Below are 497,875 nucleotides of genomic sequence, written 5' to 3' on the forward strand. Positions count from 1 at the left end.
AATGATCACCAAATCGTTCTCTGCACCCTCTAGAACCTCGGGTACGATATTCATATTGCTGAAATATTAATTGTATGCGGCAGCCCTCTTGGATTTCAAAAATGATCACAAAATCATTCTCTGCACCCTCGAGAATCGCGGACACGATATCCACATTGCTGAAATAATAATTTTGTGCGGTGGCCATCTTAGTTTTCAAAAATTGTTTTCTGCACCCTCGAGAACCTCCGACACGATATCCATATTGCTGAAAACATAATTGTGTGTGCAGCCATCTCGGTTTTCAAAAATGATCCCAAAATCGTTCTGTGCACCCTCGAGAACCTCGGACACGATATCCATATTGCTGAAAACATAATAGTGTGCGGCAGCCCTCTTGGATTTCAAAAATGATCACAGAATTGTTCTCTGCACCCTCGAGAACCTCGGACACGAAATCCATATTGATAAAATCAAAATTTTGTAAGGCGGCCATCTTGGATTTGAAAAATGATCACCAAATCGTTCTCTGCACCCTCTAGAACCTTGGGTACGACATCCATATTGCTGAAATCATAATTGTGTGCGGCAGCCCTCTTGGATTTCAAAAATGATCACAGAATTGTTCTCTGCACACTCGAGAACCTCGGAAACCAAATCCATATTGCTGAAATGATAATTGTGTGCGGCAGCCCTCTTGGATTTCAAAACTGATCACAGAATTGTTCTCTGCACACTCGAGAATCTTGGACACGATATCCATATTGCTTACATCATAATTTTGTGCGGCGGCCATCTTGGATTTGAAAAATGATCACCAAATCGTTCTCTGCACCCTCTAGAACCTCGGGTACGATATCCAAATTGCTGAAATAATAATTGTGTGCGGCAGCCCTCTTGGATTTCAAAAATGATCACAGAATTGTTCTCTGCACCCTCGAGAACCTCAGACATCATATCCATATTGCTGAAATCATAATTTTGTGCGGCGGCCATCTTGGATTTGAAAATGGTCACAAAATCGTTCTCTGCACCCTCGAGAACCTCGGATACGATACCCATAATGTTGTAATCATAATTTTGTGCGGTGGCCATCTTAGTTTTCAAAAATTGTTTTCTGCACCCTCGAGAACCTCCGACACGATATCCATAATGTTGTAATCATAATTTTGTGCGGTGGCCATCTTAGTTTTCAAAAATCGTTCGCTGCACCCTCTAGAACCTCCGACACAATATCCATATTGCTGAAAACATAATTGTTTGCGGCAGCCCTCTTGGATTTCAAAAATGATCACAGAATTGTTCGCTGCACCCTCGAGAACTTCGGACACGATATCCATATTGCTGAAATCATAATTTTGCGCGGCGGCCATCTTGCATTTAAAAATGATCCCAAAATTGTTCTCTGCACCCTTGAAAACCTCGGATACGATACCCATAATGTTGTAATCATAATTTTGTGCGGTGGCCATCTTAGTTTTCAAAAATCGTTCGCTGCACCCTCGAGAACCTCCGACACAATATCCATATTGCTGAAATAATAATTGTGTGCGGCAGCCCTCTTGGATTTCAAAAATGATCACAGAATTGTTCTCTGCACTCTCGAGAACCTCGGAAACCATATCCATATTGCTGAAATCATAATTTTGCGCGGCGGCCATCTTGGATTTCAAAAAATGATCACAGATTTGTTCTCTGCACCCTCGAGAACCTTGGACACGATATCCATATTGCTAACCTCATAATTTTGTGCGTCGGCCATCTTGGATGTGAAAACTGATCACGAAATCGTTCTCTGCACACTCTAGAACCTCGGGTACGATATCCATATTGCTGAAATAATAATTGTGTGCGGCAGCCCTCTTGGATTTCAAAAATGATCACAGAATTGTTCTCTGCACCCTCGAGAACCTCGGAAACCATATCCATATTGCTAACATCATAATTTTGTGCGGCGGCATTCTTGGATTTGAAAAATGATCACCAAATCGTTCTCTGCACCCTCAAGAACCTCGGGTACGATATCCATATTGCTGAAATAATAATTTTGTGCGGCAGCCCTCTTGGATTTCAAAAATGATCACAGAATTATTCTCTGCACCCTCGAGAACCTCGGAATCCATATCCATATTGCTGAAATCATAATTTTGTGCGGCGGCCATCTTAGTTTTCAAAAATCGTTTACTGCACCCTCGAGAACCTGCGACACGATATCCATATTGCTGAAAACATAATTGTGTGTGCAGCCATCTCGGTTTTCAAAAATGATCCCAAAATCGTTCTGTACACCCTCGAGAACCTCGGACACGATATCCATATTGCTGAAATCATCATTTTGCGCGGCGGCCATCTTGGATTTAAAAATGATCCCAAAATTGTACTCTGCACCCTTGAAAACCTCGGGTACGATATCCATATTGCTGAAATAATAATTGTTTGCGGCAGCCCTCTTGGATTTCAAAAATGATCACAGAATTGTTCTCTGCACCCTCGAGATCCTCGGAAACCATATCCATATTGCTGACATCATAATTTTGTGCGGCGGCCATCTTGGATATCAAAAATGATCACAAAATCATTCTCTGCACCCTCGAGAATCTCGGACACGATATCCATATTGCTGAAATAATAATTTTGTGCGGCGGCCATCTTGGATTTGAAAATTATCACAAAATCTTTCTCTGCACCCTTGAGAAACTGGGACACGATATCCATATTGCTGAAAACATAATTGTGTGCGGCAGCACTCTTTGATTTCAAAACTGATCACAGAATTGTTCTCTACACCTTCGAGAAACTCGGACACTATATCCATATTGCTGAAAACATAATTGTGTGCGGCAGCCCTCTTGAATTTCAAAAATGATCACAGAATTGTTCGCTGCACCCTCGAGTACCTTGGACACTATATCCATATTGCTGAAATAAAAATTGTGTGCGGCAGCCCTCTTGGATTTCAAAAATGATCACAGAATTGTTCGCTGCACACTCGAGAACTTCGGACACGATATCCATATTGCTGAAATCATAATTTTGCGCGGCGGCCATCTTGCATTTAAAAATGATCCCAAAATTGTTCTCTGCACCCTTGAAAACCTCGGATACGATACCCATAATGTTGTAATCATAATTTTGTGCGGTGGCCATCTTAGTTTTCAAAAATCGTTCGCTGCACCCTCGAGAACCTCCGACACAATATCCATATTGCTGAAAACATAATTGTGTGCGGTAGCCTTCTTGGATTTCAAAAATGATCACAGAATTGTTCTCTGCACCCTCGAGAACCTTGGACACGATATCCATATTGCTAACCTCATAATTTTGTGCGTCGGCCATCTTGGATGTGAAAACTGATCACGAAATCGTTCTCTGCACACTCTAGAACCTCGGGTACGATATCCATATTGCTGAAATAATAATTGTGTGCGGCAGCCCTCTTGGATTTCAAAAATGATCACAGAATTGTTCTCTGCACCCTCGAGAACCTCGGAAACCATATCCATATTGCTAACATCATAATTTTGTGCGGCGGCCATCTTAGTTTTCAAAAATTGTTTTCTGCACCCTCGAGAACCTCCGACACGATATCCATATTGCTGAAAATTTAATTGTGTGTGCAGCCATCTCGGTTTTCAAAAATGATCCCAAAATCGTTCTGTGCACCCTCGAGAACCTCGGACACGATATCCATATTGCTGAAAACATAATTGTGTGCGGCAGCCCTCTTGGATTTCAAAAATGATCACAGAATTGTTCTCTGCACCCTCAAGAACCTCGGACACAAAATCCATATTGCTAAAATCAAAATTTTGTGAGGCGGCCATTTTGGATTTGAAAAATAATCACCAAATCGTTCTCTGCTCCCTCTTGAACCTTGGGTACGATATCCATATTGCTGAAATCATAATTTTGTGCGGCGGCCATCTTGGATTTGAAAAATGATCACAAAATCGTTCTGTGCACCCTCGAGAGCCTCGGATACGATACCCTTAATGTTGTAATCATAATTTTGTGCGGTGGATATCTTAGTTTTCAAAAATTATTTTCTGCACCCTCGAGAACCTCCGACACGATATCCATAATGTTGTAATCATAATTTTGTGCGGTGGCCATCTGAGTTTTCAAAAATGTTTCGCTGCACCCTCGAGAACCTCCGACACAATATCCATATTGCTGAAAACATAATTGTGTGTGCAGCCATCTCGGTTTTCAAAAATGATCCTAAAATCGTTATGTGCACCCTCGAGAATCTCGGACACGATATCCATATTGCTGAAAACATAATTGTGTGCGGCAGCCCTCTTGGATTTCAAAAATGATCACAGAATTGTTCTCTGCACCCTCGAGAACCTCGGACACAAAATCCATATTGCTAAAATCAAAATTTTGTGCGGCGGCCCTCTTGGATTTAAAAAATAATCACAGAATTGTTCTCTGCACACTCGAGAACCTTAGACACGATATCCATATTGCTAACATCATAATTTTGTGCGGCGGCCATCTTGGTTTTGAAAAATGATCACCAAATCGTTCTCTGCACCCTCTAGAACCTCGGGTACGATATCCATATTGCTGAAATAATAATTGTGTGCGGCAGCCCTCTTGGATTTCAAAAATGATCACAGAATTGTTCTCTGCACCCTCGAGAACCTCGGAAACCATATCCATATTACTAACATCATAATTTTGTGCGGCGGCCATCTTGGATTTGAAAAATGATCACCAAATCGTTATCTGCACCCTCTAGAACCTCGGGTACGATATCCATATTGCTGAAATAATAATTGTGTGCGGCAGCCCTCTTGGATTTCAAAAATGATCACAGAATTATTCTCTGCACCCTCGAGAACCTCGGAAACCATATCCATATTGCTGAAATCATAATTTTGTGCGGCGGCCATCTTGGATTTGAAAAATGATGACAAAATCGTTCTCTGCACCCTCGAGAACCTCGGATACGATACCCATAATGTTGTAATCATAATTTTGTGCGGTGGCCATCTTAGTCTTCAAAAATTGTTTTCTGCACCCTCGAGAACCTGCGACACGATATCCATATTGCTGAAAATATAATTGTGTGTGCAGCCATCTCGGTTTTCAAAAATGATCCCAAAATCGTTCTGTGCACCCTCGAGAACCTCGGACACGATATCCATATTGCTGAAAACATAATTGTGTGCGGCAGCCCTCTTGGATTTCAAAAATGATCACAGAATTGTTCTCTGCACCCTCAAGAACCTCGGACACAAAATCCATATTGCTAAAATCAAAATTTTGTGAGGCGGCCATCTTGGATTTGAAAAATGATCACCAAATCGTTCTCTGCACCCTCTAGAACCTCGGGTACGATATCCATATTGCTGAAATAATAATTGTGTGCGGCAGCCCTCTTGGATTTCAAAAATGATCACAGAATTATTCTCTGCACCCTCGAGAACCTCGGAAACCATATCCATATTGCTGAAATCATAATTTTGTGCGGCGGCCATCTTGGATTTGAAAAATGATGACAAAATCGTTCTCTGCACCCTCGAGAACCTCGGATACGATACCCATAATGTTGTAATCATAATTTTGTGCGGTGGCCATCTTAGTCTTCAAAAATTGTTTTCTGCACCCTCGAGAACCTGCGACACGATATCCATATTGCTGAAAATATAATTGTGTGTGCAGCCATCTTGGATTTCAAAAATGATCACAGAATTGTTCTCTGCACCCTCAAGAACCTCGGACACAAAATCCATATTGCTAAAATCAAAATTTTGTGAGGCGGCCATCTTGGATTTGAAAAATGATCACCAAATCGTTCTCTGCACCCTCTTGAACCTTGGGTACGATATCCATATTGCTGAAATCATAATTTTGTGCGGCGGCCATCTTGGATTTCAAAAATGATCCCAAAATCGTTCTGTGCACCCTCGAGAACCTCGGACACGATATCCATATTGCTGAAAACATAATTGTGTGCGGCAGCCCTCTTGGATTTCAAAAATGATCACAGAATTGTTCTCTGCACCCTCAAGAACCTCGGACACAAAATCCATATTGCTAAAATCAAAATTTTGTGAGGCGGCCATCTTGGATTTGAAAAATGATCACCAAATCGTTCTCTGCACCCTCTTGAACCTTGGGTACGATATCCATATTGCTGAAATCATAATTTTGTGCGGCTGCCATCTTGGATTTGAAAAATGATCACAAAATCGTTCTGTGCACCCTCGAGAGCCTCGGATACGATACCCATAATGTTGTAATCATAATTTTGTGCGGTGGATATCTTAGTTTTCAAAAATTATTTTCTGCACCCTCGAGAACCTCCGACACGATATCCATAATGTTGTAATCATAATTTTGTGCGGTGGCCATCTCAGTTTTCAAAAATGTTTCGCTGCACCCTCGAGAACCTCCGACACAATATCCATATTGCTGAAAACATAATTGTGTGTGCAGCCATCTCGGTTTTCAAAAATGATCCCAAAATCGTTCTGTGCACCCTCGAGAACCTCGGGTAATATATCCATATTGCTGAAATAATAATTGTGTGCGGCAGCCCTCTTGGATTTCAAAAATGATCACAGAATTGTTCTCTGCACCCTCGAGAACCTCGGAAACCATATCCATATTACTAACATCATAATTTTGTGCAGCGGCCATCTTGGATTTGAAAAATGATCACCAAATCGTTATCTGCACCCTCTAGAACCTCGGGTACGATATCCATATTGCTGAAATAATAATTGTGTGCGGCAGCCCTCTTGGATTTCAAAAATGATCACAGAATTATTCTCTGCACCCTCGAGAACCTCGGAAACCATATCCATATTGCTGAAATCATAATTTTGTGCGACGGCCAACTTGGATTTGAAAAATGATGACAAAATCGTTCTCTGCACCCTCGAGAACCTCGGATACGATACCCATAATGTTGTAATCATAATTTTGTGCGGTGGCCATCTTAGTCTTCAAAAATTGTTTTCTGCACCCTCGAGAACCTGCGACACGATATCCATATTGCTGAAAACATAATTGTGTGTGCAGCCATCTCGGTTTTCAAAAATGATCCCAAAATCGTTCTGTACACCCTCGAGAACCTCGGACACGATATCCATATTGCTGAAATCATCATTTTGCGCGGCGGCCATCTTGGATTTAAAAATGATCCCAAAATTGTACTCTGCACGCTTGAAAACCTCGGGTACGATATCCATATTGCTGAATTAATAATTTTTTGCGGCAGCCCTCTTGGATTTCAAAAATGATCACAGAATTGTTCTCTGCACCCTCGAGATCCTCGGAAACCATATCCATATTGCTGACATCATAATTTTGTGCGGCGGCCATCTTGGATTTCAAAAATGATCACAAAATCATTCTCTGCACCCTCGAGAATCTCGGACACGATATCCATATTGCTGAAATAATAATTTTGTGCGGCGGCCATCTTGGATTTGAAAATGATCACAAAATCTTTCTCTGCACCCTTGAGAACCTCGGACACGATATCCATATTGCTGAAAACATAATTGTGTGCGGCAGCACTCTTTGATTTCAAAACTGATCACAGAATTGTTCTCTACACCTTCGAGAAACTCGGACACTATATCCATATTGCTGAAAACATAATTGTGTGCGGCAGCCCTCTTGAATTTCAAAAATGATCACAGAATTGTTCGCTGCACCCTCTCGAGTACCTCGGACACTATATCCATATTGCTAAAATAAAAATTGTGTGCGGCAGCCCTCTTGGATTTCAAAAATGATCACAGAATTGTTCTCTGCACCCTCGAGAACTTCGGAAACCATATCCATAATGCTGACATCATAATTTTGTGCGTCGGCCATCTTTGATTTTAAAAATGATCACAAAATCATTCTCTGCACCCTCGAGAATCTCGGACACGATATTCATATTGCTGAAATAATAATTTTGTGCGGCAGCCCTCTTGGATTTCAAAAGTGATCACAGAATTGTTCTCTGCACCCTCGAGAACCTCGGACACGAAATCAATATTGCTAAAATCAAAATTTTGTAAGGCGGCCATCTTGGATTTGAAAAATGATTACCAAATCGTTCTCTGCACCCTCTAGAACCTTGGGTACGATATCCATATTGCTGAAATCATAATTGTGTGCGGCAGCCCTCTTGGATTTCAAAAATGATCACAGAATTGTTCAATGCACCCTCGAGAACCTCGGAAACCATATCCATATTGCTGAAATGATAATTGTGTGCGGCAGCCCTCTTGGATTTCAAAACTGATCACAGAATTGTTCCCTGCACACTCGAGAACCTTGGACATGATATCCATATTGCTAACATCATAATTTTGTGCGACGGCCATCTTGGATTTGAAAAATGATCACCAAATCGTTCTCTGCACCCTCTAGAACCTCGGGTACGATATCCATATTGCTGAAATAATAATTGTGTGCGGCAGCCCTCTTGGATTTCAAAAATGATCACAGAATTGTTCTCTGCACCCTCGAGAACCTCGGAAACCATATCCATATTGCTGAAATCATAATTTTGCGCGGCGGCCATCTTGGATTTCAAAAAATGATCACAGATTTGTTCTCTGCACCCTCGAGAACCTTGGACACGATATCCATATTGCTAACCTCATAATTTTGTGCGTCGGCCATCTTGGATGTGAAAACTGATCACGAAATCGTTCTCTGCACACTCTAGAACCTCGGGTACGATATCCATATTGCTGAAATCATCATTTTGCGCGGCGGCCATCTTTGATTTAAAAATGATCCCAAAATTGTACTCTGCACCCTTGAAAACCTCGGGTACGATATCCATATTGCTGAAATAATAATTGTTTGCGGCAGCCCTCTTGGATTTCAAAAATGATCACAGAATTGTTCTCCTCACCCTCGAGATCCTCGGAAACCATATCCATATTGCTGACATCATAATTTTGTGCGGCGGCCATCTTGGATTTCAAAAATGATCACAAAATCATTCTCTGCACCCTCGAAAATCTCGGACACGATATCCATATTGCTGAAATAATAATTTTGTGCGGCGGCCATCTTGGATTTGAAAATGATCACAAAATCTTTCTCTGCACCCTTGAGAAACTCGGACACGATATCCGTATTGCTGAAAACATAATTGTGTGCGGCAGCACTCTTTGATTTCAAAACTGATCACAGAATTGTTCTCTACACCTTCGAGAAACTCGGACACTATATCCATATAACTGAAAACATAATTGTGTGCGGCAGCCCTCTTGAATTTCAAAAATGATCACAGAATTGTTCGCTGCACCCTCGAGTACCTCGGACACTATATCCATATTGCTGAAATAAAAATTGTATGCGGCAGCCCTCTTGGATTTCAAAAAAGATCACAGAATTGTTCGCTGCACCCTCGAGAACTTCGGACACGATATCCATATTGCTGAAATCATAATTTTGCGCGGCGGCCATCTTGCATTAAAAAATGATCCCAAAATTGTACTCTGCACCCTTGAAAACCTCGGATACGATACCCATAATGTTGTAATCATAATTTTGTGCGGTGGCCATCTTAGTTTTCAAAAATCGTTCGCTGCACCCTCGAGAACCTCCGACACAATATCCATATTGCTGAAAACATAATTGTGTGCGGTAGCCTTCTTGGATTTCAAAAATGATCACAGAATTGTTCTCTGCACCCTCGAGAACCTCGGAAACCATATCCATATTGCTGAAATCATAATTTTGCGCGGCGGCCATCTTGGATTTCAAAAAATGATCACAGATTTGTTCTCTGCACCCTCGAGAACCTTGGACACGATATCCATATTGCTAACCTCATAATTTTGTGCGTCGGCCATCTTGGATGTGAAAACTGATCACGAAATCGTTCTCTGCACACTCTAGAACCTCGGGTACGATATCCATATTGCTGAAATAATAATTGTGTGCGGCAGCCCTCTTGGATTTCAAAAATGATCACAGAATTGTTCTCTGCACCCTCGAGAACCTCGGAAACCATATCCATATTGCTAACATCATAATTTTGTGCGGCGGCCATCTTGGATTTGAAAAATGATCACCAAATCGTTCTCTGCACCCTCTAGAACCTCGGGTACGATATCCATATTGCTGAAATAATAATTGTGTGCGGCAGCCCTCTTGGATTTCAAAAATGATCACAGAATTATTCTCTGCACCCTCGAGAACCTCGGAAACCATATCCAAATTGCTGAAATCATAATTTTGTGCGGCGGCCATCTTGGATTTGAAAAATGATGACAAAATCGTTCTCTGCACCCTCGAGAACCTCGGATACGATACCCATAATGTTGTAATCATAATTTTGTGCGGTGGCCATCTTAGTTTTCAAAAATTGTTTTCTGCACCCTCGAGAACCTGCGACACGATATCCATATTGCTGAAAACATAATTGTGTGTGCAGCCATCTCGGTTTTCAAAAATGATCCCAAAATCGTTCTGTACACCCTCGAGAACCTCAGACACGATATCCATATTGCTGAAATCATCATTTTGCGCGGCGGCCATCTTGGATTTAAAAATGATCCCAAAATTGTACTCTGCACCCTTGAAATCCTCGGGTACGATATCCATATTGCTGAAATAATAATTGTTTGCGGCAGCCCTCTTGGATTTCAAAAATGATCACAGAATTGTTCTCTGCACCCTCGAGATCCTCGGAAACCATATCCATATTGCTGACATCATAATTTTGTGCGGCGGCCATCTTGGATTTCAAAAATGATCACAAAATCATTCTCTGCACCCTCGAAAATCTCGGACACGATATCCATATTGCTGAAATAATAATTTTGTGCGGCGGCCATCTTGGATTTGAAAATGATCACAAAATCTTTCTCTGCACCCTTGAGAAACTCGGACACGATATCCGTATTGCTGAAAACATAATTGTGTGCGGCAGCACTCTTTGATTTCAAAACTGATCACAGAATTGTTCTCTACACCTTCGAGAAACTCGGACACTATATCCATATAACTGAAAACATAATTGTGTGCGGCAGCCCTCTTGAATTTCAAAAATGATCACAGAATTGTTCGCTGCACCCTCGAGTACCTCGGACACTATATCCATATTGCTGAAATAAAAATTGTATGCGGCAGCCCTCTTGGATTTCAAAAAAGATCATAGAATTGTTCGCTGCACCCTCGAGAACTTCGGACACGATATCCATATTGCTGAAATCATAATTTTGCGCGGCGGCCATCTTGCATTAAAAAATGATCCCAAAATTGTACTCTGCACCCTTGAAAACCTCGGATACGATACCCATAATGTTGTAATCATAATTTTGTGCGGTGGCCATCTAAGTTTTCAAAAATCGTTCGCTGCACCCTCGAGAACCTCCGACACAATATCCATATTGCTGAAAACATAATTGTGTGCGGTAGCCTTCTTGGATTTCAAAAATGATCACAGAATTGTTCTCTGCACCCTCGAGAACCTTGGACACGATATCCATATTGCTAACCTCATAATTTTGTGCGTCGGCCATCTTGGATGTGAAAACTGATCACGAAATCGTTCTCTACACCCTCTAGAACCTCGGGTACGATATCCATATTGCTGAAATAATAATTGTGTGCGGCAGCCCTCTTGGATTTCAAAAATGATCACAGAATTGTTCTCTGCACCCTCGAGAACCTCGGAAACCATATCCATATTGCTAACATCATAATTTTGTGCGGTGGCCATCTTAGTTTTCAAAAATTGTTTTCTGCACCCTCGAGAACCTGCGACACGATATCCATATTGCTGAAAACATAATTGTGTGTGCAGCCATCTCGGTTTTCAAAAATGATCCCAAAATCGTTCTGTACACCCTCGAGAACCTCGGACACGATATCCATATTGCTGAAATCATCATTTTGCGCGGCGGCCATCTTGGATTTAAAAATGATCCCAAAATTGTACTCTGCACCCTTGAAAACCTCGGGTACGATATCCATATTGCTGAAATAATAATTGTTTGCGGCAGCCCTCTTGGATTTCAAAAATGGTCACAGAATTGTTCTCTGCACCCTCGAGATCCTCGGAAACCATATCCATATTGCTGACATCATAATTTGGTGCGGCGGCCATCTTGGATTTCAAAAATGATCACAAAATAATTCTCTGCACCCTCGAGAATCTCGGACACGATATCCATATTGCTGAAATAATAATTTTGTGCGGCGGCCATCTTGGATTTGAAAATGATCACAAAATCTTTCTCTGCACCCTTGAGAAACTCGGACACGATATCCATATTGCTGAAAACATAATTGTGTGCGGCAGCACTCTTTGATTTCAAAACTGATCACAGAATTGTTCTCTACACCTTCGAGAAACTCGGACACGATATCCATATTGCTGAAATCATAATTTTGCGCGGCGGCCATCTTGCATTTAAAAATGATCCCAAAATTGTTCTCTGCACCCTTGAAAACCTCGAATACGATACCCATAATGTTGTATAATAATTTTGTGCGGTGGCCATCTTAGTTTTCAAATATCGTTCGCTGCACCCTCGAGAACCTCCGACACAATATCCATATTGCTGAAAACATAATTGTGTGCGGTAGCCTTCTTGGATTTCAAAAATGATCACAGAATTGTTCTCTGCACCCTCGAGAACCTTGGACACGATATCCATATTGCTAACCTCATAATTTTGTGCGTCGGCCATCTTGGATGTGAAAACTGATCACGAAATCGTTCTCTACACCCTCTAGAACCTCGGGTACGATATCCATATTGCTGAAATAATAATTGTGTGCGGCAGCCCTCTTGGATTTCAAAAATGATCACAGAATTGTTCTCTGCACCCTCGAGAACCTCGGAAACCATATCCATATTGCTAACATCATAATTTTGTGCGGCGGCCATCTTGGATGTGAAAACTGATCACGAAATCGTTCTCTACACCCTCTAGAACCTCGGGTACGATATCCATATTGCTGAAATAATAATTGTGTGCGGCAGCCCTCTTGGATTTCAAAAATGATCACAGAATTGTTCTCTGCACCCTCGAGAACCTCGGAAACCATATCCATATTGCTGAAATCATAATTTTGCGCGGCGGCCATCTTGGATTTCAAAAAATGATCACAGATTTGTTCTCTGCACCCTCGAGAACCTTGGACACGATATCCATATTGCTAACCTCATAATTTTGTGCGTCGGCCATCTTGGATGTGAAAACTGATCACGAAATCGTTCTCTGCACACTCTAGAACCTCGGGTACGATATCCATATTGCTGAAATAATAATTGTGTGCGGCAGCCCTCTTGGATTTCAAAAATGATCACAGAATTGTTCTCTGCACCCTCGAGAACCTCGGAAACCATATCCATATTGCTAACATCATAATTTTGTGCGGCGGCCTTCTTGGATTTCAAAAATGATCACAGAATTGTTCTCTGCACCCTCGAGAACCTCGGAAACCATATCCATATTGCTAACATCATAATTTTGTGCGGCGGCCATCTTGGATTTGAAAATGATCACAAAATCTTTCTCTGCACCCTTGAGAAACTCGGACACGATATCCATATTGCTGAAAACATAATTGTGTGCGGCAGCACTCTTTGATTTCAAAACTGATCACAGAATTGTTCTCTACACCTTCGAGAAACTCGGACACGATATCCATATTGCTGAAATCATAATTTTGCGCGGCGGCCATCTTGCATTTAAAAATGATCCCAAAATTGTTCTCTGCACCCTTGAAAACCTCGAATACGATACCCATAATGTTGTATAATAATTTTGTGCGGTGGCCATCTTAGTTTTCAAATATCGTTCGCTGCACCCTCGAGAACCTCCGACACAATATCCATATTGCTGAAAACATAATTGTGTGCGGTAGCCTTCTTGGATTTCAAAAATGATCACAGAATTGTTCTCTGCACCCTCGAGAACCTTGGACACGATATCCATATTGCTAACCTCATAATTTTGTGCGTCGGCCATCTTGGATGTGAAAACTGATCACGAAATCGTTCTCTACACCCTCTAGAACCTCGGGTACGATATCCATATTGCTGAAATAATAATTGTGTGCGGCAGCCCTCTTGGATTTCAAAAATGATCACAGAATTGTTCTCTGCACCCTCGAGAACCTCGGAAACCATATCCATATTGCTAACATCATAATTTTGTGCGGCGGCCATCTTGGATGTGAAAACTGATCACGAAATCGTTCTCTACACCCTCTAGAACCTCGGGTACGATATCCATATTGCTGAAATAATAATTGTGTGCGGCAGCCCTCTTGGATTTCAAAAATGATCACAGAATTGTTCTCTGCACCCTCGAGAACCTCGGAAACCATATCCATATTGCTGAAATCATAATTTTGCGCGGCGGCCATCTTGGATTTCAAAAAATGATCACAGATTTGTTCTCTGCACCCTCGAGAACCTTGGACACGATATCCATATTGCTAACCTCATAATTTTGTGCGTCGGCCATCTTGGATGTGAAAACTGATCACGAAATCGTTCTCTGCACACTCTAGAACCTCGGGTACGATATCCATATTGCTGAAATAATAATTGTGTGCGGCAGCCCTCTTGGATTTCAAAAATGATCACAGAATTGTTCTCTGCACCCTCGAGAACCTCGGAAACCATATCCATATTGCTAACATCATAATTTTGTGCGGCGGCCTTCTTGGATTTCAAAAATGATCACAGAATTGTTCTCTGCACCCTCGAGAACCTCGGAAACCATATCCATATTGCTAACATCATAATTTTGTGCGGCGGCCATCTTGGATTTGAAAAATGATCACCAAATCATTCTCTGCACCCTCTAGAACCTCGGGTACGATATCCATATTGCTGAAATAATAATTGTGTGCGGCAGCCCTCTTGGATTTCAAAAATGATCACAGAATTATTCTCTGCACCCTCGAGAACCTCGGAAACCATATCCAAATTGCTGAAATCATAATTTTGTGCGGCGGCCATCTTGGATTTGAAAAATGATGACAAAATCGTTCTCTGCACCCTCGAGAACCTCGGATACGATACCCATAATGTTGTAATCATAATTTTGTGCGGTGGCCATCTTAGTTTTCAAAAATTGTTTTCTGCACCCTCGAGAACCTGCGACACGATATCCATATTGCTGAAAACATAATTGTGTGTGCAGCCATCTCGGTTTTCAAAAATGATCCCAAAATCGTTCTGTACACCCTCGAGAACCTCAGACACGATATCCATATTGCTGAAATCATCATTTTGCGCGGCGGCCATCTTGGATTTAAAAATGATCCCAAAATTGTACTCTGCACCCTTGAAAACCTCGGGTACGATATCCATATTGCTGAAATAATAATTGTTTGCGGCAGCCCTCTTGGATTTCAAAAATGATCACAGAATTGTTCTCTGCACCCTCGAGATCCTCGGAAACCATATCCATATTGCTGACATCATAATTTTGTGCGGCGGCCATCTTGGATTTCAAAAATGATCACAAAATCATTCTCTGCACACTCGAAAATCTCGGACACGATATCCATATTGCTGAAATAATAATTTTGTGCGGTCGCCATCTTGGATTTGAAAATGATCACAAAATCTTTCTCTGCACCCTTGAGAAACTCGGACACGATATCCGTTTTGCTGAAAACATAATTGTGTGTGGCAGCACTCTTTGATTTCAAAACTGATCACAGAATTGTTCTCTACACCTTCGAGAAACTCGGACACTATATCCATATTGCTGAAAACATAATTGTGTGCGGCAGCCCTCTTGAATTTCAAAAATGATCACAGAATTATTCTCTGCACCCTCGAGAACCTCGGAAACCATATCCATATTGCTGAAATCATAATTTTGTGCGGCGGCCATCGTGGATTTGAAAAATGATGACAAAATCGTTCTCTGCACCCTCGAGAACCTCGGATACGATACCCATAATGTTGTAATCATAATTTTGTGCGGTGGCCATCTTAGTTTTCAAAAATTGTTTTCTGCACCCTCGAGAACCTGCGACACGATATCCATATTGCTGAAAACATAATTGTGTGTGCAGCCATCTCGGTTTTCAAAAATGATCCCAAAATCGTTCTGTACACCCTCGAGAACCTCGGACACGATATCCATATTGCTGAAATCATCATTTTGCGCGGCGGCCATCTTGAATTTAAAAATGATCCCAAAATTGTACTCTGCACCCTTGAAAACCTCGGGTACGATATCCATATTGCTGAAATAATAATTGTTTGCGGCAGCCCTCTTGGATTTCAAAAATGGTCACAGAATTGTTCTCTGCACCCTCGAGATCCTCGGAAACCATATCCATATTGCTGACATCATAATTTTGTGCGGCGGCCATCTTGGATTTCAAAAATGATCACAAAATAATTCTCTGCACCCTCGAGAATCTCGGACACGATATCCATATTGCTGAAATAATAATTTTGTGCGGCGGCCATCTTGGATTTGAAAATGATCACAAAATCTTTCTCTGCACCCTTGAGAAACTCGGACACGATATCCATATTGCTGAAAACATAATTGTGTGAGGCAGCACTCTTTGATTTCAAAACTGATCACAGAATTGTTCTCTACACCTTCGAGAAACTCGGACACTATATCCATATTGCTGAAAACATAATTGTGTGCGGCAGCCCTCTTGAATTTCAAAAATGATCACAGAATTGTTCGCTGCACCCTCGAGTACCTCGGACACTATATCCATATTGCTGAAATAAAAATTGTGTGCGGCAGCCCTCTTGGATTTCAAAAATGATCACAGAATTGTTCTCTGCACCCTCGAGAACTTCGGAAACCATATCCATAATGCTGACAACATAATTTTGTGCGGCGGCCATCTTTGATTTAAAAAATGATCACAAAATCATTCTCTGCACCCTCGAGAATCTCGGACACGATATCCATATTGCTGAAATAATAATTTTGTGCGGCGGCCATCTTGGATTTGAAAATGATCACCAAATCGTTATCTGTACCCTCGAGAACCTCGGGTACGAAATCCATATTGCTGAAGTCATAATTTTGTGCGGCGGCCATTTTTGATTTCAAAAATGATCACAAAATCATTCTCTGCACCCTCCAGAACCTCTGATACGATACCCATAATGTTGTAATCATAATTTTGTGCGGTGGCCATCTAAGTTTTCAAAAATTGTTTTCTGCACCCTCGAGAACCTCCGACACGATATCCATATTGCTGAAAACATAATTGTGTGTGCAGCCATCTCGGTTTTCAAAAATGATCCCAAAATCGTTCTGTGCACCCTCGAGGACCTCGGACACGATATCCATATTGCTGAAAACATAATTGTGTGCGGCAGCCCTCTTGGATTTCAAAACTGATCACAGAATTGTTCCCTGCACACTCTAGAACCTTGGACACGATATCCATATTGCTAACATCATAATTTTGTGCGACGGCCATCTTGGATTTGAAAAATGATCACCAAATCGTTCTCTGCACGCTCTAGAACCTCGGGTACAATATCCATATTGCTGAAATAATAATTGTGTGCGGCAGCCCTCTTGGATTTCAAAAATGATCACAGAATTGTTCTCTGCACCCTCGAGAAATGATCACAAAATCATTCTCTGCACCCTCGAGAATCTCGGACACGATATCCACATTGCTGAAATAATAATTTTGTGCGGTGGCCATCTTAGTTTTCAAAAATTGTTTTCTGCACCCTCGAGAACCTCCGACACGATATCCATATTGCTGAAAACATAATTGTGTGTGCAGCCATCTCGGTTTTCAAAAATGATCCCAAAATCGTTCTGTGCACCCTCGAGAACCTCGGACACGATATCCATATTGCTGAAAACATAATTGTGTGCGGTAGCCCTCTTGGATTTCAAAAATGATCACAGAATTGTTCTCTGCACCCTCGAGAACCTTGGACACGATATCCATATTGCTGAAAACATAATTGTGTGCGGAAGCCTTCTTGGATTTCAAAAATGATCCCAAAATCGTTCTGTGCACCCTCGAGAAACTCGGAAACCATATCCATATTGCTTAAATCATAATTTTTTGCGGCGGCCATCTTGGATTTGAAAAATGATCACAAAATCGTTCTGTGCACCCTCGAGAGCCTCGGATACCATACCCATAATGTTGTAATCATAATATTGTGCGAAGGCCATCTTAGTTTTCAAAAATTGTTTTCTGCACCCTCGAGAACCTCCGACACGATATCTATAATGTTGTAATCATAATTTTGTGCGGTGGCCATCTTAGTTTTCAAAAATCTGTCGCTGCACCCTCGAGAACCTCTGACACATAATCCATATTGCTGAAAACATAATTGTTTGCGGCAGCCTTCTTGGATTTCAAAAATGATCACAGAATTGTTCTCTGCACCCTCGAGAACCTTGGACACGATATCCATATTGCTAACCTCATAATTTTGTGCGTCGGCTATCTTGGATGTGAAAACTGATCACGAAATCGTTCTCTACACCCTCTAGAACCTCGGGTACGATATCCATATTGCTGAAATAATAATTGTGTGCGGCAGCCCTCTTGGATTTCAAAAATGAGCACAGAATTGTTCTCTGCACCCTCGAGAAACTCGGGAACCATATCCATATTGCTGAAATCATAATTTTGCGCGGCGGCCATCTTACATTTAAAAATGATCCCAAAATTGTTCTCTGCACCCTTGAAAACCTCGGATACGATACCCATAATGTTGTAATCATAATTTTGTGCGGTGGCCATCTTAGTTTTCAAAAATCGTTCGCTGCACCCTCGAGAACCTCCGACACAATATCCATATTGCTGAAAACATAATTGTGTGCGGTAGCCTTCTTGGATTTCAAAAATGATCACAGAATTGTTCTCTGCACCCTCGAGAACCTTGGACACGATATCCATATTGCTAACCTCATAATTTTGTGCGTCGGCTATCTTGGATGTGAAAACTGATCACGAAATCGTTCTCTACACCCTCTAGAACCTCGGGTACGATATCCATATTGCTGAAATAATAATTGTGTGCGGCAGCCCTCTTGGATTTCAAAAATGTGCACAGAATTGTTCTCTGCACCCTCGAGAAACTCGGGAACCATATCCATATTGCTGAAATCATAATTTTGCGCGGCGGCCATCTTGGATTTAAAAATGATCCCAAAATTTTTCTCTGCACCCTTGAAAACCTCGGATACGATACCCATAATGTTGTAATCATAATTTTGTGCGGGGCCCATCTTAGTTTTCAAAAATCGTTCGCTGCACCCTCGAGAACCTCCGACACGATATCCATAATGTTGTAATCATAATTTTGAGCGGTGGCCATCTTAGTTTTCAAAAATCGTTCGCTGCACCCTCGAGAACCTCCGACACAATATCCATATTGCTGAAAACATATTTGTTTGCGGCAGCCCTCTTGGATTTCAAAAATGATCACAGATTTGTTCGCTGCACCCTCGAGAACTTCGGACACGATATCCATATTGCTGAAATCATAATTTTGCGCGGCGGCCATCTTGGATTTAAAAATGATCCCAAAATTGTTCTCTGCACCCTTGAAAACCTCTGATACGATACCCATAATGTTGTTATCATAATTTTGTGCGGTGGCCATCTTCGTTTTCAAAAATAATCCCAAAATCATTCTGTGCACCCTCGAGAACCTCGGACACGATATCCATATTGCTGAAAACATAATTGTGTGTCAGGCAGCCATCTTGGATTTCAAAAAAGATCACAAAATCGTTCTCTGCACCCTTGAGAACCTCGGACACGATATCTATATTGCTGAAATCATAATTTTGTGCGGCGGCCATCTTGGATTTCGAAAATGATCACAGAATTGTTCTCTGCACCCTCGAGAAACTTGGACAAGATATCCATATTGCTAACATCATAATTTTGTATGGCGGCCATCTTGGATTTGAAAAATGATCACCAAATCGTTCTCTGCACCCTCTAGAACCTCGGGTACGATATTCATATTGCTGAAATATTAATTGTATGCGGCAGCCCTCTTGGATTTCAAAAATGATCACAGAATTGTTCTCTGCACCCTAGAGAAACTAGGAAACCATATCCATATTGCTGAAATCATAATTTTGCGCGGCGGCCATCTTAGATTTCAAATTTGATCACAAAATCGTTCTCTGCGCCCTTGATAACCTCGGGCACGATCTCCATATTGCTGAAAACATAATTGTGTGCGGCAGCCCTCTTGGATTTCAAAAATGATCACAGAATTGTTCTCTGCACCGTCGAGATCCAAGGAAACTATATCCATATTGTTGACATCATAATTTTGTGCGGCGGCCATCTTGGATTTGAAAGCTGATCATCAAATCGTTCTCTGCACCCTCTAGAACCTCGGGTACGATATCCATATTGCTGAAATCATAATTTTGTGCGGCGGCCATCTTGGATTTCAAAAATGATCACAGAATTGTTCTCTGCACCCTCGAGAAATGATCACAAAATCATTCTCTGCACCCTCGAGAATCTCGGACACGATATCCACATTGCTGAAATAATAATTTTGTGCGGTGGCCATCTTAGTTTTCAAAAATTGTTTTCTGCACCCTCGAGAACCTTTGACACGATATCCATATTGCTGAAAACATAATTGTGTGTGCAGCCATCTCGGTTTTCAAAAATGATCCCAAAATCGATCTGTGCACCCTCGAGAACCTCGGACACGATATCCATATTGCTGAAAACATAATAGTGTGCGGCAGCCCTCTTGGATTTCAAAAATGATCACAGAATTGTTCTCTGCACCCTCGAGAACCTCGGACACGAAATCCATATTGATAAAATCAAAATTTTGTAAGGTGGCCATCTTGGATTTGAAAAATGATCACCAAATCGTTCTCTGCACCCTGTAGAACCTTGGGTACGACATCCATATTGCTGAAATCATAATTGTGTGCGGCAGCCCTCTTGGATTTCAAAAATGATCACAGAATTGTTCTCTGCACCCTCGAGAACCTCGGAAACCAAATCCATATTGCTGAAATGATAATTGTGTGCGGCAGCACTCTTGGATTTCAAAACTGATCACAGAATTGTTCTCTGCACACTCGAGAATCTTGGACACGATATCCATATTGCTTACATCATAATTTTGTGCGGCGGCCATCTTGGATTTGAAAAATGATCACCAAATCGTTCTCTGCACCCTCTAGAACCTCGGGTACGATATCCATATTGCTGAAATAATAATTGTGTGCGGCAGCCCTCTTGGATTTCAAAAATGATCACAGAATTGTTCTCTGCACCCTCGAGAACCTCGGACACCATATCCATATTGCTGAAATCATAATTTTGTGCGGCGGCCATCTTGGATTTGAAAATGGTCACAAAATCGTTCTCTGCACCCTCGAGAACCTCGGATACGATACCCATAATGTTGTAATCATAATTTTGTGCGGTGGCCATCTTAGTTTTCAAAAATTGTTTTCTGCACCCTCGAGAACCTCCGACACGATATCCATAATGTTGTAATCATAATTTTGTGCGGTGGCCATCTCGGTTTTCAAAAATGATCCCAAAATCGTTCTGTGCACCCTCGAGAACCTCGGACACGATATCCATATTGCTGAAAACATAATAGTGTGCGGCAGCCCTCTTGGATTTCAAAAATGATCACAGAATTGTTCTCTGCACCCTCGAGATCCTCGGAAACCATATCCATATTGCTGACATCATAATTTTGTGCGGCGGCCATCTTGGATTTCAAAAATGATCACAAAATCATTCTCTGCACACTCGAAAATCTCGGACACGATATCCATATTGCTGAAATAATAATTTTGTGCGGCGGCCATCTTGGATTTGAAAATGATCACAAAATCTTTCTCTGCACCCTTGAGAAACTCGGACACGATATCCGTTTTGCTGAAAACATAATTGTGTGTGGCAGCACTCTTTGATTTCAAAACTGATCACAGAATTGTTCTCTACACCTTCGAGAAACTCGGACACTATATCCATATTGCTGAAAACATAATTGTGTGCGGCAGCCCTCTTGAATTTCAAAAATGATCACAGAATTATTCTCTGCACCCTCGAGAACCTCGGAAACCATATCCATATTGCTGAAATCATAATTGTGTGCGGCGGCCATCGTGGATTTGAAAAATGATGACAAAATCGTTCTCTGCACCCTCGAGAACCTCGGATACGATACCCATAATGTTGTAATCATAATTTTGTGCGGTGGCCATCTTAGTTTTCAAAAATTGTTTTCTGCACCCTCGAGAACCTGCGACACGATATCCATATTGCTGAAAACATAATTGTGTGTGCAGCCATCTCGGTTTTCAAAAATGATCCCAAAATCGTTCTGTACACCCTCGAGAACCTCGGACACGATATCCATATTGCTGAAATCATCATTTTGCGCGGCGGCCATCTTGAATTTAAAAATGATCCCAAAATTGTACTCTGCACCCTTGAAAACCTCGGGTACGATATCCATATTGCTGAAATAATAATTGTTTGCGGCAGCCCTCTTGGATTTCAAAAATGGTCACAGAATTGTTCTCTGCACCCTCGAGATCCTCGGAAACCATATCCATATTGCTGACATCATAATTTTGTGCGGCGGCCATCTTGGATTTCAAAAATGATCACAAAATAATTCTCTGCACCCTCGAGAATCTCGGACACGATATCCATATTGCTGAAATAATAATTTTGTGCGGCGGCCATCTTGGATTTGAAAATGATCACAAAATCTTTCTCTGCACCCTTGAGAAACTCGGACACGATATCCATATTGCTGAAAACATAATTGTGTGAGGCAGCACTCTTTGATTTCAAAACTGATCACAGAATTGTTCTCTACACCTTCGAGAAACTCGGACACTATATCCATATTGCTGAAAACATAATTGTGTGCGGCAGCCCTCTTGAATTTCAAAAATGATCACAGAATTGTTCGCTGCACCCTCGAGTACCTCGGACACTATATCCATATTGCTGAAATAAAAATTGTGTGCGGCAGCCCTCTTGGATTTCAAAAATGATCACAGAATTGTTCTCTGCACCCTCGAGAACTTCGGAAACCATATCCATAATGCTGACATCATAATTTTGTGCGGCGGCCATCTTTGATTTAAAAAATGATCACAAAATCATTCTCTGCACCCTCGAGAATCTCGGACACGATATCCATATTGCTGAAATAATAATTTTGTGCGGCGGCCATCTTGGATTTGAAAATGATCACCAAATCGTTATCTGTACCCTCGAGAACCTCGGGTACGAAATCCATATTGCTGAAGTCATAATTTTGTGCGGCGGCCATTTTTGATTTCAAAAATGATCACAAAATCATTCTCTGCACCCTCCAGAACCTCTGATACGATACCCATAATGTTGTAATCATAATTTTGTGCGGTGGCCATCTAAGTTTTCAAAAATTGTTTTCTGCACCCTCGAGAACCTCCGACACGATATCCATATTGCTGAAAACATAATTGTGTGTGCAGCCATCTCGGTTTTCAAAAATGATCCCAAAATCGTTCTGTGCACCCTCGAGGACCTCGGACACGATATCCATATTGCTGAAAACATAATTGTGTGCGGCAGCCCTCTTGGATTTCAAAACTGATCACAGAATTGTTCCCTGCACACTCTAGAACCTTGGACACGATATCCATATTGCTAACATCATAATTTTGTGCGACGGCCATCTTGGATTTGAAAAATGATCACCAAATCGTTCTCTGCACGCTCTAGAACCTCGGGTACAATATCCATATTGCTGAAATAATAATTGTGTGCGGCAGCCCTCTTGGATTTCAAAAATGATCACAGAATTGTTCTCTGCACCCTCGAGAAATGATCACAAAATCATTCTCTGCACCCTCGAGAATCTCGGACACGATATCCACATTGCTGAAATAATAATTTTGTGCGGCGGCCATCTTGGATTTGAAAATGATCACAAAATCTTTCTCTGCACCCTTGAGAAACTCGGACACGATATCCGTTTTGCTGAAAACATAATTGTGTGTGGCAGCACTCTTTGATTTCAAAACTGATCACAGAATTGTTCTCTACACCTTCGAGAAACTCGGACACTATATCCATATTGCTGAAAACATAATTGTGTGCGGCAGCCCTCTTGAATTTCAAAAATGATCACAGAATTATTCTCTGCACCCTCGAGAACCTCGGAAACCATATCCATATTGCTGAAATCATAATTTTGTGCGGCGGCCATCGTGGATTTGAAAAATGATGACAAAATCGTTCTCTGCACCCTCGAGAACCTCGGATACGATACCCATAATGTTGTAATCATAATTTTGTGCGGTGGCCATCTTAGTTTTCAAAAATTGTTTTCTGCACCCTCGAGAACCTGCGACACGATATCCATATTGCTGAAAACATAATTGTGTGTGCAGCCATCTCGGTTTTCAAAAATGATCCCAAAATCGTTCTGTACACCCTCGAGAACCTCGGACACGATATCCATATTGCTGAAATCATCATTTTGCGCGGCGGCCATCTTGAATTTAAAAATGATCACAAAATTGTACTCTGCACCCTTGAAAACCTCGGGTACGATATCCATATTGCTGAAATAATAATTGTTTGCGGCAGCCCTCTTGGATTTCAAAAATGGTCACAGAATTGTTCTCTGCACCCTCGAGATCCTCGGAAACCATATCCATATTGCTGACATCATAATTTTGTGCGGCGGCCATCTTGGATTTCAAAAATGATCACAAAATTATTCTCTGCACCCTCGAGAATCTCGGACACGATATCCATATTGCTGAAATAATAATTTTGTGCGGCGGCCATCTTGGATTTGAAAATGATCACAAAATCTTTCTCTGCACCCTTGAGAAACTCGGACACGATATCCATATTGCTGAAAACATAATTGTGTGAGGCAGCACTCTTTGATTTCAAAACTGATCACAGAATTGTTCTCTACACCTTCGAGAAACTCGGACACTATATCCATATTGCTGAAAACATAATTGTGTGCGGCAGCCCTCTTGAATTTCAAAAATGATCACAGAATTGTTCGCTGCACCCTCGAGTACCTCGGACACTATATCCATATTGCTGAAATAAAAATTGTGTGCGGCAGCCCTCTTGGATTTCAAAAATGATCACAGAATTGTTCTCTGCACCCTCGAGAACTTCGGAAACCATATCCATAATGCTGACATCATAATTTTGTGCGGCGGCCATCTTTGATTTAAAAAATGATCACAAAATCATTCTCTGCACCCTCGAGAATCTCGGACACGATATCCATATTGCTGAAATAATAATTTTGTGCGGCGGCCATCATGTATTTGAAAAATGATGACAAAATCGTTCTCTGCACCCTCGAGAACCTCGGATACGATACCCATAATGTTGTAATCATAATTTTGTGCGGTGGCCATCTTAGTTTTCAAAAATTGTTTTCTGCACCCTCGAGAACCTGCGACACGATATCCATATTGCTGAAAACATAATTGTGTGTGCAGCCATCTCGGTTTTCAAAAATGATCCCAAAATCGTTCTGTACACCCTCGAGAACCTCGGACACGATATCCATATTGCTGAAATCATCATTTTGCGCGGCGGCCATCTTGAATTTAAAAATGATCACAAAATTGTACTCTGCACCCTTGAAAACCTCGGGTACGATATCCATATTGCTGAAATAATAATTGTTTGCGGCAGCCCTCTTGGATTTCAAAAATGGTCACAGAATTGTTCTCTGCACCCTCGAGATCCTCGGAAACCATATCCATATTGCTGACATCATAATTTTGTGCGGCGGCCATCTTGGATTTCAAAAATGATCACAAAATAATTCTCTGCACCCTCGAGAATCTCGGACACGATATCCATATTGCTGAAATAATAATTTTGTGCGGCGGCCATCTTGGATTTGAAAATGATCACAAAATCTTTCTCTGCACCCTTGAGAAACTCGGACACGATATCCATATTGCTGAAAACATAATTGTGTGAGGCAGCACTCTTTGATTTCAAAACTGATCACAGAATTGTTCTCTACACCTTCGAGAAACTCGGACACTATATCCATATTGCTGAAAACATAATTGTGTGCGGCAGCCCTCTTGGATTTCAAAAATGATCACAGAATTGTTCTCTGCACCCTCGAGAACCTCGGAAACCAAATCCATATTGCTGAAATGATAATTGTGTGCGGCAGCACTCTTGGATTTCAAAACTGATCACAGAATTGTTCTCTGCACACTCGAGAATCTTGGACACGATATCCATATTGCTTACATCATAATTTTGTGCGGCGGCCATCTTGGATTTGAAAAATGATCACCAAATCGTTCTCTGCACCCTCTAGAACCTCGGGTACGATATCCATATTGCTGAAATAATAATTGTGTGCGGCAGCCCTCTTGGATTTCAAAAATGATCACAGAATTGTTCTCTGCACCCTCGAGAACCTCGGACACCATATCCATATTGCTGAAATCATAATTTTGTGCGGCGGCCATCTTGGATTTGAAAATGGTCACAAAATCGTTCTCTGCACCCTCGAGAACCTCGGATACGATACCCATAATGTTGTAATCATAATTTTGTGCGGTGGCCATCTTAGTTTTCAAAAATTGTTTTCTGCACCCTCGAGAACCTCCGACACGATATCCATAATGTTGTAATCATAATTTTGTGCGGTGGCCATCTCGGTTTTCAAAAATGATCCCAAAATCGTTCTGTGCACCCTCGAGAACCTCGGACACGATATCCATATTGCTGAAAACATAATAGTGTGCGGCAGCCCTCTTGGATTTCAAAAATGATCACAGAATTGTTCTCTGCACCCTCGAGATCCTCGGAAACCATATCCATATTGCTGACATCATAATTTTGTGCGGCGGCCATCTTGGATTTCAAAAATGATCACAAAATCATTCTCTGCACACTCGAAAATCTCGGACACGATATCCATATTGCTGAAATAATAATTTTGTGCGGCGGCCATCTTGGATTTGAAAATGATCACAAAATCTTTCTCTGCACCCTTGAGAAACTCGGACACGATATCCGTTTTGCTGAAAACATAATTGTGTGTGGCAGCACTCTTTGATTTCAAAACTGATCACAGAATTGTTCTCTACACCTTCGAGAAACTCGGACACTATATCCATATTGCTGAAAACATAATTGTGTGCGGCAGCCCTCTTGAATTTCAAAAATGATCACAGAATTATTCTCTGCACCCTCGAGAACCTCGGAAACCATATCCATATTGCTGAAATCATAATTTTGTGCGGCGGCCATCGTGGATTTGAAAAATGATGACAAAATCGTTCTCTGCACCCTCGAGAACCTCGGATACGATACCCATAATGTTGTAATCATAATTTTGTGCGGTGGCCATCTTAGTTTTCAAAAATTGTTTTCTGCACCCTCGAGAACCTGCGACACGATATCCATATTGCTGAAAACATAATTGTGTGTGCAGCCATCTCGGTTTTCAAAAATGATCCCAAAATCGTTCTGTACACCCTCGAGAACCTCGGACACGATATCCATATTGCTGAAATCATCATTTTGCGCGGCGGCCATCTTGAATTTAAAAATGATCCCAAAATTGTACTCTGCACCCTTGAAAACCTCGGGTACGATATCCATATTGCTGAAATAATAATTGTTTGCGGCAGCCCTCTTGGATTTCAAAAATGGTCACAGAATTGTTCTCTGCACCCTCGAGATCCTCGGAAACCATATCCATATTGCTGACATCATAATTTTGTGCGGCGGCCATCTTGGATTTCAAAAATGATCACAAAATAATTCTCTGCACCCTCGAGAATCTCGGACACGATATCCATATTGCTGAAATAATAATTTTGTGCGGCGGCCATCTTGGATTTGAAAATGATCACAAAATCTTTCTCTGCACCCTTGAGAAACTCGGACACGATATCCATATTGCTGAAAACATAATTGTGTGAGGCAGCACTCTTTGATTTCAAAACTGATCACAGAATTGTTCTCTACACCTTCGAGAAACTCGGACACTATATCCATATTGCTGAAAACATAATTGTGTGCGGCAGCCCTCTTGAATTTCAAAAATGATCACAGAATTGTTCGCTGCACCCTCGAGTACCTCGGACACTATATCCATATTGCTGAAATAAAAATTGTGTGCGGCAGCCCTCTTGGATTTCAAAAATGATCACAGAATTGTTCTCTGCACCCTCGAGAACTTCGGACACGATATCCATAATGTTGTAATCATAATTTTGAGCGGTGGCCATCTTAGTTTTCAAAAATCGTTCGCTGCACCCTCGAGAACCTCCGACACGATATCCATAATGTTGTAATCATAATTTTGAGCGGTGGCCATCTTAGTTTTCAAAAATCGTTCGCTGCACCCTCGAGAACCTCCGACACAATATCCATATTGCTGAAAACATATTTGTTTGCGGCAGCCCTCTTGGATTTCAAAAATGATCACAGATTTGTTCGCTGCACCCTCGAGAACTTCGGACACGATATCCATATTGCTGAAATCATAATTTTGCGCGGCGGCCATCTTGGATTTAAAAATGATCCCAAAATTGTTCTCTGCACCCTTGAGAACCTCGGATACGATACCCATAATGTTGTTATCATAATTTTGTGCGGTGGCCATCTTCGTTTTCAAAAATAATCCCAAAATCATTCTGTGCACCCTCGAGAACCTCGGACACGATATCCATATTGCTGAAAACATAATTGTGTGTCAGGCAGCCATCTTGGATTTCAAAAAAGATCACAAAATCGTTCTCTGCACCCTTGAGAACCTCGGACACGATATCTATATTGCTGAAATCATAATTTTGTGCGGCGGCCATCTTGGATTTCGAAAATGATCACAGAATTGTTCTCTGCACCCTCGAGAAACTTGGACAAGATATCCATATTGCTAACATCATAATTTTGTATGGCGGCCATCTTGGATTTGAAAAATGATCACCAAATCGTTCTCTGCACCCTCTAGAACCTCGGGTACGATATTCATATTGCTGAAATATTAATTGTATGCGGCAGCCCTCTTGGATTTCAAAAATGATCACAGAATTGTTCTCTGCACCCTAGAGAAACTAGGAAACCATATCCATATTGCTGAAATCATAATTTTGCGCGGCGGCCATCTTAGATTTCAAATATGATCACAAAATCGTTCTCTGCGCCCTTGATAACCTCGGGCACGATCTCCATATTGCTGAAAACATAATTGTGTGCGGCAGCCCTCTTGGATTTCAAAAATGATCACAGAATTGTTCTCTGCACCGTCGAGATCCAAGGAAACTATATCCATATTGTTGACATCATAATTTTGTGCGGCGGCCATCTTGGATTTGAAAGCTGATCATCAAATCGTTCTCTGCACCCTCTAGAACCTCGGGTACGATATCCATATTGCTGAAATCATAATTTTGTGCGGCGGCCATCTTGGATTTCAAAAATGATCACAGAATTGTTCTCTGCACCCTCGAGAAATGATCACAAAATCATTCTCTGCACCCTCGAGAATCTCGGACACGATATCCACATTGCTGAAATAATAATTTTGTGCGGTGGCCATCTTAGTTTTCAAAAATTGTTTTCTGCACCCTCGAGAACCTTTGACACGATATCCATATTGCTGAAAACATAATTGTGTGTGCAGCCATCTCGGTTTTCAAAAATGATCCCAAAATCGTTCTGTGCACCCTCGAGAACCTCGGACACGATATCCATATTGCTGAAAACATAATAGTGTGCGGCAGCCCTCTTGGATTTCAAAAATGATCACAGAATTGTTCTCTGCACCCTCGAGAACCTCGGACACGAAATCCATATTGATAAAATCAAAATTTTGTAAGGTGGCCATCTTGGATTTGAAAAATGATCACCAAATCGTTTTCTGCACCCTGTAGAACCTTGGGTACGACATCCATATTGCTGAAATCATAATTGTGTGCGGCAGCCCTCTTGGATTTCAAAAATGATCACAGAATTGTTCTCTGCACCCTCGAGAACCTCGGAAACCAAATCCATATTGCTGAAATGATAATTGTGTGCGGCAGCACTCTTGGATTTCAAAACTGATCACAGAATTGTTCTCTGCACACTCGAGAATCTTGGACACGATATCCATATTGCTTACATCATAATTTTGTGCGGCGGCCATCTTGGATTTGAAAAATGATCACCAAATCGTTCTCTGCACCCTCTAGAACCTCGGGTACGATATCCATATTGCTGAAATAATAATTGTGTGCGGCAGCCCTCTTGGATTTCAAAAATGATCACAGAATTGTTCTCTGCACCCTCGAGAACCTCGGACACCATATCCATATTGCTGAAATCATAATTTTGTGCGGCGGCCATCTTGGATTTGAAAATGGTCACAAAATCGTTCTCTGCACCCTCGAGAACCTCGGATACGATACCCATAATGTTGTAATCATAATTTTGTGCGGTGGCCATCTTAGTTTTCAAAAATTGTTTTCTGCACCCTCGAGAACCTCCGACACGATATCCATAATGTTGTAATCATAATTTTGTACGGTGGCCATCTCGGTTTTCAAAAATGATCCCAAAATCGTTCTGTGCACCCTCGAGAACCTCGGACACGATATCCATATTGCTGAAAACATAATAGTGTGCGGCAGCCCTCTTGGATTTCAAAAATGATCACAGAATTGTTCTCTGCACCCTCGAGAACCTCCGACACGATATCCATAATGTTGTAATCATAATTTTGTGCGGTGGCCATCTCGGTTTTCAAAAATGATCCCAAAATCGTTCTGGGCACCCTCGAGAACCTCGGACACGATATCCATATTGCTGAAAACATAATAGTGTGCGGCAGCCCTCTTGGATTTCAAAAATGATCACAGAATTGTTCTCTGCACCCTCGAGAACCTCGGAAACCATATCCATATTGCTAACATCATAATTTTGTGCGGCGGCCATCTTGGATTTGAAAAATGATCACCAAATCGTTCTCTGCACCCTCTAGAACCTCGGGTACGATATACATATTGCTGAAATAATAATTGTGTGCGGCAGCCCTCTTGGATTTCAAAAATGATCACAGAATTATTCTCTGCACCCTCGAGAACCTCGGAAACCATATCCATATTGCTGAAATCATAATTTTGTGCGGCGGCCATCTTGGATTTGAAAAATGATGACAAAATCGTTCTCTGCACCCTCGAGAACCTCGGATACGATACCCATAATGTTGTAATCATAATTTTGTGCGGTGGCCATCTTAGTTTTCAAAAATTGTTTTCTGCACCCTCGAGAACCTGCGACACGATATCCATATTATTGAAAACATAATTGTGTGTGCAGCCATCTCGGTTTTCAAAAATGATCCCAAAATCGTTCTGTACACCCTCGAGAACCTCGGACACGATATCCATATTGCTGAAATCATCATTTTGCGCGGCGGCCATCTTGGATTTAAAAATGATCCCAAAATTGTACTCTGCACCCTTGAAAACCTCGGGTACGATATCCATATTGCTGAAATAATAATTGTTTGCGGCAGCCCTCTTGGATTTCAAAAATGATCACAGAATTGTTCTCTGCACCCTCGAGATCCTCGGAAACCATATCCATATTGCTGACATCATAATTTTGTGCGGCGGCCATCTTGGATATGAAAAATGATCACAAAATCATTCTCTGCACCCTCGAGAATCTCGGACACGATATCCATATTGCTGAAATAATAATTTTGTGCGGCGGCCATCTTGGATTTGAAAATGATCACAAAATCTTTCTCTGCACCCTTGAGAAACTGGGACACGATATCCATATTGCTGAAAACATAATTGTGTGCGGCAGCACTCTTTGATTTCAAAACTGATCACAGAATTGTTCTCTACACCTTCGAGAAACTCGGACACTATATCCATATTGCTGAAAACATAATTGTGTGCGGCAGCCCTCTTGAATTTCAAAAATGATCACAGAATTGTTCGCTGCACCCTCGAGTACCTCGGACACTATATCCATATTGCTGAAATAAAAATTGTGTGCGGCAGCCCTCTTGGATTTCAAAAATGATCACAGAATTGTTCGCTGCACCCTCGAGAACTTCGGACACGATATCCATATTGCTGAAATCATAATTTTGCGCGGCGGCCATCTTGCATTTAAAAATGATCCCAAAATTGTTCTCTGCACCCTTGAAAACCTCGGATACGATACCCATAATGTTGTAATCATAATTTTGTGCGGTGGCCATCTTAGTTTTCAAAAATCATTCGCTGCACCCTCGAGAACCTCCGACACAATATCCATATTGCTGAAAACATAATTGTGTGCGGTAGCCTTCTTGGATTTCAAAAATGATCACAGAATTGTTCTCTGCACCCTCGAGAACCTTGGACACGATATCCATATTGCTAACCTCATAATTTTGTGCGTCGGCCATCTTGGATGTGGAAACTGATCACGAAATCGTTCTCTACACCCTCTAGAACCTCGGGTACGATATCCATATTGCTGAAATAATAATTGTGTGCGGCAGCCCTCTTGGATTTCAAAAATGATCACAGAATTGTTCTCTGCACCCTCGAGAACCTCGGAAATCATATCCATATTGCTGAAATCATAATTTTGCGCGGCGGCCATCTTGGATTTCAAAAAATGATCACAGATTTGTTCTCTGCACCCTCGAGAACCTTGGACACGATATCCATATTGCTAACCTCATAATTTTGTGCGTCGGCCATCTTGGATGTGAAAACTGATCACGAAATCGTTCTCTGCACACTCTAGAACCTCGGGTACGATATCCATATTGCTGAAATAATAATTGTGTGCGGCAGCCCTCTTGGATTTCAAAAATGATCACAGAATTATTCTCTGCACCCTCGAGAACCTCGGAAACAATATCCATATTGCTGAAATCATAATTTTGTACGGCGGCCATCTTGGATTTGAAAAATGATCACCAAATCGTTCTCTGCACCCTCTAGAACCTCGGGTACGATATCCATATTGCTGAAATAATAATTGTGTGCGGCAGCCCTCTTGGATTTCAAAACTGATCACAGACTTATTCTCTGCACCCTCGAGAACCTCGGAAACAATATCCATATTGCTGAAATCATAATTTTGTGCGGCGGCCATCTTGGATTTGAAAAATGATGACAAAATCGTTCTCTGCACCCTCGAGAACCTCGGATACGATACCCATAATGTTGTAATCATAATTTTGTGCGGTGGCCATCTTAGTTTTCAAAAATTGTTTTCTGCACCCTCGAGAACCTGCGACACGATATCCATATTGCTGAAAACATAATTGTGTGTGCAGCCATCTCGGTTTTCAAAAATGATCCCAAAATCGTTCTGTACACCCTCGAGAACCTCGGACACGATATCCATATTGCTGAAATCATCATTTTGCGCGGCGGCCATCTTGGATTTAAAAAATGATCCCAAAATTGTACTCTGCACCCTTGAAAACCTCGGGTACGATATCCATATTGCTGAAATAATAATTGTTTGCGGCAGCCCTCTTGGATTTCAAAAATGGTCACAGAATTGTTCTCTGCACCCTCGAGATCCTCGGAAACCATATCCATATTGCTGACATCATAATTTTGTGCGGCAGCCCTCTTGAATTTCAAAAATGATCACAGAATCTTTCTCTGCACCCTTGAGAAACTCGGACACGATATCCATATTGCTGAAAACATAATTGTGTGCGGCAGCACTCTTTGATTTCAAAACTGATCACAGAATTGTTCTCTACACCTTCGAGAAACTCGGACACTATATCCATATTGCTGAAAACATAATTGTGTGCGGCAGCCCTCTTGAATTTCAAAAATGATCACAGAATTGTTCGCTGCACCCTCGAGTACCTCGGACACTATATCCATATTGCTGAAATAAAAATTGTGTGCGGCAGCCCTCTTGGATTTCAAAAATGATCACAGAATTGTTCTCTGCACCCTCGAGAACTTCGGAAACCATATCCATAATGCTGACATCATAATTTTGTGCGGCGGCCATCTTTGATTTAAAAAATGATCACAAAATCATTCTCTGCACCCTCGAGAATCTCGGACACGATATCCATATTGCTGAAATAATAATTTTGTGCGGCGGCCATCTTGGATTTGAAAATGATCACCAAATCGTTATCTGTACCCTCGAGAACCTCGGGTACGAAATCCATATTGCTGAAGTCATAATTTTGTGCGGCGGCCATTTTTGATTTCAAAAATGATCACAAAATCATTATCTGCACCCTCCAGAACCTCTGATACGATACCCATAATGTTGTAATCATAATTTTGTGCGGTGGCCATCTTAGTTTTCAAAAATTGTTTTCTGCACCCTCGAGAACCTCCGACACGATATCCATATTGCTGAAAACATAATTGTGTGTGCAGCCATCTCGGTTTTCAAAAATGATCCCAAAATCGTTCTGTGCACCCTCGAGGACCTCGGACACGATATCCATATTGCTGAAAACATAATTGTGTGCGGCAGCCCTCTTGGATTTCAAAACTGATCACAGAATTGTTCCCTGCACACTCTAGAACCTTGGACACGATATCCATATTGCTAACATCATAATTTTGTGCGACGGCCATCTTGGATTTGAAAAATGATCACCAAATCGTTCTCTGCACGCTCTAGAACCTCGGGTACAATATCCATATTGCTGAAATAATAATTGTGTGCGGCAGCCCTCTTGGATTTCAAAAATGATCACAGAATCGTTCTCTGCACCCTCGAGAACCTCGGAAACCATATCCATATTGCTTAAATCATAATTTTGTGCAGCGGCCATCTTGGATTTGAAAAATGATCACAAAATCGTTCTGTGCACCCTCGAGAGCCTCGGATACCATACCCATAATGTTGTTATCATAATATTGTGCGAAGGCCATCTTAGTTTTCAAAAATTGTTTTCTGCACCCTCGAGAACCTCCGACACGATATCCATAATGTTGTAATCATAATTTTGTGCGGTGGCCATCTTAGTTTTCAAAAATTGTTTTCTGCACCCTCGAGAACCTCCGACACGATATCCATATTGCTGAAAACATAATTATGTGTGCAGCTATCTCGGTTTTCAAAAATGATCCCAAAATCGTTCTGTGCACCCTCGAGGACCTCGGACACGATATCCATATTGCTGAAAACATAATTGTGTGCGGCAGCCCTCTTGGATTTCAAAACTGATCACAGAATTGTTCCCTGCACACTCTAGAACCTTGGACACGATATCCATATTGCTAACATCATAATTTTGTGCGACGGCCATCTTGGATTTGAAAAATGATCACTAAATCGTTCTCTGCACTCTCTAGAACCTCCGACACAATATCCATATTGCTGAAAACATAATTGTTTGCGGCAGCCCTCTTGGATTTCAAAAATGATGACAAAATCGTTCTCTGCACCCTCGAGAACCTCGGATACGATACCCATAATGTTGTAATCATAATTTTGTGCGGTGGCCATCTTAGTTTTCAAAAATTGTTTTCTGCACCCTCGAGAACCTGCGACACGATATCCATATTGCTGAAAACATAATTGTGTGTGCAGCCATCTCGGTTTTCAAAAATGATCCCAAAATCGTTCTGTACACCCTCGAGAACCTCGGACACGATATCCATATTGCTGAAATCATCATTTTGCGCGGCGGCCATCTTGGATTTAAAAATGATCCCAAAATTGTACTCTGCACCCTTGAAAACCTCGGGTACGATATCAATATTGCTGAAATAATAATTGTTTGCGGCAGCCCTCTTGGATTTCAAAAATGATCACAGAATTGTTCTCTGCACCCTCGAGATCCTCGGAAACCATATCCATATTGCTGACATCATAATTTTGTGCGGCGGCCATCTTGGATATCAAAAATGATCACAAAATCATTCTCTGCACCCTCGAGAATCTCGGACACGATATCCATATTGCTGAAATAATAATTTTGTGCGGCGGCCATCTTGGATTTGAAAATGATCACAAAATCGTTCTGTGCACCCTCGAGGACCTCGGACACGATATCCATATTGCTGAAAACATAATTGTGTGCGGCAGCCCTCTTGGATTTCAAAACTGATCACAGAATTGTTCCCTGCACACTCTAGAACCTTGGACACGATATCCATATTGCTAACATCATAATTTTGTGCGACGGCCATCTTGGATTTGAAAAATGATCACCAAATCGTTCTCTGCACGCTCTAGAACCTCGGGTACAATATCCATATTGCTGAAATAATAATTGTGTGCGGCAGCCCTCTTGGATTTCAAATATGATCACAGAATTGTTCTCTGCACCCTCGAGAACCTCGGAAACCATATCCATATTGCTTAAATCATAATTTTGTGCAGCGGCCATCTTGGATTTGAAAAATGATCACAAAATCGTTCTGTGCACCCTCGAGAGTTTCGGATACCATACCCATAATGTTGTTATCATAATATTGTGCGAAGGCCATCTTAGTTTTCAAAAATTGTTTTCTGCACCCTCGAGAACCTCCGACACGATATCCATAATGTTGTAATCATAATTTTGTGCGGTGGCCATCTTAGTTTTCAAAAATTGTTTTCTGCACCCTCGAGAACCTCCGACACGATATCCATATTGCTGAAAACATAATTGTGTGTGCAGCCATCTCGGTTTTCAAAAATGATCCCAAAATCGTTCTGTGCACCCTCGAGGACCTCGGACACGATATCCATATTGCTGAAAACATAATTGTGTGCGGCAGCCCTCTTGGATTTCAAAACTGATCACAGAATTGTTCCCTGCACACTCTAGAACCTTGGACACGATATCCATATTGCTAACATCATAATTTTGTGCGACGGCCATCTTGGATTTGAAAAATGATCACCAAATCGTTCTCTGCACCCTCTAGAACCTCCGACACAATATCCATATTGCTGAAAACATAATTGTTTGCGGCAGCCCTCTTGGATTTCAAAAATGATCACAGAATTGTTCGCTGCACCCTCGAGAACCTTGGACACGATATCCATATTGCTAACCTCATAATTTTGTGCGTCGGCCATCTTGGATGTGAAAACTGATCACGAAATCGTTCTCTGCACACTCTAGAACCTCGGGTACGATATCCATATTGCTGAAATAATAATTGTGTGCGGCAGCCCTCATGGATTTCAAAAATGATCACAGAATTGTTCTCTGCACCCTCGAGAACCTCGGAAACCATATCCATATTGCTAACATCATAATTTTGTGCGGCGGCCATCTTGGATATCAAAATTGATCACAAAATCATTCTCTGCACCCTCGAGAATCTCGGACACGATATCCATATTGCTGAAATAATAATTTTGTGCGGCGGCCATCTTGGATTTGAAAATGATCACAAAATCTTTCTCTGCACCCTTGAGAAACTCGTACACGATATCCATATTGCTGAAAACATAATTGTGTGCGGCAGCACTCTTTGATTTCAAAACTGATCACAGAATTGTTCTCTACACCTTCGAGAAACTCGGACACTATATCCATATTGCTGAAAACATAATTGTGTGCGGCAGCCCTCTTGAATTTCAAAAATGATCACAGAATTGTTCACTGCACCCTCGAGTACCTCGGACACTATATCCATATTGCTGAAATAAAAATTGTGTGCGGCAGCCCTCTTGGATTTCAAAAATGATCACAGAATTGTTCGCTGCACCCTCGAGAACTTCGGACACGATATCCATATTGCTGAAATCATAATTTTGCGCGGCGGCCATCTTGGATTTCAAAAAATGATCACAGATTTGTTCTCTGCACCCTCGAGAACCTTGGACACGATATCCATATTGCTAACCTCATAATTTTGTGCGTCGGCCATCTTGGATGTGAAAACTGATCACGAAATCGTTCTCTGCACACTCTAGAACCTCGGGTACGATATCCATATTGCTGAAATAATAATTGTGTGCGGCAGCCCTCATGGATTTCAAAAATGATCACAGAATTGTTCTCTGCACCCTCGAGAACCTCGGAAACCATATCCATATTGCTAACATCATAATTTTGTGCGGCGGCCATCTTGGATATCAAAATTGATCACAAAATCATTCTCTGCACCCTCGAGAATCTCGGACACGATATCCATATTGCTGAAATAATAATTTTGTGCGGCGGCCATCTTGGATTTGAAAATGATCACAAAATCTTTCTCTGCACCCTTGAGAAACTCGTACACGATATCCATATTGCTGAAAACATAATTGTGTGCGGCAGCACTCTTTGATTTCAAAACTGATCACAGAATTGTTCTCTACACCTTCGAGAAACTCGGACACTATATCCATATTGCTGAAAACATAATTGTGTGCGGCAGCCCTCTTGAATTTCAAAAATGATCACAGAATTGTTCACTGCACCCTCGAGTACCTCGGACACTATATTCATATTGCTGAAATAAAAATTGTGTGCGGCAGCCCTCTTGGATTTCAAAAATGATCACAGAATTGTTCGCTGCACCCTCGAGAACTTCGGACACGATATCCATATTGCTGAAATCATAATTTTGCGCGGCGGCCATCTTGCATTTAAAAATGATCCCAAAATTGTTCTCTGCACCCTTGAAAACCTCGGATACGATACCCATAATGTTGTAATCATAATTTTGTGCGGTGGCCATCTTAGTTTTCAAAAATCGTTCGCTGCACCCTCGAGAACCTCCGACACAATATCCATATTGCTGAAAACATAATTGTGTGCGGTAGCCTTCTTGGATTTCAAAAATGATCACAGAATTGTTCTCTGCACCCTCGAGAACCTTGGACACGATATCCATATTGCTAACCTCATAATTTTGTGCGTCGGCCATCTTGGATGTGAAAACTGATCACGAAATCGTTCTCTACACCCTCTAGAACCTCGGGTACGATATCCATATTGCTGAAATAATAATTGTGTGCGGCAGCCCTCTTGGATTTCAAAAATGATCACAGAATTGTTCTCTGCACCCTCGAGGACCTCGGAAACCATATCGATATTGCTGAAATCATAATTTTGCGCGGCGGCCATCTTGGATTTCAAAAAATGATCACAGATTTGTTCTCTGCACCCTCGAGAACCTTGGACACGATATCCATATTGCTTACCTCATAATTTTGTGCGTCGGCCATCTTGGATGTGAAAACTGACCACGAAATCGTTCTCTGCACACTCTAGAACCTCGGGTACGATATCCATATTGCTGAAATAATAATTGTGTGCGGCAGCCCTCTTGGATTTCAAAAATGATCACAGAATTGTTCTCTGCACCCTCGAGAACCTCGGAAACCATATCCATATTGCTAACATCATAATTTTGTGCGGCGGCCATCTTGGATTTGAAAAATGATCACCAAATCGTTCTCTGCACCCTCTAGAACCTCGGGTACGATATCCATATTGCTGAAATAATAATTGTGTGCGGCAGCCCTCTTGGATTTCAAAAATGATCACAGAATTATTCTCTGCACCCTCGAGAACCTCGGAAACCATATCCATATTGCTGAAATCATAATTTTGTGCGGCGGCCATCTTGGATTTGAAAAATGATGACAAAATCGTTCTCTGCACCCTCGCGAACCTCGGATACGATACCCATAATGTTGTAATCATAATTTTGTGCGGTGGCCATCTTAGTTTTCAAAAATTGTTTTCTGCAACCTCGAGAACCTGCGACACGATATCCATATTGCTGAAAACATAATTGTGTGTGCAGCCATCTCGGTTTTCAAAAATGATCCCAAAATCGTTCTGTACACCCTCGAGAACCTCGGACACGATATCCATATTGATGAAATCATCATTTTGCGCGGCGGCCATCTTGGATTTAAAAATGATCCCAAAATTGTACTCTGCACCCTTGAAAACCTCGGGTACGATATCCATATTGCTGAAATAATAATTGTTTGCGGCAGCCCTCTTGGATTTCAAAAATGATCACAGAATTGTTCTCTGCACCCTCGAGATCCTCGGAAACCATATCCATATTGCTGACATCATAATTTTGTGCGGCGGCCATCTTGGATATCAAAAATGATCATAAAATCATTCTCTGCACCCTCGAGAATCTCGGACACGATATCCATATTGCTGAAATAATAATTTTGTGCGGCGGCCATCTTGGATTTGAAAATGATCACAAAATCTTTCTCCGCACCCTTGAGAAACTCGGACACGATATCCATATTGCTGAAAACATAATTGTGTGCGGCAGCACTCTTTGATTTCAAAACTGATCACAGAATTGTTCTCTACACCTTCGAGAAACTCGGACACTATATCCATATTGCTGAAAACATAATTGTGTGCGGCAGCCCTCTTGAATTTCAAAAATGATCACAGAATTGTTCGCTGCACCCTCAAGTACCTCGGACACTATATCCATATTGCTGAAATAAAAATTGTGTGCGGCAGCCCTCTTGGATTTCAAAAATGATCACAGAATTGTTCGCTGCACCCTCGAGAACTTCGGACACGATATCCATATTGCTGAAATCATAATTTTGCGCGGCGGCCATCTTGCATTTAAAAATGATCCCAAAATTGTTCTCTGCACCCTTGAAAACCTCGGATACGATACCCATAATGTTGTAATCATAATTTTGTGCGGTGGCCATCTTAGTTTTCAAAAATCGTTCGCTGCACCCTCGAGAACCTCCGACACAATATCCATATTGCTGAAAACATAATTGTGTGCGGTAGCCTTCTTGGATTTCAAAAATGATCACAGAATTGTTCTCTGCACCCTCGAGAACCTTGGACACGATATCCATATTGCTAACCTCATAATTTTGTGCGTCGGCCATCTTGGATGTGAAAACTGATCACGAAATCGTTCTCTACACCCTCTAGAACCTCGGGTACGATATCCATATTGCTGAAATAATAATTGTGTGCGGCAGCCCTCTTGGATTTCAAAAATGATCACAGAATTGTTCTCTGCACCCTCGAGAACCTCGGAAACCATATCCATATTGCTGAAATCATAATTTTGCGCGGCAGCCATCTTGGATTTCAAAAAATGATCACAGATTTGTTCTCTGCACCCTCGAGAACCTTGGACACGGTATCCATATTGCTAACCTCATAATTTTGTGCGTCGGCCATCTTGGATGTGAAAACTGATCACGAAATCGTTCTCTGCACACTCTAGAACCTCGGGTACGATATCCATATTGCTGAAATAATAATTGTGTGCGGCAGCCCTCTTGGATTTCAAAAATGATCACAGAATTGTTCTCTGCACCCTCGAGAACCTCGGAAACCATATCCATATTGCTAACATCATAATTTTGTGCGGCGGCCATCTTGGATTTGAAAAATGATCACCAAATCGTTCTCTGCACCCTCTAGAACCTCGGGTACGATATCCATATTGCTGAAATAATAATTGTGTGCGGCAGCCCTCTTGGATTTCAAAACTGATCACAGAATTATTCTCTGCACCCTCGAGAACCTCGGAAACCATATCCATATTGCTGAAATCATAATTTTGTGCGGCGGCCATCTTGGATTTGAAAAATGATGACAAAATCGTTCTCTGCACCCTCGAGAACCTCGGATACGATACCCATAATGTTGTAATCATAATTTTGTACGGTGGCCATCTTAGTTTTCAAAAATTGTTTTCTGCACCCTCGAGAACCTGCGACACGATATCCATATTGCTGAAAACATAATTGTGTGTGCAGCCATCTCGGTTTTCAAAAATGATCCCAAAATCGTTCTGTACACCCTCGAGAACCTCGGACACGATATCCACATTGCTGAAATCATCATTTTGCGCGGCGGCCATCTTGGATTTAAAAATGATCCCAAAATTGTACTCTGCACCCTTGAAAACCTCGGGTACGATATCCATATTGCTGAAATAATAATTGTTTGCGGCAGCCCTCTTGGATTTCAAAAATAGTCACAGAATTGTTCTCTGCACCCTCGAGATCCTCGGAAACCATATCCATATTGCTGACATCATAATTTTGTGCGGCGGCCATCTTGGATTTCAAAAATGATCACAAAATCATTCTCTGCACCCTCGAGAACCTCGGGTACGATATCCATATTGCTGAAATAATAATTGTGTGCGGCAGCCCTCTTGGATTTCAAAATGATCACAAAATCTTTCTCTGCACCCTTGAGAAACTCGGACACGATATCCATATTGCTGAAAACATAATTGTGTGCGGCAGCACTCTTTGATTTCAAAACTGATCACAGAATTGTTCTCTACACCTTCGAGAAACTCGGACACTATATCCATATTGCTGAAAACATAATTGTGTGCGGCAGCCCTCTTGAATTTCAAAAATGATCACAGAATTGTTCGCTGCACCCTCGAGTACCTCGGACACTATATCCATATTGCTGAAATAAAAATTGTGTGTGGCAGCCCTCTTGGATTTCAAAAATGATCACAGAATTGTTCTCTGCACCCTCGAGAACTTCGGAAACCATATCCATAATGCTGACATCATAATTTTGTGCGGCGGCCATCTTTGATTTAAAAAATGATCACAAAATCATTCTCTGCACCCTCGAGAATCTCGGACACGATATCTTTATTGCTGAAATAATAATTTTGTGCAGCGGCCATCTTGGATTTGAAAATGATCACCAAATCGTTATCTGTACCCTCGAGAACCTCGGGTACGAAATCCATATTGCTGAAGTCATAATTTTCTGCGGCGGCCATTTTTGATTTCAAAAATGATCACAAAATCATTCTCTGCACCCTCCAGAACCTCTGATACGATACCCATAATGTTGTAATCATAATTTTGTGCGGTGGCCATCTTAGTTTTCAAAAATTGTTTTCTGCACCCTCGAGAACCTCCGACACGATATCCATATTGCTGAAAACATAATTGTGTGTGCAGCCATCTCGGTTTTCAAAAATGATCCCAAAATCGTTCTGTGCACCCTCGATGACCTCGGACACGATATCCATATTGCTGAAAACATTATTGTTTGCGGCAGCCTTCTTGGATTTCAAAACTGATCACAGAATTGTTCCCTGCACACTCTAGAACCTTGGACACGATATCCATATTGCTAACATCATAATTTTGTGCGAGGGCCATCTTGGATTTGAAAAATGATCACCAAATCGTTCTCTGCACGCTCTAGAACCTCGGGTACAATATCCATATTGCTGAAATAATAATTGTGTGCGGCAGCCCTCTTGTATTTCAAAAATGATCACAGAATTGTTCTCTGCACCCTCGAGAACCTCGGAAACCATATCCATATTGCTTAAATCATAATTTTGTGCGGCGGCCATCTTGGATTTGAAAAATGATCACAAAATCGTTCTGTGCACCCTGGAGAGCCTCGGATACCATACCCATAATGTTGTAATCATAATATTGTGCGAAGGCCATCTTAGTTTTCAAAAATTGTTTTCTGCACCCTCGAGAACCTCCGACACGATATCCATAATGTTGTAATCATAATTTTGTGCGGTGGCCATCTTAGTTTTCAAAAATCTGTCGCTGCACCCTCGAGAACCTCCGACACATAATCCATATTGCTGAAAACATAATTGTTTGCGGCAGCCTTCTTGGATTTCAAAAATGATCACAGAATTGTTCGCTGCACCCTCGAGAACTTCGGACACGATATCCATATTGCTGAAATCATAATTTTGCGCGGCGGCCATCTTGCATTTAAAAATGATCCCAAAATTGTTCTCTGCACCCTTGAAAACCTCGGATACGATACCCATAATGTTGTAATCATAATTTTGTGCGGTGGCCATCTTAGTTTTCAAAAATCGTTCGCTGCACCCTCGAGAACCTCCGACGCAATATCCATATTGCTGAAAACATAATTGTGTGCGGTAGCCTTCTTGGATTTCAAAAATGATCACAGAATTGTTCTCTGCACCCTCGAGAACCTTGGACACGATATCCATATTGCTAACCTCATAATTTTGTGCGTCGGCCATCTTGGATGTGAAAACTGATCACGAAATCGTTCTCTACACCCTCTAGAACCTCGGGTACGATATCCATATTGCTGAAATAATAATTGTGTGCGGCAGCCCTCTTGGATTTCAAAAATGATCACAGAATTGTTCTCTGCACCCTCGAGAACCTCGGAAACCATATCCATATTGCTGAAATCATAATTTTGCGCGGCGGCCATCTTGGATTTAAAAATGATCCCAAAATTTTTCTCTGCACCCTTGAAAACCTCGGATACGATACCCATAATGTTGTAATCATAATTTTGTGCGGGGCCCATCTTAGTTTTCAAAAATCGTTCGCTGCACCCTCGAGAACCTCCGACACGATATCCATAATGTTGTAATCATAATTTTGAGCGGTGGCCATCTTAGTTTTCAAAAATCGTTCGCTGCACCCTCGAGAACCTCCGACACAATATCCATATTGCTGAAAACATATTTGTTTCCGGCAGCCCTCTTGGATTTCAAAAATGATCACAGATTTGTTCGCTGCACCCTCGAGAACTTCGGACACGATATCCATATTGCTGAAATCATAATTTTGCGCGGCGGCCATCTTGGATTTAAAAATGATCCCAAAATTGTTCTCTGCACCCTTGAAAACCTCGGATATAATACCCATAATATTGTTATCATAATTTTGTGCGGTGGCCATCTTCGTTTTCAAAAATAATCCCAAAATCATTCTGTGCACCCTCGAGAACCTCGGACACGATATCCATATTGCTGAAAACATAATTGTGTGTCAGGCAGCCATCTTGGATTTCAAAAATGATCACAAAATCGTTCTCTGCACCCTTGAGAACCTCGGACACGATATCTATATTGCTGAAATCATAATTTTGTGCGGCGGCCATCTTGGATTTCAAAAATGATCACCAAATCATTCTCTGCACCCTCTAGAACCTCGGGTACGATATTCATATTGCTGAAATATTAATTGTATGCGGCAGCCCTCTTGGATTTCAAAAATGATCACAGAATTGTTCTCTGCACCCTAGAGAAACTACGAAACCATATCCATATTGCTGAAATCATAATTTTGCGCGGCGGCCATCTTAGATTTCAAATATGATCACAAAATCGTTCTCTGCGCCCTTGATAACCTCGGGCACGATCTCCATATTGCTGAAAACATAATTGTGTGCGGCAGCCCTCTTGCATTTCAAAAATGATCACAGAATTGTTCTCTGCACCGTCGAGATCCAAGGAAACTATATCCATATTGTTGACATCATAATTTTGTGCGGCGGCCATCTTGGATTTGAAAGCTGATCATCAAATCGTTCTCTGCACCCTCTAGAACCTCGGGTACGATATCCATATTGCTGAAATCATAATTTTGTGCGGCGGCCATCTTGGATTTCAAAAATGATCACAGAATTGTTCTCTGCACCCTCGAGAAATGATCACCAAATCGTTCTCTGCACCCTCTAGATTCTCGGGTACGATATTCATATTGCTGAAATATTAATTGTATGCGGCAGCCCTCTTGGATTTCAAAAATGATCACAAAATCATTCTCTGCACCCTCGAGAATCTCGGACACGATATCCACATTGCTGAAATAATAATTTTGTGCGGTGGCCATCTTAGTTTTCAAAAATTGTTTTCTGCACCCTCGAGAACCTCCGACACGATATCCATATTGCTGAAAACATAATTGTGTGTGCAGCCATCTCGGTTTTCAAAAATGATCCCAAAATCGTTCTGTGCACCCTCGAGAACCTCGGACACGATATCCATATTGCTGAAAACATAATAGTGTGCGGCAGCCCTCTTGGATTTCAAAAATGATCACAGAATTGTTCTCTGCACCCTCGAGAACCTCGGACACGAAATCCATATTGATAAAATCATAATTTTGTGCGGCGGCCATCTTGGATTTGAAAATGGTCACAAAATCGTTCTCTGCACCCTCGAGAACCTCGGATACGATACCCATAATGTTGTAATCATAATTTTGTGCAGTGGCCATCTTAGTTTTCAAAAATTGTTTTCTGCACCCTCGAGAACCTCCGACACGATATCCATAATGTTGTAATCATAATTTTGTGCGGTGGCCATCTCGGTTTTCAAAAATGATCCCAAAATCGTTCTGTGCACCCTCGAGAACCTCGGACACGATATCCATATTGCTGAAAACATAATAGTGTGCGGCAGCCCTCTTGGATTTCAAAAATGATCACAGAATTGTTCTCTGCACCCTCGAGAACCTCGGACACGAAATCCATATTGATAAAATCAAAATTTTGTAAGGCGGCCATCTTGGATTTGGAAAATGATCACCAAATCGTTCTCTGCACCCTCTAGAACCTTGGGTACGACATCCATATTGCTGAAATCATAATTGTGTGCGGCAGCCCTCTTGGATTTCAAAAATGATCACAGAATTGTTCTCTGCACCCTCGAGAACCTCGGAAACCAAATCCATATTGCTGAAATGATAATTGTGTGCGGCAGCCCTCTTGGATTTCAAAACTGATCACAGAATTGTTCTCTGCACACTCGAGAATCTTGGACACGATATCCATATTGCTTACATCATAATTTTGTGCGGCGGCCATCTTGGATTTGAAAAATGATCACCAAATCGTTCTCTGCACCCTCTAGAACCTCGGGTACGATATCCAAATTGCTGAAATAATAATTGTGTGCGGCAGCCCTCTTGGATTTCAAAAATGATCACAGAATTGTTCTCTGCACCCTCGAGAACCTCAGACATCATATCCATATTGCTGAAATCATAATTTTGTGCGGCGGCCATCTTGGATTTGAAAATGGTCACAAAATCGTTCTCTGCACCCTCGAGAACCTCGGATACGATACCCATAATGTTGTAATCATAATTTTGTGCGGTGGCCATCTTAGTTTTCAAAAATTGTTTTCTGCACCCTCGAGAACCTCCGACACGATATCCATAATGTTGTAATCATAATTTTGTGCGGTGGCCATCTTAGTTTTCAAAAATCGTTCGCTGCACCCTCTAGAACCTGCGACATAATATCCATATTGCTGAAAACATAATTGTTTGCGGCAGCCCTCTTGGATTTCAAAAATGATCACAGAATTGTTCGCTGCACCCTCGAGAACTTCGGACACGATATCCATATTGCTGAAATCATAATTTTGCGCGGCGGCCATCTTGGATTTAAAAATGATCCCAAAATTGTTCTCTGCACCCTTGCAAACCTCGGATACGATACACATAATGTTGTAATCATAATTTTGTGCGGTGGCCATCTTAGTTTTCAAAAATCGTTCGCTGCACCCTCGAGAACCTGCGACACAATATCCATACTGCTGAAAACATAATTGTGTGCGGTAGCTAAAAAAGAAATTGGACCATCCTGAGTGAGGATAGGTCGTGTAAAATATTTTAATATATGGACATTAGTTTTTAGCATATATGTACTTATCTATATAGAAATTTATTTAGGCGGCCATCTTGGATTTATTTAACTTTGATAAAGTACATGTACATACAAAAATCCCGCGTGGCATAATATGCAAAATAATATTACGTACATTTTATTTTAGTACTTTCCGATTTCCATTTACCTATAGATTTCAACAAAATTCGCTGTCGCATCATCATCATTTTTTTACTATGATTCCCGATTTGTACTTGTTTGCTAAAATCTTACGTAATGTGAGCCCGAGAGAAACGAACACAGTACCGTCTTTGACAGTGGTCACGGGCGTACTACTGGCATCAGCGAGCATGCAACCAAGGCGGCGCGTTCGGTTATTACGAAAAAAATTAATATAAAATATTTCACAAAGCAAAGAATAAAATAAGTTTTGTGTTTATACCCATCATAGTTTAGCTAAAGCTAAAGCAGCTAAAGCAATGTTCAGAGGTTGTTGACCTAGACTAGACTATTGACAGCTTAAATAAACAGCTAAATTTCTCTCAGACTCGTAACAAGATAAGTTGCTAAACGATGTCGAGATCTCAGGTCTCCAGGAAAATAATGGGGAGAATCTGTTACACATTGTCATAACACTCGCTCAAAAGATAGGGTTTAGTCTCGAGGAACGTGATATAGTGAATGCATATAGGCTCGGTGCACGCATCAATGCTGTGGAATCCAAGGGAGCCGGCTCCGAAGCAACCCGACGGCCGCGCTCCGTTGTGGTGCGACTGTAACGCCGATACCTGCGCGATGAGTTCCTGCACGCGGCGCGCGTCCGGCGTGGAGTGGACACCACGGGAATGGGCTTAGGGGGAGAACCGCGCCATTTTTATGTAAATTAGCACCTGACTCGCGTAAATCGTAAATTGTTTTACCTAGCGAGAAAGGAACTTGCACGACAGAGAAATTGGCGCTTTGTGTGGACCCGGGGCGGAATAATATATGCTCGGCGAGATCAGAAATCCTCTGTTCATGTTATTCGTTCTGAACAAGACATCAGTAAGGTTTTTGGCAAAGAGTTAGTTTAGTACTCTATAAAAGTAATTTATTTTTATTACATAATTTTAATTATATTGTTTTGTCTATAATAAACAGTTGTCAATCACATTATATTGGAATTTCGAGAGCTACAGATAGATTAATCACAGCAAATTATTATTATTTTAATGCACTTCTCTCTTTTCTAATAACGCTGAGTCTGAATAATAACGACCATAACTATAATATTATCTGGAACTTTATGTACTATATTTTAGCTATGTTTATTTTAGCTTTAATCATCAAAACCGGTTGACGCCTACCGTCAGTTTTTATTACTGCTTGCTACTCTTGATTTCTATTGAAATGTCTAATTGCAACGCATGTAAAAAAACAGTGCGCCAATCTGAGAAAATCATCTGCTGTCATCCTAATTGTAGGAGATCTTATCACTACCAATGCGTCGGATTGAGTTTAGACAATGCTAAGAAAATACCTTCGTGTACATGCCCATTATGTGTGAGCAAACTGCCCAGAGCTGGTGACAACACAGATACCCGGGGTATCTGTGTTGTGTAAAATGTCTTGAGGATGTATCGTATATCACAACCAGGAAGGCTAATCCATCAACTGCTCAGTCCACGGAATACAGTTTGGGCAGCCCGAGTGCGCTAAAAGACGAGCTACCTTTATTAATTTCTAATGCTATAAAAAGTGAACTGTCGTTGGTTAAAAGCCAAAATTCATCTATAGAATCAACTCTCACTTACATAAGTAATCAATTTGATAAAAAATCTGAGCACCACTGCTGCCGAATTAAAACACCTGAGAGAAGAGAACGAACGGCTACGAGCAGACGTCGACACGCATACCTCGCGTATAAAACGTTTGGAAGGAGAAAATGCAAGCCAACAACAGTAGAGTCGTTTGCAGAATATTGAGGTGGTGGGTGTACCAGAATCGAAAGATGAAGATACTACTGACATAGTGCTTAAACTGGCTGAAAAGATAGGTATTAGCTTTCAGACTGATGATGTGGAATTTGCGCACCGAGTCCAGGCTCGTCGAACAAGTAGTGCCGCTAAGGGTCGCACCATCATTGCTCGTTTCCGTCATCGTCGTACTAAGGACGCGATTATAGCAGCATCCCGTAAAAACCGGAATGTTAAACCGTCCGATGTTGGAATATGTGGCTACTATTTTTCTAATTACGATTGGACTTCGCTTGGATGCTTACCGCTGCATGACGCGATCAATAAATTTTACTCCATATTGTATGAATCGATATCGCAATTTGTACCTCATAAAACTGTTTCGCACACTTACACATATCCTATGTGGTACACTAAGGCTCTCATAAATATAATAAAAGAAAAAAGCAAAATATCATCATATATGGAAAAAATACAATAATCCGAACGACTATGCTTCCTTTTCTAAATTACGTCGGCGTGTTAAAAACGTTGAAAAAAGTTGCTATTCAGAATATATTAGGAACTCTGATGATAAAATAATATCAACACCTAAATTAATCTGGACTTATGTTAAATCCAAAAGAAATAATAAATCTGCTTACCCTGGCGTGATGCTTTATAAAGATGAGACTATCTCTAATCAATATGATATTTGTAATGCTTCTAATGATTTCTTCAGCAAAAAATTTATTTCACCTGCATCGCAATATAAAGTTTTTACAGAGGAACGGTCTATTTATCATGATACAATCAGCAATATTCAACTTACGATTGATGAGGGAAAAAAATTAATAAAAACTCTAGATACATCAAAAGGCCCGGGTTGTGATAAAATTCCACCAAGCTTTGTGGTCGCTTGTTCTGCATCACTATCAGCGCCTATAACATTAATTTTTAATCGCTGCTTTCTTGAAGGATATTTCCCAAAAATATGGAAAACTGCTAATATTGTACCAATACATAAAAAAGGGTCTAAAGCATCTGTTGAAAATTATAGGCCTATATCAATACTTAATACGTTAGGTAAATTAATGGAAAGGGTAGCACACAATTACCTGTTCCCCTATAATCATCCGTCACTTACCTCTAGAGCAGCATGGTTTCATACATGGTCGCTCCAATAATACCAATCTTGCTGTTTTTACTAATTACGTTCAGCGTGGAATGGATGATGGTTATCAAATTGACGTAATTTATACTGATTTTGAGAAGGCGTTTGATCGAGTCGACCATATTATACTTTTACGCAAGTTGCAGGAACTAGGGATTCGTGGTGATCTTCTTCATTGGATGGAGTCTTACCTGTACAATCGTTCGCAAGCTGTGGTCTTGGCTGGGCGTCGTTCTGACCTTGTGGATGTTCCTTCTGGAGTTCCGCAAGGGTCAATTTTGGGACCATTACTATATTTATCTTATTTATATGATATTGGCGACTGTTTCCAGTTTGCTAAGTTTCTTATGTATGCTGACGACACTAAAATTTACGCTCGCATTAAGACTGAAATAGATTCAATAAACCTTCAGATCGATTTAATCAGACTGTGTGACTATTATCATGACAACCGTATTGGAGTCATTGTAACTAAATGTTTTCAAATCACCTTTACGCGAAAAAGAAATAAATTAGAATACCAATACACATTACTTGATGTTCCTTTAACACGAACGAATAGCATTAGGGACTTAGGAATAGTGTTTGATACAAAAATGTCAATGTCAGGTCACATTGCTGCAATAACTGAAAAAGCTTACAGGAATCTAGGTTTCGTTATACGTGTAAGTCAACCTTTTTCAGGTTTAGAGTGTATAACAGTTCTTTATTTCTCATATATTCGTAGCGTCTTAGAATACTGCTGTAATATCTGGAACCCATATTATAGGATATATATCGATGAAATAGAGAATATACAATCAAAATTTGTAAAGGTATTAGAATATCGCGTTCAGCATTATTTTTCTAGTTATGAGGAATCTTGTAGCCACCATAAATTAATGCAATTAAAAGACCGGCGAACTTTACTCGATATGTTATTTCTGTATGACGTGTGCAACAACAAAATTGACTGCCCCGAACTTACATCTTCATTCATGCAATTTAGAATCCCGAATAAGCGTACAAGGCATACCACCCTTTTTAATGTCCCAATTACTCACTCATTGATGCACAGAATTCGGTGGTCTGCCGTACCCTTAGTTTGTATAATAAACATTTCTTACCAACAGATATATTCATCCATACTAAAAGCTCTTTCAAAAAGGAAATCATTTTAAGTATACTGTAATCGAGGAGTTGAAAACGACTTAAGACTGCGTATGTCTTAAGTCGTTTTCAACATATACTCATACGCACATACACTGATATACACATACACTCATACACACCTTTATATTTATAAGTTAATTTTTTTAATTTGATTTAATCATAGTTTAATTGGAGCGTTAAATGTTATACCATAAATAGTGTGAACCTGTAATTGGCAGTCGGCCATCGCATAATATTTTTGTTATTAGTTTAATTTTTGTGTGCTGTTGGTTCAATAATAATAAAAAAAGAGATGTTTTATTATTATATAGAGATTCTGTGTGGCATAGTTTTGCAGTACTACTGTGGACAAGTTTTATTTACTTTAAATTTTAAAAGTGGTTGTGATGTTATTTTATTATATGCATGTATAAATATTTTTAAACAACTATGGTTATATAAAATTAATAATTATCTACATATTATATTAACCAATTTATATTTATTTTATTCTATTACACATATTAACGTTATTTCACTTGGGCACATATATATTATTTCAATCATAAAAAAAACCTTAAAATTGGTCTGCTAAATCCCGGCTCACTTGGAACCAGACGTGACGAATTTGTAGCAGCAATGCAATGCCATACTGTTGATTAGATGGCTATAAATGAGACGTGGCTGCGGCAGGGGACAAAGGGTCGTGCAGCCACTGTCCCTGGATACAAACTACGACATGTTCCGCGCCCAACCAGCGTGCGCTCTCGAGGCGGTGGCGTTGAATTCTACACGAGACAAGGCCTGTTCGTACGTGTACCCAATTACAATAAGCGTTGAACAGATGTGGCCTAAACCTTTTATCCGTGGCAGAGTTTTGGTCGTGGGCACCGCGTATCATCCTCCTTGGATGGATGTCAATACATTTTTTGATGCTCTTACTGTGTCTATGGGCGGGTTTGTCTGGTGTGAAAACATTGTCTTATTTGGGGATTTTAATATTAACTTTTTTGATTCGAATCATATTAATTGCAAAAAATTTGAAACATTTTTAAACACCTCTAAATTAAAACAACATGTGACAGAGGCTACGCATTTCACTTCTCAAACAGAAACACTTATAGATTTAATATGAAAAACTGTTACCGTATCATCTGTTACAGTGGATCATGTTGAAAGTCTGAGTAGCCATGCGTTTATATCATGTGTTTTAAATATAAGTAAAGACCAACCTGTTCCAAAACAGCTTGTGTGTCAACCAATATAAAAGACATTAAGGCGAGGTTTTCCCAACACTTTAGGCAAAAATCGCCGGAACTTATAACTATAAGATTCGATAGGTACGCATGGACACGGGCATGGCTGAGACATGATACGAGCGATGCGAGTTAACGACCCCCACTGCGGAAGGACCGCGTAATATTTTTTAAAACTTACAGTTGCCAAAGGAACGAAATACTGTGATATTTTTATGCATTTTTGAAGTGAAACTTTTTATCGACGTATGAGAGAAATGTTATATTACGCGCAAAATTATGATTTCAACATTATGGATATCGTATCCGACATTCTCGAGGCTGCAGAGAACGAATTTGGGATCATTTTTTAAATCCAAATGGCCGCCGCGCATAATTATGATTTCAACAATATGGTTAGGTTATTATTAACAATATGGTTAGGTTAGGGTTTTTTTTTTAAATGCACCCGCCATCACATGGTGTTATTGCTTTACCCCTAAAATAATCAGGGACGTTTGTTTCTTTATTTTAATTTTTATACTATATACAATTTAATTATTTTACAGATTTCTAAATACTACAATACTATTAGCTCTTATTTATATTTACAACAATTTGTCCAATGTGTGCCATGTATTCTAAAAATAGGTTACTTGATTCCTTACGCTAATTAGTGTACTAAGATTGTTTTTACATATTTCTATTCCTATTCTTTACTCTATATCATACCTTTCCTTACAAAATACTGGGCATTCTGTCAAGATGTGTGGAACAGTCTGAGTCTTTGTCGGAGGTCACAGATACATGATGGACTCTCCTTACACTTAAACCTGTGCAAGTATTCTGAGAATCCACCATGTCCGGTCAGAATTTGAGTAAGGGTACTGTTCAGTGTAATCTTCCTCAATGCAGAGTGCGCCATGATTGCGTCTGGGAAGAATAATTTTGTGATACTGGCTGTTTCCCCTGTCATATACTTTCCATTCCATTCTTCCAGCGATACCGCACGGATTTGTCTCCTGACGAATGAGGCCGGGCATTTATCATAGTCGAGCTGTTTTTTACTTTTAAGTGCAGCTTCTTTCGCTAAACAGTCCGCCCGCTCATTACCTTGTAGCCCTGCATGTGGCTTGATCCAGAACAAAGACACAGTTTTGTTGCGGATCACAGATGCTTTGATATTCGCTCGCGTCGCTACTGTAAGTGGATGAGTGGAGCGGTTATTTATTGCAGTTTGAGGTGACTTTAAGTCACTATAAATGCCGATGCTGTTGTGGGCGCTTTTGAGTGTCCATTTCGTTGCTTCACATATAGCCAACAGTTCAGCTTGGTAAGCCGAGCAGTATGGCGACAACGATAATTTAAGTGTTTTGATCTCAGTGTCGCCACTCCAGAATGAAAGTGCTGCTCCGACTTTTCCTTCTATTTTACTGCTATTAGTAAAGATGCGTAATGTGTAGTCACTGTTGGCATCCACTTGTGCTTGGTTATCCAGTTCTATAAACTGTAGGCTCATATGTTGCGCGGGATGATCCGTTTTAGGCGGGTCTACCATTCGTTAATTTTATGAAAAATAGGCTTTTTTATATGAATTATTTAATATTATCATAAAACTATGATGGCTATAACCACAAAACATATTTTATCCGATAGTTTATTGGTATTTATAAATATTCATCGTGGGTTTTATCAATTCGCTTTGTGATATATTTTATATTAATTTTCATAGCAAAAAAATGATGATGATGCGACAGCGTATTTTGTTGAAATATATGGGTAAATGGAAGTCGGAAAGTACTAAAATAAAATGTACGTAATATTATTTTGAATATTATGCCACGCGGGATTTTTGTATGTATGTACTTTAGGAAAGTTAGATAAATCCAAGATGGCCGCCGCACAAAATTATGATTTCATCAATATGGATATCGTATCCAAGGTTCTCGAGGGTACAGAGAACGAATTTGGGATCATTATTGAAATCCAAGATGGCCGCCACGCAAAATTATGGGTATCGTATCCGAGGTTCTCGAATGTGCAGAGAACGAATTTGGGATCATTTTTTAAATCCAAGATGGCCGCAACCCAAATTTATGATTTCAACAATATGGATATCGTATCCGTGGTACTCGAGGGTGCAGAAAACGAATTTGGGATTATTTTTGAAATCCAAGATGGCCGCCGCGCAAAATTATGATTTCAACAATATGGATATCGAATCTGTGGTTCTCAAGGGTGCAGAGAACGAATTTGGGATCATTTTAGAAATCCAATTAGAAGTCGGAGAATGCACTGTTGATAAAAACCTTTATGCTCCGATCGGCCAAAAAGCTAGCGACCCATTTGCGCAACTTCTTCATAGGATGGCAGTTTCGCTGTAAACGCTTTATGCCACATCCAATCGAAGGCCTTCGCTATGTCCAAACTCACCGCCAATGTCTCTCCAGTCGACTCAACCACTTGCACCCATTTATGGATGAGTCATGCAAGAAGATCACCAGCTGAGCGACCCTGACGGAAATCGTACTGGCAGTCGTTGATCAGCTGGTGCTCCTCTAGGCATCCCAAGAGCTGGCAGTTGATGATCGACTCCATTACATTGGAGAAAATGGAGGTAATGGCAATGGGGCGGTAGTTGGACGGATCCGAGCGTACACCTTTCTTAGGGATCGGGTGCACTAAAGCCGCCTTCCATAATTTCGGGACTACGACTGATGACTAGGAGAGCCGGGAAAGGCGGGTAAGGACCGGCGCCAGTTCCGGAGCACATGTCCGCAGCACTATCGGGATTCACACGGGGCCATCTTGGATTTTAAAAATGATCCCAGAATCGTTCTCTGCACCTTCGAGAACCTCGGATAAGATACCCATAATGTTGTACTTAATCATAATTTTGCGCGGCGGCCATCTTGGATTTCAAAAATCATCCCAGATTCGTTCGCTGCACCATCGAGAACCTCAGATACGATACTCATAATGTTGTAATCATAATTTTGCGCGGCGGCCATCTTGGATTTCAAAAATCATCCCAGAATCGATCTCTGCACCATCGAGAACCTCGGATACGATACCCATAATGTTGTAATCATAATTTTGCCCGGCGGCCATCTTGGATTTCTAAAATGATCCCAAATTCATTCTCTGCATCCTTGAAAACCTCAGATTCGATATCCAAATTGTTGACATCATAAATTTGAGCAGCGGCCATCTTGGATTTCAAAAATGATCCTAAATTCGTTCTCTGCATCCTCGAGAACCTCGGATTCGATAACCAAATTTTGAAATAATAATTGTGCGCGGCGGCCATCTTGGATTTTTTTTTTGAGAGGAGGAAATACAGTTACGTATTTACGCCCCGGAACGGGGCGTAATTTGTCGGACGCGAGTGTCCGCGTAAGCGGACACCCCATATCGACTAAAACCTCCTCTATGCTGTTAGCCATGCTTTTACAGCGACATAGGACATGGGCCGTGGAGGCCGCAAAGACTACGCAACAACAGTCGCGGGGCGTCTCCTAAGGAGACTCGAACCTCGGACCGCCTGTGTGCTTGTGGGAAAGAGAGAGAATGAAAATGAAGATTAAGGATGAAAAGATGAGAAGAACACACTCGCCGGCGAGTGTGGTAATTTTTTGTGTAATGTATGTAAGTGTGTATGTATGTGTTTATGAGTGTATGTATGTATGTTTGTATGTATGTAAGTAGTGTAAATGTTTGTGTGCATGTATGTTTGTGTTTGTGTCTGGTTGTGGAGTGTGTTTGTGATTGTGTAAGTGGTGTATGTCAGTCCGTGAGTGAGTGTGAGTGGAGTGAAACGCTTACAGGACGAGGACTGACGTCTCGTTGGGTATCAAAAAAATGTGTGGTGTATCTCAGTTGCGGGCCGCTGGCCATCGTCAGAGTGACGAGTGCCAGTGGTTTGCAGCGGTTGACCGCGCCTACGCCTGCGAAGACGGTGTGTGCGTGTCAGTGTCGGTGTTTGTGTGGGTCCGCGTTCGCGATGGCGATGTCGTCATCAGAGTCTACCGTGACGTGCCTGGGACGTCTTATTGGGTTGAGACTACGGTGACGGGGGGTGTACCCACATGCCTTCCTAACCAAGATGTTGGGATGGTTAGGCGACTTGTCAAAGAAGAGTCGCGAGATCTCTTAAAAGTGTTGAGCTATCGTCGGAAGCTCTAGATCGCGGTGAAGATCTACGTTTCCGATGAACCACGGGGCTCCGGTTACACTATAATAATATAGTAAACTTGATTTCATAAGTACGAACAAACCAAGGCTGTTCTTAAATGTAGAAGTTCTCAACAACTTTAATTACAATAGCGATCACAGGTTACTACGAGGTTACTTACATATGCTTGAACCAAAGAAATCAAGGAAATACATAAAAAATACCAAACTTCCAATTTTCCCACCCCTACCAAGTCACGTCTTAGAATCTTTAAGAACTACGTTAATATCACTAAATGAACTTAAAACGGTTCAGGGGAAATACGATATTATAGAAGACGAATCAAAAGAAATAAGTAAAAAACTAGAAAGAAACAAAACAACAAGAGATAGAGTAGGACCAAAAGCAAGAGACCTACTCAAACAAAGGGCACTTTTATTTAAAAACAAGGAAGACAATAAACAAGAGATAACTAAACTAAGTAAAGAAATAAAGGCCGAAATAAGAAAATATAAATATGAAATGAGAACAGAAACACTACGGCAACATATAGAAAAAACAGGTGGAACTAAAAACGCATGGAAAGATCTCCAAGAATACACAAATTGGATTAGTAACGTAACACACAACAAAACTAAAATACAAAAAACTAAAAGAAATGACATTCTAGAAACAGCAACTGATTTCTATCGTGAACTTTACAATGACAAACAAGTATTGTATCTGTAACCAGAAAGATATTGAAGAACCAATTCCAGACATATTGAGAGACGAAACTAGGAAAGCAATAACATCCCAAAAGAGAGGAAAATCACCAGGTGAGGATAACATTTCTAATGAAGTTTTAATCGGTTCATCTGAAACACTTACAGAATTACTCAATAAAATTTTAAGTACTGAATATATCCCCCACCAATGGACTACGTCAACAATAATTTTACTCCTTAAAAAAGGTAAAACGGATGATATTTCGAACTATAGACCTATCTCACTAATGTCCAACATATATAAAATATTCTCCAAAATAATAGTAGAACGATTAACGAAAATTTTAGACGAAAACCAACCACAAGAACAGGCAGGGTTTAGAAGCGGTTTCTCAACTAACGATCACACTCATACCATAAAACAAATAATTCAGAAATGCAAAGAATACGGAAAAAATTACTACCTAGCATATATAGATTACAGCAAAGCATTCGACTCGCTTAACACGTGAAAATATGGGAAGCACTTACCGCACAAGGGGTCCACAATAAATACATTCGTATAATAAGGAACATATATGGGAATTTGAAAGCTAAAGAATGGACAGAGAAGGTAGGAGATTACTTCCCCATTAGAAGAGGAGTCCGACAGGGTGACCCTCTATCACCCAAACTCTTCTCGGCAACCCTAGAACAAGTATTTCGGCAGCTCGATTGGTATAAACAAGGGATAAATATTAATGGGAAATTACTAAACCACCTAAGATTTGCCGACGATCTAATACTAATAAGCGAAGACCCAAAAACCCTACAAAATATGATAGAACAATTAGTACATGAAAGTGAGCAGGTTGGACTATCAATGAATACAGAGAAAACAAATGTTATGACTAATTACACTAAAGTTCCTATTAAACCTAATAACGCCAATGAATTGGAATATGTAGAGGAATATAAACACCTTGGCCAAATAATATCTCCTACAGACCTCACTACAAAAGAAATAAACAATAGAATAACTATAGGATGGAAGAGATATTGGGCCCTAAAAGATGTCATGAAAAACCCGCATATACCAATAGAAGGCAAAAAGAAAAGTTCTACCCAGTATGACTTACGGGTGCCAGACTTGGAGTTGCACAAACAAAAATATCAAAGCGTTGGAAACATGCCAACACAGAATGGAACGAAGTATACTTAACATAAAACTTAAAGATAAAATTAGGGTAGCAACAATAAGAAAACGAACCAATGTCATAGATATAAAATATCATATTCAACAACTGAAATGCAAATGTGCTGGACACATGATACGAAGTAAGACTGAGAAATGGACTAAAGAAGTGACAGAATGGTGTCCAAGATATAATACCAGAAATAAAGGAAGACAGCATCGAAGATGGGAAGATGATATTCTAAAGGTGGCAGGTTTCTCCGACTTGGAGAAAACTTGGGGAGGCCTTTGCTGAAAAGCAAAACAATCTAGAAACCGGTGTCTAATATAGTAAATTATTACATAAGTACTTTTATATAATCAAATTAAAATAGTAGATTTAAGATTAGAAATGTAACTGCACTTATTTATAGATTGTTAAAAATTATTATTATTATTATTATTATTATTATTATTATTATTATTATTATTATTATTATTATTATTATTATTATTATTATTATTATTATTATTATTATTATTATTATTATTATTATTATTATTATTATTATTATTATTATTATTATTATTATTATTATTATTATTATTATTATTATTATTATTATTATTATTATTATTATTATTATTATTATTATTATTATTATTATTATTATTATTATTATTATTATTATTATTATTATTATTATTATTATTATTATTATTATTATTATTATTATTATTATTATTATTATTATTATTATTATTATTATTATTATTATTATTATTATTATTATTATTATTATTATTATTATTATTATTATTATTATTATTATTATTATTATTATTATTATTATTATTATTATTATTATTATTATTATTATTATTATTATTATTATTATTATTATTATTATTATTATTATTATTATTATTATTATTATTATTATTATTATTATTATTATTATTATTATTATTATTATTATTATTATTATTATTATTATTATTATTATTATTATTATTATTATTATTATTATTATTATTATTATTATTATTATTATTATTATTATTATTATTATTATTATTATTATTATTATTATTATTATTATTATTATTATTATTATTATTATTATTATTATTATTATTATTATTATTATTATTATTATTATTATTATTATTATTATTATTATTATTATTATTATTATTATTATTATTATTATTATTATTATTATTATTATTATTATTATTATTATTATTATTATTATTATTATTATTATTATTATTATTATTATTATTATTATTATTATTATTATTATTATTATTATTATTATTATTATTATTATTATTATTATTATTATTATTATTATTATTATTATTATTATTATTATTATTATTATTATTATTATTATTATTATTATTATTATTATTATTATTATTATGTTATTATGCATAGCGAATGTTTTTATTAAATTTCCTCCTTATATCGGTAATCGCGCGGAATACTTTGGCGTTGTCTGCCATAAGTTGGTGGGGCGACTCCGGGTCGTCCCGGACAGTCACGAGCCTGTTGGCCAGGGCCGTAATTTCATCAATATCGGACTGCTCGGACAGCTCGAACATGAAGGCAATGGAAGGAAGGTATAATGCGACATTCAACAACAATGAAAATTTAATTTTATTTGACACAAATAAATTCATTAATTATAAACTGAAAATAACCAATGGTAACCTATACCTACCATTTAGAGTTAAGCGACAGCTGGCTACTTTAGTAGCCAGTAATAGTCTTAGTCAACAAACTACTTCCTCTGTACTATTATTTAATAAACATGCCTCTATTGGGCAAAATTGTAAAATAATCGACATACAAGCCCCTATTGGGGAATGTATTAGTACTAATGTACAAAAATATAACAATGAAGATTTTTCTTCAATTAATTTAAATTAATTTATTTGACAAGGGAGGACAACTCCTGCAATATCATACAAAATAGGCAACATTCACCAAATATAAATGTTACTGATAATCATAATATAAAGCTCATAAATATTGTTCACCAGAATATACAAGGTATCTCAAGTAAGGAATTAGAAATTGAACTGTTTTTGAGCTGCTGTAATATAGATATATTATGTATTACAGAAGATTGGCGTAAGAGTCATCAGCTCCAGTTTAGTTTTAGTGAACATAAAGTAGTCAGTTCGTTTTGTAGAAGTAGGGCAATACATGGAGGTTCCCTAATTATTATTAATAATAGATTAAAATGTAAAAATAGAAGAGATATTGTTAATCTCTCTATAGAACAACTAATTGAGATAGCTTGTATAGAACTAGATCAATTTATTATTGTAAGTGTATACCGCCCCCCCACTGCATCATATGAACAATTCCAACATAGAATGGAGGAGGTATCTATAAATAAATTTAAATGTTTTATAAAAAAATGGCTCTGTCGTAAATCCTGTTACTCCACTGCTGAATATCTAAATGATCGGACAGCCTGGGACTAGATTGTGATTATTTTATAGCGACTGTACAATATTGTATATTTTTATTGAAAAGAGCGCATAAAAAAAGAATGCTGGGAGAGTTTCTTGCGCCGCTTCTTCTCTCTCAGAGCGCCATTTGTTTCCGAAGCGGTAGTAGTATCTAGTAGTATCTAGTAGTATAAGAAATGACATCAAAAAGAATTCTAAAGGAATCAATTTTGAGAAAAGGCCTTTTATGCCTTTAATGGCGGTGCCGCCTAGGTTGGACGCGGACTCGGGCACCGGTGGCCTCGGTCGCGGGACCGACGCCGCCGGGCGAGACGCTAGCGGTGGCTGGAGGGGCGCGGGGGCCGTGGTAGGCGCTGGTGCTGTCTCCTCGATAGAAGACTTTACCCCGGCGTTCGTCTTGGGCGGTGGAGCCGGAATGAAGTAAATAAGGGTTCCAGACGACAAGACCCAAGTCTAGCAACGAACGAAGTAAACTAAAATATAGATTTTTGTAAGTGATAGGAAACCCAATTCTTAAAATGATTTTTGTATAATGTAATCAAGGTGAGCTTTAAATGTAGTTTGTCATCTAATATAATACCTAAATCACGAATTTGGCTCACTCTAGACATATTATGACTCATGAGATTGTATTCAAATTTAATTGGGTTCTTTTTCGTGTGAAACTGATTATAAAACACTTATCTATGTTTAAATATATATGGTTAAGGCAGCAATACCTAAGTAATGCTGTGATATCACGTTGAAGAGATATACAATCGAATTCGTTATTAATAATTTTGTAAAATTTTGCGTCATCTGCATAAAGGAGAACGTTGCAGTTAGTAATGTAGCTAGTAATGTCGTTAATATATATGGTAAACAATAATGGCCCTAAGTGGGATCCTTGTGGGACCCCAGAAGGTACTGACAAAAAGTCTGATATGAAACCCCTGGTGGAAACCGCTTGAGAACGATTATTTATGTAGGACTTGACCAAACGGAATAGATCGCCATGCACTCCGGCAGCCTTAAGCTTCTCCAAGAGCATATTATGGTAAATTTTGTCGAACGCCTTAAAGAATATATGACGTCTACTTGTAATTTATCATCCATTGATTCAAGTACAAAGTCGGTAAAAGTGATTAAATTTGTGTCTACAGATCTACCGCGGAAGAAACCATGTTGGTAGGGCGTTATATAATTTCAGAAAGGCTTTTCCTTTCCTAGTTGATCTGTAACAATTTTTTCCAAAAGTTTACCTACTACACATAATTTTGAAATAGGTCTATATTGAGTAATATCACCATTTATACCATTTTTGGGTATTGGTGTTATAAGCGATTTTTTTCAAAGATAAGGGAATATTCCCGCTTCAATTGACTGTTTAAAAGTAAATGTTACGGGATATGTTAGGTGTTTTGCACATTTGAATAAAAATAGAGGATAAATACCATCAACTCCAGCACCTTTTCTTGTGTTAATAGTTTTTAATTCTTTACTCACAATTTTTTCATCAATGTTAATAGTACTCACATCTAAAGGCGCATTTGAAAAGCTATAATTATTAATATGAAAATCGGGAGTACTTGAATTTATAAAAACAGAGTTGAAATAGTTATTAAAAAGATTACAAATTGTGTATCCATCATCCGATGAAATATCTTTATATCTTAGCTTTTGTGGTATCCAAGATCCAGTCTTTTTTGAGTTAACATATGTCCAAAAATACTTTGGATATATTGTTAGTCTATGGGAGTGACAAACGACAGTGTAGTGATCCTGCGCCATTTAATATTACATACATCACTTAGCAAAAATTACTAAACATGACTAAGATCGTACGAAGGGCCAGGTTAAAATGCATTTTAGAAATTGTTTTCTATTATGTATCTCGCTGCTATAGCGTACGTTGATACAGCCACAGCTGTCACATGGTTGCCACATTCACCGTCCGATATATCGTAATCATCATTCCGATATTCCGGTTTCCAAGGATAGTTCAGCTTACAAATTTTAAATATTTTTTCTTTTCGAATGCTTTGTCGGAAACATCCATAACTTGTCTGGAAACAACGTAGTTCTTCGAGCCAGGATCGACGGAGAAACGGGACGTGACCCTCCAGAGCACAAAAACTGACTGCTGAAACAAAATAAAGCTGAGTGTTTAACATTTATTACATTGTGATAAATATTGTATAATATGAGAAATATGATTAATTACTTATTATATTCTACATTTGATTTTTAATGGGACAGGTAGGTGGATAATATGGGCACATTATCCTCCTACCTATAATCTGATGTTGAATGATCGGTCGCCTACTCTTTTCTTCCTTTTATAAAATAGGAACGCCCTAAGAAAACGGCCATGTTTTTCAAAGAAGTGAAACATTTTTTTTTATTATTTATGTATGATTCCTTACATCTAACCAAATGTAAAGAGTATATTAAAAAATAATACAGAATAGGTACGCCAATTAAAAGGAATACTAATAACAGTTCAATAGTATCTACCTCCTCTGCCGACCGGCCTGCTGTAAGCAGTGTTATTATTACGCTCCCCGATATTTTTGATAAATAAATATAAAACAACAGCTATCAATAGTTTAAAAGTACTAAAACACGTGTAGATAAAGTGAAATAACACAGTGAAACCTATATTTTAAGAGAAACGTTCATTTATTTAATAGTTAACATAAAATGAAATATAAATCTGTGAATGTAGTGAATAAAACTCAACATTTCATTAAACAAGTGCATGATCGCGGCAGCCTACGTGTCAGCGAAACCGGTAAGCGACAAACGAACTCAGTGTCACAGTGGAGCTTGCATTGGCACTATACTACGTCAGTGAGTAAAATATTGCTATATTTTAATTTCTATGAGAAATCGGAAAGTGATTTTGTACGAAAGCGTCGTGACCGCCCAGTCAGCGCAGACCTCCGACTGAAAACACTTGAATTGTATTCGCGCTCAGTATTTATTAGCTTCGAATATTCTTTAACATGCCCTTTCTACGCTCGCCCTCCTCTTCCAGTTCCACAGCTCCGGCTGACGGAACGGTGACTTTACCGCATCCCGCAACAACACAGACGCGGCATCTTTCCGGGTCGGACTCCGAGTTAATAACGAAATCTAAGGATGAACTGAGACAAGGAGCATGCCATGTTACTCACCGCATAAAGAGAAAGCGTGAAGGCAACAGTGAACATCCGAGATGATGACGGAAATGAAAAATATGTTTGCTGAATTTAGAGTTCACCAAAGTTCCCAAGACACAAAACTAGAAAAGATTTCCTACGCAATGGATGAAATTAAATCACAAAATATTGCAATGTAAAGCTGAGTGGAATTTGTTGCTATTAAATTTGAATTAATTCAATCTCAAATTGATAAATTAGAATCTGACCGAAACAAAAACCACTGTCACTGAAGGTGTAGCTGTACCTACAACCAATAATATCAATTAATACAAATGTCTTATATCTAACTTGTAATGTAATACCTTCGTAGCATTATAGACCGTAGAAATATTAATCGTGCATATTAACTGTAATAAGCGTATGCCGAAAGATTCGTTCTGAAAAGAACATTTTATTTTATATACCGTAATATTAGCTCTTATAAGAACCATTTCATAATGCTGTACATCAAGTCATAGAATCATGCAGATCACCAGTAGTCATCTCATCGAAGTACAAGCATCGTCACGTTCTCTCGAAGACCGCAGCGATACTCACGTCATCAGTCATATGCTCCGTGTTACACAACCTCACAGCAAGGCCGAGCGTACTCGACTGAAGGGTCGCGGCTTCGATCACTATTCATTAAATTTTAATCAATGAGCGACAGAGTATGTGCTAAGTGCTTCACATCGGATGATCGAGGTTCGACGCGAGTTTACACAAGCGCGCGCTCGCTGGCCGGTTTACTGCGATAGCATTAGTTTTAGAGCGAGATAGAACACATAATATTATTCTCAATTCTTATAGAATGAAACGTTTAACTCTTGGTCAAAATGTAAGCTTTAGTATTGGTGTGTATTTTCTAAGCTTGTAAATATTTTTTAAGTAACAATTGTAATTGGTTAACTAGTTTTAAGGATTTTGTATATATAGCATGTAACTGAAGTAAAATATATCATCTTCCACATATTCCTCACAGTCTTCATACTACTCAAGCAGTTGTTTTATTCAATCTCCAAACGCTCAGTCTCTATAGTGGTGAACCCGAACAAGAACACCGACGGAAGGAAGCCAGGAAGCCCGAACAAGAACACCGACGGAAGGATGCCAGGAAGCCCGAACAAGAACACCGGCAGAAGGAAGCCTGAACAGAAGAACACCAAACCTTTGCCCGGCTACACATCGAAGAACAGCTTCACCAACTCTCCAAAACGACCAATTTCTGTACATCGAATCTCTGCTCGAGGAATATCTACCCAACGAAGAAATGGAAGACACAAACCAGGCTCAGCCACTCCCAGCGCCCACCGCTACAGAAATCTCCAGCATTTCACTGTCGATGCGCATACCACCATTTTGGCGGGAAAATCCGCGATTGTGGTATCACATCTTTGAAGCCGCCACCGATGACCTCAAGAGGAGTCCAGTCCAGCTGACACAGATGGTGCTCGTCCAATTAGAAAAGGCTGACATCAAACAAATCTCCGACATCCTATTTAACATACCAAGAGACAAACAATATTCAGCAATCAAGGAACGTATAATATCGGTGTATGAAGAAGCGCTTTCTGCACTATGTAAGTTTTGGCGATAAGTTATGTAATATAAATTCTAGCTACTATTCCAGACTCCGACACTATAACTTATTGACTCTGTCAGACCGTAGAAAACTATTAGATCTATGTTTTTTACATAGACTTCTCAATGAAAGCTTAGTTGCGTCTGACTTACTTTATAAAATATCTGTAAGAATTCCACGACCGTATAGTCGTGTTATAAACTATATGCCTTTCAAAGCTAGCGTCTCAAAAACAAACCTAGGGCTCTCAGCACCTATCAATAGGAAGCATGTTTAAAAAAAGATAACGGACCACTTTCATTCACAATATAGTGACAAAATGGTTTAGTATCTTTTGAGTATTTCGTATTATTTCCTTTTATTCGTATTTTGGTTTCTGAAAATTTTATTATTACGTTTTTTTGATTTTATTTTTCTCTTAGCTCTAATTTGTTTTATTTGTTCATTGTACTAGATTTAGAAAATTTTATTATTAGGGTGTTTTTGATTTTATTTTTATGTTAGCTCTAATTGTGTGTTATTTGTTCATTGTATCTCTATATAGAACAACTAATTGAGATAGCTTGTATAGAACTAGAGCAATTTATTATTGTAAGTGTATACCGCCCCCCCACTGCATCATATGAACAATTCCAACATAGAATGGAGGAAGTACTATCAAAATTTAGCAAAACTAGCAAGTCAATTAAAGTGTGTGGAGATTTTAATATAAACTTGCTTGAACCTTCGGCCAATTGTACTAGCCTTAAGAATTTATTTCAAAGTTTTAATTTGTTCAATGTATTTTGGGAACCTACTAGAATCGCTTCTACAACAGCAACCTGTTTAGATAATATTTTTACAGATGTTACTATTACTAGTAAACTCATAATTAATAATCTTCAGTCCGACCATAGAGGGCAACTTATAAAAGTAAATACAAGATTGGACAATGTCAGACCAAAAAAGGTGACGATTATACCAGTTACGGGTAGCCGTCTTGAGAGGTTTAGAAATAATTTGGTAAATACAATACCATTTTTACACTGTGGCGAAACTGCTAATTTTCACTACAACTTAGTCTTCAATTCCTTCTGTGAGGAATTTGACAGGATTTTTACTCCAGTAACGGTGACAGTAAACAACAAACATAGTTTTAATGATTGGGCAACAATGGGTATCCACAAAAACCGTAAACGCTTATATGACCTTTATTATGAGAAACATTACAATAATAGTGAAAAATTTAAAATATATGTAAAAAAATACTCCAAGCTCTTTAAAATAGTTTGTCATGAAGCGAAAACACGTTTCATTGCAGATAAAATTAAAAACAGTAATAATAAAGTAAAAGCGACTTGGAGTGTAATTAACAATGAAACTGGTAGATCGAATTGCCGTAACACCTCTATCTGTTTAAATATTAATAATCGCGTTATAAATTCGGAAATAGAAATTGCAAATGAATTTGATAAATACTTCTCCGAAATCCCGATTGTCACGACCAAATACCTTAACTCTTCGCCAAAAGCAGCATATGATATGCTTAAATTACACGTACCAGTATCTTTTACTGACTTGAAATTTTGTATGTTACAGGTAGCGATATAATAAAAATCTTCAAATTAATTAACCTAAAAAATACAAAAGACCTATGGGGCCATTCGACTAATATTGTTAAATGCATACTTGACATTATAGCACCTGAATTAGCAATAATATTTAATGAATGCATAGATGAGGGTGTGTTCCCTGACCTCATGAAATACAGCAAAGTTATACCTTTGTTTAAATCAGGCAGTTCTTTTGACCCTGCTAATTTCAGACCTATTTCAGTGCTGCCTGTTTTTAGTAAAATTTTTGAAAAACTTTTGCTTCAACAAATGCATTTTTGTAAATTAATGAACAAAAATCAGTTTGGTTTCACTAGGGGCTTATCAACAATTAATGCGGGTACTAGACCCATTGAGCACATCTTTGACGCCTGGGAAGAGTCACAGGATGCATTGGGCATTTTTTGTGATTTGTCAAAAGCATTTGACTACGTCCACCATGAAACTTTACTCCTAAAACTAAAGCATTATGGAGTGAAAAATAGAGCCCTAAATCTGTTAAAATCATATTTAAGCGAAAGAGTTCAGATAGTCGATGTGAATGGCAAACGGTCTTCGGGTAAACCTGTGGGAATAGGTGTTCCACAGGGTTCTATTCTCGGTCCTTTCTTGTTTCTTATATACGAGGGGCGGTCAAAAAGTTCGCGGAATGGCGGGGTTGGCGGGGGTGAGGTCGCTCCTCCAGGTAGCCGCTACTTGAGTAACTCATAATTACTATATATGCCAATTTCTAGCCTAATTGGGTCATTAGCTTTCGAGTTACAAACGAGTGAACAAGTAAATCGGGAACAAACTAGCCACTATGGAGAAAATTGAACATCGCGCCGTCGTAAAGTTCCTCACCAAACAAGGAAAAACGCCTCAAACTATTTTGCAAGAGATGTTAGCTGTTTACGGAGACTCTGCTCCTGGTAAAACCATGATTTACAAATGGCACGGCCTTTTCAAGCAAGGAAGGGAGTCAATTGAAGATGATCCTCGACCTGGACGGCCCATTGAGGCCACTACGCCGGAAATCATTGAAAAAGTTGAAAAACTTGTATTGGAAGACGGAAGGTTGAAGAAGAAACAACTTGCAGCATCAGTTGGAGTATCAGAAACCACAATTTTAAATATTCTTCATCAACATCTTGGCATGAGTAAAGTGTGTTCAAGGTGGGTCCCGAGAATGCTCACGCCGCTGCAAAAACGTGAGCGCGTCAACTGTTCCCGCGAGTATTTGGACCGCTGTGGAGAAGTTAGGGAAGAAATTATGGCCCGAATTGTAACCGGTGATGAAACTTGGGTTCACCACTATGAGCCTGAGTCAAAGCAGGAGTCGATGCAGTGGCACAAAAAAGGCACACCACCCCCAAAAAAATTTAAAGTGTCGCAATCGGCCGGAAAGATCATGGCGACTATTTTTTGGGATACTGAAGGTATTCTTTTGATCGATTATAAAGAACGTGGTGTTTCTATAACGGGAGAGTACTACGCTTCCCTATTGGACCGATTAAAAGAAGCTATTAAAGAAAAAAGAAGAGGAAAACTGACAAAAGGTGTACTCCTTTTGCACGACAACGCGCCCGTTCACACGAGTCATGTTGCGACGGCTGCCATTCATCGATGCGGTTTTGAACAACTACGCCATCCACCCTACAGTCCAGACCTGGCCCCTAGCGATTTTTATTTATTCCCAAAGATGAAGAAAGAGCTGCGTGGAAAAAAATTTAGAGACGATGATGAAGTCAAGTCGGCGATTTCGGCGTATTTTGACGCCCAAGACAAAACCTATTTTTTCGACGGTATTAATAAGTTATATGCCAGATCCCAAAAATGTATTCGTGTTAAGGGGGAATATATTGAAAAGGAAAAATAACATAATGTATCATTTCATCTTTTTTCCCAGTCATTCCGCGAACTTTTTGACCTCCCCTCGTATATTAACGATCTACCGTTTGTGGTAGATGATAGCCATGAGATTGTATTGTTTGCTGATGACACTTCACTTATTTTTAAAGTGAAGTGACGTGCGGATATTGATGACGAGGTAAGCAATGCACTCTCAAAGATAGTGCGTTGGTTTGAGACGAATAATCTGCACTTAAACAGTAAAAAAACAAAGTGTTTACGGTTCATTACACCAAACACAGCGGAGGTACAAACCAACGTACTTATAAATGACCAGAGATTGGAACTTGTGGACACTACGGTCTTCTTGGGTATCACGTTAGATAAAAAGCTTCAGTGGGGTCCAAATATTACCCATCTAGCAGATAGACTCAGCTCTGCGGCATATGCAGTTAGAAAGATTAGAGAGTACACGAATGTTGCGACCGCTAGATTAGTATACTTTAGTTATTTTCACAGCATCATGACGTACGGTATATTACTATGGGATCATGCTGCTGACATTGATATTGTGTTTGCACTGCAAAAGAGAGCTGTTCGTGCTATATATCAGCTTGGTTATAGACAGTCTCTCAAAGAAAAATTTAAAGAAATAAATATTATGACTGTTTATTGTCAGTACATTTATGAAAATTTAATATATGAAGGCATAAAAGGCATAAAAGGCATTTATTTTCTCAAAATTGATTCCTTTAGAATTCTTTTTGATGTCATTTCTTATACTACTAGATACTACTACCGCTTCGGAAACAAATGGCGCTCTGAGAGAGAAGAAGCGGCGCAAGAAACTCTCCCAGCATTCTTTTTTTTGCGCTCTTTTCAATAAAAATATACAATATTGTACAGTTGCTATAAAATAATCACAATCTAGTCCCAGGCTGTCCGATCATTTAGATATTCAGCAGTGGAGTAATAGGACTTACGACAGAGCCATTTTTTTATAAAACATTTAAATTTATTTATAGATAATGCCTGAACAGTGGCTGGGACTTTATTGTGGAAGTGTATACATTTACCCTTAAAGCTATTATGTATCTTATGAAGCCTACTAGAATTAGTTACAAGCAATCCCTTATTTCTAGTGTTATAATAATGAAAATCACTATTAAGAGCAAAACTATTATGTTCACAAAAATCGTCACCTTTTTGCTCTTAATAGTGATTTTCATTATAATAACACTAGAAATAAGGGATTGCTTGTAACTAATTCTAGTAGGCTTCATAAGATACACAATAGCTTTAAGGGTAAATGTATACACTTCTACAATAAAGTCCCAGCCACTTTTCAGGCATTATCTATAAATAAATTTAAATGTAATGTAATCATCTCGATCGTAATAAGGGTGCTGGACCTGATCAAATATCACCTGTGTACCTAATCAACTGTGCTGAGACACTTGCTCTACCACTACAAGTATTATTTAATAATTCATTAAAAACAGGAGTATTTCCTAAAAAGTGGAAAATTGCCAAGCTGGTACCAGTATACAAAAGTGGCGATAAAAAAAGTGTTACGAATTACAGACCAATTTCCATACATTCTTTGCTTGGTAAGGTATTTGAGGCCTTAATTTATTTACGACTTTATGGCTACTTGAAAAATACGTTTAGTGTTTACCAGCATGGCTTTATAAATGGAAGGTCGACTTGCACAAACTTGGTAAATTTTTCAGAATTATTAATAGACGCGGTTGATAAGAGGAAAAGAGTAGATGTTATCTACACTGATCTAAGTAAAGCATTCGATCTAGTGCCAATATCCATCTTACTCTTGAAGTTATCTGTATATGGCATTGCTGGATCAATTTTAAATTTGTTAAATTCATACCTTACTGACAGATGTTTTTACGTAGTGGCTAATGGATTTGAATCTGTAAAATACGAAATAACATCAGGAGTATCACAAGGGTCGCATTTAGGTCCTCTCTTATTTAACATATTTATCAACGACCTTCCAAACTGCTTTAAACACTGCACACCATTTATGTTTGCTGATGACCTAAAAATTCTTAGGATAATCAATGGTCCCGATGACGTTAGCGCATTGCAGTCAGACCTAAATAGTTTATTTAGATGGTCCGAGCTTAATGGTATGATACTGAATAAAAATAAATGCTTTCATATAACGTTTACAAAATGCAAAAATAATATTACAACTAAATACTATTTAGATAATATGCCTCTCAGTACAGTAGATACTATTAAGGATTTGGGTGTTATATTTGATAGCAAACTTACGTTTATACCGCACATAGACTCTATTGTAAGCAGAGCCTCTAAAATGCTGGGATTTGTAATTCGCAATGGCAAAGTTTTTAGGAACTGGCGCACGAAGATGATCCTATATAAAAGTCTCGTTGTAAGTATTTTGGAATACGGTAGTACCGTCTGGAGACCACACTACGCTTGCCATTGTCTCAGAATCGAAAGAATTCAGAAGCGTTTTCTTTATCACTTGGCTTTCTCAATTGGGAAATCTAGATCACTCGCAACATACTCTGAAAGATTTACATATTTTAATATACTAACTCTGAAACAACGTAGGGACATATTGGATTTACTTTTCTTTACAAAAGTATTAACAATATTTATGACAACTCCTTTCTGGTGTCTATGTTTAATTTTAGAGTACCTAGATGCCCACGTAAACCTGTGAACTTATTTGAAAAACCATCTCGCAGAACTATTTTGGGGATCAATTCACCTGTGTCGCGATTATGCAAAATTATAAACGATTATAAATGCTTGGACCCATTCAGTGATTCATTGCCAAGGTTTCGCAAAAATGTAAAAAAATGTATTGTAAATAAATAATTTATAAGTATTCTTGATTTGTTTAATACGTTTATCTTGACTTATTAAGTAGATTTTGTTAATTTCTTAATTTCATTACAATCATCAAGTTTTATAACTTATATTTATTTTATGTAACTATTTCACACAATATAATTTAGCATGCGGTATTCACCTTAAAAGGTAATGCATTTAGTAATAAGACCGTTGTAAATAAGCATAATAATAATAATTATAAATGTATTATTGTAATTACCACTGGTGAATCTAAATAAATAAATTAAAAAAAAAATGTTTTATAAAAAAATGGCTCTGTCGTAAATCCTATTACTCCACTGCAGAATATCTAAATGATCGGACAGCCTGGGACTAGATTGTGATTATTTTATAGCGACTGTACAATATTGTATATTTTAATGGAAAAGAGCGCAAAAAAAAGAATGCTGGGAGAGTTTCTTGCGACGCTTCTTCTCTCTCAGGGCGCCATTTGTTTCCGAAGCGGTAGTAGTATCTAGTAGTATAAGAAATGACATCAATAAGAATTCTAAAGGAATCAATTTTGAGAAAATAAATGCCTTTTATGCCTTTACTAGAACCAGCTAGTTGACTGTTACAGCTATATTATAATATCTTGTCGTTTCTTCTGCTTCTAACTAGTACCTCTTTTGCAAGCTGTGGCAATCTCTAAGTGGGTCTACAATTTAACAATTAATATGTAAGTACCTCATTTTGTTTAGTTTAATAATGATTAATTGTTACCCGTTGATTGTCCTTAATAAATGAATAAATATACATTTACCCTTAAAGCTATTATGTATCTTATGAAGCCGACTAGAATTAGTTACGAGCAATCCCTTATTTCTAGTGTTATATTAATGAAAATCAATATTAAGAGCAAAAAGGTGACGATTTTTGTGAACATATATTAAATTTTCATAAATGACAATGAACAGTCAAAATATTTATTTCTTTAAATTTTTTTTTGAGAGACTGTCTATAACCAAGCTGATATATAGCACGAACAGCTCTCTTTTGCAGTGCAAACACTATATCAATATCAGCAGCATGACATCATAGTAATATACCGTACGTCATGATGCTGTGAAAATAACTGAAGTACACTAATCTAGCGGTCGCAACATTCGTGTACTCTCTAATCTTTCTAACTGCATATGCCGCAGAGCTGAGTCTATCTGCTAGATGGGCAATATGTAGACCCCACTGAAGCTTTTTATCTAACATGATACCCAAGAAGACCGTAGTGTCCAGAAGTTCCAATCTCTGGTCATTAATAAGTACGTTGGTTTGCACCTCCGCTGTGTTTGGTGTAATAATAATAATAATAATCCTTTATTCAACTAATAATATGTGGTACAAAATGTTTTTTTGCCCTACCCTCTGCGATAGGATACCCTGAGTTGCAGAGGCTAGGTCCTTCCGAAAGGCTATCCATTATTAAACATAATTAGCAAACTCACTAAAAAGAGGTACGTGTGTGTGCGTGTATGTGTATGAGTGCGTGTGTGTGTAAGTGTGTGTGTGTGTGTGTGTTTGTGTGTGTTTTTTTTTAAGTATTTGTTAGTATGTCAAACTGTGCACAAGATTAAATAAATGTTAGTAATTGAATATTAAGTTTTAATTTTAAGAACATTTTCTGTATCTTCGTATTTTAATACTATTAGCCATGATTTTAAAGATTTTGTTAACGAGAATTTATTTATTTTACTTATATTTTTATTATATTTACTGAAGTAGTTGTAAGCGTATGCCGAATTAAATTTATACTGTGACTGAGCAAAGCCTGTTTTAATGATTGGGGTACGAAATGTGTTTATTCTGTTATTATCATTAAAATTTATATTACTTTTTACATGAAATCTTGAAATTATTCCATAAATATATTGCTGACGGACACTAAGAAGTTTACTCTCTTCATGTAATTGGTTGGTTGGATACCTAAACGGCTTATTGAAAATTGTTTTTAGTAGAGTTCTGTGCGCTCGTTCTAACTGAAGCATAAACGTTTTGCCAGCTCCACCCCACGCACAAATACAATAGGTCATGATTGGAACACAGAGAGATTGATACACCATCTTAGTTGTCTCGACTGGTGCCACGTCTCTTAGGTTTCTAAATAATGGAATGAGACTTTTTTTTTTGTATTATAAATGTGGGCCGTCCAAGTAAGTTGTTCGTCTAGCGTAACACCAAGGTATTTTATGGTTTCCTCTTTGGCTAGGATGTTACATTTACAATAAGATCGATTGTTTTTCCGGTTACAAGGATATGTGTGTATTGGGAGAGTAAATTGTCCGTCAGGATTATTTCTGTTGGAGATATTGAAGCACATATATTTAGTCTTAGCAGTATTGACATTTAGTAAACTATTTTCCAAGCCAAGACGTGATTTGGCTCAATCCTTCTTCAGCTAACGATTTCACGTCATCCCACTGATTTCCATGAAATAAAACCACAGTATCATCGGCAAAGCAAACGATACGTCCTGATGTGGGAGAAATCTTACAAAGAGGGTTGATGTAAGCTAGGAATAGTGTAGGGCCCAAAACACTTCCCTGGGGAACACCATAGTCAATGGTGATAAGATCACTAGTAAGATCGCCTATCTTAATACACTGCTGTCTTCCATTAAGATTGAACCAGTCCAAAGCTATTCCTCTAATTCCCAAATTGGAAAGTCTGTTGAGTAAGATAGGAATTGAGACTGTATCGAATGCTTTTTGCAGTTCTAGGAAAACGCCTATGCATTTATTGCCACTATCTAGGGTACTAGTGATATATTTCGTAACCTCAAGTACTGCATCCAGAGTAGATCGATTTGACCGAAAACCAAATTGGTTTTGCGCAAGTAGCTTGTATTTTTCAAGAAACTTGGTTAATCTGATATTAACTATTTTTTCCAAGATCTTACTAAAAACACTCAGCAATGATATGGTTCTATAGTTTGAAGCAACTTTTTTGTCACCACTCTTATGAACCGGAATTACAACTGCCTGTTTAAAAACCTCTGGGAAAATGCCACTAGAAAGACTTGAGTTGATTAAATGAACAAGCGGTTCTAAGAGTAAATTCATAAATCTTTTAACAAAATAAGAGTTAATTTTATCATAACCTGGAGCACTTGCTGATTTAAGTTTGAGGATAATACATTTCACTTGACAATATCAGTAGGGTATAGCATAAGAGATCCGAGAGGATTATTTGAGGCCATATCAGAGCAATCAATTTTGTGTTCGCCTAGTTTACTAATTATTGATGAGGCAAGGTTGTTACCAATATTAGTAAAGTATTTATTTACTTCTGCTAATGATTCTCTTAGGGTAGACTTAGTATTCAATAATTCAGTAGTGAGATCATTAGTAGTAGGTAAATTACAAATTTCTTTAATAGTATCCCAAGTACCTTTAGAGTTACCCGTGTTTTGTTCTAATTTTCCTCGTAAGTATTGCCGCTTAAGTGATTTCAACAGTGAGTTACAGATATTTCGATACCTAGTATAAGTTATCCTATTTAGATCGGATGGCGATTTTTTAGATACTTTGTACAGGCGATCTCTTTTCCTCATACACTTGAGAATACTATACGTAATCCATGGTTTGATAGGTTGAAATTTCTTAGAGACAATTATGAACCGTAAACACTTTGTTTTTTTACTGTTTACGTGCAAATTATTCGTCTCAAACCAACGCACTATCTTTGAGAGTGCATTGTTTACTTCGTCATCAATATCTGTACGTCGCTTCACTTTAAAAATAAGTGAAGTATCATCAGCAAACAATACAATCTCATGGCTATCATCTACTACAAACGGTAGATCGTTAATATATATAAGAAACAAGAAAGGACCGAGAATAGAACCCTGTGGAACACCTATTCCCACAGGTTTACCCTAAGACCGTTTGCCATTTACATTGACTATCTGAACTCTTTCGCTTAAATATGATTTTAACAGATTTAGGGCTCTATTTTTCACTCCATGATGTTTTAGTTTTAGGAGTAAAGTTTCATGGTAGACGCAGTCAAATGCTTTGGACAAATCACAAAAAATGCCGAATGCATCCTGTGACTCTTCCCAGGCGTCAAAGATGTACTCAATGAGTCTAGTACCCGCATTAATTGTTGATAAGCCCCTTGGTAACGCCAATTGTCCAAATAACACACAACCTTTTCCTTAACCCCTTACACCTTTATCCTAGCAACTTAGCCGGTACAAGTTAAGAATAAAAAAGCCGCGACATCTATGGTCGTATGGCGTAACACACATTCCGTCAAGTAACCGCACGCGAAGGTTGAGCTCCCGCAACATTTAAGTATAAATCCAGGAAATCCTCGTGTTCCTGTTGATTTGCCGCCGTGAGATCGTAGTGATTTATTAGTTAAGTGTCCTGCGTTATATATATTGTGGTTCGCCAGCACACTCAGGCGAATATAGAAGAACCCAGGATCTTGCAGAAGTGGTGAGTACCGGCTATTCCCTTTACTTCAATGATTCCTGTTCTGTTCACCTGAGTACCCCCTTTTATTAATACAGTCCACATTAAATTCCCTGGCGCAACCATATTTGTGGTTCTTTGAGCCCGATTTGAGGCTTTTAGAATTTTATAGTTTAGGTCATGTACCTACCGCATTAAATCATACCGCGTTACAGCCAGTTATCGGCAATTATTCCGCATAAAACATTATAACCGCCCTATTGAGTAGCTTATTTAGGTCTCAATTAGTGAATTAAATAAGTTTATTTGATTAAATATCTATAGATTTCTATAAAAGTTACAACTGTGTGTAAACGTGTTTGCAATAGTATATTTAACTTCCCGCCGTGTTAATTAGTAGCACGTAACCCCGCATAATATTATATAGTTTATTGGTAATCTAATTAAATAGTAATTACATAAATTGATATCAAATAATACCTTATTGCAATTTGCATACACATGGCACAAAATCATTCATTTGAAGTGTCACGCAGTATAATCCGCCCGCGTAAGGGAGTCGAGAGCAAACATAGATTAAAAGCGACATACTTAATTTCGTCGCATTCTCAATATTAGAACTACCTTCAAATTTGATTTGTTTTATTTTAGATTATAAACAATGCCACCTAAGAAAGATCCTCGTATATCTTCGGATTCCGAAGGCGAGATAGATTCAGAATTGGTCATGCTACAAGCTGAACGCGAAGTTAGCTTTCAAATAGTACAAAATATATACGATTTATCACAGAAAAGTATTAATATTGATACCGCCGCTAGGGAAAGATTCCGAGATGAATCCGCGAATATTGACGAACTTCGTAATGAGTGTAATCCGCAAAGCCTGACTATAGTAGTCAGCATTTGAATCTTTATATAGTCGCGTTAAAAGAGTACAGACTCAATACACAGTGCAACCGAGCGTCGCGTCGGGTTCTAATGATAATAAGAACGCTATACATAAGTCTAGACCTAAGTTAGCGCCTATAGAATTAGCTACCTTCTCAGGTGATATTCGCGTCTTTCCTTTGTTTTATGATAGTTTCAAGTTTACTGTGCATTACAATCCGTTGTTATCAGATACTGAAAGGCTACATTACTTGTTAGGAAAACTGTCATCAAAGGTACTTAGTGTGATCTCCAGTATTTCTCCGAGCGCTGAGAATTATAACTTAATCTTGAAAACCCTAACAGACAAGTACGACGACAAGCGGTTGCTCATCTCTGCTTATTTAAATCAAATGTTAGGATTTAAAGCAATACAATCAGGTTCCGCGGTTAACTTTAATTCATTGAATGATAATTTTGTAAGTGCAGTGCGTGCCTTACAAAACTTAAAGTTAGAAAATCTCAGTGATTTAATATTAGTACATATTGCATGTAAAAGGCTAGATTTTGAGACGGTACGTGCATTCGAGACCCAGTGTGGATCCGAGATGCCTAACTTTGATAGGTTTGTCGAATTTATACTGTCCCGCGTTAAAGTGTTGGAACGTTCGCAAGGTACTACGGCGACTGTTAGTACTTCGCGAAGTAATAATAATAACCGCCGTTCCAATAACACCGCCCCGACTTATCAAACGTATCTCAACACTGCCGCTGCTTCCCGCAAATGTTTGTGTAATAACATTACTCATCAACATTTATTCAAATGTCAGGAGTTCAATAAAATGTCATTTAAATTCATAAAAGAAAACCGGGCTTGTATAAACTGCTTAAGTCTTAGCCACCGCGTTAGTAATTGTTATTCTCGGACATCATGTCGCTCTTGTAAATCAAACCATCATACAAACCTACATTTTACTAGAGAAATATCACCATCACAGCCTCACCGCGAGATTCGGACACGAGTGGTGACGAGCATATCGCCGTGCGTAACAATGTTGCACTATGTGCGAGAAGTCATACATCCCGCGCTCAGAATACAAACACCGCTGTATTATTACCAACCGCTCAAGTTATTGTTTACGATATTAATAGTAAACTGCAAGTCATTAGGATACTTTTAGACTCCGGATCGCAATGTCAGTTCATCACGCAGGAATGTTGCAATCGCCTAGGATATCAACCGCTAAGCATCGAACGTATTGTTGTGAATGGGTTCGGTGGCGAACAAAAAATTATTAACAATTCGCTTATTAATTTAAGGTTTTATTCCCGCTTTGACAACAACATTTATTTTCACCGCTCATTGTTGATCAGATTACCGATCTCTTACCTACCGCTGCGATAGACCAGTCCGTGTTATCACGCTTATCGCAATTACCGCTGGCTGACGAGTCCTTCGGAGGACCTAATAAAATTGACGCCTTAATAGGTGCTTCTATATACCCGCATTTATTTCTCTCTGAAATAATATCCGCACCCCGTGGCTCACCGGCACCTTCCGCGTTCCGCACGTTGTTAGGGTACGTGTTAATGGGTTCCGTACCCACAATATCTATATATCATTCACAACATGTTCTGACTTGTGCTGCTCAAGAGCCTGTCGCTATTGACTCCTTAGTCAAGCGATTCTGGGAGCTTGAAGATTCTCCCTCCACGCCGCCCATTCAACACCCAGAAGATGTGAATGCGAAATATTTTATAAAGAAACCACGACCCGCGATCCCAGTAGTGGGAGATACATAGTTGCCCTTCCGTTCAAAGGGGATGTGTACACACTTGGTGACTCTTTCGATATCGCACGTAGGCGCTTTCTGTGTCTCGAAAGAAAATTAGTAGCATCACCGAAATTAAGATTGGCTTATGATGATGTTATACGAGAGTATATCGCGAGAAATTACATCGCACCCGCGCCGCGCTATGATACTCACGATCCGATTTACGTTATTCCGCATTTTGGTGTAGTGCGTGAAGACAAAATATCCACTCGTTTGCGTATTGTTATGGACGCCTCCACCCCTACTACTGCAAGTAAGTTATCGCTTAATGATATATTACATACAGGGCGGAATTTGCATGGCGAATTAAAAAAAAAAAAATTTTGAATTTTCGTTTTCATGCCGTTGCTATGACGACAGACTGCCGCCAACAGTTCTTGCAGCTAGGAATGCGCGAATCTGACCGCCGCTATCAATGTTTTTTATACCGTTTTCATCCTGACGAACCTTTGCAGTTATATTGTTTTCAAAGAGTTTGTTTCGGCTTAGCGTACCCCGTCCCCCCCGACCCCGTACCATGCGTTGCGTACAGTAAGGGAACTCATAGAAGACGACGGAGAAAAATACCCGCTTGCGAGTGCAATAGCGCTTTCATCTCAATATATGGATGATCACGCATTCTCGGTTCCCACTGAACGAGAAGCAGTCGCTACTGCACATCATCTTATTGACTTGTTCAAGGGCGCACAGTGGGATCTCGTCAAATGGAATAGTAACAGTCAAACTGTTTTAAAACATATTCCCGACTCACATAAAATTCCCTGTGATGTTGAATTTGATAAATCCATGCAACACAAAATATTAGGCTTGCATTGGCATATCTGATATGAGGATGCTTTCTATTTTAAAGTTACCACTCCCGCCGCAGATGAGAAGAGTACTAAGCGCTACCTCTTGTCGTCAGTGGCCCGCCTATGGGATATAATGGGTTTCGTTGCTCCCACCATTGTATACGCCAAGTTATTGATAAAAGAACTTTGGCAGCTCGGGCTCCAATGGGATGATGAACCGCCTTCTTATATTATAAAAAGTGGAAACAATTCTGTTTAGAGTTGCCCTCTCTTAATGACATCCGCGTACCGCGACACATTGGTGTATTTATTGGTTGTAAAGTTACACTCTTAGGATTTTCAGACGCTAGTGAACGGGCTTATGGGTCGGTGATCTACGCTCATGTTAACGCGTCATCAGGCAATACTGTTCGATTAGTACGTGCTAAATCTAAAGTCAGCCTGACAAAACCCGTCACAATTGCACGTTTAGAACTATGTGCTATGGTTTTAATGGCTAAGTTACTCCGCGCTGTCCTCGACAGTTATTCCAATTATGGTCTACCGACTCTAAGGTAGCGTTATATTGGACAAAAAGCTCACCGCATAAATGGCAAACATTTGTCGCCAACCGCATTGTTCAGATTACGGAAAACATTCCGGATGACAACTTCTATCATGTTTCAGGTATCGAGAATTCTGCTGATGTACTTTTGCCGCAGAAATTAGTCACGCATCCTCTATGGCTCTATGGACCACCATGGGCTTCGTCAAATACATCTGAATGGCCGCTTAAAGATTTAGATGGACAAATTATTAGTAACGTACCTGAACAAAAGCTTTTAACGCATATGGTGTCTTCACCAATAAAGTATTGCGTGCTATATGATTTAGCGCTTCCTATTTCATCGTGGCCTAAGTTACTTCGCATTGTTTCTTACGTTTATAGATTTATAAATGTAAAATCACGCCGCAACGCTATTACAGCGTCTGTAGACCGCCGCAGAACTGACTCAGTGTCTGCCAGTGAAATTAACTTCGCTCAAAATAAAATACTCTGCGCTCTGAAAAGCAAATATTTTGCAGTAGAATATTATAACATAAAAAATAATAAACCTTGTTCACAAGCTTTTAATCGACTGAGGCCCTTCATTGCCAACGGTTTATTTCTTGTAGGTGGTCGACTATCCAATTCCGCTTTAGATTATGCTCATAAGCATCCCGTTATATTACCGCGCAGTGATCATATAGTAAGTATGATTATTGACCACTATCACGTAAAAAATTTACACGCCGGACCAGAACTACTGATGTCCCTCTTGCGCCGAGAGTTCTGGATCTTATCGGCACGCCGCATTCTGAGACAACGCGTCCACATGTGCAATCCTTGTTTTCGTTTAAAACCGCGCCCCAATTACCCGCTGATGGAAGACTTACCCGATCGTCGTACACGCCAAGTTATTAAAGCATTCACACATACAGGCTGCGACTACGCAGGTCCTATCGCTTATACACCGATACGTCGTCGTCGTCGTCGCGGTGGCGTCCGCAGTAAAAAGGCGTATCTTTGCATTTTCACATGCACTCGTGCTGTACACGTTGAGTTAGCCACAGACCTCAGCACTCCAAGCTTACTTGCAGCGTTGAAGAGGTTTCTTTCTAGGAGGGGTCCGGTACAAATTATATATACAGACAACGCAACAAATTTTAAAGGTAGTAATTCCTATCTTCGCGAGTTATATGAATTCCTCGATGTAGAGTACCGTTCGAAATTAGAAATAGAGTACGCGGAGAGTATAATAACGTAGAAGTTTATATCTCCAAATTCTCCGCACTTCGGAGGTGCCTGGGAAAGCGTTGTAAAAGTAGTGAAAACGCATCTGTTCCGAGTAATCGGACATCAACTTTTATCATATGAAGAACTTTGTACTGTCCTCACTCAGATAGAGTGTCTGCTCAACTCGCGACCGCTGACAGTACTGAGCTCTGACCCCGCTGATCTCTCGGCTCTAACGCCAGCTCATTAAACTAAACATTTGTCGCCAACCGCATTGTTCAGATTACGGAAAACATTCCGGCTGACAACTTCTATCATGTTTCAGGTATCGAGAATCCTGCTGATGTACTTTTGCCGCAGAAATAAAGACCCGCGCCTGAAGTGGAGTCTGACCGAGTCAGCTTACTTCATAGACATTCTTTATTAGATAATTTGGTTCAGTCGTTCTGGAACCGCTGGAGAATGGAATACCTCCACAGCTTACAAGTTCGGCAGAAGTGGAATACTCCAACCGCATCCATAGAGCCAGGGACAGTAGTAATTATAATGAATGATAGTGTTCGTCCTCTATCTTGGCCCCTGGCGCTCATAGAGAAGGTTCATCCCTCGAAGGACGGCGTCACGCGCGTTTGCACTGTAAGAACCGTCAAGGGAACTTACCTACGTCCGGTCGCTCGTTTGTGTCCTCTGCCTAAACAATAAAAAATATAACCGCGCATCTATTATAATAGTTTTAGTTATATTTAGAGTAAGTCTTGTTTATAAATATTTCTTTATTTACGCGAACCGCTTTAGTTTGTAGCATGATTAATATTGTACCGTTGCGCCATGATTCTGTATCCGTATGTGTACTCATACATCGTGCGTTTCTAGAGTCATAGTTTTTTCTTATCTTATGAAGGGTTTTTAATGGTGACCCATTGGTCACATGGGGGGTGAAAATGGTAACGCCAATTGTCCAAATAACACCTTTTCCTTAACCCCTTACACCTTTATCCTAGCAACTTAGCCGGTACAAGTTAAGAATAAAAACGCGAGCCGCGACATCTATGGTCGTATGGCGTAACACACATTCCGTCAAGTAACCGCACGCGAAGGTTGAGCTCCCGCAACATTTAAGTATAAATCCAGGAAATCCTCGTGTTCCTGTTGATTTGCCGCCTTGAGATCGTAGTGATTTATTCGTTAAGTGTCCCGCGTTATATATATTGTGGTTCGCCAGCACACTCAGGCGAATATAGAAGAACCCAGGATCTTGCAGAAGAGGTGAGTACCGGCTATTCCCTTTACTTCAATGATTCCTGTTCTGTTCACAGCAGTTTAGCAGGATCAAGAGAACTGCCCGATTTAAGCAAAGATATACCTTTGCTGTATTTCATGAGGTCAAGGAATACACCCCCAATCTATGCATTCATTAAATATTATTGCTAATTCAGGTGCTATGATGTCAAGTATGTATTTTACAATATTAGTCGAATGGCCCCATAGGTCTTTTGTATTTTTTAGGTTAATTAATATTAAGATTTTTATTATATCGCTACCTGTAACATACTTAAATTTCAAATCAGTGGAAGATACTGGTACATGTAATTTAAGTATATCATATGCTGCTTTTGGCGAAGAGTTAAGGTCGTGACAATCGGTATTTCGGAGAAGTATTTATCAAATTCATTTGCAATTTCTGTTTCCGAATTTATAACGCGATTCATTAAATTTTATTTTAATCAATGAGCGACAGAGTATGTGCTAAGTGCTCATTGACATCGGATGATCGAGGTTCGACGCGAGTTTACACAAGCGCGCGCTCGCTGGCCGGTTTACTGCGATAGCATTAGTTTTAGAGCGAGATAGAACACATAATATTATTCTCAATTCTTATAGAATTAAACGTTTAACTATTGTTCAAAATGTAAGCTTTAGTATAGTAAAATATTTACAAGTTTAGAAAATACACACCAGTATTTTCTAAACTTGTAAATGTTTTTTAAGTAACAATTGTAATTAACTTTTGTAATTGTTAACTAGTTTTAAGGATTTTGTATATATAGCATGTAACTGAAGTAAAATATATCATCTTCCGCATATTCCTCACAGTCTTCATACTACTCAAGCAGTTGTTTTATTTAATCTCCAAACGCTCAGTCTTTAAAGTGGTGACCCCGAACAAGAACACCGACGGAAGGAACCCGAACAAGAACACCGAGGGAAGGAAGCCAGGAAGCCCGAACAAGAACACCGACAGAAGGTTGCCAGGAAGCCCGAACAAGAACACCGGCAGAAGGAAGCCTGAACAGAAGAACACCAAACCTCTGCCCGGCTACACATCGAAGAACAGCTTCACCAGCTCTCCGAAACGACGAATTTCTGTTCATCAAATCTCTGCTCGAGGAATATCTACCCGACGAAGAAATGGAAGACACAAACCAGGCTCAGCCACTTCCAGCGCCCACCGCGACAGAAATCACAGCATTTCACTGTCGATGCCCATACCACCATTTTGGCGGGAAAATCCGCGATTGTGGTATCACATCTTTGCAGCCGCCACCGATGACCTCAAGAGGATTCCAGCCCAGCTGACACAGATGGTGCTCGTCCAATCAGAAAAGGCTGACATCGAACAAATCTCTGACATCCTATTTAACATACCAAGAGACAAACAATATTCAGCAATCAAGGAACGTATCATATCGGTGTATGAAGAAGCGCTTTCTGCACTATGTAAGTTTTGGCGATAAGTTATGTAATATAAATTCTAGCTACTATTCCAGACTCCGACACTATAACTTATCGACTCTGTCAGACCGTAGAAAACTATTAGATCTATGTTTTTTACATAGACTTCTCAATGAAGGCTTAGTTGCGTCTGACTTACTTTATAAAATATCTGTAAGAATTCCACGACCGTATAGTCGTGTTATAAACTATATGCCTTTCAAAACTGGCGTCTCAAAAACAAACCTAGGGCTCTCAGCACCTATCAATAGGATGCATGTTAAAAAAAAAGATAACGGACCACTTTCATTCACAATATAGTGACAAAATGGTTTAGTATCTTTTGAGTATTTCGTATTATTTCATTTTATTCGTATTTGGGTTTCTGAAAATTTTATTATTAGGTTTCTTTGATTTTATTTTTAAGTTAGCTCTAATTAATAAATATTTATTTTTAATTTCATTGTTAATTACACTCCAAGTCGCTTTTACTTTATTATTACTGTTTTTAATTTTGTCTGCAATGAAACGTGTTTTCGCTTCATGACAAACTACTTTAAAGAGCTTGGAGTATTTTTTTACATATATTTTAAATTCTTCACTATTATTGTAATGTTTCTCATAATAAAGGTCATATAAGCGTTTACGACTTTTGTGGATACCCATTGTTGCCCAATCATTAAAACAATGTTTGTTGTTTACTGTCACCATTCCTCACAGAAGGAATTGAAGACTAAGTTATAGTGAAAATTAGCAGTTTCCCCACAGTGTAAAAATGGTATCGTATTTACCAAATTGTTTCTAAACCTCTCAAGTCGGCTACCCATAACTGGTATAATCGTCACCTTTTTTGGTCTGACATTGTCCAATCTTGTATTTACTTTTATAAGTTGCCCACTATGGTCGGACTAATTATGAGTTTACTAGTAATAGTAACATCTGTAAAAATATTATCTAAACAGGTTGCTGTTGTAGAAGTGATTCTAGTAGGTTCCCAAAATACATTGAACAAATTAAAACTGAAATAATTTTTTAAGGCTAGTACAATTGGCCGAAGGTTCAAGCAAGTTTCTATTAAAATCTCCACACACTATAATTGACTTGCTGGTTTTACTAAATTTTGATAGTCCCTCCTCCATTCTATGTTGGAATTGTTCATATGATGCAGTGGGGGGCGGTATACACTTACAATAATAAATTGCTCTAGTATACAAGCTATCTCAATTAGTTGTTCCAATGAGAGATTAACAATATCTCTTCTATTTTTTACATTTTAATCTATTATTAATAATAATTAGGGAACCTTTATACTATAAAAATATTTTGTATTAAATATAAATAATTAGGAAATACTAATAAATAGGAAATACTTTGTATTCTCTAAAACTAAACTGGAGCTGATGACTCTTACGCCAATGTTGTTCTGTAATACATAATAATAATATCTATATGACAGCAGCTCAAAAACAGTTCAATTTCTAATTCCTTACTTGAGCTACCTTGTATATTCTGGTGAACAATATTTATGAGCTTTATATTATGATTATCTATAGCAGTAACATTTATATTTGGTGAATGTTGCCTATTTTGTATGATATTGCATGAGTTGTCCTCCCTTGTCAAATAACTTAATTTAAATTAATTGAAGAAAAATCTTCATTGTTATATTCTTGTGCATTAGTACTAATACATTCCCCAATAGAGGCTTGTATGTCGATTATTTTACAATTTTGCCCAATAGAGGCTATTGTTTATTAAATAATAAGGAAGTAGTTTGTTAACTAAGACTATAAGCTACTAAAGTAGCCAGCTGTCGCTTAACTCTAAATGGTAGGTATAGGTTACCATTGGTTATTTTCAGTTTATAATTAATGAATTTATTTTTGTCAAATAAAATTAAATTTTCATTGTTGTGGAATGTCGCATTACACAAAGTTGCATTTAATTTAAATATTTTTCTATTTTGCTCTTGTGTCAAATCCGAGGAGTATGGTAATGTACACATCATCACAAATCTAAAAATTTTGTGTTATTGGAAATATTAAATATTTTTTCTATATTTTTAATTAGGTCCTAATTTCTAATATAATGAGAGTTATTACCAAACATTATACCTATGATCGTTTTTGATAGCAGCCGTCTCCAGCCAGCCACCAGCATCAGTTCCAGACTCATCGACGTCAAATCAGGTAGGTTGTCCGCGATGGACTCCTAAACTAATGAACGGATTTTAATTGGGATTACTGCATGGAGCGCAGTTTAGTCCAACTTGAGAGATAGGATAGTTTTTATTTAGATTTGGGCTCATAATCATTTTTATTTGCAATATTTGTTTTGTATGGACATATTTTCTATAAGAGAAGTTTTTGACGCACGGTTTGGCAGTTCTGATGTGATAAAATTTCGTTTCAACAACAGCAACCATATTTGAGGATATAATTCTTGATGTTTCTAAATATTATTGACGAATTCATAAAAACAGTTTATTGTTTATTATGTACAGAACAACGTCTGTCGGGTCAGCTAGTATTATAATAATAATGTATACGTTTCAAATCACATGTACCGTACTATTTTTTAATGTCTTGTACTTGTCTTGTACTCTGTTTACTATTTAGATCTTTGTGCATGGAACATCATTCCTTATTGTATTCGGAGAAGGCCGTCGTTAGCTGCGCTGCAGTTTATACTTTTGCAGCTATCATCGTTTTTACTTGTTTGCTTTGTTAAATTGTTCCAAATAAAAGTTTTATTATTTATTTATTATTTATAGTATGTGATAAATTTTGTAGTTTTAGAAAAAAAACTAAAACTACTAGACAAAAATTACAAAAAACTTACAAGAAAAAATTAAATAGATAGAAAAGAAGAAATCGTATCCACATTGAGTAATTGATATGGTGAGTAGTTTGTGTGAGTGAATGTGAGTGTTTGTTCGAATATAATGTTTAAATTACATTGTGACGATACCATGTGTGACGATTAATATATTATCTTGAATATACTGCAATTTAAACAGTTTAATATCAGTTTTTTGAACCTCAAACGCGATAAGGTAACGGTTAACGGTTAAAGAATTTACAAATTCACTTTTGGGGAAAATAATTTTATAACTAAAGTATAAAAGTAAATGTCGGTAAGCTAAGTTTAAATATAGTAAATAAAAAAGTTAACATATCTTAGAACACCAATGCGCTAAAGAGACTTAGAATGATATGGCTGGTGGAAAGTGACTCGCCGTGGCCGGTGCCCACTGGCAACCGCTGACTGTGTACTTACTGCTGTCGTCTGTCGCTCACCGGAATGTTTTACTTTTTGGGTCCAATCGAACCGCAAAATATGTTATTCTTTCGAAATGGTTATTATGGACTAGTTTGGTATCATGAATCACACCTTAATCCCTTATTTGAGTAGTTTTTGGAATAATTTCGTTAATAAGTATTTGAATTCTTTGTATAAAATCAATTCCCGGGACGCTATTAACTCAAGTGGACTTTATTCGCGATTTAGGCATCACATTGACAGAGAGCTCAAACGTAACATACACATCGAAACCATCGCTAACAAAGCATTAAAAACATTAGATTTTGTCATAAGGAATTGCAAAAATTTAATTCTTTTCAAACGAAAATAACAATTTATAATGTATTTGTTCGCAGTATCTTAGAGTATTGTTCTGTGGTATGGTGTCGTCACTACCAAATATACAATAGTAGATTATAAAAAATCCAAAAACGTTTTATATGGCATCTTTCATATCAATCCAATTTATGCAATCTATTAGAAAATTATTCAGAACGCTTGCGATATTTTAAGAAGCACACAGTGACTGATAGGAGGAATATATTGGATTGTCTCTTTTTATATAAAATTGTTACCAGTGGAGTTGACTACCCTGATATTCTCTCGTTAATTAATGTATCCGCTCCCATGAGACCCTCGAGAATCAGCAGACACGTTACATTTTTAACAAATACTGCAAAGTCTAACCTAGGTCACTTTCGTACTCTTAATAGAATTGTTCGCACTTGAACAAGAATAGTCTTCCGAAAGTTGATTTTAATGTAAAATTTTTAATTCTCCCGTATGATAAATAAGTTTTGTTAATTCTCACTTTACAGAAACGAATTTATAATTGTATTGTATTATATTGTATCTTTGTATTAGTTCTTATGTTGTTAAAATTCAAAAATTATGTATGTTACAATAGCATCTGGTCGTTGCCTGTAAGTGCAATAACACTTAGACTTAATGTAAATAGTTAGTGATTATTGTGTTGGCGATGCTAATAAATAAATAATCTAATTTTATGAAATACTATTATGATTTCGTGAAAATGTAATAATTTGACATTTAGTAATAATAACTGTTATTATATAATAATATGACAGTCCATTTAAGTCGTCTTGTTACATTAAGCAATCGTCTACTTGTGAACTCCTTTAATAAATCTATTTGTCGTCAGCATGCAGCAAGAATTTTGAATTAGGAAAACAATTACTTATGTCATATAAATATATATTGTATAACAAAGGACCCAGGTGCGATCCCTGAGGTACACCAGAAGTCACCTCAACAAAGTCTGATTTAAAACCACCGAGGAAGACGGAGTGACAGCGATTTCTTATATACGATTCTGTCCATCCAAAAAGGTTCCCTCTGATTCTAACTGCGTAAAGCTTTTTCAGTAGTATACTGTTTCAGTATTTTTACTCTTTGAATTGTGCTTTGAATATTATTTAAATTAATAATAATATTTACTGCTCTGTGTTTGGAGAATGTGAGAAAGACATTATCGAATCACAATCACGCAATATTCCTCAAAAGATGCCGACGGCCGTCAAAAACAAAACCGCCAATATATATACTGTACCATTTTTAATACGATTAATAAGATATTTTTGTTTTGTTGGAAATTAAATGAGTTCACATTTTTGATAAGTTACCTACAAGTTAAGGTTACCTATAAGTTAACCTAAGCATTTCAATGTAGGATTATTTGAAATTTTCTTCAGCTGACATTGAAAATAATTTCAATTTTGTATTTGTAGATTATTATATCTTTGCACATGATGTCGGCTAGATTATGGGTACCACAACGGCACCTTTTTCTGCCATGAAGCAGAAATGTTTAACCATTATTGTGTTTCGGTCTGACGGGCGCTCTAGCGGGTGTAATTACCGGGCAAATGAGACTCAACATTTAATGTCTCAAGGTGACGAGCACAATTATTGTAGTTCCGCACGAAGTTTTTGGGTTTTTCTAAACTCTTGATCGGCACTGCATTGTAATGGGCAGGAGGTAACACTTTGTCATTGTATGGCGTTGTATTCAAAACGCGGTCGAAACACAACTGAACAAAACTGTGCCTAACAGATAGTTTCGCCATCGTGAGACCCATCTTAACCAAAAGCTATCGTTATAATATTTTGTTTGTTCCGTGAGAAATCAAATCACATACTCATCTCAAACATAATATCCACCAGCGCAAACTTATTGTAGGCAATATATTGAACTTCAGCGAAACATTTAGAACACAGCTGTTTCGAAAGTCGCTCGTCCTCTTCTTTTGAAAATATTCTGCAACCGACGCCGTACCGAGCCAATATAAAGTGGAGCAATCTGTTGAGCATTGGCATCAAATTAAATCTTTCAAAATTTCAAACCTTCATATGAATGATGAATATTGAATATAAAATTTCGTAACTCTCTGGTAAGGGTAACTAATTAGAAACATATTATATGTGAAAACTGATAAATGGCTTGTAGTTCTACATATTATAGTCAACATAGTTATAAATAGCTATAAGCTTTCTTAATAAATATAAAGGCACATTAGGTAGTGCCGTTACATTACATAGTGCCGATATTAGCTCTGTCTCTCTTCTCTCTATCTCAAACATATGATAATTAAGAAGTGAAGAAATAATTATGAGAAATTATCATTATAATAGAATGCATACTTAAAGCTAACAATAATAGCTACCTGTGTGTTATTGCATATCCAAAATCAGTTCCATTTCTTAGTATGTCGATACAGCCGTCCTCTAGGTCACAGCGTCTATATTTTTCCAGCAGGTTCGAAGCCAATGAAGCAAGACAAACATCTTAAACCATAAAAATATTGTGCAATTATCTAGATAATTACTTTGATTACTGTGAAAGTTGTAAATCATTCTCCCCAACATACTGTTTTAGATTCATCGCTAAAAATGTAACTCTGCTGGCAACGCGTAGCAGAAATACCAAAAAGTACTTATTACGTTTTGAAACGTTAATGGAGCGTATTTAATAGTCTAGTTATACATATGTATTATATTATATATATACAGGTGAGACACTAGCGACCTAGCACTACACCTATATGTGTAAGGAGAATTCTTGGCGTTCGATTTTCGCTCTAATCAGTACTTAGTATAAATTAAAGTTGTCCGTGTTCGTCCGTTGTCCGCTGTCCCGATATATTCTTAGATTTTTATAAAGTTTGATGCGGTTTTTTTTCAATTGTAGCTGGTTTGTGATTCAAGAGGAAAGTTTACATGCATAATATATTAGAGAAACATTGATAATTTTAGAGGTTTCTAATGTGATGTAGTAAATGAACACATTTTTTTGTCGCTTACATTGTAAACGTTGGCTGAACCCTACGAGATAGATCAATGTAAGGTACTAGTGTATTGTACTTTAAAAAGTACGACAAAAAAGATATTACAAATGTAAAATGCAGCATATAGATGTACATAAATATATATTTTAATAATGATATATTTATTAAATGAAGTGTGGGTACATCACCGCACATTTTCACCACACGTTGCCTAACTAATTACTTAACTTTAGGTTAAGGATAATAGTCCATTAATATTTATTTGTGATCTTTTTTTTCTTTATATAAGTACTACGATCGCCGAATGTCACGTTCTCGGATATCGTTAATGTCTCATAATGATGTTTGGGTTTCTCGTGGAATGAAGCTTCTACTTTCTAATCGAATTCCAAAACGAGGAGGCTATCAATTCGATCGGTATTTTTTTTGTATGTACACCGATTACTCTGAGATTTATGATCCGATTTACGTAATTCTTTTATTTGTTTATAAAAATTTTACATAGTTTGGCCCAGTAGTTTTCATTTTATGAACATTTATATGAAAATTTTAGTCTACTTGGATGACATAATTGTTTTCTGTGTACGGCTTCTTTTTTTGGAGTTTTCATTCAGTTGATTATATATTATTATTAACTGACTCTAAATCGTAAACAATAAAAAAAACACGTTTAAAAAACCGACTTCAAAAACTGAAAAGTATCAAATACTTAACTAAAAATTTAATTTAATACACCTCTTATGCAAACCTTTGCCCTTAATATTAATAAAATACTATTATTTGTATGTGCTACATATTGATAGCTTTGAAGTTGGTGCCAAGCCAAATGTAATAAACTCGCCACGCGTGACTTTGAGCGGGATAGCTTGTCTAGAACAAAACAACACAAGCGGACAGACACGCAAGACCAGAGAACCTAAATAAATACAGTAAGTAACCTGTTTATAATGTTGCGTAGCAACGCTTCGAAATATATGACGAGAGTTGTCAAACTTCATATCGTGCAGCAACGTAAATGACGAGAGTTGTCAAACTTCAAGACATTGTTAATTTCAACGGCTCCGTCAGCAATACTCGTAGCTCAGCGGAAAAGTGTTTACTTTAGACGCTGTAGACCCGGATTCGACTGGTAGGTGCAGTGTATGGAATTTTTTGGGTTTTGTAAAGTTAAAGGAAATTTCTAGTAAGTTCAGGATCAAATCGAACAGAAAAAAAAGGATGGAAAATGTGTAAGCAGGATAAAAATAGTTTAAAGAATTTTCTAGTACAATTTAAATTTAAAGATGGAATGGGAGAATCATTTTGAAAATAGAACGGATCCGGGGGTATATAAGCCCTAATAAGCGTGGCCTACGGCAGTTCTAGCTTTGACTCGAAAGTGTAAAGAAGAAGAAGAAGAAAAGAAGGAGTAGTGTAAAGTGGAAGTGTTCCAAGAAGAAGAAGATAGAAGAGACTTAGTGTTCGGTGTGACGCGTTGAATGTACCGCCGCCCACAAGAGGAATAGCGGCAGACCGGCGAAGTGCAAGTTCAGAAAAAGTGAAAGCAAATAAAGACTCGTTCCTATAAGCGGAGTATTATTTCCAATCCCTGACCCACTCTCGTGTCAATAATATTAAGTTTTATTTTGTTTAGGGCTTGGCACTGACTTAAAACCTATCAATAGATAGCACATATAAATAATAATATTATATTAATATTAAAGGTAAAGGTTTGCATAAAAGGTGTATTAAATAAAATTTTTATTTTGTTGACACTTTTTAATTTTGGAAGTCGGTTTTTTTAAACGTAGTTTTTTTATTGAAAATGAGGATACACGAGCGTACGTCAACTCCAGTTCTACTCGCAAAATCGACAACGACACATTCGAAACCATACGATAATACTCCGAATATATCGCAACTACCCTACTCTAACAAATGTCCGAATTCCTTATCGTTAATCGTAACCATAGACTAATACTTTGATTTTTTACGATATGCAAACCTTGAAGAACTAAATATTATTTGTGCTATATCGCTGTTAAGTGTCAAAAGTCAAAACATAGTTTAGACGCAAAGGACCATGGCAGACTCTGCCCCACATGTATGTATTCATAACATAAATATGACCATTTAAAATTGAATAAATAAAACAAAACTAGCAAATAAAAAAATGTAAAAAAAATCCTGTTGGATATGTAATTAATGTTTAAATATTTGGCGTATGTTTATCTATTTAACATACACCAAAATACTCAAGAAATTGACTCCACAATCAAAATAAAAGCACAACTACAACTTGAAACGATAATAGCAACGACAGCCTGGAAGGTATCGTTGAGATTATCGTAAGAGTGACGTTTGATTTTTTTTTATGGAATAGCAGGACAAACGAGCGAACGGGTCACCTGGTGTTAAGTGATCACCGCACACATTCTCTTGCAACACCAGAGGAATCACAAGAGCGTTGCCGGCCTTTAAGGAAGGTGTACGTCCCCGACAATTCGAGCTGCTCTGCGTTGCACGCGGTCAAATGGATCGAGCTGATACTGGGGTGCGCCAGACCAGAGATGACAGCAATACTCCATGTGTGGCCGGACCTGCACTTTGTAGAGCGCTAGAATGTGGGCCGGCTTGAAGTATTGCCATGCTCTATTAATGACGCCCAGCTTCATTGAAGCCAATTTGGCTTTGCCCTCCAGATGGCCACGGAATTGGCAATCGCTCGAGATTTCGAGACCCAGTATTCCGATACTAGGCGAGTCTTTAAGGGAAGTGTTATCGAAGAGCGATGATACGACAAATGGGGTGTTTTAGTGGAAAACGCGCAAACTTGAGTCTTCTGGGGATTAAATTGGACAAGGTTCAATTTACCCCATTCCGCGACCTTCTCGAGAGAGGACTCGATAGAAGACATTAGTTTCTCCCGGCACTGGACGACGTTTTCCCGAGAGAGCATGGCCCGTGTATACGACATCACCAGTGCTGTCGGCTGCATAGCAACATACATATGTTGGAGGTGTCCAACATATCATTGATATGCAGAAGAAACAGCGTAGGAGATAGCACACAGCCTTGGGGCACTCCAGCGTTCACGGGCTTAGGATTCGAGCAAAAACCGTCGACAACAACTTGTATGCTGCGCCCAGTGAGGAAGCTGGAGGTCCACTTGATTATTTGTCAAATTCGAATATTCGCATTTTTAAATAAGAGTAGGGTTAGAGCCGATAATATCGAATAATGTTTCGTTCATCGTTTCGACATTGAATATGATGTAACTAAGGCCCGTAATAATAAATGAATCTCAGCTTCAAGCGTGAGCTCAAGATCGTGCTCAAGTCTCTGTTCTTATTAATAAATTGGCCTTGAGACACTAAACTCAAACTCAATCTCAACTGAGAGTTGTCAAAATACGTTCATATTAATAAATCAAACTCGGCGCTTAAGACGCACCTCAAGTGCGTATTTGGAGTTGCCAAAGTCAAGTGCGGTTCGACCACGACTTGAGTAGCTGTTTTAACTCAGAAAATAATTATTTTGAAGCGAAAACATGTAAATAAACGAAGTTATTGCTGAATATTATAACAATATTTTATGGCCTAGGTGGATTCGTTTGCCTAAGCCGTATATCAGAGATGACAGTAGTACATTCGAAGACCGCGATTTTAAGAAAAAGTACAGGTTTCATCATCTTCAAAAACAATAATATATATTGATGTCTTTTCATTGTTATACATACTTAATGATTTATATAATTAATGATTGCATTCATTTACTAATTTAGGTTATGGTTAGACCTCTCCATTCTCCATGTTCATGGCATTAAAAAAAATTGTGAACTTACGTGTTGCAAAGTAAGGAGGCTAGCATTAAACTCCCGGGCTATGGAATCCCACGCTTCAATTTTTTTCCTAAGCGTAGCCTCGCCCGTCTGTATGTTTTCCACCATTTTTAAAATTTCCATAAGTAACTTTTTCGCCGTAGGAGAAAAGACAAACTTTTTCCGTTTATCCATTGCATCAAACCATATCGTTTTTATACTCTTTATATTAGCTTCACTTGTATGTTTGTATTTCTGTTTGTAACTGACTCCTTTAGACGCGATTTTACCCACTTTAAACGGTCAGATTAGGCAGGTCTATAGTCGATAAGGCAGGAATTGATGTTAAAGTACTTAATACTTTTAATAATACGCTTTTATAGAAAATTTAACTAAAAAATGAATAATAAATAAGAGTTTAAAAAAAAAGAAGATAAATTTAAATTGAAAATAGTGTAAAAAAATATATTTTTATTGTACATAAAGCGTGGCGTGCTTTTTAAGATATTATTAAAATAATAATTCTTCTACACCCCTCCACGCTTTTTGTACAATAAAATATATTTTTTTACACTATTTTCAATTTAAATTTATTTTCTATTTTTTACTTGAATTTTATATAGCGTGTTTTTTAAACTATTATTTTGTATTCTCGCAGCAATAACAACGATTTGTTTCTTTTGGCATTTTGAACAAACCGATGTTGTAGGACGTCAGGTTTTTGTTCGTTGTTGTTTCATTAATGCCTGATAATTTACCAAACGACTTAAAATGAGATAAATTCTTGTATCATAAAAATAGTCATCAAAATAATCAAAAAGATGAAAATAATATTAATTATTTAAAATTGAATAAAGTATAAACATTGTCTTAAATTTATAAATATCGAAACGTTGCCAACAATTCACTCTCAACTCATTAAATTAGGCTCAATTTTGGTAATTAGGCCGAGAAAAAACAAAGAAACATGAGTTCGTCTCCAGCTGCTACTTGAGACTAATCTCAGCTGAGTTGAACTCAAGTAGCGTCTATTAATTAGCGACAGACTTGAGGCGTCGCTCACGCCTCAAGTCAGTCTCATCTGAGACGCACTCAAGTTCTAGTTTGAGATTGATCTATTAATACGGGCCTAAGAGTAGGATTTGACACGACTAATACCGCGATATATCGATTTTAGGAGTAGGCCTCCTGGTGTGAAGTGATCACCGCCGCCCATATTATCTTGCAACACCAGAGGATCACAGGAGCATTGCCAGCCTTTATGAAAGGTGTACGCGCTTTATGTAGGTACCCAGGAACGTTGTATCGAACCGGAAACACCGCACTAGGAATGTCATTTCACAGCTTGGTTGTACTTTCCTTTCGTTCCGAAAGTTCCTTGTGAACAGCACTGTGGAAGAACGTTACACTTCAAGTACTTTATTAGTAAAGTATAAAAACTACTCATAATATAAATATTATCATATACTACAGATCACGGACGAGTAAAAAAAAATCTTTTTTTTAGTCGTCCGTGCTACAGATTTGATGACGTTCAATAATCCTTGTATACCTGATTGATTGGGAGTAGGTATCCCTTGTTCGAAGTCCCATAGCAAATTGTTGTACGATTTAATATCACCGAACCGTTGTGATAGCTCTTCATAGGTATATGAAAATAAAACAGAATATTTCTGACGAAATCTCTTCATTCTCCTTAGCCACTTGTCTTCATTTGAAAAAAGAGGGTATACTGAAATATATTTTTATTATTAAATAATGCGGATCTCGATATCATCTCAAACGATTTGAATGAATTTTAACGAGTATACAGATGTTTTGGTAGAAGAAGAACCGATAGAGCTCGGAAGTCCATGGTAAATTTGATTAAAGTAAATTTTTGAATCGTCTTAACTTTAACTTATTACAATTAAATATATCAACAAGTAAGCTTAGTAGGACGTTACACTTACATATAGTAATTACTCCCTATCATTAAAACTACAACATACAGACTACTTCGTAACAGCCAGAGCAATCACAAAAGTGTGACCGATCTTATAAAGCGTCGAGTAAACGTACTTAATTTAATTAATTTGAAAATCGCAAACACATTGGTACGTGGCGGTCGAGGATCGATTCGGGATAAGATCCGGTGACCTCACTGGACACGGCATACGAATCTCCTTTGCTACACCGCTGGAGCTCCATATCACCCCGCCCTTCAAACAGTACAAACCATTGGGTCATTTTTGCGCGGAGTGTTACACCGTAAAAAGGTGCTTATTTAGTGATATGTGACCCGTGAGGGTGCCCACCATGATTCGGATATCGGGTCTGCTTGAGCGATATTTCAGTTTACGCTTCTTTCGGCTGTCTGCAGTCTATAAACGTTTGTGCATCGGATATTGTGTGGATATTATGTGACACTGGGCCAGCCACCTGGGTCATTGAGCTTCACGTTGAAAGTTCAACCGCGGCATCGTTACCCAATCCATTATCCAGTATGTGGTAATAAAGTTATAAGGCTGTTCTTGCTATTCCAACCATCCAACACTTTCAGACGAAGAACCGATATCATAGCTTCATGTTGAATGTGAATTTCCAGTGATTTTAGGAGAGTTTCTAGGACGAACGTTAGTGTAATGTGCCTGCGTCCTGTTACGGTTGTGCAAGCCAGCCGTTGGAATCGCCCTGTAGAAGATTGGTCTTGACTGCTGTGTAAAGCCATCTACCTATCTTTGGAGGGTTTTGTGCTTTCTCTACTGCCAAAAGATGATGCGCTTTTTCCAGCTTATGTTTAATGTGTTTGTTCCAAAGCAACTTACTGTCCAAAATAACCCCCAGGTATTTAAGTTAGGCTTTATTCGAAATTGAACATAGAAATTGAGAATAAAAACTTGCATTAAACATGTCTATAATTTTAATTTTTTTTATATTACCAGTTCCGAAAACCAAAACGTCATAAGTTTTCTCCTGGATGCAATTTCGCATCATGCGTTTTGCAAAAAAAGGAGACAATTCGGATCCGGAAAACTACAAGCCTATTTCTATTACCTCCCTGCTCTCCATAATCATCAAGAGCATAATTAACCGCCAGCTCTTGGTATACCTACAGGGTAACCAGTTGATCAACGACCGAAATTACGGCTTTCGCAATGGTCGGTCGGCAGGCGATCTTCTGGTATACCTAACACATAGATGGGCACGGGCTATCGAAAGCAAGGGGGAAGGCCTGGCAGTTAGTTTGGATATAGCGAAAACCACAACACTTCCAACATACATTGCTATGCAGAGGACAGCCCTGGTGATGCCGTATACACGGGCCATGCAGGTCTCTCTCGGGAAATCGTCAAAAGTCAAAGTCAAAGTTCTTTATTTGCCAGTAACATTCACAAGTAAAGTTGTTACAAATTTAAGAGCAGGCACATATTTCGTCTTTACAGACATGCAAATATTTTTGTGGTTTCATTTCACAAGATTTATAAACCTAACACAATCAATAATTACTGCTACATTTAATTTAATCAAAGTAATTCCTACAAGAAGACCCTACAATACACATTTAAATGCAAAGAGGTAATGCAGTAAAAATAATAACAACAAAATATAATATTATTGGTAAAAATAGTATTGCAACCAGTTACCACTTCGTTTGATAATATTCATTTACTGAGTAAAAACAATATTTTATAATTTAAATTTAAATATATTTAACATTGTCTCCTCTCTTATTTCTTTTGGTAATTTATTAAATATTTCTACACACATAACATGACAGTTTAGCACTCGAAGTCTCGTAGGATCACGCGATGGAAACAAAGAACAGTCGCCCAGCCGAGTGAATAGATTTGAATTTTTCTTAACAAATAAGCTAGCCTCTAGTACGTAAATTTCAGTTACAGTCAGTATGTTTAAATTTAAAAATAGAGGTCTGCAGCTATCGCATTGCCCTAAACCAGCCACAGTAATATTTAGTTTATGTTTGTGAAGTTTTTTTTTAGAATATTTATTTAAAATACAATATAGTTATAGCTTACAATATAATAACACACACTTAAACTTTAGGAAGCTTATCTGTGTGTAAAGCCGCTTAGAATTTAATTACATAATATTTAAAAGGAAAAGAACAATTACTTTCAATTAATACAGTTATTACAAGATGTTAAATTACAATTTTAAACAAAGTAGTATAGAAATCAATTAAATGCAAAACAAAAAATAATTATCAACTAAATGTTAGTAATTACAAATTAGTTGTCTACTTAGCTTACCGCAGATACAATTATATTAATGAAGGATTTTGTAAAAAGTACTTTTTTAACGATGACTTATATTTATTTTTATTTATATATAATTTTTGAATCTCTAAGGGAGTCTCGTTTAAGTATAGAGGAATGACGTAGTTGTTTGCTCTGGTGCCATATATATTTGTAGATTTAGGTAATTTAAATGACATGTTTGTTCCTGTAAATTGTCTTTGATGAGGCAGTCTTTGAATTTCTCGAAGGAATTTTGATTCATTTATTTCTGACAATATACGGAATTTCACTTTATCAAAGACATTTATAACCTTGCAATGTTTAAATAGTGCAAGATCCGTATTTAGATGCTATATAGCCATGATAGGCAATGATTGCAGCTTCTTTTGATATAGTATTTCTGGTTCGCCTAAGAGCAAAGACAAATTTATGTATCCCTTTAACTAGTGATTCTATATGAGCCTTCCAGTCTAATTTTTTTTCTATACTGATACCAAGTAATTTTAGAGTAGGTAAAATTTGTCATTATTAATTGATGGGTTAAGGTTAGGTATTAGAAGAGAATCGTCGTCTGCAAAAAGTATGCATTTTCGTGATGTAGAATTTGTCGACCAGTGCCGGGAGAAACTTGTGTCTTCTATCGAATCCTCTTTTGGGAAGGTCGCGGAATGGGCTAAATTGAACCTTGTCCAATTTAACCCCCAGAAGACTCAATTTTGCGCGTTTACCACTAAAAAAACCCCATTTGTCGTATCACCGCTCTTCGACATCACTTTCATTAAAGCATTGTCTAGTATCGGAATACTGGGCCTCGAAATCTCGAGCGATTGCCAATTCTGTGGTCATCTGGGGGGCAAAGCCAAATTGGATTCGAAGAAACTGGGCGTCATAAATAGAGAACGGCAATACTTCAAGCCGGCCCACATTCTAGCGCTCTACAAAGCGCAGATCCGGCCACACATGGAGTATTGCTGTCATCTCTGATCTGGCGCACCCGAGTAACAGCTCGATCAATTTGACAGCGTGCAACAGCTGGATCACTTGGCGTTGCGTTCACCCTCCAGGTGCACAGTTCACCCTCCTTACATTCCTGATCTAGCACCATGTGACTTCCTCTTATTCCCTAAAATAAAAAATCAATAACTAGATATTACACATTACCAAAGAATAAAATACAATAGTACAACTATACGCCGAAATGACATGGGCATCTTCAGAACGTATACGTCCACCTTAAGCCTAGTAGAAGTTCTCTTGTGATTCTTCTGGTGTTACTAAAGGTAACCTGGTGACCGACAATAGGCAATGGTCATTACAAAATACATCAGAGGCTCAATAGGTAGAACTGTTGATTCTCTCCGACACGTACCAATTTATTTTCAGTATTCATTTTCCACGAGTTAATAGTAACTACTGTAGAAAAAAATTTCTCCAAAGGTCATGCGATAGGTATAACAATAAATACCAACAAATTGATATTTTCTTTCAAAAGTACCTCATTCCCTGATTGCAGCTGCAACCCTTACCTTTATCTATAACTTTAGTGTTGTATGCGAGCCTAGTTGTACCCGATCGAGTAATTAAACTAGCAATTCAGAAGCTACACGTTTGTGAAAACTTTGCTGGCTTATTGTATTTTTATAAATTAAGGCTAAAAGTATGTAAAATATATAGCTGTTTGTTTTCCAAAAAAAAGAAAAGAAAATATCATATGACTCTATTATATGTTTATTCATCGTTATAAAGCGACGGTCTGCAACGCTCTAATGAATCTCTGGTGACTCTCATGACTACATACTACACTACTACAGACATATGTCTGTACATGGTCTGCTTACAGCGCATAGTGCGATACTTTAGCCATGTTGCACGCAGAGGGCCGATAACCTTGAACGTTTGATAGTGATGGGAAAAATAGAGAGTAAAAGACCTAGAGGCCATATTCCTAAACGATGGTCGGACCGAATCTCCGAAAATCAGAAGGAACGAAACCGATAGAGACAGCTTGTTGACCAAAAGTTGTAAAACAAAAAGAAGTCTACTTTTCAGATACTACAAAATAAAATGTAAAGAAAATAAAATATCTTAACTACTCAAGGAAGTGTATTTACCATGCTCAAAAAACTTGATCTATTTATTATGTTAAAAATATTAAAAATGCTGCCCGAGCTTCATGGACAGTAATTAAAGAAGACAATAGCAACGGACCTCCCACCCATAATATAGAGAAATTAAAAATAGATAAAAGAACAGTAACTGATCCCCTGAAAATGGCTACTGAGTTCAATAAGTTATATTCTAATTTAGAATCCGACATACCTTACCATAAGATAAATATATTGAAAGCTTGAAAACATATAAAACCTATGTTCAATTCATTTTATTTAAATTATTTTGATACAGAAGAACTCAAAAAATTATCTAATCATTAAAAACTTTAAATACTTGCGGATATGAAGAAATTCCGACTAAGATTTTTAAGGCCCGTGAAGATGAAGTAGCTTAAATTTTAACGCATCTTATTAACATTTATTTATCATTATTCATCTTATTAACTTTTGAAAAAAGCATTTATCCAAGTATTATAAAACTATCAATACTAAGACAACTATATAAAAAAGGTGAAAAAACTGAAGTGTCGAATTATAAACTCTGATTACAATACTAGCAAAAATATTTGAAAAATGTATGTATCTCGTTGGTTATAAAATAATTTCCACAGATCAATATGATTTTCAGAAGGGAATCTCTACTACACTGCTGATTCTTTTAGAATTCTTTTTGATGTCATTTCTAATATACTAGATACTACTACCACTTCGGAAACAAATGACGCTCTGAGAGAGAAGAAGTGGCGCTAGAAACTCTCCCAGCATTATTTTTTTGCGCTCTTTTTAATAATAATAATATTCAATATTGTACTGTCATTGCTATTGCTATAAAATAATCATAATCTAGTCACAGGGTGTCCGATCACTTAGATATTCAGCTGTGGAGTAATAGGATTTACGACAGATCCATTTTTTAATAAAACATTTAAATTTATTTATAGATATTGCCTGAACAGGGGCTTAGGACTTTATTATAAAAGTATATACCCTTATTACCCTTAAAGCTATTATGTATCTTATGAAGCCTACTAGAATAAGTTACAAGCAATCCCTTATTTCTAGTGTTATAATAATGTAAATCACTATTAAGAGCAAAAAGGTGACGATTTTTGTGAACGTATATTAAATTTTCGTAAATATGCTGACAATGAACAGTCATAATATTTATTTCTTTATATTTTTCTTTGAGAGACATATATATTTAATTTTATTAAATCTATTATTTATAACTTTGACTGCGGAAGACGTGGCACTGCGCTTTTTATTGACATGTCAAAAGCATTTTATTATGTTTATTTATTTATTTATTATTACAAGGAAACATAACAAACACATCACAAGAATTTAACAATATAGGAAGAGATATAAAATATAAATATAGATTCGTCCTAACACATGTTCCACAGATACAATATTAACAAAGAGAAAAATCAAAGATATACAGTTACAAACGCAAACATTCACAGAAATAATTAATTTGATTATGCGCATAAATACAAAAAAATAATAATTAAAGTTGGGCAACGACAACAAAGATTTCAATTTTAATTCTAAACCGTGTCTGAACATAGCAGGGGAGCACGAAAATATGTCGATGTCAATAAAACAATTATTCAAGATTTACACATCCTGTGTAATGGCGCGCGAAACCCAATGTTTGTTCTTGAGCTCAAAAGTAATGCATGAGCGGAGAGACCTGGCTGGGACGTGAAAGCATACGAGACTGAGGAGCTCAGAAGAAGTCAGCTCACCAGTACATATCTTCTTTAATGTTACACAGTCTATTATAGTGCGGCGCTGACATAGATAAAGAAAATTATATTCAAGCCACAAATCATTATAGTGGGCTCGGTTTCCTTTTACACGATAATTTAATGTGCGTAAGAACTTCTTTTGAACAGTCTCGACTCTATTTTCGTGGACCGAGTAAAAAGGATTCCATATTGGGCTTGCATATTCTAGTTGGGGCCGCACGAGGGACTTGTATAGGTATGTGTAAGTACTCTTGTCCTTAAATTGCTTGGATACTCTCTTTATGAAGCCTAGCATGCGAAGAGAGTTATTTAAAATTTGATCAATATGGGCGCCGAGGGTTAGTGTGCGGTCTAAATGAACACCCAGATCTCTGATGGTAGAAACTGACGTCAGCTGTTACCGATTACCGTGCTGAAAATGAGTCGTGATAATATTTTTATTCCTGGAGAACACTATATGTTTACACTTTGTATAAGCTAGGTATAATTTATTACGTATGCAGTATGCATCAAGTCTGTTAAAGTCCTCCTGAATACGGACAGCGTCAGATGGACAAGTAACTTTTTTGTACAGCTTTAAATGGTCGTCGTAAAGTAAATAACGACAATGTGTAAAGCACTGAGATATATCATTGATAAAAATGGTGAAGAGCAAGGGCCCAAGAATAAAGCCCTGCGGTATACCGGATGTCACAAGAACTGGGGAGGAACGATATCCATTGACAATTACCGTCTGAATGCGGTCCCGTAGATAGGCCGCAAACCACCTCAGGAGGTTACCTTTTATTCCGTTGAAAGATAACTTCTGTAAGAGTAATACATGGTCAATCTTGTCGAAAGCCTTCTGGAAGTCTGTGTATATAGTGTCTATTTGTGTTTTACAATCTAAACGGGTGCAAATGTAGTTAGTAAATACAAGAAGATTGGTGAGAGTTGATTTGCCGGCAACAAAACCGTGATGTTGATCAATAATAACATTTTTTAAGCTGGAGAGGACATGACGGTGCAAAAGTCTTTCCAGTACTTTGGGAATTGTAGAGAGGATAGAAATGGGACGATTGTTTTCTATGTCATTTCTTGCTCCAGATTTAAAGATGGGTGTAATGTTGGCCAATTTCCAGAGTCTAGGGAAACAGCCTGTTGACAGGCACTTGTCCAAAATAATTTCTAGTGGCACACAAATTGACTCGTGAGTGTGTTTGAGAAATATTGGGCTAATATTATCTGGTCCAGGGCCTTTATTGCGGTCGAGTATACGCAGTTCTCTGCTTATTTCCGCCTGGGAAATGCATACGTGACTAATTAGAACATGCGAGTCCTTGACGATACTTTCACCAACTGCACTGGAATCAGAGAGACCCTCGATTGCTGAAGGCTTGAAAACTGATTGAAAGTACTGAGAAAACATTTCAACAATGGCGTTTGGGTCGCTAGACAAAGTTTTTTTTTTATATATATATATTTTTATTTATATGAGAGGGGGCAAATGGGCAAGAGGCTCACGGGATAGGGAGAAGTGAGGCAACTGCCCATGGACATCCGCAACAACAGGTGTGTCAAGAAATGCGTTGCCGGCCTTTAAGGTGGGTGGGGTATGCTTTTTTCTTGAAGGTCCCTAAGTCGTATCTGTTCGGGAAGACCGCTGCCGGTAGTTGATTCCACAAAGTGGCTGTGCGAGGCAAGAAATTTTGAACAAAATGCGCGGTTGTGGAATGCCAGACGTCTACGTGATGCGGATGGTACTTTGCACGTAATGTCTACGTATATACGTATAGGAAAAAAAACTGACACGGTTCACGTCGGCTCCGCGATAAAAAACGTTTTAAAATTGCAATATAGTCAGTTCAGTTAAAGAAACTAGTTTTGTGAAGTTCTACGAAGTGTGACTCTTAATATACCATTTTCTAAGTTAAACGTAAGTGATTACAAGTATAAACGTTGTTTCGAAATTAAAAGGCTACTGTCACAGATTTGTCTGAAAAAACCAAGTTAATAAACCAGCTTCAAACTGAAAACGTAAACCTGACAACAGTAGTGAGGGCTTTAGAAACCAGATTAGTGTCTATGGAAACACAATCCCGTGCATCAAACATAGAAATTCACTGCATCCCTGAATTCAAAACTGAAAGTCTACTAACCACAATTAATCAACTTGCTACCGCAATAAATTTTAAACTATCCAAAACGGACTTAGTTGCATGTTCAAGGATTGCTAAGACTAACAAGGAATCCTCTCGACCACGAACCGTCCTCGTGAAGTTTTCTAGCCCTAGGATTCGTGACTCATTTTTTGCCGCTGCTCTAAATTTCAATAGAAAAGTGAAGTGCAACGAAGACAAATTGAACACAAGCCATCTAGGTATTAGCTTTGAAAAAAAACCATTTACATTGGTGAACACCTGCCACTTGCAGTTAAAACATTGCACGCCAAAGCCCGCATAAAAGCTAGAGAACTTAATTACAGATTTGTTTGGGTCAATAACGGTAAAATATTTATGCGTAAGTGTCCTAATTCTAATTATAAGTACATTAAAGATTCCGATTGCCTGAACAATATTACTGCTTAGCTTGAATGGTTATCCCTCAATTTTATTTAAACAAAGTCTTAGTTAATAATAGTTTATTAATTAGTTAAACCCTTAGTTGCTACTATCAAAACGTTAGAGGTCTAAACTGTACTCAAAAAACTTTCAACAGCGAGTTATTTGTAATAATTTTGATCTAATTGTCTTAACTGAAACATGACTGAACAGTAGCGTTTTTGATTCCGAAATCCTTGATGATCGATATGTGGTTTACAGAAGGGATCGCAAAACTTCTGCCTTAGCGAAACATAAAAAGTCGGATGGAGGAGTTCTCATAGCTGCATCTAAACTGCTCCCGTCTCAACGGCAGCTTGAATGGGAAAGTAATAATGAGGATTTACGGGTCTCAGTCAGTATAGGAGGAATAAAAAAACTTAATTTATGTGGCATTTATCTTCCACCACCAACAGGTGGAACTTTTGTGGTGGTTGCTAACAAGCAAGACAACAATTGAAGCATTTATTGAAAATATCAATATGGTTCTAGATTCCCTTCCCGAATTTTATGAAGACTCCACCTTAATACTAGGCGATTTAAATTTGAAATCAATCACGTGGTTTTCTGAAGACGGTAGCACAAATATTATCAACAATGGAAACTCTGCCATTAATAAGTTATTTATTGATTTTCTCCAAGCGAGTGGTTTCACTCAATGTAATGGTGTGTTTAACTTTAAGGGCAATTCTCTCGACCTCGTATTGGGCAATGAACATACAGTAACAGTAACTGAATGCGCATCTCCATTGCGGGATGTAGACCGATATCACCCTCCGCTTCATATTAATATCCGTACTAGCTTACCTAAATACAACAGTTTCATGAAATCTCGATACAGATACAATTTCTTCAAATCTAACTTTACAAATATTATAAATAACCTCAACCAAGTGAATTGGCTTGAAGAACTGAACAAGTGCAAGAATGTTAATATAATGATTGAAAATTTTTATATAATTCTAGAATCTGTAATTAATAAGCACGTGCCTAAAAGCAAACCACGCAGCTGTAAATATCCTGTTTGGTTTCCGCCTAATTTCATACGCCTGCTTAGGCTGAAAAATTAATGTCACAAAAGATTAAAAAAATACAATAACCCAATGGATAGAATTGAATTCCAATATTTAACAAAAAATTGTGACCACTTAATAACTACCTCGTACAATAATTACATTTGCCCAATCGAACAAAAAATAGCTAATAATCCCAAATACTTCTGTCTCTAACACTCAAAATATCACTGATCTTTTTGCATCTCATTTTTCTTTCGTCTACGACAATAGCCCAACTTTAAATAATAGAATAAGACTAACTAACAGTGAACCTAAGACATATGTTGGAAATATATATCTTAGTGCTGGTGACGTCTCTAAAAAACTAAAAAGACTTGATTGTTCCAAAGGTAGCGGTCTGGACAATATCCCTACACTCTTAATAATAATAATAATAATAATATATTTATTTGCAAAAAACATAGTATACAATGTTGTTTAAATTTAAATAAATAATAAGATGTTTTGCCAGCACAATTCCTAGCATGCAAATATTTAAACACAATGAATATAATCAGAATTTCATTTCCATAAATTCCTTAATACTATAAAAATTATAATCCTATAGCCAACTATATAGCTTATTCTTGAATAATCTAGAATTTAATTTTTTTATGCTGCTCGGTAACTTATTATAAATACGAACACAATTACATACACAACTTTTATTATATTTGGTAATTTTTGGAACATCATGAAGAACGAGTCTTTGTGGATCACGACGGTTCCGCGGATTTAAATCATTAGCTGATTTAAACAATTCTTTATTTTTTTTTACAAACATACATATCTCGAAGATGTAAAGCGACGGCAAAGGTAACAATCCTAGTTTTTTAAATATGGGTTGACACGATTGCTCAGGATGCATCCCGTACATTGCCCTAATACACTTTTTTTGAGCAATAAATGCTCTATTGATATCTGTGCTGTGTCCCCATAATATAAGCCCGTAGCGACAACCGAATCTGCATGTGCGTGATAAGTCATTATAGCAGTTTTTAAGCTTGTTAGTCTTTTGACTTGCTTAAGCGCATATACGAACTTATTTATTTTCTTACATATATTATCTACTTGCTCTTTCCAATTGAAGTTCTCATCTATTAGTAATAATAGATGTAAAGTAGATAGGAGTAATCCTAGAAACTTTGTATGTGCTTCTTCTTTAATTGTTGTTATTTTTAGTTGTATATTGTATTTAGGATTATAAGTAGATAGGAGTAATCCTAGAAACTTTGTATGTGCTTCTTCTTTAATTGTTGTTATTTTTAGTTGTATATTGTATTTAGGATTATAACATTTATTGAAATTGATATATACGGATTTATTAAGATTTATTTTCAAATTATTTATATCAAGCCATTGTATTAATTTATTTATAGTGTTATAATTTTAATCTCATGATTATTGATACAGTTATTATTTTTTTCAGACGCTGCAACGATTGTGATATCATCAGCAAATAACACACATTGATGTTTGGTTATGTTAATAATATCATTTATATATAATAAGAATCGGATAGGGCCCAGCACACTTCCTTGTAGAACGCCACATTTATTGTGCTTGTATTGGGACAAGAAAGGGACCATATCTCCATTGTCATCTATCTAATCAATAACGACACATTGTTGCCTGTTGCTAAGATATGATGCTATCCACTGAAGTGTAGGACCCCTGATACCGATTAATTCAAGCTTATCTAGTAGCAGATTGTGGGAGACTAAGTCGAAGGCATTCGAGATATCAAAAAATAGTCCAGTAGTTAGATTGCTATTGTTGATACTTGTAACTATAGACTTTACAAGAGTGAATACCGCTATGAAGTGGACTTATTTTTTTGAAAGCCAAACTGTTCGTTGCTAATTATATGAAATTTTTCGCAATAGTCGCTTAATCTTCTGTACATGCACTTTTCATAAATCTTAGACAATATGGGTATCAAAGTTATTGGACGATAGTTATTAATATTACATTTTTCACCTTTTTTAAATAATGGCTTAACCAATGAATATTTCAGGGCGTCAGGAAAAGTGTCTGTCTCAAACGATTTAATAAATACAAAATGTGTTAAAGACTTTATTTCTCGTCTAACCTCATTTTCTGTCATGGGTTTTAGGAACATTGAGTTTACATGGGCACTAATATTATATGATTTTTTAATACATTTTTGTGTTGTTTTATGTGTTAAATTAATGTAGTGATTGTTGAAGGCAATAGCAATATCAACGGGTTTTGTTATTGTCGTGTTGTTAACTATAATTTTCTCTATGTTTCCTTTGCAGTTTGTGTCTCGTATTTCATTTTTAATTACTGCCCATGTGGCTCTACATTTATTATCATGTTTGTTTATATATTTAATGTTTTCATTTTTTTGAATTCACAATACATTTTTTTAGAATATTAGAATATGCCTTATATCTATTTTTATTACTAGTATTTTTATTTTTATAGTATTGACATCTTAGTTTACGTTTATTTAAACAACTTTTTTTTAAGCTTTGACTTATCCAGTTTTGTTTATTTTTATTTTTGTTATTTATTTTTACTTTCACTTTTGGGAAGCAAAGATTGTAAAATAGACATAATAGTTCATGAAACTCACTGAATGCATTTGCGTCATTTTGCATATATATATGCGCTCAGGATAAATTGTTTAAGCATTCCCTGAACTTGCGAATATTGTCCAAATTATAATCTCTTTTATAAATAAAATATGTAGTACTTCTTTGCGGCTTTTCATTAAGAGAAAAGCTTAACATTTGGCCTGTGTCATGGTCAGAGAGATAAAGCGGCATGACTGTTGCGTTAGCATTTAGAATATTGCTAAGAATATGATCTATGCAAGATGACTTGCGAGTAGGTACGTCTATGTGAATTTTCATGTTAAAATTGTAGGTTATGTCTCGTAAATGATTAGTAATATTGCCTTTTTTTAACGTGTTTATATTAAGGTCCCCTGCTATAACCATACGCATTTTAAATTTATATTTATTAGTTGAGTAGTTTAAAAGGTCGTTTAATTTACATAAGAATTGGGTGGGATCTGAGTTAGGTGTTCTGTATAGGCAAATAACTAGCAGTTTATAACATTCAATCTCTATGCCACAGGCTTCAAATGTGTTTTGGGTAGCATATTTTTTTATGTATGGTAAATCTTTGAAAGGAATGTCGTTTTTTACTAAGATACAAGTACCTCCTCTTTGCTGTTCTCTGCTGAAGTTGGCAGCAATTTGATAATTATATATTTTGATAAAATGCTCATATCCTTTTTTTATAAAAGTTTCTGACAGGCATATTACATCTGGATCTTTCTGTGACGCTTTTAACTGCTGGACTGTTATTTCTAATAGTTCCCGTTTTGATAAAATACTAGCAATATTTTGGTGTATAATATGAAATGTACGGGTATTAGGATCGAAAAAGATCGTTTTTATTTTTTTGTACAGGGAAGTAGTAAGGTATCGTACCTTTGCTTACATTTTCGATAGATGCCGTGGGCTTAAGATTTTGTTTATTTTTATCACAGGTTTGTACATCGAAATAGAAAGGAATTGTGTCTTTTTTAGGCTCTTTTTACACGTAGTCGTGTTGCCACTAGTTGCATTACGCATAACAAATTCCCTAATATTCTTAGAGTACAAGTAGGTCTCATCATAGTCGTTACAGTCTATTACATAATTTATAGAGTTACAGATCTCTGAAAACTTAAAATATCGACTGTTAATAAAGTAGCTTTTTTTAAACTTTTTACATAATTTTTATATACTGTAATTCAATTTTGAAGTGTTAAAGGAGTGACTTTTATAAGCATTTAATACAATTATTCTATTGTTATAAAAGGACTGTAGTATTAATTCTAATTGTGGTAAGACTTGCTTTAAATTGTTATCATTTTCCCCTATACATATCACTAGTTTATCGTCCGGACTTAGGCTGTTCTTATGCAGTTCTTCACTATGTCATAACATTTCGCGTTAGGCTTCGTTTCCGCAAAAACTCTGTATTTTTCATACTTAGTATTGCTTCTCGACTGCAATAAGGCTGAGGCCAAGCCGACACATTGTTGGGTTCCGAATATAAGTATTCTTCGTTTAGGTTCGTGCTCGAATTTTCTTGTTGTGATCGAAAGGGTGCATGTATCGGGTGACGTTGTCAATTTGAGGTCCCCACTTGTATTGTGTAAGTATTGTGTTAGTGTCTCTATTTGTTTTATTAGAGTTGAAATTTCAATTTTAGCGCTATCCAACTGCTGCTGTAGATCTGTAATTTGTTTTTTCAGGGACAGTGTTCTATCTTCGTAAATAGGGTTGCCGTTTGAATAATTTTTGGGCGAAGAAGGGGTGGATGTTGTGCATTGTGCATTTTTAATACTGCTACTAGACATATTTTACACTGACGAAGAAGTTTGTTGTGATGATTTTAATATATTGTTTTCATCAGTCAACCTCTGTACTAGACTTCGAAGATCGATATTTTCCAATATTCTGTTATCAAGTTCATTTTGATTTGTTCATTTGATTTTTTTTTATTTCTCAGTGTTACGTTCGAAGTATGACTTTTTACTTATTTTTGTTTTTAATACAGGTCATGCATTTCCAGTTCTTTTTGGATTCAAGATCCATCATGCGATACGTTTTTTCAGGATATCCAATACAATCTGGTTCATATCTGTTGTTACAGATCGAACATAATGCAGTGCTTTTTATGTCTACATGTTTTTTACATTTATAGCATACTACAAGTGCTGCCTTCTTACGGCCACTGCTTGTTAAACTGCTTAAACCAATTTTCGATGACATTTTTGTGTTGAAAAAATATACTTCTTATTATGGCTAGAATAAAAAAATCTTTGGCGTTTGAGATTCGATTGCACGACCTCGCGGTATTTAACGATACTGTGTGTTGTATAGCGTAACCACTAATCCAACAGTACAATATCTATTAAGTTGAAATAACAGTACTGATTCGCAGAAAGCGGAAATGGATCTGAAGGTAATTGTAAATTAGATAATATAAATAATGTCACAAGATTGAACAAGTTTCTATTTCTTGACGGACAATTTTAAAGACTTATTTATACACTTGATGTATTACACTTATCACACTAATTATGTATTTTATTTCGGTATCAGATTTTTATATCAGTGTTTGTATAGTTAAATGATTCGTGAGTTCAACAATTAGTGCAAATTAAATGTTAAGTAATTATGCCTAAGACGTATGGAACTTACTGTTTACTGCTTTAACACTTTCACTTTGTTGTTTGATTGCTATACGCCCCTAGTACTTTTTCCACACTTTCTAGATTACTTTTAGAATCACTAAACACTGCACATTACAAACATTTACACAATTCAAAGAAGCTAAATTAAATTAAATATTTCGAAGCATTTGTCAACCGCTTAGCCTTTTCTAGGTCTTAACAACTTGTTAAATTCTAATCACTTACCTTTTACTTTGAAAATAGTATACTTATTATGAGTCACACACTTCGTCTAACTTATAAAACTAGTTAATTTATCTGAACCAACTTTAATACAATTTTAAAACGTTTTTAATTGCGGAGCCGACGTGAACCGTGACACAACCGTAACGTGACGTTCAATAGGTGTTCTGTAGTTCTCTTGGTTCCGCTAGCAATCATTTATAATTACTCCTTGAGCACCGGTACTTTTCCAGCCAAATGGAAAGAAGCAAAAGTTGTGCCTATATTTAAAAAAGGGTCCAATAACTCCGTGTCTAATTATCGACCAATTTCAATTTTAAGCGTAGCGTCAAAAGTTTTCGAAAGCCTAGTAGATGAGCATATCACTACAGCTATTAAAAACAACTTTACTCCTCATCAACATGGTTTTATCAAAGGTAAATCAACGAATACTAATTTATTTAGCTTCACCAATGAAGTAATTAATGCACTAGACAACAATCAGCAGGCAGATGCAATATACACAGACTTTTCAAAGGCTTTTGATAAAGTTAACCACAACTTGCTACTAACACAGTTAAAGAATTTTGGGATAACAGATACCCTGTTAAACTGGTGTGAAACTTATCTTTGTAAGCGACCCAACAATGTTGTTATTAATATATTTAGTTCAAAACCTTACCTTGCAACATCTGGAGTTCCTCAGGGATCAGTGCTCGGGCCGTTATTTTCCAATGTCTTTATTAATAGCATAAGTAATATATTTCAATTTTCAAAAGTATATTCATTTGCCGATGATCTCAAACTATTACGAGTGATTAGAAACCCTGCAGATGCTCAGCTACTACAAAGTGATATCGATCGTTTAATTCAGTGGTGCACAATCAACAACATGCAGCTCAATGCAACCAAATGCTTTCAGACACCATTCACGCGCAAGATCAATCCAATAAGTAGTCAATACAGTATTCTTAATGAAAGAATCACTAAAGTCCATAGCAAACGCGATTTGGGAGTAACACTTGATTCTAAACTTAATTTTATTGAGCATGTTGACAACATCCTTGTATCAGCCTCTAAGTCTCTAGAATTTGTAATGAGAAACGCCAAAGATTTTAGAAAAATATCCACAATAAGAGTCCTTTTTAATAGCTTTGTGAGATCTAAGTTGGAATACTGTTCCCAAGTATGGTGCCCTGACTATAATATCCACAGTGACAGGATTGAAGGGCTTCAAAAGAAAATAATCCGCTACCTCACCTACCGTACGCCTGACGTACGAGACTTGATCTCGTATAACGATCGTCTGCGTCATTTTCAAACCCTATCATTAAAATCCCGCCGTTTATACTTAGATATGATTTGTCTGTACAAAATAATAAATAGTAAAATTGAGCTCCTGCTCTTTTGAGTTTGTTTGACATCAATATTCCCCATCGACCTCCTCGTAAGGCAACTGCATTATTTAAAATCCCACTCCGCAGAACGAGGCTTGGAGCCAATTCAACTTTAGTAAGGCTTTCGCGGTCATACAATTATCTATCTTCAAGGATTGAGGGTTTAGACATTAACCATAATTCTGAAAATGAATTTAGGCGTAGGCTTTGTAATTTTTTAAATAATAATTTAATTTAAATTTGTTCTTTAAGTGTACTTTTCTTTTTATTTGTGTAGAAATAGTTGTAGAATATGTTTTATATTTATTTCAAACGTTATTAGTATCTAGCCGACAATTAACGTCAAAAAAGTATGTATTTTTTTTTATTTACTAATTTAATTTAAATTTGTTCGTATATATTTTTCTTCTTATGTGTGTAGAAGTAGTTGTTAAATATTTTTTAGATTTATATAATTCGTTATTATTTTATAGCTGACAAACAATCGTCATAAAATTATGTTTCATGCATGTCTGATTGCCTGTAAGTAGAATCGCAATTATCATTTTTTTTTAAGTATGTTGTAATTATAGTGGAATGTATGTTGTAGTTTCTGTAGGTAATCTTAAATAAATAAATCAATAAATGTCCGGTGGTGTAATTCGGGCGCTGGAATCAACCCGAACAGCTCCTCTGAGCACTCCCCGTGATAAATGCGGTAGAAGATGCAGAGAGAACCCACATCACTACGCACTGCTAGAGAATCAAAACGATCGGAGATGACTTGATCGTCGATGATTCGAGCCGCTCTTCGTTGTATGCGGTCAAATGGAAGAAGCTGGTACTGGGGAGCACCCGCCCAGAGGTGAGAGCAGTACTCCATGTGAGGCGAATTTGCGCCTTATAAAGTTGCACGCGGTGGCTTTTAGTGTAGTACTGTCTCGCCTTACTGAGTACACCAAGCTTTTTAGAGGCCAGTTTGGCCTTCTCTTCCAAGTAACCACGGAACTGAACGTCGCTCGATATATTGACGCCAAGTATGCCAATACAGGCTGTGGCAATTACAAAAGTGATCTCGAATCGAGGGGATACGACAAAGGGAGACTTTTTAGTGGTGAACGCACAAACTTGTGTCTTCTTGTGGTTGAATTGGACTAAATTTTATCGGCCCCATTCCGAGACTTTGGAAAGCATAGTCTCGATTTCAGACACAAGTTTGTTCCGGTTCTCGTCGACGCTATCCCGGGACATGATGGCACGGCTGGTGTAGGAAGCATACCCTGTGCTGTCGTCTGCATAGCAATGAATATTGCTGATTTGCAGCATATCATTGATATGCAGAAGAAACAGCGTAGGGGATAGCACACAGCCTTGCGGGATACCAGCGTTTATGGGTTTTAAGTCGGAGCATGCACCGTTGATAACAACCTTGATGCTCCGATCAGCCAAAAAGCTAGTGACCCATTTGCACAACTTCTCGGGAAGCCCATAGGATGGCAGTTTCGCTATAAGCGCTTTATGCCACACCCAATCGAAGGCCTTCGCTATGTCCAAACTCACCGCCAACGCCTCTCCCTTCGACTCAACCGCTTGCGCCCATTTATGGGTGACGTATGCAAGAAGATCACCAGCTGAGCGACCCTGACGGAAATCGTACTGGCAGTCGCTGATCAGCTGGTGCCCTTCTAGGTATCCCAAGAGCTGGCGGTTGATGATCGACTCCATTACTTTGGAGAAAATGGAGGTAATGGCAATGGGGCGGTGGTTGGACGGATTTGAGCGTACACCTTTCTTAGGGATCGGGTGCACTAAAGCCGCCTTCCATAATTTCCCGGAAAAGACGGGTAAGGACCGGCGCCAGTTCCTGAGCACATGTCCGCAGCACTATCGGGGGAATGCCATCGGGCCCGCTCGATTTGTGAATGTCCAAGGTGAGAAGCGCCTTAAGCATGGCACCATGCCGGATTTTTACCTCCGGCATATATGAATCGTACCGCGGAAAATGCGGTGGTGGTGCACCTTGGTCATCCAGAGTCGTTTCAGCTTTCTCTTTCGCGTCATGGGCCAGCGAGTCATCATCCCTGTGCAGTGGCGGTATTGCTGGCTGGCAGAAGTTTCCTTGGACAGCCTTGGCGAGCGACCAGAACGCACGAGTTCCCGAGGGAAGGCGTGCAAGTCTCTCGCCAATTCTGCCAATGTGCTTCGACTTCGCATCAGCTATAACTCTTTTGAAGGACCTGGAGGCATTATTGAAGTGTTTTTTAAGTTCGCTGGAATTCACATCCTTAGATACCACCGCATTGACCCAAGCCTGATAGCACTCCTGGTTTCGGCGAGAGGCCATTTTGCAGGAGCGGTCAAACCATGGTTGGGACCTGCCACCGATAGGCACAGAGGAGGATGGAATGAAGAGTTCCATACCTTGCAGTACCACTTCAGGAACAGCGTTAGCAGCAGCATCTGGATCTCCCAGCGAAAAACAGATCTGCCTCCACGGGTAGGATGCAAAAAAGCACCGCATCTCGTCCCACTCTGCTGACCTATAGTGCCACACGCGGCGACAGCCTAAGCCTAAGCGGGGCCGTGTTAGACGCGTGATCGGCACGGTGCTCCGGATCAGGCAGTGGTCCGACGATCCCAGAGGAGGGTCAACGGAAACTAGGTAGCCGTCCGGATGTGAGGTCAACAGAAGGTCCAACAGTGAAGGTGTATAATCTTGCACATCTGGGATTCGCGTTGGCGCAATAACCAGTTGCGTCAGACCATATGCTAAGGCGATGTCATGAACAGATCTCCCTGCATGATCGGTGGTACGTGAGCCTAGCCATTCGGCGTGGTGGGCGTTAAAATCGCCAAGAAACACGATCTCTGCACGAGATCTGCTCCAACACGGAATGTGTAGCCATTTGGATGTGTTCGAGGAGCCGGTCAGTCTCTGCGTGACCACTATGGGACCTATACAGGCATGCGTAGATTCGTGGATGGTCATCGCTGTCTACACGCAGCCAGATGATGGATAGGTCCTGTCCTTCAAGAAAACTCAGGCGTCGAGAACAGACATCCTCCCTGACGTAAACACACATGCCAGCCCTTGGTATAAGGGAGTGTTCCAAATTATACCCCGGGTAGGAAAGGTAAGATGAATCAGCCAGGGAGGATATCTATGTCTCGGTTAAAAAGTGCAGGGCCGGCTTCGCCGTCTCCAGGTGAAAGTTAGGCAGCGTATTCTAAATTTTAACTTTAATCTTCGCGTGGAGAATAATAAATTCCCGGCATAGAACTTCTGCTAATGCGGCCCGATAAGTTCTTTAAACTGTGTTATTTTAGATATAACTATTTTTTATTTATTTTTCTGTGAAGACGCAATGTTTACGTTATCACTACCCACGAGCACCTGATCTGGTTGTTGACCATGACATAATGCTAAGTAAGATGGAAAGATATGGAAGCAGGGGAACATCATTACTATGGTTCAAGTCGTATCGTCAGGGTAGAAAGCAGTGTACCCAACTAAATTTTCTTGATAATACAAATACAGTCACTACTTATCAATCAAACTGCCTCTATAATAATCGTGGAGTTCCACACGGAAGTGTACTGGGGCCAGTTTTGTTTTTACTTTTTGTAAATGACTTTCCTCAAGTAACTAATTATCGGTCTCTAATGTTTGCTGATGACATTGCATTTGTTATATCGTCTGACGTTAAACATGACAAATGTATTGAGCATAATAAAAGGACGTAAACAAATGCAATTAAATATAAAATATAATAATACAGTTATAAATTAAATTGATAGTGTACTTTTTTTGGGAATACAGATTGATAAATATCTCAAATACACTAGTAATATTGACAAAGTTTGTAAGAAAATTGATCGTTTTGTCTACGTACTTAATAGGTTAAGAAGAATAGGGTCACACAGCTATCCCTTATAACCTATCATGGATATGTTGCATCAGTTTTACGGACTACTTATTTATGGACTACTAATATGGGGGGGTAATGGTTCATATGTTCAGCGAGTTTTGTTTCCCAAAAAAAATGTCTACGTGCAATAGTAGGTGTAGGACCGTGACACTCTTGCAAAACGCTATTTAAAAAACATAATCTGCTAAATCTACCATGTTAGTACATTTTCGAGGCTTGCAAATTTGTGCGTATCCACAGATATCTTTTAATAAGACAGCCGCATAGACTGGTTTTGAAAACATTGTCCTAAAAACAACACTTTTTCTTGAAAATAGCCATAATATGTGTATAAAATTATATAACAAATTGCCTGAGGACTTATAAATACTGTCAAATAAAATGTTTATACCCAGACTCTTCAAATAGCTGGTTGAAAATATTTTTTATAATATTACTGAATATTTTAATAAACCACATGTCAAAAAACAACACACCCATTGAATACGTACAGAACTCTATATAACTTGGAATACATATCAAGAAAATCAAGAACACAATATACACACACAAACTAGCTAGAAGAATTAAAATGACCTGAAAAAATATTGGTGTTAGAAAAATCTTTACTTTCAATTATATGAATATTTAAATAATTGTTAAGTTTTTGTATGGTTTTAATTTAAGCTGGATAGAGGACACCTTTTAATATTTAAGATCTGGACATACCCTATTCCATAGCAAAATAAATAAATTCATTTCATTTCAATTGAATGTGAGTCACGATCGTTATCAGTGAGGGAATGACTAAGTAGAGTAGAAGAGGGACAAGAGTGTATGTCTGTAGCCGTATTTTTTTTACCGTATTACTAAATTTAGCAAATGACGAGATCATGTACAACTTACTTCGATAGTTCATATTCTCGTCGTCTTCAATTTTCATACTGTTTACCTTATGATGATAGAATGAGATCAGTTTATCGTTCTTCAATATGATTCTATCCAATAAAATCTGAACAGATGGATTGATTTTTTTCGCATTTAAAACGGAGTATTTGATATTAACTGAAAATGATTAAGTTGTATAAACATTAGCTGTACAACTAAATAATTACTACTAGATATAATTTCTGTAAGATTGAAAAAAATATTGCACCATTTAGTTGTACGTATATTATATTACTATCGTTTTTGTTTACCATTTGCCAAGAATAATCCAAAATATACAGGTACGTCTATTTCATGTTTGTTTTCCGTATAAAAGCTTATTACTCGATCCACTACTCTCAAATATCTTAATAAATCTCGTTCATCAAAATGTAACTCTAAAGATAATTTGGACTTCATTCCATCGGATTTTGTACACATAAAAGCAAATATTATAATAACACAATACACTTTCATTTTAATCATTGTAAGTTAATAATCAATTAACGGCGATTCTCTACAGTCAATGTTTACTTCAGTAAGTTAGAAAAGCAAATGAATTTCAGAACGTGAAGTATCCATTTTTATATCCAACGTTGAAATTAGCATGGGATTATCATTACACTTCATCTTACTGTTGCGGTCGTGGCGGAGCCATTTTAATAAACGTTTCAGCGATTTGTTTTTGTTTGGAGTTAGATTATATAAATTACTGTTCGTTTTTTCCCATTTAGACAACTTAATTTTGTTTACAACTGTTTCTGATCTTAGAATTTTAAATGAATAATTTATATGATAGTTTATAGAGATATCTTTTTTCAAACAAAAATTGAGGTGACGTCATATTGTCATAAACGTGGCAAAAATTGGCACGAACAGTAGGGGTTATCATACAACCCATCACTCCCTCGCTGACTTTGTTGTCTGTGCATCTGTCCGTCTGTCTGTCAAGACCCTTTATCTCTGCAATGCGAGGAGATATCGAGTATTGAAATTAAAACGATATTCTCAAATCTACAGTCTCTTGAAGCAGTGAAAACATCAAACTTCTAAGTTTATATAAAATACATACCGTCTATACCACAAAAATAAAGACTTCTATAGTCTTAAGGGAATCATAATTTATAGGGTATTTTCCAATAAGTATGACAACAGTTATTTCCTAGAACTATTAAATGTGGCAAGCAATATCATCTTATACTGCGAGTACGATAGGGAAAAGTCTAAAAACTATACATTTGTAAATAAATCGTAAAAAACATGGTCCTTATGCAAGGAACGGCAGTTTAATTTTGAATTAAGTTAACCGTGTCATGTGGAGGCATATTGTATGAAAGGGCTTTGGCACATGCTTAAGCAGATTATTTTTTTTTGTGTATAGTTTTCGATTTATGACGTAAAATGAAAAAAAACCCTTTCCCTTTTCATAAGTGTAGGTCGTGTGATTGTTTTTGTATTGTTTCTAGTTTTTTCACCTTACTTTAATTGAATGTATATTACAAATTATAAATTTTTAATTATGTATAATAATACCTTAATGTTCCGTATAATAATGTGTACTTAACAAATTAAGCTATTTCTCATTCAACAATTAGTTCCGAGGTAAGTGATCTAGATTAACTTGTCACCTGTAATATTTGCCAATTCAAAATATATTGTAGTAAGTTGTACATAATCGTGGAGAATGGCAACTATTGTTTGGAAAATTATTTTTACTATTATTATGTAGAGTACCCACTTAGCTAGAGGTCCTGGGTTTGAATCCCGTTAGGTGCAACCATTTATAATAATATGATGAATATTGATGTTAAAATGTATTTAGTAAGTATATAGTATTAAATATATCGTTGTCTCTACAGGCTAAGAGTGCGAGAACGATTCAATTCGTTGTGATATTAAAAACATATTTTTTTCATGTTCAACGTCTAAGTATCTAATATCCAAATAATGGAAAACATGAGACTTAACGAACATAATTGAAACACAAAGCTTTGCTTCAGGCGACAAACGAGCTTGGTTTTAAGGCTGCCATATTACCTAATATAAGTGCTCGAATAATACATTTTGTCAGCTTTTCTATATCTATTTACAAGAGCTGACTCGGTAAACGTTGTTTTGACACTTAGATAATTTATACGTCTAGATAGAACCTCTTGCTATTAGGCATTGCATGACAACAAGCTAGGTTTATTACTACTTATTTTTAGTATGTCACTTTGTTTTAGTGTGCCTGCGTTGCTGAAAATAGAGATGAAGAGTTAGCCGCTTTTTTTTCGACGTGTTTACAGCTGTCACAGTCTATGTAGACGTATAAATTATGTAATTTTTGTCGCAGACTGTAGAGACGGATATTTATGTATTAACAATTAAATTAAGTACCACGCGCTCGCTCATTGTATGAATTGTTATATGTAATGAAATGTTATTGACTGAATATTTTTATGAAATGATTTATTTGTTTGAATCGTGGTAACATAGTTGTTAACAATTGATAGGCACAATTCGCCAATATATCGGCATACAAATATTTGACTGTCAATATTGGAATTTTTATATTTATATGTCATTAATACACATTACATAGCTTTAATTCAATAATCTATATATATAAAAACTCGAGAACGGCTGGACCGATTTGTCTAATTTTGGTCAGAGAAGGTTTAAAAGGTGAATAATTATATGAAAATGCTCGGAATTAAAGAAGTAAGTAGTAAGTGAACACTAAGTCTCTTCTATCTTCTTCTTCTTGGAACACTTCCATGACTATCGGCGATAGTCCACACAAAATCTAGTTGATCCATACTTCTTCTTCACCAGAACCATTGGAGAACGCCATGGACTGGATGACGGTTCTATCACACCATTTTCTTTCATATCCCGAATCATGTCTTCCACTTCTTGTTCGCGTGCAAACGGAATACGTCTTGGTCTTTGCTGTATCGGAACACTGCCTCCTGTGTCGATCTTGTGTTTCACCAAACCAGTTCTTCCGATGTCCCCGTCGTTCTTCGAGAACATCCCGGCGTAGCGTAGCAGGAAATTTCTCGCTTTTATTAACTGTAGCTTGGTAAGATTGTCCTTATAGCCATCCAGAAGTTTCTGTATGTTCACATCCTGGCTTGCAGCTACGGTCTTCCTCCCTTCTTCACACTTTCTTAACCAAGCTATCTCCTCAGAAGCTCCGATCACTGTTCCCTTCCTAATGATTTGCTTGTCCTCATGAGGATTAAACACGGGAACCAGCGCAAATTGGGAGTTTCCCACATCAGTTCTGGCTGGGATCCATGTCGTGTCCGATGTCTCTCCATCTATTATAGTGCATTTACAAGGTCTTCCTCTGTCATCCCTTGCCAGGACTACCGAGACTAGAGTCTGCGATCTCGGATTTAATGTAGTGTCTCTTAAGCACAACACTTTCCCAAAAGTCCGCCTTTTATTGGAATTTCTTCATCTCAATGTTTCATGTAAATGGTACACTGATGATTTCGAAGAAAATCACACCCAATGATGCAGTCATCTGTGATATTCGTGATTACCAGTACAACGTATCCCCAATTTCATGGCCACGATCTTCTCTCCCTGGACTGGTATACGTTGGCCGGTAGCTGTTGTGAGTGTTACGTTTACATTTTCTCGCATATGTCGTCATCCGATGCTCTCTAGTCTTCTTTGGCTAACGACTGTACGTGAAGCTCCCATATCCAAAGTGAAACGGCAAGATTTTCTATTTATCATTCCTTCTATAACTAAAGTGTTTCCGTCACATGTCTGCTTAACGAAGATCCTTGGGGCTTTGCTTCTACCGACCAGCACCCACCCCACTGGCCTTTTCTAGTTTTCCTGCTGCTCCAGTGGTGATGTTGAGACCGCCGTCTCCTTCCTACCTTGCGTTATGCTCTCACGCCTGGGGCAAGTACCCCTAATGTGTCCTCACTCCCCACACCCATAGCATACTGGGTTACATGCTTGCCTTTGGCTGGGATCTGCTGGTACAATTTTGCGGAGTCTCAACACCCGAGAATCGTGCGAACCGCTTCCACTTCCAACGCATGTGCTACCGCTTCCTTCAAGCTAGTATGATAACTCAATCGTACGGCTGCTCTTACTTCGGCGTCCCGTATTCCATCGATGAACACTTGGTGCAGCTGGCGACGACTGATATGCTTTACGCACTAGCTTCTCAGCTTCCACGGACCACTGCTGCAGATTTTCGTTGGCCCTTTGACTGCGGTCCTTAAGTTGCGCCCGATACAAATGCTCAAGGTGTGTATCGCCATAACGTGCCTCCAACGCGTCAAGTTACCTCCTCCTTCGCAGCGCCGAGTGCTTCCAATACGGAAAGTGCTTTGTCACGGAGCGCTAGTGTGAGGGCAGAATGTGCTTCTTGGTCACTTCAACCACTTGCTCTTCTGAACGTCTCTAATTGTAGCTTGAAGGCGGCCCAGGAAGACTTGCCGTCGTAGGGGGGTACATTCAAACTTCTGGTCGATGTGATTCCGCAGGTGACTCCTGAGTTGGCTGAAGGACCCCCACACACGACCTTCTTATTTAGCTTATGAATGGTTGCTTCCATCTCCCACATCTTCCTTTCCACAGTGTAAATCCGGGCGATCTCCTTTTCTACAGCGTCAATTCGGGCGGAGTTTTTCCGCACCATGGATAAAATTTCCTTGGAGAGGCCTTCATGCAGACCTCGCAGCTGCTCCTCCTGTCGACGTGCTTGCTCTTCCTGTCGACGTGATTGCTCTTCCTGCAAGGCCCGCAGCTGCTCCTCCTGTTGGAGTGCTTGCTCCTCCTGTCGGCGCGCTTGTTCCTCTTGCAAGCCGCGCAGCTGCTCCTCCTGTCGGCGCGCGTGCTCCTCTTATCGGCGCTCTTGTTCCTCTTGCAAGCTCGGCAGCTGCTCCTCCTGTCGGTGTGCTTGTTCTTGCATCATGGCGGCCATCTGCTGCATGAGCGCGCTGATGTTTACGGCAGGAGCCTGCGGTGCTGACACGGTTGCACTGAGTCCAGAGCCTTCTTGTGACTCGTCCTCTGCCGCTGCAGCTGCTCCTGCTCGCGTGGTCACTCCCTTCTCGTTCCTGGGCACTAATGGCATATTTCCAATCCCACTTCTGACACCAATTGACACGAGAGTGGGTCAGGGATTGGAAATAATACTCCGCTTATAGTAACGAGTCTTTATTTGCGTTCACTTTTTCTGAACTTGTACTTCTCCGGTCTGCCGCTTTTCCTCTTGTGGGCGGCGGTACCTTCAACGCGTCACACTGCACCGAACACTAAGTCTCTTCTATCTTCTTCTTCTTGGAACACTTCCAATTTTCACTACTTCTTCCTTTCTTCTTCTTCTTTACACTTTCGAGTCAGAACTAGAACTGCCGTAGGCCACGCTTAGTACGGCTTATATACCCCCGGATCTGTTCTATTTTCAAAATGATTCTCCCATTCCATCTTTAAATTTAAATTGTACTAGAAAATTCTTTTAACTATTTTTATCCTGCTTACACATTTTCCATCCCTTTTTTTCTGTTCGATTTGATCCTGAACTTACTAGAAATTTCCATTAACTTTTCAAAACCCAAAAATATTCCATACACTGGTAGGTGTATCGAACCCGGGTCTACAGCGTCTAAAGTAAACACATTTACGCTAAAGCTACGAGTATTGCTCACGGAGCTGTTGAAATTATCAATGTCTTGAAGTTTGTCAACCCTCGTCATGTATGTTGCTGCACGATATGACGTTTGACAACTCTCGTCATAAACGTCGAAGCGTTGCTACGCGACAATATTATTAAAGAGAGATTTTGCAGCAATTTTTCAATTTTCCTCCTCCATGACTGTTATGCAATACATAATGACTGATTGACATAATAATAAATTATAAAATAATAATAATAAAATTCTTTATTAGTTTTAACAAATTCTCCATAATAAATAGTGGCAAGAACATCCTTTTAAGCATATAAAGAATGCTTGTGCCATGAGGCTCCGCTCTTTCTTAGCCTTAAAATAACATGTTTAGAGGACTTAATAATATTTTAAATGTGCGCGTGTGTGTGTGTGTGTGTGTGTGTGTGTGCGTGTGTGTGTGTGTGTGTGCGTGTGTGTGTGTGTGTGTATGTGTGTAGTGGTAGTATCCAGGCGATCAGTGCAATTTTACATTCATGGGCGTTTTTATTATATATACGTAACTGTTTGTTTATTTTATTATAATGAAATGCCGCACGACATTTATACTGCATGCTGTAGAATTCCGTCCTAAATGGTGTAACAAAGGCCACTTTGTCTTTCCTTCGTTTGTGTTCAATATTAGGATCGTATGTTATTGTTTTATGCAATTTGAGAACACATTGTACAATATATGACTTTCTGACAGTTAATAGGGTACAAAGCTGATACATGCGTTCTGTAGAAAAACGTTGTCGCTTAAAGTGCATAACCTTTAAAAGTGCTCTTTGGGCTCTTTCCACTTCCAGTAATCTTGATTTATTAGCACCACCCCATACTGCGATACAATATACAGTTACAGACTGAACTAGAGCTATATATATGTCATGCAGTAAGTATCTCTGAGGGCCCTTATTTTTTGGTGAATACTTGGGAGCTATGTACCTAAGAGACTTAAATATCCAGATAAATTTTCTAATCCTGGCGCTAACATATTCAATTTGAGGAAACCAGGAAAGCCGCTGGTCGACCATAATACCCAGGTATTTCGTGACATGCACTTTGCTAATCTTGGGACAGTTACAGTTAGTTCTAGCAGTGTCTTCACTATTGTGTATTTTAACTTCAAAATCATTTGTGGGTTGACTGTTGTTGTAGATGGTATGGCAAATGTAGTTTGTTTTAGCAGTATTAATTGTGAGTAAATTTTATTTCAACCAATTGGCAACTAGTGCCATCCCTTGTTCAGCAGCGCATTTTGTTTCTTGCCAGGTGTCTCCTGCAAAGACAATCGCCGTATCATCGGCATACGAGAAGATTTTGGCGTTGTTAATTTGTAAATTACAGAGGTCATTGATATAAATTAAAAATAAAGTAGGGCCTAACACGCTTCCTTGTGGAACACCACATGATACGTTGACATCCTGACTTGACTACTGGCCCAATTTAGCCTTTTGCTTCCTATTACAAAAATAATTTTTAAAAATAGCAAGTTGTGTGCCTCTTATCCCAATTGATTCCAGTTTTTGCACAACGATAGGGAGAGATACAGTATCAAATGCCTTTTTCAGGTCAATAAAGACTCATAGGCACTTTTTTCTTTTGTCAAGGTGATCTGTAATTAGCGAAGTTAAGGATATTACTGCATCTTCCGTTGATAAGTTCTTCCTTAAGCCAAATTGAGATGAGGATATTATGTTAAATTTTTCTAGGTAATTTAATAGTCTTGTGTTTAGCATTTTTTCTAAGATTTTTGATAAAACAGGTAATACCGATATGGGTCTATAATTTGTTATATTGTCTCTGTCCCCACTCTTGTACACAGGAGTAATCATAGCTTTCTTTAATAAATCAGGAAAAATACCGGTCTTAAAACACAGATTAGCTAGGTGCACTATAATTGGGGTAATAACGTGTTTCACATATTTTATATACTTGGTTGAAATATTGTCCCACCCTGCGGCACTATCTGCTTTTAAATTGGTTATGGTATTGTTCACTTCATCACTATCAGTATCAAGTAAAACAAATGATTGAAGTTGTCTGGGAATGTTATTTATAAATTGATTTAGTTCAATATTTGATGGGCCTAATATTATTTCCTTTGCAAGTTTCTGCCCTATGCTAGCGAAATAGTCATTAATATAGTTTGCTGATTCAATAGGATTAGGTTTAATATTTGTCAGTTCGGGATTTAATTGATTAGGTTTACTGGTGAAAGTAATGTTTTTATTTTATATTCTTCCAAGTAATTAAATTAAATTAAATTAATTACAAATTTTGTAATTGAGTTTTCAAGTAGTTTTCTATCATATATTCTTTTCAGTTTCTTGATTATTTTATTACAATAATTTCTATATCGGGTATATGTAATTCTTTTTATTTCGTTGTGAGGGTCGAGTTGAACTTGTTGGTTGCTTGGAAGGTTGTTCCGATTTTTTATGCACCTTAATATACCTGTAGTAATCCAAGGTTTAATGATACGTTTGCTTTTTGGAATGATTTTGGTAGTGGTATTTTCTTTTATTGACTCTATCAGTTTGGAAATCAAACAGTCGGTTACTAGGTTTGGGTAGTCACAAAAAAGAAGCTCAGATATGTTTTTATCAAGTAGGTATTTAAGTGCATTTTCAAAATTAATAGCTGTAGTCGTATTTTGCCGGGTGAAGATATTTTTTACTGTTTCAAGTTTTAAAAATGTGGTGTAATGATCAGTGTACATGCAGATACATTATTTGTATTAATTTTAATCATAAAGTGATCCAAACAACTATTTTCTCTAGTTGGTAAAGTATGACCTGGAAGTATACCGTAGACTGATATCTTATTAAGATAATTAATTCTGTTATTATACTAATTTGATGTTTCAGAAATTTTTGATCTAATATTTATATTAATATCACCTGCAATGATTATATTTTTTTCCGAACTGATACAATTTAGATATGTACAAAGTGAGTTTATAAAATTTTCTGCATAACTGTATGATGGGGAGCGATAAATACATACTAAGGTATTATTCAGTATTTCCACCTGCAAACATGACGCTTGAGAAAGTTTGATTTCCTTGACTTTTGGTTTTAGTGTTTCTTTTACATACACAACTACCCCGTCGTTTTGATTATGTTGCCTAGTTGTTTCATAGGAATTATAATTATTTAATTTTGGTGTCGGTTTTTTTGAGTTTAATCGGCATTCGGTAAGAATTATTATATCTGTTTCGAACTTAAAACCAGATAAATTTACCAGGAAATCATCATAATTACAGTATATGCTGCGTATATTTTGAGAGAAAACAGTAAGATCATGTTTTTTACATTGCAATACATTTCTAAATCGGAACTATTATATGTAATAGTCTGGGCTATTTCTACGTGGTCTATATCATTTATTGTTTGGATAATAATAAGGTGAATTATAAACAAACTTTTGTTCAAGAAGGGTCAGACTTTCAAAGTTTTGTGGAGGAGTGATGTGGAGTGTGATAGTACGCTTGTATATACTGATGCGATAGTTGCATGGTAAATTCGTTACAAATGATTGACAAAAGAGAATATTTATTAGAGTTTGTATTTGTTGTAAATTTTTGTGAATGAGGTATATTTTTGTATGAGTAATATGTGTGTACGATGATAATGCGTAAATGAAAATGTGAAAATATTTAGATATGTTAAATGGAAAATAGTTACATAAGTTATCGATTGTATGTAGTACATTGATCGAACCCTTCTTTTTAAATATAATATATAGTCAATCCTTCAGAAGCAGCTGATGTATTTGTTCTTCGTTGTTTATAATGATGATGGGCGTAGTTTCAGATTTTCTTACAAAGACCTTACCAAAGGAAGTCCAGCAGAACTTATACGATTTTGACTTCGACATGCTGCGCGCCTGGAAATAAAGACGTGATGCCTTTGCAGTCAGATGTTCAGACAAGAATATAGGAGTCTCTTCTTGTGTTTTAAAACCGAGATGTTTGGATCGTAGTTTGCTTTGGTTTCTTATATTGTAAGCTTTGGCTTTCTTTAGTAACTCTGTCTTGATAAGGGTAGAGTTTGTTTCAACTATAATTGGTGTGGTTTTTATATCAGTTGTTTTTCCTCGAATACGGTAAATGTCCTTCATATCAGGTTTCAGGATTTTACATTCTAAATTATCGGAAAGGCACATTACCATCTGAATAAGATCCTCTGTATTTTCTTTATCCTTTTTCGGCACATTTTTTATTACGAAGTTTGACTTCCGGTTTTCTATTTGCATTACATCTATTTTATTTTCCAATATTGTAATATATTTCTTGTCATCTTTCGCCTGTTTTTCTAATAATTCTATCTTTTGTGCAGTCACATAGGCGATAGAACTCCCAATGTTGAGGTTGGTTTGCTGCACTTCTTTTAAAGCAGCAGTGACTTGTTTGAGTTTTTCCGGTTGTGAGATACAGAAACTAGTCATAAGTTGCCTTATTTCTTCCTTAAATTCGTTGAACTGCACGTTAAATGGCTCATCAAGTTGACTTCTATCTCTTTTTTGGCGCAGGGTAATAGGATTCGGGGGGGGGTGTGATCCATATTACTCACCTGGTTTATTTCTGAATCAGATAAACTTTTTTCAAATGATTGATCCATTTAGTGACCTGTTAAGGGGGATAACAGAATAGAGTTCGGTTGTTAGCAGGGTTGGCAATGTATTTCAATTTTATCCCCAGATAGGAAAGTAAACCGGAACCATAGGTAGCGCAATTTCAAAATGTAAGTATACCCTTACCACAAAATAGGTTAGGTAGGACACAAAAGCGATATCCACTATCGCTCGGCGGCGTAGCGTAGTAGCGGGCGAAAGGTATGATGATCTGTGACTCACAGCATGCAGCGAGCCGCGAGCGGCCTGCGTGTCAATTCTTCACGTGTTAACTTACAATCCACGATGTTTTTAAATCACTATTTTTGCTACACGTTAATTTGTAAGTAGATTCTTACACTTTACTATTACTTATTACTGTTGGTCACTTATTGCGCTTTCTAGTGATGTATATAACACTAAGTATATTGAATTATTTTAATGAGTTATACTTGTATATTTATAGAAATTACTTGTAAGCGTCCGCTTCGAATGGCGGCTAGGCGAAAGAGGAGACATGACATAGTGCAATATAGATTGATTTAAGCAATTGGCAATCCACTGAGTTCCTGAGTGGCTTATGATATTCATGAGTTTTCTCACTCTTCCAGTTAAGGATGAGATGTGCGGTAAGAAGGTGAGTTTTTCATCCAATTGGACTCCCAGGTACCGGCATTCTGTCGTCCTCTGTATCTTTGGACAAAAGCATGGTGCTTCTGCTGCTTTATCACATCTATGTATTTGAATGAATTCGCAGTCGGTTGGAGCACTAGCTTTTGTTATGTGAAACGACAGGTGATTCGTTTTCACGGGGTTAAGAGTCTGGAGGTTATTATCTAACCAGTTAGCTACCATGGAGAGGCCTTTTTCCGACATGTGTTTTGCTTCTTCCCATGACTTACCTTTAAATAATATTACGGTGTTGTCAGCATAACAAACGATATCCGCGTTTTGAATGTTCAATTTAAGTAGGGAGTTCATGTAAATTGAAAACAGGGTTGGGCTTAAGATAGAGCCTTGTGGAACACCCACTGTGACCTCTTTCCTGCCACTTCAAAGGAAGGCCTCTGATGCCCATACATTCCAGTCGCTTCACAACTATTGGAACTGAGACAGTATCAAATGCCTTAGACAGATCCAAGAATACGCCAATACGTCGATGTCCACTGTCCATGTACCGTGAGATAAATTCTGTTACCAGTAAACATGCATCTCTGTGGATTTTCTTCGACGAAAACCAATTTGACATTCACAGAGTAGGCTCTTAGATAAGTGAGTCGGGAAATGACTACCTTTTCCAAAACTTTTGATACAACACTGAGCAATGAGATTGGTCTATAGTTTCCAGGCACTTCTTTTGGTCCAGTTTTATATATCGGAATTACCATTGCTAGCTTTCATGATTCAGGAAAGACTCCAGTGGTGATACTCAAGTTTAATATATGATTCAGCGGTAAAGTAATATGGTCCGAGTTTTGCTTAAGTACTACCGCTCCTATTAGGTCTATTCCTGAAGCACTATCTACTCGTAGATCGTTTAACCAGTGTTTTATTTCAGTCTCGTTCGCTGGATTAATGAAAAATGATGTTAATGGAGTGTTTATATGTTTTATTTCGGATGCAAAATTTTCCTCAGATTTTTTGATGTTGTCAAGAATTGTCTTAGTAAGTTGTCTACCCACAGATGCAAAATATTCGTTATGCAACTTTAAACAATGTTCTACTTCATCGGACGTTTTAATTAATTATTCAGCATTCTGCTGTGAGCGTTTATGATGAGTAATGTCTCCAATCACCTTCCATAGCTGCTTTTTATCATGTTTACTTTCTGTCAAAAGTGAGCGTTCGTAATCGTACTTTAGTCGATGTAGTAGATTATTACAGAAGTTTCTATATTTTATGTAAATTACCTTTTTAATTTCATCGTTTGGATTATTTTTGTACTTTTGATGGAGCTTGTCTCTGTTTCGAATACATTGGATTAAACCAGGCGTAATCCAGGGTTTAATATTAAATTTATTTATACTGAGCGTGACCTCTGATCTGTATCTAGATATAATTGTGTTAATTGTATGTGAGAAAATTTCTACTGACCTTCAGACGTCCATAGTATCACACACTGCCGTCCAGTCAGTATTTTGTAGATCGCGCGTGACTGCGTCATAGTCAGTTTTTGTCACAGTTCTACAGTGTTTGTGACCAACCGGGTATTTAGTTTTTAAACATGTAATTGTCATATCGTGACCAGTCAACCCCAAGTTTTGCTGTGAGTTGGTTTTAAAAATACACGCAACAAACCAAACTCGGATATCAGGCACAGGTTCGTGACGTCATGGGTCCACACTTGTGGAAGATATATCTATATTCATGTCACCAGTAATTATTAGTGAGCTTTTTGAGGATTCCTTCGTTAGGAGGCTTTGAAGGCCTTCTACAAAATTCGTTGTGTCCTTTACTGATGGGGATCTGTAAATAACTATGATTTTTGGACCTTTGTAAATATCAATTTGTAAACAAATTGCGTCATTCAGTTCAGGCTCACATACAGACACTAAAATTCCGTTTAGGAAATAAACGACAACACCACTACACTGGTTTATAGCTCGATAACTTCTAAACGAAACATATCCATCGAACTCCTTGACTATTGAATAATCATCAAAGTTGAGCTCCCCCGGAATTGTACAAATTATTAAAATCACTCAGTCTAGCCAAATCTGCTGGCCCAGATAACATCCCTGCAGTGTTTGTTGTAAATTGTGACAAGAGTCTTGTCATTCCCCTCACCTTGTTGTTTAAACGCTCTCTATCAGAGGGAGTGGTACCTACAATTTGGAATACGGCTTACATTACTCCGATACACAAGAAAGGCCCTAAAGATTTGGTTACAAATTAGGGACCTATATCTAAATTATGCTTATATGCCAAAATTTTAGAGAGAGTTGTTTATAAGCAATTAGATGATTGCGTAAAACACACTTTTAGCTCAGAGCAACATTGTTTCTTGAAAGGACGATCCACTGTTTCAAACCTTATTACTTGTAGCGACTATCTGGCTTTCCATATGTCAGAACCTAGAATGTCCGGAACCTTCACAAGTTGATGTCATATATATAGATTACAGTAAATGTTTCGATTGAATTGACCACTTACTACTATTGCGTAAGTTGCAGTCTGTAGGTTTACGTGGTAATCTGTTCAGATTGTTTACATCATTTAACCAAAATAGGTGCCAGACCGTCGTACTACAAGGCTATGCATCGTCAACAATCCTGCTCCCATCAGGAGTTCCTCAAGGATCACTTCTAAGTCCGCTTCTTTTTAATATATTTATAAACGATATTTCTTCATGCTTTCTTAATTCAAACATATTATTATATACTAGAAAATCTACTCCCATTACATTCGATTATAGATTAAAAAATTCGTTTCTAAAAAGAGAGAAATTCGCGACCTAGGAATTGTATTTGATAATAAATTAATATTTGACGATCACATTAACTCGATCATAAGTAAAGCATCGAAATCCTTAGGTTTTATCTTACGTATGTCTTCAGAATTTAATTCCATTAAAGCCATAAAAATATTATACAGTGCATATTGTCACGTAGCAACGCTTCGACGTATATGACGAGAGTTGTCAAACGCCATATCGTGCAGCAACGTACATGACGAGAGTTGTCAAACTTCAAGACATTGATTTCAACAGCTCCGTCAGCAATACTCGTAGCTTTAGCGTAAAAATGTTTACTTTAGACGCTGTAGACCCGGGTTTGATACACCTACCAGTGTATGGAATTTTTTGGATTTTGTAAAGTTAATTGAATTTTCTAGTAAGTTCAGGATCAAATCGAACAGAAAAAAAGGATGGAAAATGTGTAAGCAGGATAAAAATAGTTAAAAGAATTTTCTAGTACAATTTCAATTTAAAGATGGAATGGGAGAATCATTTTGAAAATAGAACAGATCCGGGGGTATATAAGTCGTACTAAGCGTGGCCTACGGCAGTTCTAGTTCTGACTCGAAAGTGTAAAGAAGAAAAAGAAGAAGTAGAGAAAAGTGGAAGTGTTCCAAGAAGAAGAAGATAGAAGAGACTTAGTGTTCAGTGCGGTGTGATGCGTTGAAGGTCCGCCGCCCACAAGAGGAACAGCAGCAGACCGGCGAAGTGGAAGTTAAGAAAAAGTGAATGCAAATAAAGACTCGTTCCTATAAGTGAAGTATTATTTCCAATCCCTGACCCACTCTCGTGTCAATTGCTGTCAGAATTGGGATTGGAAAGATGCCATTAGTGCCCAGGAACGAGAAGGCAGTGACCACGCGACCGGGAGCAGCTGAAGCAGCAGAGGACGAGTCACAAGAAGCATCCGGCTCTGGACTCTGTGCGACCGTGTCAGCACCGCAGGCTCCTGCTGTAGACATCAGCGCACTTATGCAGCAGATGGCCGCCATGATGCAAGAGCAAGCCCGCCGACAGGATGAGTAAGCGCGCAAACAGGAAGAGCAAGCACTCCGACAGGAGGAGCAGCTGCGAGCCTTGCAGGAAGAGCAAGCACGTCGACAGGAGGAGCAGCTTCAAGGTCTGCATGAAGGCCTCTCCAAGGCAATTTTATCCGTGGTGCAGAAAAATTCCGCCCGGATTGACGCTGTAGAAAAGGAGATCGCCCGGATTGACACTGTGGAAAGGAAGATGGGGGAGATGGAAGCACCCATTCATGAGCTCAATAGGAAGGTCGTGTGTGGGGGTCCTTCAGCCAACTCAGGAATGCGGAATCACATCGACCAGAAGTTTGAAAGTACCCCCTACGAAGGCAAGTCTTCCTGGGCTGCCTTCAAGGTACAATTAGAGATGGTCAGAAGAGCAAGTGGTTGGAGTGACCAAGAAGCACACTCTGCCCTCACACTAGCGTTCTGTGACAAAGCACTTTCCGTATTGGAAGCACTCGGCGTTGGGAAGGAGGAAGTAACCTACACGGACCTTCTTGACGCGTTGAAGGCACGTTATGGCGATAAACGCCCTTGAGCATGTGTATCGGGCGCAACTTAAGGACCGCAGTCAAAGGGCCAACGAAAATCTGCAGCAGTGGTCCGTGAAAGCTGAGAAGCTAGTGCGTAAAGCATATCAGTCGTCGCCAGCTGCAATAGAAGAAATGTTGCTCCAAGTGTTCATCGATGGAATACGGGACGCTGAAGTAAGAGCAGCCGTACGATTGAGTCATCATACTAGCTTGAAGGTAGCGGTGGCACATGCGTTGGAAGTGGAAGCGGTTCGCCACGATTCTCGGGCGTTGAGACTCCGCAAAATTGTACCAGCTGGAATCTCCAGCCGAAGGCAAGCATATAATCCAGTATGCTATGGGTGTGGGGTGCGAGGACACCTCAGGAGCACATGCCCCAGGCGTGAGTGCATAACACAAGGTATGGAGGATGTGACAATCTCAACGTCACCGCTGGAGCAACAGGAAAAGGCTAGAGCATCTAGGGTGGGCGCTGGCCGGTAAAACGAAAGCCCCAAGGATCTTCGTGAAGCAAGCATGGGACGGAAACACTTTGGTTATAGATGTAATGATAAATGGAAAATCTTGCCGTTTCACTTTGGATACGGGAGCCTCACGTACAGTCGTTAGCCAAAGAAGACTAGAGAGCATAGGAAGACGACATATGCGAGAAAATGTAAACTTAACACTGACAACAGCTACCGGCCAGCGCATACCAGTCCAGGGAGAGAAGATCGTGGCCATGAAAATCGGGGATACGTTGTACTGGTAATCACGGATATCACAGATGACTGCATCATTGGGTTGGATTTTCTTCGAAATCATCAGTGTACCATTGACATGAAACATGGAGGTAAAGAAATTCCAATAAAAGGCGGAACTTTTAGGAAAGTGTTGTGCTTAAGAGACACTACCTTTAATCCGAGATCGCAGACCCTAGTCCCGGTAGTCCTGCCAAGGGATGACAGAGGAAGACCTTGTAAATGCGCTATAATAGAAAGAGAGACAAATAAATTAGTAAATAAGCAAAAATTCATTAACAAAAATGTAAAATTTAGTAAAGAAAGAATAGATCTAATTAATCAATTAAATTTATACTCATGAACAATTCATAACAACTAATTAAAATATGAATCAGATATAAATAAATTAAATAATGAAATCCTAAATCTACAGAAATCATTGCAAACAATGAATAACAGATACAATATTACAAACAAACAAGTGAAGGATCAAGTACTGGCTTTAGATGAACTTCTTATAAACAAGGAGTCCTTGACAAGACACCACAAATGTGTTTCCTATAACATAGAGAAGAAATCTGAGCCCATTTGTGAGCCCCTCTTACTATTCAGCAATTACCTTCACACAAATATAAACAAAACACAAGCTCATCTAATACTAAGTCTAGCAGTTCCTTTAAACCAAATAATGTGAATAGCAAAATTGTAATGTTTAGTGATAACTTAGGTAAAGGTATGGGCCGGCTTATTTCAAGCGAGCTGGGACAGACAGTTACAAATTATTGTTTACCAGGACTAACCTTTTCACAAAGTTTTGTGCAAAGGCTATCTGAATTTAGCTTCACTACCTTAATGTTATTAATTGGAAACAGAGGAAATACAAACAGAACACAGCTAATCAAACAGTTTTAGTGTTTAGATTCTCTAAACATAAAGAATGTTGTTTTATTTACGAGTACTTTCCCCTACGGTCACAGATTGTCACGATCTGAAAATGATATCAGATATAAATTGAATTTATCACTTGACAGAATTCCATTTGATTGATATAAATAATTATATTAAATCTAATTTCTCTATGAGAAATATTATTTCAATATATTTAAATTATATTAAATCTAATTTCTCTATGAGAAATATTATTCCAATATATTTAAAACAACGATTACATCGCTATCATATTATTTTATACAATCAGCCAAAAACACACTGCTTCTATTGAGCAGTCTAAATTTGACATTGATAATAAAAATAAGACCTTGGAAATTATTCCAAATAATTTAAATTCATTTATAGGACAATAGGGAATACCTCTTGCAATGAACCATGGTATAGTATAGTATCAAACAAATCAAAATTTATTTGTTGTCATAATGTTGTTAATCTGGTACACCAAAATATTCAGGGTATGTTAAATAAGGAACTTGAAATTGAAATATACATGAATTGCAATAAGATACATATACTCTGTATTACTGAACACTGGCTTAAATCACATCACATCATGTTTAACTTCACTAATCACCAAGTTGGTAGTTCATTTAGCAGAGTTAACTCAATGCATGGTGGCTCATTAATATAAAATAATAAAAATATAAAATTCAAGGAACGAAAGGACACTGTAAGCCTCTCTGTGGAACTAGTGGCCGAGATAGCTTGTATACAATTAGAGCAGTTCATTATTATAAGTGTGTATAGACTTCCATCGGCACCATATGAGGATTTTGAAAATGTGATGGATGCAGTGCACTTGTCCAGGGATTTCTATATTAATCTATTAGAACATTCCTTCATGTGTACTAAGTTTAAAAGTCTGTTCATGTCATATAATCTCAGTAACTTGTTTATGGAGCCAACTAGAATAACACTGACCACAGCTACTTATTTAGATAACATTTTTACAAATATAAAGCCTAACAGCAAAAGTATAATAAATCAACTAGAACCAGATCACTGTGGACAACTAATTAGTTTTAATTGGCAGACAAAGAAAACTATAACTAAAGTCATCACTGTTGTACCAATTACACAGGGCCGTCTGAATTTGTTTAAATCTTGCCTATTTAATAAATTGCAAGTAATGCCTTTACGGCACTCAACAACTGCCCAAGGAATTTATTTGAAATAAAACAAAATCGTTCCAAGCGAATACAAAAATTACGTCGTGGTCTTCTCTCGCCGCGCCTACATGGGCGCGGTGGGGGAATGCTGATCAGGACTTTTCGTCCCCTGCAGCAAGGATCACTCGCCGCCCGTTGAAACGGGCGGGTCATTGGGGGTGAGAGTCGTTGCTCTCTGCGGTCGTCTTCTTTAATTTATGGTATATATGTTGGGGGAGCCCCCCTTTGTGGTCATCTTTTTGGAGCTGAGGGAGCGCCTGTTCCCTCAGCTGAGATCCGGTGATTGTTGCCGGTTTGCGCGGGCCTTGACGATTAGCCCCGAAGAAGAGGGAGGGCGATCAGCCGAGCCGCGCGCAAACATGTCACTCTTCATCCTCGTCCCGCACGAGATCGCGCGGGTAGCGGCGGCTGTCAGGTGGCCGCGCGTGCCAGGGGGCCAGATCTCGCAGATGATGGAGATCGGACGAGTCGGCACGCGCGAACATGTTGATGGCGAGACGACGAGTGAAGTCGTCCAAGCCCTCGACTCTTAGGTCCCTCTGGATTGTTTGGTTCCTCACGTACCATGGTGCGCCCGTGATGCGGCGGAGGATCTTGTTCTGCACGGTTTGCAACCTTTTCCGGTTAGTTAGATTCACGATCGCGTACCATGCAGGCGCAGCGTACGTCGGCTGCGTAGGTGGGTTTATACACCAAGACCTTCACCCTCAGAGGGAGGCTTGAGGAGAGCACTGGACGAAGTAAGGCCATCGCGACGTTTGTCGACGCGATGGTCTTCGTGACTTTCTCGTTCATGCTGAGCCGGCGGCCGATGGTGACCCCGAGGTACTTTACAGTCGGGGACCACGAAATGTCCTGTCCGTTTAGCTTCAACCTATGCTGGCCAGTGTGCACACTCCCAGTCGCTCGCGCCTGGGTTTTGCCAACGTTCACCGATAGCCGCCACTTCTTGAGCCTTTTTGGAAGGGTGTCCAGCTGGCGCTGCATCTTCACGGTGGCGTGCGTTAGGTTGAGTGACGATAATATACGCCGCGTCATCTGCATACAGCGCCAAAGTCGCCGACGGTTCGAGCGGGATGTCATTTGTGTATTTTGCGTACAGCAGGGGAGACAGACAGCTCCCCTGCGGTACACCAGCAGAGATAATCTTGGAAGCTGAAATGGCATCGCCTACCCTTACTCGAAACCAACGGTTTTCGAGGAAGTTGGCGACTATCCTCACCAGGCGGGGAGGTATAGAGGTTGCAGCTAACTTGTGCACGAGTCCAGTATGCCAAACACGGTCGAACGCCTTCTCCATGTCCAGGAATACTGCCACAGCTTTCTCTCTTTTGTTGAGAGAAGCGATGAGGGTGTGCAGTACCCTGGACAGCTGGAGCATGGTGCTGTGTTCAGCGCGGAATCCAAACTGTTCTTCCCTAATCTCTATGTAGGGTCTTAGGAGTGACAGTAGGAGAGATTCGAATATACCTACAAAAGTTTATTTTGTTCCAAATGATACACGATATTCGCGTAAAGTTTTAATATCGCGTTTCAATAACCTACCTAAAATTACAACGCCATCTATCGAGCATCTATGGGGAAACTCGAGATCAAACATCCCACCCACCATGGACAGAATGTCCAGAACCTAAGTTATATAAATTATATTTACAAAAAAAGTAACCATCCACCATGAACCAAACAACATAATTGGTGGGAAGTCGAAACACTAGTGGACTGTATGTTAAAGACAAAAATAAAAACAATTACATCTTGATAACATAAAAGTAAAATCTAAATTGTAAACCTTAATTGTAATTTTACCACTAATTATTTAATCCTAACATTAAAAATGCTGACCTTAACTACAAATAAACGTTAACAAGAAAAAATTACTAACTATATATTTAAGAACTGATAGGGAGAACGATTAATTTCGATACAGGTCTTTTAATCACAGAAACTTTACAACACAATGTAACTACTCTAGTGATGTTGTCCAAGCCAGTATGCTTTTTGGTTATAAGACCATGCAGCCATCTTGCAGGTGGAAGATCATCTTCCATAATCAACACTACGTCACCCAACTTCGGTTCCACGGTTTGATGTGCCCATTTGTTCCTTTGATGAAATTGAACAAGATACTTACGCGACCACCTACGCCAAAATTTCTGAACCATGCGTTGAGTCAACTGCCATCTTCTCAATGTACTGATATTAGATTCTTCAAAATTATACTCAGGTACGAGAAGCAAAGACTCTCCTACTAGAAAATGGCCTGACGTCAATGGGCATGGGTCTTCTGGGTTAGTAATAATAATGTACATAGGTCTGGAATTCAAGCAGGCTTCTATTTGAGCCAGCACTGTCGAAAGTTCCTCAAATGTGAGTGTGCCACCAATGACTCGTTTGAGATGGTATTTGGCTGATTTAATTCCAGCCTCTCAAAGCCCCCCGAAGTTCGCGAAATGAGGTGGAATAAAGTTCCACGTGGTGCCATTGTTTGCTAACCAATTGGCAATTTCAGTTGCTATGCTGGATCTTTCGTGTTTAAACAACGCATTCAGCTCCTTGTTAGCTCCAACAAAGGTAGTGCCGTTATCACTCCATATCTCCCCACAATGGCCTCTCCTTGCTGTAAAACGCTTGAAGGCTGCTAAAAAGGCTTGTGACGTCATGTCACTGACGACCTCTATATGTATGGCCCGAGTTGCCATACACACGAACAAACACATATATCCTTTTGTGGAGTGATAACCGCGACCCTTTGTAGGCCGGACGCTGATAGGACCTGCATAGTCAACACCACTTTTAAAGAAAGGTCTGCTTATATGACCCTAGCAGATGGCAATGACCCCATCGAAAGGATGTACAGACCGAGCGGAACGACGGATACAAATTACACATTTTCGTATAAAGTGCCTAACAACACTTAAGACCCAGTATTTCTCACAGCATTTAAGAGCCAGTATTTCTGTCGCAAGTAATTAAGAGTTAACTGAGGCCCGCCATGCAACGTGCTCTCATGAGCGTCAGCTATCACGAGGTGAGTTAAATGTGGCTTACCAGGGAGAATTATAGGATGCTTCGAGTATTCGTATTCTTCGAGTATTCGTTCATCTAGGTAAAGATTGAGCAAGGTTAATACCCCTTTTTTGTTTATTTCTCCCTTTAACTTTAAACTATCCATTTCCAAACCAAAATGTTCCCCTTGGCATGATTTAATGCATGTGATTAATGCCCCTTGAATCTCAGAATGTGTCAAGAACTTATCAAATCTTGTGAAATAATTTTTATTTTTGTATTTTAAGAACCTTTTACAATAAGCTATTATTCTGGTAAGTTTGCTAAGAGATGAATATTTTGAAATTATAAAGTCCTCACTTACTGTTGTTTCCTTTACTACTGTGTTGCATGCTACTAATGATTTTCTTTCCTCTAGGTTAGTTTCTTTAATTCCACTTCTACTATAATTAATTTCTTTATGTCTCAACCAACTAGGTCCCTGTGTCCACAACTCTAGGTTAGAGCAGTCGGAAGGACTGATTCCACGCGAAGCAAAGGACTGAATATGCGACCACTGACTGTTTTCCATTACAGTCAGTATTTCAGACACTCTGTTGCCGACAAAGGTCTTCCAACGACTGGGGTGGCTGGTCAACCAGGCAAGCACCACTGTTGAGTCAGTCCAAGCATGTATCCTTCTACGTATTCTTTACAGATATCCAAGGTGTCGGAAACTTCACGCAAAAGTTTTGAAAGTAGTAAAGCGCCACATAACTCCAAACGAGGTACGGATACCTGTTTGACAGGGGCCACCTTGGTCTTAGCTGCAACTAGACTAACATGAACTTGATAATTGGCATCTATACATTGAAATAAAGACAACGGCTGCGTAAGCGACATTAGAGGCATCAGAGAATCCGTGTAACTCAAGCAAGACGTCAAGTTGACTAGTGCGAAACCACCGCGGTAGACGGAACTCCCAAAGATGATTTAGGTTGTTTCTATAACTGAGCCAATCCTTCAACAAGTGATCTGGAAGTTCATCGTCCTAATCGGATCCTGCTAACCATATGCGTTGAATAAATACCTTGGCTGTTACTATCACCGGCGCAAGCCAGCCAAGAGGATCAAATAAACGAGCGATGTCTGATATCACTTTTTTTTTAGGGGTAACGGGTGAAGGAAGTTGGACAGTATATCTAAACTCATCTAAGTTTCTATCATAATTCAACCCTAAAATCTTCGTAAGTGTGTCTATTTTGAGTTCTAAGTTATTCTGCCTAGTAGTGTCTTCGTTGATCTTGTTCAATAGTTCATCACTGTTACTAGTCCACTTCTGAAGTTGAAGCCACCACGACCTAATAATTCAGTTAGTTGGTGATAAATTTGCTCACCTTCAGCGTTTCACAACCCGTTAATAGGTCATCGATATAAAAGGATGTAAGGACTCGATCTACCACTAAAGAAAATCATTTCCTTCGTCCCTAGCTAATTGTTGTAGAGACCTGACCGCTAGGTATGGCGCAGAAGATGTTCCAAATGTAACACGTAATGACCGAATATGCTTCCATTCGGCTTCTGGATTGTCGCGCCACAAGATGCGCTGATAATTAGCATCCTCATCAGAAATTTTGACCTGACGGTACATTTTAACAATATCTGCGACCAAACTTATGGTATGACAGCGCCATCGCATAATAGTTTGACGTAAATCAGGCTGCAGGGTTGGGCCAACCATTGATTCATTATTTAATGATATACCATTGCGGCCTGAAGATGAAGCATCGAAGACGACCCGAATCTTGGTGGTGCTTTTATCCTCCCGCACCACTGCGTGATGTGGTAGATAGAACGCATCATTACCTAACTCCACCTGAGGGACAAATTCAGCATGCCCCAGGAGAATGTATTCATTAATGACTGCACCATATTGTGTTCTAAACTCCAGATCCTTTAAAAATCTTCTCTCTAGGTTGATAAAGCGCTGACGGGCAATGTCCTCCGACCCCCCAAACATGCAACTGGGTGAATCTGTTTTGAATGGTAGTTTTACTACATACCTCCCGCTCGCGTCTCATTTGGTGGTTTTAGAGTAGAAATTCTCACATTTTTGTTCTTCTTCAGTCAAGATCACACTATGAACTGATGATGGCTCTGACTCTAATTCCCAAAATGTTCGCAAAAGGTCATTGACCTCCTCTGACTTTGCTACAGTATTATAACATACTGGCCTAGAGATTGCTGAGGATGGGATTTCACCAGACAAGATCCAGCCTAACTTAGTCTTCTGGGCGATTGGAGATCCCGGCGAAGCCTTGATTAAACCGTCCAACAAAATTTCTCCAACCACACGCGTATCCAACAGCAAATCAATTTTCCCTGGCGTCTCAAAGGACGGATCCGCTAATTTTAAGGACATGAACGAATTCGATACCTTAACCGATCTTCTTCTCAGGTAGATGAGATGTAAGTTTATTCAATACATAAGCATCGACAAAAAACTTAAAGGAAGGATCTTGCCGTGACTGCAATTTAAATCTTACTTTCCACTTAGAGGGCATTCAGTTTCCCTCGTCATCGCCTAGTCGACCTATGTTTGTGTGTGCGGGTATTTTCTTCAGTCCAAGCAACTGTACTGCAACCTCTGTAATGAATGAGACTTGATAGCCCTGATCCATTAGAATTCTTAAAACAAGAGCAGTCCCAGTTTTTGACTCAATGTTGACCAAAGCTGTGGCTAACAGACCATGGTTGTGATTATCCGCAAAATAACAAAAGGGTTTGGTATCGCTTTGATTAGAAGAGGTAGCTGCATTAGCAGCCATCACTTTCGTGTCAGCTGAACCATCAACAATTTCAGCAGAATTGGAAGTTGATTTTGGGTGAAGTAGTGAGTGGTGCTTCTTATTACAAAGGTGACATTTAGTTTGTTGACGACAAGAATAGACGGTATGGTTAGTTCCTAGACAATTGTAACAAAGCTTACTGACTCGTGCATACTCACGACGTTCGTCACAATCTTTCTTAGCAAATGCTTTGCAGTAACACAATTTATGATCTCCAGAACATAACATACATTTTTGAGAGGCAACATGAAAAGATTTGGCATTATCACGAGCACTATGCTGTTTATTAGCTTTAGGATCTAAGTACTCTAAAGCTCTAAACCTTGATACCACAAATATTTTGAACTCCTCAAACTTAGGTAAATCATCACTAATACCAGAACTAATTCTTAATTCCCAAAATTTACGTGACTCGGTATCTAACATTTCAGAGCATAAAAATACACCAATTGCATCCCAAGAGCTGATATCAATACCGAGACTGCGTAATCCATGCAAACAATCAACAGTGGTGTCTAATAGTGTTTTAACATTGGTTGACGATTCCTTAGTGATCGCTGATTGATGTACAAGCCGTTTGAGCATACAATCAGCCAAAAACCTTTTATTGTCAAATCTTTTATTCAAAATCGACCAACACTCATCATAATTAGATGCAGTCACAGGTATATGTCGGAGTAATTGCTCTGCTTCGCCTGATAGGTGGCTCTTTAAATAGTGGAGTTTTTGAACATCATCTAGTGCATCATTTTTATGGATCAGTGATGTAAATAAATCTCGGAACGTAACCCATTCAGAATAAAGTCTCGAGAACGTAGGCAAACTAATTTGTGGCAATTTAACATTTGAATTATTCTGATTTGAATGTCTATTACTACTACTGGAATTATCACTTTGGCATGGACTAAGTTGAAGTAAGTGTTCTTTTAATTCAGATTTATAGCTAATGTATAAATCTTCAGTTACATCATACACTTCTGCAGTAAAATAAACATTCTTTTTTTAATTCTTCGTCGGTTGTCTTTTCAATAATACGCCTATGCGTTTCAACAAATAGTTTCCACTGTTCCTCTAACGATTCTAATTTTGTTTCAATGTAAGTTAGTGTAAGACGATCCTTAGGTGATTTTTTAAAGTTAATTCTTCCTTTCTCTATTATTGTTTTATTTTTAAATTGCAATTTAACTAAGGATTCCATAGTTGCAAAGATTTCTAATGAATTAATTCAATTTAATGTGCAACAGACGAAAAATTACAATTTAATGAACAGACTGGAAAACTTTTACAAGTGTAAAGAACAAATTTGAATTAAAATTAATTAATTATTAATTTTGCGTACTATTTATGAATTATTCTAAGTCCAATATTAATATTTAAAGTCTGGAACACTTGCACTAACTTGATCTTCAAAATTTTCTAAGTTTAAAATTGTACAAAATAGTAACACTGATATATAAATAACTCACAGTTTTGTCTGCCAAACCTCTGCTAACACGTAGCTGATGTGATTGCGTCGTCACTGCTGGTACCACTGTCACACGGTGGTCACTGCCCGTGCTGTCACTCTCGATGTCTTGTCGTTGGCCTCTGCTGATGTCACCGTTGTATCACCACACACCGGGGATTTAACAGGCACTTCAGGGCGCCACCACTGGTTTCTATCCCTCACCATACGACACTGTCACTGTCTCGTGGCACTATCACTTTTGCTATCCGACTCGAATTGGACCAAATTTGTATGGCACTCAACAACTGGAAGGAACCAAGGAATTTATTTGAAATAAAACAAAATCGTTCCAAGCGAATACAAAAAATTATTTAGTTCCAAATGATACACGATATTCGCGTAAAATTTTAATATCTCGTTTCAATAACCTACCCAAAAGTACAACGCCATCTATCGAGCATCTATTGGGAAACGAGATCGAACAATGCTTTCAGAGGAAAATAACCCCAATGTTTTATATAGTAATTTTTTTAATTTATTTAATACTGAATTTAAAAAAATATTTACATCTAAGACTATCACAATTAATACTAATACCAAATTTAGTGAATGGGCTACAACTGGAATTCATAAGAGTAGAATGAGGCTCTATAGCCTCTATGATGAAAAAACTTTCGACCATAATCCACTCTTTCTGGAATATGTAAAAAAATATTTTCAAAAACATTTAAACATGTTTGTCAAGCAGCAAAATCTTTTTACTTAAGAAATAAAATAAGAAATTCTAACGATAAAATCAAAACTACTTGGAAAATTATTATTATTAATAATTTTACTGAAACTGGTAAAAAAAAAGATCAAAACTCTGAGTTTAATCTAAATATTAATAATGTAATTGTAAAATCAAACTTAGATGTTGCTAGAGCTTTTGAAAATTTCTTTTCCAATGTTCCCATATCTACCACTAAACATTTAAACTTATGTCCAATCAGGGCAATATCATTACTTTCTGCAAATGTTACTAAATATTCAAATAATTTCCAATTTGAGTATGTTAATATCTCGGATATTATAAAGTCATTTAAAGAGATTAATGTGAAAAAGACAGCTGACCTCTGGGGTATATCTGTTAAAGTAATAGGCTCTCTGATTAATATAATAGCGCCTGATCTAGCCCTAATATTTAACAAATGTATAGACTGTGGCACATTTCTAGACCTCATGAAGCATTGCAAAATAATACCTTTATTCAAGTCGGGTTACTCATCAGATCCCTCTAATTAAAGGCCTATTTCAATTTTGCCTACCCTGAGTAAAATATTTGAAAAACGAATACTGCGAAAAATAAGTGACTATGTAAGTGACACGAGAGTGGGTCAGGGATTGGAAATAATACTCTGCTTACAGAAACGAGTCTTTATTTGCGTTCACTTTTTCCGAACTTGCACTTCGCCGGTCTGCAGCTGTTCCTCTTGTGGGCGGCGGCCAACCTTCAACGCGTCACACCGCACCGAGCACTAAGTCTCTTCTATCTTCTTCTTCTTGGAACACTTTCACTTTTCACTACTTCTTCTTGTTCTTCTTTACACTTTCGAGTCAGAACTAGAACTGCCGTAGGCCACGCTTAGTACGGCTTATATACCCCCGGATCGGTCCTATTTTCAAAATGATTCTCTCATTCCATCTTTAAGTTTAAATTGTACTAGAAAATTCTTTTAACTATTTTTATCCTGCTTACACATTTCCATCCCTTTTTTATGTTCGATTTGATCCTGAACTTACTAGAAACTTCCATTAACTTTACAAAACCCAAAAAATTCCATACACTGGTAGGTGTATCGAGCCTGGTTCTATAGCGTCTAAAGTAAACACTTTTCCGCTGAGATACGAGTATTGCTGACGGAGCTGTTGAAATTAACAATGTCTTGAAGTTTGACAACTCTCGTCATATACTTCGAAGGGTTGCTACGCAACACTGCCACCTCCCAAGACATGATCGTCCCGATCATCGTTGCCTCCGTAGTACTTAGCCACCCGATCGTTTTTTTTTTTTTGAGAGGAGGAAATACTGTTACGTATTTACGCCCCGGAACGGGGCGTAATATGTCGGACTCGAGTGTCCGCGCAAGCGGACGCCCCATACCGACTAAAACCTCCTCTGTGCTGTTAGCAGCCCTGGCTTTCACAGCGAAGTAGGACGTGGGCCGTGGAGGCCGCAAAGACTACGCAACAACAGTCGCGGGGCGTCTCCTAAGGAGACTCGAACCTCAGACCGGCTGTGTGCTTGTGGGAAGGAGAGAGAATGAAGATGAAATGAAGATGAAAAGATGAGAAAAACACACTCGCCGGCGAGTGTGGTGATGTTTAGTGTAATGTATGTAAGTGTGTGTGTATGTGTTTATGATTGTATGTATGTATGTTTGTATGTGTGTAAGTAGTGTAAATGTTAGTGTGCATGTATGTTTGTGTTTGTGTCTGCTTGTGGAGTGTGTTTGTGGTTGTGTAAGTGGTGTATGTCAGTCCGTCAGTCAGTCCGTGTGTTAGTGAGTGTAGTGAAACTATTACAGGACGAGGACTAACGTCTCGTCGGGTATCAAAACAATGTGTGGTGTATCTAAGGTGCGGGCCGCTGGCCATCGTTAGAGTGACGAGTGCCAGTGGTTTGCGGTGGTTGACCGCGCCTACGCCTGCGAAGGCGGTGTGTGCGTGTCTGTGTCGGTGTTTGTGTGGGTGTCGCGTTCGCGATGGTGATGTCGTCATCCGGGTTTACCGTTACGTGTCTGGGACGTCTTATTGGGTTGAGACTATGGTGAAGGGGGGTGTACCCGCATGCCTTCCTAACCAAGATGTTGGGATAGTTAGGCGCCTTGTCAAAGAAGCGTCGCGAGATCTCTTTAAAGTGTTGAGCTATCGTCGGAAGCTCTAGGTCGCGGTGAAGGTCAACGTTTCGGATGAACCACGGGGCTCCGGTTGCCATGCGCGTGAATTTATTTTGAACTACTTGCAAACGACGTAAGTAGCTCGGTCGGGTGTGCGCGAAAACGACGCTTGCGTATGACAGTATGGGCCGTACGATGGTTTTGTACAGCGTCACTTTGTGTTTGAGCGGAAGTTTGCTTCGCCCACACACAAGTGGATAAAGGCGACTGAGGACAAATCGGGCTCTATTGCATACCGTATCAATATGTTTCTTGAAGTTCATATTGCTGTTGAACGTGACTCCTAAGCATTTGTAATCCTTCACCCACGGTATGGGTGTTTCATACAATTTAATGACGTCGGTCGGTCGTTTTTTAGCGCGGATGCTATTCGCGTTACCGAAGAGTACCGCTGCACTCTTGGTGGGGTTCACTTCAATCCGCCATTTTCTGAACCAGTTGCCTAGTTCATCGACGGCGGCTTGAAGCACTTTAATGTTGTTCAAGGTTGAGCGGTTCAATAGAGCGGAGCCAAAGTAGAGTGCCGTATCGTCAGCGTACTGAGCGAGCTGGACATTCGGAAACTTGAGAATGTCGCTCGTGAAGAGCGAGAAAAGAGTGGGAGAGAGGACTGAACCCTGTGGCACGCCAGACCTGATGGGTCTGGGTGAGGATAGGGTGCCCTCTACTCGATATCGGAAGGAGCGATCAGTAAGGTAGGCTCGTATGATGCGCACGAGCCTGTCTGGCACTCCCAGTTGATACAGCTTGAATACTAAGCCGTTGTGCCATACCTTGTCGAATGCCTTCGCGACATCGAAAAACACGGCTGCCGTGGTAGCGTGAAATTGACGCCGTACGAGGATGTACTCGGTGAGTCGGTGAGCCTGCTGGGGACACGAGTGAGCGGTTCTGAATCCGAACTGTATGTCGGGTATCAGGTTGAGCTCCGCGATGTAATGATTAAGACGCGCGAGAATTAATCTTTCGTAAAGTTTTCCGATCGAGTTAATTAAGCTAATAGGCCTATAGCTACTCGGATTAGCTTTAGGTTTATTGGGTTTTGGGATACCGATAACAATGGAATCTTTCCATTGTTCGGGGAACGCGCTATTAGACAATAGAATATTAAAAATGGTAACCAATAAAGTAATAAGAGTCGAGGGTAGGATTTTAAGAACCCTATTGTTTATAGTGTCGGGCCCCGGGGCCTTCTTGGAGTGAAGCTCCTTAATGATTAGCTTCACCTCTTCGTAAGAGGTGGGTTTTATTACATCGCCTGAAGGGCTCAGAGCGGAGCGACGTTCAACTTCACGATCAACTTCGTCAACGTGTGTCGGGTCGGCTGCTGCATTTGGAGAGCACTGACTCTCGAGACTATCAGCGAGGCATTCAGCCTTCTCATCGTCATCGAGCGCTGGCTGCAGTCCCGGTCTGTCCAAAGGAGGCATGACAGTGGGCGGCTCCTGTTTGAACGCGCGAGGCAGCTTCCAGAAAGCCACATGTGATGGCTTAAGGTTGCCGAGCAAGCGGTCCCAACGTTCGCCGCGGAGTTCCGCGATACGTTCCCGTACCACCCGCTGTAGGTAGCGGAGGTGGCGCCTATTCTCGACCGACGAATACCTGTCATAAAGTCTAGTGGCTCTGTGCTTCTGTGTGAGTAAGTTCCTGACCTCTGGAGGCAGGTTTAGGCGATGCGGTCGCATCGTCGGAACCTGCCTGGAGCAGGCCTTGATCCTATTCTGTATGTGTGACGTCACATGAGAGATAGCACTGTGATACGTGTCGACCGAGTCGATGACGTCCGGTATAAGGTCAAGGTCGTCGGACTTGATAGACTCGAGATCCTTTTCCAGCCGTTGCCAGTCGATCACTGTTTTCGTCGGTGGTTGAAAGTTGACCGGTGGGCCTAGATTTAGGACGACGGGCTGGTGGTCTGACTCTAATTCGTGAAAAACCTCGATTGAATTTACATTGAGCGTTACGTTCTTAAGTAACGCAACGTCTAGAATGTCGGGTCGGTGCGCAACGTTATCCGGATAATGTGTTGGTTCGTCGGGTGCTATTACTGAAAAGTTCAGCGTGTCTGTCAGCGAATCTAATAAGATTCCGTTTCTATTTGTGGCTCTACTGTTCCAGCTGGAGTGTTTGGCGTTAAGATCGCCACCCACTATGACTGCAGCCCCGTGGCCGAGTAATGCTTCTATATCTGTGTATAATACTTTTTTGTTGGGCGGAAGATAAGCTGAAATAACAGTGATCGGCTGGTGATTCGCCAAACTGACCCGGATGGCAGAGGCCTCGATGTTAGTGAGGACCGGAGGATCTATAGGTATACAGTGTAGAGACCTTTTAAAATAAATGAGGGTGCCGCCCATACGGGTGGTGCGATCATTCCTGACTAAGTTCTAATTAGCGATACGCGGATCGCGTATACGTGGTTTTAGAAATGTCTCTTGCACTAAGAATAGGTCTAATTGATGTTCGTGAGCGAACTCCTTCACCAAGTCTAGTTGAGGCTTAAGGCCTTGGGCGTTAAAATACGCTATACGGAGCGTATGTGGTTTAACCCGTCCGCTTACGTAATTAGGCATCGCGAATGTTTTTATACTTTCGCCCTATATCGGTGAGGGCAAGAAAATATTCCGTATATTTTGCCGTTGTCTGCCATAACTTGCAGGAGCGACGGCGGGTCGTCCCGGACAGCATTGAGCCTGCTGGCCAGGGCTGTGATTTCATCAATGTCGAACAGCTCTGACAGTTCGAACATGAAGGCAAAGGTGCTGCCGCCTTTGTTACCTGTTGCCGCGGACGCGGGCGCCGGTGGCCTCGGTCGCGGGACCGACGCCGCCGGGCGGGACGCTAGCGGTGGCCGGAGGGGCGCGGGGGTCGCGAGAGTGGCCTCTGTGGCAGCGTTGGCAGCCGGAGGAGACCTCGACCAGGCGTTTACCTTCGGAGGCGGCGCAGGTTTGAAGGTCGGAGTGAACTCCACCTTCTCTGCTCTGCCTTGCGGCTGGCGGCGCCCTGGGTGACGCTTGTGTTTGGGTGCCTTGGGACACCCTCGATAGCTCGCGGGGTGCCCCTTCTCCCCGCACAAGACGCAGGCCGGGGGCTCCGCGCATTGCGCTGGTCGAGGGCACTCCGGCGTGCCATGTTTGCCGAGGCACTTCACACACCTCGGGGTGTGTTCACAGTTGCGTGCCGAGTGCCCGTATAACTGGCATCTGTGACACTGACCGGGCCACCCGCGGTTGCGAGGAGCTTCGGTCTTGATGCCCTGAAGGGAGCAAATCGATTTAATATTGAAAATTTCCTTTCCCTCTTGCGTGAGGTCGAGGACGACGAGAACCATGTTAAATGGTTGTTTGTTGGTGGTTCCGCGCATACGGTGCACCTCGTGTGCAGGGTAACCCTGCTCTTTGAGGTCCGACAGAATGTCGGCGGGAGTGGAGCCAGTCGTGGCCGCGGCTTTCTTGGCGGGTGTGCCATCAAGAGAAGGTGATTCGCGACCGCGCTTCTTCTTGCGATTGACGGTGATGAAACCGTCAGCATCCGACGCGACACTCTCCGCTCTCGAGCGGTTTCCGGCTGGGCCGGTGAAGCACTGGAAGCCTGAGGGGCTTCCGTGCGGCCAGGACTGACCGCGGGGACCTTAGGGGTCGCCTGCGCGTCAAAGTACGCCTGAAGGACAGGCGGACGGGCTGATCGGGTGATCACTTTTCTCGGTTTGACCAAGGCCACGGAACTTGCATTGGACGCATTACCTATCTCCATTTCGGATTCCCCGTCGGAACTCGAAACGTCAGATGACGATTTATATTTTTTGGATTTGGCTGTCTGGATATCTATCGTTTCCTTAATAAACGGAGCGATCTTCTCCGTAAATACCTTATCTAGCAGGGCGCTTAGAAGGCCCTCGTCGGCAACCATTGGTGAAGCCATGGTTGTTATTAATTAGGTTAAGCGGGTGACAATCCCCGCTGCCCGAGTCAGGCAGAGGGGGAATATAATAATAAAGTGGACAACTATAGTTTAGTTGTACACTTGCACATTAATAAAATACTATTAAAAATAATAAAGTATGCAAAATTAAAAGAAATTAATAATAATAATTAAGCCTAAGACTTAGCCTTGCTGGATGTCGACTGGCTGGGCCGGAACCCCACGGAGAAGACACACACGGCACGATCTGCAACACTCACAACACACACGATTAGCGTGCAGAATCGCGAAACACAGCACAGGTGCTAACTAACACGATCGTAAAACCGGGTAATTAACACAGATACGTTCACGTAAGTACGTACGTTTACACTAAGCTACGTTCCGCGAAGGAACGTAACAGGTGCGAGACTCAAAGAGTCCCGAACAATAGCGCGCGATAACAACAGCTAGCCCAGGTGGCCTGAGCAGATAGTGCGATAACGCAGGTAATAAAAATATTCGAAGGAGGACAGATAACGCGGCACGTGTGCTCGCGTTGCCTGCCTGAATCGAACTCCCACCCGATCGACATGTACGATTTTCGGGGGACTTCGAGGGGTACGCTGGATCCTGATAGTCACATCATTTATCCTTGTGATAACTTTGTATGGTCCCTCCCAACTTGGTTGGAGCTTCGGAGACTTCCCCTTTCGCCTTACAGGATTGTGTAACCAAATCAGGGTTCCCCCTTCAAAACTAGGAATATTGCCAATCTTCGATCGTAGCGGGTCTTCATCCGTTCACTTGCCTTAAACCCAGTTTTTCTAATTTCCTCGTAAATGTCAACCATCTTTTTCCGTAACTCATCCACATATTCTGTTATGCTTTTCGGAGTATCCGGTGGACAGCCTGAGAGTAAATCAGCTGGCAATTTCAATTCCCTTCCAAAATTGGCGTACGCAGGAGTCACCGTTGTCGTCTCGTGTATTGCGCTTCTATACGACATAAGAAACAGTGGAATGTACTCATCCCAGTTATCCTGATGACTGTCCACTACTTTTTCCAGATGTCGCTGCAATATTTGGTTAAACCTCTCCACCATCCCGTCCGACTGTGGATGATATGGCGTAGTTCTGGTCTTATGGATTCCCAAGATCTTGCAAACTTCTTGAAATACTTGTGACTTGAAGTTCCGCCCTTGGTCACTGTGCAACTCCAAAGGCACATCGAATCTGCAGAAAACTTCATTCACCAGCTTCGTCGCAACGGTAACTGCTTCTTGATTCGGTAGAGCAAATGCTTCCGGCCATTTCGTGAAATAAACCATCACCACCATTATGTAACGGCTTCCAGCTTTGGTGACTGGAAACGGTCCGGCTATATCCAGAGCAACTCTCTCCCACGGAGCCCCAATATTATACAACTTCATAGCTCCTCTGCTCCGGATCTGAGGTCCTTTGACAGCTGCACAACTCTTGCATTTACGGCACCAGTCTTCCACATCATCACGGCAAAGCAACCAGTAAAATCGTTCTTTAATTTTTATGAGAGTTCTTCTTATTCCCAAATGTCCACCTGAAGAACCATCGTGATAAGCTCTCAGGATCTCATTCACCTTCTCCCTGGGAACGACCAGTTGCAGATGGCAATCCTTTCCTTGCGGGGTTTCCCATTTCCGGCAGAGCAACCCGTCATGTATCATCACCAAACTATTCCATTGTGCCCAGAGACTCTTGGTAGCCGTACTGTGTCTAGCCACTTCAGACCATTTTGGTTTAAGTGATCCACTTGCTAGCCAATGTAAAAGTGGTTGAAGATCCTTATCATTTTCCTGAGCTCTCCTCATTGCATCGTTGCTCCAGTTCTCGTCGATCGAATCTGTTCTGATCAGCCGGATCATAAAATTCTCCTTCTCCTCCTGCCGAATGCAATGTTTGCATTCCATCGGACAAGGTCTTCTAGATAAAGCATCTGCATTTCCATGACTTTTTCCTCCTCGATGCTCGATTTCAAAGTCATACTCTTGAAGTTGCTCAATACATCTGGCCACTTGTCCTTCCGGATTCTTGAATTCTAGTAACCACTTCATGGCGGCATGATCAGTCCTTACGAGGACGATTTGCGACCCAACAAGTACTTTTTGAAATATTGTGTTGTCTTTACCACGGCCAGTAACTCCCTACGAGTTACACAGTAGTTTCTCTCTGACTTCGATAAAGATATGCTAAAGTATGAAATTACAACTTCTTGATCTCCTCTCTTCTGAGATAATACTCCACCAATTCCGGTGTTGCTAGCATCAGCATCCACTATAAATCTTCCCTCTGTGTCAGGATATCCGAGGATAGGTGATTCACACAGTCTTTTCTTCAACTCTAAGAAAGCTTGTTCGCATTCTTCATCCCATCTAAAAGGCTCTTTTCTCCTCCGTCAGTCGATGTAAGGGCTTAGCAACATCAGAAAACCCTTTCACAAAGCGTCGATAATAATAGCAAAGTCCTAGAAATGCTCTCACATGTATCTTTTCTGTCGGCGTCGGCCAGTCCTTAACAGCACTTATCTTGGCAGGATCCGTCCGATATACTCCGATCTAGAGGATTCTCCGAGATAATGTGCTCTAAGTAATTCACCTGACGTTGAAAGAAGAAACATTTCTTTGGACCCAACTTCAAGTTGGCACCCTGCAGTTTTGCGAAGACTTTTTCGAGCTTCTTAAGATGATCTTCAAAACTTCGTCCCATAATGATTATGTCATCCTAGTAGACAAGGCAGGTTTCTCCCAACATACCTGCCAGCACATGCTCCATCAACCTTTTGAAAGTAGCTGGGGCGTTAGATAATCCAAAGGCATTGTTTTGAACTGCCATAACCCTTTTCCCGATGAAAAAGCCCTCTTCTCCTTGTCTTTAGGGTCCAGAACGACTTGCCAGTAGCCACTATTCAAATCCAGAGTAGAGAACCACGTCATGCCACAAAGTGAATCTAAGGTAACATCGATTCTTGGCAATGGAAAACTGTCTTTCTTAGTTACATCGTTCAAACGCCGATAAACCACACAAAATCTAGTTGATCCATCCTTCTTCTTTACCAGAACCACTGGAGAACACCATGAACTCGATGACGGTTCTATCACACCATTTTCTTTCTTATCCCGAATCATGTCTTCCACTTCTTGTTTGCGTGCAAACGGAACACGTCTTGGTCTTTGCCGTATCGGAACAGTGTATCCTGTGTCGATCTTGTGTTTCACCAAACCAGTTCTTCCAATGTCCCCGTCGTTCTTCGAGAACATCCCGGCGTAGCGTAGCAGGAAATTTCTCGCTTTTATTAATTGTAGCTTGGTAAGATTGTCCTTACAGCCATCCATAAGTATCTGTATGTTCACATCCTGGCTTGCAGCTACGGTCTTCCTCCCTTCTTCACACTTTCTTAACCAAGCTATCTCCTCACAAGCTCCGATCACTGTTCCCTTCCTAATGATTTGTTTGTACTCCTGAGGATTAAACACGGGGACCATCGCAATTTGGGAGTTTCCCACAACAGTCCTGGCTGGGATCCTTGTCGTGTCCGATGTCTCTCTTTCTATTATAGCGCATTTACAAGGTCTTCCTCTGTCATCCCTTGGCAGGACTACCGGGACTAGGGTCTGCGATCTCGGATTTAAAGTAGTGTCTCTTAAGCACAACACTTTCCCAAAAGTTCCGCCTTTTATTGGAATTTCTTCACCTCCATACTTCAATACACCATGTTTCATGTTAATGGTACACTGATGATTTCGAAGAAAATCCAACCCAATGATGCAGTCATCTGTGATATCGATTACCACTTTTTGCCAGTATAACGTATCCCCAATTTTCATGGCCACGATCTTTTCTTCCTGGACTGGTATGCGCTGGCCGGTAGCTGTTGTGAGTGTTAAGTTTACATTTTCTCACATATGTCGTCTTCCGATGCTCTCTAGTCTTGTTTGACTAACGACTGTACGTGAGGCTCCCGTATCCAAAGTGAAACGGCAAGATTTTCCATTTATCATTCCTTCTATAACTTAAGTGTTTCCGTCACATGTCTGCTTAACGAAGATCCTTGGGGCTTTGCTTCTACCGGCCAGCGACCACCCCACTACCCTGGCCTTTTTCTGCTGCTCCAGCGGTGATGTTGAGACCGCCGCATCCTTCGTTACCTTGCGTTATGCTCTCACGCCTGGGGCAAGTGCTCCTAATGTGTCCTCGCTCCCCACACCCATAGCATACTGGGTTATATGCTTGCCTTCGGCTGGAATCTGCTGGTACAATTTTGCGGAGTCTCAACGCCCGAGAATCGTGGCGCACCGCTTCTACTTCCAACGCATGTGCCACCGCTTCCTTCAAGCTAGTATGATGACTCAATCGTACGGCTGCTCTTACTTCGGCGTCCCGTATTCCATCGATGAACACTTGGAGCAACATTTCTTCTATTGCAGCTGGCGACGACTGATATGCTTTACGCACTAGCTTCTCATCTTCCACGGACCACTGCTGCAGAGTTTCGTTGGCCCTTTGACTGCGGTCCTTAAGTTGCGCCCGATACACATGGTCAAGGTGTTTATCGCCATAACGTGCCTACAACGCGTTGTAGGCACGTCAAGAAGGTCCGTGTAGGTTACTTCCTCCTTCCCAGCGCCGAGTGCTTCCAATACGGAAAGTGCTTCGTCACGGAGCGCTAGTGTAAGGGCAGAGTGTGCTTCTTGGTCACTCCAACCACTTGCTCTTCTGACCGTCGCTAATTCTAGCTTAATCGCGGCCCAGGAAGACTTGCCGTCGTAGAGGGGTAATTTCAAACTTCTGGTCCGATGTGATTCCGCAGGTGACTCCTGAGTTGGCTGAAGGACCCCCACACACGACCTTCCTATTGAGATGATGAATGGTTGCTTCTATATCCCCCATCTTCCTTTCCACAGTGTCAATCCGGGCGATCTCCTTTTCTACAGTGTCAATCCGGGCGATCTCCTTTTCTACAGCGTCAATCCGGGCGGAGTTTTTCTGCACCACGGATAAAATTTCCTTCGAGAGGCCTTCATGCAGACCTCGCAACTGCTCCTCCTGTCGACGTGCTTGCTCTTCCTGCAAGGCTCGCAGTTGCTCCTCCTGTCGGGGCGCTTGCTCCTCCTATCGGCGCGTTTGCTCCTCCTGTCGGCGCACTTGTTCCTCTTGCAAGCCCCGCAGTTGCTCCTCCTGTCGCCGCGCTTGCTCCTCTTGCAAGCCCCGCAGCTGCTCCTCTTGACGGCGCGGTTGTTCCTCTTGCAAGCCCCGCAGCTGCTCCTCCTGTCGGCGCGCTTGCTCTTGCATCATGGCTGCCATCTGCTGCATGCGCGCGCTGATGTCTACGGCAGGAGCCTGCAGTGCTGACACGGTCGCACTACGTCCAGAGCCGGATGGTTCTTGTGACTCGTCCTCTGCCGCTGCAGCTGCTGCCGCGGCAGAGTGTCGCGGGGTCACTCCCTTCTCGTTCCTGGGCACTAATGATATCTTTCCAATCCCACTTCTGACACCAATTGACACGAGAGTGGGTCAGGGATTGGAAATAATACTCTGCTTATAGGAACGAGTCTTTATTTGCGTTCACTTTTTCCGAACTTGCACTTCGCCGGTCTGCCGCTGTTCCTCTTGTGGGCGGCGGCCAACCTTCAACGCGTCACACCGCACCGAACACTAAGTCTCGTGTATCTTCTTCTTCTTCTTCTTTACACTTTCGAGTCAGAACTAGAACTGCCGTAGGCCATGCTTAGTACGGCTTATATACCCCCGGATCTGTTCTATTTTCAAAATGATTCTCTCATTCCATCTTTAAGTTTAAATTGTACTAGAAAATTCTTTTAACTATTTTTATCCTGCTTACACATTTTCCATCCCTTTTTTTCTGTTCGATTTGATCCTGAACTTACTAGAAATTTCCATTAACTTTACAAAACCCAAAAAAAATCCATACACTGGTAGGTATATCGAACCCGGTTCTACGGCGTCTATAGTAAACACTTTTCCGCTGAGCTACGAGTATTGCTGACGGAGCTGTAGAAATTAACAATGTCTTGAAGTATGACAACTCTCGTCATATACTTCGAAGGGTTGCTACGCATACACATCACAATAGTATTAATACTAGAAATAAGGGTAGACTTGCCATGCCTGCCACAAGACTCCATAAAGTCAGCAATTCTTTTAGGTGTCAGTGTGTTCGCTTCTAAAATAAACTCCCCGACCATGTGGCAAATATGTCTATGAACAAATTCAAAGCCTTCACAAAAAGTAAATTAAGCAGCAAAGGCTATTAGAATATCCAAGATTATTTAAATCATAAAGCAGCCTGGAATTGAATTGCTCTACTTAAGTGTGATTTGTTTTATGTGATTTTAATTGTTTGATGTTATTTATATTACTTATTTCATTTGTTTGATTTTAATTTTATCTGTTTGATATTATTTACTTGTTATTTTGAAATTAAGTGTCTGACTGAACTTAAGCCATTGTAAATCAATGTTATGAGTTCAATAAACATTTTGATTTTGAGACATCGGACACGACATGGATCCCAGCCAGGACTGTTGTGGGAAACTCCCAAATAGCGATGGTTCCCGTGCTAAGTCCTCATGAGGACAAGCAAATCATTAAGGAAGGGAACAGTGATCGGAGCTTGTGAGGAGATAGCTTGGTTAAGAAAGTGTGAAGTAGGGAGGAAGACCGTAGCTGCAAGCCAAGATGTGAACATACAGAAACTTCTGGTGGGCAGTAAGGACAATCTTACCAAGCTACAGTTAATAAAAGCGAGAAATTTCCTGCTACGCTACGCCGGGGTGTTCTCGAAGAATGATGGGGACATCGGAAGAACTGGTTTGGTGAAACACAAGATCGACACAGGAGACACTGTTCCGATACGGCAAAGACCAAGACGTATTCCGTTTGCACGCGAACAAGAAGTGGAAGACATGATTCGGGATATGAAAGAAAATGGTGTGATAGAACCGTCATCCAGTCCTCCAGTGGTTCTGGTGAAGAAGAAGGATGGATCAACTAGATTTTGTGTGGACTATCGGCGTTTGAACGATGTAACTAAGAAAGACAGTTATCCATTGCCAAGAATCGATGACACCTTAATTGGTAGATTTTGACGTTCAATAAGTGATTTTAAATCCTACTTTGAATAAAAATATTTGAATTTGAATTTGAATTCACCTTGTGGTATGACGTGGTTCTCTACTCTGGATTTGAAAAGTGGCTACTGGCAAGTCGATTTGGACCCTGAAGACAAGGAGAAGACGGCTTTTTCAACCGGAAAAGGGTTGTGGCAGTTCAAAACAATGCCCTTCGGATTGTGCAACGCCCCAGATACTTTCGAAAGGTTGATGGAGCATGTGCTGGCAGTTGTTTTTTTTTTTATGGAATAGGAGGACAAACGAGCGTACGGGTCACCTGTTGTTAAGTGATCACCGTCGCCCACAATCTCTTGCAACACCAGAAGAATCACAGGAGCGTTAACGGCCTTTAAGGAAGGTGTACGCGATTTTTTTGAAGGTACCCATGTCGTATCGTCCCTGAAACACCGCACAAGGAAGCTCATTCCGCAGCTTTGTAGTACGTGGAAGAAAGCTCCTAGAAAACCGCACTGTGGAGGACCGCCACACATCCAGATGGTAAGGATGATATCCTAACTTGTGGCGTGTCATGCGAAGGTGGAATTCGGCGGCAGGAATCAGGTTAAAAAGCTCTTCGGAACACTCCCCGTGATAAATGCGGTAGAAGACACACAATGAAGCGATGTCTCTACGCAACGCCAAGTGATCCAGCCGTTCACAGAGCACTGGGTCCCCGACACTTCGAGCTGCTCTGCGTTGCACGCGGTCAATTGGATCGAGCTGATACTGGGGTGCACTAGACCAGAGATGACAGCAATACTCCATGTGTGGCCGGACCTGCGCTTTGTAGAGGGCTAGTATGTGGGCCGGCTTGAAGTATTGCCGTGCTCTATTAATGACGCCCAGTTTCTTTGAAGACATTTTAGCTTTGCCTTCCAGATGACCACGAAATTGGCGATCGCCCGAGATATCGAGACCCAGTATTCCGATACTAGGCGCGGCTTTAAGAGAAGTGTTCTCGAAGAGCGGTCATACGACAAATGTGGTTTTTTTTTGTGGTAAACGCGCAAACTTGAGTCTTCTGGGGGTTAAATTGGACAAGGTTCAATTTTCCCCAAGACACAAGTTTCTCCAGGCATTGGTCGACGATTTCCCGAGAGAGACCTGCATGGCCAGTGTATACGGGATCACCAGTGCTATCGTCTGCATAGCAATGAATGTTGGAGGTGTCCAACATATCATTGATATGCAGAAGAAACAGCGTGGGAGACAGCACACAGCCTTGGGGCACTCCAGCATTCACGGGCTTCGGGTTCGAGCAATATCCGTCGACAACGACCTGTATGCTGCGCCCAGTGAGGAAGCTGGAGGTCCACTTGCACAAGCTCTCGGGAAGCCCAAATGATGGAAGTTTGGAGAGGAGCGCCTTGTGCCCATACACGATCAAAGGCCTTCGCTATATCCAGGCTAACTGCCAGGCCTTCCCCCTTGCTTTCAATAGCCGCTGCCCATCTATGTGTTAGGTATACCAGAAGATCACCTGCCGACCGACCATGGCGAAACCCGTATTGTCGGTCGTTGATCAACTGGTTACCCTCTAGATATACCAAGAGCTGACGGCTAATTATGCTCTCCATGATTTTGGAGAGCAGGGAGGTAATAGCAATAGGCCTGTAGTTTGCCGGATCCGAACTGTCTCCTTTTTTTTTGGATCGGATGGACAAGGGCTGACTTCCATGAGTCAGGGACTACGCCTTTAGAATAAGAGTGCCGGAATAAACGCGTTAGCACCGGCGTCAGCTCAGGGGCACACGTTCTAAGCACGATTGGAGAAATGCCATCCGGCCCGCTCGACTTCCTGACCTCCAACGAAAACAGAGCTCGCCTAACAGTTTTTTGTCTGAACTGTACTTCAGGCAAAGAGCTCCGACACCGCGGGATAGTCGGCGGTGTTTTTCCGTTGTCGTCAAGAGTCGAGTTGGAGGCGAAAAGAGTGCACAAGAGATCGGCTTTCTCTTTTGCCGTATGGGCCGGGGTGTCATCTTCATCTGCAACGGCGGCATGGACGGCTGGCTGAAGTTACCAAGAGCAGCTTTCGACAACGACCAGAACTTGCGTGTTCCGGTCGGGTAACTGGAAAGCTGCTCGCCGATTTTGACGACGTGTTTTGAGTTTGCACGGGCGATTTGCCGCTTAAAAAATCTGGAGGCACGGTTGTATTTCCTCTTAAGAACTGTGCAGTTCGGATCCTTTGTGCCCAGCGCCGCAACCCAAGTTCGATACGCCTGTTTTTTGCAGTCAGATGCTGCTTTAACAGACGCATCGAACCAGGGCTGTGATCTGCCACCGATGGGTACTACAGAGTTTGGTATAAAAATATCCATACCCTGTAGTATCACATCGGCTACTGCAACGGCGCAGGCACTAGGATCATCCGAAGGGAAACAAACCTTGCCCCAAGGGTAGGATGCAAAAAAGGAACGCATCCTATCCCTATCTGCTGACTTGTAGTGCCAAACGCGGCGGGTCGCTGGTGGTCTGCGACGTTGGCGTCGGATAGGCACTACACTCCTGACCAGGCAATGGTCGGACGTTCCGAGAGGGGCGTCGACAAAGACCTGGTAACCATCGGGATGTGTAGTCAGCAGAAGATCCAATAAGGACGGCATGTGGCTATCCACATCCGGGAGCCGCGTTGGCGACTCAACCAATTGGGACAGATCATACGCCAATGCAAAATTATGCACAGATCAACCTGCGTAGTCTGTGGTACGTGATCCAAGCCATTCGGCATTGTGCCAGTTGAAATCACCCAAGACTACGATTTCAGCGGAGGGGATCTGTGCAAGTACGTCGTCAATTGCTGCTTGAACGCAGCCCATGAGATGATCGGTTTCTGCGTTACCACTATGGGACCTGTAGACACACGCATAGATGCAGACGCGGTCCTCTAAATCTACGCGGAGCCAGAGAGTGGACAGGTCCCTACCCTCAAAATTGCCGAGACGGCGACAGCAGATATCCTCCCTAACGTACACACATACCCCGGCATGAGGCAAAAAAATTGTGCTCAATTTTGTACCCGGGGTACGTTAAATATGACGTATCGCATGAGATATCTGCTTCTCTGTAAGGAAACACAAGGCCGGCTGCGCCGTCTCAAGGTGGTGGTGGACGGCGTTTAAATTGGAGTGAATTCTCCTGATATTGCAAAAGTCCACGTTGAGTGTGGAGCGGGGTGCCGTGGTGATACTGCCTCGTTTGTCCTTGATCATGCGCGGTTCTGTGCCCTCCCCAGAATACGAAGGGCAGCCCGGGCTAGAGAGCCCAGGGAGGGATTCTCCAACTCTGGTAGAGCCGGTACCCTCCTGGGGTAAAATCTTTTTTAGTACCGCTGTCATATTCGGGTGGAGGGGGGGGAATGGCCACCAGTCCTCGACACTAACCTATGCGGCATAGCGGCACTAGGCCGCTACTTCACGCCGGTATTCTGTGCGAGTGTGGTAATTAACCCGGACGAGTCTGGCCCGATTGTGCTGACGTCAAAAGACGGCAGTGTGACTCTCCCACTTCTAAAAAGCCCTTAGTTGCCTCTTACGACACCCATGGGCCTGGGACTCCCCTATTCTTTTTACGCCCCGGGAAAAGTACAGGGCAAATGTTGGGAGAAACCTGCCTTGTCTATTTGGATGACATAATCATTATGGGACGAAGTTTTGAAGATCATCTTAAGAAGCTCGAAAAAGTATTCACAAAACTGCAGGGTGCCAACTTGAAGTTGAGTCCAAATAAATGTTCCTTCTTTCAACGTCAGGTGAATTACTTGGGGCACGCTCTCTCGGAGCAAGGCGTTGCAACGGATCCTGCCAAGATAAGTGCTGTCAAGGACTGGCCGACGCCGACAGAAAAGACACATTTGAGAGCATTTCTAGGACTACGTTCTATTATCAACGCTTTGTGAAAGGGTTTTCCGATGTTGCTAAGCCCTTACATCGACTGACGGAGGAGAAAAGAGCCTTTTCCTGGGATGAAGAATGCGAACAAGCCTTCTTAGAATTGAAGAAAAGACTATGTGAATCACCTATCCTCGGATATCCTGACACAGAGGGAAGATTCATAGTGGATGCTGATGCTAGCAACACCGGAATAGGTGGAGTGAGATCAAGAAGTTGTAATTGCATACTTTAGCAAATCTTTATCGAAGCCGGAGAGAAACTACTGTGTAACTCGTAGGGAGTTACTGGTCGTGGTCAGAACATTACAACATTTCAAAAAAGAACTTGTTGGGTCGCAAATTCCTCGTAAAGACTGAACATGCCGCCTTGAAGTGGTTACTAGAATTCAAGAATCCGGTAGGACAAGTGGCCAGATGGATTGAGCAACTTCAAGAGTATAACTTTGAAATCGTGCATCGAGGAGGAAAAAGTCATGGAAATACAGATGCGTTATTTAGAAGACCTTGTCCGATGGAATGCAAACATTGCATTCGTCAGGAGGAGAAAGAGAATTTTATGATCCGGCTGATCAGAACAGATTCGATCGGCGAGAACTGGAGCAACGATGCAATGAGGAGAGCTCAGGAAAATGATAAGGATCTTCAACCACTTTTACATTGGCTAGCAAGTGGATTACTTAAACCAAAATGGTCTGAAGTGGCTAGACACAGTACGGCTACCACGAGTCTCTGGGCACAATGATACAGTTTGGTGATGCATGAAGGGTTGCTCCGCCGGAAATGGGAAACCCCGCAAGGAAAGGATTGCCATCTGCAACTGGTCGTTCCCAGGGAGAAGGTGAACGAGATCCTGAGAGCTTATCACGATGGTTCTTCAGGTGGACATTTGGGAATAAGAAGAACTCTCATAAAAATTAAAGAACGATTTTACTGGTTGCATTGCCGTGATGATGCGGAAGATTGGTGCCAAAGATGCAAGAGTTGTGCAGCTGTCAAAGGACCTCAGACCCGGAGCAGAGGAGCTATGAAGTTGTACAATGTTGGGGCTCCGTGGCAAAGAGTAGCTCTGGATATGGCCGGACCGTTCCCAGTCAAGTTTTTCAAGGAGCTTTCTTCCACGTACTACAAAGCTGTGGAATGTGCTTCCTTGTGAGGTGTTTCCGGGACGATACGACATGGGTACCTTCAAAAAAAGCGCGTACACCTTCCTTAAAGGCCAGCAACGCTCCTGTGATTCTCTGGTGTTGCAAGAAATTGTGGGCGGCGGTGATCACTTAACAACAGGTGACCCGTACGCTCGTTTGTCCTCCTATTCCATAAAAAAAAAGTCACCAAATCTGGAAACCGTTGCATAATGGTGGTGATAGATTATTTCACGAAGTGGCCGGAAGCATTTGCTCCACCGAATCAAGAAGCAGTCAGCGTTGCGACGAAGCTGGTGAATGTAGTTTTCTGCAGATTCGGTGTGCCTTTGGAGATGCACAGTGATCAAGGGCGGAACTTCGAGTCACAAGTATTTCAAGAAGTTTGCAAGATCTTGGGAATCCATAATACCAGAACTTCTCCATTTCATCCACAGTCAGACGGGATGGTGGAGAGGTTTAACCAATCATTGGAGCGGCATCTGGCAAAAGTAGTGGACAGTCATTAGGGTAACTGGGATGAGCACATTACGCTGTTTCTCATGTCGTATAGAGCCGCAATACACGAGACGAATACGGTGACTCCTGCGTACGCCAATTTTGGAAGCGAATTGAGATTGCCAGCTGATTTACTCTCAGGTTGTGCACCAGATACACTGAAAAGTATAACACAATTTGTGGATGAGTTACGGAATAAGATGATTGACATCTACGAGGAAATTAAAAGAACTGGCCTTAAGGCAAGTGAACGGATGAAGACGCGCTACGATCGAAGAGCTAATGTTCCTTGTTTTGAAGAAGGAATCCTGATTTGGTTACACAATCCCATAAGGCGAAAGGGGAAGTCTCCGAAGCTTCAACCAAGTTGGGAGGGACCATACAAAGTAATCACAAGGATAAATGATGTGACTCTCAGAATCCAGAGTACTCCTCGCAGTCCCCCAAAAATCGTACATGTCGATCGGATGGCTAAGTATTAGTAAGTACTTCCTATAAGCGGAGTACTATTTCCAATCCCTGACCCAATCTCGTGTCAATATGATAGAAATCACTTAGAATACGCCTCACAAGTGTGGAACCCCGTCTACAATATATATATTAGAAGCTAGAAGAGACTTAGTTTCGGTGTGGTGTGACGCGTTGAAGGTATCACCGCCCAAAAGAGGAACAGTGGCAGACCGGCGAAGTGCAAGTTCAGAAAAAGTGAACCGAAATAAAGACTCGTTCTTATAAGCGGAGTATTATTTCCAATCCCTGACTCACACTCGTGTCAATTGGTGTCAAAAGTGGGATTGGATGCCATTGGTACCCAGGAACGAGAAAGGAGTGACCACGCGAGCAGGAGCAGCTGCGGCAGCAGGGGAGGCGTCACAGGAGGCATCCTACTCTGGAGGCAGTGCTATCGTGTCAGCACCGCAGGCTACTGACAGTAGGAGCAGCTGCGGGGCTTCCACGAGGAGCAAGTGCGCCGACAGGAAGAGCAAGCGCACCGGTACGAAGAGCAAGCGCGCCGGTGCGAAGAGCAAGCGCGCCGGTACGAAGAGCAAGCGCGCCGAAAGGACCGAACAGCTCCGGGGCTTGCAAGAGGAGCAAGCACGCCGACAGGAGGAGCAGCTGCGAGGCCTGCATGAAAGCGTCTCCAATTACATTTTATCCGTGGTGCAGAAAAACTCCGCCCGTATAGACGATGTAAAAAAGGAGATCGCCCGGATTGACAGCGTGGAAAAGAAGATGGACAAAGTTTAAGAAAACTTTCAACAGAAGATGGGAGAGATGGAAGTAAGCATTCATCAGCTCAGTGAGAGAGTCGTGTGTCCTTCAGCCAACACAGGAGTCACATGCGGAACCACATAGACCAGAAATTTAAAAGTACCTCCCTACGACGGCAAGTCTTCCTGAGCTACCTTCAAACTACAATTGGAGACGGTCAGAAGAGCCTGCGGTTTGAGTGACCAAGAAGCGCACTCTGCCATCACACTAAAGTTCCGTGACTATGCACTCTCCGTATTGGAAGCACTCAACGCTGGGAAGCAGGAAGTGATCTACACGGACCTTGTTGACGTGTTGGAGGCACGCTATGGTGATAAACACCTCGAGCATGTGTACCGGGCGCAACTTAAGGACCGCAGTGAAAGGGCCAGCGAAACTCTACAGCAGTGGTCCATGGAAGCTGAGAAACTAGTGCGTAAAGCATATCAGTCGTCACCAGCTGCAATAGAAGAAAATTTGGTCCAAGTGTTCATCGATGGAATGCGGGATGCGGAAGTTAGAGTAGCCGTACGATTAAGTCATCATACCAGCTTGAAGAAAGCGGTGGCACATGCGTTGGAAGTAGAAGCGGTGCGCCACGATTGTCGTGCGTTGAGATTCCGCGAAATTGTGCCATCAGATTCCAGCCGAATGCGAGAATACAACCCGGTATGCTACGGCTGTGGGGAGCGAGGACACCTCAGGAGCACTTTCTCCAGGCGTGAGCGCATAACTAAAGGTCGGGAGGATGCGACAATCTTAACGTCACTGCTGGAGCAACAGGAAAAGGCCAGAACAGTGGGGTGGGCGCTGGCCAGTAAAAGCAAAGCCCCAAGGATCTTCTTGAAGCAAACATGTGACAGAAACACTTTGGTTATAGAAGAAATGATAAATGGAAAAATCTTGCTGTTTCACTTTGGATACGGGAGCCTCACGTACTGTCGTTAGCCAAGGAAGACTAGAGGGCGGACTCGGAGGACGACATATGCGAGAGAATGTAAGCTTAATACTCACAACAGCTACCGGCCAGCGCATACCGGTCCAGGGAGAGAAGATCGTGGTCATAAAAATCGGGGATACGCTGTACTGGCAAAAAGTTGTAATTGCGGATATAACAGATGACTGCATCATTGGGTTGGATTTTCTTCGAAATCATCAGTGTACCATTGACATGAAACTTGGTGTTTTGAAGCATGGAGGTGAAGAAATCCAATAAAAGGCGGAACTTTTGGAAAAGTGCTGTGCTTGAGAGACACGACCTTAAATCCGAGATCGTAGACCCTAGTCCCGATAGTCCTGCCAAGGGATGACAAAGGAAGATCCTGTTAATGCGCTATAATTGAAAGAGAGACATCGGACACGACATGGATCCCAGCCAGGACTGTTGTGGGAAGCTCCCAAATTGCGATGGTTCCCGTGTTTAATCCTCATGAAGACAAGAAAATCGTAAGGAAGAGAACAGTGATCGGAGCTTGTGAGGAGATAGCTTGGTTAAGGTAATGTGAAGAAGGGAGGAAGACCGTAGCTGCAAGCCAGGATGTGAACATACAGATACTTATGGATGGCTGTAAGGACAATCTTACCAAGCTACAGTTAATCAAAGCGAGAAATTTCCTGCTACGCTACGCCGGGATGTTCTCGAAGACCGACGGGGACATCGAAAGAACTGGTTTGGTGAAACACAAGATCGACACGGAAAACACCGTTCCGATACGGCAGAGACGAAGACGCATTCCGTTTGCATGCGAACAAGAAGTGGAAGATATGATTTGGGATATTAAAGAATATGGTGTGATAGAACCGTCGTCGAGTCCATGGTGTTCTCCAGTGGTCTGGTGAAGAAGAAGGACGGATCAACTAGATTTTGTGTGAACAAGGGTTATGGAAATTCAAAACAATGCCCTTCGGATTATGCAACGCCCCAGCTACTTTCGAAAGGTTGATGGAGCATGTGCTTGCAGGTATGTTGGGAGAAACCTACCTTGTCCACTTGGATGACATAATCATTATGGGACAAAGTTTTGAAGATCATCTTAAGAAGCTCGAAAATGTCTTCGCGAAACTGCAGGGTGTCAACTTGAAGTTGAGTCCAAAGAAATGTTCCTTCTTCCATCGTCAGGTGAATTACTTGGGGCACGTTATCTCGGAACAAGGCGTTGGGACGGAGCCTGCCAAGATAAGTGCTGTCAAGGACTGGCCGACGCCGACAGAAAAGTCAGATGTGAGAGCATTTTTAGGACTATGCTCTTATTATCGACGCTATGTGAAAGGGTTTTTCGATGTTGCTAAGCCCTAACATCGACTGACGGAGGAGAAAAGAGCTGAATATCAAAGAGTTGAATATCAAGCTCCATTTGTGGCTTCTGGTGGTCTTGAATTAAAATACCCTGTTTCACATAAGGACTGTATTATGTAATTAATATATATAACATGTAAGTTAATATAATGCTAGCGTTAATGCATGTGCGTGCGGGTCTAATTCTTAAGGCGACTGGTTCCGCCATCGGCCTCGGTGCGAGCGCCGGTCCGCCACGAACGCAAGCCCCCACTCTCGCCGATGAGACGACAGGAACATTTTCCCCGGGTTAAATTAGTAAGGCTTCAAAAAGTCTCCGATGAAGGCACGGGCAAAGGGCAAAGCATGCTGTATGCCCGTGTTATGACTCCCTTTCTCGTCGTAATGTCGGCAACTCTGCTGCGCCCGTCAGACCCAGGATGAACATTGGTGACTCTGCCCAAGAGCCACAGAAGAGGAGGAAGATGGGAGTCCCTCACTAGCACCATGGTACCTGGTTTTAGGTCTTGATAGCCTGTCTGCCACTTGGCCTTTTGCTGCAAAACAGAAACGTATTCATTTGAGAAACGTCGCCAAAAGTGCTGTCGCAAGTTCTCAACGCGGTCGTAGCGAGGCAGGCGCTGCAGGTTCACGTCTGGCATCTGAGGACGAGGAACAGTAGTGAGCGGTCGTCCGATTAAGAAGTGAGCGGGAGATAAATAGAATAGGTCACTAGGATCGGTGGAGTGAGGTGTTAAGGGTCTGGAATTAAGAATTGCCTCTATTTGAATGAGACAGGTTGAAAGCTCTTCATGAATAAGTTGAGTTAAGCTCATGACTCATGACGTAATAAAGTTTTAATGGATTTAACAGCTGCTTCCCATAAACCGCCAAAATGCGGACTGTATGCAGGAATAAATTTAAATTCTATACCTTCGTTTGCAATGTCAGTGGAAATAGTATTGGATGAAACTTGTAGAAGACGTGAAAGCTCATTAAAAGCTCCCCTAAAAGTAGTGCCGTTGTCGGAGAATACCCGCTGAGGCTTACCACGTCGACTAATAAAGCGATTGAAGGCTGCTAGAAAGGCCTCTTTAGTGAGGTCTGAGACTAGCTCTAGATGCACGGCTCTAACTGCAAAACATACAAAGACGCAAATATAAGATTTAATTAATTTACATCCTCTGCCCTTCCGGTCGACTATCAGCACAGGCCCAGCGTAATCTAAACCTGTATTAAAAAAGGGAAATTGTAGTTGTGTTCTCTCGCTGGGTAGGTTGCCCATGACGACTTGAATAGGTTGAGCTTTAAAGCGCGTGCAACGAACACAATTACGTACAGTTTGCTTAGCTAGGTTTCTGCCTCCAAGAGGCCAGTATGTGAGCCTTATATTGGCAAGAAGATGCTGAGGGCCAGCATGAACAGTGATTTATGATATTTAAGAAATAATATTTTAGTTAAATGATGTTTACTACATAATAAGACTGGATGCTTTACGTCGTAACTATAGTGAGAGTTATGAAGGCGTCCACCGACGCGAATAAGGTTATCAGAATGAATAAATGGACTAAGACTTATAAGACGATTCTTTTTAGGGAGTATTTGATTATGCTTAAGATGATTCCTCAGGGAACATTTCCTGCTGAGAAATATATATAATTAATTGTGTTATAAGCTGAATTTAATTCGTTACTCGTTATATAGGATTTATTTTTATTATTGGGATTACGACAATTGTAAATAAATCTTAAGGTATATACAAAAACTCTATTTAATTTTGTAAATGAAGACATTTTATGAATTAAATCTAAAAGTACATGCTTTTACGAGTATTATTACAATGTGTTACTGTGTGAAGTTAAGTTTCAGGTAATGTTTGTGGTGTATTTGGAGAGGGAGGAAAATGTATGGTTCCCTCGTGGAGGAATTGAGGACCTGACCACCAAAGAGTGGACGCGCTGATACAATCAGCCTTCACCCCCCGAGAAGCTAAGTCTGCAGGGTTGCTTCTCGAAGGTACATAGCGCCCCGTCTGGTCAAGTGTACATTCCTGAATCTCATTAACTCTATTTCGAACAAACTGATTAAGATTACTTGGTGGTGTGGAAAGCCATCCTAACACTATTGTGGAATCGCACCAAAAGAAACAGTGACTGAAGACGTTGGTAAGTGAATTGCATACCTTCAAATAGAGACGTGTACCCACTAAAGCACCACATAACTCCAAACGTGGAATCGTGGTTGTTTTAATGGGAGCGACCTTGTTTTTAGAGGCCAAAAGACTAACACAAACCGACCCATCGACTGCGATTGTCCTTACGTAAATACAGGCACCATAAGCACTCTCGGAAGCGTCTGTAAAAGTATGAAGTTCAGTTACCAAAGGATTGCTACAAGACACCCACCTAGGAATACGAATAGAGTTAAGAGCTGGAAGTGATTCGATAAATTCGATGAATCGATTCTTTATTTCTAAAGGTACTTCATCGTCCCATATACATTTAAGAATCCACAGTTGCTGTAATATAAATTTAGCTTGAACTGTGCAAGGTCCTACTAGACCTAAAGGGTCAAATACTTGACTAACTAACGATAATATGTTACGTTTACTAATAATGTTTGATGTAAATGTGAAGTTGACAGAATATAATAAATGATCAGAATTACAATTCCACTTTATAAGTAGAATCTTTTTCAAATCTACGTTCTAGGGAATGGAAACGTTGCTTGACCATTGCATAAGAGTCAACTAAGCCTTCAGGCGAGAGATTTAAATTGTTTTTATGTTCTTCCCACTCACGGTTGGTCACATTATCTAATTTTTTAGACATTATATAGATGATTAATGTGTCCCAATGTGCTGTAGGCTGTCCGAGATTGTCAAGCGCTCTTAAATTTTTATTTATAGTATCTATCATGTTTCGTAATGAATGACAGGATTCTTTTTGTATAGCAGGAAAATTAAATAATGCTTGCACGTGATTATTGACAAACAACCTTTCATTATTGTAGCGGTCTAACAATAAGTGCCATGCTATAGTATAGTTGTCGGCCTTAAAGTCAATAATTTTTATTACTAATGATGCACTGCCAGTTAAAGCAGCACGCAAATAATGGAATTAATTGATTGATTGTATGCTGTTATTATCGTGAATTATTGAAATGTACGTATCTCCAAATTCAAGCCAGTGCTGATAGTCGCCGTTGAAGTGGGGTAGATCAATCTTTGGCAGGCGTACGAAGTCATGTTTGCAGCCAGAAGCGTGGAGCGTGTCGTGGTGCGTTGAGCTGGCACCAGGGTTCGGTGCCGGAGAGCTGGCACGCGCCACGTCTGGAGGGAGCAGGGCACGCGCGCGCGACAATTGCGTGAAGTACTGAGTCTCGAAGGCCTCGAGCTCCTGGTACATATTGTCTGCATTCTCCGACAACAGCTCCAACTGCGTCTGCAAGTCATCGAAGTCTTTGTATAAAGATTTCATTACGCCTAGACGGCATTCTAATTCAGCTACTTGAAAACTATCTAATTCGTCTGTAGGTAATAGTTAAAAGAAATAAGTGAATTGTGTTAACTTGACTTTAAAACTTCCGCGTTTTTTTATAAGTTCTTTTAATTTTAATTCAGACATAATGATAAGCAATTAAGATAATAAACGAAAATAAATTAAGATTGAAACAAACTTAATATCGTAAATAAGTTACGTAAGCAAAGGAATGTTCTAGGTGATAGAAACAACGATTTTGTCAAGCCGACGTAATACAGCGATTCATGCACAAAACTCGTTTTCGTAGGCACAAGCATTGTATGGACAAGCGAAACTGGCTAGCGGCCGTATCTATTGCTATCTATAACTTTAAGTATGTATCAGACTAATGTAATGCAGTTTATGAAAAGGCTATTTTTATAACTCAGTATTTAACGTTAATACGTAGCAATAAAAAATCTGAATAGGTAATAGGTTTCTTTCCTGAGTAAAAATGATTTTATATGTATTTATTATGTGTTTTTAACTAATTTATATAAGTTCAAAAGACAAGATATGTATATACAAATAAGGCATGGTTTTAAAAATAATGCACTAATGAAATATAGGCGATATTTATTAAAAGAAGGCGATAAGAAGGAATCTAAGCTATATTATGAAGAGATCAACTTATGTCGAATCCGTAATAGCACAATCCTGATTCCTCGGGAAAGGGATAAGATTAGGAACGAAAGAATTCCTTATCGGAACGAAATCACTCAGAACCAAAGCCTCTCCAGATGTCCGTCCTTTGTATGTGCCATGCATTCGGGCGGCGTGGCAGTCGAATGTTCTCGAAGAGGTGCGCAACACGACCAACGTAGCAATGTAAGCAGATGCAGATCGTGGCTGGTTTCTTGAAATGGACGTCAAACGCTGACCTTAACGAATTTGAAGGGTCGGTTAAACCATCCATTTGCTTTGATGATCAGTTGAAGAGGCGAAGGACCATTTGTTGAATATCAAGCTCCAGTTGTGGCTTCTAGTGGTCTTGAATTAAAATACTTTGTTTCACAAAAGGACTGTATTGTGAAATTAATATACAGAGTGTCCCAAAGTTATGGGACATGAAGGGAAAGTACCTTAAATATCCAAGATAGGCTATTTTACTGAAAGAAGACGTTATGTTATTTTTAAAAGTTAGTACTTCTGCATTCAAAGTTTCTCTAAAATTACTTGACTTAAATTACCGACTTAAATGTAAAAAAAACACCTCTACTTTTATGATGCCAATCGAAAGAATGCCCAAAAACTAATAACTCTTCTTAAGTTACATAGTATTTTAAAAAAAGTAGTCAATTAAGTGGGTATTATTTGTAAATTAATTAATTACATGCTCAAAATGTGATATCTATTGTCTTACGCAAATCGCCAATCTTTTAATGAATCCCCTGCCTGTTGATTTTCTAATCATTTTATGGTAAATACTCGATATGATATGGCACAATTCTGTTTGTAACTCGCCCACGTTCTCGTATCGCTTTTTGTATAGCATATCTTTCACGTATCCCCAAAAGAAGAAATCTAATGGTGTAAGGTCCGAGGATCTGGCCGGCCATTTAATCGGTCCATTCTTACCAATCCAAGTAGGAAAACATTCATTTTACGTTGTTCCTTTCTTACATACTATGTTACTTAAAATACTATGTTACTTAAGAAGAGTTATTAGTTTTTGGCCATTCTTTCGATTGACATCATGAAAGTAGAGGTGTTTTTTTTTACATTTAAATCGGTTCGATTCCCAGACGAGGCAAGTAACTTTAGAAAATCTTTGAATGCAGAAGTACTAACTTTTAAAAATAACAGAAAGTACTAATTTTTGTGATGCTTTAAATAAATAAATTGTTCTATCTTTAGCGAATAGAATGTTGTAAATTAAATGCCCAGATACTTAATAAATTAATGTAATTCAAAAAAGGATGTGAATTGTACAATGATAGTAGGTTAAGTGACATGAGTACAGATTGAGAGTGACAGATTACATGACAGATGTATGAAGAATTTTCAAGCGCCTGATGCGGGTGCTTTGGCGTAATATTTGTGCAGGCATGAAGTGTGAACATAAATAAATAAATAAGTCTTCTTTCAGTAAAATAGCCTATCTTCGATATATAATGAAATTCGATATTTCCCTTCATGTCCCATAACTTTGGGACGCTCTGTATATAACATGTAAGTTAATATAATGCTAGCGTTAATGCATGTGCGCGCGGGTCTAATTCTTAAGGCGACTGGTTCCGCCGTCGGCCTCGGTGCCTAGGAACACTAATTTTCCTGGGATGAAGAGTGCAAACAAGCTTTCTATATGATGTGAAACTACTGTGTAACTCGTAGGGAGTTACTGGCCGTGGTGGTTACATTACAACATTTCAAAAAGTGCTATGGCCTGAAATAAATGATATATTATTATTATTATTATTATTATTATTATTATTATTATTATTATTATTATTATTATTATTATTATTATTATTATTATTATTATTATTATTATTATTATTATTATTATTATTATTATTATTATTATTATTATTATTATTATTATTATTATTATTATTATTATTATTATTATTATTATTATTATTATTATTATTATTATTATTATTATTATTATTATTATTATTATTATTATTATTATTATTATTATTATTATTATTATTATTATTATTATTATTATTATTATTATTATTATTATTATTATTATTATTATTATTATTATTATTATTATTATTATTATTATTATTATTATTATTATTATTATTATTATTATTATTATTATTATTATTATTATTATTATTATTATTATTATTATTATTATTATTATTATTATTATTATTATTATTATTATTATTATTATTATTATTATTATTATTATTATTATTATTATTATTATTATTATTATTATTATTATTATTATTATTATTATTATTATTATTATTATTATTATTATTATTATTATTATTATTATTATTATTATTATTATTATTATTATTATTATTATTATTATTATTATTATTATTATTATTATTATTATTATTATTATTATTATTATTATTATTATTATTATTATTATTATTATTATTATTATTATTATTATTATTATTATTATTATTATTATTATTATTATTATTATTATTATTATTATTATTATTATTATTATTATTATTATTATTATTATTATTATTATTATTATTATTATTATTATTATTATTATTATTATTATTATATTATTATTATTATTATTATTATTATTATTATTATTATTATTATTATTATTATTATTATTATTATTATTATTATTATTATTATTATTATTATTATTATTATTATTATTATTATTATTATTATTATTATTATTATTATTATTATTATTATTATTATTATTATTATTATTATTATTATTATTATTATTATTATTATTATTATTATTATTATTATTATTATTATTATTATTATTATTATTATTATTATTATTATTATTATTATTATTATTATTATTATTATTATTATTATTATTATTATTATTATTATTATTATTATTATTATTATTATTATTATTATTATTATTATTATTATTATTATTATTATTATTATTATTATTATTATTATTATTATTATTATTATTATTATTATTATTATTATTATTATTATTATTATTATTATTATTATTATTATTATTATTATTATTATTAGTAAGCAGTGAAAAGTATATTCAATTTGAGGAAATCAGGAAAGCCGCTGGTCGACCTTGACACCCAGATATTTCGTGTCATGCATTTTGCTAATCTTGGGACAATTACACTTAGTACTAAATAAAATAAATAAAATAAAAAAGCCTTTATTACTGTACAAATTTTACATACTAGGTACTAAAAAGTAAGTAAAAAGTGCCTCTAAATGCTATCGGCAAACGGTTTTTTACTGTGGTACCGCTTGTCTTCCGAAATAGGCCTCCTCCAAAGATTTCCATTCTGTCCTATCTTTTGCTATACGAGTCCATAGTTGCCCCGCTATTTTCTTGATGTCGTCTTCCCATCTCATAGGCTGTCTACCTCTATTTCTCTTGCTACCTAGTGGTTGCCATTCAGTAATTAGTCTTGCCCATTTCTCTGTCTTTTCTCTTATCATATGACCTGTCCATTTCCATTTTAATTGTTTGAATGTTTTGTATGCATTCTTAAAATTTGTCTTCTTTTTAATTGCTTTTAATTTCACACGATCCTTTCTTTTTACTCCTATTGTGCTTCTTTCTATTCCATTCTGACAAATTTTAATTTTGTTGGCTAGTTGCTCTGTCAATGCCCATGTCTGACAACCGTACAATAAGCATGGTAGTATGCACGTATTAAATACTTTCCTTTTGTCTTTCATAGGCATTTCTTTATTCTTCATAACTGAATTAAGTGACCAGTATCGTTTCCACGTATTAACTATTGTTCTTTCTATTTCTTTTTGCATACATTCTTCATTAGATATTAACTGCCCTAAGTATATATATTCCTGAACGTATTCTATTTGCTCGTTATTAACTGTTATTTGCACTGTTTGTGCAGAATTTGTCATTATTTTGGTTTTTGTTAAATTCATTGAAAAGCCTGCCTTAATACTCTCATCCGTTAACTCCTGTAACATTCCATTTAAAGTTTCTGGGCTATCAGAAAATACGATTAAGTCATCAGCAAAACGTAGATGATTCAGATTTTCGCCATTTATATTTAGTCCTTTCTTTGACCAATTCAGATTCCTGAATACCATTTCTAGGACGGCTGAAAACAGTTTAGGTGAGATAGGGTCTCCCTTCACTTCACCTGTAGATTCAAACTTTATTTGTGCAGTACTCTTTTTGTAAACGTTTTTCAGGATTCGAATGTATTTTGTTTGTATTCCTTGAAAATGTAATGCATCCCAGATAAATTCATGTTATAAGGTATCGAATGCTTTGTTAAAATCAACAAATCCTATAAAGTAGGTTTTCTTAGATTCTTTAAATTTTTGTAGTGTTTGTCGAAGGGTGTGGATGTGGACTATAGTTGAAAAATTTCTACGAAATCCACTTAGTACTAGCAGTGTTTTAATTTCAAAATCATTTGTGGGTTGACTGTTTTTGTAGATGGTATGGCAAATGTAGTTTGTTTTAGCTGTATTAATTATGCGTAAATTGTATTTCAACCAATTGGCGTGGGAGTGGGAGTGACATCACGGGTGCGACTGCGACGGTTTCACTCTTCATTCTTGAGCATTTTATCAATAATGCAAGTCGAGTATTGGAGTCAATCGATGACAATATAATTTTTGCTGGTGATTTCAACCTAAGTAGTATAACATGGTCTCTGGAGCCACACGGGCATCTTTGTGCAAATCACTCCAATAGTTATCTACAGAATCTTTTAACAGACTTCCTTTCATGCAATGAATTGAACCAATTTAATCATATCTCAAACTCTAAAAATAAGGTACTCGATCTTGTATTGTCCAATATTAACATTGTTGATATTCCTTATCCTTTGATCCCCTTCATCCACCATTGGTTTTCCCAATTAATTTAACAAACCCGCCATCACTAGTCCCTAATAATACCGTTACAAAATGTTGTTTTCATAAGGCTGATTATGAAAACATAAGGAAAGGTCTCAATGAAATAGACTGGAGGGAAATTTTGAGTTTTTTTTTTATTTTCATTCATTTATTGCAGTAGCCTTTACAAATTTCATGAGTACAGTCTGCCAAACTACGTAAGTAGTTTGTCGGCAGCAGCTCTCGTGCAAAGATAATACTAACAATAATAAATACAATACTAACTATACTACTTACAATAATACTAAATTTACACTATTAACCTAAAACTACTATTAAACCTAATGTACAGCATTAAACTTATTTGTTATTGTTAATTAACACGGCATAGTAAAGTTAAAATTATAAATGAAATATTAAATAGCCTTATACTAAATTCATTTCATGGGCACATGTGTGAATGTTCTTGTGTTGACGATATGGTTGTACTATTTTATGGTGAAATTCGTAAATTAATTTTGAAATATGTACCTAAGGCAAAATCACGCAGTCATAAATACCCAGTTTGGTTCATTCCGTGTCTGATCAAGTGCATGAAAGAAAAAATAAATATAGGATGAAAGTTCGAAAATATGACAATCCTCGCGATAAACTATCCTTTGATTTATTGAAAAAAAGATGTGAGGTATTGCTAGCAAGCTCCTACGCTAAATATATTGAACGACTTGAACTATCATTACAATCAAACCCTAAATTAATCTGGTCATTCTTGAAACAAAAGAGAGGCAAAAGTTCGTATCCTTCAAAAATTAAAAACGATAATAACTCTGTTTCCAATGGGACAGACATTTGTAATGTTTTCGCTGATTATTTCTCGTCAGTATACAGTTCCAATAACAGTTATAGTAATAATCAAAATTTTAATAGTATTTCAAATCTTATCAACCCTTGTTGTAATGTGAACCTTGATTATAAATATATATCTTATACAGAGGACCAAGTTTATAATGTTTTAAAAAGACTTGATATTAGGAAAGGAGCTGGAGCAGACGGCATTCCATCGATATTTGTACATAATTGCGCTAGTGCATTAGCTTTACCACTTGCACTGATTATCAACAAATCTCTTAGGACTAGTACATATCCAACCTTATGGAAAAAAGCCCTGGTGTTGCCTTTATTTAAAGCCGGTGACAGAGGAGGTAAAAATTATAGAACTATTTCCATTATTTCTGTTTTTGCAAAAGTGTTTGAGCTACTTATATGTCCTGTCATTTCATGGCACTTTAAAAGCTTTGTTACATCTGAACAGGAAGGGGTCGTGAAAGCTCGACCAACAGTTACCAACCTTGTTTCCTTTGTGGAAGACATTACTGAGGCTCTTGATACTGGCAAATCCGTTGATCACTCCATTTCACTAATGAAACTCAAAGGCATAGGTATAGCAGACCCATTGCTGAACTGGTTTAAAGCGTAGCTTGCGTCAAAGACGCTATTCTCCAATTAATAGATTGATGTTGAGTTATAATGCTATATATAAATTATCACATAAGAAATGTATTGGTGTCATAACAACTACTGTTAAATAAGAAAAGGATAGAGAAAAAGATAAAAAAGTTGACATTGATATATTTTCAGGCAATATTTCGTCATTTAAACGGATTTTATTTCATTTATATTCATATATTTTTTTTGTAAATTATAGGCAAAAAGTATATTTTATTCAAATAATTAATAAATATTGATAAGTTTAGGTCTATTTTATATAATTGTGAAATGATACATGTTTTAATTATTATATAATATTATTGATCTCTTATTAATTTACGTTTAATTCAATTTGTAAATATTCCGATAATGTTTGCATTCATTTTAATTAAATATATATGTGTCTACGTTTTTGAAATGTGTGTGACACCTATAATTAAGCCAACACTTAGAATTTATTATTTATTGTAATAATGTTATTATACTTTTGTTAGTGTTTGTCTTGTTGGTGTTAAATAAATAAATAAATAGAAAAGACTATAAACAAGCATAGGCAAAAATAAAAAATTGTTTAAAGTTCGACTTTTCAATGCTGGATCTCTAGGAACACGGCACGATGAGTTTGTGGTGGCTCTGGAAAGCTTAAGTATTGATATTTTAGCGATTAATGAAACATAGATTCGGAAGGGGCAAGATGAGCGGGCCCCTATCGTACCAGGTTACAGGTTAAGGCATATCCCCCGACCTGTTAGTATACGTGGTGGTACAGGCGGTGGGGTGGGCTTTTATGTAAGACAGGACCTAACATGCGAACTTATCAGCATCATGTCTCAAACAATGTTGAGCAGATGTGGCTTGAGATGTGTATTGGTACGGCTTATACTTACCCCTGGCTTGATGTGAATGATTTTTTTGATGCAATCACACAATCAGTATCTTCGTTTGGTAATGCAGACATATATTATACTATTAGAAGACTTTAACATTAATTAATTGAAAGGAGAGGATAGTAAATCAAAACTATTTGCAACTTGTTACGGAACCAACGCATTATACAGACCAAAGCAGTACACTTATAGACGTGATTTGTACAGACTCACACATACAGGAGGTTAAAGTAACTCACATTCCAGAACTTGGTAATCACGCGATAGTTTCAGCTACCATAAATCTAAAAAAAGACCAAACCCTTGCCAAACTGGATCAATATAAGACCCTTAAAAACATTAATATCGTAAGTTTTAATAGGGACCTGAACAATATACCGTGGAATTCTCTTAATAGTTAAAATAATGTAAATGAAATTGTGCATGAATTTAATAGAATAGTTGAAGAATTATTCAACTTACATGCGCAGTATAGCGCCTAGTACCAGTTCCCCGCTCTCCCCTACAAGCTTGAAGGCGCTCTGCGCGTCTCCGCCGTCGCAATGATGACGGCGCTTGATCATATAAAAGAGTTCTGTAGATCTGACCGAGACGAGCGCACGTGTGAAGTCGAGCAACGTCGAAGCTTTTATCGACGCTGTGGAGACATATAAAGAGTGTGTTAAAGTTGACGACAGCAACGCAATGAGGGGACTTTCCATGTTGCTGACGGGGATGGCCGCGACGTGGTGGCAAGGTGTCAAGAACACCACCCCGACTTGGAGAGCCGCTATCGATTCGTTAAAACAAACTTTTGGGCCTCGACTACCTCCACACAAAATAGGAACATATTCGAGCGCGAACAACGAGTGGACGAAGCGGCGGATTTATTTGTTTGCCGCATTTGAGCGCTGTTCGCGCAGCTCCCGCCGTCGTCGCTCACGGAGACTGTGCAACTAGACATGACCTATGGAATACTGCACCGACGACTTCACGAAAAGGTCCCGCGTTCCAGTTTCGCTACTTTCGCGGAACTCTTGACAGAGACGCGCCGCACGGAAGATATCCTTGATGAAACACGGCCGCGGGCTACTGTTGATAGTAAGCCTATTCTACCCTCAGCCACCATGCCAGCGCAATGGCCACTCCTTCAACGCATAAGTCGCGACCTCCACGGCTAGGGAAAGCCCAGCCGACAGAGCCTGGCGTCATACGGTCGAACTCTCCCGCGTGTAAGGAAAAGAAGCCAGCCGTGTCGCCGGTATAGGAAAAGCCGAGATAGGAAATATTTTTGTGGTTACTGGTGCTAAATATTGTATAGGCAGTGTTAGCTTAAGAGCGCTTTTAGCTAAGAACGGTCATGAATTCCAAAAGGAACTAAAGTACGCGGATGGGCACTCCAGTGCCCAATACGTAGATGTAGCGCATGTTGATGTTACGGTGCGGGGAGTCGCACTGGCCGTTAGTTTTATGATGCTACCTAATGCTACGGAAAGTTTATTAGAAATGAATTTCATTGAGGACGTTGGTATGGTATTAGACTTTGTTCAGAATGTATGGTTTGTGAGGCACGATAGGACGCCTAAACTAATTGTGTACGAGAATAGGATATCGCAGTCTCTTACTTGTTCATCCGTGGGTCTTCGCGAGGACGAGGGATCCCATCTTGATTCGGACGAAAAGGAACAGCTGACTGATCTCCTGAAAGGAGAGATAGAGATAGAGGATATTTTTGCTCCAGGGGGAGAACCTACTCAGTTCGCCATGCATCACATCGATACGGGAGATGCAGCACCTGTCGCAAGTCCACCCTATAGAGTTTTGCCCGCTAAAAAGGAGATAATAAGGAAAGAAATAGACAAGATGCTGGAAGAAAATATAATCGAGGAAGCCGACTCGGAATGGGCCTCGCCCGTGGTTCTAGTACCAAAGAAAAACGGCGAGATTAGATTTTGCGTGGACTATAGCAAGCTGAATAGCGTCACTCGGACGGATAAGTACCCGCTTCCCATAATACATGAGTTACTACAGAGCACAAAGCCAAACTGCGTCATGTTGACGATAGATCTGAAGGCTGGATATTGGCAGACTATGGTGGCGCCTGAGGACCGTAATAAAACGGCCTTTACCACGCCGTTCAGAACCTTCCCCTTTAGGCGTATGCCATTTGAGCTTAAAATAGTGGCGCGACGTTCCAGAGGATGATAGACCACATGAGATCTGGTCTAAAGGTGTGTGTTCTGGCGTACCTTGATGACCTTCTGGTCATTTCGCCAAGTCTAGCCCAGCATCTGAAAGATCTGCAGCAAGTTTTCGCTCGTCTTCGTATATCTAACCCGGGTCGGGTTCGATGGCTTTTAAGGTCGAAGCTGTGATGAATATGAAACCACCTACTAACGTAAAAGTGCTAAAGACGTTCCTGCAGACCTGCGCGTGGTTCCGCAAGTTCATCCCACAGTTTTCAGATGTTGCGCGCACATTGACGGATCTCACGAAGAAAGATCGACGCTGGCAATGGGGGGAGACAGAGCTCGGTGCCTTTGAAGAGCTGAAGTTGCGACTCTCCACTAGTCCCATTCTTCGACAGCCGAACTTCGATGAACCGTTTATCTTACGAACGGATGCCAGCGCGTACGCCGTTGGAGCAGTTTTAATGCAGGGAACGACGCAGGCCGAAGAGAGGCCTATTCAATACGCCAGCCGCCTTTTGACTTCAGCAGAAAGAAATTATCATACCACCAAGCGTGAAGCTTTCGCGATGGTCTGGGCGTGAGAAAAGTTTAAGGGATACATCGAGGGAGTACGTGTTACGGTAGTTACTGATCATCAGCCATTGAAGTGGCTTTTGTCGCTGAGGACGCCCAGTGGTCGGTTGGCACGTTAGGTAATGAAGATCCAATCGTTTGACCTGGATATAAGTTACACTCCTGGACGTGTCAACGTAGTAGCGAATACGTTAAGTCGACCAGTCAATAACATCACTGAGGTCGCGGACATCAGTCCTTTCGCTGTTTGCCCTGTAGTCATTGACTTGCCACATCGAAACCCAGAAGAAGTTCGTGACGCCCAACTAAATGATACTGAAGTTAGTAGAATCATAAATGATTTTGAAAATGTTAATGACCCTCTAGCAGCTGATCGTTGGATTAATAGTGGATATTACCTTTCGCAAGGTGTTTTGTATCGCTGTGATCCGGATGGAGAATCCGAAGAATCTCAACTGGTGGTGCCAGATGCGTTACGAGCCGAGCTTATGAAGGAACTTCACGACGCGCCTACTGCTGGACACCTGGGTTTAGAGCGAACACTAAGGAAGATTAAGGAGAGATATTATTTTAAGAATATGAGATCTTATGTGGCTCAGTATCTCAAGTCTTATGATGCATGTCAAGCGTATAAGGCCACCAATTTAAAATCAGCTGGTCTGCTCTAAACCCCAGTACTCCAGCAGAGATTCGAAGTGCTGCCAATAGACCTATTTGGACCACTTCCTGAGGGGGATAATGTAGAAAAATGGATTCTTCTCGTCGAAGATACTGCGAGTCGTTGGATAGAGCTATTCGTAACAAACGTGTTAACGTAACGGTCGCAAACATATCGGAAACCCCTGTATCTATTAATCCAAACTTGAAACTTAAACTTGAACCTCTATATCCCTCAGCCTTGCAAATTAACAGTACCTTCCCCGAGGTCGTTGACCCAACTACAGAAGTTATAAACTCTTTAAGCACTGGTCATTTAAATCATGAGGAATCCCAAGCTCTAATAGAACTCTGCTCACAGTGCTCCGACATATTCCATCTACCCATCGATCAGCTCACTTATACTACTGCCCTTAATCATCGAATCAAACCGAGCTCCGATGTTCCAGTTCACACAAAATCATATAGGTTCCCCGAATGTCATAAGAAGGAAGTCCAAACCCAAATTGACAAAATGCTTAACCAAAATATTATAAAACCATCATCATCACCCTGGAGTTCATCGATCTGGATCGTACCTAAAAAGGCCGATTCCCAGGGACAATGCAAATCGAGAATTGTAATTGATTATAGAAAATTAAACGACATCACAATTGGGGAAACATATCCAATTCCACAAATTTTAGAAATCCTGGACCAGTTAGGGAGTAATTACTTTACTACTCTCGACTTGGCTTCGGGCTTTCATCAAATCCCCATTTCCCCAGAAGACGCAACCAAAACAGCCTTTTAAGTACCTCAGGGCCATTTTCAATTTACTAGAATGCCATTTTGCCAAAAATTGATGAATAATTATCTCTCCGGTCTCCAAGGTACAAGATGCTTCGTCTACCTGGATGATATAGTTATCTACTTTTATGATCTATCTTCACATATAAAAAACCTCACATCTGTTTTTGATGGACTCCGAAATTTCAATTTAAAATTACAACCTGAAAAATGTGAGTTTCTCCGTAAAGAAGTTGCATATTTGGGGCACATCATTAGTGAAGAAGGCGTTAAACCAAATCCCGAAAAGACTAGATCAGTCTCCGAATTCCCAACTCCAAAATCCCCCAGGGATATAAAATCTTTTCTTGAGTTAGTATCGTATTACCGAAGGTTCGCCGATTTCGCTAAATTAGCCAAACCACTAACTTCTCTCCTAAAAAAGGACACTTCTTTCAGCTGGAAAAATGAACAGCAATTGGCTTTTGAGTCACTCAAAAATAAATTGATTACTGCACCGATACTAGCTTACCCGGATTTCACAGAGCCATTTCTTTTAACTTGCGACGCCTCAAACTTTGCTATCTCTGCTATCCTATCCCAAGGTAACGTAGGACAGGACCGTCCAATTGCCTATACGTCTCGTACACTTAATAAAGCAGAGTGTACTTATAGTGTCACCGAGAAAGAGTGTCTAGCCATAATTTTTGGCACAAAGTCTTTAGACCGTATCTTTACGGTCATCATTTCAAAATTTTAACCGACCATAAACCACTACAATGGCTATTTAATTGTAAAGATCCGGGATCTAGACTCGTCCGTTGGCGACTTAAACTCGAAGAATTCGAGTATGATATTCAGTATAAAAAACCGGCAGAACCAATTCCAATGCAGACGCTCTCTCTCGTTTTCCTGTGAATCCAATTTAATCGACAAACCCCACAACAACTAACCCGAACGCCGAACAAAGAGTACAAAATCTCGATAGAGATTTAATGGACCTACTCATTTCTTCACCCTCATTTAATCCTGAGGAAGATTTATTAAATCGACCTTCCAACATTCCTGACACCTTAAGGGATGAAATTGAACACCAACTACTTGACTTACCTCTTCAAAGCTTAACTGACTTACCTCAACAAGAATCAGCTGACTTACCCCAATTAAACCTAGACGATCTACCCGACTGTTTAATAGAACAAAGGACACCTGAAGTCCAAGTAAAAAAGCAAAAGTACCAAAATCAATATCAAATAAGGATAAGACCTTCGACACTTGTATTGAAGAACGCAATGAGAGTTTGTTGAAAAGCCCATCAAAAATAATTCTAATCCCCACTTCAATTGACTTGGATGAATCAAATCCGTACATCCCAGATATCCTAGGCAACTCAGAAAATTCCGATAATATTACTAGCAGTGAAAAGGAATTATTCAACTTTCTAAAAATAAATAACGGCAGCAAAACATATTACCTCTTATTCACCAGAGTTCATCACTTTGATAATGCTACATACCCTGAAATCTATGAAACATTTAAACATATTAGAAACGAATTACTAGTAATTGAAAATATCTTCGAAATTAGCATTTCTGATTTGAAAAACCTATTTGAAAAACACTCCTTTATTAAAATCTATAATATTAAAATTTATCTTTTCCATAAAACAAACATAAAAATAGTTATCTATCATAATAATATTATATATCGTTCCCCATCTGAAATAAAGAAAATTATGTATGAAAACCACGACACCCCCGCGGCAGGTCATTTGGGATCTGTCCGTATGTTCAATAGGATTAAAGAAACGTACTATTGGAAAGGTATGCGTAGTGACATAGAAACATATGTCAAGCAATATAAATCATGTCAGGAAAATAAAGCTTTAAGGAAAATAAATAGAGCCCCAATGCAGATCACAAGCACTTCAACTGCTCAATTCCAACGCATATCTCTCGATGTCGTAGGTCCACTGCCTGAGGCTGGCACTGCAAGGTTAAAAAATATTCTCACCGTCCAAGACGACCTCAAGAAGTTCTCTTCTGTATATCCCATGCGGAGTACCACAGCCGAAGAAACAAGCGAATGCTTGTTACATTTCATATCCATATTTGGTATACCCAAGATGATCCTCACTGATCAGGGTACCAATTTCACGTCAGACCTATTCAAAAAGACATGTGAGTTCCTTAAAATAAAAAATTTATGGTCTTCACCTTAACATCCTCAGACTCAATGTGCTCTTGAACGAAGTCACTCAACATTAAAAGAAAACCTAAAATCATACATAAATAACGAACAGACAAATTGGCCCCGATACGTTTATACAGCCATGCGTACAACACATCCGTACACTCCACGACGCATTATTCACCATTTGAGTTAATGTTTGGCTGTAAGCCATTCATCCCTAACTCAATTTATAATGACGCCCCAGGAGCTACATACCCAGACTATGTCCGTATGCTTCAAAATCACCTCAAGCACTCACGTGATAAAGCGTTAGAGTTTATAATGAATTCAAAAGAGTCTTCAAAAACCTACTACGACTCTCACACTCGTCCGGTCCAATATAAAAGTGGTCAATACATCTACTTGAAAAATCGCCTTAGACTCAGATGGGCACTCTCCCCGGTGCGGAAGGGCCCTTACAAAATAGTTAGAGTAAACGGAAATAACTCTCTCACATTACTCATCAACCGGCGTCATGTTACACACCATGTAGATCAAGTGAAACCGGCAAATGTCGAACTTGACCCGTAGTGTAAGGATTACATTACATTAGTTAGTTAGTTGCATTATTTAAAATTAATCATATACTCACTATTACAATTTGTTTTTGTTTCTTTTTATTAGATACGATATTCACCTTTACCTAATCATACTGTTAGAAATAAGAAACACAAATTAGCCTGTAGGTTTATTAGAATAATGTTTTATGTTTGAAATAATTATTAGTATACACCCATTACATTAAGTATATTATATATATATATTATAATTTACAGAATACCATGTCAGGCTCGAAACCAACAAGACTATTACATCCAACAGATAGACTCAAGCCCTGGACTTTATTTCGTCTATCTTGGTTACCTGAAAATTAACAGCGGACAACTAAACGCCATAATGCCGTTTGACTTATCCCATATTCTCGTTACGGCCGCTGTACGTAACAGGTGTAATTTTACAGTCGCAGTGTTATAAAATTAATTAGTAACGTGTTTTTTAGTTATATTATTGAAAAATATACTGTTCTGTAGCGAATTAAAAGCAGCCATCACAGAGAACATTTCATTCAGTTTCGGCAGCGGATGCAAGCACAGTAAACAAATTTCTTCAAATCATAATTTTGTAACAGCTACGTAACTGACCTACCGCACATAACATCTCTAGAACAGCGCGCGGTGACTTGTGCGCCCGATGGGGATGAGGTCAATGACCGCTAGCTACTCGTACTAACCGGTATTGACCAGCCGATACAGACCTCTTCATTAATACACTTAGCGCGTATCTCAGTGTCTTGCTTGTTTGGTCATTTTGCCTTCGCACTGCGCTTGACTTTATATGTTTGGTTTCTCATATACATTGTATTAAAGCGTACGAACTATATGAGAACATTAACACATCTGCGCTTACGCTTCGCACTGCTTCTGCTTTAAGTTAATACCAATATAATTTAAATATTAATAGGACCACGCAGGAAGACAATTCCAATGGAAGAGACATTTACTGTCGACAATATCACCATTATCACCACTCAGCGTGGATCTCAGTTTAAAGTTCTGTTGACAGCTCTTATTTAGATGACTCAATTCATTCGCTAGCGCTACGAGAAGTAATAAGAGAAGAATTTGTTAAATTAACTGATACAATCAGTAACAAAATTATTCAACGGTTGGAGGCTGTAATAATTAACTCTGTAAGGGTGTTAACTAATAAAATAACATCCTTGGAGACTAGGCTAAACACATTAGAAATGGAAGCGAAGAAAGCGGAAATCGTTAAGAGTGATATAAGTCTTTTAACTTCTCACTTATCGGGTACTCTTCCACCTCCTCCTGCGGAGTCTGAAAATATAATTTCTCAGGCATCTTATACCGTAGCAGCCCAGGCCCCCATAAAGAAGAAAATATTTAAAAAGAATAAGGGCACGGTTATATCGCATAAGCAGCCTCCTGCCAAAATTAATAGTAACACCGGGAATTCCGATCAATTTCCTCAAGCTATCCCTACGGAGGAAATTCCCTCAGAAAACGGACCGTGGACCGAGGTAAAACGTAAGCGTCTACGCATTACTCAAGGAAGCGCTACTATTAGCACGTCACAAATAGAGGCTTGCGTGCGTACAAGATATCTCCACCTTTATTATGTTAAACCCGGAACTACGGAAGAGCAGATTCGCAAGCACCTTGTTTCTATATGTGGTTCTAGTGACGTTATGTCTATTAATACTTTGAAGGCTAGAGGCAATTATGCTTCTTTCAAGCTTGGTGTCTCCTACAATGCATTTGAGAAAACTATGGCTTCAGAGAGTTGGCCACAGGGAATATGCATAAAACCCTGGTCTCAGCCCTTTCGTGGGTCAAAACAATAAGCAAAGTACCAGACATCTAGCCACAAAGATGTTCAAGTTGGGAATATATTATCAAAACGTACGTTGGTTAAAATCCAAGCTTCAAACATTTAGAACCAACTTAACAATATTAGACGATATTAATATAGTTGCTATTACAGAAACCAACTTAGACAAATCAATTCATGATTCAGAGGTATGTGACTGTGTAAACTGGTCGATATTAAGAAAAGATAGAGAAGCTCGTGGAGGAGGGGGAGTTCTTCTTGCTTCTCGCTCTTACCTAAATGTCGAACGCATGTTGTGTTACGAGACAGCACACTGTGAAGACCTCTGGGCGAGAATCAAAGTTGCTGATAAATATGTGTACATAAATGTTATTTATTTGCCACCACGCACTAGTGAGGATATATACTTTGAATGGTTTAATAGTGTGGAGCGTATCTGCTCGAAGGTTTCATGTTGTGAAGTGATTATATTGGGAGACTTGAATCTGTACAGCGCAAGTGTTAATGTAAATAATTATTTTCATTGTTTTCTAAGTCTTTGTAATCTTTATCAGTATAATAGCGTGACCAATATGAATGAGAGAATATTAGATGTGGTGCTCACCAGTGCTGACATGGGTAAGGCCGTACGAGTGAGGGAAGCTACCCTGCAGGAGGTGATCACTAAGATCGACCCTCACCATCCTCCCTTGATGATTGAATTAGAGTACCCATATAGGAGTGAAGTACTTTTAATTGATCCTACAAATATAGATAGCAATTTAGACTGGAATTTCGCAAAAGGCGACTTTGATCAACTTTATAGTTTGCTAACGGATACTGATTTCAACGAACTTTACAAAATCAAAGATACAGACGCAGCTCTACAGTTTCTTTATGGAGTCCTTTATGCAATATTTGATCAATCCGTCCCGAAAAAATCGTGAAAAACTGCACGTCATAGAGTATATCCCGTCTATTACACAAACACAATAATTTGTGATATAAAAATGAAAGCTTACTATCATAGATTATGGAAAAGTACTAGTGATATATGTTTTTATAGGATATTCTCAGAATTGCGACGAAAAATAAAAAGTGATATTAGCTCTGCATACTCTAACTTTATACACAGAATTTCAACACAATTGTTAACAGAACCAAAACAGTTCTGGTCATTTGTTAACGCCTTGCGGAGTAAAGGTGGTGTGGTGATTAAAGTCACACGAGCCGGAAAGGAGTATCAGGGAGTCAATAGTGCAAATGCTTTTGCGGAGCATTTCAGTTCAGTATTTGTAGATCAAGAGCCGCGCTTAGACTGGCAGAGTACCAATGCCAATTCGTACTCCCATGCAAGGCACGTGAATATACAATGCTTCTCGGAGTCTCAAGTCCGTACTTCTATCAAAAACCTTAAGGCTGCTTCTTCGCCAGGACCTGATGGAATACCAGCATATGTAATTCGTGGTTGCGTTGATATTTTGATTAAACCAATTACTTATATTTTTAATTTGGTTTTACAGACAGGTAACTATCCCTCCGTATGGAAGAAATCTCGAGTTACTCCTATTCTCAAAACGGGATCCAAGACTGCGGTGGAAAACTATCGGCCAATAGCAATTCTTTCAGCTTTAGCTAAATCTTTTGAGAGTGCCTTGTACGACATAATCTTACCGCAGTGTATTCCCTTCGTTACTGAGACGCAGCACGGGTTTCTCCCACGACGATCAGTAAGCTCAAACCTTCTCCACCTTGTGGATCTTGTATCATGGGAATTAGAGCAAGGCAACCAAGTGGACGTCATCTACCTGGACTTCCAGAAGGCGTTCGATCGGGTTGATAACGACGTCATGATTCACAAATTGGGGATGATGGGTTTCTCGCCAAAACTGTTAAAGCTTTTTGCAAGTTACCTATCTCAAAGAGAGCAATTTGTTAAATATGGTGAGTTTGTATCTAATCCTTATAGAACGCGTTCTGGAATTAGTCAGGGGTCTAATTTGGGACCTTAGCTCTTTATCCTATTCATAAATGATCTCCCAGAAGTCATACAGGATGCTGAGGTGTTACTGTTTGCTGATGATCTAAAGTTGGTCAAGGCAGTAAAGAGCTCAGAGGACTCCTTATCTCTACAAAACGACTTAGATCGGGTTTACAAGTGGAGTGTTGATAATAAGCTGTTATTTAACCTGTCGAAATGTGAATTCATGTCATTCTCACGCTCCTCCGCTGTGCAAGAGTTCAATTATTTAATTGGTGATGTGCCGGTGATGCGAGTACAGGAAGTACGAGATCTTGGGGTTGTATTCGATCCTAAACTCACGTTTCACTCACATGTGGAGACTATTGTTGAGGCTGCTTACCGACGGCTTGGATTTGTTCTACGTAATGCATCTCATTTAACGAACCAAGCACTTCGTATCCTTTATACGGCGCTAGTCCGTAGTATTCTCGAGTGCAACTCAGTTATTTGGAACCCACATGAGAGCAAATATACTTTAATGATCGAACAAGTCCAAAAACAATTCCTAAGACATTTGTATAAGAGGCAATATGGATACTATCCATCTATGTACCCAACACTCTTTTTACAAGGGCATCTGAGCTTTGATTCACTGCAGTTACGTAGGTACGTAGCTCTTACTAAACTTGTTCTCAAAATAATTGGGGGCAGAGTGGACTGCGTATACTTATTACAACGTTTGTTGCGTTTCTTTGTACCGACCTCGTACGTACGCGCGCGGCGACACGCACTATTAGCGCAGCCACCTGCACGCACTCAAGCGCATAAGCACACGCCTGTAATACGAGCCATCTGTCATCTAAACTCTGTACTTGAGGTAGCACCACAGTGTGATCTATTTGCCAGCTCGATGGAATGTTTGGTCAAAGAATGTAAGAAAAGATTTGAGAGTTTGATGCTCTATAAAATAAGATAACTAGTTAATAATTTTCATTGTTTGTTTTTTCTTTAGTATAATATCTTTGTAACGCTTTAGATTTAATCTGTAATGTTACATTGTATCGTTGATAAATAAATAAATAAATAAATTTCAACTCACACATTGAAAACATAAACTCAGCCCTGACCATAGCTCAAGATTTATGTAAAAAGACTGGACTGGCTCAAGTTGAAATTAGCTGTCATAATATGATAAGTCCTTTGGTTGCGCGATATTCAGATATTTATAAGGAATTTTCGTCCATTTCACATTTATTAGAGAAAAGATCAAAACGAGCTTTGATAGGCGGAGCAGGAACAATAATAAAACAAATATTCGGAAACTTAGATTAAACCGACGGTCTCCGGTTTAATGATGCCATTACTTATCTACATGAAAATCAAATTAAATTGGTTTCACTGATGAAAAACAATGTTTTATTGATTACATCAACAATCTCATCATATAACGATACAGTAAACAAAATAAGGGTCAATGAAATCAATTTAAATAAGGCTATCGACATACTCTCAACAAATCTAGCAAACGTCACTAATGCAACAAATCAAATGTTGTTACATTTTAAAGTGTATCAAATTCTTAATAATTTAGTAACCTCAATTTTAACTTTGTCATTCCAACTGGAAGATATAACAAACGCAGTTCTATTTGGCAACCAAAATATTCTGCAGCCATCGGTAAGCACCCCGCAACTTGTCGATAACCATTAATATTAGTCTAGCGATCTGAAATTACCTGTAAAATTAGATATAAGTTCTATTAATGTTATTGTAAATGTATCTAGGCTAATTTATCACTATACTAGCAATAGGATATTTTTTATATTACAGATACCTTTAGTCTCTATCACTGAATATGTTCTATTTCACAGTATTGCACTACCAACGCCACATAATTTAGATAAGCCCAATACTTTTAGTCTCATTACCCAGCTCTAAATACATAGCAATGACAAAAGACAAAACACACTATTGTACCCTAATTGATCCTGATATATGTAAGAATATTGTCCCTGGAAACTTTATTTGTGATATACCAAACATTTACTCCTCAGGAATGAAACCCATTTGTGAAAGTGAATTTATGACAAAAGTGATAAGTGAAACACCCAAAAATTTTGAATACCAATTTATTTATGGTCATTTAGATATTTGGAAATCCATAAAGAACAACAAATGGTTATTCATACAATCAGCATCGAACAAAGTCTCCATAGATTGTCGAAACTCAAAAATATTCGAATTTAACATTTTAGGTACCGGCATACTCACGCTACCCAGTAATTGTATTGGATATTGTAAAAGTACCACTTTAATTCCTAAGTATAACTCGTTAAATGTTTCTGTATCCATTGGTTACCCAAGTTTTAATTTGTTAAGTGATAACTGTTGCAACATAACTAAATTTAATCAACTCAGTTATAATGTATCCCCTATTGAACTACAGAACATAGATTTAGATGATTTAAAAAAAACACATTTTTTCTTAAACCAACTGCAGAACATAGACAAAATTATAGATTATTAAATACGGGATACATTATTCTGTTTTAACTATATCCATTTGTGTTATAATATTATTTTATGTTTCGTATAAATTATATAACTGTGTAAGACCTGGCAGCAGACCTAAAGTAACAATACAGAAAGTAATATTTAAAACGAAATCAGAAGATATAGAAAGTAATAATTCCGGACTTCACGAAATTCCATCACCTTTTATTAGAACGAAAATTTAAGATGGCGTAACTTCGAATTCACCCCGAAGTTCCTTCTAAGGGGGGAGGTGTTATACCCCGATCGTGTAGGTATTAATGCTGACCTAATCGCTATTCCATCAGTCAGGCAGTCAGTTCGTGTTCGCTTCTCATAAGTTACGGTTCTGCCCAAGGGTCTCTAAAACTATTATTGTATAATCCAGTCTTCATATTCTTTATAATATATTATATTTCTCTGTGCTAAATAAATGTTTTTTTTTTAAAAAACCGAACTCAAAAGATACCCATAACAGTTCGGTGCTTAGCGGTTGATATCCTAGGCGATTGCAACATTCCTGCTTGATGAACTGACATTGCGATCCGGAGTCTAAAAGTATTCTAATGACTTGCGGTTTATTATTAATATCGTAAACAATAATTGCCGATAGCTGATACATAACCTAAGCAATAAAATTCTAAAAGCCTCAAATCGGGCTCGAAGAACCACAAATATGGTTACGCCAGGGAATTTAAAGTGGACTGTATTAATAAAAAGGGGTACTCAGGTGAACAGAACAGGAATCATTGAAGTAAAGGGAATAGCCGGTACTGACCTCTTCTGCAAGATACTGGGTTCTTCTATATTCGCCGGAGTGTGCTGGCGAACCACAATATATATATCGCGGGACACTTAACGAAGAAATCACTACGATCTCACGGCGGCAAATCAACAGGAATACGAAGATTTCCTGGATTTATACTTAAAAGTTGCGGGAGCTCAACCTTCGCGTGCGGTTACTTGACGGAATGTGTGGAACATAGATGTCGCGGCTCGCGGGTTATTCTTAACTTGTACCGGCTAATTTGCTAGGATAAAGGTGTAAGGGGTTAAGGAAAAGGTTGTGTGTTATTTGGACAATTGGCGTTACCAATTATATTTACAGTTATTTTAATATTTTAAAGTTTTTGTACACTGAACACTTATAACTAATACTAATCATAGGTATTAGAAAAAATAGAAAATTAATTTAATAACCATAATGTAACTAAAAACCAAAAAACAAAAATATTTCCGAAACAATAATGTTAAACACGGCACCGCTATACACAATTATGACTAATTGAGTAACACTGAAGTTGAACAGAGAAAAAAACATTGGTTATAATTTCAAATTATTAATGTACCTATATTATGTTTTACCTAATTCATTGAAGAGTTGGAAAATTAAATGCTAATTTATCGTGCAAGTGAAAATGATAGCTACTGCTTAAGTCATAAATAGCAAATTTGTTTTTTTTTTCGAGAGGAGTAAAATACATTTACGTATTGAAGACCCCGAAACGGGGCCCATATGTCGGGCTCGGGTGTAAACACCCCCTACCGACTAAAAACCTCCTCTGTGCTTTATTTGTGAATTAGTGACACAAACATATCGTGGAAGGACTGCCACTCTTCATATCCACTACTAAATTGAGGTAAATTAATTTGCAGCAATCGAACTTCACACTGAGGAGATGATAACATGGCATTAGAAGATGTTAGTTCATGTTTTGAAGTTGAAGATGTTAAAGTCAAACCCTTTAAATCATCCTTCATTTTAGTTATGTATTCTGTATAAACTTCTTCAAATTGCTTATACCTATCTTCAGTAAAATAGGCCAATTTTGCTTGGGCTTCTTTCTCTGTACTGCTAACTAATATGTCATGATTCGTTTGAAATTTATTCCATAACGTAGTAACGGACTCGGTTCTAGTTTCTATATAAGATGCAGTTATTTTTGACTTTGGGGACTTGCAATAGTTTGTGTAAGATTTATTTGGTGATTTGAAAAGTTCATCTTGATTAAGAAAATTGCCATCATGAATTAATTTTAATATCACAACTAGAAAATGTCTTATTTTTGTTAAGTTTATTTTGATGATTATTTTAATTGTTTACACAGAATTTACTAAGTCTTTGAACTATGAGTTTAAAAAGTATAAAGTCTAAAACAACGAAATAACAAACACTTTATAATTCACGGTTTACCAGTGCAACAATCCTATGTCACTGTTCACTATAACTATTCACCCGATTTTCCCGGGTTTCGGCACCATGTTTACTTTGCACAGTAGGACTACGATAAAGAAACACACTCACTTTAAATAGACACTAATATTCCAGAACTAACCAAACACACGTGATGTCATCTCACGCGCGCCCGAAGGGCGCGTGGGGCATGATGATCGAGGCAATAGCCTCCTGCATCAGGTATCAGCGCTGGACATGACTATGTCCAGGTCGTTGGGGTGGGGTTCTTGCGTCCCCCATGACGTTTTTCCTTCCATTTTTCTTTTTAATCATCTTCTTCATTAGGCTTCTTGGTTGGCGCCCCCGCTTGTCCCGAGCGATCGAGCCCCGTAGGAAGGATACACAGGGCGATCAGCTAGTTGGCGAGGATTTTTGGCTTCAAGGCTTCCGGGACTAAGTGTTCTAGTTGGAATGCTTTTATGAGGGTGCCCAAAATTCCAATTGCCTCATCACTTATGTCCTCAATTCGCAATGGTGGTTTTTCCATTATGCGGGTACTCTTGGGTTTCTTTTTTCGTTTGGCCTCTCGAGGCAGGGCTTGATTTGCCGAGGCCATGGGTATGGATTCGTCTGCCGCCACGTCTTCTGATCGTGGGGGTGGCTCAGGATCGCTTCTTTCTGGGCGCAACAAGTCTTCATGGTTGTTGCGGGTATCTACAAAAAACTCACTGCGGGTAGTTTCATATTTCTCATTTTTTTCCTCGTCTTGTGGGAGGGGCGGCGTGGGGGAGGCAACAGGCTTTCTGGAGCCGGTGCGCGTAACCGTGCTTGCGCGTCTGTTGCGAGCCTCTTCTTTGTAGACCCGGCAGCTTGTGTTGCTTGCCGGGTGGGGTCCACCGCAGTTTACACAGATGGCGGGTTCCGTCAGTGGACGGCTGCAGTCTCTGGCAGGATGCGGTCCGCCACATCGTACGCAAGCTTGCTGCCGATGGCAGCCGTGCGACGAGTGTCGGAAGCCCTGTCAGCGGTGGCACTGTGCTGACCCTTTCTTCGAGCGCCATGGTTCTACCTTGATGCCCGCCATGTTGAGTAATTCATTTATCTCATATATGGCGGGGGTAATTCCAGGAGATCTCTTCAGGATTATAAAATATATACATCCTGGCCGGCCTCTTCTTGCTTGCACACGCCGGCAGTACTCGGGACTGTACCCCCGTGAGCGCAAAGCGTCTTCAATTTCTGCTGGTTCAGTGTCGCCGGCAGGCCCCGAATCGCAAACTTAAGTCTGCGATCTGCCGGCAACGAGTAACTGAACCAGGGGAGCTCTTGACTTGAGAGGTACTGCTGTACCACTCTGTACTCTGCTTCGTCCGCTGGCAGGAAGCGGACCCCTTTGCCGAAAGGGCGGGCATTTGGGGCCCGACCCAACTTCTCGCGCAGGATCTTGAAGTGTTGGATCCAGTTGGGCATTTCTTCAACCACCAACGGCGGCATACTTCCCTTGCGGGTGGTGTTGGCGGCCGAGGGGCCGTTAGTGGCCGTGGGGACAGCCTGCGTCTTCATTTGGTGGCCGGGAGTCGATACAACTGCGGCGAAACTCGCAGTTGGGGATGCATTCTGTGGTGGCATCTCAGGTGAGCTTGCATGTATACGGGTGTGCTCACCTGTTGATATGACATGACATGTAGGTCTGCATCTCCTTGATCGTGAGATCCTCTTGACTTGAGAGGCAGAGGAGGTTGAGAGCCGGGAGACGATGCAACTGCGGCGAAGCTCGCAGTTGGGGATGCGTTCTGTGGCGGCATCTGAGGAAGACATGGCGTCGGGCTCCATCGTCGGTGGAGCTGGGACCGTACTTCACTGCTCACTCTCCGGGGGTTCCCACTGGTGGGAAGCCGGGTAGTAGGTACTGAGCCTGGAGGGCAGCTACGTAGCCGGAGATCGGAGCTGGTGACGGCGTCCTCGCACCACGGATGATGGCGCGGCGCTTTCTGAGGGTAGCTTTAAAAATAAAGCGACTCAGAGAGCAAGGTTGACAGAGTGAATATGGCAGTACGGTTGCCAATCCCACTAACCAATCAACCTGTACCACACATACTCAGATATAATGCTTTGACAATTGTTTGCGTGTTTTAATATTACAATGTATATGGACAACGCCATCTATTGGATGTTAAGCGAAAGAACGTAAAATGATTCTAACAACGGCATCTGAGAAAAACTACATAGTTACTGAACGCGAAACTTTAGCTGTTCTTACTGCGTTAGAGCATTGGCGTTGTTATGTGGAAAACGGGAAACCTTTCAGCGTTTATACTGAAAATAGCTCTTTAAAATGGTTTCTTTCATTAAACAATCCAACGGGTAGGCTTGCACGATGGGGTTTACGCTTGTCGTCATTTAACTTTGAAATAAATTACCGACTTGGTGTCGACAATGTAATTCCAGACACGTTATCTCGAGCTGTAGCTGTATCTGCTGTTGTCACTGCCAAATCCGTCATGACTACATGTGACGATTGGTATAAAAATATTTTAATAACTGTCGCACGAAACCAGAAAATTTACCAAATTACCAAATTACTCTGGATTCTGAGTGTCACATCATTTATCCTTGTGATTACTTTGTATAGTCCCTCCCAACTTGGTTGTAGCTTCGGAGACTTCTCCTTTCGCCTTATGGGATTGTGTAACCAAATCAGGGTTCCCTCTTCAAAACTAGGAATATTAGCTCTTTGATCGTAGCGGGTCTTCATCCGTTCACTTGCCTTAAGCCCAGTTGTTCTAATTTCCTCGTAGATGTCAACCATCTTTTTCCGTAACTCATCCACATATTCTGTTATACTTTTCGGAGTATCCGGTGGACAGCCTGAGAGTAAATCAGCTGGCAATTTCAATTCCCTTCCAAAATTGGCGTACGCAGGAGTCACCGTTGTCGTCTCGTGTATTGCACTTCTATACGACATAAGAACTAGTGGAATGTACTCATCCCAGCTATCCTGATGACTGTCCACTACTTTTGCCAGATGTCGCTCCAATGTTTGGTTAAACCTCTCCATCATCCCGTCCGACTGTGGATGATATGGCGTAGTTCTGGTCTTATGGATTCCCAAGATCTTGCAAACTTCTTGAAATACTTGTGACTCGAAATTCCGCCCTTGGTCACTGTGCATCTCCAAAGGCAACCGTAACTGCTTCCTGATTCGGTGGAGCAAATGATTCCGGCCACTTCGTGAAATAATCCATGACCACCATTATGTAACGGTTTCCAGCTTTGGTGACTCGAAACGGTCCGGTTATATCCAGAGCTACTCTCTCCCATGGAGCCCCAACATTATACATCTTCATAGCTCCTCTGCTCCGGGTCTGAGGTCCTTTGACAGCTGCATTTTTTTGACTCTTGCATTTACGGCACCAGTCTTCCACTTCATCACGGCAATGCAACCAGTAAAATCGTTCTTTAATTTTTATGGGAGTTCTTCTTATTCCAAAATGTCCACCTGAAGAACCATCGTGATAAGCTCTCAGGATCTCATTCACCTTCTCCCTGGGAACGACCAGTTGCAGATGGCAACCTTTTCCTTGCGGGGTTTCCCATTTCTGGCAGAGCAACCCGTCATGCATCACCAAACTATTCCATTGTGCCCAGATACTCTTGGTAGCCGTACTGTGTCTAGCCACTTCAGACCATTTTGGTTTAAGTGATCCACTTGCTAGCCAATGTAAAAGTGGTTGAAGATCCTTATCATTTTCCTGAGCTCTCCTCATTGCATCGTTGCTCCAGTTCTTGTCGACCGAATCTGTTCTGATCAGCCGGATCATAAAATTCTCTTTTTATAATATAATTTGCGATCCAATTACTTCTTTTACTTACTACTTTTTGAAATGTTGTAATGTCTCTACCACGGCCAGTAACTCCTTACGAGTTACACAGTAGTTTCTCTCCGATTTTCTTAGATTTGCCAAAGTATGAAATTACAACTTCTTGATCTCCTCTCTTCTGAGATAATACTCCACCAATTCCGGTGTTGCTAGCATCAGCATCCACTATAAATCTTCCCTCTGTGTCAGGATATCCGAGGATAGGTGATTCACACAGTCTTTTCTTCAACTCTAAGAAAGCTTGTTCGCATTCTTCATCCCATCCCAAAGGCTCTTTTCTCCTCCGTCAGTCGATGTAAGGGCTTAGCAACATCAGAAAATCCTTCCACAAAGCGACGATAATAATAGCATAGTCCTAGAAATGCTCTCACATGTGTCTTTTCTGTCGGCGTCCGCCAGTCCTTGACAGCACTTATCTTGGCAGGATCCGTCGCAACGCCTTGCTCCGAGATAACGTGCTCTAAGTAATTCACCTGAAGTTGAAAGAAGGAACATTTCTTTGGACCCAACTTCAAGTTGGCACCATGCAGTTTTGCGAAGACTTTTTCGAGCTTCTTAAGATGATCTTCAAAACTTCGTCCCATAATGATTATGTCATCCAAGTAGACAAGGCAGGTTTCTCCCAACATACCTGCCAGCACATGCTCCATTAACCTTTCGAAAGTAGCTGGGGCGTTGCATAATCCAAAGGCATTGTTTTAATCTGCCATAACCCTTTTCCCGATGAAAAAGCTGTCTTCTCCTTGTCTTTAGGGTCCAGAACAACTTGCCAGTAGCCACTTTTCAAATCCAGAGTAGAGAACCACGTCATGCCACAAAGTGAATCTAAGGTGTCATCGATTCTTGGCAATGGATAACTGTCTTTCTTAGTTACATCGTTTAAACGCCGATAGTCCACACAAAATCTAGTTGATCCATCCTTCTTCTTTACCAGAACCACTGGAGAACACCATGAACTCGATGACGGTTCTATCACACCATTTTCTTTCTTATCCCGAATCATGTCTTCCACTTCTTGTTCGCGTGCAAACGGAATACGTTTTGGTCTTTGCCGTATCGGAACAGTGTCTCCTGTGTCGATCTTGTGTTTCACCAAACCAGTTCTTCCGATGTCCCCGTCGTTCTTTGAGAATATCCCGGAGTAGCGTAGCGGAAATTTATCGCTTTTATTAACTGTAGCTTGGTAAGATTGTCCTTACAGCCATCCAGAAGTTTCTGTATGTTCACATCCTGGATTGCAGCTACGGTCTTCCTCCCTTCTTCACACTTTCTTAACCAAGCTATCTCCTCACAAGCTCCGATCACTGTTCCCTTCCTAATGATTTGCTTGTCCTCATGAGGATTAAACACGGGAACCATCACAATCTGGGAGTTTCTGGGAGATACACATACTCAAGGTGTTTATCGCCATAACGTGTCTCCAACACGTCAAGAAGGTCCGTGTAGGTTACTTCCTCCTTTCCAGCGCCGAGTGCTTCCAATACGGAAAGTGTTTCGTCACGGAGCGCTAGTGTGAGGGCAGAGTGTGCTTCTTGGTCACTCCAACCACTTGCTCTTCTGACCGTCTCTAATTGTAGCTTGAAGGCGGCCCAGGAAGACTTGCCGTCGTAGGGGGGTACTTTCAAACTTCTTGTCGATGTGATTCCGCAGATGACTCCTGAGTTGGCTGAAGGACTTACTTTACTCACTTTTTCTGAACTTACACTTGCCGGTCTGCCACTTTTTTTTCCATTAACTTTACAAATCCAAAAAATTCCATACACTGGTAGGTGTATCGAACCCGAGTCTACGGCGTCTAAAGTAAACACTTTTACGCCAAAGCTACGAGTATTGCTGACGGAGCTGTTGAAATTATCAATGTCTTGAAGTTTGACAACTCTCGTCATAAACGTCGAAGCGTTGCTACGCGACAATATGTTTATGAGTTACGAGCGGCGTGATTATTTACCGATAACGAACTGATTGTCTAAATGATATATAAAAGTTAATGCATGTGGCCTAAAAGTGCTGAAATAACAAATGTACGTGCGTTGGCCCGTACATGCTCCCGGGCCGAAACATGATAACAGTGCATGACATGATAACAGGCTTAAACAACAAACATTGTATTTTGATTACAAGATGATTAAACAATGTTACTTAATATTACAATGAGCTAATGTCTCTACGAAAGATTGGAGACGTACTCCTAATAACATAACGCGCACTTGGTAACTGATTGGCACTTTTAAATGCACTGATACTTTTTCTATTTAAATCGCTCATTCCGATACTACATTGATAAGCGTTCGCGGCACTACACTGATTTGCGACACTTTCACTAACACTAAATACCGTGTTCTGGGGGCGGCCAGCGGTAACACTAGCCTACGCTAGCCGGGGGCGGCTAGCAGGCATGCTAGCCGGTGAGGCGGGCGGCTGAGGCTCCTGCCTCGCCTGCCCGGCGCGGCGCCACAGGCTCCAAACGACGAGGACCACTACAGTGACTATACAGCAAGTGCCTACCACGTAAATAGCCAGGTAATGATGCACGTCGTGGTATCATAATCGATCTGCTAGGACTCCCTCAGAAGCGGACTCCTTTATGTCTTTTATTTCTTGACTTATTCGCTCTAAGTCGACATCTACAGGGTTCGTGATATTTATTGTCTCGATAGCTGATGATGGTATCGAGATGTTCATGATGTCATTGATAGGTGGAATATCTATTTTTATAACATCAGCTGCCTGATGAACTATATTTGATAATTTTCTGTGCGGAAACAATGTGAAGGAATCACCTTTGATTATGCAATCATCGCTTAGTGTAATAATTCCAGCCATCATAAGTTGCTCGGCGGAAACATGATTCTCACATATGATTCGTATAGTACATTGACCCCAACAGAAAAATAAATAAGTATTTAAATTACTTAATTCTGTCCAAGAATTGCGACAAATAGAATTTGTTGTTTCGCATCGATTTGTTAACTGATTTCGCAAACACAAATTCTCATCTGATCTCATTTGATAAATAGGTTGTTTCAAAGGGCATGTGTATGTATCAGTATCGTATTTAACACATGCTTGTCTGTCTCTTTCTGGCATAGTACGTAGGAATCTTTCTGTATATTTATCACTACGTAACTTGATATTGGAACTAATTGAATCATATTTTTATTGGCTTTAAGTGGGATGGGAATCAGTTTATAAATATGATAATTATCTCTTTTCCCTAAAGGGATATTAACTTCAAAAATGATAAAATTCTTTAAGGCTCTCGCTTCAACGGTAAGCAGATAGTAGATTTTTGATAGGTCGGACTGAATATTATTCAAGGGCAAACTCAAATCTTTTGATAATAGTCCGGTAGTGATATTTAACTCATTCCTTAACTGATCAGGCGTAAGGAGGTGGAAGTTAAACTTTCCAAGGTAAATGTCGGTAATAGAATCGACTAACGTCTCTTGAATGCTTTTCAGACTTGATAGTACACCGTTAGCGATAACAGATGATAAAATAAAGTCACTCGTCTTTATTCCATACTGTAGAGCGGTTGCGCGTTCTTTCATCTCACGTTCCAGGGCGTTAATGTGCTGGTTACAACTTTTCTGCTGCTTATCCATTGCTGTTTCGACTCTTTTGATCAAGTTGAACTCCGCTTCTACGACGGAAGTTTGATTTTTCCATAGTAAGGCCAAATGTTTTTGATTATCTCTTACAGTTTGTATATCTCTTTCATATTGTTCGGCGAAGCTTTCGTCAAGGGCACCAAATAAAGTGTTAGCAATAGAACCGACCCTGTTGATAAAACCGCGGAGCAGTCGCGTGCCGCGCCGTGCGAGTTGCTGACCGAGCAGGATTCCATTGTAGTGCTCGAGCTAGGCGAATCCGTGATGTAATTGGAGTAGGACCGAAACCGTTCTTGGTTTTAAGCGAAACGACACGAACGTACCCATCCTTTCCAGGGTGTAATGTTATAATACGACCCAGCGCCCATTTTCCTGATGTTAGATTAGCATCATGAATTAAAACAATGTCATCAATGTTAAAATTTTCTTTAGCTTGTCGCCATTTGCTGCGAGCCGAGAGTTGACTCAAGTATTCATTTTGCCATCTTCGCCATATGTCATCAAATATTTTTTGTACTAATTGCCATCTTGTTTGGTGATCTTTCTCGGTTTCAATGATAGTTAACGTCGGTCCACTGGCTAGAAAGTGAGAAGGGGTTAAGTAATCCAGGTCTTTGCAATCCTCAGTTAACGGGCATAGAGGTCTAGCGTTTAAACAAGCTTCTAGTTGAGCTAAGAGCGTGGAATACTCTTCAAACGTCAGCTTTTGGTCGCCGATAACCCTCTTCAGGTGGTATTTTAAGCTCTTTACGGCAGCCTCCCATAGGCCCACGCTCGGCCAGGACGGAGCGTTAAAATGCCATTCTATCTCCATGTCGGTGATGGCTGTTAAGAAATGTTCATCCAAGGTGTTTTGCAAATCCAAATATCCTTGATTGAGAGTTCTGTTTGCACCCACGAAGTTTGTCCCATTGTCACTATATATGTGACGTGGGGCTCCGCGCCTTGCTGCCATTCTGCCAAGAGCTGATTGAAATGATGATGAGGATAAGTCTGATACTATGTAATTCAAGATGTACGGCCTTGGTGACCATACAAACAGAAACGGCTACGTATCCTTTTGATACTTTCATTCCTCGACCTTTACTCAATTTTACATCCACAAACCCGGTAAAGTCTAGGCCGGTGTGATAAAAGGGGCGTGAAGGCGTTGTCCGTGAGGCAGGTAAGTCACCCATTAACTGTTGATGTCTTGTTGGCTCGTAGTGCCGACACGTGACACAACGATGAAGTTGCTTCTTCACTGCTCTGTTTCCTCCCAGGACCCAATACTTGTGACGCATAAATGCTGATGTTAGGCGGGTTCCGCCATGTAAGGTAAGTTTATGAGTCTGATAAATTAAGAGCTCTGATAAACGACAGTTGGTTGGTATGATTATAGGGTGTTTTCTTTCTCAACTGATAGGAGCATTCCTGAGACGACCACCAACTCGAAGTAAGCCTTCCTTATCTAAGAAAGGATTTAATTCGGTTAATTTACTTTTGTTTGGCAACTTATTACCTTCCTTAATACAATTTATTTCCTTCGAAAATTCGATCTGCTGCACTTGTTTAATAATAGAAGAATGATAGTTTTAGCTCGTGTTAATTCTGACAGTGTCAAATAACGTTGTTTATATTGTTGTCTAGACGCAAACCTTAATAGCCAGGCGGTTATTCTGACGACCATGATAATTGAACTATATTTTGATAGAAGATCTGGAATGATACTGTTTTCTGATTGTTTTTCTGTTATGGTATTAACTTTTTTCGAAATTTTCTTCTCGACATCCGTAGAATAAGACTGTTTTTTGTCTTGTAATAATCTGCCAGCTGAGAGACAGTTAATCCACGACTTGCACAGCCAGCAGGGTTTTCCTCGGACTTTACATAGCGCCAAGATGTTGGTGGTATAACGATACATATTTCTTTCACTCTATTTGATACAAAGGCTTTCCATCTGTCGGGATCACCGTTCAGCCAACCCAATACAATCATGGAATCGGACCAGCCGTAGATTTTCACATCATAATAGCTCATACATTCCTTAACTTTTAACATTAATTTGGAAAGCAACAGAGCACCGCTTAATTCCAGCTTCGGTAGCGATGTATTTGATTTAGTTGGTACTAACCTAGCTTTCCCAACAAAGTTGTATCATTGTACAAGTGTGTCGTCACTCCTTTTAATTCTGCAATATATGACGCACGCGCATTGCCTTAAGCGATGCGTCACAGAAGCCGTGTAATTCAATACGATCACTTTGTTTTGTCCCTATCCAACGATTTATTTTCAAGTTATTAATCTTGATTATGATATCTTGCTTTATCTGTGACCATTCTGATTGAATTTCTTCCGGCAAAGTATCGTCCCATTTGATATCTGCTGTCCACACACGTTGAAATATGATTTTTAGCTTAGTTGATAGTGGTGCTAACCAGCCCAAAGGGTCAAATAGTTTTGATATATCGGATAGTAAGGAGCGTTTAGTATCGGGCTTAGTTGTTTGTTCTATTTTAGTGTCAAAAGAAAATGTATCTTGTTGGGGATTCCAGCTGAGTCCAAGGATTTTGTTATATTCGAGCTGTTTAAAGTTAAATTGCATCATGCATTGCTCATGTCTGAGTCATTGTTTAATTGAATTATTTCAGGGACATTTGAGTGCCATTTTCTAAGATTAAATTCACCTGATTTTAATAAATTTGATGCAACGGAGTGACCCCCATGGACCAGGTCATCCATATAACATGATTTCTCAAGGACATCCGGAGCTTGATCTTGATATTTCTCATTGTTATTGCTGAAGCTTGATCGTTCGTTTGATGCTAGGAACTAGCAACTAGGAACGTCATCATGGCTAGGAACGGGGCGGCTTTTGTTCCGTATGTTACCGTAGCCAATTGATACTCCTTTAAGGATTGGCTTGTGTTGTCACGCCATATGATTTTTTGATATTTTTGATCTATAGGATTGCCCCAAATCTGTCGGAACATATTTTCACAGTCGGTAGTAAATGCAAATTGATATTGTCTCCATTTGATTATTAGAGCTTGCAAGTCCTGCTGTAGATTTGGACCACTGGCCATGACGTCATTCAAACTGTTACCTGACGAGGTCTTTGACGCATTAAACACAACTCTAAACTTAGTAGTTGCGGCTTCGCTCCGTTCAACACTATGATGTGTCAAATAACAATCTGGAGTATAATTATCTGTAACCGGTATCATATGACCTAATGATATATATTCTTGCATGAATGATTTATAATGATTTTCCATGTTTTCATTCTTACAGAACTTTCTTTCCAAAGATCTAAACTGAGCGATCACCTTGGACTTGGAGTCACCTAAACTTCAAAATTTAATTTAAATGGTAATCTAACCTCATATCTACCGTCTTCTCGTCTAGTAGTTGTTCTTTTAAAAAGGTCAATACAATGTTGATCTTCTACTGATATCTCATTTTGCTGTGTGATATCCTCTATTTGCCAGAACTTTTGTATGTCAATTAAGTCGTTTAGTATTACATTACACTGCAGGGGTCTCACATTGCCACTTAAGATCCAACCCAAACGAGTGTTTTGAGCAATAGCAAGTAGTAACTCTTGATAAAATTAAGGAATAAATAGCAACCCCAAGTAACATGTCTATTGGACGACTGGTATTAAAATCGGGATCTGCTAATGTTATGTTATGTAAATAAGGCCATGCTGGTTTGCTGAATGAATGACTGGGTAGATTTTTCACAAGATTTTTTATGATAAGACCTTTGGTTTCAAATTCAAAATCGCTGTTTACAGATAGCATTTGATGTGCAAAATTCCCATACAATTGTTTTCATTTGAACCAATTCCAGAGATCACACCTTGGCATTTGAAACGAGGCAACCCTAGGCGCTGCGCCGCGTTTTCAGTGATAAGCGACGCCTGCGATCCCTGGTCTAGTAAAACGCGTAAATAGATGTATGATCCTTTTGATGTTTGAACTTTTATAACAGCTGTTGCTAATAGGACATCTGGAATTTCATTTTGTAGTGACACGTGAGAATTGCTACGAATAGCGTTCGTTGACTCCGGCGCCGACGGTGCTGCGTTTGCGAATTTCCTTGAGGTCGTTGCACTATGCATGTGTGCACCGTCCGATTGTGTAAACGCCTCATGCAGTAAAGTATTATGTGCCTGATTGCACTCACGACACTTTTTATCGGAGATACAAGCCGTTATGGCAATGAAGGCAATTTTGACAAATATTAAACTTTGTGATTGTTTTTCGTTTTGATATTGGAGGCATTTCTAGAAATTGTCGGCAGTAGAATATTCCGTGGTCATCGTTTCTGAATATGGGACATTTATAATATTTACTCGTATAAACATTTTAATTGTTGTAAATTGATTGCGACATATTCCGTGAAATTGATTGCTTGACATTTGAATTATTTTGATACTTTGAACTCGAAGTCATTGAACCAGTGGCGGATTTACCAGCAGGCTGAGTAGGCTGGAGCCTAGGGCGGCAAATTTACTTCATATTTTTTAAACGACTTCAAAAAAGGAGGAGGTTCTCAATTCATCTGTGTTTTTTTATGTTTGTTACCTCAATCTTTTCCACTGGGCGAACCGATATTGACGATTCTTTTTTATTGGAAAGCATATACTTCAAGGGCAGTATAGTGAGTTTGGTTAAGTTCTGATTACGTCCATTAGAATCCATTACAAAGTATCGGAACTCTTCAATTCTTATGAGCAAATTAACGATACTCGGCCGAATCTTTTTTATGCTATTTGGATATTTATCTCATCTATTATAACAAAGTTATGGTCAAGTAATTAGTAGTCGTAGTCGAATATGATGGTCAATAGGACTCCTTAACGACTTACAGTGAGGGTGCGATCTGTGCAGAATTTCTAACTGTCTGTAATCAAACAAGGCGCTTATGTTCATTGCTACATTGAAAAATTTAGTATATCCACACATGTTTAGACAAATTGTAAGTAAGTGTACTTCAAATTCACTATTCCAAAACAATAGATATAATATGCACTAAGTACAGATAGAGATAAATTACTACCTTCTACTGTCTTGAAATTAATGAATTTGATGAATGAATTTTTAGAATAACGCCATAGCGATTCGATATTATGGTCGAAATTTAGTATTTTTTATATATTTTCTTTACTGATAACTGCTATAATTTTTTCTCCGTGTACCCAATAATTATGAGATGACAAGTTTGCTAATTGTCAAATTCAATTTCAAAAAGTTATTTCTTAAAGCGTAAAAATACTGACTAAAATTGACTAATTACTATTAAATAAAAAACTAATTCCTTATCTTATAGATATATAGTCTTTTGGTTTAAATTAATCGATTAACTGGTATTTGAACGACTGCGACTTGACGGTAAAAAAATGCCTTTCACAAAATATGAAGTTAGTCAATTTGCTGATTAGAAAATTGAAAAAGTGGAAACGGCGGTAATGGTTGTATGTTGTATGAGTGAGTTGTTACCATCAGTTCTGATGGTAACGATGATGTATCTTAGATTTAGAAATAGACTTAGTTCACGAGTGCGTACCGTTTCAAAGCTACCTTTCGTCTGAAAGAATTTCAATAAAACCAATTTCTGGTTCATTAAAAAGTGCCTTCATTCTTGCGAGAACAAAATCTAGGAAACATTTATCCAAACTTGGATATAGTACTTCGTATGGTTCTTTCTTCGTATTTTCTTTACACCAGCGATAAATTGTTCAGATGAAAGAAGCTTCTCTTGCTTGAAGAGAGTAAAGAACTACCTACGATCGACTTTAAGTCGAGAAAAGCTAAACGGTTTAGCTCCCTTACAGCTTACCTTACTTTAAAAGTGGTACATGATTGAGATATTTTTTGCATAAAATAATATTTTTTGATAATTCTTTGGTGAAAAATAATCAAGGATCTAACACGGTACCATAGTTCTCAATGATACTAAACAAACGGTTTCCCGTTTGTTTAGTATCATAGTTTATGTAACGAGGATGATGGAGCACAAATCATAAGGTTGGAATTTTATTGATAGAAAATTGATATCAAAATTTAAAGGCGGCATAAATTTAATAGCCTACAGACGGCAAATACTACAAACTACAGGCTGTAAATCCCCCACTGCATTGAACTGTTGTAATTAGGGTTTCATATAATAGATTTACCCTGCGCCTCTTGCTTGCGTTTAGAACTTTCCATTGTTGTAAACTTATTTTCTATAAATGATAAAAATTCTGATATAATGGGTACTTCTCTCGGCTGCTTTACTGATGCTACGTTTCACTATGGGTCTCGGAATCTAATTTTTGACATAAAATATAGACCAATAGTGGGTCCCACGTGTCGATATTAACATCAAGATTTTTAGTGGCATTTAAGGTCTCACGTGTAGTATCATGGATTCTTTTCAGATGGTTTACTGATACCTGCTGCATAATAGGAATTCCAAATAATATGTCTAAGTGAGAATTGAGAATTAATTTCTTATGATCGTATGTATGGGTTAATATATCCCAGCAAGTGGCGTAGTTGCCTGATGATATTGTTAAATGTTGTATGAGTCGCTCAGCCTCACCTTTAAGTTTAGATTTCAAAAACTGCATCCGCTGAGCGCTCGATAGTGTAGGGTTGTTGCTCTATAAATAGATCCTTAAATGAGGTCCATTGATGATAGTTACCGTTGAAGCTGGGTAGTTCTAATTGGGGTGTAGCATGTTCTCGGTGGGATGACGACCACATTTTCCTATTGATTTCGTTAATAATTTCGGTACACTTTCATTCAAATCTGAAGTATTTAGCTTCATATTCTGATTCGCGGCCACACAACTCGCTGTCCAGCTCCCAATGCAACGAGTCGATCGCTGACCAACGAGCTTGGATGATACGCAGCAGATGATCGAACTCCCACTATTCCCTTATATTATCAAGCTTGATATTAGAGATGCTATGTTCGAAGGCTTTGAAATGACTACTTTGCTTCCTTAACATTTCATCAGTTTTGCTAGTTACGCTTTGAGAACGAGATGATGAGCCTGGTTCTGTGATTTGAATAGAACTCGGCATGCCGATAGGTGTAGCCGGCTTAATAAGCGGAGTCGAAGGTCTGCTAGTATCGGCCCTTGGCTGGTAATTTTGTATAGTAGCCCTTATATTCGATAACCTATCCCTTGTTACGTCAAACTTATTTGATAAGAAATAGAGGTGAGACTTATCCTCAAACCCACATAATTTTATATGATTCGATTGATACTCATGCCAATAATTATGTAACGTTTCTAATCGCTGCTTCATATAGGTTGACGTTTTACGATCAGATCCGTCTTTTTTGAAGTTGGTAAATACCTGCTGAATTGCAGCGGTGATCTGCTCCTGAGTTTGTAGGAAGTCTTCGATGTTGGACATATTTGCTGGTGATTATGTTATTGCGTTGATATAGGTAAAGCAAATAAAAGTATACGCCTTAATTGGATGGTTATCGTACGAACCCCGGCTTACGATGTGAAGTAATCTGATTGATCTTGATTTTTGCTCCGATAACTGCAGTGTAAATCCTCACTTGCAACAAGATTCACGTACACCGAATATACGTCACATAAGTCACTCGCGAGGTCACTTTCGAAGGACCAAAAAGATGTATGAGATACACCTTTAATGATAAGTCCGAGAGAAGTAAAAGTCTTTGATAGTTGATATATTGATTGTTGATAAGTGATAAGTGATATATTGATAGTTGATAAATGATATGTTTATGAGATACGCGCGGCGTGATTGAGTACCGATAACGAACTGATTGTCCAAATGACCTAAGTTAATGCATGTGGCGTAAAAGTGCGTTGGCCTCTGTCTGTATGTAAAATGTCTGCATATCAGTAACATAACAATAAAATAATAACAGACTAACATAATTATAAAATAATTTATAAATATTGTTTAATTAATTATTAATAAAAAGTTTAACGTTTCATTTCATCACATTACCATCAGAACGTCCTGCTCATCTTGTCCCTTATTGTCATAAAAAAAATTAGAAATTTATTAGTCGAATAAAATAATCACTCACTTAACCACGGTTAAGTTTTTTCTTAAAAAGTTTTTTATTTAATAATTATAAATGAAGTGGCAGTATATTCTGATACTCATAGCATGGCAGCTTTTATCATACTGCAAGGTCAGTGGGATTTCATCGAATAAAAATCTATTTGGATCCCTGTGGGTTCTTTGAGGGTTGGTGTCACAAACATTCTCGAATAAATTACTATTGAATTTCACAAAAACACACATGACCTTTTATAAAGAGTTCGCCTATTAAACTAAATAAATATCTGTTACATTGTTATAATGAATGTGCGATCCGTTTTCAATAGCTAGTTATAGTTATATGCAAGCGTTGTAACTTGTAATACTTTGTTTTTACATTTGTGTCCAATACAGCATTGAATCAACTGCACGTGTTTTCTTTAAAATCAATCACCTCAAACAAATCTCGACCTTAACTCCGTAACAATGAACTTCACATTTAAACCATGACATATTACAGCATGTACTTAGTAGTAAGATAGAATACTGGCAAATGTGTAATATATTTTTTGCTTTATTTAGTAGATTACACAATTCCTTTTTTGAATAGGTTAGTGCATAAATATGTAATGTAATAAAGAGGATTTTCCATATCTGGGTTGACCTCTTCCAAAAAAATCACAACATTCACAGTTGAATTTAGTAAAGACTCTTGCAGCTAAGTACCCACTAACATAATATACAACTGGTTGCTGTTCAAAGCTGCAGAGTGAACTTTCAAAATATTCCATTTCTGAATCTTCAGGCAAATACAGCACAGGGTAACAAATGTAAGTATCACTCCCTGAATCTACATTTGGTACAGAATTTGGCTCTAAGGTAGACTCTGATTTCTGTGTTAATAATTAATTAAAAGATATAAAAAAGTTGATATAATCAACTTCACAATTTGAATCATGGGTCTGCCGACCTGACAAACGTGAGATTACACAGGATTTTAAAGCAGCCTTACACATGGTATTTCTGTTTGTTGCCCTGTACTGTCTTATGTTAACAAACCAATTATTCAAGGAATCTTGGTTTAAGTTGCGTAAATACAAATATTTTAAATTAGCCTTTATTAAGAAAATGCCAAATACCTTTCAATGATTTTAAAGATGTTTAAAAAAACCTTTAATGCAACACACATTTCGAGATTGAATTTGCAAGTAAGATTTTTAAACATTTTACTTTGTCAATCTTAATATATATAAATCTCGTGTCACAATGTTTGTCCTCAATGGACTCCTAAACTAATGAACGGATTTTAATGGTGATTACTTCATGGAGTGCAGTTTGGTCCAACTTGAGAGATAGGGTAGTTATTATTTCGATTTGGGACCCATAAATATTTTTATTTTCAATATTTGTTTTGTATGGACATATTTTCTATGAGAGAATTTAGTGACGCACGGTTTGACAGTTCCGCTGTGAAACAATTTCATTCTAACAACAGGGAGCATATTTACGAAATAATTTTTGATGTTTTGAAATATAAAACAGTTGTTTTTTTTTACTATTTACAGAACAACGTCTGTCGGGGCAGCTAGTATATTTTAAATAATAATTCCAAGGTTCGTCATTTTCTGATTATTTTGATACATTTAGCCAAATGCCTTTTTTGACGTCCTTTGGTGACGCTCGTCCATTAGTGCAGTCGAAAAGTTTGTCCATTTCTTCAATAGCACATGCAGTGTTGTAAATATATTCTAAATTTGAACTGCTCCCCACCATCATCTTCAAAACTGCAGCCATCCTATTGCTTAGTGCTTGAGCTGCAAAATAAACACACATTTAAATTTTGTATGTCAGATTCACAACTGAATTGAAGCTGTTGAAGTATGGGTTGTGAAATGAAATGTAAAAAATTTATATTTCTTTTTTCTGCTTCTTTCAAATGACACCATTTAGCAATTTTTCTTTCGAATTTCACTATGCCATCATGGAAAAATTTGTTTCAAATTGATTTAAAAAGATGTGGAATGTCAAACACAATGAACGCATTTTTTTCAATCAAAATGAGTTATAAAAGCAGCCATGCTAATTTAGATATAGCGAGTTTTTTACAAAAACACCCATGTCGATATCTTTATTAATCTCGCAGATAATAAGCTGTCAAATCCAGCCACTTCAACAAATGAGTTTTGTAAAAAACAGTCAGCTTGGTGTAAGATGCAGCCAATTTTGACCTACCAAATTTGAACCTAGCTAAAAAAATACATATATATATATATATATAAATACAATATATTGCATATTTTGATCTGCAAAGCCATTGCCGCGGATTCAAACAAATGTGATATTTTACAAAAGAAAAGGCTTTATAATTAAAGTGTGCTATTGTAACCAAAGCTACTCTTATACATGAGTAAACGGTCTGACTGGACGTGGTTCACAAGAGGTGGTTACGGTGGTCAGTACGGCTTACGCTGGCCGCTCTCCGGGTGACCTTCTGGTATCCTAACATAAAGACGGACGCGTCCATCGAAAGCAAGGGAGAAGGCCTGGCAGTTAGTCTGGATATAGCGAAGGCCTTTGATCGTGTATGGCACAAGGCGGTTCGCTCAAAACTTCCATTCAACCAACAACCACCTCACTGAGTGCAGCATACAAGTCGTCAACGGTTATTGCTCGGATTCAAAGCCCGTGCACACTGGTGTTCACAAAGGCTGTATGCTATCTCCTACACTGTTTCTTCTGCATATCAATGATACATGATGATGCACGCCTCCAACATGCATTGCTATGTAGACGACAGTAGTGATGCCGTATACACGGGCCATGCGGGGCTCTCTCGAGACTTGTGTCTTCTATCGAGTCCTCTGTTGAGAAGGTTGCGGAATGGGGTAAAATGAACCTTTTCCAATTTAAACCCCAGAAGACTCAAGTTTTCGTTGACCCATTGCACATGTATGAAATCTGATTTCAGATCAAGATGATTTTATAACTGTTTGGACATATGTCGTGGTTTTGACAATCTAGAAGGAGAATATGTCGTTATGAGTCAGTTAAGTAAATTATGGCCGAATGGCATGTATGCTTTTTTATTTATTTTGTTGTTCAAAAATAACTCAAAACACAGTGAACTAATGTGGGTGGATTAAGCTTTATTGTGATAAGTGTAAAATATGCTTTTTTGTATGAAACAGCCACGTCTAAAACGTAATTATTTGCTTTAATAGCAACAGTTCATAATACTGGATAGGTTAAACAAATAAACAATAATTAAATAAATATTGTTCACCTTTAAAATTACCAGAAAATCAAAACATAACCCAAGTGCAACTATCGACAGAAAAATGCTTATAACTCTATTCGTACATTTACCCACATGGCTGTTTTTTGCATAACTAGATCAATTTGAAATATTGAGAATCTAAATACTATAAATAAATAAGGTATAAGCTACCTAAAGCTATCTATACAAAATACCACCATGTATCACAAAGATAAGTTTATTTGGCAGTAATTTCATTATATTACATCTGTACAATATTATTTGAAAAATATTTAATTTCGCGAAGTGTACAAGTGAGATCAAGTCATTACTTTTCTTCAATAAACAATACCTACATGTATCTACAAATTTTGGTTGGAATGAGATATTATACAAACATAATGAAAACACATGTTTTCATAGATTTTTAGAGACTGAGCGTTTGGCGATTAAATAAAACAACTGCTTGACTGTGAGGAATATGTGGAAGATATATGGAAGATATAATTTATTAAAAGGTTACACGATATATATACAAAATCCTTAAAACTAGTTAACCAATTACAATCGTTACTTAAAAAATATTTACAAGTTCAGAAAATACACACCAATACTAAAGCTTACATTTTAACCAATAGTAAAACGTTTCATTCAATAAGAATTGAGAATAATATTATGTGTTCTATCTCGCTCTAAAACTAATGCTATCGCAGTTTGTGTAAACTTGCGTCGAACCTCGATCATACGATGTCAATGAGCATTCCGCACCTACGGTATTGCTCATTGATTAAAATTGCATGAATAGCGATCGACGCCCGAGTCCCGACGCGTCATTCGAGGACGCTCGGCCTTGCTGTGCGGTTGTGTAACGCGGAGCATATGACTGATCACGTGAGTATGTCTGCGATCGTCGAGAGAAAATACGATGCTTGAAACTTCACTGAGGTGAGGTGATCTGTATGATTCTCTGAGTTGTTGTACAGCATTATGAAATGGTTCTTATCAGAGCTAATATTACGTTATATAAAATAAAATGTTCTTGTCAGAACGAATCTTTCGGCATACGCTTATTACAGTTATTATGTATACATATATTATGCACGATTACTATTTCTACGATCTATAATGCTACGTTACAATTTAGGTATTAGACATTTGTATTAATTGATATTATTGGTTGTAAGTACAGCTACAGATTCTACTATACAATTATTAGACGAAAATTACTGTATAACCAATGATATTATAGTATTAAAAGAGGTAGATATGTCACTAGCGCGCCGAAAATCAATCCCCTAAATTGAGTCAATTGGTTCCTTTGGTCGTACTCACTCTCTCGATACGAAAACGGTACACACGCGTTTGTTGTTGACGGAAATGCTTACAATTTGATATAGGTACAACATTAAAATGCCGTCATATGTTATGGAAAGATGCACTAATTACGAAAGTAAAAAAAAACATAGAATTAAGTATATACCACAGTTGATAAATCATGAATTATAACATTTTATTTCATTTCATTATTTATCAAACAAAATAAATATGTTGCCATGACAAGGCCGATCGCAGCCAAGCCGATCATAGATTAACGTACAGAAATGACAAAATATTGATGCTGTCTGTTGTGGGATGATCGCGGTAGAATATTTTAGGAAATTATGTAAAAAAGTCATTGTTGCAGTGAATGTAATAATTTTTAATAAACAAGTGCGTAGGTAGCTGAACTATCAAACTACTAAAACAAGTTTTAGGGTAGGTAGCGGATGTAGACAGTGAGTGCTATTTGTTTACGTAGGAGTTTTTTCAGTATATCCCTTGCTAACTGCAGAAGAATCAATGGATCATTTTCTTCTTCTCCCATTACCTTATTGTAATAAACCCTCAACAAAAAGACATTAATAAATAATATAAGATACAGAAAATAATAACTGTTGTTGGTAGTCAAATTGTAAAAGTGGGACTGTACAAATCCCAAGAATATCCCACTAACTAAGGTATTAAAACACTTAATAGGGGCGTACCAATCGTATATTCACCAGTTACATAATAAGTAAGGTCACAGTTCTATAATAAACTTAGATAATGCGTCCTTGATGGCTTAGGGCGACATCTATGAACAATATCAAACTGTAATCGATTACAAACCTTAACATACCGGCCGCCATGGACGTAGTCCAGCCAAAACAACAATACTTACATATTATATGCAACTTATCAATACTATGAATCTTAATCTAAATCATAAATTTAACAGCAAACATCAGTGACAAGTAATACAAATGAAGAAAAATATTCGCAGTGTAAAATTAAATTCTTATATATATAAAATATACATATCTACTACAAAATAAAAATTTAATCCTAAACAGGCAGTATAATCAATTTAGATACGGGCCGTTTAATAAGATTTCCCTTGTATTTGAGGGTGCCTACGCGAGTAAGATTGTCCAAACCTGGATGTTTATCTACAATTAGACCAAAAAGCCACTTAGTTGGAGGTAAATCATCTTCCTTTACTAAAACCACACTTCCAATATTTGGTTCTGGAATGGTAGCGTTCCATTTATATCTATGATGCAATTGCGTCAAGTACTCCTGAGACCATCTACGCCAGAAATCTTGAACCATTCTCTAAGCTAACTGCCACCTTTTTAGGCTACTTATAGTTGACATTTCACAGTTAGCATCAGGTACAGACACTAATGGTTCTCCCACCAGAAAATGCGCTGGTGTTAGAGGCTGAGGATCCTCCGGATTGTTGGACAACTGAGTCAAAGGTCGAGAATTAAGACAAGCCTCAATCTGGGACAATACGGTAGATAACTCCTCATATGTGAGTGTCTTGTCACCTACAATACGCTTAAGGTGATACTTAGTAGACTTTACGCCAGCTTCCCACAATCCTCCAAAATTTGGAGCACGAGGAGGGATAAAGTGCCAAGCAGTACCATTAGAGGATAAAAAATCGAGAATATCTTCAGCAACAGTAGACCTTTCCAAATTGAATAAATTCTTTAGCTCTCGTGCACTGCCAACAAAGGTAGTACCATTATCACTCCAAAGTTCAGTGACGTGACCTCTTCGAGCAACAAAGCGCTTAAAGGCTGCCAAAAAGGTTTCAGAAGTCATGTCACTGACTACTTCCAAGTGAATGGCACGTGTAGCCATACAAAAAAATAAAAAGGCAAATGTACCCCTTCATTGAGCGATGTCCACGGCCTTTGGTGGTACGAATACTGATTGGACCGGCATAGTCCACTCCACTTCTAAGAAAAGGTCGATGTGTTGTTACTCTGGATATGGGTAGCTCTCCCATCATCTGTTGGTTAACCTGGGCTGAATGGCGAATACAGATCACACATTTTTTAACAAATTGTCTTACAACACTTTTAGCTCCAATAACCCAGTACTTGCTTCTCAAATAGTTAAGGACAAGTTGTGGACCACCATGAAGAGTCCTTTCGTGATCATCGTGTATAAGAAGGTAAGTAAAATGTGATTTGTGTGGAATGATTATAGGGTGCTTCATATCATCGGACAAAGAAGCATTATGCAACCGTACCCCTATTCTAAGAATACCATCCCGTCCCAGAAATGGATTCAACGTGGTAAGTTTACTTGTTTTATTTAATTTTTCATTATTCTTTATATTTCCCATATCTTCTTCAAAATTTTCTTTTTGACAAATCTTAATACAAATCATAAGTGTTTCTTGTAATTCTTTAGCAGTTAAAATGTTACTAATGTAGTAGGTTTGTTCCAGTACAACACTCGACGGCAGAAGGACAACACTCTGGTAAGTTTTCTTAGAGATGAAAATCTCGAAAATATATTTTCGTCTTTATCACTAGTTACAGTGTGACTACTAATCTTATGTTTGCGTTCTTCCAAAGATGTGTCTCTCTCTTCTCCCTTGCTACAATCTATGTACCTACTGTACAACCACTCAGGGCCCAGTTTCCAGAGGTCATTGCGTACAAACTCTGTTGCAGATAATCCCCTGGAAGCGCAATCAGCGGGATTTTCTTTTGGATATAACATGGGACCACTGATTTCCATCCAACAAGGTATGTATTTCGGAAACTCTATTGGCAATGAAGGTCTTCCATCGACTTGGATGGCTTCTGAGCCAAGCCAAGACGATAGAAGAATCCGTCCAAGCGTGAGTTTGATGTTTAGGAGCATCAAGAATGAGACCAACTTCATCTAAAAGTCTTGCTAGCAAAACAGCTCCACACAGCTCAAGACGTGGAATTGAGACCTGCTTTATGGGTGCTACCCGAGTTTTTGAAGTTATCAAACTCACATGCACGTTGCCACTATTATCAATTATGCGAGCATAAACAACAGCTGCATAGGCTGCGTTTGATGCATCACAGAACCCATGTAGTTCTTGACATTGATCAGTTAAATTCGATCGTATCCATCGAGAAATGCGAACGGTTGTAAGAGATTTCAAATCATTCGTGAACTCCAACCAGCTTTTAAGCAATGACTTAGGAAACTCGCTATCCCAATCAACGCCAGATAACCATAGCTGTTGGATAAATATTTTAGCCTTGTTCACAACTGGTGCTATCCAACCCAATGGATCGAATAGACAAGCAATGTCGGAAATAATCTTTCGTTTGGTTATTGGTGATTCCACCGAAGAAAGCTTGACAGTGAACTGAAACTTGTCCTCTTCTCTATTCCAGGTGAGTCCTAGTATTTTCATTACTTCATCAATTTTAATTTCCATGGCTTGATTAGACTCGCTGTTTTCCACCTTAATCTCTTTAAGCAACTCCTGACTATTGCTAGAAAACTTTTGTAATGGAAATCCACCACGATTCAGTAATTCCGTCATCTCTTCATATATTTGCATGTCTTCGGCTACCGGACATTAAATCATCGATATAGAACTCCTTTAGTATTATATTTGAAGCCAACGGAAACTCTTTACCATAATTACGGACTAGTTCTTGAAGAGTTCGCACAGCCAAATATGGTGCTGATGATGTACCAAAAGTGACTATTAATAAACGAAAATGTCTTATTACATCGTTTGGGTCATCACGCCATAATATACGTTGATAATCTGCGTCGCTCTCCGCCACCTTCACTTGTCGATACATTTTGACAATATCTGCGACGAGTAAATCGGGTAACAACGCCATCGCATGAGTAAATGTCGTAACCCAGGCTGAAGTGTGGGACCAACCATTAAGTCATCATTTAATGATACCCCGTTGAATCTAATAATAATAATAATAATCTAATCAAACTGTAATCGATTACACTCTCTGTTTCCTCCCAGGACCCAATACTTGTGACGCATAAATGCTGATGTTAGGCGGGTTCCGCCATGTAAGGTAAGTTTATGAGTCTGATAAATTAAGAGCTCTGATAAACGACAGTTGGTTGGTATGATTATAGGGTGTTTTCTTTCTCAACTGATAGGAGCATTCCTGAGACGACCACCAACTCGAAGTAAGCCTTCCTTATCTAAGAAAGGATTTAATTCGGTTAATTTACTTTTGTTTGGCAACTTATTACCTTCCTTAATACAATTTATTTCCTTCGAAAATTCGATCTGCTGCACTTGTTTAATAATAGAAGAATGATAGTTTTAGCTCGTGTTAATTCTGACAGTGTCAAATAACGTTGTTTATATTGTTGTCTAGACGCAAACCTTAATAGCCAGGCGGTTATTCTGACGACCATGATAATTGAACTATATTTTGATAGAAGATCTGGAATGATACTGTTTTCTGATTGTTTTTCTGTTATGGTATTAACTTTTTTCGAAATTTTCTTCTCGACATCCGTAGAATAAGACTGTTTTTTGTCTTGTAATAATCTGCCAGCTGAGAGACAGTTAATCCACGACTTGCACAGCCAGCAGGGTTTTCCTCGGACTTTACATAGCGCCAAGATGTTGGTGGTATAACGATACATATTTCTTTCACTCTATTTGATACAAAGGCTTTCCATCTGTCGGGATCACCGTTCAGCCAACCCAATACAATCATGGAATCGGACCAGCCGTAGATTTTCACATCATAATAGCTCATACATTCCTTAACTTTTAACATTAATTTGGAAAGCAACAGAGCACCGCTTAATTCCAGCTTCGGTAGCGATGTATTTGATTTAGTTGGTACTAACCTAGCTTTCCCAACAAAGTTGTATCATTGTACAAGTGTGTCGTCACTCCTTTTAATTCTGCAATATATGACGCACGCGCATTGCCTTAAGCGATGCGTCACAGAAGCCGTGTAATTCAATACGATCACTTTGTTTTGTCCCTATCCAACGATTTATTTTCAAGTTATTAATCTTGATTATGATATCTTGCTTTATCTGTGACCATTCTGATTGAATTTCTTCCGGCAAAGTATCGTCCCATTTGATATCTGCTGTCCACACACGTTGAAATATGATTTTTAGCTTAGTTGATAGTGGTGCTAACCAGCCCAAAGGGTCAAATAGTTTTGATATATCGGATAGTAAGGAGCGTTTAGTATCGGGCTTAGTTGTTTGTTCTATTTTAGTGTCAAAAGAAAATGTATCTTGTTGGGGATTCCAGCTGAGTCCAAGGATTTTGTTATATTCGAGCTGTTTAAAGTTAAATTGCATCATGCATTGCTCATGTCTGAGTCATTGTTTAATTGAATTATTTCAGGGACATTTGAGTGCCATTTTCTAAGATTAAATTCACCTGATTTTAATAAATTTGATGCAACGGAGTGACCCCCATGGACCAGGTCATCCATATAACATGATTTCTCAAGGACATCCGGAGCTTGATCTTGATATTTCTCATTGTTATTGCTGAAGCTTGATCGTTCGTTTGATGCTAGGAACTAGCAACTAGGAACGTCATCATGGCTAGGAACGGGGCGGCTTTTGTTCCGTATGTTACCGTAGCCAATTGATACTCCTTTAAGGATTGGCTTGTGTTGTCACGCCATATGATTTTTTGATATTTTTGATCTATAGGATTGACCCAAATCTGTCGGAACATATTTTCACAGTCGGTAGTAAATGCAAATTGATATTGTCTCCATTTGATTATTAGAGCTTGCAAGTCCTGCTGTAGATTTGGACCACTGGCCATGACGTCATTCAAACTGTTACCTGACGAGGTCTTTGACGCATTAAACACAACTCTAAACTTAGTAGTTGCGGCTTCGCTCCGTTCAACACTATGATGTGTCAAATAACAATCTGGAGTATAATTATCTGTAACCGGTATCATATGACCTAATGATATATATTCTTGCATGAATGATTTATAATGATTTTCCATGTTTTCATTCTTACAGAACTTTCTTTCCAAAGATCTAAACTGAGCGATCACCTTGGACTTGGAGTCACCTAAACTTCAAAATTTAATTTAAATGGTAATCTAACCTCATATCTACCGTCTTCTCGTCTAGTAGTTGTTCTTTTAAAAAGGTCAATACAATGTTGATCTTCTACTGATATCTCATTTTGCTGTGTGATATCCTCTATTTGCCAGAACTTTTGTATGTCAATTAAGTCGTTTAGTATTACATTACACTGCAGGGGTCTCACATTGCCACTTAAGATCCAACCCAAACGAGTGTTTTGAGCAATAGCAAGTAGTAACTCTTGATAAAATTAAGGAATAAATAGCAACCCCAAGTAACATGTCTATTGGACGACTGGTATTAAAATCGGGATCTGCTAATGTTATGTTATGTAAATAAGGCCATGCTGGTTTGCTGAATGAATGACTGGGTAGATTTTTCACAAGATTTTTTATGATAAGACCTTTGGTTTCAAATTCAAAATCGCTGTTTACAGATAGCATTTGATGTGCAAAATTCCCATACAATTGTTTTCATTTGAACCAATTCCAGAGATCACACCTTGGCATTTGAAACGAGGCAACCCTAGGCGCTGCGCCGCGTTTTCAGTGATAAGCGACGCCTGCGATCCCTGGTCTAGTAAAACGCGTAAATAGATGTATGATCCTTTTGATGTTTGAACTTTTATAACAGCTGTTGCTAATAGGACATCTGGAATTTCATTTTGTAGTGACACGTGAGAATTGCTACGAATAGCGTTCGTTGACTCCGGCGCCGACGGTGCTGCGTTTGCGAATTTCCTTGAGGTCGTTGCACTATGCATGTGTGCACCGTCCGATTGTGTAAACGCCTCATGCAGTAAAGTATTATGTGCCTGATTGCACTCACGACACTTTTTATCGGAGATACAAGCCGTTATGGCAATGAAGGCAATTTTGACAAATATTAAACTTTGTGATTGTTTTTCGTTTTGATATTGGAGGCATTTCTAGAAATTGTCGGCAGTAGAATATTCCGTGGTCATCGTTTCTGAATATGGGACATTTATAATATTTACTCGTATAAACATTTTAATTGTTGTAAATTGATTGCGACATATTCCGTGAAATTGATTGCTTGACATTTGAATTATTTTGATACTTTGAACTCGAAGTCATTGAACCAGTGGCGGATTTACCAGCAGGCTGAGTAGGCTGGAGCCTAGGGCGGCAAATTTACTTCATATTTTTTAAACGACTTCAAAAAAGGAGGAGGTTCTCAATTCATCTGTGTTTTTTTATGTTTGTTACCTCAATCTTTTCCACTGGGCGAACCGATATTGACGATTCTTTTTTATTGGAAAGCATATACTTCAAGGGCAGTATAGTGAGTTTGGTTAAGTTCTGATTACGTCCATTAGAATCCATTACAAAGTATCGGAACTCTTCAATTCTTATGAGCAAATTAACGATACTCGGCCGAATCTTTTTTATGCTATTTGGATATTTATCTCATCTATTATAACAAAGTTATGGTCAAGTAATTAGTAGTCGTAGTCGAATATGATGGTCAATAGGACTCCTTAACGACTTACAGTGAGGGTGCGATCTGTGCAGAATTTCTAACTGTCTGTAATCAAACAAGGCGCTTATGTTCATTGCTACATTGAAAAATTTAGTATATCCACACATGTTTAGACAAATTGTAAGTAAGTGTACTTCAAATTCACTATTCCAAAACAATAGATATAATATGCACTAAGTACAGATAGAGATAAATTACTACCTTCTACTGTCTTGAAATTAATGAATTTGATGAATGAATTTTTAGAATAACGCCATAGCGATTCGATATTATGGTCGAAATTTAGTATTTTTTATATATTTTCTTTACTGATAACTGCTATAATTTTTTCTCCGTGTACCCAATAATTATGAGATGACAAGTTTGCTAATTGTCAAATTCAATTTCAAAAAGTTATTTCTTAAAGCGTAAAAATACTGACTAAAATTGACTAATTACTATTAAATAAAAAACTAATTCCTTATCTTATAGATATATAGTCTTTTGGTTTAAATTAATCGATTAACTGGTATTTGAACGACTGCGACTTGACGGTAAAAAAATGCCTTTCACAAAATATGAAGTTAGTCAATTTGCTGATTAGAAAATTGAAAAAGTGGAAACGGCGGTAATGGTTGTATGTTGTATGAGTGAGTTGTTACCATCAGTTCTGATGGTAACGATGATGTATCTTAGATTTAGAAATAGACTTAGTTCACGAGTGCGTACCGTTTCAAAGCTACCTTTCGTCTGAAAGAATTTCAATAAAACCAATTTCTGGTTCATTAAAAAGTGCCTTCATTCTTGCGAGAACAAAATCTAGGAAACATTTATCCAAACTTGGATATAGTACTTCGTATGGTTCTTTCTTCGTATTTTCTTTACACCAGCGATAAATTGTTCAGATGAAAGAAGCTTCTCTTGCTTGAAGAGAGTAAAGAACTACCTACGATCGACTTTAAGTCGAGAAAAGCTAAACGGTTTAGCTCCCTTACAGCTTACCTTACTTTAAAAGTGGTACATGATTGAGATATTTTTTGCATAAAATAATATTTTTTGATAATTCTTTGGTGAAAAATAATCAAGGATCTAACACGGTACCATAGTTCTCAATGATACTAAACAAACGGTTTCCCGTTTGTTTAGTATCATAGTTTATGTAACGAGGATGATGGAGCACAAATCATAAGGTTGGAATTTTATTGATAGAAAATTGATATCAAAATTTAAAGGCGGCATAAATTTAATAGCCTACAGACGGCAAATACTACAAACTACAGGCTGTAAATCCCCCACTGCATTGAACTGTTGTAATTAGGGTTTCATATAATAGATTTACCCTGCGCCTCTTGCTTGCGTTTAGAACTTTCCATTGTTGTAAACTTATTTTCTATAAATGATAAAAATTCTGATATAATGGGTACTTCTCTCGGCTGCTTTACTGATGCTACGTTTCACTATGGGTCTCGGAATCTAATTTTTGACATAAAATATAGACCAATAGTGGGTCCCACGTGTCGATATTAACATCAAGATTTTTAGTGGCATTTAAGGTCTCACGTGTAGTATCATGGATTCTTTTCAGATGGTTTACTGATACCTGCTGCATAATAGGAATTCCAAATAATATGTCTAAGTGAGAATTGAGAATTAATTTCTTATGATCGTATGTATGGGTTAATATATCCCAGCAAGTGGCGTAGTTGCCTGATGATATTGTTAAATGTTGTATGAGTCGCTCAGCCTCACCTTTAAGTTTAGATTTCAAAAACTGCATCCGCTGAGCGCTCGATAGTGTAGGGTTGTTGCTCTATAAATAGATCCTTAAATGAGGTCCATTGATGATAGTTACCGTTGAAGCTGGGTAGTTCTAATTGGGGTGTAGCATGTTCTCGGTGGGATGACGACCACATTTTCCTATTGATTTCGTTAATAATTTCGGTACACTTTCATTCAAATCTGAAGTATTTAGCTTCATATTCTGATTCGCGGCCACACAACTCGCTGTCCAGCTCCCAATGCAACGAGTCGATCGCTGACCAACGAGCTTGGATGATACGCAGCAGATGATCGAACTCCCACTATTCCCTTATATTATCAAGCTTGATATTAGAGATGCTATGTTCGAAGGCTTTGAAATGACTACTTTGCTTCCTTAACATTTCATCAGTTTTGCTAGTTACGCTTTGAGAACGAGATGATGAGCCTGGTTCTGTGATTTGAATAGAACTCGGCATGCCGATAGGTGTAGCCGGCTTAATAAGCGGAGTCGAAGGTCTGCTAGTATCGGCCCTTGGCTGGTAATTTTGTATAGTAGCCCTTATATTCGATAACCTATCCCTTGTTACGTCAAACTTATTTGATAAGAAATAGAGGTGAGACTTATCCTCAAACCCACATAATTTTATATGATTCGATTGATACTCATGCCAATAATTATGTAACGTTTCTAATCGCTGCTTCATATAGGTTGACGTTTTACGATCAGATCCGTCTTTTTTGAAGTTGGTAAATACCTGCTGAATTGCAGCGGTGATCTGCTCCTGAGTTTGTAGGAAGTCTTCGATGTTGGACATATTTGCTGGTGATTATGTTATTGCGTTGATATAGGTAAAGCAAATAAAAGTATACGCCTTAATTGGATGGTTATCGTACGAACCCCGGCTTACGATGTGAAGTAATCTGATTGATCTTGATTTTTGCTCCGATAACTGCAGTGTAAATCCTCACTTGCAACAAGATTCACGTACACCGAATATACGTCACATAAGTCACTCGCGAGGTCACTTTCGAAGGACCAAAAAGATGTATGAGATACACCTTTAATGATAAGTCCGAGAGAAGTAAAAGTCTTTGATAGTTGATATATTGATTGTTGATAAGTGATAAGTGATATATTGATAGTTGATAAATGATATGTTTATGAGATACGCGCGGCGTGATTGAGTACCGATAACGAACTGATTGTCCAAATGACCTAAGTTAATGCATGTGGCGTAAAAGTGCGTTGGCCTCTGTCTGTATGTAAAATGTCTGCATATCAGTAACATAACAATAAAATAATGACAGACTAACATAATTATAAAATAATTTATAAATATTGTTTAATTAATTATTAATAAAAAGTTTAACGTTTCATTTCATCACATTACCATCAGAACGTCCTGCTCATCTTGTCCCTTATTGTCATAAAAAAAATTAGAAATTTATTAGTCGAATAAAATAATCACTCACTTAACCACGGTTAAGTTTTTTCTTAAAAAGTTTTTTATTTAATAATTATAAATGAAGTGGCAGTATATTCTGATACTCATAGCATGGCAGCTTTTATCATACTGCAAGGTCAGTGGGATTTCATCGAATAAAAATCTATTTGGATCCCTGTGGGTTCTTTGAGGGTTGGTGTCACAAACATTCTCGAATAAATTACTATTGAATTTCACAAAAACACACATGACCTTTTATAAAGAGTTCGCCTATTAAACTAAATAAATATCTGTTACATTGTTATAATGAATGTGCGATCCGTTTTCAATAGCTAGTTATAGTTATATGCAAGCGTTGTAACTTGTAATACTTTGTTTTTACATTTGTGTCCAATACAGCATTGAATCAACTGCACGTGTTTTCTTTAAAATCAATCACCTCAAACAAATCTCGACCTTAACTCCGTAACAATGAACTTCACATTTAAACCATGACATATTACAGCATGTACTTAGTAGTAAGATAGAATACTGGCAAATGTGTAATATATTTTTTGCTTTATTTAGTAGATTACACAATTCCTTTTTTGAATAGGTTAGTGCATAAATATGTAATGTAATAAAGAGGATTTTCCATATCTGGGTTGACCTCTTCCAAAAAAATCACAACATTCACAGTTGAATTTAGTAAAGACTCTTGCAGCTAAGTACCCACTAACATAATATACAACTGGTTGCTGTTCAAAGCTGCAGAGTGAACTTTCAAAATATTCCATTTCTGAATCTTCAGGCAAATACAGCACAGGGTAACAAATGTAAGTATCACTCCCTGAATCTACATTTGGTACAGAATTTGGCTCTAAGGTAGACTCTGATTTCTGTGTTAATAATTAATTAAAAGATATAAAAAAGTTGATATAATCAACTTCACAATTTGAATCATGGGTCTGCCGACCTGACAAACGTGAGATTACACAGGATTTTAAAGCAGCCTTACACATGGTATTTCTGTTTGTTGCCCTGTACTGTCTTATGTTAACAAACCAATTATTCAAGGAATCTTGGTTTAAGTTGCGTAAATACAAATATTTTAAATTAGCCTTTATTAAGAAAATGCCAAATACCTTTCAATGATTTTAAAGATGTTTAAAAAAACCTTTAATGCAACACACATTTCGAGATTGAATTTGCAAGTAAGATTTTTAAACATTTTACTTTGTCAATCTTAATATATATAAATCTCGTGTCACAATGTTTGTCCTCAATGGACTCCTAAACTAATGAACGGATTTTAATGGTGATTACTTCATGGAGTGCAGTTTGGTCCAACTTGAGAGATAGGGTAGTTATTATTTCGATTTGGGACCCATAAATATTTTTATTTTCAATATTTGTTTTGTATGGACATATTTTCTATGAGAGAATTTAGTGACGCACGGTTTGACAGTTCCGCTGTGAAACAATTTCATTCTAACAACAGGGAGCATATTTACGAAATAATTTTTGATGTTTTGAAATATAAAACAGTTGTTTTTTTTTACTATTTACAGAACAACGTCTGTCGGGGCAGCTAGTATATTTTAAATAATAATTCCAAGGTTCGTCATTTTCTGATTATTTTGATACATTTAGCCAAATGCCTTTTTTGACGTCCTTTGGTGACGCTCGTCCATTAGTGCAGTCGAAAAGTTTGTCCATTTCTTCAATAGCACATGCAGTGTTGTAAATATATTCTAAATTTGAACTGCTCCCCACCATCATCTTCAAAACTGCAGCCATCCTATTGCTTAGTGCTTGAGCTGCAAAATAAACACACATTTAAATTTTGTATGTCAGATTCACAACTGAATTGAAGCTGTTGAAGTATGGGTTGTGAAATGAAATGTAAAAAATTTATATTTCTTTTTTCTGCTTCTTTCAAATGACACCATTTAGCAATTTTTCTTTCGAATTTCACTATGCCATCATGGAAAAATTTGTTTCAAATTGATTTAAAAAGATGTGGAATGTCAAACACAATGAACGCATTTTTTTCAATGACAAAAAAATTATTTTAATTGCAAGGGATAGGTAAAGTTATTACAGTTTTATTATACAATAAAGGATTCTGAGCATTTGAATTTGGACAGGCATATCACATTTTTTCAAAAAATGAGTTATAAAAGCAGCCATGCTAATTTAGATATAGCGAGTTTTTTACAAAAACACCCATGTCGATATCTTTATTAATCTCGCAGATAATAAGCTGTCAAATCCAGCCACTTCAACAAATGAGTTTTGTAAAAAACAGTCAGCTTGGTGTAAGATGCAGCCAATTTTGACCTACCAAATTTGAACCTAGCTAAAAAAATACATATATATATATATATATAAATACAATATATTGCATATTTTGATCTGCAAAGCCATTGCCGCGGATTCAAACAAATGTGATATTTTACAAAAGAAAAGGCTTTATAATTAAAGTGTGCTATTGTAACCAAAGCTACTCTTATACATGAGTAAACGGTCTGACTGGACGTGGTTCACAAGAGGTGGTTACGGTGGTCAGTACGGCTTACGCTGGCCGCTCTCCGGGTGACCTTCTGGTATCCTAACATAAAGACGGACGCGTCCATCGAAAGCAAGGGAGAAGGCCTGGCAGTTAGTCTGGATATAGCGAAGGCCTTTGATCGTGTATGGCACAAGGCGGTTCGCTCAAAACTTCCATTCAACCAACAACCACCTCACTGAGTGCAGCATACAAGTCGTCAACGGTTATTGCTCGGATTCAAAGCCCGTGCACACTGGTGTTCACAAAGGCTGTATGCTATCTCCTACACTGTTTCTTCTGCATATCAATGATACATGATGATGCACGCCTCCAACATGCATTGCTATGTAGACGACAGTAGTGATGCCGTATACACGGGCCATGCGGGGCTCTCTCGAGACTTGTGTCTTCTATCGAGTCCTCTGTTGAGAAGGTTGCGGAATGGGGTAAAATGAACCTTTTCCAATTTAAACCCCAGAAGACTCAAGTTTTCGTTGACCCATTGCACATGTATGAAATCTGATTTCAGATCAAGATGATTTTATAACTGTTTGGACATATGTCGTGGTTTTGACAATCTAGAAGGAGAATATGTCGTTATGAGTCAGTTAAGTAAATTATGGCCGAATGGCATGTATGCTTTTTTATTTATTTTGTTGTTCAAAAATAACTCAAAACACAGTGAACTAATGTGGGTGGATTAAGCTTTATTGTGATAAGTGTAAAATATGCTTTTTTGTATGAAACAGCCACGTCTAAAACGTAATTATTTGCTTTAATAGCAACAGTTCATAATACTGGATAGGTTAAACAAATAAACAATAATTAAATAAATATTGTTCACCTTTAAAATTACCAGAAAATCAAAACATAACCCAAGTGCAACTATCGACAGAAAAATGCTTATAACTCTATTCGTACATTTACCCACATGGCTGTTTTTTGCATAACTAGATCAATTTGAAATATTGAGAATCTAAATACTATAAATAAATAAGGTATAAGCTACCTAAAGCTATCTATACAAAATACCACCATGTATCACAAAGATAAGTTTATTTGGCAGTAATTTCATTATATTACATCTGTACAATATTATTTGAAAAATATTTAATTTCGCGAAGTGTACAAGTGAGATCAAGTCATTACTTTTCTTCAATAAACAATACCTACATGTATCTACAAATTTTGGTTGGAATGAGATATTATACAAACATAATGAAAACACATGTTTTCATAGATTTTTAGAGACTGAGCGTTTGGCGATTAAATAAAACAACTGCTTGACTGTGAGGAATATGTGGAAGATATATGGAAGATATAATTTATTAAAAGGTTACACGATATATATACAAAATCCTTAAAACTAGTTAACCAATTACAATCGTTACTTAAAAAATATTTACAAGTTCAGAAAATACACACCAATACTAAAGCTTACATTTTAACCAATAGTAAAACGTTTCATTCAATAAGAATTGAGAATAATATTATGTGTTCTATCTCGCTCTAAAACTAATGCTATCGCAGTTTGTGTAAACTTGCGTCGAACCTCGATCATACGATGTCAATGAGCATTCCGCACCTACGGTATTGCTCATTGATTAAAATTGCATGAATAGCGATCGACGCCCGAGTCCCGACGCGTCATTCGAGGACGCTCGGCCTTGCTGTGCGGTTGTGTAACGCGGAGCATATGACTGATCACGTGAGTATGTCTGCGATCGTCGAGAGAAAATACGATGCTTGAAACTTCACTGAGGTGAGGTGATCTGTATGATTCTCTGAGTTGTTGTACAGCATTATGAAATGGTTCTTATCAGAGCTAATATTACGTTATATAAAATAAAATGTTCTTGTCAGAACGAATCTTTCGGCATACGCTTATTACAGTTATTATGTATACATATATTATGCACGATTACTATTTCTACGATCTATAATGCTACGTTACAATTTAGGTATTAGACATTTGTATTAATTGATATTATTGGTTGTAAGTACAGCTACAGATTCTACTATACAATTATTAGACGAAAATTACTGTATAACCAATGATATTATAGTATTAAAAGAGGTAGATATGTCACTAGCGCGCCGAAAATCAATCCCCTAAATTGAGTCAATTGGTTCCTTTGGTCGTACTCACTCTCTCGATACGAAAACGGTACACACGCGTTTGTTGTTGACGGAAATGCTTACAATTTGATATAGGTACAACATTAAAATGCCGTCATATGTTATGGAAAGATGCACTAATTACGAAAGTAAAAAAAAACATAGAATTAAGTATATACCACAGTTGATAAATCATGAATTATAACATTTTATTTCATTTCATTATTTATCAAACAAAATAAATATGTTGCCATGACAAGGCCGATCGCAGCCAAGCCGATCATAGATTAACGTACAGAAATGACAAAATATTGATGCTGTCTGTTGTGGGATGATCGCGGTAGAATATTTTAGGAAATTATGTAAAAAAGTCATTGTTGCAGTGAATGTAATAATTTTTAATAAACAAGTGCGTAGGTAGCTGAACTATCAAACTACTAAAACAAGTTTTAGGGTAGGTAGCGGATGTAGACAGTGAGTGCTATTTGTTTACGTAGGAGTTTTTTCAGTATATCCCTTGCTAACTGCAGAAGAATCAATGGATCATTTTCTTCTTCTCCCATTACCTTATTGTAATAAACCCTCAACAAAAAGACATTAATAAATAATATAAGATACAGAAAATAATAACTGTTGTTGGTAGTCAAATTGTAAAAGTGGGACTGTACAAATCCCAAGAATATCCCACTAACTAAGGTATTAAAACACTTAATAGGGGCGTACCAATCGTATATTCACCAGTTACATAATAAGTAAGGTCACAGTTCTATAATAAACTTAGATAATGCGTCCTTGATGGCTTAGGGCGACATCTATGAACAATATCAAACTGTAATCGATTACAAACCTTAACATACCGGCCGCCATGGACGTAGTCCAGCCAAAACAACAATACTTACATATTATATGCAACTTATCAATACTATGAATCTTAATCTAAATCATAAATTTAACAGCAAACATCAGTGACAAGTAATACAAATGAAGAAAAATATTCGCAGTGTAAAATTAAATTCTTATATATATAAAATATACATATCTACTACAAAATAAAAATTTAATCCTAAACAGGCAGTATAATCAATTTAGATACGGGCCGTTTAATAAGATTTCCCTTGTATTTGAGGGTGCCTACGCGAGTAAGATTGTCCAAACCTGGATGTTTATCTACAATTAGACCAAAAAGCCACTTAGTTGGAGGTAAATCATCTTCCTTTACTAAAACCACACTTCCAATATTTGGTTCTGGAATGGTAGCGTTCCATTTATATCTATGATGCAATTGCGTCAAGTACTCCTGAGACCATCTACGCCAGAAATCTTGAACCATTCTCTAAGCTAACTGCCACCTTTTTAGGCTACTTATAGTTGACATTTCACAGTTAGCATCAGGTACAGACACTAATGGTTCTCCCACCAGAAAATGCGCTGGTGTTAGAGGCTGAGGATCCTCCGGATTGTTGGACAACTGAGTCAAAGGTCGAGAATTAAGACAAGCCTCAATCTGGGACAATACGGTAGATAACTCCTCATATGTGAGTGTCTTGTCACCTACAATACGCTTAAGGTGATACTTAGTAGACTTTACGCCAGCTTCCCACAATCCTCCAAAATTTGGAGCACGAGGAGGGATAAAGTGCCAAGCAGTACCATTAGAGGATAAAAAATCGAGAATATCTTCAGCAACAGTAGACCTTTCCAAATTGAATAAATTCTTTAGCTCTCGTGCACTGCCAACAAAGGTAGTACCATTATCACTCCAAAGTTCAGTGACGTGACCTCTTCGAGCAACAAAGCGCTTAAAGGCTGCCAAAAAGGTTTCAGAAGTCATGTCACTGACTACTTCCAAGTGAATGGCACGTGTAGCCATACAAAAAAATAAAAAGGCAAATGTACCCCTTCATTGAGCGATGTCCACGGCCTTTGGTGGTACGAATACTGATTGGACCGGCATAGTCCACTCCACTTCTAAGAAAAGGTCGATGTGTTGTTACTCTGGATATGGGTAGCTCTCCCATCATCTGTTGGTTAACCTGGGCTGAATGGCGAATACAGATCACACATTTTTTAACAAATTGTCTTACAACACTTTTAGCTCCAATAACCCAGTACTTGCTTCTCAAATAGTTAAGGACAAGTTGTGGACCACCATGAAGAGTCCTTTCGTGATCATCGTGTATAAGAAGGTAAGTAAAATGTGATTTGTGTGGAATGATTATAGGGTGCTTCATATCATCGGACAAAGAAGCATTATGCAACCGTACCCCTATTCTAAGAATACCATCCCGTCCCAGAAATGGATTCAACGTGGTAAGTTTACTTGTTTTATTTAATTTTTCATTATTCTTTATATTTCCCATATCTTCTTCAAAATTTTCTTTTTGACAAATCTTAATACAAATCATAAGTGTTTCTTGTAATTCTTTAGCAGTTAAAATGTTACTAATGTAGTAGGTTTGTTCCAGTACAACACTCGACGGCAGAAGGACAACACTCTGGTAAGTTTTCTTAGAGATGAAAATCTCGAAAATATATTTTCGTCTTTATCACTAGTTACAGTGTGACTACTAATCTTATGTTTGCGTTCTTCCAAAGATGTGTCTCTCTCTTCTCCCTTGCTACAATCTATGTACCTACTGTACAACCACTCAGGGCCCAGTTTCCAGAGGTCATTGCGTACAAACTCTGTTGCAGATAATCCCCTGGAAGCGCAATCAGCGGGATTTTCTTTTGGATATAACATGGGACCACTGATTTCCATCCAACAAGGTATGTATTTCGGAAACTCTATTGGCAATGAAGGTCTTCCATCGACTTGGATGGCTTCTGAGCCAAGCCAAGACGATAGAAGAATCCGTCCAAGCGTGAGTTTGATGTTTAGGAGCATCAAGAATGAGACCAACTTCATCTAAAAGTCTTGCTAGCAAAACAGCTCCACACAGCTCAAGACGTGGAATTGAGACCTGCTTTATGGGTGCTACCCGAGTTTTTGAAGTTATCAAACTCACATGCACGTTGCCACTATTATCAATTATGCGAGCATAAACAACAGCTGCATAGGCTGCGTTTGATGCATCACAGAACCCATGTAGTTCTTGACATTGATCAGTTAAATTCGATCGTATCCATCGAGAAATGCGAACGGTTGTAAGAGATTTCAAATCATTCGTGAACTCCAACCAGCTTTTAAGCAATGACTTAGGAAACTCGCTATCCCAATCAACGCCAGATAACCATAGCTGTTGGATAAATATTTTAGCCTTGTTCACAACTGGTGCTATCCAACCCAATGGATCGAATAGACAAGCAATGTCGGAAATAATCTTTCGTTTGGTTATTGGTGATTCCACCGAAGAAAGCTTGACAGTGAACTGAAACTTGTCCTCTTCTCTATTCCAGGTGAGTCCTAGTATTTTCATTACTTCATCAATTTTAATTTCCATGGCTTGATTAGACTCGCTGTTTTCCACCTTAATCTCTTTAAGCAACTCCTGACTATTGCTAGAAAACTTTTGTAATGGAAATCCACCACGATTCAGTAATTCCGTCATCTCTTCATATATTTGCATGTCTTCGGCTACCGGACATTAAATCATCGATATAGAACTCCTTTAGTATTATATTTGAAGCCAACGGAAACTCTTTACCATAATTACGGACTAGTTCTTGAAGAGTTCGCACAGCCAAATATGGTGCTGATGATGTACCAAAAGTGACTATTAATAAACGAAAATGTCTTATTACATCGTTTGGGTCATCACGCCATAATATACGTTGATAATCTGCGTCGCTCTCCGCCACCTTCACTTGTCGATACATTTTGACAATATCTGCGACGAGTAAATCGGGTAACAACGCCATCGCATGAGTAAATGTCGTAACCCAGGCTGAAGTGTGGGACCAACCATTAAGTCATCATTTAATGATACCCCGTTGAATCTAATAATAATAATAATAATCTAATCAAACTGTAATCGATTACAAACCTTAACAGGGACCCTTAACAAATTTCCATTCATCGGCATTCAAACATTTGGGTTTTGTTTTGGTGTCTATGTTTTTTTATTATTTTATATATAAATAATTAATCATCAATGTGGCTTTATATTATAATCAATATTAAATTATTTTTTTATAAAATCAATGACACATTTTCTACCTAATTTCAATGCAGTTTTACTACTTTATAGCTTTTACTACATGAACTCATGAATGAATAGGTATCAATCACGGTGTACGGTAAAAAAACACATCTGATGAATTAACTGTATTTTCTCTATACAAATACGAAGTAATTAGCAAATTAGAGTTATCTCTTTTTCGCTTGCGATAATTGCATTTACTATCCTTCTTTGACGTGTAATTGTAATGTAGTGTGCTATGGCAATGTTAAATTATTCCTGTGTGCGTTAGTGTATCATTTCCAAACATCGAATGTTGTCTACGTAACCTATCTATACTTTTAAATATCATTGTGTATAACCTCTTGAACTCAGTTATAAATCATGCACTTAGTTTTTACTGTTGTAAACTTGTGAAATAGTAAAATATAATATCCGTACATAGATATGCAGTGCTAAATATAATAATAATTAAAGTAAATACGGTGTCTTACTTACCCATCAGGATCTAAAGGAAAACTTGGTAAAAAGGTGTTAGACTTTGGTCACTTTCGTACACCACATTTGTGATACGCTACCTGCAATTGTAATTGTCGATTTGTATCCTCTTTTTTCTCCAATTCATTTCAATTTACAACAAAAAATCAGTTGAAAATTTTCAAAAATTTGAATTTTCTAAGCACGCTTGTCAGTTGTCAAATTCGAATCGAAACCAACAAGCCTGGCTGATAACAAAACTGCTTTGCAGGCCAAAAAGTGGGGGAAAAAAAACAAAACTACAACATTGAACATTCAAGAAAATATTTTTTATGAATGTTGGTCATGATTTCCACACATTTCATGATTTACCTCCCCAACAGAATTTGAGTTGCGACATTTCCGAAAATCACCTTAGAAGTGTCGCCCCACTGAACATAACTAAATATAAATGTAAACTCATCTGTGGTACGTAGCTATTAAGGATGATGAAATCATGCTCAATGGTATCGATTGGAAAAAAGCGCGGGAACTCTTGAAAGCTTAGGGCGGTCTTTATAACTATAAAATTCAATATTTCTATTACATTGTATATAATCCTCATATTTTTTAAAAGTATCTAAGTATTTGTATATGGTTATCATTTAATTTGTTTAGTATAAGTAAAAGTCTATATATTTAGTGATTTAGGTTTGTGCTAAGAGATGTCGAAAAGGCGGAAAAAAATCAAGCCGGAACGAGATAAAGGTGAGTCTATTCTAGGTTCCACCTCTGAAAGTAGCGAATACTCAGATTCGCGTACAGTATTGGAAGACCACGAGGACTTTTATTTGCCATATAGGTGGCCGACTATTGTCGCCGATATCCGGAAGACGCAGGTGCCGGTCATGAATTTATAGTCTTCATAGAGAGTGTCACTGAACAGCCACTTGGTAGTCGTGACATGCTAACTCTTAGTAGCTGCTTATCGCGCTTCATTAAAGGCATTAAATATCTTAAGAAACTTAACAAACATAAGATAGGAGTAGTGTTTGAACGACCCAATTTGGCTAATACATTCCTAGACAACACGACATTTTTAAGGGAACAAAATATTAAGGCGTCCATCTCAGCTGGTGCCACTGAATTGTCTGGAGTGATTTCCTCCGTACCTATTGATATGTCCAACAAAAAAAATTAAAATCTTTGCCAAGTATAAAAAAAAATATTTCTGTTCGGCGTATAATGAAAAAAAAAACAAATCCGATAGTGGTTTTATATTACAACCTACACAGGCAATCATTATTACCTTTGCGTCATCTACTTCACTCCCAGATTACGTTCACTTAAAGATGTGGCGTCTACCAGTGCGACCTTATGTGCCGCCAGTTAAGCAGTATTTCCGATGCCTTAGGTTTGACCACTTGGCTAAATTCTGTAAGAATGCTCAGCGTTGCTCAATCTGCACTGAAAATCATTCATATAAAGAATGTACTATACCTATTGACAAAGCAGTATGTGTACACTGTAAAGGTAACCGGTCTTGCAGTATCATGTCAATGCCCTACAAAACAAAAAAAGATATTGGATAGTAAAAATAAAAGTAAAACACCATTATCAGATTTATTTAAACATCCAACAAACTTTCCATCACTCAATAAGACAGAGAACACACAACACATAATTAATTTAACTTTATCCAATCCAGCAGCAATGAACCTAATTACAGAATCAATAATCAAAGTCATTACACTAAATAAAACATAGAATCAAAGCATTAGCTCACACGCAATTAGTTCAGCTATTAAAGATACCATACAAATTAAAAATAAAACGTCACATTCAACTGTCACAAACTTAACATAGTACAGTGGAATGCTCAGTCTGTTGAGTAACAGACTTGAGTTTCAAAACCTACTCTATGAGCAGAACATAGCACTTATATCAGAAACTTGGCTTAAACCAAATATACAGTTTTCTATCAGAGGCTATACAATAATAAGAAATGATTGCGGTAATGATCACAATGGTGTAGCAATTTTTGTTACAAATGGCATTTATTTTCAAAATTTAGAAACATTTTCTGATAGCTCCTTGCAAAATGTAGCAATCAAAATTAAATACAAACAAAAAGACATCTCAATTGTTAGTTTTTATAGTCCTGGCAACAGTGTACCTAACTTTGACAAATCTAAATTTAATAGACTGTTGCATAGTATTCCAAAACCACTAATAACTGCTGGTGATTTTAATGCTCACCATACCATTTGGGGTTGTAATAGAACCAATTCTAGAGGTAGAGACATCATGGATGTAATGGACGATAATGACTTAATGCTCTTAAATAATGATCAACCAACTACAGTGGGTACTAATTCTTGGAGACCAAATGGACTAGATCTAACAATAGTATCATCTTCATTATTCCTGTGCTGTGAATGGAAAATTCATCAGGACTCTTTGGGCAGCTATCACTTGCCTACAATCACAAAATTTTCCATGGTAGTGTCGGAAACTGAATGTTCTTCCATTCCATCCAACATTCCTCCACACAGTAATCTGAAAATAGTAAATTGGGACCAATATGAGAACTTAGTAAATGACTTGTCAAAACAATTTGAAATAAATAATTGTAATCTACAGAAGTCTTACAATAACTTCTGTTCCATAATTCTTAGAGCGGTAGAAAATTCAGTACCTAAAACCAACTACCACTGTCACAAAATTACTCATCAACCTAAAAATAAGTGACAACTTCTTATAAGTTATAAAATGTTTAAACTCCTAAACTCTTCTAACTTAAATAAGTGTCTAAAAATATTAAATCTCCTATGGAACAACTCCACTATTCCAGAAGAATGGAAAACAGACTGTCTAATTCCAATTTTAAAGCATGGGAAAGATTCTAGTTCAGCTGATTCATATCGTCCTATCACACTAAGCTCGTGTGTTGGTAAAATTTTTGAACAATTAATAAAACAGAGATTAATATTTTATATTGAAAGTAACAACCTCTTACCTAATAATCAATTTGGATTTCGATGCGGTCGTTCTGCTTGTGAGAGTATACGGCATTTATGTCTTGACATCCATAGTGCCCAGATTGACAATAAGATATTGGCTGGTGTTTTTTTGGATGTTGTAGGAGCATTTAATAATGTTGATTTAGAACAATTATCATCCATTCTTCTATCCTTAAATGTCCCTATATTATATATAATTATTATATATAATATAGGGACATATATAATAATTATTATATAATATCCTTAAAAATAGTTAGTTGGATATTCAATTTCTTGCATGGTCGTGCCCTGTACTTTACCCGGGGCGTAAAAAGAATAGGGGAGTCCCAGGCCCCTGGGTGTCGTAAGAGGCGACTAAGGGCTTTTTAGAAGTGGGAGAGTCACGCTGCCGTCTTATGACGTCAGCACAATCGGGCCAGACTCGTCCAGGTTAATTACCACACTCGCACAGAATACCGGCGTGAAGTAGCGGCCTAGTGCCGCTATGTTTCGCATAGGTTAGTGTCGAGGACCGGTGGCCATCCCTTACCCCCCCCCCCCCCCCCCCAACACAAAATATGAGCCGGAGAATCCCTCCCCGAGCACTCTCGCTTGGGCTGCCCTTCGTATTTTGGGGTGGGCACAGAACCGCGCATGACCGAGGACAAACGAGGCAGAAACACCACGGCACCCCGGTCCACGCTCAACGTGGACTATTGCAATATCAGGGGAATTCACTCCAATTTAAACGCCGTCCACCACCACCTTGAGACGGCGCAGCCGGCCTTGTGTTTCCTTACTGAGACGCAGATATCTCGACCTAGCGATACCTCATATTTAACGTACCCCGGGTACAAAATTGAGCACAATTTTTTGCCTCATGCCGGGGTATGTGTGTACGTTAGGGAGGATATCTACTGTCGCCGTCTCGGCAATTTTGAGGGTAGGGACCTGTCTACTCTCTGGCTCCGCGAAGATTTAGAGGACCGCGTCCGTATCTATGCGTGTGTCTACAGGTCCCATAGTGGTAACGCAGAAACCGATCATCTCATGGGCTGCGTTGACGGCAATTGACGACGTGCTTGCACAGATCCCCTCCGCTGAAATCGTAGTCTTGGGTGATTTCAACGGGCACAATGCCGAATGGCTTGGATCACGTACCATAGACTACGCAGGGCGATCTGTGCATAATTTTGCATTGGCGTATGGTCTGTCCCAATTGGTTGAGTCGCCAACGCGGCTCCCGGATGTGGATAGCCACATGCCGTCCTTATTAGATCTTCTGCTGACTACACATCCCGATGGCTACCAGGTCTTTGTCGACGCCCCTCTCGGAACGTCCGACCATTGCCTGGTCAGGAGTGTAGTGCCTATCCGACTCCAACGTCGCAGACCACCAGCGACCCGCCGCGTTTGGCACTACAAGTCAGCAGATTGGGATAGGATGCGTTCCTTTTTTGCATCCTACCCTTGGGGCAAGGTTTGTTTCCCTTCGGATGATCCTAGTGCCTGCGCCGTTGCAGTAGCCGATGTGATGCTGCAGGGCATGGATATTTTATACCAAGCTCTGTAGTAGCGATCGGTGGCAGATCACAGCCCTGGTTCGATGCGTCAGTTAAAGCCCCGACACACGTTGACGAAGTTGATCGTGAAGTTGAACGTCGCTCCGCTCTGAGCCCTTCAGGCGATGTAATAAAACCCACCTCTTACGAAGAGGTGAAGCTAATCATTAAGGAGCTTCACTCCAAGAAGGCCCCGGGGCCCGACACTATAAACAATAGGGTTCTTAAAATCCTACCCTCGACTCTTATTACTTTATTGGTTACCATTTTTAATATTCTATTGTCTAATAGCGCGTTCCCCGAACAATGGAAAGATTCCATTGTTATCGGTATCCCAAAACCCAATAAACCTAAAGCTAATCCGAGTAGCTATAGGCCTATTAGCTTAATTAACTCGATCGGGAAACTTTACGAAAGATTAATTCTCGCGCGTCTTAATCATCGCGGAGCTCAACCTGATACCCGACATACAGTTCGGATTCAGAACCGCTCACTCGTGTCCCCAGCAGGCTCACCGACTCACCGAGTACATTCTCGTACGGCGTCAACTTCACGCTACCACGGCAGCCGTGTTTTTCGATGTCGCGAAGGCATTCGACAAGGTATGGCACAACGGCTTAGTATTCAAGCTGTATCAACTGGGAGTGCCAGACAGGCTCGTGCGCATCATACGAGCCTACCTTACTGATCGCTCCTTCCGATATCGAGTAGAGGGCACCCTATCCTCACCCAGACCCATCAGGTCTGGCGTGCCACAGGGTTCAGTCCTCTCTCCCATTCTTTTCTCGCTCTTCACGAGCGACATTCCCAAGTTTCCGAATGTCCAGCTCGCTCAGTACGCTGACGATACGGCACTCTACTTTGGCTCCGCTCTATTGAACCGCTCAACTTCAGTAATTCCTTAAGGTGTCAGTGTGTTCGCTTCTATAATAAACTCCCCGAACATATAGCAAATATGTCTATAAATAAATTCAAATCCTACACAAAAAGTAAATTAAGCAGCAAAGGCTATTACAATATCCAAGATTATTTAAATGATAAAGCAGCCTGGAATTGAATTGATCTACTTAAAGTGTGATTTTAATTGTTTGATGTTATTTATATTACTTATTTGATTTGTTTGATTTTAATTTTATCTGTTTGATATTATTTATTTATTATTATGAAATTTAGTGTATGACTGAACTTAAGCCATTGTAAATCAATGTTATGAGTTCAATAAACGTTTTGATTTTGATTTTGATTTTTTTTTTTTGAACCTTGAGCAGGAACATTAATGTGCTTCAAGACGCCGTCGATGAACTAGGCAACTGGTTCAGAAAATAGCGTATTGAAGTGAACCCCACCAAGAGTGCAGCGGTACTCTTCGGTAACGCGAATAGCATCCGCGCTAAAAAACGACCGACAGACGTCATTAAATTGTATGAAACACCCATACCGTGGGTGAAGGATTACAAATACTTAGGAGTCACGTTCAACAGCAATATGAACTTCAAGAAACATATTGATACGGTATGCAATAGAGCCCGATTTGTGCTCAGTCGCCTTTATCCACTTGTGTATGGGCGAAGAAAACTTCCGCTCAAACACAAAGTGACGCTGTACAAAACCATCGTACGGCCCATACTGTCATACGCAAGCGTCGTTTTCGCGCACACCCGACCGAGCTACTTACGTCGTTTGCAAGTAGTTCAAAATAAATTCACGCGCATGGCAACCGAAGCCCCGTGGTTCATCCGAAACGCTGACCTTCACCGCGACCTAGAGCTTCCGACGATAGCTCAACACTTTAAAGAGATCTCGCGACGCTTCTTTGACAAGGCGCCTAACCATCCCAACATCTTGGTTAGGAAGGCATGCGGGTACACCCCCCTTCACCATAGTCTCAACCCAATAAGACGTCCCAGACACGTAACGGTAGACCCGGATGACGACATCACCATCGCGAACGCGACACCCACACAAACACCGACACAGACACGCACACACCGCCTTCGCAGGCGTAGGCGCGGTCAACCACCGCAAACCACTGGCACTCGTCACTCTGACGATGGCCAGCGGCCCGCACCCTAGATACACCACACATTGTTTTGATAACCGACGAGACGTTAGTCCTCGTCCTGTAATAGTTTCACTACACTCACTAACACACGGACTGACTGACGGACTGACATACACCACTACAGACACAAACACAAACATACATGCACACTAACATTTACACTACTTACACACATACAAACATACATACATACAATCATAAACACATACACACACACTTACATACATTACACTAAACATCACCACAATCGCCGGCGAGTGTGTTCTTCTCATCTTTTCATCTTCATTTCATCTTCATGTTCATTTTCATTCTCTCTCCTTCCCACAAGCACACAGCCGGTCTGAGGTTCGAGTCTCCTTAGGAGACGCCCCGCGACTGTTGTTGCGTAGTCTTTGCGGCCTCCACGGCCCACGTCCTACTTCGCTGTGAAAGCCAGGGCTGCTAACAGCACAGAGGAGGTTTTAGTCGGTATGGGGCGTCCGCTTACGCGGACACTCGAGTCCGACATATTACGCCCCGTTCCGGGGCGTAAATACGTAACAGTATTTCCTCATCTCAAAAAAAAAAAAAAAAAAAAAAGTCAGTTAAAGCAGCATCTGACTGCAAAAAACAGGCGTATCGAACTTGGGTTGCGGCGCTGGGCACAAAGGATTCGAACTGCAAAGTTCTTAAGAGGAAATATAACCGTGCCTCCAGATTTTTTAAGCGGCAAATCGCCCGTGCGAAGTCTAAGCACGTCGTCAAAATCGGCGAGCAGCTTTCCAGTTACCCGACCGGAACACGCAAGTTCTGGTCGTTGTCGAAAGCTGCTCTTGGTACTTGCAACCAGCCGTCCATGCCGCCGTTGCACATGAGGAATGACACCCTGGCCCATACGGCAAAAGAGAAAGCTGAGCTCCTGTGCGCTCTTTTCGCCTCCAACTCGACTCTTGACAACAACGGAAATACACCGCCCGCGGTGTCAGAGCTCTATGCCTGAAGTACAGTTCAGACAGAAAACTGTTAGGCGAGCTCTGTTTTCGTTGGACGTCAGGAAGTCGAGCGGGCCGGATGGCATTTCTCCAATCGTGCTTAGAACGTGTGCCCCTGAGTTGACGCCGGTGCTAACGCGTTTATTCCGGCACTCTTATTCCAAAGGCGTAGTCCCTGACTCATGGAAGTCAGCCCTTGCCCATCCGATCCAAAAAAAAGGAGACAGCTCGGATCCGGCGAACTACAGGCCTATTGCTATCACCTCCCTGCTCTCTAAAATCATGGAGAGCATAATTAGCCGCCAGCTTTTAGTATACCTAGAGGGTCACCAGTTGATCAACGACCGACAGTACGGCTTTCGCCATGGACGGTCGGCAGGTGATCTTCTGGTATACCTAACACATAGATGGGCGGCGGCTATTGAAAGCAAGGGGGAAGGCTTGGCAGTTAGCCTGGATATAGCGAAGGCCTTTGATCGTGTATGGCACAAGGCGCTCCTCGCAAAACTTCCATCATTTGGGCTTCCCGAGAGCTTGTGCAAATGGACCTCCAGCTTCCTCACTGGGCGTAGCATACAGGTCGTTGTCGACGGATATTGCTCGAACCCGAAGCCCGTGAATGCTGGAGTGCCCCAAGGCTGTGTGCTATCTCCTACGCTGTTTCTTCTGCATATGAATGATATGTTGGACACCTCCAACATACATTGCTATGCGGACGACAGCACTGGTGATGCCGTATACGCGGGCCATGCAGGTCTCTCTCGGGAAATCGTCGACCAGTGCCGGGAGAAACTTGTGTCTTCTATCGAGTCCTCTCTCGAGAAGGTCGCGGAATTGAACCTTGTCCAATTTAACCCCCAGAAGACTCAAGTTTGCGCGTTTACTACTAAAAAAACCCCATTTGTCGTATCACCGCTCTTCGAGAACACTTCTCTTAAAGCCGCGCCTAGTATCGGAATACTGGGTCTCGATATCTCGAGCGATTGCCAATTTCGTGGTCATCTGGAAGGCAAAGCCAAATTGGCGTCGAAGAAGCTGGGCGTCATCAATAGAGCACGGCAATACTTCAAGCCGGCCCACATTCTAGCGCTCTACAGCGCAGGTCCGGCCACACATGGAGTATTGCTGTCATCTCTGGTCTGGCGCACCCCAGTATCTGCTCGATCCATTTAACCGCGTGCAACGTAGAGCAGCTCGAATTGTCGGGGACTCAGTGCTCTGTGAACGGCTGGATCTCTTGGCGTTGCGTAGAGACGTCGCTTCATTGTGTGTCTTCTACCGCATCTATCACGGGGAGTGTTCCGAAGAGCTGTTTAACCTGATTCCTGCCGCCGAATTCCACCTTCGCACGACACGCCACAAGTTAGGATTTCATCCCCACCATCTGGATGTATGGCGGTCCTCTACAGTGCGGTTTTCAAGGAGCTTTCTCCCTCGTACTACAAAGCTATGGAATGAGCTTCCATGTGCGGTGTTTCCGGGACAATACGATATGGGTACCTTCAAAAAAAGCGCGTACACCTTCCTTAAAGGCCGGCAACGCTCTTGTGATTCCTCTGGTGTTGCAAGAGAATGTGGGCGGCGGTGATCACTTAACACCAGGTGACCCGTACGCTCGTTTGTCCTCCTATTCCATTAAAAAAAAAAAAAAAAAAACTTTATGTTAGAGTCAATAACCAATTAATAGGTCCTCGATATTGATAGAGGCGTATCGCAGGGCGGAATTTTGAGTCCATTGCTCTTTATAATCTACATAAATCAAATAAATATTGTTTTGGGTAATAGAGTTTCTAACCTCCAATTTGCTGATGATCTAGTAGTGTATAGTTCAGGACTTAATTTATCAAATGTTGTGTTAGATCTTAATGTAGCACTCAAAAAATTGGAGCTTTATTTTCAATATCTTAGTCTTGAGGTCAGTATTGACAAAAGCAAAGTAGTAATATTTTCAAAGCATTCTATAAGAATAAGAGATGCAAAAATATATTATGGTACTCAGGAAATTTCAATAGATAATTCAATAAAGTTTTTAGGAGTTACATTTTTAAGTAATTTTAGATGGCACAAATATGTTGAAATATTAGAAAATCAAGCATTAAAGGCCTGCAATATTCTGAAATCATTAGCTGGTACATATTGGGGTGCAGACCCACACATCTTGCTAACACTATACAAGTCATTAGTCCGTAGCCATTTTGAGTATGCCTTCTTTTGTTATGGTGGAGTAATTACATTAGTGAATAAATTAGAAAAAATACAAAATAAATGCTTAAGGATCATAACAGGCGCATTTAGGTCTACTCCTATTATATCATTACAAGTAGAATGTAATATTCCCCCACTAGCTCTTAGATTCAAATATCTACAAACAAAATTCTTTCTCAAATTAACTTCTATTAATAATCATCCACTCCTATTAAAGATACAGGACTATATTAACCAAACTGACAATAATTCCTACTATCAAGTAGAAGGCATCTCTGATTTGTTACATATTTCTTGTGATCATAATCTATTTTCTAGTATTCTTTGGCCATGTTATTTAAATTCTTATAATTCAAAATATACACCTATTAAAATAATTATTAATGAATCATTAAAATATAAGGAAGATGTATATAGTATGCTGTCAGAGTGGCAAAATTATAACCAACTTTATACTGATGGATCTAAAAGTAATAGGTACTGCTGTTTCTATGGCAGTTTATGACATACAACTGCGTAGTGGGTTTGGTCATAGGTTAAATACCTTGGCTAGTATATACACAGCAGAATGTGCTGCCATATATGCTGCTCTAGAATATATTAGAGAACAGTCACATAATATTTGGATCATTATAACAGATAGCATGAGTGTATTAAAATCTTTACAATATCCTAAATGTAATGTTACAACTAATTTCATCATTTACAATATTAGAGACAAATATTATCAATGCTTATCCCTAACAAAAGATATTGTTTTATTCTGGACTCCTTCACACATAGGCGTGGAAGGAAATGAACAAGCTGATTATCTTGCTAAATCTATTGTGAATAGTAATCAGATACATACTGCTATGAACATTCCCATACCACACACAGATGCACTGTCTCATTTTAAAGGTACATTCTTGCAAGACTTTCAGAATTATTGGCAACAAGTTGTTCAAATAAAGGGCAAATGGTTAGCCGACATTAAAAACGAAATCTCTCCTCCCTGGTTTGTTAAAAAGAAAAAATACTTACACAGAAAATTTTACACCACAATTTGTCGGTTACGTCTGGGACATTCTCGTAGTGGTGCTCATTTATTTAGGATCGGTGTTTTAGATTCTCCAACTTGTCAATTCTGTAATTTATCCATCCAAGCTCTTGATCACATTTTCTTTGACTGTCCCCAATATAATCTTCAAAGATTTACATTGATAGACTGCCTCTTAGATATTTATAAGAATGCTGAAGACATCCCGCGCTCACTTCAGCAGTTATTGAAAACTTATGACTGCTTCGTGCCGCTTTACAAATTTATAGTTTCAAATTTCAACGGTAGGCGAAATTTGAAAATACACATAACAATACAATGACACAAACCCTTACACAGACTTAAAACATATTCGTCCATAAATTATTATTGGACTTGTGTTTATAATGTAAATTTTAATGTATAAATGTAAATATTATATTTGTAGTTATACCTTAAATTAGTTTCATATTATCTTATAATTATATTCAACTAATATTCATCATTATTACTTATAATTCATGTACAATATATTTCTTATAACGTATATGAGATTTATATTTTAGTATTATATCATAAAAGTTTATTAGCCCTGGGCTAAGCTTGATCTTCATTGGAACAAGAATATTATCAATAAAAGACTTGGCTTCGGCCTTTCATGCGAACCTATATGTATATGAAGAAAATGAAACATGAAGAACACGAAATAGTACTTTTATGTGAAATTGTACTATTTATGTTTGAAGATGAAGATTATATAAAGACTTAGCTTGACTTTGAACAAGCTGTGTAACGTGATGAATAGAAAAATAAAAATGAAGACATGGCTGTATGGGCTTTTGCCCCTTTGCCTGTCCAGATGGACGAACAGAACCAAAAAAAAAAAGCTCTATGGTATCTAGTGCCTAGACCCTAGAGTGCTAATATTCTAACTTCTATGCTGTTGCGGCCTATTATCTTACAATATTAACGCAAAGAATATATAATAGTAAATTAGAGAGATTTCCTTCCCAGCCTAGCGAAACTATCTGAGAAACAAACGATTCACTCGATTGTATGAAGTGTGCAGTCGGTCGTCAGTAGTAGATAGCCGGATTATACTTTGTCGCCAATCGTGATACTATCATTACTACTATTTCAAACTTATGTCAAATCACTGCACGTTTCATACAAATCTAAATTTCAATTTTTACTTAGGCAGTCCCGCCTCTTAATATATAGTATTTACATCCTCTTAACTGTCATCCTAAAACTTCAGATGTCAATGCTAATTTCAATAGTCAATTCTCAGAATAATCACGATTCACGAATGTAAATTAAAAACTTAAGTTTAATTGAGTTGAGTCAGCTTTTTGTTTGGGGGGCTTTACGTATCATTGTTTCATTCAATAATTAATTCTCAAAATGGGATTAGCTACAGTGATAGAAAATGAAGCACATTTTCAATCTGAAATGGTTAACGCTGGGACAAAGTTGGTAGTTGCTGATTTTACAGCTACATGGTATGTACAAAGCAACCATATGAACAACGAAAATTATCAAGTCATCGTGTATATTGCGTACAGAATTAACTCGTCTCTTTCAGGTGTCCACCCTGCCAAAGAATCGCTCCATTTTTTGAACAATTACCAGCAAAGTTTCCGAGAGCAGTTTTCTTAAAAATTGATGTGGATAGATGTGCAGAAACTGCTAGTTCCCAAGGCGTTAGTGCAATGCCTACATTTCTTTTCTATCGGAACAGGGTGTGTTTTTTTACCAGTAATCTTATTTATAATTAAATCTGATGAGCACATGAAATTTGTATTTGGTTTACTTTAATAATTTACTGTTCTATTTTATAATAAGTAATTAAGAAGTATCTCACAAGAAAATTCATTGTTGATAACTATTTTTAAGAAAAATTATGGATAATTTTAACTTATACCAATGAGGTTTCTATCAATTCTTGTTGTAACTTTTTTTTAAATAAAACAAATGCTTACTACATTTCCTACAGGCTTAGATTATGGGTATGTTCCGGCGAGCACTGCACAGTGCTATCACTTTAGAAAACTTTGTTCCATTATGGACTGCCAGTATACTGCCGCAGTACCCTAGAGAAATATATGACGTCATAAATTGCCTCCAAATTCTACTGTGAGCACTGGTGTTTTCGAGCTAAGGTACTCGCAGTACTTTGATCATTTGATCATTACCACTTGAGTGCCTAAAATATTTTTAATTTGACAGTACTCCAACAAAAGTTTTTTTAATGAACTAGAAAACTTTAATACACTCATTTAATTTGCTGTGTCAGAAAATGCGGCTGACAGTATACGGGATTGCGTTCTGATTTAAATAGTAACCAGTATAACTGGCTAAAAAGGAACTTCTTCACAGTATACTAAATTGATGTCACACTGTACAGTGGTCACAGTGCATATCGGAACATACCCTATATATATGTCTAGATAGACTATGACATCTGTGAAAATGTCCAAAAAAATAGACTTTAGAACTAACCTCTATTTTGAGCAATTCACACACACTAACATTAAGTGTCGTACAAATCGCAAGTGAGAGACAGCTTGTCACATGCACTAAATTAATATTCCTGACCTCTTTTTATTGGTTGTCTAACAGCAAGAGACTATCTAGACATATAAATTATCTAAGCCTACAGGTATTCAAAATTAAAATATACTTGCATACCCACTCCACAATAGTTACTAACTCTGTCTGTCTTTGTCAACATTGTATTAATATGATCCTATATTTTAGACACGAATTGACCGTCTGCAAGGTGCTGATACAGCTACTTTGGAGAGTAAAGTTAGACAATATTATGGAAATGATGATGCTGGTGATGAGGATAACTCTGTTGCTGGACATGTTAGTAAATTTATAAATATACTAAAATATTGTTTTAGTACTGATCCGTATAATATTAAGGAATAATAGCATTCATAGGAATCAAATTATTATAAAACATATACCTTAGAGCCTTTGGTGAGAGCAATGAGGACAATACTGACTATCTGAAACACAAAACAGAAAATACAAGTGAAAGTGCCAGACATCCAAATTAGTGTGCTTCTGAGTTCCGAAGCATTAGCTCAGTCACGACTTTGCTACTTTCTGTGACCTGTAGTTATTAGTAGTGTAGGGACTCGCAAGCGAGCTGTGACGCACATGTGAACTTTATTGTCACCTACTTCCCTGCTTGCCCTGTGCTTCCCCGGGCGTAAAAATTATAGGGGAGTCCCAGGCCCAAAGGGCTAAGTTCTTATGATGTCAGCACAATTGGGCCAGACTCGTCCGGGTTACTTACCACACTCATTCATTTTGGAATGGGTGGTAGTTTTTTGCCTTTAAATAAGTGATTTCACATCCTATTGAATAAAAATATTTGAATTTGAAACTCACACAGAATTAACAGGTTAGTGTCGATGACCGGAGCCCATCCCCCCTTCCACCAAAATATGACAGCGTTACTTAAAGAGTTTTAACTCAAGGAGGGTATCAGCTCCACCAGGGTCGGAGAATCCCTCCGCGAGCATTCTCGCTCGGGCTGCCCGTCGTATTCTGGGGAGGGCACAGAACCGCGCATGTCAAAGGACAAACAGGGCAGTAACACCACGGCACCCCGCTCCATGCTTAATGTGTACTTTTGTAACATCAGGGGAATTCACTCCAATTTACTGCGTCCGTCGCCGTCTCGGCCATTTTGAGGGTAGGGACCTGTCTACTCTCTGGCTCCGCGTAGATTCTAAATCTGCCGCGACCGACGCAGACTGCGTCCGCATCTATGCGTGTGTCTACAGATCCCATAGTGGTAACGCAGAAACGGATCAACTCATGGGCTGCGTTCAAGCGGCAATTGACGATGTGCTTGCACAGATACCCTCCGCTGAAATCGTAGTATTGGGTGATTTCAACGTGCACAATGCCGAATGGCTTGGGTCACGTACCACAGACTACGCAGGGCGATCTGTGCATAATTTAGCATTGGCGTATTTTTTTTTATTTATTTATTTATTTAGAGACTTAAAAAAGTGAAAACCATCTACACCATAATTTATAGACTAAAACTTAAGGCTGGTGATTGCAACTGGCAGCCCAATTAGACCTAAGCCTGTGCTAGGGTTGTCCAAAAGTCCTCGGCCTAATTGTTAAAAAATAAAATATTAAAGTTTTCTAATTTAATCTAAAATTTTAATCTTATGAATTATTTACCTAACTAAACTTAATTGTTATTAGTTTTATTTGGATTATCATACATATATAAGAAACAATAAGAAAAGTTATAAAAAAAGAATAATATATATAAAATATGGTATGGTCTTAAACTTGGGTTGCGGCGCTGAGCTCAAAGAATCCGAACTGCAAAGTTCTAAAGAGGAAATATAACCGTGCGTTCAGATTCTTTAAGCGGCAAATCGCCCGTGTGAAATCGAAGCACAAAATCGAATGCGTTAAAATCGGCGAGCAGCTTTCCAGTTACCCGACTGGAACACGCAAGTTCTGTTCTTTGTCGAAAGCTGCTCATGGTAACTTCAACCAGCCGTCCCTGCCGCCGTTGCACATGAGGAATGACACTCTGGCCCATACGGTAAAAAGAGAAAGCCGATGTACTGTGCGCTCTTTTCGCCTCCAACTCCACTCTTGACGACAACGGAAAAACACCGCCAACCAACCCGCGGTTTCAGAGCTGCCTGAAGTACAGTTCAGACAGAAAACTGTTCGGCGAGCTCTGTTATCGTTGGACGTCAGGAAGTCGAGCGGGCCGGATGGCATTTCTCCAATCGTGCTTAGAACGTATGCCCCTGAGTTGACGCCGGTGTTAACGCGTTTATTCTGGCACTCTTATTCAAAAGGCGAAGTCCCTGACTCATGGAAGTCAGCCCTGGTCCATGCGATCCAAAAAAAGGAGACAATTCGGATCCGCCAAACACAGGCCTATTGCTACTACCTCCCTGCTCTCCAAAATCCAAATCCTCCAAGGCTGTGTGCTATCTCCCACGCTGTTTCTTTTGCATATCAATGATATATTGGACACCTCCAACATACATTGCTATGCAGACGACAGATCTGGTGATGCCGTATACATGGGCCATGCAGGTCTCTCTCGGGAAATCGGCTCGGGAGAGACTTGTGTCTTCTATCGAGTCCTATCTCGAGAAGGTCGCGGAATGGGGTAAATTGAACCTTGTGCAATTTAACCCCCAGAAGGCTCAAGTTTTCGCGTTTACCACAAAAAAACCCAATTTCTCGTATCACCGCTCTTCGACAACCCTTAAAGCCTCGCCTTGTATTGGGATACTGGGTGTCGAAATCTCGAGTGATTGCCAATTCCGTGGCCATCTGAAGGGCAATGCCAAATTTGCTTCGAAGAAACTGGGCGTAATTATTAGAGCACGGCAATACTTCAAGTCGGCCCACATTCTAGCGCTCTACAAAGCGCAGGTCCGGCCACACATGGAGTATTGCTGTCATCTCTGGTCTGGCGCACCCCAGTATCAGCTCGATCCATTTGACCGCGTGCAACGTAGAGCAGCTCGAATTGTGGGGGACCCAGTGCTCTGTGAACGGCTGGATCACTTGGCGTTGCGTAGAGAAGTCGCTTCATTGTGTGTCTTCTACCGCATTTATCACGGGGAGTGTTCCGAAGAGCTGTTTAACCTGGTTCCTGCCGCCGAATTCCACCTTCGCACGACACGCCACAAGTTAGGATATCATCCTCACCATCTGGATGTGTGGCGCTCCTCCACAGTGCGGTTTTCAAGGAGCTTTCTTCCACGTACTACAAAGCTGTGGAATGAGCTTCCTTGTGCGGTGTTTCCGGGACGATACGACATGGGTACCTTCAAAAAAAGCGCGTACACCTTCCTTAAAGACCGGCAACGCTCCTGTGATTCTTCTGGTATTGCAAGAGAATGTGGGCGGCGGTGATCACTTAACACCAGGTGACCCGTACGCTCGTTTGTCCTCCTATTCCATAAAAAAAAAGAAATAAAGCAAAGCATATTAAAGGTCATTGTGATTTTTTAATCTTCCTAAAGACACTGAAACAATCTAATCTAAAGTGATTATTATTATAATTAAATTACCATTCATGATAGCTACCTATTTATACCTATTATATACTAAGTAGGTTTGACTATGTGGTGGTCTTCCAACACATACATTACATGTGTAACTACTGTAGGTTTGACCACCTAAGAATATTGATTTAAAATTACTATTACTTGCCTATTTATATTATTGAAAAACTGAGCTATTTTTATCAGATGACTAGTCAGTCAGTTGGTACAGTTTTAGGTAAAGAAGTCAACCCTAATGTCGTCATAAGAGGTTAGAGTCATGTGATATAAATAGAGGCTACTTCTAGGTGAAATGTAGCTCTGTGCAATCTGATTTTTTTATGGAATAGGAGGACAAACTAGCGCATGGGTCACCTGGTGTTAAGTGATCACCAGCATCCACATTCTCGTGCAACACCAGAGGAATCACAACAGCAATTTACACCTTATGCTATGATAGCAAGAGTCTCTATTTCTTCAATTGATTTTTCAGAGTGAGACTTTATTTGTTATTGTACTATTATAATATATTCTTTCCCAGTATGTAATTTATCAAATAAATAATCATAATTTAAATATTTACATCCCAGCTTTATACAATATTATCTCACTTTTAATATAGTATAATACATTAATGTACAAATTATAGTATATATATATTATCTTACAACCTGTTTATCATACATTTATATCAATATATACTATGTGTATATATATATGTTATTTATTTATTATTGACACAAACATAAAGTACCTACAATGGGTAGACTCAGCCACTATGTACCGAGTCAGCTCATTTTCCCAAGGAGTTATACAGGGCAGTGCTATTTTATTTTTAATGTTGTTTTTATTTTGTTCAATATAGTATTTAAGATTTTTAATTAAAATTGTAAATATAAAAATTAGTGCATGTACTTGCTAAGAAAGTTATTTCCCCTCGCCCCTTTCTCTATATAATTAATTAATAATTGTTCTCTCCAATTCAAATTCAAATATTTTTATTCAAAATAGGATGTGACATCACTTATTGAAAGTCAAAAACTACCACCCATTCCAAAATGAATGCCTCAGACCTGAGAAGAATGGGCGCAACAAACTCAGCGGGCTTTTTTTTTCATCGAATAAATATGTTTACAAAGTAATATTGTACAATTAAACTTATTATTTAATAGCCTGAAGGCGGTCACTCCATTCCCAATCTGTGGTATCATTAAGAATGTCATTTATGTTATAGTAACCTTTACCACACAAACGTTTTTTAACAATTCTTTTGAATAACGTTATTCTTTTGTTTTGAACATTTTCTGGGATCTTGTTGTAAAAGCATATACATCGCCCCACAAAAGACTTACTAACTCGACTTAGCCGAGTAGTAGGCATCATAGGTTTATGTCTGTTCCTGGTGTTAACATTATGGTTATGACAGTTTCTGGCAAATTCACTTATGTGCCTATGAACATACATTACATTATCAAGAATATATTGAGAAGCAACAGTCAAGATGTTAATTTCTTTAAATTTTGCTCTCAATGATTCTTTAGGACCTAGGTTATAAATAGCGCGAATAGCCCTCTTCTGCAGCACAAATATTGTATTAATATCGGCAGCGTTGCCCCATAGCAATATACCATAGGACATAATACTATGGAAATAACTAAAGTATACTAGTCGCGCCGTATCTATGTCAGTTAATTGTCTAATCTTTTTAACCGCGTATGCTGCAGAACTACGTCTGTTCGCCAATCCTTCAATATGGGGGCCCCATTGTAATTTGGAATCTAGAGTTATGCCAAGAAATATAGCAGATTCCACCGGTTCTATCACCTCTCCGTTTAACAAAACATTTGCATTTACATTTTTGACATTTGGTACGGTAAATTTAATGTATTTAGTTTTCTTGCTATTTAACAATAGGTTATCAGCGCTAAACCAGTACACGATGTCAGATAAAATATCGTTCACTTCGTCATACATAGCTTGGTTTCTTTTCACTTTGAAAATCAGTGAAGTGTCGTCCGCAAACAATACTACCTTATGTTTTTTCTCTGTAAGATTAGGAAGATCATTTATATACATAAGGAAGAGGAACGGTCCAAGAATAGACCCTTGTGGTACCCCCATACTGAGATGAGTCCCAGGAGGTCTCTTGCCATTCACGTCGACCCTCTGAATTCTATTGTTTAGATAAGAAGTCAGAAGATCGAGCGCAGTTCCTTTTATGCCATAGTGGTATAGCTTCCTGACCAGCGTTGAATGTTGAACACAATCAATAGCCTTAGATAAATCACAGAAGATGCCAAGTGCATTCTGTGATTCCTCCCAGGCATCAAAAATATTCTTGATTAGCTCAACACCTGCATCCGTTGTTGAACGTAAAGCCAAATTGTTTCAAATGAAGTAACTTGAGAGAACTATGAGAGTTAAAGTAAGTAAGCATTTGGCTTAAAATTATTTTTTCAAAATTTTTACTAAGGGTCGGCAAAACCGACACAGGACGATAGTTATTCGGGTCAGAAGAGCAACCCGACTTAAATATTGGTGTAATTATACTATGTTTCAGAAGGTCAGGAAACACGCCACGACTAATACAATTATTAAAGACTATTGCAATATATGGTGCTATGACATCAATTATTGAACTTATTATTTTAACAGAAATGCCCCATATATCAGCAGTTTTTTTCATGTCGAGTTACTTAACTAACTTACTTAAAAGTTTTAATTATTTCTCTAGGGCTAACAAAACTAAAATTGAAAGTTTGTTGGCATTCTTTAACATTTTCCAAAAGAAGTGACTCAGCAACACAGGTGGAGGAGACAAGAGTGCTTGTGATAGAAACTGGAATGTCAGAAAAAAAATTCTCAAAAGCAGAAGCAACTTCCTGCTGAGATTGAATTATAGTATTGTTTATTGATAAATTGTATTCAATGTTGCGGTCTTTCACTCTTCCAGATACCCAGTTAATCACATTCCAATATAAATAATAATATAATATATTTCTCTCTAGTGTTATCTCCAAAAAATATATTTCTCTACTTCTAGATGGACCTGTGTACATTTATTGTAAAGAATGAGTGTGAATGCCTGAATGAAACCGATAATCACCCGCTTGCACATGCACTGACAAATGGAGGTGGATATCTTGCAAGTGACTGTGACGAGCAACTGATTATCAACATATCCTTTAATCAGGTATCTGACAGTTTTTTTCTTACAATGGTAACCAAACTTAGACAAGTGGAATAAGAAGTTCAGAGTTCTGCATCTTTCTCCCTGAAAGATAACATGGAATGTCATGTGTGCCTGTAATTTCCATAGGCTTAGAATATCACGTTATGTTCTAGTAAGACAATTGTCTTAATTTAGTTATACACACGAAATGCCTTGAGTCGATTGTCTTAATGACGAAATCCTCACGGCCTCAAATGTTTTGTACTTATTATGATAGATTGTTTCAACAGTTTTCATATAAATTTACTGAAATCAAAAAAAAAATAAGCATTCTTTTGCTACATGTAAAATAACCTGCATAGATACACTAATTGTCACTGAGCTTCTTAAAAAATTATCTGCATACATTGATAGGTGAAATCAAACCAACATTTTAGTTCTTCACTGTTAAAAGCAGATAAAAATTTGTAGATCCCCATTTTTTTGTCACGCCAACAGTTGAGTCTCCCGTGGGCCAGTTTGGGAACTTATGGTTCATATGCTGGTAGGTATATTATAAGACTTTGGACGCGTCATAAAATTGGTTAGCTTATAAGCTCGGTTAAGAGTGCCAGACGCATGGAGGTGAATGTATGGAGCAGGTTGTATAGCAGTTTGATTGTACCTAAATCGTACATTGTCGGCGGTTTAGCTGGTGTACTCATGATTTTGCTAATTAGTTCGCACGGAAGCAGCAACGTGATCGCGCGTGTACACGCCATCATTAAGCATAAATCATTTATCAAGATAATTAATATAATAAATAAATAATAATTATTAATACAATAAATAAATAATATACAGGCTGTCCCAAAGTTATGGGACATGAAGGGAAAGTACCTTAAATATCGAAGATAGGCTATTTTACTGAAAGAAGACTTTATTTTATTTTTAAAAGTTAGTTCTTCTACATTCAAAGATTTTCTAAAAATTACTTGCCTCGTCTGGGAATCGAACCAACTGAAATGTAAAAAAACACCCCTACTTTTATAATGCCAATCGAAAGAATGGCCAAAAACTAATAACTCTTCTTAAATAACATAGTATTTTAAAAGAAAGGAACAACGTAAAATGAATGTTTTCCTACTTGAATTGGTACGAATGGATCGATTAGATGGCGGGCCAGATCCCCGGACCTTACACCATTAGATTTCTTCTTTTGGGGATAAGATATGCTATACAAAAAACGATACGAGAACGTGGGCGAGTTACAAACAGAATTGTGCCATATCATATCAAGTGTTCACCATAAAATTATAAGAAAATCAACAGGCAGCGGACTCATTAAAAGATTGGCGATTTGCGTAAGACAAGAGGGATCACATGTTGAGCATTTAATTAATTAATTTACAAAAAAATACCCACTTAATTGACTACTTTCTTTTAAAATACTATGTTACTTAAGAAGAGTTATTAGTTTTTGGCCATTCATTCGATTGGCATCATAAGAGTAGGGGTGATTTTTTTTTCATTTAAGTCGGTTCGATTCCCAGACGAGGCAAGTAATTTTTAGAAAATCTTTAAATGCAGAATTACTAACTTTTAAAAATAACATAAAGTCTTCTTTCAGTAAAATAGCCTGTCTTCGATATTTAAAGTACTTTCCCTTCATGTCCGATAACTTTGGGACATCCTGTATATTAATCTTAATTACTGCAATATTAATTTCATAGCAAGACAATTAAGAAGTGTTTGTCAAATAAAGATTATCAATTGTTATGAGAAGAGTGTAAGTGTCAATCAAGGACCCTACAAATTCCATTTTATAAATTATTGTAATTAAGATGTGGTACTTTTAATTTTAGCTCGTAAAACTTCACTCACTAAAAATCAAAGCCCCAGGAGATAAGGGACCCAAGTTTGTAAAAGTGTTTATCAACCAACCCCGAACACTGGACTTTGATCAGGCATCAACTTTTGCATCAGTGCAAGACCTGGAGTAAGTTTACTTAATTTTAGACATTCATTGACGTACAATAAACAACTACACTCACAATCACGTCCAAAGTACAAGGTTACTGTACAAAAAATGTTCCATATTATATATCACATTACTCCATACTTAAAACACGCCAATATACTTAACATGGATGGTCGGAGTGTCTGTATTTAGCAATTCAAGTATTCAAAATTTTAGATTTAAATATAAAAAAAACTATTTTAGAATCGATAGATGTGCAATGTATCTTATAAATAAACACAATTCTCTATTTTTATCATTATTTAATGTTCACCAATATATTAAATTCATCACTTCAATTCTACTCGGAAAAAATAGATGACTACGAAATTAAAATGAAATCACTACAGGATACCTCGAAATTATTAGAAAGACAGTGCTATGACTTGAGAAATCTATATACTAACGTGAAAACGCAAAACGAGGCGCTGGAACAGAGATTAGCGGCAATGGAACAAGCCCAGATATCGGAATGTGTGGAGATATGTGGCGTAAGGGAGGTTGAGAATGAAGATATTAAAAAGGTATGCGAAAACGTCTGCAATGCATTTAACGTTAGATCTGACATTATAATAAGAGCGTACCGCAAGCACAAGAAGGGTAACGCGAGAAAGGCAACATCGTCGACGATTGTTGCTACGTTGCGTGAAGGTCACAAGGACAAATGGCTCTCCGCTTCAAAGAATTCCCATGTAACGGGCAAGGACATCAGCTTAGAGGACGCAAATACAAAAATATATATTCGCGAGCTTCTTTCACCTCATATGTCGTATCTCCTGTGGAAGGCTAGAACGAGCTTAAAGGACACGGAACTTTTTAAGTTTGTATGGTATACTAACGGCAAGATATTAGCAAGACGGTCGGAAAACGGAAAAGTTCAAAATATTCGATGCGAAAATGATATAAAAAATCTTGTTCTTCAAACGGAAAACACCAAGAACGCGCCTTGATTTAATCTACCTACCTACGTAGCACCGTGATTAGTGTAACTATCCTCATAACAGATAAGTGGATACCTTAATTTTAGAGAACACATATGATGACTGGAATGCATTTTCTGATAAAATGCAACTAAAAAACTTTAACCATATATGTATATTACATGTAAACATACGCTCAATGATTAAAAACTTTGCCAGCCTTGAGTACATAGTGTCTACCTGCCAACACACAATACACGCTATCATACTTACGGAGGTTAACATTAAGGATGAATGTAAAAATCTTTTTCAATTAGATAACTACGATATGCATACAGAACTTCGAGCGCATAGGCGAGGTGGCGGCGTAATAGTGTACATTCATAACAGCCTGAGCTTCACGAGACACACCATACCTACATGCTACTTCGAGTGCATCATAGGTGAAATCGAGACATCCTTTAAAACAAGACTGGGCCTTTGTGCAGTGTATAGGCCGCCTAACCTTAATAAACCGTTATTTATTCAAGAGATTAAGCGTATAGTCGAGCTGTACCCAAGTGAGAAATCTTATATACTTATAGGTGATATGAACATTAATTTATGCGACCATAACCCGATACGCAACCAATACTTGGACTCCATGAGTGAGGTAGGATTAGACTGTGGTATTACGCAATACACTCGTGTTGAAATTAAAGGTGACTTACTAACGAAATCGTGTATAGACCATATCTTTTTGCGTGCGACTTCACATCAAGAGGTGCATACGGCTGTGATAAACAATGCGATCGCCGACCACTACATAACCGGTTCTATTATAGTGCATAGCTCAAAGATAAAGAACTCCGCGAATAGGTTTGTAAATAAGTTAGATAATAATTTATTAGAATGTGAATTGCGAAAAATAGATTGGAGCCCTGCCTTAGATCTTGTACTTGTAACACTCAACTACTACACGGTGGGTCGTACTGCCAAGAAGCGACTGTTTCCATGAGGCTAAAAAAGGCAACTAATGATGTTATTTTTAAAATTTTACACCAGTTGAATAAAAAATAAAACCCGGGTATTGACAACATACGGGTAAGAGATTTGTTATGTATTAGCTCAGAAATAGCGCCGGTAATTACACGCCTTATTAATGCGTGTATTTCCACGTCCTCGTACCCAGATCAGTTAAAAATAGGTATAATTAGGCCAATTCACAAAAAAGGCGCATACAATGATATAAATAACTATAGACCGATTACTATATTGCCGTGTATTGATAAGATAGTTGAGAGGTATATCGGAAATGAAATAACGAGTTTCCTTGCTAATAATCACATAATAAATGATAAACAATATGGTTTCCAAAAGGGTCGAAATACCTCTCAGCTGTTATCAACCTTTGTCAATGAGGTCAACCAGCAACTGAACAACCGTTACCAGGTGCTGGTTGTTTTTGTTGACTTCACTAAAGCATTTGATACACTACGATATCACACGCTATTTTCAAAGCTCAGCCAGGCTGGTATACAGGGGCCTTTGCTGGAGTGGTTCCGCGACTATCACAGCAACCGAAACACCGTCGTGCGCATTAATGGCCAAGACAGTGATCAAATACCTACGCTGAGAGGCACCGCACAGGGCTCGATATTGGGCCCTACCGAATATTTAACTTACGTCAACGAAATGTGTAACATATTCACGAGGGGCTCTGTATACCAATTTGCCGATGACACATGCTTAGTGACGCACGGTAGAAACATCAAAGAGGCACAAGAGATTATGCAAAACAATTTTGACATTCTATGCAAATGGGCCCATGACATGGGCTTAGTTATTAATGTAAGCAAAACAAAACTTTTACATATGCGCTCCCCATATTCAAAAAGTGCCAATCCTACAATTATTGCTCATACGCACACATGTTTGCACGGCGAGCCCGTGCCGGAGCCGTGCGCGTGCGGCCCGCTGCAGCTCGTGGACAAGCACACCTACCTTGGCCTTGTTATTGATGAAAATATAAACTGGAAGCCCCATATTGAGTACGTATTTAATAAGCTACGATCTCTGCGTTCCAAAATAGACATACTTAAACATAAAGTACCATATAATACACTAAGACTACTATATCTTTCTTTGGCAGATCCAGTTATAAGTTATGGACTAAGTAGTTACGGACGAACATACAAAACATACATAGATCAAATCTACAAACCTCAACTTAGTATACTTAAAACGATAATACCTGCATACTTATATAAATTTAATAATGAAATCGACGTTTTTAAACATTGCAAAGTGATGTCTGTCTTTGATAAAATAAACATGTCGGTAGTTCTGGAAGTGTATGATAAAATAAAATTGTTAGTAAAAAAAATTAGGCATGATAAACTGCGGACCGGGGTTAATCAAACCAGATATATTTTACCTAGGTATGTTAATGTGTATGGCAAAAGGACGTGGGAATACATGCTACCTAACATATTAAATAACTTACCTGAAGATCTATACACAATCTTCCTCAAAAATAAAAATTCGTGTAAATACGCATTTAACAATATGCAGTATACACTAAGAGGAAAAGGGGATGTAATGGCTGGTGTTAACAGTTCTTAATATTTATGTTTATAAGTTATCTTTTTTTATATTTCTATTTCATCTTTTGTTATTTAACAATATACCTTCTTATGTATAATAATAAAATATTGATATAAATACTTCTTAAGTACAGTAGTTGTGAGCGAAGTGATGCATTTGCACCACACATAAACCTACACAGGTTTCTGTGGCGCATCTTAGTTTTAAGTTTTCATTGTACTCTTTTTTTTAATATGAGTAAATAAATAAAAAAAAAAATATATCTCATTTATAGTACCTAATGCCACCTTTATTATATTATATACAGTTACGTACAGATTATACTATGATTTAATATTTACTTTTATTACAATTATTTATTTATTTTTATTTTATAACACTACTTACTTTGGTGTCTTCTGCACTGACACAACAATATACTGAGTCAGCTCCTTTTAGCAGGGAATCACGCTCACATTGTTTTTATTTAGTTATTTTTAATTTTTTATAATACTTGTTACGTTTTAGAATTTTAAGATTTTAATTAATATTGTAAATTATTGTGTTTTTGTGTGAGTGTTTTTTATTTGCTAATAAAGTGCTTTGCTAAAAAACTCCACCTACGGGTCTATTAGGCAGTTTTGGTTCAGTTGTGTTTTGACCGCTCTTTGAATACATTATGTCAGTGTCAAAATAACAGCATCCAAACTTTAAAAAGGATAGTGTCGTGTTAGCGTTACCAACATATTTATAATTTTAATTTCTATATTTGGTTGATTTTATTTAACTAGCATGATAATTATTAATAATTAATTATTATTATTTATTAAATTATCAGTACTCAAAATTGCCCTGGAATATATTAACTGGTCCTTCATAGGACTGAGTGAAGTAAGACGTCTAGGAGAAAGTTTAGAAGACCACAGAGAATTCATTTTTTATTTTCAAGGAGATACGCCAGGTAAACACAGAGTAGGCTTCTTAATACGAAAGGAATTAAAGGATAACATAATTGAACTCATAGATATATCAGAACGTAATGCAATACTAAACATAAAGTTGCTACCATTACGAGATATGTGGTCTATTGTTCAAGTTTACTCACCAACGGAGCAATCAACTCAGACAGAAATTGACTCTTTCTGCTCTACTCTTACAGATGCAATAAAAAATGATGCTTATAAAAACTTGATAGTCATGGGAGATTTTAATGCGCAGTTTAGAAACAAAAGAGACGAGGAGGAAATATTTTTAGGCTCTTATACCTTCACTTAAAGGACAAGAAATGGAGAGAAACTAATTCAATTTGCTTATGAATATAATTTTAAAATACTAAACAGCCAATACAAAAACCGTACAAGGAACAGATGGACCTGGGTATCTACAGATGGGAGTTACAAAAATGATATATGTTATATTCTCTCGAATAGAAGTCTAACTTTTAATGATTGTAGAGTAATAAATAACCTTAACTTCAACAGCAATAAAAAGGCATAAGAGGCATTTATTTTCTCAAAATTGATTCCTTTAGAATTCTTTTTGATGTCATTTCTTATACTACTAGATACTACTACCGCTTCGGAAACAAATGGCGCTCTGAGAGAGAAGAAGCGGCGCAAGAAACTCTCCCAGCATTCTTTTTTTTTGCGCTCTTTTCCATAAAAATATACAATATTGTACAGTTGCTATAAAATAATCACAATCTAGTCCCAGGCTGTCCGATCATTTAGATATTCTGCAGTGGAGTAATAGGATTTACGACAGAGCCATTTTTTTTATAAAACATTTAAATTTATTTATAGATAATGCCTGAACAGTGGCTGGGACTTTATTGTAGAAGTGTATACATTTACCCTTAAAGCTATTGTGTATCTTATGAAGCCTACTAGAATTAGTTACAAGCAATCCCTTATTTCTAGTGTTATAATAATGAAAATCACTATTAAGAGCAAAAAGGTTACGATTTTTGTGAACATATATTAAATTTTCATAAATGTACTGACAATAAACAGTCATAATATTTATTTCTTTAAATTTTTCTTTGAGAGACTGTCTATAACCAAGCTGATACATAGCACGAGCAGCTCTCTTTTGCAGTGCAAACACTATATCAATGTCAGCAGCATGATCCCATAGTAATATACCGTACGTCATGATGCTGTGAAAATAACTAAAGTACACTAATCTAGCGGTCGCAACATTCGTGTACTCTCTAATCTTTCTAACTGCATATGCCGCAGAGCTGAGTCTATCTGCTAGATGGGTAATATGTGGACCCCACTGAAGCTTTTTATCTAACGTGATACCCAAGAAGACCGTAGTGTCCACAAGTTCTAATCTCTGGTCATTTATAAGTACGTTGGTTTGTACCTCCGCTGTGTTTGGTGTAATGAACCGTAAACACTTTGTTTTTTTACTGTTTAAGTGCAGATTATTCGTCTCAAACCAACGCACTATCTTTGAGAGTGCATTGCTTACCTCGTCATCAATATCCGCACGTCGCTTCACTTTAAAAATAAGTGAAGTATCATCAGCAAATAATACAATCTCATGGCTATCATCTACCACAAACGGTAGATCGTTAATATATATAAGAAACAAGAAAGGACCGAGAATAGAACCCTGTGGAACACCTATTCCCACAGGTTTACCCGAAGACCGTTTGCTATTTACATCGACTATCTGAACTCTTTCGCTTAAATATGATTTTAACAGATTCAGGGCTCTATTTTTCACTCCATAATGCTTTAGTTTTAGGAGTAAAGTTTCATGGTGGACGCAGTCAAATGCTTTTGACAAATCACAAAAAATGCCCAATGCATCCTGTGACTCTTCCCAGGCGTCAAAGATGTGCTCAATGAGTCTAGTACCCGCATTAATTGTTGATAAGCCCCTAGTGAATCCAAACTGATTTTTGTTCATTAATTTACAAAAATGCATTTGTTGAAGCAAAAGTTTTTCAAAAATTTTACTAAAAACAGGCAGCACTGAAATAGGTCTGAAATTAGCAGGGTCAAAAGAACTGCCCGATTTAAACAAAGGTATAACTTTGCTGTATTTCATGAGGTCAGGGAACACGCCCTCATCTATGCATTCATTAAATATTATTGCTAATTCAGGTGCTATAATGTCAAGTATGTATTTAACAATATTAGTCGAATGGCCCCATAGGTCTTTTGTATTTTTTAGGTTAATTAATTTGAAGATTTTTATTATATCGCTACCTGTAACATACTTAAATTTCAAGTCAGTAATACTGGTACGTGTAATTTAAGCATATCATATGCTGCTTTTGGCGAAGAGTTAAGGTATTTGGTCGTGAGAATCGGGATTTCGGAGAAGTATTTATCAAATTCATTTGCAATTTCTATTTCCGAATTTATAACGCGATTATTAATATTTAAACAGATAGAGGTGTTACGGCAATTCGATCTACCAGTTTCATTGTTAATTACACTCCAAGTCACTTTTACTTTATTATTACTGTTTTTAATTTTATCTGCAATGAAACGTGTTTTCGCTTCATGACAAACTATTTTAAAGAGCTTGGAGTATTTTTTTACATATATTTTAAATTTTTCACTATTATTGTAATGTTTCTCATAATAAAGGTCATATAAGCGTTTACGACTTTTGTGGATACCCATTGTTGCCCAATCATTAAAACTATGTTTGTTGTTTACTGTCACCGTTACTGGAGTAAAAATCCTGTCAAATTCCTCACAGAAGGAATTGAAGACTAAGTTGTAGTGAAAATTAGCAGTTTCGCCACAGTGTAAAAATGGTATTGTATTTACCAAATTATTTCTAAACCTCTCAAGACGGCTACCCGTAACTGGTATAATCGTCACCTTTTTTGGTCTGACATTGTCCAATCTTGTATTTACTTTTATAAGTTGCCCACTATGGTCGGACTGAAGATTATTAATTATGAGTTTACTAGTAATAGTAACATCTGTAAAAATATTATCTAAACAGGTTGCTGTTGTAGAAGTGATTCTAGTAGGTTCCCAAAATACATTGAACAAATTAAAACTTTGAAATAAATTTTTAAGGCTAGTACAATTGGCCGAAGGTTCAAGCAAGTTTATATTAAAATCTCCACACACTATAATTGACTTGCTAGTTTTGCTAAATTTTGATAGAACCTCCTCCATTCTATGTGGGAATTGTTCATATGATGCAGTGGGGGGGCGGTATACACTTACAATAATAAATTGCTCTAGTTCTATACAAGCTATCTCAATTAGTTGTTCTATAGAGAGATTAACAATATCTCTTCTATTTTTAACATTTCAATCTATTATTAATAATAATTAGGGAACCTCCATGTATTGCCCTACTTCTACAAAACGAACTGACTACTTTATGTTCTCTAAAACTAAACTGGAGCTGATGACTCTTACGCCAATCTTCTGTAATACATAATATATCTATATTACAGCAGCTCAAAAACAGTTCAATTTCTAATTCCTTACTTGAGATACCTTGTATATTCTGGTGAACAATATTTATGAGCTTTATATTATGATTATCTATAGCAGTAACATTTATATTTGGTGAATTTTGCCTATTTTGTATGATATTGCAAGAGTTGCCCTCCCTTGTCAAATAACTTAATTTAAATTAATTGAAGAAAAATTTTCATTGTTATATTTTTGTACATAAGTATTAATACATTCCGCAATAGGTCGATATGTATGTCGATTATTTTATAATTATGCCCAATAGAGGCATGTTTATTAAATAATAATACAGAGGAAGTAGCCAGCTGTCGCTTAACTCTAAATGGTAGGTATAGGTTACCATTGGTTATTTTCAGTTTATAATTAATGAATTTATTTGTGTCAAATAAAATTAAATTTTCATTGTTGTGGAATGTCGCATTATACAAAGTTGTATTTAATTTAAATATTTTTCTATTTTGCTCCTGTGTCAAATCCGAGGAGTATGGGAATGTACACATCATCACTTTAGATTTTGTGTTATTGGAAATATTAATTAATTTTTCTATATTTTTAATTAGGTCCTTATTTCTAATATTATGAGAGTTATTACCAAACATTATACCTATGATCGTTTTTTCTTTTAGATTTATTTTTGGTATGGAATTTATGAGGTTATTGAAAGTTATATTGGGTTTACATATATTTATCAACTCACAATTCTTTGCAACTGCATTATTTAATAAAGGTCCAAACCCTTGGCCAATTTTGTCTGAAAATAATATAAACCTACTTGATGCACTTGTATCCATACTTTGACTAGTTTTTAAATGGGGATACACTTAGGTCTTGATAATTTTCTAATGAATGTTTATTAGTTGTGCTGGAGCAGTGGCACATATTATTATTGTTTATAAAGGATTCAAAGCGTTCCATGTTTTCATTGCCTAATTTAATTAAGCAATCAGCCTGCTTTATATGTTCTGATATTTGCTCCTGCGCTGAATTATATTTTTGAGTAATGTTTTGCAACATTGTTTCTAGAGAAGATATTTTATTATTTAATATATCTGTATCAATTTTATGTATTGCATGGGACTCTGTTAATTCTTTATTATATATTTGTAATTTTTTCAGCAACTCTTGGTTTTTTGACCTAATTTTGCAAAATTTTTGGCCTAGGAATTGGTTATTAAGGAGTTTGCTACTTTTTGCTATAAACCTTTTGATTTTTACATATTTCTTTATCTTTTTATGAGATTTTGTTGTAATATAATTCTTATTATTAGTGGAGCTTTCATTTGTTAAATCTACAGTTACCATGCTTTGTTTTTGAAGCAATTCAGACTGAAGTATGTTTATTCGACTTAAAGTCCATTCATATCCAGAACTACACTTGTCAAATGAATTAATGATTTTATGTAAGCTGTCCCTTTCTAAGGTTAAATCTAAACATTTTTGGTGCATGTCTGCCAGCTCGGACTTAAGAGAAGAGTTTGTTTTAAAAACTTTTTGGATCTCCAATTCACACTCTTCCCGTTCATTTAAAAGTGTTTGACAAAGATCCTTTGACTTCTTTAGCTCCTTAGCAGCACAGCTCAGCTTGTTTTCCATTTCTTTCATGGTAGCCTTCCGGGTTTGCATAGTGAGGCTTGAAGTCTTGGGAACTTGTAGGCAGTAGTTAAGTAACTCGTTTTTGTTTTTTGAATTTTGTAATATGACAGTTGGGCCGGTACAACTAAGTTAGTATTCCATTATCTTCTTGAGATTATTGCGATATTCCACACTTATTTTATATAATTTATGACTTTAATGTACACAATAGCAAATCAAGATTTATTGATTTTCAATATTTCTAATTATTTAAAATAAAAGTAAAATCAGCTGTTAATTTTACGTCTCAGTGCCAGGGTTGCCAACCTAGCATCCATCCAGAATCATAGGGCACTCAGAGCTAAACTAGAAGTAAAGACAATAAAGCAAAGGCCATTTAAAATTAAGTTGAAAAATAAAGACAGATACATAGACACCAAAGAATTAAAGGCGAAAGCAACAAACTTCATGGACAATACCAAAGAACTTAACACTCAGAATAAATACAACAAATTTGTAGAAATTTTGGAATCAAAGTCAACCAAAAAAACATCAGAAAAACCATTATTTATAATATATTATCAGCTTCTAAAAGTGTATTGCTGTACCAGTTAATATATCTTCTAAAATAAGTATTCTTTACATAGTTTGTTCATAACTTTTGAATATTGTTTTAGGTTCACACCAAGTGATCTAGAAGGAAATCCTGTTCCACTCAAGTTTGTGAAGTTCCAGAGTGTTCAAAACATTCAACTCTTTATAAAAGATAACCAATCAGGAGATGAGATGACGAGGATTGACCACATTGCTTTCTTTGGATCTCCCATCTCAACCACTAATATGGGGGAATTCAAACGAGTTGCCGGGAAGAAAGGAGAGAGCCACTAGCCCCGACTGCTGCAATTGTGTCGATAATTCCAGAAAGTTGTAAATAATGTTGCAACTACTAATGCGACACTCAATTGCATATTATAATAATTAATTTGAACTGTAACATTGCAATATTTATATCAGTAAATGTATACTGTTTTCAAATATATAAACATTTTAATCAATCTTTTTCGTTTAACTTTTATTTATCAATGCTAATTAATTTTTGCAGATGTTCCTATTATGGGACTTGAGGTTTTTGTATAATATCTAATGAGTATTGATAAGCATGCGTTTTTTTTAAATAATTTTATTTAAATAATCTTAAAACTAATCTTCGTTTAACTCATATATTTGTATATAGGCTTCAGTCAATGTTATCATTTGCGGCAAAATACTTGTAACATGAAGATCTTGCATTTCATACCTGTAACAGTAAATAAATTTATTGCAAACAATTGGTGTGCACTTGAGAGCAGTTTGAGTGACAGACGGAAAACTTCCGCAAGGCGTTGTTTATAATACGAAATAAAACTATGGTCATGATGCAAGCCTGCCTTATTTGATTGAGCCAACTTTACCCGACCGCACATTATCATATCCATCATGGCTGTCCATTCAATGTCCTCAAAATAAAGTGCTCATCGCACCCAAACAAACATTTACTTCAAGATAAAAATAATAATCTTTAACCAATGAATACACGTAGGTACAATAGAAATAATGTATTATCAGGCCTGTCTCACTCCCCGTGTAGGTATCGAAATTGGAAGTACGTGCAGCGGTCACACCAGCGTGGTAATCTAGTAGTGACCCACGGCGAGCTGTGACGTACACGCGAGCATTGCTCGTCAACTACTTCACCGATCCGACCGATATTATAAAAATGAAGAAACATAAAAAATCAAACCAAAGTCATTGCCATACAAATTTAAAATTTTTAAACTTCCTAAAGACGCTGACGCTAAGTAATTAAAGTGATTATTATTATTAAAAATCCATAAGATTTGTGTGACGTGATTTATCGACGACCCCAAAGAAGTTTCAATTCATAAGATGACTACTCAGACGCACCTAGAGTAATTTAGTAATACAGTTTCTGTAGAGAATTGAGTACAGCTCAAGTGTTATCCTAAACGTAGACTCACCACTGCTGTGTTGGTTTATGCAGAACATGGGCTCTGTATGTGCCCTTCTCAGGTGTTCCATCATGAACTATGTTCCCCACCAGTTCATATGTTGTTTTACCGTTATGTTTTGCTTTTATTTCTGGTGTCAGGATGTCGCCGAAGTCTACATTTCTATAATGGTAACAAATTAATTTTTCACCAAACTTGTTTAAAAATTCCACTGACAAAGGCTGTATACATTATTCGCAAGAAAAATATATATAAATATTCTGCCTATAAAGATTATTATAAGATAAAAAACTTCTTTTTTTTAAATTCAAATATTGAACGCATTATCAATGTTGTATTAAATGACACAACAAAAAATTCATTGACAAAGACTATATATATTCGGAAGAAAATTATTTATAACTTTTCTGGCAATAAAGATTGTTACTATGAGAAGTTACAAACTTAAAAAACTGTTTTTTTAATTCAAATATGGAATGTATTATAAATGTTGTATTAAATGAATATAGTTTCATCAAATTCTAACTTACTTAACAGGAAAATTCACGACTGTAGGATTTTTTTCAACAAAAAATGTATTTTTAGTAAATCTTTTAATGTAAAGTATCAAATATGGCGGTAGCTGTGTAATTTCGAATCTCTTTAAGAAATTCTCCTTGTATGTCTTATATTCCTTTGATACCTGGCCGTTGAATTTTGACAAAAGTTGATATAAATTGACCTGAAACAATGAAGTATTAATTAACCAAAAGGTTATGAAATCCCATCCCCAAAGATCATGTTTTATTCTAGATGTAGGTTCAGTAGACGCTCGATAATCCGGCAATTAGCGACTCAGGTAACCGGTTGAATATAACATAATACAAGGCCGACATCTATACAGTGAACAGTCTCAGACTTATCTAGCAAGTTGAGTCCAAGTCCGTGTGCGCTTAGCTTAATCTTGGCTCCACCATAACGACGACGTAGGAAACACAGCCTGTAATTCGAACAAAAAGGAGATCAACCATTCCTTGCGTCATCATAACAGCTGTCACGCATTTAGCTAAAAATGCGTTCAAATTCAAATATTATTATTCAAAATAGGATGTGACATCACTTATTGAAAGTAAAAAAAACTACCACCCATTCCAAAATGAATGCGTCAGGCCTGAGAAGAATGGGCGCAACAAACTCAGCGGGCTTTTTTTTTCATCAAAAATATGTTTTACAATTAAAGTAACATTGTACAATTAAAGTTATTATTTAATAGCCTGAGGGCGGTCGTTCTATTTCCAATCTGTGGTATCATTAAGAAAGTCATGTATTTTATAGTAACTTTTACCACACAAACGTTTTTTAACAATACTTTTGAATAACGTAATACTTTCGTTTTGAACATTTTCTGGGATCCTGTTGTAAAAGCATATACATCGCCCCACAAAAGACTTGCTAACTCGACTTAGCCGAGTAGTAGGCATAATAAGCTTATGTCTGTTCCTGGTGTTAACATTATGGTTATGACAGTTTCTCGCAAATTCACTTATATAGCGCGAATAGCCCTCTTCTGCAGCACAAATATTGTATTAATATCGCCAGCGCTGCCTCACAGCAATATACCATAGGACATAATACTATGGAAGTAACTAAAGTATACAAGTCGCGCCCTATCTATGTCAGTTAATTGTCTAATCTTTTTAACCGCGTATACTGCAGAACTAAGTCTATTCGCCAATCCTTCAATATGGGGGCCCCATTGTAATTTGGAATTCAGAGTAATGCCAAGAAATTTTGCAGATTCCATCGATTTTATCACCTCTCCGTTTAACAAAACACTTGCATCAACATTTTTGACATTTGGTACGGTAAATTTTATATACATATTTCGTTTTCTTACTATTTAATAATAGGTTATTAGCGCTAAACCAGTAACGATGTCAGATAGAATATCGTTCACTTCGTCCTACACAGCTTGGTTTCTTTTCACTTTGAAAATCAGTGAAGTGTCGTCCGCAAACAATACTACGATTTGGAAGATAGGAAGATCATTTATATAGATAAGGAAGAGGAACGGTCCGAGAATAGACCCTTGTGGTACCCCCATACTGACAGGAGATCTCCTGACATTCACGTCGACCTTCTGAATTCTATTGTTTAGATATGAAATCAGAAGATCGAGCGCAGTTCCCTTTATGCCACAGTGACATCGCTTCCTGACCAGCGTTGAATGTTGAACACAATCAAAAGCCTTAGATAAATCACAGAAGATGCCAAGTGCATTCTGCGATTCCTCCCAGGCATCAAAAATATTCTTGATAAGCTCAACACCTGCATCCGTTGTTGAACGTCCCCTTGTAAAGCCAAATTGTTTCAATTGAAGTAAGTTATGAGAGTTAAATTAAGTAAGCATTTGGCTTAAAATTATTTTTTCAAAAATTTTACTAAGGGTTGGCAAAACCGACACAGGACGATAGTTATTCATTTCAGAAGACCATCCCGACTTAAATATTGGTGTAATTATACTATGTTTCAGGTGGTCAGGAAAGACGCCATGATTAAAGACTATTGCAAGATATGATTGAACTTATTATTTTAACAGAAATGCCCCATATATCAGCAGTTTTTTTTAAAGTTTTAACTATTTCTCCAGGGCTAACAAAACTAAAATTGAAACTTTGTTGACAATCTATAACATTTTCCAGAAGAAGTGACTCAGCAACACTGGTGGAGGAGACAAGAGTGTTTGTGATAGAAATTGGAATCTCAGAAAAAAAATTCTCAAAAGCAATAGCAACTTCCTGCTGAGATTTATTGTATTGTTTATTGATAGATTGTATTCAATGTTGCGGTCTTTCAATCTTCCAGATTCCCAGTTAATAACATTCCAAGTCATCTTTATTTTATTTGGTGCATTTTTAATTATTTGTCCGATATGCATAGACTTTGCAATAGAAGAAACACTTTTAAATAATTTAGAGTATTTTTTAACATACTCGAGAAAAGATGCATCATGATTATACAATGATCTCTCACTATATAGTTCATATAGCCTTTGTCTGCTCCTATGCATGCCAGCTGTTGCCCAATCATTAAATGACAGGAGGATTGAACATTAAAAGACGGACAGGAAATCCAAATTTGAGAGTTTAACTGACACATTGCCTCTATATTTCTCCATTCGCCTATTATTCACAGGAACGTAAACTTTTTAATTTTAGTACATTTATTGACCTCAATATTAAAAGAGGCTAACTGACGAAAGTGGTCTGAACTCAGTTTGTTAATTATTGCCGGAGAAATGGGTTTATAATTGGTAAGTATTGGTAATCTGGGGGTCTGTATAGACTAAAAACAATCGCGCGCTCGAGCTCTGCACAGGCTATTTCAATGGTACGTTCAACAGAGAGGCCTACAATATCTTCACGTTCTTTGAATTTAAAAAATTACTTACAAGAATAAGAGAGCCGCCACGTGTAGCTTTTTCTTTGCTATACGCACTTGGCACCTGATGACCCATGAAGTTAAAGATGAGCTCATATTTTCTGAGCCAGTGCTTTGTGAAACATAAAATATGTATATCTTTATCATTCATAAATAACTCCAGTTCAAGTTCTTTACCTAATAATCCTTGCATGTTTTGGTGCATCAGGTTTGTTATTTTACAATTATTACTTATTCTAGTACTTGTTATATTACATAGTGTTTTTACACTGCTAGAGGAGTCCCCTATTGTCTTATTGTTAAATTTTTTGGAAAATATGCCAAATCTTTGCTTAAATTAGTACACTGCTCAATAGAAGCAGTGCTTATCGGCTTGCAACTAAAATGCTCAAAAGAAGCAGGGGTTGCCAAATAGTTGGCTGTGTTATAGTATAAATAATATGATAGCGATTTTGCTATCTGTCTTTTATAGAAATTAGATAGGTGTAACCTATCAGATGTCAAAACCTTACATTTTTTATAATGAATTATATTATTAACGTCTATTATCTGTATTTAATTGTAATGATAATATATTATATTATCATAATAATATATTATATCATGATAATATATTATATTATCATTACATGTCAAATAATGAGAATTAGACAATAGGGTTAACAAATTGTTTAAATTGTATCGTATTTTGTTTTCCTGTGGCAAATGAGAATGAGAATGAGAGAAAATGAGACGAATAATCTGCACTTAAATCTGGCATATATGGCAATGTGTACATTATAAGATTAGCTATTTTTAAGCTATTTAATTCACTGTATAGTTTTTGTAGATTTTTTTATTTAAATTATCTCTTCTCTCAATCATTACAATAATAGAAGTATTAGATCAGTGAGTATCACTTAAAATTCGTTTAATAATTTGATAAAAATTTGCCCCTGGCATGCAAGTATTGGTTACTGACTGCCCATTACTTATTTTATGAAAAATCAACCCCATATTTCTTCCCAGATCATCACTGTAGATCATTATATGTTTCTTCTGGGAAGAATGTGTTTGTGGAGGTTGGTTTAATACCCGGAGAAGTGTGAGCCCCCACAGTCTGAGAAATAGATTTGCTGTTACTCTTTTTGCCAGAAGGGACTGGAGAAAACTGACATTTGTAATTACTATACATTTTAGAGATTGAATTAAAACACTCTGTGTAATAGGTACTTAACTCAATCAATTCATCCATAGCCAATATGTGTTCAGCAGTCTTTTTGAGAAATCTCATATTGCTGAGACACATGATCCAGATTTTTATATAAGGTTAATAACTCAGACTGAAGAGAGCTCACACTTTCCTTATAATCCTTTTTAATATTTTCCAAATCTATACAGAGTTATTCAGTCTGTAATTTCAGCTGATTTCTTTCCCAGTATAGTTTAGGAAATTTTGCACATGACATTTTATTTTTGTTTACAATCTTATTCTTTTTTTTAATGAATTTTTGCAATCTAACATATTCCTTAAATTTATTTTTACTTAAATAAATTGGGTGGAAAGCCACAGAGTCCACACTAACATTAGTTGCTTTATTATTGGATATTTGGGCTGGTGACACTAAATCAGAGGCCTTTCCAACCAACTCATAATATAGGCACTGGGTTTGAGAAGCCTTGGAACTTTGATCTGATGTTTTAAGAGAGTTAATAACAACCTCAGCTTTATAAAGCTGAGATTTTAGTTTTACCACTAGATCTAAAGTTTCCTTGTATTCTCCTCTATACTGCTCAAACCCATTGACCATTGCACGCAAGTGTTTGTTTTCTTCTAATAACTTCGAGTTTACTGTGTGCAATTGACACATTTCAGTTTTTAAATTTATATTTTTATTAATAATGATAATAACCTCAATTTCATTATCGTCTTTTTCGTTAAGGAGCTGTTCGTATTAAGTACAAGCGAACTATCTTAGCTCCGCGAGGGTTAGTTGGAGCTGTTCCTCAGTTTGGCGGGCTTTTTTTCCTCGGGTCATCATTTTTATAACAGCTGACGGATCACGGGAGACGCACAAAAACTTAAGTTATACAAATAAATACACAATAACACTTGTTTATATATACACTGAGTTTTAACAATACATTTTACTTAAATTGAACAAATATTTACGCTAGATTATTTACTTTAACAAATAAATTTATTAAAATTAATTAGGAGAAGTTTAATTTTGAACTATGCCTTAGGGCTGCCACAGCAAAAAAAAAAACAGAAAAAACTAGTGGAAGTGGCATGTGGGCGTTACCCTGTCGCCACTATTGTGTACAAATGTACTCGAGGCTCAAGTGGGTCATTTGATGTCAAGTGAAGCATTATTATCTTTTAAAAAATACAAATACTTATAGATTTTGCGAAATTATATAAAACAATTGAATCGACAATTTTAGAAGTCAATACTCCTGATTACTCACTATTTGATGAGTACATTAAAAAGATGATCTCCGAAAATAAAATATACAAATACAAAACACTTAATCAGCCACAAAATGAATGGATCAACAGACAGATATTAGCAGGAATTAATGAAAGAAATCAATTATGGTGTAGACTAAAACAACACCCTAACAATAGTCAACTAGAAAAAGATTTTAAAACAAAAAGAGACAACCTAGCACAATTAATAAGGAAGACAAAAGAAAAATATTACTACGGAGAATTCTCAAAATTCACAAATAACCCGAAAAAAATGTGGAAATTAATCAATACCCTTTCTAATAACAAAACTGTTAATAGTTGTGCTCCTCCAAACCTAACCTCTGAAAACGGCAATGTTACTACGGACCCAATAGAGGTATGCGACATTTTTAACAATTTCTTTGCAAATATAGGGACAAATTTGGCCAACAAAATACCCAAGTTTCATAATAGTAACACATACACACTACCCATAGTTAACCACAACACCAAACATCATAATTTGTCTCAATTTACTCCGTGTACTATAAATGAGGTTTCCAAAATTATAGACAACTTAGATCCCAACACGAGTACAGGACTGGATGGTATAAGTACCAAAGCCATAAAATGTATCAAAAATCTTATAATAAATAAATTAACAAAATGTCTAAATCAACTCTTGGCTGAAGGTATCTTTCCGGACAGTCTAAAAGTTGCTAGAGTTACCCCACTGTACAAAGCAGGCAATAAATCTAACCCTGGGAACTACCGACCAGTTTCAGTTCTACCGACATTCTCAAAAATTTTTGAATAAATCATATATAACAGATTAGAGAAATACCTAATTGAGATAAACTTTATATATGATAAACAGTACGGTTTCCGGCCAAAATCAAATACAGTTGGTGCCACCATTGATCTAGTAACCACAATAAAAACCAAAATAGATCAGAGGGAAGTGGCAATAGGAGTCTTTATTGATCTCAAAAAGGCTTTTGACACCGTCAGCCACACCCTGCTCCTAGAAAAACTGCAACACATCGGTATAATAGAAACCGCACACAAAATCCTAGAGTCATACTTAAAAAGTCGGTTCCAGATTGTAAAAATTGGAGCTCATCAAAGCAAATCCAAGCTGCTGACATGCGGGGTTCCTCAGGGATCCCTTCTAGCACCTTTATTATTCCTGGTGTACGTAAATAACATACATCAAGCAGGTTTGCAGGGTCATCTTACCCTTTATGCAGACGATACATGTCTATTTTACTTCGGCAAAAACTTAGAAGAACTAATGGGAAATGCACAAGATGATTTAAATATACTGCAAAAGTGGTTTCAATGTAACCTTTTAACTATCAATGCCTCCAAAACATCATATATGATATTTAGTGCTAAAAATAAAAAACTACCTAACATTCCTAATCTTACCATCAACGGAGAAGTATCGCAAAAGACTTTTGAAGAAAAATACCTTGGATTGACACTCAATAAACACTTAACATGGAAATCACACCTAATAAATATAAAAAACAAAGTTTCATCTCTAGTAGGCTCTCTACACAAAATAGTTCGGTGTATCCCAAAACAAGCTCGACTATTGATATATAATGCCCTAGTTAAGCCACACTTACTCTACCTCATTGAAATATGGGGTAATGCAGGTAAGACTAATATAAAACCAATCCAAACGCTACAAAACCGAATAATAAAAATTTTACATAATTATGACTACTTAACTCCTACAGAAACTATTTACAAAGAAACGAAACTATTGAACATTACTCAACTATACAACTACTACACATGCATACTTATATTTAAGATAACTCATAGACTTATTCACTCAAATACAACATTCACAACAAAACACAATACCAACAAATATAGTTTACGTAACGCCAGACACCTTGTATTACCTAGTATTAGAACCAACTATGGTAAAAATAATATAACATTTGCAGGAGCACAGCTATACAATAAGCTTCCGAAAACTGTAAGAGAAGCGACTTCGCTCAACATCTTCAAAAAAAGGCTGCTATATCATTTACAAAGCAATGAATAAAAACATATTATCATAATAACAATAAACTATATCTTGTAACTTGGACCACCGCCTTAAAAAACCGGAAAGCAGCAATGAGCAAATTCGCCTCTCACTCACTGATTTTATGTTCTCATGTAAGTGACGACAGTCTTAATGAGAAATTAAAGTTCTTTAAACCGAAATATGCATTATTGTGCCATATTGGACAGTATAAATCATAACCGCAATAAAAATATGTCCAATGAAGAGATTTCCTATCATCGGTAATCATAATGTAGTGCAAAATATACAATCAAATCTACTTACAATTAATGGTACAAAGACTTCTTATATTATCTTTAGTGCGAAGAACAAACCAATACCTCCCTATAAACCCTTAAAAGTAAATGATGTACCCTTAACAGAAAAGCACGTTGAGAAATATTTGGGATTACTATTGGACAGTAAACTGACATGGGGCGCCCATATTGAATATGTTAAAAAGAAACTCTCTTCTCTGCTGGGTTCACTTCGTGGCATAGTTCGTTCGATACCCCGCAAAGTTAGAATACTTATCTATAATTCATTAGTTAAATCACACCTTACATATCTAATTGAAATATGGGGCAGTGCTCAAAAAACCAAGTTAGCTGAATTGCAAACAATACAAAATAGACTCATAAAAATGTTATTCCATTTCGCTTATTTAACACCTACTTCTAAAATATACAAACAAACTAAAATCATGAACATAAAACAACTTTACACATACCATACATGTATACTGACACAAAAAATTCTACATAATTCCATCCATACATCAATCTTACTCACCCAAACTAAACATGCGTCTAAACGCAGCACGAGACGAGCCAGCTACTTGATACTACCTAAGACAAGAACAAATTACGGCAAGCGTATGTTTATTTACGAGGGCGCACAACTTTTTAATAGTCTACCTTCATCTCTCAAAAAGATTAGGTCACTAAAACATTTAAACGTGAGCTATCAGACTATATTGTTTCAAAGTTTTTATAAAACACATGTCTGAAATTGTTTGTTATGTGACAGTGCCCTGTAAAAGTGTGTAATCTTAAATTTTGTGAAGAAGAATAAGTACTATAATGTGTAACATGTATGTACTGAACATCTAAAGAACGGCGGATAAATTATTACATCATATTTTTATGTTCTCATGTAAGTGACAATATTATGTTTTTAATGAGAAATAAATATTTATTGAATAAGGCGTTACTTTGCGGAAATCCATAACTATACAAATTATTTAAGTTTTCTTTAGTGTTAATTCCGCCAATATTTGTCTTTAAAACAATTCGACACGTGTTTCGCCTCTACACGAGGCATCCTCAGGACGTGTTGTCTCGCCAAAAGGCGACGTGTAGAGGCGAAACACGTGTCGAATTGTTTTAAAGACAAATATTGGCGGAATTAACACTAAAGAAAACTTAAATGAGAAATAAATATCTTTAAACGTAAAATATACAATTAAAAATGAACCATAATTTTACGACGTATGATTCATTTACCTTTACATTTAATCGATGTAACTTATTATAGAATAATTATTGTAAAAAATAAAAATATCTTGCTACTCAACAAGTGCATGCATGTACATTGTACATATCGATATAATTTTATCGAAATAATTTTTTTCTTTATAAATTGTATTCGAGTATTGCTCTTTTCCATGCACCATGCGATAAGGGTGTAAGTAAGCAAAAAGTTATAATATGGTTGTGGTAATTGTGTACAAGAGAGAATACGATAAATTCAAATTAATACTTTTAATTGTCTCTTAGGCACAGCTAATTATTATTTAACAATTAATATGTGTAAGATTCCAGTAAAACTTTTTAAGCCTTAATTTTTAAATATAGACAAACATTTTTTTAATTAAATTTTAATATATGGCATATATTGAGGCTTCACCGATAAGGTTGAGTCGAGGTGGATTAGAAGAAAAAAACATCAAATCTTGGAGTAGAGGAAATACGTCATAGAATTGTAAAAAATAGATCGAAAACCATGAATTAGTAATTAAACTTTATCAACACTGATAACATCATTTTTAGTTTTCACTAACTTATCGATATATTGTTTATTAATTTTCGTACAACCGAAGTCAAATCTATGGTTACAGAGTTCCTATTACTTCAAGTTTTTATATGTTATTTTTCGCAATTTAAGAAAAAGTTCCAAGGTGGTCATTATCACTAAGAATATGAGATTAGCGTAATGGTATTAAGTTCGAATTTCATGTAAATAAATTTGAAGTTATGTCTTTTCGTGATTGTGAATTTAGGCCAATCATAAAGCAGGAATTAAGTGTGTGTATTACATATATAATAGATAAATTTGTGAGTTTGGCGACATCGGTTTCCATAGTAAAATGACATGTTCACACTTCTACTAAGTTTTTCTATTCTGTGTCTCATACCAAATAAGTTGACGTCCGCCTTTCGTATAAATCATTCTATGATATCAACTTATTTCAATAAATCTAATTAAGTATCAGATAAGTTTTGGATAGTGTTATAATTTTGATTACTTTCTATTGTAAAAGTTTGATTAATAATAATTTACAATGTACTGTGTTGACCATTGTATTGGGCTGACTTAGCTTAAGATCATCATAATCTCAGCTGTCAAATGATTATAAATAACAAATCAAAGATCGTGCTAAGCTTGAACTCAGCTGAGTTTTACGTAAGTAAAGTGTGAGTACGCTCGATAGCTGTCGGCCTAAGACACAACGTATCGTCATTATTGTGTAAACAATTGCGCCAATTTTATTTTTAATACAAAGATTTATCCGTAATAGTCTTTAACTGTGGATAAACTAACGATAAATCTAGAATTTATTTTACATTGTATGCACTTAGATTTAAGGTACTTACTTTCATAAGTACTGTATTTATAATTATTATTTAGTAATAAATTATTATTATCTTAGATCATTTATACGTCTAGATAGTGTGAGAGCTGTGACAACGTCGAAAAAAGTTGAGGTTGACTGTAAACCTATATTTTGAGCAATGCAGGCACACTAACACAAAGTGAGGTACAAATCGCGTATAAATAGTGTAACACGTAGCTTGTCATGCACACTAAACCTAGCAGTAAGAGGCTCTATTTAGAATCTAGAAGTATAAATTATCCAAGGTTAATATTTATGATGAGTACCTGCGGAATGATATTCTCTCTGAACTCATCAGTAAACAGTGGTGTTGGAGGTAAGTCGCAGGTTAAGTAGAGGAAGGGGGATTCCGTTATCATTTCACTGTACTCTTCACTATTTAAATCTACTTTTGCTGCGTCATCCGCGTCTGGTGGTGGAAGCTTTCTGTAAAATGTTCGTGAGACATAAAATTATCAAATATCAGTTTTTTTATGGAATAGCGTACGGGTCACCTGTTGTTAAGTGATCACCGCCGCCCCCAATCTCCCGCAACACCAGAGGAATCACAGGAGCGTTGCCGGCCTTTAAGGAAGGTGTACGCGCTTTTTTTGAAGGTACCCATGTCGTATCGTCCCGGAAACACCGCACAAGGAAGCTCATTCCACAGCTTTGTAGTACGTGGAAGAAAGCTCCTTGAAAACCGCACTGTGGAGGACCGCCACACATCCAGATGGTGGGCTGATATCCTAACTTGTGGCGTGTCGTGCGAAGGTGGAATTCGGCGGCAGGAACCAGGTTCAACAGCTCTTCGGAACACTCCCCGTGATAAATGCGGTAGAAGACACACAATGAAGCGACTTCTCTACGCAACGCCAAGTGATCCAGCCGTTCACAGAGCACTGGGTCCCCCACAATTCGAGCTGCTCTACGTTGCACGCGGTCAAATGGATCGAGCTGATACTGGGGTGCGCCAGACCAGAGATGACAGCAATACTCCATGTGTGGCCGGACCTGCGCTTTGTAGAGCGCTAGTATGTGGGCCGGCTTGAAGTATTGCCGTGCTCTATTAATGACGCCCAGTTTCTTCGAAGCAAATTTGGCTTTGCCCTTCAGATGGCCACGGAATTGGCAATCGCTCGAGATTTCGACACCCAGTATCCCAATACTAGGCGAGGCTGTAAGGGATGTACCTATTGTCGAAGAGCGGTGATACGACAAATGGTTTTTTTTTAGTGGTAAACGTGCAAACTTGAGTCTTCTGGGGGTTAAATTGGTTGACGATTTCCCTCGAGAAACCTGCATGGCCCGTGTGTACGGCATTGCCCGTGCCGTCGTCTGCATAGTAATGTATATTGGAGGTGTCCAACATATCATTGATACACAGAAGAAACAGTGTGGGAGATAGCACACAGACTTGGGGCACTCCAGCGTTCACGGGCTTAGGATTCGAGCATAACCTTCTATATATTAGATCTTCTGCTGACTACACATCCCGATGGTTACCAGGTCTCTGTCGACGCCCCTCTCGGAACGTCCGACCAATTCCTGGTCAGGAGTGCAGTGCCTATCCGACGCCATCGTCGCAGACCACCAGCGACCCGCCGCGTTTGGCACTACAAGTCAGCAGATTGGGATAGGATGCGTTCCTTTTTTGCATCCTACCCTTGGGGCAGGGTTTGTTTCCTTTCAGATGATCCTAGTGCCTGCGCCGTTGCAGTAGCCGATGTGATACTGCAGGGCATGGATATTTTTATACCAAGCTCTGTAGTACCGATCGGTGGCAGATCACAGCCCTGGTTCGATGCGTCAGTTAAAGCAGCATCTGACTGCAAAAAACAGGCGTATCGAACTTGGGTTGCGGCGCTGGGCTCAAAGGATCCGAACTGCAAAGTTCTGAAGAGGAAATATAACCGTGCCTCCAGATTTTTTAAGCGGCAAATCGCCCGTGCGAAATCGAAGCACGTCGTCAAAATCGGCGAGCAGCTTTCCAGTTACCCGACCGGAACACGCAAGTTCTGGTCGTTGTCGAAAGCTGCTCTTGGTAACTTCAACCAGCCGTCCATGCCGCCGTTGCACATGAGGAATGACACCCTGGCCCATACGGCAAAAGAGAAAGCCGATCTCCTGTGCACTCTTTTTTCCTCCAACTCGACTCTTGACGACAACGGAAAAACACCGCCGACCATCCCGCGGTGTCAGAGCTTCATGCCTGAAGTACAGTTCCGACAGAAAACTGTTAGGCGAGCTCTGTTTTCGTTGGACGTCAGGAAGTCGAGCGGGCCGGATGGCATTTCTCCAATCGTGCTTAGAACGTGTGCCCCTAAGTTGACGCCGGTGCTAACGCGTTTATTCCGGCACTCTTATTCAAAAGGCGTAGTCCCTGATTCATGGAAGTCAGCCCTTGTCCATCCGATCCCAAAAAAAGGAGACAGTTCGGATCCGGCAAACTACAGTCTCCCTACTCTCCAAAATCATGGAGAGCATAATTAACCGCCAGCTCTTGGTATACCTTGAGGGTCACCAGTTGATCAACGACCGGCAGTACGGCTTTCGCAATGGTCGGTCGACTGGCGATCTTCTGGTATACCTAACAGCGGCGGCTATTGAAAGCAAGGGGGAAGGCCTGGCAGTTGGTCTGGATATAGCGAAGGCCTTTGATCGTGTATGGCACAAGGCGCTCCTCGCAAAACTTCCATCATTTGGGCTTCCCGAGCGCTTATGCAAGTGGACCTCCAGCTTCCTCACTGGGCCGCAGCATACAGGTCGTTATAGAAGGTTATTTTTTTTTTTTTATGGAATAGGAGGACAAACGAGCGTACGGGTCACCTGGTGTTAAGTGATCACCGCCGCCCACACTCTCCTGCAACACCAGAGGAATCACAAGAGCATTGCCGGCCTTTAAGGAAGGTGTACGCGTACAGTACAGTTACAGTTACAGTGTACAGTTTTCTGTCTGAACTGTACTTCAGGCATAGAGCTCTGACACCGCGGGATGGTCGGCGGTGTTTTTCCGTTGTCGTCAAGAGTCGAGTTGGAGGCGAAAAGAGTGCACAAGAAATCGGCTTTCTCTTTTGCCGTATGGGCCAGGGTGTCATTCCTCATGTGCAACGGCGGCATGGACGGCTGGCTGAAGTTACCTAGAGCAGCTTTCTACAACGACCAGAACTTGCGTGTTCCGGTCGGGTAACTGGAAAGCTGCTCGCCGATTTTGACGACGTGTTTTGACCTTGCACGGGCGATTTGCCGCTTAAAAAATCTGGAGGCACGGTTGTATTTCCTCTTAAGAACTATGCAGTTCGGATCCTTTGTGCCCAGCGTCGCAACCCAAGTTCGATACGGCTGTTTTTTGCAGTCAGATGCTGCTTTAACTGACGCATCGAACCAGGGCTGTGATCTGCCACCGATCGGTACTACAGAGCTTGGTATAAAAATATCCATGCCCTGTAGTATCACATCGGCTACTGCTACGCCGCAGGCACTAGGATCATCCGAAGGGAAACAAACCCTGCTCCAAGTGTAGGATGCAAAAAAGGAACGCATCCTATCCCAATCTGCTGACTTGTAGTGCCAAACGCGGCGGGTCGCTGGTGGTCTGCGACGTTGGCGTCGGATAGGCACTATAGTCCTGACCAGGCAATGGTCGGACGTTACGAGAGGGGCGTCGACAGAGACCTGGTAACCATCTGGATGTGTAGTCAGCAGAAGATCTAATAAGGACGGCATGTGGCTATCCACATCCGGGAGCCGCGTTGGCGACTCAACCAATTGGGACAGACCATACGCCAATGCAAAATTATGCACAGATCGCCCTGCGTAGTCTGTGGTACGTGATCCAAGCCATTCGGCATTGTGCCCGTTGAAATCACCCAAGACTACGATTTCAGCGGAGGGAATCCGTACAAGCACGTCGTCAATGGAATGGCCTCCGGTCCTCGACACTTACCTATGCGAAACATAGCGGCACTAGGCCGCTACTTCACGCCGGTATTTTGTGCGAGTGTGTTAATTAGCCCGGACGAGTCTGGCCCGATTGTGCCGACGTCAAAAGACGGCAGCGTGACTCTCTCACTTCTAAAAAGCCCTTAGTCGCCTCTTACGACATCCATGGGCCTGGGACTCCCCTATTATTTTGACGCCCGGGGAAAGTACAGGGCAAAGAATAATATTTTGAAAGAGGAAGTCAAACTAGCGTAGTATTAGACCGCGCTGAAGTCACCTCACTCGACGAAACAACTCAAATCTGCTGTGGACTTGTTACAGAGAGATGACACATTGTAAGGCGCATGTCACTTCATGATAGCCACGACCACGATTCATGATAAACGTCGTAAATTAGAACACCATCTGGATGCGTGGCGTTCCTCCACAGTGCGGTTTTCAAGAAACCACGTACAACCAAGCTGTGGAATGAGCGTCCTTGCGCTGCTTCTAGGACGATTCAACATAGGTATCTACAAAAAGACCACAACGCTCCTGTGATTTCTTTAGTGTTGCAAGAGAATGTGGGCGACGGTGATCACTTAACTGTACGACCGTACACTCCTTTGCCAGCTTCTTCTATAAAAAAAAATTCTCAAACCTTGTATAAATCCTCATGTGTCCCAAAAATGACTTATAAATGATAGAGCTGTTGGTTTTCTTTGTACCGTTGAGAGCCATGTGCAATGAATTGAGAAACCATGACAAGAAGTCTATCGGATCACCTGCAAATAACAATAATTAATCATTGTTTATAAGTAACTTATATATCATACTCAAGAAACTGTTGGTTAGCTTTATTTTAATATGCATAAATTAATCTTCAGGCAAATAATTTATCCACATTCGGTAAGAGTGACATCTGTGTCAATTCGCTATTATAAATAATTTATCTACATCCGGTAAGAGTGATATCTGTGTCAATTCGCTATTATAAATAATTTATCTACACCCGGTGAGAGTGACATCTGTGTCATTTCGCTATTATAAATAATTTATCTACATCCGGTAAGAGTGACATCTGTGTCATTTCGCTATTATAAATAATTTATCTACATCCGGTAAGAATGATATCTGTGTCATTTCGCTATTATAAATAATTTGTCTACATCCGGTAAGAGTGATATCTGTGTCAATTCGCTATTATAAATAATTTATCTACATCCGGTAAGAGTGACATCTGTGTCATTTCGCTATTATAAATAATTTGTCTACATCCGGTAAGAGTGATATCTGTGTCAATTCGCTATTATAAATAATTTATCTACATCCGGTAAGAATGACATCTGTGTCATTTCGCTATTATAAATAATTTGTCTACATCCGGTAAGAGTGATATCTGTGTCAATTCGCTATTATAAATAATTTATCTACATCCGGTAAGAGTGACATCTGTGTCATTTCGCTATTATAAATAATTTATCTACATCCGGTAAGAGTGACATCTGTGTCATTTCGCTATTATAAATAATTTGTCTACATCCAGTAAGAGTGATATCTGTGTCAATTCGCTATTATAAATAATTTATCTACATCCGGTAAGAGTGACATCTGTGTCATTTCGCTATTATAAATAATTTATCTACATCCGGTAAGAGTGACATCTGTGTCATTTCGCTATTATAAATAATTTATCTACATCCGGTAAGAGTGACATCTGTGTCATTTCGCTATTATAAATAATTTGTCTACATCCGGTAAGAGTGATATCTGTGTCAATTCGCTATTATAAATAATTTATCTACACCCGGTAAGAGTGACATCTGTGTCAATTCGCTATTCTATATAAATTCATAAATAAATCTGTCTTTTCTATTACTCCAATAAATTCCAAAACTCTAGTATTCCAATAAAGGGAGGTGTTGTCGATAAATTGTGATACGAAAATTAGAGTTTATTAGTGGTAGGTATTCATGGCTTCCTCGGCCAAAAGGGAAGATAGATGAGAAAACCAGTCCACTTCTTCTATTGCGTCCTTAATTAGATACTAGCTTACAAAATAATACAATCACATCAGCTGCTATGTAGCATTTATATTCTGATTCATTCATTCATGCAAGTGCTCCGTGGTATTTGTGTAATTTCGCCACTCGCCGCCACCGGATCAATCAATTTGTTACTACCAAATATCAATGATATTTTAAAGGATAGATAGGTTACGTAGACAACATTCGGTGTTAGAAAATGATACACTAACGCACACATGAATAATTTAACATTGCAATAGCACAATTACAATTACACGTCAAAGAAGGATAGTAAATGCAATTATCGCAAGCGAAAAAGAGATAACTCTAATTTGCTAATTGCTTCGTATTTGTATAGAGAAAATACAGTTAATTCATCAGATATGATTTTACCGTACACCGTGATTTATACCTAAATTACGATTCATTCATGAGTTTATGTAGTAAAAGTAAAAGCTATAAAGTAGTAAAACTGCATTGAAATTAGGTAGATAATGTGTCATTGATTTTATAAAAAAATAATTTAATATTGATTATAATAACGTTTTTCAACTGTCAACAGTGGAACTTGTGCTTAGAGATTTTAATTATATTTTTAGTGTCTAACTTTACTAAATTGCAGACTTTTGTAATGTATTTGTAGTATAAAGTGTTGTGAACCTTGGTAAATGTTATATTGTGAAAGTGTACAGTATTTACATTGATAAACTTTTATTAAATTTGCAAACAATCACATAGTGAACAAAAAAATTTCATGTACCCTCAATTTTCCGACAGTATGGTAGATCAATCAAACTGATTGCTCTACCATACTGTCGGAACTTAAATCATTTCGTAGTGAAATGCATTCAAGACTAACCAGTCAGGAGAAGTTTGATGCTTTCAGTAATGGCCTTAATTCCTTGCAGACTGAGTTGGCTGATATGAGGAAAAGTTTTCAGTCACTTCGAACTGATCTCGATTCGGTTATTGAATGTTAAAATAACATAAAAGAAAGCAACAATCGTAATACAGAAGTTCTTAATGACACAGTAAATTCAATTGGAGTCATTCAAAGTCAAATTAAAGAACACAATGACTCATTAGATTTTTTTTCCAAAAAAATTGAGGCACTACAAGTTGAATCTTCATCCCATTCTTATATAATCTCAGATGTAAAGAATGACTCCTCTACTTTCGATCACAATTTCAAATCCCTTCTGAGTAAGGTTATGCAACTGGAACGAATATCAAGAAGCCACAACATAGAAATACAAGCTGTGCCAGAAAGGAAGAATGAAAATTTAAATACAATTATAAAAAAAATATTTGATAAAATATCTGTGTCACTTCCAGATGATGTTGTTATCTCATGCAATCGAGTAGCTAAACGTACTGTATCTGATCGTCCCCGCACCATTGTAGTTACTCTTATGACACCGAAACATCGTGATTTAATTTTATCAGCGGTTCATAGATATAATAAAGCTAACCCAAAAGATATGCTTTGTTCTTTGGACCTTGGTATTATAGGAGAAAGAAAGCCAATATATGTCGCTGATAATCTTTCACCTGAAGCTAAACATCTGCATATGGAAGCAAGAAAAGCCTCAAAAGTTTTGAATTTAAAGTATGTATGGGTCAAATTCGGTAAGGTATACATGAGAAAGGACAAACACTCTCCAGCTATTAATATTAACAGCTTAGATAAGCTCAAAAGCATTTCTTAGATAATAAGCAATTATCACTTTATTTTATTTTTATATATATTTCATATCCTTTCCTGTTGTTTTTAACATTATGTTAATTTATTATCAGAATGTAAACAGATTTAAAACGAAGCTATATGATTTTTATATAAATGTATTAAATAACAACTATGATGTAATCTGCTTAACCGAGACTAATCTGAACTCTTCTATTAGGGATAATGAGTTCTTAGACGATCGTTACAGAAGAGACCGTGATGTTAACACTAGTCATAAAATTACTGATGGAGGGGTATTGGTTGCTATAAAAAAATGTTTTGTAGCCAATAGGGTTACTGTTTGGGAATGTAACGTTGAATGTATTTGGCTTAATCTTGTTACTAAAACTGACGATAAGCACAAAACCATAAGTACTAAATTGGGTCTTGTATATCTGCCGCCGGACCTATCTATAGAAAAGTTAAAAATGTTTTATCATAAAACTAGTGATATTCTATCAAACACAGATGAGTCTTTAATTTTACTAGGTGATTTCAATACGCCCAATCTAAACTGGCATATAGATAATGTATCAAAAACTGTAGAGTCTAATTTTGCAATTATGGACACACGAGTTAGATTTTTATTGGACTTAATGTCAATTGGCAACCTTAAACAACATAATTATATTAAAAATAGAAATAATCATACGTTTGATCTATTTTTCTCCCGCCAAATTTCCGTATCACTTGAGCCATCTCAAGCCTTGTCTCGAGAAGATGTACACCATCCTGCCTTTGAGGTCAGTGTGAATCATGGTATTTCTAAACCAGTACTTAAATATTGTCAATGTAGTCAGACATTTAATTTTAGGAAGTGTAACTTTGAAAAATGTAAAGAAGAATTTAACAATATCAATTGGCATTCACTTCTCTCATCTACTGACATAGATAATGATCTGGCTAACTTCTATAAAGTTCTAAATAATGTAATCCAAAATAATACACCTTACAAACAGCAACGTAGATCATCTATACCAGTTTGGTTTAGCAACTCTTTAATTAAATGTTTAAAGGAAAAGGATAAATATCACCAAAAGTTCAAAAAATTTAAAAACCCCCGGGATTATGATACCTTTTCTTTTCTGCGTAAAAGATCAAAGAAAATGATGTAAGATTGTTACATCACTTATATAAGTAATATCGAGTCTAGTCTTAAAAAAGGTAGCAGTAAGTTATTTTGGAATTATGTAAAAAATAAAAATAAATGCTCACTTATTCCACCTACTGTTCAATTAGATAACAGAATTGCTACAGATGGTAACCAGATATGTCAAATTTTTGCAGACTATTTTCACACTGTGTATGAGGCTAATATGTCATGTGATTTTGTTACTAACGCCCATAATAGTAATTTAGACTGTCTCAGCAGTATTGTTGTTCAAATGGATGATGTAAGTAGAGTTATGAAAAACCTAAATCCGAATAAAGGACCCGGTCCGGATGGAATACCGTCACATTTCGTTAAATTATGTCATGTTGAACTTTCTGCACCCCTTTCTATTATTTTTAATAAATCCCTATCATCTGGAGCTTTTCCTAAAAAGTGGAAAATTGCTCATGTAATTCCTGTTCACAAATCTGGTGAAAAGACAGATGCTCGTAACTACAGACCTATTTGTATACTTAATTGCTTTGCGAAAATATTTGAACGCGTTATATATAGACATATTTACAACTTTATTAAACCTATACTGATTCCTGAACAACACGGATTTGTATCATGTAAATCATCAACATCTAACATAACTGAATATATTGACTATCTATTTGAGACCATCGATGATAAGGGACAAGTAGATGTTATTTATACAGACTTTCAAAAAGCGTTTGATAAGGTCAACCACGAGCTCTTACTTATAAAGCTAATGGAATGTGGTATACATGGTAATTTAATGCGTTGGATCACGTCATATATTAAAAATCGCACACAAATTGTAGCTATCAACGGATTTTTTTCTGACGCCATTTTAGTCCCATCTGGAGTACCTCAAGGGTCTCATCTCGGTCCTTTATTGTTTGCTTTGTTCATTAATGATGTCTCATCATGTTTTACTTGCAATAGTAGATATCTGTTTTATGCAGATGATCTTAAACTATACAGAAAAATTGAAAACATTGATGACTGTTTCAATCTACAGCGTGACCTTTCTGCTCTCAGTACTTGGTGCCATAATAATTTAATGAAACTAAATGTTGACAAATGTCATGTTGCCACATTCACTAATAAGATAAATAGCGTAAATTTTTCAAATGATTTATTTTACTTTCGTATCATCAGTGCATCTTCCTTTATCACAAGACGGCATTTTAATGTTGTACCTATATCAAATTGTAAGCAATTCTGTGAACAATAAACGCAACCAAAGGAACCAATTGACTCAATTTAGGAGATTGATTTTCGGCGCGCTAGTGACATATCTATCCTCTTTTAATACTATAATATCATTGACCAAATGTAATATAAATTAATGTGTTAAATAAGTTATTAAATTCCTCAATTCTTGTAGTAACAATAAAATAAAATAATAGGTAGTGTGGTAGGTGAGATCAACAATCAAAAATAGATTAATTTACTATTAGGGTTCCCAACCATACACTGAGTTAGAACATTGCACTCTATTTCATGAAGGTGTAGTTTATAATCTTTAACACTATTTAATATATTATGTATATCTTAGATAATATATAAATATAGACATAGCTTATCACATATACACTCGCGTATATTTGTATGTCAGTTTGTGTTAGTAAGTGTGTGCATTGTTGTTATTAATCTATACTCCTTATTTATTTGCCCTGAAATGTGACATACTCCACATTTTCCTGAAAAAGTTGGCTTCTCTAGTTAATTTAATATATCCAGTAAATTTAAGAAGCAATAGAAGAAAAATATTAAATAGTATTTAATTTAAGTAACAATTTAGCACAAATGTGCTGCTAGAACTACTGAACACTTACTTTGTTTAATGAACTGGTATCTTTTCTTAGACCAAAGCACTACAGCTTGTAACATCTCATGTGGAGACACATGTGCTTTAAATGCTCTTGGATTCCACAGCTTACGAAGGAGTTCTCCAAATCTTTGCACAAGTAGAAAAGAAGAGTCACCCGGTGGTCTCTTCACATCAGCATAGTTCTCTTCACGTAGGAAATAATTCCTTAAAGGCCTTACTTGAGCTAAGCACTAAAAAATTGACCTTTCATGAACAAAAACTGTACAACTTAGCAGTTGTACAACACACAAAGGGTTCTGTACCATTATACAAGTTTTTTTTTTGTATAATGGCCAATTTGGAATTTGCCATTTTGGTTTTTGTTATTTGTTGTCATAGCAGCAGTAGTAACAAACACTGTCAATAATAACATACAGCCAGCTGCCAGACGGATGGAAAGTGTATCTAAGTGTATGGAACCCTGAATAACTTTAATATATGACCTACAAGTATAAAATAATCTAGCTTTAGTATGTATTCTGAATTGGTGTCTTACCATATTATGTGAATCTTTGCTAAGAACATAAGAAATAGACACATTTTACTCCATATATGCTCACTCACTTAACTGTTTATTCAGTATGTAAATGTCAGAATAATAAATAGTTTTCAAATTGATTTGATTGTTTAATAATAAACACCGACAAACATAATTGGTTATTACTATTCAATACCTGTAGTATAACATTGCAGTAATCATTGGCTTTTATATTGTTAAGTCCCACAATGCCAGGCATATACATTGTTCCATCAATAGCCCGAGACATTTTAGTGTTATAGTCCAATTGTTTAATTTGTTCTGTTGTAAAGATTGGATTAAGAACATATTTGATGTCATTCAGAGAAGAATCTGAAAAATATTAATAACTTTAATTTCTTCTATTGAATTAATTTTTATTAATTGAATTCAGCACATGTTATTAGTGTAACCAATAATGTTCTATACATATGAATATATCATTCGCAGTCTGATAGTGGAACAACAAAAGTGTGCTTAAAGACAATGTAAGCACACTTTTGTCCTTAGTCATGTGTCAACTGTGTGTCAATCACAAAGTCTAAGTGTCTAAGTGCTCAAATAATACTTTTACAGTGTGTTAGTTTAATACATAAATATAAAACAATAAAAATTTAAAATACAAAAAGCTTATTCAAAGTGGTCCCCATTGGCTGGCAATACAGTCCTTTAAATGTTGAGGCCAGTTATCAATAAAGCACGCACTCTTTAAAAGGACATACTCCAAAGATAGTTTGGTTAGGTTATATAGATAGTAGGTTTGGGATCCATGACAAAGTAACGAAACTGTTCAATTCTTAGGAACAAATAAACGATACTCGCACAAATCTTTTATGCTATCCGAATATTTGAGTCACCTACCGTAACGTGGTTATGATCAAGTAATTGTCGTAGTCGAATATGATAATGAATGGAATTCCTTAAAGACTTACAGTATGGGTGCGATCTGAAGCAAAATTTCTAAATGTCTGTAATCAAATTGCAATGCGCTTACGTTCATTGCTGCATTACAAAATTTAGTAGTAGTACTAATCATTTGTTAGTGTACATCAGATTCACTAAATATCTAAAAATAAAAAAAATCAACAAAAAAACAACCGACTTCAAAAACACTATTCCAAAACAATAGATATCATATGCACTAAAAAGTATAAAAATAATTGCGTATTCTTAGATAATCAAATTAATTAATCTATTCTAGTCACGATTATTGTTATTTTTGGAGTAGTTGTCAGCCAAGGTAGTTTTGTAACTACATACATAGTTATAGGTGAGATGTGCTTGAGGCGCACGCGCGACGTGAGGCGAGAGGCGAGAGCGGGGCTGCGGCGGGAGGACACCGATCCAAAAATGATAATAATCGTAACTAGAAGTTGATTAATTAATTTGATAATCTAAGAATACGCAATTATTTTTATTGCATATTATACCTATTGTTTCAAGCAACCTTTTAATAATCGTTCGAACTTACTTGTCCGCTGCTCAGGAAATCACTCAGAAAATAGGGGTATCGTAGCTTGTCTATTCAATAATTTATTAATTGTGAAAAATATAAAAATATTCGAATAAGACAAAAATTCTAGTTTTTGATGCCTTGTTCAGGTTGTTGGTAAGTAAGTGTAAAAAATTATCGATAAACTGGAATTGTGAGGTATATTACGCCTTAATATTTTTCGCCAGTTTGTTGGTTCAGTTTGCCGCGATCTTCCGGGATAAGTGTGCGCGATTGTTTCAATTGATTGGCCATATTTATTTATTTAACTTTCTAATAGTTCAAGTGAAATGTTTAAAACTACTTTCATTTCTTAGCTCATTTTTAAGAGCTTGAGAACGAGAAGAGAAGTAACAATCGATTTGCCGCTGTGCTACGTTGTCGCTCCTCGGGGTCAAAGTATGTTGTCTAAACAGACTGTTTTCTTTTTCTAAGCCAATTTTGATATTTATTATCTTTGAAAATGTCACTTTTCTAGGGATATTAATTGAACAATTAATTTTACTATAGTTTTGTGGACCAGTTTGACTTGTATTTTCATTTAATTCATATATTGCATATCCATACTGTATATGATGGGTTGGTAAAAAGCGTAAATAATTTAGTAAAACGTATATTTTTTCATTAAATATGGAACAATTATTGACAAGTACAGGACAGATCTCGTCGTTTTAAGGTCCTAGGAATCTTCTCTAAGTATTAGGTCCGATTATGGTGATCGTACGTCTGTATGTATACAGTGTGTGTGTATGGATATATGTAAACCTCTTATAACTTTTGAACGGCTCGGCCGATTTCATTGCGGTTGGCGCCATTCGATAGGGCTTGACCATTTGAATACAATTCGGAGTTGATGAATTCGTTTGTGAGTTATCGTTGACTAAAGAAAACCGAAGTGTGTTTTCGGAACTACTTTGAAATTCTGAGTTCGATCAATTGACACTCAAAAATTATTTATGAGTCTGCGTCGAATACCGCCGATCGCGTGAAAATCGGTTCATTCATTCAAAAGTGAGAGAAATGTGAAGAAGTTTACAAACCAAATAAATAGAGTGTCATTTGCTCAAATCATTTTCTCGAGGTTGATTTATATATCAACACTTTTTTAACACTATAAGTATTGAAATCTCTTACGAAAGTCAATATATTTTGTCAATTAATTGAAATTTATGCACACAGAAGTCTATTTATCCTCATATATAATTTGACAAAAGCTGTCATACAAAGATATGTCAGTGTCCGCTTACTAAAATGACATAAAAGATGTCTAAGTCTCATAGACAACATTTAACAAATTAAATTTATTTCAGGGAACTTAACATTTTAATAACCAGTTTCCTGAATTATTTTATGTTAATAAAAATATTATATTTGAGTGTTTGTGTCTCTCATTATAGATTACCTGAACTTAATAGATCCAAATACATTTAGAGTGTTAAGGAGTAACAAATATACACACAAACCAATGAATAAACATACAATCTTTTGCCTTTATAATATGAGTGTGATTTTGATTAAAACCATAAAAAACCTCCATCTTAACAGATCTTGATCAGAAAAAAGGGACAGACTGACAAAGATTAAATTTATAGCAACCCTTGTTTTCGCCAGGGTTTAAAAAATACTTAACTGCTATTCCACTGATGTCACTGTCCAAATCGGGTTCTAAATTCAAAATATGCAGCTTAAACTGAAATGTTTATATTGGTGCTTATTCGCCAAAAATATCTTAAACAAATGGAGTAAACGCAGAAATGTATAGATATCGCAGTCGAAGCTTATTATGGTGTCATGTGCCCTATCTATGTTTTTGTATGATGTGTATTGTCCATATATATAGAATGTCATTGATTGTAACACATAAATAGAGCTGATATATTAGAATCTCATGATCATAATAAGTCTTGATGATGGATAATACAAAAAACAATAAGGAAAGTATTTTTAAGCATCAAATACTTAGCTAAGATTGAATCTGAAACCCAAATTATATACTCATGCATAATTAATAATTCATAGCTTAGCTGAGAAAAATATTTCATATAATTTAATTACCTATAACTTCATAATTATCTGGTAAACAGTAGAATTTAAGAGTGTGGAGATTCAAGTATACATGGTGGCTTTCCGCAACTGAGTGTGTATAAGCATGTGTGTTTGTTCCTCGCCCCTGAAATCATTTTGAGAATATGTAACTTCTATTTTTTTTTTCATTTTTTTATATTCATCTTAAATTTTTGTTAAAATTTAAGATGAATATAAAAAAATGAAAAAAAAATAGAAGTCATTCATCTTAAATTTCAACTTCATATTAAATTTTAACAAAAATTTAAGATGAAGAATAAGAATTATGACTTAAATTAATATTTTGACTTAATTGCTTGATCTTTTTCTACAACAACAGTAAAATAATGGACCTTTAAAAAAAATTAAAAGAAATTGTCTTTCAGTATCATATAAGTACCTGAAAATATTTCCCACATACTAAACATGCATAAACATTAATCCTGGTAAGAGAAACTGAGCAAAGTTTTTCAAAATCAAAATCCAAGACGTGTCTGTTAATAGTGTCTAGATATGGACACTGAATCGATGCTGGTTTTGAGGTTTTCGATGAAATTTCTGGAAATAATTAAGTGCTAATTTAAATACCGGTTAATAGGGACAAACATCCACAATTTTTATTTCATGATAAACAAGAGGTTATGATATATTACCTGTACCATTTTCTTCGGTTAGCTTACGTTTTCTTATATGTTTTTCATCCATGATTTAAAACTTATAATTCAGAGCGCTTTTTGTCTTATTCTCTAACAGAATAATTAAATTATAAGAAAAGATAGGTACTTGTATGTTTCTGTTTAGTGTTTACAAATTCTTTTTTTTTTTCACTTTTTTTTAACTTTATTTCATGACCATGGATGCTAGTCCTTCAGTCAGTTCACAGTACACACACACTCATACCAAATAATCACCTATTCTCAAAAATTTGCTATATCTTGCGAAAAATCTTAGTCCTATGTTTTGCTATTATGTGTTCTGTGAATATAAAAATCAGGTGTGAATCAAAATATATAATTTAATTTATTATTCAACTTAGGTATACTAAGTACTAAAATAAACTTAACCAAACAATCTAAAACATCTTTATTATCATCATCAGCATGGAACAGAACAGAAAGGAACAGTTTCCTTTTTTATAGTTTTAGTATATTTTCAGGTAGGTCATAATGTGTGGCAACTTTAATGGAATTATAAAACTCTATAACAAGAAACTTCAGTTCTCCTGGGTAAGTTACGTTTGTAAAATTATAAGTACCTAATACCTCAGCTCCCAATAGATATTTTTAAGCATAGTTATTAAAAAAGCGCAAGAGACCCTAGAATTGCCCTAGATCAGGCGACAACACTTCAAATTGAGAAAAAAAGAAAGAAGAAAAGGTCAAATACGGGTATATACACACTGTAGAGTGTAGACGCATATCACACATCGAGAAGGTGAAGATGATATTTCAGTTTGTGAAATTCCTACCGCCAAAGTCCATATGGACTGTGGAAGTGGGATGCCTTCAATGTTTTGAGAAATGTCGCCTCGATCCAGACATACGTCATTCTGCAAGGGCTGTCACATTTCTTTATTTTTTTAAAGTGAAACTTTTATTACATCGTCTCAAACTTTTTCGTCTGTGTGTTGCATGTCGCGTGACGGTCGCGCGGCGCCTATTTTCGCAGCAGCTGACCGTGTAGTGTATAGACTATTACTCATTTGTGCCACGCTATTTTGTTTGTTTTTGTCAGTATTCAATTCAATGTAAATGGTGTTATTTATTAAAGTGAAACTTTTATTTGTTGTTGGTAAACAACGACAGAGCTAGTGAGTCCAAAAAACTGATCAACGAGGAAAAGCAAAGAATAGTGTTTAATTAATGTTACTTTTACCGTGGTTTCATAAAACCACACAATCCTTTTTTACTTTGTTTGTACCTTTTTTCTATTTGTTGGTACAATGTGGGTAAGGTACTAGGAAAAATTTAATGAATAGTAATCTACGCGCTTTAGTAGACTACTGGTACGTGAGTATATCTGCGGTCTTCGAGACAACGTGCAATCGGAATAACCGGCAATGCATTTAAAGTTTTCCAACCGTACCTCAATCATCGACAACAGATTGTAAAAATTGGCGACCACAAAAGTGATCCCCTTTCAGTTAGTTTTGGTGTACCACAGGGGTCGATCCTGAGGATCCTACTCTTCTCAATTTATATAAATGATATCGTTAATTTAGGATTACATGGTCATATAACCTTGTATGCAGATGACACCTGTCTTTTCTATTTTGGGGCTTCCATCAATGACATTACCCAACGTGCGCAAAAGGATCTTAATGTTACTAATCTTAATGTTCTAATTGGTTACAATCAAATCTACTTACAATTAACGGTACAAAGACTTCTTATATTATCTTTAGTGCGAAGAACAAACCAATACCTCCCTATAAGCCCTTAAAAGTAAATGATGTTCCCTTAACAGAAAAGCACGTTGAGAAATATTTGGGATTACTATTGGACAGTAAACTAACATGGGGCGCCCATATTGAATATGTTAAAAAGAGTTGCTCTTGTCTGTTGGTGCGTTGGTGAGTTTGGTGAGTAGCTCTTCTCTGCTGGGTTCACTTCGTGGCATAGTTCGTTCGATACCCCTTAAAGCTAGAATACTTATCTATAATCTAAATCACACCTTACATATCTAATTGAAATATGGGGCAGTGCTCAAAAAACCAAAGTTAGCTGAATTGCAAACAATACAAAATAGACTCATAAAAATGTTATTTCATTTCGCTTATTTAACACCTACTTCTAAAATATACAAACAAACTAACCTCATGAACATAAAACAACTTTACACATACCATACATGTATACTGATACAAAAAATTCTACATAATTCCATCCATACATCAATCTTACTCACCCAAGCTAAACATGCGTCTAAACGCAGCATGAGACGAGCCAGCTACTTGATACTACCTAAGACAAGAACAAATTACGGCAAGCGTATGTTTATTTACGACGAGCCACAACTTTTTAATAGTCTACCTTCATCTCTCAAAAAGATTAAGTCGCTAAAAACATTTAAACGTGACTTATCAGACTATATTGATTCAAAGTTTTTATAAAACACATGTCTGAAATTGTTTGTTATGTGACAGTGACCTGTAAAAGTGTGTAATCATAAATTTTGTTAAGAAGAATAAGTACTATAATGTATATATAATATGTACTGAACATCTAAAGAACTGCGGATAAATTATTACATCATATTTTTATGTTTTCATGTAAGTGACAATATTATCTTATATCTTTAAATGAGCAATTCTTGTATTTATATACATATATAATTGGAATCTCGGAATCAGCTCCAACGATTTTCATAAAATTTAGTATATAGGGGGTTTCGGGGGCGATAAATCGATCTAGCATAGTTTTAATTAAAAAAATTGTAGTTTTATCCGTGTTTTAATGAGAAACAGCTACAATAAAATTAGAATACAAAGGTAAATTTCGCCACTATATACAAGACTAAAATAGCTCAATGGGACATTGGGTGATCCGGAAACCAGAAGACCCCGGTTCGAATCTAGATGTCCTATTAGTTTCTTTTTTATTCAAGTTTTGTATATATATTTTATATATATATATTTTTCTTCTTAAAATCCGAGCAAGGCTCGGTCATCCGGATATTGTTTTTAATGAGAAATAAATATCTTTAAACCTAACGTGACAATGCTTGTACTTCTATTAAGATGACTACTGGTGATCTGCATGGTTCTATGACTTGATGAACAGCATTATGAAATGGTTCTTATATTATGGTATATAAAATAATATGTTCTTTGAAGAACGAATCTTTCGGTATAGGTTACGTTACCTACGTTATTACAGTTAATGCACGATTTATATTTCTACAATATATGATGCTATTACGAAGGTATTACGTTAAAGGTTAGATGTTAGACATAATTGAGGATATTAATTGATGTTATTTGTTATAGGTACAGCTACGATTACGTTAATTTGTTTCATTAATACAGAAGAAACAAATCCTTTTTGAATAAAATTTCGGATATGGACAATAAAACAATATTACCAGTTTCGGTTATCGTTACGGATTTGAAATTATTTCGGATTAGAAGGGGGTGAAACAGGGGACGAAAATTTGTATGGCTACTATTTTTGACGGGACTAGCACTAGAAGAAGTAGGATTTTAATTAGGGCTTACACATGTAACAACCGGTATTTAATTGTCAACTTTTTCAAATCTACCTTTTTGATTGGAGCAAAGCCGCGGGGATCTATGTTACGGGGGCTATGCAAGATATATTATGTATCATTGTGTCATATACGGAATCAACACTCCCGAACACCTCGAAAATCATACCCATATCGATTTTATTGAAGAGGTAACATCCACCATCTTGGATCTCGACATGAATATCATATTTGTAATTGACACTCCCGATAGCCTCGAAAAAGAAAATAACAGAATGATACCTATTAAAAATAAAAATATTTCAAAAAATCATTTTCCAAAAATGCATTTTAATACAAGTAAGTACTTATTTATTGTAAAATATATCTTTAAAAAATATATTAACAATACACAGCACAGGTAGTATGAACCATTTCAATTGTTTCAAAAATTAAAACAAACAAAGCCCTCAAAGTCGTGTCCCGAGTTGCTAGCTAATCCGGGCATCCCCAGCGTATACAACTCGGGCTCGCGTCTCACTCCGCGCGATTGGCCTGTCTAGAAGGCTTCGTCGGACGACAGTTTATTGATTTATAGACTGTGGGACAGGTAATAAAATATTTTTTTAACCTGGAGATCACCGTCAATGTCATAGAACTTTATAGAAGCTGTAAGGATATTGTCAAATCATCAATTCAATATATTGTAATTTGTAATTATTGTGAGAAGTCAAATGGCCTGCAGATTTTCTGTAAAATGGCCGCATCGGGAATAACTACTATTGAGTGGTCTACAAATGTTAAACCAATTTTAACATCAGTATTCGGACAATTTTTCGATAAAAATGACGCGCTTGAGATAATACAAGCTATTATCAAGAGGTACGTATTCTTTTTTTGTCCATCACAGCTGCTTTGACAAATAATCCATTTTTAGAAGGCAAGTATGCAGGTGTAAATAATAATGATTATCCCTGCTGTTTCAACCTTAAAGTATAAAATATTTACTTCAGGCGTGTTTTTATGTATTATCCATAATACTTTTTAATTTACCCTCAGTTTTATAATTTCCATTATGTATTAGTCACCGAAGTTCGACATAATATGTTTCCAAATCATTCCATGGAAGGATTAGACCAGAAATTTAAAAGTTTACACTGCTGCTGACCTATTTTTGATAGAAAATGAGTAAACAAAAATTGTATTTTCTTTTTCAACAACTCCCCTAAGATTGAACAGTTTTAACAATGAACTACCAATATAATATCTTAAGATCTGATGTTCATCACAAATCAATTGATTCAACAAATATTCACTCCCTTAGGATAAGGCACTATAATATAATAATCAATTTTACTCTGTTTGTAGTGAAAATGAGTTCCAGAATCATGATGATGCCCATGATTTGTTCTACACATGCTTTGCATGTCTCTCTGCCCACTTTATAAGCATCAATACAAACACAAATAATAGTAAGTATTTTATTCTGATATATCGTGTTGTTTCATTCTCTAGTTTTTAAATCTTTGTTTAGTAAAATTTCTACTGCAATTAGGAGTTTAAGTTTGAGAATGCTTTTTTTATATTAAATAATTCTAACATTTTTTGTGAGGTAATTAATATTTTATTGGAGTTTGGAAAAAATTCACATTTTATCACATTATGTAATATATAAAAATATAAATAGGCCACACTAACAGTTACTGATACACTTCTCATTGCCTGTAACACCCTGAATAATATGATCCATAGTTTAGGCTTGTGCAAAATAGTTCACAACTGGGAGCTGTCAATTTAGTTGGCAATTATGCATAATTTGCATTATTTTATATTTATCCAGCAGCCTGTGCAGTGCTGAAAGGATCAAACTTTATTTAAGCAATATATCATTGAATTGATTCCATAGGTCCATTTTGTACTCAATAAATAATGCTTTATGGGCCTTGACCCATAAAGCTCCTGAAGACTATGACTTTTACAACAATAATGCTCAAAAAGCTGTTTCATCTTATAAAAATCTTTAATGGCTGCATATTTCTTGGGTATTTTCTTAGATTGGAAATGAACCAGTGTTTCATTTAAAAAAAACTAGCAAAGATGAATCAAATCCTACATATTATAGTCCAATACCCCTCTTTAGGTAAGTTTTTTGAAAAAATAATTTACACTCATTTATTGTGATCTCTGATCAGTGAAAAATGTATTTTTGTACAGTGCAGTGTTGGGCTTCACTATCAGGGCATATTTATCATTACTTTAGTCTTCATAAGTCAATAGTTACATTTTTATTAGATGTCTAATAATGTGGGTCATGAAGGCTTACTACACAAACTATTCACTATACATGTTCTACTAGACCTGATAAAACTGATTAATAATAATAATAAAGTTTACTAGTAACATAATTATACTGCAGGACATGTTAGATGTCGAAATATTATTAAAATAGGAACCTTTAACAAAATAAGTAATTTCAACATAATGTGTATCAATAATAAACAATAATTAATACAGACCTAGTGGAATTTAACAAGGAATATGAAAAGTGTTGCCAATCAGAGGCCCACTCAGTTTACATTGATTTTCAGTAGGCACCATGTTTCTATTAAGACTTTATCTTTGCCGACCAACAATTTATTGTTCACCACATCAAACCCAAGTCTTCATGCTTTTCATCCCCTGCTGGTGTTCCTCAGAGATCTATTTTTGGTGTATACTTGTGCCTTACCTTTGTTATTCCCAAGTAATAAGTACCTCACACTAGCCTAGCATGTTTTGCAGGTGACACAGCCTAGTACACTTTTTCTGATAATGCCCATCTCGTAATTAGTAGAACAAGTTTTAAACTTGCAATGGAAACACTTTGTTCATCCTTCTCTTAAAGTCATGAAATCCCAGGCGAAGTTCTGTTTGGTATCTTGAAGTATTAACGTGAGTATTACACATTTAAATAAATAAGTTTTTTAACTATGAAAACTCAAGTAACTGTAACTGTGTTTTTACATTGGTTTTGTGTAAAATTTACATTTTTATTATTATATTTTTATTTATTAGTTCACCTGATGTTTCGTGACCTTTTCAGAGCATGTTTTTCAGTTACAATTACACACGTTTTAATCCATTAAAAGTGTTTTATTTAAATGTATATATCACTATTTTTATTTTCCCTAACCCACCAAAATATCTCTGAAATTTTAAAACTTCAGGGTGCAAATAAAACTTATATGATGATAAGTTTTATTCTTAGATTTATAACATGAGGTTTTAATTTAGTACCAGCTGATCAGCTGAGCACTGCTCAAGATGCATTCAGGATCATCCTTCAACAAATTCTTAAGAAGCTCTCTGAAGCTGGATCAAGTCAAGATGATACTTCCAATACAGGAGCTAATGTTTCTGTCAAACAGGTATGAATTATAAAAGAATAATATTGAACACATTCAAATGTTATGGAGTATGTATTTTTAATTATTTTACTTTCTAGCTACTTTTACCCATTGTGGGCTTATGTGGTATTGAAGGTGGCGGCTACCCACCATCTGATCTTGTTATTTTGACATCATTGTTGAAGATTGCAAAACTACCAACTCATCTTAATTCAGGTATTAATCTATTAATGAAAATTTAAATGGGATAGGAATATGTAGAATAAGAAATTTATATTGGCATTAAATTTTTAGAAAACCAATCCATGAAGACTTCTGTGATTTCAAGTCCAATAACATCACTGGCATCCCAAACTTCAACATCTGAGAAACAGCAACCAACAACAGCCCAAAAGCGTTCTGATGCTTTATTAGAACAATTAACTATGCCATTACGAAGCCAGGTCATCTCAGTGGCTTCAACTCCTATTGCTCCAGCTGTTGCAATGTCACCCGGAAGCAAGGACAGTTTGGAAAGTGGTAAAGAGGGAAGTGCCGCCCAGCAGACTATTGATATGAAGGTACATTTGATACTATTAATTGTAGTCCCAAACCTTATCTTTGAACATTGTTTTGGTGTCTGGTTAACAGGACAATAACAAACGTGTTACGAATTTTAAAAGAATTGATAAGAAATGTTTGTGTGGTGAAGGTAAATGATACCACAGACTGGGAATGAAGCGAACACCCTCAGGCTATTTATAAACTAGCAGTGAAACCCAGAGTTGCTCAGCTTAAATTATATTGCATGTTTAATGGTATAAGAAATATTTAAGGATCCATTTTCTAAAGTAGATAGATATCATACATTTCTAATAAAATCCTAGATCATTGAAACCATTTTAGAACTTTCTAGATCATTTTAGAATTTTCTAGACCATTTCTGATCAATTTTATCAGTTGCACACATTTTGGAACTTTCTAGATTATTCCATAAAGTCTTAGAACTTTGTAGATCATTCCAGAAAGCCTCAGAACTTTCTAGATTACATCAGTTGCACACATTCTGGAACTTTCTAGATTGATTACATCAGTTGCACACATTCTGGAACTTTCTAGATTGATTACATCAGTTGCACACAATCTGGAACTTTCTAGATCATTTCCGAGATTTTCAGAATTTTACAGAAGTTTACATTAGTTAGAGAAGGACAGATGTATATAATTTCACATTTTCACCACCCACTTCCACCCATCCCGATCAAACTCCCTTATGTACACCAGGGGACCGAGGGGTATTTGCCATTCCAATGGGAATTTGATCGAAGTTGCAGATGATAGAGAAAACCGTGGACATACGTATGAACATTAGCATTTTATATAATATATTAAGAATTAAGATATCAAGATTATTATACCATATTACATATTATCTTGAATCAAAATTTAAAAAAGCCTGCTGAGTTTCTTGCGCCTATTCTTCTCAAGTCTGAGGCATACTATTTCGAATGTGTGGTAGTTTTTGATGTTCAATAAGTGATATTTAATCCTATTTTGAATAAAAATATATTCGTATTTGAACTGTCCCTATAGCCACTGTAACACTTATTGGATAAATTGTATTATTTGGCCCCAGACTCTATAAAGAATCTTTCATCCTTCTATGATAGAATCTACATATTATGGGGACTCTTCAAGCTCTACGGTATGTAGAGGTTTGCTTAGTCTGCAGTGACCATTAATTGTTTTGGTTATCTGGTCTCTGTTTAAAGAGAGCATCGTTGCAGAGTATTTTCTAGCCTTTGAGTAGTGCCTTAGATTTGGGAATTATAATTAAATGTTGAATGATGTAAAAGTTACTACAATTGGAATTAGACATTTTGTTGTATCACTGTATAGATTGTACTTAAGATAATTAATTATTGTAAAATGATAATGCTTTTAATATTCATTTAAAAGTGGCAATTACTTGGCATGTCCACTTTCATTAAAGCTCAACCTTTCGGGAAGTGCTGGTTAATGTAAAAAAAATAGGAAACGGTTGACCCTAAAGGCCATATCCCTACAAGTTCCCGCTAATTCCATACCTAAACGCTGCAAATTGTACTTATGACGATTTTGGGCTCTTAGAGTTCACAGATAGTTGTTCTATGTTTAAAGTTGAAAGTCTGGTAAAAGTTTTATAAAACACTACTTTTTGAATTTTCAAATGGCAATAACATTTGAATGAATGAACCGATTTGTACTTGGTTGACGATTTGACGTAGTTTTTTGCAGCAAAGGATCTTTGAGTTTCAATTGATCGAACTCGGAATTTGAAAGTAATTCCGAAAAAAGACTTTTTTCCGTTTTCTTTCGTCAACGGCCCTCAAACGGCTAGGTGGAAATCGACGTAGTTTTTTGATGTTAAGCACTGATTAGTTTGTGGAATACATCAGTAAGTTAGGCTGATTACCTAATTATGAACCTATCCTAAATAAATATAGCATTATTGATTTAGCTTAATTTGGTTCCGTTATTTTATAACCAAACTTTTATTTAACACCCACTCAAAAAGTTTTTCCTTACGCTAGATACTAATAACCGATTGTAAGCAATCTTTTCATATTCCAAAGGTTAACTACTATTTGTTAGATCCACAGTACTTACCTTACTAGAAAACAAATGCACGCCCCCGGACATTGACAGGACAGGCTACATTTTATCCCGGATGGTCCCCGAAGGATTTTGAAAAACTGAAATTAACGTCGATGAGCTATAACTATACCTAAGTAGGTTTAGTGGCCCATAGCAATCTATCATAATATAATAATATGTTGAGGACGGGACCGAAAACGGGAACCGGATCTGGAATAGGACATGGGATAATCTTCAATTCCAAACTTGCTTACTATTTTAAAAAACCTTTAATCTACGCGGACGAAGTCGGGGGCATCAGCTAGTACCTATAAAAATATTACTATTATTAATTTAAGTTCTCTGATTGCTCATCAAGCTAACACTAAAATAATTATTGAGATTAAGTTATATATTATTGGGACCTTTAAGGTGATTACAATATTTTAATCAAATTTTGTAGAAGTGGGTTGCATCTACGTGTGCGTCCATACTGGTGGAGCTCAGAGCTGGCTCCGTGGTGCTCAAAGTATGTCAAACACTGCCCTGTCTGCAACGATATATCAACCGGTGGCAAGCAGCTAAAGAGTCAAACATGGCACCACAATTTATCTCTGATGCATCACTGTAAGTATAAACATTACTCAACAAGTTAATAAACGTGCTAATTCTTGAAAAAGAAATTTGGATTGATGTCTGGAACGTTTTACGAAAATTTAATTATATTTATCAAGAAATAAAATATGTCTTTGAATATGTTGATGAGCCTATTAATGTAAATGGTTTGTTATAGGTGCATCTTGTTTATTGATCCAGATAAGATATTTGAAACAGCTAGAAGCAAACTGATTCTTTTATTCAAAGTATATTATGCACCTGTATTATGATATGTCATGAGCATACATTACATGAGAATTTTATGCTCTTTTACATTGAGTTAATCTTAGGTAATTTATACGTCAAAAAATTGAGTTCAGAGTTAACCTCTAATTTGAGCAATACACTCACGCTAACACAGTGTCATAAAAATCGCGAGTGTAAGACGTAGCTTGTCACACACACTAAAGTTTTAAACCTGACCTGTTTTTATCGGTTGTGTAACAGCAAGAAAATCTATCTAGACGTATAAATTATCTAAGGAGTTATATTATATTTGTGTGCACTGGTTCTATAAATGAGTGAAGTATTAAGTGGAATATATTCTTATATCATTATTATTAGCTACCATTAAAATACTGAACTGGAAGAGTTTTTTATATAAATTATGTTGGGGGAAAATAATCATATAATTTATTTAAATTTAATATTGAGTTCTTCAATCTGTCTTATTAATGAATTTTAGCGCTGGTCAATTGATTATATACTCCGTAAACTATCAGCCGACATGTAATTTGCATTTATCAAACGGTTAGCGGTCCGCCAAATTGTATGGATAATATTTATTTTTATTGCAGTCTTCACTTTCTGGTCAATGAGGTTCATGTGTGTCAACTAGCAGTGTCTCTGCCTTGCTTGGAGCCTTTCACGCCTGAACGTATAACCATTCTCAGTGATATGAGTACTGCCTGGCTGTTGTGTGCCACTGCACAGGTAAATATCTAATTGGCAGTGTGGTGTTATCAAAAAAATATAAGTTCCAAGACGCAATAAAAATCAAACAATCATATCGCTTCCCGCCAACACCCCACAAACCAAGTTACCTGAATCGAGCTAATTTGGGTCATTCTATTGTTATGTTGCTACTGCATTGAATTAGAAGGTTACAGCTACACATTATGGGTTTTAGGGAGCTAACAGAGTGTACTTTAATTTAATTTAAATAATATTCACAGACAAAATTAAAATTAAAAAATGTTTGCATTCAAAATAAAAATGTAGGGGTGTGCGATTTCTATGGTCTCAAGTGAATGACTAAGTTTAGTGATAATTGAGTTATAGCATCAACTCTCATGATTTTGTGGCATTATACACAGTGAAATAAGTTGTGATATTGGTATTTGTTAAGTAAGATAAGTTAAGTGTACTCACCGGTGATAGGTAATAAAATAATAATATCTTTATTTTCTCAACGAAAACCAAAATTTTAATACAACAAAAAATACAAGGGATATAAAACTTTTGGTTGTGGATCGCTGGTGCCTGTGGTAATTAATAAAATACCCGTATTACTGATCACCAGGATTCCAAATGTTTACAAAACGGAACAATTCAGCAATTTTGTCACTTCGTTCTTCGGAACAAGTTAATTTAATTTTTCAACATCGTAGCTATGGAATGTGACCACGGTATGACCGACAGTGCACCGGAGTCTTTAGAATATTATTATGATAATCATTGCGATCATAATGATCGTGTGATACTCCCAGATCAAAAGGACTGTTGTTAGTGGCCAGTCGTATTGTGAATCAGAGTATTGTATACTTTATTTGATGTAGGTGTAGTTTATAACATATATAGTTATTGTTTTTACATAAAATGACATTAGCCTTATTATTATGATATTACAAATTTACCATTTATATTAATTAATTAATTAATTAATGTATATTTTGATGGCAGGCAACTCTTCACCAGAAGGATGAGGACAGTGAACAGCAGACTGCTACATTGGTGGAGAGTGCACTCAACTTATACAACACAGTCGGGGACACTTTCAAACAGTCTACTCGTGCAGGGGGCTATGTATGTTATCAATATTTTAAAATTTTATTTCTTCAAATCCCACCTAAACCTTAATATGTAAAAGCACACCTTATGAATTGTACCGATCATCATGAAATATTCCGTTAAACCTGCCGCCGAATACCAGTGTCACTAGACACGCCACCAGCTTATGAACCTCACCATATTGATGTGTCAATATCATCATCATATCATATCCACTGCTCGGCAAAGGCCTCCCTCATAGATCTTCACGACGACCTGCGCTACTCTTGACCAGATCCTTCTTGTGGGGGCCTACCAACACTGCGTCTTCCGATGTAACATTGGTACCTTCAATTAAAGCACGGACACCTTATATCAAAGGGTGGCAATGATCCAGTGATTCATCTATTGCAAGAGAATGTGGTGTCCTATTCCTTATTAATTTTCTCGCATATTGGTCAATAATTTAATATTTTGTTTTGATTATTAAGTGTATAAAGTGGTACTGTTTGTTTCCATAACAAAATAAAAATAAAATTCCATAAAAAGTTATATGAAATACGAAGTTATCATGTTGTTATTGTAATCTGTGCAGGTGTATCAGAATCACCTCATGATCGGCGCGTGGGTTCTGATCTGCGGCTTGCATCACGCGCTCGGCGGCGCTCCTGGCTCTGCTGCGTCTGCCAAGGGTCCTGCTAAGGCTGCATTCAGACCCTACAACTTGACCAAAATGTTAGTATAACATACTCCTTTTAAAAAAAATTATAGTTATACTTATACAGGAGTGTTTGGATGTATAATTACAAGATTGGATGATAAGCTTAATTATTCTTCAATTTTGTATAAAATAAGGTTATGTAAACTTCTATTTCCGTAAACAGTTTTTGTATTTGTCACCCAACTTCGGCAACGATCGGATCGTTGTTAACCTTACCACGTGTGCTATTCATATATTCGTTTTTTCTGTAGAAATTATAAAGTTAGACTTAGTTAGACATAATGCCGAGTAAAAAGTGTGTGAATTGTGATAAAAATATAACACAAAAGCTACCAGGATTAGAATGTAGCCGCTGTAATAAATCCGTGCATGCAACAAGCACATGTGCAAAGCTTACCGCTAAACAATTAGCGGCACTTCGAAATTCTGAAGGCTTAGAATGGAGTTGTGAACAGTGTCTTGGCAATATAACCCGCCGCAAATCTTTCTTTATACCTCCTGAAGCCAGTTCCGACGAGGAAGATACTGGACCACACTCAGTACTTAACCATAAAAAGCTAGTTGCCAGTATCACTCGTGAAATGCAAAAACTAATTAAAACGGAATTATACGAACTAACGAGCGCAATTGACCATATGAACGGCCAAATTACAGATTTAGAACAAATTATAAGACAGCAAGATGTTACCATAAAATCACTTCTTACCAAAAATATTGAACTGATAAATAGAAATAAAAATCTAGAACTCCGTCTAGCCGCCGCAGAGCAACAGATTAGTGGTATCGAACAAAAAATGTTGGCTAGTACTATAGAAATAGCAGGCGTTCCAGAAATCCCTAATATGAGTCTGGATCAAGTAATGCAATGTATAGCTCAAAAACTGGAAGTGGAATCAAATCATGTAAAACTCCTGTTGATTTAATTGTATTAAAGGAGGTCAACTTAAAAAATAGTACCATCAATTTATATAATATACCAGGCTATAGAATGCACAGTGAGCTTCGCTCTAAACAAAGGGGAGGAGGAATAATAGTCTACGTTAAAAATTATCTTAAATTTACAATAATATCCACCAAAACAACAAGCTTTGAGACAGTAACTGGCACGTTAATCGATGCAAATAATCACCCGGTCACTCTCTGTGCAATATATAGACCACCACACACGGATAAATCAACTTTCATAAACGAATTATCACGAATTTTACGTAATATTAAAACTGATGATGCATTCGTGTTAGGTGACACGAATATTAACTTAAAATGTGACCACAGCACAAAAACTAAGAATTTGGACATGCTCTCCGAACTCGGATTAATTATGGGAATATCAGATTGCACTAGAATCGAATTAAGATTAAATAAAGTCACAAAAAGTTGAAATGAAATGAAATAAAATGATTTATTTGTATGAATCGTGGTAACATAGTTGTGAACAATTAATTGGTGTACAGCACAATTCGCCAATATATCGGCATACAAATATTTGATTGTCAATATTGGAATATCATATTTAATTTATACTTATACGTTCTTAATACACATTACATAGCTTTAATTCAATGATATAATATAAAATAAACATTAGTTTGTAGGTACCTCTCAAAAATTACATTTGAATACTTTTGGCTAAAGAATTCTTTTAAACTATAAAAGCATTTATCTATTAGCCATAATTTTAATTTTTTATGCATTAATGTTTTAGGCATCTCTCTAATATTCTTTGGAAGGTGGTTAAATATCCTAATACACATAACATTTGCGTTATTTTGATGAAGCGCTGTTCTACAGTATGGCATCAGAAGGCGAGTTGGATCTCTTAATCCTAATATGGAATAGTCCTTTGCTGGTTTATAAAGTTCACCATGTTTTTTAATGAACATACAAATTTCTAATATATATAGACCAGTAAGCGTTAACAGACGGTGCTTTTTGAATAATGGTCTACACGATTCTAGAGGACTGACATTGCATAAAGCTCTTATACATTTTTTTGTGCCAGAAAAACATTTGAAATATTAGTGTAGTTTTCCCATAGTATTAACCCGTACCTTAAAACTGACGCAATATAACCGTGGTATGCAGTAAGTGCAGCATTAAAGGATACAGTTTGTCTGAGCCTTCTTAAAGCGAAAACGAACTTATTTATTTTGCCTGCCACTGTATCACATTGGGCTTTCCAGTTACAATTGCAATTTTTTATTGTGTTTGTTTCTTTAATCGTTTGGTCACTGTGTGTTATATTTAGAGATTTATGTATTGTTTTATAATTAGAAAATTGTATATATTTAGTTTTTGTCATATTAGCGAATAAATTATTCTTATTAAACCATGTCAATATAGTTTCTAAATTTTTATTAATAGTCATATTATAATTATTTATCGCTTTATGCTCGTCAGGAATAATTATGGATATGTCATCTGCAAATAATACACAGTTATAGTCAACCACATCGGGTAAATCATTCAAATAAATTAAAAACAGTAAGGGTCCCATAAGACTTCCTTGGGGAACTCCAAATTTACTAATTAAATGTACTTGTATGTAGTCATCTCCAGCTTCTCATTTATGTTATTTATTTCTACAATTTGTTGTCTATCGGCTAAATAACTTTCAATCCATTTTAGAGCAGGGCCTCTTATACCATATTTTTCACATTTATATATTAAGATATGATGATCAACAAAATCGAATGCTTTTGACATATCAAAAAAGGTTGATATTACAGGTACAAGTTGCATTGACCATTTGTTTACTCCTCATTCATTTGAATCCGTGTACGGCGACTGTCGATACAGTTCTGGCAGATCATCGTGTTATTGTATTAGCTTGCGAGTGTCCAGGCATGAACAATATACAGCGTGTTCCAATAAAAAACATCTTTATTATTGTGATAGTGAAACCTTGTAACAAGAATTAAATAAAATAGACTGGTCTAGCACAGTAAATATGATATGTCCAAGCAAAATATATAACTTTATAAATTCAGGTTTTCAACATGCGTATACTAAATCCCGCAGACCTAATAACGATAAATACAAAGTGAAGAATTTTAAGCAACCATGGATAAAACCGTATATTATTCAATTATCAAATCAAAGGGAAAATATTTTCAAAGAACGGAAAAAAGATACATCAAACATGTGTCTTCGTCTTAGATATAATAAAATTCGAAATAAAATAAATAAAATAGTGGAACTAGAGCGAAATAAATTCTATCAAAACAAAATTAATATCAATGCAAAAAATCCCAGGGAATTATGGCGGATAATAAATTCTGTTTGTGGTAGAATTTCTCATAGTATTGATGATGTTATATCTAATGCATTTAATACGGCAAAAGAATCACACTCGAATATTGCAAATCGCTTTGCATGCGAATTTAAGGACGCAGTAAAATTTATACTCCCAACCTGTGACGTCAAATTATTAGAACATAAAACTAACAATATTTCTAATGTGAGCTTAAACTTCAGAAAAGCTGGGAAAGAATCAGTAGAGAAAATTATCAGTAACTTGAATAACTCAAAAGCTCCCGGTACTGACAGTATAATAATTAAAGATTTGAAATCTATTTCTACCAAAATATCAAGTACAATCTCACATCTTATTAATTGCAGCATTCTAACAGCAAATTACCCTGACGAATTAAAGCTAAGTTTTATTCGACCCATATATAAAAATGGTAAACAAGATGAAGTAAGTAATTATCGACCCATTTCTATACTATCAGCCATCGATAAGGTAGTGGAGAAATACATAAGTGCCTTGATGCAGTCATTTTATTCTAAACATAAAATAATATGTAAGAGTCAATATGGTTTTCAGCCCAAAAAGAGCACAACATCCCTTCTATCAGATTTTTCGGATACTGTTAACCAATACCTGGATAATAGGAAGCATGTGCTAGCACTATTTATAGATTTCTCCAGGGATTTTGATACTTTAGATCATGGTTGCTTAATAAACAAATTAGAAGACTTTGGTATAAGAGGTCATCTACTTCACCTGGTGTTAAGTGATCACCGCCGCCCACATTCTCTTGCAACACCAGAGGAGTCACAAGAGCGTTGCCGGCCTTTATCTGTTCATTCTGACACATGTCTGTTAATAGGTGAAAAGAATGTCAAAGATGCTCTCGATAAACTTCAAAGCGACTTTGATTTAATCAATAAATGGTGCCATGACAACGGACTTGTCCTAAACGCTAAAAAAACCAAACTAATACATATTCGATCCCCGTACATAAAATCAACAATTAATACTATCCAAATAGTAAAAGCGCATAGTCACATTTGCTTTCACCACAATTTGGACCCTAGTATTTCCAGCTGTCCTAGAATTGACTCGGTTACTACGCACACATATCTTGGATTAATTATAGACCATTAATTTAACTGGCACCCTCAAATAAATTCAGTTTGTGATATGTATTGTGGTAGCTTTCCTCGCAAATATTAAAATAATTAAAAGTAAACGACCTTATAAAATTTTACTGTTGCTTTATAACACATTGGCCGATACAATAGTAAGTTATGGTATTAGTTCGTACGGTAGAACTTACAAAACGTATTTATATGAGATCGAAATGTTGCAAAACAGAATTTTAAAACAAATTGTTTCAAAAAACATTAAAGAAACTAACCAAAATGATGAGTTCAATTTATTCAAACACTGTAAGGTGCCAGTACAATCTAAATTTTACTACAATATATTAAAAGAACAATGTTCAATGAGAACATTCTACAAAAATATAATCATGAAACCATTACACGCAAACAAACAAATAAATTTTATAAAACGGTGAAAGCCAAAAATGAATACGGTGAGAGAACTACAGCATACTTAGTACCCCGCCTACTTAATACAATCAATCCAGAAATAAGAAAAAAGATAAATACAAAAAATATTAAAACAAAATTAAAGTTATTCTTTTTAAACAACCTGTATATTGGTCATAACTGTATGTCTTGAGTTGCCTTTCGTTGTCGAAGCCATGATTAGTGCGTAGCGTGATGTGCTATCCGCAATTGAGTACTTAACTATTCGTTATAAAGTTGAGTATTCTTTACTAATTAATATATCTAAACAGAAGGTCACTCAAAAAATCAATACATTGCGGTGGCAGGCCATGCGACTCACCCGTGCTACAATAAGTACTGTTGTTGTTGTACCTACATTTTTTTTTTCGTTTGTATTGTACCTATATTATTAAATTGTGTATTTATAATTTAATATTAATATTTATTGTAGGCGATAATAGTATTTCTTCTAACATGCCGGACAAACCTCTGTGGTTTTTGGCCTGTTATATAATAAGAAATTGTAATTCTATTTTTCATAATAATAAAAAAAAAATTAACGACTGCTATTCAATATCTAAACGACAATGACGTATGGAATACAGCGTAGTCGTTATATAATATAATCAAATAAAGTGTTCATTTTCAAACAAATACTAGAGTTATAAAGTAATAAGATAAAAATGGAGATAACCTGAGAATAAGTTGCAAATAAAACTAACTAACTAATCTCAGGTCACTCGGGCTCACAAAAAAAAACAAGTTACAAGCTTGCGACAAGTCGTATCTCGTGCTATCACGACCTCTTGTCACACTGACATAGACCAAATTTGAATGGTAGCTTGTCTACACTGTACAATATTGGCTGAGAATATAGATTCAAGTCAGTATATCAGTTATTTCAATACGTTTAAGCTTTAGACAATAACGGATAACCACCGGCCCCGTATTGACAACAGGCCTACGTGTCCGTTTGGTCTGCTGCTCTTTATATATATCTATGGACCAAAGACTTATACGTTCTTGGTATTATCAGTGCGAATTTAACTACATGTAACTCCAACATAAAAATTGAAAATCACATGATTTTTTTGTCTTCTAGAGTTGTTGCGTCACTTATTATCTCTAAAAAAACTTGTTAATCTGATTCTGTACGTACAATAATCGACGTAACGATTGAAAGCCTACAGTTTAGTTTCTGCATTAACCGTCTTATTAATAAACGCAATGAAAAGTTACATGAAGTTTAAAATTACTTCTCCCTGTCATGTAATTCTGTAGTGACAAAGTTAATATAATCTCATTTTTTTTTCAATTGGGAATGATTATTTTACATGATCCTAGTAAATATACACAACAAATGTGTTGCGAAATTCAAAAGAATTGTTAACACGTTTGTGTAGTAAAGGTAACATGACTCTTTGTATGATACCACAGATTGGGAATCGGGCGACCGCCATCAGGCTATTTAAAATATAAATTTGATTGTACTCAAATAAAAAAAGGGAAGCCCGCTTTTTTTATTGAAGTATTGAAGACCCCGAAACGGGGCCCATATGTCGGACTCGGGTGTAAACACCCCCTACCGACTAAAAACCTCCTCTGTGCTGATAACCCTGAAGGCTTTTACAGCGAAGCCGGGCGGGGGCCTTGGAGGCCGAAAATGTAGCTCACAGGCGCGGGGCGTCTCGGAAGGAGACTCGAACCTCGGACCGCCTGCTCACTACGCTGGATGGAGAGAAGATCACTAACGATCTAATATATCTGTTAGTCCAGTGGATTCTAGGTTTGAAGAGACCTCGCACTCGCCGGCGAGTGCGGTGATATATGTATGTAAATATGTGTGAGTGTATGTGTGTGACTATTTTTGTGTAGTGTAATTGTAGGTGTGTGAGTGGTGTTAAACGATTACAGGACGAGTACTTTCTCGTCGGGCTTCTTTCAAAGTGTGTGAATCGTATTATATTAGGTTGTGACCGCTGGAAATCGTCAAAGTGACGAGTGGCAGCGGTTTTATGTACATGGCCGCGCCTACATCTTCGAGAGCGGTGTGGTTGGTTTGGTGTCGGCGTCGGTGATGGTGTTGTGTCGCGTTCGCGATCGTAATATAGTCGTCCGGGTCGACTAGTACGTGTCGAGGTCGCCTCTGTTTGTTCAGAATGTGGTCTAGAGGAGTGAAAGCACATGCCTCCCTCACCAAGATATTAGGGTGCTCGGCCACCTTATCAAAGTAGCGTAGCGATATCTCCTTGAAATTATTACACCTCTCAACTTGTTGTCCCAGGCAACAGTCTCTGGGCGTGGTGTGGGTGGCGCTGGGTGGGCGGTGCCTCGCCTGGAGCGGCGCCCTGCTGGCCGACGCGCGCCTCGAGGCCGCCGCCGACCCCGCCTCCTCCCCCTCCCCCGCCCCCTCCCCCGCGCCCGCCGACGTGCTGGCGCACCCCACGGCGCACCAGAGGGAGCTGCGCCTCGCGGCCGCTGCACCGCTGCATCAGGTAATCATTATTATTACAGGGTGGACCAAAAGTCCCTTTATAACTGGAATGATAATAAAAAAAAACTAATTACAGTAGATCAAAATTGATTATTGTTTTCGATAGTAAACAAAAGGGGAATTCATTTCTTAAAAATCACATCAACCATATTATGCAATCCTTCATTATTCTGGCATTGCTGCAATCTAGAGGAATCGGAAATTTTCGATAACAGCTTTACATGTTTCTTTTGAGATGTTTTGGATTTCAGTGCGAATACGATCCTTTAATTCGTCAAAAGTTACTGAGTTGGTGTCGTAAACTTTAGCTTTAAGATATCCCCAAAGAAAAAAATCCATTGGTGATAGATTCGGACTACGAGGCGGCCAGTTAATGTCCCCTCTTTTCGATATCACTTTTGGGCCAAAAATGTCTCGAGCTGCCCTTAACGAGTCATTACATGTATGACAAGTGGCTCCATCTTGCTGAAACCATGAGCGTATGGACCAATAATGCCTCTTGCTGATAAAGCAGCCTATGGGCTGCTTTATCAGCTATAGTCACAGTGTGCTGTGACTTTGGGGGAATGCAGGGGCTTTTGATGCTTTAATTTCGGATTAGTGTCACTCCAATAACGACAATTTTGTCTATTAACATGCCCATTTAGGTGGAAGTGTGCCTCGTCTAAGAAAAAAATGTTTGTAAAACTGGTGAATCGCTCTACCATTTCGTTCGCAAACTGCAACCTAGTGGCATGGTCCTGAGGCCTTTCGATTTTATAGGAATGTAGACTTCAATCTTTCTTGAGAATGCGGTTTAATAATGTTCTTGGCACGTTAAGGACAGCAGACCGCTTTCGAATTGAAAGTCCAGGTTGGTCACGAACAGACGATTTTACTCGCTCCACGTTTTCGGTGTCCCTCGACGTTCTAGGCCTGCCAGATTGAGGTAAATCCATTGTTGAACTCGTCTTTTCAAACTTGAGCACCCATTTTTTAATTAACACACCTGATGGAGCTTGATTTTTGTGTCGTATCTTGTAATGATTGCAAAACTTTCGTTGAGCTAAGGTCGCAGAATCGTTGTTTCGATAGTACTCACGTACACAAAACGCACGTTGACTACCGCTGAACGACGCCATGGTACTAAATTCCCACTGGCCGCTCTTGCAATGCGTAACCCCTCCACCCCCCTCCGCCGCTGCTAGATGCTTTAACCGATTCAAGTGTTAACGGACTTTTGGTCCACCCTGTATTTAGTACCTCATTATTATTATTATTTTTCCCAGCATTGCACTTATAGCTACTGGAGTAGACATGAACAAATGGTAAATGTAGAAATTTGTTAACAGATGCTGGTGGCCTTGGGCGTGGTCTGCTACCGCAAGGCGACCAATCTGAAACGCGCCGTGGTACAAAAACAGAACCAAGATGCTGACCCTGAACGTTCAGACTCTACTGTTTACTTCCAGGACATGATACTTTGCTCGGAGGACTCTGAGACTGATGATGGTATATTTTTTCCCTCGAATAGCTTTTATTTAAATATCCATAAATTATTTTTATACAATTAGAAAGGAATGTTTTTTTTAATTACAACTTATACATAATTCTCGTCCAATGGGTGTGGTTCAGAAGACATTACATGGGGCTTATGGTAGCTGAGGTATGATATGAAATTGACCTACCAAGTCACGTTAGTTGGTCAACTTCATGACGGGTGTCGGTGTGCGCGCGCATCGTAAAAATCACTCTGATAATTTTTCCCTGACGCTCCAAAAACGTATAACTTCAAAGTGTAATAAGTTTGAGATAGCTATAAGAAATTGTTCCAAAAACGAAAACCCACCATTACAAAAGAGAACATAAGATAAGTGAATGTACTTAGTTGTTAATTCTAATAAATTATGTTCAAAAGTCTAGAATATATTCGTCGCAAACAATAATAACTCGAGTTGAAAGCCTTTTCTGATTTGTTACTCCTTGAAACTGTAAAAAGTAAAAAACGAGTGATTTAGCAGATAGTGAGCCGCTGTTCGGGCTGTGGTTCGAGTCGACGCTGGTGGCGCCCGACGCGGACAGCGGCCTGACGCGGCCCGGGGCGTCTGACGCCAGCGACGCCAACGACAACGTGCGGACGGCCCAGGGCATCGTGCCCGATAAAGCAGAGCCCTATTCGGTAACAACTTTTTTATAAATTAAATTTCGTTGTTTATTTTTACCTATGACGTAAACACGTTAACGTATCAATTGTTTAAATTAAAACTTTAAGATCAAAATTCATCAAATGTTATTTTATTTTAGTTGATTAATTGTTCAAGATTCTAGCTTTTCTCTTCTTAGTTTTTTAATATTAGTATAGATATACAAATGCTACGAGGTTTTTTCACAGGACGTCCGTACCGGACCGATAGCCTATTAAAGCTGGCGTTCCCGTTATGCCCGTTTAATGTCACATAGTAAATGGCACTGTCGATGTCGCGACACTGACAATGATTGTTAATTTTATTTTATTTTATTAGGAAAACAAACAGTATTACATGACATAAATAGTTTAAAAAAAGTATACATCTATTAACCATTGACAGTTTTCGCATATAAGAAACTATAAGCGTGTTACAAATAATGAACAAAAATACAAAAAGAAACAAACAGTAATACAATAAAAGTATATTCAAATTCAAAATTCAAATTCAAATATTTTTATTCAAAATAGGATGTGACATCACTTATTGAAAGTCAAAAAAACTACCACCCATTCCAAAATGCATGCCTCAGACCTGAGAAGAATGGGCGCAACAAACTCAGCGGGCTTTTATTTTTCATCGAATAAATATGTTTACAAAGTAATATTGTCCAATTAAACTTATTATTTAATAGCCTGAGGGCGGTCACTCCATTCCCAATCTGTGGTATCATTAAGAAAGTCATTTATGTTATAGTAACCTTTACCACACAAACGTTTTTTAACAATTCTTTTGAATAACGTTATACTTTTGTTTTGAACATTTCTTGGGATCTTGTTGTAAAAGCATATACATCGCCCCACATAAGACTTACTAACACGACTTAGCCGAGTAGTAGGCATCATAGGTTTATGTCTAAAAAGTTTGATCCGTGACTTGTGAAAGTAAGACGTGGTTTTGCGCGCTCTAGCAAATTCACTGTTTTATATATTAAAAATGACGAAAGATACTATAAAATTGACACTCACTGAAATGTTGAAGACATTAGCTTCAATTACAGAAAAGATTTCAACTCAAACTGCTTTAATTGAAGCCCAAAATAAAAAAATTCAAGATCAACAAATGCTGATTGAAAGCCAAAAGAAGGTACTTGAAGATTTACTTGCCCAAATAAATACACAAGAAGTAAATTTGTGCGCGGCAAGAGAAAACGTCGTTAGAAAGAGTAGGACAAGATTATCCCTCAGCAGCGCGACATCGAAGAGCTCAATGAATACATCGACGCTCACTGATAGAACCCGAAGACTCGCGCAACGTACCAAAAGGCAAGCAGCAGCAGCCGAAGTACAAACTAAACAACGACAATGCTCTCAAGCGGCAACAGGGTTAAGTGGGAAAGAGCCAACACTAGAACCAGTGGCAACTGTTACTCAACAGACGACTCCTTGTGACAAATCCGACCGAAACGGGAGTGGTGGGCCACGAAATTTGGTGGTAAGAGCTAAAACGCCAGAATTGGATTCTGTCGAGGATTTGAGTGATGGAAAGTGGGAGCAACCGCGACACCACAAGCGTAAATCCAAAACGTCAACTGTTAAAGTAGGAACTGGTAGCAATAATAGTGAACTTCAATCGGTTGAACGTTTGAAATACATTCAAGCTTGGTCATTTAAACCAGAAACTACAGAAGCTCAAATCCACAACCACATAAATAAAATTCAACCATCAAGTGAGTATTTTGTTGAAAAAAGAAATATTAAGACCGAAAGGCACGCCGCTTTTGTTATCGGAATGCCAGAATGTTTATACCCGCTATTAACCGCGCCGACTTCGTGGCCGCCGGGGATCCACTATTCAAACTGGTTTCGAGCCCGTCCCCGCAGCGAGCGGGGCAACCACTCAGCTTCGGCAATCATCGACAGCCAGTGAGTACTTGCCGCCGGCCGTGGCAACACATGCGACGATCACTTATGATGCAAGTGTATGTATGACAAACACCACACACAAGAATACCCTGACTCAAAAACGTACTGATTTCGTACTATGTGTACAAAATATTCAATCCCTAAATTCTAAAACAGCGACTTGAAGTATTATTGGAAAGTGACCTTAGATGTGATGTGTTAGCAATAACCGAGCATTGGCTAAAAAGTGACGAACTACGTTATGTGCATATTTGTAACTATACTTTAATATCTAGCTACTGTCGCGCGAACATGGAACGCGGAGGTTCTTGCTTGTTTGTGAAATCACACATAAAAGCAGTAGAAAACGTAAGGATTTGCAATTTATCGGTGGAACGCGTCTGTGAAATCTCCTCGGTAGAATTAGTAGATTATCAAATTTCAGTTATTTGTTTTTATCGATCCAATCATCACACGATAAAGGATTCAGACTTTTTAAATGTATTAGAACGAGTACTCAATTTAGTTAATGAAATGGAACTTGATTGTATTATAACTGGCGATGCCAACATCGACAGCTTGGTGACTAGTCCGGGACGTAAACAACTAGAAGATTTGCTTATCGCTCATAACTTTCATAACGAAGTTACATTTCCTACCCGCGTTACACCTACCTCTTCGTCGTCAATCGACCACATTTATACAAACATAGTTTGTAAAAACGTGTTGCCAGTAAAATCTAAAATAAGCGACCATTATGCGGTCACTGGCTACTTTGAGTGGGAATCACCTACACCTAGCCGTCAGGTATCAGTTGTTAAAAGATGTTACACAACGGCCGCTCGTTATGACTTCATTTATGCCATTAATAGTATTGATTGGAATAAGTTATGTGAAAATCAGCCAGACACAAATGACTTTGCGAAAGCTATTATTAATTTAATCATACAAAAAATTGACATATGCTTCCAGCTTAAAAAAATTCAAACGAAAAAGTATAAAAATTGGATAGATGATAAAATATTTAACTTTAAACTATTGCTTCATGACCTTATTGACATTCGAGACAAATTCCCAAATGACATCTATATTAAGAGTAAAGTTGACGAATATTCCGATTATTATAATAAATTATTGCGTAACAAGAGGACCTCATTCTATACGCAGATTATTGAGAGTAGCCCCAACACTAATAAAACGATGTGGGGCATCGTGAACACAGAAATGTGTAAAAGCAACAAGTCCAACATAGATTTTACCGACATTATAAAAAACCTGATGGTACTTGTTTTGCATCAAAAAAAGAATTGGTTAATTGCTTAAACAAACAATTCGTGACGGCGGCGGATCAATGCGGCGCTCCGATTGCAAACTCACAATTGTATACTCTTTATCTTAAGCATACTACACCATCTGCTGACCGTTCAATAAAATTACCCTGGTTCACACCTAACGAGGTGTACAATATTATTATGAAAAAAGTCGCTAATAAACCCACAAAAGACATTTACGAAATATCGGTAGAGTTGCTGCGATCAATTGCTGACCCACTATGCACTCCGTTAGCTATATTGTTTAATAGGTGCATAAGAGACGGAATATATCCGGAATACTTCAAAAAAGTAAGAGTCGTTCCTCTTTATAAGGGTAAAGGCAAAAAGACGGATTCCAACTGCTATAGACCTATTTCAATAATACCAGCTGTTGCAAAAATATTCGAAAATGGTCTCACCTCTCGAATAACAAATTATCTTAGCAGCGTGGCAGCTATCTCAGATCGGCAATATGCGTATCGCGCGGGTCATTCAACCACGATGTTGACTCGTAAAGTAGTCGAATGCATTTTAAATGCCCGCGAGAAAGGGCTAGAGGTCGCACTGCTTTTCTGTGACCTGTCTAAGGCATTTGACGTAGCCGATCATTGCGTACTCTCGCCTTCTCTATTCTGCTGAACGACTTACCGAGAATCGTAGAGAACGCCGAAGTATACATGTACGCTGATGATGTGGCTACTGTGATAACTGCGCCGGGACTAGATGCTCTCGAACAAAAGCTCAACTCGGTAATAAATCAATTGGCTGAATGGTTCCGCGGAAACGGTCTGGTGTTAAATCTAACAAAGACCCAATTTATATGTTTCGATCTCTCTGGTCGGACTCGGCGGCAGCTGGTTGTAAATATCAATGATGTTCGTTTACAACAGGTTAAAGCAGCGTCCTTCCTCGGTTTTCAATTAGATCAAACTTTGTCGTGGGATCACCACATCGAAAATCTATCTGGTAGATTAGCCCGTAGCTGTTTCGCATTAAGTAGACTTTCCTCGACATTGTCAAAGAAAGCGCTACGTACCTGTTACTTCGCAACCTTTCAGTCACAGGTACAATATGGAGTTGAATTTTGGGGACGCGCCGCGGACTTTGAACGAGTTTGTCGCCTGCAAAGGCGAGCCGTTCGCATACTAGCTGGTATACCGTCGGACCAATGCGTAAGACCTTTCTTCGTTTCTCTAAAAATATTAACAATACCAAGCCTCCTGATACTACAGGTAGGCTTATACGCCCGAGCTCAGTTACACCAGTATAAAAAAAGAGGCGACACCAGCCAGTACCAGCTGCGACACGCAAATCGCCTAAATACAGTCCCACATAGCCTGGAAAAAGCTTCCCGCACAATACATGCTATGAGCCCTCGGGTTTATAATAAACTCCCGGACTATATCACAAGCGTGTCAAATTGTAACACTTTTAAATATAAACTCAAAAGGTGGCTCATTGAGCGCTCGTTTTACTCATATAATGAATTTATAAATTAATAATTGAATTATTATGTTAAGTATGATATAATTATAGAATGAATAGTATTTACGAATAAAAACTTGAACTTGAACTTGTCTGTTCCTGGTGTTAACATTATGGTTATGACAGTTTCTGGCAAATTCACTTATGTGCCTATGAACACACATTACATTATCAAGAATATATTGAGAAGCAACAGTCGAGATGTTAATTTCTTTGAATTTTGCTGTCAATGATTCTTTAGGACCTAGGTTATAAATAGCGCGAATATTCCTCTTCTGCAGCACAAATATTGTATTAATATCGGCAGCGTTGCCCCATAGCAATATACCATAGGACATAATACTATGGAAATAACTAAAATATACTAGTCGCGCCGTATCTATGTCAGTTAATTGTCTAATCTTTTTAACCGCGCATGCTGCAGTACTAAGTCTGTTCGCCAATCCTTCAATATGGAGGCCCCATTGTAATTTGGAATCTAGAGTTATGCCAAGAAATATAGCAGATTCCACCGGTTGTATCACCTCTCCGTTTAACAAAACATTTGCATTTACATTTTTGACATTTGGTACGGTAAATTTAATGTATTTAGTTTTCTTGCTATTTAACAATAGGTTATTAGCGCTAAACCAGTACACGATGTCAGATAAAATATCGTTCACTTCGTCATACATAGCTTGGTTTCTTTTCACTTTGAAAATCAGTGAAGTGTCGTCTGCAAACAATACTACCTTATGTTTTTTCTCTATAAGATTAGGAAGATCATTTATATAGATAAGGAAGAGGAACGGTCCAAGAATAGACCCTTGTGGTACCCCCATACTGAGAGGAGTCCCAGGAGATCTCTTGTCATTAGCTTCCTGACCAGCGTTGAATGTTGAACACAATCAAAAGCCTTAGATAAATCACAGAAGATGCCAAGTGCAATTCCATTCCTCCCAGGCATCAAAAATATTCTTGATTAGCTCAACACCTGCATCCGTTGTTGAACATCCCCTAGTAGGGTCACGTGGTGTTAAGTGATCACCGCCGCCCACACTCTCCTGCAACACCAGAGGAATCACAAGAGCGTTGCCGGCCCTTTTCTTGAAGGTACCCATGTCGTATCGTCCCGGAAACACCGCACACGGAAGCTCATTCCACAGCTTCGTGGTACGAGGAAGAAAGCTCCTTGAAAACCGCACTGTGGAGGACCGCCACACATCCAGATGGTGGGGATGAAATCCTAACTTGTGGCGTGTCGTGCGAAGGTGGAATTCGGCGGCAGGAATCAGGTTGAACAGCTCTTCGGAACACTCCCCGTGATAGATGCGGTAGAAAACACACAATGAAGCGACGTCTCTACGCAACGCCAAATGATCCAGCCGTTCACAGAGTACTGGGTTCCCGACAATTCGAGCTGCTCTGCGTTGCACGCGGTCAAATGGATCGAGCTGATACTGGGGTGCGCCAGACCAGAGATGACAGCAATACTCCATGTGAGGCCGGACCTGCGCTTTGTAGAGCGCTAGAATGTGGGCCGGCTTGAAGTATTGCCGTGCTCTATTTATGACGCCCAGTTTCTTTTTTGGCCACGGAATTGGCAATTGCTCGAGATTTCGAGACCCAGTATTCCGATACTAGGCGAGGCTTTAAGGGAAGTGTTCTCGAAGAGCGGTGATACGGCAAATGGGGTTTTTTTAGTGGTAAACGCGCAAACTTGAGTCTTCTGGGGGTTAAATTGGACAAGGTTCAACTTACCCCATTCCGCGACCTTCTCGAGAGAGGACTCGATAGAAGACACAAGTTTCTCCCGGCACTGGTCGACGTTTTCCCGAGAGAGACCTGCATGGCCCGTGTATACGGCATCACCAGTGCTGTCGTCTGCATAGCAATGCATGTTGGCGGTGTCCAACATATCATTGATATGCAGAAGAAACAGCGTGGGAGATAGCACACAGCCTTGGGGCACTCCAGCGTTCACGGGCTTGGGATTCGAGCAATAACCGTCGATAACGACCTGTATGCTGCGCCCAGTGAGGAAGCTGGAGGTCCACTTGCATAAGCTCTCGGGAAGCCCAAATGATGGAAGTTTTGCGAGGAGCGCCTTGTGCCATACACGATCAAAGGCCTTCGCTATATCCAGACCAACTGCCAGGCCTTCCCCCTTGCTTTCAATAGCCGCCGCCCATCTATGTGTGAGGTATACCAGAAGATCGCCAGTCGACCGACCATTGCGAAAGCCGTACTGCCGGTCGTTGATCAACTGGTGACCCTCAAGGTATACCAAGAGCTGGCGGTTAATTATGCTCTCCATGATTTTGGAGAGTAGGGAGGTAATCGCAATAGGCCTGTAGTTTGCCGGATCCGAACTGTCTCCTTTTTTTGGGATCGGATGGACAAGGGCTGACTTCCATGAATCAGGGACTACGCCTTTTGAATAAGAATGCCGGAATAAACGCGTTAGCACCGGCGTCAACTCAGGGGCACACGTTCTAAGCACGATTGGAGAAATGCCATCCGGCCCGCTCGACTTCCTGACGTCCAACGAAAACAGAGCTCGCCTAACAGTTTTCTGTCGGAACTGTACTTCAGGCATGGAGCTCTGACACCGCGGGATGGTCGGCGGTGTTTTTCCGTTGTCGTCAAGAGATTCTCCTTAATAACCAATTCCTAGGCCAAAAATTTTGCAAAATTAGGTCAAAAAACTAAGAGTTGCTGAAAAAATTACAAATATATAATAAAGAATTAACAGAGTCCCATGCAATACATAAAATTGATACAGATATATTAAATAATAAAATATCTTCTCTAGAAACAATGTTGCAAAACATTACTCAAAAATATAATTCAGCGCAGGAGCAAATATCAGAACATATAAAGCAGGCTGATTGCTTAATTAAATTAGGCAATGAAAACATGGAACGCTTTGAATCCTTTATAAACAATAATAATATGTGCCACTGCTCCAGCACAACTAATAAACATTCATTAGAAAATTATCAAGACCTAAGTGTATCCCCATTTAAAAACTAGTCAGAGTATGGATACAAGTGCATCAAGTAGGTTTATATTATTTTCAGACAAAATTGGCCAAGGGTTTGGACCTTTATTAAATAATGCAGTTGCAAAGAATTGTGAGTTGATAAATATATGTAAACCCAATATAACTTTCAATAACCTCATAAATTCCATACCAAAAATAAATCTAAAAGAAAAAACGATCATAGGTATAATGTTTGGTAATAACTCTCATAATATTAGAAATAAGGACCTAATTAAAAATATAGAAAAATTAATTAATATTTCCAATAACACAAAATCTAAAGTGATGATGTGTACATTCCCATACTCCTCGGATTTGACACAGGAGCAAAATAGAAAAATATTTAAATTAAATACAACTTTGTATAATGCGACATTCCACAACAATGAAAATTTAATTTTATTTGACACAAATAAATTCATTAATTATAAACTGAAAATAACCAATGGTAACCTATACCTACCATTTAGAGTTAAGCGACAGCTGGCTACTTCCTCTGTATTATTATTTAATAAACATGCCTCTATTGGGCAAAATTGTAAAATAATCGACATACAAGCCCCTATTGCGGAATGTATTAATACTAATGTACAAAAATATAACAATGATGATTTTTCTTCAATTAATTTAAATTAAGTTATTTGACAAGGGAGGACAACTCTTGCAATATCATACAAAATAGGCAACATTCACCAAATATAAATGTTACTGCTATAGATAATCATAATATAAAGCTCATAAATATTGTTCACCAGAATATACAAGGTATCTCAAGTAAGGAATTAGAAATTGAACTGTTTTTGAGCTGCTGTTTGCTGATGATACTTCACTTATTTTTAAAGTGAAGCGACGTGCGGATATTGATGACGAGGTAAGCAATGCACTCTCAAAGATAGTGCGTTGGTTTGAGACGAATAATCTGCACTTAAACAGTAAAAAAACAAAATGTTTACGGTTCATTACACCAAACACAGCGGAGGTACAAACCAACGTACTTATAAATGACCAGAGATTGGAACTTGTGGACACTACGGTCTTCTTGGGTATCACATTAGATAAAAAGCTTCAGTGGGGTCCACATATTACCCATCTAGCAGATAGACTCAGCTCTGCGGCATATGCAGTTAGAAAGATTAGAGAGTACACGAATGTTGCGACCGCTAGATTAGTGTACTTTAGTTATTTTCACAGCATCATGACGTACGGTATACCGTACGTAATATATTACTATGGGGTCATGCTGCTGACATTGATATAGTGTTTGCACTGCAAAAGAGAGCTGTTCGTGCTATATATCAGCTTGTTTATAGACAGTCTCTCAAAGAAAAATTTAAAGAAATAAATATTATGACTGTTCATTGTCAGTACATTTATGAAAATTTAATATATGTTCACAAAAATTGTCACCTTTTTGCTCTTAATAGCGATTTTCATTATTATAACACTAGAAATAAGGGATTGCTTGTAACTAACTCTAGTAGGCTTCATAAGATACATAATAGCTTTAAGGGTAAATGTATACACTTCTACAATAAAGTCCCAGCCACTGTTCAGGCATTATCTATAAATAAATTTAAATGTATTATAAAAAAATGTCTCTGTCGTAAATCCTATTACTCCACTGCTGAATATCTAAATGAACGGACAGCCTGGGACTAGATTGTGATTATTTTATAGCGATAGAAATGACTGTACAATATTGTATATTTTTATTGAAAAGAGCGCAAAAAAAAGAATGCTGGGAGAGTTTCTTGCGCCGCTTCTTCTCTCTCAGAGCGCCATTTGTTTCCGAAGCGGTAGTAGTACCTAGTAGTATAAGAAATGACATCAAAAAGAATTCTAAAGGAATCAATTTTGAGAAAATAAATATGCCTTTATGCCTTTAAAGCCAAATTGTTTCAAATGAAGTAACTTATGAGAGTTAAAGTAAGTAAGCATGTGGCTTTAAATTATTTTTTCAAAAATTTTACTAAGGGTCGGCAAAACCGACACAGGACGATATATGTAATACTATTGATATAATACACTGATAATAATATTGATATAATACACATAGACAAAATGAATGGAAATTATAGTATTCAGGTATTCAGCACTCAAGAGAACACGCACTCATATCCGTTTGATGAAATCAGAAGACTTCTTGGCCTTTTTAACTATATTATCGATGTGTTTTTCATATGTAAGTTTACTGTTATGTGTAACACCAAGGTCTCTAATTTCTAGGCTAATAAAGGCTCTAATTTCATTTACAGAATTAAGAACAACGCCCTTTATTTTATATTTGTGTTCTATTATATTATACTTACGTGAAAACGTAATGGAATGACATTTAAACACGTTTAGGTCTAGTTTATTAAGAATACAGTATGCCTCATATCTTTCTAGATCCGCTTGAAGAAGCTGACACTATAAATCTCTAGTGATATTTAAGGATATTTTCATATCATCAGCATACAGCAAAAAATTGGCAGATTCAAGCAAACGCCTACATCATAAATAAATATATTAGAGGGCCTAGTAATGAGCCTTGTGGCACTCCAGAACAAATAGTAATCCTAAACAGTTAACGCATATTCAATTCAGGCTAGATGTCAAGACACTACAATCGATAACGTTGTACATCAATTTGGCACAAATAATAGATAGCATTCAGTTGAAGGGCTCATTTTGTGTCCAGTACATTTCGCTGGCCACGGAGGTGTTCTCGCTGCTGACGACGGAGCTGCTGAGCGGCGGCGCGGAGCGGCTGGGCGCGGGCGCGCTGCTGCTGCACGAGGCGCACCTGGCCGTGCTGGCGGCGCTGGCCCGCGACCTGGACCGCGAGACCGCGCGGACCGATACTGGTGACTAGTTTCATTGTGGCACATCGTACAGTCGACTGTCCGGTAACACATTCAGCTTTTACGCGACCCGATTTTTTATCCAGTAGCATTCTCACCATCGGCGCTAGTACAGTCGCGTAGTGTAGTTCTCTAAAAACAGAACGTGATAAATTAATTGCATCTAGATGTTATACCGAATGTACTATTGCCAGTAAAGGAAGTAAATAAATTATTGGGTTCATCCGATTAACATGAAAAGAGAACACTGTGGAGCGTTCTACACCTTATTTCCACACGTACTAAATGATGAAAACAGGTTTTTCACGTTGGAGGGACATATAATATCACGTATTGATAATAAAGAGAGGCATCACCTCTCCAGTTGTTGCATTGGCTGAGGTCCCCCTTTTTTGGAACGGTGATGAGAATACCTTTACTCCAATCATCTGGTATTTCTTCGTCTCGCCCGATGCGCTGGAGCAGGGGCGTCAGCGCTTTTGCGGCTGATGTCCGGCTTAAGCATTTCCGCGGTGATGAGATCAGCTCCTGGGGATTTGCCATTTTTAAGTGTGTGGATGGCGTGCAATACTTCATCACTAGTCGGAGTTGAACAGTCAATGTTTAGAGTTTGTTTTTTGATGCTTGAGGTCAAAGTATCTGTTGGCGTGATGTTGTTAGCGGGGTCAACGGGGATGCGGAAGAGTTCCTCAAAGTGCTCTTTAAAGGTTTTCTCCTTGAACTATGTTTCCCCGTCAGTGTCCGTGTGGCTTTGTACATCTCCTTTAGATTTCCGGCGTCCGCTGCTCTTATCACCAATATTCTCGGCCCACAACCTTCTATCATGGCGTGTACTGCGATAGATGCTTTTGCGGATTTGCCGGTATTGCTGCCTGAGATCGTCCTGTAAACTTGCGTTATTCGGGGCTATAAGTTGCAGGTGAACCTCCCTCATTTTTTCATTTAGGTCCCAAGTTCTTTGTGACATCCATTCCGCCTTAGTGTTAGTTTTATGTCCAATAACGATGGAGCTGGTCTCTGTATAAGCCATTTTGATGCGATTCCACTCCGCGTCGACAGATGTGGGGTCAGCATCGAGGTTCGAAGCTCCCAATTTAAATTTGTTGCTGATGTCTGGATTATTAAGTTTGCTAACATCAAACCGGCGGCATGTCTTCAGCGTAGCGTAATTCGTTTGCGATGCCGACACTTTGAGACGCACTTCTGCAACTACAAGATGGTGGACACTATCAATGTCAGCACCTCTTCGATTACGCACATCCAAAAGCGACGTTCTCCATTTAGAGCTAATAGCCAGGTGGTCAATTTGGTTCTAAGTGACACCATCGGGTGAGTTCCATGTATATATTTTGTGATGGTCTCCGTGAATAAATAAAGTCCCTCCGATGGTTAGGTCATTGTTCTGACATAACTCCATGAAACGCTCTCCGTTATCGTTGCGTACTCCTAGCCCATATGTCTTCCACAACCAACATTGTCTGCACCCACCTTTGCGTTTACATCTCCCATTACGATGACTATGTCTTGTCTACGGATGTTTCTGAGTGTAGTGTTTAATGCGCTACAGAAATCGTCCTTGAGCTCCTCACTTGCACTATTGGTGGGTGCGTAGCATTGCACAATGCTGACTTTTCGGGCTCTGCTGTAGAAAAAGGCTGTGATTATACGATCTGAGATTGGTTTCCAGTCTAAGAGGCCTCTTCGCCACATCTGAAAGTAAGAAACCCACCCCATGTTCTCGGTTGTCATCTTCGTCCTCCTTTCCAGAGTAGAGTAAAGTGAGTCCTCTTGACGTTCTCAGTTCTCAGAATCTATTTCTGCGAACTTCACTAACGCCGAGAATTTTCAGTTTGTATCTTAGCATTTCTGCTTCTGCTTGAGCTAGTCGACTATCGTCACTTAGCGTTCGCACATTCCAGCAAGCAATTCATGTCCGTGTTTTCATGCCAAAGGTCATCAGTTTAAAATCGGTCCGGTTTTGCACTATTTCTGTTTCGTAAATCTGTTTTATTTCGGGTAAGCGAGTGATTGGCCTACTATACCCTAGACCATTGTTGGGGATGCCACCTCGGAGCCAACGGGCAGGCTCGGTTTTGTTGGGGTATCCTCCCTAGTAAGTGGATTCTGTTTTGAGGCGCAGAATATTCGCCTTTTACCCTGCATCACAAAGTTGTTGGTTGCAGCAGTCTCCAGGGGGACGATCGGGGACGTGGATGACTCGGACTGGTAAGGGCTCTACTTTGTTAGTGTTTTGCTACTAACGTGGTAGATGGCTTCTTGGCATTTTGTAGGTAATGCTGTACTCACTTTGAGCAATTCCCTCCAAGACCATACCCTAACTACCCCCCCAATTCCCATTTCACGTACGTTAGGATGTCAATATCTTCTTTGAATCAATTACATCACCGTTTGAAAAACCATATCGAATGTTCGATTAGATATACACTAAACAAAGAACACAACCAAGTATGTATTTAATCGTTGGTAATTAGGTACAATATCGCCGTGCTTCGGGCCCAGACTCGGCGCGTTGTACTCTGCCTTCAGCTCGGCCCTGGTGCGCTACCTCCACAACCTGAGCAGCTCGCCCGCGTTCGTTTCCCAGCAGCCTGCGCTGCAGCACCAGCTCGTGTCCACGGACCGAATCAACATGACACCCTTGCAGGTTACAATGGTTTTTTGATTTTTATCCATTGCCCGGAAGTAAGTGTGAAATCGTGCAGTCATTAAGAAGGCGAGGAAACAAAAATAGTGATACTATGCACACACTAAAGTAGTAATGATCGTTCGCTCATCTCGTGTTGTACTGCGACGTGTTCCAAGTGTTGTTGAATGTCGCCAGGTGGGCCCACGCGTTCTGAAACTGGTGGGCGGGATGGTGCTGAGTAAGGCGGCGGCCGACCGCGAGAACACCATCTTGATGATGTGGCACAAGCTGATCAACACGCTGCAGGAGTGTGCGCTGACGAGCCAGCCCTCGCCCGACCACGACTACGAAGGTACGTACAAGAATACATGCTAACTAATACGCTACTATATTGTAAGAGCGCTTTCGCACTACGTCCAACACGTTCCGAAGTAGTCTTAGAACTATTTCTACGGTTGACGGAAATAAATCGGATCACTGAAGCCGGATCTAGTGCGTAAACTACTATAGTAGACGTAGTGCGAAAGCGCTCTAAGTAGGCTGTAGTCATGTAGTACACGAAAGCTCTACTTTGAGAATGGGATGGAAGTAACAGTTATATAAAAGTGATTATTAATTGGGATATCTTATGACTATGATGTTGGTAGCGCTTGCCGGCACATATTGGACTAATCAATCTAATAATATTGCTGGCACAATTATATTAGAAATATTTTAAAGATAATATATGAGATTGACATCGACTTTGATGTTTTATTTCAGATTTGAATGTGGAACATGCTCAGATGATGGTGTACCTGTTCCGTTCTCTGACCCTGATGTTGAAAAAATCTGTCTTACTGATGACATCAAATGCTATTATCAAAGTAAGTTTTTTTTACCGTAATACAACTTGTTCGAATTGATATGCCAGAGCGCCAATTGTTTCTGAAGCGATCCTTGTTATTTGCATGACATCATACTAATTCTAAGGGAAATCAATGTGTTTGTAGATCGTGGAAACATTGTCAATAAGTGACAGGAAGAGGGCGATGAACCTCGCGCCGCATCAACTGATGTTGACCACGAGACTGATGCTTATCCTCGAATACCTCATGAAGCATCTCTATGATGCGCCACAGACTTTATTACAACAGGTAAGCTTTGTTTTATTAGGTACTACCTGACCCGGCAGACGCGAAATAAAAATGTAGGTATTCGGGAATAAAATGATTTGAATATTAATCAAACACGTACATTTACATTACCTCTTCATAATTATAAATCGTTTAAAGTATTAAACTGGTTATTCTGCAGACATATACAATGTGTCCCGGCAATGTACTAATCGACGAAAATACCCCCTATGGAGGTCAGGAGGTCAATTCCAAAACCCTACCAGTTAGCTACTTTTATTTTTATCTGAGCAAAATTCTCCCTCAAAACTCTAAATTCTCTTGTAAAACAACGGCGGCTTATGTCCCACGTCCTGTAGGAGCTCAATGTTGGTATTATTTTAAAGGCAAAGGTGTAAAGTAACTAATACTATAAAAAAAATGTATGTGTGTACAAGTCGCACACGGTAGAAGTGAAACTTCTGAAAAGTTCCTGATTAAAAATACTCACTGACAAAATAATATATATTCCCAAGCTTGGTTATGATCTAGTAAACGAGACATTATGCTTCCATTTTCTTCTAAGTTATCTGTAATATAACCGTCACTTTCATTCTCATTTACATCATCAGTCCGTGAAGATGGAGCAGTTGTATTAATATTATGCAGAGAAGAAGAACACATCAAAAGGCTGATGTTTTCGCATGTGCGGCAGTGAATGTCACCAAATGGAGCTAACTCAGTAATAAGCTGCAATGGCGTGGCGCCAATGTAGCATTGCTTTTCAGGAGCCCCAATATTATTGAGTCCTGGAGTAGCAGCGACTAGTATTTTTTTAAATTATAGTTATGAATATAATTGAACAGAAATTAAAATCAGTAAATAAAGGCAGTACTTATAGATATATTTTTTTAATTTAACTCTATAAAATGATAAAAATAAATAAAAGAAAATGAACGTAAGAAGAAAATCTAAATGTATGGTTCAAAATGTAAAAATATGTGGCTATTAATAATAAATAAATGTGAGTAAAAATTATGGTATAAGATTTAAAAGAGGTACAAGCTGTTACACAGGTTTATAAATGTCACTAAGTATGTAATTTTTAGTTTTTATTTTGAAATTTTGAATTGTTTTACTAAGTTGAAGTGGAGGTGGCAAATCATTCCAGCACTTGGTGGCTTGATACCTAAAACTTCCCCGAAACGCAGCAGTGCGGTGGCTAGGAATAGCTAATATACGAAAAGCGGACCTCGTATCTATATTGAAAGCATTATTCTGCCCAAGTCATTCTAACTTTTGATATAAGTATGCTGGTGTTTTCCAAGCAAATACGCCAAAAAGTAACACAGCAAGGTAACATACCTTATTCCGTCCATTTTGAGTACTTTTGCCTCTTTGAGGTATGGTGTAACGTGACTACGGAGAGGAATATTCCAACAAACTCTAGCGCACTCATTCTGCACTCTTTGTATGGCGTTTTTAGTTTTGGTAAGTAGTCGTGGGCCATAAACGGTGTCCATATAATTAAATTTAGAAAGGACGAGAGTATCACATAGACGTATGCGTGTTTCTAAGTTTAAGTATTGTCTTAATTTATACTACACCTTAAGACAATAAAATTAAATTAGACCCCATTACTTTCAGTCGCAAGCGCAGGTAAGCAACCCAGATCCTTTGTTGCGTTGGTTGTCTGTTGATATGAAAATATTTTTATAGTAAGAAAAAGACAACAATTGTGTCAAATAGTCCCTGGTGAATGTTAAACATGTACTCGGCAAGATCAGTAAGTCGCTTTGCGTCAGTAGCAAAACAAGGGATTCGCCGATTACCAGTCGCTCGAGTTTAGACGAAAATAGTTGAGACGAATCGGAAATAGATGGGTTAGCAGAAATAGCGAGAGATCCAGAAGGACCTGAAAAATATAAAAGTATACGTTTATTTATTTATGTGCTGACCGTACACGTACACACACAAATGTAAATAAGTATCGAAAGTAATTTACCTGTACTTCATTGTAATTTTTTGTTGAAGATTGAATGGAACCTGGTGATCGCTCCGGGACTCGCTCAGCCGTCGTCTGACTCGTCGTGTAATGAGGTCCACGTCACAGACAACGGGCAGATTAAGTCTCGCATCTACTGCGAAGTACCGTTCATAGAGCAGGCGTACAGGAAGCTGTCGCAGGACGACACCTCGATGAGACCTAAGTTCTACGCACTCACCACCGCTAAGATTAACAACCAAGTGAGTTATTCTGCCCACTCTTTGTAGCCGCATATCTAGCTCTCGTTCTGAAGGTGTGCTGGAGGAAAATGATCTTTAGCTTATAGCTATAAAGCTTAAATCATTTATAATTCGAGATAGAACGGGACAACTGTGAAAACGTCGAAAAAAAAATTGGTCGACTGTTAAGCTCTATGCACACATACTAACACAAAGTGACATTCAAATCGCGAGTGCAAGACGTAGCTCGTCACTCACCCTAAAGTAATAAAACACGCCTGTTTTCATCGGTTTTCTAGCAGCGAGAGGTTCCATCTAGTCGTATAAATTATTATATAATAGCTATATATCGCTCGTTGAGGTGACCCCTAAGGAAAATATTAGGCAATACTAGATACGAGTAAATACAATTGAACAGTTAATTAATATTGTTAGGAGAATCCAAAATTCGACGGACTGGCGTGCAACTTCGTGCTGGGCACGCCTCACAAGCTGAAGTACCCGCTGCTGGTGGACGCGCTGCTGGCGCTGCTGCACGCGGCCGGCGTGTGCGACGCGGCCGCCACCGCGCGCGCGGTGGCCGCCCGGGCCGCCGCGCACTACTGCTTCCAGACGGCCTGGAGGTAGCACTGGAACAATAACGGCCCTCCGGCTATTAATTAATAACTTTTATTGTACGATATTACGTCATCGTTACCTTTTTTTTAATAAAATCAAACGCCCATTGCGCCCGTGATTCTTATTATTATTATTTGAAGAGGGTGGCTATTTCCTGGTCCTAAAAGGTTCCTAGTAACACCGCGTCCAGAATTGGACTATTGTGTTCGCCACTCATACTAAAGCTCATCGTCAAGCCCTACCGCCTTTACGAACCGCAGTAGTTCCTTGACGCGAGTGTTGCAAAGACTATCTGGTGGTACGAAGTAGTTACCAAAGATTGTGTTACGCTTATGCATTAGTGGGCCGCAGTCGCAGAGTAGATGAATAGGTGTTTCATCATCCTCAAGGCAGAACCTGCAAGCTTTGTCGCTTCTGATGCCGACCACACTGAGGTGCTTGTTTAGGCGACAGTGCCCGGTTAGCATCCTAGTGAGTATGCATAGATTTTTCCTGTTCAATGATAGGGCTTCATTCGCATAGCTACTGTTGAATGTCCTTATCAGTGCTTTAGAGTGGTTTAAACCCGAAGAGTTGTTCCAGCGTTTAAGTGCTTCTTGTTTACATTGGTTACTCAGGGTGTGTCGGATGGCGCTCTTGGGCAGTCCACAAATGGGTTCCGGACCATATCGGACTGCTTTAGCCCCAGCTCTTGCGAGCTCATCGGCCATTTCATTGCCTATGATTCCGGTATGCCCTGGGACCCATCTGAGAATCACTCTGTTTTTCATGCCTAATGAATTCAGGCATTCAACGCAATTATTGACTAACTTAGACGACGTCAAGTCAGCGTCTAAAGCCAACAATGCTGCCTGACTATCAGAGTGAATGTATATGTTATGATTGAAGTAGCCTTTTTGGATATTGGTTTCCGCGCATTCCAGGATGGCGTACACCTCTGCTTGAAATATGGAGTTAAACTTCCCAGGTTTGTGCTGGATTTAAACCTGGGGCGTTCTCCATAGACCCCGCCGACACAGCCGACTTCATTTTCCATTTTGGACCCATCGGTGAACCACATGAGGCTCCCGTCCTTCCACGTGACTGTTGTTCATCCAGTCGTCCCTGGAAGGTAGTTCCACGATATAGTGTTTAACAGAGATTAATTGTGGAATCATCTGATCAGGTAACATGCCTAATATGTGGTCTCGCAGAACTGAGTCCTCTAAGGTCCTAAGCGTTTGCGACATCCAGTTACATGAACCCCCCTGGGCGATTGCCCTCAGCATGCTTGCCTTCGCCTCTTGCTGTATGAACAGTGGAAGAGGCGGTAGGTTTAGCATTGCTTCAATGGCCGCACCAGGAGAAGACGTCATGGCTCCGGTTACAACATACATGCATACTCTGCAGGCTATTTAGTCTGTCTGCAGTTGTTTTCTGGTTGGCTTTGTTCCACCACACAACGGAGGCGTATGTAATTGTTAGTCTCTCAATTGCTTTGAATAGCCATAGGAGGATCTTGGGGCGCATTCCCCAATGTCTCCATACCAGACATCGACATACACCCAAGGTTGTTTTAGCCTTTTTCACGGCTTTGTCGATGTGAATTCCATGTGAGTTTCTGGTCGAATGTGACTCCCAGATACTTAACCTCAGCTGAGAATTCCAAAGTGGAGCCGTTCAAGGTGGGAGACTTCAGTTTGTTAATTGTCCGTTTCCTCGTGAATGGCACAATAACAGTCTTTCCTGCGTTGACTGACAGTTTGTTGGCTGTACACCACTGTGAGATGGTGTTTAGCGCCTTTTGCAATATAGAGCTTAGTAAGCTTTGGCAGAAACCTCTGACGATAATAACTAGGTCGTCTGCGTACCCTAGTGCATCAATTCTGAGTTCTGCCAGCTTACTAAGTAGTGCGTCTACTGCTAGTGTCCATAGAAGTGGCGAAAGAACGCCACCTTGTGGGCAACCTCGCGTAGTGTATAGCTCCAGTGATGTCCCATGGAGGGAGATTAGAGCTTTGCGATTTGAGAGCATTGACCTTACCCATTTGACAGTGGTGGAGTCTACATTTTTGTTAATTAGTCCCTTCACTAGCGTGTCTGTCGGGGTATTGTCAAAGGCGCCATTTGACAGTGGTGGAGTCTACATTTTTGTTAATTAGTCCCTTCACTAGCGTGTCTGTCGGGGTATTGTCAAAGGCGCCCTCAATGTCTAGAAACGCACAGAGTGCAATCTGTTTGTCTTGTAACGCCTTCTCGACTCTATCCACAAGTTGTAGAAGGGCCGTTTCTGTAGACCTGCCTCTACAGTAGGGGTGTTGAGAACTATGAATGGGCTTTAGGCTTAGAGCATGCTCTCTTATGTGTCTGTCCAAGACTTTCTCAATAACCTTCAGGAGAAAGGAGGTTAGGCTTATGGGTCTGAAGGAGCTTGGCAGGGAGTAGTCCTTTCTGCCTGCCTTAGGTATAAATAGTACTTTAGCCCTAGTCCATTGCTGTGGAAGATAGCCCCAGGCAAAGCTGATTCTTAGGTCTGAGGCTTTCTTTTTCCAAAGGGATATACCATATGCACCTACCCTACATAATGGGATACCCATTTTTTGACTTTCAATAAGTCATATTTTCATATCCCATTTTGAATAAAAATATTTGAATGTGAATTTATAATTATTGTTAGAGACAAGCGCAGCGTTTGTTTGCGACATCTCCAAATCTAAAATAAGTAAGTAAGTAAGACATGGGTAACTTCAAAAAAGCGCGTACACCTTCCTTAAAGGCCGGCAACGCTCTTGTGAATCCTCTGGTGTTGCAAGAGAATGTGGGCGGCGGTGATCACTTAACACCAGGTGACCCGTACGCTCGTTTGTCCTCCTAGTCCATAAAAAAAAAGGTTTAACTTAATGTAATCTAGAACCGCTTGCGTGTAAACAAAACTTTTAAAAAACAAATAATCAATGCTGCTGAGAAGTATCGTATGTTTGATTTTAAATACAGATCACATTGGTTTTAATACTATGGTAGTATTTCGATACGAGATTTAGATAGTATATCAACTACTTGGTTGTAGACTGGTAATCAGCATGCCGCCAGCGACTCCTCACATGGACAAGCTGCAGCTCGGCATCACGGCTATTCTGCCGGCGCCGCTCCCGCTGTACGCGATCGTGTGGGTGCCGCGAGCCGACAGTAAGAAGTTGTTCTACCCTTGGTTCAAGGACGCGCTCGTCAAACAGGGCATGTACACACAGGTACGCCCACCGCCGACTACGACTAACTCACTTAAATTATATCAACTTAACAATTAAAAATATATAAATGTCGAATGTGTTGCCGCACAGGTATCACGCGAGTTGAATGCAGAGTTCAGACATGCAATAGTTCTGTGACCTAATTATAATTGATGACCATAATGATTAGAGTGGTCAGTAAATTAAAATATGTATCGCGTTTTCTCGTGCTTAGCGATTGATAAAGCTGTTTTTTTTAGAACGAAACCTTATGGACTCGGATCAGTCAGTATTAAAATTAAAAAAATATCACGGGACCTCAACTTCAGTATTAATGCGATAGCACAGCACTACACTATAGACGCGCGACAACGGGGGGAGATACTCCCGCTCTTACCCCGAGCCACGACTGTATTCAACTCGCACGATATCTGTACCTTACTTTATACTTATATAAAGATTTCGTGTCACTTTGTCTATGTCTATTCGATGAACTCCTAGACTATATAAGCGGCTATTAATCATATTTTGGATACTGTGCAGTTTGATCAGGACACCTACCTGCAAAATTACGTACTAACGCAATAGGACGAGCGCGAGGGGGTGAAACGGTAGGCATTACGTTCCAGGGAAGTCCAGAGAAAATGTGGCCGTGTAGTATATTTATGTATTTGTTTAGATGTAGTAAACCGCATCGGTTACCAGCTAGTATATAATAATTTGTATTTTCCAGTATGCTGAGACTCTATTGGATGACGTAACTTTGTCGTGTGATAACATCAAGTACAGCGCCTGGCTGGCATCACAAACCATCCAACATTTGAAAGAGAATATGCTGCGTGAGTAATCATTATTACTTATTTGGCCAATTTACTCGCAAATAATAACAAATTGCATTTTCTATATATTTAAAAACTCACAGTTGAGTGGTACTAGATATGGTGAGAACTAACAGTCCTCGGGGACATAATATTTATAGATCATGAAGAAAACTAAGTGTGTGTGTACTCAAGAAGTTATTTCTCCATAATTAAGTCCGTAATTTGATAATATAATTAGAACGAAAAAGGAGTACCGAGTATTCTCCTTAAATATAGTTACTGTTGTTAATAGCGGTACTATTAAACTTTGCAGCGTGCATAAAAATAGTTAAATCAAAATTACTTTTTAGGAAAGAATTTAAATGACCCTCATGTAGGCGTACAAGCAGGCACGCATTGGGTTTCAGTGCTAACGTTAGCGCGCACAGATTGTTCCGACACATACACAAAATTATAACGTACATATTCAAGAGTTGTAACTAATAATAAAATATATTTTTTAATCAATAAAAGATTTTAGAAATAATCTTTCCTTACATTATTTACAACAATTTCAATATAGTTTAAGTTATCACTTCTGAGACGTCGTGACTATCGTCCCGAGACGCACGCGGTTTTTCTAAAATAGAGATTTCACTTTTTTTAAATAGCTCTATAAAGACACAACCAAGATCACAAGTTTTAATTTCCAACACACAAGTGAATATTTCAGCGAGCGGTCTGCCGTCGCTGCTGGACGTGATATCGTGCGACTCGGCGTTGACGCGGCTGAAGGTTTGCCTCATGGACGCATCATCTTCGACCGACGCCCATCCCTTCTTGTCACATCTACTAGAGCTGCTCGAGATAATTCTGGACTGTTGTCGGTAAGTGACCATGTTTAAAACTATTATAATAAGATACGTGACTTATGAATTATATAGTGAGTACTTGTCTGACATTGGTTTCTTATATATTAGTGGTAGTGTTTTTACAATTCAACTAACAAACCAACTTATTTATTAACATAAAATTTAGATAGTTTTTATATTGTTCTAATTAGGCACATATGTATGTTTTTTTCTTTTTATTGTCAAATAAGGATTTTGACTTAATATAGACTTAATAGATATTTAGGTAACACTTAAAGTTTGTTGTTGTTTTTTCTCCATAAAATAGAAAAGAAAACAGCACAGCCTCGCCTCGTGCTTCACTGTTCGTTATTAAGGCTGGACTCACACATGCGGAATGGGTCTCTGAATTCATAATCTGAATTCATTTTATTAATAATAATAATCATTTATTCAACTAATAATATGTGGTACAAAATGTTTTGTGCCCTTCCCTCTGCGATAGGATACCCTGAGTTGCAGTGACTAGGTCCTTCTGAAAGGCTATACATTATTAAACATAATTAGCAAACTCACTAAAAAGAGGTATGTGTGTGTGTGTTTGCGTTTGTGTGTGTTTGTTTTATTTATTTTTATTAAGTCTTTGTTAGTTTGTCAAACTTTGCACAAGATTAACTAAATGTTAGTAATTGAACATTAAGTTTTAATTTTAAGAACGTTTTCTGTATCGTCGTATTTTAATACTACTAGTCATGATTTTAAAGATTTTGTTAAATAGTATTTATTTATTTTACTTATATTTTTATTAAGTGTATGCCGAATTAAATTCATATTGTGACTGAGCAAAGCCTGTTTTAGTGATTGGGGTACGAAATGAGGTTATTCTGTTATTATCATTAGAGTTTATATTACTTTTTACATGAAATCTTGAAATTATTCCATAAATATATTGCTGACGGACACTAAGAAGTTTACTCTCTTCATGTAATTGGTTGGTTGGGTACCTAAACCCTAAAATGCAATAGGTCATGATTGGAACTCAGAGAGATTTATACACCATCATAGTTATCTCGACTGGGGCCACGTCTCTTAGATTTCTAAATAGTAGAATGAGACGTTTTATTTTATTTTTGGTATTATAAATGTGGGCCGTCCAATTAAGGTGTTCGTCTAGCGTTACACCAAGGTATTTTATGGTATATATTATATATATATGTTAGATTTAAAATAAGATCGATTGTTTTTCCGGTTACAAGGATACGTGTGTATTGGAAGAGTAAATAGTCCGTCACGATTATTTCTTTAGGTTGGAGATATTGAAGTACATATATTTAGTCTTAGCGGTATTGACAGTTAGTAAAATATTTTCCAGCCAAGACAAGATTTGGCTCAATTCTTCTTCAGCTAACGATTTCACGTCATCCCACTGATTTCCATGAAATAAAACCACAGTATCACCGGCAAAGCATACGATACGTCCTGACATGGGAGAAATCTTACAAAGAGGATTGATGTAAGCTAGGAATAGTGTAGGGCCCAAAACACTTCCCTGGGGAACTCCATAGTCAATGGTGATAAGATCACTAGTAAGATCGCCTATCTTAATACACTGCTGTCTTCCATTAAGATAATTTTTGAACCAGTCCAAAGCTATTCCTCTAATTCCCAAATTGGAAAGTCTATTGAGTAAGATAGGAATTGAGACTGTATCGAATGCTTTCTGCAGATCTAGGAATACGCCTATGCATTTATTGCCACTATCTAGGGTACTAGTGATATATTTAGTAACCTCAAGTACTGCATCCAGAGTAGATCGATTTCACCGAAAACCAAATTGGTTTTGCGCAAGTAGCTTGTATTTTTCAAGAAACTTGTTTAATCTGATATTAACAAATTTTTTTCCAAGATCCTACTAAAAACACTCAGCAATGATATTGGTCTATAGTTTGAAGCAACTTTTTTGTCACCACTCTTATGAACCGGTATTACAACTGCCTGTTTAAAAACCTCTGGGAAAATGCCACTAGAAAGACTTAAGTTGATTAAATGAACAAGCGGTTCTAAGAGTAAATTCATAAATCTTTTAACAAAATAAAAGTGAATTTTATCATAACCTGGAGCACTTGCTGATTTAAGTTTGAGGATAATACATTTCACTTCGACAATATCAGTAGGGTATAGCATAAGAGATCCGAGAGGAATATTTGTGGCCATATCAGAGCAATAAATTTTGTGTTCGCCTAGTTTACTAATTATTGGTGAGGCAAAGTTGTTACTAATATTAGTAAAGTATTTATTTACTTCTGCCAATGATACTCTTAGGGTAGACTTAGTATTCAATAATTCAGTAGGGAGATCATTAGTAGTAGGTAAATTACAAATTTCTTTGATAGTATTCCAAGTACATTTAGAGTTACCCGTGTTTTGTTCTAATTTTCCTCGTAAGTATTGCCGCTTAAGTGATTTCAACAGTGAGTTTCAAATATTTCTATACCTAGTATAAGTTATCCTATTTAGATCGGATGGCGATTTTTTAGATACTTTGTACAGGCGATCTCTTTTCCTCATACACTTGAGAATTCTATACGTAATCCATGGTTTGATAGGTTACAATTTCTTAGAGACAATTGAAGTTAGCGTATTATTTGAAATTAATTCTTGAACATTTTTTACGAGATAGTTTGCAGTATAATTAGTATCGTTTGATTTATAAAAGCTTTCCAGGTCTAGTTTTCTTAAGCCTTCCTGCATGGCATCGTAGTCATATGTGTATTTAGTTTTGTATTTTAGCGAGTTATTAATTATTTTGTTGTTTAATTTAAGGTTTAATAGAATAGGAGCATAATAGTGGGTTCAAAGACAAATGTATGGGAATGTGTTATGTTCTTTATAGCAAAGTGATCCAGACAACGCATTTCTCTAGTAGGGCAATGGATTGCTGGTACAAGGGCGTTGAGAGCAAGAATATTTAGGTAATCCTGGCTATAACTGCAGAGACTAACCGGAAGAAGTTCTAGATTTAGGTCACCCGTTAAAATAATTCGTTTATATTTAGCACTTTCTAAGAACATACTAAAAGAATCTAAGAACGTCTGTGGATTTTTGAAGGCCGCGGGTCTATATATTGCTATAATATGAATATCGTTGTATGAAATAACAAGACAGTTAGCCTCCGAAATTGGAGTCTCAAAAGATGCAACGTTTAAGTATTAATTCAGAACTTCCAGAATACCATGCAATACCAATATGCTCCGGAATGGGTCTCTGGATTCATAATCTGAATTGATTTTATTAATTCAGAACTCCCAGAATACCATGCAACACCAATATGCTCCACACACATTATGAATTTCTCAGATCGATCTGTAAGAATGATACTGACAAGTGTTCTGAATTCCGGATTTGGAATGTTTAAGAATAACATTTCATAGAATAATATTCTCATACATTTAAGCGGCACACATGTACTGGAATCAGATTATGAATTATTTCATTTGACAATGTCAAAAGCAATGCGAGGTATTAATTGTTCTTCCATAAATACGTCTGTGGGTGCCGGGAATCACGGGACCACTGATCAATCTGTATTTTTAAGATACATGTGAGGCAAAGTGCGGGAATTTAGGGAGACATTCCATAGGTGGGCGGCCAGACTTAAACTCGGATAAATATACGCTCTCTTAACTCCGCAGCATCACTCGGAGACTGATGTGTGTAACATGATTTTTTTGCTTTGACATATTACTACCGGAGGTATCCAAAAAGAGCCGGGCGACGTTTTTACCAGACTTCTAGTCGTCAACGTCATCACTTTTTAGGGCGGCAATGCACTCTGTTTTGTTCATATGATCGCAGACTCAGTGCAACAATGGAGCTGGAAAGTGTGATGGAGAGGCCCAGCGATCCGGCGGAGCAGGCCGTGTGGGACGTGCGCTGGCGCGTGTGCGGGGACGCGTCCCGGGCGGCGGGGGGCGGGGCGGCGCTGCCGTCGCCCGCGGCCGGCCTGCTGGCGCCGCTGCCGGCCGCCGTGACGGCGCAGCTGGCGATGTACGCCGCGCCGCCGCCGAGCTACCCGCCTAATGTGTGTATTCATTATTATTAAACTATCAAATTAATAAATCCAAAAAAGAAATTATTGAAATAGGCGTTACTTTGCGGAAATCCATAATTATACAAATGATTTGAGTTTTCTTTAGTTTTAATTCCGCCAGTATTATGTCTTTAAAAAACTCGACACGTGTTTCCACTCTACACGAGGCATCCTCGGGACGTGTTGTTTTGCCAAAATCTGGCACGAGACTGAATCAAATGAGCCGGAAGCCGCTCTTTTATACCCTCGTCCCATGAAATGACGTGATTGGTCGGCTTTTGTGACGTATTACCCCCGGAAGAGATACGTAATAAAGGTGAAGGGACTAAATTTGTTTGTTCATTCAACAATGTTAACATGTTATTTTTGTGTTTTATTATTGCTCTAACACATTTAAGCGAAAACCTTTTTCACATGTATGTAAAATATTATTGTTTCCGAGTGAGTGACCGGTATCAATTAAATGTTTCGCGAAGTGTGATTTTTTTTTATAGAATAGTAGGACAAACGAGCGTACGGGTCACCTGTTGTTAAGTGATCACCGCCGCCCACAATCTCTTGCAACACCAGAGGAATCACAGGAGCGTTGCTGGCCTTTAAGGAAGGTGTACGAGCTTTTTTTGAAGGTACCCATGTCGTATCGTCCCGGAAACACCGCACAAGGAAGTTCATTCCACAGCTTTGTAGTACATGGAAGAAAGCTCCTTGTAAACCGCACTGTGGAGGACCGCCACACATCCAGATGGTGGGGATGATATGCTAACTTGTGGCGTGTCGTGCGAAGGTGGAATTCGGCGGCAGGAATCAGGTTAAACAGCTCTTCGGAACACTCCCCGTGATAAATGCGTTAGAAGACACCCAATGAAGCGACGTCTCTACGCAACGCCAAGTGATTCAGCCGTTCACAGAGCACTGGGCCCCCGACAATTCGAGCTGCTCTGCGTTGCACGCGGTCAAATGGATCGAGCTGATACTGGGGTGCACCAGACCAGAGATGACAGCAATACTCCATGTGTGGCCGGACCTGCGCTTTGTACAGCGCTAGAATGTGGGCCGGCTTGAAGTATTGCCGTGCTCTATTAATGACGCCCAGTTTCTTTGAAGCCAATTTGGCTTTGCCCTCCACGTGGCCACGAAATTGGCATTCGCTCGAGATTTCGAGACCCAGTATTCCGATACTAGGCGAGGCTTTTAGGGAGGTGATTTTTCGGGATGATTATTCCTTAATGCGGCAATATGTTCCTTTAATCTAATTTCGAAATTCCGACCTGTTTGACCTATATATACCTCGTTACAAGTGTCATACAATTACACTCATCGCCAAAAGGAAGGATTAGCAATAGGATCACCATTAAGTCCAATTATGGCTGAAATCTTATCTTTTCATTAATAAAATATCCACCCTAAAATAAAGTTTAAATTGGAATTCGAATCAAACCAATCTCTTAATTTTTTTTCACTCTCGTGCCAGATTTTGGCGAGTCAACACGTCCTGAGGATGCCTCGTGTAGAGGCGATACACGTGTCGAATTGTTTAAAGACAAATATTGGCGGAATTAACACTAAAGAAAACTCAAATCATTTGTATTAATAAATACAGTTCAGTTCCGAGCGCGCTCGGTAACGTACATGCTCACTGAACTTACGAATATAATTTATATTCGCGATCTGCGCGGCAACCGCCGATGCACGGTTTTATGACTATGAGTTCCGAAAAACTCATAGCCAATAAATTGCTGGCGATCCTTCAGCACGCAATTGATAGTATGGACGAGATCAGTATCATCCAGATCTGTCCATCAAATTTCAAGCGTGAGGAGATCATCGACGCCGAGTCGCTTCTGTCTGAGGTTTTGATGAAAACAGACCGGATGCCGTCCCGCAGGAGGGATGAAAGGGGAGAGAGAAGTCTTAAGAACACGATAAACCTCCTGAAGGTGACCGACCCTGACGACGTACCGTCTTTCGTGGCGAGGAACTTGAACAAATTACCGCCCGTCACCTTCGACCGTGTCGACGTCACCAGGTTGCTGAAGGACATCACAGACCTCAAGGCGGGCCTGGCAGAAGTAGTGTTGAAATTAGAGGCATCTCAGAACACCATCAGGGACCTGCAAGCTGAAGTTGCGACGTTGCGCAACAATACTGCTGTAAGTAGGTCAATAGATCTTTTTTTGATCTGGCAACCCTGCTACTATTGATACAGTGCTCCTAGATTTTTATCTTTTTATATAAAATTACTGCTAGTTTCATGTGGAAAGTGTAACAGGCGGAAAGCAACATCTACGAAGAAGCTGCTTAGGCGTTATCTCAGATAAGTTCCAATTATTCGCAATAGAAATCAAGTAAAATAAGTTTGATTTATGTACCCTCAAAACGGACTTCTTTTGTGGCTGTCAATATTTTTCTGCGATCACTCTCAACCGGCGAGTAAATATACTGTCAAAATCAATTGACAATTCAACTTTCGACACTGACAATTTGTCAAATTCATCTGACATTCTGTTTTCGGTTCTGACAAGCGTAAAATATTGCCAGCGTAGAAATTTTCTCCTACTGCACGGGGTAATATTAAAATGGGTCTCTGCATTAAGTGCAACAAGCAAATTAAGCCGACTGATATCAAACTGTGTAGCAAGTGCAGCAACGCCTACCATTAGTGCCTTGGAGTGCCTTCGGAAACATTTGGAAAGGAGTCCAAGACATACAAAGCGTCGTGGAAGTGCCCCGACTGCAAAACAAATAAACGAGGCGACAATTCAACTACTACACCTTGTCAGGCCGTAGCCTTCAGCCCTAGAGACGACTCCCCACCACTGAATAGTAACGAGGAGCTCAAGCGATATCTAGACAGAAAGCTTGAAGATACGTTATCCCATCTTCTTAGAGAGATAAGACGCGACATTAGCACTGAAAACATTAACACTCGCAGCAGTATTCAGGAATTGACTGATAGTGTTAAATTTATGTCGGACAAATTGGACAAGCTTCAAAGTGACCTAGCCATTACAACTGAGGTTATTAAAAAGCACGAGACAGAGATATCTGCTCTACGCAGCGAAGTAACTGAGTTTAAGTCAAGACTAAACCAATTTGAACAGCACTCCCGCGACTGTAATTTAGAGGTACAGTGTGTCCCTGAGCATAGGACTGAGAACCTGAAAGCCGTAGTTCAGCAACTGTTAAATACTGTCGGCTGTGACCTGTCATCCCACGACCTTGTGAACTTCCATCGTGTTGCAAAGAGAAACCAAGAGTCCAACCGACCTCGTTCCATTATCGTTAAGTTGGCGAGTCCCCTTGTACGTGACTCAGTATTAGCTGCAGTGAAAACTTTCATCAAGACTCACGATAAAGATAAACTCAATACAAATCACCTGGGACTTGTTGGAAGCAAAAAACCAGTGTACGTGTGCGAGCATCTTTCTCCAGACACCAAAATTCTTCACGCGGCTGCCCGTAGTATTGCAAAAGATAAGCACTACAAGTTTGTGTGGGTTCGAGGTGGAAATATTTTTATCAGAAAGGACGTTAATTCCAAAAGTTTCGTAGTAAGAGACTCGGAAATCTTAAACTCTCTCTAAATTTGTGTCTATGCTTTCATTAAGTAAACCTATTTGTAATCTTAAAATCGTATATCAAAATGTAAATGGTCTTAGAACCAAAGCGCATATTTTACGAGAAAATGTACTAAAACATGACTTGGACGTTATTTTATTAACTGAGACAAACTTAAACGAGTCTGTTTATGACCATGAACTTATAGACAGCAGATACTTGGTTTTTAGGCGAGACCGAAACTCGACAGTCTCGCAGAAAGTGGAGGGAGGTGGGGTCCTCATAGCAGTCCACAAAAAACATTCCCCTGTTAGGAAATTGAAGTGGGAGTCCACTAATGAGAACCTTTGGATTACGATTAAGTTTGGTCAGGGTAACTCAAAAGTGGAATTATGTATTTGTACTTTATACCTTCCTCCCCCCGTTAAGTATGATTCTTTAGAAAATTTAATGAATAATATAACAAATGTTATACAACACAAAATGTCAAAAGAATCTATACTTCTTTTAGTAGGTGATTTTAATAGGCCCTACCTCCACTGGTCTCTCTGTACAGACCGAAACTTATGCTCTCTGATCCCTAGCTCTCCTACAGATAGCACAGACGCCTTGCTTATCGATTCTCTTTCTTTCAACGATCTCCACCAAATGTGTGCAATACCAAAATCACCGAAACTAGTATCAGTGACCCAGGGTGTCCCACTTGTGGATTTGGAGACGCATCACCCGGTACTTGGTATTTCCGTTAATATTGTGGGTGCAACATTGAGGCCCCCAAAAATTAAAAAACACCCAGGCTTAATTTTAGCAAAGCTAAATATGACATCATTAGAAACGAGTTAGATAACATTAACTGGGAGGAAACTCTCGATCCTAGTTTAACAGTCGATGAGACAGTAGACGTTTTCTATGATATACTTACATCCGTCAGTAATAAAAATGTTCCAATGAGTACGAAAGGTCGGAGCAATTTCCCATTTTGGTTCAGTCGATCGTTGATCCAGAGTTTGAAGGAAAAGGCAAAGTACCATCGTAGATTTAAAATGTATGGCAATCCAATGAATCAGTTTACATATAGGTTACTCCGCGAGAGATGTGACAAAATCCTAACAACTGATATAAATAGGTTAAAATCAGAAGCCAAAAATTTAATCAAGAAGGATCCTAAATACTTTTGGTCTTTCATAAAATCTCTACGATCAAATAGCAGCGACATACCGGATGAAATGTCTTACTTAGATCAAAGCGTTCAAGGTGGCCAGCAGATTGCCAATATTTTTTCAGAATACTTTCACTCAACCTATCAGCATTACCCAAACCCAAGAACTAAACACAATGAAATCGTCGAATGCCACATGTCACTTTGTTTATGTCGTTTCACAGACTCAGATGTCATATCAGCGCTCAAAAGCCTAGATGCAAATAAAGGTCCTGGTCCAGATTCTATACCTCCTAGTTTCTTAAAGGCCTGTGGCACAAAATTGGCTGAGCCGCTACGAATCATTTTCAATAAGTCTTTACTATGTGGAACTTTTCCTTCAAGATGGAAGGTTGCGCACATCAGTCCAATTCACAAGAAGGGAGATCCTGGAGATATTACTAACTACCGGCCCATCTCAATTTTGTCTGCTATCGGTAAGCTGTTTGAATTACTCGTTCAGAAAAATATTTTTTTCCACCTTAAACCCTTGCTCATACCCCAACAGCATGGATTTCTACCTGGTAGATCAACTACATCGAATCTTGTGGATTTTGTTAGTGACATTACTCAAGCTTTCACAGATGGTCACGAATTGCATGCTATTTACACTGATTTATCAAAAGCCTTTGATGTGGTTGACCACGTACTGCTCATAGAAAAACTTGGTCACGCAGGAATATGTGGCTCTCTACTGCGGTGGTGCGAATCCTATTTGCAAAACCGTTCCCAAATTGTAAAGATCCGTGGCTTTAAGTCAATTTCAAGAGCCGTGCCATCAGGGGTTCCACAGGGCTCCCATTTGGGGCCCCTTTTTTTTCTTGGTCTTTGTGAACGATCTAGCGACTAAATTAAAATCCAAATTTCAAATGTTTGCAGACGACTTAAAAATTTATCTTGAAATTAAATCTATTGAAGATACGATCATATTACAAAGTGATCTTGATACGATCTGCGATTGGTGTGTTAGTAATAGGATGGTTTTAAATTCCTCAAAATGTTTTTACTTAAACTTTTCTCGAAAACGAAATTCTTCACTACTTACTTACTTCATAAATGCGTGTCCACTAACAGAAGTTTGTACAATGCGAGATTTAGGCGTCATGGTTGACACAAAATTAGATTTTAGAGAGCACATTGACTACATTTCCAAAAAGGCATCTCGTCTTTTAGGTTTTGTGATTAGACAAACTAAATTTTTCAACGACCCTGATGTGTCGAAGATACTTTTTAACAGCTACGTGCGTAGTCTTTTAGAGTATTGCAGTCCGGTGTGGAACCCTTCTTACATATTCAAGTAATCTTTGTCGTCGATTAGACTGCTACGAATCTAGACTTGTGTATTTTGGCATGACGTCTCTTGTGCAGCGTAGGAAAGTGTCAGACCTTGTCTTTTTACACAAACTGATTCATGGCCACATAGACAGTCCTCTTTTATTGAGTAAAATTAACTTGGCTGTCCCACGGCACTGCAGCCGTATTATTAATAGGAAAACGTTCAGTCTACCCTCAACACGCACAAATTATGGTCAACGTTCTAGTTTATATCGCATTTGTTCTCTGTATAATGAAGTCTGTCAGAAGGTAGACATATTCAATCCGTCAGTCCCTAGGTTCAGAAGACTTCTGTTAGAAAAAGCGGATTATTGGTTTGGGGACTGTGGGGTTGAATGGTGTTCATCTAGCTTAAGTTAATGTTTTTAGTTTTATATAAAATCTAGAACACATTTCAAAGCATGCTGTGTTCACTTCCAGAAGCATTAAGAACAGCATTAAGAGTGTATCCCGTTTAGTGAACCTAATAAAAAAAAATAGAGGCCAATAACATCAACACACGACGTGGGTCTTGCATTGCTTCGCCGGCGAGTTTCGAATCAGCGAAATTCGCCGCTGTGCCCGCACCTCCTCCCCTCTCGGACCTGCTGTCGTTACGTCCACACCTCAACGTGACTATGCTGCTGCCATCCGCCAGCAACCCAGAAAGCGGACAGTGCTGAGGATAGAAAGTGGAAGCGGGCACACCCGCAACGAATTCGCTTGTAGAACTGTGTCGAAGGGTCTCACCGAAGGAACCCGAAGGGAGTCATAACCAATGTGGCACAGCACCGATAGGACAGAACCAGCTCCTGCGTCCCGTAATCCCAGCGACGTATATCTACGTCTCTCGCTTTCATCACACCATCAAGGCCTTCGACATTGTTCAGTACTTGCTGAAGATGACAAGGTTCCGGTTGGGGGTCGAAAAGCTGGTGACGCGTCACGCAGTAGACTTCAACTCTTTTGTTGTTCGCGTCCCGACAGAACATATATCGACCTTCCTGGACGTGCAGCTGTGGCCGAATAGGGTCGTGCTCCGCAAGTATCGCGGACGTCGCCGACCGCCGGAAGCTGCCGAACCCGAGCCTCACATCGCCGCGAAAATGTGACGTAGATTTAAGTTATATATCATATGTATGTTAGACTATAAGGTATTTATTTTATGGGCCTTGTAGATTGAAATAAAGGAATTATTATTATTATTATATTATTATTATCAATACATTGATGCCATCTAATAGGAAGCTCGTATGCCTTTGCGATAGAAAGGTTCGTTAATTCGCTGAGAAAGGTCTGGCGAATACGGAGGGTGACGAATGATTTCTTATTGCAGTACATGTAGAGTTAAAACGGTTACTCGTGCCGTATGAGGTCTCGCGTTATCTTGGAGCAATAATGGTGAAGATCGATTCATGAGTCGGGGCTGTTTCGATGCTAGTTTTACTATCATTGTTTAGAGTTCGGCACGGTGGACGTCTGCCATTATTTCTTGACCAGATAAAGCTATAGTGAATAACACCATGCGGAGACAACCAAAACAGTTACCATTACCTTTTTATTGGTAAGCTTTGCTTTAGGACACTGTTGCGGCGTTTGACATGGGGTCAACAATTACATTTTTCGCTTACGGATATCGTGAAGGATCCATTTACATCGCAAAATCGCAGGGTGCGTTCATCAGCAGTCCCCTCTCCAAACGCAACATTGATATTGCGAGCTGTTAGTTCCGCGTCGGAACTGGTAATCGGAAATCACTCGAATTTTCGAAGAATCCATATTTCTTGCATTAGCTGAATAAAAAAATACAACTTAAAGTCGATAATCGTATGTTGCACATTTTTAAAAGAAGAACTATAGTCGGAAATGTAATTCGAGATCAAAAATGTACACAATGGTGTTGCCAACTAAAAATGATAACCTTTTCCATTGTGCGTGTTCTAATATACTAAAATATCATTTTAATATTATAAGTGTAGTATAATTACATAAAAATAAAAATTGCACAAGTTTTTTCTTTGCAATATAGCATAAAATTCATCCAAAAATTAAACTGTAAATTTATTGTGCAAACTTTGCTTTGATACTGGCAATATAATAGTAGCTCTAAACATTTGGCTCGTCTACACAAGAAAAACGTAAATAATGTTCGGAAATAAGAAAAAGTTACGAAAAATCTTGGCCATAGTGACAAGTATGACTGGTCGCCATATTGTATTGTTCATTCGGTTTCTGACGTTCGTCGTGATTGAATGTGCTCTTCGTGCTTTCCCGTTGTAGTTGTAAGGTTTTTTGTTTGTTATTAAGTTTTCTTTATTTTGTTTATATTTTTTTTTCCTTGTTAAGATAACAAGATCAAATCGAATCATAGATCCAGGTTCGTCGACATGCTGTCACCGCCGAAAAAGAGACAACGCACTCCTATTTCTGTGTCTGAAAAGGTTATCAATACCTAAACATCATTATCGGTCTTTAGGTGATTGCAAAGAAGATCGCATAGATTTTGGGTATTTCTGCGGTGACAGTGAGCAAAATATTAATTGAAAATAAAACCACTGAAAAAATTAAGCCATCTCGTAAAACTGGCTCTAAAAAGAATATTCCAGACAAAGTTGATGAATTTACTTTGTCAGCACTAAGACGAAAAATGCATGCTGTATATATATATAAATTGATATATATAGATAAATAAATGAAAGTAAATATTATAAAATAACAAATTCTATCTCTGAACTTTTTATTGTGTTTGGCAGCTGTATGGCTCATTTTCTTTGCCTTAATATAGATACATTTATGAGTAGATACTTTTGTGCACTTGTGCACAAAAATCGATTTTGTGCAGCCTACATCGTGCACAAATAAGCAATTTCAGAGCATGAGAAGTGAAAATGTTATTTTGTGAATAAAGTTTCACTTGCATCGCGGATTCATACAACCACACAATAGCTTTTATTTATGTTTTGGACCAAGTGCCATGTAAATGTAACAAATATATATAAAATTTTTTGAATGATAAATAAATGTTGGAACATATGTATGAGTGTGTAGAGTATGAGCCTACGCCTAATTTTGTAAATGTCACTATTCAAGATAAATATTAATGACAAAATTAGCAACTGCCAAGCCCTACGCCTATACTCTGAAATGTTACTAGTGTGTCATTATACTAATAATTGTGAGTGGTGATCTATCAAACAGTGAGTTCCATCCTAGCTTGAACTACACAATTGACTGCATTATATCAATAACCACGCAATAACAATTCAAATAACTGTTATCTTCTTACTCATAGTTAACATTATTATTGCAGCAAAATCACATAATACCGTCTGAAAGCGCAGTACTGGACCTGGTCTCATCTCACTGCGAGCTGATGAGCACCAACACCAAGTACAGCATCAGCACCTCGCTGATGATGCTGGCCTTTTCTGCATCGAAGATTCTAGAGATCGCGTCCGGACAAATTTCTGACAGCCTCGAACTAACCAGGAAGACAATGGCCATTGTTCTACCTGCCATGGTATGTTATAAATATATACAATAAATTTTATTTTGTGTATTACATGCATTGACGTACTATGGACAACTAGACTCCCAATCGCCTAGTAAAAGGTCGTCAAAACATGTCCAAGCGACGTTGAAATTAACTAATACAGATAACATTAAAACATTCATTCAAATTAACACCTTATTTCGTGGCAGTAATGTTCAAAATATATGAACGAAACCTGCCAAAAAGACGCGTAGCCAGAGTTTTGCTTCAGACAATATTCGAGCGGGAGTGAGTCTAGTTGTTGATTGTACGTCAATGAATACAGCTAATAGTTAGGAAGACTTGTGTACGAGTCGAACATAGCACATCACTTTGCGCCCTATTAGCGGTTGCGTATACCGTATGCCGTATTTACACATTTTGCACCAGTTCATGTTCGAACATAAGTCGGTGCGCGATTGCTCATAACCATTTTAACCATTTAAGACAAGATTCGGTTAATTTCTACATACCTACGCTAGCTGACCCGGCAGATGGAGTTCTGTCAAAAGAAAAAAATGATATAGCCATTGGCTATATCATGATGTGCAATCATATTTATGCAAGTATGCAATCAAAATTAATGAGTAAAAAATAAACCAAAAACGTATTTCTGAATGATTTAATAATATTATGTAGTAATAAAATGATAAATGATTAATATCGTATTTGTGTAAACAGCTCATACAATACTGTATAATGGATATAGTATGTTATCTGACACTTTGTTTACATTCTTTTTCTCGTCTTGATCACCCTACTGTAGGTGCACGCATTTTGAAAATAATATTACAATTCGCTTGTATGAATACCTCACAAGTAGAACATGTTACAGACCGACGGCCGCCTGAAGTTCCTCTCTGAGCCCTTGGGAGCCACCCTCACCACGATCGTCCCACAGGCGGTGAAGGCGGAGGAGGTCATACACGAGCACATCCTGAGAACCACTTACCATGTGCTGGTCGACCACTTGCAGCCCTCTACGGAGAAGACTCTTCGAACTATCGTAAGTTATAAAGGCACGGATTATTATTTTGATTATTCATTGATATAGTGTTTGCTCTGCAAAAGAGAGCTGTTCGTGCTACATATAAGCTTGGTTATAGACAGTCTCTCAAAGAAAAATTTAAACAAATAAATATTATGACTGTTCATTGTCAGTACATTTATGAAAATTTAATGTACGTTCACAAAAATCGTCAACTTTTTGCCCAAAATAGTGATTTTAATTATTATAACACAAGAAATAAAGGATTGCTTGGATCGGACAACCTGGGACTAGATAATGATTATTTTATAGCAATAATAATGACAGTACAATATTTCATATTTTATTAAACACAGCGTAAAAAGGGCATAAAAGGCATTTCTTTTCTCAAAATTGATTCCTTTAGAATTCTTTTTGATGTCATTTCTAATATACTAGATTAGTTAGTAGACTACTACCGCTTTGGAAACAAATGGCGCTCTGAGAGAGAAGAAGCGGCGCAGAAACTCTCCCATTATTCTTTTTTTGCGCTCTTTTCAATAAAAATATACAATATTGTACAATCATTTCTATCGCTATAAAATAATCATAATCTAGTCCCAGGCTGTCCGATCAGCTGTGGAGTAATAGGATTTACGACAAAGCCATTTTTTAGTAAAACATTTATATTTATTGATAGATAATGCCTGAAAAGTGGCTGGGACTTTATTGTAGAAGTGTATACATTTACCCTTAAAGCTATTATGTATCTTATGAAGCCTACTAGAATTAGTAAAGAATTCTCGGAAAGTTTTTTGCGCCTCTTCTTCTCACTCAGAGCGCCAATTGTTTCCGAAGCGGTGGTAGTGTTAGAAATGACATGAAAAAGAAATCTAAAGAAATCAATTTTGAGAAAAAAATTGTTTAATGAATAGCACGTTTCTTTTCTTCAATTCCACCTATATTCTAGAACCAGGGAAACTTAGTAAGGAGTTAGATCCCAGCCACATACTCGTAGATTGTAGTCATAATGTACACTACCTACCTACTCTCCAGCAAAAGAGCTATTTTGTCGTACAAAGCACCAGCCTATATGTCTGTTTCACATTAACCTGTTGTCTGTTTGTGTCTACTTTATTTAAAAAGTGCTAGCAATAACAACTTCGTACCTACTTCTCTAGATGCATTTACCAAACTTAAGATTGTAGACTTCTTCTTAATATTTGTACCTATAATGATGGTGATATATGTCGTGTAGTAGGTACTATAAGTATATAGTAACTTGTACATGTTTTTTTTAGAATACGTTTTTCTTTTAAAACAAAATAAACTATTTGTTTATTGTTCGTTGTTTTATTAACTGCAGTGTGTAATATGTTTAGCTATATTAAACACCAGTGCGCTTTATTGTTCACGCTGTTCAACTATAACTTCATTCTACTATGTTCTATTCAGACCGTGCTGTGAGACATTTTCATTCTGTCTACAGGTCACGCCGCTTTATTAAGTTCAACGGGTCTCTTTTCATTTTTAAGATCAAGGGAACAACAAATAACAGACTGTGAATGTAAGGTTAATTGAAGAAACTAAACAACACTACAGTGAAATGTTTAAAACTAAACGATGGCGTCTTAGTTAAAACATTTACTTGAATTGAATTGAATGTTTCACAAGCTTTTTGTTTAAATCAAAAATTTAATTTTTTATTGTCCGCCATTTTGTTTACTAAAATACACGAAATGTTGCACGCCAACCCACCGCTGATAATGCCCTGTTTTCGAGAGCATTGGCTATTGCATATGCTATGGTTCCTCGGGTATGTGTCTGTTGAAGACGCAACGAGAACAGGAAAGCGTACTGGAAAGCATAACTAATATTATTCTTCATTCACGACAAAGCTGTAAGAATGACATACGCAACTCGTGTTAAGAACAATAAGTAAAAATGTGTAAGTTACACAATAGACTGCATTTAGTGCACCACCGACGCGGACGGTCAGCGCTCACGTCGGTAGAGCGTGGCGCGGACCATATGCGCTGACCAACTTGACCTCTTTAATATGTGCGTACTACTTAAGCAAACGATTACGGAATAAAAGACGGGGAACATATCATGTTCACCCAATTATTAAAGAGCGCCTAATTGAAGGAGAAATTTGTTCAAAATATTCGAAATTTCCAGAACTAATTTTTTTACGATTTTTGATGACGATGTTACATAAGCCCGTAGGGTCGGTCGCACTAAACGCACTAATTGATAGCCGTACCGCGTCAGCGGACCGACGAGTCCGCGTGTAGCTTATTCATCAGCGCTGGACTGAACACGATCGTATGTTTTCATTCTTATAGCTACGCTTGACCGACGACAGCGCTGACCGTCGGCCGAGCACTAAATACAGCATTATAAATTTATACGAATAGGTGTAATCGTAACTAATATGTATATAATCGGTATAGATCAAGTACTGGAAGAAAATATTAGACCGCCAAGCTGGTCGTGCCGCCTACGAAGTGGTGTTCATCGAGGATACAGACTTCATGCTGGCGAAGATCCTCCTCGCAGCGCCTCACGCCAGGAACGCCTACACCGATAAGGTTATCAAGTAAGTTCTTGTACTTTTAATATTGTGTTACATTTTGACATCTTGTTATCTATTATATTATATGAAGAAGAGAAGACGCCTTGGTTATAACATGACTTTAATAATTGAACAATATAATATTATGATGTCTTGATACAACGTTATATATTAATGACGGTCGCTGAGGCATTGTTGGACACGGAGAGCAGCACGGAGGTTCAAGACTTGAACAGGGCCTGGCTTACCACCGCACAATTTACGACTAATGGTTGGCTCCGTAGTAATAGCATACTGTAGTTTATAGTATTAATTTGTAGAATAGAAATGCTGTAAAGTTTGCTTAAATAAATAAATAAAATAATCATGCTTCGAAACATTAACCAACCAAAACTATGCAACGGAACGCGAATGGTGGTGAGTAAATTGATAAACAATATACTTAGAAATAAGAAGTCCCCATTTGTCGCATAACCGCTCTTCTAGAACACTTCTCTTAAAGCCGCGCCTATTATCGGAATACTGGGTCTCGAAATCTCGAGCGATTGCCAATTCCGTGGCCATCTGGAGGGCAAAGCCAAATTGGCTTCGAAGAAGCTGGGCGTCATCAATAGAGCACGGCAATACTTCAAGCCGGCCCACATTCTAGCGCTCTACAAAGCGCAGGTCCGGCCACACATGTGTGACAGAGATGACAGACTGATCTGGTGCACCCAAGTATCAGCTCGACCCATTTGACCGCGTGCAACGTAGAGCAGCTCGAATTGTCGGGGACCCAGTACTCTGTGAACGGCTAGATCACTTGGCGTTGCGTAGAGATGTCGCTTCATTGTGTGTCTTCTACCTGATTTATCCACGGGGAGTGTTCGAAAGAGCTGTTTAACCTGGTTCCTGCCGCCAAATTCCACCTTCGCACGACACGCCACAAGTTAGGATATCATCCCCACCATCTGGAGGTGTGGCGGTCCTCCACAGTGCGGTTTTCAAGGAGCTTTCTTCCTCGTACTGCAAAGCTGTGGAATGAACTTCCTTGTGCGGTGTTTCCGGCATGATACGACATGGGTACCTTCAATAAAAGCGCGTAAACCTTCCTTAAAGGCCGGCAACGCTCCTGTGATTCCTCTGATGTTGCAAGAGATTGTGGGCTGTGGTGATCACTTAACAACAGGTAACCCGTACGCTCGTTTATCCTCCTATTCCATAAAAAAACGTGTAATAGACGATACTCTAAGGAACATTCGAAGGTGACGACGCGGACGTTCCATTCCGAGGATCCTGACGATTCCAACCGATATTCCGTTTGAGTTCAATTTCGAACCCGTCTTGCATTCGTCATGACCATTTACAAACCACAAGGCCAACCTTTGAAAGTTTGTAGTCTAAATCCATGCTTTTCCAATGGTCAATTAAATTTGGCATGAACGCGGTTTGGAAGGCCATCTGCGTTATTTGTTCTTGCGCCTGATAATAAAGAGAAAAATGTCATCTATCACAAGGTGAATGAAGAGTTCATCCCACGCACCCTAAAGAATCATTCAAATACTTGATTTTTAATTTATTTTTTGTTTTTAAGATTTTATCATCGTGGAACTTTAACATTGTAATTATTACGACGTGTACTCACCATTTATAATTTATTAATATGATGCCGATATTTCGATCCAATTGCATGTCGCGGCCGAACTGCGGAGGCGGCGAGAAACTCCTTAACACATTGACATTTGACACATATATTACATCAATCTATCCACGTGGCGCCTAATTCGTTTTGGTCTTTGATTACCTAATAATTCACGACACACACAACTGACGACGTCCATACTTTCGGGTCTTTTTGTTGCATTTGTACTTCAGAGAGAGACCACGGGATTCCATGTTTGCGCTAGTCTAAAACCATCCTCCCTATAAAAATTATTAGGATTATTTTTAATTTCGATGGCTGATCTACAAGCCAAGCCGTGGGATGTATTGGCTTTCAGTAGAAATCACTCGTGGGTTATGCAGCTCGATCCAGTGGTTGGTACCAGCTTTAAGCAAGTTATTCAAGCAAACTTTTGAGAATGTTTTATGATCGTCTGTTTTGACTTCGCTACTTATGTTTATTATCCTAACAAAAAATTTAAATTAATAAAATCCAAAATATACTCATTTATTGCCTCTACGGCGGAACAATGTTCCCCGGGTGAGCTAGTATTTTAGTAAAAAAAAAACTTTTTTCATGGAAGAGAGGAGAAACGAGCGTACGTGAGCGTATGTTAAATGTGATCACCGCCGCACACATTCTCTCGCAACAGCAAAGGACTCAGAGGAGCGTTGCCGGGCTTTAAGGAAGGTGTAGGCACTTCTTTTGAAGGTATCCAAGTTGTCGTCGTCTATCGTCACGGAAGCACAGCACAAGGAAGCTCATTCCACAGTTTTGTTTGACGTGGAAAGTTCCTTGAAAACCGCAATGTCAACGCCACAAATCCAGATGTTGGGGATGATATCATAATTTCTGGTGTGTCGTGCGAAGGTGCAAGGCGGCAGGAATCGGGTCAAACAGCTCTTCGGAACACTCCCCGTGTTAAATGCGGTAGATGACACAATGAAGCGACGTCTCTACGCAACGCCAAGTGATCTAGCCGTTCACAGAGTACTGAGTCCGCGACAATTCGAGCAGCTCTGTGTTACATGCGGTCAAATGGTTCCATATACTGTAATATGAGTAGAGATTTAAATAGAATATGTTTACCTAGGTTGTTCATCACGCTATTCGCCGGATGTGAGACTACGGAAATAAGCAGAGACCTCTGTATCGGCGTATGTAGATACATGGGAGTCGCGGACCAACACCAGATGCACCATATTCTCAGCTACGTTTGCTCGTATAGTCCAGGTTGGTGAACATTGATCCAATATTAACACAATAATGATTGAACAATATGTAGTATATCTCGTAAGGAGTGGACCAACTAAAATGTCATTGCTTGTGGCGGAGACGTGGGACGAGTCGTTCTTCTCCCCAAAATATGGTTTAAGGAGGCGATGGCTGGCCCATGCGTCAAGCTCGTGAACGGGCGCTACTTGTGATGGAAACTCTGCTTTATGTTTCTAATATTAAAGTTATTATATTTTTTATAATCGCTAATGAAATGCTCGCAAAACACCTTTGTTTATATACGATGTGTGATTGGGATTTAGGATTGATGCATACTGCACTCAATAACTCCTGTTTGGAGGGAGTGTAAGTTGAGTATTTGACGTTTGAGTATTTTTGTTGCATCATTTAATAAATTATATTGTAAATGAAATGATTTGTAAAACGTTGAAGCTGTTAATATTGATTTAAAAGAGTGGCCGTTGAGTTTCTTGTATGTTCTACTCACGAGCTCTACTTTTCGCGAACGCATGATAGATTCAGTAATTTTAAAGAAATATTTGTAGTGACGATTCAAAAGCGCTCAGTTTAAGCCTAATTGAATAAAGTTTATTTTACTTCAACTCTATCTCAGGCAGCAGCGATTTTATTTTTTATGTTTGTGACTTTGGTTATCGGTGAGAAATAAAGATATATTATTATTTTTTCTCTTTATACTTCCCGAATATTTGTTCTACCGTATGATTATGGTCTATAGTGCTGTATTTAGAGCGAAATCCTTTCGGTTGTATTGTTTGGTTGCATGCAAGCATGGCGGATAGTGCTCTGTTTCCCCACGTTAACCATTCTGCTTGGGAAATCCTGAGCTCTCAAATAAACGATTGTTTACAAACGAGAGTATATTTGACGTAATTTACTTCGTTTGGTGTTGAAGGTATTATTAACTCGGGCACAGCGAACGGTACCCCGAGTGAGGCAGAGCTGCTCACGCCCGAGGCCGGCGGCGCGGCGCTCGCGCTCCGCCACCTGCGGCGAGGACTGTTCCGTGCCGACAGCGACCACCGCCAGGACGACCTGTTCGACTCGCCGTACGTGACTACATACCCTCCCTGAGTAACGTGAAAGCATTAGTGTTTCGGTCTGAAGGGCGCTGCGGCTAGTGGAATTACTGGGTTCATGAGACAACATAATAGTATGTCTCAAGCGCAATTGATATGCCGTTCAGAATTTTTGTGATTTTTAAGAATCCTGAGCGGCACTGCATTGTAATGGGTATGTCGTATCAATTACCATAAGCTGAACGTCCTACTCGTCCCTTATTGTCATTAAATAAAAGTTACCTTTTTCTAACAGAAACGTTTTTTAACAAATTTTTTGAATTTCGTAATACATTGTTCTGAACATTTTCCGGGAATTTGTTGTGAACGCACATACATTTTCGAGTTGGAACTGCGGGTAATTGAAGAAATTATTACAAAATATGTGACCTTGTATTTGCCTACTTCGCAGTATACGAAACTCTACATACGTTTCAAAATCTGATCGCCAAAATCGCCTCGATCTCGCCATAGGCTCAACATTACACTGAAGTCAGCTTTAGTGAATTTCATTTTAATAACTGTAGCTACAGAAATAATCTCAATATTGTATTTTTATGAAATATTTTCAATTGCTCATACATTCCTTTATATTAAAATGTTGCTTCCATTTTTAAATTTATTTATATTTGTCGTTGTACAGATCGCCCGCACCGCGAGCGCAGTCCGAGACGGCACAGCCTTCAGCTAACTCCGGTTTGTTTACATTTATAATTATTATATTTATATGTAGGGTTGATAATGATATATTATATTGAAACATTGTGTAAATCACACTCTCAAATATGTGATGGTTTTGAGTTAATTTTCTTAACAGCACCCTCAACTTATTACCATTCTTACTATTTAGATTCGTAGAGTTCCCTCACGTGACCTGAAAGTCGGTTTTATAATATAAATCAGCAGTGGTTTGAACAATGAACATCATGTTTATTTCGGCTTGAAATGTTGCGTTTGGTTTGCCTTATGTAAGAAAGGCCACAATGACAGTCCACTTTATAGACACCCGCATCTACACGCACAAGATTATCCAGCAGTCTTGAGACCAATAAGTGTAATATTCCATTGTAAGATGCGGGTGTCTATTAAGTGAAAGGTGACTGATGTTTATTTTATTAAAATGAATGACTTATGATGTTTCAAAGACGATTTAGATTTACTATTTGAATAAGTCTGCGATAAGTACAAGTTATGTTACGGTCGTGTCTTACAGAGACTTGCAGCTGGTCGGAAGGCAGCAAGGACAGCGGCGCCGGCAGCGCCGCCGCGCCTGCCGCCGCGGATAGCGCCGCTTCCGCTTCCGCAACAGCCTCCGCTTCCGCGAGCCCTGTGGGCGATGTGGACGCCAGCAACGCGGCACTGCTCACCGCGCTCTGCAAACATATTGTCCGCCATTGGTGAGATGCTTGTTTGATCTATATGAACTCCGTCGATACTGACAAGCACAACAATGTAACTGGCCACACATTCACTCAACAATGCCACGTTTGCAGATTCTTCGTAACAATAATTCAAAGAATCTGCAATAAGCAAGATTCTACCAATGTATTAAACAAAGGAGAGCCAGGGTACAGGACTCGGCCGTCCTTCTGACTCTGGCAGGGGTGAAAAGATCAATCTTTCTTATCTATTAACATGACTCGGTGAAACGCTTGTGCATTTTTTTTTATTTTTTTTTTACTTGTAATTATTTGGGAATCTTACACCTAGTTTACAATCATAACTTATGAAATAATAAAATTAATAATGGCTACTTAAAAGTTTCCACATATATTTAATACTGATAATTGGTATGATTTAATATTACGCTTTAAAACTATCTTAACTACAATTATTTACACTGGAAGAACTTATTAGATGAGGCTATTTTTAATTGGTATAGATGTACAAAATATAACCAGCTCTACTTTACCAATCGTTATAACTTCTGCAGGATCTAGTAATGAAGCTATTTGCACGATAGTTACACGTCGCCATGGGAGTATGCACAAGGCTAGGGTTTCGTAATGGAAAGGCATGCGTTACTAGTCCAAGCATGCTAAGTATTTCTAGACAGTCGATCTTACTGTTCGCTATATGCTGCACAAATACGCCAAATCTGCTGTACGACGTCTCTGCTGAAGCGGCAGCAGATTAAATTACTACACCTGTCGAAGTAGTCATGTGAAAACGATACGGTTCGGTGACGGGGTATTACACAAACATTTTTTGTATGCTTTCTATCGGTTAACGTAGACTTTATATTGGTGATTCCATACTCGCGACCCGTATTCTAGGTGGCTCCGTACATACGCACAGTACAGAATTTTAAAGGTTTTAAGAGAACTGAACTCCGATGCCTTTCTGAATATGAAACCTAACGCCGTCGATTTGAATGTTATGTTGTTGTTCATGGCACCGGCCAGCGAGGAGGCGGTGAGCGAGCACATGATCCAGGCCCTCATCGGCGTGTGCGGCGAGGGCGTGCGCCTGCCGCTGCTGCTGCAGGAGATGTGTCGCCTGGCGGACGCGCACTCGGGCACGCTGCACCGGCTGCTGTTCCCCGCGGCCGTGACGTGGCTGGCGGCCTGGTACGACGAGTGCGAATTATAATAACGTGTAATATTGCACAGCCTTAGTGACCTACATTTGTATTTACCTAGAAGTTGCGTCTCTTTCTATCGCGTGACTCTTACCTCTTCTGACGACATTAGGGTTGTCTTCTTTACCTAAAAATTAACCTACCTAATATAAGGTCATCTTATAAAAATAGCTCAGTTTTTTTCTATAATATAACTAGGTATGTACTTTAAATCAAAATACTTTCGTTGTCAAACCTACATTAGTTGCAGCTATTAATGTATGCGTTGGAACATCACAACATAGTCAAACCTACTTAGTATGTAGGAAATAAATAGGTAGCCTTTAATATGATACTGTGTAGAGGCCGCCGCACGTATTTACGATTTCGATACTAACACGGGGAGTGAGACAGGCCTGCTACTGGAGACCAAATGGTCTTTTGCAAAGATTCAACATTATAGTATATCTTAAATCATCTATAACTTTAGATAGACTGAAATATGTGAAAACGTCGAAAAAATTGAGCAGTGCACGTATAGTAACTCAAGGTGACATACAAATCGCGAGTGTAAGACGTAGCTTGTCATCCATATTAAAGTAATAAACCTGGCCTGTTTTCATCGGTTGTCTAGCAGCAAGAGGCTCTATCTAGTTTTGATATGTATATCTGTATAAACTTTGGTATTACTTAAACCAACAAGGCCTTGTCGTTAACAGATTAATTGTAAATAAGTATTATGCAAGATGCACTAAGCCCAAAATATATTTTAAAAACAACATTGGTTTTTTAGTGTCGACAACTTGACCAGCCCGGAAGTTCTACACAAGTTAGATTGTGGGATGGACCTCACTGCGCCCCAGATCGAGTCCGCTTGTGCCCTACTGTCTTATTTGGGAGATGCGTTAAATTCAGTCAGTGTTGTACAACCTCACAGTAAGTTTTACAAATAAAATTTTAAGGATAACCATATACCTAGCACTATCCTAGTGATATTACTGGGCTAACATGGGTCAGTCCGATAAATAATTAGTAATTTAATTTTAAAAGACTACCATAATGATTTTGTGCATAAAGTGTCGACATTTATTTATTTATTTCACACACATAGCAACTATCATTACAGGTACTACCTAATGCGACAGTTACAAACAAACAAGAATAACATACACATCAAACAACAATCAAATCAAACTATAACTAATCATACAATCAAACATTACATTACAAATAATATATCACACCAGAAATTAAAAAAAACTTAAACATTGTGAGTTCAAAGTTAAACAAATGTCCACTTTGTTGTGGAGTTCATATATGGCGAAGGGCTCTAGTTAAAGGCGACTTTGCCAACACATTTGTTCTCGCCATCGGAATGGATAGTAATGGCGGATGGAGGCGCCTCCACACGTACCGGTCCGGCACACGAAGACTCAAGCAGCACAGAACTCCCGGGTTGTGCTCCTTCCCGCGCAACAACTTCACCACATACGCTGCTAGAAAAAAATCCCTACGGACGCTCAACTCAGTATACCCAACCATACCCAGCACAAACAGTGTCGGATACATAAGTGGGTAAAATGGGTATACTCCATATAACTTGAAGTATAGGTGCCTAACGAATTTGTTTTGGACACGCTCTAACATCAACCTGTACTTGTCCTCATAAGGGCCCCACATCGCCGAGTTGTACTCCAGACGACTCCTTACCAGTGCATTATAAAGTACCTTGACTGTTGTCATATAAGTGAACTCTTCAGAGTGTCTCAAAACAAACCCTAAATTCCTATAGGCCTTTTTGCAGGTTTTAATTATATGCTCTCTAAACATCAAGTCCGATGTAAACAGAACACCCAGATCCTGTATCTGCTTCACGCGCTGCACTGTATCCGCTGCACTATCTTGTAGTAATACAATATAGGTTACTGGCTAATAAGGTTTACTGGCTCGGGTAAAACTTAAGACACAACACTTAGCAGGATTGAAGTTCAATTTATTCTCCCTGCTCCAGTCTATCAATTTTGAGATGTCGTCTTGTAGGTGGTCCCAATCCGATTTTTCTCTTATTTGGAGCATTAACTTTACGTCATATGCAAAAAGGAGACATTTCCTGTGCCTTAGGACCTCCGGCAGATCATTTATCGTTATGATAAATTCGAGAGGTCCAAGGTTACTGCCTTGACTTACTCCAGATCTCGTAAAGTAGGGCTCCGAGTCGTATCCATTAAAGTCTACATACTGCTTTCTGTCTCTCATGTAAGAAGCCCAGAACTGTAATGTTTTTGGCGAGCAACCTACATCCGCTAATTTCCTCAGCAATACGTCATTGTCGACAGTGTCGAATGCTTTTTGGAAATCTAGGTAAACCACATCTACCTGTATTCCAGAGTCCATTGCTGGGACCAAATATGTCATCAGATTTAGTAGATTAGTGGCAGTGCTTCGGGCTGGACGAAACCCGTGTTGGGAGTCGCAAAATTGCGCTGACACTTGGGCGTGCAGCTTGCGATGTATAGCTGACTCGAACACTTTTGCCGGCGTTGATAGGACTGCCTCCGGTCTATACCCTCTGACATCTGGTCCCGCTATACCCTTCGGGACTGGAATAACTCTCGTGGTTGTCCATAATTCAGGGAATGTACTATATTTCACGCATGTGTTAAAATGTATTGAAGAGGCTCAGCTAGTACCCTACTACAATCCTTAAACAAGAATGCTGGTATGCCATCCGGGCCTGCGGAACGTTTTGGTTTGAGTCGCACCAGAGCTTCACTCACTTCCGCCACAGTAAGCTCGAAGATTGCTTACTCGATGATCCCCTTCTTGCTTTTATATATCCCCAAAAGGACATGTTTTGGATAAAAAAAAAATATCCAGAGCTGGCAAGGGAAGCTCTAAAGAAAGCTAGTCCATACTTCATACCTGTGTGAACTGACACTCTCTTCAATAGTGGACCAAAAAATAGACCTCAATTAGAAAATGATTTCATTTTTAACATTTCAAAAATAGCACCAGTGTTTGATACATTTTTGAAAATTAACCAAGTCCCTGCCACTCACTTAAATTGTGTTTTTGTTCTAGTCTACCTTGCCTTTTTCCATCTGCCGGCGAACCCCAAGTAATTCTTAGCGACCCTCCTAGGCGTCGCGACCCACATATTGTAAAACATTTGTGGTGAAACAGACTGTGTGATAGTGTGCGTTACTATCACGTTCGCCTCATTCAGCATTTCTATGGCATCGAAGGCGACACTGTATTAGTTAGTTACGTCGCCTCTCTGATTTGTAAACGCACGACTTATGTAACAAATTCAATTATAAATAATTAAGATATGTAGTTTAATATTTATCCTCGACACCCAGCACCAAAGTTAATACAGCGCTAAACACTGGTCTACATAATTTGGCTTCAAGGGGACGAGCGAAATTACGATGCCTCTTCGAATTGTGTATGGTAAAACGGAGGCTACAATCGCGCGGGACGCGGGACGGAAGTCGCTCACAGTGATTGTGTCAACTAACTTGTATGGACGTGTTCAAATTGACGCGAGTAGTCGCTCAAGTTGAAGCGAAACAAGAGCGGGACGCCCGGCGGGATTGTTTGATCTCATCATCTCTTGATACATGATGTTTCTCCACTGAAAATAACCAAAAATGACACGCGGGAGGTCCCGTCAGTTTGAGAGGCTAAGCGAGCGAGCGAAATGCTCTTAAACGCGTCCCGCGTTCCGCGCGTTATTCGCCTCAGTTTGAACAGAGCTTAAATTGGAACTATCCAATGTCTAGTGACAATAAGTTGTACAATATTATGTACCTATTTAGATTGGCGGTCAGTCAGTCCGATGTGGGAGTCGCCAGCTGACCTTGGATTCGATGTTGACTTTACGGACGAACAACATGAGGAGGAAGATACCAGTGCTGATGAATCTGTGAGTTGTTGACAAATATTACCACATGAGGTGTTAAGTGGGTTCTAAGGCTGACACCTATCGAGCGTGCCCACACTTTACTTACGTAAAACTCAGCTGAGTTCAAGCTTAGCACGATCTTTGATTTGTTATTTATAGTCATTTGACAGCTGTGATTATGATGATTTTAAGCTAAGTCAGCCCAATACAAAGGTCAACACAGTACATTGTAAATTATTATTAATCAAACTTTTACAGTAGAGATAAACTTATCTGATGCTTAATTGATAGCTATGGGTAACAGCAGACAGCAAACAGAACGCAGTCGCACAACAGCTGTTATGATGACGAAGGAATTGTTGATCTCCATTTTTGTCGGCTTATAGTCCGAGTGTTTACTATGTCGTCGTTTTATGGTGGACTTAGCTTAGCTCGCACTCAAAGCGATGTTTTTAAATACGGACTTTGACTCAACTCGCTAGGCAAGTCTGAGCAAAGTCCAAATTCGCTCTGTAGACCTCAGCCTAAATTTCAGGACTAGTTAGTTACTTCCACACCAGTTAACAAAACTCATCAGAGTGTCTCTCGTTTTCTCGCTCTTCTACATGCTCATTTCATTATATTTCTCGGCGAATGTGGTATTTATCATTGTAATGGATCAAGTGAAATTGAAACTCATTTACTGCGAGCCATCTTTGACATCCATTGAAAGAGCTATTTTAAAAGTAAACACGTAGACAGGCCACGATATAATGAAGCATGATGTCAGGACGAGGACGCCATGCTCCAGTACAAGCTGTGCACGTTCACGGTGACCAACCGCGAGTTCATGAACCAGCACTGGTACCACTGCCACTCGTGCAAGATGGTGGACGGAGTGGGCGTGTGCACGGTCTGCGCGCGCGTGTGTCACCGCGGCCACGACGTGTCCTACGCCAAGTTCGGCAACTTCTTCTGCGACTGCGGCGCCAAGGCCGACTCCAGGTACACCAGTAGTGGACGATGGTTATGAGACAGTGGCAAACGTTTTTAAAAGATTAAAACGCGGGTAATTGTAACTGTTTTCGTCGAAACGTCGGGTAACAATGTAACTTTTCCGCAAAAATCTAATATAAAAACACAGTTACAGTTACACGCGTTTTAATCCTTTAAATATGTAACACTCGCGTTAATCAAAGACCTTACTATATTTTTATGTTCCACGTAATGGTGAGACCATTTCCGAATAACAGGCATTATTACACTACACTGTTACACTGGGATTGAACAACACTATGGCACCGAGACAGTTACAATACAATTTCATTACCAAACTCCTCTTCGAGCTCAAATAATCTATAAGAATTACATATTATAAAAAATCTATATATATAAAAATGAATTGCTGTTCGTTAGTCTCGCTAAAACTCGAGAACGGCTGGACCGATTTGGTTAAATTTGGTCTTGCATTATTTGTGAGAAGTCCAGAGAAGGTTTAAAAGGTGAATAAATATGAAAATGTTCGGAATTAAATGAATACAACAATTTTGTTTTTCCTCATTGTCATTGTCCCCCGTCGTTCAGAAATCAAATTGAAAGAATAGTTTAAAATTCCTTATATCTTTCGAACTTTCTCCGGAGGTAAAAAACAAACTTAATTTTAGCTACCTATAATAGTTGGTACATTTTATGTACGATTTAATATTTGGTAGGTCTGAGAATCGGTCGTCGTCTTTTTTTATACCCCAAAAATTTTAATTATTGCTATTTTTCTTATTACTTTATATGGCAATACAACGTTTGCTGGGTCAGATAGTAATATATAATTTTGCCCACACCATATCTATACCAGGCGATGCTAGGAAAGTGACATTATAAGGCTGTGACGACTTGACTGTTTCGCCATTTACCGAAAGCCTTGAATATTATTCACTCAGCGTTAAATATTATCTGTTCATTGTATTAGTTTTAGTGGGCATTGTAGTCTGTGTGGTTTTGTTGTTTGTTGTCGATAATATATCAATGTCATTGTATGGTACACTGTAGTTGGCAGTTTCATTATTCGAGTTGCCCAAAGGTAACATTTATTTTTTTTTGAAGCTATTATTATTATCGAATATAGTCAGTAAGAAATATTTTGATAAGACAGTATTGATCATCATCTATCATTAATAATTGCTAGGATTATTGTTATAATATGAGAGTTATTTTACACGAGTGTCATACGAAACGTCGGGTCAACAGCTTCATCTCCACCCGCCGTTTCAATGTGTTTCCGATTTGCCTTATTCAGGATTTTTCGATGTTCTTACGATGACGGAAAGTTTGTTTGATAAGTTTAAAACCATTAGAAGTGCCATGTATCCGTACCTCAGTTGCCAGGCCCTCGAGCGCCGCTCGGGCGCGCTGGGCGCGGGGGCCCGAGGGCCCGGGCCGCACGAGGCCCCGCCCGCGCCGGCCCTGCGGCGCCGCCCCTCCAGCCCCGCGCCTGCCGCCTTGGTGGCGCCGCCGCGGCGAACTGTGCTCGCCCACAATATACAAGGTATCCCATTGTTACGTTTACTTAATGTTCATGATTTGTTTAATCCATACAGACCTGCGCATTGTTTATATGTTACAGTACTATACAATTGTTAAGGTTTACTGAAATAGTGATTGGTTATTTGTCGTGATAAGTTAAGTTTAGGTGATAAGTAATTTTTGTATCAGTGTCATCCACGGCTCCGTCCTATGTGTCTACGTAAGCGTGATGATGGGGTGTTATCTGTCCGTGTATTCCAGGGTGTCGGTCGTTCTTAGCGAAGTACGACAAGTGGGAGTGGTGCCTGGAGCGCGTGCGGCGGCTCGTGTGCTCGCTGCTGGGCCCCGTGCGCACGGAGTGCGAGCGACACGCGCCGGTGGGGGCCCACGGCCGCGCGCAGCGGGCGCTGGCCATGTTACATCTCGGAGAGAAGCTGTTCTTCCACACAGACAAACTCGTCACGCCCACACTCGGTACGCATACACTCGCTCAACGAACACGTTGTGACGCCCGAGCGGACGATTCGGTTTGCTACATTTTGTTGAGAATAGTTTTCCCCCGCTCTCCTCTCCACCGCAAAATGCGCAACCAGAACTAATCTAGGCACCCAAGAATATAAAAAAATTTAATTCATTATAAATTTATGATTTTCAGGTTCGCAAGAGGGCGCATTTGAGAACGTGCGCATGTCGTTCACGGGCGAGAACGGCCAGACGATCCGACAGCTGATGTCGGCCCACAAGTTGCGTCGAGTGGCCATGTGCTGCCTCGCGTCGCCGCAGGGTCGGCGCCAATATCTAGCTGTCTCGCATGAGAAAGGTATCATCACCTTCTGTTTTGTCATAAATGTGTTACTTACTCCTTCCTATGCACACGGCTGCCTTATAACTATTGATACTTAATGCGAATACCAGACCATAACCCATTATATTAAATTAATAATTAAATTGAAATCCCTAAATATAAAAAAGAAATTTTCAGAGAAACTAATTATCATAATTTAATTAGAAAAAAAAACAGTCTGTTTAGACTACGTACCTTGACCCCGACGAGCGACAACGTAGCTCACGGCGGCGAATTGGCTGTTACTTCTCTTCTCGTAAAGAAGATCTTAACAAAAATATAATTATTAGCGAAGAAATGAAAACTGATTGAAACATTTCACTTGAACTTAGAGAAAGTTAAATTAATAAATATAACTTTAACAACTTTAACTTTTTCAACAAAAAATTGAAACAATCGCGGGCTGCGTAAAGCACTCGCTTGGACACTCCAGACATCGTACACACATTCCGAAAGCTCGCGTTAAACTGAATAACAAATTACAAGTACTTAAATAAAATGCTGAAAATAAATAACGGCGTAAATAGGGCATACCCCACAGTACTAGTTTATCGATACTTTATTTACAATTACTAACCAACAATCTAAACTAGTCATTTAAAACTACTAGTTTTGTGTTATTCGAATGTTTTAATATTTTTTAACAATTAATAAATTAATGAATGGATAAGCTTTGTAAAAAAATAGTTTATTTTTGTAAGTTCAATACTTACTAAACCACTGTTTTCTAAGTGATTTCCTGAGCAGCGAACAAGTGGGAGGCTCCTTTGCACAGGATGCCGGCTAGATTATGGATACCACAACGGTGCCTATTTCTGCCGTGAAGCAGTAATGAGTTAGCATTACTGTGTTTCGGTCTGAAGGGCGGTGTAGCTAGTGAAATTACTGGGCTAATGAGACCTAACATCTTATGTCTCAAGGTGACGAGCGCAGTTGTAGTGCCGTTCAGAATTTTTAAAGTTTTTTAAGAATCCTGAGCGGCACTGCATTGTAATGGGCAGGGCCTATCCATTACCATCAGCTGTGCGTCATGCTCATCTCGTCCCTTATTTTCATAAAATAAATAAAAAAAAAGTAAGTTTGTAACAAACAAGTAATAAATTGTTATTGTTTAGTTCTTTCTAATTCATGATCATTATCTCTAAAATACTTCATAATTTATAAAAATAAAAATTCTGAAGCTGCTTAGTTTTAAATACCTAGGAAGGTGTAGTATTTTCACAATAATCATTACAGAACAATTTCAAAATAGTCTTAAACAGCTTATTATTTATTGATTACAACTCCCTTTAAACAAAGCTAATTATCGATAGAAGATGTCCTTCCCTACACCGGACGAAGACCTTGCCTTTGAATAGCGCTGCAGTCAAACAGACACCGCCGGCACGTGTATCTCTTTGACGGCCGCGGGCGGCGCAATTCAAAGGCAGCTAGGCAAAGCGGCAACGCCTTATGATATTGAAATATTCAAGTTCATTGAATCATTGTCCCAGTCACCCAAATCTTACAGGATGTTTAAATTTGTTCAAAATGAAAAGCCTACTTTTTGCCAAAACCGGTGCACGGATTTCGTTAATTTTTGGTATATCGTCAGCTAATATGCTAACAAGTATGTACCTACATTTATTTCATATATGCTGTTTCCATACTGTATAAAATCACATAAACTATTCTATCATATACGGTACAGAAAGCCAGTCGTATGAAATTACAAAATTTTTCATTTGCAAAATAACATAGTCTCTCTTGCTCTAAATATATATGATTACAGGAAAAATAACAGTACTACAACTGTCGGCACTTCTGAAGCAAGTGGACTCCAGCAAGCACAAGCTCACGTTGACACGCCTCTCGTCCGCGCCCATTCCCTTCACTGTCATCAGCTTGAGCGGCACGCCCGCCAACGACGACCTGCTCGCCGTCTGCGGCTTGAAGGAATGCCACGTACTCACTTTCAATAGTGGGGTTTCTTTTTGCTGTGAGTTTTATTTATTACACATACGTTTCTGGCTTGCTTCGTTATATAAGTTTACCCAGGTTGACCACGCCCATTGTTAAACTTACTAGAAGATCGTCATATCTGTGAGCGTATTTGGCTGCCCTTCAGCCAAATGTGCTCATGGATACGCTCTCTCACCAACAACCTACACAACACCCGATGGATTATTGTCTCGGGCTGTCATTCGAAAGAAGCGAACATATCAGTCCAAACAGACATGACATCCCAATCATGTTGGGGGTACCCTATCGGGTCATACTACTAGCGCCTTTTCACAATCGGCGTAAGGGACAGTCCGAAGCGCAGAGGCTGTCTAGCCGAGGACGTAACGGTCACTCACGTAGTCCTGAATGTGCGGCCAACCAAAGAGCAAAAACATTAGTGCATACGAGGTCGCTCCAACAAGTCTGCGAACACCCTCAGAAATTTTCTGAACTTCTGGAAGGAGCTGGGCTGGTTGGAGTGACTGGCCTATCCTACACGCAAAATGATCTAACTAAGTGGTTTAATTGCGGAAACAGGAGCCCATATACCATACCATACCATTCCATAGAAGATGGCCAGCCGAGGTTTCCTAGAGGTGTGCCGCCAGTCAAAATGCTCTCCATCATTTTGTTAAAAAGGGAGGTTGTAACGTTTCCCGGATCCAAGCTTTCACGTTCTTTAGGGATTAGATGGGAAAGGGCTGAGGAGCAATATTCTCCCTCTTGAAAGATTTTCTGATTATTGTACACATTCTATGTACATACTTGTTCTACAGTAGCGTATTCTGTTCGGATACTGAGCTGATAATCTTGGGTAATTGGTTGTTCTAAATAAAAACACCTCTGTGTTTTTACATTAGATTTTTGCGTAAATTTACATTTTTATTTTAGTTAACCTAACGTTTCAAGAGCTTTCCAGATCTCGTTTTCAGGGGGACAAAAACACAGTTACAATAACAAGCGTTTTAATCCTTTAGAAATGTTTTATTTAAATATATAACACTCGCGTTAATCAAAGAATATACAATTGTTTGTTCTGATTACCTTTCTTGCCCCCAAAGAGACATACATTTTGTACGAGATAAAATGCTTTGACATTAACGGCAGATAGAAGGCTAATTGATTGTTATGATGTATTCTCATGCATCCCCCTGTTTGTGTACCATAGTGACTTGTGATACTTTTCATGTCTTATTCTTAAATTAATAAATAAATTAAATTAATTTAATTAAATAAATCGCGTGTGTAAGACGAAGTTTGTCACGCATACAAAAGTAATAATCGTGGCCTGTTTTCATCGGCTGTCTAACTAATGCACAGAGCATTAGCTAGACGTATAAATTATCAAAGGTCTAATAGCGGTACTTACATGTTTGTACACTTTTGCCAGGCGTGTGTTTAATGTGTAATGTCTACGTACTGAATACTACTTAAAACTAATCTTATAGTGGGTCGATAGAGTATATATTTCTTTAAAAGATATTAGCGTAACTTCTGTACTATTATAGCTCTTTATTCAGTGCTTTTTTTAATTTTTTTTATTACAATAAGGCATGAGACAAGCAAAACGTTCAGTTAATTGTAATTGATACACTCTGCAAATTATAGTCCAGTGTTGCTCAGGATCCTTGATATACCCAAAATTTCTGAGCGGCACTACAATTGCGCTCGTCACCTTGAGACATAAGATGTTAAGTCTCATTTGCCAAGTAATTTAAAAAAACCGAAACACAATATAATTCTTCCACATAACTGCTTGACCGCAGAAAAAGGCACCGTTGTGGTGCTCATAATCTAGCCGGCATCCTGTGCAAAGGAGCCTTCCACAGGTAGCTTTTACTACATGTTTAATCTTATTGAGAACTGGGAATAAAAATGTAATCATTGATTTTATTTAAATTTACTTTCCATTCTACATATTTCTATTTCTAATATCATTAGTAATAACAATTGGTGTATAACCAGGTACCGTAGCTGAACACCTAGTGTTGACGACCGGCTTAGATGCCACTAACTACATTATAAAATCAATATGGCTACCCGGCTCCCAGACCCAACTGGCTCTCGTCACGTCGGACTTTGTCAAGATATTCGATCTCAGCAAGGACCTCAACAATCCAATGCACCACTTTTTGATTCCTAGTGGAAAGGTAACTTATGAGTTATATTTACTTGTACAAGTAGCATGTATTGAAATAGATTTAATGCATATAATATGAGTTTCAGAAGACCCGAGCAGGGGAGAAACCTGTGAGAAAAATAAAATCATCTCATCACTGAACCCAATTCTTCAAATATCTTGTCTTTTCTTTCAAACTTGGTATCAAAATTTTGCAACTGGTTTGAAATATCTACTTAAATAAATGAAATATTTATATAATATAATAGAAATTGCTGGTGTATTTGTACGAAAAATGACACAATTTTAGTTTAGTTGCCACACCAATACAACAGAGTATATTTTACATATGGTATACACCAACACCTTTATGTTATAAAATTACAGTAATTTAGGGAAATTAATTCGATTTTTTTTTAAATTAAACTCAAGTTTACATGGACAAATAAAAGTATTAACACAACAATATATTTTGTTGATATCTCATCATAATTTATTTATTTATATCCTCCACAATGACAACGTAAGCCAAAGTAAAGTATAAGCAAGAGCGCAACATTATACCGCTTCAGCTGCTTTTTAAATTCGCTTGCTCCATGACTCGGAAACAAAATTCCATATTCATCATATAAATAGTTGCACCTACCGGGGTTCGAGTCCGGGACCTCTAGCTCAATAGGCAGTCAAAAACCACTGGGCTATATGGGTCGTCATTGTTGATGAAGTAATAAAAACGACAAGAAAATAATAGAGAGGTAAAGCACAGAAGAGGGATACACGGAGTTGGAGCTGCTGGGTATATCCATATATTATTATGTGACGTAGGTCCGCGACGTGACGTTCGTGAGCCACGACGGCATGATGCACATGCTGTGCATGAGCTCGGCCGGCCACATCTACTGGCAGCCCATGAGCCGGGAGTCGCGCGCCTCGCTCGGCACCTTCTACGTCACCAACACGCTCGAGGTGCTGCACCCCGAGATACAGGTTCGTTTTTTTTTTACTTAAATGATTTAAAGTGTACGCGCTTTTCTTGAAGGTACCCATGTCGTATCGTCCCGGAAACACCGCACAAGGAAGCTCATTCCACAGCTTCGTAGTACGAGGAAGAAAGCTCCTTGAAAATCGCACTGTGGAGGACCGCCACACATCCAGATGGTGGGGATGATATCGTAACTTGTGGCGAGTCGTGCGAAGGTGAAATTCGGCGGCAGGAATCAGGTTGAACAGCTCTTCGGAACACTCCCCGTGATAAATGCGGTAGAAGACACACAATGAAGCGACGTCTCTACGCAACGCCAAGTGATCCAGCCGTTCACAGAGCGCTAGGTCCCCGACAATTCGAGCTGCTCTGTGTTGCACGCGGTCAAATGGATCGAGCTGATACTGGGGTGCGCCAGACCAGAGATGACAGCAACACTCCATGTGAGGCCGGACCTGCGCTTTGTAGAGCGCTAGAATGTGGGCCGGCTTGAAGTATTGCCGTGCTCTATTTATGACGCCCAGTTTCTTCGAAGCCAATTTGGCTTTGCCCTCCAGATGGCTACGGAATTGGCAATCGCTCGAGATTTCGAGACCCAATATTCCGATACTAGGCGAGGCTTTAAGGGAAGTGTTCTCGAAGAGTGGTGATACGGAAAATGGGGTTTTTTTTAGTGGTAAACGCGCAAACTTGAGTCTTCTGGGGGTTAAATTGGACAAGGTTCAACTTACCCCATTCCGCGATCTTCTCGAGAGAGGACTCGATAGCAGACACAAGTTTCTCCCGGCACGTTTTCCTGAGAGAGACCTGCATGGCCCGTGTATACGGCATCACCAGTGCTGTCGTCTGCATAGCAATGTATTTTGGTGGTGTCCAACATATCATTGATACGCAGAAGAAACAGCGTGGGAGATAGCACACAGCCTTGGGGCACTCCAGCGTTCACGGGCTTGGGATTCGAGCAATAACCGTCAACAACAACGACCTGTATGGTATAGAGAAACGTTATGGTATCGCACAACTACTTACAAGTGCTTACTAAAAAAATAATATTATTCAATTAAAAGATAGCTTTATAACTTTGTTAGGGTACAATATCGGTACTAAGCTAAAATAACATTTTAAAATAATAAAACCAACCTAAGCTAAAATAACCTTTTAAAATAATAAAACCAACACCTTTCTACTAATCTCATACTAAATGTATTTCAATATAAAAATTTTGGATACTTCTCATTTGATTTTTAAAAAGTTGTTAATGCCATCTTTCTGAATAGATAACGTTCTTTCGATATCAGTTTAGAGTTTTTTATATCTGTAATAGTTACTGAATAATCGCCTGGTCTGTGTTTGAAACAATTACATCCTATATGCATATATAACTGTCACGTTGGCAGGACATTGCGGGAGTGGTGGCCGGCGGTGGAGTCTCCATCTACTACTCGCACACGCTCAAGATGTTGTTCTTCTCGTATTCGCACGGAAAGAGCTTCCTCGCGCCCTTGAACACCTTTGAAGACAGTGTTAAAGGTATAATTATAATTTAGTAATTTTGTGTAAACTAATCTTTAAACCAACCAAAGTACAATCGAATACACTTTGTGAAGAATATATTTCTCGTCACTACGCAAGAGCAGAGTCAAATCATATTTAAACCAACCTATATTTATAGTCACTATGTTTATAATAATGATAACAATCGGTCGCAATAGGTTGACCATTGACTCTCACCACGGAGCCCCCCCGCTCTTGTGATTCCTCTGGTGTTACAAGACATAGGCTGCGGTGATCACTTACCATCAGGTGACCCGTATGCTCGTTTGTCCTCCCCTTCCATAAAAAGTATATTATAGTCTCTGCTTTACACTTCCGTCATAAGTCTTATATCATCTTAAATATCTCAAATGATTTACTATGAAAGCATGAATATTTAAGATTTTTTTTTAGATAACATATAAAGTTGATTATAAAACCATAAAAACTAATAAATAATACCAATTGTTTTCATTTAAAATATTGTTCTTAAATATAACGGTTTTCAATTTTGTGTCGTGTGTGTAAAATGCACAATATGAATAATTTATGCATGGTCTTATAGCTTGCTTCTATAGCATTCATATTTTCACTGTAATCATTCTAACTATAAGCATTATTTTGCTACACGTAAAATAAAATGCATAGATATAAGTTCGCGCGCCAATATCGCTCGGTAATCAAAGGGATTGAGGCTGAGAGGGTTCATATTCTTCTTAATCGATCACTCTTGTCAGAGTGGTCATGGCCGCTAAGATGAGCTCCTCCACATTTGTCGGTTTGTGGCATTGCGGGAGCACTCCAACACAGTTGTCTGGGGTAATTAGATCTGCTACCTCTTTGATTAGATCGTTAGAACATAATATTACGAAGGGTTAATACTAAGCTGACTTGATGTAGGCACCGCGATGATAACGGTGAACGCCGGGCCCAAGGAAGGCGGACGCGGCAAGAGTGGCGTGCAGTCGCTGGTGCAGTGGGCCGAGGTGCCGGGCCACCCGGGTCTCGTCACGGCGCTCATGCAGGCGTCCAACAACCCCGTCGTGCTCATGGTCACGCCCGTCAAGATCTTTGTGCAGGAGATCAAGGTGTGTCCACATCAAACTATATGTTTGAAAGAAGTAGAGCTCGTGAGATGAAACTTAACGACCACTCTTTTACAATGGATGTAATATACATAACAAAGTAGTTTAAAACGTGCTGCATCCTACGATATCAAATATTTCATAAAATGTAATAAAGAATAAACTGTATAAATATTAATCTCTGTTGAGAAAGCTTTTGCTCACTCAGAGCGCTATGCTCGGAGTTTCCCTGCGAGATCGAATCAGAAATGAGCTGATCCGTAGGAGAACTATAGTGACAGCACAAATGATTGCGAAACTGAAGTGGCAGAGGGCAGGGCACATAGTTCTACGGACAGGTTCACTAAAGTTCACTGAAGTTCTCGAATGGCGACCACATTATGGGAAGACGCAGTGTTGGTAAGCCCCCAACAAGATGGACCGATGATTTGGTCAAGATCGCCGGATAACGTTGGATGAGGGCAGCGCAGGAGGAGTGGAAGTCCTTGGGGAGGCTTTTGTACAGCAGTGGACGTCTTCCGGCTGATGGTGATGAAGTATAAATTATCGTGTTTTGGATGTCAACCTTTAGAGCTTGAATTTATTACCACTGTCATAATTAGTAATGGCATTCAGCAAGTACAATGATTTATTAACTATAACAGGCCGACCTGGCAACACAAGTAGCACCCGGTCACGAGTTGACGAAGGATTGTTAAGAAATTTCTCAAATCAATGTCTGAGTAACACGAAGTTTTTGTTGATAATTTCCGATTTTGATTGGATGTATCGTTGCTTTTTCACCAATAGGCGTTTATAAAGTAGAGCTTGATATCATTTCGTTATATTGTTTTATTGGATGGTATAAATATTTATCTATACTGGGCACGAAACATTAAATCTGATTATTGGTTTAACTTTAAAACGTTTGTCGAGTCACTACTTGTTTACTCTAAAGGATTCAGCAACTTTACGAAGCGTGGTAAATGAGCGCACATGACTTAATTAATTTTTAATTAATTTAACTCACAATATTATATTGTAAAATATAAATATAATTAAGTAATAAATAAAGTAACATTTTAAAGTATAATTTTGAAATAGATATAGATATGATACAAGAGAGCGACTCAGGTCACTGTAACTAACATTATCGTACTGCCGGTGTCAGGTGGTGCCGGCCAAGGCCAAGATAACGGACATGGTGGCGGTGCGGCACGCGGGCGGCGGGCCGCACGGCGAGCAGAAGACCACGATCATCGTGCTGTGTGAGGACGGCAGCCTGCGGATGTACGCCACCGGCGGCGAGCGGCTCGACTACTGGCTGGCGCCCGCCATGCGGCCCGTGCACGTGCCGCGCCGGCGGGTGCACAGGCGGGCCGCGCCGCACGCCGTGCGCAAGCAGGTATATTGTATTCAATATATCGTTGTCTTGTACCACGCTCATCGTGCTGTGTGAGGACGGCAGCCTGCGGATGTACGCCACCGGCGGCGAGCGGCTCGACTACTGGCTGGCGCCCGCCATGCGGCCCGTGCACGTGCCGCGCCGGCGGGTGCACAGACGGGCCGCGCCGCACGCCGTGCGCAAGCAGGTATATTGTATTCAATATATCGTTGTCTTGTACCACGCTCATCGTGCTGTGTGAGGACGGCAGCCTGCGGATGTACGCCACCGGCGGCGAGCGGCTCGACTACTGGCTGGCGCCCGCCATGCGGCCCGTGCACGTGCCGCGCCGGCGGGTGCACAGGCGGGCCGCGCCGCACGCCGTGCGCAAGCAGGTATATTGTATTCAATATATCGTTGTCTTGTACCACGCTCATCGTGCTGTGTGAGGACGGCAGCCTGCGGATGTACGCCACCGGCGGCGAGCGGCTCGACTACTGGCTGGCGCCCGCCATGCGGCCCGTGCACGTGCCGCGCCGGCGGGTGCACAGGCGGGCCGCGCCGCACGCCGTGCGCAAGCAGGTATATTGTATTCAATATATCGTTGTCTTGTACCACGCTCATCGTGCTGTGTGAGGACGGCAGCCTGCGGATGTACGCCACCGGCGGCGAGCGGCTCGACTACTGGCTGGCGCCCGCCATGCGGCCCGTGCACGTGCCGCGCCGGCGGGTGCACAGGCGGGCCGCGCCGCACGCCGTGCGCAAGCAGGTATATTGTATTCAATATATCGTTGTCTTGTACCACGCTCATCGTGCTGTGTGAGGACGGCAGCCTGCGGATGTACGCCACCGGCGGCGAGCGGCTCGACTACTGGCTGGCGCCCGCCATGCGGCCCGTGCACGTGCCGCGCCGGCGGGTGCACAGGCGGGCCGCGCCGCACGCCGTGCGCAAGCAGGTATATTGTATTCAATATATCGTTGTCTTGTACCACGCTCATCGTGCTGTGTGAGGACGGCAGCCTGCGGATGTACGCCACCGGCGGCGAGCGGCTCGACTACTGGCTGGCGCCCGCCATGCGGCCCGTGCACGTGCCGCGCCGGCGGGTGCACAGGCGGGCCGCGCCGCACGCCGTGCGCAAGCAGGTATATTGTATTCAATATATCGTTGTCTTGTACCACGCTCATCGTGCTGTGTGAGGACGGCAGCCTGCGGATGTACGAGCGGCTCGACTACTGGCTGGCGCCCGCCATGCGGCCCGTGCACGTGTGAATTAGTTAAATAAATATAATTGTTAATTGCTATAATATTATATGACAGTCCATGACGTTGGTAGCGCTTATTAACACATCAACTAATCAATATATAATATTACTGACATGAATACAAACCAAAATCATTAAAATATATCGAGTAAAAACAATAATGCAAATAAAAACTTTCTGATGAGATTTGGGATTTTGAAGTTTGTATGAATTCCTAAAGCATAGAATTTTACGCGTCGGTAATAAGATTTCAAAAATGATTCCAAATTTATTCTAGTGTGCTACCCCGAGAATCTTGGAAATTATTATCTTTCCTTCCATTTTAGCTACTTAAAGCTATCAATTGTTATTATGTGGACCCGACCGTTACCTCTGACAATGTGAGTACAAAAATTTCACGATATTCAGTTTTTTTATTCTCTCATTGGCATTTAAAATATCATTAAGAACAACTTTGATGTGAATGGATTTTATGCTATTATTTTAGCTATTTATAATATGTAAATCCATAAAAAATATATTTTTATATACATAATTCATAAATAATATTTTATTAGTTTTTACAAAAAAAAAACTGATATTTCCATTTGGTTATCTCAAAGTAAGTTAAAAAAAATAGATTGAATACATATGATAAATACTCCGTTATAACTTATTTTCCACAAACTATAAAAAGAATTGGAGTTTGACACATATTTTTATACAAACATTATTATTAGTTTCTATTTTGTGTACATAAAAGGTGTCTTAGTACTACGTACGTATTTATTTAATACTGAATATTAATTACTGTAATACACAAAACAGAAAAAAACTATAGTTAGCAAAAAATATTGAATAGCATGCTCTTATAATGTACCAAACTACCAAATACTAGAGCAACCTGGAAATCGGGAAATTTTCAAGCTGATTCGCACGTACAATAACACAGTAAACGTGAAATAAAGCTGTAAAGTTTCCTTGTGTATAAAGAACGTTTCACCCCTGAGTTATGAATACAATAATGATCAAATAACAACGGCTGAATTTTTAAGTGAATGTAAAGTATGGTAAAGTTTTATATTGATAAAATGATGTGCTTGCTTGTTGATTGTTAATTGGTATTTTTGTTTAACAGGTTGTTGCGAAATCAAATACAAACGGCTCGCCACAGTTCCCGATCGATTTCTTCGAGCACTGTGTCACCATGACTGAGATAGAGTTCGGTGGCAACGATCTGCTGCAAGTGTACAACACGGGACAGATCAAACACAGACTCAATACAACCGGTACGATATATCTAAAATCTTACGTATTTATTTGATATAGGACACATTAAACCTACGGGTGACCAATTGATGAGTTTTTTTTTTGCCGTCTGTGGTGCCAATGCCGTGGATTTTCAGACAAGAAATTTGCCCCTTTTATCACCATTTTCATACACAATACTAAAATAAAAGGACTTCTTTAAATATAGCACCTATTTTATCTACTTGCGGAGATCGTTAAAAACAAATCTAACCAAATCCTTAGAATGAGTACGTGCGTGAGTAGATTTTCAATTTTGTCATATACAATTCAGGTTTATACGTCGTATCAACAAAGATGAGCGGCTTTTCTTTGGAAGTGATCAACTCCGACTCGAACATGGTTATCTGCGGCATCAGGATTTTGCTCGGAAGTCAAGATGTCGCGAGGACGCCCACATATGTCGAGGTATTGTTATTGTTCTCTCCGTATATATTTGGTTGTTAAAGCGAGTTGTGAAGCGAGCTTTATTTATGTGAGATATGTTTGTCTTAGTTAACAGGTCAACTACTGCAGCAGCTAGCAACACGTCCATAAGTTAATACATTTGTAAAACAATGTCAAAATAAAAATAAAACAAGGGGTGTGTGCACTCCGGAAGTGCCGGCAGAAGTTAAAACTTGAACATTAACATTGTGACGTAACATTTATGTGGTTCAATACAATATTAATTTATTGCGCTATCGTACACATAAATGACAATTTATATTACATTTTAAAAAGTTCTAAAAATTATTATATACATTATATTAATTTATTTTATTTATTTCATTATATTATATTATTATACATATTACAAGTTGATCTCTCAACGAATGTCTTACGAATTTTCGAAGCACGTGATGCGAGTTTAACATTTTATACCCATCCTAAGAAAAGTGCTCAGCGGCGCTAAAAAAGATTTCGCTTCAAAAACAGTAATTCTAGACAACATGTTAGATGAGATTGTAACTGTTTCGTTATTAAAGATATAACGGAGCGTTCGCTGGTAGCGTAACATTAAAGATTCAAATTTGAGCTTCGTTGACATACGTCAAAATATTACACATTGTATCATTACCGGGTTCATCTCTTTCACTAATGTAGGTCATGCTCGAATTACAGGCGAATCCTCCCGGTGAGATGTCACTATTAGGCCTATCGTAGACGACGCACTTTTTGTGCTATCGAGTCTGCGGCACACAAAATTTCTGCATTGCGCGCAAAATGTCTTTGGCAGATATTTCACTCAACTCAATACGACGGTCATTTTGTCGGCAGAACTGTAGAGATGTACACGTAATGGAAGTACAGAGATTACGGTGTATTATTTCGTACTTGAGATACAAAAAAAGAAGAAGAAATAGAGATTTTTGGGTTCATCCTATTTGTTCGGGCTGAGGAATAATGTCTGGGACTGTATTAAGGTTTCCTATAGTCGCTGGTTTTTGGCTCGATTAATAAATTAATTTATGTATGCACTTGCAATTAACCTAGAATCACGAGGAAAGAAGTAAAATGCACTCCACTAACCTTTGAACACTCCCACGTCACTCAGGTGGCGGCGGCGCAGCAGCTCCTACGGTCCTGATTCTGGTATTCCAGGTGAATGTCACACTGGCGATCGCAAGCTTGCAAAGTTTATATGAATGATAAGGTAGACACTAGCATTGAACGTCAACTCTGGTGGAGAGACACGAAAGCTCGTGGTAGACTCGATGACCACAGGATATCACTAAGGGTAAACAACACGGTTTACAGATGTAGGGCTAGCGACCACACCCGAGCAAAGCTCAATAGCCTCTCTGCGCTTGTCAACCCAAGCGAGGTTCGTGTCATCTGATAGCGGAGCACGTACAACTACCCTCATGATTCCTAATAAAATCAGCAAGTGCCGCACACTATTCTTTCAGAATGATTATTAACGGGGCCGTTTCATATTAAACATTCAATTCTTAAACTATACCCAAATACGTTTTTCAAATTTTATAAAACGTCTGTTACTAAATTTCACAAGCTGCTAATGATTATGAAACCTTCTTTAAAAAATTTAAATATAAAGCATTGGGAAATTTAACGTTTTTGTGAAATAAATACATTATGAAAATACATATTATCGAATTATAAATAAGAGATCATTAATAACGGTATGTTCTATGTTTTTCATAAAATGGATTTATATTTATTTACATTATAATAAATGCAAACTTTGAAATTAAATGGATTCTTTAGATGTTGATCTTTTAGACCATAGATTTATTTGTAAATCGATTCATCAGCTAACAATTCGAATCGATTTAAAAATCAATCTTTTTCGGAAAGAATAGCTATCCCTAGTGAGTGTCGTCTGCTTTATCTCGTGTAGACGCGAATGTTATATTTTTTGGTGCACTTTTAAAACGGCGCGGTGTGGCGCGGTGCGGTCTGTCAGATCTACTTGGATATTTTGTGTGTCAGACTTTTTGTGCGTTCATTTAATTAAGTTCCGCGAAAATATCTTAGTTACCGGCTAAACCTACAGGTAATACGAAATGGTATGAAAATATATTTGATAAAGTGAAATGCAAACTTATCATTAAGCAAATAATTACAAATGGTGATTACAATTTGTCGTTAAAATAAATAAATAAAAGGTCCCGCTGAATTTCTCTCGTCCTTTCTTCTGAGGCATGACTATAATTATTATTGTTGATTATAAATTCCATTTAATTGAATTAAATTCTGCGTAAGTGAAGTCTCAATATTTTTGTGTCACAGTTTTGTTGTTTTTGTGTCAAACTAAACACTTTAGTATATTTATTTACTGGACGAACGAGCATATATGGGTCACCTGAAGGTATGTGATCAGCGCATCCTATGCTCTCTTATAACACCAGAGGAATCACAAGAGCGTTGCCGACCTTATAAAGCGTCGAACAAATGAATACAAAAACCCAAACAACATTGTTGCGTGGCGGGCGAGGGTCCAACTGGGGGCTCTGTGGTGAGAGTCAACGATTTCAACCTTTTGCGCCATCGACGCTTTAATATATTTTTTTTGGATAGATCTACGGACGTGCGATACCTACAATGGTCACACGGAGCCGCTGGTTTGACGTCCCTCTGACCCGCGAGGAAACACTGAACTCTGACAAGAAGCTGATCATCACATTCGGACCGTCTCAGGACCCTGATGGTGTAACCATGCTCGACTCACTCAAGGTAAGATAAAGTTTTTATTCTTTTTTTTTTAAAACTAGTTTGTAGTTATTAGTTCTCTTTATCGAAAAATGCCGGTGATACACTTGCTTGTTACTCGCACAAAAGCATGCCACTTAGAAGTATAAACGAGCTACTTGCATATGTATTGAGATTCTGCCAGTAGCTCACGTGCCAGTTCAAGGTATACCAGTAGATCGCAAGGCGTTTGAATTTCTTCAGCTTGAGAGGCCGTGGGACGGGAGACTCGCAGCCAGCTACGAGCACGCGACGTCTTAACGTGTTTGCTAGTAAATCGGGCAAATATCAGCCAAGATATTTTTTTATGCTTATTTTTGTTGTTTTAGCCGTAGTTTTTGAAAAACATTATGGCTCGTTGGGACGACGAGGCAACTTTATTATTCATTTTGCTCAACCGTGAACAGCCGTGTTCATGGAACATGTCTTCTCCGCTTAGTTATTAATAAAATTGCTCGTATTTGAGAATGCGTATATACTATCAAAAGTTTGTTCACCAAAATAGTCGCGAGTTGTATTGTAACACTATTTATTTCTGCGCGTCACTGACACGGTACGCAACTATCAACTATCTAGAAACTGTTTTAACAGACAAGCTTGAGTATCACGCGATGACATTCTGCTCGTACCTGGCGTGCCAGCTCAGCTGCCGGCATACTATTCACTTGCATGTGTATCACGGGCTTTTATCTACGCGATAAGAATTAAACACTGTTTAAAGTTGTTACGTTAGACGTGGCACGTGAAATAGACTTCAAGTCTTATCAGTTTTTTTTTATAGAATAGGAGGACAAACGAGCGAACGGGTAACCTGGTGTTAAGTGATCACTGCCGCCCAAATTGTCCTGATTTATACTTAAATATTATTGTTATATTGATATAATATTATTGTTCAAGGTATACGGCAAAAATAAAGAACAATTTGGATGGCCGGAAGAGAATGAAGATCCGTCTGCCTGCCCGTCATCCAGTAAAGTGGCCACGGTATGTTTAAAACGATGTATCTTAGTATAAGACATGAAATCTATTTGTTCTGATGTTTTTATTTTATTTGTTTATTCAAAAAGGCTTACCAACTAAATACCATTTATTTACCTATGCACTCAGAATTTAACAAATATAATAAAATAGTTAACCTAAATGTAAATGTAATTATAAATCAAAAAGAATTCTAAAGGAATCAATTTTGAGAAAACGAATGCCTTTTTTATTAACTTAAATAATAGGTAGCTACAACATTTGTGTACTAAATACATGTATTATTTTAAATAAAAAATCTACAATTTATGAAGAGCAATATAAATTTGTTTTTAAAATTAAGAGAATTTGAAAAAAAGATAAGTTTCAATTTATTCATCAATTTAGAAATACTATATAATTGTAACATTAGATGTAGGGGAGTTAACCCATAAACTGTGTACTGAAAATGTTAATCCCAAAGAGGATGTAAATACTACGTATAAGCGCCGGGACTGCTTAAGTTAAAAAAAAATAGGTTAGCATGAAACGTGCAGTGAGATTTGACATAATTACAATATGGCAACGAAGTATAATCCGGTTAAGTTTGAAAGCGAACAATTGCTTAAAACGTAATCACCTGTCAATATATCAATGACTGCTGCATGTTTCATACGATCGCTCTTTTCTTAGAGAGTGTCGCTAGACTGTATAATACTTGCAAAAGTCAACAAAATATATCCGTTCAATTTAAGGAGTCCGAAGGCGCCAGCGGTGATCCAAACAAACCGAGCTCAGTAGAGCGCTTAGCGTGCGCGGCCCTGGAAGCACTGGAGCTGGGCGCCATGGCGACCGCCGGCGCGAGTGCGGGCGCGGCCGCCGGCGCCGCCCACTCGGGCGTGGAGGCGGCCGCCGACGCCGCCAGGAGCTTGTTGTGCGTGCCCGCCTCGCCTCTCTTGCACGCGCGAGCGCAGTGTCTGTTGAGGGCCCTGTATCAGAACAATTATCATCAATATAAGGTTTGCTATTTTATATTATGGGGGCAGACAGCCATAATACAGAGTTAAATATAAAACTTTTACTGATTAAACTTCGAAAATTTAAGACTCCGTCTTGCTCAAGTGGACAATATAGTGCGACACTTGGCATGGTGACGGCCATGAAGAAAGATTTTAAAGATTTGGAGCAGCAGCGTGACCAACTTTTACAGGAGAACAGAGCCATTAGGAATAGATTAACACACTCCTTTTCAAAAACGATGTATTGACTATGAACAGCTCCTCAAAGATATAAGTAGTAAAAAAAGTAGTCAATCATGTCATGAAATATGTTGTGAAGCAGAGGTTGGCAAAGCCTTTCAATAATTTCATGACATTATTGGTACACCTTTTAGAAATAACACTTCAGATAAAAGAAAGTCTATACAAAAAAGAAACAATACAGACTATTTAATAAGTATTGTAATGATCTTATCACTAATGCTTAGTTACTTAAAATATAGAAATCTATGTAACCGAATAATAAAAGATGCAAGAGAAAAATACTACAAGAAGATTTTTTTTTAATATGAAGCTTCTAATAGAAAGAGAAAACAAAAGTGTACAATAAATAATTGTTCATAAATAATAAAATTATAAGTTTTTCGTCAGAGGAAAATAACAAATGCTCTTAACGGATTTTACTGCTCAGTTTAAGACAAATTTAGGATAAAAGTAAGAGCTACAGAAAAAACCCAATATAGCTAAAATAGTCTCCCTCCCCCGCAAATACAAAGTTTTTTTATTTTTAAAACCTACAAGCCCAGTAGAAGTTTGCTAGTTATCTTAAGAATATCGAAAATAGTTTGTATGTATCGGAAATCAAGTAAGCGCTGAAAATGGACCAGAAATTATGTTTGTAGTCGCTTAGGGGAGCTCGCTAGGACCAATTTTGTTTAATATTTATCTTAACGACGTCTGTTCTCTACTAACAGACAGACAGACAGAATCTAAATTACTGTTTTGCCGATGATACTGATGATATTAAGGTTTCTTATAGAATGTTTTTCTAAACGGAATAGTTTACTCCCCCTGTAATTTCTAAAATAAGAGAATGCTAAAACTAAAAAAATATATGATGTACATTAGCACGCAAACTTCCACCGAAAATTTGTTTGAACGAGATAAGAGAGAGAGTATGTTACTTAAGGCTACGGAACCCTTAATGGGCGATTCCGACTCGCACTTGCCCGCTTTTTTCATACTGATGTACTTTTTTAATGAAAAAAGATAGTTAAGAGACGAGCGCCAAAACGCGCGAGTAAAACGTTCGCCTGATGAAAAGTATAAAAATATACAGCCCGTCCATTACATTACATGCAGAATACAGTGCCGCTCAGGAGTCTTGATTGAATCCATAACTATGCGGCCTCGCTATTGCACTCGGCGCTTTGAGACGAGATTTTAAGTCTAGCCCAATAATTTAACTAGATACGGCGCCTTTAAAATGGAAACGATAATGCTTTCACATTCACATATATATGAAGTTTTAAGAATTGTCAATAACATGTGACTTCGGTATAGTTTACCAATGAGTATTACATGCGTGCAGGACCAGGCGGTCGCGCGCTACGTGTGCTCGGTGCTCCGCGAGCTGCGCCACACGCCCGACGCCCGCAACATCGACCCCGAGGCGTACTTCCGGCTGCTGCTGATGGCGCGCGAGCTGGCTGTCGCTCGCCCGCACCACGTCGTGGCCTACACCGCGCCCACGCCGCCCAGGCCCGCCTCCGGTACGCTCTAGTTGAACTGTAAGGTCGCGCGCCACGTGTGCTCGGAGCGCGCCACACGCCCGACGCCCGCAACATCGACCCCGAGGCGTACTTCCGGCTGCTGCTGATGGCGCGCGAGCTGGCTGTCGCTCGCCCGCACCACGTCGTGGCCTACACCGCGCCCACGCCGCCCAGGCCCGCCTCCGGTACGCTCTAGTTGAACTGTAAGGTCGCGCGCCACGTGTGCTCGGAGCGCGCCACACGCCCGACGCCCGCAACATCGACCCCGAGGCGTACTTCCGGCTGCTGCTGATGGCGCGCGAGCTGGCTGTCGCTCGCCCGCACCACGTCGTGGCCTACACCGCGCCCACGCCGCCCAGGCCCGCCTCCGGTACGCTCTAGTTGAACTGTAAGGTCGCGCGCCACGTGTGCTCGGAGCGCGCCACACGCCCGACGCCCGCAACATCGACCCCGAGGCGTACTTCCGGCTGCTGCTGATGGCGCGCGAGCTGGCTGTCGCTCGCCCGCACCACGTCGTGGCCTACACCGCGCCCACGCCGCCCAGGCCCGCCTCCGGTACGCTCTAGTTGAACTGTAAGGTCGCGCGCCACGTGTGCTCGGAGCGCGCCACACGCCCGACGCCCGCAACATCGACCCCGAGGCGTACTTCCGGCTGCTGCTGATGGCGCGCGAGCTGGCTGTCGCTCGCCCGCACCACGTCGTGGCCTACACCGCGCCCACGCCGCCCAGGCCCGCCTCCGGTACGCTCTAGTTGAACTGTAAGGTCGCGCGCCACGTGTGCTCGGAGCGCGCCACACGCCCGACGCCCGCAACATCGACCCCGAGGCGTACTTCCGGCTGCTGCTGATGGCGCGCGAGCTGGCTGTCGCTCGCCCGCACCACGTCGTGGCCTACACCGCGCCCACGCCGCCCAGGCCCGCCTCCGGTACGCTCTAGTTGAACTGTAAGGTCGCGCGCCACGTGTGCTCGGAGCGCGCCACACGCCCGACGCCCGCAACATCGACCCCGAGGCGTACTTCCGGCTGCTGCTGATGGCGCGCGAGCTGGCTGTCGCTCGCCCGCACCACGTCGTGGCCTACACCGCGCCCACGCCGCCCAGGCCCGCCTCCGGTACGCTCTAGTTGAACTGTAAGGTCGCGCGCCACGTGTGCTCGGAGCGCGCCACACGCCCGACGCCCGCAACATCGACCCCGAGGCGTACTTCCGGCTGCTGCTGATGGCGCGCGAGCTGGCTGTCGCTCGCCCGCACCACGTCGTGGCCTACACCGCGCCCACGCCGCCCAGGCCCGCCTCCGGTACGCTCTAGTTGAACTGTAAGGTCGCGCGCCACGTGTGCTCGGAGCGCGCCACACGCCCGACGCCCGCAACATCGACCCCGAGGCGTACTTCCGGCTGCTGCTGATGGCGCGCGAGCTGGCTGTCGCTCGCCCGCACCACGTCGTGGCCTACACCGCGCCCACGCCGCCCAGGCCCGCCTCCGGTACGCTCTAGTTGAACTGTAAGGTCGCGCGCCACGTGTGCTCGGAGCGCGCCACACGCCCGACGCCCGCAACATCGACCCCGAGGCGTACTTCCGGCTGCTGCTGATGGCGCGCGAGCTGGCTGTCGCTCGCCCGCACCACGTCGTGGCCTACACCGCGCCCACGCCGCCCAGGCCCGCCTCCGGTACGCTCTAGTTGAACTGTAAGGTCGCGCGCCACGTGTGCTCGGAGCGCGCCACACGCCCGACGCCCGCAACATCGACCCCGAGGCGTACTTCCGGCTGCTGCTGATGGCGCGCGAGCTGGCTGTCGCTCGCCCGCACCACGTCGTGGCCTACACCGCGCCCACGCCGCCCAGGCCCGCCTCCGGTACGCTCTAGTTGAACTGTAAGGTCGCGCGCCACGTGTGCTCGGAGCGCGCCACACGCCCGACGCCCGCAACATCGACCCCGAGGCGTACTTCCGGCTGCTGCTGATGGCGCGCGAGCTGGCTGTCGCTCGCCCGCACCACGTCGTGGCCTACACCGCGCCCACGCCGCCCAGGCCCGCCTCCGGTACGCTCTAGTTGAACTGTAAGGTCGCGCGCCACGTGTGCTCGGAGCGCGCCACACGCCCGACGCCCGCAACATCGACCCCGAGGCGTACTTCCGGCTGCTGCTGATGGCGCGCGAGCTGGCTGTCGCTCGCCCGCACCACGTCGTGGCCTACACCGCGCCCACGCCGCCCAGGCCCGCCTCCGGTACGCTCTAGTTGAACTGTAAGGTCGCGCGCCACGTGTGCTCGGAGCGCGCCACACGCCCGACGCCCGCAACATCGACCCCGAGGCGTAATTCCGGCTGCTGCTGATGGCGCGCGAGCTGGCTGTCGCTCGCCCGCATCACGTCGTGGCCTACACCGCGCCCACGCCGCCCAGGCCCGCCTCCGGTACGCTCTAGTTGAACTGTAAGGTCGCGTGCTACGTGTGCTCGGCGCTCGTTGGTCGATGACGAAACTGTTTGTAGACACAATATTTTTGGCCAACACGCTATTAGCATGGTAACAGATGTATTATATGTATTCAGGCGACTGGTCGGTCCTGTGGAAGGAGGGCTCCCCGGAGGCAGGCGAACCGCACCTGCTCGTGCTGCTGGCGAGCGTGCTGTGGCGGCTGGCGGAGTGCCGGCGCGCGGCGCGGGGTCCGCCCGGCCTGCTGGTGTACGGCCTGCGCCACGTGGAGCACACGCTGCACGCGCTGGCGGACGTGGTGCACGCCTTCCAGCTGCACGCGCACCCCGACTGTGTGAGTCACGCATTCTTAGCTCTTTTTAAAATATATAGGCAGATCATCATCATCATCATATACATACATCTGGAAGAAAGCCTTTATCACACCAATACATAAAATTAGCCCTAAAGACCGAGAGGAAAACTATAGACCAATTTCTAAACTATCTGTTTTTGCCAAAGTTCTAGAAAAAATAGTGCATAAGCAAGTTCAATTTGTCTTAGAACACATATTTAGTGCAAATAAACATGGCTTTTTTCAAGGAAGATCAACCACATCGAATTTGCTTCTTTGCACTGAAACACTGTCAAAGTATATGTCGGAGCCTTCCCAAGCAGATTTCATATACACTGACTTTAAGAAAGCATTTGATAGAATTGACCATTCTATTCTTCTTGACAAATTACTACAAATAGAGATTCGAGGCAACTTATATCGATAGTTTTCAGCTTATATCGCCAATAGATGTCAAGATGTTGTTCTAAATGGTTTTAAATCTGCTAATATGTCTATTCCTTCTGGAGTCACACGGACACAAGGATCCATTCTGGGCCCCCTTTTATTTAAAATTTTCTTAAATGTCATATCCTAATTTTAAGATAATATTATACGCCGACGATATGAAAATACATTGCCCGGTTAATTGTATTAGAGATGCTGAACTTTTACAAACTGATATAGGTAAATTTGTTAGTTATTGCGCAGAACACAAATTAGATCTCAATATATCAAAATGCTTTATTTGCACTAGAAAACAGAATGTCATAAATTAAAATAACTCAATATTTGGAACATCAAATAACAAGAGAATCATCCATTAAAGATCTCGAAGTTATCTTTGATTCATAGCTACTATTTGATCTACACATAAACAATATAATTATTAAGACATTAGGGTTTATCATGAGGATGTGTTCTGAACTAACGTCAATAAAACTGATGAAAATATTTTACTGTGCTTACGTTCGTAGCCATCTAGCGCATCTCAAGTATGGAACTCAGGTTATAATGTGTACGTTAACCGTATTGAAGTAATACAGAAAAGATTCATACGTTACTTACAATTCCGTACAAAAATCTATTACTATAGTTTATTTATTTGTTTATTTATTAAGGACAATCAACGGGTTACAATTAATCATTATTAAACTAAACAAAATGAGGTACTTACATATTAATTGTTAAATTGTAGACCCACTTAGAGATTGCCACAGCTTGCAAAAGAGATACTAGTTAGAAGCAGAAGAAACGAAAAAGAAGAGGGACAAGATATTATAAGATCCAACAAGCTGTAACAGTCAACTACCTTCCTTGTAACGGTTCTAGTACAATGAACAAATAACACACAATTGGAGCTAACATAAAAATAAAATAAAAAAAACCCTAATAATAAAGTTTTCTAAATCTAGTGCAATGAACAAATAACACAAATTAGAGCTAAGATAAAAATAAAATCCAAAAAACCTAATAAAACCTAATAATTAAATTTTCAAAATCTAGGTCAATGAACAGATAATACACAATTAGAGCTAACTTAAAAATAAAATTTTCAGAAACCCAAATACGAATAAAATGAAATAATACGAAATACTCAAAAGATACTAAACCATTTCGTCACTATATTGTGAAAGTCGTCCGTTATCTTTTTTTTTAATTTAGGAAAACTATCACCTACTATATCAATGTCGAGAACTTTATTTATGCTATTATATAAAGTTAACATCCTATTGATAGGTGCTGAGAGCCCTAGGTTTGTTTTTGAGACGCCAGCTTTGAAAGGCATATAGTTTATAACACGACGTGGAACGGATACGGTCGTGGAATTCTTACAGATATTTTATAAAGTAAGTCAGACGCATCTAAGCCTTCATTGAGAAGTCTATGTAAAAACCATAAGTCTAATAGTTTTCTACGGTCTGACAGAGTCAATAAGTTATATCGGAGTCTGGAATAGTAGCTAGAATTTACATTCCATAACTTATCGCCAAAACTTACATAGTGCAGAAAGCGCTTTTGGATTCGTTCAATTCTCATAGAATGTGTATTATAGTGAGGATTACAGGCAACTAAAGCATACTCAAGAATACTCCTGGTAAGAGCGTTAAACAACAATAATTTAGTGTTCGAATTCCGGAAGCCTTTGGAGCTACGCTTAATGAACCCAGTGATCTTTGATGCTTTCTTACATATGTTATCGATATGAGCAATAAAGCTTAGTTTATGATCCATAACGATACCTAAGTCTCTAATATAATTTACATTTTGAACATTATGGCCATTTATACTATATACGAATTGAATCGGATGAACTTTTCTATGAAACGAAATACGATAGCATTTATTATGATTCATTACCATTTTATTAGCAATACACCAGCGACTTAAACAATTTAGATCATCCTGCAACAAGTAGGAGTCCTTTACAGAGTTGATCGCACTAAACGCTTTCAAGTCATCGGCGTAAAGCAAAATTTCTGAGTTGACAAAGCAGTTTACAATGTCATTGATAAATATGTAAAAAAGCACCGGACCAATAATGGATCCCTGGGGCACTCCAGAGCGCGCCGTGTAAGAAATAGAAGATTCGAAACCACCCAAAACTACTGTCATATGTCTGTCTCTTAGGTAAGAGGCAAACCAGTTAACAATATTTCCGACGAAACCGTAATACTTTAGCTTGTCAATAAGAATGTTATGGTCGGCTAGGTCGAACGCTATAGAGAAATCCGTATACAGCCCATCTACTTGTATATTTCTATCAACTTGAGATGATAAATTTTCAACATAAGTGACTAGATTCGACGAAGTGGATCTTTTTTATAGAAGCCATGCTGCCTCATGGTTAAAATAGACTTCATATGCCAGTTAATATGAGGTCAAACAAGTGACTCGAATATTTTAGCCAGTACCTATAGGCAGCTTAGAAATTGGCCGATATTTTGTGACATCCCTTCTATCACCATATTTAAAAACAGGTACGATAAGACCAATTTTCCATATCGTAGGGAAAACCCCCTCAAATGGCGATCTATTAAATATGATATTAAGGGGAAACGCTAGACTCTTAGCACAGTTTTTGATAAAAATTGGTGGAACTTGATCTGCTCCGGCACCTTTATTTATGTCAATATTTAAGAGCTTTTTTTTAACATCTTCGACAGAGAAAGTTAAATTATCCACAACAGCAACGTTATTAAAAAAAATAAATCGAATTCTGTATTTCTCTTTTTCCTTGACTCGTTTGATTAGCTTTCCAGTGTACCAATGTGGATATTGATAGGTTTTAATGGTATACGTGTTTTAATAATATCCTTAATTACAGAATAGAAACATGACACCATGCCATTAACGCCTAAACTGTTGGAGAGTACTTCGGTCCAAGTAATCTTTTCAAGGTCACTATTGACCTGATCGTAATCGGCTGAAAAGAAATCTGGCCTCTTGCACCTCTTTGAGGTTACCAACTCCTCGACACCCAAGTCTACGGAGATTTCTAATGGGGGATGGTATTTGTCCAACTTCTACAACTACTTAAACAATCCGAAACAATTGATAACTTGCGTATTACCGACATTGCTAAGAACTAGGTCTAAGGTTTTATTAAAGGAGTTACGGACACCGTTGTGTTGCAACAAGTTGTTCTCGGACATAAAATCTATGAGACATGTACCTATAGGAGAGTTATAGTTCTCAGGCAATAAATTGCCCTGGGATGGTTGCCAGTTTAGCGCAGGTATATTAAAGTCGCCAAGAATTAAAGTATGCCCTTGTTCTAGCATTGCAGCAGATGCTTGATCAGTGAATCTCTCTAGTACATCAAATGTGATTGGAGACGGCAAATACACGGTACATACTGATAGGGTTTGAGTTACAGATCCAGATTTATATACTATATTAATCCAAAGACATTCAGAAGTACCTTCCCACTCAAACATTCTATAACATTTATATTTTTTCCGCACAGCAATCATAACACCACCTCCGTCATGTTTATAGTTGGACTCAGTCGTTTCTCGATCCCGGCGGAATAGATGATACCTTTCGTCAATAATTTCATTATCGTATATATTAGAATTTAACCAGGTCTCTGTTAAAAGCTATTACATCATAATCTGAGTTTAAGATTGAAAAGTGAACATCATCATATTTTGTCTTTATACCTCGTGCATTTTGTTAATAAATTCGTAACGACGACATTTTAAAAGTTAAACACCAGTAAACAAGCAATAAAAAAATATATATAATATCACCGAATATGACTAAACTATACTAATTTACGAAAAATGTCTGAGTTTTTTATATATACAACATCACTTGATATATTTTTCCTCATGAAGATATTTCCATTCCGCGACCATACAAATTGCCACTGTTTTTCCTTTTTAAACTTTCTGGCCTCAGCATGCAAAGCTTTTGCCTCGGGGCTTAGATGTTCCATGATAAAAACTCCCTGCTTTTCGCCTGCGAGTCCAAGGTGCGATGTATTGAGTCTATCATCCTTAGTTTTATTTTTGTTAAACTTTGTTATGTTAGCGTAAAACTGGTCTCTGATGATTGGGCTGTAAAATTTCACCAAAACTGTTCTAGGACGAGGGGAATCTTTATTGAGCTTTGCTATCCGCGTACATTTCAAAATGTGACCTTCTTTGATTGGGTTCCTCGCTGTTTTGCCGATCTGCTCGACCATATTTAACAAGTTTTCACTCCTATGTTCAGGTACGCTGTGTATCTCCAGATTACACGCGCTAGACTCTCTTTCGAAAAGGTACAGCCTGTCTTCAAGATTCCTCACGTCAGTACGCAGTTCTTCGTTTACCTTTTTCAGGAGATGCACGTCGTTCTTAGCTTCATCCAATTCAAGTTTTATCTCGTCGTATTTTGATGAGAATAAGTCGAGTGAATTCTGCATGACCTTAAATTTATCATCAATTAGATTAAGCAAAGCACACTTCTGCTCCTCTTGGGACTTAGACAGGCTATTCAGGATATCAGTTTTAAAGGCCTGTGAGTATTTAGTGGGCATACTATGTGAAGCACCGACAACCTCGACGCCTTTTACTGGCGTGCTGTCCTAGTTTAGAGGCCCCTTTTTGATCGCGACTTTACATGTAGGACATTTCCATGTCGTTTTATATGCGGCAGACAGTTTGTTATAATTTTCCTTGGTCATACCTATGCATAAATAATGATATAAAGAAGCGCAAAGCGAGCATTTTATTAATTCCTTAGATTCAAGGGTAGAATTGCAAGCAACACATATATATGGCATGTTGTTGTTGAGCACAAGCAATAATAAACTCTTAAGCGTTAATGAGTGCTTTTTTAAGCCACTAAAACTTTATGGCACTTTAAATATAATATTATAGATAAATAATATAATGAATTAGAAAAAGGTCAGTCGTCTTACTTGGTTCAATACTCTATTTATTTATTTATTTATTTATTTAGGTTCACCAACAGATTATACACTATTACTAGCTTATAAAAATAACAAAATAAGTATAAATTATGGTGTAAATCCAATTACAGGCAAACCAGCATGCATTTTTGAGTTGCACAAGTGCGGGGTTGCAAGTTTACAATGAAAGAATATTGTATTGTACTATTATAGTACTATAATGTAGAAGTAACAAGTGAAAAAAAAAAATACTAAAAATTAAATTTTGGATATAAATCAAAACAAAGCATACGTTATGTGGTTTCTGCACTCATAAATTGCTGCAATAATTTTTTGTAATGCGGAGGGGAGGAGGAGTGGATGTCAACACGAGTAGTTTTGAAAAGATTATTGTGCTCCCGGCAGATCCTTTCTAAAACACTATTAGCACCGAGTTCAGTTCTATATAAATTTCCAATAAAAGGTTTGAAATTTGTGAAACGTGCACTTTCGCGTGGCACTGAAAATTTAATTTTGGCTAGGATATTGGGACAGTCTAATTTGTGATTTAAAATTTTGTATAGAAACATTTGATCATTCACCCAGCGACGATTTTCTAGTGACGTTATATTAAAGAAATGCAATCTATCATTATAAGAGGTTAACTCGAACTGTTTTTTTTCATGTACTGACAATAAAAAAAGAAAGCGTTTCTGGATTCTTTCGATTCTTTTGATAGGATCCTTATAGAATGGATTCCAAACGGTGGAGCCGTATTCTAATAAACTACGAATTAGAGCAAAATAAACCATTTTAAGAGCTAAACATGATTTAAACGTTTTGCAATTACGCCAAACAAAGCCTAATAATTTGTAACATTTATTGATTGTTACATCTATGTGTGTATTGAAGGATAATTTCTTGTCTAAAATAATTCCAAGGTCTCTGATTTCATCCACTTCATCTAACAAAAGATTATTTAAAGAATATGAAGTATTAAGCGGAATTCGTTTCTTTGTAAATTTTATATGCTGACATTTTTTTACATTAAGGGGCAATTTATTTTTAATAGACCATTCGGAAATACTGTTTAAGTCATTTTGAAGGGAAATCGAGTCTAACGGATTTTGGATAGATTTAAAAATCTTTAGGTCGTCAGCAAATAACGAAAAATTTGAAGATTTTATATGGTTACACAAGTCGTTAATAAATACTAAAAATAATATAGGACCTAGATGGGATCCCTGAGGGACTCCAGATGGAGCCATGAATGGATCTGATTGATACCCGCAAACCACAACTTGTAGTTGTCTGTACGACAAAAACGACGAGAGCCAGGACAGTAAAGTTCCTTGAATGCCAGCGTTATGTAGTTTACTTATTAACATTGAGTGGTTGACCCGATCGAAAGCTTTACTAACATCCATATATATAGCGTCCACTTGGTGTCCCTTGTCTATATTATCGATTACTTGAGTTGTAAATTCAGTTAAATTTGTTACGGTAGACATTTTATTGCGGAAACCATGCTGTTGAGGGACTAAAATAGATTTCAAATGAAAAGAAAGATAAGGACATATCAAAGATTCGAAAACCTTACCAAAAATGGACAATATAGAAATTGGCCTGTAGTTCATTATATCATCCGCTTGTCCGCTTTTCGGAATTGGCACAACATTAGCGGACTTCCATTTTTCAGGAAATAACCCAGTAGCCAGAGATCGATTATATATAGGATATAGCGGATCTATGGTAATTTTATGTCAACTAAATCCAAGATGGTGTCCGGTGTAATATTGGTGACAGCTGACAGGTTTCCCACCTCGTGTTCTTTAATTTCGTGCGAGTATTACTTTATCTTAATATAAAGATAAAGTAATACTCGAATAATTTCACGAATAAAGTTAAACAAAAAATTAGAACGACACAGAGCAATAGAAAGAAGTATATTGAAAATAAGAAAAATTCAAAAGATAAGAAATGTTCTAATTAGACAAAGAACAAAAATAAAAGATGCACTGACCCACGCATTGAAACTAAAATGGCAATGGGCCGGTCATATATCACGACTCACAGACAACAGATGGACGATAAATACAACGAAATGGAAAGGGCCGGTGGGCATTAGAAAAGTTGGAAGACCGTGTAAGAGGTGGACTGATGATGTGATTGAATACCCTGGAAAAGACTGGCTAATATTGGGCAAAGACCGAACGAATAGTGTGGAAAAAAATGGAGGAGGCCTTCACCCAAAGAGGGGCCCATACTACTAATTAAACATTTATTATTAAGAAATAGAAAAAAAAATACTAACGTAAAACTATTCTCTTTTTAAATTCTTATAATATTAGTCTTAAGTTAAGTTTACTAACAATAATTATAAGTTTGTTTTAATTTTTAAATTTAGCTTAACTTAATTATGTATTTATGTAATTTAGTATGGGAATAAAAGGCTTTTTTATTTTTTTGTTATTTTTTTTTATTTTATTATTACTTTATCTTCTGTTATCTTCGGCATCCACTGTCCGATTTCGATAATTTTTGCACCAAAAGAAAGAATTCGACGACTGCTAGAGGATGTGACAAAGATTTTTTCTTTTTTTATTACAACACTTCTGTAAATGGTCTGGAAGTTTAGCTCTCGTATTTCTGGAACTGATCTGAACGAACCGATTGTTTTGCTAACACTAGTGCAGGTGTATTAGGCACTAAACTTTAACTGTGTCGATTTTTAGCACAGAATATTCACTTTTAACTACTTTTGTAATATATTTGTCCGAACGATATCTATAATACGTCTTTCTGCTAAGATGACTGTAGTACTTCTGATAATTACATGTCACGCTGTAAAAATTTTGCTTTTTTGCTTCTCCAAGAAAGATGACGTGTTGCAGACATTACTTATATCCTAAATGAAGCAAACGGTAGAGTTAACTGTGCTGAACTGCTAGAGCAGATTTTTTATTTTTATGGAATAGGAGGACAAACGAGCGTACGGGTCACCTGTTGTTACCGCCGCCCATACTTTCTTGCAACATCAGATTGGCTTACGAACCACTGTCAGCTCCCAAAAACGAGGCAACATACTTGAAATACAATCAGTAAAAGGAAATTATAGACAGAACAGTTTTCTTATTAGAGCATGTAAACTTTATAATGAAGTTAATAGTGAATACGACCTTGACCTATTCAAGAAAACACCACTTCAATTTAGACGTCATGTAAATAAAAACTTTTAACTTATAAAAAGTAAAAGTAGGTTATTATTTGTGAAAACTTGTAAATAGCTTTCTGTTTCATAATAGATTAATTCTTAATATGTACCTAGTTGTAAGTTTTCGCAGTTAACGCAGTTGAGATGCGATCACTGCGTAGTATGTGTGGGGTAAGACTGACTGATAGAATTCCGAATGCGGTAATACGAGCGCGCTGTGGTTTGAAAGAGGATGTTGTGACAAGGACTGAAAAAGGAATGCTTAAATGGTTTGGACACGTGGAGCGAATGAGTGAAGAAAGAATGACGCATCAAATATATAAGGCAAGTGTGTGTGGGCAAGCCGGTCGCGGGAGACCTCGTAGAACATTCGTCGATCAAATTGGGGACGTTTTAAGAAAAGGAGAGGTCCGAAGCACCCGGAACCGGCGAGCATGTATGAAAAGAGTAATGAATGTAGAGGAAGCGCGTGAGGTTTGTAAGGATAGAAGCAAATGGCATTCTATTGTCTCTGCCTACCCCGACGGGAACAAGGCGTGAGTATGTGTGTGTGTATGTGTGTTGTAAGTTTTCTAAAGTTGTGACATAGCAGTAATCTCTTAATATTCCGTGAAATGCAATTTTTTGCAAAAAACATTTTTATTCTTATAAAAATTATACTATAATACATAATAGAAGTACAAACAATGCCTGCAGATAACTTGTTGATAAGTGATCACCCCCACCAAATACTTTTTTGCTAATCCGAGGTAGTTACTGAAATACTGCAAACGAAGTTATTACCGCAGTATGGTTTGAGGGATGTACCGTAAGACTATTCGTCTTCGGCATACTGTGTGAGTTGCATTAAAGGACGCATAATAGACACATATTCAAATTCAAATATTTTTATTCAAAATACGACATGATATTACTTATTGAACCACTCATTTGAAAAAGTATACCTCAGAACCGAGGAAGAACAAGAAACTCAGCGGGCTTCTTTTTTTATTCATAAAAAATATGGTTACAATGTAATATCCTACAATAAAACCTATTATTTAATAGGCTTAGGGCGGTTGCTCCATTCTCAAGATGTGTTATTTAAAAAAAAGTCATTTATGTAATAGTAACCTTTATAACACAATTTTTCTTAACAATTGTTTTGAATTTTGTAATACATAATTAGTGTGCTGTAAATTATTTTTAAAAATATTTTTTCTGTCATTTCATTCATTACAATTTATAACTATAAAGCAATTTCAGCCATCTTTCAGCCAGCTTTCATGTTAATCTTTTAAATACAGATTGAATTCGGCAACCAAATATACCTTTCGTTGCTGTTGGCTGAAGACCAAGACATAAGTTTCGGTGCTAAAACGGCGCTAATGAGAGTTTTGCGTCCAAGGGTTAAGAGGCGACGCGTCTACATTCCTTCACCCCCCAACACACCAGGTAATTATGCAAATAGTTTAGCAATTCATATTTAATATGTTATAACTATATTGTCGTCATTTATCGCCATTAAAAATCTGTTTAAAGTGAAAACTTCGTTTGGCGGACCGCACATACATTTTTTTGTGGTTAGGCTGATCTGTCGTGCTCTGAGGTGATGAAAATTTCGATCTGGTAAACTCGGGACCGCCGATTGTACTCGAGCGAGAAAGATGACAGCTCTTCGCTGATAAAGGGTGACATACTCGATCTGGTGAACTCGGGACCGCCGAGTGATTGAATATTACTTTTGATTTTGTGTAAAAGTTACATTTTTATTATTATTTTAGCTAGGCCGACGATTCGTGACCTCTCCAGAGCACGTTTTCAGAGGGACTGCGGTTGACACGAGTCGAGATAGTATTTGTCATAGTTATCGTTAAGAACTTTAGCGCTATTTGTTGCCTCGGAGGTGGTATTTGCTGTAGACAGATGGTTTTGGCAAAATTAACTAACAGTGTCCATTCCTTTTTTTATGTATGTATAGATTTTCTAGTTTTACTAGCGTAGGCCTCTTGAAACCTAGCTCTGGAAAGGTCACGAAAAGTGGATAAATAAAAGAATAATAAAAATTTAAATTTTACCCAAAAACTAGTTTAAATAAACAGTTTATAAAGTGTTATTTATTTAAAACCTTTTAACGTGAATGGTTCATGTAATGTCCCAGGAGCGGGTTCGTCGGCGACGCTCGGGCCGCCCCCGCGCTCGGAGGCCGGCGCCCGCGACCCCGACCACGACATGGACGTGGACGACTCGCTCGAGCCCATGGTGCTGCTGGCGCCCGACGGAGGTAACGACAAGGGTGATCAGGTGATGCTATTACAATGCACTGCCGCTCACAATTATTGAAAAACCCAAAATATCTGAGTGGCACTACAGCTGCGCTCGTCACCTTGAGACATTACTGCTACACGGCAGAAAAAGGCGCCGTTATGGTATCCTTAATCTAGCCGGCGTCGTGTGCAAAGAAGCCTTCCACTCGTAAATGATCATATGATTAATCCGCCTCCGCAGGCTGCCGCGACATCGTTTGATACTTCATCCAAATTAGACAAGTCAATGTCTGATTATCCAAATGTTGTGAGTTTTCCTTTGAGTGTAAATATCGTTAAGTTTTGTTTTTTAATCAATTCGATACGTGTTCCGCTCCTACACGAGGCATCTGCAGGAGATGTCGCCAAATTTCAGATTTAAGAGACTCCATAGTCTGGTGACAGAATTTGGCGAATTGGTTAAAAGACAAATGTTAGCGAAATTCGCGTTTAAGATAACACAACATTTGGATAATTATGGATTTCCGCAAAATAACACGTACTTCAAAAAAAATATGTCTGAATAACGTATAATTGACGTGTTTGGTAAGCAGTGGTAGTCATTTAAGTGACATGAAACATTTCTATACTTTTTTTATCTTTATTAATATTTTTTTATAATAATATTTAAAAATTATGTAGAGTTATATTTTGTACGTCGTCACCTTTGTGGACGATTTGGAGTCGTCATAGAGTCAGTTACTTGAATAATTATGATTATTTAACTTTTAAAGGTTTAAAAGGCGTGTAATTTAACCGTGTTTTGACATTAATTTTTGCGTAAACTCTTATGCAAAAACTATTTTAAGAACACAGTTACAATCACACTCGTATTAATCTTTTAAAAAGTATATTATTTAAATGTGTAATGGCGGCGTTAATCCAAGAAAGTACAATTGTAATAATAGTATGTCGTAATGATCGATGTACGTCAGGACTGGAGGCGCTGCTGGACATCCCGTCCGACGCCGACGACGAGACCATGGTGGAGCTCGCCATCGCGCTGTCGCTGCAGGAGCCGGCGCCCGCGGCCGCCGCGCCCGCGCCGCACGCACCGCACGCACCGCACGCACCCGCACCGCACGCGCGGCACGCACCCACCGCGCCCGTCTTCTGCGACACCAACGCCTCGCCTACTGGGTACCCGATCAACACATTTACTGTGGGAGAGATAGACAAACGAGCGTCCTATTAACCTAGTGTTAAGTGATCACCGCCGCCCTCATTTTCTTGCAACACCGGAGGAATCACGAGAGGGTTGCCGGCCCATCCAGTGATGCCCGAATTATTTTATTTTGATTTTTTTGTATTTTGAACATTGAATATTGTAAATGTGTTAGTAAACCGTTATTTAGCATTTCGCATAGCGGGACCGTTTATGTTAAAAATTATTTTATCAGAAGAGTGTGTAATTATATGAATACCGAACTTTGCCACTTAGACCTTTTCATGTCTAAGTCGTTAGCTTCGTTTAAATATGCTGTAACCATACATTTAGAAACTAACCCAATTTAGAATTATATTGTTTGTTGTAACTTACTAATATTCATATCTGTATTGGCTATTTTAAAAATTAGGGAACTTTAGGTCTAGATTTAATATCCCGTTTGTGTAATCAATTTATGAATGTGACCGTTTGTTTCTGTTGAATAGATAAATAAGTATTGTTCGATGGAAGGTTGTTAACCCTCGCGAGTTGTCTGCGGCAGGTCCGACGACGAGGCCAGCACGGCGGCCACGGACGGCAGCACGCTGCGCACGTCGCCGCACGACGCCGCGGGCTCGGCCGGCTCCGAGAGCTCCGGCCGCAGCAGCGCCTACGGTACGGTACACACTATACTTATATGAAGTATTCAAGATACTATTTTGGGAATTGCCCTGACGCAATTGATTTTATAACAATTGTTTTAAAGATTTTTGACTGCTGATTTATCCGTTCTTGTATTAAAGTATGCTTGCGTCAACATTTCATACTATTTCAATCAGAATAAAGATTTTTGAAAAAAAACTATAGAATTGAAGATCTTGAAAAACGACGTCATTTTATTGATACTGTTATTTTGTACAAAATAATTAATAATATTATGGATAGTCCCTCGTTGTTGCAATGTATAAACATAAAAATACCTCGCCCTCAAAAACGCACATGTCATTCAAACGAATAATTTCATGTAAATTCTTATTCTAGTTGTTATGTAGAAAATAGTTTTGTTCGTCGTGCGATATAGCTTCCTGTTCCAGTTTACCAAAATTTAAAAAACAAATTAAAATAATTTTATTTAAATTCTCATAGAATTTGTATGATCTCTTAAAGTATTTTTATATGTTTGTATAATAATTATTAATTATAGAATTTTCGCTATTAAACTTGTTAATTAAGAAACTCTAGGTCTACTATCTGTTATTTAATTTAGTTATTCATTTGTAAGACTGTCTGTTTCTGAATAAATAATATATAAATATTAATTTCAATGTTATAATGCTACATGTAGCAGCTGATAAGTAGCTGTAGTAGCTGTCACATTAATGGCGATTGGGTTTATATAATATCTATAATGATGTAAATTGTGTAGTTCAACTTAAAAATATAACTTAGCTCATTTTGCATCTAATAAATATTTTTTGTAATGTAATGTCATAAAAGGATAAACATTATCTTCAAAAAAATAAAAAAAAAAAACAACTGTCAACTTCTCAAGATATTTTATAATCAAAGACGTAATTGGAAAGTATACAGGGAGCAATCGGTGAGTGTTACCGGGCGATTATTCCGTAACTATTTCACATTTCAAAAAACTTTTAACTGATATCCAAAGAGCGTACCTTACCTTACGTTATCCGACCGGTCCCACTTGTACATACGACAGCTATATATATTCGCGTGCGCCAGCCGGTCCGTCGACGGCGAGCCAGCCCGCCGCGCCGGAGAGCGAGTCCCGCAAGCTGCACGCGCTGCGCGTGTCGCTGCTGTCGGCGGCGCTGTCGGCGCTGCCGGCGCTGTCGGCGCTGGCCGGCGTGCGCGTCATCCCGTTCGTGCAGGTCAGGGCGCGCAATGAAGATAGGCAAAAAAATATTTTTCGAACCTTGAAATTGTTGTAAAGGTATTTTAAAACCGAGTACGAAGTCTTCTGTATAATTTACTTTTATATTTTAAATTAATTAGCATTTATTGCATTTTGCCCTTTCGAATTATTGTTCAAAACCAACATACTATAATAAATTTTATAATTTAAATAGCACAAAAACCCAAATCACATCAGAAAAAAAAAATTACATGTATTTTTTAGTTTTTCCTTAGTTTGAACGCTGAGCGTTATAGTTATTCCTTATATTTATAGCGGCTGTTTAAATATCATAAAATGTCGTAGGTTGTGCTAATGCTAGCGGGCGACTTAGACTCCAGCGTAGAAGGTGACCGTGCTGTTCTAGACCGCCTCCTGGAGGAACTGGTTTCGGAACTTGACATCAGATCGCAAGAGGCGGGTGTTGAAAGTCGCGACGTATACTTAGACGCCAATGCAAACGGGCAGACCCCGCCCATACACGTGAGAACCAATCGAAGGGAGTTGCAGCTCATTATCATGAGACTGCTCAGTGAGTATCTATTTTGCGAACACAGTACTCTTAATATTTATTATACCAATTAATACTTATGCCTTAAAAAATTTATACTTCTAGACAGAGTCTGTTGCTGTTAGACAACCGATAAAAACAGGCCAGGTTTGTCTTAGTGTGCGTTGCTCAATTACATTGCTATATGCCATAGTCCATCTAAACATTTTAATGATTCAAGCCTAATAATAACTTATTGTTCAATAGTCATAAAACTGTGTCAAAAATGTAGATGCGAATATTTTACTAAACGGAGAGGTGGTAAAAGCAGTGGAATCTGTTGTATTTCTTGGCATTACTCTTGATTCCAAATTGCAATGGGACCCCCATATTGAAGAATTGGCGAATAGGCTTGGTTTTGCTGCAAATGCGGTTAAGAAAATTAAATGTTTATTGTACGATATCACATTGTAATCCATATTTTTTATATAAAAAAAAGACTCGCTGAGTTTCTTGCGCCCATTCTTCTCAGGTCTGAGTCAGTCCTTTTTGAATGGGTGGTAGCTTTTGACGTTCAATAAGTGATTTTGAGTCCTATTTTGAATAAAAATATTTGAATTTGAGTAACCTGTAAATATTAAGTGTGCTTATAATTAGCGTGCATTATTGATATGCGTTTGGTGTCGTACCAGAATAGCACCACCCCATCTCCTCCCGTGGGTGTCGTAAGAGGCGACTAAGGGATGTTGTTGTTACTCCGTTGTTTGTATACTTCGTTAAGAGCCCACCACTTACTGCGATCGCCAACCCGCCTGCCAAGCGTGGCGATTACGGCAGAAAACACCCCTCAAAAAATATGATAGACACAATAAGGCCCCGGCCCCCAGTCCCCGGCGGCCCCGCTCGTGGTGGCCAGGTAGCAGCCACATAAGCGACGGGGCAGCGCTGCCACAATCGAAGACCATTGGCCCTGGCAACGTACAATGTCAAGACACTGCGGACCGACGAGAAGTTGGAGGAACTGGAGGAAGCTATGAGCAGATTACGATGGGATGTCGTGGAGTTATCTGAGGTCCGAAGACAGGGTGAGGACTCGAAAATCCTAAATTCCGAACACATGCTCTACTTCCGGGAGGGCGGCCAACTGTCCCAGGGTGGTGTCGGGTTCCTCGTGCACAAGTCTCTCGTCAACAACGTGACTGAGGTGGGGAGCGTGTCTACTAGGGTAGCGTACCTAATACTCAGAATTACTGAACGGTATTCGTTGAAGGTCATTCAGGTCTACGCTCCGACTTCGACACACTCAGACGACGAGGTGGAGGCCATTTATGAGGACATCTCAACAGCCATTCACACTCCGAAGACCCACTTCAACGTTGTCATGGGAGACTTCAATGCAAAACTGGGCAAACGTAGCGGCGATGAGTTGAGAGTGGGGAAATTTGGTTATGGAAATCGGAACGCCCGAGGCCAGATGCTGGCTGACTTCATGGAGAATTAGGATCTCTATATTTCTTCTACATGAAGCCAGAACAACGCAAATGGACTGACAAACCGATGGTGCCACTAAAAATGAGATCGATTTCATTATGTCGACCAAAAGACAAATTTTCAATGATGTCTCCGCGATCAACTCAGTGAAAACTGGGAGTGATCACCGCTTAGTAAGAGGCACATTGAATATCAATCCAAGTTCTATGGACAGTTATACACGACCGCACGGGCACCTGTTACCAACAAGGCTGAAGACCCAAGAGCCAAATTAACCAGACACTATACCGAAGATATCCCAGACGTCAGCCTGTACGAGATTAGTATGGCCCTAAAACAGCTTAAAAATAACAAGGCGCCGGGTGATGTTTTGTTTTGTGTAAATAGCTGTTGATATTCCTTGAAATAAATAAAATAAAAATGTATGGCATCTTCTGGTACTTTAAATTATCTATGCTTCGTTTCATTGCATGACCTGATGACGTTATATCGCGGTCGGTGCCGACTACTGTATCGCTTGGTTAAAATAACGATAAAAAAGTGAATCTGTTATTTAAAAAAACCCGTTTTGCAGGCGTTTTGATGGCGCGCTGGAAGACTTGCTCGGGCACGGGCGGGTCGTCGGCGGGTCGCGAGCCGGCGTGCGCGGCGCACGTGTCGCGCCTGGCCGCCGCCGCGCTGGTGCGGGCCGCCGCGCCCGCCCACTGCTACCGCGTGCTGGCGGCGCTGCTGCCCCACTGGAGGGAGCGGACGGCCGGTGAGTGACGCCAGCTAGGGGATCATTAAGGTCGTCGGCGGGTCGCGAGCCGGCGTGCGCGGCGCACGTGTCGCGCCTGGCCGCCGCCGCGCTGGTGCGGGCCGCCGCGCCCGCCCACTGCTACCGCGTGCTGGCGGCGCTGCTGCCCCACTGGAGGGAGCGGACGGCCGGTGAGTGACGCCAGCTAGGGGATCATTAAGGTCGTCGGCGGGTCGCGAGCCGGCGTGCGCGGCGCACGTGTCGCGCCTGGCCGCCGCCGCGCTGGTGCGGGCCGCCGCGCCCGCCCACTGCTACCGCGTGCTGGCGGCGCTGCTGCCCCACTGGAGGGAGCGGACGGCCGGTGAGTGACGCCAGCTAGGGGATCATTAAGGTCGTCGGCGGGTCGCGAGCCGGCGTGCGCGGCGCACGTGTCGCGCCTGGCCGCCGCCGCGCTGGTGCGGGCCGCCGCGCCCGCCCACTGCTACCGCGTGCTGGCGGCGCTGCTGCCCCACTGGAGGGAGCGGACGGCCGGTGAGTGACGCCAGCTAGGGGATCATTAAGGTCGTCGGCGGGTCGCGAGCCGGCGTGCGCGGCGCACGTGTCGCGCCTGGCCGCCGCCGCGCTGGTGCGGGCCGCCGCGCCCGCCCACTGCTACCGCGTGCTGGCGGCGCTGCTGCCCCACTGGAGGGAGCGGACGGCCGGTGAGTGACGCCAGCTAGGGGATCATTAAGGTCGTCGGCGGGTCGCGAGCCGGCGTGCGCGGCGCACGTGTCGCGCCTGGCCGCCGCCGCGCTGGTGCGGGCCGCCGCGCCCGCCCACTGCTACCGCGTGCTGGCGGCGCTGCTGCCCCACTGGAGGGAGCGGACGGCCGGTGAGTGACGCCAGCTAGGGGATCATTAAGGTCGTCGGCGGGTCGCGAGCCGGCGTGCGCGGCGCACGTGTCGCGCCTGGCCGCCGCCGCGCTGGTGCGGGCCGCCGCGCCCGCCCACTGCTACCGCGTGCTGGCGGCGCTGCTGCCCCACTGGAGGGAGCGGACGGCCGGTGAGTGACGCCAGCTAGGGGATCATTAAGGTCGTCGGCGGGTCGCGAGCCGGCGCCTCCGCTTGCCCTCGTCGAAGGAAACGATGGCTAGTGCATGAGTCAACTCGTGAACGGGTGCCGCTTGTTGTGCCAAGTCGACTTGTTATAGTTAATAAATCATTGAATTTTATGGATACGATTACTAACAATTATGACAATAATCACTACCATCAAGTTCACGAAGCATCCTAACACAAAAGGTTGATTGATGCATCCAATATACGATAATTTATATTTATACAATTTGTTTTAAAGTACTTTTTATGAAATATTTATATTTAAAACGCTTTTAACTTTGATCACGATTTATATATCGGATGCAAATTTTTTGTATATTACAGCAATTGCAAAATACTTTATTGATTGAAAAGAGTGGCCGTTGAGTTTCTTGTAGGTATGTCTTCTCACGAGCTATACTTTTATGGTAGATTTCAGTAATTTAATAGAAATATATTTATAGATTAAGCTTATTGAACAAAGATTATATTATTTTATCTCAGAATTATTCTGTCTAATTAAAGCAGCTCACAATGATGTAGATAGCGCATTAAAATACGAATGTTTTAATACGATGAGAAAACGTTATATTAATTTGCTTACAATGTAATAATGCTACAAACTATAGGAACTGTCCTTCTCAGATACCGGAGCTGCAACACCGGCACAGCAGTTACTTAAACCCCTGCCGCCGCAGCCGCTTCCCGATATGCAGCCGTTCTTCGCTAAAGAATATGTTAAGAGTAAGATTTAGATGACTTTTGAGTTTTTGTTTTTTGTTTTGAGCATTATGTATTTGCTTAAAAACGTTAAACTGTTTGTAATGTCGTTATATAATTATCATAGTATATGATTTGTAGTTTTTATTAGATAATCTGTTACGAAATTCAAAAGAATTTAACATACGTTTATGTGGTAACTATTTGGTGCCCGCGACTTCGTCCGCGCGGAATCACAGGATTGTTTAAGATTCACGAATGAATAATTCAGTCAGAACTTGCCAAATTTTGATGCGACAATTTTATTTTATTACAAAATATTGCCGTATATGAAATAGTAATTTTCTTTCTGCTGGGGCATTGTATTTATCATCTATCCATACCCTAAATATTGACATGAGACGATTCCAATGATAGACCACGTCTGCTGTAATTTGGTGAGAATTTGGCCAATCTACGGATTCCAAGTGATGCCTCAGCATCAGTCAGGTCAAGGCTATCATGATCTTGCAATATCATTGATGATGATTTGACATTGACTAAGGAGACCTCGTTCATGCATTTGTACTTTTTGAAACCAATTAAGTTCGCCAAAAAAAATAATTTTTTCGCTCTGAAAGTAGACGTTTATACATGCTTTTAGGTATTAAAATACGAAAGTGATATTAGTGTGTCTTCAATGCATCATCTCTCTAATATATATAATAATAAAAAAAATAAAAATAGCCTTTATTGCTGTACAAATTTTACATAGTAGTTACTAAAATAAAGTAAAAAAAGTGCCTCTTAATACTATCGGCAAACGGTCTTTACTGTGATACAGCTTGTCTTCCGACAAAGGCCTCCTCCAAAGATTTCCATTCTGTCCTATCTTTTGCTGTACGAGTCCATAGTTGCCCCGCTATTTTCTTGATGTCGTCTTCCCATCTCATAGGCTGTCTACCTCTATTTCTTTTGCTATCTAGTGGTTGCCATTCAATTATTAGTCTTGCCCATTTCTCTGTCTTTTCTCTTATCATATGAACAGGTCATATTTCCATTTTAATTGTTTGAATGTTTTGTATGCATACTTAATATTTGTCTTATTTTTAATGGCTTTTAATTTTACACGATCCTTTCTTTTAACTCCTATTGTGCTTCTTTCTATTCCATTCTGACAAATTTTAATTTTGTTGGCTAGTTGCTCTGTCAATGGCCATGTCTGACAACCGTACAATAAGCATGGTAGTATACACGTACTAAATACTTTCCTTTTGTCTTTCATAGGCATTTCTTTATTCTTCATTACTGAATTAAGTGACCAGTATCGTTTCCACATATTAACCATTCTTCTTTCTATTTCTTTTTGCATACATTCTTCATCAAATAGCTACATCTTTCAATGACTACTTCAAAAATATTGGTATACTCAATGCAAATCAAAATCAATGCTGTCAAAATCCATTCAACATTAGTCAGAATCCCTCTTCTATGTTCCTGAGACCTGAACTCTGAACTGAAATCTGAACCGGAAGTATATACACAAATTATGTCTCTAAATAATACCACTGCAGAAGGATATGACGAGATATGTACAAAAGTAATAAAACAATGTCAAGCAGAATTGGTACCCGTGCTGACACATTTAACTAACATATCCTTTTCTTGTGGTTCTTTTCCTGAAGAACTTAAAATATCCATAATTAGCCCCCTATTCAAGAACGGAGATAAAATAACGTTGAAAATTACAGACCCATTACTCTCATACCTATCATATCAAAAATCTTTGAGAAATGTATGTGTTTACGGTTAAAGGAGTTCAGTAATAAATTTCATTTAATTAAAGATGAACAATTTGCCTTTCAGAAAAATAGATCTACTAATGAAGCAATCTATTCTTTATCACACTCAATTGCTCAAAATATTGACACAAAAACATTGACTACGTATTGTACTTTGACATGTCAAAAGCTTTTGATAGAGTGTCCCATGACTTATTATTAAAAGAATTAGAGGTTAACATATGGAATACGGGGGCTTGTGTTAGATTGGTTCCGATCATATTTAAAAAATAGGAAACAAAGTGTAATTATTACTCGGACTAATAAAATTTGTGTGGTGTACCTCAAGGAAGTGTCCTGGGGCCAATTCTATTTTTATTTTACATAAATGACATAAAAGACGTTACAAATAATAAAATATTTCTATACGCGGATGATATTTCGATAATTTTTGAATCTGACATTAAAAACTTTGATATTATGAAATTTAACAATGACATTATAAATAATATGGACAAAATGATTAAATGGATGAAACTTCATTTTTAGGTATTATTTTAGACAATGAACTTAAATGGACATCACACATAAATAAGGTCTGTGGTAGAGTAAATAAATTTGTCATGCCCTGAGGCGCCTACGAAAAATTACAGATTTAGGTACCACACTGTCAGCTTGCCATGCTCATATTGCATCTATCTTGAGATACGGTCTTATAATTTGGGGTAATGGCGTAAACATCCAAAAAGCATTTATTGCACAAAAAAAATGTATCCGTGCGATTTGTGGGGTAGTTACGTACGAATCGTGTAGACCGCTGTTTATTAAACTAAATTTGTTAACCTTGCCGTGCCTATCTATACATTTACGAAATAAGCATTTTTGTAAAGAGGCATAAATATCTTTTCACCACTGCCAAGGAAATGTATGACCGCGACCAACGATATCAAAATAGACTTGTTTACAAAAAGCACCCAGGACTACTTTGTTTACTAAAAATTGTCATGTCATGTGTATTCAAATATTTAATAAACTTCCCGATGCTATTAAAATGTTGAATATCGGTCCTTTTAAAACTCAATTATATCAATGGCTAATTAGTTACAATTTTTATGCTGTATCCGACTTTTTGAATTTGTGATTTTCTTTTTTTTTTTTATAATCTTGTGTACATAATATGTATATGACTACATAATCTTTGACTACATAATATGTATATGACATGTATATTTTGTGTAAATGCTAATATAATGTAACAATGAAATATTATGTGCTGTAATCTTAGAATTTTATTATTATATAATGACATGGAGGTAATGTAATTTGCATGCCCTTTTTGGCTAATGTGTTGATTCGTATAGAATTATTTTGTTAACTTGTATACACACATTATGCAAATAAAGAATTATTATTATTTATTAGATATTAACTGCCCTAAGTATATATATTCCTGAATGTATTCTATTCGCTCGTTATTAACTGTTATTTGCACTGTTTGTGCAGAATTTGTCATTATTTTTGTTTTTTTTTTTAAATTCATTGAAAGGCCTGCCTTAATACTCTCATCCGCTAACTCCTGTAACATTCCATTTAAAGTTTCTGGGCTATCAGAAAATACGATTAAGTCATAAGCAAAACGTATGTAATTCAGATTTTCGCCATTTATATTTAGTCCTTTCTTCGACCAATTCAGATTCCTGAATACCATTTCTAGGACGGCTGAAAATAGTTTAGGTGGGTCTCCCTGGCGAACACCTCTTTCAATGTCAAACTCTTCACCTGTAGATTCAAACTTTATTTGTGCAGTACTCTTTTTGTAAACGTTTTCCAGGATTCGAATGTATTTTGTTTGTATTCCTTGAAAATTAGGTTTTCAAAAATTCTTTGAATTTTTGTAGTATTTGTCGATGTGGATGTGGTCTATAGTTGAAAAATTTCTACGAAATCCAGCTTGCTCCTTAGGCTAATTTTCGTCAAGGGTATTGGCTATTCTACATAATATGATTTTGGAAAACACCTTGTAAACATTGGACATTAAGCTTAATTGGTCTATAATTTGATATATCTGTCTTGTCTCCTTTTTTATGTAGTAGTATTATAGTCGATTTGGTCCACTCCTCTGGAATAATTTCCGTTCTGAGAATCTCGTTAAATAGATCTGTTAGTTTTGGAGCGATCACTGGTAATGTAGTTTTTAGTAGTTCATTTGTAACGAGATCTGGTCCAGGTGCCTTAGCGAACTTTTGTGTCCTAATAGCTTGTATAGTTTCATCCTTTAATATTTCAGGTATTTGCTCTTCGTCCGTCAGCACAATGCATTCTTTTGTAGTTTTTCGAATTTTATCACTTTTGTATAAATTTTTATAATATTCTGTAGCAATTTTTAATATATCGTGTCTAATGCTACTAGTTTTACCGTCTTTGTTTTTAATATTTGGTATCCAGTCTTTTTTGTGGTTAATTTCTTTTAGTGCCTTTTTAATTCCACCTGTTTTTTCTATATAAACTTTCATCGTATTTAAATGATTAGTTTTTCTTTCTTTTCTAAGTTGTTCACTAATCTGTTTGCTAATTTATGTTATTTTTTAACGGTTATCTTTATTTTTCTTTTGTTGTAAAAGTACCTTCCGTTCCTGTAGTAATTTTATAACTTTAGGTGGTGCTTCGTTTTTGTTACTTGTCATTATTCTGCTGGTGATAGTTTTTATATTGTTAATATATTTATTGTATTTTTCTTGTATAGATGTCGATTCTTTGTTATCATGTTCCTTTTTATCTGGTGATGTCTGGAGATTGTTAAGCAGTAATTCCGTGTTTCCTGTGATTCGAAAAGCTGTATATTTATTGATAAATTGTCTAGTTTTCATGATAACGTGTTTCTGACAACGTTGTCCGAATCATCCTATGGTCTGTGTTAAAGTTAAAAATTTTTATAATGGATATATCTTTAAAAACTATTTTATTGGTTGACATAATGTAGTCGATTTCGTTCTTATAGAGCCCATTAGGTGATATCCATGTCCATTTATTTGAGGGTTTCTTCTTATAAAAGCCATTTAGTATGGTGAGTCTGTTTTCTAAAGCAAAATTTATTAATCTTCTGCCATTTTTACTTCTATTACCAAAACCATATCTGCCTATAATATATTCTTCTCCGTTATTAGACGTTCCGATTTGGCCATTAAAATCTCCCATTACTATGATATTCTTATGTGCGGTTTCAAAAGTATTTTGGAGGTCATTATAGAATTTTTCAATTTATACTATATCCCCGGTTTTGTCTGATTCTGTTGGTGAGTAGGCCTGTATAATGGACCACCAATATATATATTAATATACATGTAATCAGTGTAATGTTGGGGGGCTATTAAATAAAAGGCGAGCGTTCCATATCGGAGCTATATTGTGACTGACCAGTGACCTGTAGTATGTACAACTTCGATTCGCTTATTAACTATACACACCAATTATAGATACTTAGTAATGCATATTAATGTACCTACATTACAATTTTTAATCCAGGTCACGCCCTGGACGTGTTCGACAACTACCCGCAGCTGCTGATGGAGATGGCACTGAGGCTGCCGTGCCAGATCCACAAACATTGCGACCCCGCCCACTTTGATTCGCGATGGCGGACGCTGCTCTGCGAGTACATGATGAACCAGCAGACGCCGCTCAGGTACACCTTATTGCTAAACAAATTGTGACATTACAAAGCCAATGTAATGAGCCAGACTGCGAACCGAAAGAGTGGCGACGCGTTTTTTTTTTTTCAATTTTAATTAGTTATGTGTGTTTAAGTACGTATGTCGTAATAAATATATCGTTGTCTTGCAGCCATATTACTGGCTATGCCCAATTTGGAGCAAAGTAATTTATTTGAACGTGTATCAATATTATTATTATTATTTATATGCATAGATTAGCAAATGTGTCACATTAAATCTTAGCATCACCTTGGTTTAAAGGAAACAAGTGCGAAAACTGCTACTACTCTTGTGCGGCACCCGTGAACGTTACCGACATCTACGTGACGTGCACGCGTTGGACACGCATCTCAACGCGGCGCGGGCACTTCTCGACAGCGAGCCCGCTTACGATGAGCTCGTGCGACTCATGGACCATCTCAAGGTGAGTTATTACTGTTTGCGTTTTGGTGTTTGTAATCTTTATTAGTTAATTGGATTCAGATGTGATAGGGACCTTTATTTTTCAGTAAAAAAATGTTATTTCTCATAAGCCTCCGCATTCTCTAAGCATTGGGGGCCATTCATAATTTATGTCATGCGTATTTCATGATTTTGTGACCGCTCAGGTCACATTTGTGAGACCCCTCCCTACCTAGATGATGTCCATTATTCGCTACCCGCTTCCCTCCCCGCCCCTTGTCACTCAATGTCATACACATTGGACCTTCCGTGTGACGTAATATATGGATAGCCAATTGTTTGAGATGCGTCCTTATCACGCAAAGTCGGAGGGGTATTATTGAGCTGCATGTGACTTTTTCTGTCGGCAGTCGTGTGCGGAGATAGTGAGCGCGCGCACCGGCAACTGGCAGAGCACGTGCTGCGCCGAGCGGCGCGAGTCGCTGGCGTGGCTGCTCCGCGCGGCGCGGCGCGTGCACCCGCACGTGGCGCCCGCGCTGCTGCAGCTGCTGCAGGCGGCGCTGTGTGCGCCCGGGCCCGCGCCCGGCTCGACCCCGGGCCCCGCGCCCGCCAAGGTAACCTCTATTATGAGCCGTGCACGTCCACTAACACTAAGTGACATGTCGTGGCTGCTCCGCGCTGCTGCAGCTGCTGCAGGCGGCGCTGTGTGTGCCCGGGCCCGCGCCCGGCTCGACCCCGGGCCCCGCGCCCGCCAAGGTAACCTCTATTATGAGCCGTGCACGTCCACTAACACTAAGTGACATGTCGTGGCTGCTCCGCGCTGCTGCAGCTGCTGCAGGCGGGGCTGTGTGCGCCCGGGCCCGCGCCCGGCTCGACCCCGGGCCCCGCGCCCGCCAAGGTAACCTCTATTATGAGCCGTGCACGTCCACTAACACTAAGTGACATGTCGTGGCTGCTCCGCGCTGCTGCAGCTGCTGCAGGCGGGGCTGTGTGCGCCCGGGCCCGCGCCCGGCTCGACCCCGGGCCCCGCGCCCGCCAAGGTAACCTCTATTATGAGCCGTGCACGTCCACTAACACTAAGTGACATGTCGTGGCTGCTCCGCGCTGCTGCAGCTGCTGCAGGCGGGGCTGTGTGCGCCCGGGCCCGCGCCCGGCTCGATCCCGGGCCCCGCGCCCGCCAAGGTAACCTCTATTATGAGCCGTGCACGTCCACTAACACTAAGTGACATGTCGTGGCTGCTCCGCGCTGCTGCAGCTGCTGCAGGCGGGGCTGTGTGCGCCCGGGCCCGCGCCCGGCTCGACCCCGGGCCCCGCGCCCGCCAAGGTAACCTCTATTATGAGCCGTGCACGTCCACTAACACTAAGTGACATGTCGTGGCTGCTCCGCGCTGCTGCAGCTGCTGCAGGCGGCGCTGTGTGCGCCCGGGCCCGCGCCCGGCTCGACCCCGGGCCCCGCGCCCGCCAAGGTAACCTCTATTATGAGCCGTGCACGTCCACTAACACTAAGTGACATGTCGTGGCTGCTCCGCGCTGCTGCAGCTGCTGCAGGCGGCGCTGTGTGCGCCCGGGCCCGCGCCCGGCTCGACCCCGGGCCCCGCGCCCGCCAAGGTAACCTCTATTATGAGCCGTGCACGTCCACTAACACTAAGTGACATGTCGTGGCTGCTCCGCGCTGCTGCAGCTGCTGCAGGCGGCGCTGTGTGCGCCCGGGCCCGCGCCCGGCTCGACCCCGGGCCCCGCGCCCGCCAAGGTAACCTCTATTATGAGCCGTGCACGTCCACTAACACTAAGTGACATGTCGTGGCTGCTCCGCGCTGCTGCAGCTGCTGCAGGCGGCGCTGTGTGCGCCCGGGCCCGCGCCCGGCTCGACCCCGGGCCCCGCGCCCGCCAAGGTAACCTCTATTATGAGCCGTGCACGTCCACTAACACTAAGCGACATGTCGTGGCTGCTCCGCGCTGCTGCAGCTGCTGCAGGCGGCGCTGTGTGCGCGCGGGCCCGGGCCCCGCGCCTTTAAGAAAAGCGACTCTATCGGCAAGGACTTTCCGTATCCAAAATAAATACTTTTGGTCGTATATGAAGTCTAAACAAAATCTGAACTCTATGCCTAGTTGCATGTACCTTGCTGACAAAACCTTCAATACCGACACTTTTTTGTAATAACTTTACCGATCCTCCGGTCAATAAAAATGTCATCTCTTTATCATCACTACCAGTGTGTGATATCTCGCAAATACACGTAGACGTTACTAAAGTAAAGAAACTACTCCATGGTATTGACCCATCAAAATCCGATGGTCCGGATCATTTACCTTGAATATTCTTAGTGAAATGTTCTGATTCCATATGTGTACCCATTACTATTTTATTCAACAAATCTCTGGCTTGCAAAATGGCTTATATTACTCCAGTGCATAAAAAGGGGGCTAAGACTAATATATCAAATTACCGTCCAATTTCTAAGCTTTGTATTATATCTAAGGTTTTTGAGAAAATCATTTATAGTCAGGTTTATCCTGCACTAAGGCAAGCCTTTAGCCCCAGTCAGCATGGTTTTCTTAGAGGTCGCTCGTCTGTCTCTAATCTTGCACTTCTTAATAATTATCTAACTGAAACAATGCAGCAAGGTGTCCAAGCTGATGTAATTTACACCGACTTCAGTAAGGCATTTGACCGAATACGGCATTACATCCTTATTAATAAGCTCTAAAATATTGGTATCAGCGGTGACTTGTTAAGACGGTTTTCCTCCTATATTCATAATCGCACTCAAGCTGTTGTTGTCAGTAATTATATATCAGGGTGGGTTCCCATATCGAGTGGCGTTCCTCAGGGTTCCTTGCTTGGCCCTCTATTGTTCGCAATATTTTTATATGATGTTGATACTTGCTTACGTACCGCCAAAATATTGTGCTTTGCTGACGATATCAAAATTTACAACAAGGTATCGTCACTAGATGATGCAATAGCTCTACAAGAAGACCTACACCGATTGCAAAATTATTGTGACGATCATAGCCTAGAGCTAAACCCATCAAAATGTAGCGTAATGACATTCACGCGTAAGCGGCATCCTATAATTTTCAATTACCAGTTGCAATGTGAAAATGTGCAGAGAAGTAGTACAATACGAGACCTTGGTGTTTTACTTGATTCGAAACTATTATTTGACCAACATATAAATTTAACTATATCTAAAGCTATGAAAGCCCTTGGATTTATTATAAGAAGCTCGCGTGATTTACGTCAAGTCAAGACACTGAAGATATTGTACTGCACCTTCGTTCGTGGTCACTTAGAATATGCCTCTCAAATCTGGAATCCTTTGTATTCTGCATATATTTCTCGAATAGAAAATATTCAAAAAAAATTCTTACGCTTTCTATGCTACCGTACTAACGACAGATACAATTCAAAGTCTTACGAACAGCATTGTAAAAAGCAACATTTACTACCGCTTGAGAAACGACGTATGATCTCTGTCTGACATTGCTTTCTTCTTGAAAATAGCTCAAAATAAGGTTGATTGTCCAGATCTTCTTTCGACAATTTCATTGAGAACTTCGTCAACTGCACTACGCTATAGCCGTTTATTGTATATACCTCAATCATCTACTAACTACCGGAGCAATAGTTATATCTTGCGAGCTAGCACCACCTGTAATAAACTAAGCAGTGAAATAATTAATTTGGATATTTTTAATACATCTGTCAAAGCAATGAAACAATGTATCATGAAAACGTTTTTTGAATCCTAACCTGTGAATATCAAGTGTGCTTATTATTAGATTATAATTTTACATGTTTACTCTTTATAATTTTGCTTCTTACTACTTCTATTGTCCATTAGTGAATATCTGTAATTAGCTCTAAGTTTCTATTGTATTTTTATTTTGTGTAAATAGCTGTTGATATTCCTTGAAATTAATAAAAAAAAAATACAATATTGCTAATCATTGTTCACTGGGCCTTTAAAAAAAGAGCGACTCTATAGTTTTCATGTCAGACTGTGTGCTTGTTGCATCCTATCATGGGTCTCATTCTGACAAGCGGAAGGGAAAGGGATGTGAATACTTGTCAATAATTGTACCATATTTAATGAAAAAATATTTGTTTTACTTAATTTTTTACGCTTTTAGCCAACCTATCTTATATAAATAAAATAAACTTACCGGTGATAAGTCACGTCCAAGGAGAAAAGTGTGCTTACATTGTCTTTTAGCACACTTTTTCCGTTCCGCTATCAGACTGCAAATGATATGTCCATATGTATAGAACGTCATTGGGTATTGATAGCAATAATGGATCGAGTTTTGTTTATCAACTAATCGATATGATAGTATAAAATAAAAAAATTTTTTTGGAAATATACCAAATTGACGTGTGATGTGTATGTTTGTGCAGTTTTTTCCAAAATTAATCCCAACACAATATGTGCATTATATTATTTCAAACCAATTGCTTACACAGGAAAATATAATAATATGTATTATTATTTATAGCCCTCAACGGAATGGCCGGAACGAGAGCGCAGCGCCGACAGCGACGCTATGGTGTTTGATGGGTCCAAGTTCCAGGAGCACCGCGTGCCGCAACTTGTGCAGCAGTTGCTGAAGCAGGCACGTACCTACAGCTTCTACTGTGGCCTTGGCTGGTAGATTCTTGAAAAACACAAAAATTCTTAGCGACACTATAATAATTGCCCTCTTCACCTTGAGACATAAGATGTTAAGTAATTTCACTAGCTACGGCGCCCTTCAGACCGAAACACAATAATACTTTTTTTTTTTTCTTATGGAATAGGAGGACAAACGAGCGTACCTGTTGTTAAGTGATCACCGCCGCCCACAATCTCTTGCAACACCAGAGGAATCACAGGAGCGTTGCCGGCCTTTAAGGAAGGTGTACGTGCTTTTTTTGAAGGTACCCATGTCGTATCGTCCCGGAAACACCGCACAAGGAAGCTCATTCCACAGCTTAGTAGTACGTGGAAGAAAGCTCCTTGAAAACCACACTGTGGAGGACCGCCACACATCCAGATGGTGAGGATGATATCCTAACTTGTGGCGTGTCGTGCGAAGGTGGAATTCGGCGGCAGGAATCAGGTTAAATAGCTCTTCGGAACACTCCCCGTGATAAATGCGTACACATTACTGCTTCACGGCACAGGTAGCCGGCTACCTGTGCAAAGGAGCCTCCCACTGGTAGAATTTATATTTAAGTATTTATGATAACATATCGGCATCTTAGTCGTCGGTTAAAGTATGTAACTGAAATTCAATATTACTCATTCTAGGGTCTGTAATCAAAACATTGATTGATTGAAATATTATAAGGGGTATTAGTGGTTGTAGACAGTATAATTAATATGATTAGTGTCTTTTCTGTCTGTACTTTTTATGAAAGAGCAGGACAAACGAGCGTACGGGTCACATGATGTTAAGTGATCACCGCCGCCCACATTCTCTTGCAACACCAGGGGATCACAGGAGCGTTGCTAGCCTTTAAGAAAGGTGTACGCCCTGTTTTTTAAGGTACCCATGTTGTATTATCCCGGAAACGCCGCACAAAGAAGCTCACTTCACAGCTTTGTTGAACGTGGAAGAAAGTTACTTGAAAACCGCACTGTGGAGGAATGTCAGATATAGTAGGGATTATATCCTGACTTGTGGCGTGTCGTGCAAAGGTGGCAGGAATCAGATGAAACAGCTCTTTGGAACACTCCCCGTGATTAATGCGGTAGAAGACAGAAAGAAGAGATGTATTCACGCGACGCCAAGTAATCGAGCCGTTTTGTAAAGTAGATATACCGGTTGTGTCATGTCCAAGGTACCACTTAAAAGCTTGTGAAGTATCTTTCATACAATAATTATCTCATGTCCTTTGTAGTTGTTACACATAATGACAAAGCCAATCAAATCAATAATCAACTTCGATATTTGCAGGTTTCACCGGAGGAATTGAAATTATTCATTAAAGCTTTTTTACTGGAAACGAATTCGACAGCAGTACGTTGGCAAGCACATGCGCTGCTCTTAGCAATTTATAAGTAAGTGCAATGTTTTTTATTGTATATCACATCTATTCAAAAATACCTTGTTGGTTCCCTGTAAAGGGACTAAATTAGCTTTTTAATCCCTGGCGTTAAACGTTTTAAATAAAAATGTGGATATTGTTTGTATAGGACGTTGCAATCACAAAGACATCAATCAAGGACATTGAATAAATAATTAATAGGCTAATAATAAAACCGAGCGCGAGCCAAATTAAAAATGTGTGTAACAGAAGTAAAAAAAATGATTTGGATTCATTCAGGTGAAAGTTCCGGCTTAGTTCGCAATTTCTTACCAGAAATGTGCATTTTACTTGGAGACTTTTTCACTATCCTTAAAATAATATGATTTGTATGTGTTATAGCAATTGTTCCGAAACAGAGCAAGCCTCTCTAGTTTCGTTGTTGTGGAGTATCTGGCCATCATTGCCGCAGTACGGACGCAAGGCGGCGCAGTTCGTCGACCTCCTGGGGTACTTCACACTAAAGACCTCCAATATAGACACTGAGGTGAGATAATTAGCTCTTACGCTAGAAAATCCGGACCAAAGTACAATAGATGAAAATTTAATAATTGATACGCCGATAACTGAGTTCACGGATACAGAAAAGGACGTGTTTACATCGACATTTTATCGAAATTTTGTTCTCAGGAACTTTTACGTTACAGATACGTGTCTTCAAGGTTCTAAAAACACCAGTATAATTCTACATCTTTCTTTGTACCAATAAATCGTTACACTCTGATCATTTAAACACACTCGCCATCATATCGCTTTTTTATCACACTGAATGCACACTTCGAGCGCTAAGTCACGAATCATTCAATAAAGGCACGTCTTGCCTATATTTATTCCCCTCAGGATTTTGATTGATTGATTCCCCCCGAATGATTTCGAACATTAAATAAAGAAGTTGTTTTGTAACAGCATGTGATATTCGTCCTTATTTAGTCAGACATAAGGTCGATACACTTACGCTAAGAGGTAAACATTCTTAGAGGGCTTCTTAATCAAGTACTTAATGCGATGATTCACGGGTTCGAAATCAGGTTTTGCACCTAGCAAACTTTTGTGTGCTGCATGCAATGAATTATTCGTAATGATAATAATTATTCCCCAGGGCTACGTGCGCAGCGCGGTAGAGTTGCTGCGGAACCAGAACAAGCTGCTGACGTCGCACGGCAACGCGGCGCTGTACGCGGCCCTGGCGGCCTACGTGGAGCTGGAGGGGTACTTCCTGGAGTCGGAGCCCTGCCTCGTGTGTAACAACCCCGAGGTGCCCATGGCCACCATCAAGCTGCCCACTATTAAGGTTGGTCATGCCTTGTTATGTACGATGTTCTTATGTTTCTGTTGCTGTTCCTACTCGTATCTTTTGTTGGTAGCTGTATAAATTTGATATCTCGATTGTTCGAACACATTCTCTCTTATTAATAAGCTAAGTAAAGTTACTCCGAATTTTAAACTTTTTGAGTTTATATTACCTTTGTCACCACAGAATTCCATGACAGTGTAGAAGTAATTTTATACTTGGAGTAAATTTAAATCGCGTTCATTAACAAGACAGATCGGGCCTAGAACTTAGTATAGTTACGGGATTTTCTCCGTTATGTGGCGGCCTATGTAAGTTTTTTATGATTTCGATTTTTTGGCCCTTGGAGTCGCTACGATCATATGTTTACTGGAAACGAATGTCCCCAATAATTAATGTAATCAGAACAATAAAAGTGTTAGATTTTCGTGAGACTACATCATGCTCCTAAGGCCACCATGTGCCGAACGTACGTTTAATCTCCAGTTTCTGAATCTACACTCCACAGTGTAATATAATTTTCGCCAGCCAGCTGAATCTATTAATATCATAGATCTATCTAACTAAATAATAATAGTTAATGTTTGATATTATTTTAATTAATTTTATTTATTGCTTTTTTGCTTTCTTATTTTAAATTATTGATACTTAAGTATATTGTTTGTATATAAAAATTTCGTGTCTCTCTGTTTGTCCGCCATGAACTCCTAAAGTAACGTAACCGAACCAATACCGATTTTAATCTAAGTTTACACACTGCGTGCAGTTTGATCTTACTTGAGAGATACTTAAAGATATATTTTTTTTTGGTTCATAACCCTTAATATTTTAATATTTGAAATATTACTTCTGTATGAATAATTCTATGAAATGAAATTTTGACGCATAGTTTGATAGTTCTGCTGTGTCATTTTTTCATTTGTTTTGGTGTAGTGAAGCATACAGGTATCCAGCTAGCAATTTATATATAGAGAGATGCGCGGTGAACGCATATAAAACCTGAAATGCTTAGACCCATTCAGTGATTCGTTGCCAAGGTTTCGCAAAAATGTAATAAAATATATTGTTTAATAAATAATTTATAAGTATTCTTGATTTGTTTAATACATTTATCTTGACTTGTTTAGATTTAGATTTTGTTAATTTCTTAATTTCATTACATAATAGAATGGTTGTTTTATAACTTACACTTATTTTATGGAAGGGTAAACCTTAAAGGGTAATGCATTTAGTAATAAGACCCTTGTAAATTATAATAATAATTATAAATGTATTATTGTAATTACCACTGGTGAATCTAAATAAAATAAATAAAATTAAAATAAAAGCATTTTTTAAATTTCAGAATAGCTCAAATAAAACTAGACTGTATATACAGCGGAGATTAAAAACTGTTTTAGCACGCGTCATGATTATGCGAATGAACACGAGCGGATCGGACGGGATTTTAAAACATTTAAAACAAGGATTATTAAATTCAAAATGCAGAATCACAGGGACTATCGTCCCAAGGGAAGTGGAATCACTTAAAAAACTTAACTTAAAAATACAATAAAATCTCTTATTTTACTACCGGGATGGCATTATGCATGATGTTGTTGCTTAGTGGACAGCTTCGGGAATATCGTGAAACGTCTCGTAATGAATAACTTCAAGTTTTCTATCCATTCCGTGATTGTATGCATCGGTTAAAAGATTTAAAATTTTAATTAAAGCTTAACAAACCTGAACTTAATAAAAATCACATCATATTATGTTGTATACTCTTATGCTGTCTATCAAACAAATGTGTGTTAAATGCGTGTAGTGCAACTACACTGAACTGTTAGACGGCGATATTGTAACTTTTTACTGCGATACGAGTCAAGCGGCATCAGGAACGGGTGAGACGAAAGACACGGCAGATGTAGGTAAATGGAAGCGCAGTATGTAAGAACTGACAGACATAACGTTATGCAGATCGACTCGAAGTTCACGACCACGACGCAGATCGTGAAGCTCGTGAACAGCCAGATGATCAGCCGCATCAGCCTGCGCATCGGAGACATCAAGCGCAGCAAGATGGTGCGCACCATCAACTTGTATTACAACAACCGGACCGTGCAGGCCGTGCAGGAGCTCAAGAACAAGCCGGGTGAGGCCTCGTACTAGACAATAATAATTACAATGCACTAGACCGAAACACAACAATAGTTTAAATATTACTACTCTAATCTAGCCGGCATCCTGTGCAAAGGAACCATCCAATCGTAAATGCCCTTAGTCGTCTTTTACAACACCTTTGGGCCTGGGAGTTCCCTATTCTTTTTATGTCCCATGGTAGCACAGGACTTCTATAATATTCAATCGAAAATAACTACATATTATTATCGGCTGAAGACAATTTATAAAATCAAATGTTATTTAGGTTTTTAAGCTGACTTAGGTCAACTAAAGAAGCATTATAAAGTGTTTAGGTCTATGTTTGCTACCTCTCAAACTCCCACAAGTGGAGAAGACAGCAGTCGGGGAAGTAATAGTCCAAATTTAAAAACGTAAAGGTTACTATAACATAAATGACTATCTTAAGGATACCAAAGATTGGGAATGGAGAGAACGCCCTCAGACAATTAAATTATAATTTTTTATTGAATGATATTACATAATATAATATATTGTAAAATATAAATAATATAATATAAAGAAAAAAAGCTCGTTGAATTTCTTGCGCATGTTCTTCTCGGGTCTGAGGCATATTTTTTCGAATAGTTGGTAGTTTCTCAATGAGTGATTTATTTTAATTTGAATAAAAAAAAATAACAAATAATTGATTTAAGTAAATTGTATATTGTAGCAATGTGGCACAAAGCGAAGCGTGTCCAGCTGCAGGCGGGACAGAGCGAGGTGCGCGTGGACTTCCCGCTACCCATCGTGGCCTGCAACCTCATGATGGAGTACGCCGACTTCTACGAGAACCAACAGGCCACAGGTTTGACATACTTATGACTCACGTCTCAACAAACATCAGACATCGCATGAAGCCACGCTGCATGGTTTTTATTATATTAGTAAATTACTTCATTTTCACCAGTAAGGTACCAAATCCCATAGTGGTAGGTAATCAGGACATCTATATTATATGAATCCTCTAAAAGATTCTGAAACAGTCAGCTTACTGCTAACATTAAAACAGCCAGTCCTAGTAGTAACCTAATATCGTCCATTACTGATTATATACAAATAAACTAAGTATTAATGAAAGAATTATTTATTTTAGTAATAATTTACATTTTGTTAATAAGTGCAATAATTAAAATTCACATGAATATTATGTTCTTTTGCAGTGTTTAAAATGAATCGCTCATTTTTTGTAAACAAAGTGTACGTTACTCGTACACTGGAGTACTTATTTAAAATGATAATACCGAATAAATTGTAGAAACGGTTTAATGTAAGTACTCGTTAATTACAATCGAAGCTTGATAGAAATAATGATGGGAGCAACCTCCATTACGTGTATATAAAATCAATGTGACAGATCCAACTACAACATTGTGGGTAAAGTTAGAAAAATATTGACGCGTTGTGAAGTACCGCCGTGCACGTTTTTATACGCCTGAACATAAAGCAATAAAAATATCTAAGAAAAATGGCGGGGATTCGAATAACCTTTTTTTACGGCGCGCGACGTTCTGGTAGTGTGGAACGCGCGCGAAACAAAAATGTTCTTTTTTTGTAATTTATACAGATACCACGCATCGAGCAATAAGAATGTGGCTGTCTGTTAAAACTCTTTGAGCATGAAGGGATTGAAAAAAAAAATAGGAGTGTTGTTATGAAATTCAGTACAACATTACAACACTCGTTTGGAAGATGTAATAGTTATTAGAACAATGTGTGTTTTAATGTTGGCAATAAGCTAACTGTTTCAGAATCTTTAATAGAGGATTTAAAGAATGGGTGTAGATAAAATGTATTACGACAGGTGAATCACTGCAATGCCCGCGTTGCTCGCAGTCCGTGCCGGCGAACCCAGGAGTGTGCGCCAACTGCGGGGAGAACGTGTTCCAGTGCCACAAATGTCGGTGAGTACAATACCCGGAGAAAATATTATTGTAGGGGCTTGATTGGCCTGATCGTAGTCTATCTCGTGAGTGTCTTTCTGCATCTATATCTCAAATTATTACTATGACACATTTAAATTTAAATTTTGAGAAGAAGGAATATATAAATTTATTATAAAACTATAAACACTTATAAATAAAACCAATTGCTTTCATTGAAAATACTACCTATTTCTAAAATATAACTGTTTTTGAACTTTTGTCGAATGCAAGGTCTTTGTAAAATAAATATAAAACTACGTTTAAAAAAACCGACTTCAAAAATTGAAAATATATTTAATAATTTTACTAACTTAATAAAAATTTAACTTAATACACATCTTATCCTAACCTTTAATATTAATAAAACACTATTAATTATATGTTCTATTAATAGGTTTCAAGTTGGTAGCAAGCCCTGCGCGTGTCTGCCCGCTTGGGTTGTTTGTTTCTAGACCAAGGTATTCCGCTCAGTCACGCGTGGCGAGTGTAGGAACCTACTATTACATTTGGCGTGGCACTGACTTGAAAGCTATCAATATGTAGCACATTATACATTTTTCTTAAGTTATTTTAATTTTTCGGTTTTTGAAGTCGGTTTTTTTAAACGTATTTTTTTTTTACTTTTTAGTGTCAGTTAAAAATAATAATATATAATTAACTTGAAGGAAATCTCCTAAAAAAATCGTACACATAAAACAATTATATCATCACATAAACTTGATGACTTCAGAATTACAATGACAGAGAGACGTAATTTAAAACTTGGAGTAACTTTACATCGCGTTTATTAATAAGTCAGTACAGGTTTAGAGAGCCAGAACACGAGAAGTTAAATCAAGTTTAGTTTATCTATTTTTTATAACATTATAAATTGGTCATAAGAGCGTACAGATCTAATAGTTTATTCAATATAGGGCAATCAACTACGATGAGAAGGACCCGTTCTTGTGCCACGCGTGCGGCTTCTGCAAGTACGCCAAGTTTGACTACACGCTGATAGCGCGGCCGTGCTGTGCCGTCGACACCATCGACAACGACGAGGACCGCAAGAAGATGTTGCAGAACATCGGGGTGCTGCTGGACAAGGCTGACCGCGTCTACCGCCAGCTGGTGGCCAACAAGCCCGTGCTCGAGGTGCGTTACATTAGCGCCCAGGTCCTAGGTGTGTCACCTGCTCTTAAGTGATCTACGCCGCCCAAATTCTCTTGCATATCCAGACAATTGACGGCCTTCTAGGGAGGAATACACACTTCTTTTGTTAAATTCCAACAAAAATATAGGGACGTGCTGTAATTGAAAACGTTTCCAATGAAATATCGGTAACTCTACTACTTACTATCTACTACTACTCTGTCGTGCAGGCCCTAAAATGCAGCATTAGAATAAAAGCGGTTTCGATAAAACCGCGAAAAACATTTTGACAGTGTTTATTTTTATGTTAAATAATTTAATGATCGATATTTTTAATGCCAGGTGGACTAAGTGGCTACAAAGATATTATATTAACTTAGCTTATTTATTTAATTCAAAATATAAACGAATTTTTAAAAATTACATCTGTTACTGCACTCAACGCGCAACTCACGCACGTAAAATTTACACTACAAACATTGTACATTAACATGCTACTTTGCAGTCCAATCTGCAATATTAGACTTTATTTACTGCATCCTTAAATTTTTTGAGCACATTTCACGTGTACTAAGCTCCGCTCCGGATTCTTGAAAGCTCCAAAAATTATGAGCGGCACTAAAATGCGCACGTCACCTTGAGGCATAAGTTAATTTAAAAAAAAGTTTCTCGGCGAGTATAGGATGAAACGTATATTTATGGGCGTAGGATAAGTGAGCATATGAGTGGGGCACTACCACTCATGGCGTCTTGCAAAACAAGAAGTATCACACGGATGCTGTCTTTATTTCATGACAGCAAAAAGTTGTAGTAAACACTTAAATAAAAATACATGTTGATTTAATCATAAATAAACGGAGACTGTCACCACCATTAAACACCTATTTGTGCTACCAGAGAGATAAAAGTAAGTAAAGGACTAACGGACATAATGGCCATCATTCATCACATTACGTTCTCATGAGTCTCAGATAATTTATACGTCTAGATAGAGCCTGTTGCTGCTAGACAACCAATAAAAAGTGGCCAGGTTTAATACTTTAGTTTAAAGTAAAATTATATTTCAGTCGCTAGTGCACAAGATCAGCGAGCACCGCGTGGAGGGGCGGCCCGACGAGAACTGTAACACGAGCACGGCGGCCTTCGGCGGAGTGCAGGTCAACCGCGTCATACAGACGTTGGCTCACAAGTACTGCATCGAGAGCAAGGGACACTTTGAAGACCTGTCCAAGATCATTCAGAAGGTGCTGGCCTGCAGGTACGATACTGACTATTTGATTGTTACAAACAACAAAAAGGCTTTTAATGACGTTATCTTCACATACAATATACATACATACCAATCGCAGTCTCATAGCGGAACGGCAAAAGTGTGCTTAAAGACAATAGAAGCACACTTTACTATTTAGTCGTGTGTTATCTAACACTGTCCGAATCGGTTTCTAAATACAATATTCGTAACCTAAACTGAATAAGGGTTTTTTACATTGCTGCTTATTAATCAAGAGTAAATGCGGCAATGTATTGATATAGCAGTCGAAGCTTTATTATGGTGTAATTTGTGGCATGCTCCATGTTTCGGGTTTGTTTTTATACGACTTATTTGTATTAATGTATAGAACGTCTTTTGTTATAGAAAAATAAATATTTTGTTTATTTGTATATTTTATCGTTTTGATTTAAGTCTGTATTTAGTATGAATTATTTTAATAAATATGAATAATATCTTTTATATATATACATATAAAAATATTTTTTATATATTATTGCTTACACATTAATTGTTTTTTGTTTCAGAAAAGAGTTGATCGCTTACGATAAGGCCCAATGTGAGCAGCAGAAAGGCGAAGCCCTTCCCGCATACGCGATCATTATGAAGAACTACGACGGAGATCGTAACAAAGGTATTTTTATTTGTTAACACGCATTATGACGTGATGACTGACTAATGAAGTAGAATACATTTTTTGCTTTTTAATGATTCTTAACTTCACAATCCATCTTCGCTCAAGAACTGTCATTATAAATACTTTTTTATGGATGAGATCAAAAACGAGCGTACGGGTCTTGATGTTAAGTTATTAAAACCTCTTCAAAGGGTACGCGCTTTAATTTGAAGGTATGTCGTATCGTACGGGAAATATCGCACAGGGAAGCTTTGTTATATGTAAAAAGAAAGTTCCTTGAAAACCGCACTGTGGAGAAACGCTATACATCCACATGGTGTGGATGGTATCGTATATTAGAGCGTGTCGTGCGAAGGTGGAAATCGGCGGCAGGAACCAAGTGAAACAGCTCTTCAGAACACTCCCCGTGATAAATCCGGTAGAAAGCACGCAATGAAGCGACGTCTCTACGCAACGCTAGGTATTCGAGCCGTTCACAGTGCACCGGATCCCTGACAATTCGACCAGCTCTGCGTTACACGCGGTTAAATGGTTCGAACTGATTCTGGGGTGCGCCAGACCATGATAGGTGTGAACCTGCGCTTTGTAGAGTTGTAGAATGTGGCATGTTCCATGCTATTTTAATTATGATCGTGTACTCCCAGAGAGTGGCAGCTCGTGCTACGGCTGCTCGCTGGCCACGGCCGAGCACTGCCTCACGCTGCTGCGCGCGCTGGCGTCGCAGCGGCCGCAGCGGGCCGCGCTGTGTGGCGCCGGCCTGCTGCTGGAGCTGGTGCACCACAACCTGCACCGCGGCACGCCGCAGGTAAACGAGGGACAAAGACAACATTACTAAAATTTAAATTGTATTTATTTATCCTTATTCTTGCTTCTTTTTGTTTTCTAATTGATAACTAGATATATAAATGTAATTCAACGATTTTATACAGGGTCAAAAAAGAGTCTCAATATATCTCAAGTATATGCTTACAATTGAAGAAATATCTCGACAGTAAAGCAACACTATATAATATTTAGATTATGTAAGCCATTATTGACCGTTATTTAACTTTAGATAAGAGATATTTGACTGTGTGAACAGAGCCAAGAGGAAGTGCGTTCGCTGATTTGTTTGGTAACGCGCGACAACCTGGCCGCCACGGAACAGCTGTGCAAGCTGCTCACCCAGCGCATCACGCTCTCGCTGTTGGGGCACGCCGCTAGCCAGGACCACAACAACTCTGTGAGTAACCATCGTATTACTCATTTTCGTTTATTAATCTATTTTTATGTTTTTATAATATATTAAGATTGCAAGTAAACTTCCTGCAGACTAGACACAACATTAAGTGCATGAATTTAATCTTATCAATATAAAATGTTAGCACTAAAGATATACCTGGTCCTACGAGCCGGATTCGTGTACCGATTCCGTGTTCATATCAGCTCTTGTGGATTCTTTAGAAATGTTTTACAGTTATTTGCACATCTTTTTGTGTAATTTATATGTTTTTAATGACATTGATAATACTTGATTTCTTATTTTCTATGTACAGGTACGACCATTGGTGTTGTTACTAGGCTCCCTCGTTAAGATGCAAGACTCAATTGACTGCTGGGAAACGAGACTTCGCTGCATTGTTAAGCTTTGGGTTTGGTTAGTCTCACATATTTTAATGTTATATTTTCGATTATTTAAACCAATAATCGTGATAGTAACTCATACTAACCTATATGTTAGCTATACTTTCAAGACTTCTTAAGTCTTTTAATCATATTTGCTATATAGAATTGATTACATATAATTTTATATATACTCATTTGAAGCAATACAAGAATTTCACAACAAAGTCAAAGTCAATCTAAGCAACTTTATTCAATTAGGCTTAAACTAAGCGCTTTTGCATCGTCACTATAAATATTTCTTTTAAATTATTGAAATCATGTTACCCATAATCTAGGCGGCATCCTGTGCAAAGAAGCCTCCCACTGGCGTATGCCAGTGGGTGACCGTTAACTTTCATAACAGTATTGTTATGAAAGTTAACGGTCATGAGTCGAAATATATTATATACACTTGGTTTTCTATTGTATCGTGTTCAAACACGGTAACACATGGTTCTTATAATAACATTTTATCTATGTAGTACGTGTGTTGTGTACAGGTGCTGCCCGCAGGTGACGGAGGTGGCCGGCATCGCGCCCGCCACGGCGGCCATCTTGAAAGACGACCTGCTCGCGGACATGCCCGGCATCAACGCCTCCTCGCCCAACTGTGAGTTCAACTACACAATACTACTAGGTACATGACCCAGTAATTTAGTAAATTGTATATTTTTGTACATTCAAGATAAGCTACACGCTTATTTGTTTGTACAATAATTTGGTCCCAATGGGCCAGTCAAATTTTTTATCTTTACCTAAATGTCAATTTCTTATCGATAATATTTATGTAATCGTTGTTGCAAAACTTGAAAGTGGTTTAAATAACATAGAAATATTACTGCCTCTGAATTACAGCACGCTGTGCACTTTGAAAATGTTTCCGCTATGATTCCAGGTTGATACACATGGGTCAAAAAACGTACCTATCTTGCCGGCTGGCAATTCTCTTGTGATTCCTCTTGTTCTTCTCTGTTGTATCGTGAAGAAGATCATTCGGGTTTAAGAAAAATTGCTAATTCTATATTTTGACCAACAGCACACCAGTATGCGCTGCAGCAAGTGGGGCTGCCGTGCCTCCGCTATATGCAAGAGCTGATGGCGCCTCTTACTGACTCCACGCCTGCTGCTACAGCCGCCACTGCTACTGTCGACCAGGCCAAGGTCCGTACTACATAAAACGACTAGAATCTATTTATTTATAATATGGCAATATACTAATGACCAGAAATGTGATTTCTTGTGTATTTGTACTGTAAGTCATAAAACAAACATATGTACGGATACATAAATTTGTTTCCATGAAAACACGATTGAGAGATCCAAATATGTATATATCCGTTATATTTATTATATATTTTATGCGAAGTAGCAAAGGTTTTTGAACGATTTGTTCATAATGAACTTTATCCAGTTGTCCAAAGTACAATTTTAGAGGAACAACATGGTTTTGTTAAAAAGCGATTTACTATTACCAACCTTATTAATTTCACTTTCATATTTAATAATATGGACAATAAGGTTCAAACAGATGTCATTTATACTGATTATATGAAGGCATTTGACAAGGTGGACCATGAAATTTTGTTAGGTATAATTGCTTTTAACGTGGTAATTTGTTACGCTGGTTTTCTTCTCATATTACAAAAAGTATTCAAAAAGTAGTTATTAATGGATTTAGGTCGTTAGGGAAGGCCTGGCAGTTGGCCTGGATATTGCCCCATAAGGCCTTTCATATCTTCTATCATTTGGGCTTCCCGAGAGCTTATGTATGTGGACCTCCAGCTTCCTCACTGGGCGCAGCATACAGGTCGTTGTAGACGGTTATTGCTCGAATCCCATCGACGCCCGTGAACGCTGGAGTGCCCCAAGGCTGTGTGCTATATCTCCCACGCTGTTTCTTCTGCAAATCAATGATATGTTGGACACCTCCAACATTCATTCCTATGCAGACGACAGCACTGGTGCTGCCGTATACATGGGCCATGCAGGTCTCTCTCGGGCAATCGTCGACCAGTGCCGGGAGAAACTTTCTGTCTTCTATCGAGTCCTCTCTTGAGAAGGTCGCGGAATGGGGTAAATTGAACCTTGTCCAATTTAACCCCCAGAAGACTCAAGTTTGCGCGTTTACCACTAAAAAAAACACATTTTTCGTATCACCGCTCTTCGACAACACTTCCCTTAAAGCCTCGCCTAGTATCGGAATACTGGGTCTCGAAATTTCGAGCGATTGCCAATTTCGTGGTCATCTGGAGGGCAAAGCCAAATTGGCTTCAAAGAAACTGGGCGTCATTAATAGAGCACGGCAATACTTCAAGCCGGCCCACATACTAGCGCTCTACAAAGCGCAGGTCCGGCCATACATAGAGTATTGCTGTCATCTCTGGTCTGGCGCACCCCAGTATCAGCTCGACCATTTGACCGCGTGGGGGACCCAGTGCTCTGTAAAGGGCTGGATCATTTGGCGTTGCGTAGAGAAGTCGCTTGATTGTGTGTCTTCTCCCGCATTTATCACGGGGAGTGTTCCGAAGAGCTGTTTAACCTGATTCCTGCCGCCGAATTCCACCTTCGCACGCCATAAGTTAGGATATCATCCTCACCATCTGGATGTGTGTCGGTCCTCCACAGTGCGGTTTTCACGGAGCTTTCTTCCACGTACTACAAAGCTGTGGAATGAGCTTCCTTGTGCGGTGTTTCCGGGACGATACGACATGGGTACCTTCAAAAAAAGCGCGTACACCTTCCTTAAAGGCCGGCATTGCTCCTGTGATTCCTTGGTGTTGCAAGAGATTGTGGGCGGCGGTAATCACTTAACAACAGGTGACCCGTACGCTCGTTTGTCCTCCTATTCCATAAAAAAAAGGTCTTAAAGTATAAATGTCACTTCTGGCGCATGTCCTCAGGGCTCCATATTTGGACCTCTCCTGTTTATTTCTTAATATTAATTACAAAGCAATGTCTTTAACAGGATGTCCAAATAGCATAACACACTCTTTCCTAATGATGTTGATTTGTATATTTGTGACACTTGTTACCTAAGGGGTACTGACGACACGATAGGGCGATATTACTACTTAAGGTAGCCAATAGATATCCTCTATCAAAAAATATAATATAATGATAATATATATATATGCGTAGGATAACGTGAAGCAGTCGAGTGGCGAGGCGATAGTGCTGCCGAACCAAAGCAGTAGTCTGGTAGTGGACCTGGCGGCGTGGCTGGACGGGCGTGTGGAGCGGCGCCAGTGGAGCCGGCTGGCCGCGCGCCCGCAGCCCGTGCCGCCCGGGTGCGGGCTGCCGCGGCGGGACGCGCACCTGGCGCACAAGTACCTGGCCCGGTGGAGGGAGAAGGTGAGCTGACCTGATATAGATAGAACCAAAGCAGTAGTCTGGTAGTGGACCTGGCGGCGTGGCTGGACGGGCGTGTGGAGCGGCGCCAGTGGAGCCGGCTGGCCGCGCACCTGGCGCACAAGTACCTGGCCCGGTGGAGGGAGAAGGTGAGCTGACCTGATATAGATAGAACCAAAGCAGTAGTCTGGTAGTGGACCTGGCGGCGTGGCTGGACGGGCGTGTGGAGCGGCGCCAGTGGAGCCGGCTGGCCGCGCACCTGGCGCACAAGTACCTGGCCCGGTGGAGGGAGAAGGTGAGCTGACCTGATATAGATAGAACCAAAGCAGTAGTCTGGTAGTGGACCTGGCGGCGTGGCTGGACGGGCGTGTGGAGCGGCGCCAGTGGAGCCGGCTGGCCGCGCACCTGGCGCACAAGTACCTGGCCCGGTGGAGGGAGAAGGTGAGCTGACCTGATATAGATAGAACCAAAGCAGTAGTCTGGTAGTGGACCTGGCGGCGTGGCTGGACGGGCGTGTGGAGCGGCGCCAGTGGAGCCGGCTGGCCGCGCACCTGGCGCACAAGTACCTGGCCCGGTGGAGGGAGAAGGTGAGCTGACCTGATATAGATAGAACCAAAGCAGTAGTCTGGTAGTGGACCTGGCGGCGTGGCTGGACGGGCGTGTGGAGCGGCGCCAGTGGAGCCGGCTGGCCGCGTGATAAGTTAATTATCTTATTATATTTATAAAAATATATACTCACTGGAACGTGAAGTCCCCTCCCGTTTCCTTTTTACCCTCTCGTCCTGTTGGTTCAGTACGGTTTGCAGTTCCCTTACCGTTAGGTACATGTCGTGATATTGTCGTGCTATGACTGCTTTGTTTTTTATATTTTTATTGTTGCATTTTGACTTTTGTTGTTAATATGTACCTGTGGTTTCTGTTATTTTGTGTCGTCAGAAAAATAAATACTTTTTACTTAATCTTTTCATTATAAAAATAATAATCAGCATCACAACACAACGCCTTCAGATCAATCTGAAAAATAGTGAAAAAATAAATCATTGTTTATTCGTCGTTTAATAATAATATCCTAGTGATGCTTGTTTTGCACGCCGTAGTTATAAAAAGCGCATTCGAGTGCCGCAGTTATATTGGAGCACTTGTCGAGCAGGTGATGGTGTCGCACGGAATGCGAGCCATGTCTCTGGACGAGGAGGGCTGGCTGCGGCCCGTCATGTTCGACCCCAGCTCCAAGATCGCGCGCGACACGGCCTGCCAGATGGTCAAGTCTCTGTGCGACAACTACGAGCGGACTAAAGCGGTACCACTTGATTATTACTACGTTATTGAACTAGGTTCCTACAGCTCGTACGTGATGAGGGAACCGAGAGTGTCATGAACATAACACATGTTTCATACGACCTAATTATTACAATAAATAATTAATAATTTATTAAGATGTAATACGCCATGTGCGACGCTATATCTAATAATTTATTAAGATGTAAATACTTCACACATTTCCTCGAATAAACTGCATAACAACTTTAAATCAAATCAAAATCATTTATTCACGTAGGTCACGGAAATGACAAGAATGAATGTCAAAAAAAAAAATCTTATTGAATCTACCGCTACTTCGTAAAGGGTTGAGCTAATGAGAAGAAGTAGCAAGAAACTCATTGTCACTCTTTTATACCAAGATTTACATTTGAGTAGATCGATTTACAAATCATTTCAAATTACAATATAATATGTTAAATGTAAAATGATGCAACAGACACACTCAAACGTCAAATAGTCAATGTCTTACACGAGTATGTCAAAAAGTAAATGTAAATTAATAAAAAAGTTATTGAGTACAGTAGCTGCATCATCCACACATACCGTAACTAAATAAATGTATTCTGTGAGTATTTTATAAGCGATTATAAATAAATAAACATATATATTAAGAATCTGAAACCGAGTCCCCGGCAACAGGATCATCCTGCCACTACAAGCAGCGCCCGTTCACGAGCATTACGCATGAGCCAGCCATCGCCTCCCTCAACCATATTTTAGGGAAGGGGACGACCCGTCTCATGACGTCGCCATAAGCAGTGACATTTAAGCGAGCATGACGAAACCTGTTACGAGAAATCAGCAAACAACAATAAAATAAACCTAATCTATATATCATGCAATACTCACCAAATACCTCTACTTACAATTTGACAATAATAATTTAATATATTTGAATATATATGTACATATAACTTAATACGTAGGTTACACTAAAAGTTTTGCGTAGGTAACTAAAAAAAAACAACATGGTATAACCAAAATATTATGTTTATTGCTTTTCAAAATACTCTCCTATACTTTTAAACAGTTTATCATGCGATCGAACCATTTAAAAAAAAAGGAGGACCACAGATCTGAAGGCATGTTTTCTACGTGCTGATTGAACGCTATCACTGCCTCTTCGGAATTGGTAAAAGTGAAACCTCTCATTAAATCTTTGATTTTGGGGTAAATATGGAAAACACAGGCTAGGTCGGGGCTATGTGCAGGATGGGTGGCGAATTGTACTTTTTCGGAAGCTAAAAATGACTTAGTTTTGTTGGCCGTGTGTGAAGAAGCGTTGTTCTGATGTAGAAGAACTCGGCATTTAGGTCGTCTTTCGCGAACTGTTTTTAACACCCTGAGTAAACAAATGGTACTATACCACTCGACATTAACACTCTTTTGATCTTCAAGTAGAATTATGCAGATGGGACCCGTAGCTGAGAAATAAAATGTGATCATTTTGTTACCAACGGTTCTCGCCTACCTCACTTTTGTTGGCCTGTTCTCATTTTCAAACACCCATTCACAAGATTTCTGTTTTTTTTCGGGTTCAAAACAATAAATCCACGTTTCGTCTCCTGTGACAATGTCATAAACAGCATTACAATGTCCGTGGTCGTACCTCATTAGCATCTGTGAGCACCATTCCACGCGAGCCCGCTTCTGCTCCGCTGTCAGTTCATGAAAGATCCAACGACAACAAAGTTTGCGAACTTTCAATTCTTCGTGTATAATTTTCTGAATTTGGCTCATACCAATCCCCAAGAGTCCTCGAATTGTCTCATAGGTAACCGCGCGTTTTATTCAATTAGTCGCTTAACAGTAACCACATTATTTTCGTTGACGGCTACCCTTCACGAAATTCGTCATGTAAAGAAACCCGACCTCTCTCAAATTCAGCAAATCATCGCCTCATGGTGCTCAAGCAAGGTGCTTCTCTCCCAAAAGCTTTTTGAGAGAGAGAACTTTTAAAATCATAAAAAATCATCGCTCTTGATGTGTGATAAAAAAAAAACAATTGACATTCATTACTATAAGGTTGTATCATTTCAAAAACTTTATAACATTCGAAATTCAAATAGTGCCGATTAGCTGTGTGCAAAACTTTTAGTGTGCCCCATGTATTATTGAAAACTAAATTATAAACTAAAAAGCGTCATTGACAAGGTGGCAAGCACAGACTTACAATATTTTAGCGTATAGACGAACATCTAGAGACATGAACATCTCTAACAGAGTAACAGTAACACAGAAAAGGTAAGCGAGCTTATAGTGACTGTAACCGATTTTGATTGATAAGTCGTGAAGTGTCAGCCACGCCCGGCATTAGCTCCTTAATAATTTGTAATAGTATATAATAAGTCTATGGTGATAAGAAAGACTAAGAGTATACTTATTGTTTAATTGACTATCAAGCTGGTGGCATTTTATTATTAACTCTTTATGATACTATGTTTACTATGATAAAGATAATATATCTAAGGTTTTGCAATCTTTTAAGCATTTGTTTTCCATTTAATTATTGTTAATTTTGTGTAATTCTTGTAGGTATTGATTTTGCTAACAAGCTTTTTGCCGGATGTTGGAGCTGCCGGCGAAGCGAGTGAGCAGTTCCTGCAACTGTATCAAAGTATGTATCCAGTGGCAATTAGTAAAAATTAGTATTTATCATAGAGTTATTAATTTTGTTGTTGTTCTGCCATATAAATATATTTTTTTAGATAGATATTATTAAAAATAGATAACGACCGATCAAACCTACGGAATATACATTATATAACGGACGAGTATGACAACAAACACTGTGACACGAGAATCTTATTAAATCTTTGTTCATCTCCCGAGATAAAATCTTTTGCTTTCGGACAGGATAACTTCGAATTCTTTCCCTTACTGCTTTGACCACCTTTTTCCTACGAACACTACGTGGACGACCAGATCTTTTTCCGTCACAAACAGAGGAGGTCTCATTGTACATATTAACAGCCCGGTACACAAACATTTTACTAATAATAAGCGCATGGAGAGATTTAAAAATTGCATTTGGCTCCATACCTACTTTGTGTAATGTAATCACAGCGATTCGGTTCTCTTTATCAATTTTAATATCACAAAATTTGTTTATTTTTAATTATTGTAACAGTATTAATGGCCAGACTTAGTATAATACACCTTTTAATAAGTGAATGCCTGTGTCCACAACGGATCAAAAAAAATTGTTATTAATAATAATTATACTGAGTACAATAGAAGTATTATTTGAATAATACATTGACACATTGGGTCAGGTCTCGCATCGGAAGCCCCGTGGAAGCAGTTCCTCGCACTGCGCGGCGTGCTGCAGCAAGTGGCAGACCTCATGACCAAGGAGATCGAGCAGCTGCACCGCCTGGAGGAGACCACCCTCACCTCCGACATGGCGCAAGGTACACTTAGATAACTTATACGCCTAGATTGAGACATCCGATAAAAACAGTCCAGGAATAATACTTTAGTGTGCGTGACAAGCTACGTCTTACTCTCGCGATTTGTATGTCTTTGTGTTAGTGTGCTTGCATTGCTCAAAATAGAGGTTAGAGTTCTTAACTCAATTTCTTTCGAGGACATAGCTGCCATAGTCTATGTAGAGGTATAAATGTTCTAAACTTTGACATTTCTTTTTAAGTAACGTCATGGGTATTTTCAAAAAAAGCGTGTAGACCTTTTTTAAAGGCCGGCAACACTACTGTGATTCCTCTGGTGTCGCAAGAGAATGTGGGCGGCGGTGATCGCTTAACACCAGGTGACCCGTTTGCTCGTTTGTCTTCCATACATACATACATTCAATCACGCCTCTTTCCCGTAGGGGTAGGCAGAGACCACTTCTTTCCACTTGCTATGATCCTAACATACTTGTTTCGCTTCGTCCACTTTCATTATTCCTTTCATACATGCTCTTCGGTTTAGGGTACTCTTGACCTGGCCTTTTTTCAAGACGTCCCTGATTTAATCTCGAAGCGTCCGCCTAGGTCAATCCCTTTCAACACTTTCATTCACACTGGCCTTATACACGTTTCTTCGTCAATCGTTCTTCATTCATTCTCTCGACATGTCCAAACCATCAGTTTAACTCCTATCATACTTCTCAACGCTCTCATCTCAACTGCATTTGTTCTGCTGTCATGTTTCTTCTGCCATACCCAACTTTCACTTCCGTACATGAGTGTTGGTTCCAACACCCCCTCATGCACAGCCAAACGAGCCTTATTAGACACCTTCTGCCTGTTCATAAAGGAGTGCAAAGCTCCATTCACCATGTTTCTTGCATTCACTCTTCTTTCAATATCACTCTCATACTTTCCATCTCTTGTAAATTTAGAACCCAGATACACAAACTCATTCACCTGTTCAATTTTTTCATCTCTAATCACGATATTGCAGTCTGTCACTACCTCATCTCTTTCAAACACCATCACATGGTTTTTGTTTACATTCATCTTCATTCCCTTTCTACCAAAAGCTACATTCATAGCAGTTACCATCTCCTGCAACTCCTCGGCCGAAAATGCAAGTAATACTTGGTCATCAGCATAGAGAAAACATTTGTCGAGTAACTCATTCATTCTCAACCCACTTTCATTTTCTCCTAAATCTGTCAAGCAATTGTTCATGAACAGATTAAACAGCCACGGTGACGCTACACATCCCTGTCTAACACCTTTTTCGATATTAAACCATTCAGTGTATGCCCCGTTTATCCTTACACGAGCTCTCGAAACTCTATAAAGAGATTACAATGCTCGTATAAGGAGATTGCTCACACCGTTCGCGGACTATGCTGACCACAATTCATTCCTCGCCACTCTATCATGGGCCTTTTCTAGATCCACGAACGCGCAATAGACCTTCTTGTTTTTAGCCAAAAACATTTCGGCTATGCACCGCAAGGAAAAGACCTTATTCGTACATCCCATTCCCTTTCTAAATCCCGCTTGTGCATCCCATTCTTTTTCGTCTGTTTAATTCACAACTCTTTCAATTAACACTTTCTCATACAATTTACTGACCACGCTGAGAAGGCTTATACTGTGGTAATTTCTGCAGTCCTGCCATGACCCTTTTCTCTTATACAATGGCACGATTACAGCTTTGCACCAGTCTCCTGGTCCTTGCCCATTTCGCCAGCACAAATTGAAAAGGCGGAACAGCTGGCTAGCCACTATGCCCTGTCCAGCCCTCAGCATCTTGACGGTAATCCTGTTATACCCTGCAGCCTTAACTAATCTCATACTTTTCAATGCTTCCACTATTTCATCCATGCTTATCTCACTTTCATCAACATTTATATTAACTTTCTCTCTTTCAAACAAACTTTCAAAATACTCATTCCCTCTATTTAGCAAACATTCTTCTCCTCTTATAATGCTCCCATCTTGACTCCTGATTATACTGAGCTTCGAGGTAGAAGTTTTTCCTCTGGCTGTTTTGATGGATTTCCAGAAGAACTTTATGTTTGACTGGAAATCTTCAGTGAGCCTCCTATCAAAATCATCCTTTCGTTCTTCTTTTTTTCTTTCTAGACCCAACTTCTTTCGCTGCTGATTTCATTATTTTATACTTCGTTCTTGCTTCCTTTATCTCGTTATCCGTTGCCTTTTGAACTTTTTGGTTAGCTTTTGTTACAAACCAATCAAACCACGTTTTCTTCTTTTCATGCACCGCCATTTGTACCTCTTTATCCATCCACACATAGTTCTTTCTTCCTTTCCTTCTTTTAGCTACCCCGCATACTTCAACACAACATTCACGACCCCTTTCTTAAATGTCTCCCAAATCTTCAATCACACCTATCTCTTCTATGCCTTTAAAACTATCTTTCAGTTACCATAAAAAATTGAAATATTGAATTGCGATAGTAGTTCTAAAAAAATATGAAAATATTCCAAAATATTTAAGAGTAATTTTTTGTTATGGAGGAGGAGAAGCGAGCGTGCGGGTTCGGTACGGCACGTCCACATTCGCCTTTTAGTAATGTGTATTCGTATTGCAGTTGGATATTTATGGTTATTTATGAGAAAGCTCTTAGTCAATACTCATCCCGAAAGGATCTACCGTGTAGCGTATAGCGTAACTCGATACGACTCCGTCCATATCACACTGAGCCACCTTGTAACTCAATGATGCAATGTCTCATGTGCCTATAATGAATCTAATTCTATTTTAATAATTCAAGTGTGAGACATAGTATTTCAAATGGGTGTGTATGTCAGGGTACGCGCTCAAGCGGCTGACGGAGCTGCTGGGCATGTTCCTGGAGGAGGCCGGCGCGCGGCGCACGTACAAGGGGCGGCTGGTGGGCGCCGTGCTGGGCGGCTACCTGTCGCTGCGGCGCCTCGTGGTGCAGCGGACGCGGAGCACGGACAGCACGCAGGAGAGGCTGCTGGAGCTGCTGGAGGAGATGACCACCGGTACGTGACTTGTAGGCTAACACCTGCTGAGGGCCAGTGCACGTACAAGGGGCGGCTGGTGGGCGCCGTGCTGGGCGGCTACCTGTTGCTGCGGCGCCTCGTGGTGCAGCGCACGTGGAGCACGGACAGCACGCAGGAGAGGCTGCTGGAGCTGCTGGAGGAGATGACCACCGGTACGTGACTTGTAGGCTAACACCTGCTGAGGGCCAGTGCACGTACAAAGGGCGGCTGGTGGGCGCCGTGCTGGGCGGCTACCTGTCGCTGCGGCGCCTCGTGGTGCAGCGCACGCGGAGCACGGACAGCACGCAGGAGAGGCTGCTGGAGCTGCTGGAGGAGATGACCACCGGTACGTGACTTGTAGGCTAACACCTGCTGAGGGCCAGTGCACGTACAAGGGGCGGCTGGTGGGCGCCGTGCTGGGCGGCTACCTGTCGCTGCGGCGCCTCGTGGTGCAGCGCATGCGGAGCACGGACAGCACGCAGGAGAGGCTGCTGGAGCTGCTGGAGGAGATGACCACCGGTACGTGACTTGTAGGCTAACACCTGCTGAGGGCCAGTGCACGTACAAGGGGCGGCTGGTGGGCGCCGTGCTGGGCGGCTACCTGTCGCTGCGGCGCCTCGTGGTGCAGCGCACGCGGAGCACGGACAGCACGCAGGAGAGGCTGCTGGAGCTGCTGGAGGAGATGACCACCGGTACGTGACTTGTAGGCTAACACCTGCTGAGGGCCAGTGCACGTACAAGGGGCGGCTGGTGGGCGCCGTGCTGGGCGGCTAGTCTTGTTCAACTCTCAGGTTATGGCTTCATGTGCAGTTGATAACCTGCTCAACCCAACCTTCGAGTCCCGTTACAATTACGTTAATTTTATTTGTATAATAAATCCCAGAAGTAAGGGATATCTCTTAAGTTGTAACAATATTTATGGCCAGACTAGTTGCAATACCTGAGTTTGTCGGCGCAGGCACGGAGGCGGAGACGGCGGAGTTTATGGCCGTGTGTATCGAGACGGTCCGCAAATACCCGCTGCACGACTACCGCACGCCCGTCTTCATCTTCGAGCGGCTGTGCTCCATCATCTACCCGGAGGAGAACGACGTGGCCGAGTTCTTCCTCACGCTCGAGAAGGACCCGCAGCAGGAGGACTTCCTCCAGGTACGAAATACACCCTAAGATAATTGATATCACACACCTTTAGATCATTTATACGGCTAGAGCCTCTCGCTCTGTCGCGGTCAGTTCTCGCGTTCCGTTCACGCGTCTTTTAAACCTTAAACAACCATTATTTACTACTTTTGTATTAGTCTATTAAACTTTTCATATTAACACGAAGCTTTACCTGCCTCGGTTTAAGTTCGCACAGTTACCACTGTGGTTAATCCGACGCTAGGATACAGTATGACTAGTTAGACACTAACGATACTCAAGGACGTGGTATGTTGCTGTCACAATATTATATTACCGAGAAAAGAAATAACATTGAAATAAAGTATTTATTTGTTGTTTAGTTATGAGACCTATCCCATACAGGGGCTGAATAGACTGATTTTTCTTTATAATTACAAAATTCCCCTACTTTTGAAATACATCTTTCTACATAAGTTTTTACGTAAAAGAGTCCCCCTGAAAGCGTACTCTGGAAAGGTCACGAAATGTCGGGTTAAATAAAATAATAATAGAAATGTAACTTTTACGCCAAAGAATATACTTTGTTTTTATTTGGTTCATGATGAATTGAAACTGATATTGTAGGGTCGTATGTTGGGTAACCCATACTCGTCAGTGGAGCCGGGCATGGGCCCGCTGATGCGGGACGTGAAGAACAAGATTTGTACGGACTGTGAGCTGGTCGCGCTCCTGGAGGATGACAACGGGATGGAGCTGCTGGTGTGCAATAAGATCATGTCTCTGGATCTGCCCGTCAAAGACGTCTACAAAAAGGTACGATCTACTGTTGTTGTACGGATAGCATAATAGAAAATTAATCAATCGGGTGAACGCTGGACCGCCGAGTGTACCAGTGTGTTGTGTGTAAAATATAGCGCCATCTATGATTACATACAGTAAACATAACCGCAATTGAACAAGTTGTATTTCTTATTTTTTAACCTTGCCTTGATAAAGTTATCACTTGTATCGTGTAGTCTTATGCACACATCGTTTCTTTTATTAATGCAGGAGTTCAATCATGCGTCTTATGATCTGGCTTTTCATTTAATTGGTTTGTAGCAAAATGGTTAAACTAAAATAAAAATTATTATTATGTATGATATAATCCCCGCAATTATATTTTTATTCATACTCAATATTTTATACCGTATTAACATGTACATTAATTACATTTTGATAGCCTTTTTATGCCTTTTAAAAATGTGTGTGAAAAATAGATTGTTGAGAGTAATTAAGTACGATGTGGTGCACAGGTGTGGTGCACGTCGGGCGAGAGTGTGGACGCCATGCGCGTGGTGTACCGCATGCGCGGGCTGCTTGGCGACGCCACCGAGGAGTTCGTGGAGACGCTGAGTCATGGCGGCGCCGAGCACGCCGACGACGAGCAGACCTACCGCATGGCCAACGTGCTGGCGGACTGCGGTACGGAACTTTATTGTCAATACTGACGTGCAGTCATGAAAATTTATCGAATGTATAACTTTAGGACACAATTTTTTTTTATTACATTGATTTCTAAACTATATTAATTCTAATTATTGGAGTACTTATTTACCACAAAACACGGCATTTGTTTTTCGAAATTCAAAATTTTTAAAAATGAAATCTAATACAATCGTCACATAGGATCGCTGGCCAGCACAACTACAACCTCCGGCAAACTTGCGTCAATGCTCAATGCAAAACAAAGCAGTTTCGACTTGACGTTGCTTCGTAAAGTACAAATTGTGAGTGCACCGCGATTGTGAAATAGTTTTGACCTGGCTTTTGATTTCGGATATTGATACTGCATTACTACTGACCCTTGCTCGTTAATTTGGACTCTGTTTACGCCTTTTGTTGTGGATTTGGACAGAGAACTGTTCTAAACATCCAGACACGTGAGTTTGTTATACGCCTTTGTAACTATTTCGATCGTGAATCTCAAAATGGAGGGCCAATTTTACCCATAACCACAGTGGTTGAACGCGTAGCTGATGCGCTTAATATTGGATAACGAACTGTTAGACGAATAACTAAAGAAAAATATGGCGAGACTGGCACAGAAGAAAATGAACTTCACACATCAAAAAAGAGAAAACGAGCAAAACCAGCCGTAGGCATCGATAGCTTTGATGCCGATGCCAACCGAAGACATGTGTATGGCTACTATTTACGGAATGAGTATCCAACTAGAAAAAAGTTAGTGCAATCAGTGAAGGAAGCTGGATTATTCTTCGGTGTGGAATGTTGTTTAACGAAGATTTTGAAGACCGTTGGATTTCGATACAAACAATGTAACAAACGCAAAATATTTATGAATAGATTTGATATCGTGATGGCAAGATATATTTTTTTTCGGCAAGTGAAAGAAATTGAAGATTGGCAAAATGTTGTGTTTTTGAATGAAACATGGCTTAATGCTAACCATACTGTAAACCGTTCTTGGACCGATGACACTGCAGCATCTACGTCCAAAGTTCCTGTTGGAAAAGGATCGCGACTTATAATTTGTCACGCCAGAACCATCAACGGGTTTGTCGAGGGTTCTCTCATGGCTTTTGCGTCAAAAAACACTGGAGACTATCATGAAGAAAAAATGGAGTAGATGCAAACATAAATATGTTAAAAGCGGGATAAGTACGTCTTTTGAAAGAAAACAAACCAACCAAGATCCGATACGTCATTGACGAAATAGCGTTAGAACATGGGCTCAGAGTTATACGGTTACCGCCTTACCATTGTGAATATAATGCAATTGAGTTGATGTGGGCTCGAATTAAGGGATATGCTACAAGACGCAATACAGAACCCCCATTTACCACAACAAAAATGCTTAAACATATAAGAACAAGCTTGTGAACATGTGACGAAAGGAGATTGGGAAAAGGTTGTGAATAGAACTGTTAAATTAATAAGGGAAGATTATGAAAGAGATATGAAAATAGATAATATTTTAGAAAACGAACTTATAATTAATGTAGGTGATGATAGCAGTGATGACAGTGAAAATAGCAGTATGGACGAATCTGATTAAATCTGGCCTATTGTTACACCTTTTTTTGGTCTCTTTTTGTATTCATATGTTTCTTATGTGCATATAAAGTATGTATATTCATTTTCATTCCAATATTCAGTTCGTTCAAATGTATTTAGTAAACATTTATATTTAAGTTTTATTAAACATTTTTAATCAGGTACTACTTGCAACAAAAACTAATAGATTTGATTAAGTACATTTTTTTCGAAAATAAATTGCCATTTCACACCACTATTTTAATATGTCAAAATTCAACATAGCGTGCCGCTAGTATAGCTGGAGGCCAAGTCGAGCAAGAACAAGCGGCACGGCACTTACCATCCTTTTATCGAATCAGTTCAGGCCACTTTCGATCCCCTTCGTTGGGGTAAAATTGTGAATTGACTGACTTGGTATTACATGGATCTCACAACTTTTTGCGGTAGAAGAACTGAGTTGACAGACTCGGTCTTTTATATAAGTTATGAGAAAAGTAGTTTTGAAATATGATTTTGAAGTATACAACCTCAAAATATCGTATTCTTCTGGGTGATCACCCCGATACTGAACGTCGGTTTTCTCTCAAATGTTCCAGGCGGCTTGGAAGTGATGCTGCAGCGCCTGTCGGCCATCAGCCGTGTGGGCGGGGCGCGCGTGCTGGCGTCGACGTTGCTGCGCCTGCTGAGCCTGTGCGTGCGCGTGCGGCGCTGCGTGCTGGTGCTGACGCGCGGTGACACGAGCGCGCTGCCCGTGCTGCTGCACGCCTTCGCCGGCGCCGCGCACGAGCAGCGCGACGACCTGCTGCAGCAGCTGCTCGAGGTAACAATTTTATTATTTTATTTTATTTTATCAGGAAAACAAACAGTATTACATTACATAAATAGGTTGAAATAAAGTATACACCTATTAACCATTTACAGTTTTCGCATATAAGAGACTATAAGCGTGTTACAAATAATGAACAAAATACAAAAAAAAAATCAAGACGTAATACAATAAAAGTATATAGATATAAATATACGAAGACAAAATGAATGGATATTATAGTATTCAGGTATTCAGCAATCAAGAGAACACATACTCATCCAACGCCTCGTCAATGTACCTCTTAACGCGTTTGGTGACGTATTGAATATATCGAAATTAGGCAAGTCTACTGATATCTGATTTATTGCTTGTGGACACCTTATAAAATATGATTGTTGCCTGTAATTAGTACTGCAATGAGGAACGTATATAGTAATTTTGTCCTGGTGTAGTTATTGGGTGCTTTGATACCAATTTGTGATGTTAATTTAGAAGAATCTATCTTAGAATGAAGTAACTCAGAGTAAAAAACAGTATCAGCTATTTGACGTCTTATTTGTAATGGAAGTATGTGATGCCTTTTAAATCTTATTATATAATCCGCATCATATGTATTACACTTATATTGTAAATATCTTAAAAAACTTGTTTGTATTTTTTCTAGTCTATTAATGTGAACTTCATATTGAGGGTACCAAACCTGAGAAGAATATTCAAAGGTGCTTCGAACATATGAACAGTATAGTATTTTAATGAGTTTTATGCTAGAAAATTGAGAACATATCCGTTTGATGAAACCAGAAGATTTCTTGGCCTTTTTAACTATATTATCTATGTGTTTTTCATATGTAAGTTTACTGTCATGTGAAACACCGAGGTCTCTAATTTCATTAACAGAATTAAGAACAACGCCCTTTATTTTATATTTGTATTCTATTATTATTATACTTACGAGAAAAAGTAATGGAATGACATTTTAACGCGTTTAGGTCTAGTTTATTAAGAAGACTGTATACCTCAAATCTTTTTAGATCCGCTTGAAGAAGCTGACAATCTGAATCTCTGGTCATATTTGAGAATATTTTCATATCATCAGCATACAGCAAACAATTGGATGTTTCAAAGCAACCGCCTACATCATTAATAAATATATTAAATAATAGAGGGCCTAGTAATGGCCTTGTGGCACTCCAGAACAAACAGTTATCCAAGAAGAGGCATAGCCTTTTACAACAACTTCTTGAGACCTATTTTCAATATAAGAGGTGAACCATCTGAATAGATCTCCATGTATTCCAGCAAATTGAAATTCCTGTAACAGTATGCAATGATCAATTCGGTCAAATGCTTTACTAAAATCAGTGAAAACAGCATCTACTTGTTCACCTCCGTCCATACCTGCAGTCGTGTATAATGTCGTGTATAGTGTCGTCAATAAATGATAACAGATTAGTGGTGGTCGACCGATTCTGCATGAAACCATATTGTTCAGGTATGAACGTAGATTTTAGAGAGCTGTAAACCTGAGTGTAAATAATACGTTCAAAGATTTTGGCAAATATACATAGCTTGGAGATAGGTCTATAATTTTTAAAGGATATGTAACACATTGTGAAGAACAACCTTGATGTCTGTTAATAATATAACTTTGTGGATACGACTGAGCTATCTCCAAGCATAGAGATACTCTCCTGACTTGTGAGCCAGTGGTATCATCTCATATAAAAAAATTACAGATATTTGCTAGATATTTAATAAATCAAGCTATCTAGAGTAATTTAATTAATGTATACAAAATATGTTCCCGTAATAATTAAATTACTCGTGTTTATATAGTGTATGACGTCATTATAATATGTCGAGAGATCTACAAAACATATGCATAATACCTTCATTTGCTTAAAATGGTAAATGGGTATATCAAGGCAATATAATTACAATAAAGACTTTCATTCCGAACTTTCATACATTTTTTGAACTAATTAATATTTGGGCTACTTTATTTATAATATTATGTCTATTAAATCGGTGTGCCTTATGACATAAGCCTCCTCCAACAATTTCCAGTTTTCTATCTAAGGTCATTTTTAGCTCGTGTTCTCATCTTCTACTTTTTGACCTCGGCTCCTATGCTCATCTCTTGGGTACCAGACATTCACCTGTTTGCTCCATTTTTCTTGCTGACAACGGAGCAAAGGTCCAGTACGTCTCCATTTTACTTAATCGATACGTAATAGGATGTCTGTAAGTTTTGTTTTTGTTGCCTAATGTCTATATGTATGACTTTGTGTTTTAAACTTTAGCACTAGAATACTTCTTTCCATTTTGCCTTTTTTTTTAAATGACAATAAGGGACGCGTCAAGCAGGACGTGCAGCTGGTGATAATTTATACGCCCTGCCCATTACAATGCAGTGCCGCTCAGGATTCTTAAAAATCGTAAAAATTCTGAGTGGCACCACAATAATTGCGCTCGTCACCTTGAGAGATGTTAAGTCTCATTTGCCCAGTAGTATCACTAGCTCCGGCGCCCTTGAGACCGAATCACAATAATTCTTTAATAATATTCACGGCAAAAAAGGCGCCGATGTGGTACCCATAATCTAGGCGGCATCTTGTGCAGAGGAGTCTCCCACTGATAAAAGTTATGTATTTTAGTCATTATAATTATTGAGGTACTATTCCGTACAGATAATGGAGCGAATATTGACGGTGGCGGCGAGCGAGAGCTTGGTGTCGTTCCTGCAGTTCTCGCTCACGTTTGGAGGACCCGAGCACGTGCAGGCTCTGCTCAACTGCACCGAGCTACCTGGTAATTACACTTATATATTGATAATGCTAACTGGGGCTAATCGACACACGCTCATGAGAGTTAAGGGATATTTTATAGGTCTTGGTGTTCAAATTTACAATAAAATACCAGATATTATACTAGGACTCACTGAGTACGGCACTAGAAGGCTTCCTATAGTATATAAGATAACACAGGATAATAATGCGTAGTTTTTGTCCCAACTAAAATTGTATAATATTATGTTTAGTAGTCTATCCGCCAGTTTCAGAAAGCATCTTTAAAGTTAATGTTTCATTAAATATAATACCGTCACTTTCTTTTTCATCTTGACATTCAAAGATAGCATGTGATATAATGAAACATTAACTTCAAGGATGCTTTCTGAATCTAGCGGTTAGTTGTTATATGATTTAATAGATGTTTCTTATAAGTTCTTCTCCTAATGTCTTAGCCCTTCTACGAACGGATGTAGCTTCATGACGTTTACCAAATGTTGTTGAAATATGTTATGTTAATGTCACTCCGTATGGTGAATAAATATAGTTGTATTTAATTGCAAGCTGTATTTTAGTAGAGTTTGACTGCCATGCTGTTAAGCCACGCCTACACAGCTTCAATACATTATATCAACAATGTGAGCTCATACGTTACATTATAAATACGTATAATCACAATTAGGATTTCTTGTTCAATGGTTCACAGCTCTTTTCAACGTGTCGGTAACTATATTCCTTGTAAAGTGTTAATTTTAAGCTAAAAATAATCTACCCAAATTAATGCCTTATAAAAATGTTGGCCAATCCGAATCCGAAAATAAATTGCTTCTGATCCAGCAATCCGCAACAACCCCAGTGCCCTGGGTCACCTGATGCGCGTCTTAGCGGCGCTCGTGTACGGCAACGACCTCAAGATGGCCATGCTGGTGGACCACTTCAAGAAGGTGCTGGACTTCGAGAGGCTGGACTCGGAGCAGTGGACTGACGAGGAGTTCCGCATGGAGCTGTTCTGTGTGCTGTGCGCCAACATAGAGCGCAACTCCGTGGGCGGCACGCTCAAGGACTACCTCATCTCGCTCGGGGTGGTCAGGGACGCCTTGGACTATATCATCGTAAGTGGCATTCGATATTACAATAAAAATATAATTTGAACTCAACATTGTATTGGTAACATGTTTCATCGACAATGGACCACCATCCGTAAAAGAAATGCCCCTGGCATAATTTTAAAATAATATTCAAACGATCCATTCACAAGATATAGTATCTTTATTGTCAGCGTCGTAGTAATCATTATCTGACCAATGTGTATTCAGTACCTCAGCCCTAATATCAAATACACATTTCATGAATTGAATCTATCCAAAAGCGTTTCATAAAATATCTCTGCAACCGCTCTGGGCCCTCGGAGCTAGGACGTAACGGTGCTGATGACTTCACAAAATAGCTAACGGTGCTGTAAACCTTCCTGAACTCTTAGCTAAGTTGGACTTCATCTAACATTTTCCCTGAGAGCGTACATAGACTTTGCTCAGACATTACTTACGTATAACTATTATCATTGTGCTGGCTTAGCTTAATTTCCGCATAATATAAGCTGTCAAATGACAATAAAAATGAAATCAAAAAATATGCTAAGCTTACACTGAGCTAGGTTTAAATGATTTATAAAACAATGAAACTGTAAAAGTTTACTTAAACGAGTGGCAATGAGTTTCTTGCCATTTCTCATTAAAGCTCAGCCTTTTGCGTAGTGATTTTGATTTGATTTCATATAAATATTTGTGTTATAATATAATAATAACTTTAAATGAATGACATTGTCCGTGTTACAGAAGCGCGCTCCGTGCGTGAAGCCGACTCTGGTGTGCACCGACTCGGACGAGCTGAAGGAGTTCATCAGTAAGCCGGCTCTCAAGTTCATTCTGCGGTTCCTGACGGGTCTCGCTCACGATCACGAACCGACACAGGTTATTACACAACTATTCATTATAATTGGACTTATGTTTTCAACAATCAAATAACTCTACAGTGCAACGTTTTGAAAACTTTCGTTGTTACCACTAACGTACTATACACATATAAGGACAAATCATTCGCAGTCTGATAGCGGAACGGCCAAAGTGTGCTTAATGACAATGCAAGCACACCTTTCTCATCAATTCTGAGCTGAATAAATATTTTACACATATTAATAATAATATACTCCGGCTGGTATTATCTTCCCGCGATGGCCTAAGACTACGACACGATATAATACAATATATTATGACATGGTTAAACATATTGTAATCATTTTAGCACACAACCAATGTCATACTTATAATTCCCGCATTTTAATGCTTTAAAGAGTATTTAATATTCGCACGCATACATTTCGTTTACGTAGCATTCTCACAGTATTTTTTACTCTGTTCACAATTTTTGCGGTTTTCGTACGGAACTTCGGAACGGTCTTTTTTAAAGTAATGACTAGCTGACCCGGCGAACATTGTTCCGCCTAAGAGGCAACAAATGAGCAGATTTTGGATTTAATTAATTTCAATATGTTAATAGGATAATAAATATAAGAAATTAAAAAAATCAAGTTCGTTAATGATTCTTTATTGGCTGTGTATTTTGTTTTTTGGGTTGCACTCTTCAGTGAAGCACCTTGTGATAGACCACATTTACAGTTTTATTATCATGCGCAAAAGCAAATAACGCAGATGGTCTACCATCCCGTGAACATGCCACTTATAATTAATTGAACATAGGAAATGGATTGTAAATTCAGACCACAAACTTTCAAGGATTGGGCTTAAGATTTGAATGGTCAGGGCGAATGCGAGACGGATCGGAAAGGAAAGATTTGCGGGCTAACTCGACATGCAAAATGTTCATGAAGTAGATCGCTGATAGTATGCTGCAGATCTTCAAGAATTGCTATTATCATTGCTGCATTGATCTCTTGACATCGATCAAGTTATTCCTCCATGTTGCCCATGAAGTATAATTGTAAAAATTTATGCTGTGCATCTTCAGAGTTGCTTGAGAGGTTGCAATCATCTAATCCGATGGTGAATCTGTCCTTATATCTACAATATCAAAAGCAGTCTGTATTACTGAATTGTAAACACTTTTTTTAAAATTAGCATACATAATACACAGGAATAAGTATAGTAAGTATGTTATTCTTCTACTGTATTGTGTGTAAGTATATAGTAATAAATAAATCCTTGAATGTCCTCGTTCTTAGATAATGTCTGCCCCAAATGGGGTCATTTAGAAACAAACATTATATTTTTGAGTGTTTGCTAGAAAATGTCGTGATTCGGTAGTTTCCCACTCTCAAACAATAATAAGTACTGCAATCGTATCGAAATGCTCCTCGATTCAAATCAGTACTTCATAAATTTCTTGTTGTGCGTCGAAAATTATCTATTTGTTGATCTCTGAGGTTTTACTGGACGATTTCGAATTGCCAACCGATCCGTTTTACGGGCTGCCCCGCATTGCTCTTGTGATTCATAACACGAAGTCGATCCATACTAACAGTTCTGCAATTTCTTGTTCTTCTTCAGTCCTTTCATTCTCAATGTTTTGAATCCTAGTTGCATTACGTCTTTGTCGGGAATAATCTGATCATCTTGGTCGTGACATTGTTAATGATAATATCGGCACAATAAGCTAATAGAAACTCGAAACAAACACACCAACCAGTCAACTTGAATAACATGATGTGCACTGTCAGTTGTATTTTATTACTCATGTAGCGTGAAACTAACAAAAAACTTCATTGAATTCTTTCTATTCTCGAGATGTCATCAAAATGTCAATCCATACAAAATGTATCAGAAAATATTTTTTTTTATAATAATATTATATTCGTAATTTTTTTGATATTTTATTACTTATTATCCTATTCCAGACTAAGGGAAATCCAAAAAATCTAACAACAGAAAAATTGGTCTAGCCGTTCTTAGTTCTTTCTTTTTCGTTCTATTTTTCGTTTCTTCCGAGTTATAAACGGTGTAACTAACACGACTTTCTTTTATATATATAGATGTAAAATAAGCTGCTACTTGTGTGAGACTCGTGACAAATTATATTTAATTAGATGTTCCAATTGCAAATACGAGAAGTTTTCATTTCGAGTCGTATCGCTATAGTTCAAGAGAATTTAATGTATTTCATATTAATCTTACAATTAATAATTATTTGTTGGTAGCTGCTGCTAAATTAGACATTCATTAGCTAACAATTGAGTCCTGATCAAATATTGAATATAATATGTGTAGATGCTGGTCTGCGAGAAGGTGATCCCGATAGTGCACCGCTTGGAGCAAGTGTCGTCGGGCGAGCACGTGGGCTCGCTGGCTGAGAACCTGCTGGAGGCCCTGCGCTCACAGCCGGAGTGCGCAGAGCGGGTGCAGCACGTGCGGGACTACACGCGCCAGGTACAATATTATATATTACTAGCTGACTCAGCAAACGTTGTATTGCTATACAAATAAATAAAAAAAATGAAAAATAAATTTTTGGGCTATAAAATTAGATATTGGCCGATTCTCAGACATACCAGATATTCACAAAAATTTCATACAAATCAGTTCAGCCGTTTCGAGTTTGGTAACAAACACCGCGACACAAGAATTTTATATATTAAACCAGCTGACTCGGCAAACGTTGACTTGCTGTATAAATTATTATTAGTTCGGCCGTTTCTTCTCCGAATTTCAAAAAAAGGCTCTTCATTTTTCGGATAAATATAATATGGCCTATGACACTCATAAAATATGTGGCTTTCTAATAATTGATAACAGAATTTTCATAATAGGTTCAGTAGATCCACAGATTATCCCATAGAAAATGTGATAATGATGATAGAAAGTATTTTATTTTTTCGTCGATATTTCAATCTCTTTCCAACGATATAATACAGGGGTCTGTACTTACTGTGGCTGCTGTATATATATATATAAATATTAACTGATTGTTCAGATTATTGTAATGTACAATGTCATGTATGTTGCAGGAGAAGAAGCGCCTCGCCATGGCGGTGCGGGAGCGCCAGCTGGGGGCCCTGGGCATGCGCAGCAACGAGCGCGGGCAGGTGACGGCGCAGTGCTCGCTGACGCAGCAGGTGGCGGAGCTGGCGGAGGAGGCGGGCGCCGTGTGCTGCATCTGTCGCGAGGGCTACAAGTACCAGCCCACCAAGGTGAGCGAGATGGATCCGTAACTATTACAGGTAACAGGTTACCTAATTAGTACGCGGGCAGGTGACGGCGCAGTGCTCGCTGACGCAGCAGGTGGCGGAGCTGGCGGAGGAGGCGGGCGCCGTGTGCTGCATCTGTCGCGAGGGCTACAAGTACCAGCCCACCAAGGTGAGCGAGATGGATCCGTAACTATTACAGGTAACAGGTTACCTAATTAGTACGCGGGCAGGTGACGGCGCAGTGCTCGCTGACGCAGCAGGTGGCGGAGCTGGCGGAGGAGGCGGGCGCCGTGTGCTGCATCTGTCGCGAGGGCTACAAGTACCAGCCCACCAAGGTGAGCGAGATGGATCCGTAACTATTACAGGTAACAGGTTACCTAATTAGTACGCGGGCAGGTGACGGCGCAGTGCTCGCTGACGCAGCAGGTGGCGGAGCTGGCGGAGGAGGCGGGCGCCGTGTGCTGCATCTGTCGCGAGGGCTACAAGTACCAGCCCACCAAGGTGAGCGAGATGGATCCGTAACTATTACAGGTAACAGGTTACCTAATTAGTACGCGGGCAGGTGACGGCGCAGTGCTCGCTGACGCAGCAGGTGGCGGAGCTGGCGGAGGAGGCGGGCGCCGTGTGCTGCATCTGTTGCGAGGGCTACAAGTACCAGCCCACCAAGGTGAGCGAGATGGATCCGTAACTATTACAGGTAACAGGTTACCTAATTAGTACGCGGGCAGGTGACGGCGCAGTGCTCGCTGACGCAGCAGGTGGCGGAGCTGGCGGAGGAGGCGGGCGCCGTGTGCTGCATCTGTCGCGAGGGCTACAAGTACCAGCCCACCAAGGTGAGCGAGATGGATCCGTAACTATTACAGGTAACAGGTTACCTAATTAGTACGCGGGCAGGTGACGGCGCAGTGCTCGCTGACGCAGCAGGTGGCGGAGCTGGCGGAGGAGGCGGGCGCCGTGTGCTGCATCTGTCGCGAGGGCTACAAGTACCAGCCCACCAAGGTGAGCGAGATGGATCCGTAACTATTACAGGTAACAGGTTACCTAATTAGTACGCGGGCAGGTGACGGCGCAGTGCTCGCTGACGCAGCAGGTGGCGGAGCTGGCGGAGGAGGCGGGCGCCGTGTGCTGCATCTGTCGCGAGGGCTACAAGTACCAGCCCACCAAGGTGAGCGAGATGGATCCGTAACTATTACAGGTAACAGGTTACCTAATTAGTACGCGGGCAGGTGACGGCGCAGTGCTCGCTGACGCAGCAGGTGGCGGAGCTGGCGAAGGAGGCGGGCGCCGTGTGCTGCATCTGTCGCGAGGGCTACAAGTACCAGCCCACCAAGGTGAGCGAGATGGATCCGTAACTATTACAGGTAACAGGTTACCTAATTAGTACGCGGGCAGGTGACGGCGCAGTGCTCGCTGACGCAGCAGGTGGCGGAGCTGGCGGAGGAGGCGGGCGCCGTGTGCTGCATCTGTCGCGAGGGCTACAAGTACCAGCCCACCAAGGTGAGCGAGATGGATCCGTAACTATTACAGGTAACAGGTTACCTAATTAGTACGCGGGCAGGTGACGGCGCAGTGCTCGCTGACGCAGCAGGTGGCGGAGCTGGCGGAGGAGGCGGGCGCCGTGTGCTGCATCTGTCGCGAGGGCTACAAGTACCAGCCCACCAAGGTGAGCGAGATGGATCCGTAACTATTACAGGTAACAGGTTACCTAATTAGTACGCGGGCAGGTGACGGCGCAGTGCTCGCTGACGCAGCAGGTGGCGGAGCTGGCGGAGGAGGCGGGCGCCGTGTGCTGCATCTGTCGCGAGGGCTACAAGTACCAGCCCACCAAGGTGAGCGAGATGGATCCGTAACTATTACAGGTAACAGGTTACCTAATTAGTACGCGGGCAGGTGACGGCGCAGTGCTCGCTGACGCAGCAGGTGGCGGAGCTGGCGGAGGAGGCGGGCGCCGTGTGCTGCATCTGTCGCGAGGGCTACAAGTACCAGCCCACCAAGGTGAGCGAGATGGATCCGTAACTATTACAGGTAACAGGTTACCTAATTAGTACGCGGGCAGGTGACGGCGCAGTGCTCGCTGACGCAGCAGGTGGCGGAGCTGGCGGAGGAGGCGGGCGCCGTGTGCTGCATCTGTCGCGAGGGCTACAAGTACCAGCCCACCAAGGTGAGCGAGATGGATCCGTAACTATTACAGGTAACAGGTTACCTAATTAGTACGCGGGCAGGTGACGGCGCAGTGCTCGCTGACGCAGCAGGTGGCGGAGCTGGCGGAGGAGGCGGGCGCCGTGTGCTGCATCTGTCGCGAGGGCTACAAGTACCAGCCCACCAAGGTGAGCGAGATGGATCCGTAACTATTACAGGTAACAGGTTACCTAATTAGTACGCGGGCAGGTGACGGCGCAGTGCTCGCTGACGCAGCAGGTGGCGGAGCTGGCGGAGGAGGCGGGCGCCGTGTGCTGCATCTGTCGCGAGGGCTACAAGTACCAGCCCACCAAGGTGAGCGAGATGGATCCGTAACTATTACAGGTAACAGGTTACCTAATTAGTACGCGGGCAGGTGACGGCGCAGTGCTCGCTGACGCAGCAGGTGGCGGAGCTGGCGGAGGAGGCGGGCGCCGTGTGCTGCATCTGTTGCGAGGGCTACAAGTACCAGCCCACCAAGGTGAGCGAGATGGATCCGTAACTATTACAGGTAACAGGTTACCTAATTAGTACGCGGGCAGGTGACGGCGCAGTGCTCGCTGACGCAGCAGGTGGCGGAGCTGGCGGAGGAGGCGGGCGCCGTGTGCTGCATCTGTCGCGAGGGCTACAAGTACCAGCCCACCAAGGTGAGCGAGATGGATCCGTAACTATTACAGGTAACAGGTTACCTAATTAGTACGCGGGCAGGTGACGGCGCAGTGCTCGCTGACGCAGCAGGTGGCGGAGCTGGCGGAGGAGGCGGGCGCCGTGTGCTGCATCTGTCGCGAGGGCTACAAGTACCAGCCCACCAAGGTGAGCGAGATGGATCCGTAACTATTACAGGTAACAGGTTACCTAATTAGTACGCGGGCAGGTGACGGCGCAGTGCTCGCTGACGCAGCAGGTGGCGGAGCTGGCGGAGGAGGCGGGCGCCGTGTGCTGCATCTGTCGCGAGGGCTACAAGTACCAGCCCACCAAGGTGAGCGAGATGGATCCGTAACTATTACAGGTAACAGGTTACCTAATTAGTACGCGGGCAGGTGACGGCGCAGTGCTCGCTGACGCAGCAGGTGGCGGAGCTGGCGGAGGAGGCGGGCGCCGTGTGCTGCATCTGTTGCGAGGGCTACAAGTACCAGCCCACCAAGCTGAGCGAGATGGATCCGTAACTATTACAGGTAACAGGTTACCTAATTAGTACGCGGGCAGGTGACGGCGCAGTGCTCGCTGACGCAGCAGGTGGCGGAGCTGGCGGAGGAGGCGGGCGCCGTGTGCTGCATCTGTCGCGAGGGCTACAAGTACCAGCCCACCAAGCTGAGCGAGATGGATCCGTAACTATTACAGGTAACAGGTTACCTAATTAGTACGCGGGCAGGTGACGGCGCAGTGCTCGCTGACGCAGCAGGTGGCGGAGCTGGCGGAGGAGGCGGGCGCCGTGTGCTGCATCTGTCGCGAGGGCTACAAGTACCAGCCCACCAAGGTGAGCGAGATGGATCCGTAACTATTACAGGTAACAGGTTACCTAATTAGTACGCGGGCAGGTGACGGCGCAGTGCTCGCTGACGCAGCAGGTGGCGGAGCTGGCGGAGGAGGCGGGCGCCGTGTGCTGCATCTGTCGCGAGGGCAACAAGTACCAGCCCACCAAGGTGAGCGAGATGGATCCGTAACTATTACAGGTTTCAGGTTACCTAATTAGTACGCGGGCAGGTGACGGCGCAGTGCTCGCTGACGCAGCAGGTGGCGGAGCTGGCGGAGGAGGCGGGCGCCGTGTGCTGCATCTGTCGCGAGGGCTACAAGTACCAGCCCACCAAGGTGAGCGAGATGGATCCGTAACTATTACAGGTAACAGGTTACCTAATTAGTACGCGGGCAGGTGACGGCGCAGTGCTCGCTGACGCAGCAGGTGGCGGAGCTGGCGGAGGAGGCGGGCGCCGTGTGCTGCATCTGTCGCGAGGGCTACAAGTACCAGCCCACCAAGGTGAGCGAGATGGATCCGTAACTATTACAGGTAACAGGTTACCTAATTAGTACGCGGGCAGGTGACGGCGCAGTGCTCGCTGACGCAGCAGGTGGCGGAGCTGGCGGAGGAGGCGGGCGCCGTGTGCTGCATCTGTCGCGAGGGCTACAAGTACCAGCCCACCAAGGTGAGCGAGATGGATCCGTAACTATTACAGGTAACAGGTTACCTAATTAGTACGCGGGCAGGTGACGGCGCAGTGCTCGCTGACGCAGCAGGTGGCGGAGCTGGCGGAGGAGGCGGGCGCCGTGTGCTGCATCTGTCGCGAGGGCTACAAGTACCAGCCCACCAAGGTGAGCGAGATGGATCCGTAACTATTACAGGTAACAGGTTACCTAATTAGTACGCGGGCAGGTGACGGCGCAGTGCTCGCTGACGCAGCAGGTGGCGGAGCTGGCGGAGGAGGCGGGCGCCGTGTGCTGCATCTGTCGCGAGGGCTACAAGTACCAGCCCACCAAGGTGAGCGAGATGGATCCGTAACTATTACAGGTAACAGGTTACCTAATTAGTACGCGGGCAGGTGACGGCGCAGTGCTCGCTGACGCAGCAGGTGGCGGAGCTGGCGGAGGAGGCGGGCGCCGTGTGCTGCATCTGTCGCGAGGGCTACAAGTACCAGCCCACCAAGGTGAGCGAGATGGATCCGTAACTATTACAGGTAACAGGTTACCTAATTAGTACGCGGGCAGGTGACGGCGCAGTGCTCGCTGACGCAGCAGGTGGCGGAGCTGGCGGAGGAGGCGGGCGCCGTGTGCTGCATCTGTCGCGAGGGCTACAAGTACCAGCCCACCAAGGTGAGCGAGATGGATCCGTAACTATTACAGGTAACAGGTTACCTAATTAGTACGCGGGCAGGTGACGGCGCAGTGCTCGCTGACGCAGCAGGTGGCGGAGCTGGCGGAGGAGGCGGGCGCCGTGTGCTGCATCTGTCGCGAGGGCTACAAGTACCAGCCCACCAAGGTGAGCGAGATGGATCCGTAACTATTACAGGTAACAGGTTACCTAATTAGTACGCGGGCAGGTGACGGCGCAGTGCTCGCTGACGCAGCAGGTGGCGGAGCTGGCGGAGGAGGCGGGCGCCGTGTGCTGCATCTGTCGCGAGGGCTACAAGTACCAGCCCACCAAGGTGAGCGAGATGGATCCGTAACTATTACAGGTAACAGGTTACCTAATTAGTACGCGGGCAGGTGACGGCGCAGTGCTCGCTGACGCAGCAGGTGGCGGAGCTGGCGGAGGAGGCGGGCGCCGTGTGCTGCATCTGTCGCGAGGGCTACAAGTACCAGCCCACCAAGGTGAGCGAGATGGATCCGTAACTATTACAGGTAACAGGTTACCTAATTAGTACGCGGGCAGGTGACGGCGCAGTGCTCGCTGACGCAGCAGGTGGCGGAGCTGGCGGAGGAGGCGGGCGCCGTGTGCTGCATCTGTCGCGAGGGCTACAAGTACCAGCCCACCAAGGTGAGCGAGATGGATCCGTAACTATTACAGGTAACAGGTTACCTAATTAGTACGCGGGCAGGTGACGGCGCAGTGCTCGCTGACGCAGCAGGTGGCGGAGCTGGCGGAGGAGGCGGGCGCCGTGTGCTGCATCTGTCGCGAGGGCTACAAGTACCAGCCCACCAAGGTGAGCGAGATGGATCCGTAACTATTACAGGTAACAGGTTACCTAATTAGTACGCGGGCAGGTGATGGCGCAGTGCTCGCTGACGCAGCAGGTGGCGGAGCTGGCGGAGGAGGCGGGCGCCGTGTGCTGCATCTGTCGCGAGGGCTACAAGTACCAGCCCACCAAGGTGAGCGAGATGGATCCGTAACTATTACAGGTAACAGGTTACCTAATTAGTACGCGGGCAGGTGACGGCGCAGTGCTCGCTGACGCAGCAGGTGGCGGAGCTGGCGGAGGAGGCGGGCGCCGTGTGCTGCATCTGTCGCGAGGGCTACAAGTACCAGCCCACCAAGGTGAGCGAGATGGATCCGTAACTATTACAGGTAACAGGTTACCTAATTAGTACGCGGGCAGGTGACGGCGCAGTGCTCGCTGACGCAGCAGGTGGCGGAGCTGGCGGAGGAGGCGGGCGCCGTGTGCTGCATCTGTCGCGAGGGCTACAAGTACCAGCCCACCAAGGTGAGCGAGATGGATCCGTAACTATTACAGGTAACAGGTTACCTAATTAGTACGCGGGCAGGTGATGGCGCAGTGCTCGCTGACGCAGCAGGTGGCGGAGCTGGCGGAGGAGGCGGGCGCCGTGTGCTGCATCTGTCGCGAGGGCTACAAGTACCAGCCCACCAAGGTGAGCGAGATGGATCCGTAACTATTACATGTTACAGGTCACCTGATTCCTGCCGTCGTATTTATTCCACCTTCGCACGAGACCCCACTAATTCGAATATCATCCACACCATCTGGATTCGTGGCATTCCTCCACAGTGCCGTTTCAAGGAAATTTTCTTCCACAAACAACCAAGCTGTGGAATGATCTTCCTAGTGCGCTGATTCCGGGTCGATACAACTGTAGTGTGTGTATTACCTTAATACACATATGCACACACTCATCTCTCCTCATAGTGTAATAAAAGTGCTTATAATCGCAGTCAGACCAATCATTTAATACCTGAACCTCCAACATCGCACGACATAGGGGTACATTCAAAAAAAGATCGTACATCTTTATAGGCCGGCAACGGAAAATATGAGGTACTTAAAAATTAACACACGTATTAAGCACCCACATAATAATTTAACGGTATAACGATATACCATACCATTTATAAAACGACAATGTCGCTATATAATAGGTATGCAAACTTGTTAAGGTATTAAAATGAATGATATTTATAGGTGTTGGGCATTTACACGTTTACGAAACGGTGCCCGGTGGAGGAGTACGAGGTGCGCGCCCGCAAGACGCTGGGCTTCACGACCGTGTCGCACTACAACATAGTGCACGTGGAGTGTCACCTGGCCGCCGTGAGGCAGCAGCGGGCCCGGTGAGTGACAACGGGGACTGTCTCGGAGACAGGGGGAGAAGTTACTTATGTCAACATTGTGTGTATACTTGTAGAGACGAGTGGGAGAGTGCGGCGCTGCAGAACGCATCGACGAGGTGTAACGGCCTGCTGCCGCTGTGGGGACCCAACGTGCCCGAGTCTGCCTTCACGAGCTGTCTGGCGCGCCACACCACCTACTTACAGGTATATCAAATACTTTGATATTACCATCCACTTACAATATATTTCTATTTATTTAGGCAATCCAAACTGATTACAATAATTTCTAATCTCAAGGTTTAATTAAATTACAATTAAATCTTATTGCAGCCCTACGGGGTCGCACAGCTTGAATAAGATTTAAAGAATAAGGCACGCGAAGTATATGAACTACAAATTCCTAATCTATTTTATTTAGATTATTAAAAAATAACGAAATCTTGATTTAAAAACATTTATGTCTAATTTGGCTATTTCAATTATATGAGCAACACATTCTTATCATTGGGTTATAATACGAGGTGATATTTGAACAAATGTCTAGAAGAAAGGGATTGATCTTAATCTTCGGCCCATTTATCTAATATTTATGTCATCTGAGACGCGGCGGAGTCTAAGTTGGAATTTAGTACTCTGTGGAGGGTCAACAAATATTGTGGTTTATGATGAACATGCTGGCATATACACAAACAAAGCGGGCGATATAGAAGAACAAACGTTTTTGATTTGAGTCGTGTCGTCTATAAAGCATATTATGTATGACGAGGAAAGAACCTCTGTATTGTTTCTAAAAGGTGTGACGTCATTACTGTTGACATCACAATTGCTATCTTGCTGAAGATCACTCATTGGTTCTTCTAAAGAAAACTACACGAGTACGTATTTGATTACTTTCATTTATTCAACGGGCAGCGTTATGACGTCCCAGAGAGGTCCGTGCCGTACGACAGCCCGAGCACGACTGACTCGATTGTCTACCGTGCGGCTGTATTTATAGGACCCGGTGCACGTGCTACTCCACGTGTTTTTGCGCTGATACGGCCATTCTGACAGGCGGTGCGCGCACTGCACCAGCCGTAGGTTGTCGAAGGTTCTCGTAGAGTTCTCGAAGATTGTAGAGGATTGAGTGTTCTCGTAGATTTCTCAAAGATGTTCTTAGAGAATTGGGAGGCTCTCGGATAGTCTCGTAGAGGATTGGCAGTTTTTCGCAGAGTTCTCAGAGATTTTCGTAGGGAATTCGGAGGTTCTCGTAGAGGTTTCGGAGGTTCTCGCAGAGTCCTCGCAGATTCTCGAAGGTTCTTGTTGACCTGCAAGTATAGAAAGTTTTTCTGAGTAGTGCATCTGTTATCAACTTGAGTTGCTTTGTTGTAGTTACATAAACACAAATGCTATAATTATAACTGAGGGTTCTCAGTAGTTCTCGTAGAGTTCTTGGAGATTCTCATAGGTTCTCGTAGAGTTCTCGTTGAACTGCCTTAATATAAAGTTTTGGTCTCGTAGAGTTCTCGGAGGGTCTCGTAGATTTCTCGGAGGGTCTCGTAGAGTTCTCGGAGGGTCTCTTAGAGTTCTCGGAGGGTCTCGTAGTGTTCTCGGAGGGTCTCGTAGAGTTCTCGGAGGGTCTCGTAGAGTTCTCGTAGATTAATAAAAGGTTTTCATCAGGATGTTTTGAATTATAGAATAAAACTGTTCACATTGTGTATCCATCAAGAGTCCGTGGTTAGCACAAGTGTGTAACGTGAGTAGGTCAGAGGTAACACGCTCCAGACACTCGTATGGATCTGTGGTGTGTACGTGTCTAATCACAATTCCACTAGGCTTCCCAACGGTATCTCCATGGTTCTCTTATAGATTCTTCATGGGTCCGTGGTTATCCAAGTTTATGACATGATTAGCTCAGAGGGACAACTCTCCAGATATTCATACGGATCTGTGGTGTGTACGTGTATAATCGAAATTCCACAAGGCATCCCAACGGTATCTCCATGGTTCTCTTATGGATACATCAAGGGTCCGTGGTTATCCAAGTTTATGACATTATTAGCTCAGAGGTACCACTCTCCAGACACTCGTATGGATCTGTGGTGTGTACGTGTCTAATCACAATTCCACTAGGCTTCCCAACGGTATCTCCATGGTTCTCTTATGGATTCTTCATGGGTCCGTGGTTATCCAAGTTTATGACATGATTAGCTCAGAGGGACAACTCTCCAGATATTCATACGGATCTGTGGTGTGTACGTGTATAATCGAAATTCCACAAGGCATCCCAACGGTATCTCCATGGTTCTCTTATGGATACATCATGGGTCCGTGGTTATCCAAGTTTATGACATTATTAGCTCAGAGGTACCACTCTCCAGACACTCGTATGGATCTGTGGTGTGTACGTGTCTAATCACAATTCCACAAGGCTTCCCAACGATATCTCCATGGTTCTCTTATGGATACATCATGGGTCCGTGGTTATCCAAGTTTATGCCGTGATTAGCTCAGAAGTACCACTTTCCAGATATTCATACGGATCTGTGGCGTCTACGAGTCTACTCTCGATTCCACAAGGCGTTATCTCTGATGGATACATCAAGCAAACGTGGTTATCAGAAATGTATGACGATGTTAGCCTGAGCTACCACCGCCAGAGGTACCACGTTTCTGGTACTTTTCTCGTAGGACTCCCACGTGGATTTATAAAAGATATTCGTCTGGTTGTTTGAATTGTTAAATAGAGGTACTTCCCTTTACTCTGATTATCCTCAATCTTAATAAAAAGAAACAGAAATTCTCACCATATACGTCGTGACAAACCAAATAGCCAAGCGAAAATTAATGATGAAGCACGAAGAGCAGATTTCGCCCTATAGCAGCACGAGCAGATGGCGCCTCGTAGCAGCACGAGCAGATGCCGCCTCGTAGCAGCATGAGCAGATGCCGCTTTATAGCAGCAAAAGCTGATGCAGAGCAGTACGTAGTAAAAGTTGTTTGCTCTCTCGCTCGGTCGAACCGACACACAGATCGCACTCCAGGCGGTCGTTTGCTTATGGTCTGTGTTAGAATTCTGCGGAAGTCATCACTCGCCATTCTACGCTGCCGCACTTCAGCGCACTCAAAATGTCTTGAATTCTTTATCTTCGCTTCGGTAGATAAAGCACATAAGTGCACCGACATTTTCTGCATCGTCTCCATCATTTGCATCAAGAAATTACTTTGTATCCCTCCAATCTGATTTCCATAATATGGGTATTAATAATAGTAATAAAATAATAATAGTAATATGGTTTTTATTTAAAATAGGATTTAAAATCACTTATTGAAAGTCAAAAACTACCACCCATTCAAAAGAGAATGCCTCAGACCTGAGAAGAATGGGGCGCAAGAAACTCAGCGGGCTTTTTTTTTATATAAAATATGGATTACAATGTAATATCGTAGAATAAAAATTTATAATTAAAGAGCCTGAGGTTATTCGCTTTATAACGATTTTCTTAATGACCCAGTCCGTGGTGTCATTAAGAAAATCGTTTATGTTATAATAACCTTTCCCACACAAACGTTTTTTAACAATTCTTTTAAATTTCGTAACACATTTGTTTTGTACATTTTCTGGGATCATATTATAGAAGCATATACATCGCCCAACAAAAGACTTACTAACTAGACCCAACCGAATAGTAGGCATAACAAGTTTATGTTTGTTCCTCGTGTTAACATTATGAATGTCACAGTTTCTAGAAAAAATGTGCTTATGAACATACAAAACTTTATCAAAAATGTATTGAGAAGCAACAGTCAATATGTTTATTTCTTTAAATTTTTCTCTAAATGATTCTTTAGGACCTAGGTTATAAATCGCGCGAACAGCCCTCTTTTGCATCACAAAGATAGTATTAATATCGGCCGCACTGCCCCATAACAATATACCATAGGACATAATACTATGAAAATAACTAAAGTATACTAATCTCGCCGTATCTATGTCAGTTAACCGTCTAATTTTCTTAACCGCATATTTATAAAATATTCGCATCTACATTTTTGACATTTGGCGCGGTGAATTTAATGTATTTGGTTTTATGATTATTTAACAATAAGTTATTGGTGCTAAACCAGTACACGATGTCAGATAGAGCATTGTTTACTTCGTCATATAAAACTTGGCTTCGTTTCACTTTGAATATAAGTGAAGTGTCATCCGCAAACAATACTACCTTGTGTTTTTTTTCTACAAGGTTAGGTAGATCATTTATTTAAATTAGGAAGAGGAAGGGTCCAAGAATAGACCCTTCTGGTACTCCCATACCGAGAGGAGTCCCAGGAGATCTCCTGCCATTCACCTCGACCCTCTGAATCCTATTATTTAAATATGAGATCAGAAGATCGAGTGGAGATCCTCTTATACCATAGTGGCATAGCTTCCTGACCAGCGGTGAATGCTGAACACAATCAAAAGCCTTAGATAAATCACAGAAGATACCAAGTGCATTCTGTGAGTCCTCCCAGGCCTCAAAAATATTCCTGATGAGTTCAACACCTGCATCCGTAGTCGAGCGTCCCCTAGTAAAGCCAAATTGTTTTATATGAAGTAACTTAACTTTACTAAGTGTTAAAGTGAGTAAGCATTTGGCTTAAAATAATTTTTTCAAAAATTTTACTAAGGGTCGGCAACATCGAAACAGGGCGATAGTTATTCGGGTCAGAAGTGAGTCCCGATTTAAATATTGGTGTAATTTTACTATACTTCAGAAGGTCAGGAAACACGCCATGTCCAATACGGCTATTAAAAACTAGTGCTAGATATGGTGCTATGACGTCAATAACAGAACTTATTATTTTTACAGATTTGCCCCATATATCAGCAGTTTTTTTTATTTCTAAGGATCTGAAAGTTTTAATTATTTCTGCTGGGCTAACAACACTGAATTTGGAATTTTCTTCACATTCATTAACATTTTCCAAAAGAAGTGACTCGGTAACACTGATGGAGGAGACAAGGGTGCTTGAGATGGAAAATGGAATGTCAGAAAAAAAATTCTCAAAAGCAGAAGCTACTTCCTGCTCAGAGTGGATTTTTGTATTGTTTATTATTAGATTATATTCAAACTTGTAGTCTTCGCTCTTCCAGATTCCCAGTTAATAACTTCCAAAGGCGTATTGTTATCTACCAACAGTCCCTTCTGCTGGATGTTGGTTGGTCGCAGTTGATCAGGTCGTATCCCATTTCTGATGACGAGGAAAGAACCTCTGTATTGTTTCTGAAAGGTGTGAAGTCATTACTGTTGACATCACAATTGCTATTTTGCTGAAGATCACTCATTGGTTCTTCTAAAGAAAACTACACGAGTAGGTATTGTATTACTTTCGTTTATTCAACGGGCAGCGTTACGACGTCCCAGAGAGGTCCGTACCGTACGACAGCCCGAGCACGACTGACTCGAGTGTCGACCGTGCGGCTGTATTTATAGGACCCGGCGCACGTGCCACTCCACGTGTTTTTGCGCCGATATGTGTAATAAAATAATAACAACATGGCTGAATAATATAAATTGAAAATGTGTAATTAGCCTTCAGTACTTAATTATATACCAACTTGTTAATAACCTAGCTGTAAGTTTTCCGAAAAGAATAAAAATAAAATAATTAAACTATATTTGTACTAAAAATATTAGTGTCTGTTATACAGTTATTTATAAATCATTAAACTGAAGTGATCATTATATAGAATAACATTAGTAACACGGTAATGAATAACAGATATCTTATGGCTCCATGCGGTCGGTAGCGTTCGTTAACACATCAAGTGATCAGTATAATAATACCGCTGTCATTCTCCCAGGAGTGCACCGGGCACCGCGACATCAACCACCAGTGCGTCGTGCACGACCTCAAGCTGCTGCTGTGGCGCTTCGCCCGCGGGCGCACCTTCCACGACGACACGGGCGGCGGAGGCCCGCTGTCCAACATGCAGCTGGCGCCCGCGCTGCTGCAGATGGCGCTCTTCCTCATGAACGCGTCAGTATTGAAACACGCACACTAAACAACTGTTGCAGCTGCGGTGGCAACTCGTGTCATAGGTGTCTACAGACGTTTGTGTGCGCGCAACATTACAATATTGGCGATCGGGACGAGAATTCCGTCATTGTTTCTTTAATGTGTGCATACAAAAAAGTATGAATACGATAGCACCTAAGCTATTACTACAGCTTGCTTTCGTGGGTTCAGTATGTGTAGATGTCAAAACTCTTTTATGAGCGTGTAATGAATGTTTTAGGACCCGCGTGGTTGGCCGCGAAGTGGCAGCTTTGGAGGGATTCCTGTCATGGACCCCGCAGAAGTTGCTGGAGTCTGCGCACGAGGCGGAGGGGGTGCAGTACTACCTCACGCTCATGCTGATGCTGTATCCTCATTCCAAGTGAGTACCGCGTGTCTTTCGAGCTAGTTATTGAATGGTCCGACATAATTTAGATAAAAAATAAATTCATCAGCAGATCTGTTAAAATGAGCTAACGGCTCAATAGCTACAATATAATAATAACAGTTGTCAATTCAATCCAATTGTATTTCAAAAAGGCTTCAAATTCAATTTTTTTATTCAAAATAGCATTTGAAACAACTCATCGAACGTCAAAAAACTACCATCCAATGGAAATAAGATCCGAGAAGAACGGGCGCAAGAAAATCGGCGGGCTTTTTTTTTTACAAATGATGGTCACAATGTAATATCGAATATTAAAATTTATTATTTAACGGCCCGAGGGCGGTCGCTCCGTTCCCAAACTTTGTCACACAAATGTTTTTCAACAATTCAATCGACATTCGCGATCAAGCCGGATCTAAAAGGGCTCGGTGTTTCAATTGATCAGTTTTAGCAGTGAAGCAGGAGGAACACAATCGTAACATATGCTCCCTCGCTCGCAGATGGAGGGTTCACCGAATAGAGATGCTGCGGCGCCTGCTGGTGACGGGCCACGTGCGCGGTGCGGGCCCACTGGCGGAGCAGGGCGGGCCGCGGGGCTGGGCCCACTACCGGGCCTACGCCGTGAGCATGGCGCTGGCGGACCGGCTGTACGCCGACATGTTCAAGGTTTGACATGACGTGGAAACAGTACTATGACCCGGCTAACTTTGAAAGCAAACAGTCGCTTAAAACGTTATTGGATTTCGGCCATGTCCGTTCTTTTACAAGATTATAGTTGTCACATGTCAATCTATCGATCACTGCATGATTCATCCGATCGGTTTTTTCTTAGACAGTTTCGCCAGGCTGGCTGTTTCTGTCATATAAATGATCTTCCTAATCTTATAGAGAAAAAACATAAGGTAATATTGTTTGCGGACGACCCTTCACTGATTTTCAATGTGAAAAGATACCAAACTATGTAGGACGAAGTGAACGACATTCTATCTGACATCGTGTACTGGTTTAGCGCTAATAACCTATTGTTAAATAGCAAGAAAAGTAATATTTAAAATTTACTAACGTAAGCTGGTCCACTAGACCATTTTACCAAGCCTGGCAGCTGAAGTATGACACAACTTTGTAACTCATATCTCTAGGAACCACAACCGATGACGACAATTAATTAATAATTTTATTATATAAATTCAATTTATATAAATATTTTAAAAAAGTGTCGATTTCTTTCTGTGATACTTCCAGTTGTGTTGATAAATATAAAAGTGTCTCAAAAGAAATGTCATATTTAAAACTATAATTAAAAAAAAATAAGGAGTGGATTGAAAAAATAGTAACAGTGCGTCCCCTTCCATCTGCAAAAAGTAAGGGCCGATAATTCCTCGCACCGACATTTCGGCCCGGTGACTTTAGTCGAATATTGGAGTGACTGATGTTTTTTTTTGCTCCAATAGCTGCAACTTTGTTTGTTAACATATGCAGTAAGATGAAACTAGGCTTCATCCGAAAACAAGATGTTGATAAACGTTAGAAAGCGCTCAATCATCTGATTTACGTACTCAAGCCTCTGAATAGCATCATGAGGCTTTAATTCTAGCACCGACTGAATTTTGTACGGGTGCAGTTTTAAATCTTTATGCAAAATTCGGCCTAATAACGATCTGTACACGTTTAAGGCCAAATTGAAAGGTTCGTGAAAAGGGTTGTACTTAGGCTGGAAGAACCTTGAAAAGGGATGCACTTAGAAGTAGATTATATATTGGTTTTATTTTGAAAGCAACATGTTTATATGTATTACATACATATATTTCATGTTTAAAACATGAGCCTAATAATTTTAATATCAACTTAAGAAAAACTTGATAATATAATTTGCCAATATGCAGCTATCTTTATACAGGGTGTCCCGTAATCAGTGGACCAACGGGATACCCGTGATAGGGGTGGTCATCATCTATCGAAAACACCAAATTTTACTGTTCTAGGGCCAGTAGTTCAAAAGATATGATTTTTTAAGCATTATTTTGAAAATTCTACCCTTATCAACACAAAAGTTGAAAAAAAATATTTTTTATTTTTATTTTGCCCTGTTTCTTAACTTAAGGTGGCTGAGGAAACATGTGTCTTCACAATTAAATCCATTTTTGTGAATAAATATTGCCAAATTAAAAATTAAAAACCAAAACATGCGCAAATATCAAATAACTAAATTTGCAACGTGATGTTTGAAGCAAGCTAGTGCAAAAAAAATGTATGACAGCCTTGCGGACCATTATTTAAAAAACATCTGCAGTTCATACTGATTCCAAAAAGGTATAATTAATCATTATTGTGAAACAATAAAAGACAATAATTATTTTAAATCAACATTAGATAGCAATTTCTTGGCGGAATTTACAATAAAACAAAAGTAAATAGTTAGAATTTTTTTAAATATTTCTTATAATAAATGTTCGAAATGTCTTCCTCTTACTCTAAGGCATAGCCGGCATCTTCTTATAAAATTTCTTTTTAAACTTTTTAACGCCCTTTCATTATTTTTGACTTTTTCACTCACCACATTCAGTTTTTGTCTTAGCTGTCTTTCGTTATCGTTAACGGTTTCATATACGGATTCTTTAAAATATCCCCATAAAAAATAATCCAATGGATTAAGATCAGGTGATCGAGCTGGCCATGGGATTGTACCTCCTCGTCCAATCCACCTACTTGGGTAAGACTCGTTTAAATATTCCCTCACTTGTCTGCAATAATGAGCGGGTGCGCCATCATGCTGTAACCACATCCTCTCACATACCTCCTGTGGTACATTTGCTAATAAATTACTTAAGTCATTTCTTAAAAATTGCAAGTACCGAGCACCATTAAGCCTCGGTGGGAGCTCAAATGGACCAATAAGTTTACCATCTAAGATTCCAGCCCACAAATTGACTCCAAACTGGTGCTGGAATCTATCTTCTCGTACAATACGTGGATTCACAACAGCCCATTCATGTAAATTATGAATGTTAAACACTCCAACTCTTTTAAAACACGATTCATCGCTCCATAATATTGAATTGAAAAATAGTGGATCTTGTCGGCATCGGCGAAGCATCTCTGCACAAAAATCTATCCTCCGTTGATAATCAGCAGGTAATAGTGCCTGCACTCGTTGAATATGATAAGGGTATAAACTGTTTCTTTTTAAAATGCGATGTACTGTTGTTTTTGCTATACCAGTACGTCTTGAAATACGACGAACACTCGTAGAAGGTTCTTCTGTCACTTCGGCCAGTATTTGAAGTTCATCGACTCTTCTAGGTCTTCCCACGTTGTTTGCAGCTCCGGGAATTCTGCCTTCTAAATACGCGTTATTTACACGGAGAAAAATTCGATGATCCGGATAGCGGTCGCGATTAGGATAGCGCTCACGATACGTACGGGCTGCTTGCCGAGCGTTTGCATTACACAGACCGTAAATAAAATACATCTCAGCATATTCACGAGGAGTATAGGTATTAGGCATTTTATAAAATCCGGGCAAACAGTATCCAAATCACAAAGACAAACAAGGTCCAATTCAAGCGTCAGTCACCAAAAAAAAGAGTCGTAATGGTAGCGAAGTAAAAAACACGTGTGCAGCTACGAGCTATGAGCAAGTCTCTGATGAAACTAAGAATAATTTGAAAAATTAGGGTGTGGGGATCATAGGCGTCGGCCAATAGGACCCCGTAAACGAAAAAGGTACCTGAGCGAGAAAGAGATAGCATATTGTGTTATCTCTCTCTCGATAACAAAATAATTCTCAGAATAGATAGCGCTTAAATGTTTCTCGCAATTGGAGTCTAAAATTGGTTATTAAGTTATTTTTTTTGTAAAATGTAATATTGTTATACCTTTTTGGAATCAGTATGAACTGCAGATGTTTTTTAAATAATGGTCCGCAAGGCTGTCATACATTTTTTTTGCACTAGCTTGCTTCAAACATCACGTTGCAAATTTAGTTATTTGATATTTGCGCATGTTTTGGTTTTTAATTTTTAATTTGGCAATATTTATTCACAAAAATGGATTTAATTGTGAAGACACATGTTTCCTCAGCCACCTTAAGTTAAGAAACAGGGCAAAATAAAAATAAAAAATATTTTTTTTCAACTTTTGTGTTGATAAGGGTAGAATTTTCAAAATAATGCTTAAAAAATCATATCTTTTGAACTACTGGCCCTAGAACAGTAAAATTTGGTGTTTTCGAGAGATGATGACCACCCCTATCACGGGTATCCCGTTGGTCCACTGATTACGGGACACCCTGTATATACCTAGGTATATATTGTAATTTTAAACAAAAATATTATACAGTATGGATTTTGCATTTATGAATTAAATATAGCCACATACTTGTCATAGCATTTGCTGTCGATACACAAAACATGAACGAAATCGGTGCATTAGTTAGGTATGTTGCCATTCCGCGCGCTTTAAGTTCAAAGAGGCTCGTTTGTCAGACAGAACAGAAGCGGTGTTGCCTTGTTTCCTGTTCGCTTGTCGCGGTGACTTCAAACGCGTTGGACTTAAGCAAATGAACGCGTACGGGCACTATGTAAGGCACAATCTATTGATAAATAGCTTCTTTTAAAGGGAATAATATCCGATACAAAAAGCTATTAACTTTAAATACTTAACGCACAGTGTTTCTAGAAATTTCGTAAAACCTTAAAGCACTCGTTCCTCCTGCCCTGTGCTTATCCGGGGCATCAAAATAATAGGGATGTCCCAGGCCCAAGGGTGTCGTCAGAGGAGACTTAGGGCTATTACGATTTTAGCTTCTTTGCACTCCTGTACCTTGCCGGCAAGATTATGAGTACCACAACGGCACCTTTTTCTGCTGTGAAACAATAAATGTGTCAGCATTTCGTTCTGAAGGGCGCCGTAGCAGGTGAAATTACTGCGCAAATGAGACTTAGCGTCTTGTGTCCTAATCTTTCAATAAACGCAATGAAAGGTTACTGCAAGTTTAAGATTACTTTTCCATGTCATGTAATTCTGTATTGACAAAGGTAAGGTAAGACAAAAAGTTTAAAATCTGGAGTAACTTTGAGCTTATAAATAACACATTCGACGAGTGTAGTTATTGTTCCGCTCAGAACTTTTGGGTTTTTTAAGAATCCTGAGCGGCACTGCATTCAAATTCAAATATTTTTATTCAAAATAGGATTCAAAATCACTTATTGAACGTCAAAACCTACCACCCATTCAAAAAATACTGCCTCAGACCTGAGAAGAATGGCGGCAAGCAACTCAGTGAGCTTTTATTTTATATAAAAATATGGATTACAATGTGATATCGTACAATAAACATTTATAATTAAAGAGCCCGTGGGTGTTCGCTCCATTCTCCAGTCCCGTTTTCTAACAATTCTTTTAACACTAACACGTTTCTTTTGTACATTTTGTGGGATCATATTGTATAAGCATATACATCGCCCAATAAAAGACTTACTAACTAGACCCAACCGAGTAGTAGGCATAACAAGTTTATGTTTGTTCCTTGTTGTTAACATTATGAATGTCCAGTTTCTAGAAAATTCCTCAATATGCTTATGAACATACAGAACATTATCAAAAATATATTGAGAAGCAACAGTCAAAATGTTTATTTCTTTAAATTTTTCTCTTAATGATTCTTAAGGACCTAGGTTATAAATCGCGTGAATAGCCCACTTCTGCAGCATAAAGATTGTATAAATATCGGCCGTACTGCCCCATAGCAATATACCGTAGGACATAATACTATGAAAATAACTAAAGTATACTAGTCGCGCCGTATCTATTGCAGTTTATTTAACAATAAGTTATTGCCGCTAAACCAGTACACGATGTCAGCTAGAGCATTGCTAATGGGCAGGAAGTTTGAATTACAATCAGCTGAACGTCCCGCTCATGTCGTCCCTGCCTGTAACGTAACGTTCATGTGACAGAACGTGACGACGCCGAGCGTCGACCAATGGCCGGCCAAGCTGGCCGAGTACATCCGCATGAGCGACGAGCCCATCGCCAAGGCGGCCGAGCGCGTCGTGAGCAGCCTCACGGACGAGCTGCTGCCGTGCACGACCTTCGCCGAGTTCTGTGACGCCGCCGGCCTGCTCGGAGACATCCCGGAGCCCGACACCTTCCTGCAGCGTCTGATCGACGACCAGCCCTGATGCACCCGACCCGACTGTGTACTCATTTAAACTAATTGGCTATTAACCCGTTTTAAATGTATTCATATGTACCGCAATTGTATTTTGATGTAGCTTTGTTTCGGTTTTGTTTGCGTAATAAACTTTCTGCTTAGATTGTGTGTCTTAATTCCACAGTAAATGTAAAATTTCTTCATCCCTTTTTAAAATTATATGATTCGTATAAACGGTATACGTTATTATTTTAACGAAGCTACTGCTCTTGAGTATTTCGACAAAAAATGTGGAATATCTGATTTTACACTAGGCTTTTATGATTGAAATGGTAAAATAAAATTAAATCGAATGCAAAAAAAATAATTCGAGAACGCCGGATGACACTAACTTGATTGATTTTACTAACTTTGTTTCACTAGCCGGCACGCGATATAAGATACTATGAGATAAGGCAGTGTTACTTTTACACGGTTAGAAAATACAGCGTGCAGCTAGTAACACGAGAAAGAGATAAATCCTAAATTGGTAACAATGGCACCATTTTATAAAACAAATATTTTGTGATAAAGAGCTTAGTAGTATTTGTAATAATAAGAGAACGTCTTAAGGTCAAAGTCCTCCAAAATTCTGCCTGCGCCCATTTTTATTTTTCCCCGCCCACACACCCATTTCATTCATCATTCATGCTACCTGCGACGGGTGCGGGTGGGGGGCGACAAACAATGAAAATTTTGTATTACACTTAATCCATTATTATGTTCACTTGCAACTGCACTTGTTCCTCTCAACCGCAGGTTCTGCTCGACGCCACTGATTCTGATACATTTAGTGCAACTTTCACGCCATGTTGTAACATCGTTGTGTCAGTCTTAATCGTATCGATTACTGTTACGATCCGGGCTCTCATCTCCTCAGTGTCACAATTTTTTCGGAACACGTATTCTTCCACACAGATTGTGGAACAAATTAACAGCAAAGATTTTTTCTCAATCTTTCAGTGTCATAACCCGAATGACGCTGCCGAATGTCTTGTTTCCAGCATGTCCTCAGCCATCAAATCGCACTCATATTTCCAAATTACCAGTAGAAAGCGCATCATTAAGCCATGGATTACTCCTGGCCTGCTGAGGTGCATACGTCACAGGGATAAGTTACACCGGAACTTTTTTAAAAACCCAGAAGATGAGACACGCAAACTGATCTTCTGTCGCTATCGAACGTTCTGTAACAATCCCTTAAAAAAAGTGAAGCGTCAATATGAAAGTTCCGAATTAGAACAGGCTAGAAACAGTCCAAAAGCTACATGGAAACTCATCAAACGGGTAGCAATCTTAAGCAAAAGCAGAGATACGGCCTCTGACCTTCTAAACTGTAGTAATGAACCGTCGTAGGCTGTAAACAATATCAACACTTAATTTGCGAATGTGGGTGGACCTTTGGCGGCTAATATCAAACAGTCTGTTCTTTATAAATATATCTCCGAGAATCGTTCCGAATTTGAGATACTGGGCACATCCACGTCGTCCGCACCTCAATCAATGGCTCTTCACAGCGTGGATAGTGCTGAGCTGGAAAACATCATCCTTAGCCTTAAAGAAAATTGTGCAGTTGGATTTGACGGTATATCCCCCGCAGTAGTGAAGGCGACTCGGCACACTCTTATTCCTACTCTCGTTTTCATCTTTAATCTATCTTTTTCAATAGGAGTTTTTCCTTTTATTTTTTCAAAACTGCAGTTATCAACTAAAAAATAGAAAATAAATTTAAATTGAAAATAGTGTAAAAAAAATATATTGTATATATAAATGTAAATATATATATATATATATATATATATATATATATATATATATATATATATATATATATATATATATATATATATATATATATATATAGTTGAATTTTATATAAAGCGTGCTTTTTAGTTTTTTTTAACTATTATTTTTTAACTTGAATTATTATTAAATCAACCCTTACATCCTATCTAACTGATGTACATCTCCTGTCAGTAGGCGCATTCGAAATTAGAAAGGCGAATTTAGTACTGATATTTTTAAATTCGAAAATTATAGTGGTGGCCATAATTAAATGTAGAAGTATATGAAATGCTCTCTGTTATTAAACAATCATACATTTGACGAGAGAATGCGAAATTGTAGCCTCATCCGTTTACTTTATAGATCCATATGTTTTAACAGTAAGGGACGAGACGAGCAGGACATTCAGCTGATGGTAATTGATACACCCACACACAGATTTCAATGCATTGCTGCTCAGGATTCTTGAAAAACCCAAAAATTCTTAGTGGCAATACAATTGCGCTTGTCACATTGAGACAAGATGTTAAGATGCATTTGCCCAGTAATTTTACTAGCTACTAGTACTACTAGTTAAAATTATAATCATGTGAGTCTTAGATAGAAGCTTAAAACTTAACACATTATAGTTTTGATGAGATTTTACTTCTTCCTGATATATTCTTTAAACCCCTATCTATAAGTCGGGAAACAAGGACAAAGTCGCTAATTACAGACAAAGCTCAAAGCTAGAACATCTTTGTATTCGTGGAACGGCCCACAGTCTCTTCAGGAGTTATCTTACAGGTCGTAGGAGTTATCTTACAGAGTGACGTCGCGCATGCGAAACGATTAGCAGCTGATTTGTGTAGTGACGAGAAAAAAATTAAACAATATCAGTTTTACTTTTGAACAACTTACTTTAATAATTGAACATATTACAGTGTAATTTTTAAACTATCTCAATAAATATTTCAGTGTTAATTATATTTTTCTATAAATTCAATAAACTAAGACTAATACTAAAATTATAGGATACCCTCAAACAAAAAAAAACGTTACAGTATTAGTGTTGTCTATTTGGTTCAGAACTTCTTGATTAAAATGGCAAATAAATGTTCTGGCTATGGCAAATTCTTGTCGCCTGCGGCTGCTGATGCCTGCGCTAGCTGCCCTTGTGTATATCACAAGGAGTGTGTAAGGCTGCACAGCAGTGGAACTACAGCCAGGGAATGGGCATGCCCCGGAGTGTTTGAATAAAAGGCGAAAAGGAAACAACAGCAACACTCCTATAAAATCTATAGATGGCGCTGTGACACGCCAGTCGCGGCTAGATGATCCAGTCGGAGAGGCCAGCCAATGTACCCCACATAGCAGAGATGAGGAATTCGGTGACCTGCGTCGTAAGCTCTCCGAATACATGGCAGAGCTACGTGAATTCCGCAGGGAGTTTCGAGACTCCATAGCGAGCTTGGGCGAAAGAATGAGCGGCCTAGAGCAACGAGTGGAAGTTCTGTAAAAGAAAGAGGCTGTAGAGGTGACTCCATGTGTGGCCGGACCTGCGCTTTGTAGAGCGCTAGAATGTGGGCCGGCTTGAAGTATTGCCGTGCTCTATTGATGACGCCCAGCTTCTTCGAAGCCAATTTGGCTTTGCCCTCCAGATGGCCACGGAATTGGCAATCGCTCGAGATTTCGAGACCCAGTATTCCGATAATAGGCGCGGCTTTAAGAGAAGTGTTCTAGAAGAGCGGTTATACGACAAATGAGGTTTTTTTTGTGGTAAACGCGCAAACTTGAGTCTTCTGGGGGTTAAATTGGACAAGGTTCAATTTACCCCATTCCGCGACCTTCTCGTGAGAGGACTCGATAGAAGACACAAGTGTCTCCCGGCACTGGTCGACGATTTGGCGAGAGAGACCTGCATGACCCGTGTATACGGCATCACCAGTGCTGTCATCTGCATAGCAATGCATGTTGGAGGTGTCCAACGTATCATTGATATGCAGAAGAAACAGCGTAGGAGATAGCACACAGCCTTGGGGCACTCCAGCATTCACGGGCTTCGGGTTCGAGCAATATCCGTCGACAACGACCTGTATGCTACGCCCAGTGAAGAAGCTGGAGGTCCACTTGCACAAGCTCTCGGGAAGCCCAAATGATGGAAGTTTTGAGAGGAGCGCCTAGTGCCGTACACGATCAAAGGTCTTCGCTATATCCAGGCTAACTGCCAGGCCTTCCCCCTTGCTTCCAATACCCGCCGCCCATCTATGTGTTAGGTATACCAGAAGATCACCTGCCGACCGTCCATGCCGAAGTCGGTCGTTGATCAACTGGTGACCCTCTGGGTATACTAAAAGCTGGCGGCTAATTATGCTCTTCATGATTTTAGAAAGCAGGGAGGTGATAGCAATAGGCCTGTAGTTCGCCGGATCCGAACTGTCTCCTTTTTTTTGGATAGGATGGACAAGGGCTGACTTCCATGAGTCAGGGACTACGCCTTTGGAATAAGGGTGCCGAAATAAACGCGTTAGCACCGGCGTCAACTCAGGGGCACACGTTCTAAGCACGATTGGAGAAATGCCATCCGGCCCGCTCGACTTCCTGACATCCAACGAAAACAGAACTCTCCTAACAGTTTTCTGTCTGAACTGTACTTCAGACATAGAGCTCTGACACCGCGGGATGGTCGGCGGTGTTTTTCCGTTGTCGTCAAGAGTCGAGTTGGAGGCGAAAAGATCGCACAGGAGCTCGGCTTTCTCTTTTGCCGTATGGGCCAGGGTAACATTCCATTCATGTGCAACGGCGGCATGGACGGCTGGTTGAAGTTACCAAGAGCAGCTATTGACAACGACCAGAACTTGCGTGTTCCGGTCGGGGTAACTGGAAAGCTGCTCACCGATTTTGACGACGTGCTTAGCCTTCGCACGGGCGATTTGCCGCTTAAAAAATCTGGAGGCACGGTTTTATTTCCTCTTTAGAACTTTGCAGTTCGGAACCTTTTTACCCAGCGCCGCAACCCAAGTTCGATACGCCTGTTTTTTGCAGTCAGATGCAGCTTTAACTGACGCATTGAACCAGGGCTGTGATCTGCCACCGATCGGTACTACATAGCTTGGTACAAAAATATCCATGCCCTGCAGTATCACATCGGCTACTGCAACGGCGCAGGCACTAGGATCATCCGAAGGGAAACAAACCTTGCCCAAAGGGTAGGATGCAAAAAAGGAACGCATCCTATCCCAATCTGCTGACTTGTAGTGCCAAACGCGGCGGGTCGCTGGTGGTCTGCGACGCTGGCGTCGGATAGGCACTACACTCCTGACCAAGCAATGGTCGGACGTTCCGAGAGGGGCGTCGATAAAGACCTGGTAACCATCGGGATGTGTCAGCAGAAGATCTAATAAGGACGGCATGTGGCTATCCGCATACGGGAGCCGCGTTGGCGACTCAAACAATTAGGACAGACCATACGCCAATGCAAAATTATGCACAGATCGCCCTGCGTAGTCTGTGGTACGTGATCCAAGCCATTTGGCACTGTGCCCGTTGAAGTCACACAAGACTACGATTTCAGCGGAGGGGATCTGTGCAAGCACGTCGTCAATTGCCGCTTGAACGCAGCCCATGAGATGATCGGTTTCTGCGTTACCACTATGTAGACACACGCATAGACACGGATGTGGCCCTCTAAATCTACGCGGAGCCAGAGAGTAGACAGGTCCCTACCCTCAAAATTGCCGAGACGGCGACAGCAGATATCCTCCCTAACGTACACACATACCCCGGCATGAGGCAATAATTTGTGCTCAATTTTGTACCCGGGGTACGTTAAATATGACGTATCGCTAGGTCGAGATATCTGCGTCTCCGTAAGGAAACACAAGGCCAGCTGCGCCGACTCAAGGTGGTGGTGGACGGCGTTTAAGTTGGAGTTCCCCGGATGTTGCAAAAGTCCACGTTGAGCGTGGAGCGGGGTGCCGTGGTGTCACTCCCTCGTTTGTCCTCGGTCATGCGCGGTTCTGTGCTCACCCCAGAATACGAAGGGCAGCCCGAGCGTGAGTGCTCGGGAGGGATTCTCCGGCTCTGGTAGTGCCGGTACCCTCCTGGGGTAATATCTTTTTACGGACCGCTCTCATATTTTGTTGGGGGCGATAGGGGGGGGGGGGGGGGGGGGAGGGATGGCCTCCGGTCCTCGACACTAACCTATGCGAAACATAGCGGCCTTAGGCCGCTACTTCACGCCGGTATTCTGTGCGAGTGTGGTAATTAACCCGGACGAGTCTGGCCCGATTGTGCTGACGTCATAAGACGGCAGCGTGACTCTCCCACTTCTAAAAAGCCCTTAGTCGCCTCTTACGACACCCATGGGCCTGGGACTCCCCTATTCTTTTTACGCCCCGGGGAAAGTACAGGGCAAAGTACAGATAATAGTAACAATAAATATTATACATACATTATCCACCACATATAATAATTTCTTTGCCACATTTGTCGTCACGACTAATTTTAAGGTGACTTAATGCATCGTGTCGTCTGCTGTGAAGGCCTCCGGTAGCATCGAGAACAATGGGACACAGGAATGCAGTACAGCGACTAAGATCGAAGGAAGCTTTGCCCTCTCCGGAATCAAAGACAGCGATACAAAGTATTATTATGTGAGTGCTCAACTGGATCATCGATACGCCTCCGAAGTGAAAGATATTCTTGTGAATCCGCCATCGAAAGGGAAATACGAGAGACTCAAAACCGAACTCATCAAGAGGCTCTCGGCATCACGGGAAAAAGAGATGACACAGGAAAACAATTTGAATCGGCACTTCTAAAACAACTCGAAGAACTTGCAGGATTTCGACGTATCAGAACTACGGCATACCATCCAGCCAGCAACGGGATGGTAGAAAGGCTACACCGACAGCTAAAATGTATGTACTAAAGTAAAGTAAATCTATGTACCACGAAAGTCAGAACTGGACCGAAAGTCTTCCATTTGTACTCCTCGGCATCAGAAACAGGTATAAAGAAGACATCCATGCCACACCATCTGAAATGTTATACGGAGAAACACTTAGACTACCCGGAGACTTTCTTGAATCTGCTAGCTGGAACACAACAACGGACATTACAGACTATGCAGCACGTTTACGCATGATGATGGGTAAAATTCGTCCTCAACCAGCGTCAAGGCACTGCAAAAGAAATATATTCGTCTTCAAAAATTTACCTCACGCGAGCCGTGTTTACGTCAGAGATGACACCGTGAGAGGATCACTACATGAAGTTCTAGAAAGAAGTGATAAAGTCTACAAATTAAGCTGATAATAAATGATAAAACACAGACAGTTTCCATAGAAAGGTTAAAACCCGCTTACATACTTACCCCTGACGGCGACACGAAACGAATAGAATCTGAAGCTGAAATCAAAGAAAACAGCGTTATCAAAACACGCTCGGGAAGACAAGTTTAATTTCCAAACTATTATCGCCCGTCCTAGGACGGTCTCTGGGGGGCAGTATTGTGGGAATATATATATTATCAAACATATAATAATAATATATGAAAATATATAGCCTATCTATATTATTATATTTATGAACAAAAAATATATATCAAGAACATTTTATATTAAACATGTACATATTTACTATAATAATATATAAGTACAGATAATAGTAACAATAAATATTATACATACATTATCCACCACATATAATAATTTCTTTGCCACATTTGTCGTAACGACTAATTTTAAGGTGACTTGATGCATCGTGTCGTCTGCTGTGAAAGCCTCCGGTAGCATCTATTATATTTCAAACTGCTCTTCGCCGAAATTACCTTTGACCCTAAATGCTGTACCACACGCCGCTCTAATAGGGTATGTAACATTGATTCACGGAGAACTATAGCTGCAAGTCGCCATTACAAACACATACATACCCACTGACCAAGAGGAAATGTAAAGCGAAACTTGACTCCTGGTTAAAAACACTAGACTATGAAGATACAGAGAAACTTGTGGATGTGTAAAATATTCATCACGCCCTCACACACCTAAGAAAACCACACACAGCACAAATGTAACAAACTTCACAATCACTATATACATATCTCTAACACTCACCCACACACTTCACCCAAAACTAAACACATAATATTATAATAATAATGTATTCGTTTCAAATCACATGTACTGTACTATTTTTTAATGTCTTGTTATCAATTACCGTACTCTGTTAACTATTTAGATCTTTGTGCATGGAACATCTTTCCTTATTGTATTCGGAGAAGGTCGTTGTTAGCTGCGCTGCAGTTTATAGTTTTGCAGCTATCATCGTTTTTACTTGTTTGTATTAGCTTTGTTAAATTGTGCCAAATAAAAGTTTTATTTATTAAAAAAAAACTTGTCCCCAATGATGAAAGTCGAGCGGCGTGAGGTCGGATCTGCGGCGGTCAGGTGACACTGCCTCGCCCGATCCCTCGAGTGCCGTACTCTTCTTGGAGTTACTCTCTAACGGCCGCGGCGCCCGAAATTTTGCATGGACGCTGACCGTAGTGTACTGTCTCATCTGCAGGCGCTGAAAATCATTGAGAGACGGCAACTCCAAACCGAGCAGAAGCGTCAAGTGCATAACTTTGTTCGAAATTCCTGCGAGCTGCGACTTCAAAAACACTATTCCAAAACAATAGATATAATATGCATTAAAAAGTATAAAAATAATTGCGTATTTTTATACAATCTAATTAAGGCGAGGTATTCCCAACACTAGGCAAAAATCGCTCGAACGTATATATCTATAAGATAGGTATGCATAGACGGCCGAACTGTACGGTCTACGACCCCCACTCCGGAAGGACCGCGTAATATTTTTTATCTACGCCCATGCTTTAAATCCTCTATTAAAGATTCTGAAACAGTTAGCTTATTACCAACATTAAAACACCCAATGTCGTAATAACCATTACATCATCCAAACGAGTGTCGTAATGTTGTACTGAATTTCATAACAACACTCCTTGGTTTTTTTTTCGATCCCTTCATGCGCAAAGAGTATGTTGATACTAAGATACAATAAGAATGTGGTTTGTCTGTTTGTTGAAACAGCCACATTCTTATTGCTCGATGCGTTGTATCTGTATGAATTTCAAAATAAGAACATTTTCGTTTACGCGCGTTCCGCACTACCAGAACCTGGCGCGCCGTAAAAAAAAGTAGGTTATTCGAAACCCCGCCATTTTTCTTGAAAAAATGAGCGATTGAAGTTTTGACAGCACACCGCCGGATATTTTAAACGCTGCAAAAGAACATAATATTCATACAAATGATTTAAGTTTTCTTTAGTGTTAATTCCGCCAATATTTGTTTTTAAAACAATTCGACACATATATTTTGAATAAAAATATTTGAATTTGAATAGCGAAGAGTCTATTATAATAATTATTATACAAACATATAAAAGTACTAAGAGAATTTAAATGAAATTATTTTAATTTGATTTTTTAATTTTGAACAACTGGAACAGGAAGCTATAATCTACACTATAATCGTGGTGAAAATTATTGTTATAAAAATTACTCGCACGACGAATATAACTATTTTCTACATAACTATAACAAGAATCTACATGAAATAATTCGTTTATAATAATAATAATAATAAGAACCTCCTAGTCTATTGAAGTGAACTGTTACGATTTTTTCCATAAAAATTAGAAAATATTTTATTTTATTGGAATTATTATCAAAAAGTAAAGGAACACCCATGAAAGTAAACCAAAATTAAAAAATGCATAAATTTAAATATACAAAAAAGGAAGAAAATATATGACCAGTAAACCAGTGATATAGATTATGTTAACAAGGAGAAATACAAAGCACGCACGCCCACCATCGCAGCTCGTTTCACGAAATGACTCCACCCCCCCGGAGAACGATGCGTCGAGTACCTAGTCATGACGAGCTGCTGCCTCCAGTGCCATGCCGAGAACCTGCGCCGCGCACCTTGGGGCGACAGAAAGGGCAACAAACCTCACTGCGTATCGTTCCAGAATGCTCTGAAGTTCTCTGTTTCAGATCCTTGAACCAGGTATGACCGTTACGACACAACGACTGTCTGATCAAGTGTGGTTTTTATTTATTTTACTTTATTCGACAAACCAACAATATTTATGCACAAATGTAAAAATATCAACAAGGAGACTTAAAAGTAAGAGACACAGCAAAAATATTAATAACTGGCATGTACAAAAGATTATAGACATACAGATTATTTAAAGTAGTATAACAAAAATAATAGTAATTTCTACAAATTAGCTCCCTTACGCAGGGAATCAATGACATTATGACGAATGCAGGTTGATGTTGAATTATATAAATTGAGTTGCTGATTATTTTGAGAAGGTGTATTAAATTGGCGACAAATACGATTGATGCAGGAGTGATATGCTAGGTTAGTACGGCTACGATTATGTTTAAATATGTTGTTGGCACAAACTGTACGTTTAGGTACTTTACAATTGAAATTTATTTTTGGTAATAATGAAGTATCCGTTTGATTATTAACTATTTTATGAAGGAGCATCATGTCAAGCAGCACACGATGCAAGCGTAGATGATCAAGTTTAAAATATTTAAGTTTATCTTCATAAGAGGAATTGACGAGTTTTCTGTTAAATTTAAAAAAAAGTCTTCTCAGGAATCGTCTTTGGACAGACTCGATGGTTTCAGCGTAAGTCTTTTGGTAAGAGGACCAAACAGGAGAACCATATTCTAAGACACTGCGAATAAGACATGTGTAAAGATGCATAAGGCCTAAAGGATTCTTGAACCCTTTTGTAATTCTGAAAATAAAACCCATCATCTGATTAGCTTTCGCAATAATGTTATTTATATGTAAATGACAAGGATGTATCAAAAGTTATTCCAAGGTCTTTAGTTTTAGTTGAAAGTTTGTTATTATTGGTTGTGTAGTCAAATTTAACTTGATTGCGCTTTTTAGTAAAAGTAAGCACAAAACATTTACTCACATTTAAAAATGCATTTTCTTCACACCACAGTTGAACTGAGTTTAAATCTGTCTGAAGAGACACGCAATCTTCAACACTATTCACTTCGCAAAAGATTTTTAAATCGTCTGCATAAAGGAGGCACTTATTTTTTATTACTGATATGATGTCATTAATAAAAATGACAAAGAGCAATGGACCAAGGTGTGATCCCTGAGGTACTCCCTATGGAACAGTTATAGGCTTTGAATAAAAACCATTAACAGCAACTATTTGTGATCTATTGGTAACATATGATATGACCCATCTTAATAAATCTCCATGAACTCCACACTTCTCTAGTTTCTGGAAAAGTAATCGATGATTCAATTTATCGAAGGCCTTCCGGAAATCGGTATAAACCGCATCAACTTGCTTCTTATTGTCAAGACAGGTCACTATAAAATCTGAATATTCTATTAAATTTGTAACAGTTGATTTGTTCTTAACAAAACGTTGTTGTGAAGAGATTAATGGTTTAAATAAGAAGTAAATATGATCATAAACAATACTCTCAAATATCTTGGCAAAAAAATTCAGTATACATATTGGGCGATAATTACTACATTCAGTTTTTGTACCCGCTTTGAATATGGGAATTACATTAGCTATTTTCCACAACTCCGGAAAGCACCCAGTGCCTAGAGATTTATTGAATATTAACATCAAAGGCAGTGCTTTTCATGTGTGAAGTTCTTTACCGCAAAATTTAATAAAAAATGAGGGTATCCCAACTGATCCAGGGCCTTTGTTCGAATCTAGATTCTTGATCTTTTTCAAAATGTCGTTTTAAGACAGTGTAGCTGTACCTACAACCAATAATATCAATTAACACAAATGTCTAATATCTAACTTGTAACGTAGCATTATAGATCGTAGAAATAGTAATCGTGCATAATAACTGTAATAAGCGTATGCCGAAAGATTCGTTCTGAAAAGAACATTTTATTTTATATAACGTAATATTAGCTCTGATAAGAACCATTTCATAATGCTGTACATCAACTCATAAAATCATACAGATCACCAGTAGTCATCTCATGGATGTACGAGCATTGATCTCACGTGATCAGTCATATGGCGCGAAAATTCGAGAAAAAGTACAAATATGTATGGGTAAGATATGGGAAGATATTCATTCGTAAAAATGATACTAGTCCTGCTATACATATAAAAAATGTAGATAACTTAAATAAATTGTAGCTTTGTTGTTAGTAAAATTATTGTGTATTTATATAATACACAATATATATATCTCATATTTGTAAATACTTTTAGTGAATTTTAAATGTTGCTTTTGAAAGCAGTGACTCCTAATTGTGTTTCTTATGATCTGAAATCACGGTTATAGCTGCAGCTCATAAATCTAGGTGGAGTGAGTCAGTACAATTAATTAAAAAATAATAACAAAAGAACTCTTGATATTTTCCTTACATTATGTAAGGAGGATAAACATCATCCCCCTTTCGAAGTGGATATTAAACTTAGCGTCACTAATTACTTGAAAAAAAAAACAATTCTAATCCGGTTTTTAATTTTAAAAAATTCGATTTTATATACACCAAGAGAGAATTAAAGAATACTAGTTGGTATACATTACTTTCATCATAAATGAAATTCTTAATATCTTCTATGATAAACTCTTTTTAATTATAAAAAACAATACACCATACAAAAAAATTAATAACGAAAAACAACCTGCTTGGTTCAGTCAGCCATTAGTTAAATGTGTAAAAGAAAAGCAGAAAATGCACACTAAATATAAAATGTATCATAATCCTAGAGATTGCGACACTTTTTCTCTCCTTAGATCTAGAGCCAGGAGATTGATGGCTGAATTTTACAATGCTTATACTAACAATGTCGAAATGTCTCCCATGGCTTGTAGCAATAAATTGTTTTGGAATTTCACCAAATCAAAACGAAAATGTAATGAACTGCCACTGACCTTAAGTTATAATAATCGAGTTGCAACATCTGGGTTTGAAATTTGCCAGCTATTTTCTGATTATTTTGCATCGATGTACGTTCAGGATTATCAAAATACATCATCAATGTCTTGCTTTCCAGATGGTTCCTCAAACACTTTAAGCAAGTTAACTATTGAGTGTGCGGGAACGGTATTGTGACGAAGTTCTACTGATAGATGACGAGCGAAATCGGTGGCGATGATAGTGTTGAGATGGCCTTAACTTGAGTTCGGCGACTTCTAGTGATAGTTTTCGTATCTCGTTAATAAGGAATTGTGTGTGATCTACCTGATTTGACGTCGATGGTTCTGGACCTGATGCTGGTGGCTGGCTGGAGACGGCTGGTGGCTGGCTGGAGACGGCTGCTACCTCCTGGATTTGCTCCATCATCGTGTCAGCAAGCAACGCTAGTAATCCATATAGATATCAAAATTAAATAAAAATTTAGACCCTGCTCAAAATGGATGTAAGGTTGGGTCCCGTGGTATAAAGGAGCTCCTCCTCATTGGCATGGCTGTTAACCAACAGGTTCGTCGAAATAAGAAGATAAGGCCTACCTTATTATAATCAATCCTAGCGGCAGAGAGGTATCATAGGTGATTCGGTGCCTCTTACGTGGTTGAGACGAGTACTGGAACTGTACAACGTTGATAATGTTCTATCTACCTTTCTTGGCTCATGTATGAGGCAGTGGACCACATCTCTATGTCTCCATGATGCGACGGGGAATTTTAACATTTCGGAACCTATAAAAATTGAGCGGCGTATCTATCAGGGTGATAGTCTAAGTCCTTTGTGGTGTTCCTAGCTCTGAATCCCTTAGGTGTTCTACTAAGGAATACTAGGTGAGGGTTTCAATTTCGTAAGCGAGGAGAAACAATTTCTCACCTCTTATATATGGATGATCAAAAGTTATATGCACGGAATAAACAGGACTTGATATCGTTATTAAATGTCACGCAAACATTTAGTCATGACATCGGAATGGAATTCGGTGTGGATAAATGTGCGACCATACATGTACTCAGAGGCAGGGTTGTAAGTAGCGAACATATACAACTCTCAGAGTCATTATTTCTCAAATCACTTAGTGCGACTGAAACCTACAAATACCTTGGTATATCAGAATGCCTCGGATTTTTAGATAGGGACATTAAACAGCTGGTGGCAGTACGTTTATTTAACCGACTAACTAAAGTTTTAAAAAGTCTCCTATCTGGTGGAAACAAGGTACGTGCTTTCAACAGCTGGGTAATGCCCCTATTAATATACACTTTCGGCATACTAAAGTGGACTCAGACCGAGCTTGACGCCCTAGATAGAAAGGTCCGTAAACTACTGACGACATAGCGAATGCACCATCCACGCTCATCTTTGATGAGATTATAATTCCCACGGAAATGTGGAGGCCGCGGGTTTCTAAGTGCCAAAAACCTGCATAATCGTGAGCTGTATAATCTCAGGGAATATTTCCTACGTGAAGAATGGGCAGTGCATGGAGAAATTGTGGCAGTAGACAATGGACTTACTCCGCTCTCTTTATCCAAAGAGAATTGGCGAAAACCGGTGATACTCAGTACTCAAGATCGCTTGAATGTATGGAAGGGAAAAGAGCTTCATGGACGGTTTTACCAGGCTCTCTACGGACCTGATGTAGACACGATTTCGTCTGTGATCTGGCAACGATTTGGTGACCTCTTTGGGGAAACTGAAGGATTTGCCTGTGCAATTGCTGATGTAGTTATCAAGACGAATAACTAGCGAAAATACATAATGAAGGATGGCACAGTAGACATATGTTGGGCGTGCCATCATCCTGGTGGACTTACCAGATAGACTTATCAGACATATTATTTCCGGTTGTTCTTGTCTTGCCAATGAAGAGTATTTGCACAGACACAACCAAGTAGCCAGGATTATCCATCAGCAACTTGCTCTTCGATACAATCTTGTGCATTTTGAAGTCCCGTATTATAAGTATACTCCGGAGCCAGTTCTGGTAAACAGCCGTGCCAAGCTCTACTGGGACCGATCTATCATCACGGACAGAACTAGCATTGCTAATAAGCCTGATATTGTGTTGGTAGATCGGTTAGAGCGTCGGGCGTTTATTGTTGATATCACCGTCCCGTGTGATGATAACCTTGTGAACGCTGAAATAGACAAATTGTCCAAGTACCTAGACTTAGCACACGAGGTTACTGACATATGGGATGTTGATTCAACAATAATTGTCCTAATAGTCGTTTCCATAAACGGTTTTATAGCAAAGAGCCTTGACCATCATCTCAAGAGGCTCTCACTTAATAACTGGATAAAGGGTCAGTTACAGAAAGCAGCTTTTTTGGGAACGGCACGCATAGTGCGGAAGTTCCTCAGTCTGTCGCCCTAACCTCCGGCGGAATTCTCGTGAACCAACGCCGGCGGGACTCTATTTTTTATATTTATATTTGTAATATTGTTTTTTATAAAAATGTTATATTTATATAACATATATAGAAAATAAGATGAAATTATAATAAAGAGAATAATAATAATAAAATATTTTATTTGCACCTAGAAAAAAACCTACACCTAGTAAAACATAAAATTAAAATGTAAAATGAAACTTAAACATAATAAAATAAAAGTAGTTCAAACATCAGCCGGAAATAGGCACAAGCTCGGCATAATATGCTGACACACATATCATGTATGTCCAGCGCCGATCTTCTGCTTGAGCCATTCTGTGACCTTGTAGCTGTCCCAATACTTAAATACGCTATGATTTGGATATTTTTTTACATTTCTTGTGAATACATGGTTTGCAACTTTCTCGGTGTAAACCAAGTGAAACCAGTATCTCTGTGACACAACGTCGCATCTGAAGGTTGCTCGCTCTGTGGTACTCAAGCGTCCTCAAGCGTCACCCAACTCTCGCCTACACTGTCAACTGTCAAAATAATTAAAGGATTTCTAGAGCCACATTAAATCAACAAACAATTGTCATTTTTTTTATAATATTTATGTTGCATGGCTCGTCTACTACGGCTCAGTTGGTACATTTACTTGCAGTTTTAGTGTTTATAATAATAAAATAACTAATCTACTACACAAAAATAAATAAATTAGAGGAACAAAACACAAAAATAGGGGGAAAATATACAAAAAAAAATGGTAATTTTTATTAAAAATATTCAAAGGGTAATTATAACTTGAGAAGGGTTCAGTTTAGGGTAGGGGGTTTCATAGTCAAATCAGTCAGGAATGATGGAAACTACAACCTCTTAAAGGATTTAGGTCGACTTACCCCATAAACCTGTATGATGGAGAAAACACAGCAATGATATGAAGAAGCAGTCCCATGTTTCTGTTAAAGACGAGAATATCAGCCATACTTAGTCTGTATATTGAGAATATGTTTCCTATTTCTTTCACCAGAGGGCGTTGCAAGCACTTTACCGCCAGTTTTACTGTCAGGCGCAATTGCAGTCTTCATCATTAGCAAGATCCTTGCTTCATTACTGTGTTTTCTTCATCATACAGGGTTATGGGGTAAGTCGACCTAAATCCTTTAAGAGGTTGTAGTTTCCATCATTCCTGTTTTGTCTTAATGCAAAACAGTCATATTATATGTCTTCCAAAACACAGCAATGATATGAAGAGCTGTTTGATATCTGCTGGTGATCCAAAATAACAAAACACAAGAATGCACTGTGATAGTAATTTTCATTTAATAAATTTTAAGATTTAACACAGTAACAATTAAATACAGTTAAACTGCTTTAAAATTGTTATAAAGTAAACCTGCTGTAATATCCTCACCGACAGAACTATTTACACACCTATAATAATATTTAGAATAAGTCTCCACACACTTCCAATTTGTCTGCGAACACCCCAGGATTGTTCTGAACTTCTGGAAGGAGCTGGGCTGGTTGGAGTAACTGACCATTACTGCACGCAAAATGGACCCATGCTAGTGGTTTAATTGCGGAAACAGGAGCCCCTATACCATACCATACCACTTCCAATTTCCTCTTTCCAATATTTCCTGAATGGGCCTATTGTCCAGGCATCCTCTAGAGGCTACTGCTAACCTTATACTGCCTGGGGAGTAGTTATCTATCTTGGCCAGTTTAAAAGCTGATCTGACCCAACCTACAAACGTGGTATTGGATGTCGGTTTTAATTTCCCAGTAATAGAAATAAAAAGAGAGTTGACTTCTGTATCCATATCTGAATACCCTCTGGCTTCTGACATCTTAATCAACTTTGTTCACATTAGGGACTTGGCAAAACTTGGGGTCTTGATGCTTCATAAGAAGCTAGCCTGATTGCCTATGTGATCCTGTGTCAGTTTTTGAGCCAAATCTTGGCCAAAACGTTAGTGTCCTCAGTCTCAATAAATCCTTGATCACTAAGTTCCAGAAGAGTTAGGAATCAACGCAGTCTGTCTGCTCTGGTAAAATAGGGTATCAAACAAGATTTTTACATCCCATACTGGGAGCTTAGCTGGGCGTGGTTTAGCCAAACTGACAGCTTTTAACACCTGCTGGATATAGAAGTTTTTTGACAGATTCTTAACATTTACTGCACAGGAAGTCGAGACTTCAGATTTGTGTAACAAAATTGTGCTGTAAGCAAAATTATTATGTAGGTGTAGACTGGCCAAAACACATCCTTACCCTCAGGCAATTTGCTATTTACACTATGAGATTGGCAACAGTGTAACCATTTTTCAAAGGTTTTGTAGTTTGCTTTTATAGTTGTTGTTCGTCCCTACTCAAGTCCTTTACATCATCTTCTCACCCCCAACTTTCCAGGCCTGAAGTTTCAGCTTGGCTGAGGTGGGGTTAACCCCGTTGCCATGTCTAGCAGAACCGCTCTGAGGTTCTCTATTGGAAGCGAGGGGCTAGCACGCGCACTTGGAGATCCGGGAACCAGAAGCACTGGGTCCATTGTGGCACTATCACAAGGTATGCCAGAACTCTGGGCATCATGCTTGGGGGTGGGAACTCCCACGCCCTCCCAAACTCCCACTTTTGGCTGAATGCGTCGCAAAAATCTGCAGAGTCATCCTTTGAGTCTAGACTCACTTAACTTTTTTTTTTATATATTATTAATAGGAGGACAAACGAGCGTACGGGTCACCTGGTGTTAAGTGATCACCGCCGCCCACACTCTCCTGCAATACCAGAGGAATCGCAAGAGCGTTGCCGGCCTTTAAGGAAGGTGTACGCACTTTTCTTGAAGGTACCCATGTCGTATCGTCCCGGAAACACCGCACAAGGAAGCTCATTCCACAGCTTCGTGGTACGAGGAAGAAAGCTCCTTGAAAACCGCACTGTGGAGGACCGCCACACATCCAGATGGTGGGGATGATATCGTAACGTGTGGCGTGTCGTGCGAAGGTGAAATTCGGCGGCAGGAATCAGGTTGAACAGCTCTTCCGACCACTCCCCGTGTTAAATGCGGTAGAAGACACACAATGAAGTGACGTCTCTACGCAACGCCAAGTGATCCAGCCGTTCACAGATCACTGGGTCCCCGACAGTTCGAGCTGCTCTGCGTTGCACGCGGTCAAATGGATCGAGCTGATACTGGGGTGCGCCAGACCAGAGATGACAGCAATATGTGTGGCCGGACCTGCGCTTTGTAGAGCGCTAGAATATAGGCCGGCTTGAAGTATTGCCGTGCTGTATTAATGACGCCCAGCTTCTTCGAAGCCAATTTGGCTTTGCCCTCCAGATGGCCACGGAATTGGCAATCGCTCGAGATTTCGAGACCCAGTATTCCGATACTAGGCGAGGCTTTAAGGGAAATGTTATCGAAGAGCGGTGATACGACAAATGGGGTTCTTTTAGTGGTAAACGCGCAAACTTGAGTCTTCTGGGGGTTAAATTGGACAAGGAACTCTCGGGAAGCCCAAATGATGGAAGTTTTGAGAGGAGCGCCTTGTGCCATACACGATCAAAGGCCTTCGCTATATCCAGGCTAACTGCCAGGCCTTCCCCCTTGCTTTCAAAAGCCGCCCCCCATCTATGTGTTAGGTATACCAGAAGATCACCTGCCGACCGACCATGGCGAAAGCCGTATTGTCGGTCGTTGATCAACTGGTGACCCTCTAGGTATACCAGATGTTGGCGGCTAATTATGCTCTCCATGATTTTGGAGAGCAGGGAGGTTATTGCAATAGGCCTATAGTTTGCCGGATCCGAACTGTCTCCTTTCTTTTGGATCGGATGGACTTGGGCTGACTTCCATGAGTCAGGGACTACGCCTTTGGAATAAGAGTGCCGGAATAAGCGCGTTAGCACCGGCGTCAACTCAGGGGCACACGTTCTAAGCACGATTGGAGAAATCTCAGTTTTTTTTTTAAAAGTACCTTTCTTATTATGTAAAATATGCTCACCCCGCTCAAAAACTTTTTTTTCTTTTAAATAGGCTGGAGTATTCAACCACACCTGAGACCCACAGCGGTGGGTGGGACATTTCTTAATGTGTTTCTAAGATTTGAGTTAGAAATTTCTTTTAAAATGCGGTCACACCTAACCTCAATACATTCAGAACGCTAGACCACTTATAATTGGCTTTGTGGTTTCTGAATTTTTGTGGATTAAAGATCCCGGTCCAAATATATTTGAAATCTTCTCAAATAAGGAGTTTGGATTTAAGCCCTACTGATCAACACCAGCCCAATCAACAATAGACTTTAACCCTGATCTTAATAGTTGTCTTTGTTCCAAAACCTTGTTGGATAAGCCAGTTAAGAACAACTCTGTTGAAGCTAAATTATCTTTGTTTTTATTAAAGAGGCATAGCTCATCATTGATCAAAAGAGAACTCAAAACATTTGTATAATTATGGATTTCCGCAAAGTAACGCCTACTTCAATCAATTTTCTTAAATCGGCAGGCATAGCTGAACAGGCGAAATTATACATCAAGTTGACCAAGCTTCAGCGTCTGGCAGCCCAAAACGTTTGGTTCAATCAACAGTGTAAACATCTAAAAGTAATTCCTAATTACATCAACATCCGATCTAACACACATTCACGCACAAGTACTAAACAATAATAATTTTTATATTATGTGAAAAAGGATCTCGCTTGAATGTGTTAGAGCAATTAGAAATAATAAAACACAAAAATACCATGCTTACATTGTTGAATGAACAAACAAATTTGGTTCCTTCACCATTATTACGTATCTCTTCCGGGGGTAATACGTCACAACAGCCCAACAATCACAGCGCGTCATTTCATGGGACATGGTATAAAAGAGCGGTTTCCGGCTCATTTGATAGTGCCGCTTGCGCCTCTCTCTCCCCAAGAGAAGGTCGGCTTCAGCCAACCTCAGGTGGTGTTTAGTGGGTAGGCACCTAGGTTTTACGTGAGTCCCACATAACCAACGCAGACTTAGGTTTGCGTCGGTATGCATGAGTATTCATCACCTCCCTCCCGTCGTTATCCCGGAGGGTAGCCCTTTCTCTTTGATTGGGTGCAAAAAAAATCTCATTTATTCAGTCTCGTGCCAGATTTTGGCGAGTTAACATGTCCTGAGGATGCCTCATGTAGAGGCGAAACACGTGTCGAATTGAGCGAAACTGGCGGTAAAGTGTATACAACGCCCTCTGCTGAAAAAAATAGTAAACATATTCTCAATATACAGACTAAGTATGGCTGATATTCTCGTCTTTAACAGAATCATAGGACTGCTTCTTCTTATCATTGCTGTGTTTTCGAAGACATTTAATAACAATTATTGTCAACCAATATTTAAGTTACTCATATTATATTGTGCATTAGGCTTAAAATTTTGAACTAAAAATACCTACGATATTATTTAATATTGTAATCAAAAACAAAATGATAATAAAAAACCAGCACCATACAATGAATACCAAGTAGATAAATATATTATTAAAATCAACTGTGATTAGAAATAGCCGAAAATAGATAATTAGTTCGGTTTTTTGTTGGTCGATGATACGCTGGTGCTGTCTTAGCAAACTAATATTTGTCGGTATCCGCGTGTGAATACAATTGTAACTTACAGTCTCACTTAATTAATGCTGTATGATCATTGATCACTGTTGCAAACAGGCGGAGAGAGCTAATAACATTCACACACACGAGTTATACCTTTACAAACAAAATCGTTTCACAATTTGATCAATATTCGCGCGAAAATAATTATTTACTATAAAATTCTGACGAGCGTATCTACTACCACAACATGATATCGGTCGAATCAGACAGTCGTTTGAATGACATGTGCATTTTTGAGTGCGAGGTATTTTTATGTTTATACATTGCAACAACCAGGGACAATCCATAGTATTATTAATTATTATGTGCAAAATAACAGTATCAATAAAATGACGTCGTTATTCAAGACCTTCAATTCTATGTCTGTTTGCCGATTTGTTTGTGGTTTTTTTTTAATAATATAGGCCCCGCGAAGCGAGGCTTCTACTTGGCCTTTAGAAGAACTTCTGTTTTCAGTTCAGGTTAGGTTACATTAATTTGATTTTCAAGATACTGGTGCGTTACCTATTCATGGGAGTGGGGGAGTGAGCAAGGGGACAGAGGACAATTCCCTCCCTCCCCCTTCGCCTCCCACCCCCTCCACCTGCGACACCATACTAAATTCTTACCAAATAAACCTTATAAAATATACCAAAGAAAATACTTGTCAAAAAATACAAATACAAAATACAAATTACTAGATTTGTTTCGAGAAATGATAAAACCGTGTGCTTTTATCATATCCCTGCGACATATACGAGTATATTATATTAGTTGTGTATGCTACAAGTATATTTATATAAATACACACACACGCGCGCGCACACACGCACACACACACACACACACACTTTTGCACACTAAACACTCATTTCCCTTCTTTTCCCTTTCTCTGATCATGTCTATTTTATATATAGTAACGTAACGTATAATGGTAGAACTTTCATAAATAGTTTTAAAGTACATATTATTTCATTTGTGTAATTTGCAAAAAAAAAGGTCAAAATTATATTTTTATTAGTTAACTTTTACGTGTATGAATAACTCTTAAGTATAATGTAATTTTGTTTGTTATAAATAAAGGTTAAAGAGCGGTGACTCCCAACACAGGCGATAAGCTTAACGGGAGACACCTGCCCCTAGTTTTTAAGTACTTTTTGTTAAAGAAATAAACAATTTATTATTATTATTTATTAATTTATTATTATTATTATTACCGGTTTTATAATCTAACCGACCGAACCGACTAAGGATGGACCGACGATGTGGAGTCAAGATCGCCGGAATACAATGGACGAGGTCAGCGCAGGACAGGTCGTCGTGGAGACCTTTGTGCAGCAGTGGATGTATTCAGGCTGATGATGATATAAAAGTTATAAGGACATCACCGAATTTGGTAGAAGCTGTGATTTTAATAATAATGCTAACACCAGGACCAAACATAATCTTGTTATGTCTACTACTCGATTAAGTCGAGTTGGAAATTCTTTTGTGGGGCGATGTATGTGCAACAACATTATCCCAGACAATGTTCAAATCAGAAATAAATTTTATTGTTCGATATTGTATTATGACGAATCTTTATTAAAACCCCGCTTATTTTCTGGCGTTCCTCTCAAGTCTGAGGCGTGCTTTTTCAAATGGGTCGTAGTTTTTACGTTCCTACTTTGAATAAAAATAACTGAATTTGAATTCAATATGACTTCATTTCAGTTCCATTTGCTTACAATCGAAATGTAATTTGATATAATAATATACGGTTGATTGTTCTGTAATTCGTAGGCGATCCTCCCACGAGAGCAACAACATTGACAAATGATGCGGAGACCTTGACCCCGTCAGCGATACAATTTAAATTGGACCGCGTCGCAGTGATATGTCTCGATTGTCACCGGAGTCACGATCGTTGGGAAATAACGATTGAGTGACAACGTGTTACATGCATTCAATATATCAGATCATAAAGATTATGAATACCTTTGATTTATATTTCATTCTTCATAGATTCAATCTGCGGCATCTAAACTATATTGTGTCAGTTATGTCTAGCATAGAGAAATTGCATTAATTTTTGATGCACAGTTTATCGCCAACTCTAACTACCTACTCACTACTCTAACTAAGGATGGGGCTTCATCTCCGTTCATCGGCCCAGAACCTTTTTCCCACGATCAAGAAATACTGGAAGTAGCCAAGTTACTGGTCCTCGCTACCAGGCCATAGGCAAGCTAAGCTGCTCCTATCGGCAACTATCAACGTGAGCGTGCTAAAAATGCATAAATTTGGACAGGAGATGAGCCCACACGGGGTTCCTCTCGGGCCATTGTAAGCTGAATGGGCACCTAGCCAGAATGAGTCTCAGTGAATAAAACCTGTGCAGATTCTACTGTGAAGCCACTGAAGACCAAACATCCAACTGGAATGGGCCATTCCCAGAATCAGGATAGGGTGTCTTAAAGTACCTTTGCTCAAAGCAAAGGACGTGCCCTGCCTAA

At 39.2% G+C, this 497,875-nt stretch overlaps 6 protein-coding genes across 42 annotated transcripts; 3 read left to right on the forward strand and 3 right to left on the reverse strand.

Annotated features, from left to right (window-relative positions):
- Positions 1–62,811: 62,811 nt before the first annotated feature.
- Positions 62,812–119,063, reverse strand: LOC126964667 (UPF0764 protein C16orf89-like). 3 transcript variants are annotated; one of them, XM_050807926.1, is made up of 6 exons: positions 118,795–119,063; positions 118,502–118,660; positions 96,699–96,878; positions 90,727–90,847; positions 90,202–90,362; positions 62,812–63,425 (listed from the first exon to the last, which is right to left on the reverse strand). In XM_050807926.1, the coding sequence occupies exons 1-6, from the start codon at positions 119,006–119,008 to the stop codon at positions 63,154–63,156; spliced, it is 1,107 nt and encodes a 368-aa protein (XP_050663883.1). In that variant the 5' UTR covers positions 119,009–119,063; the 3' UTR covers positions 62,812–63,153. The 3 variants fall into 3 exon arrangements, with proteins under 3 accessions (XP_050663883.1, XP_050663882.1, XP_050663884.1); XM_050807925.1 differs by having other exon boundaries at positions 62,812–63,428; XM_050807927.1 differs by lacking the exon at positions 96,699–96,878 and having other exon boundaries at positions 62,812–63,428.
- Positions 119,064–209,442: 90,379 nt separating this feature from the next.
- Positions 209,443–245,065, reverse strand: LOC126964465 (uncharacterized). The gene is made up of 7 exons (XM_050807582.1): positions 244,714–245,065; positions 236,905–237,090; positions 235,195–235,352; positions 233,928–234,007; positions 226,199–226,456; positions 210,264–210,886; positions 209,443–210,203 (listed from the first exon to the last, which is right to left on the reverse strand). The coding sequence occupies exons 6-7, from the start codon at positions 210,345–210,347 to the stop codon at positions 209,943–209,945; spliced, it is 345 nt and encodes a 114-aa protein (XP_050663539.1). The 5' UTR covers positions 210,348–210,886; positions 226,199–226,456; positions 233,928–234,007; positions 235,195–235,352; positions 236,905–237,090; positions 244,714–245,065; the 3' UTR covers positions 209,443–209,942.
- Positions 245,066–245,992: 927 nt separating this feature from the next.
- On the forward strand, positions 245,993–266,519 carry LOC126964682 (thioredoxin-like protein 1). Its single transcript, XM_050807947.1, has 6 exons — positions 245,993–246,210; positions 246,294–246,450; positions 247,469–247,579; positions 253,814–253,963; positions 255,787–255,920; positions 266,142–266,519. Exons 1-6 carry the CDS (start codon positions 246,113–246,115, stop codon positions 266,350–266,352), a joined length of 861 nt encoding a protein of 286 aa, XP_050663904.1. The 5' UTR covers positions 245,993–246,112; the 3' UTR covers positions 266,353–266,519.
- A 109-nt stretch (positions 266,520–266,628) lies between these two features.
- LOC126964654 (U4/U6.U5 tri-snRNP-associated protein 2) lies at positions 266,629–293,836 on the reverse strand. 2 transcript variants are annotated; one of them, XM_050807901.1, is made up of 10 exons: positions 293,667–293,836; positions 293,414–293,571; positions 293,005–293,119; positions 289,615–289,790; positions 288,906–289,131; positions 282,853–282,976; positions 278,558–278,717; positions 268,004–268,194; positions 267,483–267,635; positions 266,629–266,761 (listed from the first exon to the last, which is right to left on the reverse strand). In XM_050807901.1, exons 1-10 carry the CDS (start codon positions 293,716–293,718, stop codon positions 266,665–266,667), a joined length of 1,452 nt encoding a protein of 483 aa, XP_050663858.1. In that variant the 5' UTR covers positions 293,719–293,836; the 3' UTR covers positions 266,629–266,664. The 2 variants fall into 2 exon arrangements, with proteins under 2 accessions (XP_050663858.1, XP_050663859.1); XM_050807902.1 differs by lacking the exons at positions 293,005–293,119; positions 293,414–293,571; positions 293,667–293,836 and adding an exon at positions 290,390–290,533.
- A 4,027-nt stretch (positions 293,837–297,863) lies between these two features.
- Positions 297,864–370,801, forward strand: LOC126964707 (protein purity of essence-like). The gene is made up of 38 exons (XM_050807984.1): positions 297,864–298,080; positions 298,567–298,670; positions 300,472–300,605; positions 300,683–300,800; positions 300,879–301,144; positions 303,643–303,806; positions 304,634–304,769; positions 305,739–305,861; positions 306,421–306,560; positions 313,634–313,844; positions 315,175–315,334; positions 315,841–316,001; positions 326,416–326,581; positions 329,071–329,243; positions 329,421–329,577; positions 329,988–330,091; positions 330,218–330,361; positions 332,354–332,566; positions 332,981–333,168; positions 336,210–336,390; positions 337,103–337,208; positions 337,903–338,056; positions 341,876–342,101; positions 351,491–351,700; positions 352,548–352,718; positions 355,136–355,281; positions 357,993–358,132; positions 359,049–359,202; positions 359,855–359,907; positions 360,425–360,608; positions 361,617–361,781; positions 362,565–362,707; positions 365,593–365,699; positions 366,448–366,662; positions 368,033–368,199; positions 368,439–368,651; positions 368,833–369,017; positions 370,793–370,801. The coding sequence occupies exons 1-38, from the start codon at positions 297,956–297,958 to the stop codon at positions 370,799–370,801; spliced, it is 5,916 nt and encodes a 1,971-aa protein (XP_050663941.1). The 5' UTR covers positions 297,864–297,955.
- A 7,372-nt stretch (positions 370,802–378,173) lies between these two features.
- On the forward strand, positions 378,174–474,720 carry LOC126964629 (protein purity of essence). Of its 34 annotated transcripts, none has more exons than XM_050807822.1 (54): positions 378,174–378,294; positions 380,467–380,617; positions 380,911–381,044; positions 383,661–383,816; positions 384,729–384,815; positions 385,544–385,807; positions 387,378–387,558; positions 390,101–390,318; positions 400,181–400,328; positions 401,035–401,157; positions 402,115–402,319; positions 402,889–403,001; positions 404,070–404,218; positions 404,548–404,773; positions 406,797–406,979; positions 408,680–408,778; positions 414,037–414,196; positions 414,486–414,648; positions 415,037–415,240; positions 419,127–419,243; positions 420,570–420,673; positions 421,042–421,186; positions 421,799–421,990; positions 423,950–424,124; positions 424,824–424,958; positions 425,955–426,054; positions 426,990–427,209; positions 428,274–428,464; positions 429,004–429,110; positions 429,758–429,918; positions 430,195–430,335; positions 430,649–430,749; positions 431,258–431,367; positions 431,794–431,918; positions 433,896–434,108; positions 435,256–435,405; positions 437,964–438,045; positions 438,704–438,841; positions 441,665–441,862; positions 442,821–443,011; positions 443,609–443,797; positions 444,280–444,448; positions 446,620–446,843; positions 449,522–449,642; positions 450,458–450,732; positions 451,456–451,590; positions 453,901–454,059; positions 454,638–454,820; positions 461,843–461,991; positions 462,066–462,195; positions 467,822–467,997; positions 468,257–468,397; positions 468,904–469,069; positions 474,361–474,720. In XM_050807822.1, exons 1-54 carry the CDS (start codon positions 378,178–378,180, stop codon positions 474,583–474,585), a joined length of 8,619 nt encoding a protein of 2,872 aa, XP_050663779.1. In that variant the 5' UTR covers positions 378,174–378,177; the 3' UTR covers positions 474,586–474,720. The 34 variants fall into 34 exon arrangements, with proteins under 34 accessions (XP_050663779.1, XP_050663777.1, XP_050663776.1 ...); XM_050807820.1 differs by lacking the exon at positions 378,174–378,294 and adding an exon at positions 378,340–378,481; XM_050807819.1 differs by lacking the exon at positions 378,174–378,294 and adding an exon at positions 378,527–378,668.
- The last annotated feature ends 23,155 nt before the right edge of the window (positions 474,721–497,875 follow it).

Source organism: Leptidea sinapis, chromosome 5, assembly GCF_905404315.1.
Source record: "Leptidea sinapis chromosome 5, ilLepSina1.1, whole genome shotgun sequence".
Lineage (NCBI taxonomy): Eukaryota > Metazoa > Arthropoda > Insecta > Lepidoptera > Pieridae > Leptidea > Leptidea sinapis.

Bases quoted from the DNA above. Each gene is read 5' to 3' on its own strand.
- LOC126964707 (XM_050807984.1), top strand. From the start codon at position 297,956: ATGGCCGCATCGGGAATAACTACTATTGAGTGGTCTACAAATGTTAAA. The intron at 303,807-304,633 runs GTAAGTATAAAC...TTTTTATTGCAG, and splicing joins TTTATCTCTGATGCATCACT to TCTTCACTTTCTGGTCAATG. The intron at 368,200-368,438 runs GTATCCCATTGT...CGTGTATTCCAG, and splicing joins GCTCGCCCACAATATACAAG to GGTGTCGGTCGTTCTTAGCG.
- LOC126964682 (XM_050807947.1), top strand. From the start codon at position 246,113: ATGGGATTAGCTACAGTGATAGAAAATGAAGCACATTTTCAATCTGAA. The intron at 246,211-246,293 runs GTATGTACAAAG...CGTCTCTTTCAG, and splicing joins GCTGATTTTACAGCTACATG to GTGTCCACCCTGCCAAAGAA. The intron at 253,964-255,786 runs GTATCTGACAGT...TTTTAATTTTAG, and splicing joins TCAACATATCCTTTAATCAG to CTCGTAAAACTTCACTCACT.
- LOC126964629 (XM_050807822.1), top strand. From the start codon at position 378,178: ATGTACGCCACCGGCGGCGAGCGGCTCGACTACTGGCTGGCGCCCGCC. The intron at 380,618-380,910 runs GTACGATATATC...TATACAATTCAG, and splicing joins ACACAGACTCAATACAACCG to GTTTATACGTCGTATCAACA. The intron at 428,465-429,003 runs GTACGATACTGA...TTTTTGTTTCAG, and splicing joins CAGAAGGTGCTGGCCTGCAG to AAAAGAGTTGATCGCTTACG.
- LOC126964667 (XM_050807925.1), bottom strand. From the start codon at position 119,008: ATGATTAAAATGAAAGTGTATTGTGTTATTATAATATTTGCTTTTATG. The intron at 90,848-96,698 runs GTATACAAGGAT...TTATGGTTTAAG, and splicing joins ACCTACTCCCAATCAATCAG to ATGTTTGTCTTGCTTCATTG. The intron at 90,363-90,726 runs GTAGCTATTATT...AATGCTCAACAG, and splicing joins GGATATGCAATAACACACAG to ATTGCTCCACTTTATATTGG.
- LOC126964654 (XM_050807901.1), bottom strand. From the start codon at position 293,718: ATGGATGAAAAACATATAAGAAAACGTAAGCTAACCGAAGAAAATGGT. The intron at 289,791-293,004 runs GTAATTAAATTA...AATATTTTTCAG, and splicing joins AGATAATTATGAAGTTATAG to ATTCTTCTCTGAATGACATC. The intron at 289,132-289,614 runs GTATTGAATAGT...TCAATTTTTTAG, and splicing joins ACTGCAATGTTATACTACAG to TGCTTAGCTCAAGTAAGGCC.
- LOC126964465 (XM_050807582.1), bottom strand. From the start codon at position 210,347: ATGTGTAAGGCTGCTTTAAAATCCTGTGTAATCTCACGTTTGTCAGGT. The intron at 210,204-210,263 runs ATCAACTTTTTT...TCTACCTTAGAG, and splicing joins CAAATTGTGAAGTTGATTAT to CCAAATTCTGTACCAAATGT.